The sequence below is a fragment of the Pleurodeles waltl genome, chromosome 7, assembly GCF_031143425.1.
Source record: "Pleurodeles waltl isolate 20211129_DDA chromosome 7, aPleWal1.hap1.20221129, whole genome shotgun sequence".
NCBI lineage: Eukaryota > Metazoa > Chordata > Amphibia > Caudata > Salamandridae > Pleurodeles > Pleurodeles waltl.
Window position 1 is genome coordinate 1,119,643,867 of NC_090446.1, and position 576,716 is coordinate 1,120,220,582.

At 45.9% G+C, this 576,716-nt stretch overlaps 1 protein-coding gene across 1 annotated transcript; it reads left to right on the forward strand.

The window, feature by feature from the left end:
- Positions 1-147,610: 147,610 nt before the first annotated feature.
- LOC138247000 (proton channel OTOP2-like) lies at positions 147,611-404,849 on the forward strand. Its single transcript, XM_069201748.1, has 10 exons — positions 147,611-147,683; positions 168,017-168,422; positions 260,784-260,920; positions 299,068-299,126; positions 321,222-321,364; positions 325,625-325,754; positions 335,332-336,051; positions 385,089-385,144; positions 391,960-392,816; positions 404,471-404,849. Exons 2-10 carry the CDS (start codon positions 168,053-168,055, stop codon positions 404,663-404,665), a joined length of 2,667 nt encoding a protein of 888 aa, XP_069057849.1. The 5' UTR covers positions 147,611-147,683; positions 168,017-168,052; the 3' UTR covers positions 404,666-404,849.
- The last annotated feature ends 171,867 nt before the right edge of the window (positions 404,850-576,716 follow it).

Below are 576,716 nucleotides of genomic sequence, written 5' to 3' on the forward strand. Positions count from 1 at the left end.
CCCTCCCAAGATACACAAACGCAGGCACACACCCACCCAACAGCCATCCACGTCACGACAGCCTCCAGCCCATGCACCTGCACCCAAAACCACAAAACTTACACCTCCTACAACCACCACCTCTTCCTCCACTCCCAAACTCCCTCCAGCTACCCGTCCCAGTGTCTCCCAAAAAACTTTTCCTGTCCACCCTTAACCTATTTCCCACCACCACCCCCCCATCCAACTCGTAGGTACCGTACTAGCACCTCAGCCAAAAAATCTCTGGGACCAGTTGTGCCTGTTGTTACAGGTATGTGGAGTGCACCGGCCACCAGGCCAGCCAGTGTGGCACGGGGCCACAGCACAGCCAGTACCCCCCCTGTGAAGCACCAGAAGTTGGACAGTACCCGGGGGGAGAGGGGGAAGACTCCAGCCAGCCAAGCCGCTCACAGGGGTCCCAGGGGGAGTGTTGACTCAGCTGTGACTCCTCCCAAGGTGGGGAAGGGGCAGAGGAAATCTCCAAAGTCTGGGAGGAGCAGCACGGTGGAGAAGACCACCATCATCCCCGCTGCCCAGGATGCCACCGTCAGCCCAATTGTCACTGCCCAGGAGGCCACCGCCAGCACCGTCGTCACTGGCCAGGAGGCCACCGCCAGAGTCACTGGCCAGGAGGCCATCGCCAGAGTCACAGGCCAGGAGGCCACTGCCAGAGTCACAGACCAGGAGGCCACCGCCAGCCCAATCGTCACTGCCCAGGAGGCCACCGCCAGAGTCACAGGCCAGGAGGCCACCGCCAGCCCAATCGTCACTGCCCAGGAGGCCACCGCCAGAGTCACTGCCCAGTAGGCCACCGCCAGCCCAATCGTCACTGCCCAGGAGGCCACTGCCAGCACCGTCGTCACTGGCCAGGAGGCCACCGCTAGCCCAATCGTCACTGCCCAGGAGGCCCACGCAAGCCACAGCCCAGCTGACCCATGAAGGATCACCAGCCACAGCTCTGCTGGGCAATGACGAACCGCCTTGGCAAGGACCGCTGAACAGGGCAAAGACCGCCATGGAAAGCACCGCTGAACAGGTCAGACACTGGCAACTCAAGCACCGCTGAACAGGCCAAGCACTGCTGAACAGGGCAAAGACCACCATGGCAAGGACCGCTGAACAGGGCAAAGACCGCCATGAAAAGCACCGCTGAACAGGTCAGACACTGGCAACTCAAGCACCGCTGAACAGGCCAAGCACCGCTGACCAGGGCAAAGACCGCCATGGAAAGCACCGCTGAACAGGGCAAAGACCGCCATGGAAAGCTCCGCTGAGCAGGTCAGACACTGGCAACTCAAGCACCGCTGAACAGGCGAAGCACCGCTAAACAGGGCAAAGACCGCCATGGCAAGGACCACTAAACACGGCAAAGACCGCCATGGAAAGCACCGCTGAACAGGTCAGACACTGGCAACTCAAGCACCGCTGAACAGGGCAAAGACCGCCATGGAAAGCACCGCTGAACAGGTCAGACACTGGCTACTCAAGCACCGCTGAACAGGCCAAGCACCGCTGAACATGACATAGACCGCCATGGCAAGGACCGCTGAACAGGGCAAAGACCGCCATGGAAAGCACCGCTGAACAGGTCAGACACTGGCAACTCAAGCACCGCTGAACAGGGCAAAGACCGCCATGGAAAGCACCGCTGAACAGGTCAGACACTGGCAACTCAAGCACCTCTGAACAGGGCAAAGACCGCCATGGAAAGCACCGCTGAACAGGGCAAAGACCGCCATGGAAAGGACCGCTGAACAGGTCAGAAGACTGGCAACTCAAGCACGGCTGAACAGGGCAAAGACCGCCATGGACAGCACCGCTGAACAGGTCAGACACTGGCAACTCAAGCACCACTGAACAGGGCAAAGACCGCCATGGCAAGGACCGCTGAACAGGGCAAAGACCGCCATGGAAAGCACCGCTGAAGAGGTCAAACACTGGCAACTCAAGCACCGCTGAACAGGGCAAAGACCGCCATGGAAAGCACCGCTGAACAGGTCAGACACTGGCAACTCAAGCACCGTTGAACAGGGCAAAGACCACCATGGAAAGCACAGCTGAACAGGTCAGACACTGGCAACTCAAGCACTGCTGAACAGGGCAAAGACCGCCATGGAAAGCACCGCTAGCCCATTTGCGGCACGGGCAGTGACGCAACAGGGACCGTCACGGGGTGAGTGCTGCACTCTGGGCACCAGTCCCCCTCCAGAACCAGTGGAGACTTGCATCCACTCCGTCTGTCCTGCACAGGATGAAGCACTCTGGGCACCAGTCCCCCTCCAGAACCAGTGGAGACTTGCATCCACTCCGTCTGTCCTGCACAGGATGAAGCACTCTGGGCACCAGTCCCCCTCCAGAACCAGTGGAGACATGCATCCACTTGTGTGACTGTGGCTTTGCACTCCCAGAATGTAACAGTGGGCAAACCACCCACTGTAGAGACTTGAGAGACTGTGGCTTTGCACTCCCCAGGATGTAACAGTGGGCAAGCCACCCACTGTAGAGACTTGAGAGACTGTGGCTTTGCACTCCCCAGGATGTAACAGTGGGTAAGCCACCCACTGTAGAGACTTGAGAGACTGTGGCTTTGCACTCCCCAGGATGTAACAGTGGGCTTGCCACCCACTGGAGAGACTGTGGCTTTGCACTCCCCATGATGTAACAGTGGGCAAGCCACCCACTGTAGAGACTTGAGAGACTGTGGCTTTGCACTCCCCAGGATGCAACAGTGGGCAAACCACCCACTGTAGAGACTTGAGAGACTGTGGCTTTGCACTCCCCAGGATACATCAATGGGCATTGAGCCCCCTTGTGGATTTGGCGTGGTGCACTCATCCGGCTGAGGTGCCCCCCCTCCCTTCCCCCTGAGGTGCCTGTGTTATTTTGATCTGATGCCCCTGCAGTGTTCTTTCCGTTTGGATCGGGTATCTTGTGTGGGCCTCGCCCATGCATTTTGGGCCCAGTGGTCCACGGACTATGAATGGTGCTATACCTGCACTACTAATCGTGGTGCATATTTTGTTTATTGTGTATATATATATATATATATTTGCTTACTGAATTTTTATATATTACAATGGTTCCACTCATTTCCTTTTGTCTTTGCATTCTTCCGGCGGGGCTGGGGGGTGTTACTGTAATGTATAGATAAGCATTGGTGAGTGTGTTGTAGTGGGTGAGGTTCGGGATGGGGGTTGGGGTGTTGAGTGTGTGTGTCCCTGTGTTTTTGCCTCCCCCTCCCCTATGTCGTAGGTGCAGTACTCACTGTGGTCTTCACCGCCGGCGTTGATGCTCCTCGTAGAAGAGCAGGAAGACTAGTGCAGGAAGAATATGGAGTTCCGGCTCCATGGTGTCGTCGTTCCTCGTGGAGTGTATAGAGGTGAGCGTTTTCCCTTCGAAATGGCTGTTTCCGCCGTGTTTTTATCCTCGGTGAATCCGTCCCGGAAAAGGTGGTGGATTGGTAGGTTGTGATACTGTGGGCGGTACATTGTCTCCCGGCTGTCTGTTGGCGGTGACCGCCTCGCTGTTTGTTTCTACCACCGTGGCGGACGGAGTGTTAAAGTGGCTGTCTTTGTTGGCGGTTTCCACCACGGCCATAATTGCACATTTTTTACCGCCGGCCTGTTGGCGGTCTTACCGCCGCTTTAACACCGTCCGCCAGGGTTGTAATGATCACCTTAATCTTATCTGAAGCCAGGAAACCAAAGGAGGTGCGCTATGAAAATTCATTGATACAAATCTTCCCCGATTGTACAAGGGAAACCCTAACACCAGCGGTGCACCGTTGATGTGGTGAAAGCCAAACTGCGCACTCTTCAACTACAATACATGCTCCCCTTCCCAGCCAAACTGAAAGTCCTTTTCCAAGGAAATGCTCACGTCTTCAAAACTCCAGAAGAGACCTGGGAATCACTCGAGGAGAGGCCGAGACTGACCCCAAACAGGGACCACAACCCTGCCAGACGGTGTAGGCCTTCCAGACGTCAGAAACCCAGGTCTGTAACGTGACCAGTCACGCAATCCCCAGATTCGGAAAAGGGCGCTATGACAACCACAAAGAAGAGCAAAGTGGCTTGCCAACAAACAACACGGACAGATGACACATCAAGAGTCCAAGAAGCCAAGATCCCTGACTGCATGTACCCTCTAGTGTCAACTATAGCCCAACTGGAAGAGAGGGAACTGGATCGGGAAATTGCATCACCCACAGATGAAGCACTTGCATCAGTGGGGTTCGGCTCCGCTGCCCATTTGCCAATTAGTCTTGGGGCATGGAACTAGAATTACGGGGTCCTACCCCCATCAACAGTGTCTGCTTGATCCATTGACACAGCAACTGCACCACCTGCATTAAGCATCAAGCGACTGCCCTTTGGTATTTTGAGTTCTAACAGCTGGCATGAACCTTAAGTTGTGGTAATCTTGTATGGGTAGGGTGGGAGTACAGAGCTCTCCAGCCTCTCTGCGGAACAGTTCTTTGGTTGGGGATGGCAAAATCTGCAGTGAACATTTGGGGTTGGGGTGGGGTTGTAGGGAGTTTATATGTTGATGGTTACATGGAGCCTAGAGGCACAGAAACAGTGATGACACAACAAACACCACACCATAATAGTAGGTCACAATGATGCCCACAAGTTTGGGAAAGGTCTTTCATACACTATGGACTTCAGATACACATTGCTAATGGTTGAGAATAGTAGAAATACTGCATTGTCCTAGAATGTTAATGGCCTGGGTAATAAAATCAAGCAGGGGTTGGAAGTGACATATATTAAAAGGAGCAAGCAGGACATAGTCTTCCTCCAGGAAACCCATCGCAAGGGCCCACAATGTAGCTTTATTGCTAGGGGTGCGTACTCTGTAATAGCACATGCAGGATTTACCACCAGGTCCTGAGGTGTAGTGATCCTACTCAATAAATCACCCCCGTTTCAGACAACTAGAACTTGGAGAGACCCTTCCGGTACATTTGTAGTGGTCCAAAGACAATGAGGTAGGCAAGACATGACACTAGTGAGCCCCACCTCGATATCAGCAGCCAACATACATTAAGGTGGCAGAGGTTCTGTTACAATCAAACTCGCCCCTTCACTTAATAGGGTGTGACTTTAATAATGTCATTATCCCCGAAGAGGACCGATCAGAACACACAGCAACTTCCACGTGGGCAACTCCACTAGCCGACAAGATGGCCTCCTAGGCCTGACTGATCTCTGCAATGTTGCCAACCTGGGGACAAACAATTCTCCTACTTCTCCGGGTCCACAGAGTCTTCTCAAGAATGGACTATATCCTGGGTCCGGCAGGTGAAGTGGAAGTGATAGAGGAGACAGAATATTTAGTAAGAGGGCTGTCAGACCACTCCCCTCTATGGCTTGTAATTGGGATCCAGCCCCATAAAGAGAGGTGAAGCTGGAGGCTGGGAAGAGGTAGCTCCGGCAGTGAGGGTTGAAACTCAGTTATACTTTAAGGGATAAAGATTCAGTGACTCCTGCGATCACGATCTGAGAGGCATATAAGACAGTTCTCAGAGATAGCGCCCAAATTATCATAGCACAAAAATGAAAGCGAGAGAGGCTAGACATGGAGAGAATGGAACAACAATTGCTTGACTTAGAGAGAGACAACGGGGCTACAACAGGCCACACACCCAGCACAAACTCACTGCTGCGGAAGGAGTATCACGCACAAGCACATCAAGAAGCAAAATCCCAAGATTTGACACAGTCCACTGATCGTTCATGATGAAAACGCTGGAAAAGTTTGGATTCGGACCCTTGTTTAGGGAGTGGATTACATTGTCGTACACAAACCTAATAGCTGTAGTCCATGTGAACAGGTGACAGTCAGAGGAATTTCTCATTGCGAGAGGCACATGCCCAGGGTGCCCTCTCTCACCATTTCTTTTTGCCCTCACAATTGAACTCCAGCCTGTATTAGACGCATACACTCAGGAATATCAGGCTTCCATAAACTTGAAGGCTAGGGGGTGCTGAAACGATCTAATTTCATGCGGATGACATCCTCCTTCATGTCACCCACCCAAGAACAACGCTGCCCCAGATTTTGGCTACATTTGAGGAATATGGGTCCTACTTAGAATATAGAATTAACTGGGCCAAGTCAAGCCTCTAACAGGTAGAGGGGCCACCAGAAGCAGATAGAACCCCCAGACAACCTACTTGGGGATCTATGTGACACTTGACCATGGTAGGTGTTGAGAACTAAACGTCCAGGAGGGGGGGTATGTTGGCGGTTCAACTGCCAATGCTGCACCGTCGTGCAAGGACCACTGTGCCATATTACTGCTGCTAATATAGCGGGTAAAGTCCTTCTGGCATGGCGGTGCTGACGGTGGAACCGCCTCTCACCTGCCGCCTGTCAGGCCGACGTTGTCGGATTTCTGTCTGTTTATGGGCGGAAAACCGTAGGTGACTCGTCATACGGCGGTCTTCTCAAAAGACAGCCGAAGTCTAAATGAGGGGCTCAGTGTAGATATTGCATGAGCTGCACAGTGCCTCCACATGTGCAACAAGTACAGCACAGGGCGCAGCACTGCATGCTTTTCCCACACACTGACAGACACAGAAACATGCACACTTAACAAGCTATGCAGGTGCCTTTGGCTCTGAGGCCCGTTGGACAGATTAAACTGATTGATGTATGTGTTATGCACAGCAATGGTTAACCACCCCCTCTTTGAAGGGAAGTGAGGATGAATACATGAGGCTTCCAGTCCTTTTAATACCTCGCCTCTCTTTCCACAGCAAATCAAACAAAACGTTAATAATGTTGTGGAAATTATGTGTGGTAATTCTCAAATTGGTGTGAGTCAACTCTTTGAGATAGTTGAATTCATGGGGGTTGACAGACTTAATTTAACTTTCAGTACAAGACTTCATTACAAGAGGGCTGTACATAATGATTGGCTCGATAACAGTAGATTGGTTACAGGGCCAAAGGAAACTACAAGCTTTGGTTTTCCACAGAGAGATTACATCAGGTAAAAGCAGCTAGATTCTTTGTGCGCAAACATGTGAGAAACAGTTTGAGAGATTGTTCCTCAAAATTTTTCCATACTTGTTAATTCCCTGTCCTTAGAATTACTAGCACCTCCGGTAATAACCTGTTTTCTCTTAGTAAACCTTCACCTTTGTGCAGGTTTACTAAGAGAAAACAGCTGGCGGTGTAGGAGTAAAATACTGCCCTATTCCTGCAGTTTAAAAAAAAATTGATTTGCTTTACAAATGAATGTGTATATGCTTATCTAGGCCTTCAAGCCAGGAAAGTCTCTTCCTCTGCAGGCCCCTGAATTTAGACAAGCACCTGTCACACCTGGCTGCACCCCTGACAGATTTGCAGTTGGCCTCTCCAATCCTGTGCCTCCGGCCTGTTCAGTGGCGGGCAAGTTTTGGGCCCAGATAGGGCAAAAGGTGCCAAAGGGGACACCAGCGTAGACCCTTTCTCTACTTTGAGAAACTAGGCATGTTATCTTAAAAAAGCTATTTTCTTCAAAGTTTAAAGTGCAGCTAACCATGGACCCTGGTTGAAATTAGAATCTGCATATGCAGGGGCGGCTCCTCCGTTATGGTGTTATGGTGCCCCACTGCAGATCAAAACTTGAAATAAAATGATAATAAAGCAATTAATAAAACTGCTTTATTATCATTTTATTTTACTTATAGGAGCCGGAGCCGAGTCTTGAGGGTGAGGCCATCAGCAGCAGGAGGGTGGTGGGCACAGGGCACTGTCTTATGACGCCCAAATTGACATGCGCACTTGGATATGTCCCAGCTGTTACTTGGAGATATAAGCAGGGCTCAGGATCACAGGCACCTAGTCCCTGCTGGAGCATGAAAACAGCCCACACAGGCCAATCCCAGCACTTCTCTCTTGCTGGGTAGTACCAACATGAGAGCAGCATCTGTATTGGTGCAAGGGAGTCTGGGAGCGTGTGTGCATCGGGATTCTGTAGCTGAAGAGCACGGCGCAGTGAGAGGTAAGTTGGATTTTAATTTTTTTGCCCCCGTGCGCCCCACTATTGTTCCCTACTAGCAGCCGCCACAGCACAACTACATGGCATTGGTTATGAAACAACAGTTTCTGTTGCCATTCCTGTCCCAGCAGAGTAGAGGATGGTGGGTAATGGACAGTAACATGGTCTTGCACTTCTCCTCAGGCCATAATGTCTGGTATACTGTAACACCCTTCTGCTATGTTACAAGGAAAAACATGTGGCGGGGAACTTTTTTGCACAGGTCGCTTTTCAGAGAATTACACCTTGCTGCACATATGCACATATACATGATCTGCTTCTCATTTCTGCTATTAGTGTCATATAAACAGTCAGTCACTTACAACATTATACCACACTTATAATACATTTTTAACAGAAATAGACAGCACATTGCTGCCAAATTTGCCCATTCTTGAGCCAGTCATACGTAAAGATAAGTTCAAGCTTCTGACTTCCTTGGAAACCACACGTTTCACGGCACTGCGTCCTTGGACTTATCAATGTCCCTCATTTGTTGTCTAATCGTTTCGGCATTTTCCATTGTGGCACGCTTATATTTACCAGCTTGAATACAGTTCCAGATGTGAAACCAACGCTGTAACTTGGACTAATCTAAATCTCTGTTCAATTATACCGTTTCTTAGCCTTGAAAAAGTCACCTGCTTGACAAAACACGTGTTGGTTGTGTTTTGATGGACGTCTTCTCTCGATGAAACAAACTGTGTGTTTACAATTAAAGAGACTTTCTTCTAAGAACGTGGGATACTTACGTGCCTTTTTCTTCAATGGAATTCACATACCTTGGATGTTACTACCTACTTGTTGTTGTTTACATTGTGTGCTGTGGTCTTTATTGTTCACAATTCAATTCACTGTTGCACAGTGAAAAGTTAAAGTATGGCATTGTTGTGTGTCTCATATGTTTACGCTTCTTTGACGAGGCATAGTAGTAAAATACAGTCCAGATATAATTATACTGTTAAAATGCACCCCCCCCTTGACATATTGCTATTTTAACTGCCATAAAATGACATGCACTTGTTACGGGCACTATTAGTGAATGCACAGCAATCACAGAGCAACGGCTCTGGTATCACTGGGGCCTCAGTATCAGTGTAACAGAACAAGCCAAGGCAATAGATGAGCCCAACTCTTTGAAGGGCCATAAGAGAATTTAAATTGTATTTTGCAACAACAGTGCTGGCATTTTTCACCACCTTTACACAGTCTGTCACACATTCCGGGAGATCTAGGTGTCTATGGTACTAACTGAGACTAGATTTGCTCCGAACTCAAACAGGTCCAGGATCATCTTGCCCCGTCATTTAGATCACCTATTTTCAGCACCAGCTTCGGAGTGCTTTCTACATCATGTAAATTCTTCAATACATTTTCCCTCACCTACGTTATATATAAAAGCTATGGCTACCATTAAAATTATCAAAATCTTTGTTGACTGCACAAATACTGTTCCTACTATAAAAACTGAAAGCTATCCAAAATGCTGTAGTAAGGCAACCCCTCAACCTTTGTTTACATGGCCACATTACACCTCAAAGTGTTTTATAGGCTACCCAAGTCCAGATGCTGCACCTTCAAGACAATGGGGTTGATTCTAACCCTGGCGGTCGGTGTTAAAGCGGCGGCCAACCCGCCAACAGGCTGGCGGTCAAAACAATGGAATTCTGACCCTGGCGGGAACCGCCAACACAGACAGCCACTTTAACACTCCGACCGCCATGGCGGTACAAACAAACAGCGCGGCGGTCACCGCCAACAGCCAGGCGGCAGACAATGTACCGCCCACACTATCACAACTCACCAATCCGCCACCTTTTCCGGGGCGGGAGCACCGCTGATAAAAACACGGCGGAAACAGACTACGAACGGGAAAACGCACACCACTACGCACTCCAGGAGGAAGGAGGACAGCATGGAACCCGAATTAAACATCCTACCTGCTCTCGTCTACCTTCTCATCTACCACGAGTACGAAGTCCGGCGCAGACGACAACAGTGAGTACTGCACCTACGACACACGGGAGGGGGGAGGACGAAAGGTTACGGGCACACACATATGCGACCCCCCCCCCCAACTATGTACACACCAATGCAGAGCAACAAGTCACAGTGACACCACCCAAACACCCCTGAAAAATGCTATGACATAATCAAATTTGGAATAAATATTTATGTACCAAAAAGCTCCTGAAAATTATCGTACAACCATGAAAGATATTTACAAGAAAACAAATGATATACACATCAGTGTATAACTGAAGTAACAAGTCCTGCACATCCTACGAATTCATCATGTCCGTGGGGCAAAGTTTTGAGAAACAAGGGCAAAGCCCACACAGGAGACCTGAGTCCTTTGGAGAGAACACTGCAGGGGCATCAGATGTAAAAACTACAGGCACCTCAGAGGGAAGGGAAGGGGGGGGCACCACAGCCACATGAGTCCACGACGCCAGATCCACGAGGAGCCACCATGCCCACTGTACCATCCTGGGGAGTGCAAAGCCACAGTCTCTCAATGTCTCTACAGTGGGTGGTCTGCCCACTGTACCATCCTGGGGAGTGCAAAACCACAGTCTCTCAATGTCTCTACAGTGGGTGGGCTGCCCACTGTACCATCCTGGGGAGTGCAAAGCCACAGTCTCTCAATGTCTCTACAGTGGGTGGGCTGCCCACTGTACCATCCTGGGGAGTGCAAAGCCACAGTCTCTCAATGTCTCTACAGTGGGTGGGCTGCCCACTGTACCATCCTGGGGAGTGCAAGGCCACAGTCTCTCAATGTCTCTACAGTGGGTGGGCTGCCCACTGTACCATCCTGGGGAGTGCAAAGCCACAGTCCATCAGGTGGATGACAGTCTCCACTGGTCAAGGAGGAGGCATGGTGGGCACAGTGAACCATAAACAGTGCTTGAGACGGCGGTGCCCAGCGGAGCGGTGCTTGAGAAGAAGGGCCCAGCGGAGCGGTGCTTGAGACGGCGGTGCCCAGCGGAGCTGTGCTTGAGAAGAAGGGCCCAGCGAAGCGGTGCTTGAGATGAAGGGCCCAGCGGAGCGGTGCTTGAGATGAAGGGCCCAGCGGAGCGGTGCTTGAGACGGCGGGGCCCAGCGGAGCGGTGCTTGAGATGAAGGGCCCAGCGGAGCGGTGCTTGAGACGGCGGGGCCCAGCGGAGCGGTGCTTGAGATGAAGGGCCCAGCGGAGCGGTGCTTGAGATGAAGGGCTCAGCGGAGCGGTGCTTGAGACGGCGGTGCCCAGCGGAGCGGTGCTTGAGAAGAAGGGCCCAGCGGAGCGGTGCTTGAGATGAAGGGCCCAGCGGAGCGGTGCTTGAGATGAAGGGCCCAGCGGAGCGGTGCTTGAGACGGCGGAGCCCAGCGGAGCGGTGCTTGAGAAGAAGGGCCCAGCGGAGCGGTGCTTGAGATGAAGGGCCCAGCGGAGCGGTGCTTGAGATGAAGGGCCCAGCGGAGCGGTGCTTGAGACGGCGGGGCCCAGTGGAGCTTGAGATGAAGGGCCCAGCGGAGCGGTGCTTGAGACGGCGGGGCCCAGCGGAGCGGTGCTTGAGAAGAAGGGCCCAGCGGAGCGGTGCTTGAGATGAAGGGCCCAGCGGAGCGGTGCTTGAGATGAAGGGCCCAGCGGAGCGGTGCTTGAGACGGCGGTGCACAGCGGAGCGGTGCTTGAGAAGAAGGGCCCAGCGGAGCGGTGCTTGAGATGAAGGGCCCAGCGGAGCGGTGCTTGAGATGAAGGGCCCAGCGGAGCGGTGCTTGAGACGGCAGGGCCCAGCGGAGCGGTGCTTGAGATGAAGGGCCCAGCGGAGCGGTGCTTGAGACGGCGGGGCCCAGCGGAGCGGTGCTTGAGAAGAAGGGCCCAGCGGAGCGGTGCTTGAGATGAAGGGCCCAGCGGAGCGGTGCTTGAGATGGCGGGGCCCTCTTCAGCGGTGCCTCTCTTGACGGCGGGGCCCTCTTCAGCGGTGCCTATCTTCACGGCGGGGCCCTCTTCAGCGGTGCCTATCTTCACGGCGGGGCCCTCTTCAGCGGTGCCTATCTTCACGGCGGGGCCCTGTTCAGCAGTGCTCTTCTGCACGGCGGGCCCTGTTCAGCGGTGCTCTTCTGCACGGCGGGCCCTGTTCAGCGGTGCTCTTCTGCACGGCGGGGCCCTCTTCAGCGGTGCCTATCTTCACGGCGGGGCCCTGTTCAGCGGTGCTCTTCTGCACTGCGGGCCCTGTTCAGCGGTGCTCTTCTCCACGGCGGGCCCTGTTCAGCGGTGCTCCTCTCCACGGCGGGCCCTGTTCAGCGGTGCTCTTCTCCACGGCGGGCCCTGTTCAGCGGTGCTCCTCTCCACGGCGGGCCCTGTTCAGCGGTGCTCTTCTGCACCACGGCCCTGTTCAGCGGTGCTCTTCTGCACGGCGGGCCCTCTTCAGCGGTGCTCTTCTGCACGGCGGGGCCCTGTTCAGCGGTGCCTATCTTCACGGCGGGGCCCTGTTCAGCGGTGCTCTTCTGCACAGGGGAGCCCTGTTCAGCGGTGCTCTTCTCACGGCGGGCCCTGTTCAGCGGTGCTCCTCTCCACGGCGGGCCCTGTTCAGCGGTGCTCTTCTCCACGGCGGGCCCTGTTCAGCGGTGCTCCTCTCCACGGCGGGCCCTGTTCAGCGGTGCTCTTCTGCACCGCGGGCCCTGTTCAGCGGTGCTCTTCTGCACCGCGGGCCCTGTTCAGCGGTGCTCTTCTCCACAGCAGGCCCTGTTCAGCGGTGCTCATCCAGCAGGTCAAGGGAGCCAGACCTGGCCTGGACTCCCTGCTCAGTCGCCCTCGGACTGTGACATTTCTGGACCCTTCGGGGACGGACTCCTGGCCTCCTTAGTGTCCTCCTTCCCAGCTGGGATGTGACATGTGGGGTCCACCTTCTCCGCGCTCCTGCTGCCCTTCCGCTCCTTTGATGGGGCTCTCGGGCCCTTGCCTCCCCTAGATGGTGTGGCTGGTGAAGTGGCCGCACATTGCTCCTTGGGGGCAGCCCTGTCAGTCCTCGCACGGCGGCCCTTGTTTTTGCGGGTCCTCTTGCCGGGGGGGGGGCTGGACGTGTCCTTGCTGCTGATCGATGTGTCACTGCTGGCAAAGGGTGGACTCCAGATCCCATGCACAACAGTGACACTCGAAGCTGGGCTGGTGGTGGTTGCGGTGCTCTTGGGACTCTTTGCAGATGGAGGGGGGAGCTCATCGGAGGGAAAGAGGTCAAGACTAGCCATGAAAAGCTTTTTAGGTCCAAGGTAAAGGGTAGGAGAAGTGGTGATGGGAGTGGAGGAAGAGGATGTGGTTGTAGGAGAGTCAGGTGTGCTGTCATTGGGTGAAGGTGCTGGTGGTGTAGGCTGTCGTGAGGTGGATGTCTGTTGGGTGGGTGGCTGCCTGCGTTTGTGTGTCTTGGAAGAGGGGGTGACAGACACAGTGGGAGAGGACACAGGGGACGTGTACATGGCAGTGGGGGTGGTGACTGCACGAGTGTGGACTGTACTGGAGGGTGAGGTGGTGATGGAAGCACTGGCTGATGTTGGGGTGCATGCAGGTGTGAGTGTAGACGTCACAGGGAGGGAGGAGGCAGACGAGGAGGAGGGGGACACAGAGGTGGTTGTGACTGTTGGAATGTCTGCATCTGGGTGTTGCTTGGGTGAGTGTTTGTGGGATCTGTGGTGCTTGTGTCTGGATGAGCTGCTCTTGGGTGTTGAGGTGTGTGCAGGCTGGTCTGATGGTGTGGATGGGATAGGCTGAGGAACAGGAGACAGAGACAGGCTGGAGGCAGTAAGAAGAGGGAGGCTGGAAACAGGGACAATGGCTGCCGTCAGTGCTGAGGCCAGAGCAGTGAACGCTCGTTGATGGGCAGCCTGACCCGAATGAATGCCCTCCAGGTACGCATTGCTCTGTTGCACCTCCCTTTGCACACCCTGGATGGCATTCAAAAGGGTCGTCTGCCCAACAATGAGCGTCCTCACCAGGTCAATGAGCTCCGCACTGAGGGCAGCAGGGGCAACAGGGGCAGGGGCTGAGGTGCCTGGGGCGAAGGAGACGCGCGCCTTCCTGGGCGAGCGGGCACGGAGCGTAGGCTGAGGGGCTGCTGGGAGGGCGCTGCTGGTGCGCTGGGTGGCGGCTGTACCTGTAGAGGCGGGGGTCCCGGATGTTGCCGCCACCGCTAGGGAGCTCCCATCCGAGGACGTGTCGCTGTCGCTGCTCTCACCAGCGGTCCCCGTCGTGGTGCTCCCCTCGCCCTCCGGATCACTGGTGCCCTCGGTGTCTGTTCCTGGGCCCACCGGGGCCTTGTGTCCTGCAGCTCCCTCGTGCTCCGATGCCAAATCTCCTCCGCCTGATGATGCTAATGCACACATGCACAAGAAGATGAAGAGAAAGGGTGGGGGGAGAAAAAAGAAGACCAGGTTGAGTGCATGCAATGTCAACACCGTTGGCGGAGAGGACAGACACAGGAGCCTCATGCACTAAGCCGCGCATTCGGGGTACACTACTCAGTACTACTGACTAGGACAACAGGCCAAGAGACGTCAAACGCGCACATGGGTGATGCTGGACCTTCAATGGCTGTACTTGTCACCCTACAGTGGTGGGGGCCGGGGGCACAGGGCCATGCCTAAGGGAGAGGACTACACTACAGAAAGCGCCCTGGCCTAATGTCACCCACAGCCCTCCTCCCCCACCCAGACGCCTCCACTGCGCAGAAAGATAGGAGAATGTGCTGATACTCACCCCCTTGTGTCTGCTGTGATGTCTTAAAGCGCCCATCCAATTCAGGGTAGGCCACCGCCAGGATCCGGGACATCAGGGGGGTCATGGTGCGACTGGCACCCCTCCTAGGTTGGGAGGCCATCCCCAGCAGTGTTTCTGCGGTCTTCCTTGTTCCTCGGCGGATGTCCTCCCACCTCTTGCGGCAGTGGGTGCCCCGTCTGTTGTGGACCCCCAAGTTCCGGACTTCCTTGGCGATGGCACGCCAAATCTCGATCTTCTGATGGTCGCTGACCTATTTGACATGTACAGGGTGGAAAGGAGGAAATCATCAATGACCTGCATGTTAGATGTGATTGGCCCCCCCCACCAACTTTGCCATATGGCACATGCTCTCATCTGTCGTGCGTTGCACTCCTCATTCGCCCCCCACCCCACCAACTTACATCCACCCCAATCCACACAGGCATAGCCCATTCCATGTGCACCCGGTGTACTCACTTGTTGGTCTGGAGGACCGTAGAGTAGCGCATACTGGGGGAGGACCCCATCCACGAGCTTCTCCAACTCTTCAGACGTGAAGGCAGGGGCCCTTTCCCCAGTCGCAGCAGCCATTGTCACTTCCAGACCGAGGTCACAGCAGCACTTGCAGTATAGGTCCTCTCCTGTGGATGATCAGGTCTCGAGTGATCAATCAGCTAGGAAATGGCGGTCACGCCCGCGGCGGTGCGTACCGCGGCGGTGCGTACCGCGACCGCCGGCGCACATCGTCATTGGCTCCTGAAACCCATAGGGTTCAATGTTAACCAATGCGGCTTTGCGCCGCGGTCTTCGACCGCCTACCGCCACGGTGTGCCCCGCCAGCGCATTGACCTCACATCTCATTGTCCCACTTCACAGGTCAGGCAGCTGCCATTTCAAGGGCCTACATGGCTTAATTTTGACTGCGACACACAGGCCTAGGCCTTGCATTGCCACACATACACGCCTTTCAACCCATTGCCATTCTTTAACTGTGCAAGCTGTCTGTACGTACCTGTGGTTTGCCTGACTCTGTGCTCCATGTTGTCCTTCCTAGGCACCGTCCGCTGGGACTTGCGAGGAGAAGGACGAATCCTTGCGTGTACCGACCGCTGGTGGACCTGTCGACAATGGAAGAACGCCATATAATACTTTGATACAGACTTGACCGTGCCACTATCCATGAACTGTGTGCCCAGCTGGAGCCAGCCCTGATGTCCCCCATCCGCCAACCCACAGGGATTCCCCCTCTGGTGCAGGTTTTGTCAGTCCTCCATTTTTTGGCAACTGGGTCATTCCAGACAACAGTGGCCATGTCATCTGGAATGTCTCAGCCTATGTTTTCAAAGATTTTGAGCAGAGTGTTGTCTGCCCTGATGAAACTCATGCGGAGCTACATCATTTTCCCAGAGGAGGGTGACTTGCCTACAGTGAAGGGTGATTTCTATGCCCTTGGACATATCCCCAACATCATTGGTGCCATTGATGGCACCCATGTGGCTTTGGTACCCCCAAAAGACGATGAGCAGGTGTACAGAAACAGAAAAAGTTATCATTCGATGAATGTCCAGGTGGTCTGTTTGGCTGACCAGTACATCTCTCATGTAAATGCCAAGTTCCCAGGGTCAGTGCATGACGCGTATGTGATGCGAAATAGCAGCATCCCCTATGTGATGGAGCAGCTACAAAGACAACGTGTGTGGCTAATAGGTGACTCTGGTTACCCCAACCTGCCTTGGCTACTGACCCCAGTGAGGAATCCCCGGACCAGGGCAGAGGAACGGTACAATGAGGCCCATGGGCGAACTAGGAGGATCATCGAAAGGACCTTTGGCCTCCTGAAGGCCAGGTTTAGGTGCCTGCATATGACAGGGGGATCCCTGATGTACTCACCAAAGAAGGTGTGCCACATCATCGTGGCCTGCTGTATGCTTCACAATCGGGCATTGCGATGTCAGGTTCCTTTCCTGCAGGAGGATGGTGCAGTTGGTGGTGTTGAAGCAGCTGTGGAGCCTGCGGAGAGTGAAGAGGAGGAAGACTCAGAGGACGACACAGACAACAGGGACAGAGTAATAGAACAGTATTTCCAGTAGCACACAGGTAATAATCACCCATGCCATTTTACATTTCCTGAAAGCCTCCTGCATCTCAACTTTGTCGATTTCCCCCCAGAACTATAAACATGATGTTTGATTTTCCCTTCCCTTTTCTGTGCTGTATGAGCCACTGCGTGACCTCGGCTTGGTTGGCCCATGGACTAATGCTAAGTTACCTCGGTATGTGTAATTCACAATGTTAATAATACGTAATTGATATGTAATGTGTCATACATTTGTAAATAAGACAGGCTGAGTCCTGATTGATTTCAGTGCAATGTGTGATTTATTATTAGTGCATAGATATTGGTACATGATAGTGAAACAGTGATGGGTGGGGGTGGAGTAATGTCCATGGCAGAGTCCAGTTCTCAGTCTCACAGGTGCATTGTCCATATGCCTGTGGCAGGATGGAGCAGGGGCAGTTCAAGGTTTGACAGGGTGGCAATGTGGAACAGTGGGAGGACTTCAGGGGGTATGTGATTCTGGCGGGGGTCTTGACATCCTACTCTGTCGGTTTTTTTTATCTCAGGCTCCTTTTGCGGGGCGGTTGTTGTTCAGCAGGAGGTGGGGTTCTGGTGGGCTGTCGTTGTGGTGGGGCCTCCTGTCCACTAGCGCCGGCGGAGGTGGTAGGCTGTTCCTGTTCCTGGCTAGTGACAGGGGCCCTGTGTGATGCCACATGGTCCCGAAACGTGTCCTCTATACAGTTCAGGGCCTGGACTATGCTCCCCATAGCGGTTGAGATGTTGGTGAGTTGGTCGCTGAACCCCATGTAGCGTTGCTCCTGCTGTGCCTGGATCTCCTGGAACCTGGCCAGTACCGTCGCCATCGTCTCTTGTGAGTGGTGGTAGGCTGCCATGATGGTGGTGAGGGCCTCTTGGAGAGTGGGTTCCCTGGGCCTCTCCTCCCCCCCCTTGTCGCACAGCAGCCCTCCGAGTTGCCCTGTTTCCCTGGGCCTCTGTCCCCTGGACGGTGTGCCCACTCCCACTGCCCCCAGGTCCCTGTTGTTGGGTTGGTGGGTTACCCTGGGGGCCCTGTAGTGGTAGACACACCGCTGCTTGACCTGTCCTAGAGACAGAGGCATGGGCCCGCTGGGTGGGAGCTGTGCTGTTGTTCCCAGAGGGGGTTGGGTCTGCAGTTGCCTTTGTCTGGGTGAGGGGAACCGACTGCCCAGAGGTCCCCGATGGTCCGGGCTGGTCGTCAGGTTCCAGGTCGACAGAGCTGCTGTCATCACTAGGGGCCTGTTCCGGGGGTGGGATGGACATTTCTGGTCCCTCCTGACCGGTGTGTTGTCGTTCGGGTCCTGCATGGGGTAAGAGGGTATGGTTATTGTTTATGTGTGTGCATTAGCTTGCATTTTATGGGTGCCCTTGTCCCCCAGTGCTGGCATTCCCTTGGGGGAGGTGTTGTGAGGGTGTTTTGTTGGGGGGGGATGGGTATGTGCAGTGGTCATGCTTAGGTGATGGGTGTCCATACTGTAGTTTGGGGATGGCATGCAGGGGTTGGTGTTGGGTGGGTTGTGCTGGAGAGACATTCTCAGGGAGGATGTGTGCTGGGGGGTTGGGGGTGAGGGTGGGGGTTAGCATGCTGGGGGGGGGGTGAAGTGGTTGGCCTTGTACTTACCAGAGTCCATTCCTCCGTGTACTCCAGCGAGGCCATCAGGATGCAGGATGTTTAGTACCTCTTGCTCCCATGTTGTGAATTCGGGTGGAGTGGGTGGGGGTCCCCCGCCAGTCTTCTGCACTGCGATGTTGTGTCGCGAGACCATCGAGCGCACCTTCCCCCGTAGGTCGTTCCATCGTTTGCGGATGTCCTCTCGATTTCTGGGATGCTGTCCCACCGCGTTGACCCTGTCCACGATCCGCTGCCAGAGCTCCGCCTTCCTTGCTATGGTGGTGTGCTGAACCTGTGAGCCGAAGAGCTTGGGTTCCACTCTTATGATTTCCTCCACCATGACCCGGAGTTCTTGGTCCGAAAAGCGTGGGTGCCTTTGTGGTGCCATGGGGTGGTGTGTATGAGGTGTGGGGTGGTGTATGTGATGATGTGTGTGTTGGTGTGTGGTGCTTTGTGCTTCTATGTGGTGTGTGTGATGTTGTGGTGTGCCTCTGTGTGTCTGGCTATCTATTCTCTGATGTGTCTCTCTCTCCTTCGTCTCTGGTTTTTGTTGGTAGGGGTTTGTGGGTGATGTGGGTGTGTGTTTTATATGGTATTGGATGTGTGGGAGTGGTGTGTGTATGTGTTTCAGGTGTGTGCCTTTCAAATTGTCCAATGTGGTAGGGGTTTGTAAAGGTGTGTGTATTTTGACCGCGGCGGTGTGTACCGCCAATGGAATACCGCGGTTGAATGACCGCCGCGTGGATTTGCGGGTCATAATGGGATGGGCGTATTTCTGTTGGCGTGGCGGTGAAGGTTTGGTCTTCTCCAGTTTACCGCTGGCCGCTGATGTGGCGGACTGCAGTGGAGGGCGGATTTTTGGAAGTTTTGCAGTTGTGGGTCAGAATGTCCGTGGCGGCTGACCGCGGCGGTATTGTGGCGGCCTTCTGACCGGCGGTAAGCGGCTTTTACCGCCGAGGTCAGAATGACCCCCAATGTGTTGCTCCAGGACAATCATCATCAAGCGCCCAACCTTCTTCCAAGTAAAACTGTAAAAAAAAACACAGATGAGAATCCTATCATTGACTTCACTTTGCTCCACTGGACCCATATGCACATACATTTTCAGCAACATAATAAGGTACACCACGGTCTATTACACTAGGTACCAAAACAGTTCCCACATAGTCCTCACTCCCATTCCCACATTATTCACCCAAACACAACTCCTGATAGTAAGTGACCTATTTCACACCTTGAATGTGGTATATAAAAAACAAACAACAAAAAATATTATTCACCTGGAAAATGCTCGCCAATTGATGGGGGAGGCAGTCCATGTCTGTGAAAATCAGCGAGGGGTTGTCTGTGACTGTGAGAATGCATAATTTATCAGGCACTCTGTGCTTGTCAGAGGCATTGAGAAGTTGTCAGTGTACATGACAGACAGCCCATGTCAATCAAATTTTCTGATGCTGTTAGTGAGTGCTGGAGGTGTTGAGTGGTTGTTATTGTCTACATTAGTGCTTAGTGGTCAGTAGCAGTCAGTGTCCTAGTCATTCTGTGAGAGGCAGTGAGTGCTTGCTGTGCTGGTGAGAGACTGTCAGTGACTAACCATGAATGTCTATGACAGTTATTCAATAACTGCTATTACCTTTTTGAATTACCTCTTATCAGAGGTGGTCAGCCAGTGACTGTGAGAGGCAATCAGTTCTTATTTAGGTAAGTCAACACCTGATGTCAAAACTTATTTAGTACACTATGGCCCTCATTACAACCCTGGCGGTAAATGCTGCCTACTGCCGTGCTGACGGCCGCCAACATACCATGACCGCAGCGGTATTCCGCTACAGGTATTATGACCCACAGAGAGAAATCCACCACTATACAGACACCCACACAAGTCCGCCAGACCAAAGGTGAGTGATAAACCGTCGGTACCAAAACCCACACCGTTACGCCAACAGAAATACACCCACAGTATCACGACCCATGAATCACTGCGGCGGTCTTTCAACCGTGGTAAACCATTGGCGGTACACACCACCACTCTCAAAATACACACACTAACAAAACTACACCACATTGGACAATTCAAACTACACACATACACACACCCACACACTCACACCACTATAAAACACACACCCACATTACGACCCAAACTTTTTGGCAAGTGAGAGAGATAGAAGCCAGGAGCATCCACTCAATCAGAGCCACAAAACAAGCTCACCCATACACCATCCACGCACCTCACACCACACACCCCAACACAGCATCCCACACACCTGCACACATATCACTCACACCATATCCATGGCACCCCAAAGACACCCCAGGTTTCCGGAGGAGGAGCTAAGGGTCATGGTGGAGGAAATCATCCAGGTAGAGCCACAGTTATTCGGATCACAGGTGCAGCAGACGTCCATTGCTAGGAAGATGGAGCTATGGCGGAGAATCGTGGACAAGGTCAACGCCGTGAGACAGCATCCAAGAACAAGGGAGGACATCAGGAAGAGGTGGAACGACCTACGGGGGAAGGTGCGTTCCATGGTTGCAAGACACCAGGTAGCAGTACAGAGGACTGGTGGTGGACCCCCACCTCCTCCCCCACAACTAACAACATGGGAGGAGCAAGTCTTGGCAATAATGCATCCTGAGGGCCTTGCAGGAGTAGCAGGAGGACTGGACTCTGTTAAGTCAAATCTTTACTACTATATCCCCCACCCTACATACATGCTATCACAAACTCGTACCCCTACCCTCACCCCCATCACTCCACCACCTCACATATACCTCACATATACTCCACTATCACAACCCACCCATCCCAATACCAAGCCCTGCATGTAACACCAATCCATGGACCCCCATCACAGACCTCCATGGACACCCATCACCACAGCATACCCATTAGAGAGAATCGCCTAGCCCACCAACTCACCACACACACAAGGCAAAGCTGACAGGGCAATTACAACCATACAGGGAAACACACCCATGCACAAGATGGCACACGCAGATACAATAACACTTCATTTTCATCCCCACAGGTCCCCTACTCAACATCAGCAGAGAGAAGTTGCCAGCAACATCCAGCCCCCCTCAGAAGAGGCCCACAGCGATGACAGCAGCTCTGCACACCTGGATCAGGATGACCAACCTGGCCCATCAGGGACCTCCGGACAGTCGGTTACCATGCCACAGTCCCAACCAACCACAGAGCCTCACCCCTCAGGAAGCACCAGCACAGAACCCACCCAGCGGGCCCATGCCACTGTCCCCAGGACACGTCAATCAGCAGTGTGTCCACCACTACAGGGACCCCAGGCAACCCAACAAACACAGGATGAACAGGGACCTGGGCACACGGTTCAGGGGACAGAGGCACAGGACAACAGGGAAGCTGGGAGGACTGCTGTGCGACAGGGGGAGGACAGGCCCAGGGAACCGACTCTCCAGGAGGCACTCACCAACATCCTGGGAGCATACCACCATTCCCAGGAGACCATGGGCCAGATACTGTACAAGTTGCAGGAGACCCAGCGGCTGCAGGAGGGACTGTACCTAGGGATCGGGGATGACCTCAAAAACATCTACACCATCCTGGTCACCATTGCAGGGGAGCTGGCTGACATGGGCAAGTCCATGAGGGAGGCAGTGGCACACCAACGGGCCCCTGACACTAGCCACACCGAAGAACAGCCCTCCACCTCCGCCGGAGCTAGTGGACAGGAGGCCCTGCCACAGGACCAACAGGCCACCAGCACCCCACCACCTGCAGAAGGAAAACCACCCCACAAATGGTCCCTGCAATCCAGGCAGAAGCCAGAGAACATTGCCAAGACCCCCACCAGGAAATAGGACTCTCCTGATTGTCACCCTTCTGTCCCACTCTGTCACCCTGTCCACCTTGAACTGCAATTACTCCCCTTCCTATGCCCCATTGGACAATGCACCTGTGATACCAAGAGACTGAACTCTAACTGGACATTCCTCCACCATCACCCCAGCCCATTGCACATCCCACTCTATGTATGAGCACTTAAATAAATGCCCTTGGAACAAATACAAATCTGGAGTCTGTCCAATGATTCAAATATGTATTAGTACAACATTACCAAAGCATAGCTAGTCATATGTACAGTTAAACTTTCATTGGAATGACCTTTAGTGGGCAGCAGTAAAAACATCAGGAGCCAGAGTGGGCCACAGAGATCTGAAAATAGAGATGCCAAAGGGTACAGTAAGTGGCCATGGACATAGGGAAATCAGGGTGCCATGTACAATGTCCAACAGAAAACTGAAATGTAAAGTGAAGTTACAGTGTCTTACCTGTGTGTCACTGGAAGTACTGTTGTATTATATTACTTCTGTTGTCCACATCTTCTTCCTCTGCCTCCTCTTCCTCAGTGTCCACAGGCTCCACTGCTGCCACAAGACCATCTCCTGGCTCATCTCCCTGCAGAAAAGGCACCTGGTGTCTCAAGGCCAGGTTGTGCAACATGCAACGATAATCTGGCACACCTTCTTGGGTGAGTAGTACAGAGATACACCTGTCAGATGGAGGCACCTGAACCTGGCCTTCAGAAGGCCGAAGATTCTTTCTATTATCCGCCTTGTTCGCCCATGTGCTTCATTATAACGTTCCTCTGCCCTTGTCCTGGCATTTCTCAATGGGGTCAGTAGCAATGAGAGGTTGGGGTAACCAGAGTCACCTGCAAATATCGACGGACAACTGTTAGACACACACTAACCCTTAGGGACAATCCCATACCCAGGCGCCTACTTATACTGGGTGGGGACCTTGGGCTCACCTATTAGCCACACCCAGTGCCTCTGGAGTTGGCCCATCACATATGGGATACTGCTATTCCTCAAGATAAAGGCATCATGCACAGAGACAATACTTGTCATTCACATGGGAGATGTACTGGTCTGCCAAACATACCATCTGCACATTCATAGAGTGATAGCTTTTTCTATTCCTGAAAATTTGTTAATTTCTCCGGGTGGGACAAATACCACATGTGTACCATCAATGGCACCAATGATGTTGGGGATATGTCCCAGGGCATAAAAGTTGGCTTTCACTGTGGCCAAATCCTCCACTTGGGGGAATACGATGTAGCTGCGCATGTGTTTCAGCAGGGCTGACAACACTCTGGTCAACATGTTTGAGAACATTGGCTGAGACATCCCTGATGCCATGGCCACTGTAGTTTGGAAGGAACCACTTACCAGGAAATGGAGCACTGACAGGACCTGTACTAGAGGGGGGATACCTGTGGGCTGGCAGATAGCTGACATCAGGTCTGGCTCCAATTGGGCACACAGTGCTTGGATTGTGGCCCGATCAAGTCTGTATCTTATGGTAATGTGTCTGTCCTCCATTGTCACAACGTCCACCAGGCGTCTGTAAACCGGAGGATGTCGCCATCTCATATTCAGCCTCAGTGGTTGAAACCTATGGAAGAAAACAGTGATCAGTGGGTCATATGCGCACATCTATTGCATTAATGGTGCATTTTTTTCCTTTACAAAATCAGTATGTGAATCCGAAAATCAGTTGCTGTGCCAATATCTGCTGTGATGCAGTTAGGTGCCATGCCTTGTGCCGCCCTGAAATGGTCGCTGCCTGACCTGTGAGAAGGGACAAGTGGAAATGAGGTAATTCCGCTGGCATTGTGAGCCGTTTCGGTAAGCGGTCGAAGACCGCCGCGCCACTTCGCATTGGTTATCATTGGGCCATATGAGTTCCAGGAGCCAATGGCGATAAACGCCGGCGGCAACGGTACGCACCGCCGCAGACGTGACCGCCATTTTCTATCTGTTCACTCACTTGCTACTTGGCCTTCAACAGGAGAGGACCTACACTGCAAGTGCTGCTGTGACCTGTGTCTGGAAGTGACAATGGCTCATGTGTCTGGGGAAATTGCCCCTGTCTTCACTGTGGAGGAGTTGGAGAAACTGGTGGATGGGGTCCTACCCCAGGACACGTTACTCTACTGTCCTCCAGATAAACAGGTGAGTACACTGTGAGCATGATGCGTGGGCCATGAATGTAGGGATTGCTGTATGTGTAAGCCACATCTAGGGGGGGCAGAGGCGTCCTGGCCAGAGTGCTGGCATATATGGTGGTCAATGTATGTGGGATGGGAGGGATCTGGTGGGCCATGAGTGTGACGGTCCGGACGGTTGACTAATTCCCTTTTCTGATGTCTTTTCCATGCAGGTCAGCACCCACCAGAAAAAGGGTATTTGGCGTTCCATCGCCAAAGAGGTGCGGACCCTGGGGGTCTTTGACAGGCGTTGCACCCACTGCCATAAACGGTGGAAGGACCTGCGCTGCTGGGCAAAGAAGACGGCGGAGGCCCAGCTGGGACTGGCCTCCCAACGAGGAAGGGTTGCCCGTCGCACCATGACCCCCCTGATGTTCCGCATCCTGGCGGTGGCTTATCCGGAGTTGGATGGGCGCTTGAAGGCATCACAGCAGCCACAAGGGGGTGGGTACAGATTCTGAATCCTGGGTGGGGGATGTGGGCTGTGGGTGCCCCTAAGCCAGGGCGAAGAAGGCAGGGTAGGTCCCTTGTTGGGTAGGCTCTGAAACACTTCTACCCCAATTGTGTTAGTGGGCATCTACTACTGGGCATGGTCCTGTGGGTTTCAGGTGTGCAGCTGATTGGCAGTAGGCATTGTACGCCATGGACTGATGACTATCTTAGTACCTGGAAATGCATGGCCTTACACATAGCGCTGCTCCCTGTGTGTTGTTTACGCCAACGGGGGTGGTGTTGCTGGCATTGGCCAAGTGTATCCTCTGTCTCCCCCCCTTTTGTTTTGTCATCCTGTCCTTGTGTGCATTAGCATCATCTGGCGGAGGAGCAGAGGCACCGGTGACGGAGAGAGCTGCATCCCACATGGGCCTGGATGCCGAATCCACCGACGGTGAGGGCACCAGTGGGATGGAGGGCGAGGGGAGCACCACGATGGGGACAGGAGGGGACACCACAGACAGCGACTCCTCCTCCGATGGATGCTCCCTGGCAGTGACGGACACCTCTGTGCCCACCCCAACAACAGGTACAGCCTCCATCCCCCGTACAAGCACCTCCCACCCAGCAGCCCCTCAGCGTGTTTCCCGTGCCCACTCACCCAGGAGGGTGGGCATCTTCTTCGCCCCAGGCACCTCAGACCCTGCCACAGTCAGCCCTGCTGCCCTCAGTGAGGAGGCTATTGACCTCCTGAGATCCCTCACTGTTGGGCAGTCAACCCTTCTGAATGCCATCCAGGGTGTCGAGAGGCATTTGCAACAAACAAATGCATACCTGGAGGGCATTCACTCTGGCGTGGTGACCCAACAGAGAGCATTTCAGGCTCTGGCCTCAGCACTGATGGCAGCCCTTGTCCATGTCCCAAGCCTCCCCCCTCCAACTTCCTCTACCCAGTCTCAATCCCCTTAACCCCAGCCTATCCCAAGCACACCTTCAGACCAGCATTCACCCAAATCACCACGCAAAAGTGGCTCAGGCAAACACAAGCACCACACTTCATCTCACAGGCACTCACACAAGCACCATCCCCATGCAGACACACCAACATCCACTGTCTCCACTGTGTCCCCCTCCTCCACGTCATCCACCTCCCTCCTAGTAGCGTCTCCACTCACACCTGCATGCACTACATCCTCGTCCACTACCTCCATTACCAGCAAGCCCATCACAACATCGCAAGCACCCGCCCACCCAACAGCCATCCACCTCACAACAGCATCCAGCCCATGCACCTGCACCCAAACACAGCAGACAGACACCTCCTACAACCACTCCCTCTTCCTCCACACCCAAACCCTCTCCCTCTTCCCGCCCCAGTGTCTCTAAGAAGCTTTACCTGGCAAACATTGAACTCTTCCCTACCCCTCCCCCGTCCTTTCCCTTGGGCCAGGGTGTCCAGAATCCAGCCCAGCACCTCAGCCACCAAGTCGATGTCCGCTGTGCTGGTGGCCACCAGGCCTTCACCTGCAGCCTCCGACGGCTGAAGTGCCTTGCCTGTTTTTTTCTGCCCCTTCCTCACATGCCCCTGCCGCTAGCACTGCTGCAAGCACCTCCACCTGCATCGCCGCAAGCACCACTACTGTCAGCAGCAGTAACCGAAGTGGGCAGCCGTCTGAGGCTGCAGGAGAAGGGCTAGGGCCTCCACCCACCTTTGGCAGCACCAGCACCTGCACCACAGCCAGCACCGACACCTGCACCGCCGCAAGCACCGCCACCTGCACCGCCACCTGCACCGCTGACAGTAGCACCACTACCAGCAGCAGCAGCCCCAGTAAGCAGCCTTCTGAGTCTGCAGGAGAAGGGCTGGAGCCTCCCACCAGCACTGTCAGCACCCCCACCAGCACCAGCACTACAACCAGTATGCAGCCTTAGCTGCCGCAGGATGGAGTCTAGCCCTGCCTCCATGGACTATCATGCAACCTGGTCCCTGCAAACTTCGTGCCTCAGACACCCAGGTGAGGGACTGTGAACTGCCACACCCCAAGTGTTGCATCACTGGGCACAAAGCCCCCTCCAGAACCAGTGGAGAAAGGCATCCACTCACCCAATCCTTGGCAGGATGAAGGAGACTGGGCACAATGCCCCCTCCAGAACCAGTGGAGAAAGGCATCCACTCACCCAATCCTTACCAGGATGAAGCAGACTGGGCACAAAGCCCCCTCCAGAACCAGTGGAGAAAGGCACCCACTGTGGCCTTGCACTCCCCAGGACCAAGCAGTGGGCAAATCACCCACTAGAGAAACTGTGGCTTTGCACTCCCCAGGACCAAGCAGTGGGCAAACCACCCACTTGAGAGACTGTGGCCTTGCACTCCCCAGGACCAAGCAGTGGTCAAAACACCCACTTGAGAGACTTTGGCTTTGCACTCCCCAAGACCAAGCAGTAGGCAAACCACCCACTTGAGAGACTGTAAGTTTGCACTTCCCAGGACCAAGCAGTGGGTAAACCACCCACTTGAGAGACTGTAAGTTTGCACTCCCCAGGACCAAGCAGTGGGCAAACCACCCACTTAAGAGACTTTGGCTTTGCTCTCCTCAGGACCAAGCATTGGGCATGGAGCCCCCTCGAGGAGCAGTGGCACTATTCCATCTTCCAGGTGAGGTGCCCCCCCTTCCCACTCCCCCTGAGGTGCCTGTGTGTTTTCGACCTGACGCCCCTGCAGTGTTCTTTCCGTATTGAGGCAGGAGTCAAGTGTGGGCTTGGCCCATGATTTTTGGCCCACTGGCCCACAGAAATTTTGAATGAACAATGTACCGCCTTATGTACATATTGTATATTTTTGTAAATACTGTTTTTCTATTTATTACATATATCTGCCTATTTCTAATATATCACTGATATGACTCTATTCCTTTTGTCCTTGCGTTATTCCAGGGGGATACAGGGTGTAAATGTAATATTGATGCATGTTTTTGTGTGTATGGTGTTGTGAGTGATGGTGGGTGTGGGGGTGTTGCGTGTTGCATGTGTGTGTCACTCTCTTTTTCCTCCCCCCCTCCCCTGTGTACTAGGTGCCGTACTCACCATGGTCGTTGCCGACACCTTTCGTATTCCTGGTAGATGAGGAGGTAGACCAGCATGGGCAGGACCTGCAGCTCGGGCTCCATGGCGTCCTGGTTCTTCGTTTGTGTTGAGCGGTGAGTGGTTTCCCTTCCAAGTCCTGTTTCCGCCGTGCTTTTGATGCCGTTGGTACTGCCCCTGAATAGATGTCGGATTGGCGGGTTGTGATTGGGTGGGCGGTACATTGTCTTCCCCCTATCTGTTGGCGGTGACCGCCGTGGTGTTTGTTGCTACCGCCGTGGCGGTCGGAGTGTTAAAGTGGCTGTCTGTGTTGCCGGTATCCGCCGTGGTCGTGATCCCATTTTTTTTTTCCGCCGGCCTGTTGGCCGTATTACAGCCACTTTAACACCGACTGCCAGGGTTGTAATGAGGGCCTATGTGTCAATTTATTTGTTGGTTTTGATATGCAGTAACTGTCTGTCAGTTTTTGGAACAGCTACTTGTGGCAGTCGGTCCCTGTGTGTGTGTCAGCTAATGGCTGTGTGAGGAAGCGAAGGGAGAAGAAATTCAATGTGTGTGTGTTAGTGTTGTCATTAAGCCACTCTCAGTCAGCATCAATGAGACGCTGTTATTTATTGGCTGTTAGGGTCAACCATTTGGGTCAGTGGTCTAAGAACCAATTAGAGCTTGTGAAAGCCAGTGAACCACTTGAAGAGGATCGGAGAGGGGATGTTAGTGTCTAACGACAACTTTAATTGACTGTAGCTGACCATCAGCAGCTGTAAAAGGCAGTCAATGTGTGCAAGTGTGTCCGCCGCTGCAGATGCAATGCCTGACAGCCTCCGCCTGTGAAAACAATTTGGTTCCGGTGTGAGGCAGAAAGTGTTTGTCAGAGTATGCGGGTGCCTCTCAGTAGATCTGGCACATGCACAGAATAGTCCCTGTTATGGTAGAGAGTACGTTAGAAGGGGCTGAAATGGCATGGTACAGTTTCCGTGTAGGCAGAGTAGTGTGTGGATTTGGAACGCTTTTAATATAGTTTTTAGGTTGAGTCTAGGCAGTTCTTTCTCTGTCTCTTCGAGGCATGTTGTATATACTTTGTGGGGTTACAGCCCGGTGAATACTTTTCATTTGTGTCTTTCAGTGTCCTTTGAAAATACTTGCTTCGAAGTAGTTAATCTTTCCTATTTGTCCCTCCTTTTGATCAGTTGTTCTGTCCCACGGAGCAGCACTCCTCTACATGTAGGCTTCCACTTGTCCCATTTTAACAACTGTAAGAGACTACTTTTTCATTTGTCTAAGAGCCCTCCACACGACCACTTGATGTTTTTAGTCCCTCTGAGCTTAGACTTCCGTTTTTGTAAACAGGGCTCTAATTCTTGTTGTCTCCTCGCATTTGCTGTGCATTCACATACAAAGATGAAATGTCAGATGCTGTTTCGAGCATGCCTCTTTAATTTTCTCTGACTTCAAAGTGAGAGCATTTCCCCCAAGTCCCTCCTGCTTCGCTGCTTGTTGCTTTAGCGAGCCTCAGTCATCTGACCTTCAGCAGCCCAAACTTGCAGCACAGTTGAGGGCAAGGCTTGGGCATCTCCTGTTGCATTTTCTCTGATGCTTTTTTGTATAATGTGACCTCAAGCGACACTAATGTGTTGGAGCGCTTTACATGAGTGCTAGTTACATTACACAAGGTGAAATTAATTTTTGGGGACATTTTCATGGAGCACGAATTCAACTGACCTGAAGGTGTTGGAGCACTTTACACAAGTGGCAGTTACATTACAAAGTCAAGTTATTTTTTTTGTTTTTAGGTCGCAGAGATTAAGAGCCTGATTTAGAGTTTGGTGGATGGAGTTACTCTGTCACAAATGTGACAGATATCTCGTCTGCCATCTTACGGGTCCATTACATCCTACAGAAATCGTGATATGGCAGACAGGATATTCCTCACATTTGTGATAGAGTAAACTGTCCGCCAACTATAAATCAGGACCTAAGTGATGCCGACGCCATCCTGATTTAGTCATTATTTCCCCTCTGCCTGACAAATGGGAGCACCATTTGTTCCTTCCACCTCCTCCCATGTTGCTACATGCCAGCCTCACTGCCTCTTCCTGACATCCTCCTCCTCTCAGAGCTCTAATTGCAAAGCACATTCACAGCAGCTCCCTAGGGTCTAGGAGGCATTTTTTATTATAAAATGTGAACTCGAGAGACCTAAAAGTGTTTGAGAGCTTTACATGAGCGCTAGTTACATTACAATGTCAGATTAATTTGGTGGTCATTTTTATAGAGTACAAACTGGACTGACCCGAAGGTATTGGAGGTCTTTACAAAAACAGCAGTTACATTACACATGATCAGGTTATTTTTTTTGTTTTTAGGTTGGAGGAGATTAAGTGATGCTGGTGCGGTCCCTGTTTATTCATTATTCCCCTGCTATCTGGGAGCTTCTTATTGTTGTTGCTGTGTCCAGTGCTCCTGAACCCAGGGGGGTGGGACAGAGGGCGGGCCGGGGACTTGCTGGTAAACAGATGGTACAAGTAATGTTTTTAATGGAAAACTATGGAAAAGGGTGCCTGGTGAATAGAGGACTGGGGGAGGAGGGATGTGGTATCTCTGCCATTGATGGATTGATGGATACTTCACTGCTTTTCTCATAGGCTGTTCAATTCTCTAGTGACGCAGACGCAAACACACTTTGTTACAATGCTGTTGATTTGCATCGAGGTACTTGTCTTTCTGTCTGTGCATTAATATGCTTTGAAATGTGCCCATAAATGTTTCCTGAGTCAAGCATGTATTCCTGAATCAGAAGGCATGAAACCAGTGTGTAGTAACTGTGTAGCTCTTGAATCCCTGGTGACATAGCACCCAGGATAATGATCTGCATGGCTAAAAACTCATAAAGTCACAAAGGCGAGACCCATTGGCTATGCCAATGCTTGTTTTATTTGATCGAGACTTGGCGATTTAACAAATTTACATGCACTGACAGGCTTATCATGGTCGTGTCTGTTTGATTTAATATCTACCTTACTTCTACCTAATGGTCTCAAGAATTGCACCAATAGGACACCTTGGTGCATTCAAATTTACCTCTTCGTAACATTTGATAATTGGAAACTCATTTTCCATTGCCTTGAGGAAGTCATGTTGACGAAACACGTGTTGGCTGTTGTTTCTCTTGATGTATGATGGATACGACCCATGGAATCATTTTGGTTGAACAATAAACACGACTACACATCATTTTCAAATTGGAATCTTCATTGATACATACGGAAGCACATAGGATGTACATGGTGTGCCCTGGTGTGTACTTATGAACCTTCGAGCATCATATGTTTTTCATTATGATGCTATCAGCATTCTTGGTGGCTGGGTGCTCACCAGTTGGTCACCCATCAAGTTACTTGTTAGTAACATATTGACTGTGTTATCTTGATTACAATACACATACGTATGGGAGGTGCGAACATGGTACACAGCCACTTTTCTTTGTTGTTTGCTTGTTTTATTTGTAAAGGGCTCGTGTTCCAGAGGCTAGAAAGGCAAGGGGAAAGTACAGTACCATGTCCTGTTATGGATGAAGCATTTTGGCATTGGGAGGATAGCTAGGCTTGCAGGAGAACTGGAATTTCTATATTATGCTTGTTCAAAGCGCTCGGCATGATACCTTGCATTAGGACACAAATCACTGCAGAGTACAGCATGTAAGGGGGATATTGAGTGTTTACTACACATACATCAAGGAGTGCCTTCTTTTCAAATGGAGGTGATGCTTATGAATTATATTTGTAAAGTACTCAGCACAGGGTAGTGGGGTAGAGGGTAGTGGGGTAGAGCATTGTAACAACACATCATTACACAGGAGATGTCACAACTATAGGTAGCTCATTTTAAAACAATACCCTACTTTACCCATTACTTAAGGGGTTCGCACAGCATGAATGCAACTGCAGAGAAAAATAAAGTAGGATATGACTAAAACAAAGCCTTCGATCTTTTAGACACAGATACAGTGAGTAGTATTGGGTAATAACAGAGCCTGCCTGTGTATGATTTGATGCCATGACTGGATGCAAACCTCATACTTGACATGACACAACTCAATGTTGTTCCCTCCTAAAATGTACTTCCCATGCTACACATGTATGAATGCCCCTTAAAGAATTATGCAACTGGATTATTATTGCTCTGAAAATTACATCAATCACAAAAGCACTTCACAAAATGCAAAATAAATCTTAAAGTAAGTCTCTGGCCTGCTCGCAGAATAAACTGACAAGTCCTGTGAGAAGGGGTGGCTGAACTTCCAAAGCACTTCTTTTACAGGCTGAGCCCGAAACTTGTTTTCACTTTGAGCAGTTGGTGCAAAGGTCGCCCCCCTAGGGGGCATAAAGGGCCAGCGCTGTAACGGCTGCCTTAGCCAGAAGGGACCGGTTAAACCGGTTTTCGGGGAGGATGCGTGCCAACTAGGTGGCGGCGCATCCCACCCCCGTTGTTGGCGACAGGGGGGGGGGAAGGTCAAGAACAAAACGACCAATTGGGGGGTTGCTATTCTTCTAACCCCCCAATCGAAGTGGCAAATTAAAAAATAGGGGGGCGAAGAAGGTGCATTTAAAGAGCGCTGGTCCCGTTGGGGTTTCATTTGTGATCGCGACAATGCGCTCGCATTCCTGAGGAAGAAAAACAGGACGACACCACCACGAGGACTGGACGACATCACCTAAAAAGGCTTGAGTCCTGAGTTGATTGCTGCAAGGGGACCGCTCACCCGAGCAATGCGACCCTGCAGTATCAGCCATCGGACCACCGAAGTCAGATCTCCAGGCCAGCAGACCGGTTCTAGCGGCGTACCTCCAGTCCACCCGGCTGGCTCCAGCTTTCCCTGGGGGACCGCTGCAAAGAGCGACACGACTCCGTATTGATCATCGCTGGTCAGCATGTGAGTGGAAGGAAGCGCTCGGGCAAAGTGTTTCCGGGGGACAGCGCACTGGAGCGTCGCGACCCAGCGGAGACCCAGGCATCCTTTGTCTCCCTGCCACCGAAGATCTTCGCACCAGCACGCCCCACCGACTCGCTGCCACCCCCTTCTTCTCCTGGCGTCTGGACCAAATGCAATTGGGCACCGTTCCTGCGGGGGACCACTTTACACCAAGTGACGCAGTAAACCTCGGCCCTGGCACGTTTGCAGTGCCGAAGGTTCTTTCCTCGAAAGGCGGGACTACTTGAAGCGAGGCGGACGCGGGTTACGCAACCGCATTCAAGGATCATCAAGCCCTTCCTGCGGTGGGAAAGGGATTTTCAAGTAAACCCCCCCCCCCCGACAAGAGGCGCCGACGACCCTTCGTGCTCCGGGGGACAGCACAGCTGTGCGACGTGACCCCGCAGAGCACCTACAAAGAGGCCAATTGCTCCGGGGGACAGCACAGTTGTGCGACGCAACCCCGCTGAGCACCCACAAGTGGTGGTGGAGTCCCAGTATCGGCAGGAACAGCGCACACCCCCAGAACCAGCAAGCTATTCCGGTTGGGACTAAGGGCACTTCACCCTTGCATCTGCCCGACGTGACTCCGAAGAGCCCCAAAAAGCAGCACGTGACCCCCCCTGCTCTCCCCAAGGACGCAAGCAGTAACAACTGAAGGCGAAGGGAGGGGGCGCTAACCTAGGACTTTAAATTCCGAGAACAGTGAGTGGGCGGGTCTTGCTGCCCAATTTCACACGTGGACCATCCCACTCCAGTACACACCAGATCATCGCCCTGAGAGGTCACAGCTCTCATACAAAACGCAGCCTCTAACAAGACACTGTTGATCACCTAAGTCAACGCAGCCTCTAACAAGACACTGTTGATCACCTAAGTCAGAGGGCAAGCAACTTTCCCTTTGAGCCTGACCACCATGGAGGAAGATCAAGTGGTTGAACAGCAAGACGACTTAGAAAGGATGATTGCTCACATGCAGGCGGAGGCATTAAAGCACGGCAAGGACTGGCTGCGCGCAAAGATGGTGGACACAAGCGATGAATCTCGAGCTCAGGTTTTGGAAGCCATAGCACTCGCAAATTTACCGGACAAAGAGGGAGCAGCAGAGCAGAGTTCGCCCCCACCGCAGAAGGCAAACAAGCATCAGAGGTCTGAGGGAAAACCTGCAAGGAAGACAGCCAAAAAATCAACGGTCAGGGTCTGGAACACCGAGGAGGACACATCGGCAACACCGGAGTACAGCTTAGCACGAGCGCCGGCAGAGGGTGAGCACATAAACACAATAATTAAAGAATGATTTAAATCACTTGCGCCACTGTTGTTGTGGGGTAATTGGGCGGGGCCAGTCACAGAGGGGATCGCACCCATAGACAGGCAGGCAAGCACCCATGCAGTTGTCAAAAAGCACCCTTCCCTGGGGACCCCCTAACAGCTTGGAGCGCGACAACAAAGGTAATAGATACAACACTAAATATGGGAACCCTGCCCGAATCTTACACAAGACCCTCCCTGGGTCCCCCCTCCATGACAACCAGAGCCGCAGGCCTTGCAACAGCCATCCCGCTGACAGTAAAAGAACAAATATGAAGAAAATAATTTATAGATATTTTTACACTGTTAGAAATACAACTAGAAGGGTTAGATCTTACTGTATGCGACAAAAAAGAAGATGACAGAAGGGAGAGGAAGAGAGCTAGGAAGGAGAGGAATTTTGAGAACTGGTTAGACTCTTTCAGAATTATGGCCTGTGTCATAGTAGAAAAATTACCACGCAGCGCCGCTGACCTCTGGTTGTACGAATCTAAAATACATGAAGCACACCACCAATTCCCAGGGGATGCCTGACTAGAGTATGACAAGAGTTTTAGGCTAAAGATGCAGGCCCACCCAGAGATGGAGTGGAACCAAGAGGATGTCTCCAGCTACATCCACAAAATGATGGTCGCAAGAGAAGCGAGCTCATGGGCTGGCAAAGCGGACCAGTCCTTTCGGAATGCCCATAACAAGGGGAGGCATGACAAATACAAAACATCACATAGACACAAAACCTGGCACAGCGCTAAAACACAGGGTGACAAGGGCCTGCAGGCTATATGATGGAAGTTTGAGACAGATGAGTGTTCCTGGGGGCAGCATTGCAAATTTAGACACATCTGCTCTTCTTGTGGGGGCGAACACCCTGTGTCAACATGTAGAAAACAAAGGCACAAGTCAGACAGAAAAGATAAGAAAAAGAAACAGTAGTGCCAACCCTCCTGCCAATCTTAAAACTAACCAATTGAAATTGATACTTGCCAAGTCTCCAATCAATACAAAAATCCTGAGAAAACTAGCAAACAAATACTATAACAAAAAAGATGCAAGCACACTAGTGAAAGGCTTTGAGGAAGGTTTCATTATCCCAGTGAAAGGGCAGATAGCTGGAGGGACCCCCAAGAATTTGAAATCTGCCAGAGAACACCCAAGGGAAGTCCTCCAAAAAATTGAGAAGGAATTGAGGCTTGGGCGCATTGAGGGCCCTCTCCCCATAGACCTAATCATCTCACCATTAGGGGTGGTACCCAAGAAGGATCCTGGACAACGCAATCGACATGATTAAAGCAGCAGGCAAAAGGGCACTATTAGCAAAGGCGGACATTGAGTCAGCATTCCGATTACTGCCAGTACACCCGGATAGTTTTCACTTGTTAGGTTTCCAGAACAAGGGACGGGTGTTCGTTGACAAGGCCATGCCAATGGGTTGCTCCATCGCATTCACGTATTTTGAAGAATTCAGCACATTTTTGGAATGGGCATTACACAGGAGGCACCCAACAGGGGGAAAAATGCATTATCTGGATGATTTCCTATTTGTAGGGGGGCTGACGATGGAACATGTGCCAGCCTACTGAAAGCCTTTCACACACTGACGGGAGAAATGGGTGTCCCCTTAGCAGGAGATAAGATGGTAGGCCCAACCACATCACTAGTATTCTTAGGCATAGAGCTAGACACAGTCGCCAGAACCTCCAGATTACCAGATGAGAAAGTGGCGGACCTAAGAGCAGACATCTAGTCCTTGCTAGGTAAACAGAAAGCAACCCTTGGGGAATTGCAGAGCATGGTTGGCAAACTCAATTTCGCAACCAGAGTGATCCCAGCAGGCAGGGTTTTCGCAAGGCGGCTAAGCAGGCTGACAGCAGGTCTGCGCGAGAAACACCACCACGTGAGACTGGGAGGAGGGGTCAAAGGAGACCTCGCCATGTGGCACTCTTTTCTAGAGGAATTTAATGGCCGGCTCATCTGGAGAGATGGCTGGATATCAGCTAGAGAGATCTCGCTTTACACAGATACAGCAGGGGGCTGCGGTTTTGGGTCCATTCTAGGCAGGGAATGGTGCGCAGGCAAGTGGCCGTCTAGGTGGAGTAAATTACAAGTCCGAATTAGGGATCAACAGAAACATCACATTTCTGGAGTTATTCCCCATCGTGGTAGCCTTGACAATCTGGAAAACCCAATTGCAAAACTTAAAAATAACTATGTGGTCCGATAATCTAGGGGTGGTCATGACAATAAACAAAGAGTCCACTTCATGCCCCAACACACTGAGGCTTTGAAGGCGTCTGGTACACATCCAGCTCAAAGGCAACCTGGACATCAGGGCCAGACATGTCCAGGGCATAAAGAACTCACAGGCGGATGCCCTTTCTCGTTCCCAGATGGACAAATTCAGGAAGCTCGCCCCGGAAGCAAGCAGCAGGATGACACCTTTGCCAGCAGAGCGATGGGATCTCGTGGAACAGACCTGTCCATATTAGTACAGAGCGCACTCACACCAGAGATGCAACAGAGATATAATAAATACGCCAAGGTCCTCATGGACGTCCAGGGGCTAGAGTCCCTAACCGACCCGTTAGCAACCAGAGCAGCATCGGAACAATTCATCATGTGGGCTTTCAAGCAGGGGAAAACAAAGTCCTGGGCACAAGCGCACCTGTCGGCAGTGGCCCACTATTCGAAGCTACAAACGGGCACAGATCCCACTGCCTCGCATTACATCAAAACAGCAATGAAAGGCTGGAAACGCATCGAAGGGCACAAAAAAGACACCAGACACCCCATTGATTTTAACAAATTGAGCCTCTTAATAGATTCACTTCAATCCATAGTAGAGAACCGTTATGAACTGTTAGTGTTCAGATCAGCGTTCGCCACAGCCTTCTTAGGGGCGTTTAGAGTGGGCAAGCTGGTGGCATCAGCGAGAAATTCTGGGGGCAACACTTGCCTGCAAATAGAGGATTGTCACTTAGAATCTGACGGGTGCGCTTAACCCTGAGACGATCCAAAATGGACCAATTGGGCAAGGCCACCGACATTGTTCTAAAATGTATAGATCAGACAAAGTATTGCCCGGTGTGCAGCATAAGGGAATATTTAGAGGTACGCCCGCTGGGATCAGGCCCTCTGTTCAGACATGCCAATGGGGACTACCTGAGCAGATTTCAATTTACTGCTGTCATGCGGAAAACAATAGGGAAGGGAGGCCTGCTCCCATCAGATTTTAGTTCACATTCATTTCGCATCTGGGCAGCCACCACAGCCGCCAGTTTAGGCTTAGATTCAAACACAAGCAAAGCGGTTGGCAGATGGCGGTCAAAAGCTTACAAAGGTTACATTTGCCCACACCTATTGTGATGGTATCTTGTCATTACAGTGGCAGGTGCACCTCCCAAACTCATGTGGGTAATAGGGCACTCATTCATATCCAGACTACAAGCATGATGGAAGCAAAACAAGAAGTTCAGCATAGGAGAAAGACCAGAAGATTCGATCAGATGGATGGGTTTACCAGGCATGAAATGGTCACAGCTCCAACCGACCCTGCACAAACTATTAGAGTCCGCGCAAAAACACCCAGGTACATTAATCATACACCTGGGGGAGAACGATCTGACCACGTTGGGAATAAAGGTACTCCTGAATGACATCAGGGAAGCGCTATGGAGCCCTACTGGGCTTTGTGGGAAAACCACCATCATCTGGTCAGAAATAATCTCTAGAATCACATGGTGTAATATGTGGAAGAGAATTTCTTATGTAAGTAGGGGCATAAGTGTTATTTAATGTTTGTTGCTTTAAGGAATGTAGAGTATAGAATTCTGACTAGGTCATGAGGGAATGTTTGGGTTTGATTTGACAACAGACTGGTGCGCTGGAAGAAGAAGGTCGTGGGTCTTCTCATGAATAAACTACAACTTTCTTCAAAGAGATAATTCTCCTTATTTATTTGGATGCGCGATTACTACAATTTATGGCGACGATCTTAAACTTAGACCCACCGACAGTGAAGATTTAAACCTCGTCAAGAGTGCTGATCGCCGTTCGTGCATGTGTTTTGGGACCTGTATGTCGGATTGAAGACACTGAGCACTGCGTGGTGTGATTTTTTTCAGCTTTGGGGCAGCATACGTGTTGGACTCGTGCTGGAACTACATAGGGAAGAATCGGAATAATATACTAGTCAAGGTGACGAATTCAGTTTGGAAGTGTGCAAGGCTTCCAACGGTTGCACCATCAACGAAGGGAGCGGCATTGTTCGAAGTGGGCGCAGAGTTCCAGGCAGCAACACGCTCTGTGTGAGGATCACAGCGCGCTGAATGACACATGCAATCTCGCTCTGGTGCATAGCGTGGTACGCCATCACGGTGGTTGACGTTGCGTGTCTCCATTTTGGATGTGTTGGTGCAGGTTGCCTAGCAACAAGTTAAAGTGAGTGAGACACGGAGATCGTACACGGAAAGTGACTGTGTTTTCATTATTTTGCATCGCGCATGCATCCAAGACGATAGAAAGCACACAAGTGAGGAGGAGATTAAAAAAATTTCATATTATTTGTTCAAGAAATATTAAAGGATGGCCAATAATAGTATTTCAAATGCCATGCAACCACCTCCTTTTTTGGAACTTCCTGGAAAACCTAGTAAACCGTGGCATAAATGGCTAAGAATTTTTGAGAATTATCTGGAAGCCATTGATGGTTTAAAATATTCACCAGCTCGCAAAAAAGCCATTCTATTTAATCTTTTGGGTAATGCTGGACAAGATGTATACGATAATTTACCTGTGGTTTCTGCACCTACGCGAGATGACTTTTGGGATGTTTATAAGGAAGCACTGGCACGTATGGGAAGGCAATACGTGGATGAACCTTCAGTAATGGTGGAAAGACACACATTTTTTAAAGGCAAACAATCTGCGGATGAATCTATTAAAGATTATTTGGCTGTTTTGCGTGTATTAGCATCTAAATGTGTTTTTGGGAATTATCTTGACACTGCCTTACGCGATCAATTAGTTTTTAACTGCTTTAACAAAAAGATTCAAGAACGCATCTTAACGTGTAAGAATCCATCGTTAGATGAGGTTATGGATATAGCAAGAAGTATAGAGCGTTCTGTGGTTTCATCAAAAATTTTATCGGAGTCTAGTATCAGTGTGTCCTCTGACATTGCTAAAGTTTCTGCTGTCAAGGTCACACCTGTTAGTAATGAGGCTAATATACATTTGGTTACACATAAGGGTAGTGTGAGAAGGAATGTTGACAAGAGGGTGAGTGGAGCATGCTACAAATGTGGGTCGAGATTCCATTTAGGGAATTTTCAAAATTGTCCAGCTCAAGGCAAGAGATGCAATAATTGCAAGAAAATTGGACATTTCTATAATGTATGTCATGCTAGTAAAACAAGAGTCAAGGTTAGTCAACTTGATGTTGAGAATGACATATTGGCTGAAGCGATTAACAATGTATCGGTGTCATCACTAGAAATTAGTGCATTAGGTGAATGTGGAAAAATATGTAAAGGTCCTTTATGTGACGTTAAAATTGGAGCAATTGACTTAAATGTGATGGCGGATTCTGGATCTCCAATTACAATTTTAGCAGAGAACACATTTCACAAATTCTGGTCTGAAAAATTACTGAAATCTACAACTATTAATCCCAAGGCTTTTGGGGAGTATGACATAATCATGAGGGGATACTTTGAGGATAGTGTTTTGTTTAAGGGGAGGAACATTTTTACTAAAATTTATGTAGCTGTTAACGGACGGGATATTCTAGGTTGGCAGGACCAAGCTAAGTTGGGCATTATGTTACGACCGGGTCATGAGGAGCCAGTCACTTTAGGTGACATGCCCATTTTAATGATTCAAGAAAAAAACATATGTGACAATTTCACTAAGATGCTACAAGATAAATTTCCTCAAGTATTTTCTAGCGAGATAGGAGTTATTAAAAATTTTGAACATGAGATTGTACTCAAGAGATATGCGGTTCCAGTGATACAAAAAGTAAACCAGTTCCTTTGTCAGCCAGAGATGATCTTAAGAAATTACTTAATGATATGTGTAATCAAGGCATTATTAAACGTGTGGAATCATCAGAATGGGTTTCTGCGGCAGTGGTCGCACGAAAATGTAACGGGGATATACGCCTGTGTGCTGATCTAAGAGGTCTTAATAGAAATATCCTTGTTGATTGTCATCCCCTCCCACGTATTCATGAAATGCTTGCCAGATTAGGTGGTAGTAAATATTTTTCTACAATTGATTTACGCTCAGCGTACCATCAGATTCCATTGGCTAAAAATTCACAACATTTGACTACGTTTGTGACACCTTTTGGTGTATATATGTACAGGCGCATGCCATTTGGCTTGGCGTCTGCTGCCAGCGCTATTCAACAATTGATGGATCAAATGTTTGGAGATCTTGGGGGTGTACAAACTTTCCAAGATGATATTTTAGTTCACACGGTAAGCCTAGATGAACACATTGTACTTTTAGAAGAGGTCTTAGGTAGATTGGGTGCGTGGGGTATGACAGTAAATTTTGAAAAATGTAAATTTTTAGCACAACAGGTTAATTATTTAGGACACAACATTTCAGGTGATGGTATCAGACCCAAAGAATCATTGTTAAAAGGTATACATGAAGCGGCAGTTCCGGGTGACAAAGATTCCCTTAGGGCGTTTTTAGGCTTGAGTGAGTACTACGCACGTTTTGTGCAAGGTTATGCAGTAGTTGTGCAGCCGTTAAGGAATCTCTTGAAAAAAAATGAGAAATTCATATGGTCCAAGGATTGTCAGGAGGCGTTTGTGGCTGTAAAAAAATTAATCACGTCTGCTTCTACAATTAAGCCATTCATATATGGGGCGAAGTGCATAATTACAGTTGATGCCAGTGGAAGAGGTTTAGGGGCAGTCCTCAGTCAAATGGTTAATGGTCAGGAATGTACCATTGCATTTGCCTCACGTACCTTGAATGTGGCTGAGAAAAACTATAGTACGATTGAAAGGGAAGCACTAGCGTGCTCTTGGGCCGCTGAAAATTTTAAAATGTATATTTGGGGGAACAGATTTGAATTGCATACGGATCATAAACCCTTAATATACATGTTGGGAGATAGTTGTTTGAATAAAGCTTCATCTAGACTGATTAGATTGTTGGCTAGGTTACAGGAATTCAACTTTGACATAAAATACATTCGCGGTGGGAAAAATGTTAGAGCGGACTGTTTATCACGCCTACCTGTTGAATGTGATGAGGTGGTGGATGTCAAGGATAAAAAATGGGAAGGATTGGAGTACGTCTTTACTATTGGTGATGTAAATGAACAATTTTGGATTTCTGAGAAAGAATGGGTTGAGAATTGTGACAAAGATGAGTGTATGACTCAAGTGAAGAAATTTTTAATTGATGGTTGGCCCAATGAAAGATCTATGTCAATGGAGTTGAGATGTTTTCATCAGCTTCAGAAATGTCGATTGTTAATGATATCTTGGTTCGACAAGATTTGTTTGTCCCTCCCAGTGTTTTACGTCCAAAAATTATTGCTTTGGCACATGAGGGACATTTAGGTATTTCGGCAACGTCAAAGAAAATAAAACAAATCTATTGGTGGCCAGGTATTGATGGGCAAGTTAGAAGATTTGTTGATTCTTGCACGGAATGCTTGTGTTCAGACAAGCATTGGAAGACTTCTACGGTTCCTTTATGTCCGGTTACTTGGCCCAACAATGCTTGGGAAAAAATTGGGTTAGATTTTTCGGGCCCTATTAACATGCTGGGTTGTGATAAAAAGTTTTTGATTGTGGCTATTGATTATTTTTCAAAATGGTTGTACTTTTCTTTTGTTAAGTCTGCTGATTCTGCGTCTGTCATAACATTTTTGAAACATCTGTTTTATATAGAGGGGAGAGTTAAGGAGATTGTGACGGATAATGGCTCCCATTTTATTTCTGAGTTGTTCACTAGTTTTCTGGTTAAAAATGATGTAAAACACATAAGGGTACCTTTATATAGTCCCTCTTCCAATGGTTTAGTTGAAAGGGCAAATAGATTAATTAAGGATGGTGTTCAAACGGCAATTGCTAATAACCTTGATGTCAGAGATTACTTACAGTTCAAGGTGTGGAATTATAATATTACACCACAGAGTACAACAGATGTTGCTCCTTTCATTTTGTTGAGAGGAAGGAAACCTATTACGGCCATTAGTCCAAATTGGTTATTGGATAAAGTGGAACGTTATCAAAAAGTAGACTTACAAAGTCTCAGAGAACATGTCCGTGAAAAACAAGATTGTTATAAAAAAAAATATGATTCCAGGATGCATGTTAAGGAGGGAACGTTGTGTGTGGGAGATTGGGTCCTTATCAAAAAACCGCATAGGGTTAGTAAGGGGCAGTCAAAATTCTCTGAACCTGTAAAAGTTGTAAGGGTGAACAGGACAGCAGTTCAATTGCAAGATAGGGGGTGGTGGAATTGTAATGTTTTAGTCAAAATTACTCCTAAGCAAGCTGGCATCATTTTTGAAAGGGTGAAGGCACATGGTAGCAAGGAAAGACAGGATTGGTTTGATTTAGATGCTCATACATGTGCTGGCCGCAGTGGGGTGCATGATAATTTGAATCAAGGAGATGGTATGGGGAGCAGTGACAATACAGTTGTTCCTTCTACCCAATCTAGTTTCCAGTCTACAGGTGGTGGAGATGCTTCAATCAGGAGTAGTTCTAGAATGAGAACTGCTCCTACTCATTCAAGGGACTTTGTATATTATTAATGATTTGTAAATATGTATATTTCCTCTGTTTTATTTTCCTTTATCAATTTTAGAGTCGATGTATTTTGTGTGCATTTTTATTGTATATTTGTATATATATTTTATGTTATTGCTTCAATTTCTTATTTGATTTATGGAAAGGGGGATGTGTAATATGTGGAAGAGAATTTCTTATGTAAGTAGGGGCATAAGTGTTATTTAATGTTTGTTGCTTTAAGGAATGTAGAGTATAGAATTCTGACTAGGTCATGAGGGAATGTTTGGGTTTGATTTGACAACAGACTGGTGCGCTGGAAGAAGAAGGTCGTGGGTCTTCTCATGAATAAACTACAACTTTCTTCAAAGAGATAATTCTCCTTATTTATTTGGATGCGCGATTACTACACATGGCAGGGGGCAACATCGGACAAAGCAGTAGATAACTCCAGGAGGAAGCTGAATATCGCGGTCGCCAAGTACTGTAAATTTAACGGTTTGGAAACCATCCGCCATGGCTTGATCCACCCCAGGGGACCAGAGCTCTATTCGCCGGACGGCGTACATTTGTCGGCAGAAGGGATGGGCATCTTCTGGTCCACCTTGGCAGCAGCAATGGAATAAACATTTTTAAAAATGGGGAAACGGGGGGAGCTGCCAGGAGACGTGATCCTCACTGGCAGTGTGGCGAAAATAAACAAGGTTTTACCAAATGATTGATCAGAAGACACACCTAGTAAGGGGGTTTGCGAACAAAAGCCACACACCTGGGGATGCCTTACAGCAGGGTGTAAAATGGCCAAGTAAGGGGATTAAGCGGAACACAACATTCGCAGCCCAGACCCGCCAAGTCGGATGGCAGGGCATAGGACACTCCAGGTAGCGAGTTGGGCCTAATACAAAGAACTTGAAGCTACCCCCTAAAACAACATGGTAAAACAAAACTCTATTGGAGTGACCCCCTCCAAAAACGAAAGGTGGGACTGCCTAAACAATCAAAGGGCAAAAGGAGGCGTGACAAATGGAGGCCAGGACTTGAGGGCCCACCAGTCACTCACTGCAATTTGTGAAAAGTTAGAACTTAGATGTATTAAAGGAAAAAGCTGATGTTTTATTGTCATAAGTACAAATGTTGATTGACAGTGATTGGATCTCATGCTCAATATATGCTATCATGGGCAGTTGCACGCTTGTCCACATTAATAAAGCGGCCAAATGTTATCCACTACACAAGACGTTGTCAAAGTCTGTTCTCATGCATGTATGTCAGTATGCCACTTTTAGTGACGCTCCTGTGGTGCTATTCACTGCACCATATTTACATGGAGGGGTTAAACCAGTTTTTGTGGCTTAGCATCTCCTTGTAAAAATTGTCCCCTCCAACGTAGTTTTCTGCGGTGGGGGGGCAAGCAATGGGTGTTGCTGTGGGTGTTCCACCGCAACACCCTTTGCTTTTGAAGCTGCCCCAGATTTACGAGAAATTGTGAATCTGTGGCAGTCCCAAAAACTAACGCCACCCCAGAGGTGGTGTTAGCGTGGCACAAATAGGAGGGATACTTTTATTCCTCCTCATTACTCCTTTTTCTTTGTGTGCTGCATCCTGCAGCACAAATAGAAAGAGCAAAAAGGCCTTGAATGATTGTTTATGTACGGGAGGTTACACCTTCCTGCACATAAACAATCACACCCTTCAATGCAGACACCCTTGCACTATGGTGCAAGGATGCCTGCATTGGCGCTGGCAGCTAAATTTAGAGGCGGTGCAGGGGGAAACACATGTGTGCGCCATATATTTGTAAATATGGTGAATCTATGCGTTTCAAAAGTGGGGCAGCACGGCCCGCAGATTTTGTCACAGCACCGCGCTGCACCACTTTTTTGTAAATCTGGGCCTTAGCCTCACTGACACTCATAAAAGATATACATACATATACATACATACACTTTATTAAAACTATTACAATACAATACACAATAAATACTGTAAAAATACATAAAACTAACTCATGTGCCATCACCATTGTACTGTCTGGAGGAATATTTATGGACATTTTAAAAGGGGTTGACTTCCGATACCGTGGCATGTGGTGAGTCAGCCCCAACCCTGTTAATGCCAGTTGTAATGACAGGCAGGAGTCTATATAATTAAGGCACATCAGCAGGGAGTGACCAATATTCTAAGTGTACCCATAAAAGACATGAAAACAGGATTTACGTAAAACAAAAAGCAGACTTCCCCAATGGAATTTGCTTCTGAGGAAGAATCAGGTTTCAATTTTCAACTTAAACATATTTCTGGTAGCCCAGAAGCTTTCAGACTAGGGTTGCCACCTTTTCAGTGTAAATTACCATCCATTTGGTGAGGATTTAACAGTCAGGAAAAGGCAAGAGCTGTTGCTTGAATAAGAATGTTAAAAACTTCTCTATATTCTTTGTAGATCTTGACATCCTGGCAGCTCTAGTCTACGAATTGTCTACAATACAATACACACAGAGTGGACTTAGAGTCAGCACCTTGTTTACGAGTGGATGTTTTTTTGTCTATCTCAATCCTGCCTCTTATTTGATGGCTTTCCTCCCTATTCTTCTGTTTGTAGCTGCCCTTAATCTTTTCTTGGTTACTGTGTTTCAGATTGGTTGCCTTGTATTATTTTTCTGCTAACATAAGGTGGCACTTCATATGAGTAATTCACTTTCCTTCCTCTTTTCCTCATTGCCCAGCTTTAATTTTAATTTATTTATATTTTTAGCTTCTTAATGTGAGGGCTCAGGAGCAGCATACTGCTATAGGTCCCCTTGCTTTTTACAAACTCCCCTCTTCTGCCCCCTGCACTTCCTACTTAACATTTCTCCAGCCAACATTCCCCACATTAGTTCGTTCTTTTTATTTACTTTTTTATTAATTTTACAAGGCCATAGCAGATGCACCCTGCTACTGGGCTGCTAACTTCTATACCTTATAGCGGCAGCCATCTTTTTTGAATTATTCTACTTTTACTTGAAGAAACCTGTTTAAAGATCACCCTCTTTGTGCACAAGTGGTGGCCATCGTGGAAAAGCTAAAAAAGAAGCCTGTATGCTCCTTTGGAAAACTCTATTGGCTTTGCCAATGCTGGTTTAATACAGCTTTAGTCCTTTGTTTGCTTTAATAATCAAATAAGAATGATCAACAGAATTCCAAATGCTTTTGAAGTGGTTCCCTTTTGCATTTGCTATTTTTGAGATTTCAGGGTGAAAAAATACTGCTTTTACCTCTTGGTCTTGCAATGGAAATACAGGCTATGCTGGTAAATTCCGGCCAGGTCGCAACTCTCTTTCAGAGGCTACACACCCAGCACAGGCACTGCAGTGAGACCTTTGCTTCTGACAAACGTTCTACAAAGAATCAAAAATTCAGCAGCAAGACAACTTCTACATGCAAGCCTATGAGAAAAAATCTCTTGTGCGCTGAAGTCCCTCCAATGGCACCTAGTCACAAAAAGATCCACTTTCAAAATCCCGTGCTTTACTCACAAGGCAATAAATGGAAAAGTTCTAGTTTACCTACAAAAGACGAAAACGAGACACCATCAAGAAAAAAACACTGCATTCTAGATTAATACCGCAACTAATCACAGTCAGGTTGAAGAAGAACCCCATTGGGAGCAGTTGTTTCTCTGTCCAAGCTCCTGAATGATGGAACTCACTATGGGCAAGGATAGGAGACGTTTACAGGCCACCACTGCTTAGCTTCAAATAAAGATCAAAATACACTTCTGGAAAGAAGACTGCGTTCTCCATTAAATACTACAGAAAACTACTTTTCTATAAAGAGAAAACAATTGGGGGTAGTTCTTCGAATAACGAACAAGAGTAAGAGACATTGTGAATCGCCAGGGATTTAAGAGAGCAATACATATAACCACAGTCAGGGGTGTAGCTTCGGGGGTGTGGCAGGGGTTGGGCTGTGACGCTTCCACCCCTCCACAAGTAAATTAGTTCTTGGTTTGGTAGCGGGGTCTGGGGGCTCTGAGTCGGGTCTAGTGTCTCTGTGTTGGCTTTTCTTATCCTGAGACAAGAAGGAAAGACAAAAAAGGACAGGGAATACAGAGAGAGATGCACATCTGGTGGATTAATTTATGAATTATAAAATGTGAAACCACATAACCTGAAACCAATACTGGCTTCCCTGTTTGTCCAAACTATGTGGTCCTAGGCAAATATTTTATTTTACAGAATCTCCTTTTTTCTTTATTATCACCTATGGGTGCACGTTTAAATACTTGAGGTCAGGATGTGCGCTGTACAAGCACCTCCTATGTTTGATTTAACAGCCTATAGTGTTGCTCCTGCTATATTAAACAATAAGGCAACATTTAGAGTTCACTTGACTACTGACTTGCCTCTTAGATCACTAACGACATTGTTGTGGGGGGGCATGAAAGTTTTCTAAAAACTATCACTTTTAATAAATGTCGGTCAATGCAGTAATATAAACCGATACACTAATGTGAAACACGTCCACATGTTAAAGAATGTCACATTTTTAATTTTGAATAATTGTATTATCTTTTTTTATTATGTTTGTTGCACAACATACATGCCAAACATTTTCATGTCTCGGCTCATGCATGAACTCTTAGAGCCAAGCCAGACCCATGGCTCCACTCTGGGCCTGCTCGCCTTAGCGCCCCTACTCTATTTGCAACTCAGACTAAGTACATGGGGCTGTCAGTCATTTAATAAAATGTTTTGGAATGAGGTGAGAGATAGAAATATGGAGCCCTGCTCACATGCACATTTGACAGCCATACCGTTAAGGCTTCTTGTAGCAGAGATGAAGAGCAGTGCTTACAATTAAAATACATTTAAAAGAGCTGATCACGGGGCATGGACTTCAGGCCGTTGTGTTGTTCCTGACCATAGTCATAGGTTTCCAGGGGGAACTACTTTTTAAATTTTTTTGGGATCAGGATCTTAAATATATACAGTGATTGGTTTAAAGAAACAGCGGTGGATGTGCACTCATGGAAGTACTCCTTGAATGGGTGCTAATTTACAGATTTTTGGAATTCATAAACATTGTCAGAAGAAGGCTTGGAAAGTGGTGCCATCTGGAGGTTCCAGGCATACTACTGGTAAACAAACACCTAGAAGGTGATTGGATGAATGCTTCCAAATAGTCCAGCCAGTGGCAATCGCACAAGGTAACCTTTCAAACTATAGTTTCTTACTCACTTTCCACTATAGACACAGGCACACCTTATTGCAAATCAGTACTTACCCTGTTCCTCATAGAAGCAGTTCATCCTGTACTTTGATCATTTCACCCATCTACCCTACAGCCCACTGCTTCTTTTGCTGGGAAATGTTAGATTCACATTCCAGAACCTCACTAAGTTATGCCCCTGACCACAACCTATGCCAATCCTCTCCAACTCAAATCTGCTGACATCTATAGTTTGTTACCCACCAATAAAATAGAACTGTGTCATGAAATACTCAGCTGGGCAAGTAGGAACAAACTACTTCATACAAAAACGAATCTAATGTCGTAGGATGAAGCCATAAACAGCACCCTTGCATGACCTACATGTCTGAAGGTACTGTTTCTCTACACCTCATGCCAAGCATGAGAATCAAACCAAGTAATCGCATGAAACACTTTCTCTTCTCCTACTTTCAATTGCTCTAACCTGCTGCTCAGATTACCTGCTACATAACCATCCTTTAGTTCAGTTATACTACACTAACATCTTCACGCTTGAAACCAGCTCAAACCATACAGTATTATACGAGGCTAATTTAAATTACACAACTATAAATAAAAGCATAACTAAATTATATCTCTATGCTTGACTGAACTACTAACACTGTGGCCCTCATTACAACCCTGTCGGTCCAAAGACCGCCAGGGTCATGGTGGCGGTCTCACCAGCGGCGGACCGACGGTGAAGCCCGCTGCATTATGAGTGTGGCGGTTTGGCCTGTGACAAACTGTCACATCCCCACTGGTACCGTCAGGGCGGTTGGACAGCCGGGCTGGAGATCAGCAAGTCCGACCCGGCGGTCCACTCAATACCACTGGCGGTATCACAAGTCCCCTTTCCACCTGGGATTTCATGGTGGTAGCACCGCCATGAAATCCCTGACGGGAAGGCTACCAGCATCAGGAATTTGCATTCCTGTCGCCGGTACACAACTCACCCACCCCCCATCTACCCAAGAGCCCTTCACCACCCCCGTCCTTACAACATTCCCACCTCCCACCTCCTGGAAACCCCCAGTAACTCCCCATCCCTCTCCTCCTAGTAGTCAAACCCCACACCACCAGCAAACATGTACTCACTCTCCACCCCCAATCCCCGTACTTACAACCCACCCCGCATACACACATACACCCACATGCACCCACAGACACACACACCCTGACTCTCACTCACTGACACTAACAACACCTTACACTCATGCACGCACACACGCAACATCCCCCAATTCCATACACACATACACGCACAACACCCCCACTCACGCACTCACCACATTCAACTCCATTGACACGCATACACACTCCATCCCCCACCCCCTCCTTTCCTCAACATACATACACACACAACCCCGACCTCTGTCTACATGCACGCACAGATGCACCCTAACCCAGCATTCACATTCACCCACACATGCATCACCACATTTACGCACAGACACACATGCACACACTCACGCACACACACTCACCCTCCCTTTCCTGACACACACTCACACACATCCATTTACACACCCCACCCCCTCCCCTTGCGGAGGACACTTACCTCGTCCAACGAGGTGCTCCTCCCTGAGGGGACAGGACACGGCCCGCCCACTGCCAGCAGCACCCCGCCATCAGGACACCGCCAGGCCGTATTACAGGTCATAATACGGCTGGCGGAGTCCTTTTGGCGGGGCGGGCTGGCGGTGGAATGCCTCTGCACCTCTGACCGCCAGCACGAGTACTGGAGGATTTCCACCCAAGTCGTGCTGGAAATCCTTCAGTACTCGTAATATGATTGTCGGAACACCGCCAGCACTTGCAGTCTTCTGGCACCCGTGGCTTCGGCGGTCTTAAGAAAAGGGCCTGTTTCTCTACAGAGTCCCAATTGTTAGAGGCCGAAATATGTAGATATAAATGACCATAATATAGCATAGCAGACCATACCATACAATCACTTGCATTGATCTACAAGAGCACATGCAGCAGCAGTGTCAGCTATACACAGCCACAAGTGCCCACACATAGTAAACATCTGTAGTCCACCACAGGCACTGGCCTTGCAGTAACGGAACATGTGTAGTAGTTGGGCAATTCGACCTTCCAAGAGACAAAGCTTTGAAGATAGAGCGCGTGGCCCTGTTCAAATCCTAGTCAGTGCTAGTCAAGGAGGGGAGCACATAGGCAAAGCAGTATGCTCATGGGGCAACATCAGCTTGGATTTTAGGGAAGAAAGCAATGTGCTGCAGGGAGCACGAATTAGAAGACATCAAGTGGGGACACAAGCAGGAGCTTATGGGTGGGCAAAACAGGTACAACACAGTGAGCACACAAAGACCCAATTTCTGATCTCAGACTCTTCACTTCACCAAGCTTGTGATGCCAGGTATGGATGGGATATGTCCTGGAAATGCAACGTGTGTGCAGCAAACATCCAGATTTGTGGGGAAGCCTGATAGAGGGTGATAGAAACATGCTTAGGGGAACAAACAGCCACAGATGTCGCAAATGTCAAAGGCGTGTGGGGGAGGCAGAGACAGGGGAAACAACTAAAAAAAACACTTACCGTTCTCGCCGGCACTGCCACTTGCGCCTTGCACCTCTTCTGGTGTCCCAGCATTCACTGGGACACCAGCACAGGCTCCCCAGCAATCCTGGCGCTCATTTCATGATAAGCAAAGCATGAGAGCCGCATCAGGATTGGTCTGAGCGGCTTGGACTGCCCCTCAGACACTGCCCTAGGGTCAGTGCAGTTTCTCCAGCAAGGCGGTTCCACACAGCTGGGTTGGAGAAACCTAAGTGCGTATGTGTGTTTGGCTGACCTGAGACGGCCCGCCAAACACACATGCCCACTTAGGTGCACTCTCTCCTCCATCCCTTCCCTCCCAGCGTTGCTGGCTGAGCTGGCAGATGAAAAAGAAAACAATAGTAAGCAATTTTTTTTGCATCTGCTGGCTCTTAAGCCAGTGGGCCGATGCTCCTCTGCCATTGCGGAGGAGTCACCCATTGGATAAAGGTTAGACAAAGCAACTGTTTCTTCCAAGGACATGAATATCAGTTATGAGGAAGGGAAAGGTAACAATCAGCTGGCAAAGTTAGGCCGTTTGCTAATTACATAGTGCAGCCTTCCTTCTGAAACAAAGCAGGGCCAGCACAGAATACGGGAGCTTCATTCCTACCAATCACTGTATGCGCACAGGGGAAGCAGCTGTGCAAGTCGTTGCTTTGAAGACATGACATACAAGTTCTAATTCCAGATCCGTAACTTGGCCATGAGCATGCCTAAGCCAAATCATCAAGGACAGCGGTTCTTAACCTGGGACACCTACTCAGGAGAGTGTGCAACTGTTTACAAAATAAATAATATTTGCAGAATAATTAAGTATATATACATAAAAAGAAAAAATGTCAAATTGAAATGTTTAAAACTCTCTTCAAATGTGAAGTAATTTGAAATTAGAAGATAAAAAGTAAGCTGGTATCTTCACTGATGTGAGCCTAACAAATAGAGTGTGCATTCAGAGCAAAAATACCAAGTGACGTGTTATAGCATAGAGTGTTGCTTCATCCTGTGAAAATCCCCAACCTTCCCATTAAAATTTAAATTTCAATCTTTGTGTATTTGTCTGTGAATTATGTAAACATATTTCATAATTGGTGTATTTGTCTTATGTAGTCATGCTTCTGTACTCTTAAATATTATTTTGAGATTAAAATCTTGGAAATTGTTTAGGCTGAGGTTCCTTGCTGCCCTAGTGACTCAGTTAAGGGTCAGCAGTAATCAAAAGATAAAGTACCACTGATTTCGAATACCACTCAGGAAAAGGAAAGTGCAAAGTAGGCAACAGGCGCTAAAGTTTTGTTTAAGAGGTAACCCACTGCTTGCAGACCTACTTCTATGGCATGACTTCCATGACAAGCATTGGCCAACTGCTGGTACAAGCACTGCCCACTGCCTTTAGTGCTGCGCTGCTCGCTTTGGTTTTACCTGAATAAGGGAATGTTGTGGCTGGGGAGGAGTCTCAGGTTTGTCGATAGCTCTCTGAAGATGGGTACAAGCCCATTGCAGTGGTCAGTTTTTGCAGCTCCAATGGTCTATTCTCTCACCCCCTAACCCTTTGGAGTGGGAAGTACCAGAATGCAACCACTTGCTACCTGACCTAGCATTTCCACCACTACCCCTCAACTGTTCTTGACCTTGTATCAGTTATGTACAAATTATATGTCACTAACAGGCCGCCCATTATTTAGTTAAGAAAAACTGTTTCAAATGTACTAATCTTAGTGATGCACAGGTAGTGTTAACTTAATGGTGATCCGATGTTCAGAGCACACATCCTGAAAACTAAACTTGACACAAGAATTATCATAATTTGTAGAACCTCAAGTGTTCGCTATTTCAATTGGACTGCAGAGCCACACAATTCTTGACTTACTGTGCCTGTGTCGATACAGATCAAATTATTACCAACCCTCAGCTGTCAGGAAACCAAATTTGTTTTTGTTGTTTAATAAAGGGGTTGATGTGGCATTCTTCGTAGGGCCCCCGTGGACTGGACATTAGGGTGACCAGATTTTTAGAACAAAAAAAACCAGGACAGTCATTGACACACAAATAGGACAAAGGCCCTCATTACAACCCTGGCGGTCGGTGTTAAAGCGGCAGGAATACCACAAACAGGGCGGCGGAAAAGAAATGGGGTTACAACCGTGGAGGAAACCGCCAACATAGACAGCCACTTTAACACTCTGACCGCCACGCGGTAGAAACAAACAGCGCAGCGGACACGGCCAACAGACAGGCGGAAGACAAAGTACCGCCCACTGTATTACAAGTGGCCTATCCACCACCTTTTCCGGGGCGGAACCAACGCTATCAAAAGCACGGCGGAAACAGTACACAGAAGGGAAAACACTCACCTCTCGACACCCAACGAGGAACCAGGACGCCATGGAGCCCGAACTTCAGGTGTTACCCATGTTGGTTTACCTCCTCTTCTTCCAGGAGTACGAATGGCAGTGGCGGCGACCACGGCGAGTACTGCATCCACAACACAGGGGAGGGGGGAGGAAAGAGAGTGACGCACACACGCAAAACGCAACACCCCCACCCTCACCCACAACATCATACACATAAATACATGCAGCAACATTACATATACACCCCCCCCCGGAAGAATGCAAGGACAAAAGGAAATGATTGTAACGATTGTAATCATTAAAAATACATTAGTCAAAACTCCAAATTCAGTTTATACAAATATGTAAACCAACTACACAAGTCCGGATAGTGTACTAATCATTGTCCGTAGACCACTGGGCCCAAAATGCATGGGCAAGGCCCACACATGATACCTGACTGGAAACGGAGAGAACACTGCTGGGGCATCAGATTGAAAACAGGCACCTCAGTGGGAGCAAGAGGGGGGGCACCTCAGCCTGATGAACGCAGAAAAACACCACTGCTGCACGAGGGGGCTTCATGCCCATTGCTGTATCCTGGGGAGTGCAAAGCCACAGTCTCTCAAGTCTCTCCAGTGGGTGGTTTGCCCACTGCTTTATCCTGGGGAGTGCAAAGCCACAGTCTCTCTAGTCTCTCCAGTGGGTGGTTTGCCCACTGCTTTATCCTGGGGAGTGCAAAGCCACAGTCTCTCAAGTGGATAACAGTCTCCACTGGTTCTGGAGGGGGCCTAGTGCCCAGAGTGCTTCATCCTGCCAAGGACTGAGGTAGTGGATGTATCTCTCCACTGGTTCTGGAGGGGGCCTGGTGCCCAGAGTGCTTCATCCTGCCAAGGACTGAGGTAGTGGATGCATCTCTCCACTGGTTCTGGAGGGGGCCTGGTGCCCAGAGTGCTTCATCATGCCAAGGACTGAGGTAGTGGATGCATTTCTCCACTGGGTCTGGAGGGGGCATGGTGCCCAGAGTGCTTCATCCTGCCAAGGACTGAGGTAGTACATGTATCTCTCCACTGGTTCTGGAAGGGGCCTGGTGCCCAGAGTGCTTCATCCTGCCAAGGACTGAGGTAGTGGATGTATCTTTCCACTGGTTCTGGAGGGGGCCTGGTGCCCAGAGTGCTTCATCCTGCCAAGGACTGAGGTAGTGCATGTATCTCTCCACTGGTTGTGGAGGGGGCCTGGTGCCCAGAGAGCTTCATCCTGCCAAGGACTGAGGTAGTGCATGTATCTCTCCACTGGTTCTCGAGGGGGCCTGGTGCCCAGAGTGCTTCATCCTGCCAAGGACTGAGGTAGTGGATGTATCTCTCCACTGGTTCTGGAGGGGGCCTGGTGCCCAGAGTGCTTCATCCTGCCAAGGACTGAGGTAGTGCATGTATCTCTCCACTGGTTCTGGAGGGGGCCTGGTGCCCAGAGAGCTTCATCCTGCCAAGGACTGAGGTAGTGCATGTATCTCTCCACTGGTTCTGGAGGGGGCATGGTGCCCAGAGTGCTCCACGTGCAGTGTGGCCGGTACAATTCCCTCACCTGGGTGTGCGTGCCACGAGATTTGCGAGGTTCAGGTAGCATGATACGCCATGGAGGCAGCGACATACCCCACACTGCTGTGGCTGCGCCGTCCACCTGCAGGTGCAAACAGTGATGGATGAAATGCCTCATGAAAGCTGCCCAGGGCCAGGAACTCTCCTCCAGCCTCAGACGACTGACCACTGGGGATGGTAGCCATGTCAGTGGTGGTGCCTGTGTCCGAGGACGCTGAGGTGCCAGTGGCGGTGCTTGCGACGGTGTCTGTCGGGGCGGTGCTTGCGGCGGTGTCTGTTGCTGCGGTGCTGGCGACAGTGCATGGGTCAGCACCTGCTGAGGGACACAGCAGGATGTCTCCTGCAGCCTCGGATGGCTTCCTACTGGGGAAGAGGCTGAGGACTGTCGTTGAGGCTGTAGACATGCCGGGGGTGGTGCAGGTGGCATGCAGGTAGCAGTGCAGGTGGCGGTTGTGGTGGTGGGGCAGCTAGCAGTGTTTGCCGCCGTACAGGTTGGCGTGGTCGTGGACAGAAAGTGTGACATTGGTCCCTCAGTCGGTGCCACCATGCCCTCTCCTGACCTTCTCTTCAGCTTTTGGCCCTTCCCCAGCTTTGATGGTGCCGCAGTTGTCTTGCCACTATCCCCTTTGGTTTTTGCTGAGCCCTTGGTGGCTGGTACTTTCGGCTTCTCCCTCCGGGATGTGGGCACCTTTTTCACCTTGGCAGGTGGCGGAATGTCCTTGCCCTCGCTGCGTGGCACACTGGCAGCCCTGATGGGTGGCGTACTCCATGACCCTGCAGTTGCTGGCACCACTGTGCCTGGGGATGTGGTGGCTGAGGTGGTGGGCTGGGCTGGGACCTGGAAAGCCTGGCCCTAGGGGAAGGACGGGGGGAGGTGTAGAGAAGAGGTCAAAGTTAGCCAGGAAGAGTTTTTTAGACACACTGGGATGGGAAGATGGAGGGGCTTTGGGAGTGGAGGTAGAGGCAGTGGTTGTATGAGGTGTACGTCTGCTGAATTTGGGTGAAGGTGCATGGGCCGGAGGCTATTGTGAGGTGGATGACTGTTGGGTGGGTGTGTGCCTGCGTTTGTGTACTTTGGGAGGAGGGTTCCCTGACACACTGGGAGAGGACACTAGGGATGTGTGAATGGTAGTGGGGGTGGTGAGTGCACATGAGCGGTGTGTATGGTGATGGGCGTGCTGGTGATGGAGGCAGTGGCTGAGGATGTAGTGCATGCAGGTGTGAGTGGAGACGAGACAGGGAGGGAGGAGGATGACGTGGAGGAGGGAGACACAGTGGAGGCAGTGGATGTTGCTGGTTCTGCATGGGGATGGTGCTTGTGTGAGTGCCTGTGGAATGTGTGGTGCTTATGTTTGCCTGAGCCACTCTTGTGTGTTGATGAGTGTGCATGCTGGTGTGATGGTGTGCTTGGGATAGGCTGAGGTACAGGGGATTGGGTCTGGGTGGAGGAAGTTGGAGGGGGAGGCTAGACACAGGGACAATGGAGGCCATCAGTGCTGAGGCCAGAGCCTGAAATGCTCTCTGTTGGACTGCCTGCCCAGAATGAATGCCCTCCAGGTATGCATTTGTTTGTTGCAAATGCCTCTCTACACCCTGGATGGCATTCACAATGGTAGATTGCCCAACAGTGAGGGATCTCAGGACGTCAATAGCCTCCTCACTGAGGTGCCTGGGACGAAGGAGATGCCCACCCTCCTGGGTGAGCGGCCACAGGACACACACTGAGGGGCTGTTTGGGTGGGCAGTGCTGGTGGGGGGGGTGGCGGCTGTACCTGTTGATGCAGTGGGCACAGAGGTGCCTGCCACCGCAAGGGAGTTCCCATTCGAGGAGGAGTTGCTGTCACTGTTGTCTGCTCCTGTCCCCGCCGTGGAGATCCCTTTGCCCTCCATCCCACTGGTGGCTTCAGACTCCGTTGTTTCGCCCTCCAGGGCCAAGTGGGTTGCAGCTCTCTCCTGCTCCGGTGCCAATGCTCCTCTGCCTGATGATGCTATTGCACACAAGAACAGGGAGACCACAAAAAGAGGGGGGGGAGAGACAGAAGAAAGACATGTTCAGTGAATGCAACACCACTACCGTTGGCTGACACAACACACAGGGAGAAGCCCTCTGCACTACGCCATGCACTGAAATTTCAACTGACCATGGGGTACGAGGCCTAAGAACAATTGCTGAACACCTGGAAGTCACAGGAGCCTGACTAGGTGTAGATGGCTCTTACCACTGGTGGGTTTCGGGTGCCACATGGCCTGCCTCACAAAGGACCTTGCCTACCAAGTTCACCCTGGCCTAGGGGAACTCACTGCCCACCTCCCCCACCCAGACACCTCATAATGCGCGCAGAGTCAGCTGAATGAGAGTGTACTCACCCCCTTGTGGCTGTTGTGATGCCTTCAAGCGCCCATGCAACTCCGGATAGGCCACCGCCAGGATCTGGAACATCAGGGAGGTCATGGTGCGATGGGCACCCCTCCCACGTTGGGAGGTCATCCCTAGCTGGGCCTCTGCTGTCTTTTTGCTCCAGCGGCGAAGGTCCTTCCATCTTTTACGGCAGTGGGTGCTCTGTCTGTGGTAGACCCCCAGGGTCCGTACGTACTTGGTGATGGCACGCCAAATACCCTTCTTCTGGTGGGCGCTGACCTAGAGGAATGGTACAGGGGGAAAGGAAATTACTTACCTGTCCGGACCATCATACTCATTGCCCCCCAGTTCCCACCCTTGCCCTGACGCACATACACTCCCCATCCGCACAAGAAGGCCTCAGCCCCCCCATGCATCTTCTATCCACACCACTCAAAACAGGCATTGCCCATGCAGCATGCTCACAGTGTACTCACCTGTTTGTCTGGAGGACTGTACAGTTGCGTGTACTGGGTGAGGACCCCATCCACTAGTTTCTCCAACTCCTCCGAAGTGAAGGCAGGGGCCCTTTCCCAAGACACATGAGCCATCGTCGCTTCCAGACACAGGTCACAACAGCACTTGCAGTGTAGGTCCTCTCCTGTTGAAGGTCAGGTATCAAGTGAGTGAACAGGCAGAAAATGGCGGTCACGTCCGCGACAGTGCGTACCGTCACCGCCGGCGTACATCGCCATTGGCTCCTGGGACCCATAGGGCCCAATGTTGACCAATGCAGAATTGTGCCGCGGTCTTCGACCGCCCACCCCGACGGTGTAGAACGCCAGTGCAGTTACCTCATATCCCCTTGTCCCACCTTACAGGTCAGGCAGCCACCATTTCAGGAGGCCACATGGGATGGATGTTAACTGCGTCACACCTATCTAGGCTGGGAATATAGACAGATACCGGCACATTACGGATTAATAACGTTTCTGCAAACAACAGATAGTGATACCTCGTGTTGGATGATTCTCTGCTCGCTGTTCTCCTCCATAGGGCACATCCGCTGGGGCAGGTGATGAGATGGTGGCATCCTCCGGTGTAGAGACCCCTAGTGGACCTGTCGACAATAGAAGAGATACACATCCTAGTCACATACAGACTTGATCGTGCAACAATCCAGGAACTGTGTGCCCAGTTGGAGCCGGACCTGATGTCAGCTATCCGCCATCCCACGGGAATCCCCCCTCTAGTGCAGGTCCTGTCTGTACTCCATTTCCTGGCCAGTGGGTCTTTTCAAACAACAGTGGCCATGGCATCAGGGATGTCCCAGCCAATGTTCTCTAACGTGTTGTCCAGAGTGTTGTCTGCCCTGCTGAAATACATGTGCAGCTACATCGTGTTCCCTCAGGTGGAGGATTTGCCCACAGTGAAAGGTGACTTTTATGCCCTGGGACATATCCCCAACATCGTTGGTACCATTGATGGTACTCATGTGGCATTTGTAACCCCCGCAGGAATGAACAGGTGTACAGAAATCGAAAGAGCTACCATTCTATGAATGTGCAGATGGTGTATTTGGCAGACCAGTACATCTCCCATGTAAATGCCAAGTATCATGGCTCAGTCCATGACGCTTACATTTTGAGGAAAAGCAGCATCCCTTATGTGAAGCGGCAACTCCAGAGGCACTATGTGTGGCTAATAGGTGAGCCTAAAGTCCGCACACAGTTTCATTTGCTGTCTGGGTATGGGGCTGTCCCTAAGGGTTATTGTGTGTCTAACAGTTGTCCCTCGACATTTGCAGGTGACTCTGGTTACCCCAACCTGTCATGGCTACTGACCCCAGTGAGGAATCCCAGGACAAGGGCAGAGGAACACTACAATGAGGCACATGGGCAAACTAGGAGGGTGATCAAACGCACCTTCAGCCTCCTGAAGGCCAGATTCCGGTGCCTCCATCTGACAGGTGGCTCCCTATACTACTCACCGAAGAAGGTGTGCCAGATAATCGTGGCCTGCTGTATGCTGCACAATCTGGCTTTGCGACGCCAGGTGCCTTTTCTGCAGGAGGATGAGCCAGATGGTGGTCTTGTGGCAGCTGTGGAGCCTGTGGACAGTGAAGAAGAGGAGTCAGAAGAAGAGGATATCAACAACAGAAACAGCATCATCACTTCCAGTGAGACACAGGTAAGAAGATGTCACTGCTTCCCACATCTCATACTATTGTTGGAACTAGCATAAGTCTGTCATTTTCATTTAGTGTATGGACCCTTTCTTGTCACTTTGACTTTCCATTTCACAGATCTGGGTATCACTTTGTGCCCTCTGCTATGTTTACTGCTGGCCTACAGCTATGTTACATTGGTATGTGAACAAGTAAATTGACATTGCTGTATGCCATAGTTATTGCAATTACACATTTGTGAAAGCACAGACTGACTCCAGATTGTTTTGTGATTGAAGTGTGTTTATTCCTGTGCTAATAAGTGGAGGGAGTTGTAAAATGGGCTGGGGGGATGGTGGAGGAATGTCCATGGCAGAGTCCAGTCTATTTGTTTCACAGGTGCATTGTCCAAAGGGGCATAGGAAGTGGAGCAACGGCAGTTTAATGATGGACAGGGTGACATAGGGGACAGAAGGGTGACATTCAGGGGGGTCTCATTTTCTGGCGGGGGTCTTGGCAATGTTCTCTGTCTTGTTCCTGGATCTCAGGGACCGTTTGTGGGGTGGTTCTCCATCTGCAGGGGGTGGAGTGCTGGTGTCCTGTTGTTCCTGTGGCGGTGCCTCGTGGAGTGTTGGTTCCCTGGGCCTGTCCTCCCCCTGTCGCACAGCAGGCCTCACCGTTTCCCTGTTATCCTGTGCCTCTGTTCCCTGAACCGTGTGCCCACTGCCACTGCCCCCAGGTCCCTGATTTTCTTGGGTTGGTGTGTTTGCCTGGGTTCCCTGTAGTGGTGGACACACTGCTGATTGACGTGACCTGGGGACAGAGGGATGGGCCCACTGGGTGGGTGCTGTGCTGGTGTATTCTGAGGGAGGAGGCTCTATGGTGGCTTGTGACAGTGTCAGGGGAACCGACTGTCCCGAGGTCCCAGATGGGCCGGGCAGGTCATCTTGATCCAGGCGTGCAGAGCTGCTGTCATCACTGTGGGCCTCTTCTGTGGGGGGACTGGATATGTCTGGCACCTCCTGTCCGGTGAATTTGGGTAGGGGTCCTGTTGGGGTGTAAATGCATAATTATTGTATATGTGTGTGCCATTGTGTGCAATGGGTGAGTGACACTCTACTCCAGTGCTTGCATTATTGGCTTGGTCCTCGTGTGATTGGTGATTTTGGGGTATGAGTGAGTCTCTGTACTGGACATGCTTGGGTGATGGGTGTCCATGCATTAGTGTTACATGCAGGGCTTGGTTTTGGGATGTGTGGGTTGTGTTGGTGGGGTATCTGTGGGTTTTTGGGGTGATGGGTGTGAGGGTAAGGGTGGGAGTATGTGAAGGCATGCAGGTGGAGTGGGAGGGATAAGGTAGTAAAGATTTGACTTACCAGAGTCCAGTCCTCCTGCTACTCCTGCGAGTCCCTCAGGATGCAGTATTGCCAAGACTTGCTCCTCCCATGTTGTTAGTTGTGGGGGAGGAGGTGGGGGTCCATCGCCAGTCCTCTGTACAGCAATCTTGTGTCTGGAGACCACGGAACGCCTTCCCCCGTAGGTCGTTCCACCTCTTTCTGATGTCATCCCGTGTTATTGGATGCTGTCCCACTGCGTTGACCCTGTAGACAATTCTGCGCCATTGCTCCATCTTCCTTGCAATGGACGTCTGCTGCACCTGTTATCCGAATAGCTGTGGCTCTACCCGGACAATTTCCTCCACCATGACCCTGAGCTCCTCCTCAGAAAACCCTGGGTGTCGTTGAGGTGCCATGATGTGGTGTGGGTGATGTGTGAGGTGGTGTCTGTTGTGATGTGTGAGGGGGTGTGTTGGTGTGTGTTGTTTGAGGTGCGTGGATGTTGTGTAAGTGATGGTGTTGTGTGTCTGTGGATGCTGGTGTTGTTTTAGGTAGTGTCTCTCTCTGGCCTGCTTTCAAATTTCTGTTAGTAAGGGTTTGTGGGTAATGTGGGTGTGTGTTTTATAGTGTTGTGGGTGTGTGTGTGTATGTGTGGTGTGTGTATGTGATTCAGGTGTGTGTATTTCGAATTGGCCAATGTGGTTGTGTTTTGTATATGTGTGTGTATTTTGAGCGCGGCGGTGTGTACCGCCAATGGATTACCGCGGTTGAAAGACCGCCGCGTTGATTCGTGGGTCTTGATAGTGTGGGTGTATTCTTGTTGGCGTGACGGTGTGGGTTTTGTTATCGTCAGTTTATCACTGACCTTTGGTATGGTGGACTTTTGTGGGTGTCTGTATTGTGGCGGATTCTGGGCTGTGGGTCGTAATACCTGTAGCGGAATTCCGCGGCTGCAGCGGTATGTTGGCGGTCTTCTGCACAGCGATCAGTGGGATTTATCGCCAGGGTTGTAATGAGGGCCTAAATGTTGACACTACACTAACCAGTGCCAACATTTAGTCCTGGCTCTCTGTCAATAAATGGCTTTTCCAACACAAACACACAAGCACATTTATATGTGTGTGCATATATATATATATATATATATATATATATATATATGCAAAAAAGAATAGAGAACTCTGGGTAGTTCCCAAGTTTAGGTGGAGAGCAGCTCTAGTAAGGAGCACCCTGCAATACCAGCGACACTCTAGATTTGCTCACCTCAAATGTCTGTTTATCTAGCAAAGTTTTTAAGCATAGGATCAGCACAGTGCTATCCACGGCGAGCTAGATAGTTACAAAGTCTTTTACCATTTGTACAGCAAAATCTTTAAGCATAGGTTTGATACAGGGTCAACTTTGCCGAGCTGTAAAATGACAAAAGATAAACAGACATTTGATGTGCTTCTTCTAGAGCTGCTCTCCACCTAACCTTTGAAATTACCCAGAGTTCTCTATTCTTTTTTGCATAATTTGTGCGTCACTCTAACCCTGAAAGGGATTTGTTTTGATATATATATATATATATATATATATATATATATATATATATATATATAATGTATTTTCAATTTAGGACTTCGTTTTTGTCCAACTGTTCACTGGGATCATGTCAATACACTAATTGAATTATATAAATTTGTTCGTAAATGACGTTTAATAACATATTTTTCCAGTAAATCCCAGGTGACATATTGTCCCATCAACACTAGTGTGGTCAAATACTCTGGGTTCAACATTGATGATATTCCAGATTTGGTTGAGATTGGTGATTTAACCAATGCAGACGAAGTAGCTAGTGACAACATCTGTACTGATATGAAGAACTTGACCAATATGTGTTTTGTAATCAATCATGCCACCACCAGTTCCCTGAAACCTTTCAACAGGTTCAATCCCCAGCTACCCAGTGGTAATCTAATTGATACATTTCATGAGCTGGCAGTTGGGGATATTGACAAATTCCATAGTAATTGGCAATCTAAGGGATCTAGATTTATCAATTTTTCAGCTTCTGATTGGAAAGATCTCAATGCCTTAAAATGTAATACTTCTATCGTGATTAAGCCCTCCAATAAAGGTGATAATATTGTGATCATGGATGTACAGAACTAAATTAAAGCGCATCGCCAGCTATCCAACATCAAACATTATGAAAAATGACACGTAAATCTGACTACACAATATCAACTGAGCTATTGGGAGATGTTGGATGGATGGCGTGCTGAATGCCTCATTGATCAAGAAGAAAACGCCTATTTGAAAATTGAATTTTCTAAAATCCCATGTATCTACAGTACTTTTTACCCAAAATCCATAAAAACAGACATAACCCCCCTGGCAGACCTATTGTGAGCATGAATCAATCTCTATTAGAAAATACCTCGCGTTACTTAGATCTTTTTCTGTGCCCCTATGTTACTGAATTTCCCTCTTATCTATGAGATACTAATGACTTTCTATCTAAGATACATAATAGGTGTGCTGCAGGGAGCATGCATTAGAAGACATCAAGTGGGAACACACGCAGGAGCTTATGGGTGGGCAAAACAGGTACAACACAGTGAGCACACAAAGACCCAATTTCTGATCTCAGATTCTTCACTTCACCAAGCTTGTGATGCCGGGTATGGATGGGATATGTCCTGGAAATGCAACATGTGCGTTTTTCTCCAGCCCCTGATTGACAAATCACCCCGAACCTTACACAATAGCAGCTGAAGTGAGTGGCAAACTAGTTTTGCAAATTTCATGAAGCTTCGTAAAACAGCTCCAAAGTTATTGACAAAACAAAAAACACTTTTCCTATAGAAACTAGGTCCTAACTATAACTACCTACTGGCAACCATCAGTAGGTTTTATATATATATATCTTTAAGCATAGGATTGACATAGTGTCATCCTCGCCGAGCTGTAAAATGACAAAAGCCATTTACCACTCCAGGCACAATATTACAGCTTTGGACTGGTGAAATACCGTCCAAGCCAACCTGGAATGAGTAAAGCAACCCCTGACACGTGTTTCGCTCTCATTAGAGCTCTTCAGAGGGGTATAGCTTTGTCCAGACACAAGGGAGCTCCCAAAAGACTTTGTCACTATCTAGCTCGGCGAGGATAGCACTGTGCTGATCCTATGCTTAAAAACTTTGCTAGATAAGCAGACATTTGAGGTGAGCAAATTTAGAGTGTCGCTGGTGTTGCAGGGTGCTCCTCATTAGAGCAGCTCTCCACCCAAAATTGGGAATTTCCCAGAGTTCTCCTTTGTTTTTTGTATATATATATATATATATATATATATATATATATATATATGATCCAAGAACCGGTGAAAGGCAAATTCACCGGACTGCTGCACAATGTCTCAAAGATCCAATGTAGCTGAGAAATAAACAATCCAAAAAATCTCAAAAGAAGTCGTTCGTTCGCTGTTTATTGTAATAATTTAAATAATGATAAAAATTTGTCACAATCACAATGTCCCGGCCAAATGTCTACACGTTTCGGCTAACGCCTTCAACTGGACATTGGCAGACATCTTTTCACACTATTTATAAAAAACAACCCATCTTTTGTTTCAATGACACCATATGTGTGCTGAAAACGGTGGCCATCTTTAAACATTATAGACATATATAGATATATAGGAGAAAAAGCGTCATCATATTAATTGCATTGTTGTTGATGATTAAAAATTGTTCCAAAATAAATAAATATTAAATACTGGGAAGTCAGTCTGCAAAGTATGTTATATAAATTTATACATGTAAGTAACTATACATAAATAAATATAAATACAATATTAACATTAGTTTATAATTTAGTCAAAACAGCAACCCCAATACAAAATTCCAATTGAAAGTTAATAAATATCTATCATATTTGGGCGAAGACAGTTTGATTTAACAAATGAAGAAAATAACCTTAATCAGTTCAAATTCAAAATCATAGCCTTAATTGGCATACGGAGATTAAAGACAATCAGAATATTGGCCTCAGCAATGTGTCTATCATCCATTGAACAATCTCATAGTAATTCCAACCAATTGGATGATGAATAAAGTTAACCTCATGTCTAAAAAATATATAAATATATATATATATATATATATCAATGTAAAAAGGAAGATTTGCAATCAAACCGCCAATCTTTATAAAGTGCTTAGTGTCAAAGTGCAATCATATTTAATCTATAAAGTAATAGACAGTGTTTGCATAAATGAATAAATAAAAATAATATTCTTCAATTGTAAATCTGGCTATGCTAGTTCCAGCACCAAATTAGAAAAGATCTTAATTTAAAACATCATCAACATAGTACTGTGACTCAGAGGTCTCCTAGAGATCCATTTCAAAGAGGAGAAGAATATCAAAGACGGACATATAACTCAGCATCTAAACTGTGCCCCCATGGGCTTTCAGAGCCGAGTAATAGGATCATTTTAGATTCCATCTGTCTTAGCTCTGCCGTTCTATCTCCTCCTCAGAGATTTATTCTGATTGTTTTAATTCCATAGAATATCAAGGAACTGCAGTCACACTCATGGAACTCCCAGAAATGTTTGGGTAATGGATATGATCTATCATGATTCTTTATCGCTCTAAGATGTTGTAGAAATCTGACTTTGAGTTTATGGATAGTGCTACCAACATATTTTTTGTGGCAGCCGCATTCAATGACATAAACAACATATTCAGTCTCACATGTTATGCGATCAGTAATTTCACAAATCTTACTGTCAAATGTGGTGTAGTTATGTGTATTATAGGCAAATTTGCAAGATTTACGTTGACCACATTTCCAAAAGCCCAAGCTTTTCTTGGATAGCCATGATTTTTCTATCCTTGAAAGAAAACAAGCTCCTAGTTAGATGATCTCCCAAAGAGCATATTTTTCGATATGTAATTTGGGGATGTTGTCCAATGTGTCTTTGATATGAGGATCTTGTTGTAAAACATGCCAATTTTTTTGTATAATGTTTTAAAGTTCTATATGTTGTTGATTGAATTAAAAAAATAATCTCGGTGGAGATCTATGTTCTTTTGAATTCTCATCTCTGACTTCAGATTTGAAGAGCAATTTTTCTCTAGATATATTGATCACTCTATTCTTGGCATCAGTCAAACTCTACAAGGGATATCCTCTATTCAAAAATCTTTACGTCGTACTAGTGATTTCAGTTCTAAAACTTGCATTACCTGAACATATCCTGCGAGCCTGCAGGAATTGGCTAAATGGTATGCTCCATTTCAGAGCTTTCAGATGGCCACTGTTTCTGTGTAATATAGAATTACATGCAATAGGTTTACGATAGATAGATTTTGTGCAATGTATCATTTTTAACAACTAACAAAACATCCAAAAATTCAATAGTCTGTTTGCTGTACTTCAAATCTATATGGATATTAAACTTGTTATTATTGAGTGCACTGATCTATTACAAAAGGGACTGTTCATGACCATCCCAAATAAGCAAAAGGTCATTGATGTATCTCACCCATAATACAACTTTCTCCATGTAGTTCTTATAGATATCCGACCATGCATCTTCTTTTTCCCACCAACCCATATAAAGATTGGCATACGTGGGAGCAAAGGATGCTCCCATATCTGTCCCCTGTTTTTGAAGATAGTAATCATTATAAAAAAGGAAGGCATTATGTGTAAGGCAGAATTGTAACATGGACAAAACCATATTTGTGTGCTGCAAAAATTCAATCTTGCATGTCCCTAGAAAATATCTACAGGCCTGAATTCCATAATCATGCATAATGGAAGTGTATAGGGAGGCTACATCCATAGTGACTAATAAATAACTGGTCTGCAGATCCCAGAGATCTCATGGTGAGATCTGATTTTCAAACTCAGCTTCAGCAGAGTCCCAAAAAAAATGTCAAAAAACAAAATGTGGGCAGGGTAGGAATACCCTAACCCTCTATCATTGGTGCTGGTGTCCTCTAGTACCACGGCAGGGCAAAAAATATATATTTTTAAACGTTCACTGAAAATCATAGAGGGTCTGTGAATCTGGTGATTGTTTTTTAAAAAACATGTGCAAGAGCCCGCATTTGGGTTTTTGTAGACCCCAGGTGGGCCAGGCCCCCTCTCCTAGGGACCTTTGGAGCCCCAGGGATGACCACCTCTGCAGGCCCAGTGATATATTTAAAACTAGGAGGCTGGCTGCACAGCCCCCCTTCCAGGCAATACGCAGCCTGGGGACCATCACCTCCCAGGGGCCTGCCTAGGCACAATAAAAGAGGGGGGCTGTATGACCCCTCTCCCGAACCCATTAATGGCCCTGGGGATCACCATCACCCTCACCCTGGGCTGGCCTCTGCTATCTCCAATAGGGAGATAGCAGTTTGCTTTTACGTGGCGGGAGCTGTGACAGCTCCTGCCAAGCAAGAGCAAATACTAACTACACTTCCATCAAGCAGAAGCTGTAAAACTGATCCCGCTTGCTGGGAGCGGAGTTTTCATTTGTTTCCCTGCCCGCTGTCATGTGGGCAGAGAAACAGATTTAAGATTGCTCCTGCATGCAGGGAGCTGTATTTCTTGCAGCTCTCTACATGCGGAAGCAATGCCGACTCAAGCAGGAAACGAGGAACCAGCTGGGACGGTGAGGGCCTTCAGGCTCCCCCCGGTCCCCATAATGGCACACTGGGTGCACTGGGTGGGACCAGAGCTCCCAGGTATATGTGGCTGGGCTCCGGAGGATGGGGTCCCCGGGGAAGAGGTTGGGCAGAGGGCTCTAAGGTAACTATAACTTGCGCCCTTGCCATACACTGCTAATTACCCTGCATATTACATCACTCATGACATCTTTTATAACATCATTGAACATTTTCAGTAAAATTATTGAGGAGAAAACTGTGCATGGTAGGGGCGCGAGTTATGGTTACCTTAGGGCACAAATTATAGTTACTTGAAATACCCTTAACTATAACTACTGAATTTTTATGCTTCTATGCTTTTGTACTAGTAAAATGTGAACCTAACCATAATGTCCCTATAGCCTTTGGCTTTTTTAAGTGAATTTCTATTTTTTTAAAATTCTATATCCTAACAATAACTTTCCTTTAAACGTAGGTTTTTCTAGTAAATGTGTATAGACACAAACACAAACACACACACAGCACACACACATACCCCTCCTATGGAACACACCACAGCATGGCCATGGATGTCGTCATGCTACCGAAATACGCACCTCTGTAGCTTGAAAATTAGAGTTCCTTGGACATGCTGAAGTGTGTTGCAAGGGGGGCTTTGTGATTCCGGCCTCCGTTGATTGATTTACACCCCCAGGAAATCCTGCTCTGCTGCCTGAATTCAGTTAGGAAGCAAGGTAGGAGTTTTTTAAACAAAAATAGATAACGGGTGTAAAGAGAGGGTCGGTGTGTACGTAAGCCTTCTAAGCACAGTAATAAGTGTGTGTGCTGCTCACCCGACCCTCTCTGAAAACCATGACATTTATCTACTTCTGAAAAAAGTGTTGGGATGCATGGACAGTTATAAAAAAACTGTGACTGTCCGGGCAAATCCAGGATGTCTGCTCACCCTACTGTGGCCCATCTTCCATTCTTGGGGCAATTTGGCTTGAATTTAAGAAAAGTAAGAAAAGTGGTGCTGCATACAATGCAGCGCCACTTTTCTTTTGTCCCCTAGGGCCCCCCTACCGCCAACATGTGTGCGCTGTATTTAATATACAGTGCACCATGGCACAGAGTAGGGGCAATAGCGTCAAAAATGTTTACGCTATTGATGTACTGTGCAGGATTAGCGCCAAGATTTTGGCACTATTCCTGCAGAGTACATATGGACCGTTTGAAAACAATGGTAGGCCCCCTTTTAATACCAGATCTATGCGGGCATTAAAACTAGCCACTAAAGATGGCGCAGTAGAATCTCTTATATTCTACTGTCCCATTTTTGCAGTCCCCCAACCGGAGAATGCCCCCCTTGCATACATCATGCCTGGCGAAGGCATAATGTGGCGCAAGGGGTTACAAAGTGGAACATTGCATGCATTGCACCACAGTGTAAATATGGTGCAGCAAATTTGGCCTTGTTGGTCCACATTTGCATAATAACAAATTATGCTAATGTGGCGGAAGGAGGCGCTAGGCCCTCTTAAATCTGGGCCTTTGTGAATTAGGATCAGCCTTTAACTGTACTTGCTGAAACTAATCCTTGCAAAATCAATGAGTGGGCCATACACCTTTCGCTGCCACTGAAGACAAAATAGGGCAAGCAGGGCTTCATGCCTACCTCAACCCCACCCCAATGGCCAAGATATAATTTGACCACAGGGCCTGGAAGGGGCAGATTTCACACTGGCTATAGCCTGTGTTAGCGCGCCTTTGGCTTATCTATTTCATAAAAGTAAGTGGTTGGACACTGCTTTAAGGCAGATGAATCTTTTGACTCTTTTAAATTATATAGATGGTATGTCATGTAACACAACAGTATTAAATAATAACAACCACCAAAGAATCAGAAAAGAACACACCATGACCAATTTGGTCACGAATAACCACACCTTTTAGTATCAATTAAAATATTCATTTCCCTATATTAACACTGCTAAGGTAATGAAAAGTAGTCTCAACACCAAATGGTACAAATAAAGAATCATCACAGGCTGACGAATTGGCCTGAAGAATCTTAATTTAAACAGAGCAAATAAAACAATAAACTCAATAGTTAGAACACAAATCAGTAACACGAATATCTGTGTAAGAGAGATAAGATACATTTGATTCAGCGATAAAACAATGTCAAATTATAGGTATAGAGAAAAAACACCTCACTAACCTCAAATTAGCATTAGCATGTTGGGCTTCATGCAAATGTTTTAGTAACATAAATTTAGAAAACACCTAGCTATGGCACTATCAAAAACAATTAGCAGCAGTATTGAAACAGTAGCATCTGGTACCTGGAAAACAAAAGACAGGTAGCATTGCACAGACCAGTATAATTACCAATCCTAAAGAAATCAGCAAAACAGCATAGCTTCATCAGAGGGTCAGCAGAATCAGCATCAGGACAGGGAGCATGGAAAAGAGGTGACAGTTCAGAATTTGGACTCTAAGTTCTCTGAACCATCAAAGTAATTATCTAAGGCAGGCAGCAAAGTGCTACAGGCTCTAAGCATTGAGCGCTAAAGCAAGCACCAGCATCATTGCATGGAGCATAGGAAATAACTCAAAATAATAAAGTACCAGAATGTCAGTAGACTGACTGGCAAAGCATTAAATGTCAAAGTGACAGATCATAAGAATGAGAAGTGAAGTCTCTGGAAACCTGGACGCAATGAACCCCAAATGTCTGATTCTCAACATTAAATTAAATTTGTTAAACTTTTCCCACTGGCTAAAAACTTCATGTGGAAGGGGATCGTCCAATCATAAAACATCAGCTCATCAGAATTACATTTAAAGTATCATAATATTAGCTTAAATGCTTTGTATTTTGCTGCTTTTTCCTTTTGCATAAGCCCAAACGGTATTAATTGTTGCATCTGAAGCACACTTCCGAACGGTTCAGTAGAGGCCTTTGTTCAGCCACTCCAAAATACACTGCTGCTGGACGATAGTTACAAAGAAGTAGAAACATTTTCAAATAATTTCTCTCACTTGAGAGAAACACATTCCATTAGTACAAACACAGAATAAACTCATGATTCAAACAAAAGAAGCTTGTAATTCTACAGAGATGATCTCATGCAGCTGATACTTTGGCTCAGCTTGGCAGACAGATAACTACACGCTGTGGCCTTGCTCAACTTCCAGCCCAGCAGAGAACAAGAAATACTCATATCAAAAGAAATGCATTTCATTAATAAAACTTTTAAACAAGTTTGAGATTCAAACAAAGAATGTGTTATACAGCGGACATGAAATCATTCTACTAATGTTGCAGTTTTCAGCGCTTTGGCAGACATTTAACATTAGCTGTGGCATTGCTCTGCTAGAGGCACATCAGAAAACCAAGAAATACTTGTATTATTTCAGCATTTATTTTTGCAGAGAACATTTTCTTAAAGACACAGAATATTTTCTCATCACAGTGTTAAAATATTATTACAAAACATGTGTAGGCCTTTCACTTGATGGCGGCCACTAAGTAAGGCACAATTTTCATGTTAACATCTATGTTTTTCATTTAAAGCATTTCTCATATTAGTACATCAGTGTGATTACATACAAGATAATAATTTATGTCAGAATATCTGTGCTCACAATCCCTCCTCTGATGACTGTATATGTCATCACACTTACAACATAAATAAATGTGTTTATTTCATTGCACTGATTTTCTAAAGTTTTGTTTCCCTCACATTTTTTTACATTCTTTTTCTCTTTGAGTTTTTCCCATATAATTGGTTCTATTGAAATTCTACCCTCCTCTGATTCTTTTCAAATCTTCTTTTTTGATCATTTTGTACAATTTGCATATTCCCCATATTCCCATTAGACAAATCACAATAATTGAAATTCCTTGTATTATTTTCATTTTAATCCTTTTCCCAGGTTGCCAATCCAGTTCCCGACAGCAGTCATTCCTTTGCCAGCTTTTTTCCCAAACAGTGAGCTCTGTTAGTTCTTTTAATTGAGTTTCATCTTTTGTTAAATTGTTAGTCAAGCCTCTAACCTCTTTAGTGTTGTCCGGAATGAAGGAGCAACAATGATGCAGACCTAGCAATTTACAAACTCCGCCCTCCTTTGCTAAAAGAATGTCTAACGCAAGGTGGTTCTGAAGAGTCATAGCTCTTACCATAGCCATTGCTGTATCCAAAAGGATAATGGCTCCTGAATATCTTGCTAGCACGTTATTCTCAACTGTAGACAACTGTCAAATTTTAATAGAATTCCGAACAACTCCCACTGAAGGAATTATTGCTACAAATATGTCACCAACAATGCTAGAAACTGATTCTTGCTTTTGTCTCTTTGGTTGCAATATAGTCATTTTAGGAAATGTACTCAAGTCATCAAGACGGTACATGTTTGAAAATACTATTCCCAAATAACATGTGATGTACCATCCTCTAGGAAGACAGTAATATGCATTTTTCCCACAGATGTAATAGACCACAGGCACAGGTGGTTCTTTACCAGTCAGCATAAATGTCCACTTATTTCCAAACAAAAACACGTCTACATTCACTCGTTCCCACAAATATTTTATATACCCTAGATTGTGGTCTGTATATACAACGCTTTCCTATATGTTGCACATCTAAAGCTAGTCTCCCTTGTATAGTAATGTCAGTGTATGTATAGTCAATCTCAGGACTACGTGAAACTAATGCCTTATCTATTTTAGCCTTGATCGGCCTTCCCCTATCCTCTGTGTAATCTAAAAAGCTCAGGTTAAAGTGTTCCTGTGGGCAAATGCTATCCTAAACGTTACTGTAGGTTGAAAGAAACCCTTCACTATTTCTATGTTATTATCCTTAGCTAGCTTATTGAGATCCCTAATGATAGGTACTAAAGAAAATACCATATCAACATTAGTGTAGAAATATTGTATATACTCTTGGTTATAGATTAGTGTTAGTAAAAGACTACAACTTATGCCATAAGTAACCAGTAAACTATGATAGGCAATTCCCTCATCTACAGAGGCTGGAATCTGTGTGCAAACATAACAATCTCTCTCATCCATTATATCAACAAACTCACGCAATAAACAATAGAAGACATTAGAAGAAAGTTCTCCCTGTGAATGCAAATATTTCTCATCTGTTTTACATCTATCTATTGTTCAAAGAGTAGGCACTAATTCTAAAGACTTTGTTTCCACAGCTGTGGTATGGTTGGTCTCATTCTTATCACAGACAGTCACACCCACAATCAATACCAAATATACAATTGCACAAACAATCACCAAACCAATACCCAGGTATTTACTGCATCTATTTTTAGAATTCTGCTGGGTTTGGTTACCCATGGTCTGTAAAGAATCAAAAAGTAAAAGCAAATATGAAAAAATATGGCTATGCAGCAAAAATCAAAACAAAAAAAACAAAAACAAAAATTCAAAAATGTTCAAGTCTTCAATCTTCAATCTTCAGGCTTCAGTCTTCAATTTCAATCCTTCCTTATTTTTTTTTTCTTCAATAATGTTCACAGCTTCATTCACACAGGACCCTTTTGTCAAAACTCAGTAAAGTTGCCAAAATCAGTTTAGCAGCTTGTCAAAATCAGGTTATCAAAGTCTAGCAAAAATATTTTATTTTCAACAAAGTCTCTTTCATTTAGTTTTCAAATTTTCATTTTTTCTCAAACAAATCTCTATCAGTTTTCTTCATGTGCCAAAATATGGACCTGGAATGTCTCTGTCAAAACAAAAATTCAAAAATTATTCTTGCCATTCATTAGTAGTTGCATATGCCCATTCAGGACCAGAGTATCTTTGATTGGCAACTCTCTTTCTTTTTGATTTTCAACCATCACTTGATACATCATCGCTCAAATCTTCACTTCTGGTGTCGACTTCTTCCAGTATTGATTGCACCAGATTTATCTTTTTTATTTTTTACTTTAAACTTGTTTCTGGCCAGTTGTCTCCTTTGATGTTCCTGTAACAGGTTCAGGAGGAGTCAGATCTGTTTGGCTTAGATCTTCCTCAACTCAGTTCCCGCTGGGGTCAGTCACTTGTTCAGTCTGGTTTGTCAGACCACCAGCTTTTGAGGACACCCTCCTCTGAGCAGGTCTGCTCTGGACTGGTTCCCTTTCTTGCTCTCTCAGGACTGTTTTTTTTTACTGTTTCATTTGAGGACGTTGATGACGTTTCATTCTCATCTTCCAGGATTCCTTCCACTTCGTCTGACACAGGAGTGGGCAAGTCAACTGGAGCCTGTCAATGCACTGTCTCCAGCTTGCGTGGTCTCCTGTCTTGTCCTGGAATATGTTCAGGTGGTGGTAATCTTAACAGGTCTTCTTCTTCTTCTGTTGGACTGTTCACCTTCCTAATGTGGCTCGCATGGATCCAGTTTGGAAGTCCTGCACACTTCACAGCTGTGGTAGTGAGCAATACAACCTGGTGAGGACCCTTCCACAGAGGCTCCAATCACAATTTTCTCACGTGCTTTCAGATAACCACCCAGTCACCTGCCTTCAGGCTGTGTCCTTGCTCTTGCGACTGTTGCAGTGTGGTAGCTTTCACCTGATGAGAGAAAAAGCAAACCACATCAGCTAGGCCTTTGCAGTAGTCCAATACCATATCATCTGTAATGTTTGCAAGAGCATTTGCAGGTACAGCTGGTAATCTCATGGCCCTTCCCATGAGGATCTCATGGGGTGACTGTCCTGTTTTCTTGTCAGGAGCACTTCTTATTGACATTAGAACGAACAGCAAAGCATCTGGCCATTTCAGATTTCTGGATGCATACATTTTTGCCAATCCCGATTCATTTGTTCTACAAGTTCTGCTAAATGTTTAAAGCTGAACATAGCAACTTAATCACCTCATTGTTGAAGTGACGTCCTCTGTCTGATTCTAAAGAGACCGGAAAACCAAAACAAGGAATTAACTACCTAAGTAGTAGCTTTGCTACTGTGAGATTGTTGTCTCTCCTTGCAGGGTAAGCCTCAATCCAATGACTAAAAATGCACACAATCACCAAAACACATTTTAAACCAGCACATGCAGGCATCTCAATGAAATCTATTTGCATTCTGCTAAATGGTCATCTAGTCATGCTTATGTGTCCCATATTAACAACTGTTCCTTTGCCCACATTCATCTGCTGGTAGATAACACATCTGTGGCAAACTGCTTAGGGCAGCCTGTCTAAATTTTGGATTGAACCAAAATTGTTTAAATAACCTAACCATGGCCTCTCTCTCCACATGAGCTTGACCATGATAGTATCTGGCCATCTGAGTCAGTAAATTGTTAGGCAGAACTGCCTTCCCTTCTCCCGAGATCCAGATGTCATTGTTCCTTTGGACACATTCTGACTTTAACCAATCTCTACGCTTTTCCCTTGGGACATTGCCTTGAAGAGTTTTTAATTCCTCCAAATTATCAATAACATGCATCACATAATTTGCATAGATCTCATCATTTGCAGATAATAATTCCCATTCTCCTTTGAAGGATATGCCGTTCAATGTGCAAATCTTTGCGACTTGATCCGCATATGCATTTCCCAATGACACGTAATCTTGTGATCTCTGATGTGCACTGCATTTCACCACAGCAATCTTTTTTAGGCATTTAAGTCACTTTTAACAAATCATGAATTCTTTCACTATTTCTTATTGGTGAACCAGAAGAAGTCCAGAAACCTCTCTGTGACCACATTTGGCCAAAGTCACGCACAATGCAAAATCCATATTAGCTATCTGTGTGAATAGTCACTTTCAATTGAGTTGGAATGTGGCATGCTCTAGTAAGAGTCACTAGTTCTGCCACTTGTGCAGAAAACATTCCTTGAAGTCATGACGCTTCCAGTATGCCACTGATGGTACATACTGCATATCCTGCTCTTAATATTATCTCTCAGGCAGGAACCATCAACAAAGATAATTTGGTCATTTTCTTCCAGGCAAGTATCTCTGATATCAGCTCTGGGTTTTGTGCATAACTCTGTAATTTCCAGACAATCATGTTCATTATCATCCAATTTATCAATGTTTGCTTCCTCATTTGGAAGTAAAGTTGCTGGGTTAAGCACTGTACATCTCTTAATGCTTACATTTGGGGACCCCAAGACTGCTGTCTAATATCTGGTCAGCCTTGAGCTGGTCAGATATTGTGTTTTATCACTATACTCTCGCTCTGAGCGAAGCTCTTCTAAACTGCTGCAATGGAACGCAAACAACCGGGTAAAGCTGCTGTGACCGGATCCAAAGAGTCTGAAAAATATGCCAGTGGGCCATACACACCACCATGAGTCTGAGTCAAAACAAAGAACGTGCATCACTTTCATGATAAAACAACAGAAAAGGCTTACTGCAGTCAGGCATGCCTTAAGCCGGAGCTTGCCACAAACATCTTTCAAATCAGTAAATGCTTTCATAGAATCCTCATCCAGCACTGTAGGATCAGAAACATCCTTATGAGTCAGCTTCTGTAAGGGCTTTGATCGAACTGAAAAATTTGGGATCCATTGGCGGCAGTAACCCGCCATTCCCAAGAACATCCTCACATCTTTCCGAGTAGTTGGTGCAGGCATTTGCAAAACAGTTGCAACTCTGTGTCTATAAATTTTCCTAGTTCCCGTCTCAGTCAAGTGGCCCAAGTATTTCACCTCTTTCTGACAGTACTGCAATTTAACAGGGGACACTTTATGTCCACTTAATGTCCATTGTCTCCCAGGAAATTCAACAATGCAGTTGTATCGTATTTATTTATTTTGTTTTGGACACAATTAACAGATCGTCATGGTATTGCACCATTGTTGACTGATAAAACATCACTAATGATTCCAAATTATTTCTCAAGATCTGGTTGAAAATGGATGGTGACTCTGAGAACCCTTGTGGAATTCTACACCAACAGTATGCCCTGTTCAGGAATTTCAAACAAAAGCGATATCTGCTGTACTCATGAAAAGGCACGGAAAACAATGCTTGACAGAAGTCCACCACAGTGAACATAATCACAGCTGGATTTGGCACAACTGGGCAACACTTGACCACTATGTTATTTATTTTTCTCAAATCTTGCACAAGTTGAATTTTCCCACTAGGCTTGCACAGTCCCATTATTGATGAATTACACCGGCTGCTCAACACTTCTTTCAGAATTCATTTCTCCACAAACTCTCCTATCAATGGTCTCACTCCCTCAATTACATCTATTGTGGAGTCGGAAGGAAAACTACATTGGACTTAACTACAACTCTAACTGACTCTGCTCCTTTTATCAACCCAATGTATTTACCTGAAAGATCCCAAACTTCAGTCTTAACACTTTTCTTGAAGTCATCAGGAAGATCTTTCACTGAAAATACTGGAAAGAAACTAATCAAAGGAGCTTCACTGGCTCATCAAAACTGATTAAAGACAATTCTTCAGACTATGACTTACTGTTAACAGTAAGGCCCTCATTATGGCATTGGTGGTAAATCCTGCTTACCGCCACACTGACGGCTGCCAACTTACCGCCATGGCGGCGGATATCCGTTCACCATATTATGACACACACACACACCAATCCAACAGAATTCAGCCACATACACTTATCCGCCAGTCCAAAGGTCAGTGATAAAGTGGTGGTATCAAGACGCACACCGTTACGCCAACAGAGCAACGCCCATCACATTACTTACCACGAATCACCACGGCGGACATTCAATGGCGGTAAACTATTGGCGGTATATTCTGCTGCGCTCACAATGGACACCCACATACAAAACAGCACCACATTAGACAATTCAAACAACACACACCTGACACCCATACACACACCACACCCACACCATCTGCCATCTAAGTGTGCAGGGGCTGTGCAGGAGCCTCTGACAACAGCAACACCATAGTGCAGCCATCCGAGGGTGCAGGGGCTATGAAGGAGCCTCCCACCACCACCACCAACAACACAGTGCAGCCACCACCGCCGGCGGATGCAATGTGATCCTGCCTCCATGGGCTGCTGTGCAGTCTGTCCACTCCAGAACCAGTGGGGGAGACACCCACTCGAGAGACTATGGCCTTGCATTCCCCAGTACCAAGCACAGGGGATTTTGCCCCCTCCAGAACCAGTGGGGAAGACACCCACTCCAGAGACTGTGGCCTTGCACTCCCCAGGACCAAGCACAGGGCATGTTGCCCCCTCCAGAACCAGTGGTCTTGTTTCCACTTCTGGCTGATGTGCCTCCCTCCCCCTCCCCCTCCCCCTGAGGTGCCTGCCTATTTGCCAACTGATGCCCCAGCAGTGTACTCTCCGTATTGATGTTGTTAACAGGTGGAGCCTTGGACTTTGCCCTGTGGCCATGTGGCCCACGCAAACTGAGGACTGGGCAGTGTCCCTTTTTCTGTGCATTTATAAATATCTGTGGCATTGGTAAGTTATTTTTACTGTGTTGATCTTATTACAATCACATTGGTATATTCCTGTTGTCCTTGCATTATTCAGCCAATTTAGGTGGATTAACTTGTTTTCTTTTGCAGCTGGTTGTGTGTATGGTGTGTGTGTATGGGGTGTGTATGGAGCGTGTGTGTGTCACTCTTGTTTTCTTCACCCCCTACCTTCTGTGCTAGGCGGCTGTACTCACCGTCATCGTCTTCGCCAGTGTTGGTGTTCGTGGTGGAGCAGATCGTAGAATATCATCTGAAATACTTGCAGTTCTGGTTCCATGGCAACGTGGTTCTTCCCTGTATCTCCAATGGTGAGTCCTTTCACTTCTGTGCAATGTTTCCACCAGGCTTTTGATGTCGTTGGTACCGCCCCCGAAAAGGTGGCGGATTGTCTGGTCATAATATGGTGGGCAGAACTTTGTCTTCCGTCTGGTTGTAGGCGGCTACTGCCGTGGTGCCTGTTGTTTCCACCCTGACAGTCGGTGTGGTACATTGCCTGTTTTTCAGAGATCTTTCCGCCATGCTCATCACTTGGCGGTAGTTACCGCCGGCCTGTTGCTGGTATTACCGCCACATTATCACTGACCAGGGTTGTAATGAGGGCCTAAGTGTCGAGTCTTCTTCATCATCACTGTTTGTTTGAATTTCAGTTCCCTCATCTGAACAGTTAATGCAACATCTTGTTTTGCACAATAAATCCCTTCCCAATAAGGACACGGGTCTTGAATCACAAACCACAAACTTGTGCAAGCCTTTAAAATTGCCAATTTTAACCAAAATTGGTTCTGTAATTGGGTTAGTCAAATATTGAGTTGCAACTCCCACAATCTGAACTGTCTTCCCTGACAAGCGTAAATCTGGAACATCTGCAGATCTCATTGTTGAGTGTGTAGCTCCAGTGTCTACCGAAAATAAAACTCTGTGACCATTCACCTTTCCTATAACATAAGGACCCTTCTGATCCACTTCTAAAGAAGCTGCCATCACACATTCTTCTTCATTCGAACTCTCAGACATCCATTCATTGTTTATTCCATCCTCACTGTGTAATGGAAATTGGTGTACTGTATTGTTACTCTGATTCACACTTGGACCTCTGACCATCTGAGAAAGCATCACCTGCTGCTGATCCATAGGGGCTTGAGGTATCTGAATTTGTTGTCTAGGCATTTGAATTTGGCGTGCAGGCACTATCTGCACCTGTGGCTGCATATGTTGTAACTGGGACATTCACATTTGTTAAGGCTGTATATTTTGCATGGGCTGCATGGTTTTAAAACCTTGCATCGGGTTTACACTATTCTGGAAATTTTTAATTTGACCTCTCATTCTCGGTCCTCTCACATTTTGAAATGAATTGACTTCATACACTTGCTGAATCATACCTCCCTGATTTACTATCAGATACTGCTGTTTCCAATACCCTATTCCCCCGCATGTGTGACAAGGTAACATTCTCTTTCCTTGCTGCTCTCCTTGAATCATTACTTTCCATTATGTTTGATTCAAATCCAAACCACGATTAACACTTCCCATTCCACCTTGACCTCTACCTCCATTCTGAAATGTACCTTGACTCTGAAACATGCCATTTGCCTGCTGCTGCTGAGGCTGAAAACTTCCCTGAATCCCTGTCTGTGCAGCCTTAATCTGCATCACCATCGCTTTCTCCTTCAACTTTTTCTGTTTCAATTCATTCTCATCACTACAGTATTTCGCATACTGCAGCACCTCATCAATCGGTTTGGCTTGCCAGCTAATCAAATGACTCTTAATCATCTGACTAATTTCTGGTCTGAGTACCTCAACAAATCTGAACACAAAATGAATCATGTCGTTCGTCTCAATTGTTTCTGTACCACTGTAATGTTTAAATGCTTTTAGCAACCTCTCATGGTATGCATGAATTGATTCTTTCTTTTCCTAAGCAGTCCTATCCATGCTTTGCCAATCAATGTTTTTGGGCGAAATTCTCATTTTCAGAAATTCAATCACTTCATAGTAATATTTCATTACTTCAGGTGATGGTGCACCTGTTGCTGGATCTTTTGGCGGCTCACTTGTTGGCCAATCTACACTCCTCTTGCATTCAATCCATAAATCTGCTGGAACAACTATCTCTAAAAGAGCGTTCAAATACTCCCACAGGCATTTTGCAAGTTTCACAAACCTATCAGTCTGCTGATACCATTCCACTGTTTTCTCTCTTAACCTGGGGTAATCATTTGTAAATGACAAAAAGTTACTTCTGCTCCAAGGGACATGTACAAAATTCCCTCCTTGAATTTCTCTCATTGGTAAAACTTTCACTGCTTCCCTATTCTGTGGTGCTTCTGCAGAAAAATTATCAAGACCTTTTTTCAGCTTGTCTCATTACTTCACCCATCTGCCTTCCCATTTGTCTAATGCTCTCTATATCTGGATGGCTTGAAGCAACTCTCTAAAGCGTGTTTTCATTCCTGCAGATCTCATGTGTTCAAAATCTTTTGCTTCAAAATCTAACCTATAACTTCTTTTCAAATGTTTTAATTTTGATAAATCTATCCCATATTGTCTGCTACATCGGCTAACTGTTGATGTATCTCACCTGCTTCTTTTGTAATTCTTTTGTAATCATTGGGCACAAGTATCTCAATCCTTCTTCAGTGTAGGACTCTCACCTATTTACACCCATGGCTCTTTCAACAAGTTCATTTGCTTCCATTGAAAGCCCAGTGTAGTTAATATAATTCCCTCCAGTAGAAGCATCTTGTGAGGTATTCAGCATTTCAAACCACTGGGTTAATTGTTGAGCTGTCATCCCTTTTAATAAGATGTTATTAGACTGAGTACTAGGTAGCTGTCGTACAGTTGTACGAATCAGCACCAATAGGTGACCCTGCTCCAGTATTCAGAGGAGCTCTGGAATTATTTAATTCTATCAATGACCTTGTTCCATCAACAGTCTGTTTCATAGGTTTAACTATTTTGGAATTTTCACTGATTCCTCCTCCCATCAAATTCTGATTCAGGATTCCCTGTCCATTTGTACTATTGTTACCCTGGGCATGCAAAGGTATGGGTGGACCACTAATGACAGATACAGACACTGCATCTGGACTTATTCTGGCATTTACATTCTGAGTCTGCATTACACCTGGTTCTGCATTTGAGGTAATAACACTGGGGTTGTCTCTGACTGAATCAACATTGGTTTCTGGTAAACCTGTTTTGTTAGCACTATTAGATTTGTTGTTGCCTCCACACGTGGCACATGTGGATAAATCCTAGGAGCGCTAGGTTGTGGCAACTGTACAGAGTCTGTTGACTGATTTAGATTGCTCTGCATTGGTATTTGAACTCAAGGACTAGTCTGCACTGAGCTCTGTGCCATGTTAGGATTAACCTGTGTGGAAGTCTAAATCATGTTAATACTGCACTGCATTGAACTCTGTGATATGTTAATCTGTGTTGGTGCAGAAGGATTCACACTAATACTTGGACCGTTCTTTTGTGCCAAATATTGTGGTAGACGATTTCTCAATATCTGTAAAATAAACTCATCATCGTCCGATTCCTCATTAATAATCAGGTTCTTTTGATGTCTTTTGATGTCTTCTTTTCATCTGATGAAGAAAAACACTTTTTATATTTCTTTAAAGCTTTCTTTTCATCTTTTTCACTGTCTTTAGACATTGCAGGAAATATCCCAATACCATGTAAGGTATTGAGTCTCCACTATCTCTGATCACTGTCCCATCTAGCTTCTGCTAGTGACTTCCCTGCTCTTCTAATTTTTCTCTCAAATTTCAACGCTTGTTGTTGTCTGGCTACTAGCTCCCAGATTGCTAATGCTTCAAACTGAGCTGGTCTTGGTGGAGGTTTTAAACCATACATCACCTGTCTCAAATTCTCTAAAATTCTCAGCTTAAATGTCCCATTTTCAGGAAACGCTAAAATCCCTTCTTTTCTTGTGATTTTGTACCAATGTTTTAACCAAAGGCATGCTCCAGTAAATTTCTCTTCAATTACGATATATGCTCGATATGTGCTGGAGTACCTTCTGGCGGACAAATTTCTCCTACCCTAGCTGGTATATATTCATCTCCTCTAAGAGCACTTTCTAAAGCTCTGAAAAACTTCATTTTCACAAATTTATATTAAAAATCAGGAAATTACGTTTAATCCCACAATCCTCTTTGTCTACCTTCTCAACCAGTTGCGCTTCACGGTTGTCTACCAATCCGTTCGCGACCCTTCTCATTACCCAACTTATCCCACCGCAGCATAAAACGGCTGACAAAGTATTGCAGCTAGTCCTCATGAACTCAAAAACATTCAAAATGAATGCAATATTATTTGTGAGCACTGCATCAACGCCAAGAAAACTAATTTTGTCTATTTACTACAGGTAGGGTAATACATTCACTTCAGGAACCTTGCGGATTTTCACTGACGCCTTTTCACTTTAGCAGCTATTCTTTTTTTTCAGTGCCCCAGATTCGCAAGCAAAATTTGACCCCAAATGTTTCCCTCAACTGATGAATGGATACTGTCCTGGCACGCATAGGACTCGCCAAATCTCAGTTGAAAAAGACCTAACACTCAACTTGACTCACAGACTTGACTTGCCAACCACGCCCAATTGGCCTACTAAATAGACAAATTACAAACAAAAACCAAGGGGCATATTTATACTCCGTTTGCGCCGGAATTGCGTCATTTTTTTTGACGCAATTTCGACGCAAAACTAACTCCATATTTATACTTTGGCGTTAGACGCGTCTAGCGCCAAAGTCCATGGAGTTAGCGTCATTTTTTAGCGTGGACACCTACTTTGCCTTAATTATATGCAAGGTAGGCGTTCCCGTCTAAAAAATCGACTCCGAGGCATGTGCGTCGGATTTATACTCCCGGGCAAAAATCAGGGCAAAAGGCAAGCATTAAGGGACCTGTGGGCTCTGAAGGAGCCCAGAGGTGCCCTCCCATGCCCCCAGGGACACCCCCTGTCACCCTTGCCCACCCCAGGAGGACACCCAAGGCTGGAGGGACCCAGGGACATTAAGGTAAGTTCAGGTAAGTATTTTTTTTTTATTTTTTTGTGGCATAGGGGGGCCTGATTTGTGCCCCCCTACATGCCACTATGCCCAATGACCATGCCCAGGGGACATAAGTCCCCTGGGCATGGCCATTGGGCAAGGGGGCATGACTCCTGTCTTTGCTAAGACAGGAGTCATTTCTATGGGGGTTGGGAGTCGTAAAAAATGGCGCAAATCGGGTTGAGGCGAAAAAATTGCCTCAACCTGACTTGCCCCATTTCTTGACGCCCAAGCTCCATTTTCCCCTACGCTGGCGCTGCCTGGTGTACGTCGTTTTTTTTAACGCACACCAGACGGCGCAGTTTTGCGTCAAAAAGTATAAATATGGGCCTTAGTGTCTCAATACACTTTTAATATACTCCGGAGTCTTAGACCTACCTCATGGTCCGTATAACAACAACCACGTGAACAGTTTTTGAGCACCAAGCACCACACACATGTGAAGTTCTCCGACTTCTCTACTCTCACACTTACGCAACCCTCTTCTTCAACAACATTTGGAGTATGCCAACTCCCCTAAAATCTTGCAAACAACTCAATCACCTGCAAATTAGCAAAGTTAGCAAAAGCTGTGTAAGCGCATAATCTACTTCATACAATCTAACAACAGAATGCTGAGGACATTCCCCACCAACATAGGCAGACTCCAAGGACCAGGGACAGTTACCTTGGGTGTTTAGGGGCACATCTTCTCCATATTTTTCATCAATTTAAAAAATCAATAAATCTCAATCAAAACCCAATTTAATCTATACAATATGTATGATTTCAAGAGACATAACCATCCTCTGCTACCAAAACTGTTAGCGCACCCTTGCCTTATCTATTTCTTAATAGTAAGTGATTGGACGCTGCTTTAAGGTCGATTAATCTTTTGACTCGTTTAAATTATATATAGATTGCATGTCACGTAACACAACAGTATTAAATAATAACAATCACAAAAAAGAGTCAGCAAAGAACACACCATGACCAATCTGCTCATGAATAACCACACCTTTAAATATCAATCAAAATATTTATCTCCCTATATTAACAATGCTAAGGTCACAAAAATTAGTCTCAACACCAAATGGTACAAATAAAGAAGCCAAGAAAACAACAAAAAGAGGGGCAAAAATGGGATATTTGGAGAACAAACTCCTGGTCCCGTGTGTAAAGTTCCCAATAGTCAATAAATCAAAAAAGGTTAAACATGATTCCAAAAAATACAGAAGGTTTCTTTCAAGGGGGTGGTTCAATCAATAAATGGAAACCAAAATTTTCGAAGCAAGAGCCCTCACTCACCTTCCGGTGACATGCTTCATCATAGGGCCCAGCTCCTCGTCAGGCCGGCGCTGCAATGCCTGACGGGACCCACAAGGGGGCTCTTTGCCAGAGATCTTTTTTAAGAATGGTGTATAACCGGTCAAGAAAAATATAGTGAAGGATTGGTATAAGGGAAAATATTAAAAATGACTAGAGGTAGCTAATAAAAGTTTTTATTCTAATGCTGATACCTCTGACATGATTAAAACCAGTATGTGGGGAAATAGTGGAATGATGTCTACATCCCCCATAAAAAAACAGGTAGGTATAATTGCTATATCTCGTAATAGAGAATAGTAAGAAAGAGACAGTGAACACAGGATCCCCAGTATCACTCTATATAGTTGGTCAACATGTTTCTCGCTTTTTTCTCGTCAAAAAATGATCTTACGCGATTCATCAGGACCTAAGTACATATCTAATCCTTTAAACAATGGATAATCCCAAAAATAAAGAAGTCAAAACCTAAGAAAATTTGGAAAGAAAGAAACCAAAGTTAAAACATTGCATAATTCTCAAGGACAATGTGTTCACGATATCCTATGTTGTGAAACCCCATACGTAGGTGAGGGATCCCAAAAGTGCCATGTGACGAAGAAAATATATCTAATGATAACATTATTAATATATGTGAAAGCCAATTTGGCAATAAAAAGAGTTCCCCATTGCTTACCCTCCAAAAACTAATGGTAGGGCCTCATTGGGGTGGCACCAGGCTCTACAAATCCACTATGGTCTATGTATACAAACAGAAAACACAAAGCATAAATTATACATATGGTAGTCATAGAATTCGTTTGTGCAACACACTAATTATGACCACAAAGGGTAAAGTGAGTTATTCAAGATAAAACTCCTTTTTGAAAATAATAGTACCAGACCTCATATTATGTCAGGTAAAATGCATCAGATTAAATAAATAATGAAGGAAGGGATCTCATTATAGAGGTGATAACCTTCTAATTGGTGACATAAGTATTAATTTAAACACAAATCCATATGGTATTACACAGGCATTTTAAAAAAAGGGGAGGTTCCGTATTGAGACATACATCAAAAAAAGAAGAAAGGAAAAAATGCAAAAGTGGCACAGGCCAAAACTATCATCAGTATATTTAGAAAAAACTTGACAGTGCGTTATAATTACTGTCATCTCGAGAGATCGACGTAGATGAAATGCTGGTCTGCATGTCAACACGACTTCAGTAAACACAATTCACAACGAACGCAAGCGGTATAGATTTAAGAAAGCACGCGATTTTAGCGCGTTTACATTCACGTAGAGGACTGTGCTGAAAGAGTGAGCGCGTGAGTGTTACAGCACGTCTCACTAATTTGACAAGGATAGGCGGGAGAGCGCGCGAAATCAATAGCGCGTCTCTCCTAATAATACGGTGCCAAAGAGCCCAGAGGCATTCTCCTAGGTAGCCGTATAAAAACGCGGGCACACACAGAGATACATGCCTAGTGCTGCTAGTCCATATGGCATCGAGACTCCAGAGATAAAAGTCGTGAGTTAGACAAAGGAGGGCACTTACTTATGCAGAAGTCAAGTAATCCAATACCACCTACGCCTGTTCCTGTCCCCCGGTATTCAGAAAGTAACTGACACCGACACTTTTTTAAAGGGAAAGGGAATCAGAAACAGAAAGAGGACTACCATAAAGGTAACTGTAGTGGAGGATGGACTACAAAATGGTGTCAGCCATTTTAGAGTGGTCTGGTCAAGAAGCAATCAGATGTATTCCACTCAAAAAAAGGGGAAATTCATTACCACTAGTCCTCCAAACTTAAAAAAAACACCATGCAACCATTCTAAAGGACTATAAGTATGTGAACTGTTGTATAGAAAAATCAGTATTAATGACTGTAAACACAAATGTGTGGTTATCAGTGGATAAAACTGGTCCACTGGATATCGTCATTAAGACCAGATATATGGGTATTAAGTCTAAAGACCCACCGTTGTTCTTTCTCTAAGAGTCTTTTTGTACAGTCTATGTTATCTCTCATGGTTTCTAGAACGATCCACTTAATGTCATTAGGAGTGTGCTGTTTCTCAATGAAATGGTTGGTCAGTTTGGTGGAGGATCTCTTACATCTAATGGTGCTACGGTGTTCGTTGATTCGAATTTTCACCATTCTAGTAGTCATACCAATGTATTTTAAATTACACGGACATGTAATCATATAAATACAGCTTTTAGTGCGGCAATTGGTGTGAGATCTCAATTGCCATGTCTTTTGTTCGCCTATTTCCACTTCTTGGATACTGTCAGTCAGGGAACAAACATTGCAGCAGCCACAAGGATAGTGTCCTTTCACTTTCAGCCATTGACTAGGGCCAGTATTGTCAAGCGGCCGTTGAAGGACAGAGAATGAATCGGAATCGCTACGTCCCACCCTCTCATTTCAACTCTCCTTTTCCATTCCAGCAGATGCCACCTTGGCAATCTATGCCTATGCCTTTCTTCCAACCACAGCCACAATACAACTTCAATCCTTTTTTAGGAAGAGGCCGGGGCAGAGGCAGAGGCAGAAACAGAAGGAGAGGAAGAAGCGTCCATTGGGCGCAGGAAGAGCCACAGATGGTCACCAGAAGTCGCAGTGTGACGACCCAAAAGAAACCCTAGTGGTCAATCTTTCCAGTTCCACCTTTGACCCCTCCAGAGTTGACAGTCCTAGAGAAAGGTCTAGGCTTTGTACCCACCCCGAAGGAGGATCAATTCAGATTACATTGCGAGATGGCAGCCCTGTTTCGCAAGATTAGGTTGCACTTTTTCTTTAAGGATCGTCCGCAAATGGATATGAGGGGTGATACCAATCTAAGGAATCCTTCAACTTTTATGCCCCCTACTACTACCGTCCCTTTAGAGGTACTTACCTTTGAGAAGGCGGTCCGCCATGAAATTCAACGTCTGGACTCTCCAAAAGTTTTCCAAAATATTTCCAAATCAGAACGGGCAGCTATCCATTCTCTATCTTCCAATTCGGATATTACGCTAAACCCAGCAGACAAAGGTGGCGCTATTGTGGTTATGGACACAACCTATTATAAACAGGAATGTCTGAGGTTACTCAGCGATACATCCTATTATCGCCCTATGTCTACCGATCCGACCCCGCACTTACAACGCAAGATTTGAGGCATGATAACGGAAGCAGAAGCAGCCGGATGGATTACTCAACAAGAAGCGGAATTCCTTGATACAAAAAATCCTAGGATTCCATACTTTTATTGCCTCCCCAAAATCCATAAGGGTCTCCCCCCCACCCCGGGATGCCCCATAGTGTCCGGGATTGGTTCACTTTTAGAGCCCCTATCTAAATTCTGTGACTTTTTCCTGCAATCCATTGTCCAGAAAACATCTACCTTTTTGAAGGACACAAAGGACACATTGGTTTTATTAAATGACATCAATGAGGCAGGTACTACAGACATATTAATATGTCTAGATGTGGAGGCTCTATATACTAATATTCCACAAGAGGCCACACTCGCCGCTGTGGAGGAAATACTCCTATCAGACACTTGGATCTGTAACACCCCTGTGAGCTTTATTATGCAATGTGCATGTGTGGCTCTCCAAGAGAACTTTTTTCAATTCGAGAAAAGTCTCTTTCATCAGATACAGGGTACATCTATGGGGAGCACGTTCGCACCTAGCCTGGCTTGCCTATATATGTTCACTTTTGAGCAACGCCACATTCTGACTCCTGACCAACCTTTCTTTTCCAACATTAAACTGTGGCGCCGATATATAGATGATATCCTAGTGATCTGGAAGGGCGACATAGATCATGCTATAGCCTTCACCCAGGGGGTCAACACTTTGGATACCCACCTTCGTTTTAGCTCCACCATCTCTGACAAAGAAGTATCCTTTCTTGACCTACAAATCACACTCAGAGATGGATATCTTAATTCTTCCGTATACCATAAACCCACGGATAGAAACAGTCTTTTACTTTACAATAGTCATCATCCAAAAGCCCTGCGAGATAATTTACCTTTTGGGCAATTCCTGAGGATACGACGTAATTGTTCAGATAAAAATGATTTCCACACACAAGCTAACATTTTATGTCGGAAACTTTGTGAACGTAATTATCCTGTATCTAATATTCGACAGGCAAAGAAAAGGGCCAGCAACATCCCTAGGGAAATATTACTGACTAACAATATTCGTGCACAACAACCAAGATTAACCTGTGTAACCACGTTCACCCCTCTTGGTAATCAAATAAAAGGGATTGTCCGTAGGCTCTAGCCCATCCTTACTAGTGCAGGCGCTACATTGGAACGCCCTCTTTTTGCCTTCAAGAGAACCTCTAACATTAAAGACCTAGTTGTCCATACGAGACCTACGACAAACCGGCCGCTTGACAATACTGGCCCTAGTCAATGGCTGAAAGTGAAAGGACACTATCCTTGTGGCTGCTGCAATGTTTGTTCCCTGACTGACAGTATCCAAGAAGTGGAAATAGGCGAACAAAAGACATGGCAATTGAGATCTCACACCAGTTGCCGCACTAAAAGCTGTATTTATATGATTACATGTCCGTGTAATTTAAAATACATTGGTATGACTACTAGAATGGTGAAAATTCGAATCAACGAACACCGTAGCACCATTAGATGTAAGAGATCCTCCACCAAACTGACCAACCATTTCATTGAGAAACAGCACACTCCTAATGACATTAAGTGGATCATTCTAGAAACCATGAGAGATAACATAGACTGCCCAAAAAGACTCTTAGAGAAACAACAACGGTGGGTCTTTAGACTTAAGACCCATATATCTGGTCTTAATGACGATATCCAGTGGACCAGTTTTATCCACTGATAACCACACATTTGTGTTTACAGTCACTAATACTGATTTTTCTATACAACAGTTCACATACTTATAGTCCTTTAGAATGGTTGCATGGTGTTTTTTTTATGTTTGGAGGACTAGTGGTAATGAATTTCCCCTTTTTTTGAGTGGAATACATCTGATTGCTTCTTGACCAGACCACACTAAAATGGCCGACACCATTTTGTAGTCCATCCTCCACTACAGTTACCTTTTTGGTAGTCCTCTTTCTGTTTCTGATTCCCTTTCCCTTTAAAAACGTGTCGGTGTCAGTTACTTTCTGAATACCGGGGGACAGGAACAGGCGTAGGTGGTCTTGGATTACTTGACTTCTGCATAAGTAAGTGCCCTCCTTTGTCTAACTCACGACTTTTATCTCTGGAGTCTCGATGCCATATGGACTAGCAGCACTAGCCATGTCTCTCTGTGTGTGCCCGCGTTTTTATACAGCTACCTAGGAGAATGCCTCTGGGCTCTTTGGCACCGTATTATTAGGAGAGACGCGCTATTGATTTCGCACGCTCTCCCGCCTATCCTTGTCAAATTAGTGAGACGTGCTGTAACACTCACTCGCTCAATCTTTCAGCACAGTCCTCTACGTGACTGTAAAAGCGCTAAAATCGTGTGCTTTCTTAAATCTATACCACTTGCGTTCGTTGTGAATTGTGTTTACTGAAGTCGTATTGACATGCAGACCAGCATTTCATCTACGTCGATCTCTCGAGATGACAGTAATTATAACGCACTGTCGAGTTTTTTCTAAATATACTGATGATAGTTTTGTCCTGTGCCACTTTTGCATTTTTTCCTTTCTTCTTTTTTTGATGTATGTCTCAATACGGAACCTCCCCTTTTTTTAAAATGCCTGTGTAATACCATATGGATTTGTGTTTAAATTAATACTTATCTCACCAATTAGAAGGTTATCACCTCTATAATGAGATCCCTTCCTTCATTATTTATTTAATCTGATGCATTTTACCTGACATAATATGAGGTCTGGTACTATTATTTTCAAAAAGGAGTTTTATCTTGAATAACTCACTTTACCCTTTGTGGTCATAATTAGTGTGTTGCACAAACAAATTCTATGACTACCATATGTATAATTTATGCTTTGTGTTTTCTGTTTGTATACATAGACCATAGTGGATTTGTAGAGCCTGGTGCCACCCCGATGAGGCCCTACCATTAGTTTTTGGAGGACAAGCAATGTGGAACTCTTTTTATTGCCAAATTGGCTTTCACATATATTAATAATGTTATCATTAGATATCTTTTCTTCGTCACATGGCACTTTTGGGATCCCTCACCTACGTATGGGGTTTCACAACATAGGATATCGTGAACACATTGTCCTTGAGAATCATGCAATGTTTTAACTTTGGTTTCTTTCTTTCCAAATTTTCTTAGGTTTTGACTTCTTTATTTTTGGGATTATCCATTGTTTAAAGGATTAGATATGTACTTAGGTCCTGATGAATCGCGTAAGATCATTTTTTGACGAGAAAAAAGTGAGAAACATGTTGACCAACTATATAGAGTGACACAGGGGATCCTGTGTTCACCGTCTCTTTCTTACTATTCTCTATTACGAGATATAGCAATTATACCTACCTGTTTTTTTATGGGGGATGTAGACATCATTCCACTATTTCCCCACATACTGGTTTTAATCATGTCAGAGTTATCAGCATTAGAATAAAAAAATGTATTAGCTACCTCTAGTCATTTTTAATATTTTACCTTATACCAATCCTTCACTATATTTTTCTTGACCGGTTATACACCATTCTTAAAAAAGATCTCCGGCAAAGAGCCCCCTTGTGGAGCCCGTCAGGCATTGCAGCGCCGGCCTGATGAGGAGCTGAGCCCTATGATGAAGCATGTCACCGGAAGGTGAGTGAGGGCTCTTGCTTCGAAAATTTTGGTTTCCATTTATTGATTGAACCACCCCCTTGAAAGAAACCTTCTGTATTTTTTGGAACCATGTGTAACCTTTTCTGATTTATTGACAAATAAAGAAGCATCACAGGCTTACGAATTGGCCTGAAGAATCTTAGTTTAAACAGAGCAAATAAAACAATAAACTCAATAGTTAGAACATAACATGAATATCTGTGTAAGAGATATAAGATACATTTGATTCAGCAATAAAACAATGTCAAATCATAGGCATAGAGAAAAACATCTCACTAACCTCAAATTAGCATTAGCATGTTGGGCTTCATGAAAAAGTTTTAGGTACATAAATTTAGAAAACACCTAACTATGGCACTATCAAAAACAATTAGTAGCAGTATTAAAATAGTAGCAGCTGTACCTGGAAAACAAAAGACAAATAACATTGCACAGAGCAGTATAATTACCAATCCTGAAAAATCAGCACAACAGTATAGCTTCATCAGAGGGTCAGCAGCATCAGCAACAGGACAGGGGGCAAGGAAAAGGGGAAACAGCTCAGAATGTGGACTCTATGTTCTCTGAACCATCAAATTAATTATCTAAGACAGGTAGCAAAGCGCTACAGGCTCTAAGCATTGAGCGCCAAAGTAAGCACCAGCATCATTCCAGCATAGGAAATAACTCAAAATAATAAAGTACCAGTACGTCAGTAGACTGACTGGCAAAGCATGAAATGTCAAAGTGACAGATCATAAGAATGAGAAGTGAAGATAATTATTTATGTCAGAATATCTGCGCTCACACTTGCATGGATGGCCAGTGAAAAAATACTATGTTTCCGTGATAGGAGATAGATTCTTGGGGGTGTCCCCTTTAAAGTCTACCTGCAGGCAAAGTGGTCATCAACCTTTCATTCACTGTTGCCTTTTAAATCAGAAAGCCGGGCTATAGCAGATATCAATGTGAACTGGTGTACTTGCAGAAGGTAGGATGCCACCTCAGGAAGGTCATTTAGACTGGGCCAAATTAAGGGCCAGATGTACGAAAGGATTTTACCCATTCTGTGTCTATGGGAAAAAGCTTTCGTACATATGGCCCTAAGTCACAATCCTGGCTACTGCCTCCAAAATCCCCTGGTTTGGCTGGAGTAGGATAAAGCTGATATGAAGTGCAGCTCAGCCTTTCACCTTATTTTATTGCATTCCCTGCTCTTCTTCGCAAGTACATTCCCACAGTTCCACAAATAACTTCTTCAAATGTCTTGCCACTGTTTTCAGATCTCTACATTCTATTTCCCGCACCATTTCTCTTTTTCTCTCGTAGCTTTCTCCAGGCCTCCATCCATCTTTGACTGGCATTCCCATCCGGAGGGAGCAAGCCAGCAAACTCGTAGAGAGAACTGAGCCAGAATCAAGCCAGCAGTCTAGTTAGCCCTGACAGCCAAAGCACCAGCCAAGTCATCAAAAGATTTGGAATGTAAAGAATGCTACAAATGTTATGTACAAATACAATACAAATAATTAAAGTTCAAAGAATGTTATTTCTTAGTAATTTGTGGCTCACATTAATAAATAAGATCATAGCAGTGCATTTCATTACTACTAAACATAAACTTAAAAACATTCAAAATTGACTCTGTGTCATAGCGTAGTTGGCATGAGGCAGAACCCAGAAACATATATTTGTCATGTGCAGTGTAATGCTGTTATAACACCTGAGCAATCCTCTTCCATGTTAAGCCATACAGGAGTGGTGGTATAGCACATATCCTGAACTGAATTACTTCATGCATTCTCAAACTCGCGGCTCAAGGACCAAGATGAATAGTGAAGTAAAATGATTTGCTTTGGATCACACAATCTCATCAAGTGAAGAAGCGAGGATTTCAGCCCAGATTTCCTGATTACACGTTGTGCAATTCAGCCTCTGGAGAGAGAGCTCCTTTGGACTCACATAGAAAAACAAAGTGTTCGACAATTTAATGAGCTAAATTAGTAAACTTATGCTCAATAAATACAAATATCAGGTTAATTCAATCTTGCACTTTGGATTGAAGCCACATTTGGTAACATTAAGGTCCTTCCTTTGGTTTGCAATTTTGTTTTAGTCCACCACCCACCTACAATCCCATTAATGCTTTCAGTTTGTAAGTTGACTCTCTTCCTCAGATTTGCACCCATAATGTTCACTCACACCATTCTGTTTGGTGATTTTAATCTGCTTTTTGATGTTCTCTCACTTGGACTACGTGCTAGGTTTAAGGACCTTTTTTTCTCTTTTGTATTTGAAAATGAATATCCGTTGTTAGAAATGAGGGCTTTGGTTCACAGTCAGTTTGCACTCTGTCCAAACAGGGACCCTCACTCTAGTCAGGGCAAGGGAGATACTCACTTAGGATAACCACTGCTTACCCCCTTGGTAGCTTGGCACAAGCAGTCAGGCTTATCTTAAAGGCAATGTATAAACTATTTGTACCAAAAGACAGTAATACAGTGAAAACACTACAAAATGGACACCACACCAGTTTAGAAAAATAGCCAATATTTATCTAAATCAAACTAGACCAAAACGACAAAAATCCAACATACACAAGTCAAGCTATAATTTTTTTTAAGTAAAAACAGTCTTACTTTATAGAAAACAATGGAAACGTTGTTATTACAAAAAGTACCTGGTTTGCATAAAAAATAAAGCTGCACGGGCGAGTGTGCGTCAGAAAAGTCAACTATGTGTTGATTCCTTACTCGCAAGAGAGACCATGCATTGTTTCTTCTCTGGTCAGGTATTTGATGTGTAATTTTTCTCTCCTGCAAAAGAGCCATGCGTCAATTTCCAGACTGGTCACTTCGGATTCGCACAGGTTCATGTTGATTTTGATGTCCAGCGATGATGTGTGCAAAATCTGGCAGCATAGTGATGGAAAACCGCACTGCATGGGGTTTGCATCAATTTTACCAGCCGCAAGTGGGTGTTGCGTTGTTACTACAGCCACGATGCATGTGTTGAGTTGATTTCCCAGCTGCGATGCAGGTGGTGTATCAATTTCAGCCATGAGGGGGGTGCTGGGTAGTTTTTACAGCCATGTTGCAGGTGGTGCATCGAAATTTTCCTGTGTGTGGATTTCAGTCCTTGTTCTACCAGCTTCACCTATCAAGGGCCCAGGGACTGGAAATGGCACCTCCTGGCAGTGCAGGGGTCTCAGCAGAGAGCCCAGATGCTGGCAAAGGAAGTCTTTGATGGCCCTGAGACTTCAAAACAGGAGGTAAGCTCAGTACAAGCCCTTGTAGACAATTCACAAGCTGGAAAATACAACAAATTCCAGTCTTTGTCCTCTTTCAGGCAGAAGCAGTAACTGGAGGCCAACCCAGCAAAGCACAGTAACAGGCAAAGGGGCACTACTCCTCTTCTTGAGCTTCAGCTCTTCTACTTAGCAGAGGTTTTTCTTGGGTCCAGAAGTCATCTGAAAATCTGGGTTTTTGGGTTCAATACATATAACCCTTTCTGCCTTTGAAGTAGGCAAACTTCCAAGGAAAGTCTCTGTTGTTCTTAAGATCCTGCCTTGCCCAGGCCTGGATCCAGACACACACCAGTGGATTGGAGACTGCATTGTGTGAGGGCAGGCACAGCAGATTCAGATGTGAGTGACCACTTATCCCTCCACTCTAGCCCAGATGGCCCATCAGGATATGCAGGCTACACCCCAGGGCCCTTTGTGTCACTGTCTAGTGGAGATTCACAAACAGCCCAACTGTCAGTCTGACCCAGACAGGGAATACATAAGCAGGCAGAGTCACAGAATGGTTTAAGCAAGAAAATGCCTACTTTCTAAAAGTGGTATTTTCAAACTGACAAACTCCACATCCCTACCTGCTCCAAAAGGGAAACTGCACTAAAGATATTTAAAGGCAGCCCCCATGTTAACCTATGAGAGATATGGGCCTTGCAACTGGGAAAACCGAATTTGGCAGAATTTCACTGTCAGAACTTGTAAACAACATCAGTACATGTCCCACCTTTAACATACACTGCACCCTGCCCATGGGACAACCTAGGGCCTACCGTAGGAGAGCCTTACATGTATAAAAAGGGAAGGTTGGGGCATGTCCAACATGGTGCCGTGAGTGGATGCAAGATTACACAGCTCTGCCTCCACGATTCCAAAGCTGAGACTTGAGGCCCTGCAACAGCCAGCCCTGCAGGGGGAACACAGTCTCCCTGGTGCAGAGGGGAGGCCAGGGGGGAGAGAAAGCAAAGCGGTCCCCATATGGCCCCCTGCACTGTCCACACGTAGGCGACGGAGAAGATTAGGGCCGCAGACAACATGGTGGCTGTTGCTGCCCCAGCAGAACAGGGAGCCGGAGAAAGGCCCCTGTGGCCTTGAACAGACGAGCGACCACAAGCAAGGAGACCTCAAGCATCGCCGCTGCCCCACACCGGTATAACCCAGAGATACGAGGTGGGGCGGTGCTGGCCCTGCCTGCCCATGCGGAGGTTGCTGGAGCATGGGGGCTGCGGGGATGGGGCTGCCACGGTCATCCCCAGGGCAAAGGACTCACCTGTCGACTGGGGGAGCGCCAATGAGAGGGTGCAAAGAAGGAACAAAGGCTCCTGGAGAGCGGAAGTAGGGGTCAGTTGCAGCACAGAGCGAAGGGGGCCGCAAACCCTCCTGGAAGAAGGGGACAGAAGTGAGGAACAGGTCTGGGGCTGGAAAGGCCAATGCTGATCGGATGGATTGGACCCACGTGGTGGTAGTTGGGCTGTGGTGCAGCGTGGGGGAGAGGGCACACCTGGGCTCTGAAAAGCAGAAGACACACAGGCGGGCACCCAAGAGCCCCACAGACCCCGAGAGACAGAAGGTGAGGAGAGATCCAGTGCCCAGAGAGAGGGTGGGGATACTGTGGACCAGTGGGGAAGAACCAGAGGCGGCAGGAGGTAGGAGGATTGGCAGTAGAGGAGAATGGGTCTGGTGTCTTGGGGGGGAGGGTGGCAGATCCCTCAGGAGAAGGACTGAGAGAGAGGGTGAGATAGATGCAGCAGGGGCACCCTGGGAGTCAGCAACATCATCATGGCCTGCACAGAACCAAAGGTGAGGAGGGGAGACCGGTCGGATTGGCTCAAGGGCACAGGCCCGGACAACTACACATACACCCCACCGCAGGTGAGATCCAGCAGTGGGAGACAACCCGCACCAAAAAGGAGTGATCGAGGATTGATCGCAGTTGCCCACATATTGGTACTGGCTGGACCAGCGGTGCCTTCAGGAGGAAGGAAGAGCAACCCACAAGTAACACACAAGGACCTCACGTGAGAATAAGTTAACACCTCTCTAACCATGCCCGTCATCACTGGAAGGTGACACTGATGGTTGGGAACCTTAGAGTGGCCGGAGATAAAGGAGAAGGAGGGAAATGAGGGGCAAAGTGTAACTAGAACAACAGGGCTCTGTTGCAGCCCGGCCCCATGCGGTAATCCCTGGCGGCACCTAAGGTAGACATGGCAACTGCTTGAGCAGCACAGAAAGACTCCTCTATTAAAGACATTCTCGCAAAACCGAAAAGAAGAAGGCAGATCGCACCGAAAAGGAGGTCGAGCCCATCCCAGATGCCACTTTGGATATAGATGTGCCGGTTACAAGACCGTTTCTCGAGAACCTCTTTACTACTTTGAGAGACGACATAGAGGCCCTGAAACAGGAACTAGCAGCAGATGTCAAAGATATTAGAAGCAATGTAGGGGTGCTGGAACAAAGAGTTGACTCCCTAGAGTGGGGAAGCGACAATAGAGATGAGGAGCTAGAGGAGCACAAGCGCAAGATCCTTGCACTAAGAAACAAAACAGCAGACCTTAATTACCATCTGGAGGACCAAAAGAACCATTCAAGAAGATGCAACATACGCGTCAAAGGAGTTCTGCTCCAGACAGATGTGGGGAGACTGAAGGACTGTGTCCTCCGCTTGTTCCGCTATGTAGCGCCGGGCTTGGTGGAGCAAGACATTATCTTAGACCGCACTCATAGAGCGGGTTGACCAGTGCGCTCACTGTGGCAACCACAAGACATTCTTACTTGCCTGCATTACTACTGGCAGAAGGAGGCGATCATGGCAGCAGTGAGAGATAAGACTTTTATCGAATTCGAGGGTAACAAAGTGTGGCTCTATCAAGATCTTGCCCAGGCCACCCTTCAAAGATGAAGATTGCTCCGGCCCCTCACTGTATTCCTGCGGGAAAAGGGATCAAATATAAATGGGGACACCTCTTCTGCATCACCTTCATGTGGAACAATGAGACATTTAGCCTGTGCAAAATGGAAGAGGCCCGTCAACTCCTGGGAGAGGAGGCTCTTGACCGGGACGGGCCTCCTGCGCCCCCTAGGGGATCACCGCCGGTGCTGGAGGGGTCCACCCACCAAGGTCAGGGGAAGAAGATTAGGAAACCAACTGCCCTAGAGAGGGGCTGTGAACGGGCAGCTCTCCTTCAGTAGCTACAGCAGAGAGACAGCACCTCTGACCTGGATAATGCCTGAAGGTTGCCCCTCCGGAGAGTAATCCTTTGCTGCTGAGGGTAAGAGTGGATGATAGACTCATGGGTCTTGGCCTTGGTGGCAGTTGATGGCCGCTGGTGGCGGAGCGCCCCCCAATTGGTGTGTGATGATAAAGTTATACACCACTAACACGGACACCAACGTTATGTTTCAGATGCAGGTTCCCAGGCGGGGAATCTACCAGTTAATTTGTTGTTTGAATGTTTCTATGTTCTCCTCACAAGTAGCCCAAACAGGAGAAAAATGGCATGACTCGCGCAACAGATCTTCAAGGGACACGAGAGGGTCCCCCAACCTCTCAATAACGATGAAGCAGCTCAGTTTACATACCTATGTTAAGATCTTAAGCCTGAACGTCTGGGGTTGAATGCCCGGGTTAAACGCTTGGCACTCCTTTCCTTTCTCCAAGATGCGTAATGTGACATTTGCCTTGTCCAAGAGACACATCTGTTTAGAACGGACTGGAGGCGCATGCACTCGAAATGGTTTGACTGGCAATACTTCACCTCCGGCCCTAAGAAAACAGCTAGAGTAACAAGCCCACTGGTCAAGCATTTCCCAGGCCAGGTGATCCAGACTCAGTTGAAAGTGCGGGCAGGGTGCTCTCTTTGCAAATTACCACTCAAGGTTACACGCTCACATCAGCAAACATATATGCAACATACTCCCAGCAGGAGTTGTTCTCATAGGAGGCTATAGGGAAAATATTGACAACACCAGATAGGGATATTATGATCAGAGAAGACTTTAATTTGGCTCCACATGCCACATTGGACAGGTTCACACAGAGGGTAGGACAGGCGGGTGCACACTCCTCGACATTCGGACAGTGGCGGGAAGAGGCGGGCCTAGTAGACATTTGGGGGCAACGTCACCCACTAGATAAGAGCTACACCTTCTTTTCAGATGTCCACCAGTCCTACACCTGGATTGATTACTTCCTCCTCTCCGAACATTTGTGTACATACACCACAGCAGCAGACATTGGGGTGGCAGCCCTGTCGGATCACTCGCCCGTCTCAGTCATCTGCCGCCTTCCAGGGTCACCAATAGAACAGCAATCCTGGTGTTTAAACCCCACACTTCTGCGCCAGGACGAGACAATTTCAGAAATAACCCTAGCTATCACGCAGTTCCTACAGACCAACATTAATCCAGTAGTCTCGGTGACCCTGTTGTGGGACACACTGAAGGCAGTGATTTGAGGCACCTTCATTACAAGGGTGGCCAGGTTGAACAGGCATAGGAGAGATAAGAGGGTCCAACTGGAGTCTGAGGTCAGGGACTTGGAGGTAGAACACAAACGCACAGGTGCCTGCAGAATAAGGAGGCAGCTAACGGCCGCCCCCAAACAGCTCAAAGCCCTAGATTTAGGAAAAGCGGAATATGCTATTCTGCGCCTAAAATAGAAATTCTACGTAGGAGGCAATAAAACGGGTTGTTTACTTGGCCACCGGCTCCATGCTCAAACCCTCTGGCAGCGGGTGGTGGGGGTGACAGACTCTCAGGGCAATCAGGTAACCCAGTATACCCACATAGCACAGGCGTTTGAACATTTCTACACCACACTGTACGTGGCTGACCACCTGGACCCCAGCCAGGCCGATTCCCAGCTGGACCAACTGCCTCTGAACAGTGTCACCACTCCGGAGTCCTTAGCTCTAGGGGAAGAGATTGAGGTTGGTGAAGTGCTGCAAGCCATACAAAAACTTGCCTTAGACAAAGCACCAGGCCCAGATGGCTATACAGCAGCCTTTTACAAGACCGTTGTCCCAACTCTGGCGCCTGTTTTAGCTAGACCCTACAAATCATTTAGTGTAACCGGCACCCTAACAGACTCTATGCTTCATGTCACTATTATTTTAATTCCTTAAGTAGGCAAGAACCCGACACAGTGCTCATCTCGCCATTAAATTGTAGACACCAAGGTATATACGGGAATTCTGGCAGCGCGGCTGGGCCATCATATGTAACACCTAATTGGCCCAGACCAAGCAGGTTTTATCCTAGAATGGAATTGCAGTGATAACACTAAATGCCTGTGTCACTTGGTCGACAAGGCTCATCGCTCCTATACCCCCCTGGCACTTCTCTCGATTGACGCAGAGAAAGTGTTTGATAGAGTACACTGGCCATACCTACAGCTGGTTCTCACTAGAATGGGACTGGGAGAGAGATTTGGTTGATGGGTGTGGGCCAATTATAACTCCCCAAGAGTAGCAGTCAGGGTGAACGGCATATCGTCACCCACCTTTGCTATCAACAGGAGAACCCGTCAGGGCTGCCCATTGTCGCCTCTATTGTTCGCTCTTTACATGGAGCCTTTTGCAATCAGGGTACGACTTAATCTGGATATTAAGGGCCTGAGAATGAGCGGTAGAGAGCACAAATTACCCCTCTATGCTGATGATGTGATGCTCATGCTCACGGATCCCAAGTCCACCCTACCCCCACTGATGGGGGAATTGGAGAAATTCGAGGAGGCCGCAGGTTCTAGAATCAACTATGCGAAATCCAGCATTGTTAACAACACGCTTCTGGAAGTCTACCAGACATATCTGGAATGACATTTCCCATTTACGTGGACACCTCAGGGAGTTACTTACTTGGGACTCCAGATACTCCTGACGCTGGAGCGTACGATAGATAGCAATTACATAAGGCTCTTACAGGGGGCCAGGGCAGACCTAATAGCTTGGAAGAAACATCTACAAACTTGGCTCAGCAGATTAGCGGCAGTTAAGATGACACTGCTTTCAAAGATGCTGTACGTGATGCAAACCGTGCCACTGCAGCCTCCCCGTTAGACCTTGCTAAACTACAACGGCTAATAGATGATTTCATTTGGAGAGGCAAAAAGGCGCAAACTGTGGGGGAACATGCTTATCTGGCTCCAGGGGAGAGAGGACTGGGCATCCTGTGTGCAAAGAAATACTACCAGATGGCTCAACTGTGAGACTTGGTTGAGTTAGCCAGACCCCGCAAGGAGAAGCACTGGTGCTTCATCGATCAAGCAGTGGCCAGCATCCACATGTGGAAGGTACCTTGGCTGCCTAAGCCCCATATGCCACGGGCATCTATATTTCCCGTGTCCTAAGAGTTACTCTGGGAGTCTGGCATGCAATCCAGACATGCCACAACCTGTCTTCTCGCACATCACTCCAGACTTCCTTTATAGGTAACCCAGAGTTTCCCCGCAGCACAGAGCGCCTCCTTTGACACTTGGCAGAATGCGGGTTGCAAGAGGCTGGGAGATGTCTTTGATAGGGAGGGCCTAATAGACTTTTTGCTATTGCAAACATGTTACGATCTACCCTCCACTGCTTAATGGCAATACTTGGTCTTAAGGCAGTGGCTCCTACAGCCAAACATCCACCCTCATGCGAGCCGCCCACTATCCAGCTTTGAAAAGTGGCTTATCACTCGCTCAGAAGACAAGCGTATCCTCTCAGATATTTACAAATTCCTCGTCACCCCTTCAAAATTTAACAAGTCTCCGGTGCAGAAACACTGAGAACGGAAGTGCGAGCGCACTTTCATAGACAAGGAATGGAGGGAATATCTGGCACAGAGCACACAGATCGTCAACTAGCGCGAGGAGTAAAGAGACATTGATCAAAACAGTACACTACTGGTATTGCACACTGGCTAGGATGGCTAGTTGAAAGAGAAGAGGGGTGCAGAAGGACTATGTTTAAGGCACTGCGGTCAGCCTGGCAACCTAGTGCACGTGCTGTGGCACTGCCCCCACTTAGGGTCTTACTGTGACGCAGTGCTGGCCAACAGTAACAAAATTTGGAACACAGATCTACTGAGATTCCCTAGCTACATCCTTCTGGGTCTTCTGAACCCACTCACATACCCACTTGCCTCGCCAAAGGGGCGAGCGATCACCATGGCACTGGGAGCAGCTAAACAAGTCATACTGCCATGCTGGGGGAGAGATCACACTCCAACACACTTGAAATAGGTCCATAAACTCTGGGATCTTCTGGGCATGGAACAATTAACGGCCCATGTAACACACACATTGCCACAATTTGAGAAAACTTGGGGAAGCTGTGTGCGCTTCCTGTCTGAAAAAATTTAGAGAACTGACTTGCCCTACCTACTTACACATATTAGGCCTCACAAGACCCCCACACCCTACCTCATGAGCAGGAACGGGGCCCTTCCCTCGGTTGTCCTCTCGCATGCCCCAAGATACAGGCTACAGCAGCACTTTGTGAGGTTGTTTAATGTAGTTTTCCCTCCCCCTCCCTGTTTCCTAGCCTTGGTCTAATACATGTTTTACCCACCAGCCATTCGATGTCGGTGGTTGTATGTTGTATTGTTTGAAATACCAAAAAAAATTGGAATCATATAAAGGAAATGTTATGGTCTGGCAAGTGTGGACACTTGCCAGGTCGAATCAGCAGTTTAAAACTGCACACATAGAAACTGCAGTGGCAGGTCTGAGCCATGTTGACAGGGCTACTCATGTGGGTGGCACAATCAGTGCTGTAGGCCCACCAGTACATAATTCTCATAAATACAATAAATAATAGTATAAAAGCATATTACAAAAATTAGTAACAATTTTGAATATGAAAAACAGCATATATAAAGTTTAACACAGCCTGCATTATCCCTTCACTTCCCAGATTATGTAAATAAGAATAGGCAGAGTGGCTAATCTCAATGCCCGTAGGCAAAAGTACTGGACGTTAAAACCTTCTCCTGGGCACAATGTATGAGTTACAGAAAAGGACAAAGTGCAAAGTTCTTTATGGTGAATTTACCATTGCAATAACATGTCAGAAGTTTCTTAAACCAGGTGCCTTGAGTGGGAAATGCTAATAAATAGTGGATAGTCTTCAAGCATAGTCAAGTAAGTAAAAACCTATGCCGCTCAGAGGTAATAGTGTTAAGATATAGGATGGTATGTGATGGCTGTGGCAGCAGCCTCTTCAGATCCTCGACTGTGTCGTTAATTAAGTTTGTCATAAATAGAAAGCCAATATAGCTTCTTAATCCTCTCCTTAGCCCGCTCCACTGAGGAGTTAGGGGCCAGGAAATATTCTCCTGCCCCAAGACAAGAAAGTCTGGAATTAACATATCTGAGCCAACGTATATCCAGCGACCGAGTCAGTGACAAACAGTCTATAATCACTGATCTACACAGATGGCCTATGGGATTTAGCCAGACTATTAGCCAAAGCAATACAGGTTGCAATCTTATATGGTCAGCTGTGCCTCTCAGGCCTACTTCATCATGGCAAAACACTGCTGGGGTAGATTGCGGGACTGCTAACAGCCTTCTTAAGAACTTGTATTCAACTACCTGAAGACTTGTACAATCAGTGTAGCCCAACACCCTAGCTCCAAACGATGCAAAAGAATATTTACCTTTAAAATCAGTCAGCATTTCCTTCACTGGTTTATGCCCCAGCTTCTTCAAAAAATCTAAAAAGAGCATCTATGGCTCTTTGAAATTGCAAGACACAAACACTAATTAAAAATTTCCAATTAAAATCAACATCAATTGGGACCACCAGGTAAGTGAAGTTAGGGACCTTAAGTATTTCTGCACTTTCCAGAGTGAATGTTTTGCTGAACTTTGGGCCACTCTTCATCACAAATGTTTTGTGCTGTTAATTTTGAGACCAAGGTATCCCATAAACATATCAAAAGCATTTAATAAAGATTGGAGGCCATTTGCTGTCCTTGAAACAAGGATAGCATCGTCCGCATAAAGCAGAACTGGAATTGTCTGGGAGTTAATAAGTGGCTAATCCTTCCCTGTATTACATAAAAAATCTTCCAGGCCATTTATATAAAGAAGGAAAAGAAAGGGGGCCAACACACATCCCTGTCTGAACCCCTTTAAGGAAGTAAATTATTCCGTAAGATCGCCCTCCTGGCTGAAGCAGACCCGTGCAGAGGTACAGGTATGAAGCCTACTGAGTAAGGAGATTATGGCCCTCATTATGACCCTGGTGGTGAGTGATAAAGTGGCGGTAATACCGCCAACGGGGTGGCGGTAATTACTACCAAATTATGACCATGGTGGTGAGCACTCCCATAGACAGCCAATGTACCACACCAACCACCAGGGCGGAAACAACAGCCACTACGGTGGTAGCCGTCAACAGCCAGGCGGGAGACAAAGTACCGCCCACCATATCATGACACTGCAAACCTCCACCTTTTCCGGGGCGGTACCAACACCAACAAAAGCCTGGCAGAAACAGAGCTCAGAAGTGAAAGGACTCACCATTGGAGACACAGGGAAGAACCACGCTGCCATGGAAACCGAACTGCAAGTTTTCCCGATGATCTTCTACATTATGTTCCACTTGGAACACCAACACCGACGAAGATGACAACAGTGAGTACAGCCGCCTAGCACAAAAGAGTGGGTAGGAGGAAAACGAGAGTGACACACACACGCACAACACACACCCGACACACACACCAGACATACAACCAGCTGCACACGTATACAAATCGCCCAAGGCACACGACATAATAAAACACGAACCAAAACTCTGGAGTAAGAACAATGTATAAGCATAGCAAAATCCACCACAAGAACAAAATATATACAACTGTCCGTAATGGGCCAATGCCCAGCCCAAAGTCATGAGGGCACACAAGGCCACAGGGCACAGTCCAAGGCCCAACATGTTTCCTGACACAGCCGGAGAGAACACTGCAGGGGCATCATTTTGTAATTGGGAAGGCACCTTAGGGGGATGGGGGGCACCTCACCCGAATACAGGAACGTCCCCACTGGTTCTGGATGGGGCAACATGCCCATTGCTTTGTCCTGGGGAGTGCAAGGCCACAGTCTCTGGAGTGGATGACTTGCCCACCGGTTCAGGATGGGGCAACATGCCCATTGCTTTGTCCTGGGGAGTGCAAGGCCACAGTCTTGAGTGGGTGATTTGCCCACTGGTTCTGGATGGGGCAACATGCCCACTGCTTTGTCCTGGGGAGTGCAAGGCCACAGTCTCTCGAGTGGGTGACTTGCCCATTGGTTCTGGAGGGGGCAACATGCCCATTGCTTTGTCCTGGGGAGTGCAAGGCCACAGTCTCTGGAGTGGGTGACTTGCCCACTGGGTCTGGAGCACAGCAGCCCCGGGAGGGTGGCCTACATGGCGTCCGCTGGCAGTGACAGCTGCACTGTGGTGGTGGTTGGAGGAGCCTCCTGTGCAGCCCCTGCACTGTCCGATATCTGCACTGTGGTGGTGGTTGGATGAGCCTCCTGGGCAGCCCCTGCACTCACTGATGGCTGCATTGTGGTGGTGGTTGGAGGAGCCTCCTGGGCAGCCCCTGCAATCACTGATGGCTGCATTGTGGTGGTGGTTGGAGGAGGCTCCTGAGCAGCCCCTGCACTCCCTGATGGCTACACTTCCACAGCTGGCAGTGGGGGCTCAGTGATAGCTGGTGGTGGTGGTGGTGGTGTTAGCCTCACAGCTTCCGCTGGCGTAGACTGCCTTTTCTCCTCCTGTCCATGGGTCGTGGATCCCCTACCCTTCCTAGCAGGGGTGGATGAGCCCTTCTCTGCCTGGTGGTGCAGGCTCCTTCCTCTTCTTCACAGCTGGTGCAGGCTCCTTCCCCTTCTTCACAGCTGGTGCATGACCCTTCCCCTTCTTCACAGCTGGTGAAGGACTCTTCCCTTTCTTCCCTAGTGGTCCTGGCTCCTTCCCCTTCTGTGTTGTAGGTCTGGTATCCTTATCACCACAAGTAGGTGGTGCTACCACTGTTCCCGTGGATTGTTTGGCTGAGGTGCTGGGCTGTGTCCTTGGTACCCTGCCCATACCTGCAGAACAGGGGAGGGGTAGGGAAGAGGTCAATTTGGGAAAGGAAATGTTGTTTAGGGACGTTGGAGCGAGAGGAGGGAGGAGTAATGGGAGTGGAGGAAAAGGGAGTGGTTGTTGGAGGTGTATGTCTGCTGGATTTGGGTGCAGGTGCATGGGCTGTATGCTGATGTGAGGTGGATGGCTGTTGGGTGTATGACTGCTTGCGTTTGTGTCCTTTAAGAGGGGGGACAGACACGGTGGGAGAGGACAGAGGGGACTCGTGCATGGTTGTTGTGGAGGTGTCTGCCAGTGAGGTGTGTATTCTGCTTGGTATGGTGATGCTGATAGTGGATGTAGATGTAGTGCATGCAGGTGTGAGTGTGGACGTGACTAGGAGGGAGGTGGAGGAGGAGGGGGAACAATGTTGTTGTGTCTGCAACTGTATGGTGTTTGTGTGAGTGCCTGTGGGATGAAGTGTGGCGCTTGTGTTTGCCTGTGTGACTCTTGTGAGTTGCTTGTGTGAATGCTCATCTCTATGTGTGCCTGGGATGGGTTGGGGTTGAGGAGAATAGGACTAGGAAGTGGTAGTTGGAGGGGGGACAGTAGAAACAGGGACAATGGCTGCCATCAGAGAGGAGGCCAGAGCGTGTATCGATCTCTGTTGGGCCGCCAATCCACCATGAATGACCTCCAGGATTGCATTGCTACATCTGGGATGTAGCAATGATTGCCCACATTCACAATGGTTGACTGCCCTACAAAGACGGATCTCAGGAGGTCAATGGCCTCCTCACTCAGGGCAACAGGGCTCACTGGTGCAGGGCCTGAGGTGCCTGGGTCGAAGGAGATGCCCACCCTCCTGGTTGAACGGGCACGGGCAACTCGCTGAGGGGCTACTGGGAGGGCGGTGCTGGTATGGGAGTGGCGGCTATACCTGCAGCCGGGGTGGTTACAGAGGTGTCCGCCACCATGAGAGAGCTCCCATTGGAGGAGGTATCAGAGTCTGTGTTGTCCCCTCCAGTCTCTGCTGTGGTGCTCCCCTCGTCCTCCGTCCTACTGGTTGTGTCGGTGGACTCTGCCTCAAGGGTCATCTGGGATGCAACTCCCTCTGTCGCCGGTGCCCCTGCTCCTCCACCAGATGATGCTAATGCACACAAGGACAGGATGACAAAACAAGAAAGGGTGGAAGAGAGACAAAGGATACACTGAGTCAATGACTGCACCAACACCACTGTTGGCCTACACAGCACCCTCACACACAGTGAACAGGTCTACGCACTATGCATTGCACTACCAGTGATATGGTTAGTCACCAAGGCATGATGAGGAGCACACACCGCCAACTGCAGCACACCTGGGACCCACGCAGCCCTGCCTAGAAGTGACTACTAACAAGCTAGGTAACCTGTATTTTCCATGCAACCATTACCCTTCAGAGGACCCACACCTCAATATCTGGCCTGGCCTTAGGGGCACCCACTAACACACAACCACTACGCGGATACCACCCCACCAACCAAAATTTATAATGATACCCACTCAACTCACCCCCTTGTTGCTGCTGTGATTCCACCAAGCGCCCATCCAGCTCAGGGTACGGTACCACTAGTATGCGGGCCATCGGGGGGGTCAGGGTCTGATGGGCACCCCTTCCACATTGGGAGGCCATCCCCAGCTGAGCCTCCGCGGTCTTCTGTGCCCAGCGTCTCAGGTCCTCCCACGGTTTCCAACAGTGGGTGCCCCACCTGCCATATACCCCTCGGGGGGCTGCACCTCCTTGGCGATGGCATGCCATATTCCTTTCTTTTGATGGGCGCTGACCTGCAAAAGCCATAAAGACAGGAAAACGCCATTAAACTAACAGTCCAGGCTGTCACACACATGGCCCACCATACTTGTTTCCATCACCATTGGCACACACATTGCCCAGGGCACGACATGTACACCACCAACAGATAATCCCCCCTTACACAATGCCTTCACACACATCCTCATGCATCCATTCCACATGCATCGTGCCCACAGTGTACTGACCTGTTGGTCTGGAGGCCCATACAGGAGTCCGTACTGAGGTAGCACCCCCTCCACCAGTCGCTCCAACTCCTCCAAAGTGAAGGCAGGAGCCCTTTCCCCGGTCACATGGGCCATGGTAGCTTTCAGACACAGGTAACAGCAGCACATGCACTGTAGGTCTTCTCCTGTGGAAAGTCACGAAACAAGTGCGGAATGCTTTATAAAATTATGGTCACATCCACCGCCGGTGTACATCCCCACTGGCCACTGTACTCCAGAGGGCCCAATATTAGCCAATGAGGAATTGCACAGCGGTTCATGACCGCCTACCGCCACGACGCCCGACATCGGCAGAATTACCTCTCTTCAACCTGTCTCTCCATACAGGACAGGCGGTCGCCATTTTAGGAGGGGGTGAACAGGCCTATCGATAATTGCTGCATCACAGGATAAATAGGCACATACTTTGAAAATTACACTGTCCCAATTCATAATTGCACGATGTAGACTGCTGTTGTCGTATAGTTGTTCAAATTGTGACAGCCTATTCACTCTTGTGTCCCTTAGTTACCTACCGTTGTGGATGAGTAGGAGATTGAGACATGCCCCAGTGCACAGACCCCTGGTCGACGTAGCTACACTGAAGAACAGGCACACTATACTCACCTATAGACTGGACAGGGCCACAATCACAGAGCTGTGTGCCCAGTTGGATCCTGACCTGATCTCAGCTATCCATCATCCCACTGGGATCCCCCCTCTTGTGCAGGATCTATCAGTGTTCCATTTCCTGGCAACAGGTCATTTCCAAGTCACAGTGGGTTTGGCAGCAGGAATGTCGCAGCCAACGTTCTCAATTGTGCTGGCAAGAGTCTTATCTGCCCTGGTAAAACACATGTGCTTTCCCCCAGGTGGAAGATCTGGCCACTTTGAAGGGCAGATTTTATGCAATGGGACATATCCCCAATATAATTGGTGTGATTGACGAAACACATATTGCGTTTGTCCCCCACCCGGCAGAATAAACAGTTGTACAAAAATCGAAAGAGTTTCCACTCCATGAATGTGCAGATGGTATGCCTGGCGGACCAGTACATCTCCCACATCAATGCTAAATATCCTAGGTCGGTGCTTGATGCCTTTGTCCTGAGGAAGAGCAGCATCCCAAATGTGATGGTCCAGCTACAGAGGCACAGGGTGTGGCTTATAGGTGAGCCTTGGTCCCCACCCAGTGTATGTTAGAGTATGCCTCTGCTGTCAACCTTATAGGATAGTGTGTGGCTAAATGTTGTCCCTCAATACTTGCAGGTGACTCTGGCTACCCCAACCTATCGTGGCTGCTGACCCCTGTGAGGAATGCCAGGACAAGGGCTGAAGAACGCTACAATGAAGCACATGGATGAACCAGAAGGATCATTGAGAGGACCTTCAGCCTTCTGAAGGCCAGGTTCAGGTGCCTCCATCTGACAGGTGGATCCCTGTGCTACTCACCCGAGAAGGTCTGCCAGATAGTAGTGGCATGCTGCATGTTGCACATCCTGGCCCTCAGACGCCATGTACCTTTTCTGCAGGAGGAGGAGACTGGAGATGCCCCTGTGGCAGCAGTGGACCCTGAGGACAGTGAGGATGAGGAGGCAGAGGATGAGGATGTGGACAACAGAGCAACAGTGATCCATCAGTACATCCAATGACACACAGGTGAGACAGTGCAACTTCACATTTCTATAACTATTGTTGTATTCTGTGTGGCAGTGGCATGCTGGCATTACCCACTTGTTACCTCTACTTACTGTCACCTATGGATTATCATTTTACAGATGTTGGTGATATGACAGCAATGTCCTGATGTGATCACTACAGCCAGCAACAGGTCATTCTTTCTTTGCTCTCACTATGTACAGTTCATTTGAAATGGATGTAGCTGTTTCAATACATGAAATACTAGTGGTCGGTTTTTTCCAAGGGTGTTTATTGTAGTGCTAAGAAATACAGGGGAAAGTGCAATGGAATGGGGTGATGATGGAGGGAAGTCCAAGGTATTGTTCCATTCTGTTTGTAGCACAGGTGCAGTGTCCAAGGGGGCATGGGAAGGGGAGCAATGACAGTTCTAGGTGGACAAGATGACTGAGTGGGACACAAGGGGGACAATCAGGAGAGTCTCATTTCCTGGCAGTGGTCTTGACAAGTGTCTCTGGCTTCTGTCTGGTTCGCAGGGAACGTTTGCGGGGTGGTTCACCTTCTGCAGGGGGAGGGATGCTGGTGGCCTGTGGGTCCTGTGGTGAGGCCCCCTGGCCACTAGCGGTAGCGGTAGCAGGGCTGTTCAGTTGACTGGCTAGTGGTGATGTTGGCCATGTCTGCCAGCACCCCTGCTATGGAGGTCAGGGTGTTGTTAGTGGCCTGCAAGTCCCCCCATGATTCCCTGATCCCCTGATATTGTTCATCCTGCAGCCGCTTGTTCTACTGCATGTTGTCAAGCATCTGGCCCATCATATCCAGGGAATGTTGGTAGGCTCCCAGGATCTCGGAGAGTGCCTCCTGGAGAGTTGGTTCCCTGCTCCTGTCCTCCCCCTGGCGCACAGCAGTCCTCCCAGTTTCCCTGTTGGCCTGTGCCCCTGTCCCCTGAATAGTGTGTCCATTGCCACTGACCCTAGGTCCCTGATTGTCTTGGGGGTGAGGTGTGGCCTGGGGTCCCTGTACAGGTGGGCACACTACTAATTGATGTGTCCTGGGGACAGAGGTTTGGGTATGCTGGGTGGGTGCTGTGGTGTTGGTTCCTGATAGGGGAGGCTCTGTGGTGGTCTGTGAGAGGGGTTGGGTGACCCGCTGTCCAGTGGTCCCTGATGGACCAGGTAGGTCCTCCAGATCCAGAAGTCCAGAGTTACTGTCATCTCCGTGGGCCTCTTCTGTTGGTGGACTTGATAGTGGTGGCACCTCCTGTCCACTCACATTGGCTGGGGTACCTGTGGGGATGTAAATGATGTATTATGCTTCAGGTGTATGACATTCGTACTTCCCTAGCTTCCCCACTATGGTTGATGTTGCCCTGCCAGCTCTTGCTTGTGTATGGTGATGTACTGTGGTTATGTTAGTTTCCCTATGCTGTGCATGCTTTAGTGATGGGTGTCCATGCAGGGCTGGGAGGGGTGTCCATGCAGTGGTATGGCATGCAGGGTTTGGCATTGGGGTTAGTGAGATGTGTAGGTGCAGTGTGTGGGATGGAGTGGAGTGATGGGAGTGAAGATGTGGGTGTGAGATGGCATGCAGGTATTGGGGGGGGTGATAGGTAGTAAATATTGACTTACTAGTGTCCAGTCCTCCGGCAACTCCAGCAAGTCCCTCAGGATGCAGTATTGCCAGTACCTGCTCCTCCCCTGCTGTGAGCTGTGGGGGAGGAGGTGGGGTCCACCGCCAGTCCTCTCTATGGCAAGCTGGTGCCTTGCTGCAATGGAACATACCATTCCCTGTAGGTCGTTCCACCTCTTCCTGATGTCGTCCCATGTTCTTGGGTGCTGTCCCACGGTGTTGACACTGTCCACGATTCTCTGCCATAGCTCCATCTTCCTTACAATCGAAATCTGCTGTACCTGTGCTCCAAAGAGCTGTGGCTCTACCCTGACAACTTCCTCCACCATGGCCCTCAACTCCTCCTCAGTGAAATGGGGGTGCCTTTGTGGTGCCATGGGTGTTGTGTGATGTGTGTTGGTGAGGGTGTGTTGGATAATGTGGTGGGGTGTGTGATGTGGAGTGAGTGAGGGGTGTATGGGTGTAAGTGGTGTGTGTGTCTAGTTGTCTCTGTGCTCTTCTTCTTAGTCTCATGGTGGCAATTGTTGCTAGTGAGGGGTTGTGGGTAATGTGGGTGTGTGTTTATAGTGGTGTGGGTGTGGTGTATGTATGGGTGCCAGGTGTGTGTTTTTGGGATTGGCCAGTGTAGTGTTGTTTCGTATGTGGGTGTCCATTCTGAGCGCAGCGGTACGTATCGCCAATGGTTTACCGCTGTTGAATGTCCGCTGTGCTGATTCGTGGGTCATAGTGCGATGGGCGTTGTTTTGCTGGCGTAACGGTATGGGTTTTGGGACTGCCACTTTATCACTGACCTTTGGTCTGTCGGATTTGTGTATGTGGCTGTATTTTGTCAGATTGGTGTGTGTATGTGTCATAATATGGTGGACGGATATCTGCCACCGTAAAGGCTAAGTGTACACAGCCTTTTTAGGTCGAGCATTAGCGTTCGGCCCGGTGTATACTTTTAAGTATACTATACTGTGAGTTCCAGCGTTTTCATTTGTTCGTTGCAGTGTCCTTAAAAAATCCTTGCTTGCTAGTGGTCAGTTCTGCCTCTTTGTCCTGCCTTTTTTCACTTTGGGAGCAGCACAAAGTGCTGTGTAATTACTCTATGTCCTGTTTATCTCTTCTGTAAGGGACTTTTTTTCTCAGTATTTGCCTGTTTGTCTCACACTGTGGGTGTGTGTTCAGTCCCTCCTCCCCACCAGCTCCCTCTGTAAACATGAACCAACAGCAGAGGGGGGCTTTTCCACTGCCAGCTCGCCCTGCTCTTTTTATTTACAGTCTGTGTGGCAAGAAAAGTCCAGTCAGTAATTCACAAGGCTAAGAGCTCTAACTCCAGCAAATCACAAGACCATTGCATTCCAAATGCTCGCTAAGAGCTCTAACTTGAGCAAATGCGAGACCATTGCATTCCAAATGCTGTTTTTTCTGATTTTTTCCTTTTGAGTGTCTCCTTTGCAAACACGCTCATGGCTGCAGTGGCGCTTTGAATCTGCTCACTTATGTCAACTGTTTTACTTTTTATTTTCAGTTTGTGTTGAAAGGAAAGTCCAGTTAGGAATTTACAATGCTAATAGCTCTAACTTGTTCTGTTTTCATTTATCCACGCTGACTTGTTTTTTTGCTAGCCCGCAGTTCTCACTGCTGTTTGTTTTCCTTTCCCCGGGCGGTCCTTATCTTGTTCACGTGGAATGTTAGTTTTTTTTAAGAGCACCATGCGTGCCCCTCCTGCTGACATCACATCCATGGTCCAATTGCACAACAGTGAGGAGGGCATTCGGGCATAGGCTCAGGAAGCAAGGGCGGTGGCATGAACTGGACAGGGACCTCTCGTTGAGCTGCTACGGTCTGTGCATGTATGAGAAATGTTACAAAAGTTAAGAAAAGCCTAAAAGCGCACATGGTCCACGCCTCCCCATTTATGACAGGCGGGGGCTTCTGGAGAGCCAGGGAGGGGCATAAGGAGGAAACAGAATTCCTAGCAGGACGAGGACGGGTTTAAAGGGCCGCTGACAAACACCAGTGACCTGATTGACTCTCCCCGAACTTCCCTGCTCTCCCCTCCTATTTTCTTTCTTTATATTCTCACCCTGTGTTCCCCTCTCTGTTTATTAACCTACTCCGAATTCAGCAGCCCAGACAGAAGAGGGGTGTGCTTACATGGATGCAGAATGTGGGGTCTGGCCCCCACCACAAGCCACGTGTGCGGCTCTTTATCCGGAGGCTGCACTGTAACCTCTCAGCTTTACGAAAGGGCACTGAGCGCAAGCACAAGACAAGCTGAAGACCCTTTAAAGCCTCTCAGAGTCAGGCTAGAGTGGGGTGGGGGTCTGTAGACTCCCAGCAGGGTACGGGTGCACACCCGCAATCTCTCACACAGACACAACACACTTCTATCCAAAACACTTGCACTTGGAAACACAAATATAGACTGAGGCACATGAAACAGACCGGCTCTCACAAACACCTTGGAACTCAAAAACTTAGCTTCATTCATTTGTGTTGATTTTTTTAAATTCCTTGAGCTCCATTGTACCAGTTGTTCGGGTGATGGGATGGTTGGTTGTACACAGCAGTGTTGCTCAATAGGTGGTGCCCTACGAGTTGTGTTGACTGATGCTGCCATTAATAATTTGATTATGAGTGATGAAGTGTACAGCTGCAGACAGTGGCAAAGATGCTGGGGGTTATTCTAACTTTGGAGGAGTGTTAATCCGTCCCAAAAGTGACGGTAAAGTGACGGATATACCACCAGCCGTATTACGAGTTCCATAGGATATAATGGACTCGCAATACGGCTGGTGGTAAATCCGTCACTTTTCCGTCACTTTTGGGACGGATTAACACCTCCTCCAAAGTTAGAATAACCCCCGCTGTGTCTAACTATGTTATCACCCGGGGATCTGGTCCGTTTTTTTGTTAAAATGTTGAACATATGAAAGAGACTGCTGAGCAATCCCACCTAGCTAAAATATTTGCGAGTGTGCTAGGCCCCTGTCTGATTTCAGGCTTATTATTATTTTTATTTTTGCATTCCGGAGCATCTTTTTTCAGGTTTACCTTTTACCAGAATGCAGGAAACAAAAAAATAAACGCAATTGGATAAATTACTCGCACCTTGAGATCTTTTGTGTGTCAGCCATGTAAAACATCTCAGTAATCCCATTCCCTTTACTGCATAACATTTCACCTGCGCCACAAGAATCCGAAGACAGTGTAGCAAAAACTAGATCTGGTCTGTCGTTAAAGTGCTGTCTGTGTAGAAGGCAGAGGCTTTTAAGCTCTATTTTCTGTGTAACAGAGACTGGAGCTTTGAATCTGCATGCCAGTATGAGGTTTTCACAGATGTAGTGACACACACATGCATTTCCTTTAACAGTGCCTTGCATTCAGCACATCAAAACCCTGCTCTTTGGAGACATTTTTAAACAAGCATTTGCAATGCAATAAGTCTCGCAATTGCGAGAGTTAGATCTATAGGCATTGTAAATCGCAATGTCTTTTACCTATGTCTTTTGTTTTGGAGTGTAGAGGATGTATATGATGTGGAGTGGAAATTAATGTATTTTAATTGTTACCTGTGGAATTGTGTGGTACAGAGTGTACTTGTGTAGTGGAATTATGTGGCATGGTGAATATATATGGGTGCGTTGTGGTGCCCTTTGTGGACTGTTTTTAGCATTACAGACTAATGCCAAAAATGTATTCTTGATAAATATTTTTTTGGGTTTACATGATGATTGTATATGTTTTATTAATCTCTCCTTATTGGAGTTATGATCATGCTTTAGGTCAGTGTAACATCCTTATTACACTATGACTGTTTGAACACGCTTGATATGTTTGGGTGACACTTCTAGTTTATTTTTCTCGTTACTCCTCTGTGGCTGTCTTGTGTATTTTTTGCTGGGAATTGGGTTAGCCAGCCAGCAACTCCGATGGTGGGGTGGTGAAAGTGGTATTCTATTAGAATTAGCATGGCAGATTTTAATTAGGATGCTAAATGGCAACCTTTTAAATTTTTGTTACAGATAGAGGAAGAAGGTAAATGGAAGTGCTTTAGTTATATGCAGTACCACTGGAATTATGAGGCAGGAAAGGACCAAATTACGAGGCAGGATTGACCAATTTATGTGGCAAGAAAAATCCAATTATGCATTTACAATGCCAATAGTTCTAACTCGTGTAAATGAGAGACCTATTGGATTGCAAATGCTTGTTTTCCCTTGGTGTATTTTTGTACTATCAAAGTCAGGTTAAGAGTCTGTTCGACTGTGCCCAACGCTGGTCAAAACCTATACTGTACCTTTGATAAACAATTGGTCTCCATGGTCCATTTTTCCAGTTTGTTTAATACCACTCAGCCTAAGAATTTAACCAAACTATCTAAGAGGGAGATTGGGCAATAACATTATGGGTCAGCCATGTCCTGCTTCTTAAAAATAGGCACTAGTAGCATTTGATTTACAGGTCCTGGGCACCTCTTGTGCAATTTACTAGGGACTAACTAGTAAATCAAATATGCCAATCATGGAAAATCCAATTACACATACAATTTATCCAGAGAGCACTTGCACTTTAGCACTGGTCAGCAGCGGTAAAGTGCCCAGAGTACCAAAAACTGCAAAAACAGAGTCCAGCACACAGTCAAAACATGGGAAGCAGAGGCAAAACGACAGGGGAGACTGTGCAAAGGATTCTAGGTCTCACATCCATATTGCTAGGCATAGTAAGGGGCCCACCCTGACCTTATCTTTTCTGTTACCCCATCTCAGTAGTTTTATCATCCCTCTTCAGAAGTATGGTCTGATCCTTTCTGCATTACGATTAAACTGAATCTGTTTCACCTAAAAAAAATGCTGCCAATAAACCTACAATCTATCGAAAATCAAGCAAACACCTTACTTTCTCACTAGCTACCTAAGATAACTCTGCAACCAAGGACCCCAAAGAGCTCCCCACCACACTGTTTCTATTGTGCTACATTGCCACTGAGTGCCCTCCGGCTACGCAGATTGTGTTGGCAATGAGGAAGTCTGCAAATAGATTTATAGGTTGTAGTGGTATTCTTACTGGGCAAACCACTAAGGTGGAACATGACACTTCTATGGGTGTCTTCTCTGGAGGGATTTACGGGTTGGGACTCACGTGTATTTCAAAATCGAGTGATGTGACACCGGGACAAACATTAAAAACATTCTTTTACATTTGGGAAGATTTCAGGCTGTTAAACTCGCTGTACAGTTATCTTGAATTGACCATGAACTCAGGCCATTCGTGTCCAATCAGAATATCATCCCATCAAAGCTACTCTGACAATGTACTCCAACTTTTTTAATGTATCATGCCTTTATAAAATGCTGATTATTAACTCCCAGACACAAACTACAGGAACAATGGGAAGCAGAGGATGAAGGATGGAAGTTGGCCCGCATGGCTCCAAAGATGCAGCAATTGCACATAGGCCCAACATGATTACGCCTTTACACATTATCACATTTACCTAATTCCTGAATATCTCTGGAGATTTCAGAGCGGCTCCAGGCCTGAGTGCCTAAAGATGTCGTGCAGTAAAGGGAGATTTTATCCACACAATATGGTTGTGCTCGAGACCTGTGTTTTGGGGGGTCATATTCTTCAGGTATTTAGTACCATACTTCGGGGACCATTGGTTTCACTCCGCAACGTCGCACTCTTGAATATACTTGAAGACATGAATTATACAAACACCGAAAACACTTCTATGATCAGGGTTGAAGCTGCGGAAACGGGATCTTGCGCAAAACTGGTGAAAAAGAGACCCCTCCTGAGTTTGGTGGGATGGATAGATGCTGGCTACTCGAGGTGCTGAGCTATAGGACCCGAGCTTGCCCCCGGAAACATGGTAATACCTGGGACTAATGGGAAAACTTTTTTGATGACTCACCTGACAACCACGATTAACATTAGGAACTGCTGGGTTCAGGGCTGTGGGGTTTCTTATGTAGTGATCGTTGTATATTAAGTGCACGCACTGGCCCTGTACAATTCTGAAAGTGGTACTAAGTATTCTTGTGGATATTCTCATATTATAATTACCAAGTGTGGTTGTGCTTGCACGTTGCTGCTCTATGTTTCACGTTTTAATTTGTGAAAAATATAAAATCAGATAAAAAGATTTTCTAAAAAAAGAACTCTTAACTCTAGAGGCAAAACCCAGACTGGAACCTACTGCCTGTATTGTGGGCAAGTTATCGCAAAGCCCTTAAGGTACTTAGGAAGCCCTGTTCTCCCTCTAGGACCCCAACCCTGGATCCCCTGACAGCTTTTAATACAGCCAACTGTAGCTATAAGGTTGAAACAGCTAACTCATATATGAAACCACCCTTCACAAATTGTGGCGTCATTGTGGCATGCCCCACGTGTTGGGTGCATACTGGTCTCTAGGCACAGTATTTTGAAAACCAATCAGTGTTTATCATAGACCTTCAGAATAGACGATCTCTGTGACTTTATTGGCAAATGTTAACGAGCAGCTAGGGCCCTTCAGCTGAACCTAAACACTCAGTAGGTCATCAGTTTGGGGTAGTAAATTTGACTTGCCAACACAGTTGTTACCTCATTCTCTGCACCAGGAAAAATGTTGCAGTTCCTTGACCTTCTGTGACAAATCATTCTGTTTTTTAACTAATGTTATTGGGTTCATCAGTTTCCAACAAAGCAATACAATGTATGGATGAATATTTGGGTTATAAATGATAACGCGTCAGAACCTTGATAAGTAAACTTACAAGGAGACACGTCTAGGCCAATGAACCTTTTGACCACGTTTGGAGACCTCCCAGAGCGAGATATCCGTTTAGCATCGCAATCAATATGTCAATAACTCTTTCAATATTCACAATAACTAATCATTAAGCTAATCAATAGCATTCAATACAGCTCAATACAGCGAACGCACCATAACCTTTCAGCCATAAATAACCACACACCTAGAAATGTGTTAGAATATTTATTCCCTACTAGTTACAATCTAATATCATATTTATTAGCTTCTCTTGTCAACAAGCACATCAAAACCACTATAACTTGGCAATCAGAGCAAAACTTTGTCAAAGCATAGATCATGAACATTTAGAATAAAGCACGACGTTAATATGAATCAACTTTAGCAGAATACCATTAGTACATTATTCAACAAAGCAAGATCTTAGTCATTTGTCTATTTGCATCTGATATTAGTGAATTCTTTAACTAACTTCGAATTAGCATCATCATGTTGGGCTTCATGCAAAACAATTTGGCAAACACAAATTTAGAAAAAACATCTAACTATGGCCTCTATCAAAAGAGCAGTTGGTACCTAGAAAGGAAAGGCAAACAGACAATTACAGTTATCATCAGATAGTTACCCCTCCAACGTATCAGTAATCAGCATCAGCCTCCATCCTCAGGACATCAGTCGATTCGCCATCAGCAAAGATAGGACGGGACAAGTCTCAGTATGGCATAGTTAAGAATAGGCTCTTCCTTCATAAGGAGGAGAAGTCCGTATCAGGTAAGGATTCAATAGAGGGTGGTTCAGATATCAGAACAGCATAGTCTCAGAGAATAATGGCAAAGTATAGCTTAAGGCAGAATGTCAGAATAACGGCAAAAGTGTCCCAATAATGGCCAATTTCTTATCGGGTCATGCTGTTATATCAAAACTGTCAAACTAGCCCTTAATTTCTCATTGGATCAATTTTGGCGCATCATTATCTCTGTCCAATAATTCTCCACGAACCTTACTAGAATTTTCCAAAAAACACAGTTCTCATGCAATTGATTGGCTCCTGTGATTGACGTCTTCAACGGGTGGAATGTCAGGTAAGAAAAGTTACACTTTACGCTCCAGTCCATACTTCCATTGTCTTCTCCTAGTCCAAGTGGCCTTGCACCTGTTGTGAATTACACTGTTGCATTCGGCAAGAATGTCTCCTTGACCAAGTCGGGTCCCATGAGTAAGAATTTACTACGGTTACACACACATATCTCTAGCTTCTGGAAAAGTACAGCTACGTGTCCTTTAGGAAAGCAGCACATTGCATGTTAGAAAAACACAATTAATGAGACCAGGCAGCTAGGCCCAGACCCTCGCTAACTAAGGCCTAGTGTTTAATTTTGCAAAACCCCTAATACATAACCCTTAACGCTAATACAAAGTCATACATTAGTACATTGTTAATCCATCATTAATCAGTTTCATTAATCATCGTATACATTGGTGGCCGCTCCCCGTGGGCACATTTCAAACGCTTACATTATTTTTCATGTTATCATATTTTCTATGCAGCTTCATTACACATTATATTGCAAGCTTTTCATGTTAATATTAATTTTAAAGGTCACACTCCAACATAACTAGCATCTAAGGGTTAGTCCGGTTATGTTATAAGCCATAACAATTTCAAAGCAGTGTTATCACATTTCTAGACCACGTCTCATCTCTTCTTTATCCCCGCCCATTGGAGTGTCAGTCCAACTGGTTCCACAGAAGCAATTCACGACTACATCTCCCAGAACTCATTAAATTGGTAAATGGAAACTAAAAACTGGAAACTTTGTCGGCAAGGAACTAGGTGGCAATCCTAATTGCAGGTCTGGTGGACCCTGATGTATTCAGTATTCAATTCACGGTTTATGGGGACATGCAGAAGACACAATGACGACTATATCAACACACAGCACAATATCCCAAGACAAAGACATTACAGCAGCTGCATAGCTGTGTTTTATTATTTTGATTTGATTCTTCAGATCTGATTCCGGAGAACACATAAGATGAGCAGAGTAAGAAGGCTTTTATGTTTTCATCAGCACAAATATCTGAAGAGAAGGTAATATTATGGGTGGAAGTTGATGAGAATGGAGGATACTGAGGGTGATGAGTAGATCGTCAGTTTAGAGGCACGATGGAGGGGCTTGCTCATGTGGCATCAGAATAGATGTCAGCAGCACTTGCAGCTTGCTCCTCGAACTTGCACAGGGCAAGTGGAAACTTGAGTCACAGAGTGGGGTTTAGGATACAGACAATGCACATGATAAGGATGAAATCCAGGCTATGTGAAGTGGTAGAAATGCAAAAGATGGTTGGAGAATTAGCAGTGGAAAAGAAAAAAGTGACTGTGGTCACTTCAGCCAGATAGGGAAATTTGCCGAGGTTGGTACATGAGATCCTTAGTGATACCATTACAGCAATCAGTGATGTACTGGAAGAGCTTGAAGCTGAGTGAAGGAGACAATAGGTGAAAGGAGAGGAAGAGTGTATCTGATGTGGGTACCTCTGCGAAGGTCCAATCATGTTCCCATAGCAAAAGGTTTGGGTAGTTGGCATGGGTATGACAGAGTGACAAGGACAGCTTCAGTGGAGTAACAAAGGCCCCGCAGTCCCTGCGGTACAGGAGGGCCCCTCCAGGTACTTTGCAGGGAGCCCCCCTCAAGTTTTTTTACACCACTGAACAGCTTAATGCAGTGGCAACTGACCTGGAGTACCTCACATCTGGTGGAGGACAACAAGGTGACAATGATGGCATAAGGCTTGATAGCCTGCCTTTTGGGTCATAAATCACAGACTGAAAGCTGTGGTCAGATGACTATTGGTGAAAGACTGATTAAAGGCGAAGGAGGTCCTGCAGCAGACATAGGCCCTCATTGCAACCCTGGCGGTCAGTGTTAAAGTGGCTGTAATACCGCCAACATGCCGGCGGTAAAATAATTGGGATCACGACCAGGGCAGAAACAGTCAACACAGACAGCCACTTTAACACACCGACCGCCATGGCGGTAGCAACAAACACTGCGGTGGTAACCGCCAACATACAGGCGGAAGACAATATACCGCCCACCCCATTACAACCCGTCAATCCGACAGCTTTTCCAGGGCGGTACCAACGCCATCAGAATCACAGTCTTTGGAAGGGAAACCACTCACCTCTCGACACTCAACGAAGAACCAGGACGCCATGGAGCCCGAGTTACAGGTCCTGCCCATGATGGTCTACCTCCTCATACATGAGGAATATCAAAGGCGGCAGCGACGACCACAGTGAGTACTGCACCTAGCACACAGGGAAGGGGGGGGGGAGGAAAAAGAGAGTGACACCTCCACGCAACACGCAACACCCCACCCTCACCCACAACACCATACACACAAACACATGCAACAACAGTACATTTACCCCACGTTACCCCCTGGAAGAATGCAAGGACAAAAGGAATTGAGTGAAATAAGTGATACTTTTGAAATATGCAGATATACGTAACAAATAGAAAAACAGTATATACAAATATTTGCAATATGTACAGAAGGGCGTACATTGTCCTTTGCAAATGTCCGTGGCCCACTGGGCCAAAAGTCATGGGCCAAGCCCACACTTGACTCCTGCCTCAATACGGAGAGAACACTGCAGGGGCATCAGGTTGAAAACACACAGGCACCTCAGGGGGAAGGGGAAGGGGGGCACCTCAGCCGGAAGATGGAATAACGCCACTGCTCCTCAGGGGGCTCCATGCCCACTGTTAGGTCCTGGGGAGTGCAAAGCCACAGTCTCTCAAGTCTCTCAAGTGTGTGTGTTGCCCACTGCTTGGTCCTGATGAGTGCAAGGCCACAGTCTCTCTAGTGGGTGGTTTGCCCACTGCTTGGTCCTGGGGAGTGCAAAGCCACAGTCTCTCAAGTCTATCAAGTGGGTGGTTTGCCCACTGCTTAGTCCTGGGGAGTGCAAAGCCACAGTCTCTCAAGTCTCTCAAGAGGATGGCTTCTCTACTGGTTCTGGAGGGGGCTCTGTGCCCAGTGTGCTTCATCCTGCCAAGGATAGGGTGAGTGGATGCATTTCTTCACAGGTTCTGGAGGGGGCCTTGTGCCCAGTGTGCTTCATCCTGCCAAGGATAGGGTGAGTGGATGCATTTCTCCACTGGTTCTGGAGGGGGCCTTGTGCCCAGTGTGCTTCATCCTGCCAAGGATAGGGTGAGTGGATGCATTTCTCCACTGGTTCTGGAGGGGGCCTTGTGCCCAGTGATGCAGCACTTGGGGTGTGGCAGTTCACATTCCCTCACCTGGGTGTCTGAGGCACGAGTTTGCATGGACGAGGTAGCATGATACTCCATGGAGGCAGGGCCAGACTCCATCCTGTGGTGACTAAGGCTGCAAACTGGTGGTAGTGCCGGTGCGGGTAGGGGTGCTTCCAGTGGTGGTGGGAGGCTCCAGGCCATCTCCTACAGCCTCGGACGAACACACACTGGGACTGCTGCTGGTAGTGTTCCTACTGTCAGCGGTGCAGGTGGCGGTGCTTGCGGCAGAGCTTGAGGCGGAGATGCTGGCGGTGCTGGCCGTGGTGCAGGTGCTGGTGCTGCCAGTGGACGAGGGAGGCACCAGCCCATCTAATGCAGCCTCGGACGGCTGCCCACTGGGGATGCTGCTTCTGACAGTAGTGGTGGCAGCAGCGGGGCAGGTGGCAGGGCTGTCGGTTCTGATGGTGGGCACCAGGCCCTCACCTGGAGCCTCCGAGGCCTGAAGTGCCTTGCCTTGGCTTTTCTGCCCCTTCCTCACCTTGGCAGATGCTGCTGGGACCTTGGCTCTGGCAGCTGGAGTTTTGGAGGAGGCCTTGCTGGGTGGGTCGTGCTCCTTGGTCTTGCTTCATGCTGGAGACCAGGCAGCTAGGCCCAGACCCTCGCTAACTAAGGCCTAGGGGGTCATTCTGACCCTGGCGGTCACAGACCGCCAGGGCCAACGACCGCGGAAGCACCGCCAACAGGCTGGCGGTGCTTCCTGGGCCATTCTAACCGCGGCGGTAAAGCCGCGGTCAGAAAAGGGGAACCGGCGGTTTCCCGCCGGTTTACCCCTGGCCCAGGGAATCCTCCATGGCGGCGCTGCTTGCAGTGCCGCCATGGGGATTCCGACCCCCTTCCCGCCATCCTGTTCCTGGCGGTTTTTACCGCCAGGAACAGGATGGTGGGAACGGGTGTCGTGGGGCCCCTGGGGGCCCCTGCACTGCCCATGCCACTGGCATGGGCAGTGCAGGGGCCCCCTAACAGGGCCCCACAAAGATTTTCAGTGTCTGCTTTGCAGACACTGAAAATCGCGACGGGTGCCACTGCACCCGTTGCACCCCTGCAAATCCGCCGGCTCCATTCGGAGCCAGCTTCCTCTCTGCAGGGGCTTTCCCGCTGGGCCGGCGGGCGATCTTTTGGAGATCGCCCGCCGACCCAGCGGGAAAGTCAGAATGACCGCCGCGGTCATTTGACCGCGGTGCGGTCTTTTGGCGGTCTCCGCCCGGCGGGCGGTGCCCGCCGCCCGCCGCGGTCGGAATGACCCCCCTAGTGTTTAATTTTGCAAAACCCCTAATACATAACCCTTAACGCTAATACAAAGTCATACATTAGTACATTGTTAATCCATCATTAATCAGTTTCATTAATCATCGTATACATTGGTGGCCACTCCCCGTGGGCACATTTCAAACACTTACATTATTTTTCATGTTAACATATTTTCTATGCAGCTTCATTACACATTATATTGCAAGCTTTTCATGTTAATATTAATTTTAAAGGTCACACTCCAACATAACTAGCATCTAAGGGTTAGTCCGGTTATTTTATAAGCCATAACAATTTCAAAGCAGTGTTATCACATTTCTAGACCAAGTCTCATCTCTTCTTTATCCCCGCCCATTGGAGTGTCAGTCCAACTCGTTCCACAGAAGCAATCCACGACTACATCTCCCAGAACTCATTAAATTGGTAAATGGAAACTAAAGACTGGAAACTTTGTCGGCAAGGAACTAGGTGGCAATCCTAATTGCAGGTCTGGTGGACCCTGATGTATTCAGTATTCAATTCACGGTTTATGGGGACATGCAGAAGACACAATGACGACTATATCAACACACAGCACAATATCCCAAGACAAAGACATTACAGCAGCTGCATAGCTGTGTTTTATTATTTTGATTTGATTCTTCAGATCTGATTCCGGAGAACACATAAGATGAGCAGAGTAAGAAGGCTTTTATGTTTTCATCAGCACAAATATCTGAAGAGAAGGTAATATTATGGGTGGAAGTTGATGAGAATGGAGGATACTGAGGGTGATGAGTAGATCGTCAGTTTAGAGGCACGATGGAGGGGCTTGCTCATGTGGCATCAGAATAGATGTCAGCAGTGCTTGCAGCTTGCTCCTCGAACTTGCACAGGGCAAGTGGAAATTTGAGTCACAGAGTGGGGTTTAGGATACAGACAATGCACATGATAAGGATGAAATCCAGGCTATGTGAAGTGGTAGAAATGCAAAAGATGGTTGGAGAATTAGCAGTAGAAAAGAAAAAAGTGACTGTGGTCACTTCAGCCAGATAGGGAAATTTGCCGATGATGGTACATGAGATCCTTAGTGATACCATTACAGCAATCAGTGATGTACTGGAAGAGCTTGAAGCTGAGTGAAGGAGACAATAGGTGAAAGGAGAGGAATAGTGTATCTGATGTAGGTACCTCTGCGAAGGTCCAATCATGTTCCCATAGCAACAGGTTTGGGTAGTTGGCATGGGTATGACAGAGTGACAAGGACAGCTGCAGTGGAGTAACAAAGGCCCCGCAGTCCCTGCGGTACAGGAGGGCCCCTCCAGGTACTTTGCAGGGAGCCCCCCTCAAGTTTTTTTACACCACTGAACAGCTGAATGGAGTGGCAACTGACCTGGAGTACCTCACATCTCCTTGGTCTTGCTTCATGCTGGCCCCTTCTTCACCTTGGCAGGTGGTGGAATGGTTTGGTCCTTTGCAGTGGTCAGTGGCACACTGCCTGGCCTGATGGGTGCCCCCTTTGGTCCTCTGGTAGTTGTTGCAGGTACCACAGCGGTCGCCAACCTGGTGCCTGAGGTGCTGGCCTGGGATCTGGACACCCTGGCCCGAGGGGAAGGACGGGGGTGGAGGGAGAGGTAGAGAACAGGTCAATGTTTGCCAGAAAAAGCTTTTTAGACACACTGGGATGGGAAGATGAAGAGGGTTTGGGAGTGGAGGAAGAGGGAGTGGTTGTGGGAGTTGTCTGTCTGCTGAGTTTGGGTGAAGGTTCATGGGCTGGATGCAGTTGTGAGGTGGATGGCTGTTGGATGGGTGTGTGCTTGCGTTTGTGTACTTTGGGAAGAGGGGTTACAGACACACTGGGAGAGGACACAGGGGACGTGTGCATGGTTGTGGGGGTGGTGACTGTTCATGTGGGGCGTGTTGTGATGGGCGTAGTGGATGAAGATATAGTGCATGCAGGTGCGAGTGTAGACGCTACTGGGAGGCAGGTGGATGATGAGGAGGAGGGGGACACAGTGGAGGCAGTGTATGTTGGTGTGTCTACATGGGTATGGTGCTTGTGTGGGTGCCTGTGAGATGAAGTGTGGTGCTTATGTTTGCCTGAGCCACTTTTGTGTGGTGATTTGGGTGAATACTGGTCTGAAGGTGTGCTTGGGATAGGCTGGGGTTGAGGGGATTGGGTCTGGGTAGAGGAAGTTGGAGGGGGGAAGCTAGACACAGGGACAAGGGCTGCCATCAGTGCTGAGGCCAGAGCCTGAAATGATCTCTGTTGGGCCGCCACGCCATAGTGAATGCCCTCCAGGTATGCATTTGTTTGTTGCAAATGCCCTGCTAGACCCTGGATGGCATTCAGTATGGTTGACTGCCCAATAGAGAGGGATCTCAGGAGGCCAATAGCCTCCTCACTGAGGGCAGCAGGGCTGACTGGGGCAGGGTCTGAGGTGCCTGGGGCGTAGGAGATGCCCACCCTCCTGGGTGAGCGGTCACGGGAAACACGCTGAGGGGTTGCATGGAAGGGTGGTGCTGGTAGGGGGGTTGGCAGCTATACCTGTTGTTGGGGTGGACACAGAGGTGTCTGCCACCTCCGGGGAGCTTCCATCGGAGGAGGATTCGCTGTCTGTGGTCTCCCCTCCTGTCCCCGTTGTGGTGCTCCCCTCACCCTCCGTCCCACTGGTGCCCTCACCCTCGTTGGATTCGGCCTCCAGGCCCATGTGGGACGCAGCTCCCTCCACCGCCGGTGCCTCTGCTCCTCCACCAGATAATGCTAATGCACACAAGGACAGGGTGACAAAACATAAAGGGGGAGAAGAGGCAGAGTATACACTTGGTCAATGCCAGCAACACCACTACTGTTGGTGTACACAACACACAGGGACCAGCCCTATGCACTAGGCCATGCCCAACCATTTACTAAGACAGTCACCAGCCCATGGGGTACAATGCATCTGCACACCAGAAACCCACAGGACCCTGCCCAGTAGTAGATGGCCACTTACACTATTAGGTTAGAAGTGCTCCAGAGCCTTCCAAGCAAGGGACCTACTCTGCCATGATCGCCCTGGCCTAGGGGCACCCACAGCCCACATCCCCCACCCAGGTACCTCCTAACGCGTGCAAAGTCAGCTTTCAGAATCTGTACTCGCCCCCTTCTGGCTGCTGTGATGCCCTCAAGCGCCCATCCAACTCCAGATAGGCTATCGCCAGGATGCGGAACATCAGGGGGGTCATGGTGTGACGTGCACCCTTTCCTCGTTGGGAGGCCAGCCCCAGCTAGGCCTCCACCGTCTTCTTTGACCAGCGGCACAGGTCCTCCCATCTCTTGCGGCAGTGGGTGCTCCGGCTGTCAAAGACCCCCAGGGTCCACACCTCCTTTGCGATGGCACCCCAAATACCCTTTTTCTGGTGGACGTTGACCTGGAGGAAACAGACAGCAGAAAAGGGAATTATTCACCCGTCCGGACAGTCCGGACCGTCAGACTCATTGCCCACCAGGTCCCACCCATTCCCTGATGCACATACAGTGACCACCTTACATGCTGCACTCTGCCAGGATGCCTCAGCAACCCCAACATGTGCCCATGCATCATGCTCACAGTGTACTCACCTGTTTGTCTGGAGGCCCGTAGAGTAATATGTACTGGAGTAGGACCCCATCCACCAGTTTCTCCAACTCCTCCGCAGTGAAGGCAGGGGCCCTTTCCCCAGACACATGGGCCATTGTCGCTTCCAGACACAGGTCACACCAGCACTTACAGTGTAGGTCCTCTCCTGTTGAAGGTCAGGTAGCAAGTGAGTGAATAGATAGAAAATGGCAGTCACGTCCGCGGCGGTGTGTACCGTCACCGTCGGCGTACATCGCCACTGGCTCCTGGAACCCATAGGGCCCAATAATAACCAATGCGAAGTTGTGCCGCAGTCATCGACCACCTACCGCGACAGCGCACAACGCCAGCGCAATTACCTCATTTCCATTAGTCCCTCCTCACAGGTCAGGCAGCCGCCATTTCAGGGGGGGAAAGGGCATGGCATCTAACTGCGTCACAGCAGACATTGGCACATCAACTGACTCTCGAGTTCACATACTGTTTCTGTAAAGTAAATAAATCAACATTAGTGCAATAGATGTGGGAATATGACCCTCAGCTCACCGTTCTCTTCCATAGGCTTCAACCGCTGAGGCAGAATACGAGATGGCGCCATCCTCCGGTGTACAGACCCCTGGTGGACCTTGCGACTATGGAAGACAGACACATTATCCTAACATACAGGCTTGATCGTGCCACAATCCAAGAACTGTGTGCTCAATTGGAGTCAGAACGGATGTCAGCTATCCGCCAGCCCACAGGAATACCCCCTCTAGTGCAGGTCCTGTCAGTGCTACATATCCTGGCAAGTGGTTCCTTCCAAACAACAGTGGCCATGGCATCAGGAATGTCTTAGGCAATGTTCTCTAACGTGTTGACCAGAGTGATGTCTGCCCTGCTGAAACACATGCACAGCTACATCGTGTTCCCCCAGGTGGAGGATTTGGCAACAGTGAAGGCTGACTTTTATGCCCTGGGACATATCCCCAACATCATTGGTGCCATTGATGGTACACATGTGGCATTTGTCCCCCCCTGGAGAAATGAACAGGTTTACAGGACTAGAAAAAGCTATCACTCGATTAATGTGCAGATAGTGTGTTTGGCGGACCAGTACATCTCCCATGTGAATGCCAAATATCCTGGTTCTGTGCATGACGCCTTTATTTTGAGGAATAGCAGCATCCCATTTGTGATGGGCCATCTCCAGAGGCACCGGGTGTGGCTAATAGGTGAGTCAAAGGTCCCCACCCAGTAAATGTTGGTGTCTGGGTATGGGATTGTCCCTAAGGGTTAGTGTGTGTCTAACAGTTGTCCCTAGATATTTGCAGGTGACTCTGGTTACCCCAACCTCTCACGGCTACTGATCCCAGTGAGGAATGCCAGGACAACGGCAGAGGAACGTTACAATGAGGCACATGGGTGTACAAGGAGGATCATTGAAAGGACCATCGGCCTCCTGAAGGCTAGGTTCTGGTGCCTCCATCTGAGAGGTGGCTCCCTGTGCTACTCACCCAAGAAGGTGTGCCAGATCATCGTTTCATGTTGCACAACCTGGCCTTGAGACACCAGGTGCCTTTTCTGCAGGAGGATGTGCCTGGAGATGGTCTTGTGGCAGCGGTGGAGCCTGTGGACAGTGAGGAAGAGGAGGCAGTGAAAGAAGAACAAATATAATACAGCAGTACTTCCAGTGACACACAGGTAAGACACTGTAACTCCACTTTACATTTCAGTTATCTGTTGGACATTGTACAAGGTAGCCTCTTTCCCTATGTCTATGGCCACTGACTGTTCCCTTTGGAATCTCTATTTTCAGATCTCTATGCCCCATTATGGCTCCTGCTATATGTACTGCTGCCCAACAAAGGTCATCCTGAAGTATATTTCACTGTACATTTGCATTGCAATGCTTTGATAATGTTGTACTAATACATATATGAATCATTAGACTGACTCCAGATTGGTATTTGTTTCAAGGATGTTTATTTAGGTGCTCATAAGTATAGGGGGATGTGCAAGGGGGTGGGGTGATGGTGGAGGAAAGTCCAAGGTAGAGTCCAGTCTCTTGGTATCACAGGTGCATTGTCCAAGGGGGCATAGGAAGGGGAGCAATGGCAGTTCAAGGTGGACAGGATAACAGAGTGGCACAGAAGGGTGACTATCAGGAGAGTCCTATTTCCTGGCGGGGGTCTTGGCAATGTTCTCTGGCTTCTGCCTGGATCGCAGGGACCGTTTTCAGAGCGGTTCTCCTTCTGGAGGGGGTGGGGTGCTGGTGGCCTGTTGTTCCAGTTGGGGGTATTCCTGTCCACTAGCACCGGCAGAGGTGGAAGGCTGTTCCTTGGTTTGGCTAGTGTCAGGAGCCCATTGTTGTGCCACTGCCTCCCTCATGGTCTTGCCCATGTCAGCAAGCACCCCTGCAATGGTGACCAGGATGGTGTAAATTTTTGTTAGGTCATCCCTGATCCCCAGGTACTGTCCCTCCTGCAGCCGCTGGGTCTCCTGCAACTTGGACAGTATCTGGCCCATCGTCTCCTGAGAATGGTGGTATGCTCCCAGGATGTTGGAGAGTGCCTCATGGAGAGTGGGTTCCCTGGGCCTGTCCTCCCCCTGTCGCACAGCAGTCCTCCCAGCTTCCCTGTTGTCCTGTGCCTCTGTCCCCTGAACCGTGTGCCCACTACCACTGACCCCAGGTCGCTGATTGTCCTGGTTTTGTGGTGTTGCCTGGGGTCCCTGTAGTGGTGGACACACTGCTGATTGACGTGTCCTGGGGACAGTGGCACGGCCCCCCTGGGAGGGTGCTATGCTGGCGTTTCCTGAGGGGGGAGGCTCCGTGGTGGGTTGGGACTGTGGCTGGATACCTGACTGTCCAGAGGTCCCTGATGGGCCAGGTTGGTCATCCTGATCCAGGCGTGCAGAGCTGCTGTCATCACTGTGGCCCTACTGGATGTAGCTGGCACCTCCTTTTCGGTGATGTTGACTATGGGTCCTGTTGGGATGCAAATGCATCATCACTGTGGGCCTCTTCGGGGGGGACTGGATGTAGCTGGCACCTCCTCTCCGGTAACGTTTTGTATGGGTCCTGTTGGGATGCGAATGCATTGTTAATGTATCTGCGTGGGCCATATTGTGCATGGGTGTGTTTCCCTCTATGGTTGTGATTTCCCTGTCGGATTGGCCTTGTCTGAGTGGTGATTTTGTGGGCTGGGTGAGTCTCTCTACTGGGCATGCTGGGGTGAGGGGTGTCTATGCAGGTCTGTGATGGGTGTCCATGCATTGTTGTTGCATGCAGGGCTTGGTATTGGGATGGGTGGTTTGTTATGGTGGGGTATATGTGAAGTGGAGGAGTGATGGGGGTGAGGGTAGGGGTATGAATTTGTGATGGCATGCAGGTCAGGTGGGGGGATAAAATAGTTAAGATTTGACTTACCAGAGTCCAGTCCTCCTGCTACTCCTGCGAGACCCCCGGGATGCATGATCGCCAAGACTTGCTCTTCCCATCTTGTTAGTTGTGGGGGAGGAGGTGGGGGTCCACGCCCATCCTTTGTACTGCTATCTGGTGTCTTGCAACCACGGAATGCATCTTCCCCTGTAGGTGGTTCCACCTCTTCCTGATGTCATTCCTGGTTCTTGGGTGCTGTCCCACGGCGTTGACCCTGTCCACGACCCTCCATCATAGCTCCATCTTCCTTGCAATGGACGTCTGCTGCACCTGTGATCCAAATAGCTGTGGCTCTACCCGAATGATTTCCTTCACCATGACCCTTAGCTCCTCCTCAGAAAACCTGGGGTGTCTTTGGGGTGCCATGAATGTGGTGTGAGTGATATGTGTGAGGATGTGTGGGGTGATGTGTTGTGGTGTATGCTGTGATGTGCGTGAATAGTGTATGGGTGATGGTGTTCTGTGCCTCTGATTGAGTGGGTGTTCCTGGCTTGTCTCTCGCTGCTTGCTATCTTTTTTTCACTGTAAGGGGTTGTGGGTAATGTGGGTGTGTTTTATATTGGATTGGGTGTGTGGGTGTGGTGTGTGTATGTGTGTCAGGTGTGTGTAGTTTGTGTTGTCCAATGTGGTGTAGTTTTGTTAGTGTGTGTGTGTATTTTGAGTGCGGCGGTTTGTACCGCCAATGGTTTACAGCGATTGAAAGACTGCCACAGGGATTCGTGGGTCGTGATACTGTGGGCGTATTTCTGTTGGCGTAATGGTGTGGGTTTTGCTATTGCCAGTTTATTACTGACCTTTGGGCTGGTGGACTTATGTGGGTGTCTCTGTAGTGGCGGAATTCTCAGTGTGGGTCATAATACCCATTGCGGAATACTTCCGAAGTCATGGTATGTTGGCGGCTGTCACAACGGTGGTAGGCGGCATTTACCGCCAGGGTTGTGATGAGGGCCATAATGTAATCTGAGAGTGGAATAAAGGCAAGAGTGTTGGAAGGATCCATTAAGGGAATGGCATTTCTAGAACAGAAGAGTACGACACAGAGGATGAGTAACAGAAGCCTCATATTGTTATTATGGGTTAACAGGAGTTCTCTTGAGCCAAAGAAGCCATCTGGTCATGATGATGGTGAGACACCCATACCTTCTGTGGCAAAAGGTACCAGAGTGAACATAGCAAGCCTAAAGGAGGCTCAATTTTGAAAGAATGTGGGGTGGCACTAAGATGGTTGTGAATTTACCAAAAATTCTAGAACACCCATCTGAAGAAGCCACAGGCAGCAAACTGGCAAGTGACATGGAGCAAAGGAGAGTAACACAGTTGTCTCCGAGATAGAAAAATGGACAGAAAGACAGGGCTGCGACTGATCAGCACAGTTCAGGTCTAGTGGAGAATGGGGACAGGAATTGAATGCTGAGAAATTCAGATGAATGAAAAGTGGGGTGGGCACACTCCTGAAGGGGGACACAACCAAGACATGATGCACTCTGAGAAAGATCCTGGATTGGATCTGAATATGAGATGGCTAGGTTGCAGTGAATGTAGTGGGAAACATGACAGAAGTGTATGGGGGCATGATCCACAAGGTTCTGGTATCAAACGTTTAGGTGCTGATGACTAAAATATGGAGAATGGCTGGCCCCAGGAAGAAGTGCGACAGACTCCAGAATGGTGGCACTGCTTTTAAACTCAGCAGTTCAGGGAGTGAGGATGCAACTGAGACAAAGGTTGCAATAACAGGTGAGGCTGTGGTGAGCGTTAAGTTGAGTGCTGACATACCAGGTGATGAGGCAATGGGGAGGGTTTATGACGAGAATAGATGAATTGTTGCTATACATGGGACAATGAAGCTTCTTGGCTTTCACCTAATAGCAGTTATGAAGAAAATATAATTGGGCATGCAAGTTTATGGACCTTGTCAAGCTAATGCATTGGGAGGTAAGGTCAAAGAAGGGGTCTAAGGAAGAGGAGAGGGAATGTATTAGAAAGACTAAATTCCCTGTCAATATTGACTACATGACCCCAGTATATGCCATATATGGAAGCATCCAAGGTGACAAAGACCAACATGTAAGCGTTTGTCTTTTCAAATTGATGTAGGTGATTAGGTAAGCAATCACAAACTCTGGCGGTTTAGAATGGTTGCAATATGGTGAAGTATTTTGCTATAAAAGAAGGGCATGAAATGTTGATGATGTGGAGAAAATCAGATAATGACATAAATGCTAAACACAGTTAGTTGGGTAACAGTCATGGGGACATTTGCCCAGCCACTTTCAAGGGTGCTCCACTAAGGGATGAGAGGAAAACTTTGCAAAACGAAATGCACAACATGGAGGAACCTGCTGAACGTTTAAAAAGGGGCTCATGCACACTTAGTCGGGCAAGTTCAAACTCAGGTGTTCAAAACCGTTTGACAAACAGCAGTTTTGAAATGCTTTTAGACTGCAAGTCCAAAAGGTGCATTGAACAAGGTGAGAGGAACCGATAGACTATAAGCCAAATTTCATACACAGTTCAGATTGATGTTATGTTATGGTGTTACTTATATCGCATGTGACTCACCCCCAAAGGGGTATCTCGGCGCGTTGGCTCATTAGTTGAAGTAAAAAGGGATAAATAATGCAATTGAAACAGAACCGTTTGAATAAGTTTCCTAAAGTTAAGGTGGTCAGTGCATTGCGACAGTGGTTGTTGAACAGAACTGAGAGGAAGAGCTCTAAACAGCTAGAAGAGGGTTCAGATTCAGAACTCTTAACGATGGACCTTAGAATAGCAGATGGGCCAAGAAACCATCAATAATAAAAACTTAGGTGGTCATTACAACCCTTGCAGTCGGTGTTAAAGCAGCGGTAAGACCGCCAAAAGGCCAGCGGAAAAAAAATGGAATCACAACCGTGGCGGAAACCGCCAACAAAGACAGCCACTTTAACACTCCGACTGCCAAGGCGGTACAAACAAACAGCGCGGCGGTCACTGCCAACAGACAGACGGAAGACAATGTACTGCCCACACTATTACAACTACCAATCTGCCACCTTTTCCGGGGCGGATTCACTGCGAACAAAAACACGGCGGAAACAGGACTTCGAAGGGAAAACGCTCACCTCTACATACCCCACGAGGAACCAGGACGCCACGGAACCAGAGCTTCACATTTTCCCTGCCCTTATCTTCTTGCTCCTCTACCAGGAGCACGAACGCCGGGGCGAAGACCACGGTGAGTACTGCACCTACGACACAGGCGAAGGGGGAGGGAAAAGAGAGTGACACACACACGGAACACCCCCACCCTCACCCACGACAACACACACACTAATACAGCATGATACATTACAGTTACACCCCCCCATTCCCCCCGGAAGAATGCAAAGACAAAAGGAAATTAGTGTAACCATTGTAATTTATTAAAATCCAGTACGCTAAAATATATATACACCATTAACAAATATATACACCAAGAATAGTAGTCCAGGTATTGCTCCATTGAAGTCCGTGAAACACTGGGCCCACACTGCATGGGTGAGGTCCACACTCAATACCCAAACATGATGGAGAGAACACTGCAGGGGCATCAGATAGCAATAAAACAGGCACCTCAGGGGGAAGGGAAAGGGGGGGCACCTCAGCCGGTTGAGTGCACGACGCCAAATCCACGAGGGGGCCACATGCCCACTGTTCAATCCTGGGGAGTGCAAAGCCACAGTCTCTCAAGTCTCTACAGTGGGTGGGTTGCCCACTGTTCAATCCTGGGGAGTGCAAAGCCACAGTCTCACAAGCGGATAACAGTCTCCACTGGTTCTGGAGGGAGCTTTGTGCCCAGAGTGCTTCATCCTGCCAAGGACTGTGTAAGTGGATGTGATACTCCACTGGTTCTGGAGGGGGCTTTGTGCCCAGAGTGCTTCATCCTGGCAAGGACTGTGTGAGTGGATGTGATACTCCCCTGGTTCTGGAGGGGGCTTTGTGCCCAGAGTGCTTCATCCTGCCAAGGACTGTGTGAGTGGATGCCTTTCTCCACTAGTTCTGGAGGGGGCTTTGTGCCCAGAGTGCTTCATCATGCTCGTGGCGGACTCAGTAGCGTCAGTTCCCTTGGCGATCATGGGCCAGTGGTGCTTGTAGCAGAGGTGTCCTGTTCAGCGGTGCTTGTCGCGGAGGTATCCTGTTCAGCGGTGGTTGTGACGGTGGTGTCCTTGGCAGCGGTGCCTGTGGCGGAGGTGTCCTGTTCAGCGGTGCTTGTGGTGGCGGTGTCCTTGGCAGCGGTGCCTGTGGCGGAGGTGTCCTGTTCAGCGGTGCTTGTTGCGGCGGGGTCCTTGGCAGCGACTCAGCTGCTGGCGGTCCTGTCTGGCCCAGCGGGGCTGGTGCTGGCGATCCTGTCTGGCCCAGCAGGGCTGGTGCTGGTGGTCCTGTCTGGCCCAGCGGGCTGATGGCGGTGGCCTCCTGGCCAGCGGGGCTGGTGCTGGCGGTCCTGTCTGGCCCAGCGGGGCAGATGGCAGTAGCCTCCTGGCCAGCGGGGCTGATGGCGGTGGCCTCCTGGCCAGCGGGGCTGATGGCGGTGGCCTCCTGGCCAGCGGGACTGACGGCGGTGGCCTCCTGGCCAGCGGGGATGATGGCGGTCACCTCCTGGGCAGCGGGGATGATGGCGGTGGCCTCCTGGGCAGTCCTGGGCAGCGGGGATGATGGCGGTGGCCTCCTGGGCAGCGGGGATTATGGCGGTCTCCTCCGCCGTGCTGCTCTTCCCAGACTTGCCGGGTTTCTTGTGTCCCTTCCCCACCTTGGAAGGTGTCGCAGCTGACTCCACACTCCCACCTGTACCCCTGGGAGCGGCTTTGGTGGCTGGAATCTTCCCCCTCTCCCGCCGGGCACTGGCCAACTTTTGATGCTTGACAGGTGGGGGACTGTCCGTGCTGTGGCTCCTTGCCACACTGGCTGCCCTGCTGCCTGTTGCACTCCAGAATCCGGTGACTACTGGCACCACTGGTCCCAGAGATGTTGTGGCTGAGGTGATAGGATGGGATCTGAAGGGTCGGGCCCTAGGAGACTGACGGGGTGGGGGAGGTGAGGGAAAGAGGTCAAGGGTGGACAGGAAAAGTTTCTTGGGAACACTAGGACGGGTAGCTGGAGGGGGTTTGGGATTGGAGGAAGAGGTTGTGGTTGTGGGAGGTGTACGTTTGGTGACTTTGGGTGAAGGTGCCTGCGCTGGAGGCTGTCGTGAGGTGGATGGCTATTGGGTGGGTGTGTGCCTGTGTTTGTGTCTCTTGGGAGGTGGCGTCACAGGACACAGGGGACGTGTGAATGGTAGTGGGGGTGGTGACTGCACGTGAGCGGGCTTGTGGTGGTGTGTGTGCTGGTGATGGAAGTAGTGGCTGTAGATGTAGTGCATGCAGGTGTGAGTGGAGACAAGACTGGGAGGGAGGAGGGAGACGAGGAGGAGGGGGACACAGTGGAGGCAGTTGATGTTGGTGTGTCTGCATGTGTGTGATGCTTGCGTGAGTGCCTGTGGGATGTGTGGTGCTTATGTTTGCCAGAACTTCCCTTGGGTATTGAGGTGTGTGCATGCTGGTCTGATGGTGTGCTTGGGGTAGGCTGACGTACAGGGGTGTGGGTCTGGGTGGAGGAAGTTGGAGGGGGTAGGCTAGAGACAGGGACAATAGCTGCCATTAGTGCTGAGGCCAGAGTCTGAAAAGCTCACTAAAGGGCTGCCTGACCAGAATGAATGCCCTCCAGGAATGCACTTGTTTGTTGCAACTGCATCTCTACACCCTGGATGTCATTCAAAATGGTAGACTGCCCAACAGTGAGGGACCTGAGGAGGTCAATGGCCTCCTCACTGAGGGCAGCAGGGTTGACTGGGGCAGGGCCTGAGGTGCCTGGGTCGAAAGAGATGCCCACCCTCCTGGTTGAGCGGGCACGGGGCAAAGGCTGAGGGGCTGCTGGGAGGGCAGTGCTGGTGGGGGGGGGGTGGCTCCCATCAGAGGACAAGTCCGTATCACTGGTGCCAGCTCCTGTCCCCGCCGTGGAGCTCCCCTCGCCCTCCGTCCCACTGGTGAATTCCGAGTCCGTAGTTTCGCCCTCCAGGGCCATGCGGGATGCAGCTCCCTCCTGCTCCAGTGCCACTGCTCCTCCGCCTAATGATGCTAATGCACACAAGAACAGGGAAACCATAAAAAGGGGGGGGCAACAGAAGAAAGACATGTTGAGTGCATGCATTACCACTACCGTTGGCGGACACGACAGACACAGAAGCCCCCTGCACTACGCAGTGCACTTGGGGTCCACTGTTCAATCCCTAGGACATGGCCTACAAGGCTATGGCCGACATCTGCACACATGGATGTCACAGGAGCCTGACTAGGTGTAGTTGGCACTGTACACAGGTGGGGTGGTGTGCCACAGTGTCTGCCAGAAGAAGGGGACCTAACTAGCACACTTGCCCTGGCCTAGGGAAACCCACAGCCCGCCTCCCCCACCCAGGCACCTCCACTGCGCGCTGAATCAGCTGAATGAGAGTGTACTCACCCCCTTGTGGCTGCTGTGATGCCCCAAAGCGCCCATCCAACTCCGGGAACGCCACCGCCAGGATCCTGAACATCAGGGGGGTCATGGTGCGACGGGCACCCTTCCCACGTTGGGAGGCCATCCCCAGCTGGGCCTCCGCCGTCTTCTTGCTTCAGCGGCAAATGTCCTCCCATCTCTTACGGCAGTGGGTGCTTCGTCTGTGATAGACCCCCAGGGTCCGGACGTCCTTGGCGATGGCACGCCAGATGTCCTTCTTCTGATGGATGCTGACCTACATGAATTGTACAGGGGAAAAAGAAAAGTTATTACCAACTGCACAGTCATTGGCCCCCATCCCTACCCTTGCCATGTGGCACATGCACTCACCGTCGTTTCATGCACGCAACAATCTCCCCCCCCATGTTTCATCCACCCCACTCCACACAGTCATAGCCCATACAGCATGCTCCCAGTGTACTTACCTGTTTGTCTGGAGGACCGTAGAGTAGCGTGTACTGGGGGAGGAAACCACGAGTTTCTCCAACTCCTCTGTGGTGAAGACAGGGGCCCTTTCCCCAGACTCACGAGCCATTGTCTCTTCCAGACTGAGGTCACAGCAGCACTTGCAGTGTAGGTCCTCTCCTGTCGAAGATCAGGTATCAAGTAATTGAACAGAAAGAAAATGTCAGTCACATCCGCGGCGGTGCGTACCGTCACCGCCGGCGTACATCGTCATTGGCTCCTAGGACCCAAAGGGTCCAATGTTAACCAATGCAGAATTGCGCCGTGGTCTTTGACCGCCTACCGCGACGGTGTACAACGCCAGCACAGTTAACTCACATCCCATTGTCCCACTTTACAGGTCAGGCAGCTGCCATTTCAGGGGCCCACATGGCTTACTTTTTAACTGCGTCACACATACCTAGGCCTTGCCTCAACACTCATACATGCAAATTTCGGATTATGAATCGTGTTCTGTGTAAGCTGTTGTCCTTCATAGGCACCGTCCGCTGGGACATGTGAGGAGATGGCAGCATCCTCCGGTGTACAGACCGCTGGTGGACCTGTCGACAATGGAGGAAAGACATGTGATCATCACCTACAGGCTTGATTGTGCCACAATCCAGGAACTGTGTGCCCAGTTGGAGCCAGACCTGATGTCAGCTATCCGCCATCCCACAGGAATCCCCCCTCTAGTGCAGGTGCTGTCAGCACTCCATTTCCTTCCAAGTGGGTCATTTCAAACAACAGTGGCCATAGCATCAGGGATGTCCCAGCCTATGTTTTCCAACGTGTTGTCCAGAGTGTTGTCTGCCCTGCTGAAACACATGAGGAGCTACATCGTTTTCCCTCAGGTGGAGGATTTGCCTACAGTGAAAGGTGATTTCTATGCCCTGGGACATATCCCCAACATCATAGGTGCCATTGATGGGACACATGTGGCTTTGGTACCCCCCGCAGGAGTGAACAGGTGTACAGAAACCGGAAGAGTTATCATTCGATGAATGTGCAGATGGTGTGTTTGGCAGACCAGTACATCTCCCATGTGAATGCCAAATTCCGTGGCTCAGTGCATGACGCTTACATCCTGCGGAATAACAGCATCCCTTATGTGATGGGTCAACTCCAGAGGCACAGTGTATGGTTGTTTGGTGAGCACCCGGAAGCTAGTCAGTGGGTATGGTTGTCTGGGGATATCCCTTAGAGTTAGTGTGTGTCTAACAGTTGTCCCTCGCCATTAGCAGGTGACTCTGGTTACCCCAACCTGTCATGGCTACTGACCCCAGTGAGGAATCCCAGGACAAGGGCAGAGGAACGCTACAATGAGGCCCATGGGCGAACTCGGAGGATTATAGAGCGGACCTTTGGCCTCATGAAGGCAAGGTTCAGGTGCCTCCATATGACAGGTGGATCCCTATTCTACTCACCAAAGAAGGTGTGCCAGATCATCGTGGCCTGCTGTATGCTTCACAACTTAGCTTTGCGACGACAGGTGCCTTTTCTGCAGGAGGATTGTCCAGATGGAGGTGTTGTGGCAGCTGTGGAGCCTGTGGACAGTGAAGACGAGGAAGAAGAAGAAGAGGACATCGACAACAGGAACTCGGTGATCCTGCAATACTTCCAGTGAGACACAGGTAAGAATACAAACCTGCCTACTACATGTACTTTAACACTACTAACTCTCTACTGTCTGTTGTTTTCACCTAGTTTATGGTCACTGAGTTGTCACTTTCCCTTACGATTTCACAGATGTGGGTCCCACTTTGTGACATCTGCTTTGTTTCCTCATGACTAGAGCTGTGTGACATAGATATGTTGACATTACAATTGAAAGAGCATTTTACCACTGTAATTGCTAATACACTATTTCGAAATCACAGACAGACTCCAGATTGTTTTGTGCTTAAGGGTGTTTATTTAAGTGCTCAATATTGGAGGGTGCTGTAAAATGGCGAGGGGTGATGGTGGAGGAATGTCCATGGCAGAGTCCAGTCTATTAGTCTCACAGGTGCATTGCCCAAATGGGCATAGGAAGTGGAGCTGGGGCAGTTTGAGGATGGACAGGGTGACAAGGTGGGACAGAAGGATGACAATCAGGGTGGTCTAATTTCTTGGCGGGGTCTTGGCATCGTTCTCTGTCTTTGTCATGGATCTCAGGGACTGTTTGCGGGGTGGTTCTTCCTCTGCAGGGGGTGGGGTGCTGGTGTGGGGGTCCTGTGGCGGTGCCTCTTGTCCACTAGCGCCGGAAGAGGTGGTGGGCAGTTCATCATCCAGGCTAGTGTCAGGGGCCCCTTGTAGTCCCACAGTGTCACTCATGGTGTTGAGGACTTCCTTCAGCACCCCTACGATGGTGCCCAGGGTGGAATTGATGGATCTGAGTTCCTCCCTGAAGCCCAAATACTGTTCCTCCTGCAGCGGCTGGGTCTCCTGAAACTTGGCCAGTACCGTTGCCATCATCTCCTGGGAATGATGGTAGGCTCCCATGATGTTGGAGAGGGCCTCATGGAGAGTGGGTTCCCTGGGCCTGTCCTCCCCCTGTCGCACAGCAGCCCTCCCAGTTCCCCTGTGTTCCTGGGCCTCTGTCCCCTGGACCATGTGCCCACTGCCACTGCCCCCAGGTACCTGTTGTTGTTGGGGTGGTGGGTTAGCCTGGGTTCCCTGTAGTGGTGGACACACTGCTGATTGACGTGTCCTGGGGACAGAGGTATGGGCCCGCTGGGTGGGTGCTGTGCTCGTGTTTCCAGAGGGGGAAGCTCTGTGGTGGCCTGTGACTGTGTCAGGGGAACCGACTGTCCCGAGGTCCCAGAAGGGCCGGGCTGGTCATCTAGATCCAGTTGGACAGAACTGCTGTCATCACTGTGGGCCTCTTCTGTTGGTGGTGTGGACATGTGTAGACCATCCTGTCTGGTGACGTTGGGTAGGGGTCCTGCAGGGGTATAAAAGGATATTTATTGCATCTGTGTGTGCCATGGTGTGCAATGGGTGGGTGACTGTGTACCCCAGTTCTTGCATTCCTGTGTGGGACCTTGTGTGATGGTGGTTTAGGAGGGTGTATGGGTATGTGCAGTGGCCATGCATTGGTGATGGGTGTCCATGCTTTGGTGTTGCATGCAGGGCTTGGGTTTGTGATGGGTGGTTTGTGATATTGGGACATGTGTGAGGAGTAGGAGTGATGGGGGTGAGGGCGAGGGTGGGGGTATGTGATGGCATGCAGGTAGGGTGGGGGATATAGTAGTAAAGATTTGACTTACTAGAGTCCATTCCTCCATCTACTCCATGCAGAATCGCCAAGAGATGCTCCTCCCAAGTTGTGGGGGAGGAGGTGGGGGTCTGCCGCCAGTCCGCTGAACCGCAATGTGGTGTCTTGAGACCATGGAACACAACTTCCCCCGTAGGTCGTTCCACCTCTTCCTGATGTCATCCCTATTTCTTGGGTGCTGTTCCACAGCATTGACCCTGTCCACTATTCTTCGCCATAGCTCCATCTTCCTAGCTATGGAGGTGTGCTGCACCTGTGATCCGAATAGCTGTGGCTCTACCCGGACGATTTCCTCCTCCATGACCCTGAGCTCCTCCTCAGAGAACCTGGGGTGTCTTTGCCATGCCATGGGGTGGTGTGGGTGATGTGTGGGGTGGTGTGTGTAGTGATAAGTGGGGTGATATTTAGTGGTGTGTTGTGTGAGGTGCGTGGAAGTTATGTGGGTGATGGTATTGTGTGTCTGTGGATGCTTGGTAGTAGTTTGTAGTGTCTCTCTCTGGCCTTCTGTTGCAATTGTGGTCGTAGGGGTTTGTGGGTGATGTGGGTGTGTGTTTTATATTGTAATGGGTGTGTGGGAGTGGTGTGTGTATGTGTATCAGGTGTATGTATTTCAAATTGTCCAATTTGGCTGTGTTTTGTAAGAGTGTGTGTATTTTGAGCGCAGCTGTGTGTACCGCCAGTGGAATATCGTGGTTGAAAGACCGCCGCGTGGATTCGTGGGTCGTGATAGTGTGGGCATATTTCTGTTGGCGTGACGGTGGAGGTTTTGATTTCGCCAGTTTATCACTGACCTTTGGTGTGGTGGACTTGTGTTGGTGTCTAAATTTTGGCGGATTCCGAGCAGTGGGTCATAATGACCGTGGCGGAATTCCGCTGCCATATCGGTGTGTTGACAGTCTTCTGCACGGCAGTAAGCGGCATTTAACATTTAACGCCAATGTTGTAATGACCCCCGAAATGCTTTTATCAAGGATGCATTTAGTAAAGAAGTTCTTGAACGAAAGGGGGCAGGCTCCTTATAAAAGTGGTCATTTGATAATTTGCTAATATCACCCTTGACTATCATGCCAACATTCTGTCTGGGAGGGAAACTGTTAACGGTTTCACTAAAGAGTATTGTGCACTGATATATGTGAATATTACCAAAAGGCCATTAATGGTGGGGGTTTGTGGACCGGATACAGAAAGTGTTATATGAAATCAGCCTTTTGCCAGGACAATTTCTGTGGGGCACAGAGTTCGATGGTCATCTGGCAACCCGATGATAATGCATTGCTCAGTGTCCAGCACTTTCAGTAGTTTAACCTATTACAGGAATGGCCATTTTGTGGAAATCGGGATCAAAGATAATCCTTTAGTACCTGGATCATTTTGTAGGGTCATTTAGACACAGCAGACAGCGCGCTAGTCTGGAGTATTTTTTGCAGTTGTTATTAGTCCAAGCAAAAACACATAGGGACCTGCTCTGAATTTAATTTTCTTGGAAATTAAGTTGGCTTCCATGGCAATGGAATCAAGATTGTCGTGAGATAGCCGGGACAGACTGTGGACTTTGGCAGACAAGGTGACTAATGAAACAATGTGAGCTGAAAAACATGCAACAGTTGTTGAGTTACTTTAACTTTGTGTGCTAGCCATGATGCTGGCAGGGCTTTGGGTTAGGGTGACCACCCATCCGTAAATTTCACGGACTGTCCGTAATTTCGCCCTGCAGTCGGTTGTCCGTGATGAAAGCTTTAACGGATGGCATTTGTCCGTAATTTTAGACTTTCACCTAAAGGGCAACGGAGGCAGGGCGAAATTACGGGCAGATCAGTTTCCCCAGCTGGACTGGAAGGCAGGGAGTCTCCAGTGCTCTGAGGGAGGGGCAGACAGATAAGAATCAGACCTTCTTGCCAAGGGGTCTCCTTCCCTAAAGACATGCAAATGTGCCCAACTGGTAAATCTGCAAATACAAAGGGGCTTGAAAACTTGCATTGACTTTCCTAAAAGGAGTCACTTGAAGTTTTCTGGTGGCAAAGATATCTCTTTTAGAGAAGTATTGCAATGGTGTTCCAAGGTCAGCTGTGGAGTGTGTGGTTTTAATGGCGTGTTATAAAAAAAAATTGTACTAGGTATAAACTGTATATTATTCAAATCTGTATTTGAGAAGCACTTTTTTTTTATTTAACCAAAATGTATTTGCGCATTTTGTAGCAGCCTTTATTATGATGAAATTTTATTTTTCACAGTTCTTTCAGGTACTTCGATACCTCATAGTACTAACAAACATTGGCAAAGCAATAGGTCTCATCTACTAAAGAGTTATCGGCTTTGCTAATGTGTTTTAGCCATTAGCCATGTTATACACCAGAGTAGCTGCTGTTCAGCATGGCTTAAAGTTAGTGGCATAGTGGTGTGGAGTGGAGTAGAGTAGCATAGGAGCAGTGGCGTAGAGCCCAGTGGTGCAAAGTACAGTGCAGTGGGGTACAGTGCAGTTGCTTAGAGTGCGTTAGCTTAGAGTGCAGTGGTTTAGAGTGCAGTGGCATGGAGTGGCATGGAGTGGCGTGGGACAGAGTAGAGTGGCATAGAGTGCAGTGGAGTAGAGTGGCATACATTAGAGTGGCAGAGAGAGCAGTAGTGTAGAGTGGTGCAGTGGCATAGATTGCAGAGTAGACTCACGTTGCAGGGAGTGCAGTGGCATAGTGTAGAGTGGTGCAGAGTAGAGTAAAGTTCTGTAGAGTGGAGTGATGCAGAGTAGAGTGGCATAGAGTGCAGTGGCATAGAATGCAGTAGTACATAGTACATTGGTGTATAGTACAGTGGTGGAAAGTGCAACGCTGTAGAGTAGAATGTCAGTGCAGTGATGTAGAGTGGAGTAGGGTGGCACAGAGAGCAGTGGCATAGAGTACAGTGGTATAGAGTAGAGCGCAGTGGCGTACAGTGCAGTTGTTTAAAGTGCATTCGCGCAGAGTGTAGTGGCATAGAGTGGCCTGGGGTAGAGTTACATAGAGTGCAGTGGAGTAGAGTGGCATACAATAGAGTAGCAGAGAGTGCAGTAATGCAGAGTGATGCAGTGTCATAGAGTTAGAGTAGACTCATGTGGCATAGAGTGCAGTGGTGTAGAGTGGTGCAGAGTGGAGTACTGTAGTATTGTAGAGTGGTGTAGAGTAGAGTATAGTGCCTAGAGTGCAGTGGCATAGAGTAGAGTGGTGTAGAGTGCAGAGTTGCAGAGTAGAGTGTCAGTGCGGTGGTGTAGAGTGGTACAGAGAACAGTGGCATAGAGTACAGTGGTGCAGAGTAAAGGGCAGTGGCATACAGTGCAGTTGTTTACAGTGCATTGGTGTAGAGTGCAGTTGCATAGAGTGGCATTGGGCAGAGTAGAGTGGCATAGAATGCAGTGGAATAGAGTATATTGGTGCAGAATGCAGTAGTACATTGCAGAGTGGTGTAGAGTATAGTGGCGGCCAGTGCAGTGTTGCAGAGTCTCAGCTTCCAATGGTGTAGAGTGCATTGAACTAGAGTGCAGTGGTCAGAGTGGTATAGAGTACAGTGGCGTAGAATAGATTGTTTCACAGTAGAGTGCAGTTGCATAGAGTGGAGAGGTGCAGGGTAGAGTGCAGTGGTATAGAATGCAGTGGCACAGTGTGCAGTGGCATAAAGTAGATTATTTTACAGTAGAGTGAGGTGGCATAGAGTGCAGAGGTGCAGAGTAGATTAGAGTGATGTACAGTGTATTGATGTAGAGTGCAGGGGCATAGAGTTGAGTGTTACAGAGTAAAGTGCATTAGCAGAGTGTATTAGCTTAGAGTGCAGTGGCGTACAGTGCAGTGTTGCAGAGTGGCAGAGAGTGGAGTTGTGCGGATTAGATTGGTGTTGCCTAGACTGGAGTGGTATGGTGTGCAGACGAGCAGAGCGCAGTGGTGTAGAGAGGCGTAAAGTGCAGTGGCATTGAGTAGAGTGGTACAGAGTAGAGTAGAGAGGCATAGTGTGAAGTAGCATAGAGTGCAGTGGCATGGAGTAGAGTAAAGTAGAGTGATACAGAGTAGGGTGCAGTGGCGTGTTGTGGTGCAGAGCAGAGTGGAGTGCAGTATGGATGATATGCTAACAGACTTCCATTACAGACAACACATTTTTGATTGAAATGACCATTACATTTGCACAGATATACAGTTTTTTAAATCAAACTATACTGTGCACAGACGATGATGTGTGGAAATTGCATCACCTAATGCAATGATTTGTTTTAATAATGTAAAGGTATTTGTTTCCAGCACAGTTCAGAATTAACAAAAATGTGCTTGATTTGTACTTCTAATTCTGATATATTCTGAAGTTTATTTAAATGTTGTCATGTGATAGAAAAAACTCTTTCCGAACCCCAGTATCCAGCAAGATTGTCACATAAATCCTCTCACTTTGAAGTCAGAGAAAGAAAAGTAAACACTAAGTTCCTACCGAAGACAGAGCCTGACATTTGACGTTGTTCTTTGAAAGCACAGCAAATATGATCAGATAAGAACAAGATTTACAGGCCTGTTTACAGAAAGGGAGCACTCGGCAGGATACTGTAAATAAGGTTTTGGCAAGGGAAGGGAAGAATTCAAGCTGCATAGCCTAAAACAAATAAAGCCAGCAAATTGAAAGCAACAAATTGTGAGTTACAAACCACAATGTCAATGGCAAGCAACTGGTAGAATGCATTCACTAGGAAGCACTATGAATTTACTTAAAGTGACAGCTGTGTGATACTTTGTGGGGAAAGTCCAGCATTTTAGTCCATATCTTGCAGAGGTTTGGCTACATCAATCACCCAGGTAGTATGACAAGAAGACCTGGAGTGGTTTCCATGTTGCAGGATAGGTCTGTACACCCATTCTATCAGTTTGCCACCATTTCCTATGGTACAGAGCTTCTGGCACACCTCTTGTAGGGTTAGTGCTGGGTGGCAGACATGAAATAGGGCATTTAATGATTATTTAAGGAGGTTGTAAGTAAGGAGTTGACCGGGGTGAAGATGGTAGTCTGCCACAACGGTTTGGAAATTTAGTAGCTCACTGTTCAGAAACAAAGTCCCCAATTTTAAGACACTTGCAACATGCCACTGGTGGAGTTGCTCTGAGCACAGCCATCCTGTGCAAGTGGGAAGGCTTAGCAAAGGTAGTGCAGGAGCACAGGCTTTCTTTGTGTCAGTGAGTTTACAGGTTCTGGCAAGGCAAGAGAAAGCTGTGCATGATAACCCCGGATGGTGATCCGTAGAATGGTCAGTAGGAAACAATGAGCAGTGCATTAAGCCTTCCTTAAAAGTCTTTACTGGTAAACCCCATCTCATGCAGGGAGGTGGGGAGAAAGCCAGTGAGCCACCCATTGGACCTGTGCAGCTGAATGTTAGCATTCTAAGTCCAGAAGACCTAATCCACCCACAGTCACAGTTAGCTTTAGAGTGGAAAGAGCTCACAAAGGTGCCGCAGTGACCAAATCAGATGTGTGGCCTATCTGAAGAAGGAATGAAGGACGAGCAGGGGAAGGTTTGCAAAATAATACTATCATTGGGGTAGCACACCATCTTCACTAGTGCCACGTGGCCTCTACAGAAAGCAGAATAGAAGACCAAAAAGCAAACTGGGCTTGGAGGGACCGTTCGCTCTGCCGAGATTTTCATCCTGGAAATCAGTGTAAGAATGGTAGATATTAATCACTAGGTATCAAAAGGTAACTGGTTCCCAGTTCAATCTGAGATCTAATTGTATATGAAGGCGAAAACAGCACCATATGTTGAAGAAACACGAATTAAATTTTAAAATCTTTAAATTTTGTTTGTGCAATTTACATCCCAAATATTTTGAAGATTCTATGTGTAGTTGACACTTAGGGATAACCCAGATCTCTAGTTTGGCTTTTGCTCAATTTCCATATAAGGACATGGACAAAGCGGGCAATTGCCTTGCAAGGGGTCTGGCCCCTGCTCACCCTTCAAAAGCACTAACAGCGGACCATTGCACCAGAAGAGTTTGCCAAGGTGGATGGGTGTCGCTTGTTCACCCACTTGACCGTGCCCCTTCTGTTTCGCTCCTGTGTGCAGAGACAACTCCCCAGGTACCCAATACCTTCGAATAGTTTTGGTGGACCCATCTTGTCTGATTTTAGGAATTGTCCCACCTTGTTCTTCTCTTCTTTATTTATCCAGTTTTTAGCAACAACCCTCTGAATTACTTGCCGTGAATCTCCCATTTGATCTCGATTTCATCCTCCTCTTTTATTATCTTTGATTGGTAGTCCGGGCTCCCAGTTCTGAGATGAATGTAGAGTCCCATTCATACACTCTAGTGCAGTGAGACTACAGACAAGTTTTGGGTACATCACATCCTGACATTAGGTGTGAGACTGTCGCCCACACCATCTGCCCTGCCTCTTTAAAAAAAAAATAGGTTGAAAGTCCATGGGCGGTTGGGGTAAGCCAGATGTTTTTGTTCAATTTGTTTAAACTAGCATAAGGTTAATTACCTTAATGTGTCCCAAACTGTTTGCCAGGGGTTTTAAAATGTTCAGAAACATAATCAAAATGTTGCTGTTACTTTCTCTTCAGGAAAGATAGGGTAGATTTGGGTAGGGGTGATGGCCTTGCCGCAGTACTGAAGGGCATTAATTTACTACTGAACAAGGACGTAATGTGACACCTGAATGTAGCATACCAGGAGGCAATCACAAAAGGTCCACAGTGAATAAATAGTGCTATGTTAAAAAAGAGTATTTAAATGCACTGACAACATGGTGAGGCATGGCCTCTCTTGCTTGTGTCTGTAAAACTGACGTTTGTTCTTGAATTGTTGTCCTGAATTTTGACCCTTTGTCCTGAATTTTTGTCCTGAATTTTGACCCTTTGTCCTGAATTTTTTACAGTCCTGTCCAGAATTTGCCTCAATGCCAGGTGGTCACCCTACTTTGGGTAGATGCTTGGCGATGGCTATGGTAGGTGTTATGAAAACTATCGAGAAAGTGAAATTGAGCAGACGTGAAGATGAGTGTGGTGGTTTGAGTGATTTGAAGAACTCAATTTAAAGTGTATGTGATGGGAGGAGGAGCGAGGAAGTGAGACAATAGCAGTGAGATAAATTCTGATGTAGAAAGTGCCAGAGTTTTGCACTTTGCTGGTACAGAAACTGGTGTGAGAAGACTGGCTTAGGATGACGAAACATAAGAAAGCAGAGCACAGTTTTCCTTGAGCTTGTTTCTGTGACTACGGTATTAACAATTGTGAGAAAAGCAGTTAGCAAACAAGAAAGTGGTGTTTACAATTGATAACGCTACTGCTGTGCCTCTGATAAACACAATGACAGAGAAGGGCAAATGGGTGCGTGGCTTATTGCAGACGATAGTGCTGAGATATTTGCATTCCGATATTATGTTTCATGCCCAGCACACCAAGGCAGCGACAGTGTAATATGAATTCCGCATTATGTCGGCGGAAGCAGGCAAAATTTTGTGGGCCGGCTTCCGTACCGAAAAGCAGATACTGCCCTTGTCAGAGGGGAGTTGTGGTGCGTCGGAGCCTGACTACATGAAAGCTGATCGACTCATCACTGGCTTCCACCCCAACAGGTACATACCGTCTGGCTTTACGTACTTCTATAGAGGATGGACGAGGGCTATATTGCGGGAATAGAAGGGGTTTTTACAAAAGTGGACGATACGGAATTTGATTTATTGATCATGCTACACAGCGACCTACCACCTGCCGTGGTACCAGGAAAGTTCGCAGAGAAAGCATACTATTGAAGAATACTGTGGGGATACTAAGGAGGGCGACGTGCAGAAGGCTGCCAGAAGGGTGGGTCAGGGTTACGTGGAGAAAGACAGGTGGTGGAAACAAATAATGGTGGACATTCTGGGGTGGATTGTGCCGTGCTTCATTTGTAAAAGAATGAGTAACAGTGACCAAAGCTCTGCTCGAAAGCCCATGTCCGGTGCTATTAAATGTCAGTGAGCCAAATACCAAGGCTGCATGGTCTGGGCCTCAAAAGAATTGTTGTCCATTACAAAATCCAAAGAAAAAAGGCAGAGTAGTAGGAGTGAAGAAGGAAAAGGCTGGATGTGAGCGTTTTGGATGGAAACTGATCAGTGCTTAATTTGTAAAATAATAGAAGCTGATGCTCAAAGTTTTTCTCAGATGCCGGCAGCCAGCACAGATAAATATTGGGTTTGCCGAATTCCAAGATTGAGTAACCTGGATTTCACCTCCAGCCTCCTTTTCCCACCACAATACACTACCTGCCCCTTTATTTCACTCTTGCATTTCATCCCTGCTACTGCCCCTTTCCCCCTTTGCATTTTTCTCTTTCTTGCTCTGTTTTCAAGTCTTTTGAGGAAGCAATCGGTGCTGGTCCTCAAACATGAGTACTCAAATTAAGCACTGGAGACTGCGAAACGAATTAGAACCTTTCCATTGACAACGTTGATTACCAACCCTTGCCCTTATCTGCATCCTTGTGCGTTTTTGCGTCTACCCCGATTCTGAGTTGATGCTGCAGCCTGCGGTGTTGGAACTACTACAACTAGAATGATGGATCTCGGCCATTTATTCTATGCCGGCATCATGCAATCGGTAGTTTTGTCCTGAAATTACTTCACCTTTGGGGCATGATTATTCCCAATTAACGGGACTTTCCCGTCCTGTTGGCACCTGCTAAATATAGTTGGTAAATTGGGCCTCATCAGGAAATGGGAAGAAGGGGGCGGAGGTCGGGTGGGGGCTAGAGGAGGCTTTGGTCTGGTTGGGTGTCATGGAGAGGTCCGAAGTATCGGGTACTGATTCACCTTGTATCCCCGCATCTGGTAATTGTGGGAACTGTGGCTCACTCAGAGTGAGCTAGAGTAGTGGCACCAGTGCTTTAAATGGGCCGGTACTCTCCGGTACTGAGTACCGGCACTTTATTTTGAGAGGGAGAGTACCGGCATATCTCAAGAAAAACGTAACACTTTTAATTGGAGAGTACCGGCACTTCTCAGAAACAAACAGGTACTCTATTACAGAGTACCTGCACCTCTATTTTTCCATTTAAAGCACTGGGTGGCACCGTGAGAATACTGCCCCAGTCCTCTCGTAGATGTGCTGTTGTGTGATATGAAAACCTGTGGGATGTGGCAGGAGCGCAACAAATTGCACATTTTCCCTACTTTCTCCTTGTCTATAGCACCGTTGTTGGACAGTGTGTGCGTCACTGACAAACTTTGTGAGTCACCAAAGGACCTTGCTGTATAGGAATATAAGCAGGTAATTATGACTCAAGAGTGCGTCAGAATTGCTACCTCGTTTCTAACTACCCCGCTTTTTGCTTTGCTCTCACACTGAGATCCTGTATTTGTCACATAGGACAAAGGCAATGGCCATGTTAGAGTTTTGGGAAGCACACACACACTACTGTATTGTGCATGTTTAATTCTGCTAGCACAGAAGGTCAACCAGTCAACCTCGGAGCTTACTACTGTGAGATGCTGCAGAGAATGAAAATAAAAACTGCTGTAGCTTTTCAGTGAAATTGTGATATTGTGTGACTGACCACCACCACCCTCCAGACCTTTATTCGTAAAAGATTGTTTGCTGGTGCCCAAAGCCCTGCTCTGGCGGTGCTATTAAGAATTGGAATGCCGAATACTAAGGCTGATATTGCCTGTCATTACCGTACACTCTAAGACCCATACTTATTATTTTTTAGTGCCGCATTTGCGTAATTTTTTGACGCAAAAGCAGCGCAAATTTCAAAAATACAATTGTGTTTTGTATGGTTGCGCCGACTTTGCATCAAAAAACGACGCAAGTGCAACGCTAAAAAAGTATAAATATGGGCCTAAATGTCATCTACTGTATTTTGGTATGTATTATGACATAGTATGTTACATTTTTGCATCCACGAACCGCTAAAGTGTCCTGTCCAGACTCACTAAACCCATCTTCGCCTCCTTCTACGAGGCCCCGTCAAAATCCATCCTTCTCAGGTGATCAGTCTCATTTCTGAGCCTTCTGGGATCCTCAGTCTGCTCGCTCTCAGAACACATGCCATGCTAATTCCATGATCACCCCCTTCTTTTTACTGGAGCTCATCTGCTCTTACACTGCGACTCTCAGTGCTTGCTACTGAACACAGTACTGGAAAATTTAGAACAGCCAGGCTTTTAGCAATTTTTTAATTGAGGAAGTTCTAGATAGGATAGGAAAGTGTTAGAAATAGGGTCTCTGGTTGGCAGAGGTACACACCCTTGTCTAAGTAGGGACCACAATCCTAGTCAGGGTAGGTCACAACACAATCCAAATTATCCTTTGCCCACCCTCTGGTAGATCGCCACAGAGCAGGCAGGCTTACCTTAGAAGGCAATGTGTAAAGTATTTGTGCAATAACTTATAGAGTAACACAGTGCAAACAGCACAGAAATTACTTCACACCAGTTTAGGAAAATAGATACTATTTCAATAAAATAAGCCCAAAACAACAAAAATTCAATATGCACAAGTCAAGATGTCACTTTTTAATGGTTTAAATGAGTCTTAATGCTTAAGAATCAGTGGTTGTATCTTTGTAACACACAGTATCTGGGATTCGTCAAAAATAACAACGCACGGGGGGTCACAGAGGAGGAGGTGCATTGAAAAATGAGACACTGAATAAAATTTTCCCACGCAGCGCAAACACTGAATCGTTTCTTTCCATGCTGCAAGGTGATGCGTCGATTTCCAGGAGCGCAGCCTTGGTTCTTCTCTGCGATGCGGGGATCACTGACCCCCAGGGGCAATACGTCGAAAATCCGTGACCGGCTGGTATGAAGCAGCAGGTGTTGCGTCAAGCCATTAGTGATGCACCGATTTTTCAGTCGCAAGGCAAGCTCCGCGTCGACTTCAGCAGGCGTTGAGTCGATTTTCCTCTGCACAGGGATTTTCTTCTCTTTGGCCAAGTCTTTGTGGCCCTGAGACTTCAGAACTGGAGGCAAGCTCAAACCAAGCCCTTGGAGAGCATTTGTGGGGAAGGCAGAGTCCTTCCAGCAGAGTCAGGGGCCAACAGGCAGCAAAGCAACAAGCAGGGCAGCCGTCCTTCTCAGCAAAGCAGTCCAGATGAGTTCTTTGGGGATCCATGCAGTCCCTCCAACAGGGGCCAGTTGAAGGTCCAGGAGTGTCTGATTTGGTGGGGTTAGAGACCCAATAAATACATAACCAAAAATGCCTTTGAAGTGGGGTACATTTCAAAGAGTGGTTTTGAAATACACAAGTTCCCCTTTCAACCCTGCCCTGTCTGCCAGGATCCCTGTGGCGGGTTATCAGTCATTTGTGTCAGGGCGGTCCACTGACCTTTGAAGTGTAAGGGAGAGCCCCTCCACCCGTCCTGACCAGGGAGACCCATTCAATATGCAGATGAATGCAGATGTGACTGAGTGTGCTGTTTATGGCTGTCTGGGTGGAATGCACAAGGGGAGCTGACAAGCAGCCCAACCCAGATGTGGATTAGAGACAGGCTGTAAGACACAGTTGGCAGTAAGTGCAGAGAAATGCCCACTTTCTAAAAGTGGCATTCCTAAAATAGTAATATTAAATCCAACTTCACCAGTAAGCAGGAATTTCTATTACCATTCTCGCCATACTAAACATGACAGGGCTACTCATTTCAGATACAAATCTACCACTTAAGGCCAGTTCAAATGCTGGCCTATCACAGGAGCAGGCCTCATGGGAGTGTAAAACAAATTTGTGAGTTGTTCTCTACTAGGACATGTAAAGCACATAAGTACATTCCTGCCTTTCACTTACATAGCTCTATGGGTCACCAAGGGCCTACCTTAGGGGTGACTTATATGTAGAAAAAGGGGAGTTTGAGGCTTGGCAATTAGTTTTGAATGCCAAGTTGAAGTGGCAGTGAAACTGCACACACAGGCCTTGAGATGACAGGCCTGAGCATGGGTAAGGGGCTACTTATGTGGGTGGCACAACCAGTGCTGCACGCCCACTAGTAGCGTTTAAGTTACAGGCCCTGGGTACCTCTAGTGCACTTTACTAGGGACTTACAGGTCAATTAAATATGACAATTGGGTAGGAGCCAATGTTATCATTTTTAAGGGAGAGAGTACATGCACTTTAGCTCTGGTCAGCAGTGGCAAAGTGCATAGAGTCCTAAAACCGGCAAAAACATGTCCAGAAATAGAGGGAGGCAGGCAAAAAGTTAGAGGATGGCCACTCTAAGGCTGTCACGTCTAACAGAACGAGTCTGTTCCAATGGAACAAGGCAGGTTAGGAAATGGAACGACCCCCATGTCCAGCCATACGAATCCAGGGGATCTTTAGGAATGCTTTATTGAAAAACAGAGTAAGCATGAGGGATGATAATAATGAAGTCTGGAATGAAGATAGGTGGGTAGTGAATGCCAAAGTGCCTTGTGTGCCAGGCAACATAGCTTAAAGATGATTTGTTGTCTGATGGACAACCAAGGTAAGGATTTCAGGATGAGGATGGAAGGAGACCGAGAGGGAAGGTTGCAGATCAGGCCTGCTGCTGTATTTTGCATCACCTGTAATTTGGACAACAATGTGTCATTAGCTGTCACCAATAAAGCGCTGCCATAATCAAGGTGACTTGTAAATAGTGCGTGGACCAAGGTCTTCCTTGATGAGGAGGGACTCTAAGGAAAAACTCTTTTCAGGAAACGTAGCGTGGCAAAGCTTGAGCCATAAATAGTGTTGACCTGCTCTTTCATGGAGAGGGTTTGACCAAGCTTGAAACCCAGATTTTTCACCACCAATTTTGGGGTTGAGGCAGCACTGAGTTCAGATAGCCACCAGTCAGCTGACCAAAACTGCAGAGCTTTACCAAAGAGGACAATCTCAGTTTTTCGGTGTACAGTTGGAGGCAATTGTTAGTTATTCAGTCTATGATTTCTCTCATACAACTGGTGAACTGAGACTTAGCCACAGCTGGATCTTTGCCCACAGGAGATAAGAAATTATGTGTCATCGGCATAGGATAGGGTCTCAAACCCACAATGTCGGGCTCAGGGTCAAACCCTGTGGGACGCCATTGTCAACTGATAGAGTGTGTGGCCTAAAAGTATCTCAGCAGATGGTTTGTGTTTGATTTTAAAGAAGTCCTTGATCCACTGCAGCACTTTGTTGTAAATTCCTGGATCATACAGTCTGCAGATTAAGATTGAATACAAGACTGTATCAAAAGCCAAAACAAATCGAGTAGAACCAGCATAATTGGTGTACCAGCATCCAGTGACAGCCTGATCGTAACAGTGACTGACATTAGTGCAGTCTCCAAACTGTGCATAGCTCAGAAACCAGAATGAGAAGGGTCCAGAACCTATTGGTACTCCAAGAAAGCAGTAAGTTGCTTATTTACATGACTCTCAAGTAATTTCCCTAAGAAAGGAAATTGGGAGATTGGACAATAATTGGAGAAAACCTCAGGATCAGCAGCTGGTTTCTTTAAAATTGGAGAAACCACGGCAGACTTCTACTCTGTCTGAAGTTTGGGAGAGCCTAGCGATAAGTTATGGAGAGCCAATGCAGATGGAGTAATAGATTGTGCAATGCAGGATGTAATCTTAGGTGGGCATAGGTCCACAGGTGAGCCTGATTTAGTACCACTCAGCATCTCCTTATTGGCCGGAAAATTGAGGTAAATGATGTCTATCTTTCCATCAAATTAATTGACCAAGGCATCTCAAACTTTTGCAGAGCCAGGATAGCATGATTACAGGCGTGAGGCTTTAAAAAAAGTGTTCAATACATTAAAAAGTTCTTTAGAAGGGTTAACCGCCTGCTCAATATTTGTTCATTCACTTCCTCGCTGTACATGTATCCCAGTCATCAGATGCTCAGAATCAAACTCTAGTCCTGAAACCCATTTGATGGCTCCACAGTCCATTATTTTTCCATTTTGAACCATTGGCCGTTTCTGCCAACTTCAGCCCTCAGCTGTCCTTTATTAATTTCTGTCATGATTCACAAGTTCCCACAGTCCTCTTTATCCATGCTCCTTTTGCCCCATCTGATAGACTTAAGAGTACATTCTTCCGCGATGTGCCCTCAAACGCTCCCGTTAGCCTCAGACACATATACTTTCCTCGACGGTCAATTGCTACCCCAAAGAGCCCTGCTCCATCAAGGACTTCTGCCCCACCCCCTTTGCTGGCACTTAGCAGAGCTGCCAAGAGGCTCCATGTCATGAAGACATAATCTGAGTTCATCAGCCAGCATGGTTTTAGGTACAACAGCCGTTTGCATTCTGTGATCTTCAATCTCACATTTGAAATGATAAATTAATAAAAAGCCATGACTGGTGAATAATGTCACACCTGACATGGGGGCATTTGGTAGCGATATTATTCTGAAGTCAATCATGGATACGGTGCCAGAGTAAGTAGAATTTATTCTCAACTAGAGTAATCATAAAAGAGAGGGAGACAAATGGTCTCAACACCACTCCAGAGGTCATATTCAACTGTCACCTTCCCTCGAGCCCCCTTCACATTACATTCTATGATGGAACATGCACACAGGGCTCATGAACAGACATGAATATATCATATCTCTCCCCTTCCAACAAGAACATAAATAAAGTATACATAGCATAAAATAGTTCCACCAACGAAACCAAAGAGACAAAAGAAACAAAAATGAATCAAGCGCAGAACCAACAAAAACCCAACATACTAGATGAACGAAACGTCTGATTCATAACAAAATTATCAAATCTCTTCAGAGCTCTAGTGAACACTTGGCATGCTGGCTCAAAGTTTCAGCTACACACTGGTTAGCATTTTGGGCCTCTTTGCTGTTGTCTGCACCACTCTTCATCCCTCTGCACAGCCCGGGAAAGCCAACACCACAAGTACTGTTGATTTTCTGCACCATGACCACCCATGCTACATTCCACCATAGACCATTTGACAATTTCAAAGCCTTGCCATCCTCACTCACTTCCTCCACCAAAAAGCCAAACCAAATTTTGACCTGCCCTTCACCACTTTTCACGCAGGTGCTTTGACACACACAATCTCCTGGAACTCCCTCCCCACCAGCCTCAGGACCACCCAGGACCACTCCGCTTTCCGGAGACTCCTAAAGACTTGGCTGTTCGAGCAGCGATAACCCCCCCTTTCCCCCCTAGTGCCTTGAGACCCGCACGGGTGAGTAGCGCGCTTTATAAATGTTAATGATTTGATTTGAATCCTTTAACCAGGTTTTGGGTCCTAGTTCATTTAACTACATAAAACCTTTTCTTACTTTTACTTTGACTCAGTTGAATATTGTATCGAACCCTCTCCATGTCACAATTCACATCAACATTGATCTTTCAAAACCTACTTAACCGCGAAGGCTTGAGCTAGTCAAACGCTGTCCTCCCCCTCAAAGCTGCAAAAGGGGAAACCCCTGTGACACTATTGGAGTAGTGTGATAAGACCAGAGCACAGAGTGGACAGCATCTGCAACATAAATACCAGCAACTACAGCTGATGCATTCTGACACTAAACAGCTTACCCTTTCACCTTGACCATTGCTTTGAGGGTGATATAAACTGCATCTTTTATGTGTGATGCCTGCACCCTATAATGATTCCCTCATTTCGATAGACACAAACTGCACACCATTATCTGAGACAATCTCAAACGGAATCCCTTCCCTGGCAAAAACATAAATGAGAAAATTAACAACTGCTTTAGTGCTGGTCAGAGTCCAGTAAAGAAAAAAGAGAAACTGAGTAGAAATTTCCACCTGCTGGGCCGCATACTGGCCAAATGCAGAATTTCCATTAGGTGGATGTCCTCAATAGCCCTGATGATGGCAGAATGGATGAGATATATAGCTGAATGGGTAAATGCTGAGCAGTGCCACATGCATAAAACTCGCAGGGATAATAAACATGTGTATGACCTACAGGCCTGGGCACAATGCTCACCGTGCTACTTCCCCCTGATGCCCAACCCCCAGTAACTTGACTGTGGAGTAGAGTTAGGGAACCCATAATGTTCAACTAAAGTAGGGTACAAGGAAAGACATGGTGTTAACATTCACTTGGAGAATATACCACCTTTATGCCTAATGCACTGTATATGGTTTGTTATATGATGTTTGAAATTGAATTGGGAAAACTGAAGAAGTCTTTGGGAATGGGAGACTTAGGGGGTCATTCTGACTGACCGCCGGGGCCGGGGTCGGCGGTAGCACTGCCAACAGGCTGGCGGTGCTCCGCTGGGCATTCTGACCGCGGCGGTACAGCCGCGGCCAGAAACGGAAAGTCGGCGGTGTACCGCCGACTTTCCGCTGCCCATGGGAATCCGCCATGGCGGCGCAGCTTGCTGCGCCGCCATGGGGATTCCGACCCCCTCACCGCCATCCTGTTCCTGGCGGTTCCGCCCGCCAGGAACAGGATGGCGGTGAGGGGTGTCGTGGGGCCCCTGGGGGCCCCTGCAGTGCCCATTCCAACGGCATGGGCACTGCAGGGGCCCCCGTAAGAGGGCCCCACTTTGAATTTCAGTGTCTGCTCAGCAGACACTGAAATTCGCGACGGGTGCTACTGCACCCGTCGCACATCCTCCACTCCGCCGGCTCCATTCAGAGCCGGCATCCTCATGGAGGGGTGTTTCCCACTGGGCTGGCGGGCGGCCTTTTGGCGGTCGCCCGCCAGCCCAGTGGGAAACCCAGAATACCCGCGGCTGTCTTTTGACCACGCAGCGGTATTCTGGCAGTTCCCTCCAGGCGGGCGGCTCCCGCCGCCCGCCAGGGTCAGAATGACCCCCTTAGACTGTTATCATAATTCTACACAACATTCTGAAGTGTTCTTGCAGTGTGCCAGTATTGTTATGTTTACTGTACAAATAAAATTGCCTTAGTGCTCCAGCCATTTTGACAAACAATCCACTAGTATGATAACATACTGTTGCACAATAGGTGAAATGTAAAATGGCCCCAAGAAATCAATGCTGACTTTATCCCAGACTTCCTCAGGGCAGCCCACTACACTTCCTGGCAGTGTAGGATGCTTCAAACTCTTGTCATTCCAGGGAACAAATTGAACACTTCACAACCACATCCTCCACATCTCTATCCATTTCAGGCCACCAATAGGTTTTCCTGAGCTTTCTCTTCTTAAGTGTCATACCTAAATGACCTTCATGGGTCAGACACAATAACTTTTCCTCTGTCTGCAAAAGGAGGAACCAACTTGTCCGATCAGAACAACAGCCCTAACTCCACAGATAACTAAGACTGGACCCAGCTGTAAGATTATAACTCCACTGAAATATTCTTATCCCTAGGCCGACCATTCTACATGTACTCAATAACTGTCCCCAAAGCTTTGTTGTTACTCAAATCCACACTGGCCACCAAACAATCCAAATCCTGTTACTCCTACAAATGCACATCCATATCGTCCTGGCAGCAAGGAAGCCTAGGAAGAAAATCAGCTTCTTTTCGACCACTGGGTATATAGTCAACATCAAAATGGTACTCCAATAGCTTCACACTTAGCTGAACCAACCTAGCAGTAGCTTTGCAACAAAAATTGAATTCTCCACAAATAGACCTTAAATTGATCCACTGCCCACATGTAAGCAAGCATTTCTTGTTCTATTACGGAATAACGTTTTCTTGAGGTATTAAAGTATGTGAGGCAAACACAACCATACTCTCAGACTCATCTTCACCTTGGGACAGAACTGCCCCTAAACCAATATTACTTGTATCCACTGTAATCATTAATGGCTTTCCCTGTTGATGTGGACTTAGAAGGGGAGCATTGGATAATTCTTTTTTCAATTCATGGAAGGCATTTTCTTGAGGCAGGTCCCACACAAACCTGACATTCTTCTTCATCGCAAAGCTCAGCACGGTTCCTTGTGTACCATTGCGACAAATTTGTGAATATTAACAAAAAAAAGATTTACAGTCATTCATACACTAATTATTTAACTTACAGTGGCACTCAGAAACTCATGCACCTCTGAGAGAAAATTCATCCTTTTACAAAGCCACTCAGTCACTCATGTACCCATTCACAGAACCACTCAGACTATTATGCACTAATTTGCAGATGGTCACATCCTAATGCACCCATTCTGAGATCCACTCATACCCTGACGTACCTATTCACAGAACTATTTACACCATCATGCACCCATTTGCAGACCTAGTATACCCTCATGGACCCATTCACATATCCACTCAGGTCCTTATGCACTTATTCACAGATCCACTCAGCCCCTCCTGCACCCATTCAGAGAACCAGTGTTACCCTCAATCACCTACTCGCAGACCCAGTCTCACCCTGATGCACCTATTCACAACCACTTAAATAATAATGCACATTGACACACTCAGTGAATCAACCATAAAAATACTCACACACTTAGTAACTCACCCATTTACCATGTTATACAATCACTCACTCCCTCAGACACACACTTATGCACTCAGTCAATCACCCATACATCATTCATTCACTCTCTCAATCAGTCATACATACACTCATACACTGACACAATCAACCATACACCACTCATGTACTGATTTACAAACCCAATCAGACACTGACACACTACTCACACACCCACTTAGACCCTCATTCACCCACTCACAGACTCACTCAGACGTTCATGCACTGACTCACAGAGCTACTCAGACTCATATATCCATTTACAAACCCACTCAGAGACTGTTGCACTCACTTACAAACCCACTCAAATACTCACGCACTCACACATCCACTGAGAGACTTAAGCACCCTTTTACAGACCCACTCAGAGATTTACACCGCTAGCCACAGCTAAACTCAGACACTAATGCACCCACTCACAGATCCATAAGTCACTCCTACACCCACATACACAACCATAAACATACCCATAGTATCACTTGCACACAGACTCACAGACTTACTCAGCCAGTTACACACACAAATCCACTCACTCATCCACACAGAAACCCATATAGTTACTCATGTACTCACTATGCTATGTATACAGCCCCTCATCCACCCACTGTCAACTGTTATAATTTACAGAAAGGAAAAACATAAAAAAAATAGAGACATTCACTAAAAAATAAATAAACGTTTCAGTGATCTTATAGTTAGGAAATACAATTAAAAACATAGAAATTCACTGAAAAAAACAAAGGTTACAGGGACGTTGTACTTAGGAAATAGAATTTAATCAACCATAGAAATTCACTGAAAGAAACAAAGGTTACAGAGACATTATAGTTAGGAAATAGAATTAAAAAAACAAAGAAATTCTCTGAAAAAAAAAAGGTTACAGGGACTGGGAGCCTACATGGTTTTTCACCCAAGCTATGATACACTTCCTAAGTGCAGAGTTCTAAGTGCCCATGTCCGTTTGGATGGCCTTGGATGGACGGCCAAACTGACATGCGCACTTGGAGTGCACACTACTACTCCTCCCCCTGCTGATGACGATTGCTCTGCCCTACGAGGAGGAAGCGAAACATAAAATGATAATACAATAGTGGTATTATCATTTTATTTTTCTGCTGTCTTTCAGCAGTGGTCTTACACTCCTCCACCATATCAGAGGGGCTGACCATTACTGAACCACTCATGCACACAGTGAAACCATCAGAGAAACTGTCATAGAACCACAGACATACAACAACTCACATACTCATATACTGACTCATAAAACAACTGACACCCGCATTCACACACTTATACATCCAGTAACAGCCATTCTCTCACCTAAACAGAACTAACTCAGCCATTCACACAGACATACATTTACTGACACAAGTTAGAGACCATTTCACTACTTACCCAGCCACTACTACACCCATACAATCACTCACATACTTACACACCCACACAGCCACTGACACACCCATCACTCTCCCATATAACTCCTCCTACACTCACAGACTACACCATTTACTTACTAACACACTACTCAGTCACATCCATCTTCTTTCTCACCCACTAACACAGTCATTAACCACTTTTACAGCCAATCTGTCACTCAAATAGTCATTGAGATAGATACTAACTCACATATCCAGCCACTCTCACACCACTTACCCATGCAGACACTAACACACCCAGTCACTCACCAAAACAGCTATTCAAATACCCACTCACTCTCAGATACAGTTGCTAACAAAGTCACACACTTTTGGATACTGCCGTTGATACAACCACTCACTCACCCATACAGTCACTAACTCAGCCACTCAGTCAGCGACACTGTCACTAACACACCAAATTGCTCATCCATACAGGCACTCACACACCCACTCACTTTCCCGTACAACCACTCACATACCAACTAAGTCAGCCAATTCAGCCATTCACACAGCCACCTTGTCAGATATATAGCTACTTTCACATCCACTCACTCCCTCAAAGTCACTGACACATATGCGCACTTATGCATTAAGGCATTGACAAACCCACTAACCCCCTGATACCGTTACAAACACACTCCGTAACTCAGTCATACAAGTAGTCACGCACACACTCACTTGTAAACCCACTCACACACCCACTCACTTCACTAATGCATCTACTCAGAAAAACTCTTTCACCCATACAGATACTTACACATCCACTCATTCTCCCATAGAGTAACTGACTCTACCAGTTTCTCACCCAAAGACCCACTCACACATTCAAACAACCAGTTACACTGACTGGATGATTTTATCAGTGATGTCATTTGAGATATCATCAGTGATGTCACTGAGTATGTAAAGAATGATGTAATATGTGAGGTCATAATCAATGCATGATGGGGGCTCAAGTTATAGTTAGCTAAGCTAACTATAATTGATCAATTTCCATGGTTTTGTGCGAGTGAATTCAGAACCTAAATATAACTTCCCTGTAACCTTTGTTAGGTCGAGCATAGCAGCACACAAGTGCTGCTTTTCCGACGTGTTGGTATGTATCTGGGCTGTTAACAACGCCCACCTCACACCCATCACTATCACCTGTTTGCGGGCTTGCCCTTCAAAAATCCTTTGAAGACATTGGTAAATGGTTTACATATGTCCCTCCCTGGGGAGGTTTTGTTACCGCCTTGGCCATCGTCCCTGTTAGCTGGCTAATTACACTTTTGCCGATAAGTTTGACTGCAAACAAACTTATTTTTCTTTTTGTGTCTCTGAATCCATGAGCCAGCCTTGACATCTTCTGCCCCTCATGCGCTCCAGACGCTCATAGCACCAATCGCTGGCAGTCAGATTCCCTCCATTCCAATCCAGCACCTCCCTGAGCCCTGTGCTGGCATTCACATGCCCTGTCAGTTTGCCATCATATGCCACGGAGAGCCCCGCAACTGTACTCAGCGTGCACCTCTCTTCTGAACCTGGTCCACTCTCCTACTCATTCTGAACACTATCCATACTGCTCAGTGCACGCCGCTGAAGCTTTTCTGATTTACTTGTTTATGAATGAAAATCGAAGTTCATTCAACACGTGACTTACGCATATAGGTCTGTTATGTTTAGTCATGGAATCTTCCATGACTTTCGATTTGGTAGGGGGATGATTTGAATCCCCCTACAGTGATGTAGATTAATGGTTCTGTTAGTGACGAAACCAACGTGAATAAACGGACTCAGGAAGTTTTCCCGCTAGTCCAATAAACGAAGCAGAGTGTGGTTGCGTTTCATTCCGACGCAGCGTTTGGGCTCCTGCTGCCCTGCCGACCTAACAGATTGGAGACGAGGGTGGGATCCTGTTGCCCGTACTCCTACCTTGCTCCGCCCCCTTCTTCCCCTCCGTTCTGGTGTTGGAGGGTGTGCGGTGTCCGGCGTTGATACAGTGGCTGTGCGACGTGGTGGTGCGCCGCTGCCCCATTTGATTGCGGCTGTGGTCGGACCGACGTCCGTGGCTCATGGCGTCTCTTCCACCCGGCAAGCGTTCTTGTGGTTGCCGAAACAACCAAGACCAGCCGCATTGACTGTCCTTGGCGCATGGCGTCTCCTCTACACGGCGAGCGTTCTTGTGGTTGCCGGAGCAACCAAGACCAGCCTCGTTGACTGGTGGCAGGTCTTTCGTTTGGCCGGAGGCTTCCCTGACCAACACCAGCCGCATTGCCTGGAGGCAAGTTTTCCCTGGCAAAGGTTTCTCAGTGGTTGCCAGAGCAACCACCACCAGCCTCATCACCTGAAGGCAAATTCGTTCCCCGGTGAGGTTTTCTCAGTGGTTGCCGAGCAGCCGATCCCAGCTGCATTTGCCTGGAGGCAAATCTCTTCACCCTGAACGCGGCGTCCTAGTGGGTACTGGAGCACACTCGGGACTAGCTGCACTGATTGCTATGAGGTGAGCTGTTGTTGGGTGGTGCATGATTGACCTGGACTGTCACCCTTTATTGGATTCTAGTGCATGTTTATCTTACACGTGACTGTGTATCCTGGGGTGTCGCATGTCAGTGGCCCCTGGAGTATCAGAAGAATGCGGACATGTTTGCAATTATACAGTGACTTTCGTTTTGCTTCCTGTTGTCTCTCATTCTACGTGGCCACGGCTGCCTGTGGGGGTGGTCTGAAGGTGTCTGTTTGAGGTGTAACTATGGCATCAATACCAGCGTTGGAACCTTTAGTTATTGATGGCCCTCCCTCCGCCCTAGCTGCTCAGTGGAAGGAGTGGGTGGACCGGTTAGAAACATATTTCGCTGCCACAGCTCTGGAAGATGACAGACGCCGTCCCATGCTTTTACATTTGGGGGTGCAGCCATTCATAAACTGGGATGATCAGTGGCCGAAGAGGGCCCACCATACACCTACCAGTCATTAAAACAGGCGCTCACAGCCCATTTCGAGCCTATGACGAATCCTGATTATGAACGTTTTCTTCTTCGACAAGCAAGCAGTCTCAGCATGAATCTGTGGATTCTTTTTATGCCAGGCTTAAAGACCTAGCCTGCACCTGCACCTTGGTGGACGTTGAGGATGAAGTACGTGTGCAATTCATACATGGATGTGCATCTGTGAAACTGAGGGAACACATACTGCAAGTACCAGGTATGTCAATGGTGAATATCCTCACGCTGGGGAGGTCCATAGAATTCTCTAAGGTACGTGCAGCCCATATGGAAGCAGCACTGCAGATCCAGGTCAAAGTGGAGCCAGTGAACGCTGTAACCTCAGTGACTGTGGATAAAAAGAAATCCAGGCAAAAGGCTACCACGTCGGTGCGATCCTGTTACTCTTGTGGAGGCCCGTTCCCTCATCAAGGGGTGTGTCCTGCGCAAGGCAAGAAGTGCTCCAGCTGTAATAAATTGCATCATTTTGCCAAGGTTTGCCGGTCAGTGCCCCGTCCTAGGTCGATTAAGTTTAAATCTGTTCATGCGGTGCAGCCTTCAGTTATGCTGGACAAAGATGATGATCTGGACAATGATGAAAATGGCAAAGGGACAGTCCATGTGATACACGCTTTGCAGCCCAGCGGGTTTCCTCAGAAGTGAGTACCGAGGTGTCCAGTTTTCCTGGCAGGCCACAAAGTTGATGCATTGATTGACACTGGTGCTTCCATTAATGTTATGACTAAATCTGTTTTAAGGCGTCTTCCTCTTCAGCCCCAGTTACGACCTACAACGACTCAGGTCTATGCGTTTGGATCATCAAGGCCATTACCATTGGCAGGGGTGTTTACCACAACATTATCTCATTAGGAGCATTCAATACAGACTAATGTTTTTGTCACCATCTCTGGGTCAGATATGCTACTAAGTTGTCGAACGGCGGAGCAGCTTAACCTTATCTCCTTTGCATTTGGTGTTCATAGGGAGACTGTGGAGAGCTTGATACCTGAGTTTGAACCGCTATTCGAAGGCATAGGTTGCCTCAAGGATCGAATGTTGCGCTTACATATTGATAAGTCCATACGGCCTGTGGCTTTGAAGCATTGCAGGGTCGCGTTCCACCTGAGACCAAAGGTTGAGGAGGAGCTTCGGAAATTGGAAAAAGCAGACATTATTGAGAAGGTCGATGGGCCAATGCCATGGGTATCGCCCATTGTGATTGCCAGGAAGCCCAAGCAACCTGGGGAAGTGCGGATTTGTGTGGATATCCGCCTGCCCAATGTTGCCATTAGGCGTGAGCGGCACCTAACACCTACTGTTGATGACCTTGTTGCAAAAGTAGCAGGGTCAAGATGGTTCTCAAAGATGGACTTATGGGCTGGGTATCATCAGCTGCTGCTACATCCTGACTCATGAGATATCACCACGTTTTCTACTCATGTGGGTCTAAGGCACTATAAACATTTGAGTTTTGGGATTTCCAGCGCTGCAGAGGTCTTTCAAGACACCATTCGTGGGGTACTCGCTGGTCTCCCAGGAGTCATCAATGTCAGCAATGACGTACTTGTACATGCTCCCAGTGAGGGGTTACATCTTACACGACTCCGAGCAACATTCCGGAGGCTTCACAAGAATGGTCTGACGCTTCACAGGGATAAGTGTTCATTTTTACAACTGGAGGTGGCCTTTTTTGGGTATCGGTTTTCTGGAGAGGGAGTGTTGCCTGATCCAGCCAAGGTGAAAGACATTCAATCTGACATGGCTCCCGTCAATGTGTCTGGTGTTCGCAGCTATTTAGGCATGTTAAATTACTGTGGACGGTTCATCAAGAACCTGACAGCTCTGACGGCTCCTCTCAGAGACCTCATCAAAACCAATGCTGTTTGAGAATGGGGGCCTGATCAGGAAGCCGCTTTCCAGGCCACTAAGTCAGCGTTATCTGAGCATACCACTCTGGTTTACTTTGACCCTAAGAAGGAGTCTGAGCTGTCAGTGGATGCTAGCCCCGTAGGGCTGGGAGAAGTGTTGGCACAGAGGCAGATGGATGGGGAATGGGCTCCGGTGGTATATGCGAGTAGAGCCCTAACTGAGACTGAGCAACGTTATTCCCAGATTGAAAAAGAAGCCATTGCAGTATATTGGGGATCCAGACATTTTCACGTGTACCTGTGTGGCCAGCCTTTTATTGTACACACTGATCAAAAGCCTTTGATTCTGTTGTTTATTGGGTCTTCATCCAAACCCCCACCACAAATTGAAAAATGGATTTTGCAGTTACAAGACTATCGATTTCTTGTGGTGTTTTGACCAGGTAGTCTGAACCCTGCCGATTACCTGTCACGACATGCCCGGCCTGCTACTGCTGGCAAAGTCGCAGATGCCGAGGAAGTAGAAGAGTATGTACAGTTGGTGGTAGAACGGTCTTGTCCGCTGCCCCTGTCTCTTGACAATATCAGGTTACCCACGGATGACTATGAGTGTCTGCAGTTGGTGATGTCGGCGGTGGTGTTGAGGAAATGACATTCTATCCTTCGGAATATGACCCTCAGGACGGCGGAGGCCCGCACTATGTTGTCCTCGCTACATAAGTTCCGACAGGAGCTGGCCATATCTCCCGAAGGATGCCTGCTGAGAGGTCATAGGATGGTCATTCCCCGTGCGTTGCAGCACTCTGTTGTGGAACTTGCCCATGCTTCTCATTAAGACATGGTGAAGACTAAGTCCAGGTTGAGGGCCAATGTATGGTTTCTGGGACTCGATGACCACGTAGAAAGGGTTGTACATCAGTGCCTGATGTGTCAAGCTGTTGGTCCAGCTGAATTACCCCCACGATTATTACAGAAACTATTCCTCCTGTCCCATGGTTTCATGCAAGTGCTGATTTTGGCACTCTGCCTGATGGCCGTCACACCTTTATTGTGACAGATGACTTGTCAAAATACCCGGAGGTCATACCGCATTTGGAGAAGATCATGGCCATCCATGGTTTGCTACAGGAGATCCGTACGGACAATGGTCCTCCTTTTTCAAGCAAGGAGTTCGCTGACTATTTACTGTCTAGGGGGATTGTGCACAGAAAGATCACCCCTTGTTGGCCTAAAGCAAACGGGGAGGTGGAACGATTCATGAGAACTCTGAATAAGGTGCTGCGAATTGCCGGCGCCGAGGGTCATCATGTGGACTATGCTGTGTATGCTTTCCTACGGGAATATCGTCTGACTCCACATGTTACCACTGGTGAGACTCCTAGTTCTATATGTATTAATAGAAAGGTTAGAGATACTATTCCCCAAGTTCAGGAAACGTCTGATCTGTATCGTCAGGTGGGGGAAGTGTTGTCACAAAGGAAGAACCGGAATGACAACATGTCATGGAAAAGGGGAGCCAAGGAACGTGACGTTTCTGTCGGGGATTTGGTTTTAGTGAAATGCAGGAGAGGGGGAAGTAAATTTGTGTTGCCGTTTGAGAAGGATCCCTGGGTGGTGAGTGAGGTTAAAGGTACCATGATTACTGCTACACGAGGTCAGGAGACGGTCACAAGGAACATCTCATTTTTCAAAAAAATGCCATTCTCTGACTTCCCGGTGACAGGGGAAACTCTTAGGAAATCTTCATGTGGTTCTGATCCTGGGGATAGTGTTCATCAAGATGATGATGTTATTGGTCCGTGTTTAGTGACTGAGGGTGCATTGTCAGGTGGGTCCATAAGCTCGGGTATGCAGAGCCCTGAAGGTCATCTGAATGTGGAACAGAACTGTGCCAGAGAGCCCGGACATGCAGGACTCTAATGGTTGTTTGATTGTGGAACCTGTCACACACAGACCTGTGCCGGCTGGTCCGGCTACGTCAAGCCGTGGGGATGGTCCATATAGCCTACGGCGTCGCCCAAAATGTTTCACCAGGCTAAAGGGTTATGTATTCGATTGATCATGCTTCTTATGTTAGCTGTGTGCCACTCTTTTAGTGTTGATGTATAAGTACTGGGGAACATGACGTAATGTTTGTTTGTGTTATGGGTAAAGGAGGAATGTTATGTTTAGTCATGGAATCTTCCATGACTTTCGATTTGGTAGGGGGATGATTTGAATCCCCCTACAGTGATGAAGATTAATGGTTCCGTCTGTGATGTAACCAATGTGAATAAACGGACTCAGGAAGTTTTCCCGCTAGTCCAATTAGCAAAGCAGAGTGTGGTGGCGTTTCATTCTGACGCTACATTTGGGCTCCTGCTGCCCTGCCGACCTAACACAGGACGAGCCCTGAAGTTCTGTTATGTGATGTAAGCGCAATCTGGGTAATCAATCTGAAATGGTGTGTTCAGTCAAATGATGTAAAGAAACTTCCATGGGCTTTTTATCCACTGATGCTCATTTGTTTTTTCTCTTCTACAGTTCGCAGAGAAGTTATATAAGTATTTCTCTCCTTAACACCATGAAGCTACTTTGGTGTTATTCCTGCCCCTCCCAAAACTAGTTTTGCATTCGTATTTCACTCTGCAAAACAGCTTTTCCTCAAGGAGGCACTTGTTGTGTTCCACTTTCCTCTTGGTAGAGAGTTAGAGTGTATCATCATGCACCCCTAACAGCCCCTTTGTCTTGGTATATTCCATCCTCCCCCTAGGGGTTCTATTGGTGTAACCTTCATTCCCCTCTTATGAACTCAAGGCATGCCCTTCACTCCCATGTGAAGTATGTTTGTATACGTCTCTCTTCCATGAGAAGTCCATTCCGCCATCCCCGTGAAAACCTATTCTATGTTCCTTACTGCAAGCTGAACACTATTGGACTGTTGTTAACTCACTGAAAGTCCTGTTTAGCAATGATGTGCCCCGTTAGTGAAAACACCAAATGCTTTTTCCCTCTGCCAAGGCATTACAAGTATTTAATTTAAGTATTTAATGCTCACTGGAGAACATACTCACAAAGCTGAGGGCACATGACGATAGGAAGCGCAGTTATCATTGGACGAAATGTGGGCAATAAACCTATCAGTACAAACCCCCTAATCTTTCATAACACAATCAACTATGTATGCAGGCAACCAAACGCTATTAGGCTCACAATCTTGATTGGTTGACTAAACCCCAAATTACATTCTGGGTGCTAATCCTCATTATGTCTTGTCTCCATAGATAATAGTGACGCTACACGTCTACTGCTACATACGCATGATGGTGCAGGAGTACCCCATGGAGTCAGCCACAGAATGGGAGCTGGATCGGATCGTGTCGCCTGACCAGCAGGGTGTACTTGGCCACCATCAGGATCACTCAAGTGAGCCTCATCACTTCGCGCTCTGGAAGAAAGGAGGCCGATTGTTCTCTGCCCTGGTGGCCATCAACATCCTACTATTGGGCTGCTGTCTTATCACCTCAGGCTCTCTGAAGCAGGTGGCAATTGATGATTTAGAGGTGATGGTCTTCCTGTCTATCCTGATGCTACTGTCTGTCCTGTGGATGTGTGTCCAGATGTACTTGACCAAGCAGCAAGATGCTGTCCTCTTCAAGGACCACCATGCAGGGCCCATCTGGATGCGAGGTAGGTGATCTGCAGTGAAACTAGAACTAGGCTGCTGTAGTTACCAACAGGACCAGTGTCATGAATAATACCTTTTCAAATACTTGTAGTTTTAGCCAACAACAGTTACAGTTGTGAAACTTGGAATTTCACTTTTTACATTGTAAGTATGGGTTCTGAAGACCCAACAAACCAAGCACTGTTGGATAATATGACTTGTCTTGCTGAGAGTGCCCCAGCGTAGATGACTTGCACCAATTTACTGTACTACAAGCTATTCAGCATAACATTTGCGAGGCTTCTGGGGCTAGCGGCACCACATGTGGGGCGATTACAGTTGACACAGATGATGTCAGGCAATGTTTTTCCAGCGCCATGTTCATTGCATTGTACTTAAATGGCATTCACTGAAACTCATGTTCAGTAATTATGGAAGACAGTTAGATGGACAAAGCATAGAGTGTAAGGTGACAAAAGGAGTACCGGATCATTGGACCGCAACTTCACTGTTATGTTTACCAGATTATTTTGTGTCACTGGGGCACGAACGGATGATTTAGAGTTCGGTGGATGCCTGGCTGGTGCCTTGTCTGCCAAACTTGCAGTTCGCTCCACATTAGGGGGGGAAGGTGCCAGGTTTCCAATGGCGATCAGCTGGCTCGACAATCAGAAACATTTGACTGACGACACCTGCCAAATGTCCATCAATATATGTCAGAAGATGTGTCCTACTTAGGCTCGTCACTCCAGCATTTAAATTTTTCCTCTTTGGGCTGCTGGACAACCAGGAAACAGTAAAAAAGAAAACCCCTTAAACAGGTCAGGACCAAGGTGTTTTTTGTGTTTCAGAAACAAACAACCCATATGTAGGAGGTTTCTTTAAGAAAAATTGAGTTTACTGAGCAGGTCAAAATAACATGGTACCTGCTCTGCCTACTCTTACAATGCTACAGCCACACCGGTATATGCAAAGGAGACAATGAGACCCCCACAACGCTCCACCAAAGAACCAGAGCCAATGAACTCCACTCATCTGGTGCGTCATCTACTAGGCTCTAAATGGCCCAGAAAAGTGACCAGACTTAAGCTTCTGTTTAAGAAACGAATGCATTCTATTGGTTTTCCTTCATTTCAATTGAACTAAACGTCCCAATGTGCATGGCAATGATTCATTATTAACAGAAGGCCAAGGATCGGATGCATGTTGTTCCCGTGTCAGGAACCCGTATGGTGCAGCAACCTCTACATATCCTGACACTCTGCAGCCATTCTGTTCCACCCAATCACCATTGTCTCTGTGTATTTAGGCTGAGGGCAGTATTAAAGAAGAGTAGAGAATAAATCAACAGAGTTACCAGGGGTTTTCTCACTCTTCCTCGACTTAGGATTCAAACTGCATGGCCTGTCAGAAAAGTAAAAAACTCAGTTGTCTGCCCCCTACCTCAGACATTCAAAAATACTACCAAACTAGACAAGCATTCTCAAAGCAAATAAGTTTGGCCTCAAAGAGTCTATTGTATCGGAGCATTTATATAGCACTTACTACTGCTCTGTGGGGCAATTAGGCCTTGCTTACATGGGTAGCATGCTATACCATGTAGAGTTTCTGGTTACGAGGGACTCTATTGAACCAAAACCCCATGGAAGAATTTCCATGTCTTGTGTTGTGACCACCAAGGTGGGGCTATCGATTTATAGAATGCAGCGCTTAGCAGCACAGTGGGTACAGACGTGTGAGAGACAGACATGCCGTTCATGGTTTTCTATCAGCTCTGAGCAGCTCTGTAGGTCTGTATATGGTATTTCTTCTGACCAGTCTGATAAGCAGGCTACTGGAGTGGGTTTTTGTAGAAAACTAGGCTTCTTTGCAAATCCCCCTCCACACTTTTTGGCCCCTTTTAGAACTACTAGATGCTGGTTTTCGACTCTGCCAGTGCACTGAGGCCTGCTAAACAGACCTCAGTGCCAATGCTCTTTCCTTAAAAGCAAGGTATGTCTAATTGTTTACAATTGGTAAAGGACTTAGCACCCCTGAAAGTCCCTTGTAAATTATACTTCTGGTACCTAGGGCATGGGTACTAAAGAGGGTCCCTAAGGGCTGCAGCATATCTTATGCCACCCTAAGGGATCCACACACACATTGTTCAAAGTGAAAACACGACTGGGTGTGCCATGCCAAAGTCACTGCATGCATTATATCTAAGTCACCGCTACAGCAGGCCTTAAGTGCACTAAGGCAGAGTGAATTACAATACATGTGAGGCCATATCTGTATGTGCAGATATACCCCTGTGATGTCTAGTTCTGTTCCTAGACATCGCACATGACTGGGCAGCCATCTTAAAGCATGCAATGGACACTGGTCAACATGAGACTCAGCAACATGATAGCTGCACGAAAAATAGTGTTGTTTGGTATCAAACACCTCGCCTTAATAAATCCATCCTGATGCCAGTATAAGACTTAGTATGACAAGCACCCAGGGGGCACTTTAAAGGTGCAAGTCTTCTGGTGTGCTGGCTGACTGGTATCAACCAGCTTGCCACCACAGATGAGTTACTGATCCCTTGGATGTGAGAGCCACTGCTGTCTGAGATCAGAAACAATGCCTGCTCTGGCAAGAGGTATCACCTTGGCCAACAGGAATACCAACAGTAAATCTGCATGCCTAAATTGAGTATTTAGGGGACCCCTTGATACCAGAACTTCAGATTTTAAAGAACAAAGAAAATGTTTGGAAAAAAGAAGAGTGCTGACCTGAGAAAAGAGGAGCAACGACTGACTTGGCCGCATAGCACAAACACCTGGTGTACCAGACTCCTTCCAGAAGCTAAGGCCTGTTGTGACCAGTCGAGGCATGAACGCCAAGGAAAACAAACCTGCGTGTCAAGGGACTTCAGGGCAGTGATATCCACATCAAGAGCTGCCCAGCTGACTTGCTTGCCCTTCTTCTGGAGAATCCAAGACAAAGAGTGAGTCCCTGACTGCTGCCACCTCAAAGTGCCTCTGCACCTATGCCCCACAGCCCCAGTCATCAACACTGTAACAATCACCACCTAGTTCACAATATATTGATATACACAATCTCCACTGAGGACCAAGGGAGGGGTAGTTGACTACCTCTTGACAAAAACCAATCTAACAAATCACAGTACAACCCAAGTAAACTCTTGGTGTTGTACTCCGGCTTGCCAATGAGGAGGAGTTGTCAACGTTTCGGTCTGTGATGGCAATCAAAGGTCCATCAGACCATCTTCAGGACATAGGGGGTCATTACAACCCTGGCAGTCGGTGTTAAAGCGGCGGTAAAACCGCCAACAGGTCGGAGCTAAAAAAAATGGAATCACGACCGTGGCGGAAACCGCCAACATAGACAGCCACTTTAACACTCCGACCGCCACGGCGGTACAAACAAACACCGCGGTGGTAACCGCCAACAGACAGGCGGAAGACAAGGTTCTGCCCACTGTATTACAACAGGCCAATCCACCACCTTTTCCGGGGCGGATTCACTGCGAACAAAAACACGTCGGAAACAGGACTTGGAAGGGAAAACGCTCACCTCTACACACCCCACGAGGAACCAGGATGCCATGGAACCCGAGCTCCAGAAACTCCCAGCCTTTATCTTCCTGCTCCTCTACCAGGAACAACAAAGATGGTGGCGAAGACCACGGTGAGTACTGCACCTACGACACAGGGGAGGGGGAGGAAAAAAAGAGTGACACACACACGCAACACTCCCACCCCCACCGTCACCCACTACAACACACACACAAGTACATGTAGATACATTACATTTACAACCCCCAACACCCCCTGGAAGAATGCAAGGACAAAAGGAAATGAGTCAAACGTTTGTAATCTATTCAAATACAGTAATCTAAAATATATATATATATATATATATATATATATATATATATATATATTTATTTACACTACGAACAAATATATACACCAAGAATACAAGTCCAAGGTATTCCACTATCATGGTCCGTGGACCACTGGGCCCAAAATGCATGAGCGAGGCCCACACTCAATACCCGATGAAAATGGAGAGAACACTGCTGGGGCATAAGATAGAAATACAACAGGCACCTCAGAGGGAAGGGAAGGGGGGGGCACCTCAGCCGGATGAGTGCACGACGCCAGATCCACGAGGGGGCTCCATGCCCACTGCTGTATCCTGGAGAGTGCAAACCCACAGTCTCTCAAGTATTTCCAGTGGGTGGGTTGCCCACTGCTGCATCCTGGGGAGTGCAAGTCTTTCCAGTGGGTGGGTTGCCCACTGCTGCATCCTGGGGAGTGCAAAGCCACAGTCTCTCAAGTCTTTCCAGTGGGTGGGTTGCCCACTGCTGCATCTTGGGGAGTGCAAAGCCACAGTCTCACAAGTCTTTCCAGTGGGTGGGTTGCCCGCTGCTGCATCCTGGGGAGTGCAAAGCCACAGTCTCACAAGTCTTTCCAGTGGGTGGGTTGCCCACTGCTGCATCCTGGGGAGTGCAAATCCACAGTCTCACAAGTCTTTCCAGTGGGTGGGTTGCCCACTGCTGCATCCTGGGGAGTGGAAAGCCACAGTCTCACAAGTCTTTCCAGTGGGTGGGTTGCCCACTGCTGCATCCTGGGGAGTGCAAAGCCACAGTCTCTCAAGTGGATGCCTTACTCCACTGGTTCTGGAGGGGGCCTTGTGCTCAGAGTGCTTCATTCTGCCAAGGACTGAGGTAGTGGTTGCCTTACTCCACTGGTTCTGGAGGGGGCTTTGTGCCCGGAGTGCTTCATCCTGCCAAGGACTGAGGTAGTGGATGTGATACTCCACTGGTTCTGGAGGGGGCTTTGTGCCCAGAGAGCTTCATCCTGCCAAGGACAGAGGCAGTGGATGTGATACTCCACTGGTTCTGGAGGGGGCTTTGTGCCCAGAGTGCTTCATCCTGCCAAGGACAGAGGTAGTGGATGTGAATCTCCACTGGTTCTGGAGAGGGCTTTGTGCCCAGAGTGCTTCATCCTGCCAAGGACTGAGGTAGTGGATGTAAATCTCCACTGGTTCTGGAGGGGGCCTTGTGCCCCGATTTATTCATCCTTCCCGTGGCGGCCTCAGTAGCGTTGGAAGCTTTGGCGCTCATTGGCCTGTGGCGCTGGTGGCGGCTGTGTCCTGTTCAGCAGTGCTGGTGGCGACAGTGTTCTTGGCAGCGACGCTTGGGGCGGCTGGGTCCTTGGCAGCGGTGCTGGTGGCGGTCTTGTCCACCGTGCAGGTTTTCATCGACTTGCCTGTTTTTCTGTGCCCCTTCCCCACCTTGGATGGTGGCGCAACTGTCTTCCCACTCCCAACTGTACCCCTGGGAGAGGCTTTGGTGGTAGATGTTTTGCCTCTCTCCCGCCAGGCACTGACCAACTTTTTGTGCTTTTGAGGTGGGGGACTGTCCGTGGTCTGGCTCCTTGGCACACTGGCTCCCCTGCTGTTTGGCGCACTCCAGAAGACGGTTACTACTGGCACCACTGTTCCCACAGATGTTGTGGCTGAGGTGCTGGGTTGGGACCTGGAAAGGCGGGCCCTAGGAGACTGAAGGGGTGGGGGAGGTGAGGGTAAGAGGTCAAGGTTGGGCAGGAAAAGTTTTTTGGACACACTGGGACGGGTAGATGGAGGGGGTTGGGAGTGGAGGAAGAGGTAGTGGTTGTAGGAGGTGTACGTTTGCTGACTTTGGGTGAAGGTGCATGGCCCGGAGGCTGTCGTGAGGTGGATGGCTGTTGGGTGGGTATGTGGCTGCATTTGTGTACCTTGGGAGGTGGGCTCACAGACACACTGGGAGAGGACACAGGGGATGTGTGAATGTTAGTGGGGGTGGTGACTGCACGTGAGCGGGGTGTGCTGGTGGGTGTGCTGGTGATGGAGGTAGTGGCTGAAGATGTAGTGCATGCAGGTGTGAGTGGAGACAAGACTGGGAGGGAGGAGGAGGGGGACACAGTGGAGGCAGTGGATGTTGGTATGTCTGCATGTGTATGATGCTTGCGTGAGTGCCTGTAGAATGTGTGGTGCTTATGTTTGCCTGAGCTTCCCTTGTGTGTTAACGTGTGTGCATGCTGGTCTGACGGTATGCTTGGGATAGCCTGAGGTACAGGGGTTTGGGTCTGGGTGGAGGAAGTTGGAGGGGGGAGGCTAGAGACAGGGACAATGGCTGCCATCAGTGCTGAGGCCAGAGTCTGAAAAGCTCTCTGCCTGACCAGAATGAATGCCCCCCAGGTATGCATTGGTCTGTTGCAACTGCCTCTCTACACCCTGGATGGCATTCAAAATGGTAGACTGCCCAACAGTGAGGGACCTGAGGAGGTCAATGGCCTCCTCACTGAGGGCAGCAGGGCTGACTGGGGCAGGGCCTGAGGTGCCTGGGGCGAAGGAGATGCCCACCCTCCTGGGTGAGCGGCCACGGGGCACACGCTGAGGGGATGCTGGGAGGGCGGTGCTGGTAGGGGGGTGGCGGCTGTACCTGTAGATGCGGTGGGAAAAGATGGACCCACCACCGCAAGGGAGCTCCCATCAGAGGAGGAGTCCGTGTCGCTGGTCTCAGCTCCTGTCCCTGCCATGGAGCTCCCATTGCCCTCCGTCCCATTGGTGGCTTCTGAGTCTGTTGTGTCGCCCTCCAGGGCCATGTGGGATGCAGCTCCCTCCTGTTCCGGTGGCACTGCTCCTCCTCCTGATGATGCTAATGCACACAAGAACAGGGAGACCACAAAAAAGGGGGGGGGAGACAGAAGAAAGACATGTTGAGTGCATCCAATACCACTACAGTTGGCGGACACTACAGACACAGAAGCCCCCTGCACTACGCTGTGCACTTAGAGTTCCCTAATTAATCACAGGGACATGGGTTACAAGGCCTATGCCCAATTGCTGCACACATGGAAGTCACAAGAGCCTGACTAGGTGTAGTTGGCTCTGAACACAGGTGGGGTGGGGTGCCACAGGGTCTGCCTTAAGAAAGGACCTTGCCTACTAAACTTGCCCTGGACTAGGGGAACCCACAGCCCACCTCCCCCACCCAGACACCTACAATGTGCGCTGAATCAGCCGAATGAGAGTGTACTCACCCCCTTGTGGCTGCTGTGATGCCCTCAAGCACCCATCCAACTCCGGATACACCAAAGCCAGGATCTGGAACATCAGGGGGGTCATGGTGCGACGGGCACCCCTCCCACGTTGGGAGGCCATCCCCAGCTGGGCCTCCACCGTCTTCTTGTTCCAGCGGCGAATGTCCTCCGATCTTTTCCGGCAGTGGGTGCTCTGCCTGTGGTGAACCCCCAGGGTCCCGACTTCCTTGTTGATGGCACGCCAAATATCCTTCTTCTGGTGGGCGGTGTCCTACAGGAATAGTACAGGGGAAAGGAGAAGATATAACCGTCCACACCGTCACAGTCATTGGCCCGCATCCCTACCCTTGCCATGACGCACATGCACTCACCGTAGTATCATGCACGCCTCATTCTCCACCCCCCCTATCTTTCATCAACACCACTCCACACAGGCATTACCCATTCGGCATGCTCACAGTGTACTTATCTGTTTGTCTGGAGGAACGTAGAGTAGCGTTTACTGGGGGAGGACCCCATCCACTAGTTTCTCCAACTCCTCCGTGCTGAAGGCAGGGACCCTTTCCCCAAACAAATGAGCCATTGTCTCTTCCAGACTGACGTCACAGTAGCACTTGCAGTGTAGCTCCTCTCCTGTCGAAGATCAGGTATCAAGTAATTGAACAGAGAGAAAATGGCAGTGACGTCCGCGGCGGTGCGTAACGTCACCGCCAGCGTACATCGTCATTGGCTCCTGGGACCCATAGGGTCAAATGTTAACCAATGCAGGATTACGCCGCGGTGTTCGACCGTCTACCGCAACGGTGTACAACGCCAGCACAGTTACCTCATATCCCCTTGTCCCACATTACAGGTCAGGCAGCCACCATTTCTGGGGGACACATGGCATTAATTTTGACTGTGTCACACATATCTAGGCCTTGCTTAAACACTAATACAGCCATATATCGATTTACAAACATTTTGCTATAAAGTTGTGTTTACGTACCTCAGTGTTGGTTGACTCTCTCCTCGCTGTTCTCTTCCATAGAGTATGTCCGCTGGGGCAGGTGAGGAGATGCCGGCATCCTCCGGTGTACAGACCGCTGGTGGACCTGTCGACAATGGAGGAGCGACATGTAATGGTAACATACAGACTTGATCGTACTACAATCCTGGAACTGTGTGCCCAGTTGGAGCCAGACCTGATGTCAGCTATCCGCCATCCCACAGGAATTCCCCCTCTAGTGCAGGTCCTGTCAGTACTCCATTTCCTAGCAAGTGGGTCTTTTCAAACAACAGTGGCCATTGCATCAGGGATGTCCCAGCCTATGTTCCCCAACGTGTTGTCCAGAGTGTTGTCTGCCCTGCTGAAACACATGCGGAGCTACATCGTTTTCCCTCAGGTGGAGGATTTGCCAACAGTGAAAGGTGACCTCTATGCCCTGGGACATATACCCAACATCATAGGTGCCATTGATCGGACACATGTGGCCTTGGTCCCCCCCTGCAGGAGTGAACAGGTGTACAGAAACCGGAAGAGTTACCATTCTATGAATGTGCAGATGGTGTGTTTGGCAGACCCGTACATCTCCCATGTAAATGCCAAGTTTCCTGGCTCAGTGCATGACGCTTACATTCAGTGGAATAGCAGCATCCCTTATGTGATGGGGCAACTCCAGAGGCACCGTGTGTGGCTATTAGGTGAGAACATGGACCCAATACAGTGTGACTAGGTGCCGGAAGCTAGTCAGTGGGTATGGTTGTCTGGGGATGTCCCTAAGAGTTAGTGTGTGTCTAACAGTGGTCCCTCGCCATTTGCAGGTGACTCTGGTTACTCCAACCTGTCATGGCTACTGACCCCAGTGAGGAATCTCAGGACAAGGGCAGAGGAACGCTACAATGAGTCCCATGGGCGAACTAGGAGGATTATAGAGAGGACCTTCGGCCTCCTGTAGGCCAGGTTCCGGTGCCTCCATATGACAGGTGGTTCCCTATTCTACTCACCAAAGAAGGTGTGCCAGATCATCATGGCCTGCTGTATGCTTCACAACTTGACTTTGCGACGACAGGTGCCTTTTCTGCAGGAAGGTGATCCAGATGGAGGTGTTGTGGCAGCTGTGGAGCCTGTGGACAGTGAAGACGAGGAAGCAGAAGAAGAGGACATAGACAACTGGAACACGGTGATCCAGCAATACTTCCAGTGAGACACAGGTAAGAAGACAACACTGCCTGCTACATCTGATTTAATTCTTCTACAGCTCATCTGTCTGTCATTTTCACCCAGTGTATGGACACTGAGTTGTCACTTTCCGGGGTGGAATTGATGGATTTGAGTTCCTCCCTGAAGTCCAAATACTGTTCCTCCTGCAGCCGCTGGGTCTCCTGAAACTTGGCCAGTACCATTGCCATTGTCTCCTGGGAATGGTGGTAGGCTCCCATGATGTTGGAGAGAGCCTTGTGGAGAGTGGGTTCCCTGGGCCTGTCCTCCCCCTATCGCACAGCAGCCCTCCCAGTTCCTCTGTGTTCCTGGGCCTCTGTCCCCTGAACCGTGTGCCCACTACCACTGCCCCCAGGTCCCTGGTGTTGTTGGGGTGGAGGGTTAGCCTGTGTTCCCTGTAGTGGTTGACACACTGCTGCTTTACGTTTCCTGGGGACAGAGGGATGGGCCCGCTGGGTGGGTGCTGTGCTGGTGTTTTCAGAGGGGGGAAGCTCTGTAGTGGCCTGTGCCAGTGTGAGGGGAACTGACTGTCCCGAGGTCCCAGATGGGCCGGGCTGGTCATCTTGATCCAGTTGGACAGAGCTGCTGTCATCACTGTGGGCCTCTTCTGTGGGTGGAGTGGACATGTCTGGACCCTCCTGTCCGGTGACTTTAGGTAGGGGTCCTGCAGGGGTGTAAAGGCATGATTATTGCATCTGTGTGTGCCATGGTGTGCAATGGGTGGGTCACCCTGTACCCCAGTGCTTCCATTCTTGTGTGGGACCTTCTGTGATAATGGTTTAGGGGGGTGTATGGGTATGTGCAGTGGACATGCTTTGGTGATGGGTGTCCATGCTTTGGTGTTGCATGCAGGGCTTGGGTTCGGGATGTGTGGTTTGTGATAGTGGGACATGTGTGAGGAGTTGGAGTGATAGGTGTGAGGGCGAGGGTGGGGGTGGGAGTATGTGATAGCATGCAGGTAGGGTGGGGGATATGGTACTTAAAGGTTTGACTTACCAGAGTCCATTCCTCAAGCTACTCCTGCGAGGCCCTCAGGATGCAGTATAGCCAAGACCTGCTCCTCCCATGTTGTTAGTTCTGGGGGAGGAGGTGGGGGTCCGCCGCCAGTCCTCTGAACCTCAATCTGGTGTTTTGAGACCACGGAACGCACCTTCCCCCGCAGGTCGTTCCACGTCTTCCTGATGTCATCCCTAGTTCTTGGGTGCTGTCCCACTGAGTTGACCATGTCCACGATTCTGCACCATAGCTCCATCTTCCTAGCTATGGTGGTGTGCTGCACCTGTGATCCGAATAGCTGTGGCTCTACCCGGATGATTTCCTCCACCATGACCCTGAGCTCCCCCTCAGAAAACCTGGGGTGTCTTTGCGGTGCCATGGGGTGGTGTGGGTGATGTGTGGAGTGGTGTGCGTTGTGATGTGTGGGGTGATATTTAGAGGTGTGTTGTGTGAGGTGGGTGGATGTTGTGTGAGTGATGGTGTTCAGTGCCTGTGGATGCTAGTGTTGTTTCTGGTGGTGTCTCTCTCTGGCCTTCTGTCGCAATTGTTGTTGTAGGGGTTTGTGGGTGATGTAGGTGATGTGGGTGTGTGTTTTATATTGTATTGGGTGTGTGGCAGTGGTTTGTGTATGTGCATCTGGTGTGTGTATTTCGATTTGTCCAATGTGTTTTGTAAATGTCTGTGTATTTTGAGCGCGGTGGTGTGTACCGCCAATTGCATACCGCAGTCATAAGACCGCTGCATGGATTCGTGGGTCGTGATAGTGTGGGCGTATTCCTGTTGGCGTGACGGCGGAGCTCACTGACCTTTGGTGTGGCGGACTTGTGTGGGTGTCTGGATTTTGGCAGATTCCGAGCTGTGGGTCATAATAGCTGTGGCGGAATTCCGCGGCGGTGTGTTGGCGGTCTTCTGCACGGCGGTAAGCGGCTTTTACCGCCAATGTTGTAATGACCCCCATAGTGTTGGGAGGACATAAAAGCAAGGACATGCCTGTACACAAAAAAGTAGAAATAGTATGTGATAAGGTCCAACGTCTAACATGTGTGCCACCTGCTAACCCAGGTGCACCACACAGCAAGGTGTTCACATTACACCAAACCAATACCCATGTGTGAGAATCAAGAAGGAACAAAGCTTCAAAAGAGTGGACTGAACATAAAAGAGCACCTGAGGTCTAAAGGAACTACATTATGACACCCAACATCATCTCAGATTTACTTCCACATAAGCAAATGTGACAATGCTTCAAAACTGCTGCAGAGGACTGCAACTATAATCAACCCAAGAACATGAAAGTATACATAAAGAGATCAGCCAAAACGTATTTACTGTTGTTTTTTTGGAACACCATGGTACCACTTACTTTTCTAGCTGAGACCGCACATGTCTGTCTCATTGGCTCTACCACTCTGTAAACGAGTTGGCATCAAACATTCAACTCATGCAGGGAGCATTCAAACCAGGAAAAAGATGCAGAATATGCAGGATCACGTAGTAACCGCTGTAACTGTGTCAGCCATCTTATACTCACTAAATATATGCCCTGCATAGTAGGACCACATTAAGTTTACTTACAGGGACACTGCCACCAGGTAAGAGACCACAGGTATCTGTCATTCAAAGCTATCTGTTCGGACTGACGAGTCAATGCAAAAAGTTGAACATGTATAAGAATGCGCTTCAAAAACGGGAAACAAAAGGGATCCAACTAAGTCATGTGATCAACGCTACCACTATAGCGATCATCTTAAACTTTACAATCATGCGTCTAAAACTGTGGAAAACACAGCAGGTGAACCCAAATTATGCAATAATCGCAACCAGTAAACGTGGTGCACACTGTCAGAGGAATCTCTTGTGCACAAGGAATATTTACTGCCCTGGAAGAGACCGAGCACCCTTACACATTGTTTCCTTGCCAAAAGATTATCACGGTTGACAGTCATTTTCACGCATGTGGCCTAGGCCCACAAGGCTATTCAAAAGTGCTGTATTTATTTGTGTTCACACATTGCAGTTAGTGTTGTGAACTGGGTTGCACCCTATTACTGTATGGTACTGAATGGGAATCATGGCTAGGGTGAGTCTCATGCTGTCAACATTTTGCACTGCATGAGGTTGCTGGGAGGCAAAGTAGGGTTTTTCCCAAGTGTACATATTGCTGATGCCATTTTAACACGTTTTGGCATAGTACAGCTGGCGTGATTTCTGAATGTGATTTATACCCACACGTACCTGATGTACATGTCGTGTTAGGTATTGTGTGTGTTGAATGCAAAGCTTCTTTACATACACAACGTGTGAAGTCTCTTTTGTGACAGTGTGCTGTGCCAATGTTTTATACATTTCCCCTGTGATAAACCTGACTGCTCAGTGCCACGCTACCCAAGGGTGAGCGCAGGTTATACAGCAAATGTAATCACTCGCCCCTGACAAGAGTGGAAGTTTCTGCCTGGCTGCGGCCTTGCCGCAGCTAACCAGAGCCTGCTGCCTCCAACACTTGCCAAATGCAAAGAAAAATGACTTTTCAGCACCACTGAAATCAGAGCAGGAACTTTGTCTCACGGTGAAACCTGTGTGTGCTGTTACTGCTCCTAAAACATGTTTCACTCCACTCTGTTGGGATTTCTGTGTGGAATATTATTGTATCAGGAGACTTGAAACTCTATTAAAAAGGGCATGACATGCTATATCACAATGTTGCTTACAATATCAGCCTCTTCCATCCTGCATAGTCTATATAAAGCAACTTTTGCTAAGACTCCTAATAGTTACAAGTTAAAAGTGAAAAGCTGCCAAGTGATATCCTTGGCATACTGCTGGTGTTTACTCCTGGGTGATTTTAAGTCACCTTCCTTAAGCTCGTGTGTACGATCACTGAGACTCACCTTGCTTTTAATGTGCACATCTGTGACTTCATTCGCTGTGGCTATTGCATATCTTCAGTGTTAGAGGGGGCATAATAAGCTTTTTAAAGTGTGCAGCACACCCGTCTTCCTCCTTGCCCGAAAGAATGCAGCACAGAGAGTACTGCGCAGGTGGACACACCTGAGGAAAGACTATTTGTGCCCAGTTCCTGGATGACTACCGGGTTTCCCTGTGTATGTTTTTGACTTAGATGAGCAGAAGTTTTTCTGCAAGGGCCATTATGTCATTATGAGGCTTGTTCATTGTCTTGTTATGCTTGCTATATGTTCTAGTGTTTTGAGATATTTGTTTAATATGCAAGTTTGTGTACTGTGTGTGACCTCATCATTCTACATGTTTGAACATGGGACACTCGTATACTGATGACTACATTGCGAAAAAAGCTAGTGGACAACCAAGGGCATCTAATTTAAGTATACAACAGGATACTACTTTAGTTCAACTTGAAAAGTTTGACAGATAAGTAATGAGAACTGAACTTCATGCCAAGTTTTTAATGGACTGCCTTAATGCAAATATCATCCCGGTGGGACTGCAAGTATGCAATATCCCGATTACCTTTGTTGATGATGAAGAATTTAAAACTGGTTTTAGCTTTGTTTCTAACAAATGTTCACGAAGTTGGATGGTGAAAGTGCCCTAAAACACTTAGATAGAATTAGGAAAGAGATGGCAGAGCTAGAGAAAAAGGTTTTGAAAGATCCAACTGTGACCAATGTTAAGGAGGTTAGAAGCAACAATCTCTGAGTTTGAAAAAACTAACATTATAGAGAAAACCAACAAATTACAGAAGGATATCAGGAGATACAGCAAGGAAAGCACATTTCCTTATCTCAATAAAGATTATTACCAGCATAAGATGGTGAAAATTGGTGGAATTCAGAAACATATTGTAACTTTCTCTCACACTACTAGTGACTCTGATAGTGATAATTCTGTCTTAGATACAGGGTTATCTGGCACAGGCTTTGGTACTGAACCTTCTACCTTGAGACAGTCTTTTGTACAAATGGCCAGAGACCATCATGGGGCAGAGTAAGGAACCCCAGACGGGGATGGTTCATGAACCAGTATACTCCAGGGTTCAGACAAACCAGGAGTCAGTACTACGAGTCGTAGATATTATGACATACAATCCTAATTTAGAGGAAGTGCCTGTTTTTAATCTCTCCTTTCACAAATTTAATTCCTAAGAAATTGAAATCCTTAGTTTAGGTTTGTCCTTTGTGGCAACATGCAGGAATGATTCATTTTTCACCCAAATTCAGCTTTACAGATTTTTTAGAACCCTGAGGCTTAGGTTCTGGATTGCTAAGGCACCCTACACTAGCCCGGACAGTACTACAGGGCTGCACTGACCCTCTACATTTTTTTCCACCAACGAACCTGATGTCTAAATAAATCATAACCTTTGAGAACTCAGTGCTTTTTTAAGTGGAACAATTGTTCAAAGAACACAAACATGTGTAGGTTAATTTTTCCAAAGCTCATAATGAAGCTTCATCCTCCCTAAGCAATCCTAGAAATATAATAATTAAGCCTGCTCATAAGGGAGGTAGTATTTTCATTCAGAATAGAACAGATTATGAGCCAGAAGTATTAAGACAATTAGACAATCGCTTGCATTACAAGAAATTGAGAAAATATCCCACTGCATCCATCAGAAAGGAAAATCTGGAAGTGATTAATGAAGGGCTACACTGTGGGTGGTTGATTACAAATGAACATGACTACCTGAATAAAGATGATTATGCTCTACCAGCTTTCTATGTTTTGCCCAAAATTCATCGATACTAAGAAGCCTCCTGATAGACCCATTGTGGCGGGTTGTCAGTCAATCTTATAACCATAAGCTGAATATGTTGACTTTTTTAATTAAACCTTTTGTGCCTTTGACTAGGTTGTGTACAAGGGGCAGTTTGGCTGTAATTACTCACATAGAAGGGTTACAATTAAATTCTGAGTATGACATCCTGGTCACAATAGATAAAGAGAGTTTATGTATATAAATATCCCTCAGTCGGAGGCATTGGAAGCGAATAAGATTATTCTAGATTCCAGACCTAGACCTCATAATGTACCTACCGATTTCATTATGAGAAGTGGATGGATAACATTGGAACAGAATTACTTCCTGCTTAATGTTGAGTTCTTTGCTCAAATAAAGGGAGTCGCTATGGGAGCCATTTTCACACCCGACATTGTGAATTTATTTGTGGCCACATTTGAGGAGTGAACAATATTCAGAGAGAGCAATCTCTATAGGGCAAACATTTCTAAATGGTTCTGTTACATTGATGATAATTTATCTATGTGGCACAGTTCCTTAACGGAATCTTTACAGTTCAATGAATGGATTAATAATCAAAATACCAATTGCATTAAGGAAGATTACTTTCTTAAAGCTAACAGTTTAATGTATAAACTGATTAAGAAAGGTTACCCTTATATACTTGTTAAGAGATACATGAAATGGGGTTTGTATTATGACCAACAGTCTGTACATCAAGTTAAAGAAAGATCAAATCAATCCCACATGACCTGTGTCACGTCTTTAGGAACAGAGTCAAATAGGATAAAAAAATCATGAAAAAAAATTGCCATTTGTTAGCCTCTTTAGAGATCCCACTTGGCAGACCACTGTTTGTATTCAAAAGAGGTAAACATAAGAGACAATTTAGTAAGGGTATATATAGAACCTGAACCTAAAACATTGAGTACAATTTGGGGTTTAACTCCCAGGATTGGACATAACCGTTGTGGAAACCGCAGTGCATGTGCGCCTACCAACAATGTAAAATCATGTTGTCTTAATGGTAAAACTTGGTATCTAAAATGTTTCACAAAATGTGGTACAAAGAATGTCATTTACTATATTGAATGTCCATGCACTTTTCATTATATTGGCAAAACCACCCAGGAAGTGAGAAAAAGGATTATTCAACACCAGTCACGCACAAGGTGCAATATTGTGATTGCACCTTTGGTTGAACATTGCCAACTGATGGGCCATGCGCCCACTGATATGAATTGGTTTGTATTGGAATTGTCAAATCTACAAAAAGATGACTAAATGTAGACCGCCTGTTAGCCATTAAAGAAAACAGATGGATTTGGCTCCCTGACACTGTATGGAAGGGTTTAAATCAGCAGGTCGAATGGCAGGTGCTCACTACTTCAGAGATTACATAGATAAATTGTTAGCTTCTCACATGCGCTTGTTAGCCTTTATACTGGAAGATGTTTATTGGATGAATTTTCCTTGTTTATTGTTCATTACATTGCTATGTTGTATAATGATGTTGGATTACCTTTTCTGACTTGTTGGAATTAGGAACTGAAGAGTAAGTGTCATATACTGAATTGGATGAATATCTTAGATTTTGTGCCACTTAAGTATTGAGTAACATCTGGGATCATTTCAATAAATGCTTTCAAATCTATGCGACTTGTCAGGTCATGTACAGTTCAGGACGATTATGGTTCCATTGGCTACTTCATGTAGCTATGTTCAGCTCTTTAACTACTCTTTAGTATTTTGATTGGCAAAGTTTGTGTTGTAGTTACCTTAGGCTGGACATTTACATTTATTGGTTACGATTATTGCCTATTTTGGATTCCCTAGATTTTTTTTCACTATTTTAGACTCATGATTGTAAAGTTTAAGATGGCCATTGTGATGGAAGTGTTGATCACGTAACTTAGTGAGATCCCTTTCGTTTCTCGTTTCTGAAGCGTGTGCTTATAGAAGTTGAACGTTTTGTGTGAACTTGTCAGTCTGAAAGGATAGCTTTGAATGACAGATACCTGTGGTCTCGTACTTGCTGGCAGTGTCCCTGAAAGTACACTAGGGCCCTCATTATGATCCGAGATCGGCACTGACGGTCGACAGAAGACCGCCAGCATATAGAACCCCCCACCGGCCACATTACGAAAATCCATCTGGGCCGGCGGGCAGAAACAGTGTTTCCGCCAGCCGGCCCAGCTGGAATCAGAACCTGAACATTGACACCGGCTCAAATAGGAGGCAGCAGCAATGCGGCTTGGGGCAGCAGCACCGGTCGCGCATTTCACTGCACGTAAATCGGGCAGTGAAATGCGCGACAGAGCTGTGCATGGGCAGTGCAGGGGCCCCCGGGGGGGCCCCAGTCACTCATTCCGCCAGCCTTTCCCAGGTGGTGGAAACCGCCAGGGAAAGGCTGGTGGAATCAGACTCATTATCCAGTGGGCAGCATTGCTTGCAGCGCTGCCCCGTCGGATCAGAAACACCGCCACTGCCAGCCTGCCTGTTGGCCTGGTGGCGTTTCATCCATGGCGGCTTTGCCACATTAATTATATGGCGGTCTGGACTGCCATGCCGTTGGCGGAAGTTACCACCGGTATGGTGGTCCAGACGGCCAAGTATGTAATGGCCACCATAGGTGGTCCTATTACGCAGGGCACATATTTAGTGAGTATAAGATGGCTGATTCTCACTTTGATTCTCACACACAGGTATTGGTTTGGTGTAGTGTGAACACCTTGTTGTGTGGTGCACCTGGATTAGCAGGCGGTACACATGTTAGGTGTTGGTCCTTATCATATACTGTTTCAACTTTTTATGTATAGGCATGTCTTTGGTTTTTATGCCCTCTCAATACTATGTCCTGAAGATGGTCCGATGGACCTTTGATTGCAATCACAGACCAAAACATCGACAACTATGCCTCATTGGCATGCCTTATTGGAACACCAAGACTTTACTTTTACAACTTTGAATTGTTGTTTTGGCCTTTGTCAAGAGGTAGTCCACTATCCCTCCCTTGGTCCCCAGTGGCGATTGTGTATATCAATATTTTGTGATCTAGGTGGGGTTGTGTACAGTGTTGATGATCCTTTGATATACAAATGTATGTATATAAAGGATTATTAATTGGAAGCTAATCTGTTGCCAATATAACATTGTTTAGAACAGTGCAGATATGTTGTTGTCATTTATTGGAGACTGGATCTATATGACAAATATGATTCTATACTATTTGTACCAAAATAATTTCTCTAAGAACACTTGTCATTTACAGAGTGTTTGTACCCAGTTCCTGTGGGAGTACTGGGTTGCCCTATGTATTTTTTTCAATTTCTAAAAGTGGCATTTCTAAGTTATTATTGACAAAACCAACTTTACCATGGGAAGGAATTTGTCAGGACGAATCCAATGATAGGAAAGATGATGAGGCTGCTCCACTACAACCCACTACTGCAGCTAAGAGTAATTGTAAACGTCCCCCATGTTAACTTATGGGCAGAGCAGCTCTCATATGTAGTAAAATACATGGGTATTCTTCACTCCCTGGGCATATGTGCTCTTGCGCACATACAAACCTGCTTTGGCAGGATGGATACATGTATAAGAACACCATGGGTGTAAGTGCACTCACACAAGCCTGCTATGGCAGGATGGATACATGTTTAAAACACCAGTGGGCATGAGTGCAGAAACTGGCCAGCGCCAGTAGGAAGGCGTGCATGCACTTTCATACTGTACTTACAGGAGGAAAGTCCCCAGGGCCCTACGGCCACTAATGGAGAATCAGCAAAACCTACGAGAAAAAGCAAAAAAGTTTGGGGAAACACTACCTCAGAGTGTCAGGTCTAACACATGTCCCCCCAGCCGAAAGTAGGGGGGGGGCGTTCTACCCAGCTGTTACGTAGTCTTCCTCACTAAGGTGGAAAAACCTAGATAGACCATCCACGTTGGAGTGGTTTATCCCTGGAGTCTGCTCCACCCTAAAGTTCATTCCTGGAAGGAAATGGACCACCTAAACAGCTTTGAATTATCACTCCTCATCTGCATCAGCCACCTGAGGGGCCCATGGTCCATTTTAACCAAGAAGTGGGTGCCAAACAAATGCGGCCTCAACATCCTCAGGGACCAGAGCCCCAGAAAAGCTTCTCTTATGATAGCGCTCTACTTCTGTTCCTTGGGGAGGAACCTCCAGAAGATGAAGGCTACCTGATGGTCTAGGTCCTCCTCGTTCAGCTCAGATAGCACCACTCCACTACTGTGTTCGAAGGCGTCCGTTAGTAGTCAGGGGCCTTGAGCGCAAGAGCTGTGCACAGGGCCTGCTTGAGAGAGTCCAATGCAGTTTGGCATGCCTTGGTCCACTTTACATTTTGGGGCTGCTTCTTTGAGGTCGGCTCCATCAAGGAAGCCACGATAGTGCCGTATCACTTGATAAACCTCCCTTAGTACCCAGTGAGGCCCAAGAAGTCTCTGAGAACCGTTTGGGTCTTGGTGGACTCCCAGGCGAGGATGGGCTCAATCTTAGCCTGGAGGAGTTGCACCATACCCAAGACCGTCCCAAAGAGCTGATCCTTGTCCTATCTGGCATTTATGGGCTTTATAGTGAGGCCTGCTTGCTGCAACACCTGAAGTTCCTCCCAATTGTTACTGAAGACTGCATTGTCATCCAGGTAAGCAGCTGAGAAGACCTCCATGCAGGCAAGGACCTGGTTCACCTGCCTCTGGAAGGTAGCGGGGGCATTCTTGAACCTAAAGGGCATGACCCTGAATTGGTAATCCCTATCTGGGGTGGAGAAGGCAGTTTTCTCCTCAGCTCCCTCAGTAATGGCAATCTGCTAGTCCTCGGAGGTTAGGTCGAAGGTACTCAAGTACTGAGACGTGCCCAATCTGTCAATCAACTCATCTGCCCTGGGAATTGGATGAGCATCTGTCCGGGTCACCAAGTTCAGCCCCTTCTAGTCCACACAGAACTTTAGTTCAGGCGTGGTGCTCACCGGGGTGGTCTTCGGTACCAGAACCACCAGACTAGAAGCGCCCCGCCGACCGGCGCATCGGATTGTAACAGATTGAAAGTCTTCCGTCCCCTTGTTTCTGCTACTAGCGCTCCCCGCGCACCGGTCCAGGTGAGCGGTTTCTCTCGCACCTTAACTTACCTCTACTTGTCGGCTTGCCTTCTCGTGGACCCCGCTGAAGCGACCCGACCGGGTGCAGCCTACGGGGGGACGAGGGCGAGCCCTGAGCCTCTGTGGCCCCAGAAGGAGGACCCACCTGATTGTTTTTATCAGGCTCCAGTCTTCCCCCGTGGCATGCCTGATTACGCCCGCATCTCTGGGAGGTGGATCGAGGATCTGCTGGGTTAACGCCCCGGGTCTGCACTGCGTGGACCCACTGCGTGGGCCTGTGGACCTGGGAGCCCCTTCGCCGCAGTAGTTAGCAGCACTTCCCTCCCACCTGGGCCACTTTGAGGAGTTTTCCTTTCCGCGACCTCTCTCGCGGACCCCTGTTGAAGCAGTTCGTTCTGGTGCGGCTTGTGGGGGGCGAGGGAGAACTCAGCCTCTCTGCTTCTGCAGTTTAGCTTCCAAGTTACAGTCCCTCCTCCAGCCGCTCCCGCTTTTGCCAACGTTATCGCGAGGGGGGCTAGGCCGGAGCCTAGCGGGCACTGCTTGTCATTTTTTCGCGGACTGCCCGTCACTGACGCGGACAAGGCAGCAGTGAGCCAAGGAGCGCAGCGCATCGAGGAACAATGAGCAGCCGGAGGCCATTGCTGGTCGGCTCTGGATTCCCATAAAGCTGACCTTGTCTGGGTCAGCTGGAGAAAAAGTGGGTGATATTAGTAAAGAGTGAGTCTGCTCTTTTGTGCTGCGTTCATTCGTAAGTCAGCTACTTTTGCCTCCTTGCGTCCCGACCGTGGGTACTCTACACTATGACTTTGAAGAAGCTCCGCTCAGGTCGCCTTCTCACAGGAAGATCTTGTCTGAAAACCAAATCCAACCCCATTCGGAACAAAACCAACTCGGCTCTCTTGCTGAAGGGACAACTGCAGAAGCATCTTCTCTCTTTTTGGGGTAAAGAGAATCCTCCATTGCAGGAATCAAAAGGTGAAACTACTTCCATCGCATCCCCGGATTCAGAGTCCCTTGGTGGTCCTCCTAGGGAGTCTTCAGGGGGCTCTCAAGCGAGCCATCTCAGGCGGAAACAAGCCAGAGAGGAGGAGCTGGGGTCTTGGAGCAGGGCCCTATTGCCCCTCTTGTTGAGCCTACAGGGTCTGTCCGGCCCGTTTGGAGCCAGTTGGGGCCGCTGTGTGTTCCCTCTCTTTCTTCTGCCTGGTCAGTCAGCTCTCTTTCCCAAGCCGATCAGGACCCGAAAAACTCACAGGAAAGTGCTGCCATCACCTCTTCAATGTCTATGGCTATCGGACCCTGTGACTTCACTCTGCCGGACCTGGACCCAGTTTTAGTTCAGAGATATGGCCCCCAGGTAAAAGAACCCTTGAGTACGCCTGCGATCTTCGGGTCCAAGGGCCTGCCGACCCCTACTGGTATGGAGCTGTTTAATAGTACTCCGTCGTTACAAGACTCATTATACATTCAATCTCATTTGTCTGTGTCGCCGGCTCTGGACATCAGTGGAATCCAGCCCTCTCCTCCTCTGGATTCAGAGGTCAGGCTCTCAGCTTCTTTGTTTAATTTGGAAAATCTCCTCGCTTCTATTTTAAAGCTCCTGGAGAAATTCGTAGGGGGCTCAGACTGTATTCTTGACTCTGTAACACCAATTTTGGCTGAGATGATTAAAGACCAAAAGGAGCCTGTGGCCCTCATTCTGACCCTGGCGGTCCTAAACCACCAGGGCCGTGGGCAACGGAAGCACCGCCAACAGGCTGGCGGTGCTTCATTGTCCATTCTGACCGCGGCGGTAAAGCTGCGGTCAGAAAAGGGGATCCGGCGGTTTCCCGCCGGAATACCCCTGGCAGGGCTGAACCTCCATGGCGGCGCTGCAAGCAGTGCCGCCATGGGGATTCCGACCCCCTTCCCACCAGCCTGTTTCTGGCGGTTTTGACCGCCAGGAACAGGATGGCGGGAACCGGTGTCGTGGGGCCCCCTAACAGGGCCCCAGCATGATTTTCACTAACTGCACCCGTCGCACCCCTGCAACACCGCCGGCTCCATTCGGAGCCGGCCTCTGTGTTGCAGGGCCTTTCCCGCTGGGCTGGCGGGCGCTCCTTTGGCGGGCGCCCGCCGGCCCAGCGGGAAAGCCAGTATGGCCTCCGCGGTCTTTTGACCGTGGAGCGGCCAAATGGCGGTGACCGTATGGGAGGCGGCTACCGCCGCCTGCCGCGGTCAAAATGACCGCCTGTATCTCTCGACCCAACTCAGCCTAATGTTGTTCCTAGACAGTCTTTAGTCAACCAGAGGGCTTACCGGGCTCTTCCCAGGGCGCCACAAAAAATGCGCACGTTCATGGATGCAGGCATCCAAGCGGGGAGTTTTCAAGGCATTCGTCCTAGTGATATAAAGCCACTGCCGGTTAGCCCTGTGGATTTCGTTCGATTTATCTTTGACTCTCCCACATTGAAAGGCAATCACCGGGCACATTGCCATCAGCCCCCTGTGAAGGTGTTCCCCATCTTCGAAAGAGCAGTCACCCAAAAAAATAAGCCAACAATCTCCCCCTACTTGCCATCCCCGGTAGAAGTCCTTGCGAGGGGAACCATCGCCAAAGGTGGGAAAAAACATAAGAGATCGAAGAAACTAAATCGACGGATTAGCAGGAAAAAGAGAAGGAAAGTACTGTTCCCCGAAGTGATAACTGATGGGACAACCTCCCCCCGAACCCACATAGAGCCACCCGTGAAGCAGCCTAGTCCGCCCTCACTACGTAGGCCCAACTCCACTAAAAGGGGTCCTGTAAGCACGCATTCAACTGACCTTTCTTCCATTCCAGCCTTGAATCCAACTGTTTCCCCATTTTTGCCCTTCTGACGGGAGACCATCCCTATTGAACCCTATATTTCGTTGCCTGGGAAGGAGCTCCCTCTGCAAGCTATAACACAAACTCTCAGATTGTTGACTTTTTTCCCATTTTTGATGCAGATTTAATTCTAAATAGGTCCATCTTGTTAAGATGCTTTTCTGAATCTACCTCTCTGAAACACATCACCAGTTATGATATTGACCTTGTTTCCCTAAGGATGGTTAGTGGAGTTCTCAGGGCGAGGGTCGTCTTTCGCTCTTTGCATGTGGCGAACCTGACCCTCTCTCACGCTGACTTTCTGCAGTGTAGGGGGATCGATGTAATCCCACTCTTACCCTACCTTGCTTTCGGAGGGGAAAAGTTTGTGACTAAGAGCCCTGTGAGACCCCGACCCCCGGTCCACTTTAAAGGCACTGACTTTTCCTTATGTAGATCTAGATTAGACCTACAGGCCCTTAGAATATCCTTAATAGGGAAGGATAGACAGGTGCTATTGCGGGAGACATGACACGCTCCAAATCTTCAAACCAACTATGCCCATGATGATTGGGGTTGGCTCTCGGGAGCTCTTGTTCAAGAACGGGGATCCAGGGACTTACTCCAACCTTCTTCCTAATGGAGGTTTAAAAATAATTTCTTGGAATGCTGCTGAGGTAAAATTTAGCAGGGAAAAACTATCTTACCTCAGTACACTTAAACCAGATTTAATCTGTCTCCAGGAGACTTGGGCAGACACGGATCTATTGTGAAACTACTATTCTGTAGTCAATTGTAAGGCCTCTTCGTCTCGAAGAGGTCATGCTAAGGGGGGGTAGCTTGTCTACTGTCCAACTCTCTCAATTGGAACTATTCCTGCTATAAAGATCCCAGCAACCTCTTTATGGCACTTACGATTCATCTGCATAATACTACGCTAGGTCCTACTTCACTGCTTCTAATTAATGCTTATGTGCCCCCAGAGGCCGTATATGATTCTCTGTTAGAAAGGGTCTTTGCCTTTATTGAGGATTCCTTAGATACTGAGTTTCCTCCACTGATAGCACTAATGGGAGATTTAAATTGCAAAGTCTCCAATTTCGCCTTATGTCAAGTGCGTGATGTAGAGAGAGAAACAGCGGTGCGTATCCCAGATTGTGTTTTCCCCCCTTTAATTAAAACAAACAAAAGAGGTAAACTTCTCCTCAGTCAAAAAAAAAAATGACTGTATTATCGCTAATGGTAGGTCCACTTCGGACTCCCCTGCCTCCTTCACACATATTTCTTCATGGGGAAGGTCCATTCTGGACTACTTAGTACTTGGTTATTCCTCTTATTGTCTATTGGAAGATCTTAAGATATTATGTTCCCCCTATAGCGACTATAACCTGCTTTCTATCACTCTAGAAACCTCCATATTGTCACTAGACTCATGGAAATCTGGTGGGTTTACCCAGAGTTTTTCTAATAAGAGTGGGAGGACCCAATGGAATTTGAAGAGGATAGCTGGTGTCACTGCAATTTTAGCACCTGTAGTTGCTAACTTGACTAGTTGGGAGGGAATGGAGTTGCAATACTTCTCTGATCTCCTGATGCAATTGGTGTCTAACAACTTGTCCGGTGGGCATAAAGTAGCCCGGAAAGCTATTCCCCGTGCTTTGCTTGACCTAAACAGAGAAATAAATAACATGGTTAGGGCCCAGTTTTTAGTTTTCTCTGAGGAAAGGAAAATCAGGGTTGCTCTATTAAAAAGGAGAAAGAAGCGTCTTAAGATCCGCCTTGCAAAAGAAGCGGGGGACAGGCTCTGGATTAAGCTCTGGGAAGCTGCTACAAAGGGCCAGGCTAGGCGTTTCTGGGCATTAGTGGGTCAAGGTTGTGGGTCTAGAATTCGTCCCCCCCGCTCCAATCTCCGAATCCCGATGGTCAGATTTCATCTCTTCCCTGTATGCTTCAAATGGGGTCGTACCTTTCTGGTTTCCAGAGTCTCCAGGTATTCTCACTTTCCCTCCCCCGTCAATAAAAGAGATTGACTGTGCTATCGGTGAAATGCGCCCCTCCGCCGCAATGGGGCCAGATGAACTGCCTTTATCAGCTATAAAACAGGATAGGAGCTCTTGGACTAAGATTTTACATGTGGTCTTTAGTAGATGCTTCTATTCCAGATGTATTCCCCCCCCGTGAGTCGGCAGTATAATTGTACCCTTATTTAAAAAGGGTGATCGATCTTGTCCTAGTAATTATCGTCAGACTGCCCTCCTTGATGCGGGGGGAAAAGTTTTTACCAAATGTCTACTATCTAGACTAATGTCTTGGACGGAGGAGAATAACATCATCCCTTTGGAACAATCTGGATTCAGGCGCAAACATAGCACTCTAGATAACATCATGGTGCTGCAAACCATTACTGAAAAATATGTAAAACTGAGATGGGGGTTGTTTATGCCGCTTTCATAGACTTCTCCACGGCTTTTGATAAAGTAGACAGAGATCTTTTATGGACTAAGCTATGCAGCCTGGGGATACCTTTACGACTTCTGGAGTTAATAATTGCCTTCCACTCCAACACCTGGTGCAGAATCCTCTTGGGGGGTGATAGAGGTTTATCCCATAAGATTTTTACATCTAATGGGTTAAAACAGGGATGCCTATTGGCTCCCCTGCTCTTTTCCCTCTATATTTCAGATCTCCCCTCATTTTTGTCCAGGGGCAAGGGTTTTCCCCCACTGGTTGGTGAGCGTCCAATTTGTTGCCTGTTGTATGCGGATGACATCTTAATCCTTGATTTAACCCCCAAAGGCCTACAGAACCGCTTGCAGCGCTTATCAAAATATTCTGACTTACATTATTTGAAGGTTAACGTATCTAAAAGTAAGGTCCTTTGTTTCTTGGGGAAAAAAAAGATGACCTTCCCCAATTATCAGTGGACATTGGGCAACCAAATCCTTGAAATCGTCAAATCTTATCCCTTTTTAAGGAAAATAGTGAGCGGAAACCTTAGCGATGTTGCCCACATCGCCTCTAATAAAGCAAAGGCTGAATGTCAGGCAAGAGGTCTGGGGGCCCTTTATACAGCTACAGGGAGAAGGCACTTCTCTTACCTTCTATCTGCTGATCGAGTTAAAATTCCTACATCCCTGCTATATGGGGTGGAACTCATTGTTACCTCCAAATGGGGGTTCTTAAATCAGGCAGAAGGTAAAATTCTCCGAAGATTACTAGCTGTTAATATGGCAGCCTCAGTGGCGGCTCTGAGGCTGGAAATGGGGCTTCAAAGCACGTATGCTCAAGGATTAGTGGGGGTTATACGATTGGCTACTTCAATTTTAAAGAGTGAGGAAAACACTTTAAGATCATTTCTGAAGAAAGAACTTTTCTTAGATAATAGCAAGCCCAAATTTGCCTTTTGTAAGAATTTTTCTACTGCCCTGGAGATGCTGGAGCTGGATCGCAGACAAGTTCTAGAACTCTCCCCATTGCTCTTGAGGGTGACTTTGAAGAGTGCAACGTGGGCCTTGAGCTTCCGTCAAGACTTGGAGTGCTGTAAAAAAATACGTTTTTTTGTGAATATAGTTAACACTCTAGTAATAAAAAAAACACAACCGTACTTCACTTGGAACATCCCTCATAGTGTTAGGTGCTTTTGGACGTTGCTCCAACAGGAATTGCTCCCTTTGAATACACTATTGGCAAAATGGTACGGTACTGCAAAAGAGTGTAACTTCTGTCTGGCGGATTCCCAAGATTTACACCATCTATTATTTGTCTGCCCTTCTCTTGCCTCATTTCGGCGTAAATGGCTAGATCCAATCCGTCTTCAGTTTTCTCTATTGTCAGTGCCCGAGTTTCTCCAAGCCCTGTATGATCCTCCGAATGAAAGTTTTTGTTTTAAAATATTTAATTTTTTTAATTGTTTTTTTAAGCTTATTTTAAGAAACTTTCGTTGTGAAGCATGTCAAGTGGCATAGCATTTTAATGCAACATTTCACTATATTTTTCATTTATCTCACCTTTTGGTACTCGATTGGATATAAAGTATAAATTGCAGATCCGACCTTCTGCTCACCAATATTGTAAATTTTATGTGGTTCTCAGCTAAGATGTAAATGGTAAATGTGATTTTTATGCTTTTTTCTTTTATGTGGACCTCAGTCGAGTTCCAAATCATAAATAAAATAAATTGTCAAATTGACTACCTCGGCCGTTCCCCATCCGTCTCACTGGAGGTACATTCCACTGTGGGTTTCACCAATTTTTGTCCTCTCCCCCTCTTAGCAGGGGGCGGGCCCATTGTTTCAGACTCCAGTCCCCCTTGGCTCCCTTCTCGGGTACAATATATACACAAGAGAGGGTGAACCCAATTGCCTAAATTAGAGATGTTACTCAAAAATGTGTTCCCTTCCGAACATCACCAATGATTGTAAGAAACACCCAGATAGATTAGTGCTCTCTTTACATCCAATTGGATATGTTCAGATATATTTTTGGGATCCTCACCCATAGGTACCACCTGTGGCCTGCTTCATTATCAGATTCCCCACTCAAATCACCTAGTGTTATCAAGTGGGCTCTACATGTTTGTAAGCGGAGCACTTCTAATCTCCATAAAGGAAGGGGGTTAGTGTAGGTCAAAAATGCCTAATAGATACTACAGATTAGTTTTGCTGGGCTAGGTTTTGGGCAAGATTAAAAACACTGGGATGTCATGAGGAGGAAAACAATGAAATTCAACATAAATAAAGTCAACATGTTTCAGCTGTTTCACTGTCCAAAGGGTCAATCAGCTTTCCTCAGGACCAAACTAATAACTCCCTGCTCAATAAGTAGGAAATTCAAACTGCTGCAATGCTATCATAACGAACAATTAGGAAGTATGTACACAAAAATACTGTACTGTAGAAAGTTTGCCTCAATATGGATGTAGATGACCTATACCTTATACAAGGCTCATATGAAATTGCAGGGGGACTGTCCATGTAGTCACATATTCGTCAAGGGATCACGTCTGTCACAATATTTGTGGTGGTCCATGCAACCCTGCATCTTTGTCTCGGGTAGCCATGGACCTCGTGGCAGCACAGATCTATTAGGGTAACCCCAACCTCTCTACATGAGCCAGTGGCTCCACTTCTTTCCAGATAGTGTGCACCAGGTCATTACCCAACAGACAAACCACTGGCAGGGCAGGGCTCACGGTGCCCTTCAATAGGCCAACCCCCCACCCCAAAACTAAATGGCATCTGGGCCCCTGGGAAACTACCCACTTTTTTGTCAGCCACCACCACATGGTAAGTAGCTTGGGGATGACCTGCTCTGGGGAGACCAGCTGACTCATTAACATAGTCATGCTGGTCCCTGTATCCCTCAGAGCCTCTGCCGCCTGCCCATTGACGTTGACCCTCTGCCTATATTTTGCTGTCTAAGCAGGCACTTGGATCCTGGTAACAATCTCACTGACACCCAGGGACACTAGGGTAGCACCACTAACCTCCCCCCCATTACCAGGGACTCCCTCCTACCCCATCACTATGCTTGCCACCCTTGGAGCCTTTCCTCCTGTGGCTGTGAACTCTCTTTGGGCACTTAACATCTCATTTGTACTGTTCATACCCATAATACTCATAGGACCTAGTGGTCCTGGGGTGGCAGACTCTTGTCCAGGTAAGTTTTCTTTGGGGGACCGGATTGAGGACTTGAGTCAGACCTTTTATCCGTGGGATGTTTTTGAGGGCTGGCAGAAGATTCTTTCTTTTTGTCAACCCCCCTCATTCTTCCAGGGAGACCCTGGCCCCCCTTTTGGGAGTTCCCCCCAGTGATCATTCTGGACACACAGGTGCTGGCCCAAAGGTCTGCTTCCTCAGCGAGCTTCCGGCAATCCACCACCTTGCTGTCTACCAGGTGTTAGCGCAGGTTGGTAAAGCCAGTCTTCAGGAGGTGCTCCCTCAAGACTAAGTTGGACAAACCCTCATAATCATTTACCTTACTGCCCAACACCCATCTCTTCAGTGCCTAACTCACAAAGTCAGCCCAGTTTTTTGTGGTCAGTTTGCATCTGGCCCTAAGCCTCTGGCAATATTTATCGGGGTCAGTCCAAACTTATTAACCAACATGGTCTTCATGGCAGGGTAGTTAATCTGGTCCCCCACATCTAGCATAAGGAGAGTGTCCCTTTCCAATGGGAGGTATGTACCACCATAGACTACCTCCCCAGCCTTCTTCAGGGACCAGGAGTACTTTCAAGGCCCTCATAGGCTGCCAACCAGTTGTCGATGTCATCCCCCACTTGTTAATCCTATACTATATCCTTTGGAATTTGACCTCTACTCTCACTGTTAGGCACTGCAGGGGCGCTGCTACCATTACTATTTTTGAACCCTATTTATAGAGCTCTAATATCCAACTCTCTGAGGCTAAGCTCATGGGCCATCTTTTTTCTTCCATGGCTAGTCTCTTCTCAGCCGGACTTGCTCTTTGTCCAATCTGGCCAGGACTTTCTCTTTTTCTAAATTGACCAGGGCTAGGGCTTGCTCCTTGGCAGTCCTGGCAAACTGTAATTTTATCTTCTTTTCTTCCCTCCTGCCCTCCAGCTCTTCGGTGGACAGGCTCCTTGAGGATATATTGCTGTCAATTTTAGAAGGGTCCCCCAGGTCTGGGGAAAGAAGATTCCTCCCCCTTTATAGGTTGTCTATCAGGGCTCCCCTGACACTGTTCTTACTCTTCCCCATGCTCCAGTTCTTCTCCATTATACACTTCCCCCTTGAGGTGGGCTTTTGCCTGGCAGACCTCCTTGAGCTGTTTCACTGTGGAGGTGTCCAGATCAGTCAGCTTGAACTCTACCTCATGTAGACCCTCAAACAACGCCTCCACCATTCAACCAACTCCTACTACCCCACCCCCACGGGCTGGAGATGAAAGACACCTTTCCCCAGGCACCAGGCCGATCACAGCCGGAGTCACACTTATTCTGGGTCATGGGGGAGAGGTGGTGGAAAAGTAGATAACGGGCTGATCAGGCAGCAGTCAACAAATGGAGGTTTGGCCCCCACCTGGGAAGTTGACTCAAAGGTCTCCCCACCATGCCTTCCGACACAAGACCTGTTCTGCAAAGCACAGGGAGAGGGTCACCGTAGGACACACACTGTTCACAATCGTGCACAGCCAGGCCAGTCACTCCAGTACACAAATCTGCTCCTCCTTGACCCCTTGGAAATGGGGAAAAACGTCTGGTGTGCAATGACTTGAGTCGCACCAGACAATTCTAATTGCACATGAATGGTTACAAATTCCATACCTCCCTGAAATGAGGCACAACGTCTGGTAAGTAAATACTTGAGTCGCACCAAACAATTCCAATCGCACACAAAGAGTAACCAAATCCATACCTCCCTGGAATGAGGCACAATGTCTGGTGCACAATGACTTGAGTCGCACCAGACAATTCCGATCACACATGAAGAGTTACTAACTTCGTACCTCCCTGGAATGAGGAACAACGTCTGGTGCGCAATTGCTTGAGTGACACCAAACAATTCTGATCGCACACGAAGAGTTACCAATTCTGTACCTCCTTGGAATGAGGCACAATGTCTGGTGCACAATGACTGGAGCTGACCACACACAATGAGCATGCAGTCGGCGTGTCGCAGAGAAATGCAGCATGATCAACAAAGTGGGCCACACAGGGTCCCGCAACCAGCAAATTCGCTCACCACCAACAAGACCCTTATGAGTGTTATGGCCCCACGATGAAGGGCCACACTCCATCACTACGGCCAGTACTTTGAGGGCTCTGCACCAGGCAGTCCGGTATCCAGGCACAATACTTGGTTCCACGTTCATAGCAGATGTGATGCAGAAGATGATGTGGGCACTTAGGAGTGCACCCCTCTCCAGATGTCACTGGTAGAAGGTGTAGGTCCCTCACAGGAGGTCTTTGATGTCCCTGAGACCTCCACCAAAGAACAGGAGGCAAGCCAACAAGCCCTTGCAAAGCACACTTCAAGGAGCCACACAGCAGCAGGCAGTAGGCCCAAGCCAGCTATGATTCAGGAAGGATGAATGGTCCCTTCCAAGGGCATTAATTACTCCTTGTGCACAAGAGATTCCTCTGGCAGCGTGTACCATGCAGTCCAGTATCTCCAGTCCAGAGTCCCCACAAGCCCTTCTCTTGTTTATTGCAGTGTGCCTTTGTAGTTGGGGGACTTTCAGAGAGTTTCCCTTTGAACCACAGATGTCTCCCCTAAATTTCAGTCCTGTCTGCCATGGGGCTGTACAATGCAGATCATAATCTTTAGTAGAGAAATGTTCTGGCCTGAAAGGCCAAGTGTCCAAAATCTCTCCCTCCAATATGTCCACCCAAATGGCAGAGCTCTGTCGTTCCAGTTGTGTGCCCAAGGTTTACAGCTGTCACTGGGGAATGCACAGATGTGCTCCCCCAGCCTCCAATGCGTACTAACGTTGAATTTAAAAGGCACATAAAGCATTTCAGAGCATAGAAATGGCCACTTTCTAAAAGTGGCATTTCTAAGTTATTATTGACAAAACCACCTTTACCATGTGATGTGTTTGTCAGGACAAATCCAATATAGGAAACATTGTGAAGCTGCTCCACTGTGTTAGAAATGGGGTCTCTGGTTGGCAGTCAGTTTGTAATTGAGATACACAGCTCAGATAACCCCTGCTCACCACCTTGGTAGCTTGGAACAAGCAGTCAGACTTATCTCGGAGGCAATGTGTAAAGTATTTGTACCAACGCACACAGTAATACAGTGAAAACACTGAAAAACACTGCAAAAGGGACCCAACCGTTTGGAAAAATAGCCAATATTTATCTATACTAAACAAGACCAAAACAACAAAAATCCAACATACACAAGCAAATATATGAATTTATAAACAAAAAGAGTCTTAATCCATAGAAACCAATGGATGCATTGTTTTTTACACAAAGTACCTGGTATGCCTAAAAAATAAAGCCACATAGGCGAGCGTGCATCAAAAAAGTAGGCAACACATCGATTTCTGATTCGCAAGTGAGGACATGCATCGATTCTTCTCCAGTCGGGTAGGCAATGCATTGTTTCACTCTCCCACAAAAGAGCGATGCGTCGATTTCCAGATGGGCAACTTTGGGTCAGTACGGGTTCACTGTGATTTTGACCCCCAGTGACGATGCTTGCGAAATCCTGACGAATGGTGGTGAAGAGCCACTCTGCGTGGGCGATGCGTTGATTTTGGCAGCTGCAAGCTGGTGTTGCATCGATTTTCCAGCCGCAATGCAGGTGGTGCACCGATATTTCAGCTGCGATGCAGGTGCTTCATTGTGTTTTCTCCTGCTCAGCTTCGGTGCGTGGATTTCAGCCTTGGTTCCACCAGCTTCTCCTTTCAAGAGCCCAGGGACCAATTGGCAGGTTTCGAGTTTCACCAAGAGAGTCCATGTGCTGGCAGAAGTCTTTGATGGCCCTGAGACTTCGAAACAGGGGAGCAAGCTCATTCCAAGTCCTTGGAGATACTTAACACGCAGGAAAGCACAGAAAAGTCCAGCTTTTGTCCTCTGTAAGGTAAAAGCAGCAACTGCAGGCCAACCCAGCAAAGCACACTCACAGGCAAAGGGGCAGCACTCCTCCTCCACTTCTTCAGCTCTTTTCTTTGGCAGAGGTTCCTCTTGATCCAGACGTTATCACACCTGTATCTGCTCCAAATGGGAAACTGCACTTAAAAGATACATAAAGGCAGTCCCCAAGATAACTTAAGAGAGAGATAGGCCTTGCAATAGTGAAAAACGAATTTGGCGGTATTATACTATCAGGACATTAAAACACATCAGTATATGTCTTACCTTTAACATACACTGCACCCTGCCCATGGGCTTCCTAGGGCCTACCAAGGGCCTACCTTAGTGGTGACTTACATGTACAAAAAGTGAAGGTTTGGATAATTGCCAGGTCGAACCGGTAGCTCAAACCTGCACACACAGACATTGCAGTGGCATGTATTAGCCATGTTTACAGGGCTACTCATGTGGGTGGCACAATCTGTGCTGCAGGCCCACTAGCAGCATTTGATTTACAGGCCATGGGCACCTCTAGAGCACTTTAATAGGGACGTACTAATAAATCAAATATGCCAATCATGGAAAAGCCAATTACAGTTACAATTTACACAGAGAGCACTTGCACTTTAGCACTAGTCAGCAGTGGTAAAGTGCCCAGAGTACCAAAACCAGCAAAAACAAAGTCCAGCCCACAGTCAAAAACACAGGAAGCAGAGGCAAAAAGACAGAGGAAACCACACCAAGGAAGTAAGGTCTAACACAATGCAATCCACTGCCGCAGCTCGGAGTAATTGTAAACTCCTCCCATGTTAACCTATGCGCAGAGTAGCTCTCATATGTAGAGAAAGGACACATGGGTATTCTTCACTACCTGGGCATACGTGCCTGGCGCACATACAAGCCTGCTTTGGCAGGCTGGATACATGTATCACAACACCTCAGGTGCAAGTGTTAATGTGTTTAATCGGACTGAAATGGAACAAATTAATGTTTCCAAAAGAGGTGCAAAGTCGTATTGACATGACTGCTTGCAGATACACTGCAGCAGATTGACTCACACACAAATTACCTCAGATATGTTCTCCTTTCATCAGTACAACTACATTTCATTTGGTCTTTCACTAATGGCATACACTTTTGTTTTAATTACGCTTCATACACTACCATGAGCAACGAGCACCTAACAATTATCATAGTATCCGGTGACGTGAGCATCGTTTGCACTGTACTCACCACTGTCTGGAGTCAGGACCTGGACTGTGTTAGCAACACACACATGCACGAGAATCTGTTGATGCCTGGCAGACGAGTATGCGGAAGAAGAAGGCCAGGGAAGTGCCGGCTCCAATCAGGGACAGGCTTCAGCTCACAGGCGAGACCTGGAGTAAAGGCGTCCCTCTGGCATGGGTGTGCGTGCCAACGAAAAACAAAACTGTCAGCTAAGTGTGTCTGCCAATGCCTAATCAGACCATGTGCTCAGGATCAACAGGGAATCGGGGTCTGGTGGTGGCCCCGAAAGCGTCGTTCTGACAGTTAAGGCATTGTCACCTTAGTGACGTCCCAGTCGCTCAATGTGGTTCTGGTGAGTAAGGTCAAAAAAGTGTTGTCTCTTCTCCACCCCCCCCACCTCCATTCCCCTTTAATAGCTAAAAGATGTTTTACCCTATATAGTGGCTTGCAGTGAGGTAGGGTAGGCAGACAGTTTATCGCTTAGGACAGGTGGCAGAATGGGAGGACAGCCAGACGGGCAGGAAGGTTTGGGGGCCAGAAGGGTAGGCATGGCAGAGGGAATTCAGGGGGAAGATGGTGGAGTTGAGTGAGAACGATAGGGAATTGAAAGAAAGGGGATGGTGATGAATGGATGGGTGGACGGGGCAATTGTTTCATTGTTTGGGGGGACATTTATGGTTGGGGGGTGTTAGATTTTGTTCTATGTATTAGTGGTGTGAGGTTTTGAATAATGTTATGTAAATGTGGTTATTAGTGTGCTTACCTGTCCTAATAAAGCATCCTTTCAATCTCTAAATGGTCTAGTTGATTGCTCCTTTCCTGCCCAAAGAAGAAAGCTCCCACATGTGCAGGGCAGGGGCATTTATTTACAATATCAAAACACCCCGTTTAAGAGTTTGCACACGCCGCTTTTGGCTTTATCTTATCATAGGTTTTGCCATTGTTTCTCCACCTTCAGCCATTAAAATCAGTCCTGCCCTGAGAAGACATCATGACTTTGAGTGTCCTTCTATCTTCACTGTGGATAACAACTTCATTTTAAACGGCTGTAAGTAAAAGATAATTATTCTCATCCGACCATCGCACAGCTCGTCCTGTGTCCTGATGAGACCCTTATATCCCTGATAGGGTCAAAACGCCAGCAACATGTATGAAGACAGACCCTGGTGTTTACTTTCCCACAAGAGTAACTACCCTGTGGGCATATTTTTACTCATATAATCTGTGGTTTTCTTTTTTCATGCATCAATACACCAACAACTGTTTCTACGACAGAAACTTTAATTGTTAGAATAGGTGTTGTTTGTCACTTGGGGTGCACTTTTAACTGTTTTGATTTTCCACTAATGTAATTCAGTGTTATTCTGCTAACGCGTCCGTCTATGTCAATTTATACACATCAGGACTCGTTTTAGGCCAATGAATCTTTGGGCCCAGTGGTGAGACACCGTAGGACGAGATAACTAAATAAAATATCAATCAATATCTCGATATCATTGTCAACGTTTAACATCAAAACACCTCTCACTTTAGACATTAACGAACATTCGATGCAACCATGACCCTTCAGTCATGAATAACCACACCTTAATGGAGTTAATAAGTTTTATTCCCTATTGATTACAATCTAGTAGTAAAAGGCATTAATCTCAAAGTCAATAAACATGTAAGCACGATTACAAGATGACAACCACAATAAGCCTTTGATAATGCAAAGATCAGTAGCATAGACAATCAGATAGATATAAGTAGTTTATAACACATCGAACTTTCTAAGATACTAGTTCAGCATAGCACCACGCCAGTCACGTCAGTTGTCAGTCAGAGTGAATACCTCATCTAACCTCTAATTAGCATTAGCATGTTGGGCGTCATGCAAAACAATTTTGAACACCAATTTGGAAAACATCTAACTAAGGTCTCTATCAAAACATACTGCAGTTGGTACCTAGAAAGAAAGGCAAAATGAGTTCTCATTAGCAATTTTATATAATTACCCTCCTCCGATTAAGTCAGCATTCAGGATCAGTCTTCGTCTTCAGGACATCAGTTAGATCGCCGTCAGTCTATCTAAGTTAGGGGCAAGAGACACTCTCCTCTTAAGGAGAAAAGTGTAAGGGGCAGTAATATGGGCAAGGATGGTTTATCTAAGTCTCAAATCACAGAATAGTGTGACAGAGTTTCGGGATATAATCAATATCATTCCCTACCTAATGTCTGGTTATTTCCTGTGTCATGGGTTTTTATCCCTTTCTAGTAATTAATTCCCCCAAAATTCTATTGGTTAGTCAGTACACCCCATCATTGTTAACCTATCAAATTATACATTAAGTCATGCATTTGTCATCTCTCGATAATATATCGTCTTCTGATTGGTCTTCATAATCGGTCTTTCGTAGGTGGCATATCCGGGGTTACTTCATCAGCTTGGCACACGTCTCAGGTTAAAAGTTCTCGTTCCCTCGTCTCATTGTCCTTAGAAGTATCTACAAATGTTTCGAAGCACAATCATTTTATACTAAAAGATGTTAGCATGCGGATGGGAAATTATTCCTATGTTACAAACTAATACAGAGAGAACAATAGCTGGGTTATGGTCGTTTGCAAGTTCTGCACACTGAAGAAACAGGAAAAATACGCCTTTAATATGAGAGCTACACAGCTTCTGCTCATGCTAACTTAAGATATACGAGTTTAATGAATGCAGTTTTATACGTTTTAATGTGCTCAGTTAGGCAAACTATAAACGATTATTCCTTACAGTTGACATTAGTTTATACATGTGAACGATTCTCCATTTTTATGAATACGCCATTAATAAATGTTTTATTAATACGGCATTGTTAGACATAAGCATTTCACGTCTATAATATGTAATATCAAAATACGCTCTTTCAGTCCCTCCTCTGATGACGCTCGTCATCACAAATCTTCCAGGTTTTAACTTTTTGCCTTACGCATAATGCGCATTTCAACATCTTTTCCTTTATGTGAGCCTTCTCATATTTCATTAAACATTTTCTCTCTTTCACTTTCTTCGTTTCTTTTGGTTCTGTTAGCCAAATTTCTTTTCACCTTTTCATTGATTTTGCATATTCCCCAAAATCCCAATAGACAAATCAGAACAATTAATAATCCCATCATAATTTTTGCAAGTACCCCATTCCAAATGTTGGTAAACCAGCTTCCCACTCGGGCAATTCCCTTTCCAAATTTCTCCCAAACACCAAGTTCTTTTAGATCCTTCAAATCAGCACTATCTCTAGTCAGGTTAGTAAGCATGCTTCTAATTTTCTTACTATTGTCAGGGATATACGAGCAACAATGTCGCTCATTAAGCATTTTGCACACACCTCCACTCTTTGCTAAAAGAATGTCTAAAGCAAGCCGATTTTGAAGAGTCATAGCTCTTTCTGCAGCAAGTTCTGTATCCATCAGAAGTATAGCTCCTGTGAAATTTGTCAGCATGTTATCCACAATAGTAGACAACTTTTGAATTTTCATAGAATTTAGAATAACCCCTACTGAAGGGATTATAGCTCCAAATATATCACCAATGACAGCCGCCACTGATTCTCGTTTTTGTCTGGTATGTTGTAATTCAGACGTTTTAGGTAGTTGTTTTAAGTCATCAATCTGGTAAATCTTTGGGAATATTATTCCCAAATAACATGTCCCATACCATCCCTTAGGGAGACGGTAATACGCATTTAACCCACAGATGTAATAGATTCCAGGAATCGCTGGGTCTTGTCCATTTAACATAAAGGTCCATTTGCTCTGAAACAAAAATACATGCCTACATTCACTCGTTCCCACAAACAAATTGTCTTGATCAGATTTTGGTCTATATATACAGAGTTTACCTACGTGTAATGCATCTATAGCTAACTTGCCTTGTGTCTTAATTTCAGTATAAGCATAGTCATTGGCATAAGTGCGTTTTTCGAAACCTTTTTCTAATCTTTCCTTTAGTGCTTTGCGTCTATCATCTGTGTGATCTAAAAAGCTTTTCTCTACAGGAGACAGTAAGCATGTCAAGTTATTGCGGTGTGCATAAGCAGTTCCAAATGTTAGTGTTGGCTCAAAGAATCCTCTAACTATTTTTATATCATGCTCTTTAGCTAACTTATTTAAGAATGCAATAACAGGCACAAAAGAAAACACAGCATCTAAATTTGAATAAAAATATTGCACATGCTCTTGATTATAAAATCTTGTTAGTAGCAAGCTGCAACTAATCCCATACGTAAGAGGGAGGCTATGATAAGTAACTCCCTCCTGCACAGATGAAGGAATTTTAGTACACACATAACAGTCTTTCGCATTCATAGTTTCCACATACTCATTTAGTAGGCGATAGAAAACATTAGTAGAAAGCTCTTGGTTTGGATTAGTTCCCTCATGCAGATGTTTTGTGTCTTGCTCGAATTTCTCCCATGGTGATAGTTTATTAGTTGTAGTAGTAGTCTCAGGTTTTGAAGTTGCATTAGTAGTTTCACTCTCTCTCCTTGGCATTCCTACAATCACTCCCACAATCATTATTGTACATACAGCACCTATCATAAGTCCTAACCAGCCACATACTTTACTTCCCTTGTTACTATAAGCCATGTTTGTATAGAATCAAACAGTATATCAACAATCAGCTCTAAGTAGCAAACTCTTTCTGCGTAATTTACAGCGTCTTCACTCAAACCAGGACCCTTTTCGTCAATTCAGGTTAGCAGCTTGTCGTAATCAGGTTTTTATTAGTCAAATCCAGGTTTAATGTCACTTTCCAGTAGTTTTTTTTTTTCCAAGACTCTTGTTTTTAAGCTTTCACAATTTTCAATGTCTCTTTTTTTTTTCAATCTTTTTCCTTTTTTCTTGTTGTATTTTCTTCAGGTATCGTAGTACTGGCCTGGTATTTCTCGATCAAAACAGAACGCTAAGAATTCTTGTTGCCATTCAGCGGTTGTAGCGTATGCCCATTCAGGACCGGTATATCTTCTGTTTGCTATTCTTTTTCTTTTTATTCTTCGTTCACCTTGCTGGTCTCCTTCACTCAGATCGTCTGCTCGTGAGGTATCGCTTTCCTCTATTATTGTTTCATTTGCTATTTCTCTTATTCTAAAGTGTGAATTTTCTGGCCGATTGTCTCCTCTGTTCGTCTTACTTCGGCGTTTTCCTTCAGTACCTTGAACAGCACCCTCCTCTGTTAATATGGTGTTTTCTCCTGATAGGCTTGGAACTCGTTCGGCAGATCTTGATTCGTTCTGATTTAAATTTGACACTTCTTCGTCTCTCTCTCCTTGTTCAACACTGTATTCAGTTTCTGAATTGTATTCGTCTGCTTCTGGGAGAACCTCTCCTTGACTTTGTTCTCCTGCTGCCTCTACTGAGATTGGCACTTCGTCACCTCTCTCAAACTCTCTGATAGTTTGAGGGACACGGCTGTTCTCAGCGGGCTCTCCTGTAGTCTCAGATCCTTCTTGACTGATCTCTGACTCTGAGACTTCTCCTCTTGAGGTTGCTGCACCGGAATTTTCAAGTTCCTCTTCAACAGGACACGCTACCCTTTTTGTATGACTGGCATGAATCCAGTTGGGAACCCCGGCACACTTCACAGCAGTAGTGGTCGTCAATATCACTTGATATGGCCCTTTCCAACGTGGCTCAAGACACAATTTTCTTACGTGCTTCTTGACAACCACCCAATCTCCAGCTTGCAGAGAGTGTCCTGGTTCGCCGATTGGTGGTAACGTGTTAGCTTCCACCTGGTGAGAGAAAGAGCGAATCACGTCAGCCAAACCTTTGCAGTAATCCAACACCATATCATCTGTAATATTCACTAGTGCATTTGCAGGTACCGCCGGTAACCTCATTGCTCTGCCCATGAGGATTTCATGTGGGGCAAGCCTGTTTTCTTATCTGGCGTGTTTCTCATAGACATCAGCACTAGAGGTAACGCATCTGGCCACTTCATGTTTGTTGCTGCACACATTTTTGCTATTCTTGATTTCAAAGTACCATTCATCTGTTCGACTAGTCCTGAAGCTTCAGGGCGATAGCTACAATGCAGCTTTTGTTCAATGTTGAGTGCGGCACACAGGAGTTTAATCACCTCATTGTCGAAGTGTCTTCCCCTATCTGATTCTATAGAAACCGGAAACCCGAATCTGGGTATTAATTCTCTGAGTAGTAGTTTTGCAACTGTGAGACTGTCATTCCTACGTGTGGGATATGCCTAAATCCAATGGCTAAAAACACACACAATCACCAGCACGTATCTCAGTCCTCCATAAACAGGCATTTCAATGAAATCCATTTGGATCTTATTAAATGGACCACCAGCTCTCCCAATGTGGCTCAAGGTTACCACAGTTCCTTTTCCAGCGTTCATTTGTTGACAAATGACGCATCTGTGACAAGTGATTTCTGCGGCATGTCTGAATCTTGGATTGAACCAATCAATCTTAAATGATCTGATCATGGCATCTCTTCCCAAATGAGCCTGCCCATGATACAATCGGGCAAATTGTGACAGAAGACTGTTTGGCAACACTAGTTTTCCCTCTCTTGATACCCAAATATCGTCTTCTCTCTGTACACTGCATTTTCTGCCAAGAATGTTTTTCTTCCTTACCAACGTGGCTTTGTAGTGTCTTTAATTCGTCTAAGGTATCAACCACTCGTAATGCTAGACTTAAGGTTGTGTCATTCTCAGGTTGTGGTAACAGTTCCCATTGTTCTTTAAAGGATATACAGTTTAATGCACAAAATCTGGCAACCTGGTCTGCATAACCATTCCCCATTGACACAAAATCTTGTGATCTGGTGTGAGCACTGCATTTCATCACAGCAATTTCAAGAGGCAACTGAATCGCATGTAACAAATCTCTGATCTGTTCTCCATTTTTCACTGGTGAACCAGAGGATGTCATAAACCCTCTTTGTGACCAGAGTTGACCAAAATCATGCACAATTCCAAATCCGTATCTGCTGTCTGTATAGATTGTGACCTTTAGATTTACAGCAGCATGGCAGGCTTTTGTGAGAGCTATCAATTCTGCCACTTGTGCAGAAAACGCTTTCTCGAGCCAGGAGGCTTCGACTATACCGGATATGGTACATACTGCATAACCAGCTCTCAAGGTTCCTGATGAATCTCTTAGACAGGACCCATCAACGAACATAATGTAATCGTTTTCCTTTAACTGGGTATGTTTTATATCTGAGCGAGGTTTGGTACTGAGCTTAGTTACCTCCAGACAATCATGCTCAAATTCTTTCCCATCTTTTATTTCTGTATTCTCAATGGGAAGTAGAATTGCCGGGTTCAGTACAGTGCACCTTTTCAATGTGACATTTGGTGACCCCAGAATAATTGTCTCATATTTGGTAAGTCGGGCATTTGTCATGTGTTGTGTCTTAGTTCGTGTCAGCAAAATTTCGACAGAATGTGGAACCAATACTGTTAGGGGATATCCCATAACTATGCCCTCGCATTGTGAAAGACTTTGACCAACTGCTGCGACTGCTCGCAAACAACCCGGTAAGGCTGCTGCGACAGGGTCCAAAGTAGCCGAAAAATATGCTACAGGGTGATTTGCATCTCCATGGACCTGTGTTAAAACAGACAAAGAACAAGCATCACGTTCATGACAGAACAACAAAAATGGCTTCTCATAATCAGGCATTCCTAATGCTGGAGCTCTGCACATGCATTCTTTCAGCTCTAGAAATGACTCAAGCTCTTCTTTTGTCAATGTGATTGTGTATGGTTCATCCTTAACTTCCTTTCCTGTCAGTTTTGTTAATGGTTTTGAAATGATCGAGAAGTTGGGTATCCACTGGCGACAGTAGCCCACCATTCCCAAGAACATTCTGACATCTCTCTTTGTTGTTGGGGGATTCATTTGTAAAACAACTGTTATTCTCTCTTTGGATATTCTTCGAGATCCTTTCTCAATCAGATGCCCCAAATATTTTACTTCTTTTTGACAGTACTGCAGCTTTTTAGGTGACACCTTATGTCCGTTTTTCCCTAAATGATTCAATAAGGCAATGGTATCATATTTACAGTTGTCTTTGGTTTTGGATGCAATCAACAAATCATCAATGTACTGCACAAGAGTCGAATTATAAGGTAACACAAGAGGTTCCAAATCCTTCTTCAATATCTGATTGAAGATGGATGGTGACTCAGAAAATCCCTGAGGAATTCTGCACCAATTGTATACCTTATCCAGGAATTTGAAACTGAACAAAAACTGGCTGTCCTCATGAAGTGGAATCGAAAAAAACGCTTGTGATAGGTCTACTACGGTAAACCACTCAGCATCACAAGGAACTTGGTACATTATTACTGCTGGGTTGGGAACCACAGGGCAGCATTTTACCACGATTTCGTTTATTTTTCTCAAATCCTGCACAATTCGAACTTTCCCACAGGGCTTTCTCAAACCCATAATCGGAGAGTTACACGGACTACTCAGGACTTCTTTCAAAACTCCCTGTCTGAGAAAATCTGCAATTATCTGTGTCACTTCAATAAGGACATCCTGAGTCATGTGATATTGTGACAGTTGGGGGAATACTGCATTCGGCTTTATCTGCACCTTGATTGGTTTTACTCCCTTTATTAATCCAACCTCCTTTCCAGTCAAATCCCACACTTTCTCTATCACCGATCCTTGCAGATCAGCAGGTAGATCGATCAAGGTGAACACTGGAAAAAGGGTAATTAGAGGGTAATCCTCATTCATCTCTCCTCCTTCTTCCATAAGCTGACCCTCATCTGCCTCGTCATCACTGTTTGTCTGAACCTCTATTCCACCATCGGAACAGGTAATTGAACATTTGGTTTTGCACAATAAGTCTCTTCCTAACAAGGATACTGGACTTGAATTGCACACGACAAATCTATGCAGGCCCTGGAAATTTCCAATTTCAACCTGCACTGGGTCAGTGATTGGATTAGTCAGGTACTGATTAGCCACACCAACCACTCGTATGGTGCGCTCAGAGAGAGGTAATCTTTGTACCTCTGCACTGCGAACAGTAGAGCGTGTAGCTCCTGTATCAACTAAAAATGAGACTTTGTAGCCCATTACTTGCAGCGAGTCTGCACTCTTCACTGTCTGAGCTATCATCTGACCAGTCCCCATTCATCTCATTTTCACCTCTTAGTGGGAATTGTTGTACAGTGTTATTTTGACTTGTTACTTGACCTGTGACCTGTTGAGGAAGCATCACCTGCTGCTGTCCCATCGGAGCTAGGGGTAACTGCACTTGCTGTCTAGGCACCATAGGGATCTGCTGTTGCATCGGTTGTACTGACACTGTTTGGAAACGCGGCATTTGCATTTGCTGCATAGGTTGCGCCCCTGTCATTTGTACCAAATTATTTTGATAGTTCTGATTCGGGTGTCTCATTCTTGGACCTCATGAATTTTGCAATGTACCGGCATTGATACTCTGCTGAACCGTACCATCCTGCATTATATTTGGACAATCCCGTTTCCAATGTCCCACGCCCCCACACGCATGGCATGGTGACATCTTTTTCACTCCTTGACCATCACCTTGAACAACAACATTATTCATGTCCGCACCACGGTTCACAAACCCTCGACCTCTACCTCTTGGCTGTGCCTGAAACACACCATTCAATTGCGGTTGTTGCTGTATCATTTGCTGAACACCGTTTCCCTGTATTCCAGCCTGTGCAGCTCTTATCTGCATCACCATCACCTTCTCCTTCAACTTTTTCTGTTTTAACTCAATTTCGTCACTACAGTATTTCGCGTACTGCAATACCTCATCAATCGGTTTAGCTTGCCAACAAATCAAATGATTTTTAATCATTTGGCTGACCTCCGGTCTCAGCCCTTCGACAAATCTGAACACAAGATGATTCATGTCCTTCGGCTCAATTGTTTCAGTACCACTGTAATGTTTGAATGCCTTTAACAATCTTTTGTAATATGCATGTATTGACTCTTTAACCTCTTGAGAGGTCTGATCAATTTTCTGCCTATCAGTCACCTTCGGCGACACCTTTTGCTTCAAAAACTCAATTACTTTATGATAATATTTCATCACCTCTTCAGAAGGCGCTCCAGTCACTCTATCCCTTGCTGGTTCCTTTGTGGGCCAATCTACCCCTCTCTTGCATTCAAGCCATAAATCTGGCGGAACAATAATCTTGAACAAGGTATTTAAGTCTTCCCAGAGACACTTCGCAAGCTTCACGAATCTATCTGTCTGTTGATACCACTCGATCGGTTTTTCTCTTAACCTGGGATAATCATTCGTAAAGGACAAAATGTCTCCCCTGGACCAAGGCACATGCACCAAAACACCACCAGCTGTTTCTCTCATAGGTAGGATTTTTACTGTCTCTAAGTTCGGTGTGACGGTTGTTTCATTAGATACTGGACTATCTCTTTTTCCCTTATCCTTTTTCTTCGTCCATCTGCCTTCCCATTTCTCTAGTGCTCCCCAAATTTGTGCGCTTTGCAGCAGCTCTTTCAAATGTGTCTTCATGCCTGCAGATCTCATGTGCTCAAAATCTTTTGAGTCAAAATCTAATCTGTAACTCCGTTTCAAATGTTTTGTGTTCCCAATGTCGATATTGTATTTGTATGCCAAATTCGTTAATTTCTGATGTACTTTGCCTACTTCTTTGGTGATTTTTGGACATAGGTACCTTAATTCTGCCTCAGTGTAAGACTCCAATCTATTTACACCCATTGTTCCCTCCACCAATTCAGCAGCTTCTGCTCCTAGTCGTACTAGATTTAGGTATTCATCGTGTTTCTCTTTCTCAGGTTCGATTGCAGCTGCTGTAGCCCTTTGTGATGTGCATGTTTTCTCTAACCACTCATTTAGCTGTTGTACTGTAAAACCCTGCAGTGAAATGTTCCCTGCATGTATCATTGGAGTGTATGAGGTATTTGTACTCATAGTTTGGGGAGTCAATACTCCCAATCCTGCTTGTCGCATTGCCTCAAGAGGTGCCCCTATTGGACTAAGGTCCATTAAGGGTCTTGATTGTTCACAAGCCTGTCCTCCTTGTGCCATTATTTGTGGAGTTATAATAGGCCCTCCTCTTATCATTTCATGAGTTAGGACTCCCTGTTCACACATCCTTGTTTTCTCCTGTGCATACAACGGCACCGGGGGACCAACTGTAATGGGTAGTGATATAGCGGCAGGTGTCTGGCCTGCTCCCAAGCTTCTTGGAGCTTCAACACCATAGGTCTGATTTAATAATCCTGGTGCAGGTTCTTTTAAAGGACCCGCTACTGGGTTATACCCAGATATCAGTTTCGGCGGTTGTGACACTAACTGCGGAGTTGATTCAATCTGCACTAACCGTGGCTTTGTATATATCGGGTCTGGCTGCACCACCAAGTTCGTAGTAGTCTCGAGTACTGGAACATCGGGATAAATTATTTTTATCTGTGGTGGTGGCTGTAACTGTATCGGCGGGTCTGGAGCAGTGGGTACACTGACACCATTCTGTATCAAAGCGGTATCGCTAGACTGCACTGTATCAGTAACACCCTTTTCTTTCGTCTGGTTCCCAGGATTCAAGCTAGTACTTGGAGCACGGTCGTTCGCCGCGTATGGTGGCGGACGATCATGTAACAGCCTATCCATAAACGCCTCATCATCTGAATCGTCCTCTTCTTCCCAAGATCTTTTATTCTCTTTGTGTTTGACTGGCTCTTTATCAGTTTTGCAAGAAGCTTTCTTTCCCTGTGTTTCCTCTCCCTGGGTTATTGCCGGAAACAGCTTCAACCCATCCATTATTCCTCGTCTCCACATTTTGTTCTCATTATCCCACCTAGCCTCTGCATAGGATTTTTCAGCTCTTGTCAGTCTCCTGTGAAATCTTTCTTGTCTATGTTTAAGAGCCATCAGGTCCCAAATTGCCAAAGCCTCATACTGTGCTGGTCGAGGAGGTGGTTGCTGCGTACTTAACATCCACCTCAGATTTTCTAAAACCTTTTGATTAAACGTTCCATGTTCAGGAAACGCTAGACACCCTTCTTTCTCTGTCAGTTTACGCCATTGTTTTATCCATAAACATGGTGCAACACCCTTTTCTTCCATAACTGTGTAAGCTGGCGTACCCTCAGGTGGTGTAGGTTCCCCATCAGTCGCGACGATATACACATCTCCTTTCAATGCGCTTTTAAATGCCTTAACAAAATTAATTTTATTTTATTTTTTTACTCAGAAACGGCTCTGTTCCCACGACACTCTTCACCTACCCTTTGCTCAACCTATTGCCTTTCACGGACTGCAGCCAATCCGTGCGTGACCCCTCTCGACATCTGACCTATCCCAGCACGGCACCACTGGCGTCACACTCACACACACTGCAGCTGACAAAGTCTTGCGGCTTGTCCACACCTCACTAACTCCTTACAACTCATACAACTAATGCAAATTATTGCTAGCACTTGAATGACAACACAAATCTGCCGGTTTACTACAGGAAAGGGTAACACATTCGCTTCAGAACTTTACAGAGATTTCAATTGAAGCCTCGGCCGCTACTCTCTCCTTCTCAGTTCCCTCGTACGCAAGCAGAATTAGTCCTGCAAATCCTACTCTCGACTTGTCAATGACTCCTTCTAGTGCACTTTAGAACTTGTCAAATCTCCATCGAAGGTTACACGCATGCTTCATAACTCGAAACTCGATCTGTCAACCACGCCCGATTGACCTACTAAACCGCACAGATCACAACATAAACCATTTTTAACATCATACTCCGGAGTCTTAGACCTCAATAGGCCCGTATACAACAACCAACCACTTGGATAATTTTGAGCAACAAGCGCTACATTCACATGAAGTACGCCGACTTCCCTACTCTCATGCTGTGGAGTACGCCCACTCCTTCTAAACAACTTTTATTTGGCCTAAACACACTCAAGTATTCACAATCACCTGCAAAGTGCATAAGATTTAATAAGCGCAAAACCCTAACCACACATACTATGGCGCCGAGAACATTCCCAACTCATTTAGGCAGCCTCCGAGATCCCGGGAAAGCCCATGGCAGATCTAGCAACTCATCATCTTTCCAATTTGCATTATCACAAGAAAACAATTGAACAGTGAAAACTCCATCCTAGGGCCCCCAAGGGCCAAACCGTACTCTGCTACCAGAACTGCTAACGCGTCCGTCTATGTCAATTTATACACATCAGGACTCGTTTTAGGCCAATGAATCTTTGGGCCCAGTGGTGAGACACCGTAGGACGAGATAACTAAATAAAATATCAATCAATATCTCGATATCATTGTCAACGTTTAACATCAAAACACCTCTCACTTTAGACATTAACGAACATTCGACGCAACCATGACCCTTCAGTCATGAATAACCACACCTTAATGGAGTTAATAAGTTTTATTCCCTATTGATTACAATCTAGTAGTAAAATTAATCTCAAAGTCAATAAACATGTAAGCATGATTACAAGATGACAACCACAATAAGCCTTTGATAATGCAAAGATCAGTAGCATAGACAATCAGATAGATATAAGTAGTTTATAACACATAGAACTTTCTAAGATACTAGTTCAGCATAGCACCACGCCAGTCACGTCAGTTGTCAGTCAGAGTGAATACCTCATCTAACCTCTAATTAGCATTAGCATGTTGGGCGTCATGCAAAACAATTTTGAACACCAATTTGGAAAAGATCTAACTAAGGTCTCTATCAAAACATACAGCAGTTGGTACCTAGAAAGAAAGGCAAAATGAGTTCTCATTAGCAATTTTATATAATTACCCTCCTCCGATTAAGTCAGCATTCAGGATCAGTCTTCGTCTTCAGGACATCAGTTAGATCGCCATCAGTCTATCTAAGTTAGGGGCAAGAGACACTCTCCTCTTAAGGAGAAAAGTGTAAGGGGCAGTAATATGGGCAAGGATGGTTTGTCTAAGTCTCAAATCACAGAATAGTGTGACAGAGTTTCGGGATATAATCAATATCATTCCCTACCTAATGTCTGGTTATTTCCTGTGTCATGGGTTTTTATCCCTTTCTAGTAATTAATTCCCCCAAAATTCTATTGGTTAGTCAGTACACCCCATCATTGTTAACCTATCAAATTATACATTAAGTCATGCATTTGTCATCTCTCGATAATATATTGTCTTCTGATTGGTCTTCATAATCGGTCTTTCGTAGATGGCATATCCGGGGTTACTTCATCAGCTTGGCACACGTCTCAGGTTAAAAGTTCTCGTTCCCTCGTCTCATTGTCCTTGGAAGTATCTACAAATGTTTCGAAGCACAATCATTTTATACTAAAAGATGTTAGCATGCGGATGGGAAATTATCCCTATGTTACGAACTAATACAGAGAGAACAATAGCTGGGTTATGGTCGTTTGCAAGTTCTGCACACTGAAGAAACAGGAAAAATACGCCTTTAATATGAGAGCTACACAGCTTCTGCTCATGCTAACTTAAGATATACGAGTTTAATGAATGCAGTTTTATACGTTTTAATGTGCTCAGTTAGGCAAACTATAAACGATTATTCCTTACAGTTGACATTAGTTTATACATGTGAACGATTCTCCATTTTTATGAATACGCTATTAATAAATGTTTTATTAATACGGCATTGTTAGACAAAAGCATTTCACGTCTATAATATGTAATATCAAAATACGCTCTCTCAATTCTTTTACAATAAAAATATTGGTTGAACGTATATGGCATGGTTATGTACTGGTTGTTGGAAAATGGGTTATTGGTAGGGCAGGTAGGTACCTACACCTAGCAACAAGCCACTAACCTCCACATAGGTACAGTTAGGTCTCAGTAAATTAATCCCAGCTCAACCCTTGGTAGCTTGGCAACGAGCGTCAAGGCTTAACTTAGGAGACAAAGTGTAAAGCATTCAAATATCACAAAACAGTAATTAAATAAAACACAGGAAACAGTTTAAAAATCCAAAACCAATTTATAAAAATAGTTTATATTTTTATCTTTAAAATGACACAAAAACAATTAAAATCGGTTCAGGGGAACCGGAGATATGAATTTTTAAAGTATTATTATTTTTCTAGCGCTTAGAAACAAAAAGCGCCAATCGGGTCATCTGGTTGCACCAGGACCGGGACAAAGTCAAAGTTTCAGGCCGACCGCGATGGAGCCCTGCTCGGCTACAAGTCGCGGGAGGCCTCGGTTGAAAAGTTACCTTCTGACTTAGTCTTTATTTTGAAGTTTTTTCTTCACCGGGACGAACCTGCCAGTTGAATCCAACCTCCTGGAGCCCTTGTCCGGATACGCGATGTGGGTTTCCTCGGTGGAGACTTTTACCTTCGGACTTAGTCGTTTTTTCGAGATGAAAATCCTTCGACCGGGGTAAACCTGGATCTTGATCCGACGTCCATGGAGCCCTTCTCGGATACGATGGCTGGGAGGTCCCGGTCAACTTTTTACTTAGTCTCTTTTTTGGATGTTTTTCTTTACCGGGACGAACCACGAAGTCAGGCCGGGTCGCGGTTGAGGCAAGCCGGCTAGAATTTCCGCGGCGGGTCGGTCCCTCTCTGGAGCTTTTTTCCAAAAATTCTCAAATCTTTTCCAAACTTCTGGGGCTTCACCCAGATGTTCTTTTAAGGTTCTTTTGGGGTCCACAGCTCACCCCAAGGGTCCAGAAGTTCTGTGATGGTCCTTGGGGGGTGCGGACTTCAACTCCCAGAATGCACCTGGAGCAAACTCCTTTTTGGCCACTGGACAGTGGTCAGCTGGTCGCTTTCTTCAGGAGTTGGTGCAGGGGACTCTGGTTTAGCAATTTTTCACCTGTAACAAACAGGGAGTCCCTCCTTGAACCAGTTGAAGCCAGGCAAAGTCCTTCTTGTGGTGAAGCCCAAGTGTGCAGCTGGTGCAGTCCTTCTGAGTGCAGGTTCCAGGTGCAGGCCAGGGGTCCAGCAGGGCAGTCCTTCTTCTCCTTAAGTTCCTTCTTCTTGAAAGTTGGTGGGGATCTGAGGCGTGGGTGCAGGTCTGCCAGTTTTATCCTTGCTCCTGGGTGAAAAGCAGGGGGGCCCTGGTTCTCCAATCAGGGACAGGGTCGTCCCCCTGTGATGACCACTTCCTGGGAAGTGTGGCAAAAATCCATCCCAGAAGGCAACAGTCTCTAAAAATCCAACATGGATGAATCTGATTTTTGGAGGTTACATCTGGCTGAGCCCACCCACTGGTGTGGCTAAAAATCATAAACACACCCCTCTCCTGCCCTCTCCTAATCTAATCAAGGAGGCACCTAATTGTCTGGGGTTGCAGGATGTGGGGGTGTTGCTGGGTGCTCCAAATGTCCTTCTCTGCCTTTGAAGACCAGTTTGGCAGCCCTCCCCCTTCCTGCCTCACCATCTGCTGAGGGGAGATTCTCTCCCCCAAGCACATTCCTTTGTGTGAAGTCAGGCCACTTCACACCTCATCAAGGTAGCCTGGCAGAAGCTGCTGCAGGCTGGCCAATCAGAGCACAGCAGCAAAAACAATGCAGAGCTGAAATTGGCAACTTTTTAGGTAAAGTCTAAACTTTTTACCTGAACTAGTTATATTAAATCCAACAACTGGAAGTTGTGGGATTTATTACAACAATCAATTTGATACCAAATTCTTGGTATGTAACATTTAAGGAGACTTTAAAATTTAAAATAAAGTCTACCCATTCTAGCCTATGAAGGCCATTTACTTCAATGAGGGAAAAACGAATTTGGCTGTTTTTACCTCACCAGAGCTTATAAATCTATTTTTATAAAGTCCCTGCTTATAGTTACATGGCACCCAGCCCTAGGGGCACATAGGGAACACCTTAGGGGTGACTTATATGTAAAAATAAGGTCGTTTAAGACTTTGGAAGTACCTTTAATTCCAAAGTCGAATTTGCATATAACTTTAATTTAAAAGCAGCCAGCAAGGCAGGCTTGCTTTTAAAATGACACTGGGCACCTCAGCAGTGCACCTAGGTGTGCACCACCTATGCTGTGGTCCCTAAACCTACATGCCCTACCATATACTAGGGACTTATAGGTAGGTTAACTTAGCCAATTATAATTAGCCTAATTTGCATATCCATTTTACACAGAGCACAGGCCCTGGGACTGGTTAGCAGTACCCAGGGCACCATCAAAGTCAGGAAAACACCAGCAAAAAGAGGAAAATGGGGGCAAAAAGTTATGGGGCCTCTGCAATCAGCCCTGTTTTCTCACACAACCCCCCCCCAGCCCACACGCCCAGGAGACTCAGCCCAACCCTGGGAGAGTCTTCCTGGCTTGTTAGGCGAGGAAGACAGTGAAGAAAACTGGCTGTCCCTTTGCAGGGCCTACTCTGCCTTATATCCTCCTGTCAGGGTCACTCCCTATGGGTAGTGAAGCCATCCCAACAGTAAAAGGACCCAACTCAAACTGAAACTTTCCTCTAGGGGGGTCTTTCTCCTTTCTCTCTGCCAACTTGGGTAGTGAGGTGCCCACCTCCCCTACTCCAAACTTTGCTAGGGCAACACCTAGCTTACCCAAAGAGGTCACCCAACACTTGAGCAACCCCACCATGACCAATAGGGTCAGGGGGCCTACTTTGCTATTGGCTTTGGGGTCTGCCTCCCAGGCCAAGTACAGTGCTGCCAGGAAGGCTAGCACCCAGCAGAGGCTACTGACAGCTGTCAGTACCCAGAACCACACCCTAAGCTCTCCACTGACAGGTGGCTGAGCTGCTTTAGGGGCATCTTTGGGGTCCTGGCACCCCTATTGCTGTCTAGAGTGGGGGGCTACCACCTCCTGTGGCAGACACCCTCCTTCCACTCTCCCTTCTGTCAGTGCAGGGGCAACACCTTGCATCTGGACAGCTGCCTGACTACTCAGGAATTCCTTGGGGTCAGGTGAGGCCTTACCAGTGCCAACTCTGGGCTCCCCCCTTACTGGGGCAGAGGGCCCTTGGCTCCCTGGAACTCTCTTTAAGAGTGGCCTACCCTTCCTTTTCTTCTTTCCTTTTCTTGGGGACCCCTGTCTCCTAACTGTAGGGACTGACTCCCCAGGACTTTGGGTTGGGGGGGCGCCCTGGGCGACCACCCCATCTGTGACCAGACTCACCTCTGGGAGGTCATTGCCCAGGATACAATCTAGGGGAAGGTCAGCACTGACTACCACCCTAATCCAGTCAAGGATACCCTCCCTCTCTAGGGGCACTATGGCTACAGGTTTGGAGGTGACCTCCCCTGTGGCTATCCTGACTTTCTTTGTCTTTCCTGGGACATACATGTCTGGGGTCACTAACCGGTCACTCACTATAGTGTGACTGGCACAGGTGTCTCTCAGGCCAGTGGTAGGGATCCCATTCACTTGAATGTGGTGGAAGTGCCTACTCCAACCCTCAGGGATCACCAGCTTACCATCTGGTCCTGTCTCCCAGCTCAATGCTAAGAGGACTTCATCATCTGAGGAATCCTCCTCCATGGCTACACTGGACAGCCCAGTGCTAACCACCTTCTTTGGACAGGCTGCATCTCCTCTGAAGTGACCTGTCTGCTGACAGTCAAAGCAAGCCCTACTGTCCAAGAGCTTTTTTAACCCTGGGTCTCCCTGTCTCTGCATGTCAGAGTGGGAGTGGGATTTACTCTCCTCCTTCTTAGGGTTCTGGGGTACAGAGGGAGTCTCTGTGGTGGGCTTACCACCTCCCTCCTTAGGTTTTTGGGGACCTGTCCCCCCCTTCTTGGAGTCTCCCCCCTGGGACTTGACAACCACCCTGGTTCTCAACCACTCATCAGCTGCCTCCCCTAGCTCTCTAGGGTTGGTCTGCTTAGAGTCCACTAGATGCTGGCGTAACCTTTCTTGGGTACAATTGGTCAAGATGTGCTCTCTCATGATCAGATTGTATAACCCCTCATAAGTATCTACTTTGTTACCAATAATCCAGCCCTCTAGTGCCTTTAGTGAAATGTCCACAAAGTCAACCCAAGACTGGGTACTAACCTTCTGGGTGTCCCTGAACTTCATTCTATATTGCTCTGGGGTCAGACCAAACTTCTTGGCTAAGCACCTCTTCATACTAGGGTATGAATCTGCCTCCTCCCCCCTTAAGGTCAGAAGCCTATCCCTCCCTGAGTTGGGGACTAACTCCCACAAAAGGGAACCCCAGTATTGAGGCCTAACCCTTCTCATTTGGAGTGCCCTCTCAAAGGCCCCCAGCCACTTATCTATGTCATCCCCTTCTACATAAGCAGGAACTACCCCCTTGGGTAATCTGGGGCAAACTCCCCCACCCATGGACACCTCAGCTTCTTTATCGCTGCTTCCATCTCTTTTCTCTTTGTATGCTCACTTTTTCTTTTCTAGGGCCAGCTTCTCTGCTTCCAAAGCTATGTATGCTAGCTGGGCCTCCGCTCTCTTTCTCTGATGGATGGGTTCTCTCCTCCTGAAAGGACCCCTCTCCCACCACTAGCTTTGGGTCTGCCCCTAGTGACTGTATCTACTGAGGACCGTTCTTCCTCATCCTCACTTGGGCTCAGATGCCTTCCCTCCCCTGAGAGGTTAGAGTTAGCATCCTCCCCTTTTTCTTCCCCCTCTGGAGCTTCCTCTGTGCCTAGCTCTTTGGCCTCAGCCCATGCTGTCAGGGATTTAATCAGGATTTGCTTCCTGAGATCAGTGGTTGCAGGCAACCCTCTTTCAATACACAACCCCCTAAGCTGGACTACTGTCAGTGTGGGTAGGCTAGCCAGATCAAGCTCCATGGTTCCCTAGTTTTGTGTCAACAAAAACTTTTTGCAAAAATTGGAAACAAGAATTTTGAAAAATTACAAAAATTCAATAATTGAAATTAACCGCTTGAGTGCGGGCGTCGGCCACTGGCCGACGCCCACACACCCTTCCTGGTGCAGGTCACGACCAGTGGCCGACACCAGGAAGGGCATTAATAAATCCTCGGGTGCGTCGCGCCCGAGGATTTATTATTATTTTTTTTACTACCCCCGGGAGACACGGAAGCTACCGTGTCTCCCCCCGCCCCCCACCCGCCCCTTTGTGATGCGACGCGCTGACGTTGCAAAGGTGTTTTCCCCATGAAAGCAGGAAGCAGCCTTGCGGCCGCTTCCTGCTTTCATGGGGAAAACGTCCTTTTACACGTTCGGGAAGGCCTTGTAAGAAAGGGGAGAGTCTCCCCTTTCTTACGAGGCCTTCCTGAAAGTGTTTCCTGGCCCCCGATCGCAGTACAGCTGCGATCGGGGGCCAGGAAACACTTTCAGGAAGGCCTCGTAAGAAAGGGGAGACACTCCCCTTTCTTACGAGGCCTTCCTGAAAGTGTTTCCTGGCCCCCGGTCACAGCTGTGCTGCGATCGGGGGCCAGGAAACACTTTCAGGTTTCCTGGCTCCCCCGATCGCAGCACAGCTGCGATCGGGGGGGCCAGGAAACATTTTGAAAAGGCCTCGTAAGAAAGGGGAGACTCTCCCCTTTCTTACGAGGCCTTCTGAAACTGTTTCTGGCCCCTGATCGCAGCTGTGATGCGATCGGGGGCCAGAAACAGTTTCAGAAGGCGAGTCTCCCCTTTCTTACGAGGCCTTCTGAAACGGTTTCCTGGCCCCCGATCGCAGCACAGCTGCGATCGGGGGCCAGGAAACCCCACTAGACACCAGGAATTTCACTTTTGGGGGGCGCCCCCCCAGGGGATTTTTTTTTTTTTCAAAAAAAAAAAAAAATGAAATGACAGGGGGTCGCCCGTGGGCAGGGTGACCCCCTGTGGGGGCAATTTTTTTTTTAGATGTTGTAGGGTTTCCCTGGGGGCCATTTTGGCCCCCAAGGAAACCATACAGCAACTAAAAAAAATATATATGTATATATCTATATATATATATATATCTATGTAGATAGATATATCTAGGTACATGGATATATCTATAGATATATCTATGTAGAGATATATATATATATATATATGTATATATATATATATATAGGTAGATCTGTATCAAAGAGATTTATAAAGTGCGCTACTCACCTGTGAGGGTCTCAAGGCGCTGCGGGGGGGGGGGGGACAGGGGGAGGGAAAGGGGCTAGGAGGTTCACTGTTCAAAAAGCCAGGTTTTGAGGCCCTTCCTGAAAAGAAGTAGGTTTTGGGTCTTGCGAATGTGGGTTGTGAGTGCGCTCCAGGTTTTGGGTGCAATGTAGGAGAAGGATCTGCCCCCGGTGGTGGTGTGTTTGATGCGGGGGACAGAGGCGAGAGAGAGGTCAGCTGAGCGGACGTTTCGTGTGGGGGTGTGGAAGGTGACTCTCGTTGAGGTAGGCAGGGCCTGTGTTGTGGAGTGATTTGTGTGCGAGGATGAGGATCTTGAAGGTGATCCTTTTGTCAATGGGGAGCCAGTGGAGGGATTTGAGGTGTGGAGAGATGTGTTCGTGTCGGCGGAGGTCGAGGATGAGTCGTGCTGCTGAGTTCTGGATGCGTGTAGTTTGCACTTGAGTTTTAGAGTGGTGCCGGCGTAGAGGGCGTTTCCGTAATCAAGCCTGCTGCTGATGAGTGCGTGAGTGACAGTTTTTCTGGTCTCTGTGGGGATCCATTTGAATGTTTTTCAGTATACGGAGTTTGTTGAAGCATGAGGAGGTAAGAGCGTTGATTTGTTGGGTCATAGAGAGGGAGGAGTCTAGGATGATGCTGAGGTTGCGTGCGTAGTTGGCGGGGGTGGGTGCAGGGCCTAGCGTGGTGGGCCACCATGGGGGGTCCCAGGTGTTTTTGTGTGGGCCAAAAAGGATTATTTCGGTTTTGCTTGAGTTGAGTTTCAGGTGGTTGGCTGTCATATATACATCACTTTTGTCAATATGTGTGTGGTTTCCCTGGGGGGAAAAGGGTCCGACTTGTCTAGTGGCAGTTTTAGTGCCATAAAGAAGCGCAGAAGGTTTATATGCCTACTGCAAAGAGCACATCTGTATTTTATGTAAATAGCTGAGTACATTAGTAAAGTCTATGGAGAGATGAAGGGCACTTTTGCTGGGTGGTAATGAGGGAATCCGAGGAGGAGGGAGGGGGAGCACCAATAATGATTGTTGGACTGGGCGCAGGAGGTGCTAAAGACTGTGACGAATGGTATGTGACAAGGTGTTTTTTGAGTGTCTTGAAAGTACGTGCTGATTGAGGGAAGAAGCGCAGGTAAGGTGGCCTCTACTGTTGCACGTATCTCACACACACCATCGATTTTGTGACTGTCTACGTAGGCTAGTGTTTTAGAGCAACAGTTTAGCCAATAGCAGAGATGGCATCTTGATGGATGACTGCTGCCTGCACTTGGGTTATAGAGGACCGCTCTGACATAGGATCAGAGACTGAGACATCAGATACTGAGACAGCATCTGAGGGATAGGACAATGGCGCAGACTCTGGGAGTGATTTTTCAGTCAGAGGAGTCCCATTCGAAAACTCCTCTTCCAGTACATTATGAGGGAGGTGATGAGGACAGTCCTGCTGTCCCTTCGCAAGCTGTTCGTGCAACTGGGTAATAGTGGGTTAGGCCAACCCAGAGAGCAGGTGAATGCGGCGGCAAGCAGAGAGAGAGTGCTCTCTTGGGAGCTCACCAATTTAGTTCAGCCCCAAATTCCACCACCCAAATCATATTGTGGAGACATCAAAATTGTCTATGGCAAAACAAACTGGTTTTGTAAGGCAGGCACCTGTGTTTTTGGTCCTGGATTCGGCGGCCATATAGAGAAACACACTAAACCCAAACATTTCTGGAAACTAGACATTCGGGGGAGTCCACAGAGGTGTGACTTGTGTGGATTCCCCAAAGTTTTCTTACCCAGAATACCCTGCAAAGCTGAAATGTTGAAAAAAAACTCTATTTTTCTCGCATTTCTGTCACACAAACTACAGGAATATGCTGGGATCCACAACATTCCTACCACCCAGTGACTCCTCACCTGTCCTGATAAAAACACTACCCCACTTGAGTGCCTACACCTAGTGCCTGTGTCAGGAATGGATCACCCCAGGGTCAACAGCTGCCTCACGTAAGGACCAACATTGACCGCTGTGTGATCTATTCCTGTCGCAGGCACCAGGCCTAACCACACAAGTGAGGTATCATATTTATCGGGAGACTTGGGGGAACGCTGGTTGGAAGGAAATTTGTGGCTCCTCTCAGATTCCAGAACTTTCTGTCACCGAAATGTGAGGAAAACGTGGTATTTTTGCCACATTTTGAGGTTTGCAAAGGATTCTGGGTAACAGAACCTGGTCCGAGCCCCACAAGTCACCTCATCTTGGATTCCCCTGGGTTTCTAGTTTTCAAAAATGTGCTGGTTTGCTAGGTTTCCCCAGGTGCCGGCTGAGCTAGAGGCCAAATTCCACAGGTAGGCACTGTTTTCTATGAAAAAATGTGATGTGTCCACGTTCTGTTTTGGGGCATTTCCTGTCGCGGGCGCTAGGCCTACCCACACAAGTGAGGTATCATTTTTATCGGGAGACTTAGGGGAACGCCGGGTGGAAGGAAATTTGTGGCTCCTCTCAGATTCCAGAACTTTCTGTCACCGAAATGTGAGGAAAACTTGTTTTTTTAGCCACTTTTTGAGGTTTGCAAAGGATTCTGGGTAACAGAACCTGGTCCGAGCCCCGCAAGTCACCCCTCCTTGGATTCCCCTAGGTCTCTAGTTTTCAGAAATGTACAGGTTTGGTAGGTTTCCCTAGGTGCCGGCTGAGCTAGAGGCCAAAATCTACAGGTAGGGACTTCTCAAAAAACACCTCTGTTTTCTTCCAAAAATTTGGATGTGTCCACGTTGCGCTTTGGGGCGTTTCCTGTCGCGGGCGCTAGGCCTACCCACACAAGTGAGGTATCATTTTTATCGGGAGACTTGGGGGAACGCCGGGTGGAAGGAAATTTGTGGCTCCTCTCAGATTCCATAACTTTCTGTCACCGAAATGTGAGGAAAACGTGTTTTTTTAGCCACTTTTTGAGGTTTGCAAAGGATTCTGGTTAACAGAACCTGGTCTGAGCCCCGCAAGTCACCCCTCCTTAGATTCCCCTAGGTCTCTAGTTTTCAGAAATGCACAGGTTTGGTAGGTTTCCCTAGGTGCCGGCTGAGCTAGAGGCCAAAATCTACAGGTAGGCACTTCTCAAAAAACACCTCTGTTTTCTTCCAAAAATTTGGATGTGTCCATGTTGCGCTTTGGGGCGTTTCCTGTCGCGGGCGCTAGGCCTACCCACACAAGTGAGGTATCATTTTTATCGGGAGACTTGGGGGAACGCCGGGTGGAAGGAAATTTGTGGCTCCTCTCAGATTCCAGAACTTTCTGTCACCGAAATGTGAGGAAAACTTGTTTTTTTAGCCACTTTTTGAGGTTTGCAAAGGATTCTGGGTAACAGAACCTGGTCCGAGTCCCGCGAGTCACCCCTCCTTGGATTCCCCTAGGTCTCTAGTTTTCAGAAATGCACAGGTTTGGTAGGTTTCCCTAGGTGCCGGCTGAGCTAGAGGCCAAAATCTACAGGTAGGCACTTCTCAAAAAACACCTCTGTTTTCTTCCAAAAATTTGGATGTGTCCACGTTGCGCTTTGGGGCGTTTCCTGTCGCGGGCGCTAGGCCTACCCACACAAGTAAGGTATCATTTTTATCGGGAGACTTGGGGGAACGCCGGGTGGAAGGAAATTTGTGGCTCCTCTCGGATTCCAGAACTTTCTGTCACCGAAATGTGAGGAAAACTTGTTTTTTTAGCCACTTTTTGAGGTTTGCAAAGGATTCTGGGTAACAGAACCTGGTCCGAGCCCCGCGAGTCACCCCTCCTTGGATTCCCCTACGTCTCTAGTTTTCAGAAATGCACAGGTTTGGTAGGTTTCCCTAGGTGCCGGCTGAGCTAGAGGCCAAAATCTACAGGTAGGCACTTCTCAAAAAACTCCTCTGTTTTCTTTCAAAAATGTGGATGTGTCCACGTTGCGCTTTGGGGCGTTTTCTGTCGCGGGCGCTAGGCCTACCCACACAAGTGAGGTATCATTTTTATCGGGAGACTTGGGGGAACGCTGGGTGGAAGGAAATTTGTGGCTCCTCTCAGATTCCAGAACTTTCTGTCACCGAAATGTGAGGAAAACTTGTTTTTTTAGCCACTTTTTGAGGTTTGCAAAGGATTCTGGGTAACAGAACCTGGTCCGAGCCCCGCAAGTCACCCCTCCTTGGATTCCCCTAGGCCTCTACTTTTCAGAAATGCACAGGTTTGGTAGGTTTCCTATGTGCCGGCTGAGCTAGAGGCCAAAATCTACAGGTAGGCACTTTGGAAAAAACAGCTGTGTTTTCTATAAAAAAAATAGGATGTGTCCATGTTGTGTTTTGGGGCATTTCCTGTCGCGGGCACTAGGCCTACCCACACAAGTGAGGTATCATTTTTATCGGGAGACTTGGGGGAACACAGAATAGCAAAACAAGTGTTATTGCCCCTTATCTTTCTCTAAATTTTTTCCTTCCAAATATAAGAGAGTGTGTAAAAAAGACGTCTATTTGAGAAATGCCCTGCAATTCACATGCTAGTATGGGCACATCGGAATTCAGCGATGTGCAAATAACCACTGCTCCTCAAAACCTTATCTTGATCCCATTTTGGAAATGCAAAGGTTTTCTTGATACCTCTTTTTCACTCTTCATATTTCAGCAAATGAATTGTTGTATACCCAGTATAGAATGAAAACCAACTGCAGGGTGCAGCTCATTTATTGGCTCTGGGTACCTAGGGTTCTTGATGAACCTACAAGCCCTTTATATCCCTGCAACCAGAAGAGTCCAGCAGACAAAACGGTATATTGCTTTCAGAAATCTGACATCGCAGGAAAAAGTTACAGAGTAAAACATAAAGAAAAATGGCTGTTGTTTTCAGCTCAATTTCAATATTTTTTTATTTCAGCTGTTATTTTCTGTAGGAAAACCTTGTAGGATCTACACAAATGACCCCTTGCTGAATTCAGAATTTTGTCTAGTTTTCATAAATGTTTAGCATTCCGGGATCCAGCATTGGTTTCACACCCATTCCTGTCACTAACTGGAAGGAGGCTGAAAGCACCAAATATAGTAGAAATGGGGTATGTCCCAGTAAAATGCCAAATTTGTGTTGAAAAATTTGGTTTTCTGATTCAAGTCTGCCCGTTCCTGAAAGGTGGGAAGATAGTGATTTCAGCACATGAAACCCTTTGTTGATGGCGTTTTCAGGGAAAAAACCACAAGCCTTCTTCGGCAGCCCTTTTTTCCCATTTTTTTGGAAAAAACTAAATTTTCACTGTATTTTGGCTATTTTCTTGGTCTCCTCCAGGGGAAACCACCAACTCTGGGTACCATTAGAATCCCTAGGATGTTGGAAAAAAAGGACGCAAATTTGGCGTGGTTAGCTTATGTGGACAAAAAGTTATGAAGCCCTAAGCGCGAACTACCCCAAATAGCCAAAAAAGGGCTCAGCACTGGGGGGGGGAAAGGCCCAGCAGCTAAGGGGTTAATCCAAATTAAAAATTAAAAACAATTTTTGCACTAGGACAATTTAAAGGATTTTTAATTTGTTTTACCTAAAACTGTAACGTGATATTGAACACAAGTACAGGATCCCGTCGCTGCTTCCAATTATGTTGGAAAATGGGTTATTGGTAGGGCAGGTAGGTACCTACACCTAGCAACAAGCCACTAACCTCCACATAGGTACAGTTAGGTCTCAGTAAATTAATCCCAGCTCAACCCTTGGTAGCTTGGCAACGAGCGTCAAGGCTTAACTTAGGAGACAAAGTGTAAAGCATTCAAATATCACAAAACAGTAATTAAATAAAACACAGGAAACAGTTTAAAAATCCAAAACCAATTTATGAAAATAGTTTATATTTTTATCTTTAAAATGACACAAAAACGATTAAAATCGGTTCAGGGGAACCGGAGATATGAATTTTTAAAGTATTATTATTTTTCTAGCGCTTAGAAACAAAAAGCGCCAATCGGGTCATCTGGTTGCACCAGGACCGGGACAAAGTCAAAGTTTCAGGCCGACCGCGATGGAGCCCTGCTCGGCTACAAGTCGCGGGAGGCCTCGGTTGAAAAGTTACCTTCTGACTTAGTCTTTATTTTGAAGTTTTTTCTTCACCGGGACGAACCTGCCAGTTGAATCCGACCTCCTGGAGCCCTTGTCCGGATACGCGATGTGGGTTTCCTCGGTGGAGACTTTTACCTTCGGACTTAGTCGTTTTTTCGAGATGAAAATCCTTCGACCGGGGTAAACCTGGATCTTGATCCGACGTCCATGGAGCCCTTCTCGGATACGATGGCTGGGAGGTCCCGGTCAACTTTTTACGTTCGGACTTAGTCTCTTTTTTGGATGTTTTTCTTTACCGGGACGAACCACGAAGTCAGGCCGGGTCGCGGTTGAGGCAAGCCGGCTAGAATTTCCGCGGCGGGTCGGTCCCTCTCTGAAGCTTTTTTCAAAAAATTCTCAAATCTTTTCCAAACTTCTGGGGCTTCACCCAGATGTTCTTTTAAGGTTCTTTTGGGGTCCACAGCTCACCCCAAGGGTCCAGAAGTTCTGTGATGGTCCTTGGGGGGTGCGGACTTCAACTCCCAGAATGCACCTGGCGCAAACTCCTTTTTGGCCACTGGACAGTGGTCAGCTGGTCGCTTTCTTCAGGAGTTGGTGCAGGGGACTCTGGTTTAGCAATTTTTCACCTGTAGCAAACAGGGAGTCCCTCCTTGAACCAGTTGAAGCCAGGCAAAGTCCTTCTTGTGGTGAAGCCCAAGTGTGCAGCTGGTGCAGTCCTTCTGAGTGCAGGTTCCAGGTGCAGGCCAGGGGTCCAGCAGGGCAGTCCTTCTTCTCCTTAAGTTCCTTCTTCTTGAAAGTTGGTGGGGATCTGAGGCGTGGGTGCAGGTCTGCCAGTTTTATCCTTGCTCCTGGGTGAAAAGCAGGGGGGCCCTGGTTCTCCAATCAGGGACAGGGTCGTCCCCCTGTGATGACCACTTCCTGGGAAGTGTGGCAAAAATCCATCCCAGAAGGCAACAGTCTCTAAAAATCCAACATGGATGAATCTGATTTTTGGAGGTTACATCTGGCTGAGCCCACCCACTGGTGTGGCTAAAAATCATAAACACACCCCTCTCCTGCCCTCTCCTAATCTAATCAAGGAGGCACCTAATTGTCTGGGGTTGCAGGATGTGGGGGTGTTGCTGGGTGCTCCAAATGTCCTTCTCTGCCTTTGAAGACCAGTTTGGCAGCCCTCCCCCTTCCGGCCTCACCATCTGCTGAGGGGAGATTCTCTCCCCCAAGCACATTCCTTTGTGTGAAGTCAGGCCACTTCACACCTCATCAAGGTAGCCTGGCAGAAGCTGCTGCAGGCTGGCCAATCAGAGCACAGCAGCAAAAACAATGCAGAGCTGAAATTGGCAACTTTTTAGGTAAAGTCTAAACTTTTTACCTGAACTAGTTATATTAAATCCAACAACTGGAAGTTGTGGGATTTATTACAACAATCAATTTGATACCAAATTCTTGGTATGTAACATTTAAGGAGACTTTAAAATTTAAAATAAAGTCTACCCATTCTAGCCTATGAAGGCCATTTACTTCAATGAGGGAAAAACGAATTTGGCTGTTTTTACCTCACCAGGGCTTATAAATCTATTTTTATAAAGTCCCTGCTTATAGTTACATGGCACCCAGCCCTAAGGGCACATAGGGCACACCTTAGGGGTGACTTATATGTAAAAATAAGGTCGTTTAAGACTTTGGAAGTACCTTTAATTCCAATGTCGAATTTGCATATAACTTTAATTTAAAAGCAGCCAGCAAGGCAGGCTTGCTTTTAAAATGACACTGGGCACCTCAGCAGTGCACCTAGGTGTGCACCACCTATGCTGTGGTCCCTAAACCTACATGCCCTACCATATACTAGGGACTTATAGGTAGGTTAACTTAGCCAATTATAATTAGCCTAATTAGCATATCCATTTTACACAGAGCACAGGCCCTGGGACTGGTTAGCAGTACCCAGGGCACCATCAAAGTCAGGAAAACACCAGCAAAAAGAGGAAAATGGGGGCAAAAAGTTATGGGGCCTCTGCAATCAGCCCTGTTTTCTCACACTGGTTGCAGGCTATATTATTTGAAAACTGTTCCCGGATTAGAATTATTTTATTGGATGTTGAGATGCATTCGATTGCAATACTTTCTGCCTGATCATACATTTTTCTCAAGTGAGTTTCACGTGAATTCTTATTTTAGTTATTTGCATTAGGGTTCATGGCACCCTTTCATCGTCACTGATCATACTAAATCACCGGATGCAACATATTTCCCCTGCATGTGCTTTGACTTCAGTGTTTACAGTGCCCTTGAAACAGCCTGTAGACAAAAAACCTAGATAAATGTTGACAGACATGCAGTGTAGAAACTGCTGAAAAGTCAGCTAGAAGTTACTGAAGGTATTATACATGAGAAGGAATCAGTTGTCGACTATGCATGACTGACCTGTCAATCCTATATGCAGAATGCTCACAAGATCAGACAGGAGTATGTAGCAGTCTGAGGCCAATGTGTTGCTATGAAAAGAATGCACGTATTAGAAGAGATATTTTAACTTAGCTTCCTTAATAAATTGTAATCCATGCATAACTCACAGAAAAAGCTTAAATTGTCTTATCGAAAGCAATTCAGTAGTTGTAAAAGTGGTCTATTATATGTTGGTCTGTCCTGCAGTATTTAGTAGTTTGTCTCACATAGCAGTGGCCCACTGATCCACTTTTACTGTCAGGAGCCATTGACACGTATACTGCTTGGGGCGGCTGGGAATGAATGCCTCAGCAATTAATGATATTCAGCATGAGACCACTGGATGCATGTTTTTCCTAGGCCATTGCTACAAGTTGCTGTTAGAGGTCACTGATGGGGATGCTGAAAAGGGATACTCATTACTAAGCAGGTTCACAGACACTTTCTGAACATTATCCAGCATTTCTCTCATGAAAGCCCATCTGAGACAACTTTGCAAACTCCTGAAACCTAGGGTGGAAACTCTTAGCTGATGTCAGGATTTTGAACGGAGGTTTGAGCAAAATCAATCCTATTGCATTTGTAAATCCGTTCCTACAGCTTGGGCCGGTGCACTTGTTTACTTATCTCATTATTGTTGTAAAGAAGTATCGGACTCCGCTGGACGCTTCCTTCTATTGCTTATCCAAAGCTCATCTGATCATCCTCCATCTCTTCTCTCTTACATCTCATCTTGTGTAGCCTTTCCATCTCCATTGCAATCCACTCTAGTCTCACCATTTTCACCTGTTCTGTGGAATTGGGACAAACACCCGATGTTGTGGATCATTTTTGGTTGGTCTTCAATAACTGGAACTAGGTGCCTGGTTGTTTATTTACTTGTGGATGGGTTTTCTGGCGTTATCAGGTGTAAAGTAAGTATTTATACTTCATATGATGTAGATCTTTACATGCCTCTTGCTACTAACATTTTATTTTTATACGATCATCTTTTGTGGTCTCCAGTGTTAGTGAGGGAACACTCTTTAGTGACAGCACTGGTGCGATATGTGCACCTGTGCTATCTGTATAACAGAAAGGGCTGCACAAGCACCTTCAACCCTTTCTGTAATACCAAAGTGCTGCAGGGGCTGGCAAAGTGGGTGCACATGCCTGTTGCGCCCTCAGGGCACTTTGTATAATACGGGCCCTGCTGTGCAGCAAACCTAGCAGCAGACTGAACAGGGCCTTTATGGCTCAATACATTTTGTTGCCCCCTATAGGTATGCCCTACTTTAACTCTGCTTGAGCCCCGGGGACCCAGCTAGTGGGCTTCATCAGAGGCAGTACAATTCTGCACTGTTCCACTCATTTTCCTTGTCCATCCCCAACCCACTGGTCCCCTTTATCTCCTAACTCTTCAGTGGGCCTTCAGGCTGACTACAGTCCTTTCGAGGAATACCTGAAAAAACCCTACTGTATGCTGTCACAGGCCACAGCCCATTTTAAGGAGCAATTGTGACAGTGTGGTGCCAACTAAAGTACTGCTGAAGAGTCACTTATTAGTAAAACATGACAGGAAATGGTCAGTTCCCTTCACAAATGAGACTTTAGGCATGCTAGAAGATGCCCAGCTGCATAGTGCCGTTATACCTGTGTGCATCTGGTCTCATGACTGGCACTGAAGGCTCACGGATCGTGTGAAGCAATTTAGTGTTGGCTGTCTGAGGTCTCCTCACAACAGTCTGTCCATCTGTAGCAGTAGAGACAAATAAGGGTAAAAAGCACAAGAAGGGCTGAGGAAGGGAGGTAGAAGTAGGTTGTACACTTGCTGAGCCACCAGCCAGATTGTATTTGTTCACATGCTCAAAAGTACCTGAAGATGGAGAATGGGTCAAGCAGCACCAGCCACATGCTCATACACATATCAAAACAAGTGCCATGTTGCATGAATGGTCTAGGAACTTCTGCCTTGCAGTTCAGTGATTTAGGTGGTATTAGCCTGACCCCCAGTTGGGGAGCAGTGCCTGTACTCTGCGTTATTGCACCCCGTAAAAACAATCTACAATATTAGTACATCCAGAAAATGAATTGGCTTTGACCTTGGTGGAGAGGCTCAGGCATACTGAGGCCCTAACTGCTTCAGTGTTTCTTGTAAGGTATACCCTATCCATCGATCAGTTTTCAGTGTCAAATTGTAGGATAATGGGGTAGGGACACCTGAAAACACCTCTTGAAAGGTTTAAAACTTACGAGTCCTTACTCTCAAATCGCTCTCCGGAACGCAGACTAGGCCCTAAAAAATAAGATACAATTCAGCTCCAGGAAGAGACAATATGAACCGAGAAAATTCCCTGGCACCTTGAGCGCACTTCTGATGTGGGTAGGGATGCCTGCTTAAATGGTATGTGTAATGTTAAGGCCATTTCAGTGTTCGAAGTATGTGGACAACAACTATATGTCTAAACTGCTATGTTTCTGTGTCTGTTTAGGTTTTCCAAACAGTCAGCTTTAACTCTCTGATGCTGCAGGTCTATTCTGTACCATACAATAGACATAGAGTGGTCTTTGGGTCATCCCCTTATGATTAACATGGATATCTTCTCTATCTCATTTACCTTCTCCTTACTCAATGGATTTTATCCTTATTCCTGTTATTGACCTTCCCCTACGGCATTTCTTGTTTACATCAATTCTGACTCGATGACTTGTAGGCTTTCACAGCTATCATGAGGGTACTACTTCTTCAATCATCTGTCAGCATCTAGTTGGTGCATTTATTCCCCCCTCTTCCATCCACTAACTACCAGTAGTGACTGGTGTAAGGGAAAGGTACTGGGGCAGCCAAGAGAGTAGGGGAGGGGGTGCAATAATAAAAAATAAAACAGAAGTTACTTGCAGCTCGTCGTTCACCGCTTGCTGCTCTTCTAATGTGTGTGCACAGGCTGAGCCTCCCAGAATCCCCTATGGCCAATCCAGAGGCTCCTTTCATGCAGGTGATACCCATGAGAGCTGTGTCGGGATTGGGTAGAGCGGGCTGGTTTTGCGCTCCCAGGGTGACTAGGCACCTATGCTTGCTGTTGTTCTCCACCCAGCAATGCAGCTAGGTTGGAGAAATTTCCATGCACATGCTGTTTTGGCTGACCAAACTGACATGCGCACTGACAGCAGTGCCCAAACCTCCTCCACCATTCCTCCTATGACCCTGCCCTAAGATTCGGCTCCTAACGGAAAATAAAATGATAATAAACCTGTTACTATCATTTTATTTTTTGTTTGTCTCTGCTGGCAGGTTGCAACGCTTCTCCGCCATAATGGAGGAGCTGCTGCTGCTAACTATGATCTCTTGCCTTCCAAGTGCTGGTGCTTTCCTTAGTATTCCCCTTTTCCATCCCACTATGTATTTTATAAGTTTTTTTTTTTTTTTTGCAATTGCTTGTGAGAGAGCCCAGCTAATGCAAACAGCTGTTCTCCCATCCTCTGCTACCCTGTTCTCCTCTTCCTGTATTTTAAAATTATTTGTAATATTTTTAATTTACAGTTTAAAAATGCCAGTAGACCATCTTCGAGTGGTAAATTAAAATCCAAAATTAGCTGCCAATGGGCCACTAAGCAGGTGCACACATTACAGGACATCGTGGGATGTTTCTTCTTTAAAACAAAGCATTCCAAAAGGGCTGTCATAGGGTTGCATATGTGATGCTGCACTAGTGGCCATTTTGGAATGGTTTTGCTCTCAAAGAAGCCAAAATGGCTTCCCACACATCTGCATGCACGCACAAGAGAGACAAAACACCAGCAACCATCTTGGAATCATTTTAATTTAAAGCAATGCCACAGTCAGCAAGCATGGACAGAGTGAAGAGCTCTGCAGCTCATCATAAAAAGCAAGACCTATTGCCTTTGACAATATCTGTTTTCTGTGTGTCACTCGTCGTTGTTGCATTGGATTCTGTCATATAGAGCCAGATGTACAGAGCTTTTAAGCGGTTGCAAACGGTTCGATTTGCAGAATCATTCCGTTTACAACTGCTAAAAAGCTTTGTAGCATGTACTGTTAACGCTGAGTTTTTAATGAAACTATTAATAATTATCCATGTATTCTGAGTGTTAAGTGTTGAAAAAGTAAGAACAATTGCCTTTGCCAATACCTGTTTTCTATATGTCACTGGTCGTTGTTGCATTGGATTCAGTCCCATAGAGCCAGATGTTCAGAGCTTTGTAGCGGTTGAAAATGGTTCGATTTGCAGAATCACTCCGTTTGCAACTGCTAAAAAGCTTTGTAGCAAGTACTGTTAACGCTGACTTTTTAATGAAACTATTAATGATTATCCATGTATTCTGAGTGTTGAATTTGCACAGAGAATGTAATAACTTAGAAAAAATAATGCACGCATTTGAAGGTGCGAGTACCTGAGTGGCCACCAAAACTCATGAAGTGTACTTATTAATAGCATATTCATTTGAAATGTTGAGCTTTTGTTTGAATAATGTAGTAATATGTCATATTTATGGGTATGCATTATGTATTAGCTTTATTAGTCGTAAGCCTTACTTAGCGAGGTCTTGGCCTAATTGCCCGGGCTCATCTCAAGCTGTATTTCTTAGGCGTTTCTTAAAATGTCTGCTTAAGAGAATTAAATCATGATTTTCCTCTTTCTAAAACTCTTTCTCATGAGAACTGTTTGCTAGAAGATGCTGAACTAGCTAATGTAACAATGTTTTATGGAATGTGTGTGAGACTGACTTTCTGAGGAGAATGCGATGGGGACTGACTGGAGTATAAGCTGCAACAATATTGACGTTACCTGACAAGCCAAATGATGAGAACGGGACAAGAGGAGTCAATCATTGTCATGTGAACCATGTACTAGTCGAAATATAGATTTGAAGTTTTAATTTTATTGGACAAAGTGTGAACATGCAATTCTTGAACCAATTAGGATGTGGGAAGTAGTTTTAGGAAATCTAACTTAGCCAGACTGCACAGAGAGAAGACAGGGTATTCCCCCATTCTTCTTGAGAGTTTAGACCATTTTATCCATTGTTAGAAATGGGGTCTTTGGTTGGCAGTCAGGTTACCCTCTATCCAAGCAAGGACCCTCACTCTATTCAGGGTAAGTCACACACAATCCAAATTATTCTGTGCCCACCGTCTGGTAGCTTGGCACTGAGCAGTCAGGCTTAACTTAGAAGGCTATGTGTAAAGTATTTGTGCAATAAACCATGCAATAACACAGTAGAACACCACACAGTGTTTAGACAAAATATACAGTATTTATCTGATAAGATGCAGGTAAAAACGATTAAGATGCAATAAGTATATGTTGAAATATCACTGTAAAAATGATATCAAGGCCCTCATTTCGACCTCAGCGGTCTTTTTTAAAGACAGCCAAGGTACTGCCGTGCTGAAGACCGCCAGTGCAGGTGGTTTTCCACACAGCGTATTATGACTGCTGGCAGCCCTCCATCCTTTTTCGGATGGAGAGCCGCCAGCAGCCATACTGGCGGTCGGCGGGGAAGTGGAGGCTGCTCCACCTCCACCGCCCCGTCATCAGAACACCGAATCACATCCCATGATTCGGTGTGGCGGTGTTCTGATAACGGGGAGCTGGCGGCAGAGCAGCCCCCATGGATCCCGTCCCCTCCCAGAGGATCAACGGACAAGGTAAGTTGATCGTCCGTTAGGGGAAGGGGGTGGGGTGGTGTTGTGTGTTGTGTGCGTGCATCGGGGTGTGCGTGTGAGTATGTAGAGGAGGTGTGTGAGTGCGTGTATGCATGCAGGGGGTGTGTTGTGTGTATGGGACATGTGTGCGGGTCGGTCTGTGTGCATGTCTGTTTGTATGTGTGCGGGTATGTGTTGTAGTGTATGTGTGCGTTTAGGGGTGTGTGTATGTGTATGTTGGGGGAGGGGGTGAGGACGGGTTGTGTGTATGTGCATGTTGGGGGTGGGGCTGGGAGGGGGGTCCTGCCACCTTTGGGGGGTGGCAGGAGTGTGGGGGTGTGGGGGGAGGACTTCGGGTGGGGGAGGGGGGTGGGGGAGACCCCTATCAGTGCCAGGGAAGGAATTCCCTGGCACTGATAGTGCCTACTGCCATGGATTTCGTGGCAGTTCCAAACCACCCGAAATCCATGGCGGTATGCAGGGTCCTGATACCGCCGGCGGTCAGGTGACGGCCGCCGGGCTGGAGACCGAAGTCTCCAGCCCGGCGGTCATCACCGCCCTGGCGGTCGGAGTGGAGAAGTGGTGGATAATTCCATTTTTTTTTCCGCCAGCCTGTTGGGGGTTTTACCGCCACTTCTCCCCCATCCACCAGGGTCGTAATGAGGGCCAAAGTGTATTTAGTCCTTTAAAAGCAACAAATGTCTCTTGCAAGCACAAGGTACCTGTTTTGTGTTCAAATTCTCTGCAAGGGACCGCAGAGGAGGAGATACATGGTAAACGGGGAGGTGTGCGTCAATTTTTCCGGTGCATGCAGGCGATGCGTTGTCGAGTTTTCATGCAGGGCATGCTTTGCGTTGATTTCCGGCATGTAGACTGGGATCCTCTTCGGGTTTTTAGATGCCCTGGGGATGATGCGTTGATACCTGGCACTGACAGGACGAAGTCACAGGGGCTGCATCGATCCGGTGGGCGTTGCGTGGAAATTTCTACTGCACAGCAGCCACTGCGTCGATTCCTCTCAGGAAGTCAGACTGCTTCATTCTGGCACGGCTGTGCGTCGATCCAGTGGGCCGTGCTTCGAATTTCTAGTCGCTACACTGGAGCTGCATCAATCTTCTCCTTGTGAAGTCAGGCTGCATTGTTCCGGTTCTGTGTTCAGTGATTTTCTCACCACAATGCAGGCTGTGCATCGTTTCTGGCAGGCTGTGCGTGGATTTTCACCGCACAGAGAGTTCTTCATGCAGGAATGAAGTCTTTTTGGACCTGAGACTTCAGGGAACAGAAGGCAAGCTCTATCCAAGCCCTTCTCAGCACAGCCAGAGAGCAGCAAGGCAGCAGGGCAACAGCAAGGCAGCAGTCCTTCGCGGTAAAGCAGTCAGGTGAGTCCTTTGGGCAGCCAGGCAGTTCTTCTTGGCAGGTTGCAGGTTCTGGTTCTGGTTTTCTTCTCCAGGAAGTGTCTGAATTGGTAGGGTCAGAGACCCTGCTTGAATACCCAAATGTGCATTTGACGTGGGGGAGACTACAAAGAGTGGCTTAGAAGTTCCCCTTTCAGTTACATCCTGTCTGCCAAGGTCCCTGTAGATGGTGTGGCAGTCCTTTGTGTGAGGGCAGGCTACTGTCCTTTGACAAGTAAGTGTCAGGCCCTCCACCCTCCCAGCCCAGGAAGACCCACTCAATATGCAGCTGCACAAGGGAGCTGTCAATTAAATTTAGTCAGACGTGGATTGGAAGGCACAGAAGAATTCAAGTGTAGAGAAATGCTCAACTTCTAAAAGTAGCATTTCTAAAATAGTAATATAAAATCCAACTTCACCATTAAGCAGGATTTTGTATCACCATTCTGCCATACTAGATATGACCTGGTTACCCCTTTCAGATCAGGATCTACTACTCAAACAGTATATGAGGGTAGCCCTAATGCTATCCTATGGAAGGAGCAGGCCTCACAGCAGTGTAAAACAAATTTAGGAGTTTTACACTACCAGGACATATAGAATACACATGTTCATGTCCTGCCTTTTAGTTACACAGCACCCTGCCCTATGGGCTACCTAGGGCCTACCTTAGGGGTGATGTATAGGTAGAAAAAGGGGAGTTTAAGGCTTGGTAAGTACTTTTAAATGCCAAGTGGAAGTGGCAGTGAAACTGCACACACAGGCAGTGCAGAAGCAGTCTTGAGACATGGTTAGCGGGCTACTTATGTGGGTGGCACAACCAATGCTGCAGCCCACTAGCAGCATTTAATTTACAGGCCCTGGGCACATGTAGTGCACTTGATTAGGGACGTATACGTAAATTAAATAAGCCAATTGGGTATGAGCCAATGTCACCATGTTTTAAGGAGAGAGCATATGTACCTTAGCACTGATTAGCAGTGGTAAATTGCGCAGAGTCCTAAAGCCAGCAAAGATGAGGTCAGAAAAAGAGAAGGAGGACGGCAAAAAGTTTGGGGGTGACCATGCAGAAAGGCCATTTCCAACACCCATTATCTGTCTTGAGAAGAGACATACTTAACTCACAGCTTGCTGAGCCAAACTGAGGATAGGTATATTGACTGTGATATTGTTTGCTATGTCTATTTGCTTTTTATTTTGATAGAGCCATAGATAGATGTTTTCCAAATTGGTGTGGCTAAATTGTTTTGTATGAAGCCCAACATGCTAATTCTAATCTGATGTTAGTTAGGGAGCTCACTGATGAAGTTCACTATGAAGTAACAGCTGATGTCTTTTCTTTGCTGAAACTAAATGTATGTAGTATCGTTTGCACAGTTGTTCTTGTTCTTAATTTGCACTGTAACTTTACAATGTATATGTAGCTCAAGCTTTGACTAGATTGTGGTTCTTTTGCCACTTCGGACAGCCAGTGTTGTTTCTGTATGTTTATCGATTGATTTTGAGACTAACCTACATGACATTAGCTTTGTTAGTATAGGGAAATAAATATTCTAACTTTTAGCTAAAGGTGTGGTTATTCATGACTGCAAGGTCATGGTGTGTGACAAATACTGACTCTTATTGGTTACTAATGTTGTTGATTGTTATTGATTATTGATTTGCACGTATGGGATACATGGTGGGAAAACCTCGAGGTGAGTCAAAAGGTTCATCTACCTATTTGTGTCTTCTTTGTAAGTTTACTTATTAAGGTCTGATGGGCTAGCAGAGATGGTAGCACAAATTGATGGTTAGTCTCCTTAAGAGCTCATCATAGATGCCCAGTACATGGTTTGTTTCCTTAAGTGCCCATCGTAGAGGCCTGGTAAAAGTTTGTCTTCGTAAAAGCACATCATACAGTCCAGAAAGAGAGGTAGCAGAGTATTTGGGCGCAGAGATTTTAAGCACGAGATGACGAGATGTCCTCAGAGATGATAGTAGGGTTAGGGTTAGTACCTTATAGAGAGAGCAAAGTATTTAATGGATTTGGAGAAATTGGTGAAACTTTAGATTTTTCTACATTCAATTATACAAATTAGAGAGAAAATGTGCCCCTAAGTACCTAAGATGACTTTCCTAGAATCCTGGGACTTGCCAATGATCGTTTGAGGATGTTCTCAGTGTTCTAGTGACAGTGTGAATGAAGTAGGTTTTGCGCTTCCACAGCTTATGCAAATCACAGGTGAATTGTGATGCTTATGGGGTTTAGGGAGTTTGCGTACTCCAAATGAAGTGGTAGAAGGAGTGTGCGTACTCCAAAGTGTGAGAGTAGGGAAGTCGTCGAACTTCACATGAGTGTGTCGCTTTGTGCTAAAATATTGTCCACGTGGTTGTTAATGTATGGACCCTGCATAGTCAAAGACTCCGGAGTATATTGAAAAGTGTATGAGACACTTGGGCCCATATTTATACTTTTTTAGCGCCGCATTTGCGTATTTTTTTTATGTAAAATCAGCACAAACTTACAAAATACAGTTGTGTTTTGTAAGTTTGCACTGCTTTTGCGTCAAAAAGAGGCGCAAATGAAGCGCTAAAAAAGTATAAATATGGCCCTTGGTTTTTGTTGTAATTGTCTGGTTTAATAGGTCGCTCAGGCATAGTCGACAAATCAGAGTACGAGTCAAAGTGAGTGAAAGAAAAGTTTGACTGAGATCTGGCTAGTCCTACGTGCACCAGGACAGACCCACTGATCAGTTGAGAGTGAAATTTGCGGGTCGAATTTTGCTTGCGAATCAGGGACACTGAGAAAGAAGGAGTAGCTACTACAGCGAAACACCGTCAGTGAAAAATTCGGAAAGTTTATCAAGCAACTGTGTTACCTTACCTGCGGTAAGCTGACAAATTGGTTTTGATTTTGTTTAGTGCTCACAATAATTTTGCATTAGTTTCTTGTAAATGTGAGTTATGGAGGACAAGCCGCAAAACGTTGTCAGCTGCAGTACGTGTGAGTGTGGTGTCATTGGAGCCGTGCGGGGATAGGTTGCTTAGTGAGAAGGGTGGCACACGGATTGGCAGCAGTCCGTGGAGCGCAATTGGTTTAGAAGGTGGATGAAGAGAATTCTGGGATTAAAATTAACTTCCTGATTTGATTTTGAATAACATAAAAGTCTAAAAAATGAAAATTTTCAAAGCTTTAAAGAGTGCTTTAAGGGGAGATACGTTCATTAGAACGAGTATAGGGGATATTGCACTACCAGAAAGTACACCAGCTTACAATCTAATCAAATAAAAGGGTGTTGCGCCATGTCTTTGGCTGAAGCAATGGTGCAAAGTGACAGAGAAAGATGGGAGTTTAGCGTTTCCTGCAAACAGAACATTTTATTTGAGGATCTTAGAGAATCTGAGAAGGGTGCTGTATGACCTGAAACCCCCTCCGAGTCCAGCACAGTTTAATGCATTAGAGATCTGGCCGTTAGTAGCCAGACAGCAACAGCAACAGAAATTTGAGCGGAGAATGAGAAAGGCAGAAAAGTCACTAGCAGAGGCTAGATGGGATCATGACCAGACGTTTTGGGGAACCAAGACCTTACAGGGGATTAAGTTGTTTCCTGTGATTACACAGGACAGCGAGAGAGAAGGAAGGAAAGCTACCAGAAAAACTAATAGAAGTCCTTCCGAGAGTAGGGAGGGGAGACCAAAGGAGGCTAGGATCTTTGACATATGAGGAAGAGTCAGATGATGATGAGTTTATTTTACAGTTATTGAGAAATTGTCCACCACCATATGCCGCACATGAGAGTGGTCTGAGCACAAGTGCAGATCCTTCGGCTCCGACTCAGGATAACGCAACAATGAATCCAGTGCAGGTTAATCCTAGCCCGACACAGAGCCTGATGCAGAGCAGTCTTAATGCACCTGCTACTCCAGTAGTACAAACTCAGGTGCCACATCCAAATGTCCAGAGAATTTAACCTGATGTGCCCATTGCGGAAACTGCCACAAACCTAATAGTGCCAGTGGGACAGGCTTTCCCGTAACAGATGTTGGTTCAGACAGAGGCAACTCCACTTTTACTGCCTTAAGTGCAGCCACAGGTAATGCCAAAGTACACTCCAGTAACAGGAACCCAGACAGTTATGTCTGTACTGATGAACCAGAATGCAGGAGTTACTCTCCCACAGAACCTGAATGTTAGCCCAAGGCCAGATGCTGTATCTCTATCTGTTACCATAGGTCTGTTTGTGACTTTGTTTGCACAAGAGAAACCCAGTGCAGATGGACATGGAGTCCTGAGTCAGAGTTCAATGAGGGGAGGACTTAATGAGAATATCTGAGTAATCTCTCCTGAGGGACAGACCTTTGACGGGTCAAGATCATTGCTAGAACTTAGTCCATTCGGAGTTCCTCCGGATACTGTCACAGGATCGAATGTTCGTCAGAGCCTGAAATTATTGACACCACAGTCCGGCTCAGGAAGCAAAAGAGTCAATGCATGCATATTATTATGAGAGATTGCTGCAGGCATTCAAGCATTACAGTGGTACAGAAAAAATTGAGCCGAAATACATGATTCATTTTGTGTTCAGATTTGTGGGAGAATTGAGATCTCAAATTAGCCAGTTGATTAAGAGTCATTTGATTTGCTGGCAAGCAAAGCCGATTGATGAAGTGTTGCAGTATGTAAAGTACTGTAGTGATGAGATTGAATTGAAGAAGAGAAGGCTGAAAGAGAAGGCAATGGTGGTGCAGATTAAAGCTGCACAAACGGAAATGCAGAGAAATTTCCACAACAGCTACCGCCACAACAGCAGGGACATATGGTGTTTCTAAATCAGATAAGAGGTAGAGGTCCCGGAGGTAATGGAAACCGAAGTCCAGTCTTGGGTACTGTAGTGATTCAAAATGATGTGCAGGGAATGAAGAGAGTGTTGCCTTGTCACGCTTGCGGAGAGGTCGGACATTGGAAACAGGAGTGTCCAATGATGGTGCAGGAAGGTGTCGTTCAGCGAACCAATGACATCAACACGTTCCAAAACATGAAAGGACCAAGAATAAGGGGTCATAATCCGAATTTTCTAAATAATGTGAATCAAATGCAGAATTTTCAACCCATGCAACAGGTGCAAATGCCACTTGTACAAATGACACAGTTGCAGCCAATGCAACAGCAGGTTCCCATGGTACCTAGACAGCAAATCCAAATACCTCAAGCCCCAATGGAACAGTAGCAGCTGATGCTCCCTCAACAGGTCACAGGTCAGAGGTCCAACCAAAGTAATAACAGTTCACAAATTCCTGTTACACAGTGAGATTGGAATAAACGATGATTGTGTGAGCGAGATTTCAGATGAAGAGGGATGTGTGCTTGCAGCTTCTTTGAAAGTATAGCAGAAAGGCCTCTATGTGAAGGGAAAAGTCATGGGTCACAGTGTTTCATTCTTGATTGACTCAGGAGCTACACGCTCTACAGAGCGTACTGCAAAAGTTCTGAATTTGCTCCTTTCAGGAAAGACAGTCCAGATTGTGGGAGTAGCAAATTAGTACTTGACCAATCCCATTACGGAACCAGTTCAGGTTAAAATTGGCAACTTTAAAGGATTGCACAAATTCATAGTCTGTGACTCAAATCCAGAATCCCTACTGGGAAGAGACTTGCTGTGTAAAAACAGGTTTTCAATTACTTGTTCAAATGACAGAATCGAGTACAGGCAAATAGTGATGATGAAGATGACCCAGCTCTAGAGACAGAGTGTGAGACAATAAATGAGGAATACCATGATGAATTTCTTTCCATTGAAGGACCTTCCTCCTGACTTACACGGAACGGTTAAAGAGAAAGTGTGGGATTTGACAGGGAAAGAGATAGGTCTGATAAAGAGAGTTGAGCCAGTTAAAGTTTCTGTAAAACCGAACTCAATTGTTTTTCAGATTCCTCAGTACCACATGCTATAGGATGTTCTTATAAAGGTTTCCCAAATAATTGCAGAATTTGTGAAGCACGGGGTTTTGAAAGAAGTGTTGAGCAGCCCATATAATTCACTGATAATGGGATTGAAAAAGCCCTGTGGGAAAGTTCGAATTGTCCAGGATTTGAGAAAAATAAATTACAGTGTGATCAAATGGTGTCCTGTGGTGCCAAATCCAGGTGTGATAATGTTTCAGATTCCATGTGATGCTGAATGGTTCACCGTCATTGACTTGTTGCAAGCCTGCTTTTTTGTGCCTCTTTACGAGGACAGCCAATTTCTCTTTTGTTTAACATTTTTAGACTGAGTTTACTGTTGGTGTTGACTTCCTAAAGGGTTTTCAGAGTCACCTTCCATATTCAGGCAGATCTTGAAAAAGAATTTGGAGTCGTTGGAATTACCTTTCCAATAGACCTTGGTACAGTACATTGATGACCTACTGATTGCGTCCAAAACTAGGGACGAGTGCAAGTCTGACACGATTGCCTTACTGAACCATTTGGGAAAGAATGGCCATAAAGTGTCTCCACTTAAATTGCAGTACTGTCAGAAGGAAGTGAAATACTTGGGTCACCAGATTGAGAAGGGATCAAGGAAAATATCCAGAGAAAGGGTCATGACCATGTTGCAGATGAGTCCCCCAACCACCCAGAGAGATGTCAGGATGTTCTTAGGGATGGTAGACTACTGTCGCCAATTGATTCCCAATCTTTCAGTCATTTCCAAGCCCTTGCAAAAGCTGACCCACAAGGAGGTTACTGACCCCATAGTGTTAGACGAGGCTTGCATGAAAGCGTTTTTTGAATTGTGAGAGAGTCTGTGCAAAGCACCGGCTTTGGTATGCCTGATTAAATTAAGTCTTTCACAATGTTTTGTCATGAGCGTGATGCGTGTTCTTTGTCTGTCTTGACAGAAGTCCATGGAGGTGTAAACCACCCAGTAGCATATTTTTCAGCTACTTTGGACCCAGTCGCAGCAACTTTATCAGGCTGTTTGCGTGCAGTTGCAGCAGTTGGACAGAGCCTCACACAGTGTGAAAACATTGTGATGAGACACCCCTTAAAAATAATGGTCCCTCAATCAGTTGAAGTTCTAATTACCCGCACCAAAACACAATACCTGACAGGTGCAAGATTGACTAGACATGAGACGAGTATTCTAGGGTCATCAACTGTGTCATTGAAAAGATGTACAGCGCTTAACCCAGCAACCTTGCATCCAAATGAGAATGTTGAAATTGAAAAGTTGGAAGACATTGAGCATGATTGTCTCGAAGTAACTGATTTGTGCACAAAAATGACCAAATTATCTTTGTCGATGTTTCTTGTCTAGGAGACCATACAGGAACACTGAGAGCAGGATATGATGTATGCACAATTACTAGTATCCTGGAAGGATCTTGGCTTCGAGGAGTATATTCTGCACAGATAGCGGAACTTGTAGCCCTTGCTAGAGCAAACCATGTTTCTGCTCAGCTAAAAGTTACCATCTATATGGATAGCCAGTATGGATTTGGAATAGTCCATGATTTTGGCCAGTGGTGGTCACAGAGAGGTTTAATGACCTCTTCTGGTTCACCAGTGAGAAATGGTGAGAGAATTAAAGAACTGTTGCAAGCTATCCAAATACCTGAAAAGATTGCCGTGGTGAAATGCAGTGCACATCTGAAATTGCAAGATTTTGTGTCAATGGGAAATGGATATGCGGATCAAGTCACAAGGTTTTGCGCATTGAACTATATATCGCTCAAGCATAAGTGGGAATTGTTACCTGAAGAAGAAGAAACATGTCCAATTTTGCATTGCATGTGGTGGATACATTGGAAGAATTGAAAACATTGCAGAATAATGTTGTCAGTGAGGAAAAACGATCATGGAGCAAAATGAAATGTGTACAGAGACAGGATGAATTGTGGGTTTCAGAAGAGGGTCAATTAGTTTTGCTCAACAGTCTGTTGTCACAAATGGCCAGATATTATCATGGTCAAGCACATTGTAAGGATCACACTTCCACGCCTTCTTTTGGTATCCAATTTTATTGAAAGTGAGTAGTATCATGACATCTTCAGCACAGCTCCACCATTCAGCCTTCTCTCCTTCAAGTCTTCTCCAGAGTCTCCCTATTCCATCTCCCTCACTGTTCCATCTGACCTCACTGCTTACATCGTCACATTCCACCCTTCATGGGACACATCTTTACAGGAGATTATCTCCACACATCTCCCCCTTACAATACATAAATAACTGAACAAGCATAATAACATTTTTCCTAGATCCTAAAAGAAATATATACATCAGCAGTAACTAACAATAAATCCTAAATGTCTTACAAGAAAAAAATTAAACATAATTCATTAATTTAACGATTAATTTTACACACACTACCCATACGCCATGACAAACCATTTTCCAAGACTACTACATTTCGTTATCCTTCCTTCACTAACTGAGGAGCAGAATATTTGCTATCCCCTTTGAAGACAATTTCACCTTTCCTTGTCACCACCCAATCACCTCTTTGTATGTAACTACGCTTCACACCCATTCTTATGTTATAATGTTGAATGTTTTTCCTTTGCATTTTTTCAACTTTTCCTTTTATCAACTCTCTATCTACTATCACTGTTCCTTTTGTTTTTAACCACATAGGACACTCTTTCACACCAGGCTCTCTCCCTTTTAAAGATACAAATGGTGATACTCCTGTTACAGAATGGGGAGTTTTACGGTATGTCCACATCATTTTGTTTAACTCCCTTCTCCAAGGAAGATGATTGGCCAACGATAACTGAATATTCTCCATCACTATACAATTTACCCTTTCCACCAAACCATTGGCCTGTGGATGGTACAAAGCAACTCTTTCATGAACGATTCCCATCTTCCGCAAATAATCAGTCATCTCCAATGACACAAATTGTACGCCATTATCTGATACAATTGTTTTGGGAAGCCCTTCCTCCATGAAAGTCTCTTCAAAGAATTCTATAACTTTTGAGGTATTTACCTGATCAACCATTTTGACAACAAACCATTTAGTGTGATAATCCACCAACAGCATTATATACCTACTTCTCGTGCCCAGCCTGGAAATCGGACCAATAAAATCTACCGTCAGCTTCTCCCAAGGTCTGCCCGGAAACTTCATAGGTGCTAATGGAGTTTGCCTCATTACTTTAGTTTTATCGCTATTAGCACATGCAACACAATTCTTCACTGGTTCCTCCACTTGCTGCTCCATCCCTAGCCACCAAAATGACTGTCTTAATTTTCTATTCATCATTCCGCGACCTAAATGTCCTTGATGAGTAATATCAATGAAGTGTTTTCGCACACCTTCTGGAGGAACATTTTGATCTCTTTTCCACAACCTTACATTCTGTATGCTTAACTGATCTCTAACTTTGAAATAACCAGCCACATCACTACTCTGTTCATCATCAGTCCTCCAGCCATTGACCACCTTATCCTCCACTTTCCTCATAACTGAATCATTCACTTTTGCACTCTCCCACTCTTGTACACTTACAGCCAACTCTCCCAAAACTGTTCCCATGATACTTTCAATTCGTTCTTACACAACCTCATCCACTTTTCTTTGCATTCTTGGAAGATAATCTGCCACCACATTTCTGTTTACTTTGACAAACTCTACATCAAAGTTGTAATCCATCACAGACAACAACCACCTTGAAACATGTGGTGTAACGTTACCTTCCAACCCACGTCCACCTTCAAAAACATATGTTAACGGCTTATGGTCTGTCCTTATTCTGAAGGGTAATCCCCACAAGTGAATTCTAAAATGATTGATTCCCCAGCAACAAGCTAAAGCCTCCCTTTCTATCATGGAGTATGAGACCTCCGTACCCTGTAACCTTCTCGAAGCAAATCCAACTACATATTCTTCTCCTTCTTTAACTTGCGTCAATATTGCTCCAGTGCCCATATTACTGGCATCAGTGGTTATGTAAGTTTTTGCAGTCACATCAAACACTCCTAAAGTAGGAGCTTTCAAGATACACCTCTTTATTTCTTCAAAAGAATGCTTACATTCCTCATTCCAATCATACTCTACACTCTTCTTCATAAGTTTCCTCAAAGGTTCAAGTATTTCCGTAAAGTTCTTTATCAACTTTGCACAGTATTCTGCAAGTCCTAAAAATGACCTTAACTCATCCTTGCAACCAGGTTCAGGTGCCTGTTCATTCGCAGCCACTATACTTTTCTTGGGTCTAATACCACAGCTACTTATAGTGTGGCCTAAGTATGTCACTTCCGGTTTTCGAATCTAACATTTTTCCTCCTTAATAGTCAAACCTCTTTTTTTTAATCTACACATTACCTCTTCAAACAAAAGATCATGTTCAGATTCACTGCTCCATACATTTAATATATCATCTTGGAAGCACAATACTTTGGCCATATCCCCAAAGATATCTCCCATTATCCTCTGGAACACAGCTGAAGCAGAGGCCAGACCAAAAGGCATCCTCTAAAGCCCCCAAAGGTGTTACAAAGGATGTCAGATGTCTAGAATCCTCGTGCAGATTTACTTGATGATAGGCAGATGACATGTCCAGAACACTAAATACACTCCCTTTTCCTTCTACAGATAACTTTCTGAAATGCTCGGTAAAGGTTGCCTGTCAACCCATATATTTCTGTTTAGATCTCTAAGATCAATACACAGACAAATCTTTCCACCATCCTTCGGCGCCACTACAATTGGAGCAAGCCATTCAGAAGATTCAATAGGTTCAATAATGTAATCTCGTAATAATCTATCCAGCTCCTGTTTCAGAGGTTCTCTTATCAAATTCAGAACATTCCTTATTTTATGAACCACAGGTTTTGCATTTTTCATTAGCACAATTTTGTGAGAAAAACCCTTTCAAGAGACCCAATTTTGACGAAAAGACTTCTGGATGCTTTGCAATTAAATAATGCTGGAGCTTTACGGTCACTTCCTCAATTTATTTTTCCTCTGTAAGCAACACCGGCTCTTTGGCATTAGGATCCAGAAATATGCCCAAGTTTCTTTGATGGCACCAACCCAATATACCTTTCCTTTAACAACTCTAACTTTAAAGAAGATCGTCATCCATCGCATTCCAATCATCTCGGTCCTCTTTCCAGCATACCCTACAGCCTTTATATCTGGTTCCATCAAGTATTTGTTTCTTGAATCTGCCCATTCAGCTTCATACACTTTCTTTGAAATGGGTGTGAACAAACTTCCAGAATCCACCAACAATTTGATTGGTACATTGTTCAATAATACATGAGCATGTAGTTTCTCCAACAAATCAGTGCTCTCCATTTTGACTTGTTCAATTGACAGTTCCAAATGTGAATTTCCACTTCCAACATTGCAGTCACCAAGACCTTCATCCACAGTCAAAATTATTTCTTCAACACTTTCGCACACATCTTGAATATCCTGAATTGTCCTGCCACGACCGTTAGACTTGAATTTACAAACTTTGGCAAAATGTCCTCTTTTGCCACAGTTGCGACAAATCGCATTTCTGGCTGCACATGTTTTGCTGGACGCGATGTGTCCTGGAGCATCACACTGATAACATTTTATCTCTCTCCACCCAAATTTCTACTGCTTTGCTCCATGTTCTCCTTTTATTCCTGCACAATTTTACGTAGTTTTGTTCCTTTCTGTGTTAATTTGTAAGTAATTTTTATTCCTAATTTCACCAACAATGCTTTGTTTTGCTTCTTTATTAGGTTCATCCATTTCTTGCAACAAGATAGCTGTGTGTTCCATTCTCTTAGCTATCTGTATTGCTTCCTCCAAATTGGGATCCTTCATTAATAATTTCTCTCTTATGTATTTGTCATACGTGCATCTTACAATCTGATCCCTTATCAAACAATCAGACAATTGTTCAAAACGGCAAGACCTCTTAGGGTTGCTATAAAGGATACAAAGTCTTCATCTACTCTTTGCACTCTTGAAAACAATTTATGCCGTCCTAGAACAAGATTAGTTTTAGACATAAACTGTATGTCTAGCATTTGCATAGACATATCATATACATTTGTAGGCTGCCACTCTCCCATTCCTAAAGAGACTTCAGGTAGATCCTCATGTATTCTTCTTCCCTCAATAACAAGATGGTGTAGAAGAATTGCTTGCCTCCTAAGTGGGCCATTACGATCACCCCCAATCGCCAACATTTCAGTGACAAATATTTTATTCCATTGTTTCCAGGGAATGGGTGGTTCACCAGGTGTTGCTAGGAAAGGTGGTGGTGCAGACATACTTTGGTCTCCCATTATGTTTGTCGTACAGTAGAATTATGTCTTCCTATTCTTTTTATTTATCTTATATTTATCACTGTATTCTTTTTGTTAAGCTCTAAATTATGTTCCTATTTGCCGCTATTTGTCATCACACACATCATAAGTTATCAGCTAATCCATATTACACTGAAAGTCCTTCTTTTGTGTTTCAGATATTATGTTATTATAGTTCTAGTCCTTCCTTTATTTCTTTGCAGGAAATGAAATCAGATACCTCCAACCAGAAAGGTTAGGCACCTCTTCAAATATCTACATTCTTTTTCTTTATTCTCTAAGTGAAAGTCGAGCTGCCGGGCGCAATTAGTAGTACAGTGCGCTAATTAGTGATTACATGTGTCGTAGACCGTCAAAATGCTGCTGCTCACTGATTAATTGCTGGTGCTGCTGCCGTGAGCGATAGTGTTGCTATGTGTATATTTTAATTTGAAGTAAGCTGTGCGCTAAGTAATTAGTTATACATTGTGCTCATTTCATTCCATTTCATTTCATTGTACCGTCGAGCACTGGCAAGAATGCAAAGCACATAGTCACTCACGTTTAGTTTTTATAAAGTTGTGCAGCCGAGCGCATGTAATAGAACTATGGGCTCGGTTATGTTCTCAAAGTGCGCGTTAAAGGAAAAGGTCGGACAACTCAACAAAGTGCCTCCACCAGGCTCGAGCGTGAACACCGTGAGCTAGAGCGTGGATTCTTTAAAGATTCCTTTTAAAGTGCACGCAGTAGGGTTGAGGTTGAAGTTCAAGGTCTATAAAATAATTTCCATATGATTTAACAAAAACAAAAAAAAAAAATAGTTCTCTTATGGTTTTCTTCAATATAAATATGTTACCTTGATGTTTGTTTCACAAGTCAAAGAAATGAATTAATAAAGTTCGTAAAGGGCTGTTGGCTTATTCCAGGAGTAAAGATGTCCCTTTGAAATCCGTCTCCTGCACGGAGGTCCCTTTTCGCCAATGTAAGGATCACACTTTCACGCCTTCTTTTGGTATCCAATTTTATTGAGAGTGAGTAGTATCATGACATCTTCAGCACAGCTCCACTATTCAGCCTTCTCTCCTTCACGTCTTCTCCAGAGTCTCCCTGTTCCATCTCACTTACTGTTCCATCTGACCTCACTGCTTACATCGTCACATTCCACCCTTCACTAGACACATCTTTACAGGAGATAATCTCCACACACATGTTGGGAGTGATGCCTCGATTTGTTTGTTCAAGCATAATTGTTTCAATCCAAAGTTTAGACAAGTTGCTGAAGCAGTTTGCATCGTTGAGTCATTTGCCAGCAAATGAACGCAGGGAAAGGGACAGTGGTTAACTTGAGCCACATTGGAAGAGCAGGAGGTCCATTCAGCAGAATGCAAATTGATTTTATTGAGTTTCCTGTGTGTGGAGGTTTGAGATATGTGTTGGTGATTGTCTGCATCTCTAGTTACTGGATTGAAGAGTACTCTACACGAAGACATGACAGCCTCACAGTAGCGAAACTGCTGCTTAGGGAACTGATAACATGTTTTGGGTTTCCTGTCTCTTTAGAATCAGATAGGGGAAGTCATTTCAACAATGAAGTAATTAAATTACTGTGTGCAGCGTTGAACATTGTGCAGAAGTTGCATTGTAGTTACCGCCCTGAAGCATCAGGACTTGTGGAACAGATGAATGATACTTTGAAATCAAGAGTGGCAAAGATGTGTGCAGCCACGAATCTAAAATGGCCTGACGCACTACTGTTAGTTCTGATGACAATGAGAAACACACTCAACAGGAAGACATGATTGTCGCTGCACGAAATCCTCATGGGCTGAGCAATGAGTTTGCCAGGGGTGCCTGCGAATGTGTTTCTAAAAATTACAGATGATATGGTGTTGGACTACTGCAAAGGTCCGGATCATGTGGTTCACGCTTCCTCGCAGCAGGTGGAAGCCACCACACTGCCACTGATCTATGACCCAGGACACAGCCTGAGAGCCGGTAACTGGATTGCGGTCCAGAAACACGTGCCGAAAACGTGTTTGGAGCCTCGCAGGAAAGGTCCGTTCCAAGTAGTTCTGGTTACTACCACAGCTGTGAAGTGCGCAGGAGCTCCGAACTGGATCCACACCAGCCACACTGTGGCAAAACAGTGCTGATTGGAGAGGCCCCCTAACTTTTTGCCCCGATTTTTCACCTTTTGCTGGTGTTTTCCTGACTCTGATGGTGGCCTGGGTACTGCTAACCAGTCCCTGGGCCTGTGCTCCGTATAAAATTTGTATGCAAATTAGGCTAGTTATTATTGGCTAAGTCAACAACCTACCTATAAGTCCCCAGTATATGGTAGGGCATGTAGGTTTAGGGACTCCAGCATAGATGGTGCACCCATAGGTACACTGCTGAGGTGCCCAGTGACATTTTAAAGGCAGGCCTGCTGTGCTGGCTGCTTTTAAATTAAAGTTATATGCAAATTCGACTTTGGAATTAAAAGTAGTTCCAAAGTCTTAAACTACCTTATGTTTACATATACGTCACCCCTAAGAAGTGCACTTATAGTTTTATAAGCCTTGGTGAGGTAAAACAGCCAAATTTGTTTTTTCCTCATTGTAGTGAATGGCCTCCATAGACTCGAATGGGGAGACTTTATTTTAATCTATAAAATCCCCTTAAGTGACAGATACCACAAGTTTGGTATCAAATTATTTGTTATAATAAATCCCACAACGTACAATTGTTGGATTTAATATAACTTGTTCAGGTAAAGAGTTTTAAACTTTACCTGAAAAGTTGCCAACTTCAGCCCTGCAGTGTTTTGCTGCTTTGCTCTGATTGGCCAAGCTCTAGCAGCCTGGCCAGGCCGCATTGATGAAGTGTGGTCTTCAAAGGCAGATAGGACATTTGGATCAACCCAGCACCTCCCTTACATCCTGCAAACCCAGACAATTATGTGCCCCCCTGATTAGATTAGGAGAGAGCAGGAGAAGGGTGTGTTTAAGGTTTTCAGCCACACCAGTTGGTGGGCTCAGCCACATGTAACCTCCAAAAATCATTTTCAGCCATGATGGATTTTTGAGGAATGTTGCTCCCTGGGATTGATTTTTGCCACACTTCCCATAAAGTGATCATCACAGGGGGAAAGACCCTGCACCTGACTGGAGAACCAGAACCCCCCTGTTTTTCACCCAGGAGCAAGGATAAAACTGCCAGACCTGCACCCACACTCAGATCCCTACCAGATTACAACAAGGAATAAATACAGAAGAAGTAGGACTGCCCTGCTTGACTCCTGACCTGCACCTGGACACTGCACTCCGGAGGACTGCACCAGCTGCACACTTGGGCTCCACCACAAGAGGGACTTTGCCTGGCTTCAACTGGTTCAAGGAGGGACTCCCTGTTTGCTACCGGTGAACACTTGCTAACCAGAGTCCCCTGCACCACCTATGAAGAAACTGACCAGCTGACTACTGTCCAGTAGCCAAATTGGAGTTTGCGCCAGGTGCATTCTGGGAGTTGTAGTCCGCACCATCAAGGAGCATCTCAGAGCTTCTGGAACCTTGGGGTGAGCTGAGGACCTCAAAAGAACCTTAAAGGAACATCTAGAAGAAGATTTAGAAGTTTGGAGAACTTTGGAGAACTTTTGGAAAAAAGCTCCATAAAGGGACCAACCCGCCACAACAACTCTAGCCGGCTTGCCACAACCGCGACCCACATGACTTGCAGGTTCGTCCCGGTGAAGAAAATCTCCAAAAAAGTGACTAAGTCTGAAAGTAGTAAGTTGACAGGACCTCCCAGGAAGTGTATCCGAAGAGGGCTCCAGGGATGTCGGATCAAGATTCACGTTTGTCTGTGTCGTAGGATTTTCATCTCAGAAAAATGACTAGTCCAAAGGTAAAAATCTCCACAGAGGGCTACCGCAACGCGTATCTGAGGAACAGTTTCAGGAGGTCCGATTGGACAAGCGACTTGGTCCCACTGAAGAAAATCTTCAAGAAAACAACTAAGTCTGAAGGTAAACTTTTGACCAAGGCCTCCCGTGAGCTGTAGCTGAGCAGGGCTCCATCGCGGTCGGACTCAAACTTTGACTTTGCCCCGGTCGAGGTGCGACCAGATGACCAAATTGGGGCTATTTGTTTCTAAGCGCTAAAAAGCATTATTTAAAAAAAAAATCATATCTCCAGTTCCCCTTATCCAATTTCATTCATTTTGGTGTCATTTTGAAGATAAAAAATATGATCTAATGTCTTAAATTGGTGTTGGATTTTTATTGTGTTTTGTGTTTTACTTATTTACTTTTTTGTGATTTTCAAATGCTTTACACATATGTCTTCTAAGTTAAGCCTTGTCGCTCGTTGCCAAGCTACCAAGGGTTGAGCTGGGTTTAATTTATTGAGACCTAACTGGACCTAATTGGAGGTTAGTGGCCTATTGCTATGGGTAGGTACTTACCTGCCCTTACCAATAATCCATTTTCCAACACACAAGAAGAAAGTGGCATGTCCTTTAGACGATGAAGAAGAGTTGTTGAGCGTACCAACAACTATCAGACAAGCTTCAGAGCCGGAAAGAGAAGGAAGAGGAACTGAAACCAGATTTGAGCCCATTGAGGACGGTTCAGTCACCCCTGTCAGAGACAAAGGAAAAGACCTCCAGGAGGGTAACCGTGAGACAATGTCAATTGATGCAACAGGAGAGTCTAATCAGAAGGGGACTCTCCCAGAAGTAGATGATTTTGAGAGACAAACAGTGCAGTTGCCAGAGATCGAGGGGGAAGGAGTTGGGGAGGATCAAAGCCTGTGTGGTCTGACTCCTCCTGAACCAGTTGCAGGTCCGTCAAGAGAAAACACTGCAGAGCAAGAAGAAGTTTAAAGTTCAACACTGAAAAGAAAATTGACCAAAGGTCCACTAAAAGGAGATAAGTGGCTGGAGTCACAAGCAAAGAGAACAGAAGCAGTTGTTGTGACAACAATCGAGGAAGAAATAGACATGTGAAGAAAGGAAGATTAAGTGAAGGAGAATTGAATGGAGATGGAAAGTTAAAAAGAAAGAGAATAGCAAGTCAAAGGTACGTAGGTCCTGAATGCAACTAAAAGTGAATGGTAGAAAGAAAATGTTGTCTTTTTGTTTTGATTGAGACATTCCAGGTCAATATTTTGGCACTTGAAGGAAAGTAACAAACTGAACTGTAGAGGCAAATTGAGAAAAGGTACAAAAGAAAAAGAGACTGTTCAAAGTAAATGGAAGAGACTTTGATAATGAATTTTGACAAGAGATCCTGGAAGTGAGACTTAGAGCTGTAAATAACTGCTTAAAGAAGATTTTAGTTTTTGGTTTTTGAGTTTTGCTGCATTTTTCTAAATTATCTCTGCTACTTTCTAATTCTTTACAGATCATGAGTTATATTAGTCAGGAGGGTAGGAAGAGCAGGTGCTGTGTGAGTATTGGTTTGCCAATTGTGTGTGGGATATTGTTCGTGATATTGATTGTGGGTATGACTGTTCTTGACAAAAGAGAAGCCAACCACACTTCAGCTTTAGAGACAACTACTACATTAACAGCGTTAGAGAAGTTTGGGTTAGATGAGAAGTATCTACCTGTAGATAATTCCCAAGGGGAACTTTCTTCTAATGCCTTCTATCGCTTATTGATTGAGTATGTTGAGACAATGGATGCGAAAAATTGTTTTGTGTGTATTCAGATTCCTTCATCAGTCGAAGAAGGAGTCACCTGTCATAGTTTGCTTCTTACTTATGGGATAGGTTGTAGTCTGTTACTAACAAGATTCTAAAACCTGGAGTACATTCAGAACTTTTACTCCAACTATGACGTGGTGTTTTCATTTGTCTCCATAATGAGGTACCGGAGTAGAGTAGCTAAGGATAACGACATAGTATTAGTTTTCTTTGGACCTACATGAACTTTTGACACAGCTTACGTGCACAATAATAACCTGACATGCTTGCTAACACCTTTAAAAAATACCTTTTTAGATCACACAATGACAGGAGAAAGGCATTGAAGGAGAAATGAGGAAAAAGGCATAGAGAAAATGACTTCTAGAAATGATTATGCATATAGTGCAATAAAAATACAACAGAAATTAGCTTTATATGTGCAACACATAGGGAAACTTTGTGTATATAGGCCTAAATCTCGCTCTGACACTTTATTTGTGGGAACGAGCGAATGTAGACATGTGTTTTTGTTTCAGAGTAAATGGACATTTATGTTGGATGGACATGATCCAGGGATTCCTGGGTCCTAATGCTTATTACCGTCTTCCAAAAGGATGGTATGGGACATGTTATTGGGGATAGTTTTCCCAAAGATAATTCAACTTGACGACTTAAAGAAATTACTTAAATTGACTGAGTTACATCACATTTGAGAGAAGAGAGAGTCTCCTTCTAATATAGTGGGAGATATATTTGGACCAATGATTCCTTCAGTAGGTGTTGTTCTGAATTTGATAAAGATTCAAAAGTTGTCTAATATTGTGGATAACATGCTGACAAATTTTTCAATAGCCATGATCCTGATAGATACTTAATTAGCAGCAGAAAGAGCTATGACTCTTCAGAACCGCCTTGCATTAGACATTCTTTTAGCAAAGGATGGCGGAGTTTGTAAAATGCTTAATTCAAAGTATTGCTTTTCCTTTATTCCTCATAATAGTAAAGAAATTAGAAGCTTACTTACTAATCTGACTAATGAAAGTGCTGATTTGAAAGAATTGAAGGAACCAGGTGCTTGGGAGAAAGTTGGCAAAGGATTTGCTTCAGTGGGAAATTGGCTCAGCAACTTTGGGATAGGGATATTATTGAAAATAATACAGGGGATGTTGATTATTGTGATTTGCTTAATTGGAATATAGAGAATATGCAAATTATGTAAAAGGATCAAATTAAAGAAGACAAAGAATAATCAGAAGAGGGAAGAAAATAAAAGGGAACATTTGTTTAGGGAAAATTTGAAAAGGGAATGAAAATATGAGGGGACAGAAATGACAGAATTTTGCCAGGAGCAACAATTTGAGAGTGAACATTTAATGTGATGACACATTTAGTCTTCAGAGGAGGGACTGTTAACATTGAGTTTTTAATGAAATTATTAATGATTATTCATGTATTGTGAGTGTTGAATTTTCACAGAGAATGTAATAACTTAGAAAAAATAATGCACTCATTTGAAGGTGCGACTACCTGAGTGGCCACCAATGTTCATGAAGTGTGCTTATTAATGGCATATTAATATGAAATGTTGAGCTTTTGTTTGAATAATGTAGTAATATGTCATTTTAAGGGTTATGCATTTTGTATTAGTTTTATTAATCGTAGGCTTTAACTTAGCAAGGTCTTAGCCTAGTTACCCGGCCTCATGTCAAGCTGCGTTTATGAGGCGTTTAATAAAATGTCTGCTTAAGAAATTAAATTGTGATTTTCCACTGTACTGTCCATGTGCTCATAGCTAAAAAACTTTCTCATGTGAACTGCTTGCTAGAAAATGCTGTACTAGCTAATGCAACAAAGTTTTATGTAATGTGTGGGAGACTGACTTTCTCAGGAGAATACAATGGAGACTCTGACTGAAGTATAAGCTGCAACAATATCTTTACCTGACGAGCCGAATAATGAGAACAGGACAAGAGGAGCCAATCATAGACATGTGAACCATATACTAGTAGAAGTATAGAATTAAAGTTTCAGTTTTATTGGACAAAGTGTGAACATGCAACTCTTGAACCAATTAGGATGTGGGAAGTAGTTTTAGGAAATCTAACTTAGCTAGACTACACAGAGAGAAGACAGGCCATTCCCCCCATTCTTCTTGAGAGTTTAGACCATTTTGCCCATTATCCGTCTTGCGAAGAGACGTGCATAACTCTACTGATTAAAAGACTTTGCCTTTTCTGAATTTTGATGCGGAATCCTGATGCCTTGTTGATCAGGCTGATGTCCTGAGAACAATGACTGTCACAGCTTGCTGATCCAAACTGAGGATAGGTACATTGACTATGATATTGTTTGCTATGTCTATTTGCTTTTGTTTCTAGGTACCAACCGCTATTTTGATAGAGCCATAGATAGATGTTTTCCAAATTGGTGTGGCTAAATTGTTTTGAATGAAGCCTAACATACTAATTCTAATCTGATGTTAGTTAGGGAGCTCACTGATGAAGTTTACTATATGAAATACCAGCTGATGTATTTTCTTTGCTGAAACTAAATGTATGTAATATCGTTTGCACAGTTGTTCTTGTTATTACTTTGCACTGTAACTTTAGAATGTGTAGTAGCTCAAGCTTTGATTAGATTGTGGTTCTTTCGCCACTCCAGACAGACAGTGTTGTTTCTGTATGTTTATCAATTGATTTTGAGATTATTTTACGTGACATTAGCTTTGTTAACATAGGGAAATAAATATTCAAACTTTTACATAAAGGTGTGGTTATTCACGACTGCAAGGTCATGGTGTGTAACAATTACTGACTCTTATTGGTTACTAATGTTGTTGATTGTTATTGATTATTGATCTGCATGTGCGAGATATATGGTGGGAAAACCTTGAAGCAAGTCAACCAAATTGCAGTGGTATGTTTGAATGTTTATGCAAACGAAATGTAGTTGCAAAACATTTGCAGGCTAACTCCAATTTCAAAATGGTGGTAACCCATTCGCAAGTAGGAAAGGGGTCCTCAAGTACCCGTTTCCCTTTGTGAATGTCTGTAAAAACATTTTTAAGTGGTCCCAAGGACCACTGCCTGCTCCTAAAAAATGAAAAGGAAGCTTTTCATTTTCTTTTTTAAATGCATCCCATTTTCCCTTAAAGAAAACGGGCTGTATTACAAAAAAAAGATTGCTCTATTGAAAAGCAATCACAGCCGTGGTGGTCTGTTGACCACAGCATGCCACCATCCCTGTTATTTCTGCGATTCCCAGTGGGTCACAAAGCGAGAATCTCAACTGAAACTCAATAGCTCTTCGTTCATTAGAAATTGAAATTTCCTATTTGCGATTTGCATGGAATCGCAAATAGGAACTCACAATTTCTAACATACGTATGTGTGGCTCAAAGCTTTGCAAGTGCTGCATAACCATTTGCAGCTTTACTCCACACTCCCAAACATTCTTATTATGCTAAAATGTCTTCTTAGTAAGTAAACCAGTTTTGAATCATATTGATTATGCTATGGAGAAATGCAACTAGGCTAAAATACATGAAAAGTAATTGCAACTACTGAATCCTCCTAATTGAACCTGATTAACTGTTGCACACAGCGGGTATTTACTGTGAAATTAATTATAACACTCTTTGTCTAATGCATTTACTGTAAATTTAACTATAACCATTCTTTGTCTGAACCCAACTACAACCATTCTTGGTCTAATGCATTTACTGTGAATTGAACTATAACCAATCTTTGTCTTATTCATTGAACTATGGCCATTCTTTGTCTAATGCATTTACTGTGAATTGAACTATAACCAATGTTTGTCTTATGCATTTACTGTAAATTGAACTATAACCATTCTTTGTCTAATGCATTTACTGTGAACAGACCTACAACCATTCTTTGTCTAATGCATTTACCGTGAATTGAACTATAACCAATCTTTGTCTTATGCATTTACTGTAAATTGAACTATAACCATTCTTTGTCTAATGCATTTACTGTGAATTCAACTATAACTATTCTTTGTCTAATACATTTATTGTGAATGGAAGCCTACAACTATTCCTTATCTAATGCATTTACAGTAAATTGAACTACATACATTCTTTGTCTAATGTGGCCAGATTCTTGTATCATTATATGAAAGGCATAATTTGTGATATTGTTTAGGACTGTTGCACATGATACCAGATTATTGAAGACTGACACTTCTTCCTTGTTGGACAGGTGGCCTTCTCGTCTTTGGGCTTTGCACTTTGATACTGGATGGGCTCAGAATTACAATCCAAGTAGACAACAACAACTCCAAACCTGCGTTTATGATCATCTACCCGGGGATCCAAGCTGTGTTCGTGATCGTCCAGGTGAGAGCAGTGATACAGTTCTTGTTCCTCATGCCCCACTCTAAGGGGCCACAGTAGTTCCAGGGACCACTCCTAACATTCCTGCTGAGTTTAATCTCTGGCTTTCTGCCTGCTGCATCCTCTCATGTCCCAGAGGGTAAACAGTACTGGCGTAGACTGTTGATAAATGAAGCCAAGTGTCACCCCAAAAAGATTCCATACTTAGCAATGGACACCCCTAAAATTTAGAAGAAACATCAGATGGCATACAGTCATGAGCGATTCATTATTTATGGATATTTGCAATGGACATTGTACACTCTCTAAAAGTCTCTTGCTGCTGCCAGACAAATGTTAGGCAGAAAGGGGACCGCTTAGCACCTATGCACTCAACCAGCATAAATCTGGGTGGGATGGACCCAAGATGTCACTGTTTGAAGTCAGTGGGCATACACCAATCTTTCTCTTTTCTTCTCAGTCCATTTAGAGAAGGTTCAACCAGAAGGAAGGGTAGGAGCTGTCTCCACAGTCTGTGGCAACCACTCTGAAACTCTTCCACCAAATGTATTTTATTGGAATGGACGCTTATCATAGTAAGTGATCAGACGCTGCTTTATGGTCGATGAACCTTTTGACTCGTTTAAATTATATTGATTCACTGATTGATTATTGACACATAAAATAACAACCTTAAACAATAATATTAATCACCAAAGAATCAATAAACGACGCACCATGACCCATTTGGTCATGAATAACCACACTTTTTAGTATCAATTAAAATATTTATTTCCCTATACTAACTATACTAAGGTCCCAAAGATTATTTTCATTACCAAATGGTACAAAAAAAGAAACATCACAGGCTGACGGATTTGCCTGGAGAATCTTAGTTTAAACAAAGCAAAAAGAACAATGAACTCAATAGCTAGAACACAAATCAATAACATGAATATCTGTGTAAGAGAGATAAGATACATTTGATTCAGAAACAAACAATGTCAAATCATAGGCATAGAGAAAAACACCTCACTAACCTCAAATTAGCATTACCATGTTGGGCTTCATGCAAAGGTTTCAGTAACATTAATTTAGAAAACATCTAGCTATGACACTTTAAAAAATAGCAGCAGTATTAAAACAGTAGCAGTTGGTAACTGTAAAACAAAAGACAAATCACATTACACAAAATCAACTATATTTTACCTATCCTAAGGTAAACTAAGGTAATCCGAAACAATTTCTACTTCATCAGGAGGACATCAGCATCATCATCAGAACAGGAACAGTGTAGGGGGACAGTTTAGAATTTTGGACTATAAGATTCCTAAACCATCTGAGCATTAGTTCCGTATTGAACAGACATAGCAAACTCAGAAAATATTAAAACACCAGAATGTCAGTAGACTAACTGGCAAAACATGAAATCTCAAAATGACAGATCACACTGAATCTCTGGACACCAGGAAAGCAAGATCGAACTGAATGAACTGACTCAAACAGAATGAGCCCAAAGAACTGAACAGAAATGTCTGATTCTCTAACATTAAATTAAACTTGCTAAACTCTTGTGATTGGCTAAAACATAAGGTGAGAAAATATTATCCAATTAGAAAGTTAACAAACATCACAATTATATAAAATGTTAGCTCTGAAAACGTCTATTCGCTGCTGCTCTTCTTGCGTAGTCAGGCTTATACTAAATGTATCTTGCACACCTCCTTCTCTGGCTACATCTGTGGACTCTTGTTTTGGCATCTTCCGTATTTGCTTCTACTAGACAGTGGTTACAAACATATGGAAACATTTTTCTTCGTAACGGTTTCCTCAAGAGAAACACACTTCATTAATAAAATTCATAGAACAAGTTTGTAAGTCAAACAAAAGAAGTAGAGCGTATATGAGCACATACAATTGTATCAGAAAGAAGAGTACTAAGGGCCAGATGTAGCAAAGGTTTTTCACATCGCAAACAGCGAATTTCGCTGTTTCGACGTGCAAAACCTACATCACGATGCCCTATTCCTGTTTTGCAAGTTGGTAACCTGGTTACCGACTCGCAAAACGGGACTGCGAGTCGCAAATAGGAAGGGGTGTTCCCCTTCCTATTTTCGAGTCGCAGCGCGATGCTGCATTGCTTTGTGACCGCAAACGCGGTCACAAAGCAATCGCAGTTACCACCAGTGTCACACTGGTGGTAACTCATTCGCAAAAGAGAAGGGGTCCCCATGGGACCCCTTCCCCTTTGTGAATGGCCTGGAAAACATTTTTTCAGATTAGGCAGTGGTCCTATGGACCACTGACTGCTCTGAAAAAATGAAACTGAAACGTTCATTTTTTCATTTTGTAATGCATCTCGTTTTCCTTTACGAAAAACGGGCTGTATTACAAAAAAAAAACTGCTTTCTTGAAAAGCAGTCACAGACATGGTGGTCTGCTGCCTACAGCAGGCCACCATCCCTGTGAGTGCTGCGACTCGCAAGGGGTTCGCAAATTGCGACCCACCTCATTAATATTAATAAGGTGGGCCTTTGCGACCCCCTTGAGAGTCACAGATGGTGTCAGGGACACCATCCTGCATACTGAATTGCGAGTCGCAAATTGCGAGTAGCAATTCAGTAAATACGTACATCTGGCCCTAAGAAATTAAGTCCCTCATTACAACCCTGGCAGTAAATCCCGCTTTCCACAGTGCTGAAGACCGCCAACATACCGTTGCGGCGGCGCAAGTCTGCTACATGCATTATGACCCACATCTCGAAATCTGCCACAATACAGACACCCACACAAGTCTGCCACACCAAAGGTCAGTGATAAACTGGCGATACCAAAACCCACACCGTCACGCCAACAAGAATATGCCCACACTATCACAACCCACGAATCAACGCGCAGTCTTTCAACCGTGGTAATCCATTGGCAGTACACACCGCCGTACTCAAAATACACACACTTACAAAACAGAACCACATTGGACAATTCAAAATACACACACCTGATACACATACACACACCACTCCCACACCCACACCACTATAAAACACTCACCCACATTACCCACAAACCCTCACAACCTAAAATTTTGAAGAAGGCCAGAGAGAGAGATTAGCAAACACACCACCAGCATCCACAGACACACAACACGATCACCTATACAACATCCATGTACCTTAAACAACACACACAAACACATCCCCCCACACATCACAACAGACAGCACCTCACACATCACCCACACCACATCATGGCACCTCAAAGACACCCCAGGTTTTCTGAGGAGGAGCTCAGGGTCATGGTGGAGGAAATCATCCGGGTAGAGCCACAGCTATTCGGATCACAGGTGCAGCACACCTCCATTGCGAGGAAGATGGAGCTTTGGCGGAGAATCGTCGACAGGGTCAACGCAGTGGGACAGCATCCAAGAACACGGGATGACATCAGGAAGAGGTGGAACGACCTATGGGGGAAGGTGCGTTCCATGGTATCCAGACAACAGATTACTGTACAGAGGACTGGCGGTGGACCCCCACCTCCTCCCCACAACTAACAACATGGGAGGAGCAAGTCTTGGCAATACTGAATCCTGAGGGCCTGGCAGGAGTAGCAGGAGGACTGGACTCTGGTAAGTCATATCTTAACTACTTTATCCCTCCCACCCCACCTGCATGCCATCACATACCCCCACCCTTACCCTCACTCCCATCACACCATCATCTCACATATGTCCCACTATCACAACCCACACATCTCAATACCAAGGTCCTGCATGCAACACCTATGCATGGACCGCCGTCACCAAATCATGTCCAGTACAGAGACCCACACAGACCCCAAACCAACTGTCACAAAAGGGCAAACACAATGATGCAAGCACAGGAGTAGAGGGTACCTCACCCAATGCACAAGACGGCACACACAGATACTAAAACTATGTACTTACACCCCAACAGGACCCATACCCAATGCCACTGGACAGGAGGTGCCAGACATATCCAGTCCCCCCACAGAAGAGGCCCACAGTGATGACAGCAGCTCTGCACGCCTGGATGAAGATGACCAGCCCGGCCCATCAGGGACCTCGGGACAGTCGGTTCCCCTGACACAGTCCTAAACTACCACTGAACCTCCCCCCTCAGGAAACACCAGCACAACACTCACCCAGCTGGCCAATCCCTCTGTCCCCAGGACACGTCAATCGGCAGTGTGTCCACCACTACAGGGAACCCAGGCAAATCCACCAACCCAAGAAAATCAGGGACCTGGGTTCAGTGGCAGTGGGCACACAGTTCAGGGGACAGAGGCACAGGATAACAGGGAAGCTCGGAGGACTGCTGTGTGACAGGGGGAGAACAGGGCCAGGGAACCCACTCTCCACGAGGCACTCTCCAACATCATGGGAGCATACCATCATTCCCAGGAGATCATGGGCACGGTACTGCCCAAGTTTCAGGAGACCCAGCGGCTGCAGGAGGAACACTATCTGGGGATCAGGGAGGACTTGAAGTCCATTAACACCACCCTGGTCACCATTGCAGGGGTGCTGGCAGACCTTGTCAACACCATGAGGGACACAGTGGCACACCAATGGGCCCCTGACACTAGCCTGGATGATGAACAGTCCTCCACCTCCGCTGGTGATAGTGGACAGGAGGCACCGCCGCAGGACCAACAGGCCACCAGCACCCCACCCCCTGCAGAAGGAGAACCACCCCGCAAACGGTCCCTGAGATCCAGGAACAAGACATAGAACATTGCCAAGACCCCGCCAGGAAATAAGACCCTCCTGAATGTCACCCTTCTGTCCCACTTTGTCACCTTGTCCACCTTAAACTCCCATAGCTCCACTTCCTATGCCCCATTGGACAATGCACCTGTGAGACCAAGAGACTGGACTCTGCCATGGACATTCCTCCACCATCACCCCAGCCCATTTCACACCCCATCCACTTATTTGCACAGAAATAAACACCCTTGAATCACCAAAAAATCTGGGGTCAGTCTGTGCTTTCACAAATGTGTAATTGCAAAATCTCTGGAATATAGTAATGTCAATGTACTTGTTCACATATCAATATTACCCAGCTGTAGGCCGTGAGTAAACGTAGCAGATGGCACAAATTGCCAGATCTGTGAAATGGAAAGCCAAAGTGACAAGTCAGGTTCCATACACAGAGGTAAAAAGGCAGACATATGCTAGGTCCTACAATAGGATGAGATGTGGGAAACAGTTCCATCTTCTTACCTGTGTCTCACTGGAAGTATTGCATGATGATGTTGTTTCGGTTGTCTGCATCTTCTTCTTCTGCCTCCTCTTCTTCAATGTCCACAGGCTCCACAGCTGCCACAAGGCCAGCATCAGGCACATCCTCCTGCAGAAAAGGCACTTAATGTCGCAAAGCCAGGTGTGCAACATACAGCAGGCCACGATTATCTGGCACACCTTCTTCGGTGAGTAGTATAGGGAGCACCTCTCAGATGGAGGCACCAGGATCTGTCCTTCAGGAGGCTGAAGGTGCGCTCGATTATCCTCCTAGTTCGCCCATGTGCCTCATTGTAACGTTCCTCTGCCCTTGTCCTGGGATTCCTCACTGGGGTCAGTAGCCATGACAGGTTGGGGTAACCAGAGTCACCTGCAAATATTGAGGGACAACTGTTAGACATCCTCCAAACATTAGGGAATCTCCCATACCCAGACAGCAAATGAAACTGTGTGGGGACTTTAGGCTCACCTATTAGCCACACCCGGTGCCTCTGGAGTTGCCCCATCATTTGTGAGCAAATCCTCCACTTGAGGGAAAACGATGTAGCTGCGCATATGTTTCAGCAGGGCAGACAACACTCTGGACAACACGTTTGAGAACATTGGCTGGGACGTCCCTGATGCCATGGCTACTGTTGTTGGAAAAGACCCACTGGCCAGGAAATGGAGTACAGACAGGACCTGCACTAGAGGGGGTATTCCTGTGGGATGGCGGATAGCTGACATCAGGTCAGGCTCCAACTGGGCACACAGTTCCTGGATTGTTGCACTATCAAGTCTGTAAGTGATAATGATGTGTCTGTCTTCCATTGTCGACAGGTCCACCAGGGTTCTGTACACCGGAGGAGGATGCCATCTCATCACCTGCCCCAGCGGACATGCCCTATGGAGGAGAACGGTGAGCAGAGGGTCATACAACACTTAGGTATCACAATGCTGTTTTGCAAAAACGTTACCTTTTCTCTATGCGCCTTTGTCTGTCCGTATTCCTGGCCTAAATCGGTGAGACACAGTTATTTGGCCTACCATGTGGCACCCTGAAATGGCGGCTGCCTGACCTGTAAGGTGGGACAAGGGGAAATGAGGTAACTGTGCTGGTGTTGTACACTGTTGCGGTAGGCGGTCGAAGACCGAGGCGCAATTCAGCATTAGTTAACATTGGGCCCTATAGGTTCCAGTAGCCAATGACGATGTACGCCGACGGTGACGGAACGCACCGCTGAAGACGTGGCCGCCATTTTCTATCTGTTCCCTCACTTGATACGTGACCTTCAACAGGAGAGGACCTACACTGCAAGTGCTGCTGTGACCTGTGTCTGGAAGCGACAATGGCTACAGTATCTGGGGAAAGGGCCCCTGCCTCCACTTCGGAGGAGTTGGAGAAACTAGTGGATGGGGTCCTCCCCCAGTACACGCAACTGTACAGTCCTCCAGACAAACAGGTGAGTACACTGTGAGCATGGTGGATGGCACATGATTGTATGGAGTGTCGTGGATGGAAGAGGGGCTGGGGGGGACAGGCCAGCATGTGAGGATAGTGTGTGTGTATGTATGTCTGGGCCAGGCTGGGAGGTTTTTAGGCAATGTGTGAGAAGAACTGTATTTGGAGAGTAACATCCATTATAACTTCACTTTTCCTCTAGGTCAGCGCCCACCAGAAGAAGGGTGTTTGGCGTGCCATCACCAAGGGAGTGCGGACCCTGGGGGTCTACCATAGATGGAGCACCCACTGCCGAAAAAGATGGGAGGACATGCGCTTCTGGAGCAAGAAGACAGTGGAGGCCCAGCTGGGGATGGCCTCCCAATGTGGAAGGGGTGCCCGTCGCACCATGGCCCCCCTGATGTACCGGATCCTGGCGGTGGCATATCCGGAGTTGGATGGGTGCTTGAGGGCATCACAGCAGCCACAAGGGGGTGAGTACACTCTCATTCAGCTAACTCTGCCGGTTTGACAAGGTGTCTGGGTGGGGGTGGTGGCCTGTGGGTTCCCCTAGGCCAGGGCAGATGCGCACAGGTAGATCCATTGTTTTGCAGCCTCATTCCCATTCCACCCCCAAAGGTGGTATTTGTCCTCTACACCTAGTCAGGCTCCCATGGGTTCCAGCTGTGCATGAAATGGGTCTACACAGAGTCCCCCTTGGGCATGTGCTGTTCCCCTGCACTGTTAGTGTATGGCTTAGTGCCTAGGGCTGCTCCCTGTGTGTTGTGTCTGCCAACGGCAGTGGTGTTGCATGCACTGTCCATGTGTCTCTTCTGTCTTTCCCCCCTTTTTGTTTTGTCACCCTGTTTTTGCGTGCATTAGCATCATCTAGTGGAGGAGCAGTGGCACCAGAGCAGGAGGGAGCTGCATCCCACATGGCCCTGGAGGGTGAGGTAACAGAGTCTGAAGGCACCAGTGGGATGGATGGTGAGGGGAGCTCCACGACGGGGACAGGAGCATACACCAGCAACAGCAACTCTTCCTCTGATGGGAGCTTCCTTGCGGTGGCGGGCACGTCTGTGCCCACCACATCAACAGGTACAGCCACCATCGCCCCTACCAGACCAGCTTTCAGTGTGTTTCTCGTGCCCGATCACCCAGGAGGGTGGGCATCTCCTTCGCCCCAGGCACTTCAGTCCCTGCCCCAGTCAGCCCTGCTGACCTCAGTGAGGAGGCTATTGACCTCCAGTGATCCCTCCCTGTTGGACAATCTACCATTTTGAATGCCATCCAGGGTGTTGAGAGGCATTTGCAGCAAACAAATGCATACCTGGAGGGCATTCATTCTGGACAGGTGGCCCAACAGAGAGCATTTCAGGTTCTGGCCTCAGCACTGATGGCAGCCATTGTCCCTGTGTCCAGCCTCCCACCTCCAACTTCCTCCACACAGACCCAATCCCCTGTACCTGAGCCTATGCCAAGCACACCATCAGAGCAGCATGCACACTCATCAACACACAAGAGTGGACATGGCAAACATAAGCACCACACATCCCACAGGTATTCACACAAGCAACATCCACTGCCTCCACTGTGTCCCTCCTCCTCCACGTCCTCCTCCTCCCTCCCTGTCTCGTCTCTACTCACACCTACATGCACTACATCCTCAGCCACTACCTCTATCACCAGCACGCCCATCACCACACACCGCTCACGTGCACTCACCACCCCCACTACCCTTCACGCATCCCCTGTGTGTCTGTGAGCCCTCCTCCCAAACTACACAAACGCAGGCACACACCCACCCAACAGCGATCCACCTCACAACAGCCCGGGGCCCATGCACCTTCACCCAAATTCAGCAAACGTACACCTCCTACAACCACTACCTCTTCCTCCACTCCCAAACCCCCTCCATCTTCCCATCCCAGTGTGTCAAAGAAACTTTTCCTAGCTAACATTGACCTCTTCCCTACACCTCCCCCCACGTCCTTCCCTTAGGGCCAGGCTGTCCAGGTCCCAGCCCAGCACCTCAGCCACCAAATCCTCAAGCACACTGGTCCCAGCAACTCCGGTCTCATTGCGGACGTCACCCATCAGGGCTGCCAGTGTGCCACCTAGCGAGGCCAAGGAGCAGGTCATTCCGCCACCTGCCAAGGTGAAGAAGGTGCCCACATGCCGGAGGGAGAAACCGCACCTACCAGCAAGCAAGGGCTCTTCCAAACCAAAGGGGACAGTGGCAAGACACCAGCAGCAACATCAAAGATGGGGAAGGGACACAAACCGAAGAGCAGGTCAGGACACGGCACCGTGGCTCCGGCTGAGGGACCAGAGTCACCCCTTCTGTCAACCACAACATCAACCTGTACGGCGGCAGACACCGCCACCTGCACCGCCACCAGCACAGCCACAAGCACCGCCATCAGTACCGCCACCAGCACCGCCACCTGCACGTCTGCTGCCTCAGCAACAGACCCCAGTATCATCCCCAGTGGGCAGCCATTGGAGGCTGCAGGAGACATCCTGCTGTGTCCCTCAACAGGTAGACTGCACCACCACCAGCACCTCCGCCACAGACACCACCATAACCACCGCCACCAGCCCCACGACGTGCTCAGACAGTGCCACCACAGCTGACATGGCAATCATCCCCAGTGGGCAGCCGTCCGAAGCTGCAGGAGACACCCTGGACCTTGCCCAGCGTCCATGAGGCATGACTCCCAGCACTGTTTGTACCTGCAGGTGGCAGGCGAAGTCGCAGCAGGGTGGAGTGTGTCTCTGCCTCCATGGCGTATCATGCTACCTGTTCCCAGGCAATTTCGTGGCACACACACCCAGGTGAGGGAATGGGACCTGCCACACTGCATATGAAGCAATCTGGGCACCAAGCCCCCTCCAAAACCAGTGGAGATTCACATCCACTACCTAAGTCCTTGGCAGGATGAAGCACTCTGTGCACAAAGTCCCCTCCAGAACCAGTCGAGATTTACATCTACTACCTCAATCATTGGCAGGATGAAGGACTCTGGGCACCAAGCCCCCTCCAGAAGCAGTGGAGATTCACATACACTACCTCAGTCCTTGCAGGATGAAGCACTCTGGGCACAAAGCCCCCTCCAGAACCAGTGGAGAGTCACATCCACTACCTCAGTCCTTGGCAGGATAAAGCACTCTGGGCACCAAGCCCCCTCCAGAACCAGTGGAGATTCACATCTACTACCTCAGTCCTTGGCAGGATGAAGCACTCTGGGCACAAAGCCCTCCCCCCCAGAACCAGTGGAGATTCACATCTACTACCTCAGTCCTTGGCAGAATGAAGCACGCTGGGCACCAAGACCCCTCCAGAACCAGTGGAGATTCACATCCACTACCTCAGTCCTTGCAGGATGAAGCACTCTGGGCACAAAGCACCCTCCAGAACCAGTGGAGATTCACATCCACTACCTCAGTCATTGGCAGGATGAAGCACTCTGGGCACCAAGCCCCCTCCAGAACCAGTGGAGATTCACATCCACTACCTCAGTACTTGGCAGGATGAAGCACTCTGGGCACAAAGCCCTCTCCAGAACCAGGGGAGACTGACATCCACATGAGAGACTGTGGCTTTGCACTCCCCAGGATACAGCATTGGGCAAACCACCCACTGGAAAGACTTGAGAGACTGTGGATTTGCAATCCCCAGGATACAGCAGTGGGCAAACCACCAACTGGAAAGACTTGAGAGACTGTGGCTTTGCACTCCCCAGGATACAGCAGTGGGCAAACCACCCACTGGAGAGACTTGAGAGACTGTGGCTTTGCACTCCCCAGGATACAGCAGTGGGCATGGAGCCCCCTTGTGGAGCAGTGGCGTCATCCGTTCATCCGGCTGAGGTGCCCCCCTCCCCCTGAGGTGCCTGTTTATTTTCCATCTGATGCCCCTGCAGTGTTCTCTCCGTTTCGAGTCAGGTATCTTGTGTGGGCTTCGCCCATGCATTTTGGGACACTGATCCACGGCAATGATTTGATTAATATCCGGACTTGTGTAGTTGGTGTACATATTTGTATATACTGATTTTTTAAATTGCCCTATCTGATTTTTATTGATTACACTTGTTACAATCATTTCCTTTTGTCCTTGCGTTCTTCCAGGGGGAGAGGGGTTGTATATGTAATGTAGCCTCATGTATTTGTGTGTATAGTGTTGTGGGTGAGGGTGGGGGTGGGGGTGTTGTGTGTTGCATGTGTGTGTGTCACTCTCTTTTCCCTCCCCCCTACCCTGTGTTGTAGGTGGAGTACTCACCGTGGTCGTCAACTGCGTCTTTCCTGCTCCTGAAACACGAGGAGGAAGACCAGCATGGGCAGGACCTGTAGTTCTGGCTCCATGGCGTCCTGGTTCCTCGTTGGGTGTCAAGAGGTGAGTGTTTCCGTCCCAAGTCCTGTTTCTGCTGTGCTTTTGATGTTGTTGGTACCGCCTCGGAAAAGGTGGTGGATTGGTGCATTGTAATACAGTGGGCGGTACATTGTCTTCCGCCTATCTATTGGTGGTTACCGCCGCGTTGTTTGTTTCTACCACCATGGCGCTCGTAGTGTTAAAGTGGCTGTCTATGTTGGCGGTTTCCACCATGGGCGTGATTCCATTTTTTTCCCGCCGGCCTGTTGGCGGTATTACCGCTGCTTTAACACCGACCGCCAGGGTTGTAATGAGGGCCGAAATAACTTTCACTGTGGCCTTGTCTGCTTGAGGCACCACAGAAAACCAAGAAATACTCATATTATTTCAGCATTTTAGTTTTACAGAGAACATTTGAACCCTTACACTACATTAACACATTTTCCAAGTTAGTTTTCAAGTAGTTCTCACACTCCATAGTGACTAGTAGAACTAACACATAGCATATGCAGGCCTTGTCTATTTCGATGGCGGCCACTAAATAAGGCACAATTTTCGTGTTAACATTATTTTTTCATTTAAAACATTTCACACACTAGTACATCAGTATGATTACGTATGAGAGAAATATTAATACATATTTTCAACTCTCACAATCACTCCTCCAATGACTATAGATTACATCACACTAAAAGCTCAAATAAATGTATTTATTTCAATTGTATGATTTTAAAATTTGAATTCCCTCACATTTTTATTTAATCTTTTTCTTCTTGAATGTTTCCCATATAATCTTTCCAGTTCCCACTCTACCCTCCTCTGATTCTTTTCAATTTTTCTCTTTTTGATTACTTTGTACATTTTACATATTCCCCAAATTCCAGTTAGACAAATCACAATAATTTAAACTCCTTGTATTATTTTCATTAACATTCCTTTTCCCAAATTGCCAATCCAGTTCCCCACAGCAGTCATTCCTTTGCCAACTTTTTCCCAAACCGCGGGTTCAGTTAGTTCTTTTGTTAAATTGTTAAACAAGCCTCTAACTGCTTTACTATTATCTGGTATAAAAGAACAACAATGATGTGTAACCAGCAATTTACAAACTCTGCCTTATTTTGCTAAAAGAATGTCTAACACAAGGCGTTCTGAAGAGTCATAGCTCTTACCGCAGCCATTTCTGTATCCAAAGGGATAATAGCTCCTGGCTATCTTGTCAGCATGTTATCCACAACTGTAGACAACTGTTGAATTTTAATGGAATTCAGAAAAACTCTCACTGAAGGAATTATTGCTCCAAATATGTCTCCAACAATGCTAGAGACTGATTCTCGCTTTTGTCTATTTGATTGTAATTCAGTAATTTTAGGAAATTTACTCAAATCATCAAGTTGATACATTTTCGGGAAGACTATTCCGAGATAACATGTATCATACCATCCTCTAGGAAGATGATAATATGCATTTTTCCCACAGATGTAATATATTCCAGGAACTGGTGGATCTTGACCATTCAGCATAAATGTCCACTTAGACTCAAACAGAAACACATGTCTGTATTCACTTGTTCCCACAAATATTTTATCTACCCTAGATTGCTGCCTGTATATACAAAGCTTTCCTACGTGTTGTGCATCTAAGGTTAGTCTCCCTTGTTTCATAATATCAGTGTATGCATCGTCAATTTCAGGACTACGTGGAACTAATCCCTTATCTACTTTAGCTTTTATCATCCTTCTCCTATCCTCTGTATAATCTAAAAACTCTTTTTTAACCGTAAAAGAAAACATGGTAAATTGTTTCTGTGTGCAAAAGCATTTCTAAATGTTAATGTAGGTTCAAAGAAACTCTTTACTATTTCTATATTATTTTCCTTAGCTATCTTATTAAGAGCTGTAATGATAGGTATAAAAGAAAACACTAAATCAACATTAGAATAGAAATATTGTATGTACTCTTGTTTATAGAATCGAATTAGTAGAAGACTACAATTTATGCCAAATGTTGAAGGCAAACTATGATAAGCAATTCCCTCCTCAACAGAGGCTGGAATCTGTGTACAAACATAATAATCTCTCACATCCATTGTCTCAACATACTAACACAATAAGCAATAGAAGACATTAGAAGAAAGTTCTCCCTGTGTATGCAAATATTTCTCATGTATTTCAAATCTATGTATTGCTGAAAGAGTAGGCTCTAATTCTGAAGATGTAGTTTCTACAGCTATGGTATGGTTGGTCCCATTCTTATCAAAAACAATCACACCCACAATCAATACCAAACATACAACCACACAAACAATCACCAAACCAATACTCATGTATTTACAGGATCTATTTCCAGAGTTATATTGATTTTGGTTACCCATGGTCTGTAAAGAATCAAAAATATGTGAAAAATATATAGCTATGCAGCAAAAATCAAAACTAAAAAAACAAAAACAAAAACAAAATGTTCAAATCTCCAATCTTCAGTCTTCAATTTCAATCTCTCCTTATTTTTTTTATTTTTTTTCAATATTCACAGCTTCATTCACACTGAACGCTTTTTCTAAAAAATCTCTAAAATTGTCAAAAACAGTTAGCAACTTGTCGAAATTCAGATTATCAAAGTCTCTCAAAAATATTTTCTTTTCAACAAAGTCTTTTCATTTAGTTTTTAAATTTACATTTCTTACCAATTCTTCATCAGCTTTCTTCATGTGCCAAAATATAGACCTGGAATGTCTCTATCAAAACAAAAATTCAAAAATTCTTCTTGCTATTATTGTGGTGCTACATAGACCCATTCAGGGCTTGAGTGTCTTCGATTGGCAACTCTCTTTCTTTTAAATTTTCGACTTTCACTGCATTCACCATCACTTAGATCTTAATTTCTAGAAGTATCAACTTCTTCCTGTATTGGTGGCACTACATTTGTATTATTTCTCTTTGAACTTGTTTCAGGCCAGTTATCACCTTTCAGAGATTTGTTTGATAATGATCATTTCAATATTGGACACAAATTCTCTCCCTTCGACGTTCCTGCAACTGGTTTAGGAGGAGTCAAATCCTTTTGGCTCAGATCTGTCTCAAGTCCTTTTCCTCTGGAGGAAGTCACTTGTTCAATCTGGTTCGTCAGACCATCTGCTTCGGAGGACACTCTCCTCTGAGCAGGTTTTCTCTGGACCGGTTCTCTCTCTTGTTCTGTCTGGACCGGTTCTCTTACAGCTTCATTTGAAGACGTTGAGTACGTTCATCCTCCTTTTCCAGGATTCCTTTCACGTTGTCTGTCATAGGATTGGGCAATTCAACTGGAGTATGTTCATGCTCTGATTCCAGCTCACTTCTTCTGTCTTGACCTGGAATACGTCTAGGTGGTGGTAATCTCAACAGCTCTTCCTCTTGTTCTGTTGGATTATTCACTTTCCTAGTATGGCTTGCATGTATCCAGTTCAGAATTACTGCATATTTCACAGCTGTGGTACTAATCAATACCACCTGGAAAGGGCCTTTCCATCAAGGTTCCAAACACGATTTTCTCACAAGCTTCCACCTGATGAGAGAAAGAGCAAACCACATCGGCTAGGCCTTTGCAGTAGTCCAATTCCATATCATCTGTAATGTTCACAAGAGCATTTGCAGGTACAGCTGGCAAACTCATGGCCCTTCCTACGAGGATCTCATGAGGGGACAGTCTTGTTTTCTTATCAGGAGTACTTCTCATCGACATTAGAACCAACGGCAAAGCATCTGGCCATTTCAGTTTCGTTGATGCACGCATTTTTGCCAATCTCGACTTCAGAGTACCATTAATCTGTTCTACAAGTCTTGAGGCTTCAGGGCGGTAGCTACAATGGAGCTTCTGCTCAATGTTTAAAGCTGACAGCCAAATAGAAAGGGTCTACCCTATCAATCCCACTATAACTGGGTAGAATTTAACCACAAACCAAAAAGTGGTCAAATAGTAGGGAAAATACTGTTCTTAATATCAAAAAATGAAACTATAACTCAATTGTTGAAACTGCAATTTAATTTCATTGTATTTTACTCCAACATACGAATAGCCAATGGACTGTATAAAAATCATATAATACATATAAATCGACATATAAACAAGCAAACAAATGATGAATTCCACAAAACATATGGTCCTTCACTCATCTCCTCATTTTAAAACAATGTGGTTATCACCATTATTTTCAACATAAATCCACATCAAAAAGGTGGTTGCACCATCTAACACATCTCTATGTCCTCTTTATTTTCATCCTTATTCAAAGGAAGATGTGTTCAGAAATTCTTATTGGGCGTATATATTTTCCTCGTAACCTCTCTTAACATACAAAAGGTCGACACGTTTCAGCCCCCTTAAGTATGGGCCTCATCAGGACTAGCGGAGAGAGAGGTACCTAATGGATACAAACAAAATCAATTACCAAACAAAACAACTTCAAACCATTAAAAAACGTCCACCGTGAGGAATTCTTTAGAAACTTAAAACCACAAAATGGTGTCTCCACAGACTGACCTCATTAGTAACTTTGTGATTCTCATGCTCAACTGAGTTGTGAACATTAAATATAGAAGCCCTCTGAGTGCCTAATTTCTTATGGAAGGAATTCATTACAAGTGAAGGCATGTAACAATGCTACAGCAACTAACATCCCCATATCTGAAAATCAATATATATACCTGTTTTGATTGACTCTTGGTCATACAAGCAAGCAAACAAATGATGCCCCTTTGCTCTCAGGGCAGCCCAACTGAGGAATTCTCTCCCGGCCGAAGTTCGTTCAGTAGATTCTGAATTCTCTTTTCGGAAATCTCTGAAAACTATTCTTTTTCCTCTGTAGGGCTCTTGATGGTTGTTTCTTTCCTGTTTGGTTCTGCAGCAGCACTGGGAAGCCTTTGGCAGCCATGCGCTTTATAAAATCCCAAAATAGAAATAAACTGGAGCTTGACCAAAAACCATCTCCTTCCTAAAAACAAATCAAATACAAAGCCAAACTTTAAGGAAAATATTTTAACTAAACGCCAAAGCATCTGTGTTCTCCCACCTTGTATCTCCTTTAAACATTGCGCCATAGTTTTTTTAAAACTCCTACTCATATAGTTAGTGTTTTATGCCTGGAAACCCCTGGTTCCTCGGTTTTATGCACAAGGCCCCTGTAGACGGCCTCCATGTGTCTCAGAACGCGTTCTCGATTCTGTGGCTGACTGTATGTGGCCACCATCTTGGAATATGATAATATATCCTTTCTCCACTAGCGTGGCAGCCATCTTAATTTGGAATATACATTACATCAGGAGCGGCAATCTTCAAATGGGTGTTATAAATGGTAGCCCAAATAGAAAATACTGCAACTGTTATTAAACCCCTATCTAATTCCGCGTAGATGCAACAATATTCTATCATGAGAGCTGCTTACTCCATTGCGGCTCCTCTTGCATAGATTATGTCCTATCTTAAAATGTGTACCATTTTTATGTGATCTCTGACCCCCCTTTAGGCCCGTCAGGACATTCCACAACCTTTTCGGCACACATTCGTTCTCTGTTCAGAGCAGGAACATTCTCTACGGTTCTTTCAAACCTCGTAGTCTTCATACAAACATTTACTCTCAAAAAAGCAGAAGGTGTCTTACTTATACAAGTAAAGTTGCTGAGACCAATCCTTAAAATACACCATGAGGAATGTTTGCAACATAGTAAATACATCAATACATTGTCAGAAGATACAGATGGACACACTCCCTCTACATCAAGTCCCACATTTTATCCAGATCATTTAGGCCATGTCTTGCTGTTCCATATTTTTTGATTAATCTGTCCTCCATTCTGATCAGGCATGTGGATATAGATCATCCATCTCTTTTGTCATGTACTACCTGAAGTACTGTCCACCAGATATCATCTGGTTAATGATTAAATTCACTGTAATGTTCCACCAGTGGCGCTCCTCTTATTCCACATTTAATTCTTGATCTGTGTTGCAGAATTCTAGTTTTTACCGGCTGTGATGTTTGTCCAATATATATAAACTCACACGGGCACTTAATGCAATAAATCACATTTTTGGTGATACAATTTAAAAAAACATGTTTGATAAGTATTTGTCCATTCAACATTATTTCTTTCGTTTCACTTGTAAATTGACATGCTATGCAATTTTTACATTTATAATTAGCCTGTAAGGGATGAAGCTGCAACATCATTCTAAGATCTTTTCTCTTTTCCACAGGGTAAGCTGCTTTAACCCAATATTCACGTAGATTCCATCCTTTTTTCAAAGCAAACAAGGGTTTCTCAATACCCAGTCTACTTAAGATTCTCCAGTTTCTTGCAATAATAGATTTTATTTTATTTGCTTTGGGACTGTATATAATGACACAAGTCAAAGGTGTGTCTTTCGTCCGTTGTCTAGGAATTAATAAAGTTTCTCTAGATGTAAACCATGCTGTTTTAGATGCAGCTTTTACTAGTTTTTTAGGGTAGCCTCCGTTAACCAGTCTATTCACCAAATCCGTCGCAATTTCAAAATAATTTCTTATATTGGTACAGTTCCTCCTAAAGCGGAGAAACTGACCATAAGGCAAATTTTCTTTCAATGTTCTAGGATGACCACTAGAGAAATGGAACAAAGGTGGTCATTACAACCCTGGAGGACGGTGTTAAAGCTGCGGTAATACCGGAAACAGGCCGGCGGACAAAAAAAGGGAATTACGACCCTGGCGGAAACCGCCAACTAAGACAGCCACTTTAACACACCGCCCGCCACGGCGGTACAGACAAACAGCGCAGCGGTCACCCCCAACAGACAGGCGGAAGACAATGTACCGCCCACACTATCACAACACACCAATCCGCCACCTTTTCCGGGGCGGATTCACCGTGGATAAAAACACGGCGGAAACTGCTTTTGCTATGGGAAAACGCTCACCTCAACACATCCCACGAGGACACCATGGAGCCGGAACTACAAATCTTACCTGCCCTTGCATTCCTGCTCATCTACGACCAACAGCGACGTAGGCGCAGAAGATACCGGTGAGTACTGCACCTACGACACGGGGAGGGGGGAGGCAAAAGTTACGGGGACACCCACCAAACACCCCCACCCTCGCATATTACAACATACACACCAATGCATTCACAAAAATCACAGTAACAACCCACAATCCCCCCGGAAGAATGCAAAGACAAAGCGAATAGCGGTCAAACTTTGTATTGTGCCAATATACTACTCATAGAAAAATATACGGATATATATCACGAAATCTGTCAAAAATAAATGTACAATACAAGAAGTAGTGCAGATATGTACACAACAATGTCCGTGCACCAACAGTCCAAAAATGCATGGCCGACACCAACAATAGATACCTGACCAAAATCCGAGAGAACACTGCCGGGGCATCAGATTGAAACAATACAGGCACCTCAGGGGGAAGGGAAGGGGGGGCACCTCAGCCAGATGAATGCGAAGCCAAATCCACGACGGGGCTCCATGCCCATTGATGTATCCTGGGGAGTGCAAAGCCACAGTCTCTCAAGTCTCACAAGTGGGTGGGTTGCCCACTGTACTAAGTCACAAAAGAGAGTACGGGGTTTTTTGGAAATATAAATGGATTGGAAGTGTGCTAATTGCGTCACCATGCCAGTCCTAAATCTCAACTAGAGATACAACGCGGGGTGGTTCACGGTCTGTGGAGGGAGATTTCCTTTACGGACTAGGTGGTCTCACACACTATATAGTGTCATGCTTCATCATATGACCACCTAGCCCCACCCAGGTAGGGCAATACCACCTGGGCGGACTCAACCTCGCTGTGAAAGGAACAGGAGGGAGTGCGTAAATTTAGTTAGATTTCTGGAAAGATAGGGATCCAGCTATGCTATGGGAATAAAAACACCTACTCAGATACCAGGGTGAGTTTTAATAGAAGGTTCTGTGTGGTGTGTTTAAAAGGAATGGGAGACCAGTGTGAGAACAATGACTCACAAGGTCACCTATCTAGCCGACATGTTTCTGCCCTTGTGATTGAGCTATGGAGGGTCTCTGGGCATTCATCAGGGCGTTGGATCCCTGTAGCGGATGCTAATAGCGCGCTGCAGTTTAATTCGCAATAGGAAAAAACGTGGGAAGGGAAGGAAGGGCCTACCTTAGCCAAGGGAATACCTGGGGAGAACCCTAACAATAAAGGCTACTAGCCTCTGGTATCCTGGAGAGGGAGCGTCCCCTTATAGTCAGACTTGCATCAAAGGTGGGCGCTCGCTGTGCGCCTATACCGACCTCTCTGTCAGGACCGCTGACAAGCTTTATTGTTAGGGTTCTCCCAGGTAAATGTAGGGGGGTTGTGAAATGGGGAGAGGTCATGGTGGAAGAATGTCCATTGCAGAGTCCTGTCTATTAGTCTCACAGGTACATTGCACATCTGGCCATTGGAAGTGGAGCTGGGGCAGTTCCAATCTGGACAGGGTAACAAAGTGGGACAGTGGGGGGACAATAAGGGTAGTCTTATTTCCTGGCGGGGGTCTTGCCATCTTGCTCTGTCCTGTTCCTGGATCTCAGGGCCCGCTTTCGTGGTGGTTGTCCGTCTGCAGGGGGTGGGGTGCTGGTGTGGTGGTCCTGTGGCAGGGCGTCCTGTCCACTAGCGCCGGTGGAGGTGGTGGGCATTTCATCGTCCTAGCTAGTGTCAGGGGCCCCTTGGAGTGCCACGGTGTCCCTCAAGGTCTTTTGAATGTCCGCCAGCACCCCTACGATGGTGCCCAGGGCAGAGGCGATGGTCCTGAGCTCCTCCCTGAACCCCAAATACTGCTCCTCCTGCAGACGCAGGGTCTCCTGCAACTTGTCCAGGACCGTTGCCATCATCTCCTGGGAGTGGTGGTATGCTCCCATGATGGAGGATAGGGCCTCGTGGAGAGTTGGTTTCCTTGGCCTGTCCTCCCTGTGTCCCACAGCAGCCCTCCCAGTTCCCCGGTGTTCCTGTGCCTCCGTCCCCTGGACCGTGTGCCCACTACTACTACCCCCAGGTCCCTGTTGTTGTTGGGGTGGTGGGTTACCCTGGGTGCCCTGTAGTGGTGGACACACCGCTGATTGACCTGTCCTGGGTAGGGAGGTATGGGCCCGCTGGGTGGGTGCTGTGCTGGGGTTACCAGAGGGTGGAAGCTCGGTGTTGGGCTGTGGCTGGGCAAGGGGAACCGACTGTCCTGAGGCCCACGATGGTCCGGTAGGGCAGAGCTGCTGTCGTCACTGTGGGCCTCTTATGGGGGTAGAGTGGTGTTGTCTGGACCCTCTGGTGTGGTGACGTTCCTGCGGGGGTATAAGTACATGATTATTGCATGTGTGTGTTTCATGGTGTGCAATGGTTGGGTGTGCGTGAACCCCAGTGCAGGCATTCCTGTGTGGGGGCTTGTGTGGTGATGGTTGGGGGGTGTTGTGGGTCTGTGCAGTGGGCATGCTTTAGTGATGGGTGTCCATGCTTAGTTGTGTCATGCAGGTCTTGGTGTTGGGATGGGTGGTTGGTGTTATGGGTAGATTAGTGAGGAGTTAGGGTGCTAGGGGAGGGTGTGAGGGTGGGGATGTGTGATAGCATGCAGGTAGGGTGGGGGATATGATAGTGAAGATTTGACTTACCAGTGTCCGTTCCTCCAACGACTCCTCCGAGGCCCTCAGAATGCAAGATGGACAAGACTTGCTCCTCCCATGTTGTTAGTTGTGGGGGAGGGTGTGGGGGTCTGCCGCCAGTCAGCTGTACCGCGATGTGGTGCCTGGAGACCGTGGAACGCACCTTCCCCTGTAGGTCGTTCCACCTCTTCCTGATGTCCTCCCTATTTCTTGGGTGCTGTCCCACAGCGTTGACCCTGTCGACTATTCTTTGCCATAGCTCCATCTTCCTGTCTATGGATGTGTACTGTACCTGTGAGCCAAATAGCTGTGGCTCTACCCTGATGATTTCCTCCACCATGACCCTGAACTCCTCCTCTGAGAAGCGGGGGTGTCTTTGGCGTGACATGGGGTGGTGTGTGTGATGTGTGGGGTGGTGTATGTGTTGATGAGTGTGGTGAGTGTAGTGGTATGTGGTGTTTTGTGCGTGGATGTTGTGTGGGTGATGGTGTAGTGTGCCTCTGTGCGATGGTGTTATCTATTCTGTGCTTTCTCTCTCTGGCCTTCGTCTCTAATTTGTGGTCGTAGGGGTTTGTGGGTGATGTGGGTGTGTGTTTTATATTGTGTTGGGTGTGTGGGAGTGGTGTGTGTATGTGTATCAGGTGTGTGTATTTTGAATTGTCCAATGTGGCGGTGTTTTGGAGATGTGTGTGTATTTTGAGCGCGGCGGTGTGTACCGCCAATGGAATACCGCGGTTGAAAGACCGCCGCGTGGATTCATGGGTCGTAATAGCATGGGCGTGTTTCTGTTGGGGTGGAGGTGGAGGATTTGTTTCCGCATATTTATTGCTGACCTTTGGTGTGGCGGACTTGTGTGGGTGTCTGAATTTCGGCGGATTCCGTGATGTGTGTCATAATAGGTGATGTGTGTCATAATAGGTGTGGCGGTCTCCCGCCGCCGCCGCGGTGTATTGGCGGTCTTCTGCACGGCAGTAAGCGGCTTTTACCTCCAATGTTGTAATGACCCCCAAAGTGTTGCGAACGTTAGGTTTTTATATATAAACTCACTTCTAATGAACCTCCATTAGATGTAATCCATAGGTCTAAATAATTGATTTTCTTAACATCACACTTCATCGTGAACTTGAAGTCTAATGTGTGTTGGTTTAGCCATTCATGAAAAGCTGTCAAGTCGGTCTTATCTCCTTCCCAGATTATCAATATATCATCTATGTATCTAAACCATTTTATGATGTTATTTCTGAAAGGATTAGAATCCTCATACACCCAATTCTTTTCAAAGAAATACATCACCAGATTTTCTATCTCCGGTGCGAAGCTGCAGCCCATGGCCACTCCCTTCATTTGTAAGTACATGGTCTCATTGTACATAAAAAAATTATTTTTCAAACAGAGTGTGGCTAGAGCAGTTACAAATTCTGTGCGGATGTTAATCGGAGGTAATCTCGATTCTAGAACCGTTCTAATCACCTCAATGGCTTCATCCTGAAGGATGTTGGTGTAGAGAGGTTCAAAGTAAAAAGTAACCAAAAGTTGATTATGTTCATTAAATGGTAGACCCTCTATTTTATTAATAATGTCTACCGAGTCGCGGGCAGATGCCTGAGTTTGAACTACAAAAGGTTTAAGGAAGGTGTCTACATATTAAGCCAATAGCTCCAAAACTGAGCCACATGCAGAGACAATTCTGCCTGAAAAAAACCCTTTTTGTTGTTAAGATTATCAATTTCTCGGGGCGTGGCCAAGCAGCCAAGATGGTGCACGCTTAATCGCTCGGCTCCGGAGGGGCCAGCAACAAATAATCGGCGCCCGAGGTAGCGGGAACCTAGCGGAGCGAGAAGGAGCCCGACTCCAGAGCGTTGGGTGCGCCACCGAGGCTGGGTCTCCTGGGGCCTGGCAGCCGGCACTGGGACCGGGGACCGGCATGGTGATGCGCATCCGCTGGCGGCTCCGGCAGTCACCTGGAGGAGACGCCGAGAAGGGGGCCTGCCCCAGACCTGCTGGGGACGCACTGCGGGGGGCGAGACGAGGCGCCCCTGCATGCTGGAGGAGCGGCGGAGTGCGCGGGCTGATTGCCGCAGGGGTGTGGGCCTAGCTCCCCAGCAGGCAGCGACACCGGAAATCAAAGAGTGGGGCAGCGCCCCAGCGGATTAAGAGAGGTGTCCCAGGCCATCAGGGTAACCTCACATCGCCTGCACTCTGGGGCGCCCCTGCGTGCTGGAGGAGCGGTGGGGTGCGCGGGCTGACTGCCGCGGGGGTGTGGACCTAGCTCCCCCGCGGGTGGCGGCATCGGAGATCGAAGAGTGGGGCAGCGCCCTGGCGGAATAAGAGAGGCGCCCTAAGCCATCAGGGCGACACCATATCAGCCGCAATCTGCGGTGCCCCAGCGCGAGCCCCATCCCCTCTAATACCACTAGGGTGAAGCGGTGGGGTGGGGAAAACCCCACTATCACGAGCGGGGAGAGCGGAATAGTACCAGCGTGAAGGAGGAGGCGAGGAGGGCTTATCACTGCTGATGCCGTTCCGGGAGTTACACTGCGGCCAGGTGGGGGAACGCTGGATGAAGATGGTGGCAGAGACCTGGGTCTGGTGCTGAAGGCGACAGGGAGAAAGGCTGCAGAACCCCTAGGAGAGAGCCCAGTGAACAGAAGGATGCACTCTAAGGAGGCCAAGGTATTGCTGAGTTGAGAGGCTGATTTGAAATATTGGATGTGAGTGCCTGGCTTGGGATAGACTTCTCTTCCCGCGTGGATAAACAAACTGTAGCAGACTGCTCATTTTCTTACCAATACCGGGGTCAAGTACTCCAAGTCCGATGTCATACAAAAACTGGCACAAGACCAAAGCCATGGATCATTCGACACCCGCTGACTGCAAGGAGGGAGACCCCCAGGACCACTCGCAGGCTAGAGTGCAGGATACCTTAGACAAAATCCTAGGGGCAATTGAGGACACCAAAGCTACATTACAGCACGACATCAATCAAGTTGCTGAAGAGGTAGGACTCCTGAGGGCAGACCACCAAAAATTAACAGACTGTGTTAAAGAGGCAGAGACTACACTGGTGGACCTCACGCCCAAACAAAGAGACCTAACAGCAACGGTAGCAAATCTAACCGACAGAGTGAAGCGGCTGGAACAGAGAGCGGAGGACACGGAAGGGAGAAATTGAAGGAACAATGTGCGGGTGGTAGGTCTGCCAGAGGGAGCAGAGGGGATGAATATGGTGGCATTTCTGGAGAGCTGGTGGCGCACAGTTGTGGCACCAGATAGTTTGACCCCGTTCTTCACGCTGGAATGAGCGCACCGAGTACCCTCGAGACCCCTTGCCCCGGGTAGGCCACCCAGAGCTGTGACTGCCAGAGTACTGCATTACAGAGACAGGGATGCCCTGCTCCAGAGGGCTAGAGAGGCGGGCCCCTTCAGAGTTGCGAACGGAGAGGTGACGTTATTCCCGGACTTTACATTTGAGGTCCAGATCAGGCGAGCCTCATACATGGCAGTTAAGAAAGCCCTCAGAGCGGAGGGGATCCAGTATTCGCTCCTCCTCCCGGCTCGCTTGAAAGTGATACAGGAGGGCAAATCCTTGTTTTTCCAGACCCGCGAGGAGGCATGGGATTGGCTTGAGGCCCGTGGAGGTCAGTCGGCCCAGCGTATGAGAGACAACCCAGGGGAGAATGGAAACCACAGGGGCCCTTGGAGACGGAGGAACATGGGCCGCTCTCATGGGATCCCAACGCAGACACAGAAAGAACTTGGAAGGAGGGCGGCCCTGGAAGCGGCGGCATCCATGAGCAGAGAGGCGTCTCCCCCGGGGGCTCCGGAGTGGAGTGGGACGACACGGCCGTGTCCTCCATGGGATGTTCAGAATCTTCAACTAGGGCTCCAAGGGTGACCCCGCAGACGTCGGACAAGCTTGGATGTCAGAGGCTATATCCTGGTCCTGGGGTGAGGTGAATTGTACTAATATGAGGCCCCTCCGGACATGGCCCCCCCACTTGAATTCTCGTCCAATCAGTCAGACTGGCAAGAATCTTAAACACATTGTTTAACATGTTGCACTGTTGCACAGTTTTCTGGGCAACCTACTGTTTGCGAGGCGCCCTGGAGAGAGGGAGTTAGGTTTTAGAGTTACAAATTTTGATGGTGCGTTGGGCAGGGTGGAGAGATGATCTCAGGTACACGTTCGGAATCAAGGGGGGACCGCACTCAGAGCAGGGACGGGCAGACTGTAACGCTAATCATACAACTCCATGGCAGAATATAACATACTAACATGGAATATACGGGGTATGGGATCTCCAGCCAAAAGACATAGAGGGGGTTATTCTAACTTTGGAGGAGGTGTTAATCCGTCCCAAAAGTGACGGAAAAGTGACGGATTTACCACCAGCCGTATTACGAGTCCATTATATCCTATGGAACTCGTAATACGGCTGGTGGTATATCCGTCACTTTACCGTCACTTTTGGGACGGATTAACACTCCTCCAAAGTTAGAATAACCCCCAGAGTATTGCCCTTTTTGAAAAGGAGGGGTGTACAAGTGGCAATGCTACAAGAGTCCAACTTAACCATAGGAGAGGCAGAGAAGCTAAGACGCAGGTGGAGAGGGCAAGTGTTTGCCACTGGTTATTCAGCGTATGCGAGGGGCGCTCTGATCTGGATCCGGGCTGGGGTTCCGTTTGAAATAATATCCAAGGACATAGACTGGGAAGGAAGGTTTGTGGTAGTGGAGGGGAGACTTAATGGAATTCCAACTGTCCTGGGCAGTGTTTACGCCCCCAACCAGGACCAGGTCCCCTTTATGACGCAACTATCGAGCCACCTCACGTGTCAACAAATCTGGGGAATGCTAGTCGGTGGAGACTTTAACGGAGTATTAGATGTAGATCTGGACCGTTCCTCTCCACTGATTACAGGGGCAGCGACACACATGGTGGCGAGAAAACTAAAGAGAATGGATGAATGCGTGGGGCCTATTGGACGTATGGCGGGAACAACACCCCACCGAAAAAGACTACTCATTCTACTCAGGGCTACACAGAGTGCACACAAGAATAGATAGAGTAGTGTGCACAGCAGACTTTGCACAGGGAATGACCCACTCAGAAAATTTTGCTCGCACATTATCCAACCATAACCCCCTACTGGTTACTTGGAGAGCGACAATGGATAGACCCCCCGTCCTGATGTGGAGACTGACCCCTGCTTTATTAGAGGATCAAGCATATAGAGAATCCCTCCGCCTATACTTATCTGACCATATTAAAATCAACAAGGCACCCACCTCTTCCAGATCCTTGGAATGGGAGGCCCTCAAAGTGGCAACTAGAGGTTTTTGTCTAGGTCGGGACAGCTGGAGTGAGGCGTACCCTAGAACGGGAACTGAATAATCTGGAGACGATAATACACGAGGGGGAGCGTAAAATGGGGAACAGAGATGCGGATCAGGAAGAGTATGTCCAGGCACGGAAGTCCTACTCCCAGGTGGAAGAACAGCTTCACTGTCACAACCAACGGAAATATCTATCCTCACTTCAAGCTGAGGAAGGTCGTTCAGGTAGGATGTTGGCATGGCTAGTGAGAGCAGGAGGGGACAGTGAACCCATTACGAGTGTATATGACAGAGGGGGGAACGTCTATGTAGGCCGGGATCCATAAATGACGCATTCAAAGATTACTATAATTACCTCTATAGGGTCTAGATCCTAATGGAAAGGAGAGGGGAAGTGGATGTAGACATGGGATTCAATGTTTAAGGACACAGGACGGCCCTAATAAGAATAGGGGGAAGCGGACACTGCATGAAGGAGATACCGATTTAGGAATCAGCGGACGGGGAGCATGAAGGGAACTGACCCCGCTCTGGGAGGAAAATGTAAAGAGGTTAACCCCGGAAAGTGGAACCACCTGCCCACACAGGCACCATCATATCACTAGTTTGTTTAATTTTAGTTAAGGCCTGTTTTGGGACTATAGAAATCAGACTGGTGGCATGGCTCTCATAAAGCTTACAGGTACACACACAAGGCCCAAAAGAACTGGATAAAGAGTATTCAAAATTGATGTAATGATATAACGTATTATGTGGTACCCTTTCAGATCATGTAACATCTTGAGATACAGAATTGAGAGCCAACTTCCGTCATAAATTATTCTGCATTTGTATAACAGCAAAATGTTAATAAAGATATTTAAAATATTTTTTTTTTAAAGATTATCAATTTCTCTTCAAAGACTGTTATTTCGGCAGGCAAATCATTTTTTTCTGGGCAAAAAGTTGATTTTGGTCTAAAGCCACTAGAGATTACTCCCATCTCGGCAAGAGGGTTGGAAAAAAGGCTTTTAGACTAATTTTCCACAGAAATCTTAATACCTCTGTCTTAGTTTCGACAGGGTCCTGATTTTTAAGTGGTACAAAGGATAATCCCTTGCTCATTACTTGAATTTCAGTGGTAGTCAGGGAATATTTGGACAAATTATAGATCGGAATGATATCTTTCTTATCATTCATCGCCTGTATGTCCATCTCTGTCGTACGAAAAATCCCTTGTTCCTGAAATTTTCCTATTGGGGCCCCTCCTCCTCTTCCTCGGCGATTGCCTCTGCTAAAAAAGGTTGAGCCCCAGTATATTGTAAATTGGAAAGAGGTTGCCCTTGAATTTCTTGCTTGGAGGCGGATCATGTATCCGAAAATGTAATAAATCCTCTCTGAGATCTTGTCTGCTACTGGAGATTTAGGGTACTCAGGTTGTTATTTTTATAAAAGTCTTCCTTCAAAGATGGGCAAACATTTAATAAGTTAAATTCCTGATATCTCTTGCAATCTTAGTGATCTTTTGATTGACTATATGATTTTTTAATTCTGCAATCGTTTTATTGACACTCCCTAGAAGTTGTTTTACATCTTGAATGGTTCTAAAAAATGACTACAACTGGTATATTTTTAACTTCCAATCCTAACGGTATTGTGTTATTTTTTAGATGTTCCTATAGAACTTGAGCATGTGGTTGAGTTTTTATATTTTTCTTTTTTAGTTGTTTTAACCTTGTCTTATTTTGATGGTTCAGTCGAAGTCTGATCTCCACTGAGCAGTGATGGATGTTCCAATAGTTTAATAATTTGGGCTTCTGAATAGCTAACCATGTGAGGTTCAGACATCTTATCGTGGGACACCTACACCTGCTTTTCACTACTATCCTTATAGTTGGCTTTCACTTACATTCTATTATCGAACAGTGTTCCAAAATTATGAATATGTATAAGTTACCAACCCCGCACATAAACAGGTCCAAATAACCAATAGCCAAATAGAAGGGGTCTACCCTATTAACCCCACTATAGCTGGGTAGAATTTAAACACAAACCAAAAAGTGATTGATGGGAAAATACAGTTCTTAATATAAAAAAATGAAACTATAAATCAATCATTGAAACTGCAATTTAATTACATACTCTTAGTTCATTTTATTTCACTCCAACATAAGAATAGCCAATGGACTGTATAAAAAACATATAATACATATAAATCAACATACAAACAAACAAACAAATGATGAATTCCTTAAAACATATGGTCCTTCACTCATATCCTCATTTCAAAACAATGTGGTTATCACCATTATTTTCAACAGAAATCCACATCAAAGAGATGGTTGCATCACCTGACACATCTCTATGTCCTCTTTATTTTCATCCTTATTTAAAGGAAGATGCGTTCAGAAATCCTTATAGGGTGTATATATTTTCTGCGCAACCTCTCTTAACATACAAAAGGTCGACGCATTTCGGCCCCTTTAAGTACGGGCCTCATCAGACCTAGCAGAGCAAGAGGTACCTAATAGATACAAACAAAATCAATTACCAAACAAAACAACTTTAAACCATTAAAAAACCTCCACCATGAGGAATTCTTTAGAAACCTAAAACCACAAAATTGTGTCTCCACAGACTGACCTCATTATTAACTTCGTGATTCTCATGCTCAACTGAGTGGTGATCATTAAATATAGAAGCCCTCTGAGTGCCTAATTTCTTATGGAAGCAATTCATTCCAAGTGGTATATTTTTAACTTCCAATCCTAACGGTATTGTGTTATTTTTTAGATGTTCCAATAGAACTTGAGCATGTGGTTGAGTTTTTATATTTTTCTTTTTTAGTTGTTTTAACCTTGTCTTATTTTGATGGTTCAGTCGAAGTCTGATCTCCACTGAGCAGTGATGGATGTTCCAATAGTTTAATAATTTGGGCTTCTGAATAGCTAACCATGTGAGGTTCAGACATCTTATCGTGGGACACCTACACCTGCTTTTCACTACTATCCTTATAGTTGGCTTTCACTTACATTCTATTATCGAACAGTGTTCCAAAATTATGAATATTTATAAGTTACCAACCCCGCACATAAACAGGTCCAAATAACCAATAGCCAAATAGAAGGGGTCTACCCTATTAACCCCACTATAGCTGGGTAGAATTTAAACACAAACCAAAAAGTGATTGATGGGAAAATACAGTTCTTAATATAAAAAAATGAAACTATAAATCAATCATTGAAACTGCAATTTAATTACATACTCTTAGTTCATTTTATTTCACTTCAACATAAGAATAGCCAATGAACTGTATAAAAAACATATAATACATATAAATCAACATACAAACAAACAAACAAATGATGAATTCCTTAAAACATATGGTCCTTCACTCATATCCTCATTTCAAAACAATGTGGTTATCACCATTATTTTCAACAGAAATCCACATCAAAGAGATGGTTGCATCACCTGAAACATCTCTATGTCCTCTTTATTTTCATCCTTATTTAAAGGAAGATGCGTTCAGAAATCCTTATAGGGTGTATATATTTTCTGCGCAACCTCTCTTAACATACAAAAGGTCGACGCATTTCGGCCCCTTTAAGTACGGGCCTCATCAGACCTAGCAGAGCAAGAGGTACCTAATAGATACAAACAAAATCAATTACCAAACAAAACAACTTTAAACCATTAAAAAACCTCCACCATGAGGAATTCTTTAGAAACCTAAAACCACAAAATTGTGTCTCCACAGACTGACCTCATTATTAACTTCGTGATTCTCATGCTCAACTGAGTGGTGATCATTAAATATAGAAGCCCTCTGAGTGCCTAATTTCTTATGGAAGCAATTCATTCCAAGTGAAGGCATGTAACAATGCTCAGCAGCTAACATTCCCACATCTGAAAGTTGATATATATACTTGTTTTCATTGACTCTTGGTCAGACTGGAGCTTGACCAAAACCATCTCCTTTCTAAAAACAAATCAAATATAAAGACAAAGTTTAAGGAAAATATTTTAACCAAACACCAAAGTGTCTGTGTCCTCCCACGTTGGTCCCTGGGACTTACTTGTATCTCCTTTAAATGTTGCACCATAGTTTTTCTTAAACTCCTACTCATATAGTTAGCGTTTTACACCTGGAAACCCCTGGTCCCTCGGTTTTATGCACGAGGCCCCTGTGACGGCCTCCGTGTGTCTCAGAATGCGTTCTCAATTCTGTGGCTGACTGTATGTGGCCGCCATCTTGGAAAAGGATAATATATCCTTTCTCCACTAGTGTACTGGCCATTTTAATTTAGAATATACATTACATCAGGAGGGGCCATCTTCAAATGCGTGTTATAAATGGTAGCCCAAATAGAAAATACTGCAACTATCATTAAACCCCTACCTACTTTCGCAGAGATACAACAAAATTCTATCATGAGGGCAGCCTACTCTTGCATGGATTATGTCCTATCTCAAAATGACATCCCCTAGGGTGTCCTGAGCTGAGGTGACCCCTGTCTTAGGAAATCCTCTATCTTGTTTTAAAGGATTCCCCCCAATAGGATTAGGGTTGTGCCCCCCTCCACACAGGGAGGAGGCACAGAGGGTGTAGCCTCCCTCAAGGACAGTAGCCATTGGCTACTGTCCCCCAGACCTACATACACCCCTAAATTGAGTATTTAGGGGTGACCCTGAACCCAGGAAATCAGATTCCTGCAACCTGAAACAAGAAAAAGGACTTCTGACCTGAAAGCCCCGCAGAGACGACGGAGACGACAACTGACTTGGCCCCAGCCCTACCGACCTGTCTCCAGACTCAGAGAACCTGTACTGCGATGCATCCAGCAGGACCAGCAACCTCAGAGGACTCAGAGGACTGACCTGCACCTAAAGGACCAAGAAACTCCCCAGAACAGTGGCTCTGTCTAAAACTGCAACAAAGAAACTATCTTTAAAGAGACTCCAACCTCACTCCGGAAGCGTGTGTCTTCACACTCTGCACCCGACGCCCCCGGCTCGTGTCCAGAAGAACCAACACCGCAGAGAGGACCCGCAGGCAACTCCAATGACGTGGACACCCTGAGTCGACCTCCCTGCACCCCCACAGCGACGCCTGCAGAGAGGATCCAGCGGCTCTCCCTGAGCACGACTGCCCGGTAATAAAGGAACCCGACGCCTGGAAGAAGCACTGCACCCGCAGCCCCCATGACCGAGAGGAACCAACTACTGGTGCAGGAGTGACCAGCAGGTGGCCTTCATCCTGACCCAAGAAACCCCCTGTGCCTTGTCTGCATCGCCAGAGTGACCCCCGGGTCTCTCCATTGATTTCTATCTACCACCCGACACCTACTTTGCACACTGCACCCGGCCACCCCTGTGCAGCTGAGGGTGTATTTTGTGTGCCTGTTTGGGACCCCCCAGGGATCTACAAAACCCCCCTGGTCTGCTCCCCGAGGACGCAGGTACTTACCTGCTAGCAGACTGGTACTGGATCACCCATGTTCTCCATAGGCGCCAATGCTATTTGGGCCCTACTTTGACCTCTGCACCTGACCGGCCCTGTGTTGCTGGGTGTTTGGGGTTGATTTGAACCCCCAACGGTGGATTGCCTAGGCCCAGGAGACTGAACTTTTAAGTGCTTTAGTTACCTGAGAAACTAACCAATACTTACCTCCCCCAGGAACTGTTGATTTTTGCACTGTGTTCACTTTTAAAATAGCTTATTGACATTTTTGCCAAAACTGTGTACAGTACTGTTTTAATTCAAAGTTCCATACTTACTTGTGTGAAATACCTTACAATTTATGTACTTACCTAAATTCTGAATCTTAAAATAAATTAAGAAAATAATATTTTTCTATATAAAAACCTATTGGCCTAGAGTTAAGTCTTTGAGTGTGTGTTCTCATTTATTGCCTGTGTGTGTGCAACAATTGCTTCCCTCTGATAAGCCTACTGCTCGACCACTACCACAAAATAGAGCTTTAATATTATTTAATTTTGCCACTCTCAACCTCTACGGGGAACCCTTTGACTGTGTGCACACTATCTCTCACTTTGATATAGTATTTACAGAGCCAACTTCCTACACTCTCCCAATGCCCGATTCCCCCGCAAGCGTGTCATGGTAACATTCTCTTTCCTTGCTGTTCTCCTTGTATAATCACTGTATTCAAATCCAAACCACAATTTACTCTTCCCATTCCAGCACGACCTCTACCTCTGCCTCCATTCTAAAACATACCTTGATTCTGAAACATGCCATTTCCCTGCTGCTGAGGCTGAAAACATCCCTGAATCCCTGTCTGTGCAGCCTTCATCTGCATCACCTTTCAACTTTTTCTGTCTTAATTCAATCTCATCCCTACAGTATCTTGCATACTGCAACACCTCATCAATCAGTTTAGCTTGCCAACAAATCAACTGGCTGTTAATCATCTGGCTAATTTCTGGTCTGAGTCCTTCAACAAACCTAAACACAAAAAGAATCATGTCTTTCGGCTCAATTGTTTCTGTCCCACTGTAGTGTTTAAATGCTTTTATCAACCTCTCATAGTATGCATGAATTGATTCTTTTGCTTCTTGAGCTCTCCTATCTATGCGCTGCCAATCAATGTTTTTCAACGAAGTTCTCGTCTTCAGAAATTCAATGACTTTATAGTAAGCTTTAATTACTTCAGGAGATGGTGCACCTGTTACTGGATCTCTTGGCGTTTCACTTGTTGGTCAATCTACACTCCTTTTGCATTCAATCCATAAATCTGCTGGAAAAACTATCCCTAAAAGAGTGTTCAAATCCTCCCACAGGCATTTTGCAAGCTTCACAAACCTATCTGTTTGCTGGTACCATTCTACTGGTTTCTTCTTCAACCTGGAGTAGTCATTTGTAAATGACAAAATATCACTTCTACTCCAAGGGACATGTACTAAATTCCCTCCTTGAATTTCTCTCATTGGTAAAACGTTCACTGTTTCCCTATTCTGCGATGTTTCTGCAGGAAAAGTTTCAAGACCGTTTTTTGGCTTGTCTCTTTTCTTCACCCATCTGCCTTCCCATTTGTCTAATGCTCTCCATATCTGAACACCTTGAAGCAACTCTCTAAGGTGTTTTTCATCCCTGCAGATCTCATGTGTTCCAAGTCTTTCACCTCGAAATCCAACCTATAACTTCTTTTCAAATGTTTCATTTTTGATAAATCTATCCCATATTTGTTTGCTACATTCGCTGACTGTTGATGAATCTCAACTGCTTCTTTTATAATTTCAGACACAAGTATCTCAATTCTGCTTCAGTATAGGACTCTAATCTATTTACCCCTATAATTCCTTCAACAAGCTCACTTGCTTCCATTGAAAGCCTAGCATGGTTAATATAATTTCCTCCACTGAAAACATCCTGTGAAGTACTCAGCTTTTCTAACCACTCAGTTAACTGTTGAGCTGTTAAACCCTGTAATGAAATAATATTAGGCTGAGTACCAGGTAGTTGTTGTACAGTTAAACTCAGAGGTTGGGGGGTCACTAATCTCATGTTGGTTCCAATGTGCAACCCTGTCTCAGCATTCAAAGGAGCTCTAATAGGACTCAGGTCTATTAATGATCCTGTTCCACCAAAAGTCTGTCTCATTGGTAAAATTATTCCTGCATTATCATTATGTTTTCCTCCTACTTTAACCCACTCAGACTTTTGACTTTGAATCTCCTGTCCATTTGTTCCATCTTTTCCCAGTGCATACAATGGTATAATTTGACCAATATTAATAGGCACCGATACTGCATCTGGATTTAGTCTAGCAGTTTTATTTTGAGACTGCACTACCCCAGCATTCTGCATTTGAGGCAGGAATAGTGGAGCTGTCTCTGTCTGAATCAACACTGGTTTCTGGTAAACCTGTCCCAGCGGCACTGTTAGATTAGCAGTTGCATTTACAACAGGCATATCTGGGTAAATCCTAGGAACACTAGTTTGTGTCAGCTGTGTAGTATCAGCTGACAAATTGAAACTACTCTGCATTGGTATTTGCTCAAATGGACTAGTCCCAGTCTGTATTGAGCTCTGGTTCACATTAGGCTTAACCTGTACATAACTTTCTGTCATGTTATGAATACTCTGCACTGAGCTCTATGTCATGCTAACTGGTGTCAGTGCAGTAGAATTCACACCAGTACTTGGACCTTCTTTGACCACACAGGGTGGTGGATGATTTCTCAACAACTGTAAAATTAAATCTTCATCATCCAATTCCTCATCAGTAATTAGAGATAAAGAAATCTCTTTCGATTTCTGATTTTCATCTGAAGATGAACTCCTTTTCAATTTCTTAGAAGCCTTCTTCGCTTCTCTCTCACTGTTCTCTAAAATCGCAGGAAACATTCAAATAACATGTAAGATATCGAGTCTCCATTGTCTCTGCTCATTGTCCCACCTAGCATCTGTTAGCGTCCTTTCTACTCTTCTAATTTTCTTCTCACATTTCATGCTTGTTGTTGTCTCGCTACTAGTTCCCAGATCACTAATGCTTTGAACTGAGCTGGTCTTAGCGGAGGTTTCAAACTATACATCACTTGTCTCAAATTCTCTAAAATTCTCAAATTAAATGTCCCATTTTAAGGAAACTCTAAGCTCCCTTCTTTTCCTGTGATCTTGCACCAATGTTTTAACCAAAGGCATGCTCCAGCACCTTTCTCTTCAATTACAATATATGCTGGAGTACCTTCTGGCGAACAAATTTCTCCTACCCTAGCTGGACTATATTAATCTTCCCTAAGAGCACTTTTTAAAGCTTTGAAAAACGTCATTTTCACAAATTTATGTCAAAAATCGATAATCAGGAAGTTACTTTTATTCCCACAACACTCTTTGTCTTTCTTCTCGACAAATTGCACTTCACGGTTGTCCACCAATCCATTTGCGACCTTTCTCACTAACCAACCTATCCCAGCGTGGCACAAAAAGTATGTCACACTTACACACAGCAGCTGACAAAGTCTTGCATCTTGTCCTCCTAAACTCAAAAACATTCAAACCTAATGCAGTATTATTTGCGAGCACTTCATCAAAACCAATAAGAAAACAAATTTGTCTATTTACTACAGGTTGGGTAATACAATCGCTTCAGGAACCTTATGGATTTTAACTGATGGCTTTTCCGCTCTATCAGCTACTCCTCTTTCTTAGTTCCCCAGATTCGCAAGCAAAATTTGACCTACAAATTTTACTCTCAACTGATCAATGGATACTGCCCTGGTGCACATAGAACTCGTCAAATCTCAGTCGAAAAGACCTCACACTACTTATCTCACATACTCGACTTGCCAAGCACACCTGATTGGCCCACTAAGACAAATTACAACAGAAACCAAGTGTCTCAATACACTTTTAATGTACTCCGGAGTCTTAAACCTACCTCAGGATCTGTATACCAACAACCATTTTTCCAAGCACCAAGCGCCACACACATGTGAATTTCGCCAACTTCCCTACTCTCACACTTTGGAGTATGCAAACCCCTTCTACAACACCATTTGGAGTATGCCAACTCCCCTAAAATCTCGCAAACAACTCAATCATCTACAAATTAGCTAAAGCTGTGCAAGTGCATAATCTACTTCATTCAAGCTAACAATAAAACGCTGAGGACTCTCCCCACCAACATAGGCAGACTCCAAGGACTGGGAAAAGTCACCTTGGGCATTTAGGGACACATCTTCTCCATATTTTGCACCATTTTGGAAAGAATCAATAAACCTCAATCAAAACTCAATAATCAATAATGTATTTAATACTAATCAATAATTTAAAGAGACATAACTATCAATTTCTGCTACCAAAACTGTTAGCGTGCCCTTGTCTTATCTATTTTTGCTTTAAGGTCGATTAACCTTTTTACTCGTTTAAATTATATTGATTCACTTATTGATTATTGACACATAAAATAACAACCTTAAGCAATAATAATAATCACCAAAGAATCAATAAACGATGCACCATGACCCATTTGGTCACAAATCACCACACCTTTTAATATCAATTAAAATATTTATTTCCCTATATTAACAATGCTAAGGTCACGAAAATTATTCTCAACACCAAATGGTACAAATAAAGAAACATCACAAGCTGGCAGATTTGCCTGAAGAATCTTAGTTTAAACAAAGCAAAAAGAACAATGAACTCAATTGTTAGAACACAAATCAATAACATGAATATCTGTGTAAGAGAGATGAGATACTTAGCATTAGTATGTTGGGCTTCATGCAAAAGGTTTAGTGACATTAATTTAGAAAACATCTAGCTATGACACTATCAAAAATAGCAGCAGTATTAAAACAGTAGCAGTTGGTATCTGTAAAACAAAATACAATCCACATTGCACAAAATCAACTATATTTTACTTATCCTAAGGTAATCAGCAACCACTTCTATTTCATAGGACATCAGCATCAGCATCAGAACAGGAACAGGGTGGGGGGACGGTTTTGAATTTTGGACTTTAAGATTCCTAAACCATCTGATCATTAGGTCAGTATTGAACAGACATAGCAAACTCAGAAAATAATACAACACCAGCATGTCAGTAGACTAAATGGCAAAACATGAAATCTCAAAGTGACAGATCACACTGAATCTCTGGACACTAGGAATGCAAGATCGAATTGGATGAACTGACTCGAACAGAATGAGCCCAAAGAACTGAACACAAATGTCTAATTCTCTAACATTAAATTAAACTTGCTAAACTCTTGTGATTGGCTAAAACATAAGGTGAGAAAATATTATCCAATTAGAAAGTTAACAAATATCACAATTATATAAAATGTTAGATTCGAAAATGTCTATTCGCTGCTGCTCTTCTTGCGTAGTTCAGGTTTATACTAAATGTATCTTGCACACTTCCTTCTATGACTGCATCTGTGGACCTTTTTGTTTTGGCGCCTTCCGGATTTGCTTCTACTAGACAGTGGTTACAAATATATGGAAACATTTTTCTTCATACCATTTTCCTCAGGAGAAACACTCTTCATTAATAAAATGCATAGAACAAGTTTGTGAGTCAAACAAAATAAGTTTGTTATAGAGCGTACATGAGCATTTACAACTGTATCAGAAAGAAGAACACTAAGAAATTAGATAACTTTCACTGTTGCCTTGCCTGCTCTAGGCACCGCAGAAAACCAAGAAATACTCATATTATTTCAACATTTTTGTTTTACAGAGAACATTTTAACCCTTACACTACCTTACACTACCCTTAACACATTTTTCAAGTTAGTTTTCATGTAGGCCTCACACTCAATAGTGACTAATGGAACTAACACATAGCACATGCAGGCCTTGTCTATTCGATGGCAGCCACCAAGTAAGGCACAATTTTCGTGTTAACATTATTTTTCATTTAAAACATTTCACACATCAGTATGATTACGTATGAGAAAAATATTAATACATGTTTTCAACTCTCACACCAGTAGATATAAAATGACCCCCAATAAGGAGTCCAGAGGCAAAAAAAAAATGCTTGCTTTATTTACAGTTTTTAATGAAAGGGCAATCCAGACGTTCAGCATTGTTGTTAAAGAACGGAGAACCAAAGTGAACCGCTAGCTTGCAACTCTTTATTTGGATTTGGATTGATTACAAGTTTTCTACATAGTTTGGCTGCTTTCCTGTGAGGAAGCTATGGCTTCCACCACCAGACATACAGACGTCAGCCCACATTCCCCCTCTAGAGTACGCAGAGGCTGACAGGTGCTCACGTACGGGACTGCCTTCGTTTATTGCACATTCTGCTACAGAGTTCAGGATTCTTGTCCCATCAGTTTATCATCTTGTTGCAAGAGAAATCACAAGCATGCAGATTTGTTTTTACTGCGTGCAGTAAGCTACTATTCAAAAGAGAGATAAGATCACATGATACTCCCTTGAGTTTACACACTTCCTTCTCACACCTGGCTCTGTCATGTGTTGGCATGTTTGGCTCTTGTGTAAATATGGTTTACATCTGACAAAACAGTATTTCAATACTACAGGGTGTTAAAAACTTTACCTTAAAGCCTCTTCTTCTTTAGGGATGTAGTGGAACAGATTCAACATATCTATGCTTTCCACTAGATGTTTCGTAGATATGTGAAGCACATTCTAATATTCAGCAAACTAAGAATTTTACAGAATGTGTGTTTTCCCACAGACATACTTTCTTTGGGTGTCCAGCAAGCACTGCGTCCAGATCCATCTCAATGCTACGAGGTAAGTGTCACCACTCTGCACTGCAATGACATATGTGTACAGTACACCAACAAGACATAACCATAGATATGTTACTCGCTCCAGGGTACTCATGTCCATGTCTCACACACCCTGTGATCGTTGACCAACCTTTTTTTACCTGCCCATCCTTCCACAATCAATGTTCTTACTTTGTTTGATGTTTCATCTTCTTCATATCACCCAACCATTGATCCAGTTAATGACCCATTTGATACCCTTCACAATGATTACTACTGTTCACTCATCCCAACTTTGTAGTCTGTCACTAAGTGTCTCTGCACAACTGCTCCCATACAGAATGTTACCCATCACCACACACTCTATCAAAACCATGGGATTCCAGCTCCAACCCACATGCCTCATAAATTTGCTGTTCAAAGCTATGCAATACTTCTGATACACAAAGAAACTCACACAGGCACACACACACACACATATACACACACACACCAGAAGACAAATATAGGAAACGCTTCTGCTTCATAAACATCTCTTTCTTATTCTTCTGAGAATGACCATGCTAAGGTTACATCTATATATTTGTTTACAGATAGCCTCTCCCCTTTGCAACAACTGGTCTTCCTATAGCTGCTCGTGAAGTACTCATAAAATACCTCATTTATCCTCTTATGCTCTGAACTCTTTATATCTGAAACTGAACTGATACATTTTGTTAAGGTGGTCATTTAGACCCTGGAGAACAATTCACCAGTCCACCAGAGGCAAGGTACACCTCCAACCTGGGGAAGGACTGTCCATTTTATTCAGTCAAAGTTCTCTGTGCACTAAAGGGAACCGCCAGTGTGGTGTACCCACTACACCAAACTGAAGATCTTCTTGCTTGTTTTATGGGTGGTGGACCTTAACTATGTCAGCAATGGAGCATACTCTGCCTCCATTGTGTAGGCATACTCTTCCGACGGTCAACACAGTAAGGGCCGTCGCAGGTTTGGCCATTTGGACGCCACCCAATTTAGAATGGGCAGTCAAATGATCGGTTTTTACTCTCTTATTGCAGTGAGATACTTGGAGGAAAGTGACAGGGAAAAAAAATGATCTCCACGCCATGGAAGAAACCCCCCCACGGTGTGGGGGGTCATTCGGTTTGCTCTTTCAGAAACAAAATTTGGGATCTTGTTTTTTGAAGAAACAAAAACAAGTTTAACGTTTGACACCCGACCATCATGTTTGACTAAGCCATCCAATGTTTAATGTATTGACAGGACCTACAGTGATTACTGTGAATGACTAGAGTTGTCCATAGGGCTGGTGGGCATCTCTAAATATGGAGTATTTCACTTCGTCTTCCTGATGAAGTAAATACTGTAGTGCAATTTAATTTCAGGCCCAATATCAAGTGAAACAAATGTTTTTTCTTTATGCCGTCCTCCAGAACTCATATATTCAACAGAACATTAGTGGCCATTATAGATTACATCATGCTCATCATACTCAGCGGCAGCAGCCGCAAATGTCAAGGGGACCCGGATAGGACGACGGGGTGGGGAAAACAAAAAAAAAAAACACTTACAGTTCTCGCCACGGCCTCCTGCCACCTTGCTCCTCTTCTGGTGTCCCAGCATTCACTGGGACACCAGCACAGGCTCCCCAGCAATCCTGATGTTGCTCTCATGGTAAACAAAGCATGACAGCAGGATCAGAATTGGTCTAACTGGCTTGGAATGCTGCTCAGACACTGCCCTGGGGTCTGTGCAGTTCATCCAGCTCGGCTGTTCAACACAGCTGGGTTGGGGAAACATAAGTGTGCATGTATGTTTGGGCGGCCTGAGACAGCCGGCCAAACACACATGCGCACTTAGGTGCACTCTCTCCTCTTCCCCTCTCCCCCGTCCCATGGCCCAGCCCTGCCCCTCCCTGCCAGCATATGAAAAATAAAATGATAGTAAAACTATTATTTTATTTTTCACCTGCTGGTTCTTAGCCAGGGGAGCAATGCTCCTCCACCATTGCTGAGGAGCCGCTCCTGATCATAATGTGTTGAGTGGTGGCATCATCTCTCCTCTACGGTACATATCCTATTCACACTATTAATTCCACATGTGTACCCTCTTCTCAGAGTCTTCCTACTTTCCAAGCCTCAGGCCCACTGACCTTTAGTGGGTTTGTGGAAGGTAGTTGTTTCCTTCCCATTCAATGGGTTTTCTAGTCTTTCAACTCGTCCTTCCAATTTCGCTCTCCAAAAGACACCAAAACTGGACTTTTAGGTCAAAAAAGGGATGTATAAAATAGAATACAGGTGAGTCAGCTTGCCACAATCTCAAGCAACCTTTATTTTCATATATTTGTGGCTTTTTCTCTTATATTATTAAAGACACATTATATAAGTTCAACACATCCATAGGGTTCTGTAATACTGTAGATGTTTCGCTCCCCTTCTCTGCTTCAAGATGGTGCTCCAGGAGCACAGGGCCACAGGAATCAACAACCAAGATGGCTAAGTCTACAGGCCAGCTGCACTCAGAGATATTTTTCCCCACTTCACAGTCCAGAAGATTGATGGCTATGATGTTCTCAGCAGTCATCTGCCTTACTCTTCTCTCTTCTCTCTTCTCTGACTCAGCTTCTGGTAGTACCAGTAAAAGCAAGCTGCCAAGGGCATCTGGCAGACCTCATATTTGGGAAATATCGAACATGTTGATGCTAGAAGTATGGGAGTGAAAGAGTATTTCTATAACTCATCTGTAAAGGCCTCCATAATGTCTCCTCCAGGAAACATTTCCACAGTAGGAAAAGCTAACTGCTAAATTTCAAAAGTAAAAGCAAAGTATATTCTTTATTCAAGCGGTCAGCAGAGCCATGGAGCTTTCCATACCTGCCGAGAAGCAACTGACAAAAGCCTTTGGCACACAGTGACCTTACACAGCTGCAGCTGATTGATCAGGTATACAACTTCCACAGAATTAGTGTGGCCAGATGACAGCACTACTAAACATTACAAATATAACAGTATAACAGTTTCCTAGTCTAAGATGGATGATTAATAAAATTCGAATCCATTCTTCCAATTCAAGATGGCTTCTACATTTTTCTTCTGAGGTCAATTTCTGTTTGTTCTATATATATGGTGGCCAAACTTAAGGGAGGATGTGCTGCCATGCAGTCAATAGTATTTTTAACCACATTTAGCATTTCCTAATTCTGTATCTTTTTTTGTAGACTTGCCTCTAGAATATTCTGAAATACCTACTCTTCTGGATCTTTCATGCTCCGGCTCAGAGTAGATAAGGGTCTGGACACTCTCACGCACTACACCTGCATCCTGCTGTGCCTTACCTTGCTGGCTGTTTTTCTATGCCTATTTGGCTTTTTCCTCCATTTGAGGCTCTTTGTCAGATATCTGCTGTCCAACAAAAATATAAATGTTAAGAGTAAATAGCAACGTCAATGACTCTGGGATTCAGCCGCACTTATGCTGCTGGATTTCGAAAAGGCATTTGACTCCCTTGATAGGGAGGTTATTGTTTCTGATCCTCTCCTGAATGGAATTTGTGTCCCACTTCCTCTTGCTTGTTAAAGTCCTCTGTGCTCACTCTTGAGCGCAGGTGAGAGTGACAGCATTCCATTCACTCTCACCTCTCTTCTCGATTGGTAGAGGCAGTAATTAGGGAGTGTCCCTCTCTTGCCAATACTCCTTGCGTTGGCATTTGAACCCTGCCACACTGGGTTCCTTGTGAGGACCAAATATGGGGCTTCTGCTGGACTTGCTGGGAATGCAGGTCTATGTAGGCAACTACCCTGTGGTTGGGCAACTGGCTCCCCTAGGTTTCCAGCCTGGATGGCATTGGGCAGTGGGACCTCATTGGTATCTTTCTACTCTGGGACATCTGGGCTGGGTCACACATAAAGGCCCTCCAGGAGGAATTGGAGCTCCACAAGACATGATTCAATAGATACCTGCTTCTGTGGCATGCACTAATGGTGTACCAGTCACAGTTGGTTGAGTTACCGGAGTGTAACCCACTTGAATATCACACCCTCACATCGCTACTGGGTTGAGTCAGCGTCTCGAGATCGCCACATACCCCAGATGTACAAGTATAGACAGTGATTTCTTTTACATGGTGTGTTCTTGCCAAATTATTCCACAATATTGGTCTGATTTTCAGCAAGTTATCTAGAATCTTACAGAGACCGGTGGACTGTTCTGCCTGCATTACTCTGTCGCCATCCTAGATGACGTGTGAGGTTCCCAGGGCGAACATTGGTTGGCATTAGGACAGTGTTCAACAAGCGAGACATTGCCCAACATTGGAGAACCTCAGAGCAGCTGATGCTGACTGAATGCTGCTCACGGATGGATTGATGCGCTACGATGGAGGAACTAATATGCATTGCCAGGGGCTGCCCTCACAAACATGCAAGGGTATGGGGGAGGTGATGGTCACAATACAACTTGGATCACAATTGAAATGGTGCTTCTTCCAAATACAATGCATGATACTGTCCTACTGGTATGCTCTGTAATGTGTAATGTTCCCTATTCCAGTTACCTATGCATAAAATCAATAAAATAAACAGCTCCAGGGTTAAAGAAGACCACATCCTTACTTCAGACAGAAGAAGAAGAAGAAAGAACTTCCATTGCGTCCAGGCCTTTGGCATCATGAGAAACCAATATCTACCTGGTTACGGTCATAGAGCAGTAAAGAATCTTAATCAAACTGGTATTGTGGACCTTCTTAAGGATTGGCCCGAAGTGTAAAATAACATGCTGAAGAATTACAGTTGACTTAATATAGGCATTAACTGCCAGAGCCTTTGACCTTCAGGTAGTCACACTGAGTGTGCATTAGTTTGCAGGTGATCCCACCAAACTGAAGGATTTTTTTATTTTATTAACCTTTCATTTTGAGTTTTGACCTGCACAGTTTGCTTAAGGTCACTCTATGGTGGTATAAATAATAAAATCTTTGTAAGACACACTCTTTGCCTGGGCAACTTCCTCTGACCCTTGCTTGATTAACTATTCTGAATTCCTGATGGCATCTGAGAAGATGTTTGAATTGTTATATTTAGAATTTTCTGCCAAAGATGTGCTGTGTGGAATTCACCTAGGAACGTCTGCTGTCCATTTCGTTTACAACAATTACCCACCTAAAAAAACATGGAATGAAAAGAGTCAAATAAATTAAATGAATTAGGGATGCATTAATAGGTCCACCTCTGCTCTCCCCTGCTGCCAGGCTCGGACTAGACCTCTGCCTGGCCTTTTGTCCAGCTCTACCCAGACAGTGCCAAGGTCTCCTGCACAGGAGCCTTGACTCTGGCCTGCCCTTGGTGGTCCCCCGCCCCCTTTCCCACTCTATTATCCCACTCCCACCTCCCAGTGCCCCTCCCCAGACCTATTTAATAAAGGCCGCAGTGTGGCTGTGCTGGCGGCGTGCCACAGGAAAGCCCGTCTGCACCCATCCGTACCTGGACCCCACCCAGTCCCAGGAACCCTGGATCTCCGGACCCTCTTAGGTACTCTGCCACCAATCTCCACACCTTGAACCCTAGATGCAACAACTGCTGCCTGGCATCACCCCACAACACAGCAGGACCTTTCAGCTGTTGTCACTGACGCCTCACCGCCATGCAAGCTCTGAACACACCCGCAGTACCCCTCTCCTTGACACCAGCACTGACCAAAGCGGGCAAACTCAGCTGCATCCTTCTCAATGCCAGATCCCTCTGCAAGCACACCACTGAAATCTGGGACACCACCTTCTCCCTTGCACCCGACGTAACATTCATCACGAAACCTGGATCACCCCAGTGTCCGCTCCGGACATTGCCACTGCAACACTCTCTGGATACAAGATGAAACACCAGGACCGCGCCAACAAACACGAAGGCAGAATTGCATCATACACAAGGAGTCGATCACCTGCACCTTAACCGACGATGAGACCACGACAATCATGGAACACATGAATTTCCAGCTCCACACCAACATAACACCACCATCAAAGGCACCTTGGCCTACAGACTGCCGGGCCCGCGGACCAGAATCAGCAACGCCATTGCAGATTTCATCACTCCTCTCGCATTAGAATCTGAACACTACATCTTCCTGGGAGTCCTCAACTTCCACCTAGATAACCTCACCAACAGAAACTCCACCAGCCTTTTGGAAAGACTGGACAACATCAGTCTCAAGCAGCTAGTCACCGACCCCACACCCATAGCAGGACACATGCTGGACCCCGTTTTTTCATCCAGCAACAGAATCAGATACACCCACTCCACGGAACTCACCTGAATGGACCACACCATTGTACACTTCAGCATCACCAAATATCCCTACTCTATCCTCACCTGCCACAGCACACCCTCCCACAGCTGGAGCAAGGCCATGCAACAACAATGGACCAATGCCCTTGGTGCCACTCAGCCCAACTACCCCTGGAACCTGGGCCAAGCATTTTAGAACTTCAACAACTGGATCACCAACGCCGCCGACCGAGTCGCTCCCACCAAACCGACCAAAATGTACAGACCAGCCAAACAAGTCACCAGGTATACACCGGAACTCAGAAGGCTAAAACACAAATACAAACAGCTGGAGAGAAGATGGTGCTCCAGCAGGAGCAAAATTGACAGAGCCAAATTTAAGTCAGCCTTCAATAACTACCACCGACAGATCAAAACAGCAAAAAGGGAGGCTCTGACCGTCCAAATCGAGACCAGCACCAACCAAACCAAGGAACTCTTCACCATTTTCAGACAGTTCACCTGCCCTGCAGCCAACGAAAACTCAATCCCGCATCACAGAGGCTCTGCAACGCACTCGTCAACCATTTTCCCAATAAAATTGTAACCATATACAAGAACTTTGACCCCTAACCCTCCAGCACAACCAGCCTGTAATCAACCACCATTACCTACCACCTGCTCAGCACCTTGAACCAACTCAACGAAGATGACACAACTGCCCTTATGAGCACCATTCACTCTGGAGCCCCCACTAACTCCTGCCCACACCATCTCTTCAACCTGGCAAGAGACAAGACTGGCCTCCAACTTTCCACCATCAGCAACGCTTCGCTAACCACGGCCACCTTTCCTGACACCTGGAAACATGGCGAGATCAGACCACTCCTCAAGAAAGCCTTGGCAGACCCCAACAAACTAAAAAACTACTAACCCATCTTCTTGCTCCCATTCCCCGCCAATGTCTTGGAGAAAGCCGTCAACCTCCAACTCACTGAACACCTGCAAAGACACAACGTACTAAATTCCTCCCAGTCTGATTTCAGAACCAACCGCAGCACCAAGACAGAGATGATTGCTGCATCAGATGATGCACCCTGCTCGACAGAGGAGAATTCGCTGCCCTCATCCTCCTTGACCTGTCTGCCGCCTTCAACATGGTTTCTCACCACACACTTATCTACTGCCTGCACCAGATAAGGATTAACCAGCAACACGCTCAGATGGATGGCATCCTTCATTACAGTATGCACCCAGAAAGTTTGCCTCCCCCCTTCACATCACACACCAAGCATAACATTGGTGGCTGCCCCCAGGGCTCGTCCCTCAGCCCCACACTCTTCAACGCCTACATGATGCCTCCCACTGATATTGTCAGATTGCACAGCATCATCTCTTATGCCAACGACACCTAGCTCGTCCCATCAAACTACACAGACCCAACTGCAACTAAAAAGACTAAGAAGAATTTCCACAACTGCATGAAAAGTGTTGCAGCATGGATGAAGGACAATTGCCTAAAGTTGAACACAGACAAGACAGAAGTTTTCATCTTTGATAAAAATTCAGCCCTCTGGAACGATTCCTGGCGGCTGGCAGATCTAGGCCTCACCCCCACCCATATGCCGAACGATCACGCCCACAACCTCAGCAACATCCTAGACCGCAAGCTCTCAATGAGACATCAGGTCAGCTCAGCCACCTCAGCCTGCTTCCACATGCTCTGCATGCTCAGAACAATTTTCAAGTGGTTCCCCATCAACACAAGAAAGGCAGTTATTCACAGTCTCATCACAAGCCGGCTCGACTATGGCAATGCACTGTATGTTGGCACCTCTACCGAACTCATGCACAGGCTCCAAACAATACAGAACGCTGCAGTCAGACTGATTCTCGACCTTCCCAGGACAGCGCACATCTCCCAGTACCTGAAAGACCTCCACTGGCTCACGGTCCAGAAGCAATGCCACTTCAAGCTCCTCACTCATGCCTTCAAAGCCCTCCATGACCAAGGACCTGCCTACCTGAACCAGTGCCTGCACTTCCACCTAACCAGCAGGGACCTCCACTCCACACACCAGGCCTTCACACAGATCCCGCGCATGTGTTGCTGCTGTGCCACAGGATGCTCCTTCTCCTTCTTCGCCATCAAGACCTGGAATGCCCTCCACCTCTGCATCCCCCCTTCACTCAAAGACTTCAAGAAAGGACTCAAAACCAGACTTTTAGAATGAGACCATCCTCAGTGCCTGGATACCCTTGCAGGTGACAAGTTGCGCTCTACAAATACGTGATTGATTGATTAATGATCTAATCTGATCCAAAAAATTGTGCTGAGTATGATACTTCTCTCCTGAATGAACATCATCTAAATGAACAAAGTTCTGAAAGGAGAAGAAGTAGCTGTTACTCAAGCAAACACAATGCGAATTGGAAATATTAGAGGGCCCTTTCTGAGGCAGAAAAGGAACACCGTTGAAAGTCCACCTTGTGTATGTATTGTGGAGAGGTCAGGCACTTTGTTTGAAACTTCCCTGAGAATCAGCAAACACCAGATTCAGGCCCTCATTATGACACTTGTTGTAAATCCCGCTTACTGCCACGCTGACGGCCACCAATTTACCACCACGGTGGCAGATATCCGTTCACCATATTCTGACACACACACCAATCCGCCAGAATACAGCCACATACACAAATCCGCCAGACCAAAGGTCACCGATAAACTGGGGGTCCAAAAACCCATCATGTTATGGCAGCAAAACAACACCCACCACATTATGACCCACGAATCACCACAGCAGACACTCAACGGCGGTAAACCATTGGCATTACAAACCGCCGTGCTCAGAATGGGCACCCACATACAAAACAACACCACATTGGCCAATACTAAAAACACACACCTGACACACATACACACCCCACACCCACACACCCACACCACTATAAAACACATACCCACAACCCTATACAAACAACAATTGCCGCCAGGAGACTGAGAAGAAGAGCAGATACAACTAGACACACACACCACTTACACCCATACACCCCTCACTTACTCCACATCACACCCCACCACATTACCCAACACACCCTCACCAACACACATCACACAACACCCATGGCACCATAAATGCACCCCTGTTTCACTGAGGAGGAGTTAAAGGTCATGGTGGAGGAAATTGTCAGGGTAGAGCCACAGCTCTTTGGAACACAGGTACACAGATATCTAAAGCAAGGAAGATGGAGCTATGGTGGAGAATCGTGGACAGGGTCAATGCCATGGGACAGCACCCAAGAACAAGGGACGACATCAGGAAGTGGTGGAACGACCTACGGGGGAAGGTACGTTCCATAGCAGCAAGGCACCAGCTCGCCATGCAGAAGACTGGTGGTGGATCCCCACCTCTTCCCTCACAGCTCACAGCATGGGAGGAGCAAATACTGGCATTACTGCATCCTGAGGGACTCGCTGGAGTAGCCGGAGGATTGGGCACTGGTAAGTCAACATTTACTACATATCACCCCCCAAACCTGCATGCCATCAGACACCCTCACCCTCACTCCCATCACTCCACTACATCCTGCACACTGGACCTACACATCTCACTAATCCCAAAGCCAAGCCCTGCATGCCATACCAATGCATGGACACCCCTCCCCAGCCCTGCATGGACACCCATCACTAAAGCATGCACAGCATAGGGAAACTAGAATAACCACAATACATCACCATACACAAGCAAAAGCTGGCACGGCAACACCAACCATAGAGGGGAAGCTACGGAAGTACAAATGACATACACTTGAAGCTTAATAGATTATTTACATCCCCACAGGTACCCCAGCCAATGTCAGTTTAGAGGAGGTGCCGCCACTATCCATTCCCCCAACAGAAGACGCCCCCAGTGATGACAGTAACTCTGGACTTCAGGATCTGGAGGACCTACTTGGCCCATCAGGGACCACTTGACAGCGAGTCACCCAAGCCCACTCACAGACCACCACAGAGCCTCCCCCATCAGGAACTAACACCACATCACCCACCCAGCATACCCACACCTCTGTCCCCAGAATACGTCAATCAGCAGTGTGCCCCAGGCCTCACCTCGCCCCCAAGACAATTAGGGACCTTGGGTCAATGGCAGTGGGCACACCGTTCAGGAGACAGAGGCACAGACCAACAGGGAAACTGGGAGGACTGCTGTGCGCCAGGGGGAGGACAGGACCAGGGAACCGACTCTCCAGGAGGCACTCTCCGAGATCCTGGAGGCCTACCAACATTCCAGAGACACGATGGGCCAGATCTTTGATAACGTGCAGGAGAACAGACGGCTGCAGGAGGGACAGTATCAGGGGATCAGGGAGGACTTGCAGCCCATTAGCAACACCCTGATCTCCATAACAAGGGTGCAGGCAGACATGGCCAACATCATGAGGGAGGCAACAGCACATTAGCGGGCCCCTACCACTAGCCAGTCAACTGAACGGCCCTCCACTTCCACTGCCGCTAGTGGCCAGGAGGCCAAGCCACAGGACCCACAGGCCACCAGCATCCCTCCCCCTGCCGAAGGTGAACCACCCTGCAAATGTTCCCTGCGACCCAGACAGAAGCCAGAGACACTTGCCAAGACCACCACCAGGAAATGAGACTCTCCTGATTGTCCCCCTTGTTCACCTTAAACTGCCATTGCTCCCCTTCCTATGTCCCCTTGAACACTGCACCTGTGCTACAAACAGACTTGAACAATACCATTGACTTTCCTCCATCATCACCCCATTCCATTGCGCTTTCCCCTCTATTTTTTAGCACTACAATAAACACCCTTGGATAAAACTTGACTACTAGTATTTTATGAATTCCAAATTTGAATTGATTGAAACAGCTACATCCATTGCAAATAACATGTGCATAGTGAGAGCATATAATTAATGACCTGTTGCTGGCTGTAGTGATCACATCACAAAATTGTTGTCATATCACCAACATCTGTAAAATGATAATCCATAGGTGACAGTAAGTAGAGGTAACAAGTGGGTAATGCCAGCATGCCACTGCACACAGAATACAACAATAGTCATAGAAATGTGAAGTTGCACTGTCTCACCTTGTGTCATTGGAAGTACTGATGGATCATTAATGTTCTGTTGTCCACATCCTCATCCTCTGCCTGCTCATCCTCACTATGCTCAGGGACCACTGCTGCCACAGGGGCATCTGCAGTCTCCTCATCCTGCAGAAAAGGTACATGGCATCTGAGGGCCAGGCTATGCAAGATGCCGAATGCCACTACTATGTGGCAGACCTTCTCAGGTGAGTAGCACAGGGATCCGCCGATCAGATTGGGGCACCTGAACTTGGCCTTCAGTAGGCTGAAGGTCCTTTCAATTATCCTTATGGTTTGCCAATGTGCCTCATTATAACATTCTTCAGCCCTTGTCCTGGCATTCCTCAGAGGGGTCAACAGCCACAATAGGTTAGGGTAGCCAGAATCACATGCAAGTATCGAGGGACAACATTTAGCCACACACTGTCCTATTTGGCTAACAGCAGAGGCATACACCGGCATACACTGGGTGGAGACCAGGGCTCACCTATAAGCCACACCCTGTGCCTCTGTAGTTGGGCCATCACATTTGGGATGCTGCTATTTCTCAGGACAAAGGCATCATGCACCAACCCCGGATATTTAGCATTGACGTGGGAGATGTACTGGTCTGCCAGGTGCACCATCTGCACATTCATGGAGTGGAAACTCTTACGATGCCTGTACACCTGTTCATTCTGCTGGAGAGGGGACAAAGGCAATATGTGTTCGGTCAATTGCCCCAATAGTATTGGGGATATGGCCCATTGCAAAGAATCTGTCCTTCACAGTGGCAGCCAAATCTTCCACCTGGTGGAAAGCTATGTAGCTGCACATGTGTTTTACCAGGGCAGACATATCTCTTGCCAGCATGATTAAGACCATTGGCTGTGACATTCCAGCTACCAAGCCCCAAGTCACTTGGAAAGAACCTGTTGCCAGGAAATGGAGCACTGATAGAACCTTCACAAGAGGGGGGATCCCAGTTGGATGACGGATAGCTGAGATCAGGTCAGGCTCCAACTGGGCACACAGCTCTGTGATTGTGGCCCTGTCCAGTCTGTAGGTGAGTATTATGTGCCTGTCCTCCAGTGTAGCTAAGTTCACAATTGGTCTGCACACTGGGGTATGTCTCCATCTCCTATTCATCCACAGCGGTAGGTATCTAAGGGACACAAGAGTGAGTAGGCTGTCACAATTTGAACAACTATACCACAACAGCAGTCCACATCATGCATATATGTGTTGGGACAGTGTAATTTTCAAAGTATGTGCCTATTTAAACTGTGACGCAGCAATTATCAAAAGGCCTGTTCATCCCCCCTGCCAAAATGGCGACCGCCTGTCCTGTGTGGAGGGACAGGTGGAAGTGAGGTAATTCCACCGACGTTGTGCGCCGTGGAGGTAGGCGCTCGTGAACCACCGTGCAATTCCTGATTGGATCATATTGGACCCTACGGGGTACAGTGGCCAATGGGGATCTACGCCGGCGGTGAAGGTATACACCGCGGCGGACGTGAGTGGCATCTGATTCCTCACTTGTTTCCTGCCCTTCCACAGGAGAAGACATGCACTGCATGTGCTGCTGTGACCTGAGTCTGGATTCTACCATGGCCCGTGTCACTGGGGAAAGGGCCCCAGCTTTCACTTCGGAGGAGTTGGGGCAACTGGTGGATGGGGTCTTACCCCAGTATGGAAAGCTGTACTTGCCTCCAGACCAACAGGTGAGTCCCTTGTGGGCACGATGCATGTGGCATGGATGCATGGAGATGTGTGTGAAGGCATTGTGTAAGGGTGGGTGGGGGTGGGGCGATTGTGTGATGGCCGTGTACATGTTGTGAGCTGGCCTAAGTGTGTGCCAATGGTGGTGGGATCGGGGAAGCTGGGCCATGTGTGTGACAGGCTGGACTGTTTGTTTAGTGGAATTTTCCTGTATGTATTACCTATGCAGGTCAGCGCCCATCAAAAGAAGGGATTATGGCACGCCATCACCAAGGACGTGCAGACCCTGGGGGTCTATGAAAGATGGTGCACCCACTGTCAGAAACGGTGGGAGGACCTGAGACGCTGGGCACGGAAGACCGCAGAGGCCCACCTGGGATGGCCTCCCAGCAAGGAAGGGGTGCCCGTCCGATCCTGACCCCCCTGATGGCCTACCCTGAGCTGGATGGGTGCTTGAGGGAATCACAGCAGCCACAGGGGGTGAGTACAGTGGGTATCATTACAACTTATGGCTGGTGGGGTGGTATCCAGGTGGTGGTTGTGTGTTAGTGGGTGCCCCTAAGCCCAGGCCAGACATTGCAGTGTGGGTCCTCTGAAGGGTAATGGTTGCATGGTAAATACAGGTAACCTAGCTTGTTAGTATTCACTTCTAGGCAAGGCTGCGTGGGTCCCAGGTGTGATGCAGTTGGCGGTGTGTGCTCCTCATCATGCCTTGGTGACTAGCGATTTCAGTGGTAGTGCAATGCATAGTGCGTAGGACTATTCCCTATGTTTGAGGGTGATGTGTGCACCAACGGTAGTTTTGTTGCAGTCATTGACCCAGCGTGTCTTTTGTCTCTCTCCCCCCTTTCTTGTTTTGTCATCCTTTCCTTGTGTGCTTTAGCATCATCTGGCTGAGGAGCAGGGCGAAGGGAGCACCACGGCAGAGACTGGAGGGGACAACACAGACTCAGATACCTCCTCCGATGGGAGCTCCCTGGTGGTGGCGGACACCTCTGTGACTACCCCAGCTGCAGGTGCATCCGCCATCCCCTGTACTGGCACCGCACTCCCAGTAGCCCCTCAGCGAGTTGCCCATGCCCGCTCACCCAGGAGGGTGGGCATCTCCTTCGCCCCAGGCACCTCAGGCCCTGCCCCAGTGAGCCCTGCTGCCCTGAGTGAGGAGACTATTGACCTCCTGAGACCCAGCGCTGAGGGCAGTCAACCATTGTGAATGCCATCCACGGGCTGGCATCCCGGATGCAGCAATGCAATGCATTCCTGGAGTGATTTCATGGTGGTTTGGCGGCCCAACAGAAATCGATTCAGGCTCTGGCCTCCTCTCTGATGGCAGCCATTGTCCCTGTTTCTACCATCCCCCCTCCAACTTCCACTTCCCAGTCCCAGTGTCCTCAACCCCATCCCATCCTAAGCACACAGTCAGACGAGCATGCACACAAGGCAACACACAAGAGTGGCACAGGCAAACACAAGCACCACACTTCATCCCACAGGCAGTCACACAAACACCATGCTGTTGCAGACACAACAACATCCACAGCCTCCACTCCCTCCCCCTCCTCCTCCTCCTCCTCCACCTACTTCCCAGTCACATCCACACTCACACCTGCATGCACTACATCTACATCCACTATCAGCATCACTACACCAAGCAGAACACACACCTCACTGACAGACACCTCCATAACAGCCATGCATGCGTCCCCTGTGTTCTCTCCCACCGTGTCTGTCCCCCCTCCTAAAGGACACAAACGCAAGCACTCCGACACCCAACAGACATCCATCTCACATCAGCATACAGCCCATGCATCTGCACCCAAATCCAGCAGACATACACCTCCAACAACTGCTCCCTCATACTCCACTCCCATTACTCCTCCCTCCTCCCACCCCAATGTCCCTAAAAAGCTTTTCCTTTACCAAATTGACCTCTTCCCTACCTCTCCCCCATCCTGCACGTATGGGCAGGGTACCAAGGACACATCCCAGCACCTCAGCCAAACAGTCCACGGGGACAGTGGTAGCACCACCTACTCGTGGTGGTAAGGATACCAGACCTACGACACTGGAGGGGAAGGTGCAAGCACCACCATGGATGAAAAGGAAGAGTCCTGCACTAGCTGTGAGGAAGGGGAAGGGGCCTGCATCAGCTGTGAGGAAGGGGAAGAAGCCTGCACCGGCTGTGAAGAAGGGGAAGGAGCCTGCACCAGCTTTGAAGAAGGGGAAGGAGTCTGCACCAGCTGTGAAGAAGGGGAAGGAGCCTGCATCCCCAGGCAGAGAGGGGAAGAGCCCATCCACCCCTGCCAGGAAGGGTGAGGGATCCCCGACCCATGAACAGGAGGAGACGAGGCACTCTACGCCAGTGGAAGCTGTCAAGCTAACACCGCCACCACCACCGGCTGTCACGGGCCCCCACCACCAGCTGTGGATGTGCAGCCATCAGTGAGTGCATGGGCTGCCCAGAAGCCTCCTCCAACCACCACCATAATACAGCCATCAGTGAGTGCAGGGGCTGCCCAGGAGCCTCCTCCAACCACCACCACAATACAGCCATCACCGCCGGCGGACGCCATGTAGTCCACCCTCCAGGGGCTACAGTGCGGCATGCCCCCTCCAGAGCCAGTGGACAAGCCACTCACTTGAGAGACTGTGGCCTTGCACTCCCCAGGACAAAGCAATGGGCATGTTGTCCCCTCCAGAACCAGTGGGCTTGTTCCCGCATCTAGCTGAGGTGCCCCCCCCACCCTGAGGTGCCCGCCTATTTGCAGACTGATGCCCCTGCAGTGTACTATTTGGATGCAGTCAGGATTCGAGTTGGGCCTTAGACTGTGCCCTGTGGCCATGTGGGCTCTTTGAACATTGGACTGGGCAGTGTTATTGCTAAAGGGTACATCTCCATAAGTGTTTACAATGCCTAACATGTAGTTAATGTGGATGAATTGGTAGATGGGCCTGCACTACTCAACCCAAATAGACCAAGAAAATACCTAGTCTATGCAACATAACTCAAAGTACTTGGTTGGGGTGCATACGCAGACAAATCAATATTCACACAAGAGTATTTGTCAAAAATATTTGTCTAAAACATTTTTCAAATGTATTATTACGAACAGAAAAATAGAAATTTGATGTACATACATTACATAACAATCACACATTAGAGTTCTTCCACCAGATCTGATCCTAATTATCATAATCTAAGAACATAGCTCTTTTTGCATGATCACCTCCATATTTCTATGTGATGCTGTTGGTTTTAAGATTCTGTACATTGAGACCCAGAGAACCAAGTAGGCTCCAGGACATTTGCCTTGACCATTAACACCTTGCTGAATTGGTTAAAAGCACTGACTGGCACATTTAACTAACCTATACCAGTGTACCCAGGGTCTGTAAGTTACATTTCACTACTGGATTGCAGCACCTATGGTGCCAACACTTACGTGACAATATAAAGCATGTCTTCAGGGCCGCCCTGCAGCCTGACTGTGTAGTTTTTAACCAAAACTCGAATTGGCAAAATAAACCTTTTGCCAGGCCGAAACCTTATTTTTTAATGCTTATATTATATTAATGCCTAAATGTTCATAGGACAGGGTGCATGTTGTTTAAAAAGGTTGGACACATGCACTTGTGTTTTACACTCTTGACAGTGAAGAATCTCCAACGTCATTTTTCATAGTGGTAATGCCAGCTCTCCCATAGTAAAGCACTGCCTTACATTATAACACGCTATAACGGATAACTTCAACTTGGGAGCTGCTAGGACAATGATTCAAGGACTCAAATTACACTTCAAAAGGAGCCTAACTTGTACAAACAGATGTACAGCCCACCTTCATTGTCCTCCTAGCCAGCCAGGCATCAATCTCAGTGGGAGAGGGGCTGCCCCAAGAACCGTTTTTGAGTGACCATAAGGGAGGTTTTGCCCATTATCATAGCCACTACTCTGGGTGGGCACAGGGAGTTCTGAAAAAGGAAGAAGGGTCTGCAAATGTAAATTTTAGGTAGTGAAGGGCACAGTGGGATAGTTTACAGTAAAACACACAGGAAATGCTGCAAAAGTGGGTAGGGGCTCCCCTGGGAGCTTTTACCCTATTGGTTAGGAAGTGGTAAGAGTTCCCCCCACAAAGATGCTGACACTAGGCATACATGTGGTATCCTCAGTCCGCCCTTCAGAACAAACCTGGGCCTGTGGAAGACAGAAGAAGGACTGCACCTGTTGGACCCATTGGAAGAGATCCCAGGGGCTGAACTTGCTCCGATTTATGCCCAAGACTAAGAAGTGGCCTCCAAGGGTCAGTTGGTTGACCTTTTAAGCCACAGGGACAAAAAAGCTGCAAGCAGCCCACCTTCCTGAAGAGGCCACCTAACCAGTTCCAACTGGATCTGCCCTGGACTCTTCTTGTGGTTTCCCCTGGAGTGAGTCCTGACCCCCTTGGATAAGTGTCAGAGTGTACTTCTCTTGCCTAATCCTAAAAGCTGGGACTTAGAAACTTTGTCAAGGACTTTTTCCTAGAGAGCTGACAGGAGACTGGGACCAACCTGCCAAGGCAATCCGATGAAGGCGCATTGCTGCTGGGCGAAATATTCAGGTTGCTCCCTTTCAGAGCTTTTCTGCAGCTGCAAATTTGTTTTATCTAGGTGTTGCAGAGACGGTATTTGGTCTTGTGGACCCCCGTTTGGCTGCAGTTTCCAGCCTTGGTCGCCTGAATGAATGTAAGCTCCAAAAATGTGACTAAGTCCAAACGTAAAGCTCTTCTCTGGGCAAGGGTGCCAAAGGTATTTGGCCAGCAAGGGACCTTCCTTGGCTGTGAATTTATCCTACTTTGAGCTTTCCTGACAAAAGTCAACAGCTTTACCAGGACTTCATCCAATGTCTATTCGGCCTCGTGGAACCCATCTCTGCCACGGACTGCTACACTGGCACGCAGAGGATTTTTGACTTCCATTTTAGAGACCAAGGGCCTGATTATGACCTTTACTGAGGGGATTACTCCATCCCAAATGTGACGGATATCCTGCCCGCCGTATTACAAGTTCCATTATAACCTATGGAACTTGTAACACAGCAGACAGGATATCTGTCACATTTGGGACAGAGTAATCACCTCCACCAAGGTCGTAATCAGGTCACACCTGGTCCCTGTATCTGACCTGTGCTCTATCCTGGTCAGCCTTAACTTTTGACTTTTACCCAGTCCTGTGCGACGGTTGCTTGCAAAACTTAATTTAAACTTTCAAAATGCATATTTCCGGTTTCCCTTATTGAATTTTTCTCTTTTCGGTCTCATTTTGTTCATTAAAATAGTTTCTGTTTTTATAAACTGTAGTGGAATTTGTACTGTGGTGTATTTTCTGCTTTCAACTTTTTTGGTATTGATAAATGCTTTACACCAGAGGTTCCCAACTTGCGGTCCGGGGACCCCTGGGGGTCCGCAAGGCCTCCTCAGGGGGTCCACGACTGCTTAGAAAATTAAATAATATGAACAGGATAGGTCCTCAGCTTTCAGTAATGAATCAGTGGGGGGGTCACCTGATTCCAATAATGATTCAGTGGGGATCCCCGGGTTCCAGTAATGATAAAGTGGGGGTCCACAGAAGTCAAAAGTTTGGGAACCACTGCTTTAAACAATCTCCTAAATTAAGCATGTCTGCTCTATGCTACAGCTACCAAGGGTTAAGCTCAGGTGTTTAAATTATTGAAGCCTAAATGGACTTGCTACGGAATTGTAACAGTATTACTTTGTGAGGACTCACATCCCCTCCAACTGATAATCCACATTCTACACATAAGAGTTTTTAGCTGTCTAAGTTTCACTTCTATACAGATCAATATCTTATAAACGTCCAATGATTTCAATATCTTTTTGTCACATGCACTTGTGTTTTACACACAAAGAAACTTTCCTTTACTGAACTAAGGCCCTCATTCCGACCCTGGCGGTTTCAAACCGCCAGGGTGGAGGACCGCGGGAGCACCGCCGACAGGCCGGCGGTGCTCCAATGGGCATTCCGACCGCGGCGGTAAAGCCGCGGTCGGACCGGCAACACTGGCGGTCTCCCGCCAGTGTACCGCCGCCCATAGGAATCCTCCAAGGCGGCGCAGCTAGCTGCGCCGCCGAGGGGATTCCGACCCCCCCTACCGCCATCCAGTTCCCGGCGGTTCTCCCGCCGGGAACCGGATGGCGGTAGGGGGGGTCGCGGGGCCCCTGGGGGCCCATGCAGTGCCCATGCCACTGGCATGGGCACTGCAGGGGCCCCCGTAAGAGGGCCCCTAAATGTATTTCACTGTCTGCTTTGCAGACAGTGAAATACGCGACGGGTGCAACTGCACCCGTCGCACAGCTTCCACTCCGCCGGCTCGATTCCGAGCCGGCTTCATCGTGGAAGCCTCTTTCCCGCTGGGCTGGCGGGCGGCCTGAAGGCGGCCGCCCGCCAGCCCAGCGGGAAAGTCAGAATCACCGCCGCGGTCTTTCGACCGCGGAACGGTATTCTGGCGGCCCCCGACAGGCCGGCGGCGACCGCCGCCGGCCAATGTCGGAATGAGGGCCTAAATCTGCACTAATAGGACGTTTTTAAAAGTGAGAGTCTTTAACATGCCAATGCTTGTTTCAACTGATGCTCTCAATTCCCTTTAACATTAATATTGAGAAAGGAACACAACAGTTACAATGAAAGAGAAATTATCATGGAGTAGAGTGGATGCAGAGATTAGCATGCAAGTGCCTGCTTCTTTGCAGTGATCCTAGATGACATCTCTGTCTCCTCTACCAATGGAGAGAATCAAAGTGAATGATATTTAGCTTAGTTATGCAGGTTTGGTGACAGCAACAGATGTCAGTCAATACAAACAATCTCCAATCTTCACATCGGTGCTCGGTTTTGACTACCTTGGGTCATTTAGCAATTAATAATGAAGACCTATGAAAAATGATTTATATTTTTTTTTCATGAAATCTTCCTCTGCAGTGACTAGCTACTTATACCTCATTTTCAGCGCTGCCTCTGCCCCAGACAGTCAAAGGCTGATAGTAGGACTTCATTGGCAGCATTGCTTCTTGAATACCCGTGGAATGAGCGACCTCTATTGTCAGCCACCCTTATCCCGCACATTTCGCCCATGAAAGGAGCAGGTTACACTGACTTGAAGGAGGAAAACGCATTTGGCATTAAAAACCTCATTAACCTTAGCTAACTGGAGGCAGATGTGAAGAAGATTCTGGCTAGAGAAAAAAACAGAAAAAACAAGCCTGGAATAACAGGACGTGAGAGCTGAAAATGAGTGCAGCAAGGACTGACATGAACTGGCAAAGATAATTCCCTCCCACTGTGTTGTAACACAGTGATCAGGTCTTCACAGCTTCCTTAAATATCTAATGAAACAGGAAATGACCTAGAAAAACAGGAAGTAGTAACTTACAGTGATGGATTGATAAAGTCTTACAAAGGAAATACTGATGGGCATCTTTGACTGGGCACGATAGGAGAAGTAATGCGGCCAGAGCTTGAACGAACGTCTTGTGGGGGCCAAGATCCTCCAACAATGAGGAGGGCTGATGAGCACCCAGCCCAGACAGTACTTACATCAAGATGTAGCAGTGCAAGTCAAATCACCACTTTGCTAGCCACTATGGGACCCCCGAGACCAGCTTCTAATGTGGACCAGCAGGAGGAAGCCGGGACGAAGCGGCATTAAAAGAAGAACGAACACTGGACATGAGAAAAGACTGCATAGCCTCAGCTGGCACCTCCTGGTCGTTACACATACCCATTGGTTCCGTCAACAAACTGTATACAACAACAATTACACATATTGGGCTAATAGCAGTATTCACAGCCCTGGAAAATGGCATAGGCTTCAACAGAGAAAGAGTGGACATAAACAATGCTCCTTTATTGTATGTTTAGAGAACACACAAAAACCTGATTTTGAAAAATAATTTATCCACTACTTTAAGTAGGTTAAGCAAAAACCTATTCAAAGTGTTTAGCATTTGCGGAAAGATAGGAATTCATCAACCATGATCTCTCAATACACCTCGAAAAGACAAGATGTGGCCACGGGCCTCATTTGTGGATTGGGGCTTCTGCCGTGCATAGTTCACGATTCCATTGCTTCAGTTAAAGTCGGGGAAGCACTGCGTTTACACCAACTGAGCTTCTTCCGGTTCTTCCAGTGTAAACCTCTGACGTAGAAGCCCGTTCAGAAACATGCCACCAGATGGGTCACAGTGGTCCCGCCTAATGAGGAATGGGTGAGCAGGAATGGAGGGCTGCAGCTGCTGCTCATGCAGTCACGCTTGGTTCTTCTCGACGCCCCTACAGGAGGGAGCTCAGTTAGCGTTTGCAGGGGTTCCCCACCATTGGAAGGAAGACACATCGACATAGGTAGCTAGAAGTGGCAGCTTAATTTTGGATGACATACAGGCACAGCAGGGATCTTTGCCTAGCATTAACCTAAGACAACAATCTAGAATCCAAACAGCATCCTTCGAGATACACTAAGGAACAATAATAATGCTGGGGGAAATGGGGAACTATACTGAAGCCCACAGAAATATCACATTCACCACATGTGCATTGGAACCAGAACCCGCATATAACATCCTAGCATACAAAGCCCTTGGCTCTCCACATCTTAATAAGGACAACAGTGGCCTTGGGCCAGTGTACTATTATCACCATTCAAAATGAATTACACTGGCACTCGCTAGTGAACAGTGGAGACCCATGAGCAGGCTCCCATCTTCAGGGTTACAGAGCTGCACGCAGAAAGTGAGTAAACTGTATTGGAATCTGATACTTAGACGGGTGGTTTAAGAAGTATGCATAGTATTGGAATTATTTTAAAATAAGTGTCTTGTCTGCAAGATATCTTTTCACACACTCATGATTTGGAACACCTTGCAGGAATACCAGCACATTGCTCAAACATGCCACCTCTACCCTTGGCATATTCATTATACTGTAACAGCACACTATGATACCAGCTCTTTGTACAGGCAAACATATGCTACTCTCAACCTATTTGTCTCCTAATCAGATGCGGCCTGATGCTGGTCCTCACCACCAACCTTTCTGTGTGGATGGCCACAATCACTGATGAGTCCAGCCACTTGACCAGAGAAATGATGGAGGCCTTGAACTACACAAAGGAAGAAGACTGCCTCGAAGACAGCATGGAAGGTAACTAAGCCCTGTCCTATTATATGACAGGTCTGCTTCTAGGGCCAGGCCATCGCTCATTTTACACACAGGCACAGGAAAGAGCCACACGAAACTCCACAATAAAGACAAGCATCAATGTAGGGCAGGACATTCTCTTTCATCAAGATGCGGTAGCGGGGGGAAATTAATATATCCCAAAATGATTATCACAGGAGTCATATCGGCTCCCATATTATAGATGTGAGTCACACGAGACACGAACAAATCAACGTGCATTACAGGGGGCAGGGATTTTCCCAGAATAAGACTGCAGTGCCCATGAACAATTCCCATAATATAGATGTGAGCTGCTACGCTATCAGCCTCCATGATGCAGAAATGGATTGCAGGGTCCAGGAAACGCAGTGGTGGCCCCTGCTTAGTTAGAAAAAGATAGAGGGACAGTGGGTAATTAATCATCCCAAACTCTATGTAATTGAGAACGTAAATTAAGAAATGACGGGAAAGGAATAAGGTGTAAGGACACGGATGACTGTTATGCATCTTTGGAAATATCCTTAGTAAATGTGATGTTCATATGTAGAGAAATAAAACAGCTTATGCTTATGACCTCACATATTACATCACTCATGACATGGCCAGTGACATCACAGATGACATCTTAAATAACATCACTGATGACATCATCCAGTTAGTGTGTTTTATAAAACTTTCTGAGATTTAAAGATATTTACTAAGCTATTGCATAAGTTAGATTACTATTATTTTTCTACTACTCTCTAATAGTGACACTATTTGCAAAATATGTCATCTGATCTACAATCCCGTTTTTAATGCTGGCGTATTATTTATCAGTGAACTAGGCTCTACACTGACACATGATGTATATATATGGTAGTGCTTTGCAACAGTTTAAGCTGTACATTGACACTTCACTCCACAGTGATAGCAGAGTATAGTTCTGTTTCATGACATACTGACCAGTTTCCATAGACCTCTCTCCTTTGTGATGAATAACTGTAGTAGAAAATTGCAATACATTAATCTGTCACTAAGACATTTCTCTAGGGTGATAGCTCAGTGTAGTAGACATTTACAACAGACTGACCTCTTTGCTCACACCTTTCTCTAGGATGAAGAGTCATTTTACTAGTGGTTTGTGACACAGTGACCTATCCACTAAGACCTCTCTACTGGTTGTATTTTGCAGTGGTTTGTTTAAATATGACATTTGCACTAAAACATCTTTCCAGGTTCGTGAATGGTGTAGTCGCAGTTTACAATAGACTTGCCTATATGGTTAGACGTTTGGTCGTTAGTGTTTAAAGTAATGGTTTTGAAGAATCAGGACTATCCTCTGAAAACTGTTTCCAATGGCAAAGGACAAATCATCTGTTTCCATGATATGTGTCAATTGTTAAAGTGGATGACAAAGAATAGGTATGGTAGTAAAGATTCTGTTTAACTTAGAGAAGGCTAAGTCCTGATCTTTTCCCCAATGAAATAGAATCCCTTTCTTCATGAGTTCAACAATGGGCTAAGTTATAGGGAGTAATGAAATACACAATTTAGACAAAGTGATGGAAAAAGAATTATCCTTAAAAGTCTTTGTTCTAAATTTAGGAATGTGTAGGAGCAAGTTATTTTCTGAGCGGAGAACCCTGAAGGCCTTGTACTGAAGGAATTAATCAGCCAGGAATTGTGGTTTATTTATATAGATTGTCTTACGAACTATGGTTAAATATTTGAAGGCAATACTTTCATGTTTCAATAGCTAGTCTATCTTTTTCATGAGGAATGGAGGTTCCAGGGATCAAGTTAACTGCACAGTGAAGTTCCCAGTGTGGTGGAAGTGTGTTATCTCCCTTTTTGCTGAACACATCAGCAAAGACTGCAAATATGGAGGGAAGACATTTGGAATGTTCTTTCTCCTTCTTCATCAGCTTTACAAGTGTTTTCTGGCGGACAAAGCATTGGAGCTCCTGCACTGATGATTCCACAGGTCTTGAAAGGCTGTTATGTAGTTAATATTGGGTACGTATTGAGATACTAAGAATATTCCAATCAATGACTGAGCGATGGCACATTACCCAAAGGATGAAGGTGAATCAATTTGATTAAATTGTAAAACTTCAATGTGACCACAGAGGGTGCTCATCACTCAAGGCCTAGGGCCTGACCGCCAAAGCGGTATACGATGTATACCGGAAGAACTGCCACCCACCAAGCCAAAGTGCTTGTTGGTCCGTACTCCAGCGCCATCAACCGCCAAGCCGATTACAAACTCACACTCCACATGGTGGTCCCCTTGCTGCAGATAGCCAACATCGGTCGACCAACCCTGTACGCATTCAGCAAAACAAAAGACAAGTGCCATTGGATGAATTAAAAAAAACACAGCTAACAATTAGGGGCCCAGTGGACATAACAAATCACATTATAAAATACACCCCTTCCAAGACCATGATCCTTTGCACCTCTACTGCAACCAAGATTTGATTTTGTTCAGAGAGATAAGGCACCCCTTTTTTTTACTATCCCTAAAACCCCTTTCACACACTTTTCTCCATTTACTCCCCACATCACTTTACTTTTGTAAGTAACTCCCTGTCACCCACTTTAATTCTCCACCATTTCATGTCTCAAAAATCCCCATTGAGAGGATGAGTTGAAAGTCATAGTGGATGAAATCATAGGAGTAGAGCCACAAAAGTTGGGAGCCCAAAGTCGAGCACACTCCTCAGTAGGAAAATGGTACTGTAACAAAGGATCGTCGACAGTGTGAATCCTGTAGGCGCCACCATGCACGCAAAAGAGGACATTAGGAAGAGGTGGAATGACCTGAGGGGGAAGGTGCATTCCCTGGCCTCCAGGCAACAGATTGAGGTCAACAAGATTGGTGGTGGCCCTCTCAGTGCCCCATTACAACTCTGTCCCTGGGAGGAGAAGGTCTTGGCCATCTGCATCCCGAGGGCTTGACAGGACTACCTGGGGGAGTGGTGTCTGGTAAGTTACAATACCAAAACTGTCATGCATGCTCACAGCTCAGCTTCAGCCACTGTGACATTCATTGAAATGAACAACATTCCATACCCAGAGTATCTGACATGTAAGACTGTCAATGTGTATTGTTGGGCCTAACATCACAGCTATCAAGGTCCATCGCATGCCATAAGTTGGAATGGTGCCTGTAAGTATTTCAATATCAAAAATTCATCCCAGGACTCATGGTATGTCTCAACATGTAAATGTATGCTCCAACCTAAATGCAATCTGGGAACAGATATGTAATACTCAACATTTGTCTAGTGTGTGAAGTAGAGGGAGTAACCCAACTGTAACTACCAGGAGGCCCTGTTTCTGTAACTCCAAACACAAGCCCAGTGTTCACTTCACCAAATACATCTGTTTGTGAACTCTCAAATGAAGTTTACTCACCTGGGAGTATACCATTTGTCAACTGTTGGGAAAAAGAGGGAGTGATCTGATCCAAAGCCCAATAGGTCCTGTTTCTGAAACTCCAAACACCAGCCCAGTGTTCACTTGCCCAAATACACCTGTCAGTGAACTCTCAAATGAAGTTTCCTCATTCAGGAGTATACTATTTTTCAAGTGTTGGGAAGTAAAGGGAGTGACCTGACTGCAAGCCCAATAGGCGCTGTTTCCTTAACTCCAACTACCACCCCAATGATCACTTGCCCAAATACGCCTGTATATTATCTCTCAAATGAATTGTACTCACCTGAGAGTAAGCAAAATACAGTTCATGCTCAACTCAGAGATGTGTCTGTCTACCTAGCTCCATTTTTACCTGGTATCCTACGATTAAACCATTGAGGACAGGAATGAGACCTTACCAAGTGTGTACACCAAGTATTACTAAGGCCATAAGCTGCATCAGCAGATGGTAGCAGCAGCAAACACATTGGCACAGCACTGCACACATGATGATTGCAGATACAGATACAACAGTTGTGTGTTTGCATGGATCACACTTAACTAGACCTCTGAATAGTCAAATGCACATGTTGCATCTCCACTGTGTTGGCTTCACTATTGGTAAGATGTAATTTCCATTCCCTCATTCAAAGTGCAGCTGATCAGCACATCTGATGAGCTGTTTGAGTCTAATAGTTTAAGCAAGCTTCACTCATGTCATGACACAATAGGCTAACCTATCACATGAGAATGCCCCATGTCTCTACTTACTGTAACACAAAACCTTTGGAGGTAGCTGTCACACTTCAACCAATAACAATGTACTCTCTTACTCAACAGATTGTTCTGGCACAGCCCTTGAGCAGACCTCTTCTACCGACAAAATTCACACTCCACCCCCAGATATAGCCCCCAGTGATGACAACATTTCTGGACCTGTGGACTTGGATGACGGTCCTGGCACATCTGGGTAACCTGGTCAGACGGCAACAGTAAGTCTCACTGTGCCCTCAATGACACCTCCCAGCCCCGCTGCATCAACATCACAGGCTGCAACGTCCCCCTCAACCTGTGTACCTAGCACAGTTTCAACAATCTTGTGTCCCCAGTCCTGGATCCTGAGGTGCAACCCAACACTCCTGACACTGGGGGTCCAGGACCCAGTTGGAGAGGGCACCTTGTGCAAAGGGCACAGGCTTGTGGGGTGCGTGGGAGGGATGCTGTGGACCAGGGGAGTGAGGCCACTGGGGTTGCTGTCGACCAGGATACCATCAGTCACATCTTGGGGGTCTAGTAGGAGTCCCAAGACGTGATAGGCCAGGTTTTAACTGAACTCCGGGAAATGAAGCAGCAGCAGAGCGACATGATCCAAACATTGACTGACCACATTTCCAACATGGGCATGCCCACAGTGGTGCTGAGGGACATCCACACAACCCTAAGGAGTGCTTTTCCACCACCATCCACCCCTTCCTGCGGGCCAACTAACTCAAACCCAAGTACATCTGCCGCAGTCACAGGAAGGGACAGTCTGCCAGAAGTCCAACCACCCTCAGATATCCCTGCCTCTGCAGCTGCTGACCCCTCCCCGCACACACACACACAAGCGGGGACATCCATGAAAGAATCCAGAAGGTGTGGATGGCAAGACACTCACCACTGCCAGCAAGAAACCTCTTCCTTAATATCCTCCTTTGTGTGTCACACATACACTCTGTGGACTGATCCTGAACCACATTCCAGTTCCAATGAGAGGAGTATTCTGGACTTTGGACTTCCAATGTGGTGGCATCTACTCTAATGATTTCATTCACCATGACTGACCCCTTCACTTTTCATTTTTTTTTCTTTCTGACACAAATGTATTTTCTGTCTTAGCATTGTCATAAATTCACCCATCACAAAATCGTTGTCTGCTGTCTTAAAATTCACATTTAGCTATGTAGATGTGTAAGACCATGTGAAACATACGATGAAGATACAAGTTACTTGTGCAAGCAGGGATATGTTGCATGTACACAGTGTCCATCTCAGGATTACAGCCATTACACACCACAACATACATACAAGTGTCTTGTTCAGAAGATATTGTATTACATTGTTCAGCACATAGGCTGTCAAGATGTCAGAAACACAGACATTCAGACCAAATCATATTGTGTAGGCCACCAAATAAACAGGTACAGACTCCCAGAACGTTGTAGGAATGGACATATCAGACATTGTCCTATTAAATAGGCAAAATTGATATGGTTGGTGTCATCAGCTGGAGCCATATCCCCTAACACCCAAAAGGAAGCCAACCTCATATAATGCAACACCCAGACAGATGGCAGTACAACTGACCCTGATCGTAGGGTCATTACAATCCAGTGCTACTGCATCTGGTGGTATGACACAATCAAATGTCGGTGATGTGCCACACAGACACTTTGGCCTACAATGATGAAATGCATTAACAGCTACAAATAGTTCAGACAAAAAGAGTATTTAGCCATTGTGAAGGGAACTGACATTAATTTCGCCTACAACAACATTTTTACTGACCAAATGATGACATACATGATGCATCATGGCTACCACACAACAACAAACAAGTCCAACTGAGTCTTCTGCACTTCCATCCTATCCCTGTACAAGTTATCTTGACACAGGTCTTCTACACCCAAAGTCTGTGAAATACATTCCCAGGAACAGTCCATGTCCATTTTGTATGTCCCAACAGCACGATATACCTGCCAAAGTCACAACTCTGAAATGCCCAAATAAAGATCTCATGATCAAGGTACCTGAACAAAGAACAAAATAAAGAGAATACTTATGAAACCATACATATGACACAAGTCACATAGTAAACGGTTGGAGAACAAAGTCTATTAGAAAAATCTGACACAAACAAAGCAACATCATCAAAATGTGAATGTGTTAAAAGCTTCCCCCTCAAACGCCCTTTGGCAGATTTTGCCTGAGTATTAGCTTCCTCACTACTTAAAAAAATATACTCCACACACTATCACAACTACAATTTATTGTACAGTCACAGTCATGACATCTTTTTACATACTTACACTCATGGGAAGAAGCTGTCGATGAGATCTTGTCACAAGTCAGCTCCTTCCTCTTCACCACTATTATCTTCATTTGGCATATCAGGAGTCGCACCCGGTGGCACCGCAGGCTCCCCCTCCTCTGGGATGTAATGGATGTTCTTTTGCAGGGCGTTGTTATGGAGCATGAAGCGTTCTACGGTGATCTGACACATCTTCCCGGTTGAGTAGAGGAGGGCTCCCCCAGTCTTGTCCAGACAGCAAAATCTGGCCTTCAGGAGCACAAAAGACCACTCCACTGCCCACCATGTTTTTCCATGGGCCTCATTGAAGCAGACTTCCCCTGGCGTAGTTGGATCTCTCGGTGGTGTCAACAACCAAGAACGGTTTGGATATGCTGAGTCTCCTGTTTTGGAATGAGACGTAAGTGCCACAATGAGTCACTCACTTCATGTTTGCAGCACCTTACATTGCATACACAAAATCAGGACATATGTGACTTACCAACCAGCCGTGGCCTCTCTGGTTGCAGTTGTGACATCAGCTGGGATGTGGTGCTGTTCCACATTACAAAGAAATCACAGGCTGAACCTGGAAACCAGGCACAGAGGTTTGAGATGTAGAGATCTGACAAGCAGAAAACTTACACGTTGATAGAACGGAAGTGCTTCCTGTTCAATAGATTTGTTCAATGGCGTCAGCCTTCACATTGGCTAAATCCTCACATCTGGGGAACATAATATAGCTGCCAATGTGTTTCATCACTGCTGATAGCATGTCTCTTAACACACCATTGAACATGGGTTGGGACATACCACCAGATATGGCCACTGTATATTGGAAGGATCCTGTCACCAGGAAGTGTAATACTGACATGAGTTTAAGAAAGAGTGATATGCATGTTGGATTTGTTTTTTCAGGCATCAGATCTGGATCCAACTGACAACATAAATCCACAATAGTTTGCCTACTCAGACTGAAATTTTTGATGATGTGACGTTCTTCCATTGTTTGAAGGTCTGGCAATGGATGGTACACTGGAGCTTGTCACCTCCTCCATCTCCTGGGGTGCTTATTTGTGAAATTATATGAGTTGGAGCATTAGTCACTGTGTCCACACAAACATGCATGATGAATGGGACCAAAATCATGTGATAAAGCATTACTGATTGGAAAAACATTACTCTCATTACACATCAAAGCTGTCTACTACTTAAGGGTCAAATGGATTTGGGCATTACCAAACTATCTGCTCCTCATGTGATGGACAGAGCACTGCTGTAATATCCCATCTGTGATCAGCAACAAACTACACTGGTAATTGAAGCATCGCAACTGACGGATCCCTGACCATGCCCGTGCCCATCCCAAAAACGTCAGGATGCTAGGACGCCACAATATACCGCAGCAAGCACCTCATGGCAGCTCCATCAAACCTCCATTGTAGCAGGAGGCCGACTTACGGATCTTGCGCTATTGCAGCAGGAGCCTGGTGAAGGCTGCCAGTCAGTGGTGTTGGAGGAGGTGATCCTAACCGCATAGGTCTGCACCAGGGAGTCAAAGCAGTGCATGGCGTGCAGCGGGCAAGCCAGTGCCTCCTGGATATTGCTGGTTGCTGCCCCCTTGTGCCACTGGTTGCTGCCCGCTTCCATAAAAGCCCAACTGGTGTGCTTTTTAAGGATTTAAAAATGTGGTGGCTAGGAAGAAACAGGATTGAAACACAAAATGCTGGGAAGCCATGATGGAGACTGTAGAGACTTAACATTTAAGGACATTTTAGAGGTTGATACAGAGTAGGACAGGACATTCCCAAGCACAATCATCAGGTTATGTGGAGGAGGATGTGTGGGTAAAATGTAGAGGAGACCTATATTAATAGTGCCACTGCCGCTCAGCGCCCAACTAGATTACTTGTCAAGAAGGAAACAAAGGAGAGGTTTTCCAAGTTAACAATCAAGAAAACAGTTGAGAAATTAAAGATTACAAGTGCTGCTGGCCCTGACAATGTAGCAGAGTTAATAATAAAAAACAAATACTGCATGGTGGACCAGTTTGTTGTATATCCTTTTTCAGGAAATACTTTTGACTGAAAGATTTCTGGATAGCTGGAAGGGAGCAATGATTAAGCCCATATACAAAAAAGTGAGCATGCCCTCCCAGGAAACTAGCGGCAAATCAACCTGTTGGATGTAAGTGGCAAGCTCTTCTCATTAATTCTTTTGGGGGTGTTTAAGGAGTGTGTGCAAGTAAATTCAATTTTACTTCAGGAACAGGGTGTTTTTAAAGCGAACCACTCGACTATTGACCGCTGCATTAGCTTGTGGCCTATCTGAAAGAAATCCATAGAGCAAGGCAGAGTATTTTATTTTTGTTTAGTTGATTTCTGTGCCGTATTTGAGTCTGGCGATAGAATATTGTTGTAGGAAACATTAAAGGCTTAAGGGATCCCTCAACACTTGCCCTCAGTTGTGCAGGAACTCCACAGGAAAAATAGGACCCAAGTTGACTGGACAGTGGAGGATCCCTTTCTAAGAGAATTAACATACGAAATGGCATCAGAGAAGGGTGTGTACTGGCACCAACATTGTTCTCTTTGTTTCTGTCTGATCTCCCTAGTGTCCTAAGCGAACCAACAATGTGTAGTCCAAAAATGAATGGTACACACATTAGCTATTTCTTGTATGTGGACGGCTTAGTGATTTTTGATTTTACTGGAAACTGTCTTTAAAAAAAATTACATATATTTGAGGATTACTGCAAGAAGAAAAAAATAAAAATAAATATGGAAAAGGCTAAAGTGCTCTGGATAGGGGAACATGGGAAAAGCATGAGTTAATAAATAAAATTAAAATAGAGAGAGCGTTAATAAATACAAATACTAGGGATATGGTTCTCTCATAACTTAGGTTGGAAGGATCACCTTGTCTCAATACAAGCCAAGGTGCTTTCACCGGTAGGGGGCGACCTTTGACCCTGTCACCAGGCAGGTCGCTCCCCCCATCTGCCACGCAGCCCCCTGTGGGTTGAACCTCCGTTGCCGCTTTTGCCGCCTGACTACTCGCTCTCTTTTTTCTGTACCCCTGCGCTTGGCTTCTGTGCCACTTAGTTTTTTCATTCTGTGCCCCTGTGTTTTGCTTTCTGTACCCCTGTGCTCTGTTGTCCCTCTCCCGACGTCTTTTCCCGCCGTTTTTTTACCCGGGTTTTCCCTCGCCGCTGAGCCCCTGCTGCCCCGCCCCCTTCACTCCCATTGGTCCCCGCGCTCCCACCTCCCAGCTGCTCCTCCCTCCCTCTGCCCTCATATGGAGGCTGCGAAGCGGGCGCGCAGCGGGCGTGCCGCTGGCGCGCCTAAGGCAAGCCCGTCTGCGCCCGTCCGCGCCCATTCGCGCCTGGACCACACCCAGAACCCCTGGAACCCGCACCCCCCGCAACGCCAGACTGCATTACAACGCAAGCAGCCTCCACGCACTCAACACCAGACAAGACCACCCCTGCTACCGGGCCACCCCGAAACGCACCCAGGGGTCTTTCACCTGCCGGAACTGCAGATTCACCAGCATCCAACCCTCCACACCACCAGCCAGAGAACCCAACCACCTCCGCTGCATCCTCCTCAACACCCGCTCCGCTCGCAAGCACGCCATTGAACTTTAGGACCTCCTAGACTCCACCGCCCCCGACATCGCCTTCCTGACGGAGACCTGGCTGAACGCCACCTCAGCACCAAACATCGCCATAGCCATCCCACAGGGCTACAAGATCTCCCGCAGAGACCGCACCAATGGAGTGGGAGGAGGAATCGCCATCATCCACAAAGACTCCATCAAAATCTCAACGAACACCGATGACACCCGCACCACCGCCGAGCACATGCACTTCCAGATCCACACCGACCCCAAAACCACCCTCAGAGGAACTCTCATCTACAGACCTCCCGGACCCCGCCCACAGTTCAGTGACACCATCGCCGACCTCATCAGCACCCACGCCCTCGCTTCCACGGACTACATCCTCCTCGGCGACCTGAACTTCCACCTCGAGAACAACAACGACGCCAACTACACCGCCCTGATCGACAATCTCGCCAACCTCGGACTCAAACAGCTCGTAACGACACCCACTCACGCCGCTGGACACAAGCTCGACCCCATCTTCTCCGCAAGCCCCCACGTCTCCTTCAACCACACCACCGAACCACACTGGACCGACCACAGATGCGTCCACTTCACCTTCAGAAAACCCACCACACACCACCGCACCCAACAGCTACCACGCTGCTGCTGGGGCAAGGTCATCGAGGACCAACTGACTACCGCCCTCGCCCTGAGACCACCCACCGACCCCACGGACCCAGACACCGCCGCGACCAACCTCACACAGTGGATCAACGACTGCACCATCACCCTCGCCCCTCTCAAGACCTCTACAACCAACCACACCAACAAGAAAGCCGCCTGGTTCACCGAGGACCTCCGGATCTCCAAGCACACCTGTCGAAAGCTGGAGAAGAAATGGCTCCACGACCGAACACCAGACAACCACACAGCCCTCAAGAGCGCCACCCGCAGACACCACCAACTCATCAGGACCGCCAAGAAGGCCACCTTCAAGGACACCCTAGACAACAACGCACACAACACCAAAGAGCTCTTCAGCATTGTGAAAGAACTCTCCAACCCCAACTCCATCACCAATGACATCCCGCCATCTCAAGACCTGTGCGACTCCCTGGCCACCTTCTTCCACCGGAAGATCACCGACATCCACGACAGCTTCAACCCCGACCCCCCGCACCCACCGCCGAGTCCACCACCCCTGCGACTACCACTCGCACCAGTTGCCTGACCGTCTGGTCCAGCGTCAGCGACGAAGACACCATCAAAACCATGAACTCCATCCACTCCGGATCCCCATCGGACCCCTGCCCTCACCACGTCTTCAACAAAGCCAGCGCAGCCATCGCGCCCCACCTCCGGAAAACAATCAACTGTTCCTTCGAGACAGCAACCTTCCCAGAAAGCTGGAAGCACGCCGAGATCAACGCCCTTCTGAAGAAGCCCAAGGCGGACCCCAAGGACCTCAAGAACTTCCGGCCCATCTCCCTGCTCCCTTTCCCGGCAAAAGTGACCGAGAAGATTGTCAACAAACAGCTGACACGCTACCTCAAAGTCAACAACATCCTGGACCCTTCCCAATCCGGTTTTCGCAGTAACCACAGCACCGAGACCGCCCTCATCGCCGCCACTGACGACATCCGGACCCTGATGGACAAAGGAGAAACAGCCGCCCTCATCCTCCTGGACCTATCAGCAGCCTTTGACACGGTCTGCCACCGCACCCTATCAGCACGCCTCCATGACACCGGTATCCAAGAGAAGGCCCTGGCCTGGACCACATCCTTCCTCTCCGGCAGAACACAGAGCGTCCGCCTCCCACCCTTCCGCTCCAAAACCACCAAGATCATCTGCGGCGTCCCACAGGGATCCTCCCTCAGCCCGACAATATCTACCTGGCCCCCCTCGCCCACGTCGCACGACAACACAACCTCAACATCATCTCCTACGCCGACGACACCCAGCTGATCATATCCCTCACTGGAGATCCCCACACCGCCAAAGCTAACCTCCACAGAGGAATGAAGGCCGTAGCCGACTGGATGAAGGACAGCAGACTGAAGCTGAACTCAGACAAGACGGAGGTCCTCATTCTCGGACCCACCCCATCAGCCTGGGACGACTCTTGGTGGCCCACGTCACTAGGCACAGCCCCGGAACCCACGGACCACGCACGCAACCTGGGGTCATCCTCGACTCCACTCTCTCCATGACCAGGCAAGTTAACGCCGTCTCCGCATCCTGCTTCAACACCCTCCGTATGCTCTGCAGGATCTTCAAATGGATCCCCCTCGATACGAGAAAAGCCGTTACCCAGGCCCTCATCACCAACAGACTCGACTACGGGAACGCCCTCTACTCAGGAACTACAAACAAGCTCCTGAGACGACTCCAACGCATCCAGAACGCCTCGGCCCGACTCATCCTCGATGTCCCCTGCCGCAGCCACATCATACTCCACCTGAGAGGCCTGCACTGGCTCCCCGTCAACAAAAGGATCACCTTCAAGCTCCTGATCCACGCACACAAAGCACTGCACAACACCGGACCCACCTACCTCAACAACCGACTCAGCTTCCACACCCCCACCCGAAGCCTCCGCTCAACCAACCTCGCCCTCGCCACAGTCCCCCGCATCCGAAAAACCACCGCCGGCGGCAGATCCTTCTCCTACCTCGCCGCCAAGACCTGGAACACTCTCCCCACCATCCTACGACAGACCCAGGACCTGCTGGCCTTCAGAAGACTCCTCAAGACATGGCTCTTCGACCAGTAGACCCCTCCCTCCCCAGCGCCTTGAGACCCTCGCGGGTATGTAGCGTGCTTTACAAATGCAGTGATTGATTGATTGATTGAGGGGGATTAAATAAATTTGGCAACCACTACAGGGGGCCCTCCATCCGACCAGTGCTGATGGCCTATGATATGGCCACAGTTCCAGTATGGTGCTGAGGTGGTCGGTATAGGGGGTAAAAAGAGCTGGGACCTTGAAGGACGGTTTCTAAAAATACTACTCTCTCTCCCATCCTCTTCTATGGTGCAGGCAGTTAGAGTGGAAATGGACCTACCAAGGTGGACAGATTTAGCACATGTGGAGATAATAACATTTTCAACATTAATAGGTAGTGTGGAAACCTCTAAAATCTCCCTGTTATGTAAAAAAGGAGATATTTCAAAGCAAGTATTCCAGGGCCACTGGAGTTAGAGGTAGGATCCAAACATGCTAGGTAATTAAAAACAAATGTTGTAGAGGGTACCGACCAGATCGGAGTAAGTAAGGTGGAGCTGAAAAGAATAACAAGGCAGGTGATCCCTGATGTGCCTGCCAAGCCCACTTGATGGCCCTTCCTGTGGAAAGTTCCTATGGCAGTACTTAGGAAGTCAAGTTGTGGTGCACAGCAGTGCGCATGCATTGATGTATGAGGACTTGCCATTGGCCTTTAATCAACATTTAAGTTACATTAATAGACCCAAGCTGTACTTATTTGTGTACACATTTGTCCTGCCATTACTCTCTAACTTTTTGTTGTTCATGAGTAATTTGTGATGTATGCCCTCAATTGTGTTTATTCACCTTGATCGCAAAAATCCCCCCATCTCAGGATCTCTGTGATAGACTACTCACCTTCTGCCATTGGAAAATCAAAGACATCTATGACAGCTTCGGACCCCAAGACTCTCTGAACTCACCAACAACACCCCTACCAGGATCTACCAAACCCCCACAACTCCTGCACACCTGGATTCCCCCTCATGACAGGCGAGACTCACTCCATCATGAGCAGCATCCACTTTGGAGCCCCTACCAACCCCTGCCCCCACTACATCTTCAACAAGGCTAGCGCCTCGATCGCATCCAAACTCTACAAGACCATCAACTGCTCCCTAGAATCAGCAGCCTTCCCCGAGGACTGGAAGCACGCCAAGATCCTGACCCAACGGATCTCATGATCTACCGCCATATCTTGCTGCTGCCCTTCCCAGCTAAGGTCGCTGAGAAAGCAAACAACATTCAGCTTTGCCAACACATGGAGGACAACAATATCTTAGACATCTCCCAATCAGGATTCAGAACTAACCACTGCACCAAAACTACCCTGATCGCCACCACAGATGACATCTGCTCCCTCCTAGACCAAACAGCAGCCCTCATCCTACTAGATCTTTCAGCAGTCTTCAATACAGTGTCCCACCGCAACCTATGCTCTAGACTCCACACAGCAGGCATATGCTGCAAGGCCCTTCGATGGATACACTCCTTCCTGACAGGCAGAATACAGAAAGTCAGGCTCCCACCACGCCTGTCAGAACCTACAGATATCAGCTGTGGAATACCCCAAGGATCCTCATTGAGCCCCATGCTGTTCAACATCTACATGACCCCACTTGCCCCTATCATCAGGAACTATGGCATTAACATTGTCTCCTACGCTGATGACACCCAGCTGATCATCTCCCTGATTGAAAACCCCTCAACAGCCAAGAAGAATTTCAGAGATGCGGTAGAAGCAGACACCACCTGGATGAAGAAGAGCTACCTGAAGCTGAAATCGGACAAGACAGAGATCCTCATCCTGGAACCTTCCTCCTCAGCCTGGGATGACTCCTGGTGGCCCTCAACACTTGGCAGGCCCTCCACCCCCACAGACCACTCACAAAACCTCAGCGTCATCCTCGACTCAGAGCTCACCATAACCAGACAGGTCAACTCAGTTGCATCCACCTACTTCCACACCCCCTCTGACTCCTATGGAAGATTTTCAGATGGAAACCAACTGACTGCCGCAAAACGATGACACATACCCTAATCCCTCGCAGACTTGACTACAGCAATGCCCTCTATGCCAGAACCTCCAAGAAGAACCTGAGAAAGCTGCAAGAAATTCAGAACGCTGCCGCTAGACCCATCCTGAATCTCCCCCACCGAGAACACATCACAAGACACCTCCACTGGCTCACCGTCGATAAGAGGATCAACTTCAAACTCCTCGTACACACATACAGAGCCCTCCAATAGACCAGACCCAGCTACTTCAACCACCGCATCACCTGGCACTGCCCTTCCGGACCTCTCTGCTCCTCTCAGCAGTCGCTCACCAAAGTACCCCCCATAAAGAAGTCCTTGGCTGGAAGAAGTTCTTTCACGTATCTGGCACCAAAAGGTTGGAAAATCTTACCTTTTCACCACAGACAGTCGCCATTGCTACCTCAATTCAAGAAGGAACTTAAGATCTGGCTCTTCGACTGAACTCTGAGGACCTACCTCTCAGTGCCTTGAGACCCAATGGGTGAGTAGTGTGCTCCAAAAATGTTTGATTGATTGATTGATTGAAGATCCGTATTCTGTGGCTAACAAGATCTGAGTTTGGGAGCAATGCTGGTGTCACCCAGGACAAGAGGAGATGTTCTATGGATGGATATGTGGGTAGTAATCCAATTGGGTTGTCATTGCATTGTGTGTTGTTTTGATATGGTAAGTATCTCATCTTGACTTGGCCAGTGTCCACATCTATTGGGTTACATTTGTCCCCTGATGCCGATTGGACGCTCATATCATGTGTGCAAACTACAGTTGTGTTTGTCCATATTGAAGGTGTTCACTTGTGTTACCATCCTGTACATTTGACTGACCATGTGTCCATTTTCATGTGTATACCTTCCCGCTACTTTATCTAAATGTGTGATCCATGCTGTTTCTGTTGTATTTGCTTTCTTGGCTTGCACTTACACATTTAGCACATAGGCATGGCACTTGGTTATACCATTGGTTGTCCCTGAGATACATGAAGCCCCAGTTTCTCTGCAAATAGTTTTTTAAGGGCATGTGCAAAGTGAAATGTGTCCAAGGGAACCATCCTTCCTGGGGTCCCCCTGATGCCGCCATCCCTATTTTGCAAGTATTGTTTACATTGTGAGCTTTGGATATTTGTCTCACAAATTATTTTTCATCCCATTTACCTTCCATTCTCTTGCAATCTGGGTGATATGTGTGGGTCTGTTACAGGGATTTTGCATGGAAGGGGTGTTTGGGTTAAATTACACATCCACACATATATGTCTTCAATATCATGACAGGCTATGGCATGTGAACAATGTGAGGGTGGCAGCCCAATTAGTAGGTGTGATATTAGTGTGGTGTTGCTGTTGTGTGACACAATGTTATGTACACTTCACTGTCTCTGAAACTGGGATGTGCAGACATGTGTGGTTTTGTTGAGTGTGGAGATGCACTGTCAGTGACCTGCTCACAGGGGGCGTCATGGGGCTATGATTGGGTCATACGTTGTGTACTACTCTGACCAGGACCCACACATTTATACTTGGTCCATGTTCCACAGCCCCAATATGGAGTCGATGGCGGTGCATCAATTTGCTGTAGAGTTTGGGGGCATGGGTAGGTGTTATTTCTTACAATCGGTTGTGTCCAGGGCGGCATTGATTTTAGCCTCCAATCAGCAGTAGCGGCAGGACGTAAAGGACTTGCTCCATGGCAGCACAGGATGTGTGAAGCTGCCTACAGGTAGGTTTCTGCATTATATGCCTCCGTTTCCGCCAGCAGAGGCATGGTGGTTGGACCGCCACAATGACATTGGTGGGAAGCCACTAGCGGCCCATCCTCCTACTGCCTCATTGGCCTATATCGTGGCCGTGGGGGTCTGTGCTGCCTTGCGCTGCCGGTAGGTCGCGGCGGACTTTGGTCTATGGAACCACATGCATCGTAATAAAGTGGTCCCACTGCCCACCGACAGTGGTCGGACCGTCGCCACTGCCATGGCGGTTCACAGACTCCCAGACTTATAATCAGGTCCTTAGTCTCTTCTCAGATCAATGATATAATATCAATCCATACAATATCTCAATACAAAAATATTAGAAATTAATTATTGATCACAAACAAGGACTTCCTATTCTTAACTAGTAAAACCACAAATATCGAGAACAAATATATTGTTCTTAACAATTTTGATTTTTAGCTATATTGAAAACAAAAATACTGGTTACAAAAATATTGTTACCTTTAAATAAAAATATAACATGTCAAAATAACAATATACACTATATAACAATAATATTGCCAAAAACATAAATATTCACTACTAAATATTTAAAAAACACTTTTAACATAAAATAATTATTTAAAATACAACTAAAACATTTTATACACATAGTTAAGTTAAACAAACAAATATTACACTTATTTTTCACCCCCAAAAAATACATAACAAAAATTCTAACAATAAAACCATAATAAATATCAGCATAAGCTAAAAACATTGAAACTACAACCTATATATACGGAAGCAGAGTCTGCCCTTGTAAGTGGGGCAAAATCCGAAATGGCTGGAACACATATCGAGCGAAAATATGTGACTCGACAGACTGAACTAAGAATGACACGCTTTTTCTGGAGGTGCAGTGTATGTGCTGTCTCCACCCAGGAAGGGGTAAGACAGGGGGGAGTGGAGGAGTCTTGGGACTCTAAATATGTTGTAGGCGGTGGCAATGTGGATCTTGTAGACCACTGTTATATTTTAAATGTCATTGAAAAGATTGAGAAAAAAAGAAACTACAACCTATATTTTAATATATATATATATATATATCTGTGTGTGTGTGTGTGTGTGTATATATATATATATATATATATAGAGATATATATATATATATATATCTGTATCTATATATCTATCTATCTGTCTATATTAACTATTGGCAGTCGCCAGTAAGTAGTTATACTTAGGATCATGTTTCCATTGAAAAAGTTTGACGAATTTCCATGATATTTTCCAAAAAAGTGTTCCAGGGAATCTTATTGTATATAGGAAGTTTTGGGTGATCCGTCAAGCGGGGGCCAAGAAACAGAGGTTCCTAAAAAGTGCAGTTCCCATCTAAATTCCTATAGGAATTTTGAACACAACTACAACCTGAACCGCGGGACCGAATTACACCAAATTTTGCAAGTAGCTAGATTTTGTTCTGGAGATTGTGATTTGGTGTAAATCCCTTCAGTAGTGTTTGACGTATTAAAGGGAAAGTAAATTTGTATATCTAGGGCTGCGGATCCGTCGCAGCATTTTCGCAGCAAGTGCAACGTATTCGCGGATGCATGCGCTAACAGGAATGCCATGATTGGCTGGCCACAACCTGACCAGAAAGTTGCAGCTGCCATTTTAGGCTATGGGACATGGTCCCAGGGGCTGAAAAATAAAATAATAAGTAGTATAAGGGGTCAAGGTGGAAGTACCCTGACCCCAGGAATGTGATATAGGGGTGCTTGAGGGTCAAATTATGAGTTTAAAATGATTTTTTTTCACCATGTGAGATATTCGTGAATATGTTGCGACACTCAGTGCTGCCTCTCATATAACATTACAATGAATTTGCAAATATAGGTGAAAACATTTTCAAAAAAACATTCACAGACTCATTCTTACACTAAATCCTTCACTCATAGAAGCATTAAGACACTCACCCACCCACTCACAGACCCACTCAGCCTTTCACATACGCACTCACAGGCCCACTCAGACCCTTATGCACACACTCACAGACCCACTCAGACACTGATGCACCCACTCACAGACCCACTCAGACGGTCACACATCCACTCACAGACCCACTCAGACCCTCACACACCCACTCTCACACCCAGACAGACACTCTCACACCCACCCTCACACCCAGAGACACCCTCTCACACCTACCCTGCCACCCAGAGAGACAGACCCTGCAGCCAACTGCCGCCACACACGGCTGAAGGCCGTGCATGGCGTGGGGTTGGGTGGTTATAGGGGGTTGTCTGGGAGACCAGGCCCTGCAGTCATTCCCCAACGCAAATGGCCAAAGGTCATGTGCTCTGGTGGTTCAATTAACACATAATAATTAAAATTACTTTATGTTAAAAAAATAGAAAGTCACTGAAAAAAAAACAAAGGTTACAGGGGTGTTAGGAAATAGAATTGAAAAAATCATAGAAATTCACTTAGAAAAAACAAAGGTTGCAGGAACGTTAGAGTTAAGATCTAAATTTACTCATACAAAACCATAGAAATTCAGCAGTTTTAGGTAGAGTAACTATAACTCACGCCATAGGATAACTATAGCTCGCACCCTTGCCATGCACTGCTAATTACCCCAGATATTACAGCACTCATGACAACTTTTATGATGTCAATAAAAATAGCAATGAAATATTAGCAGTCAAATTATTGAAGAATAAACTGTACATGGTAGGGGGCATGAGTTATAGTTACCTTAGGGCGTGAATTATAGTTACTTGAAATAACTCCAAGTATAACTGCTGAACGTCTATGGTTTTGCATATTGAGCTTAACTATAACGTCTCTGTAAGCTTTGGTTTTTTAAGTGAATTTCTATGGTTTTTTAAATTCTATTCCTAACTATTGTGTCCCTTTAACGTTTCTTTTTTTCAGTGAATTTCTATGGCTTATTTTTAACATAAATTAATATAAATGACTTGACGTCAATCCAACCTCTGCCATGCACGGCCTTTGGCTGTGGGAGGCAGGGGTTGGTTGCAGGGCCTGGCCACAGATGTTATCATATGTCATATTCAAGAACGCGTCTCCAAAATCAGTGGGAAACACGTTTTGAGGTCCTTTTAGTAAACTGGGAAGAAGATGCCCCACATCACTAATGTATATGTATGGGGCAGGGCCAACAGGGTTGGCCTTTAGGCCATTTTCCATACTTGTAGTTTTTGAAAGGGAGAACACATTTTCTGGTCTCAGCATCAGATGACAAGAAAGAACCCATTTGTCACAGTCACTACATGAGATATTGCGCTCACAAAAAGCAAGGATTCAAACACCTATTTCAAGGTTTACACACTTGCTTTGCCTTGGCATGCACAGAACGTTAGAATGATTAGCACTTTATAGAAGTGGAGCTTCAGAAATGAGCTATGTGCCAGAAGGAATTCTGTGCATTTATCTATCATAAATACGAAGGGCAGGATTCTTTTTTTTTAGTTTGTCAGCAACCGCGGGGGAGCCTCAAGTTCTCGTAGGCCCAGCTGGCTCCCCGCCACCTGCAGGAGCCAGCTTTGCTCCTGCACGCAGGGAGCAGCTGAAAATGCAGCTCCCTGCATGCAGGAGCAATACTTTCATCTCTTTACCTGCCTGCATTTCCGGGGGCAGGGAAAGAGATGAAAACTCATCTTCCAGCAATGGAGAGCATTTAGGCAGCTTCCGTGTGCTGGAAGCAGAGTGTTTGCTTTTACTTGGCAGGAGCTGTCACAGCTCCCACCAAGCAAAGGAAAACAGCTATCTCCCGAGGGTGGGCACCTTAGGACGTAGCAGGAGCCGGCCCTGGGGGGTGATGGTCCTCAGGGCCATATATCACTCCAGGAGGGGGGCTGCGCGGACCCCCTTCATTGTCTAGTATGGGGTGGCGCCATGAAAGTGGTGGTTCCTGGGAACGTAGATAGCCCAAGAGAGTGGCCACGCAGCACCCTCCTTCATTTTAATGAGTTTATTGGTCCCAGGGAGATGGTGGTACCCGGGGCTGGGGAGGTCAGCAGGCCCGCCCCCTATACTTTTTAATTATGTAGCCCCAGGGTGGTGGTGGTCCCCTGGGCCTTTGAGAAAGCCATGCACCCACCAGTTCAGGCATGTTTATAAAATATAGACCCAGGGAGGTGGTGGTCCCTGGGACCTAGGGGGATTTCGCAGGCCCCCCCATTCATTGCATTATTTAGCCCCAGGAAAGCAGTGGTTCCCCGGGACTGGGGGGCCTACGTGCCCCCACATATTTATCACATATACCCCTCCTCATGTTATTAGAAGGGAGCATGCTCCCGGGACCTGGCTCACCTGGGGGCAAAAGTAAAAAGCAAGTGGGGGAGACTGCGCTTGTTTTTTTTTTCATATACCTCAAAATTTGTGAATATTTGCAAATATTGAATTTAAAAGATAATGCTTTTTTGCCCTGGCCAGGTCCCAGGGGGACCTGTGGATAAAGGCTAGGGGTTTAGGGTATTCCTACCATGCCACCTTTTCTTTTTTGCCTGTTTTTTTGTGGGACGCGGCTGAAGCTGCATCCCACAGTGGCTGCCAATACTTTCTGGTTGAAGTGTTGGCAGCCAATCAGTTTTCTGCACGAGATTGGGACTATTCGCAAAGTATTCATGCTTCTAGATATACAAATTTGGATCTCATTTAATATCTTGAAAACTACTGAATGGATTTACACCAAATAACAACAATGTGATCCCTGGACCAAAAGCTACATTTCTGCCAAATGTGGTGTATTTCAATTTAGTGGTTTGGGCTGCAGGCATGTCTTAAGTCTCTATGAGAATTAACATAGGAAACACACTTTTTCTGAACCCCTGCCCCACTTTTTTCTTGGTCCCCTCTTAACTGATCACACTGAAACCTTCCAGGCACAAGACTCAACTTGACACCTTTTTGAAAACTTTCATGAAGATTTATTAAACAGTGCCGAAGATATAGCCAAGTCAAAAAACACATTTTCTATGGAAACTAGGTCCTAACTATAGCTACCTATTGGAGCCCGACAGTAGGTAGTATATAGTATTTATATATATAAACTAAAAGTAGCAAAGTATATATTATACATCCAAAATAATACCTAAATTATTGTTTACCATAGGAGGAAAAAATGAATACAAAAAAATTCAAACTCAAACCAACCAATTAACAACTTTAACCAAGAAAATCAAACAAGCAATCAAATCAACAATATAAAAGGCATAGTAGTTTAAACAACTATCTACTTCAAAAGCAACAAATGCTGCAAGATGAGGAAAAACTGCTGAATTTTCTCACAAAACCATTACAGAAAGAATATGAACATTTCAACAACTACCTAACCAAATTAGTAAAAATGATATCAACACAAAAATTTAATTTTTATTAAACTTGAAAACGTTAATTAACAAATAATTAATAAAATACTAACAAACTTCTCTCTTTTGACATAGACTTCCTAAAAATAAAAAAAGCACGCCTAGAAACAGCAATAAACTGCCTGAAAAAAACAACTATTAAAAACCATCAAAAAACATAAGAAAGTAAGGCCCTCATTACAACATTGGCGGTTAAAAGCGCTTACTGCCGTGCAGAAGACCGCCAAAACACAGCCGCGGCTGCAGAACTCCGCCACAGCTATTATGACACACATCTCGGAATCCGCTGAAATTCAGACACTCACACAAGACCGCCACACCAAAGGTCAGTGATAAACTGGCGAAAACAAAACCTCCACCGTCACGCCAACAGAAACACGCTCATGCTATCACGACACACAAATCCACGTGGCGGTCTTTCAACCGCGGTATTTCATTGGTGGTACACACCGCCGCGCTCAAAATACACACACATCTACAAAACATCGCCACATTGGACAATTCAAAATGCACACACCTGATACACATACAAACACCACTCCCACACACCCAACACAATATAAAACACACACCCACATCACCCACAAACCCCTACGACCATAATTCACGAACGAAGGCCAGATAGACAGAGAGCACAGCAACTGAGGACCCCACCACACAGAGGCACACAACACCATCACCCATACAACATTACATGCACAAAACACCACACACCACTACACATCAACACACACATCAACACTTACACCACCCCACACATCACCCACACCACCCCATGTCACTCCAAAGACACCCACGGTTTTCTGAGGAGGAGCTCAGGGTCATGGTGGAGGAAATCCTACGGGTAGAGCCACAGCTATTTGGCTCACAGGTGCAGCACACATCCATAGCCAGGAAGATGGAGCTATGGCAAAGAATCGTGGGCAGTGTCAACGCTGTGGGACAGCATCCAAGAAATCTGGAGGACATCAGGAAGAGGTGGAACGACCTACGGGGGAAGGTGCGTTCTGTGGTCTCCAGGCACAACATTGTGGTACAGCGGACTGGCGGCGGACCCCCACCTCCTCCCCCACAACTAACAACATGGGAGGAGCAAGTCTTGACCATCATGCATCCAGAGGGCCTCAGAGGAGTCGGTGGAGGAATGGACACTGGTAAGTTAAATCTCAACTATCATATCCCAAACCATACCTGCATACCATCACACCCCCCCACCGTCACCCCCTCCCCTTTCACTCCAACTCCTCACTAATGTACTCATAACACAAACCACCCATCCCAACACCAAGCCCTGCATGCAAAAACAAAGCATGGTCACACCTCACCAAAGCATGCTCACTGCACATACCCATAACAACCCCCTAACCATCATCAAACAAACCCACACACAGGAATGCTTGCACTGGGGTACACGCACACCCACCCATTGCACACCATCACACACACACATGCACTAATCATGCTCTTATATCCCTACAGGACCACTATGGAACGTCACCACTCCGGAGGGTCCAGACAACTCCACTCCACCCACAGAAGAGGCCCACAGTGACGACAGCAGCTCTGCCCTACTGGATCCTGATGACCAGCCCGGACCATTGTGGGCCTCGGGACAGTCGGTTCCCCTTGCACAGGCACAGCCCAACACTAACCTTCCACCCTCTGGTAACACCAGCACAGCACCCACCCAGCGGGCCCATACCTCCGTACCCAGGACACGTCAATCAGCGGTGTGTCCACCACTACAGGGAACCCAGGATAACCCCAACAAAAACAGGGACCTGGGGGCAGTGGTAGTGGGCACACGGTCCAGGGGACGGAGGCCCAGGAACACAGGGGAACTGGGAGGGCTGCTGTGCGACAGGGGGCAGACAGGCCAAGGGAACCCACTCTCCACGAGGCCCTCTCCTCCATCATGGGAGCATACCACCACTCCCAGGAGATGATGGCTATGGTCCTGGCCAAGTTTCAGGAGACCCAGCGCCTGCAGGACGAACTGTATTTGGGGTTCAGGGAGGAGCTCAGAACCATCAACTCCGCCCTGGGCACCATCGTAGGGGTGCTGAAGGACAAACAAAAGACCATGAGGGACACCGTGGCACTCCAAGGGGCCCCTGATGCTAGCATGGCCGATGAACTGCTCACCACCTCCGCCGGCGCTAGTGGACAGGACGCCCCACCACAAGACCACCACACCAGTACCCCACCCCCTGCAGACGGACAACCACCCCGCAAGCGGTCCCTGAGATCCAGGAACAGGACAGAGCAAGATGGCAAGACCCACGCCAGGAAATGAGACCACCCTGATTGTCCTCCCACTGTCTCACTTTGTTACCCTGTCCCGATTGGAACTGCCCCATCTCCACTTCCTATGCCCATATGGGCAGTGCACCTGTGTGACTAATGGACTGGACTCTGCCATGGACAGACTAATGGACTGGACTCTGCCATTCCTCCACCATCCCCCATCACCATATCACTACCCTCCTCCATTTTTTAGCACTGAAATAAACACCCTTGAACCACAAAACAATCTGGAGTCAGTCTGTGATTTGGTATATATGTATAATCAATGACAGTGTCAACATGCGTTTCCAATTGTAAAGCCAACATACCTATGTCACACATCACAAGTCCTTGAAGGATGCAAGCAGATGACACACGTTGCTAACCACACCTGTGAAACCGTAATGGAAAGGTACAACTCAGTGACCAAATACTGCTATGAACTGACAGACAGGATAGAGGTAGAAGTGTGAAAGTGAATGGAATGGTAAAAAGAAAATTGTTCTCACCTGTGTGTCACTGGAAATATTGCTGTATGACTGACTCCCTGTTGTCTATGTCTTCTTCCTCAGCTTCCTCCTCATCACTGTCCACAGGCTCCACAGGCTCCACAGCTGCCACAACACCGCCATCTGGACCATCCTCCTGCAGAAAAGGCACCTGGCGTCGCAAAGCAAGATTGTGAAGCATCGAGCAGGCGATGATGATCTGGCACACCTTCTTCGGTGAGTACAATAGGGAACCACCTGTCATATGCAGACACCTGAACCTGGCCTTCAGGAGGCCGAACGTGCGTTCGATCACCCTCCTAGTCTGCCCATGGGCCTCATTGTAGCGTTCCTCTGCCCTGGTCCTGGGATTCCTCACTGGGGTCAACAGCCAGGACAGGTTGGGGTAACCAGAGTCCCCCAATAGCCACACCCGATGCCTCTGGAGTTGACCCCTCATTTAAGGGATGCTGCTATTGCACAAGATGTAGGCGTCATGCACAGAGCCAGGGAAAATAGCATTTACCTGCGAGATGTACTGGTCTGCCAAACATACCATCTGTACATTCATCGAATGATAACTCTTCCGGTTCCTGTACACCTGTTCACTCCTGTGGGGGGGGACCAGAGCTACATTGGTCCCATCAATAGCACCTATCATGTTGGGGATATGTCCAAGGGCATAGAAGTCACCTTTCACTGTAGCCAAACCCTCCACCTGAGGGAAAACGATGTAGCTCCTTACGTGTTTCAGCAGGGCAGACAACACTCTGGACAACACGTTGGAAAACATAGGCTGGGACATCCCTGATGCCATGGCCACTGTTGTCTGAAACGATCCACTTGCAAGGAAATGGAGCACTGACAGCACCTGCACTTGAGAGGGGATTCCTGTGGGATGGCGGATTGATGACATCAGGTCTGGCTCCAACTGGGTACATAGTTCCTGGATAGTGGCACGGTCAAACCTGTAGGTGATGAGTAAATGTCGCTCCTCCATTGTCAACAGGTCCACCAGTGGTCGGTACACCGGAGGATTCCGCCATCTTCTCAAATGTCCAAGCTGACGTTGCCTAGGAAAGACAACAGCGACCACAGAGTCAACAAAATCCCAGGTATGTACCCACAGATACACAGAACACGACAGCAAAGACAATAATCTTCCTGTATGTGTGTCGAGTGTAGGCCTAGGTATGTGTGACGCAGTTGCAAATTAAGCCATGTGGGCCCCTGAAATGGCGGCTGCCTGACCTCTAAACTGGGACAATGGGATGTGAGGTAACTGCACTGGCGTTGTACACCGTCGCGTTAGGCGGTCAAAGACCGCGGCGCAAAGCTGCATTGGTTAACATTGGACCCTATGGGTCCCAGGAGCCAATGATGAAGTGCGCCGGCGGTGATGATACGCACCGCCGCGGACATCACCACCGGGGACGTGACCGCCATTTTCTCTCTGCTCAATCACTTGATACCTGATCTTCGACAGGAGAGGGCCTACACTGCAAGTGCTGCTGTGACCTCGGTCTGGAAGAGACAATGGCTGCTGCGTCTGGGGAAAGGGCCCCTGCCTTCACTGCTCAGGAGTTGGAGAAGCTCGTGGACGGGGTCCTCCCCCAGGACACACTATTCTACGGTCCTCCAGACCAACAGGTAAGTACACAGGGAGCACGTTGTATGGGCTATGCCTGGGTGGAGAGGGCTGGTTGTAAGAGGGAAGGGGGCAGAGTGCAGTGAACATGAAGGACTGTGAATGCATGTGCCACATGGCAAGGGCAGGGATGTGGGCCACTCACTTCGACGGTGCTCTTGCTAATTACTTCTCTTCTTCCCCTGTGCATGTCATGTAGGTCAGCGCTGTAGGAGGCTGGACTGGCTTGTAGTGAGTACCAAGGGGTACTTGCACCTTGCACCAGGCCCAGTTATCCCTTATTAGTGTATAGGGTGTCTAGCAGCTTAGGCTGATAGATAATGGTAGCTTAGCAGAGCAGCTTAGGCTGAACTAGGAGACGTGTGAAGCTACTACAGTACCACTTAGTGTCATATGCACAATATCATAAGAAAACACAGTACACAGTTATACTAAAAATAAAGGTACTTTATTTTTATGACAATATGCCAAAGTATCTTAGAGTATCTCAGTGAGAGGATAGGAAATATACACAAGATATATATACACAATAGCAAAAATATGCAGTATAGTCTTAGAAAACAGTGCAAACAATGTATAGTTACAATAGGATGCAATGGGGAAACATAGGGACAGGGGCAACACAAACCATATACTCCAAAAGTGGAATGCGAACCACGAATGGACCCCAAACCTATGTGACCTTGTAGAGGGTCGCTGGGACTATTAGAAAATAGTGAGAGTTAGAAACATAACCCTCCCCAAGACCCTGAAAAGTGAGTGCAAAGTGCACTAAAGTTCCCCTAAGGACAAAGAAGTCGTGTTAGAGGAATAATGCAGGAAAGACACAAACCAACAATGCAACAACTGTGGATTTCCAATCTAGGGTACCTGTGGAACAAGGGGACCAAGTCCAAAAGTCACAAGCAAGTCGGAGATGGGCAGATGCCCAGGAAATGCCAGCTGCGGGTGCAAAGAAGCTTCTACTGGACAGAAGAAGCTGAGGTTTCTGCAGGAACGAAAAGGGCTAGAGACTTCCCCTTTGGTGGACGGATCCCTCTTGCCGTGGAGAGTCGTGCAGAAGTGTTTTCCCGCCGAAAGAATGCCAACAAGCCTTGCTAGCTGCAAATAATGCGGTTAGCATTTTTGGACGCTGCTGTAGCCCTGGAGGGACCAGGAGGTCGCAAATTGGACCAGGAGAGAGAAGGGACGTCGAGCAAGACAAGGAGCCCTCTCAGCAGCAGGTAGCACCCGGAGAAGTGCCAGAAACAGGCACTACAAGGATGCGTGAAATGGTGCTCACCCGAAGTCGCACAAAGAAGTCCCACGTCGCCGGAGAACCACTTAGGAGGTCGTGCAATGCAGGTTAGAGTGCCGTGGACCCAGGCTGGACTGTGCACAAAGGATTTCCGCCGGAAGTGCACGGAGGCCGGAGTAGCTGCAAAAGTCACGGTTCCCAGAAATGCAGTCTAGCGAGGTGAGGCAAGGACTTACCTCCACCAAACTTGGACTGAAGAGTCACTGGACTGTGAGGGTCACTTGGACAGAGTTGCTGGATTCAAGGGACCTCGCTCGTCGTGCTGAGAGGAGACCCAAGGGACCGGTAATGCAGCTTTTTGGTGCCTGCGGTTGCAGGGGGAAGATTCCGTCGACCCACGGGAGATTTCTTTGGAGCTTCTGGTGCAGAGAGGAGGCAGACTACCCCCACAGCATGCACAAACAGGAAAACAGTCGAGAAGGCGGCAGGATCAGCGTTACAGAGTTGCAGTAGTCGTCTTAGCTACTTTGTTGCAGTTTTGCAGGCTTCCAGCGCGGTCAGCAGTCGATTCCTTATCAGAAGGTGAAGAGAGAGATGCAGAGGAACTCGGCTGAGCTCTTGCATTCGTTATCTAAAGTTTCCCCAGAGACAGAGACCCTAAATAGCCAGAAAAGAGGGTTTGGCTACCTAGGAGAGAGGATAGGCTACTAACACCTGAAGGAGCCTATCAGAAGGAGTCTCTGACATCACCTGGTGGCACTGGCCACTCAGAGCAGTCCAGTGTGCCAGCAGCACCTCTGTTTCCAAGATGGCAGAGGTCTGGAGCACACTGGAGGAGCTCTGGACACCTCCCAGGGGAGGTGCAGGTCAGGGGAGTGGTCACTCCCCTTTCCTTTGTCCAGTTTCGTGCCAGAGCAGGGCTAAGGGGTCCCTGAACCGGTGTAGACTGGCTTATGCAGAATTGGGCACATCTGTGCCCAAGAAAGCATTTCCAGAGGCTGGGGGAGGCTACTCCTCCCCTGCCTTCACACCATTTTCCAAAGGGAGAGGGTGTAACACCCTCTCTCAGAGGAAGTCCTTTGTTCTGCCATCCTGGGACAAGCCTGGCTTGACCCCAGGGGGGCAGAAACCTGTCTGAGGGGTTGGCAGCAGCTGCAGTGAAACCCCAGAAAAGGCAGTTTGGCAGTGCCAGGGTCTGTGCTACAGACCACTGGGATCATGGAATTGTGCCAACCATGGCAGGATGGAATAGAGGGGGCAATTCCATGATCTTAGACATGTTACATGGCCATATTCGGAGTTACCATTGTGAAGCTACATATAGGTAGTGTCCTATATGTAGTGCACGTGTGTAATGGTGTCCCCGCACTCACAAAGTCCGGGGAATTGGCCCTGAACAATGTGGGGGCACCTTGGCTAGTGCCAGGGTGCCCTCACACTAAGTAACTTTGCACCTAACCTTTACCAGGTAAAGGTTAGACATATAGGTGACTTATAAGTTACTTAAGTGCAGTGTAAAATGGCTGTGAAATAACGTGGACGTTATTTCACTCAGGCTGCAGTGGCAGGCCTGTGTAAGAATTGTCAGAGCTCCCTATGGGTGGCAAAAGAATTGCTGCAGCCCATAGGGATCTCCTGGAACCCCAATACCCTGGGTACCTCAGTACCATATACTAGGGAATTATAAGGGTGTTCCAGTAAGCCAATGTAAATTGGTAAAATTGGTCACTAGCCTGTTAGTGACAATTTAAAAGAAATGAGAGAGCATAACCACTGAGGTTCTGGTTAGCAGAGCCTCAGTGAGACAGTTAGGCACTACACAGGGAACACATACATATAGGCCACAAACTTATGAGCACTGGGGTCCTGACTAGCAGGGTCCCAGTGACACATAACAAACATACTGAAAACATAGGGTTTTCACTATGAGCACTGGGCCCTGGCTACCAGGATCCCAGTGAGACAGTGAAAACACCCTGACATACACTCACAAACAGGCCAAAAGTGGGGGTAACAAGGCTAGAAAGAGGCTACTTTCTCACACAACCCCCCCCCCCCCAAACGAAGGACAATAAGGCTAACCTTGGCCAGTTGAGACTTTATTGTCTAAGTGGTGATAAGTAGAGAGTAGCTCTGCAATAGACTGGTTACTCCCTTTATCATCCACTATATGGTTACTTCCCTGTGGGGATGTAAACCACCCTGTTTGAAGTTTTTTAGCTAAACAACAATGTGAAGATGTATTTTCAGAGTTTCTATTAGTACATTTTAGTTTAGAGCAGTGGGAATTGTCCACTGAACCTATTTGTAATGATGGAAATGCCAGACAGGGATGCTGTCTCAGTAAAGCCATAGCTGGGCAAAAACTTTGTCCATATGGCTGGAAGAGAGAACAGGGATGCTGTTTCTCTTTAGTTGGAGCAGGGCAGGGATGCTGTCCTATGAGCTCCACACTAGGACAGGGATGCTGTCCTAAGTGTTGTGAGGTAGTGCAGGGTTTCTGCACAAAGTTTCTCTGGGAGGGTTGGAGGGATGATCCATGTTAACTAAAATGGTGATCTTTTTGTCACCAATGTTAGTTATCCCACAGAGAGGTACTTCCACCTCAGGGAGTACAGTTTTGCCAACTGATGATTCCCTTGGAACAGGTGCCACCCCAGGAGAGGTTTCTCCCACCACAGGAATGGTATCCTGAATGGTAGGGTGGTTAGGGGATACTGTGATACCCTTTTTACCTGTTGATGGAGAGGGATCTTGAGTTTTCAGGCCTTCTCTCCTTTGCTTTTTCATTTCAGTAGAAATGAGAGGGAACAATTCCTCTGGGATGCCCAGCATGGCTGCATGGGCATAAAACTCTACATCAGCCCAACCTGAGGCCTCTAGGTCATTACCTAAGAGACAGTCTACAGGTAAGCTAGGTGATACCACCACCTGCTTAGGGCCAGTAACTCCACCCCAACTAAACTGAATTATAGCTAAGGGAAGAAACTTAGTGGAGTTATGGACATCAATAATCTTATACTGTTGTCCAATGATGTGTTGATCAGGGTGCACTAGGTTTTCAGTCACCAAAGTGATACTGGCACCTGTGTCCCTGTAGGCCAAGGCCTCAACACCATTTATTGAAACTGTCTGCCTTTACTTATCCATTGTAAGGGGACAAGCAGCCAGTGTGGCAAGGCCAATGCCACTAGGTGTGACAGAAACTGTCTTGGGACTGACTACCCCAGTTTCTACTATGGACCCATAAGTGAACCCAACTACACCCTTAACTTGACTGTTGCCAGCAGTCCCACCACTAGTACCACTACTGCTAGGGGCACTAGAGCTTGATGTCTTAGTGGTGGTAGGCTCAGGGGGTTTACCTGGACAGGACTTATCCCCTGGCATATGGCCTCTGTTTTTACACACAAAGCACCAAGGCTTTTTAAATTGTGTAGGTTGAGAAGAAGAGGAAGAATTTGTTTTATCCCCACCCCCTGAAGAGTGTTTAAGATTTGAAGTGGGATCTTTGGTTTTACCCTTATCCCCATGCTTATCTTGAGATTTTTCACCATCTTTCTTCTTAATGTTCTGTTTGTCACCCCCTGTATGAACTTTTCTGTTCACCCTTGTTCTGACCCATTTGTCTGCCTTCTTTCCCAATTCTTGGGGAGAGGTCAGATCAGAGTCCACCAAGTACTGGTGCAACAAATCAGACACACAATTATTAAGAATATGCTCTCTCAGGATTAAGTTATACAGGCTGTCATAATCAGTAACTTTACTGCCATGTAACCACCCCTCCAAGGCCTTCACTGAATGGTCAATTAAATCAACCCAGTCTTGTGAAGACTCCTTTTTGGTTTCTCTGAACTTTATCCTGTACTGTTCAGTGGTTAAGCCATAACCATCCAGGAGTGCATTCTTAAGTACTGTAAAATTATTGGCATCACTTTCTTTCACAGTAAGGAGCCTATCCCTACCTTTTCCACTAAATGATAGCCATAGGATAGCAGCCCACTGCCTTTGAGGGACATCCTGTACAACACAGGCCCTCTCAAGTGCAGCAAACCACTTGTTAATGTCATCCCCCTCCTTATAAGGGGGAACTAACTTATGCAGATTCCTGGAATCATGCTCTTTTGCAGGATGACTATGGGGAATACTGCTGCTGCCACCATGGGTTTCTAAACCCAACTTCTGTCTTTCCTTCTCTAGTTCAAAAGACTGTCTATCCAAATCCAGCTGTTGCTTTTTAAGCTTCAGTCTGGTTTGTTCCACCCTCAACTTATTGAGTTCCCTCTCTAACATTCTGTCATCAGGGTTGGTGGGAGGGACATTCTTAGACACAGAAGAATGAACAGAAGGAGACCTGTCCCTTACAGAAGCCACCCTAACAGCTTGGCTAACAGAAACATCACTACCAGTATGGTGAGAATAAATGCTTTTGCTATGATGTGAGACAACACTATTTGTATGGTGAGGCTCTCCATCATTACCAACTATGCTAGACTGTCTAGTAATGGGCAGGCTAGGAAGTTTCTTTCCTGAATCTTTTCCTGGGGGAGTCCCTGGATCAGATTGGGAACCATTTGCTACTTTTTCAACAGATGTGGCCCCTATGGCCTTATCTTGTTCTCTAAGCATGTTAAGCAATAATTCCAAAGAAGGATTCTTCCCTACACTCAAACCTCTCTCTATGCAGAGACTCCTTGCTCCTTTCCAGCTAAGGTGATCATATGCAAGTTTGGACAGATCAACATTTTGGCCTGTGCCAGACATTTTTAGAGAGATTTAAAGTGATAGAAAAAGAGAAACAAGTTTGTCAGAGCTTTTAGAAAGACAGAGAAAAAAAACTTTAAAAACTTTTTAGAACTTTTTAGAAAGTTAGAAGTACTTTTCAGCACTTTAGAAAAGAGTGAAAAGAGGAAATGCAAAACTTTTTGGCTATGTGTATATACACTGACCTTGTTTTGTATATTTTTCTCTTATGAAAAGTACAATGACAAGAGTGGTAAGTAGTCTCAAAGCACTTATCCCACCACTGCACAACCAATGTAGGAGGCTGGACTGGCTTGTAGTGAGTACCAAGGGGTACTTGCACCTTGCACCAGGCCCAGTTATCCCTTATTAGTGTATAGGGTGTCCAGCAGCTTAGGCTGATAGATAATGGTAGCTTAGCAGAGCAGCTTAGGCTGAACTAGGAGACGTGTGAAGCTACTACAGTACCACTTAGTGTCACATGCACAATATCATAAGAAAACACAATACACAGTTATACTAAAAATAAAGGTACTTTATTTTTATGACAATATGCCAAAGTATCTTAGAGTGTACCCTCAGTGAGAGGATAGGAAATATACACAAGATATATATACACAATAGCAAAAATATGCAGTATAGTCTTAGAAAACAGTGCAAACAATGTATAGTTACAATAGGATGCAATGGGGAAACATAGGGACAGGGGCAACACAAACCATATACTCCAAAAGTGGAATGCGAACCACAAATGGACCCCAAACCTATGTGACCTTGTAGAGGGTCGCTGGGACTATTAGAAAATAGTGAGAGTTAGAAAAATAACCCTCCCCAAGACCCTGAAAAGTGAGTGCAAAGTGCACTAAAGTTCCCCTAAGGACAAAGAAGTCGTGTTAGAGGAATAATGCAGGAAAGACACAAACCAACAATGCAACAACTGTGGATTTCCAATCTAGGGTACCTGTGGAACAAGGGGACCAAGTCCAAAAGTCACAAGCAAGTCGGAGATGGGCAGATGCCCAGGAAATGCCAGCTGCGGGTGCAAAGAAGCTTCTACTGGACAGAAGAAGCTGAGGTTTCTGCAGGAACAAAAAGAGCTAGAGACTTCCCCTTTGGTGGACGGATCCGGCTCGCCGTGGAGAGTTGTGCAGAAGTGTTTTCTCGCCGAAAGAACGCCAACAAGCCTTGCTAACTGCAAATCATGCAGTTAGCGTTTTTGGATGCTGCTGTAGCCCTGGAGGGACCAGGAGGTCGCAAATTGGACCAGGAGAGAGAGGGGACGTCGAGCAAGACAAGGAGCCCTCTCAGCAGCAGGTAGCACCCGTAGAAGTGCCAGAAACAGGCACTACAAGGATGCATGAAATGGTGCTCACCCGAAGTCGCACAAAGAAGTCCCACGTCGCCGGAGAACAACTTAGGAGGTCGTGCAATGCAGGTTAGAGTGCCGTGGACCCAGGCTGGACTGTGCACAAAGGATTTCCGCCGGAAGTGCACGGAGGCCGGAGTAGCTGCAAAAGTCGCAGTTCCCAGCAATGCAGTCTAGCGAGGTGAGGCAAGGACTTACCTCCACCAAACTTGGACTGAAGAGTCACTGGACTGTGAGGGTCACTTGGACAGAGTTGCTGGATTCGAGGGACCTCGCTCGTCGTGCTGAGAGGAGACCCAAGGGACCGGTAATGCAGCTTTTTGGTGCCTGCGGTTGCAGGGGGAAGATTCCGTCGACCCACAGGAGATTTCTTCGGAGCTTCTGGTGCAGAGAGGAGGCAGACTACCCCCACAGCATGCACAAACAGGAAAACAGTCGAGAAGGCGGCAGGATCAGCGTTACAGAGTTGCAGTAGTCGTCTTACCTACTTTATTGCAGTTTTGCAGGCTTCCAGCGCGGTCAGCAGTCGATTCCTTATCAGAAGGTGAAGAGAGAGATGCAGAGGAACTCGGCTGAGCTCTTGCATTCGTTATCTAAAGTTTCCCCAGAGACAGAGACCCTAAATAGCCAGAAAAGAGGGTTTGGCTACCTAGGAGAGAGGATAGGCTACTAACACCTGAAGGAGCCTATCAGAAGGAGTCTCTCACGTCACCTGGTGGCACTGGCCACTCAGAGCAGTCCAGTGTGCCAGCAGCACCTCTGTTTCCAAGATGGCAGAGGTCTGGAGCACACTGGAGGAGCTCTGGACACCTCCCAGGGGAGGTGCAGGTCAGGGGAGTGGTCACTCCCCTTTCCTTTGTCCAGTTTCGTGCCAGAGCAGGCTAAGGGGTCCCTGAACCGGTGTAGACTGGCTTATGCAGAATTGGGCACATCTGTGCCCAAGAAAGCATTTCCAGAGGCTGGGGGAGGCTACTCCTCCCCTGCCTTCACACCATTTTCCAAAGGGAGAGGGTGTAACACCCTCTCTCAGCGGAAGTCCTTTGATCTGCCATCCTGGGACAAGCCTGGCTTGACCCCAGGGGGGCAGAAACCTGTCTGAGGGGTTGGCAGCAGCAGCAGCTGCAGTGAAACCCCAGAAAAGGCAGTTTGGCAGTACCAGGGTCTGTGCTACAGACCACTGGGATCATGGAATTGTGCCAACAATGCCAGGATGGCATAGAGGGGGCAATTCCATGATCTTAGACATGTTACATGGCCATATTCGGAGTTACCATTGTGAAGCTACATATAGGTAGTGTCCTATATGTAGTGCACGCGTGTAATGGTGTCCCCGCACTCACAAAGTCCGGGGAATTGGCCCTGAACAATGTGGGGGCACCTTGGCTAGTGCCAGGGTGCCCTCACACTAAGTAACTTTGCACCTAACCTTTACCAGGTAAAGGTTAGACATATAGGTGACTTATAAGTTACTTAAGTGCAGTGTAAAATGGCTGTGAAATAACGTGGACGTTATTTCACTCAGGCTGCAGTGGCAGGCCTGTGTAAGAATTGTCAGAGCTCCCTATGGGTGGCAAAAGAATTGCTGCAGCCCATAGGGATCTCCTGGAACCCCAATACCCTGGGTACCTCAGTACCATATACTAGGGAATTATAAGGGTGTTCCAGTAAGCCAATGTAAATTGGTAAAATTGGTCACTAGCCTGTTAGTGACAATTTAAAAGAAATGAGAGAGCATAACCACTGAGGTTCTGGTTAGCAGAGCCTCAGTGAGACAGTTAGGCACTACACAGGGAACACATACATATAGGCCACAAACTTATGAGCACTGGGGTCCTGACTAGCAGGGTCCCAGTGACACATAACAAACATACTGAAAACATAGGGTTTTCACTATGAGCACTGGGCCCTGGCTAGCAGGATCCCAGTGAGACAGTGAAAACACCCTGACATACACTCACAAACAGGCCAAAAGTGGGGGTAACAAGGCTAGAAAGAGGCTACTTTCTCACAAGCACCCACCAGAAGAAGGACATTTGGTGTGCCATCGCCAAGGACGTCCGGACCCTGGGGGTCCACCAGAGACGGGGCACCCACTGCCGGAAAAGATGGGAGGACATTTGCCGCTGGAGCAAGAAGACGGCGGAGGCTCAGCTGGGGATGGCCTCCCAACGTGGGAGGGGTGCCCGTCGCCCCATGACCCCACTGATGTTCCGGATCCTGGCGGTTGCCTACCCTGAGTTGGATGGGCGCTTGAGGGCAACACAGCAGACACAAGGGGGTGAGTACACCCTCATTCTGGGGACTTTGCGCGCAGTTGAGGGGTCTGGGTGTGGGAGGAGGGCTGTGGGTTTCCCTAGGCCAGGGCGACTTCCATAGGCTAGGCCCCTCCGTAATGCAGGCCATGTGACACTCCACCCCACCGCAGTAGAGTGCCAAGTACAGGTATACATGCCCCTGTGGCATCCATGTGTGCAGATGTCCACCATAGCGATGTAGGCCATATCCCAGGAATTGCATCTGTAGAGGCCAGGAGCACGGCGTAGTGCAGGGGGCTGCTGTGTCTGTATTGTCCGCCAACGGTAGCGGTAAGCCATGCACTCAACCGGTCTTTCTTCTGTCGTCCCCCCCCCCCCCTTTCTCTGCTCTCCCTGTTCTTTTGTGCATCAGCATCATCAGGCGGAGGTACAGTGGCACCGGAGCACGAGGGAGCTGCATCCCGCATGGCCATGGAGGGCCACACCACAGACTCAGAATGCACCAGTGGGACGGAGGGTGAGGGGAGCTTCACGTCGGGCACCGGATCACCAACCAGCGACACGGACTCGTCCGCCGATGAGAGCTCCCTAGTGGTGGCTGCACCATCGCTGCCCCCCACTTCTACAGGTACAGCCGCCACCTCCCCTACCAGCACCGCCCTCCCAGCAGCCCCTCAGCATTCGCCCCGTGCCCGCTCACCCAGGAGGGTGGGCATCACCTTCGCCCCAGACACCTCAGCCCCTGCCACCCCTGCTGCCCTCAGTGAGGAGGCCATTGACCTCCTCAGGTCACTCACTGTTGGGCAGTCTACCATTGTGAATGCCATCCAGGGTGTAGAAAGGGAGTTGCAACACGGTAATGCATTCCTGGAGGGCATTCCTTCTGGTCAGGCTGCCCTTCATCGAACCCTGCAATCTTTGGCCTCAGCACTGATGGCAGCCATTGTCCCTGTGTCTAGCCTCCCCCCTCCAACTTCCTCCACCCAGACCCAATCCTTGTACCCCAGCCCATCCCAAGCACACCATCAGACAAGCATGCACACACCTCAACACACAAAAGTAGCTCAGGCAAACATAGGCACCACACATCCCACAGGCACTCAGACAAGCATCAGACACATACAGACACAGCAACATCCACTGCCTCCACTGTGTCCCCCTCCTCATCGTCTCCCTCCTCCCTCCCAGTGTCGTCTACACTCTCACCTGCATGCACTACATCTACAGGCACTAGGACTCGCACCAGAACATCCAGCACCACACCCCGCTCACCTGCACTCACCACCCCCACTCCCATTTACACGTCCCCTGTGTCCTCTCCCAGTGTGTCTGTGACGCCCCCTCCCAAAGTACACAAACGCGGGCACCCACACACCCAACATCCATCCACCTCACGACAGCCTCCAGTACCTGCACCTGCACCCAAAACACCTAAAGTGACACCTCCTACAACCACCTCCTCTTCCTCCACTCCCAGACCCCCTCCAGCTACCCATCCCAGTGTTCGTCATAAACTCTCCCTCAGCAACGCTGACCTCTTTGCCCCCATCCCCACCCCTCCAATTCATAAGTCCCGTAGTATTGCCTCAGCCAAAAAGACTCCAGTACCAGTGGTGTGTGTTACAGGTGTGTGGAGTGCACCGGCCACCAGGGCAGGCAGTGTGACACGGAGCCAAAGCACTGCCAGTCCACCCCCTGTAAAGCATCTCAAGTTGGAAAGTGGCCAACAGGACAGGGTGAAGACTCCTGGCGGCAAAACTGCTCACAGGGGTCCCAGGGGGATAGCAGAGTCAGCTGTGACTCCTCCAAAGGTGGTGAAGGGCCAGGGGAAGTCTGCACAGTCTGGTGAGAGCAGCACGGCGGAGAAGGGCGCCATCGTCCCCGGCGGCCGGGACGCCACCGCCAGCACCGTCGTCACTGGGCAGGAGACCACCGCCGGAGTCAGTGCCCAGGAGGGCAGGAGTATCGTCACTGGTCAGGAGACCACCGCTGGAGTCATTGCCCAGGAGGGCAGGAGTATGGTCACTGGTCAGGAGACCACCGCCGGAGTCATTGCCCAGGAGGGCAGGAGTATCGTCACTGGTCAGGAGACCACCGCCAGAGTCATTGCCCAGGAGGTCCCCGGCTGCCACAGCCCCGCTGGAAAATGAGGGACCGTCATGCCACACACCAATGCACAGGTCAGAGATCGCCATGGCAAAGCACCGCTGAACAAGGGAATCACCGCCATGGTGAAGACCGCTGAACAGGGCACAGCACCGCTGAACAGGGCATAGAACCGCTGAACAAGGGAATCACCGCCATGGTGAAGACCGCTGAACAGGGCAAAGCACCGCTGAACAGGGCATAGAACCGCTGAACAAGGGAATCACCGCCATGGTGAAGACCGCTGAACAGGGCAGAGCACCGCTGAACAGGGCATAGAACTGCTGAACAGATCAGAGACCACCATGGCAAAGCACCGCTGAACAAGGGAACACCCCCACATCAAGCATCGTTATCCCATGTACAGCTGGGACTGTGACGGAACAGGGACCGTCACAGGGAGCCTAATGCAGTGTGGGCACCATTCCCCCTCCAGAACCAGTGGAGACTGTTATCCGCTTGAGAGACTGTGGCTTTGCACTCCCCAGGATGGAACAGTGAGCAAACCAACCACTGTAGAGACTTGAGAGACTGTGGCTTTGCACTCCCCAGGATGGAACAGTGGGCAAACCAACCACTGTAGAGACTTGAGAGACTGTGGCTTTGCACTCCCCAGGATGGAACAATGGGCAACCCACCCACTGTAGAGACTTGAGAGACTGTGGCTTTGCACTCCCCAGGATTGAACAGTGGGCAACCCACCCACTGTAGAGACTTGAGAGACTGTGGATTTGCACTCCCCAGGATGGAACAGTTGGCAACCCACCCACTGTAGAGACTTGAGAGACTGTGGCTTTGCACTCCCCAGGATGGAACAGTGGGCAACCCACCCACTGTAGAGACTTGAGAGACTGTGGCTTTGCACTCCCCAGGATACATCAATGGGCATGGAGCACCGTCGTGGATCTGGCGTGGTGCTGTAATCCGGCTGAGGTGCCCCCCCCTTTCTCCCTGAGGTGCCTGTTGTATTTCGATCTGATGCCCCAGCAGTGTTCTCTCCGTTTGTGGACAGGTATCTATTGTGGGCCTCGCCCATGCATTTTTGGCCCAGTGGTGCACAGACATTGATATGTGCATACCTGCACTGCTTCTCGTAATGTATATACTTTTGAATGTGTATATATATATCTGTATATATTTGGTAACTGTATTTTGATACATTACAATTTTTGGACTGATTTCCTTTGGTCTTTGCATTTTTCCGGGGGGGTTGTGGGTTGTTACTGTGATGTTTTGACATGCATACCTGTGTGTGTTATAATGTGCGAGGGTGAGGGTGGTGGTGGGGGTGTTGCGTGTGTGTGTCCCTGACTTTTGCCTCCCCCCTCCCCTATGTCGTAGGTGCAGTACTCATCGTTGTCTTCGCCACCGCCGTTGCTGGTGTTCGTAAATGAGCAGGAAGACAAGGGCAGGTAGGATTTGTAATTCCGGCTCCATGGTGTCCTCCTTCCTCATGGGATGTGTAGAAGGTGAGCGTTTTCCCATTGCAAAAGCTGTTTCCGCCGTGTTTTTATCCACGGTGAATCCGCCCCGGAAAAGGTGGCGGATTGGCGGGTTGTGATACTGTGGGCGGTACATTGTCTTCCGCCTGTCTGTTGGCGGTGACCGCCGCGCTGCTTGTCTGTACCGCCGTGGCGGTCGGAGTGTTAAAGTGGCTGTCTATGTTGGTGGTTTCCGCCACGGTCATGATTCCCTTTTTTTGCCCGCCGGCCTATTTGCGGTATTACCGCACCTTTAACACCGTCCGCCAGGGTTGTAATGAGGGCCTAAGTATTCATAAATTAATACAAAAGTATAAACTCACCCAAATACCAAGCAAAACTAAACCTAACAACCTCAACATCAAAAAAATAACAACAAATTAATATGTAATGTGAAACTTATGATTTCACAGAAAACAGAAAAGAAAGCACCTGCTCCACATAAGAACACCCCAATGGAAAAGCTGCAAAACCATGAGAAAGATTTATCAAAGTGATTAAATAATTTTCAATGTAAATAATAAATATACAAATATTTACATATTCTATATAGTTATACTATCATACTACTTTCAGATACAGTGGCAGAAGCTGCTACGTATATCACGTCGCAGAAAGGAAAACAGTTACTAAATCACATGGGCTACACCTACAGCCAAGAAACTGCATCAACAGAAACTATAAACTGAAAATGTACTAAACGTTATTCTTGTGCATGCTATGGGACAGCAACTACAAAAGATGATGTTGTAATTCATGTAGGAGAGCACAGCCACCATCCAAATGTAACAGAAATTGAAGTAAGAGAGCTACTGATGGATATAGGAGAAACATGCTCTAGCTCCCAGGAATCCACAAGCAAAATCCTTAAAAATAAACTACCTAAAGTCCCAGAACACATAACAGGCCAACTACCACATATCTCCACTTTAAAATATTTAGTTGCACAAACTAAAAGAGCCACTAGCGATACCTCACCAGTCCCTGGAAGATAACAAGACATACACACAGCTAAACACTTAACAATGACACATAATGAGGAACCTTTCCTATTACATGACTACCTAAATAACGAAAAATGAATCCTAATATTCTCTACACCAGATACCTTACTAAAACTGTAACAATGAGAAACTTGGATGATGAATGGGGCCCTCAAAATGTGTCCCAAAACGTTCACTCAGACATACATCATAAATGGTGACACACCACCATAACCCTTGTGGAAACACAAATAACCCTTTTACATATGTTCTATTACCAAATAAAGCAGCACTTACTATGAGCTCAAGCTCAAAACCACTAATTACTACCCCCAAAAGACTTTGAGCAAGCCATGATTTTTTCTATTCTATAAATCTACCCTGACACAGCTATATAGAAGGCAGTTACTATCATTTCAATCAAAGTATATCAAGGCTCCTGCCAAACTCTGCACTAAGGGCCTCATTAAGACATTGGCAGTCCTAGGACTGCTAATGCCATAGTGGCGGTCAGACAGCCATGAAAAGGATGTCAGAAACACAGTGCAGGGAGCCACAGGGGGGCCCCTTCACTGCCCACGACCAGGACGTGGGCAGTGAAGGGGCTCCCCTGCCCAGCATCTTTGGAATGCTCACTGTCTGCTTTGCACACAGTGCATGTTCCAAGGGTGCTGTAGAGCTACACTTAAGGGAGCCAAGACTAATACCATAGCACTGTTCCCGCCGGGCTGACCAGCGACAACGTCGTAATACAGTGTTCCCATCAGTCAGCCCGGTGGAAACAGCGCAATACTATTGGGGTGAGGCAGTCGGGTCAATGGCCACCTCATCCCTGTGAGTTTGGTGGTCAGCTCATCTGAGCACCAAACTCATAATGAGCCCCTAAGTGTAGAATATTCTACAAACAGCCAATTTGTTTTTTTAATCAAATAATGATAACACTACCCTTTGTCTCTGTTATTAAACCCTACAATTTACTAATAGAAAACCCCGTCTACCAACAAAATAAAGACAAACTTAGTCCCCAAATGGACTATTTCTAAAACACTTGGGTTGGTAGACTGCATAACTCAGGACACAGACGCCAACTCAAATTCCAAAAACCATGGTGGAATGTCTATGGCAGTACTTTGGCCCAGAAAGCCCAAACCAACAACACAGTGGAAGGATGGTACAATGCTTTCCAATCCACATTAGGCAGAACCCAACCTACACTGTACACATCTATAGAAGCATTACAAAAAGAGCAAATCTACCAATAACTAAGAATGGAGCAATCTGTTACCTAAATTGGCCCAGAATTTAGCAATAAACTGAAAGAATGTACGATGTGCTACAATTTAAAGTAAAACTCGGCATAAATAACAAAGTAGTAGAATACTTGGAAATGAAAGCCTAAAGCATATTTTAAATAAATAGTAACCTACTAAAGTAATTAAAGCTGTGAGAATTTACTGACTAACATAGTTTAAACTAATAAATATAATATTTTCTTACATCAGTCAAAACCTTAATTACAATTTCAAATGTAATAAAGATTAGTATAATAAACCTATATATAATTTTTTTTTTTTAAATGTTTTTGTCACCAACAAAGAAAGTAAAAACCAATTCAATCCACCACATTAATGAATTACAACACATAAGCCAAACAATACCAGATAACAATCACATAATGGGCCTAATTACAAGTCTGGCAGTCTTGAGACTGTCAAACTCGTAGTGGCGGTCAGACCACCGCAATCCTGGTGGTCCTACCACCACATTATGATCCTGGCGGTCGGACCTCCAGGAGACTGCTGTTACCACCAGGATCATAGATCCTGACTTGTTGGTGGCAGTCGAAATCATGATCAGCCACAGCAGTGCCAAACTCCACTTTCCGTCAGCCATTCCACAGCTGTTACACTGGCATGGAAAGGCTGGCAGAAAGCTATTGCTGGAGCCAACACATAGGGCCCTGCACTGCACACAAGGATGTCGTAGGCAGTGCTGCTGCCACCCTTCAAGCACCCTCGGAAAATGCAGACAGTGCTCTGCTCTGCAGAAAGTGTGCATTCCGAGGGTGATGGTGTGCGACGGCATTGGCCTCGGCTCCTAAGGGAGCTGAGGCCGATGCCACCGCACTTTTGCGGTCAGCCCATTAGAAACATCATATTACGACGAGGGTGAAGCCGCCGCCTTGATCGTAATGAGGCCCAGTTCTTGCTCAAACATTATAAAATTGCATTTCCCACTCAAAAGAAAATGAAATAAAGAAAACTTACTGTTGTGTAGGCACAGACCTTTCTCTTTATCCACTTAATAAAAAATGTATAATTCGTAAAAAATGGAAATATATTGTCCAAACAGCGCAGAAAAAAATAAAAAATTAAACAAATACCACACAAACCCATTGGAGCAATCCAAAGTATGTAGAAGCAATAAAATTCTGAAAAAAGATTTTAAACGAGATAAACGATCCAGGAAAACAAAAAAAGGAAATCAAATTAGAAGGCAATGGTTTATGATAAACGAAAAATGTTTTCCTTAAACAAATAAACTCCCAACGCCCATAGGACATGTTCCTAGACAAAAACCTAAAAACTAAATAAAAACCCACCCATAAAACATATTACTTTCCCAAAACTACATATACATAACAGTCATCCATTAAAACACAGTGAACATAACTTTACATAAGGTAACAACACATTACTAAAATAGTGTACTAAAACACTAAATGACAAACTAGTGAAAAAAATGAACACTAATACATCTAAATGCACATAATAACACCCTTCAACACTATAACTACCTTTTAGACCACCACCCTAAAACTCCCACCCTCAAAACCCTTAAAAATGTTTAAAAACTGACCAATATTTTTCAATGAACAGCATTTTACCTTGGTAAAATAGAATATAAACAACACAAGTAGATTGCAAAATAGCAGGCAGGGTAACAAAAATGGGCGCTAAATGAAACTAAAAAAATACTCTCCCCCCATAGTAATGAATGGGAAAAATTGTAGGAATGTTGAATACATGAATACATGTATAAAAAATAATAGAATATATTAAACACATGAAACGTAAAAACAAATGTTGTGATAAAAAGTTTAAAGTGTATATAGATTAATGGCCACATTACGAGGTTGGCAACCCAAGGACTTCCAGCCTCGGTGTGGCAGTCAGACTGCTGCAACTGTGGTGGTCCGACCGCCACTTTACAACCCTGGGGGGCAGACCAGCCAGGAGAACCGTGAGAATCATTGTTCCACATGGGGTGACTGCGGTCTGAGTTGTACTCACCCAGGGCTGTGCTGAACTCTGTGCCGCCTGGCTGATTACAACTCACCTTACCAACAGCCTTTTAATGGCAGTCACATTGCCAAGGGAAGGCTGGCGGAAAATGTGTGCTGGGAGCCACAGGGGGGCCCCTGCACTGCCCGTGCCCAGGGACAGCGCAGGGCCCCCGCCAAGTACCATCGAAATACAGACTGTCTGCTTTGCAGACATTTTGAATTCAGAGGATGCTGTGTGCTACGACATTGGCCTCAGGAGCCGAGACCAATATCATAGCACTGTTCCCTCTGGGCAGCCCGGTGGGAACGCGTATTAAAATGTGTCCACTGGTCAACCCGGCAAGAACATTGTAATACCCTCGGGGGACATCACCACCATGGCGGAGGCGTCCTCGCCACAAGTTTGGAGGTCCCACGGTAGGACCGCAAAACTCATAATGAGGCCCCTAATAACTAAAGGGTCATAGCTAGCAGAATCAGCAAAAGCATAACTAGTTAATACATCAGGTCTGTGAATTTATGCAACAGTTAAAATTTTAGGGCCAGAAATAGGTTACGTAGAGGCAGAGGTAAAATTAGAACCAATAGCAGTGTCCCTATTAGAATGATTAATATAGAGCGAAATACCCATATCCACCTTTTCTGAGTCTTCCTGGAGAGATCTAACATAAGACATCTAACACAAGGTATTATCATCAATATCTTCACAGCTTTTTGCAAAAAGGTATCTACACATTTTGAGTACACTTTTGGCTATAGGAATTGGCCTGCAATGTAGTACTGGGCTTCCGCCCTACCAATTGTAGTTGACTGACACTGTGGGGTAGAAATAGCCCAAAGCTAAAAAAGGCATCCCTACTTCTTCTGGGCCACTAATGGGCCTGCCATTGGCTCATGCTTTGTCCAGATACGGCCGAGGCACATTTTGCTCAGCAGAAATAAATATCTGCCTAAACAGGTGTTCAGTGGGGAAGAGCATGCTACCAGCAAGTGACTCAGGGCAATGTAGTCATTTACCCCACCTCCCCAGGACCAGGTAGCAATGTACTCTAAAGTCTAACTCTAATGATTTCCTAACACTCATTAGAATACACGATTTTTATTGGTATTGGGTGTATATGTAGTTTATCAAATTGCTTTATTAGTATCATACACATATGAGCCAAAATACATTTTGGAATAACAAAAACATTTTACGATACACTTTAAGGTCATTGAAAAAATGTATTTGACTTTCATACTTAGCAAGAAAAATTTCTTATGATGCTCATGAGGGTTACTGATGAAAGAAATAGGGGTTGTATGATGAAACAACGCATGCCTTAACAATGCGGTCAGAACCACGACACGCTGTTTCCACACATGCCTTTACGTTGTTGTAAAAGCATGCCTAGTAAAGGCATGTGTGGAAATATGTGCGAAATGGCATGTGCGGTTCTGTCATCCAAACAGAACTGCCCCAAACTATTTCCACTCCTAATATCGAAACTACTTTGATCCCCCCCAACCGCCCTGAGCCCTAAAAAAAAAAACTATCCCAAACCCCGCCCCTAGAAACAAAAGTACCCCACACCCCTGCTCCCCCTGAACCCTAAAAAAAAACCTACCCAAACCCCCTCACCCCACCCCATAAAACTAAACTACCCTGACACCCCCACTCACCCTGAGCCCTAAAAAAAAAAGGATCCCACCCCACCCCTAAAAACTCACCTACCCTAACACCCCTACCTGCCCTAAGCCCTAAAACTTCCCCCAATATGTAAACTGACCCGACCCCCTTGAACCCTAAGAAAGAAATACTATCCTAACCCCCCCATCCCACCCCTATAAACTAAAGTACCCCCTCCCCTCCTCAGCATCTTGAGACCCTCTCGGGTGAGTAGTGCGCTTTACAAATCCCTGATTGTTTGACCCCCCCACCCACTTCTCAGAACGGGTGCCTCCTGGTAATAATGTATGTATGTATGTATTTGGTATTTATAAAGGTCGTTCCGCAAAAGCATCGAATCGCACAAAGGAAAGAAGTGAGTGTCAGATCACAAAAAATATAAAAACCTGGAGTAATGCGGGAAAAGCCACGTTTTAATTGACTTTCTAAAGGCCAATAAATGTTGTTCTTGCCTTAAAGTTTGAGGAAGTAAATTCCAGCATTTAGCAGCAGCTACCTTGAATGCCTTATCTCCCCATCTAACCCTATCGGTGCGAGGGACATGAATCAAGGAAGCTCCCATAGATCTAAGTTGCTGGCTTGGTCTATACCAGTGTAGTCTAGAGGATAGGTACTCAGATCCCCTACATGCACAGCCTTATAGGTTAGGCATAAGGTTTTAAACCTAATACGCTTTGCTACTGGTAACCAATGCAATTGTTTCAGACTATCACTGGTGGACGCCGAGCAGGGGAGGTTTAAAATAAACTGGGCAGCTGTGTTCTGAATAAGCTGAAGCTTCCTAAGTGAAGCATTATCCAGATGAAGCAATAGGGCATTGCAATAGTCTAGTTTGGACATCACCAGGGCCAGGATAACTGTAACTCTCCATTCCCTTGTTAAATAAGGAAGGATCTTTTTCAACATTCTCAAGGTCCAAAAGCAGGTTTTAACAACCTGATTAACCCCTTCGCTGCCAGGCCTTTTCCCCCTCCTGTGCCGAGCCTTTTTTTGGCCATTTGGGGCAGTTCGAGCTTAGGCCCTCATAACTTTTTCTCCACATAAGCTACCCACCCCAAATTAGCGTCCTTTTTTTCCAACATCCTAGGGATTCTAGAGGTACCCAGACTTTGTGGGTTCCCCTGAAGGATAACAAGAAATTAGACAAAATACAGCAAACATTTTGTTTTTTTTTAAAAAATGTGAAAAAAGGGCTGCAGAAGAAGGCTTGTGGTTTTTCCACTGAAAATGGCATCAACAAAGGCTTTGCGGTGCTAAAACCACCATCTTCCCAGCTTTCAGGAACAGGCAGACTTGAATCAGAAAACCCAAATTTTCTACACAATTTTGGCATTTTACTGGGACATACCCCATTTTTACTATTTTTGCGCTTTCAGCCTCCTTCCAGTTAGTGACAGAAATGGGTGTGAAACCAATGCTGGATGCCAGAAAGCTAAACATTTCTGAAAAGTAGACAAAATTCTGAATTCAGCAAGGGGTCATTTGTGTAGATCCTACAAGGGTTTCCTACAGAAAATAACAGCTGAAAAAAAAAAAATATTGAAATTGAGGTGAAAAAACAGCCATTTTTCTCCACCTTTTACTCTGTAACTTTTTCCTGCGATGTCAGATTTTTTAAAGCAATATACCGTTACATCAGCTAGACTCTTCTGGTTGCGGGGATACATAGGGCTTGTAGGTTCATCAAGAACCCTAGGTACCCAGAGCCAATAAATGAGCTGCACCTTGCAATGGGTTTTCATTCTATACCAGGTATACAGCAATTTATTTGCTAAAATATAAAAAATGAAAAATAGGTATCAAGAAAACCTTTGTATTTCCAAAATGGCCACAAGATATGGTGTTGAGAAGCAGTGGTTATTTGCACATCTATGAATTCTGGGGTCCCCATACTAGCATGTGAATTACAGGGCATTTCTCAAATAGACGTCTTTTTTACACACTGTCTTACATTTGGAAGGAAAAAATGTAGAGAAAGACAAGGGACAATAACACTTGTTTTGCTTTTCTGTGTTCCCCCAAGTCTCCCGATAAAAATGGTACCTCACTTGTGTGGGTAGGCCTAGCGCCCGCAACAGCATATGCCCCAAAACACAACGTGGACACATCACATTTTCAGAAAGAAAAAAGAGCTGTTTTTTTACAAAGTGCCTAGCTGTGGATTTTGGTCTCTAGCTCAGTCGGCACCTGGGGAAACCTAGCAAACCTGCGCATTTTTGAAAACTAGACACCTAGGAGAATCCAAGATGGGGTGACTTGTGGGGCTCTGACCAGGTTCTGTTACCCAGACTCCTTTGCAAACCTCAAAATTTGGCCAAAGAAACACTTTTTCCTGTCATTTCGGTGACAGAAAGTTCTGGAATCTGAGAGGAGCCACAAATTTCCTTCCACCCAGCGTTCCCCCAAGTCTCCCGATAAAAATGGTACCTCACTTGTGTGGGTAGGCCTAGCGCCCGCGACAGGATATGCCCCAAAACACGACGTGGACACATCACATTTTCAGAAAGAAAATAAAGCTGTTTTATACTAGGTGCCTAGCTGTGGATTTTGGCCTCTAGCTCAGCCGGCACCTGGGGAAACCTAGCAAACCTGCACTTTTTTTAAAACTAGACACCTACGGGAATCCAAGATGGGGTGACTTGTGGGGCTCTGACCAGGTTCTGTTACCCAGAATCCTTTGCAAACCTCAAAATTTGGCAAAAAAAACACTTTTTCCTGTCATTTCGGTGACAGAAAGTTCTGGAATCTGAGAGGAGCCACAAATTTCCTTCCACCCAGCGTTCCCCCAAGTCTCCCGATAAAAATGGTACCTCACTTGTGTGGGTAGGCCTAGCGCCCACGACAGGATATGCCCCAAAACACGACGTGGACACATCACATTTTCAGAAAGAAAACAGAGCTGTTTTTTAATAAGTGCCTAGCTGTGGATTTTGGCCTCTAGCTCAGCCGGCACCTAGAGAAACCTAGCAAACCTGCACATTTTTTAAAACTAGACACCTAGGGGAATCCAAGATGGGGTGACTTGTGGGGCTCTGACCAGGTTCTGTTACCCAGAATCCTTTGCAAACCTCAAAATTTGGCTAAAAAAACACATTTTCCTCAAGTTTCGGTGACAGACAGTTCTGGAATCTGAGAGGAGCCACAAATTTCCTTCCACCCAGCGTTCCCCCAAGTCTCCCGATATAAATGATACCTCACGTGTGTGGGTAGGCCTAGCGCACGCGACAGGAAATGCCCCAAAGCACAACGTGGACACATCCCATTTTTTGACCGAAAACAGAGGTATTTTTTGCAAAGTGCCTACCTGTAGATTTTGGCCTCTAGCTCAGCCGCCACCTAGGGAAACCTACCAAACCTGTGCATTTTTGAAAGCTAGAGACCTAGGGGAATCCAAGATGGGGTGACTTGTGGGGCTCTGTCAGGTTCTGTTACCCAGAATCCTTTGCAAATCTCAAAATGTGGCTAAAAAAACACGTTTTCCTGTCATTTCGGTGACAGAAAGTTCTGGAATCTAGGAGGAGCCACAAATATCCTTCCACCCAGCGTTCCCCAAGTCTCCCGATAAAAAGTATACCTCACTTGTGTGGTTAGGCCTAGCGCCCGCGATAGCAAATGCTCGAAAACACAACATAGACACATCAAATTTTTCCTAAGAAAACAGAGGTGTTTTTTGCAAAGTGCCTACCTGTGGATTTTTGCCAATAGCTCAGCCGGCACAAAGGGAAACCTACCAAACCTGCGCATTTTTCAAAACTAGAACCTGAGGGGAATTGAAGATGAAGTGACTTGAGAGGCTCTCACCAGGTTTTGTTACCCAGAATCCTTTGCAAACCTCGCGTTTGGCTAAAAAACACTTTCTCCTCACATTTTGGTGAAAGAAAGTGCTGGAATCTGAGAGGAGCCTTAAATTTCCTTCCACCCAGCATTCCCCAAAGTCTCCTGATAAAAATGATACCTCACTTGTGTGGGTAGGCCTAGTGCCTGCGACAGGAAATGCCCCAAAACACAACATGGACACATCAAATTTTCCCAAAGAAAACAGAGGTGATTTTTGCAATGTGCCTACCTGTGGATTTTGGCCTCTAGCTCAGCTGGCACCTATGGAAACCTACCAAACCTGTGCATTTTTTAAAACTAGACACGCAGTAGAATCCAAGATGGGGTGACTTGTGGGGCTCTCACCAGGTTTTGTTACCCAGAATCCTTTGCAAACCTCAAAATTTGCCAAAAAAAACACTTTTTCCTGTCATTTCAGTGACAGAAAGTTCTGGAATCTGAGAGGAGCCACAAATTTCCTTCCACCCAGCGTTCCCCCAAGTCTCCCAATAAAAATGGCACCTCACTTGTGTGGGTAGGCCTAGCGCCCGCGACAGGATATGCCCCAAAACACGACATGGACACATCACATTTTCAGAAAGAAAACAGAGCTGTTTTTTACTAAGTGCCTAGCTGTGGATTTTGGCCTCGAGCTCAGCCGGCACCTGGGGAAACCTAGCAAACCTGCGCATTTTTGAAAACTAGACACCTAGGGGAATCCAAGATGGGGTGACTTGTAGGGCTCTGACCAGGTTCTGTTACCCAGAATCCTTTGCAAACCTCAAAATTTGGCTAAAAAAACACTTTTTCCTCAAGTTTCGGTGACAGAAAGTTCTGGAATCTGAGAGGAGCCACAAATTTCCTTCCACCCAGCGTTCCCCGAAGTCTCCCGATAAAAATGATACCTCACTTGTGTGGGTAGGGCTAGCGCTCGCAACAGGAAATGCCCCAAAACACAACGTGGACACATCCCATTTTTTCACAGAAAACAGAGGTGTTTTTTGCAAAGTGCCTACCTGTAGATTTTGGCCACTAGCTCAGCCAGCACCTAGGGAAACCTACCAAACCTGTGCATTTTTGAAAACTAGACACCTAGGGGAATCCAAGATGGGGTGACTTGTGGGGCTCTGACCAGGTTCTGTTACCCAGAATCCTTTGCAAACCTCAAAATGTGGCTAAAAAACACATTCTCCTCAAATTTCGGTGACAGAAAGTTCTGGAATCTGAGAGGAGCCACAAATTTCCTTCCACCCAGCGTTCCCCCAAGTCTCCCGGTAAAAATGATACCTCACTTGTGTGGGTGGGCCAGGTGCCTGCAACAGAATAAGGCCTAAAACTTGTAGAGATTGAGGGGATAGCACAGCGAGTTTAAAAGGACATATTCTTCTTTTATACATCTTTAGGCTGACTCTACTTTGGGGACCCACATAAGTGAGGTGTCATTTTACTTGGGAGACTGAGGGGAACACTGGGGAGTAGGAATTTTGTGCTAGAGCGGTGATCGTACAAACGAAAGTCAGGAAAATATGCTTTTTTAAGCAAATTTTGAGGTTTGCAGAGGAGTCTGGGTAAGAAAACATTGGGGGATCCACGCAAGCCACACCTCCCTGGACTCCTTGGGGTGTCTAGTTTAAAGACAATTCTGGGTTTGGTAGGTTTCCCTAGATGAAGGCCGCACCCAGGACCAAAAACATAGGTGCCCCCTCCCCCCCAAACACAGGTAGTTTTGTAATATATCATTTTGATGTCTCCACATACGTCTGTGATGTGCCAAACACTAAAATTGTGAAAAGAAACGCACTTAGGTTATGTGAAAAAGACTCCTCACCCACCAACCAAGTTGGTGGCATGCTTCATCATCAGGGTCCCACCGAGGCACCTAGCGTGTCACAGGTATGCTGTGATGCCTGATTACAGCGGAGCAGGTTTTGTCATTTTTACCACACAGACTGGTTGGATTTGGCACGAGGGTGAGTGATGGTTCAGTTGATCAAATTTTATTAACAAGAGATTTCACAAAAATGAAATGCACTGTTAATAAATGAAAGGCAAAAAACAGAACCAATGACTCACAGCTCGTGAGCTGTAAAGCTGCGACAAGGAACCAACCGCTTTACAGTCCATTCACACACCTTTCATACATGACACGCACAAGACCATTCACACCGCCAGCCACGGGCCCAGCACATTACAACACTCATATCGACAGACAGCGCCACTCAAGGGCCCATCACTTACATACGCCCACATGCCTGATACAACAATCACACCAGCTGATGGGAGTGTGTGGACTGGTGTTTGGCTGGCAGTATGTTGCAGTAGCCAACAGCAAGTCAATATGTGCACTATGTACACCCTCAGCCAAGCCCCACTCCACACACAATGGCATCATTTTTTTTTTAAACAAAGGAACCCCTAACTAAGTAGAATTAATTACAAAACTACAAACACAAAAGCTGTAACTAAGTACATGACAGAATTGCTAACCATGAAACTGTACACATGAAAATACAAAACAGACATGAGTTTACACTCATGGTTGTTCCCAGTAATTCTTCTGGGTGTGGTAATTCTTAAAACAACCACCCACACACAGCCCAGGCTTTGAAGGGCAATCTGGGCAGTACATTCGAGTCTCCCTCCGGATACCTCGTTGAAAACACACTCTACATTTCTTAGCTGGAAAGTCTTTTTTGGGTGTGGGAGGAATGTGCTCAGCAAAGTGGCGATCTTTCAACCTAGCCACATCCTCCACCACTGCTTCTCTAGGAACTCTGGCCTGTTCCACCACAATAAGGCTCTCTATCACTGACTCCTGAAATTTCACAAATGTCATCTTTGACTCTGGAGACCTATCCTTAAACACAATAAAAGCATTAAAGGTTGCTAAGTGGAAGAGGTGAATTGCTAACTTCTTGTACCAAACGTAAGACTTACGAATAGCAGTATAAGGTTCCAACCTCTGATCAACTCTATCTACACCTCCCATGTGCTTATTATAATCTAAAATGCACACAGGTTTGCGCACTTCAGCAACCTGGCCCCAAACAGTCACGGGGGAAGTACTCTCATCATGGATGGTACTTAGCATGTAGACATCTCTCTTGTCTGGAAATTTCAAAGCTAGCAGCTCCTCATTCCTCAAGGCACAGCACTGTCCCCTCTCAAGGTTTTTACAAACAAGCTACCTTGGATACCCTTTCCGGTTACAACGAATTGTGCCACAAGCAACAGTGTCCACTTTAAACAATTCCTTGAACAACTGCACTCCAGTGTAGAAGTTATCTACATACAAATGGTGACCTTTGTTGAACAGTCGTCTACCAAGATCCCACACAATTTTCTCAGTAACTCCAAAAGTGGGAGGACAACCAGGGGGGTCAATATTGGAATCCCTACCAGTGTAGACACGGAAACTATACACATATCCTATACTACTTTCAGACAGCATATACAATTTAATTCCATATCGTGCCCTTTTGCTAGGAATGTATTGCCTAAAAACCAAACGACCCTTGAAGAGGACCAAAGACTCGTCCACACTTATCTCTTTGCCTGGAACATAGACCTCTGAAAACCGATCTACAAAATGATCAAGGACAGGCCTAATCTTAAAAAGACGGTCAGAATCAGGGTGATCTCGTGGCAAGGCTAATGCATTGTCAACAAAATGCAGCATCCTAAGAAGAATCAAATACCGATTACGACTCATGGTCGCAGGAAATATAGCTGTTGCCATCAAGGGACTAGTAGACCAATAAGAAGCCAGTGACGGCTTCCTTATCAACCCCATCAAAAAAGTCAAACCCAAAAACTTTTTCATCTCCTCCAAATTTGTGGGAATCCACTGGGCAGCTCTAGAGTGTTGCCTAAGTCTAGCAGCGTTGTCCCTCAAATGCTGCTCCGCATTCAAATTAGTCTGCTCAACAATCTTTTCCAAAAACACATCATCCATGAATAACTCAAAGAAATTGGCAGGCAAAAAGTTCTCTGTATTGGCGCTACACCCCGGGAGACCAGTAAAGGCAGGCAACTCTGGCTGCTCCATGTTTGGGGCAACCCAGAGATCAGGTCTTATAACGGGAAACCTTTCACCCCCAGGTTGATGCACTAATGGCACATCAGTGTCCTCCTCTAAAACAGGCCCTTCATCTGCACTGAGTGTGGCTTCCTCATCAGAAGATTCCTCTCCAACAGAAACATCACTGCCAGAATCTCTCACTTCCTCATCTGCCTCAGATGCAGAGTCCGTCTCATAATCATGATCAGACAATGACTCAAAAAGCATACCAACCACCTGCTGAGCGGTCATCCTGCGGCTAGCCATGATCTTTCCTACTAAAATTAACTGGACAAATGCACCACCAACAACCAGCACTGTGTAAGATAAGTAATAAAGTGTAACTTTATTAGTAAGAGTTATAAACTCAAAAACTATACCGCTCACTTGCCTGAAAAAGCTTGAATCACCAGCAACTACTCCGCACAGACACAGCAATCACCAATGATATCCCACTAAAAAGAAAGAAAGAAAAGCAAATTAGAAATAAGACAAAACAAATATCATTGTGCACAAATCTAAGGACAATTTCACACACAATCCTGCATTTAGTACACCCCCTACAAACATGTCATTCATGCATGGCAACAATACTCCTTTGGAGTAAATTGTTTTTACTTACCTAAAACATGCAACTATGCAAACCGCGGGTCAACCACCGCCAAAACCGGAAGGAGCCACAGCAAAGAAAGCAAAAGCTTTGAACTAGAACAAAAGGAGGAAAACATTTTTTATCACAAATGCAAATACTTCATCAGTTGACAAACACCCCACCATCAAACATTTAGAAATTGGTGCCTAAGTGGATTCTGCCATAGGGACAGATGGGCCTAATAAAAAATAGGCCTATCCGTCCCAAGGAGGGCAGAAAATACCTTTAGTAGTGTGTCCCCATGGGGAGCGACACTTGCCCAAGGGGACACCCCCCAAACAAAAAAAAAACACACACACACTATCCCTGGTGCCTAGGTGGCTTCTGCCCGCCTAAAACAATAGGCCCATCTTCCCCCAAGGGTGGCAGAAATGGCCAACAGGTCAATGCCCCCCACAAAAATAAACATATAAAAAAAAATCCCTGGCGTTCTAGTGGTTTCTGCCCCCCTTGGGGGCAGATCAGCCTAAAAATAATAGGCCGATCTGTCCCCAAGGGGTGCAGAAATGGCCTTGGTACATGTGCCCCTAAAGGGGGGGGGGACCCTTGCCCAAGGGGCCGCCCCTCCATTCACTAACACACACACACACTATCCCTGGTGTCTAAGTGGCTTCTGCCCCCCTTGGGGGCAGATGGGCCTAAAAAAATAGGCCCATCTGCCCTCAAGGGGGGGGGCAGAAATGGCCAACAGGTCAATGCCCCCCTTGGGAGGGCAGCCATTGCCCAAGGGTGCGCCCCCCACATAAATAAACAAATACAAAAACATCCCTGGCGTTCCTGTGGTTTCTGCCCCCCTTGGGGGCAGATCAGCCTAAAAATAATAGGCTGAATGGCCCTAAAAGACATGCCCCCCAAAGGGGAGCGACCCTTGCCCAAGGGGCCGCCCCCCCATCCACTAAACACACAATCCCTGGTGCCTAAGTGGCCTAAAAAAAATAGGCCGATCTGCCCCCAAGGGGGCCAGAAAAGGCCAACAGTTCTTTGCCCCCGTGGGGGGCGCCCCTTGCCCAAGGGGGCACCCCCCACACATAAATAAACAAAAATACAAACATCCCTGGTGTTCCAGTGGTTTCTGCCCCCCCTTGGAGGCAGATCAGCCTAAAATAATAGGCTGATCTGCCCCCAAGGGGGGCAGAAATGGCCATAAACAACTTGTCCCCAAAAGGGGAGCGACCCTTGCCCAAGGGGCCGTTCCCCGACACACAACAAACACAGAAAAAGAAAAAAAAAGAAATCGCTGGTGTTTAGTGGGCATTCCTGCTGCCCGATCGCAGTGCGATCGGGCAGCAGGAATGCTCAAAGAGACACTGGGGGAAAGGAAAACCCTTTCCTTTCCCTCGGTGCCTCTTTCTTTGAAACCCCCCACCCGCCGGGAAGAGAAACTCACCTCTTCCTCCGATCGCGTACAGGAAGCAAATGGCTTCCTGCGCGACGGGCACCCTGTAATGATGTCAGTGCGCGATCGCGCGCTGACGTCATTATGGCGGGATTGGCGGGGGTGGAAGGGGAAGAGCTTCCCCTTCCATCCCTGCCTTTGGGGGGTGGGGGGAAGCACACAGAGGGAGCGAGAGCGCTCCCTCTGAGCTGTGTGCCGAGGACGTAATGGTTACGTCCTCGGCACAGCAGCCCTGTGCCGCAGGATGTAACCATTACGTTTGCGGCACAGAACGGGTTAACCTGCAGCTTATAAGTGAGACAGTTGTCGAAGATGATGCTCAAATTTTGAGTGGCCGCAATAGGGGGGGCTCCACATTCTGATGGCCACCAGCGTGAATTCCATAATTCTTTGCTGGGACCAAAGCACAGAATTTCTGTTTTATGCCCATTTAGTTTAAGCCAATTTAGGCCCATCCACCTGTTGATTTCTCGCATCCAGTTGTTAAAGCGCTCTGCCACTTCCTCCCAGTTCTTAGACACTGGAATGATCAGTTGAATGTCATCGGCGTAGGAGGTAGGCGTAAAGCCAAATGTACGGATACGTCTAGCTAAAGGTGCCACGTACAAATTAAATAATGTGGGGCTAAGTGATGAGCCCTGAGGGACTCCACCTGGAAAGGAATATGGCGGAGACTTGAAATCTCCACAGCTCACTGTAATCGATCTATCTCTTAAGAAAAAATCAAAAATCTTCAAAGCATTGTCTCTAATCCCTGCTTGATAAAGGTGGGACAACATGATCTGAAACGAGATAGTATCAAATGCTGCAGATAAGTCTAATAAGACTAATATAACTCCTTGTCCCTCATCCACCAACCTACGAATCATATCTGAGGTACTGATAAGTGTTGATTTTGTGCTGTGAGCCTGCCTAAAGCCGTGTTGAGAGGAGTCCAATCCTCCTGAGGCAGTTAGAAAATTGGCTAGTTCCATGTTAATATGTTTTTCAAAGATCTTCGCCTAAAAAGGGAAGTAAGGAAATGGGCGGTAAGTTGCTCAGGTCGTGTCTTGCTCCCTCAGGTTTCTTTTTCAGAGGGATCACAGTTGCGTCCTTCCACGAAGGGGGATAGACTCCCGTCGTTAAGACTTCACGAAAAACAAGGGTTTGCGCCATTGAAACAGGATCAGAGACATGATGCAAGACATGAGGAGGACAGGGGTCTTTAGGGGAACCTGATTTGATTGCTAACATTAATTTTTTGATTCTCTTAGGAGGTAGAGGTTGAAAATGAGTTAACAGGGGATAATCCATTTGTAGTGCTATTGGCGGTATCAAATACACCATCCATCTCCTCAGAGTGATTAAAAATTGAATGAATTTGTAGAGCTTTGTTTTTGAGAAAAATGACCACCTTATTACAAAACTCTTGAGAGTTTTCCGTTTCCAAAGGGGGTGCAGGGGTTGTCAGAGTGTGTACAACTTTGAGAAGTTCTCTAGGGATATTGGATGCCTCCTTTATCTTTTCAGTGAGGTATTCAGATTTAGCTTTAAAGATCGCTTCTTTGTAATGTTTGAGAGCATCTCTTAGTTTTCCTTTCTCAATCAAATTGGGGTCTAACTTCCATCGACGTTCTTGTTGTCGGTATTTTCTTTGAAGTATCTTAAGATCCTTAGTGAACCAGGGAAGTTTAGCTTTTTTTGTTTTGTGGGAGACAAAGGGTTTAAGTGGGGCTAATTGATTAACAGCAACAGTTATTCTCTGATTGAAACTATCTATAGCTGACAGAGACCGATTTTGAGTAACCGCCCAGCCAGCTCCCAAATGGCTTACCAAAATAATTTCAAACAATGCCTCTCATGGAGCAAACAGGAGCCCTTACAGGTCTTTTTTTCCCCAGTTTATTCCTCCCAACAGAGGCATTTCAGCACATCGCCCTTTTGAATGTTGGTCATTTAAATTTGAAGCAGATGAAACACTGTTTGAATACAGCTTGGTTGCTCGCTCATTGGATGGTTGCTAAGTAGCAAGAAAAACAGACTACTCAGTCCCCCAAGCCTCTTGTCAGCATGTATCATTCTTATTGTTCCTAAAATGTTCCAATCTAAACGTAGATGTTTAGTCTCAGTGATGATGAACATGTATGCTGACTCCTTTATTAAAAAAAAAATATTCAGGTTTTTCTCAACAATCAAAGTCAAATTACCCTCATTCCAGCCATACTTGTTGACCTGCAAGTTACATGCCAGCTCTTGCTGTCAAAAAACAGAGATTTTTTTCATCTCTGCCCCCTGCACACGTGCAAGGAATAGAGATAAAATGCTTCAGCAAGCAGGGAGCTGCTGTTACAAGCAGGCCCCTGCTTGCTGAAGCAATGCACTGCGGGTTAAGCCTTGAGGGTTACCCCGCGGTGCCAGAATGCCTGTAAAGGGTATTTAGATTTTTTTTTTTTTTTAATATATATATAAATAAATAAATATTGTAGGGACAACAGGGGAGCCCTAGAGGCCCCCCTCATGTTCCAGATAGCTCAGGCAGGGTCAAACAAAATATGATTTTTTTAAAAGCAAGCAATTGCTCAGTGTGAAGGTCGCAAACATTCACACTGAGTACTCAGGGTTCGAGTCCAGCCGGCCTTGCTTCCCTCTTATTTTTTTAAGTACAATTATTTTTTTTTAAATGGCACATTTTTTTTTTAATTGTACATAAATATCTCATTCTAAATATTTTATACATGAAAACCTAAAAAACTCTGTATCTCTTTCCCTCTCACCTTCTTTCTTTCTCTCTCTCTCTCTCTCTCTCGCTCTGTCTCTTTCAATCAATTTCTCCCACTCACACACCCACTCAGACACTTACGCATCCACTCACAGATGCTTTAAGACTCTCACACACCCACTCACAGACCACTGACAATCTCATGCACCCACTCACAGACCCGCACACACACTGACGCACCCACTACAACCTCTGATGTGCTCACTCTCACACTCAGACAGACACTCTCAAAGCCACTGTCACCCCCAGATACATCTTCTCACACCTATTCTGACTCCCAGAGAGTATGCGGTCGCTTTTAACAAGATTATAGGAAACATGAATACAAACAAGCACTGGCAAAGTCAATAGGTCCCACATTGTTGGACAGTCTTTTGGTTTTGCCAATGCATGTTTTGACATTGCTTTTGTAAAACTTTATTGCTGTGGGAGCCTCTGGGCCCTCACCATTGTAACAAATATTAGCAAAATGCAAAACCATTTTTTGGTCACAAAATGCACACATTGTCACAGTTGTTTCTGGCACTGAGCAAAGCTACTTTGTGTGCTCATATGCTTCTTGTAAAAGACCAGATTGTGATCATTGTAATGTAGTGTGACATGGATTTGTAGAGCGTGTAACTTGTTACCCATGAGGGTATCTAGGCGCTGAGAAGGAGCAGGTTCTGCAAGTAGGATCAGTCACAGTAAAGCCAGCTGGTGGATAGAGATAGAATTTCAATAAAGCAAAAGGTCTTGGTTAACACCAGACCTAATTAGGGGCTGTAGGAGGCTGGCCTGGTTTGTGGTGGGTACCAAAGGTACTTACACCTTATACCAGGCCCAGTTATCCCTTATTAGTGAATGCAGTCAGTGTCTAGAAGCCCGGCTGTCTAGAGGTAGCTGTAGCTGAGCAGCCAAGGCTTATCTAGGAGACATGCAAATCTCATGCAATACAACTGTAGTCACACAGTACATATGAAAGAAAATATTCAGTGTTACAAAAATAAAGGTACTTTAATTTTAGTGACCCAATGCCAAAAGTACCTTAGAGACTATACTCCCTTAGGAGGTAAGTAATATACACAGTATATGCACTAGAATACATTAAGAGCTGTAAAAACAGTAGGAAAACAGTGCAAATAGTGACAATCACAATATATAGCAATGTGCCTAGGGGGAACACAAACCATATATTAAAATAGTGGAAAGCCAAAGTCGGTTTCCCACCTAGGCAAGTGTAGTGTGTAGAGGGGCGCTGGGGGTGTAAGAAAACACTAAAGGCAAGTAATAGAACCCACAGCAGAGCTGAGGAAAACAGGAGTAATTCACAGTAAGTTTCCTAGAACACACAAGAACACGTTATAAAAGATTTTGCAAGAACCAGAAGAGACTGCAAGACACCAACAATGGATTCCTGGACCTGTAGACCTGTGGAAAAAGGGGACCAAGTCCAAGAAGCACTGAAGAGTCCAGGGAGAACAGGAGCCCCTGCTAACCCGGATGAAGGTGCAAAAGAAGAACCACCGGTGAAGAACAGTTAGTGCTGCACCCAAAAAGACAGATGCGGGTTCGTGGTTGGTGCAGATGGTGTCCCATGCCAGATGGAAGATTGCTGGCTGGTTTGCGTCGCTGGATTCAGCCAACATGCCTTGGTACGCGCAAAGCTTGCGGTTAGCGTAAAATGGCACTGCCCAGGACCAGGAGGGACTTGGTGGCCTGTACCTAGGATGGGGAGACTAATGGGGCTCTCAGCAACTCAGAGAACCTTAAGAAGACCAGGCAGTGTGCACAGGAGTCCCAAAGCACGGGGACAAAGAAGGTGCAAAAGGAGGCCCATGCAGCACTACACAAAGGAATCCCATGCCGCCGGAGAACCGCTGAGGAAGCTGTGCATCACAGGAAGGAGTGCTGGGGGCTGGAGCTCTGCTGTGCACAAAGAACTTTGTGGAAGGTTGCACACAAGCCTTGGCAACTGCACAACACGCAGTGCATGTGGGTACTGTCTTGCGTGGGGAGGCAAGTTCTTACCTCCACCAAAGTTGGACAGCTGGCCCTTAGGACCGTCGGGTCCACTTCAGTCTACCACCTGTGTTGCTGGATCCAGGCACTTCATCAAGAGAGGGACCTACTCCACTGGTTGTCGCTGCAGAGAGGTGCCTTCTGAAGCAGGGAAATGACTCCACTTCAAGGGAGATTCCTTAGTTCTTCTGGTGCAGGCTGAAGACAGGCAATCTTCGGAGGATGCACGACCTGGAAACAGCTGAGGTTGCTGTCATGAGCAGAAGATACAATGTTGCAGAAGTCGTCTTTGCTTCTATGTTGCAGTTTGTAGAGTTCCTGGAGGGTCCAGATGCAGTTTAGTTGGTAGAAGGTGAAGTAAAGGATGCAGAGGATTCCTGCTGGAGTCTTGCAATCTGAATATGCTGAAACTCCCAGAGGAGAGACCCTAAATAGCCCTGAAAGGGGGATTGGTCAGCTACACAGGTAAGCACCTATCACGGGAGGGCTCTGACGTCACCTGCTGGCACTGGCCACTCAGATGCTCCCAGAGTGCCCCACCACCTTGGAATCCAAGATGGCAAAACCCAGGGACACCTTGGAGGAGCTCTGGGCACCACCCTTGGGGTGGTGATGGACAGGGGAGTTGCCACTCACCTCTCCTTTGTCCAGTTTTGTACCCAAGCAGGGACTGGGGGTCCCTTAACCGGCGTAGACTGGATTATGCAAGGAGGGCACCATCTGCGCCTTTCAAAGCATTTCCAAAGGCTCTGCGAGGCTTCCCCTCCCTTGCCTGTGACACCTATTTCCAAAGGGAGAGGGTGTAACACCCCTCTCCCAAAGGAAATCCTTTGTTCTGCCTTCCTGGGCTCGAGCTGCTTGAGCAACAGGAGGGCAGAAACCTGTCTGTGAGGTGGCAGCAGCTGGGGCTGCCTGGAAAACCTCCTAAGGCTGGTATGGCAGTACTGGGGGTCCACTCTGGAGCCCTCAGAGTGCATGGAATTGTACAACCAATACTAGAATCAGTATTGGGGTACAATTCCAAGATGTTATACAACTTACATGGCCATATTCGGAGTTAACATTGTGCAGCTGACATAGGTATTGACCTATGTCCAGTGCACGCGTAAAATGGCGTCCCCGCACTCACGAAGTCTGGGAAAATGGTCCTGGATGATGTGGGGGCACCTCTGCTAGTGCAGGGGTGCCTCCACACACAGGTACTTTGCACCCAGCCTTCAGGGTTGGAAGCCCTGACATATAGGTGACATACAGTATAAGTGACCTGGTGCAGTGTAAATGGCAGTGAAAGGGTGCATGCACCATTTCATGCAGGCTGCAATGGCAGTCCTGCAGAATCCTTTGTATGGGCTCCCTACGGGTGGCAAAAGTAATGCTGTAGCCCATCTACGAGGGACTTGTAAGGGGTGACCAGTATGCCAATTTGGAATTAAATACTGGTTTACCAGTATGGAGTGACAATGTTTAGAGGAGAGAGAGCATAAGCACTGGGGTCCTGGTTAGCAGGATCCCAGTGACATAGTCAAACACACTGACATCAGGCAGAAATTGGGGGGAACATGCCAAAAAGAGGGTACTTTCCTACAAGATATTGTAAGCATAATGCTCTTTGTCTATTTGTCTTCCAGTCTCTCGTGCATGCCGTTGTCTTTCCATTGTGCTGTGATGTGTGTGTCCATTGCAGGGCTGTTTACTGGAAGTATTGTTTGTGTTCCATTCCACTTCGATACAAATGTGTGTTGTATGTGATGACAGTCCGTGGCCTATGTGGAATGTGAGTGTGTGAGTTGTATTGGTAGATGTGATCTTTGTGTGTTGTTGGTGATGTGTGAGAAAATGTTGTGTAGCCTTCACTATCCCTGTACCTGAGATGTGTGGACGCGTGGACGTGTAGTGTGAGTGGCCAGCCCAAAGGGGGAGTATTGTGTCTGTGAATGTGTTCGTCTTTCTGTATGATTTGGACTGTGTACACGATGAGACATGTACTTGGTGCCGTAGTGTGAACCCCATATGATGTGGATGAGGGCGCTAAGATCTGCTGTTGAGGTTAGTGAGACAGGTAGGTGTGTGTACTTATGGTCGGTTGCTCTCACAGCAGTGTTGATTTTGTGCTCCGTCAATGATCAACAATGGCGGCAGGACATGCGTGATGGGTTCCATGGAGTCATCAGATGTGTGAGGTCGCCTTCAGGTGAGTGTCTCCCTTTATACTGAATGTTTCCACCATCTGAGGCATGGTGGTTGGACCGCCATGGTCCCATTGGCTTGTGCAACCTCATAATGTGTCCAGCGGCAACACAGGCTCAGCCGGCCTATTTGTGCTGCCTCGTGACCATGGCGGTCTGTGCTGCTTGACGGTGCCGGCAGTATCGCAGCAGTCTTTGCCCCATAGGCCAGCATGACTCGAAATACGGCAGTCCAATGTCAGTAAAATGAATTACAAAAAAGGAAATATTACGAAAAAGAGTTTTTAACTTTATTTTAAGCAAGCAATTGTTCTGTTTTCAAAGCAGTGTCTGGAACTGCATCTGGCTGATTTTTATTACCCACTTGAGTGTCATCCTACTTGTGCTGCACATCACTAACGGGTGCTAACTTGCAAAGAGCTTTCTGTTAGAAGTTAAATTCTAAGGCAGCGGTCTTCAACTGAAGGAAGAGACACCCTGAGTGCCCTTGGTTACATTCTCAGGGTGGTGCAGATGTCTCTGCAAGTACTTGTACATGAATATGGTGTGGAAGTGCAATTATATTTGTTTGGTGCAATTCCAGGCTGCCTTCATTTACAAGCAGCCCATGAAGTGCACAAAAAGCATGGTAACTGTGATTATTAGTGCAATGGAGGTGGGGGGGTCAGTGAATGTGGTGGCAGGTTCAAAGTGATGGCTAAAAAGAACATGTTCTGTAAGTATACTGTTGTGTTTTGCCATGAGGAACTGCATAAAAAAAACAGACACAACTTAAGTGATATATGAATGCAAGTTAAACTAATCAGTGTGAATTCTACTTTTTTACATTATGAAACCTTAGTTGGTTAATGTGAATACTACAGATTTCTGTGTGTATGAGAAATACTACAGATGTCATTGTGTATGGGACCAAAGAGGCACAGAATTGAATCCTAGTTTGTGTAGTGGGCAATAGGGACTTGTGTATTTATAGTACTACTAGTTCCCAACCTATGACAAAAAGCATTGTAAGTCATTATTTTAAAACAGTACAACACCCAGCAGGCTACCTGTAAATGATGTAGTGTTTAAGATAACACACATGCTTTAAAAATGTAGATTGTACTAATAAGTAATCAAACTATACCTAATACAAACAATTTTATAAGTCTTTTCATTACCCCAGAACTCAGCTAAAAACACTCTACACTAATAAAACTTTGTCACCGTGAAGCTTTAAGTGACTCCATTAATTAAAGGATTGTGAGAAGGCCTATTTCATCTTTAGTTCTCTTTATCCCCACCCCTTTGTTTTTAGGCTGAGGCACCACATGGTCAGCATTAACTGCTCTGCTACAGCTGTTTTTGGAAAAGGTTAGTCTAGGGGGTAGCAAGGAGGAGGCCAACAGGTTTATATTCATATGCTGAGCCTGAATCCTCTGGTCTTCTGGGGCCTCAGAGTAATAGCCAAGGATGGAAGTCCATTAATAGTATCAAAGATATGTCTCAGAAGAGAGGACACAATGTGGGGTACATTTTTTGTTTACAAATAGACAGAGAAAGCTTCCTTAGCAAGATGTCCCCAAGGAAGAGGGTGATGCATGGGGGCTTTTTTGAAGGACCATTACTACCATTAGCACAGCAGGTACTGAGGCCAAGTGTGCAAGTGGTCACTACCCCCAATTATGGCTGTCTTGCTACGAAAAAGCGGTGTGAAGACCCATTGTTCTTTCTTGAATTAGAGCCCAGGTCACCCTTGCTGCTTTTTTTTAACACAAAGCTGTAGAAAGTATCATTGGTGTTGCAGCTGCACTGGCATTGGAGCCAGCGATGTGCTGAGCCAAATGAAATCTAATCATGGTTGTTTTACTATACTTCTTTGTCTGCATTAGGGTCTGGTGCACACTGCTATGCCAGTGTTGCTTTGCACCTCAGAGCAATGGTTGAAGGGAGTGGAAAATTAGAGCTGAGTAGATACCTTAGTTTGGACTCAGAGAAATGACAGGGACAGGGACGTGGCATTATGGGAGCCCTGTTTTTTAAAAAAAGGCAGATGAGACTAGGGGTAGGCAGGGAGCATTGCTCCGCTGGCGGGGGTAACAGAGTTTTTGGCACTACGCGTCCTGCTTGGAGTGAGGAGTTCGGACAAAACCTTAACTAGCCCCGCCAGTGGAGTTGAGCTCACCCGGGGCGCACTGCAGCCCAGTTATGGGGTACACAGCGCAGACAGTCTGTGCTTGCGCTGTATCGCCCATAATTGGGCTGCAATGTGCACCAGTGACGGATCCAGGGCCAGGCCTCCCTTTGCCAGCAGCCTGGGAATAGGGGGCATAGAGAGGCAGAGAGCCAGGCCACTGCTGAAGACAACAAGGACCTCCTGGAGGACCCAGGTAAGTACTCATTTATTTTCTTTTTTTCCTTTTGTTTGTCCACATTGGTGCACAAGAGGCCTGAAACGGCCCTGGCCTAAATACAGGCCAGGGCTGAAGGCATTGAAGAGTGCAGTTTCAGGCCTCTTGTGCACTGGCTTATCCCATCTGCAGTGCACACTGGGCAGGCTGGTGCACAAGAGGCCTGGCAGATTTTGCTGCCTATGGCCCTAGCCTGATTGTGCCTGATCTCGGAAGTGCTAGCCAGGCCCAACCCCGCTTAGCACTTCCGAGATCGGGCACATTCAGGACTCCGCCTCTGCGAAATTCCACTGAGTTTTTAATTAACTCCACTGAATTCTGTGGAGTGGACCTCTGTGAATTCTGCCCAGGCCTAGATGAGACAGCCTGTTTTACAAGGCAGAAGCTATCATTAGTGAAGCAGGTGCAGTGGCACTGGGGCACAGGCATCTGAGGGGTCCCCTACATCACATCTATTAGTGCCTCACTTTAAACAAGTGGCTTAGGGGATTTTTCCTTTTTTAGCACAAGGGCAGAGGACACCTTTGCAAGAAAAAAAGGGGATATAATGTGGGAGCTCAATTGTTTTCATGAAAGGGACAAAGCTTGCTATTCAGGGCATCTGTTATTATTAGTGCAGCAAGTGTAGTGGTACTGGCTCACAACACTCCAATTATGGGGAGCGGTATTTGGGTCAATTAGTGGTTTTCTTTGATGCATTTGCTGTTTTATAGGTCTCACATCTAGTGTGAATTATAAGCTACGGAAAAAGTACCTCTGAAATGATCTCACAAGCCCTCCTTTGTGCTCATCCCTCTACATCCTTCTCCCCCCAATCTTTGCTATAACATTTTGGAGATGGGGGTGACTTTAAAACATTTTGCTTAGGGGGACTTATAGCAGAAACAGTTGAAGACCTCTGCTCTAAGGCAAACAGGTGTATATTTACATGACTGTGGTGTAAGCGTATAATCACAACCAGTAGGGGGGTAAAGTTGAGTATAAAGGAAAATATTCCTACTGTGCATATTCACTGTTGTTTGTAGATTATGGCATGTTATTTTAATGTGAGTTAGTTGTGTTGAGAGTCATTGTGTTGGAAATGTAATGTTCCATGGTTGCGTTATGTGTCTGTGTGTAAATGAAGAGTTATGATGTCAGATTTGTTATGTGTATTTTTAGCAATACTTACAAATGTACCTATTTTCATCTACTATATGTACCTGTTTTAATATGAGTACATTGATGTTTGTAGTGTATAAAGATATTGAACCAATTACTTTTATGATGATTTCTCTTTGGTGTGATTTTGCTGGTAGTCCAATTCCTTGCCTCCATTGTTTTATATGTGATTCCCTCGTACTACCTGTGAGTGGCAATGTGTAGTTTGTCACTTACTCCAAGGCATGACTTTAGAAGATTAGAGCTTGTTCAGGCAATACTGAAGTAGACATTGGTGTAACTTGTGAATTGTAATTGGATTACTGCTTTGTAGATGTGGTTTTGCAATTGCATGCCCTGCCTTCTGTCCCACACTCATTTTCCCTTTTCTTCTCCCACTTTCTTCTAGTTTTTTCCCATTTTCTAGCCATGTCTTGTTGCCACTCTCAAACATACTACGAAAACATATGCAGCACAGGTGTAGGCATATATCTATGCCATAACCTTTGTAAATTGTATTTATGACTGGAGTAGCATTTCACATGCTTGTAAATTCCCCCAGTATGTTTTAATGTTCTGCTTTGAAGGCAAAACACATTAATGTTGCAGTTTAGTGAACTCTCCAAGTCTTCAAGTATTCTTTCATTTAGCTTAAACAACTCACCAAAGAAGTTACTGTAGGAGGCTGGCCTGGTGTGTGGTGGGTACCTGTAGTACTTACACTTTATACCAGGTCCAGTTATCCCTTATTAGTGTAGTGTAGTCAGTGTCTAGAAGCCAGGCTCTCTAGAGGTAGCTGTGGATGAGCAGCCAAGGCTTATCTAGGAGACATGCAAAGCTCATGAAATACCACTGTAGTCACACAGTACTCACACACATGAAAGAAAACACTCAGGGCCAGATGTAGCAAAGGGTTTTTCCCATCCTGTGTCAATGGGAAAATGTGTTCGTACATATGGCCCTCAGTGTTATAAAAATAAAGGTACTTTATTTTGGTGACACAAATACCAAAAATACCGCAGAGGCTATACTGCCTCAGGCGGTAAGTAATACATAAATTACATACACCAGTATGCAGAAATAGGCATAAAAACAGTTCGAAAACAGTGCAATTACTGAAAATCACAAAAGTTAGAAATGGGCCTAGGGGGAGCACAAACCATATACTAAGAAAGTGGGATGCGAAAGTCATTCTCCCACCTAGGCAAGTGTAGTGTGTAGAGAGGAGCTGGGAGTATAGAAAACCCCAAAGGTAAGTACTAGAACCCACCCCAGTGACCAGGAAAGAAGGAGTAAAACAGTAACTTTCCCAGAACACACTGAAAACTCAGAAAAAGGATTATGCAAGAACCAGAAGAGACTGCAAGACACCAACAGTGGATTCAAGGACCTGAGGACCTGTGGGGGAAGGGGACCAAGTCAAAGAAGCACAGAAGATTCCAGGAAGAACAGCAGCTCCTGCTATCCCAGATGAAGGTGCAAACGAAGAACCACCGGTGAAGAAAAACAGCCAGTACTGCACCCAAAAAGACGGAGTCGGGTTCCTGGTTGGTGCAAGTGATGTCCCACACTGGATGGAGGACTACAGTCTGGTGTGCATCGCTGAAGTCCACCAACAAGCCTTGGTACACGCAAAGCTTGCGGTTAGTGGAAAATGGCGCTGCCCGTGACCAGAAAGGACCAGGTGGACTCTACCCAGAAGGTGGAGTCAGAGGGGGCTCTCAGCAACTCAGAGAGCCCACAGATGACCAGGCTCTTTATACACAATGAGGCAAACCCAAATAACCCTTAGACCTGGGTAGTTAAATAATAAATACAAACTTACTCACTCAGGGGAAGTAAATGTCTAACCTTCCATGACACTTATAAATATTTTAAAACTGGATATAATATCCTTGATGAGGTTCATATCTCTTTTATTTCTTTTTACCGCAACAAAATGTTTTGTTTATTATCTCCTTTCATACAAAACATAACTTAAACATTAAAAAAAATAGGTGCTCCTAAAATAACAGCACTTCGAAAGTGATTAGTGTAATATTAAAGTGCCAGAGTGTTTACTTACAATATATACAAAATGTGGTTTAAGAACATACAAAAAAGTGAACTTCAAACAGACCCCTTTATTCCAGGTGTCTTGAAGTCACCTTATCTATTTAATCCACATATAATATAGTCAATGTTTCGGCCCTTTGCAAAAACATAAATCAATCACAGGTCATCATCAGGACTGAACAATTCTTTATATCGGTAGCACCTATTGTTCAGGGTTTGAAACACGGATTTGCATAAATGATTCTTAGTGGTTTAGAGCAAACACATCATCATTTTTATAAATTTCGAATTTATCAGCAAATGGCCCTCTAATTGGTCAGACTTCTTAAGCTGGAGGTCACGTAACTAAGTATCAATATTCTATTTAATATCGCTTTCATCGGGTGCGCAGAGGGTCACGTAACTCCTCTGTCTGCCTTTGAGAGCAGACGCAGCTCGTATGTTGCCTAACAGGCAGCACGTCAGGAGTACCACAGCATGGGGACAAGGAAGGTGCAAAAGAGGCCCACGCAGCACGTCAACAAAGGCTCCTATGCCGCTGGAGAACCACTTAGAAAGCTTTGCGTCACAGGATAGAGTGCTGAAGGCCGGAGCTACAAGATGCACAAAGAACTTCATGGAAGGATGCCAACAAGCCTTGGCAGCTGCAAAACACGCAGTGAACAAGGGCACTGTCTTGCGTAGGGAGGCAAGCTCTTACCTCCACCAAAGTTGGAAAGTTGGACGTGAGGATTGACACCAATGATGCAGGAGCCACACAGCTCAGCAGGAGAGGGGATCCACGCAGCCAGTTGTCGTTGCAGTAGGTGCCTGTTGAAGCAGGGGAGTGACTCCTTCACCCCAAGGGAGATTCCTTCGCTCTTCTGGTGCAGGTTGAAGACGGGCTGTCCTCAGAGGATGCACGACCGGGAAGCAGTTGCAGTTGCTGGTAGGAGCTGAAGATACAATGTTAAAGAAGACATCTTGCTTCTTTGTTGCAGCTTTTAGAGTTCCTGGAGGGTCCTGATGCAGTTTCTTCAGTGAGATGTCGAAGTGGAGAGTGCAGAGGATTCCTGCTGGAGTCTTGCAATCTGAATCTGAAGAATCCACCCAAAGGAGAGACCCCAAATAGCCCTGAAAGGGGGATTGGTCACCTATCCAGGTAAGCAACTATCAGGGGAGGGCTCGGACATCACCTGCTGTCACTAGCCACTCAGATGCTCCATAGTTCCCTGCCAACTTGGAATCCAATATTGCAAAATCCAGGGACCCTCTGGAGGGGCTCTGTGCACCACCCCTGGGGTGGTGATGGACAGGTGAGTGGTCATTTCCCTTTCCTTTGTCCAGTTACACGCCTGAGCAGGGACTGGGGGTCCCTGAACGGTGTAGACTGGTTTATTCAAGGATGGCAACAAATGTACCCTTCAAAGCATTGCCAGTGGCTTGGGGAGGCTACCCCTCCCCAGCCTGTAACACCTATTTCCACAGGGAGAGGGTGTAACACAGTTCTCCCAAAGGAAATCCTTTGTTCTGCCTTCCTGGGCTTGAGCTTCTCAAGCAACAGGAGGGCAGAAACCTGCTTGGGAGGTGGCAGCAGCTTGGGCTGCCTGGAAACCCTCAGAAGGCTGTAATGGCAGTACTGGGGATCCTCTAAGGAGCCCCCAGAGTGCATGGAATCATACAACCAATGCTTGCAAAAGCCTTGAGGTAGGAGTCCAACATGTTTGATACCAAACATGCCTATGTTTGGTGTTACTATTATGTAGCTGGGCATAGGTAGTTACCTATGTCCATTACACATGTAAAATGGCGTCCCCGCACTCACAAAGTCTTGGAAAATGGTCCTGGAGTTTGTGGGGGCACCTCTCCTAGTGCAGGAGTGCCCTCACACACAGGTACTTTGCACCCTGCCCTCAGGACTGGAGGGCCTGCCATAGGGGTGACTTATAAGTGACCTGGTGCAGTGTAAATGGCAATGAAAGGGTGCTTGCACCTTTTCATGAAGGCTGCAATGGCAGTCCTGCAAAAGCCTTTGCATGGGCTCCCTATGGGTGGCAAAATGTGTGCTGCAGCCCATAGGGATCCCTGGATGCCTCAGCACCTAGGCACCATGTACTAGGGACATATAAGGGGACACCAGTATGCCACTTGTGGGTGAAATACTGTGTCAATAGTACCCAGCAAGCAACCAAATTTAAGGGAGAGAGCATAACTACTGGGGTCTTGATTAGCAGTATCCCAGTAGACACAGTCAAACACACTGACAAACAGGCAAAAAATGGGGGTAACCAAGCTAGAAAGAGGCTACTTTCTTATGGTTACAATATTGCTACAACAAAATATAACTTTGAAACATACTTACTATATATATATATATGTATACAGACATTCTCATATTACATGTTCTACAACTGGAGTAACAGACAGTACTACAACTTAACATTAAAGGTATTGTAAGAAACTCAAAGATTGCCCATGCAGACCATCTTGCATGTGATTCTTGAAAAAACCATCTGTGGTTAAGAAAAGCTACCTATTTACATAAAAACCAATTGTGTTTACAATATGAAAAAGAATTTCACTGGTATTTTTTCTTACTTTTAGATGACATTGTAGAGAACAGTGACTACAAATGCAACTCCTCATGTATACTTCTGCAGACAGTGTACTACTACCTCTTCCCCTTCAGCCTGGAGTTCAGTCTTTTTGCCTGTGCAATGACCTATGTGATGTGGAAGAACGTTGGGCGTCTGATGGATGAACACGTCCATTTTCTTCACCACCTGAAGCTGAGGTCCTTGAGGCACATCCCTTTTCTAGGCCTCACCTGTGGGGTTGCCATGATGATCCTTGGTGTGTCTCTCTTCGTGGTTTACGAAGTAAGACGAAAGGATGAGCAGCAGAGGAATTTCTTACTGACTGCTTTTTTCATCTTCAATGTGGTCTGTCTGAGCTTGATGACCCTTGCTGCCCTTGGAGGAATCATTGTTTTCAAGTTTGACAGGAGACAACTGGATACTGGCAAGAACCCCAGCCGTGCCCTGGATGTGGTTTTGCTGCTGTTGGCTACTCTAGGTCAGTACTGCATTTCCTACTACTCCATTCTGGCCATGGTAGTCAGTGACCCAAGAGATCACTTGAAGATCCTGACACTCATATACTCCCTGCTCATGATCATGCAGCACACCATACAGAACATCTTTATCACAGAAGGCCTACACCGGCAACTGCCTAAGGATTGGCAGTCCCAACACAAGGCTTCTCCACAGCCACAGAAAAAAGATTTCTCAAGACCAATAACTGCCAGCCACCATAGCTTTTTACACGCACCGAGGACTAACCCTCAGATGGTAGCAGCTCCTACAATAAGAAATGCATTGTTAACCCCTCGCTCAACCCACAGAAAGAGGAGAAGACTTCTGAGAGAAATCTGTGCATTCCTTCTGCTAGGAAACATTCTTGTAAGTATGCAGAACACCATGGGCTGCTCATATTGTATGTGCGAGTGAGCATAAAGTCCAGTATTACAGATTGCAAGAACTGTTAAATAAGTGTTTGGAATATCATGTCAACACTGCCCAAACCATGTGCATTAATGTATTGGATCCTCCCAATTTGATAATGAAATGACCAATGTGATAGTTTCTTTCACCAATTTGCCCACCTAGCACTTCATCTGAGTCCTCATTAATAAGTCACTTTACCAAGCATGCACTAATTTGCCTCATGCTAATAGGCAAACATATGAATGGTTCTCGAAGATCAGACGAGGATGGATACACCTTAGTGTTAACGAGATGGCATTCATAGCTGCCAAGTTTTTAGATTGCTTATGTGTGACTTTTCCATAGTTTCATCCCACTTATGAGTGACATTCAACTGCCAAATGTGTGACACGTAGAGTGACACTTTATCGTGAGTAAAACTAAGCAATGAAGAACATTGAAAGAGATTCATATCTGCAATTACATCTTTTTAAACAACGAGAAGCTCTAAAAATATTTAAAAACTGATTTAATATGTGTGTTATAAAAAACATCAAATCACTCTACAATTTTGGCAGCTGAACTTATCATATACTATGAGTAATATGGTTTTAAGATAATGACTTACACCCTCCTCTCCCCCAACAGTTATTTTGTTAAGTGGTTGCGGTTTCCAACCGTAAAACAAACAACAGTCCATTTAAGGTTTGTGGCTATATATATTTAGTTATCTGAAGAAGAAGACCAACAAAATAGAATAGACTATTTTGCCCAGAGCCGTGTTGACATCACCCCAACACTCTGACACAATCACCCCCACGGCAAAAACTCATGACTGAGTGAACCTTGGTGCTCTGCTGGACACAGCTGTGGCACCAGAACTGCCTCTTCATTTACTGCCAGGCAGAGCCAGAGAGCATATTCGTTGGCTGGGCTCTTGGTGGGCAGGGGCTCAGTCAATGGGCTGCAGGAAGTCAGTACTGATTGCCTGATTGCTACTAGGTTGCAGAATCCAGTGATGTCAAGCTAGCCTGATTACCATACTGCTTTGAGACTGATCATGTTGCCGTGGTGCTTGGGTGGATACTGTGCATCCTAACGTCCCTTATTCGCCTGAGCTGAGTTCTGCTCCCTGGGCCTCAGCCTTGACTGTCTGGGTGGGTAGGTCAATGGTGGAGCTTTAAGCAAGCTCTTTCCACCAGTCAGTCATCTGATAGACTAAATACAAATGAAAACCAATCTCTGAGCTGCCATAGGGGACTAGTCATGCGGTGTGTACCCGGAGGGAAAATGAAAGAAGGCCAGGCTGGGCCTGGCGCCTTCTGTTTGTTTATGTCTTTGGTCAGTGATTGAAGTGCTGGATCTGAGAATCCAAACCTGGCTATTTAATTTTTTTTTTTTAAGAAAAACTCGCTGCGCTCCTAGGAACAGTAAAACAATTAACTACAAAGCATGTGTCTGAGCCACACTGACTGTGTCTGGTTATAAGCATAGCACGAGCATCCTGGGGAAGGCAACAAAGCAGCCAGGAAAAAGCTGTCTGCTTCTGTTTAATTATAGCGCCTTATAGCTCACTGGAGTACAGGGAAGCTTTAAGTATGCATGACTAATGCATTTCATGTGGTGATGCGGCCACCAGCACTAAAATGCGTTAGGTTACCCCCTGATGAGTGGTACTTGACTAGACCGGGCATTCCATAACTGGATACCCAGACAGGAGTGTGTGTGTGGCAGCTCTCCATCTCTCTTTTGATCCTAGGAACTTTAAGAAGCAGATGATCGAAGGATCGCAGCAAGCGCACAAGAGTATTAAAGAGAGTAACATGTCAGGAATGAGGAGGCATGCTCACAGAAAGCATAATGGGTGAGATAGGGAACCTTGAAGTGGATATTCTGGATCAGTGCATAGAATGCAAGATCCCTAGTGCTGCAGAGGCCGAAGCAGACCAAGGTTAGTAAAACAACCCTTCTCAGTTTGTTGAGCAGGATATTGAATGCCAAAATTCACACTGCAATTAGAAAACTGAGTTGTGAAATACTCATTTTAAACTGATTTTCTTCACATGAAGCAAGAGGAGTTCAAACTAGGTCCAACTAGATCATCATGAGAAAAATTGTAAGTCATAACAGAAAGTTCTCAAACAAGTGAACTAAGTTTAGCTGTGTTGGCACTTAAAAGAAATACCCTCCTTGTAGTTTTGGTACCTTTCATTGAACACGCCCAATATATCTCTGAGGTCCTAACACTTAATTTAAAGAATCACTTCTCCTTTTATGTTGCTCCAACGAAATGCACCACCAGTGACCCTAAACAAAGAAGTATAATGAATGTCATGCCATTTTAAAGGAAAGACAGGTAGCTTTAGGAATTTCAGTCTGTTCTAGAATATTGGCTTGATTTGGAGGTGAACATTAATGGGGTAAATGGCAAATAACAGCAGATATTTTTCTAACCACCTCTCGGTTACCCCACCTAATTGTAAAAGCAGGAGAAGGCGAAGCTCCACCATAGGGAAGACTAATCACGTCGCCATGTCGCTGCTGGTGTAAGACTGGCTAACCAGTTAGAGTGGTCTTCAGCCGCCATTAACTATGCTACTTGTGGGCAAGTCGTCACATAAAGCAAAGCAATATTTCACAAAAAAATTTAAGTGTACCTGACGTGTCTTGAAACATGTCAGGAATATTTCTAATGCGAGTACTGGAAATATGCACCATTTTGTGACAGACCTTCTGCTATGCTGCCAAAATGTTTTCCTCAATGTGGCTCAAGAGAAAACCCAACTACTGTGCAGGGAACCAAATATGCAGTAAAATGTTCTACCCTGCCACACTAGCTGACAGGCTGTCCAGCCATGAACCTATATATTTAAAACGGGCAGTGGCTTGTTGCTAAACCTGTAAATCTCGTTTCTCTGATCCTTGCCATCATCCTGTGCAGGTCACGCTTCAGAAGACCAATGTCCACCTCCGCTGCCCCCATCTTTGCTTTCTGTGCAGTTCACCCACCCTATGTTCTCCTTTATGTGTAGGTTGCTACTGGCTTCAAGATGTGCAGCCGGGGCTTTTGCTGCTGTGAGTGTTTATTAATCCATTTTTTTCTGTTGGGTTGAAACACATGGTTTGTCTCCCACCAAGTCAGAAAGCTGTGTGCCGTTTTGCAATGGGATGCCAATCTCTATGTCCCCTCTCTATGCCACCTCAAATAAGCATACAAATATTTACCTTGTGGATGAATGTGAGAATGAGAAGTACTTGTGAACAGCAGTGAGGTGTGTGATAGATGCCACTTTCCCATGGGAGGCTTGACGGATTAGTTGCCTGTAAACGTAAATCCATTATGCCTATTATCGTCTTTATTTCAGTGAGTTAGTTAATTAAATGTCTGGTCTTCCTTGTCGACTTGTTACGTACTCCTGTTGGCATCTGACCACAAGCACTACCTCGAAGTCATTAGACCATCTGTCTCAGTCAATAAATATCTCAAGCCAACCTGCCAATGCCTCCAACCCCAGGCACAAGTCAAAGGGAGATGTTGCTTGTTAAAGCTAGGATTTAAGGTCATAACCATGTTCTTCCCTATTCCACTTCCTACTTGTAATAACTTGTGAAGTTCATCATTGTTTTCCACAGCTGTGGATTCCCGAACTTAAAGGGCAACACATACTTGTACTCTTTAATAGCAAGTGGAAAAATACCATGGCACACTCATACTGTGGACAGATATCAAAATGCAAGTGCACAGAAGAAGTACAGATTTATTATTCTTTACTCCACATCTTTCTACCTTGATGATCTATCAAGGTACATAGATGTGAAGTTAGCTATACAAAATATATACATACTTCCCTTTCGATATTTTATCATTTGATATATTGTCATGGTATTACTGTCCCATGATATCCTGGACTCGATAGACAGGAGCTACCCTGAATGCACAGATCAGATGACTCCCAGCCATGTGATGGCTACATCTCTTGAATATAATTTCAGCAAATAGGTACAGTAAGTTACACTGTGGCTGAAATACTGCAGGGTTCCTTGTGGCTGAGCCCTGGACCTTTGCTGCAGGACAGATCAGATAGAGTATTCTGTGAAATTGAAGCCTAAACAAGTAGAGGCAGGCGCAGAGCTAGGTGGGAGATGGGAAGCAGACCTTTGCATGCCAAAGCACTCTGTCTTGTACAGTGTCCGATTCCATTCCTTTAACATATTGGAAATGAGGCATTAAAGTTTACCTGACTGGTCTTCTCACCAAGTATCAAAGCAGAGCTAACCAACTGCAAGGGGGTGCTAGAGAGGCAAATAATACTTATCAGCAGGATAACACTTCTGTCTCTGGTGCACCTCTCTTGGAAACTTGCCTAACCCTCTTTTGAATACTTCCACCATCTGAGTATTGATGGCTGTCTGGGGAAATGAAACTGGCTTCCTTAAATGATGTGCAGGACTCTCCCCACTTCTTCACCTCTGTTTCAGTCCTATCCTTTCATGAAGGCAGTTCCCTTTCTCCCATCGCACATCACCAGGGAGCGGGACGCAGCACAAAAAATGAAACTTGGTGTCATACTTGTCTCTACTGAGGCCCGCCACATCATTCAGCTTGGTTATTTTGCCATTCGGGGCCAACTACAGGAAGCAACTTTTATATGGACGTTCTGTCTGGCACAGTCTATGCTGCCAGATGGAGCAGAGATGTTTTAAGGCATGGGCAAAGTGGTCAATTGCCAAGGGGCCCCGTCTTCCACAGGCAAGGTGGGAGCCCTGGGCAATTGCCCACTTTCTCCTGGGAAAGTAAACTTTCTCTCTGTTCGATAACTGTTTACTCTATTTCTCTACCTGAACTCCACTCCCTCTACACCTACCTCTACCTCGGACTCTGTCTCTCTACCCAGCATAATCTTAAGGATTCTTTTAGGGTCATGCGTAAACATATTTCAACTGATAAAGTTTAACACATAATTTAGTGTTGTTTGGCATCATGCAAGCATTAATTAGCAGGAAATGGGTAATAAAATTCAAATTTGTTCATTACAGGGACCCTTAATATGCTTTGCCCAAGGCCCTCGAATTCCATAAGATGACACTGATGTAGAGCACCTACATTTCTCTGTCAGCAGCATCTCCCTTCATATAGTTTAATTAAAACATTCTTCTAACCAAAGCTCCTTTCCCATTTCCTTCCTCCTCCTTTCATACTCATACATATTATTTTTCCCTCTATCTGCGTTTTCTCCTATCTTAATTATTTTTTCTCTGTTTTCATCACTGTATATGCCTGCCCATGGGCAGGGGTATTCCCTAACAGTGCTATGTATGACCATTGTGTGTGCAGATCTACTTACAAAAGAGGTCCCTCAACAAGTAATTAATATTTAAATGAGTCCCAGTTCTCTAGCCCATCGGCCCCAGTAGCAGCTCCCGCTTAAGCTGCTAGATTTGAGGGTTTCCTAGGCCACTGGGTGCTAGATTCATTTTTCTCCAGGAACCAGGGATGGTCTTAAATATACCAAGTGAGGAGTTTTGCAATTACTCTGAAAGTCGTTATCGTGATATAGTTTATTGTACTGATATTAAAATCCATTACAGATTAAAACCAAGAACAATTAAATGGTACAGTACACAAACTGAAAACCCCAAGCTGCCAATAAAATATGATGTTAAAATCAGACATTAGATATATAATAAAATACTTATTTAATTTATACATATTAACGTCAATGTGAGAGCATTCCCCTAAAAACTGGGGATCCAACTAAGAGGGTATGACATTGCACATAATTGTAATTAAGGTTACTTCCAGGCCTCCCTGCAGGCCAAAGACCCACCTAATAACTAATGAACATGAGACCAACAATTGTCAGGCCCTTAAAGTGCTTACGTGCATTGGTAGTTCGACCATAGGATGACAGCCGACAAATATCAGTAACCATAGAGTAAGGTTAAAATTCATGACTGTACAAAACAATTCAGAACTCAACGGAGCAAGAGCAGAAAATGTTTTTTCACACCATTAACCACAGCTCGCAATGCCCCTGATGAACTTGGCCTGAGCGGCCTTAATAAATTTAATCAACAGAACGTTCATCATTGTGTTTGCAGGATCCAAAGACTTAATAGCCTGCCGGCAGGAGCGGACCCCTGATTTGTTACAGTTATTCCGCAACAGTGATCTATGCTCCTTAAGCAAGGATGGACACAGGCAGACCACATGTTCAAGGGATTCTTCAAAGCTGCCACAACCCCTTCACAAGACACCCTCCCCTGGAATTGACCATCATGTGGGTGAAATGCTTCAAAAAATCCCAATCTCCTAACCTTTAAACCATGAATTTCACTTTCAAATTAATACCATATGAGCAGGAAAGGTAGTCAGCTGGGGTACCTGGCCGAAACCAATTAATATCCACCCAGGCATGCTTACGTTTAGCAAGGAGAGCTCAGTCGGAATGGTAGGGGCAGAGCTGAGTACTCTTATTAATACCCAGTTTGAAGAGGGGTTGAGAGGCGTTGTTGGCTCAGAGATCCTCAGCTCTCAGTAGCTGTTTACAGTCAGCCAGAAAGCGTTAGTGGGACCCTTTCACTTCAGTCGCACTAATTTCAAGCTACAAAACTGACTCCAAACTACCTGTCCTGGCCCTGCCTAACTTATGACAAAGTTTCAAAAAAGCACCAGCGCCTACTCCTCCCTGATCTAACAGCCCAAATTCCAATTCACCTGCGCAGGAGATGCAGATTGCGGTAGATGAAAGACCCTCTTATACGTCTTAATAACCAACCTGTTTAACAGATTTGACAGACATGAACCTCTGCCCAACATAACTTCCTGAAAGTCAGGAATCTATAATTCCTAGATTGACAACTTCCAAAAAGATTGTGAATTGTGAATCAGGCCTATGTGTAGGCAAACAAACTGTGATCCTTCAGCCTATATATATATATATATATATATATATATATATATATATATACATATATATATATATATTCCTTTCTCCGCTCCTAGATCCGAATCAGAGATTATGGGCCTCATTACGAGTCTGGAGGTCAACAGACCAGTAGACCCACGGTGGCGGTCATGTCTGACGTCGGTTTGGCGGTCTGGCTGCCAAATTAAGAGTTTGGCGTCGGACAGCCAAACAACAGCCGTCTCCGCCAGGAACAATGTTTCAGATGGGCTGACGATGGTGCAGGTCGTAATCAGTCAGGGCGGCACTGAAGTCAGTGCCACCCTGCTGATTATGACTTGGTTCTCCGCCAGCCTTTCCATGGCAGTTGGTGCCATGGAAAGGATGGCAGAGGACAGGTGCTGGGTGCCACAGGAGGGCCCCTGCACGTCCCATGGCATGGGCAGTGCAGGGGTCTCCCTGGCCAGCACCCTTGTAATGTGCTCTGTCTGCTGTGCAGACACTGTGCATTAGGAGGGTGCTGGTACCCTCTGCGGACAGCAGCATCGCTGCCGGCACGATTGTGAGCCACCGACAATTCTTCTACCACTTTCCCACTGGGCTGACGGGTGGAAACCTTGGTTTCCGCCCGTCAGGCCAGTGAGAAAGTCGTAATAGGGCCGGCGGGGAGGTCACCAGTAAGGCTGCAACCTCCCCGTTGGAAGTTCGCCAGACGGGTCTTCCCATCCGCCGAACTCGGAATCGGCCCTTGTATCTCCCATCAAAGACATTGGTAAGCCATTCCATCTTTAAAGATGTGCTGTAAACTTCTGAATTTCAAGATATTCACAAAGATCCCTAGAAGTGCACATCAGAACCTATGCACATTGTAAATATATGTCTGTACCCCTGCTGCCCCTTACTCTTGTGCATAATTTAGTTTTGCGACTCAGCTCTCGATTGATGCTTGATGGGCACTGCTTCAGTGAAACTGTGTGACAACCATTATGGACACTACAAAGTGCTGTGACTGTGAGGACCTAATGTTTTGGGAAAATAGGTGAAATCCTGGCTTGGTGGTCTCTGACTCTTAAGGATGCAAAAGCGGGTGGTTTGCTATCAGCCTTCTTGGTTTAAATCAATCCTATAAAGTGCAGTCAATAGGTTTTCATGAATCTGTAGCCGTTTGTTTTGTTTCTAAGTGTTTGTTCCATCTTGTTCCTTAACTCACCATGTTTTGTCTTGTTGGTCAGTCGGGGCAGATTTCCTAGATCCAAGGTCCAGGTGCAAAGTAGGGATCCTTTCTGTATGTGATTGGGTCCATTTGCTTAACAAGGCCATTTACAGATGCATTTTATTTTACAAAGAGACATTCATGCTCGTGCATTTTACCACTAAAGGGCAGATAACAGGGATCAGGCTTGTGTGAGTCCCATGGGACGAGCCTAGGTATTGAATTACAGGAAAACAATTTACACATCAAAATACACACTGGACAACATTCGAAAGCACAAACCATGAAGGTTTAGTTAAAATTAAAGAAACATTACAGTAAAATACTCTAATACAAAGTCATAAGGACTGTCTCTAAAGAATAATCAAAAGACTGAACTTATTCTAAGTATGAATCAGTAGTTAGTCTGGCATGCCTCCAAAGTCTAGAGTAAAAGCTCTCATGAAAATATTCTATGTGTAAAAGCAATAAGGGATCTGACATAAAGTCTGTCTTCACAAAGAGCAGGGAAAGCCTGTACAATGTACAATGTATTTTATAGGTTTTCCAGTGAAGAAATTATAGTGTCAATGTGGTGTGAGACTAAAGTTACATCACACTATCCTATAGCAAAACACAAAATATATCAGCCAAAAAATGACTTTTGCCCCCCTACTAATGAATTATCCTGTCTTATGTGTGGAATAAGGAGCAAAGACACATTTACAATTATATACACAACCTCCGCTAGACAGAGGAAATAACCCTGTAAAGATACAGTCGAGCTTTGCTCTTCCGTCCAAGAACACCATGGTTCACAACAAAATATACTTTAAAAATGCAACAAAATAAGCCTGTGAAACTGTTTCAATTAAAGGTATTTTATGAAATGCAGATGTACACATTTTGCAACTCAGTGCACAGGACCAAAAATGAGAAAACGCATCAACTTTAAAAATGTGCAATGTACAATACATGGGAGTGGATTCGAGGCCTAGTTATGTCAACTTAAAAAAACTTTGTGATTAAATACAGTTCAGTTATATTGGTTGCCTCTCATTCATGTTAATTAAACATATATAATTTGTTAATTTAAATTCACTCCGTCACTATCTGAAGAAAATAGATCCACAATCATCATTCTTTGTAAAGTTTAAGCTTCTGTCTTCTATCTCAACTTGAATTTTTTTTCTATCTCACTTCAGTCTGTAAACAATTGGAGCGATGTAGGTGCATTAGGAAAGACTCACAGTGCAGACATTCAAACCAATTGTCACAGCACATTAGGGATTTTGTTAATAAAATAGTTATTGCTCATTATCAGATAACTGTAATCGATAATGACTTACTCATTCCATGAGGCCTCATCCATGGATCCTTACGCCTACACCAATGCACATGCACCCATCTGTTCACTCATGGTTATTTCTCTCTCCACCCTTCTACTGACACTCATCCACTCATCTCTTTATCCTCCAACCCGTGGGCATTTACCCACCATTCCAGAACCTCTATTCACATCTGTGTGTCTTTCAATAGCCCACACCATAAACAAGGGACACAGCACTTTGGAGTCAGGTGATCAATGCATTTATTCACACAAAATTGTAGAGGTGACAACCAGTGTCAGCGCGTTTTGGCTTTACTGCCTTGGTCATGACGCTGTCCGCCATCTTCTTACATGTTAAATACAAGCAGAGGTGACTATTTTGATACAATATGGTAGTACGTAGTTTCTGTTCGTGGTCGGGCATTGCTTGTAATTTTAAGGAGTTCTTGTATGTTAGATCTCAAATATTGATTCAATATTGATGTATGTTGAAGTTTTTTTTTTAATTGCTGCATTATTATATTTTGAAAAATGTATTTGGGCCCAGGTAAATTGACGTACAAATGAATTATGTAGTGTTTAAGATGAAAAGTAATTTCAATATGGCACCCGTTGTGTAGAGTAAGGTAGTACATCTTTTGTGTTCACTATTGGACAATGTTTGTGTTTAATGTGTAGGAATATGGTTGCCACTGTTGTCATCAAGGCTGCAAAGCCAAAAAGCGTTGATGCTAGTTTTCACCTCTGCAATTTTGTGTGAAGGAAAGCATTGATCGCTGCCTCTGGAGTGTAGTGTCCATTTTGGATGAAGTGGGACATTTAAGGATTGCAAGCGATTTGGCGGCACCGCTGTGTACCGCTGGCATTCGAGTGCCTGCCACTACAAAATATATGATCATTGAGGTAGGCTGGGCCTAGGTTGTACAGTGCTTTGAAGGGGAGGATGAGGAATTCGAAGATATTGGATTTCTGGATGGGGAGCCAGAGGAAGTCTCTGAGTTGGCTGGAGAAGTGAGCTCATGGAGGGAAGGTTCAGTTTAAGTCTGGCAGCTGCATTTTGGAGTAGGTTGGAGAGCTTGGTGGAGATGCCAACATACACAGGGTTGCCATAGTTCAGTTTACTGGTGATGAGGGAAAGGGTCACAGTCTAGCGGGTGTCCAGTGGGAGCCATTTCTCTCTAGGTAGTGGGCACTGTAAGAATTAAATAGTTTTTCCAGGATTTTGGTGAAGCAGGGAAGAACAGACCTATGCCTATAACTAGCCATGGGTTCAGCTAACGGGTTTTTTGAGGATGGGTAGTAAGGTGGCATATTTCCAGGGGTCCTGAGATGTGGTGAACGAGGAGTTGAGTAGTTGAAGAGCATTGAGCAGATGGGGTCCTGTCCTCCCACGAAGATGTAGTGATTGACGTAATCCATTGTGAAGAGTTCCATCCAGCAGGCCAACTGGGAACCTGGCATGGTGCTGGTAGAGGAAGTCAAAGGATGCAGAATCTGATTTAGGGGTGCATCCCTCATATCTGGAACTCACCATCCTAGTTTTTTCCATGTGTCATGGGCATACTGAAAATTTGCTGTTCACCAAGATCAGTGGTTCTTAAAAGTTTTATTTCTGTGGATCCCCACTAAATCACTAGTGGAAGCCAGTTACCCCAGCTAGAGTAATTTATGATCTAAACCTCAAAACAATACAGAAACAATTATATTGCAAGCAAATACACAAATTATGGAATATTTTATTTACTGAATTTTTTGGAAAGGTTGGAGTTTTTCAACTCTAGCATTTCACTTTGTCTTTTTTTGCTCCTAATGCATGCTCCCTTTTTGTTAGTGCATACCTGAGCTGCTACAATTAAGCCAAAAATCACCCACACTAGACACCTTTTGCTGTGCTTGCACTGCTCCCACAAATCAAGATGAGGATACCAGTTTAATACATTAAAAAAATGAGTTTCCAATTTCAAATTCCTTTGCATTTACAGAGTGTTTTAAGACTTTAAATTGTATTTTTGTTGCTTTTTTATGCCTATGTACTTTCTTAATCTGCTAATATTGTTTAATTTGACAGTCACAGACTCCTTCAGTAGGCTTCACAAACTCCCAGGGGTCTGCAGACTACAGGTTAAGAGAACCACTCTTTTAGAGCTTTTCATCAGTCCAAGGCTCTCTCATTGAAAGTAATTTTTCTTCTCTTCCCCAGTTATGGATTCTTCCAGCCTTTGGGGCACGGCTGCAGATTGATAACAACCTGGAGCTGAAGTTCTATGGGATGCCCACGTGGATTCTCATCATCAACATTTGCTTGCCCTTTGGGATCTTCTACCGGATGCATGCTGCGGCCTGCATGTTGGAGATCAGTTTGCACACTCTCAAAGAGTTTAGCCTTATATTGTAAAAGTAACCACACACCTACCCTTAGCCCGCTATCTCCTTCCTTGTGAGAGCTCAGCATTGTACGCAGCAAATGCTCTTCTTTCTACCCAAAGTGAGTGCTACTTTCTACCCCCAGGCCGGCTGTGTCCTATGTTCTCCAAGAACTCTACCTTCCTCCCTTTCAGAGATCTGCTTATTACCGTACTTGAGCTCTATCTTTCTCCTAGGGAGATCTTCCTCTTCTATCCCAAGAGAATGTTGGGCTGATTTAGATCTTTGCGGATGGGGTACTCTGTCACAAATGTTGCGGATATCTCGACCACTATACTACGATTCCATTATATCCTATGGAAATTGTAATACGGTGGATGGAAGAACCGTCACATTTGTGACAGAGTAACACGTTGCCAAGATCTAAATCAGGCCTTCTGTCTTCTACCTAAACTTACCTCGTCCTTTTTCAAAGCAAGCACTCTGTTTTTTTACCGAAAAAGAAATCTGCCTACAGTGGTACGGGATATATGCCTATTACCTTGTGAGAGTCTTCCTTCTACCTCACAAAACGGCACCTCTAACCCTCCAAGAACTTGGTCTCCTACCTTGCAAAAGCTCTGCCTCTTACCGTAAGGGATCACCATCTCCTATGCCAAGTGATCGCTACCTGGTGCTTTTATGAGCCTTTCACCCCACACTGCAAGATTTCTACCTCCTACCTCAATAGATTTCTGCTTCCTACAGAGCTCTGCCTTCTACCGAATGGAAGCCACCCAATACTCTGCAAGAGTTCTGCCACCTACAGTGCAGAAGCTCTTCTTCCTACTGCGAAATGTCTGCTTTGTACCCTGCTGGAGGTCACCTTCTATCCTGCCAGAGCATTGCAGAGAGCTTTGGGGCCTTTCCAATAAAGCTATACCCCTGAAATCCATGATCTGTGTACCCTACAAAGACAGCTCTTGATCGTACCCCGAATGAGCTCTGCCTTCTTCCCCAAGAGACCTCTGCCTCTTAACCTGAAAAGAGTTCTGCCTCTTATCCTGCAAGTTGATTGGCATTCCTGTAGCTTGCAGTGTGTTGCCTTGTACTCCGTGAGAGCTCAACGTCCTACCATGGGAGAGAGTTGCCTTCTGCGCCGAGACAGCTGTCTCTCCCTTGCCTCAGTCTCTCACCCTCAAATAACTATCGTCAGCCCTTTATACTGTACAATTTTCTCTGTTTCCTTAATGTTAAATTTGTGAGTTATAGTTTTAATTAAATTACAAAATAAATGCCTTGGGATCTGGCTTCTTCTTACTTGAAAGTAGTATGTTCCAATCCGTAAGTGATTATCTTTTTCCCTGAGAGACTGCTACCTTCTACTTTTAAAAAGCTCAGTCATGCATGCACCCGGCCATCCCTATCGGAGCAGTGAAACCCAGTACTAAACCGTCTCTGACTGCTACTGCAGTCTCTAAACCCCTCACGAGGGCTACAACTGGTCAATCATGAGCTACCAGTAGCTCGTTGACACCCTGTGGGTAGCTTACGGCCTCAACATCCATTTTAGTGCTCTTTATTGCCCTGCATCAAAAGTAACTGAGGCCCGTCTTATGGGTTTATAAATGTGAGGCCGTTTGCAGTGCTCGTCCACCCCCACCCAAAGCCGCTGCTCACAATGCCTGAATTGGGTTTATCTGGGAGGGAGGGGTGGGGGTTCAGGTTTTTATGTAAGTGCAAAAAGTCAGACACGAGCAATATTAGATTGCCCATCAGCAACCGCGGCGCTTCAGTCCTGCATCAGCCGTTACCCCAGGGCGTTATTGTACTTAAGGCCTAGGACTCTGATTGGCGTTTTGTTTTAGCAGCACTCCACAGCACAGGTGGTGTGGTGCTCGGCACCTTGGGCCGAAGGGTACAATCAGAGTTAGACCCGGGGCCGGCATAAGGTTCCTGACACCTGTTAGTGGCCAACTTGCGAGAAGTTCTTTCTTTAAAAAATAATAATAATAAGCGTTTTTGTATTGGTGAAATGGGACAAATGTGAAATGCGAGAGATACTTTCCTTATTTCACAAAACGGTCCCCGTGTATCACTGCTATTATTTAATTATTAATTGAAGTATTATGTAAAGTAGTCCCTCATGTAACGAAATTTACATGAACAACGAATTGGCAGGCTCCTGCACACCACTGTACAACTGCATCTCTCTAGTTTTTATTGGACTGCTCTCCATCCACACGCACTGGTAACAATATGCACCACACGTTTAAATTGTTCCCAATGCGAATAACACCGTGTTGTAGAGAGTCCTTGGTTTATACGCTGGTAGGATGTCTCAAATGCCTGAGGTCACTCCCCGAGAGTTAAAGTAAACAGTTTGAATTCCAACAGGGCCCACTTAGCCTGTCATCCTTACAAGGTCCATGACATGCTCTGTACTGTAACCATAACACATGTCATTCAAGTGCCTGGATGTGGTCTGTTTATTCAGTAGCTCATATATTTCATCTACGTGTATTCTGAGAGCTTTTTGTCCTAACATTTCGGGATGTATGGCATTCGGAAACCTCTCTGTTTTACAATATGGTTTCATTTGATGGATCTCAGTGTTTCACTAAGGTGTGTTTGTTTTGAAAACCTTGCAAGGCATAATCTCAACGAGAGCATAGTATTTATCAAATCTTGAATAATATTAGACCAAACCTAAAGACGACGTTAACTATTCTTTGTTGCTGGGAGAGGGTGTTTTTTGACTGCTTTGACTATATTGTGCTTGGGTTTGCTACAACCTTTAGATAGTGTGAGATCCAAGTGCGTAGCCAAACCCACTCCCATTCGAAATTTGAATTTTGTTTTTTTGTTTTTTGTTTTTACAGTGAAACCAACATCCTTTAGCTTCAAAAGTACTTTTCTTAAGGTAGTATCACTGCTGCTAACATCTGCACCATAAACAAGGTTATTTTCCTGATTCATAAAATGTGGGAAAGGTCACAAAGAACCGGCTACATGATGTGCTGGAAAATGCCACCATTGAGGTCAGATCAAACGAGATCCTGCAGAATCTGTATGCACCTTCTAGTGTCATGAACGACCTTGGTGATAATGGCTCTGGATGTAACTTGAACTTGTGGTATGCATTTGAATTCTGTATGATACTGAGGCATCACCAGTCAGGCTAAGTAACTCATTCATTTTAGGAATAGGATGACTGTCCATCCATATCTTAGAGTTAAGATCTCTCAGATCCTTAAACAAGTGGAAACCTTATTTACTGGTTTGGATTTATTGGATCTAGTGGCCAACACACAAAAGGAGCAAGTCTCCTCAGTTTGGTTAGATCCCTGTGTAGTTCTCTGATTGGCCACACGTGTACCACCGGAATGGCTACTTCTTTTAATTTTATTTTATGCAGGAAATTCATTATAATGCCAGGTTTCATTAATAATAGTTGATGGAATTCTGTAAAAGTATCATTATGAGCCAAGGACCTTTTGATTAACAAGACTGTCAATTTTGTTGGAATCTAGTTTTATCCCAAGAGATGAGTTTGCATCAGCACAGCGCTTAGGGCCTGATTTCGAGTTTGGCGATCCCGTGACCGCCATGTTGGCAGTGGCAGACGGACCGCCAATGGTCTGGTAGAGCAGACTGCCATTTTATGAATGTGGCAGTCGCAGAAACAGAAGATTGCCAGTGGTCCACCAGCACCACCAGCCAGCACAGACCGACACGGTCACCTGGAAGCACAAATAGGCCGGCGGAGCCTGTGTTTCTGCTAGACTCATTACGAGGTTGCACACAGCCAATATGACCGTGGCAGTTCAAACACCAGGAAGAAGTTGGCGGAAATAGATAGTATAAAGGGAAACACTCACCTGCAGACACCTTCACACATCGGGAGCCACCATGGAGCCCTTCAAAAACGTCATGCCGCTGTTCATGGTCACCAAAAGATAACTAAATCAATGCCGCCGTGAACAACAGCAATCATAAGTACACACACCTACCTGTATAATTAACCTTAAAAACAGCTTGTAGCGCCAGCAAACCCATCATAGGAAGGGTATGCGATGGGCAGCAGGCACACATCTCATACCACACACAGTCACTGACATAGAGCGATAAAGACACCTACACACTCACAATACACACACTTCGGCCTGCACACTCACACTGCACTGCAACAATGCACAAATACACACAGCCACACAGCTCAGGCATAGGGTCACTGAAGGCTACACAACATTCTCACATACAGCAACAACAACACACCTAAAGCACATATACAGCAACAACAACACCTACAGCACATATACAAATACAAATCACACACTAACTGTTGGAAAGTACCATCTTTCTTGGCATGTTACCCCCATTGTTCCCTCTATGTCAGTATGTTTTTGCCTGACTCACTGGGATTCTGCTAGTCAGGACCCAGGGCTCATAATCTGTGGCCTAATGGGTGTGTTGTGAATAGTGCTTAACTGTGTCACTGAGGCTCTGCTAATTTAAAAGCCCTCTCTGCTTTTAAATTTGTCACTATAGGCTAGTGACTTCATTTACCAATTTCAATTGGCATACTGGACCTCCCTTATAAGTCCCTAGTATATGGTACCTAGGTACCCAGGGCATTGGGGTTCCAGGAGATCCTTATGGACTGCAGCATTTCTTTTGCCACCCATAAGGAGCTCAGACAAACCCTTTTACAGGACTGCCACTGCAGCCTGCATTAAATAGTGCACACATTATTTCACAGCCATTTTCACTGCACTTAAGTAACTTATAAGTCATCTATATGTCTAACCTTCTTTTAATGAAAGCTAGGTGCAAAGTTACTAAGTGTGAGGGCACCCTTGCACTAGCAAAGGTGCCCCCACATACTTCAGGGCCAATTCCCGTGACTTTATGAGTGCGGGGACACCATTACACATGACATGTCAATACCTATATGTAGCTTCACAATGGTAACTCCGAATATGGCCAAGTAAGGTGTCTAAGATCATGGAATTGTCCCCCCACTCCAAATCTGGTATTGGGGAGCCAATTCCATGCATCCCGGGAGCTTCGCCATGGACCCCCAGTACTGCCAAACCAGCTCTCTGAGGCTTGCAATGCAGCTACAGCTGCTGCCACCTCACAGACAGGGTTCTGCCCTTCTGGGGTCTGAGAAGCTCAGACCCAGGAAGGCAGAACAAAGCATTTCCTTTGGGAGCAGGGTGTTACACCCTCTCCCTTTGGAAATAGGTGTTACAGGCTGGGGAGAGGTTGCCTCCCACAGCCTCTGGAAATGCTTTGAAGGGCACAGATGGTGCCCTCCTTGCATAGGCCAGTCTACACTGGTTCAGGGACCCCCAGTCCCTGCTCTGGCGTGAAACTGGACAAAGGAAAGGGGAGTGACCACTCCCCTGTCCATCACCACCCGAGGGGTGGTGTCCAGAGCTCCTCCAGTGTGTCCCAGACTTCAGCCATTTTGTTTTCCAAGGTGTGGGGACACTCAGGAGGCCTCTGAGTGGCCAGTGCCAGCAGGTGGCATTAGGGACCCCTCCTGATAGGTCCATACCTGATAAGGCAGCCAATCCACCCCTCAGGGCTATTTAGGGTCTCTCCTGTGAGTTTATCTTCAGATTCTACTTGCAAGTTTCCAGCAGGAATCCTCTGCAACTACTACTTCACCCTCTGACCTCAGATCGACCGCAGACTGCTCCAGGGACCGCTGTAACCACAACAAAGTATCCAGAAGGGCTACTTTTCCTCTGCAACTTCAGCTCCAGCCAGCAAATGCAACAGTTTCCACAGTGTGCACTCTCTGGGGACTCCATGTCTTCACCCTGCACCAGAAGGACTCACGCAGGCACCTTTTAAGTCAACAACCGGTTCTCTTGGACTCCTATTCTGGTGACGAGCGTGCTCCTTGGAACACAGCTCATGGACCCCCTTCGACACAGACTGTCCTAAGGTCCTGCTGTCCCAATTTGGAGGAGGTAAGAGCTTGCCTTCCCTGAGTACGACAGTACCCCTGTGCACCGCGTCTTCTTCGCCTCCTGAGGCCTCTGTGCACTATTTGCAAAATTCCTTCATGCACAGCCTGGCCCAGGTGCCCAGCACTCTATCATGCGATGCTCAACTCACTAAGTTGACCTCCGGCGGCCTGGGACCTTCTTTGTAGTGCTTCACCAACCGCATTTTGCACCTCCTTTGTCCCCATGTCCTGGGACTCCTGTGGGTGCTGTCTGGTCGAAGGAGGGCTCTCTGAAGTGCTGAGAGCTCCCTCTTCCTCCTCACACAGAGTTGAGCCCCCCAGGTCCTCTCTGGGTCCAGACAGCGCCACTTTGACGCAAAACGTGACTTTACCGGAACCAAGGCTTGTTGGATGAATCCAGTGCCAAAACTAGCCTGCATCCAACATCTCTTCGTGGGACATCCATTGCATCATACACAAACCTGCTGAAATCTTCCTTGGGTGCATTTCTGCAGTCTTCATCCAACCGGGGACTCTTCTTTTGCACCCTCTTCTCGGTTGGCAGGGGCTCCTGTCCTTCCTGGAACTTCTTCCAACTTCTGGACTTGGTCTCCTTCCTTTGCAGGCCGTCAGGTCCAGGAATCCACCATTTGTTGTTTTCAGTCTTGCTTGGTTCTTGCAATAACTCTTATCGCGACTTGTAGTGTGTCCTAAGGAAACTTGCAGTACTTTACTCCTACTTTCCTGGGATCTGGGGTGAGGTATTTTACTTACCTTCGCTGTATTCGTACTCTCCCAGCGATTGTCTACACACTACATTTGTCTAGGGGGGAATTCGTGATTCGCATTCCACTTTCTTAGTATATGGTTTGTGTTGCCCCAGACCTATTTTCTCCCATTGTATTCTATAGCATTTCCTATTGTTTGCACTAACCTATGTCTAATTACTTACCTTATTTTGGTGTCTAGTGTATATATTGTGTATAATACTTATCTCCAGAAGGAGTATTGCCTCTAAGATATTTTTGGCCTTGTGTCACCCAAATAAACTACCTTTATTTTTGGTAACACTGAGTATTGTCTTTACTTGTGTATAAATACTGTGTAACTATAAGTGGTATTGCAGCAGCTTTGTATGTCTCCTAGTTCAGCCTTAGCTGCTCTGCTACAGCTACTTCTATCAGCCTAAGCTACTAGAACACTACTACATTTCACTAATAAGGGATAACTGGACCTGGGGTAAGGTGAAAGTACCCAAGGTGCCCACTAGAAACCGGGCCAGCCTCCTACATTGGTGGTGCAGCGGTAGGATAAGTACTTACAATTGCTTTACCACTTTGTTACTAGTGCTTTTCAAAAGAAAAGCTTGCTCCAATACTTAGAGCTACCCATAATCTATACCTAGAAGTAAGTTCTTACTTTCGAAAAAGTTCTTTAAACTTTGCAACAGTTTTTCAAAGTTTCTGAAAAGTTTCTTCTTTTCTCTAAAAAGTTAGATCTGCTAGTCTACTAACTTTTTACTCACTTTCCTAAACTCTTTTCCTTTCAATATGTATTCTGTAGAAAATACCCCTAGAGTTGTGAAATCAACCTATGAGAATCTTAACTTTAAAAGTTTGAGGAGTCTCTGTATTGAAAGAAGTTTAGGGATTGGGAAGAACCCCAACTGGAATTCCTTTTAAATCTTCTCCTGAAGAATGACCAGGGTCTTAGTATTGGTCAGGATCAGCCAGATGGGAAAGATGAGGAAAATTCCAACCAGGCAGGCTCAAAGGGGCACACTGATAATCCTGAGGAGGGTCCTTCCACTGATCTTTCTATTAACAAACCCCCTAGTGTAACTGTGAGTAGGAAGAGTTCACACACTAGTAGAGCTCCCTTCACACCTAGATGCCAGGTCACTACGGTGGCTCAGGTTAAGGAAGGATCAGCCTCTGCAAATTCTAATGTGTGAGAAAATAGGGCTGATTGCAGAGGCCCCCTGACTTTTTGCCCCTATTTTTCACTTTTTGCTGGTGTTTTCCTGACTTTAATGGTACTCTGAGTACTGCTAACCAGTCCCAGGGCCTTTGATCTGTGTAAAATCAGTATGCAAATTAGGCTAATTATAATTGGCTAAGTCAACCTACCTATAAGTCCATAGTATATGGTAGGGCATGTAGGTTTAGGGACCCCAGCATAGGTGGTGCCCCCATAGGTGCACTGCTGAGGTGCCCAGTGTCATTTTAAAGGCAGGCCTGCCTTGCTGGCTGCTTTTAAATTAAAGTTACATGCAAATTCGACTTTTGAATTAAAAGGTCTTCCAAAGTCTTAAACTACCTTATTTTTACATATATGTCACCCCTAAGGTTCCCTATGTGCTCCTAGGGCTGGGTGCCATGTAACTATAAGCAAGGACCTTATAAAAAATAAGCCCTGGTGAGGTAAACCAGCCAAATTTGTTTTTCCCTCATTGTAGTGAATGGCCTTCATAGGCTACAACGGGGAGAATTTATTTTAATTTTAAAAGTCCCCTTAAGTAACAGATACCACAAGTTTGGTATCAAATTAATTGTTATAATAAATCCCACAACTTCCAGTTGTGGGATTTAATAGAACTTTTTCAGGTAAGGAGTTGTAAACTTTACCTGAAAAGTTGCCAACTTCAGCCCTGCAGTGTTTCTGCTGCTTTGCTCTGATTGGCCAGCCTCTGGCAGCCTGCCCAGACTGCCTGGATGAGGTGTGAAGTGGCCTGGCTCAACACAAAGAAATGTGCCTGGGGAAGGAGATCTCTCCTCAGCAGATGGGGAAGCAGGAATGAGTGGAAGGCTGCCAAACTGGTCTTCAAAGGCAGGGAAGGACATTTGGAGCAACCCAGTAACACCCTCACATCCTGCAAACCCAGACAATTAGGTGTTCCCTTGATTAGATTTGGAAAGGGCTGAAGAGGGGTGTGTTTAGGATTTTTAACCACACCAGTGGGTGGGCTCAGCCAGATTTAACCTCCAAACATCACTTTCAGCCATGATGGATTTTTGAGGAATGTTGCTCCCTGGGATTGATGTTTGCCACACTTCCCAGGAAGTGGTCATCACAGAGGGAAGGACCCTGCCCCTGATTGGAGAACCAGGACCCCCCTGTTTTTCACCCAGGAGCAAGGATAAAACTGGCAGACCTGCATCCACACCTCAGATCCCTACCAGATCCTCATCAGATTCCAACAAGGAAGAACTACAGAAGAAGGACTGCCCTGCTGGACCCCTGACCTGCACCTGGACACTGCACTCTGGAGGACTGCACCAGCTGCACACTTGGGCTTCACCACAAGAAGGACTGTGCCTGCCTTCAACTGGTTCAAGGAGGGACTCCCTGTTTCCTACGGGTGAAAACTTGCTAACCAGAGTCCCCTGCACCAACTCCTGAAGAAACCAACCAGCTGACCACTGCCCAGTGTGCAAAAAGGAGTTTGCGCCAGGTGCATTCTGGGAGTTGTAGTCCGCACCCTCAAGGAGCATCTCAAAGCTTCTGGAACCTTGGGGTGAGCTGTGGACCTCAAAAGACCCTTAAAGGAACATCTGGAAGAAGATCCAGAAGTTTGGAGAACTTTGGAGAACTTTTGGAAAAAAGCTCCATAAAGGGACCCACCCGCCGTGGCAACTCTAGCTGCCTTGCCTCAACCGCGACCCGGCCTGAATTGCAGGTTCATCCCGGTGAAGAAAATCTCTGAAAAAGTGACTACGTCCGAACGTAGGAAGTTGACCAGGACCTCCTAGGCAGTGTATCTGAAGAGGGCTCCAAGGATGTTGGATCAAGATTCAGGTTTGGCCCGGTCGAAAGATTTTCACCTAAAAAAATTACTAAGTCCAAAGGTAAAAATCTCCACGAGGCCTCCCGACACGCTTATCCGAGGAAGAGTTCCAGGAGGTCGGATTGGACTGGCGACTTGGTCCCGCTGAAGAAAATCTCCAGAAAAACGACTAAGTCCTAAGGTAAACTTTTGACCGAGGCTTCCCACGGGCTGTAGCCGAGCCAGGCTCCATCACGGTCGGCCTTAAACTTTGACTCTGCCCCGGTCAAGGTGCAACCAGATGACCAGATTGGCGCTTTTTGTTTCTATGCGCTAGAAAGCATTCATTCTTTAAAAATTCATGTCTCCGGTTCCCCTTATCCGATTTTATTTGTTTTGGTGTCATTTTAAAGCTAAACATATATTTCCTATTTTTATAAATTGTTTTTGGATTTTTAAACTGTTTCCTTTGTTTTATTTAATTACTGTTTTGTGATATTTGAATGCTTTACGCTTTGTCTCCTAAGTTAAGCCTTGTCGCTCGTTGCCAAGTTACCAAGGGTTGAGCTAGGTTTAATTTACTGAGACCTAACTGGACCTAAGTGGAGGTTAGTGGCCTGTTGCTAATTGTAGGCACTTACGTGCCCTTACCAATAACCCATTTTCCAACACAATGTCACTTCTGTTTCAGAAGTGTCCCACACTTCTAACCCTGAGGACCAGTCCCTAGATAGGGAACTCAGAAAGCTGAGGTTAGAGGAGGCCAGACTGAGGCTACAGCAGCAGCAATTGGCCTTAGACAGGGAATCCCTGGCTGTGGAAAAGGAAAGGCAGGGGTTGGGTTTAGTTCCCCATGGTGGCAGCAGCAGTTTCAGGAATTCTAATGTTAGGGAACCCTCATTTGATTCAAGAAATCTGCATAAAGTTGTCCCTCCTTACAAGGATGGAGATGACATATACAAGTGGTTTGCTGTGCTTGAGAGTGCCTGTAAAGTTCAGAGGATCCCTCAGGTTCAGTGGGCTGCTATCCTGTGGTTATCTGTCACTGGCAAGGGGAGAGACAGACTTCTTATTGTCAGGGAGGATGATGCAGATAACTACCATATTCTCAAAAGTACACTCTTAGGTGGTCTGGGCTTAACCACTGAACAATACAGGATAAAGTTCGGAGAGACCAGAAAGGAGTCATCACAGGATTGGACAAACTTTGTAGACTGTTTAGTGAAGGCCCTGCAAGTAAGGTTAAATGGCAGTAAGGTGACTGACTATGAAAGCCTATATAACTTGATTCTGAGAGAACATATATTGAATAATTGTGTGTCTGATTTGTTGCATCGGTATCTTGAGGACTCAGATCTGACCTCGAAAAGAAAAATATCTCTCTCCCTAGATCTTTTGTATAATCAGTTCAGTCCACTGATGGACGAACACTGAAATAAAAATATTTTAAATAATGATCAAATATTCTCAATAGCAAAGTGATTCAAAAGAGGGATAGAAATATATTTTTAATCATTAATCATCAAAAAAAACCTTCCCCAAAACCGATACACAAAAAAACAAACACAAAACAATAAATCCATTCATTGTACACAACACCACATATATATACACCTCTAAGACATACAAAAACAGTCACAATCAAAACAAATAGACATTCTAAACACCAATATTGCCCATATCTACATTCAACTCACAATTGAATATAATCAAATTAAATTTTAAATGATTGTACAAAAAACATCCAAAATCTTCTTGTTGGAGAGAACGTGGCACAAATGGATGTTGAAAACAACAGATCTGACCTCTCCCCAAGAATTGGGAAAGAAGGCAGGCAAATGGGTCAGAACAAGGGTGAGCAGAAAAGCTCATGCAGGGGGTGATAAAGACAGCAGGAAGAAGGATGGTAATTCTCATGACAAGGGTGGGGACAAAGATAAAAAATCTTCTGAGTCTTCATCAGGCTCACAAAAATCCTCTGGGGGTGGTGGGGGCAAATCCTATTCTCACAATCAGAAAAAGCCATGGTGTTATCTCTGTAAAGCCAAAGGTCATTGGGCAAGTGATCCCAATTGTCCAAAAAGAAACTCCAAACCTCCCACCACCACAACCCCCATTGCTTCCACTAGTGCCCCTAGTAATAGCAGTGGTGGTGGGAAGAGCACTACTAATAGCCAGTCAAAGGGTGTAGCTGGGCTCGCCATTGGCAATGTAGTGGTGGTTGGTAAAGTTAGGGAGACCACTGCGGCTGTTTTAGTCTCTGATGGTGGCATTGACCTTGCCACCTTAGTTGCTTGACCCCTTAATATGGGTAAGTACAAGCAACTACCCCTAATAAATGGTGTTCAGGTTGAGGCCTACAGGGACACAGGTGCCAGTGTCACTATGGTGATGGAAAAACTGGTTGCCCCTGAGCAACACCTACTTGGTCATCAGTACCAAGTGACAGACGCCCATAACAACACTGTTAGCCACCCCATGGCTGTTGTGAATCTCAACTAGGAGGTGGGGGGTTACTGGTCCAAAGAAAGTTGTGGTAGCCACAGACTTACTTGTAGAATGTCTATTAGGAAATGATTTGGAGACTTCAGCTTGGGCTGAGGTGGAGTTGGAGGCCCATGCAGCAATGCTGGGCATTCCTGGGCATATATTTGCTCTTACTAGGGCTCAGGCCAAGAAGCAAAGAGGGCATGAAAACTTGGATCCTGGAACAATGGACCAAGTGCTCCCAAAAACTAGGGGTAGAAAGGGCAAACCCTTGTTCACTATCCCTCCCTCTCCAGATGATTCCCCTTTTGATGAGGAGGAGTCTTCTCCCTGTGCAGAACCTATAACAGAGGAGCTTGATGCTGATACAGCTGAGCTTTTGGGTGCAGGGGGGCCTACCAGGAAGGAACTGAGTGTGGCACAGCAGACCTGCCCCATACTGGAGGGTCTCAGAATGCAAGCTGTCAGACAGCAGAATGGGGATGTCAATGACAGCCACAGATTTTACTGGGAGAATAATCTCCTCTATACTGAAGCAAGGAACCCTAAACCTGGTGCCACCAGGAGACTGTCATCCCCCTCCAGTATAGGACATTCCTCCTAACTCTTGCTCATGGCATTCCCTTGGCTGGGCATTTAGGCCAGAGTAAAACATGGGATAGACGTATTCCACATTTTCACTGGCCCCATATGTCAGAAGACACAAAGGAGTTTTGTCGCTCCTGTGTCACTTGCCAAGCCAGGCCCCCTTAATCCCACTGCCAGTGGTTTGGGTACCCTTTGAGAGGGTAGGGGTCGACATTGTTGGCCCCATGACCCTCCAACAGCTTCTGACAATAGATTCATCCTTGTGGTATTGGACAATGCCACAAGGTATCCAGAAGTTATCCCCTCAAGGACCACTACAGCACCTGCAGTGGCTAAAGTCCTCCTGGGAATCTTTTCCAGGGTGGGCTTCCCTAAGGAAGCTTTATCAGACAGAGGTAGTAACTTCATGCCTGCATACCTCTAATCAATGTGGAAGGAGTGTGATGTTACCTACAAGTTCACCACCCCTTATTATCCACAAACAAATGGATTGGTTGAGAGGTTTAATAAAACTCTCAAAGGCATGATCATGGGACTCCCTGAGAAACTCAGGAGATGGGATGTTCTCTTGCTATGCCTCCTTTTTGCCTACAGGGAGGTACCCCCAAAACAAGTGCCTCCTAGAGCTCCTCTTTGGTTACCCTGTTGGGGGTGCCCTTGCTCTTATAAAGGAGGGTTGGGAACAACCTTTAAAACCTCCAAAGTAAGACATTGTGGACTATGTACTTGGCCTAGGATCTAGAATGGCTGAGTACATGAAAAAGGCCACTAAAATCCTTCAGGCCAGCCAATAGCTCCAAAAGCAATGGCATGACCAGAAGGCTGTCCTGACAGAGTACCAACCAGGACAGAAGGTGTGGGTATTAGAGCTTGTGGCCCCAAGAGCACTTCAGGGCAAATGGAGTGGACCCATCTCACTGTAGAAAAGAAAGGTGAGGTCACCTATCTGGTGGACCTGGGCACTGCCAGAAGCCCCCTTAGGGTGCTTTGTGTCAATCGCCTTAAGCCTTACTATGACAGGGCTGACTTAACCCTGCTCATGGCCACAGATGAGGGTCAGGAGGAAAAGAGTGACCCTCTCCCTGACCTCTTCCCCAACACTGAAGCTGATGGCTTAGTGGAAGGAGTAGTTCTTGCAGACTGCCTCACTGCTGAGCAGAGGGAGCGCTGCAAAAATCCCCAGGACAGTTTTCAGACTTCTTCTCTCTCATACCTGGTACACCTACCAGGTGTGAACATTCAATTGATACTGGAGATAGTTTACCTGTCAAGACTAAAATTTACAGGCAGCCTTACCATGTCAGAGATTGCTTTAAAACAGAGGCACAGAAAATGTTGGATTTAGGAGTTATTGAGCCCTCTGATAGCCCCTGGGCCAGCCCAGTGATGCTTGTCCCCAAACCGCATAGCAAAGAAGGAAAGAGAAAAATGCGGTTTTGTGTGGACTATAGGGGTCTTAGTACTGTAACTAAAACTGATACTCACCCTATACCCAGGGCAGAGGAGCTAATAGATACACAGGCTTCTGCCAAGTATCTAAGCACCTTTGATTTGACTGCAGGATATTGGCAAATCAAACTGTCAGAAGATGCTAAAGCAAAAACAGCATTTTCTACCATAGGAGGGCATTATCAATTCACTGTTATGCCCTTTGGTTTAAATAATGTACCTGCCACTTTTCAGAGGCTGGTGAATACAGTCCTCCAAGGTTTGGAAGCTTTCAGTGCAGAATATTTAGATGATATTGCTGTATTTAGCTCCACCTGGGATGACCAGGGATCCACCTCTGGAAGGTTTTGGAGGCCCTGCAAAAGGCAGGCTGAACTATCAAGGCTTTAAAGTGCCAGATAGGGCAGGGGAAAGGGGTTTATCTGGGCCACCTGGTAGATGGAGAACAGATTGAACCACTACAGGGGAAGATTCAGACCATTATTGACTGGGCTCCCCCTACTACACAGACTCAGGTCAGAGCCTTCTTAGGTCTCACTGGGCATTACATGAGGTTCATTGAGAACTATGGCTCAATTGTTGCCCCTCTTACTGACCTCACCAGTAAGAAAATGCCTGAAATGGTATTGTGGACAGCTAAGCAGGCCATGTGCTCTGCACCTGTCTTGAAGAGCCCAAACTACTTTAAAAAATTCATTGTTCGAACAGATGCTTCTGAATTAGGGGTAGGGGCTGTACTATCACAACTTAATTCAGAGGGCCAGGATCAACCTGTTTCTTTTATAAGCAGGAGGTTGACCCCTAGGGAAAAGTGTTGGTCTGCCATAGAGAGGGAGGCCTTTGCTGTGGTCTGGGCCTTGAAGAAGCTGAGACCCTGCCTGTTTGGGACTCACTTCATTGTTCAAACAGACCACAGACCTCTATTATGGCTTAAACAAATGAAACGCGAAAACCCTAGTTTGCTGAGGTGGTCCATTTTCCTACAGGGTATGGACTTTACAGTGGAAAATAGACCTGGGAGTACCCACTCCAATGCAGATGGTCTCTCCAGATATTTCCACTTAGACAATGAAGACTCATCTGGGCAAGGTTAGCCTTATTGTCCCTCGTTTGGGGGCGGGGTGGGATAGTTGTGTAGGAAGGTACCATCTTTCTTGGAATGTTACCCCCATTTTTACCTGTATGTCAGTATATTTTTGCCTGTCTCACTGCGATCCTGCTGGTCAGGACCCCAGTGCTCATAGTTTGTGGCCTAATGTGTGTGTTGTAAAGAGTGCTTAACTGTGTCACTGAGGCTCTGTTAATCAGAACCTCAGTGCTTATGCTCGCTCTGCTTTTACATTTGTCACTATAGGCTAGTGACTTCATTTACCAATTTCAATTGGGTCACTGCCCCCCCCTTGTAAGTCCCTAATATATGGTACCTAGGTACCCAGGGCATTGGGGTACCAGGAGATCCTTATGGGCTGCAGCATTTCTTTTGCCACCCATAAGGAGCCCAGACAAACCCTTCCACATGACTGCCACTGCAGCCTGCATGAAATAGTGCACACATTATTTCACAGCCATTAAGTAACTTATAAGTCACCTATATGTCTAATCTTCATTTAATGAAGGCTAGGTGCAAAGTTACTAAGTGTGAGGGCACCCTTGCAATAGCAAAAGTGCCCCCATATAGTTCAGGGCCAATTCCAGGGACTTTGTGAGTTAGGGGACGCCATTACACGTGTGCACTACCTATGGGTCAATACCTATATGTAGCTTCACAATGGAAACTCCAAATCTGGCCATGTAAGGTGTCTAAGATCATGGAATTGTCCCCCCATTCCAAATCCGATATTGGGGAGCCAATTCCATGCATCCTGGGGGCTCCACCATGGACCCCCAGTACTTCCAAACCAGCTCTCTGAGGTTTGCAATGCAGCTACAGCTGCTGCCACCTCACAGACGGGGTGCTGCCCTCCTGGGGTCTGAGCAGCTCAGTCCCAGGAAGCCAGAACAAAGCATGTTCTTTGGGAGCAGGATGTTATACCCTCTCCCTTTGGAAATAGGTGCTACATGCTGGGGAGTGGTAGCCTCCCACAGCCTCTGGAAATGCTTTGAAGGGCACAGATGGTGCCCTCCTTGCATAAGCTAGTCTACACCGGTTCAGGGACCCCCAGTTCCTGCTCTAGCATGAAACTGTACAAAGGAAAGAGGCGTGACCATTCCCCTGTCCATCACCACCCTAGGGGTGGTGCCCAGAGCTCCTCCAGTGTGTCACAGACTTCAGCCATCCTGTTTTCCAAGGTGTGGGGACACTCTCAGAGCTATTTAGGGTCTCTCCTGTGGGTTTCTCTTCAGATTCTACTTGCAAGTTTCCAGCAGGAATCCTCTGTAACTACTACTTCATCCTCTGACCTCGGATCGACCACAGACTGCTCCAGGAACCACTGTAACAGCAACAAAGTATCCAGAAGGGCTACTTTTCCCCTGCAACTTCAGCTCCAGCCAGCAACTGCAACAGTTTCCACGGTGTGCACACTCTGGGGACTCCCTGTCTTCACCCTGCATCAGAACGACCGAAGAAATCTCCCGTGTAGTGACGAAGTCACTTCCCTGCTCACGCAGGCACCTTCTAAGTCGACGACCGGTTCTCTTGGACTCCTCTCCTGGTGACGAGCATGCTCCTTGGAACACAAGTGGTGGACCCCATCAACACAGGCTGTCCTAAGGTACTGCTATCCCAATTTGGAGGAGGTAAGAGCTTGCCTTCCCCAAGTACGACAGTACCCCTGTGCACTGCGTATTCTTCACCACCTGAGGCCTCTGTGCACTATTTGTAAAATTCCTTTGTGTACAGCCTGGCCCAGGTCGCCAGAACTTTATCCTGTGACACTCAACTCGCTGAGTTGACCTCTAGCGGAATGGGACCTTCCTTTGTAGTGCTTCACCAACCGCATTTTGTACCTCCTTTGTCCCCATGTCCTGGGGACTCCTGTGGGTGCTGTTTGATTGGCTGAGGGCTGTCTGAAGTGCTGAGGGCCCCCTCTTCCTCCTCACGCAGAGCTGAGGCCCCCAGTTCCCTTCGAGGTCCAGACAGTGCCACTGTAATATATTGTTGGCCTTGTGTCACCCAAATTAACTACCTTTATTTTTGGTAACACTGAGTATTGTCTTTACTTGTGTATAAGTACTGTGTAACTTTAAGTGGTATTGCAGGAGCTTTGCATGTCTCCTAGTTCAGCCTAATCTGCTCTGCTGAACCTACCTCTATCAGCCTAAGCTGCTAGAACACTACTACATTTCACTAATAAGGGATAACTGGACCTGGTGTAGGGTGTAAGTACCCAAGGTACCCACTACAAAAAAGGCCAGCCTCCTACACTAACATTCAACACTGGCCAAGGACTGGCCACAATTACAACACACATATCTATCGATGTGGCATGGAATACATACAACACTATGAAACAACCCAGCAATGGACAGACACATCACACCACAAAGGAAGCACAATGGCATACACAATAGACAGAGAGACAAATAGACAAAATAGACAAAGAGCACCATACTAACAATACCTGCACAGTTGGGATGGATGCATCAGGAGCATACATGGAAGGAGGCTGCATCGGGACACATGCCACATTGAGAAAATGGCCCTACATGGATCTCAGGGACTAACATTCCCAAACCCAATTGTCATGCACAGCTAGACAATGGGGAAGGGCAAGTCAACAAAGGACATACAACTCCTACACCATGGGACATGCCTCTACACGAACTAGCTGCAAGGGACACACACCTAAATTGTTACATGCACACTCAAATGCAAAGCAACCAAGCACAACTGAACACACTCCATGTCTGCACTAACAAAATTCAAGAAAACACACATCATATAATATCCAATCAGTAGGACAAGTCTAACACCATACATGCCCAAACTGGACAACACAAAAAGAAATACTAACCATACAAAACAGTACACAATGCCATGAAATCAACATTGCAAATACACACATATACCTAACACACAACATATACCCTTCCCATGGGAGACAATAGCACTGCACACAAACTCACATACTGCAGACAACAGCACATGGAGCAGCAAGTAGGCACAAACACACATAACCAAAGCCACTCAGAACAACATCAAGCTAGGAAAGAAATTGCAGGACAAAGGTACACCAAACAAAATCAACTCTTTGGGTTTAATGCCAACAACAATAGCAATAACAACGTCCAAAGGCATTTGGCCTGTCCAATAAATGTCCAAATCATGACAGTGTTGTGCCCAAACTTGGCTCCTAACTGCCAGGTAACCTCCACAGTTAGGGGCATCAAGGGGGCAGGAAGGCACCTCAGGTATTATCCGGGGTTTGGGGTGGGGAGGATCAGATTTGGGAGTTCAGGGTAGGGTTTCGGCTTGGAATGGGAGCTTCTTTATGGGGGGAGGGGTATGTGTGTTTGCAGGGGGGAAGGGGAGGCCTTGGAGGTGGAAGGGAGGGCCTTGAAGATGGTTGAGGACCTTTTGGGTGTGGCACTGAGGGGAGAACAGAGGTAAGGTCTAACTCACAAGGGAAAAGTTTTTTGGACACACGGGGACGGTCATCTGATCGGGGCCAGGATTTGGAGGTTAAGGGAGTGATTGTCTGATGTGTAGTTGTGGATGTCTTGAGTGTGTACTTATTGGAGGTATGCTTGTGTGTGGTGGGTGTCTGTTGGGGGGGTGAGTGAAGGCGTTTATGTGTCTTGGGCTTGGGGAGTAGAGGTGCTGGGGGATGTCGTGGTGGGTGGGTGTCTGTGTGGCTGGTGACAGCAGGTATGCTGGATGTGCTGAATGTAGGTGTGTCAGTAGTTGTGGTGTCTGCAGGTGTGGTGTTTGAGGTGGCTGTCTGCAGGTCTGCTGGGGTGGTGTCTGTGGGTAGGATGGATGTGGTGGATGTGTCTGTGACTGTAGTGGTGGTGTCTGTAGGTATGCTTGATGTCATGTGTGTGATGCTGGGGTGGTGGGGGTGTCAGGGAAAGTAGTGACTGTTGCTGTGTCAGCGGGTGGATGTTGTCTGTGTGCGTTCTTATGGCGTGTCTTGTGGTGCTTTTACTTGTGTGCGCTACCTTTGTCTGTTGAGGTAGATGCCTGAGGATCTCTTTGTGTGCTTTGGGTGGGAAGGGGAAGGAGGGATTTGGACTGGGAAGAGGGAGAAGGAGGGGGGAAGGAAGGTGGGGGGCTACTGGCTGCCGTCAGTGTGGTAGCCAGAGCCTGAAAAGATCTCTGTAGGGCAGCCACTGTACCATGAATGTCTTCTAGGAATTAATTGGTCTGTTGGAGTTGACCTGCCAGTACCTGGATGGCATTCACGATGGTGGACTGACCCACAGAGATACATCTCAGGAGGTCAATAGCCTCCTCACTGAGGACAGCAGGACTAATAGGGGCTGGGGCGGCGGTGCCTGCAGCAGAGGAGACAACCACTCTCTTTGGTGAGCAGACACAGCCAACTGGGTGGGGATCAACAGGGAGGGCAGTGATAGAAAGGGGGTGGCAGATAAGGATGGTTCAGGGGGGATCTATCACCACTAGGGAGTGGCCACTAGAGGAGGAATCGGATAATGAGCATGTAGATCCCCTCTCCTCCGTGGCACTCCCCTCATATTCCAGGCCACTGGGTCCCTCTTTGTTGGTGATATCTTGACCCGAGGTTCTGTGGCCAGATGCTTCCCCACTTGGCTGTGTCCCGTCTCATTCACTTGCCGGTGCTGATACTGCAAAAAGAAAGAGAAATAAGGTCACAACGTGTACCTGATAACACTTCAATCACAACTCTGAGTGACAAACAATATCATCAGGTCAAGTAGGCCCTAGCAAAAACTTACACCTAGGTGGCACATACATGTACCATAACATATGTTTGCATGCCATTTGGATTTCCCATGGTTACCCACAAGAAAATCAGGATGTCAGGCTACTACAATTGCATGTATGAAGTCTGGTTAACCCCACAACCATATTACAACTAGGTGACCTCTCCATCCACAATGCTGTGCTACATGCTGAAGACTCCAGGTAACTTGTAGCCAACAAAAGTATCCTATTGAAAAGTACACACCCATATTTCAAATACAAATTTGTGTACACATCCATTTTGCCATTTTGCACTTTAATGATGTACCAACAATTTGGGATGAAGCCAATGACATTCAGCTAACTCTAATACAAAAGTGCAATCTCCTAGAGTATTGGAAGTAGAAATACCCATATTATAATGGACACATGTCAACAATGTACAGATCTACAAGTGACACCTGTCACAAGAGAGTCAAGGAGGTGCTATCAGTGTCGCACTGAGAAGTCTTACATGTGTCAATGAAAGGAACACCATTGACGTCAGCTTCAATATGTCATGGAGTAATGTCCCAAGGATACATACAACAAAGAATCAGTAATCCACAGGATAGTCACCACTAATGTCTGACACCCATGACAATGACAACATCTGAGTGTGTCAATAGTACACAACTGTCCCTTGAATTTTGTAGAGTAATGAAACTCACAATCACAAATAGAAGGTCTCCAACCTGTTGTCCAATGAGAAGCAACAGCACTATCCACATCCTGGACATGCCAAACATGGTAGCTATCTGTGTATGAATGCATGTATCCGAACACATGTGATGCCAACACCAATGCAAGACACTCCATGATGCATGACAACAGTCAGAGAACAATCCTCAGTCAATACACATGTGCAGTAAACTCTTCAACATGATGCCATATCAAGGGCATAGATAAAAACAGATTGGTCCCACAATCTTGGGCCACCTGTCATATCCCTCTTTGCTACAGCAGTTCTACATGCCAAATGACACACACTCATGTCTGTGGCACAACATGGAATGCACTACCACTATGAATGTAGCATTCCACTAACATATTTCCAAGCATATATATGTGAGGGGATACATACATCACACTATCAACATGGCTAGATAATGAATGTTTCCTAAAGGGAAAATGACATCTGCTGACATGTAGGCACACTGAATGTTGGCAACAGTCATGGGACATGATTCACGTCAATGGATATTCCCCACTTATAAAAGGATAGTAGTTTGCTACATCTGCAAACAATTATCCAGGTAAGCCATGTCACATATATGGTGGACACCAACACAGCACAGATTAAAGTGAGGCACCATCATACCCATCATATACTGAGGATAGCTTGCTTTTGGGTGTCAGTTGTCTACATACACATTTGCACAGACACAAGCCAAAGGACAGTGATCCATAAGACAGTTGCCTTTTTCTCTATGACATTCAGGCAAAGTGATTTTTGGCTCACAAATAACACCCACTACAACAACAAACAGTACATGAATAAGGAGTCGACAGAGCCATTTTTGGACCCTGCAGAGTAAGTGGTTTGTTAATTCCCCCATGGTTTGTACTAGATCCCTGGTTCAGAAGGCAAGGTACACCAGTAAGATACATGACATGTGAACATAAACAATCTCCCAAATACTGTGTGACACATGGCTATACCCCCACACAATCACCTGGCAATGGGACAAGCAGGAATTCTCTGTGAACTCACCACCTTGTGGCTGCTGTGAAGCCCTCAAATGCCCATCCAGCTCCCGGTAGGCCACCGCCAGACTTCAGGCCATTAGGGAGGACAGCCCCAGCTGGGCATCCGTGATCTTCCGGGCCCAGCATCTCAGGTCTTCCCAACTCTTTCTGCAGAGGGTGCTCTGCCAGCTGTGGACTCCAAGGGTCCGTTCCTTCTTGGCAATGGCTCTCCAAATCCCTTTCTTTTGATGAGTGTTGACCTGCATGGATGCACAAACACAAGGCAGGAAATTATGCCCCCAGATCACATACAAAATGGCAGAGTCACATACATGCCAGTACACCTTGCAAAATATAATCTATTTTTCCCAAAATACCGAAGTGGGGCACATTCTGGTCACTGAGTACATGGACAAGACTACAAACATTTCCCAATTGGCAGACCAAATCACTACCCTGCTCAGGCCCTCCACTAACTAGGTTGGTCAACTGACATCTTGTGGGATATGCCATGGCATTATGACCGAGATTTAAAAAAAGGTGGGACACAACACAACTCTGTGGCTTCCAATGCCATAGCGAATGCAGCTCCATGGCAGTATCTAAAAATGTTGGCATACATGGGCACAATCTAGCCTTTGAGGAGGGAATATATAGTGAATTACAGGGGAAAAAGTGGACATGAGGCACCTACCTGCTCCTCTCGTGTGCCATAGAGCTGTCTACACAGAGGGAGAACTTCCTCTACCAGCTTCTCCAACTCCTCCAGGGTGAAGGCAGGGACCCGAACACATGTTGGACATCACATGATTGCTCCCATAGACGTACACAGCAGCTCAGGTCGTGGAGGTCTTGCAGGCAACAGTGCCAGGAGTCAAGTGAGAGATTTTTCAGAACATGACTGTCATGTCCACCACGTACACGGCCGTCACCATCAGAGGACACAGCCATTGGCGGAAGACCACCACTGGCAACTTTAGCCTATGGCTGTGTATGCCGCAGTTGCAACCTTCATGACGACTTCCGCTGGTGGATGTGGGTGGTTCCTATTGTCCAGTAGAGTAGGTCAGGCACCTGCCATTTTAAATGCATTTTTTGCTGTATTTGGCTAATAAAAATGTGTCAAAACTCAAAAAAATGGTCTAAACAGCTGATAAGTCTGGTCTTGTCCTAGCATGTATGTTCTACTTTGACAGCTTTTTCGTACATTGGCAAGCACATATGGCAAGTTTATTTTGGCCACAGACATCCCCCCAGTCATTTTAAATTAGGGAACTCATGTCACATTCCCAGTAGCATGTTTCATGTAAAAAATTGTTGCAGTCCAGATAGATGATGTGTACATATTTGTGGTAAAGCAATGGGGAAACATGTTACTTCTGTGTAATTGACAGTGGTAACATGTACTGAGCATCATGTAATCAAATCATGGCATGCCTTGTCACAGTATGTCAATAATATGCATTTTGTATATTGCAAGAAATAAATTGGATCATGGCTATACTCATTTATTTTCCTACATAGGTACCCAGAAAGGGGAAGGATCAGACATCCTGCTGTCTACCGTCCACTGCCAGATCTTCAGGCCATGGAAGACAGACACATCATCCAGATGTACCGTCTGAATAGGCAAATAATTGTGGATCCGTGTCATCAGTTGGAGCCAGATCTACTGCCTGCCATTTCTCATAGAAATAGTACACCACCCATTGTACAAGTTATGGCTGTGTTGCACTTCCTGGCCACAGGGTCCTTCCAAAATATAGTGGCCCTATCTGCTTGGATGTCCCAGCCTATGTTCAGTCTTGTATTGAAGGATGTACTCTCAGGAGTGTTGAAACACCTGGACAGCTATATCCGGTTTCCTCAATGTGAGGATTTCGCCCGTGTGAAGGCTGACTTGTATGGTTTGGCACACATCCCACATGTGGTGGGAGCCATTGATGGGCCATATGTTGCCTTGGTTCCACCACAGGGCAATGAACAAGTCTATCATAACAGGAAGAACTTCCATTCCATCAATGTCCAAGTTGTTTCTTTTGCGGACCTCTACATTTCACAGGTCTGTGCCTGTTATCCAGGTTCAGTCCATTTTGCCTTTATCATGTGGAACAGAGCAATTTCACAGCTGATGCCAAGACTGCACCCCAAGGGGGCCTGGCTGATTGGTAAGTAACATATATCATGTGTGCTTGTACCAAATGTGTGCTGCAGAAGAAACAATGAGAGGGACTAATTGTTGCACATATGTCCCATTTCATTACAGGGGACTCTGACTACCCAAACCGTCAAGAGTTGTTGACACCTGTGAGGAACCCAACTACGCCAGGGGAAATCCGCTTCAACGATGCCCATGGAAGAACACCGCATGTTGTGGAGCTGGCTTTTTGGCTCCTAATGGCCAGATTTAGGAACATAGACAAGACTGGTGGAACCCTCCTTTACTCACCCAAAAAACATATGTATGATTATTGTGGCCTGCCGCATGCTCCACAACATTGCAGTGAAGAGGAACATCCCATATATACCAGATGAGGGGGAGTTAGCAGTGCCACCGGGTAAGGATCCTGAAATGCCAAGTGAGGATGACAGTGATGAGGAGGAAGGTGAATACTTGCAGGCAGATCTCATCAATCAACACTTTACTTGAGTGTAAGTGTGTTAATATGTGATTCATGTGATGTATGGGAAACTGTAGTTGACACGATGTGTTGAGTAGGGCATGGTTTCGCAAAGGACAGGGAATCTCAAGCCATGCAGTATACAGCCAAAGTGTTATTGTAAATTCAGACAGAAAAAAGCTAATACCATCAGCTTCTTTGTTTGTGTCAGTCCTATGGAAATGTGAAGGGATCTACTGAAGTCTAATATGAGGATATGGTCATATGTATGTATTTGTCCTGCCTAAACTCCTTGCATTGTCTTTTATGTAAGTCTCTTCAGCATGCCATCCTCATGTGGGCATTTCAGAGTTGTGACATTGGCATGTAGCTGTTGGTATCCTGATGTATGAAGTGGACATGGATTGATCCAGGAAATGTTGGTCACAGATTTGGGGTGTATAAGTCCTTTGCCAAAAGAAGCTATGCTAGTGGGTGGGTGTAATTCTGAAGTGCACAATACACTTGTTTGATGTGGTGTGTTGATCCAATTGTCTCATATGAGTGATCATATGGCCTTGATACATGTTGTCATCCAGTGCAATCCATGCATTCTCCCTTCACATTATATTGACAATGATCCTGTATGACCTGTGTGTAGCTGTCAAAGTGTTTCCTCATTGCAGGCCACAGTGCCTGTGCCACAACACTGGCCTAGGTTTGTATTGTACCACTAGATGCGTGTTCATTGTAATAGGATAGACCTATGATTAGGGACTGCTGTACTACATTCTGTCTGTGTCAAGGCGAATGTCAAGTTGGTAGACCTAGGATTTGGTATGTGATAAGGCTCAAGCTGGTGACAACATCCACTAATCTGTTAGCCTATTCCGCGGGACAAGGTCTGACATAGCCCTTTATTCTTTGGACTGGGGATGGCACCCTGAGATATCTAGCATGACTTAACATAGTTCTGCCATTCTTTGCTATGACAGTCCAGATATTTTGGCAGCCTATGTGCTGTACAGTGCAATAAAGTGTTTGGTGTGACTAGTCACTTGTGTCATTCTGTTGGTATTAATACTCTGCATGCCACCACCTGTAACATATCCCTCCTTCCATTACCATCTTATGTATTCATCATTTGCATCACATGGATTTAACATTCAACATCTCAACATGATGAAAAAATATTAGTAGGCATTGCTTTAGTGTTAGGTGTGTTTATTTACATGTGCACAGGAAAGAAAGTTTAAACTCAGATTAAGAAATTGACAGTGAAGGATCCAGTCATGGTGGATATACAGTGGATGCCACAACATTTGAAGTCCAAAGGCCAGTGTCCTACTAGCATGGAAAATAGAAAGTGTTTGGAGAACAGTCAACAGAGTGTATCGTTGACACACAAAGGTGTTTCATCAGGAAGGGCTCACTTCCTGGCAGTGGGTTGTGTCTTGCCATCCGCACTTCCTGGATGCTTGGGTGGACATCCCTGCTTACAGGGGTGTTCTTCAGCTACAGAGGCAGGGGTGTCTGAGACAGGTCCTTCCCCTGCCAGGGCCTACCTTCCAGTGGCTGCCACAGATGTAGAAGGGGCTGGAATTGACTGGACAATGGAAGGGGGTCTGGTGTTGTTGACGATCCCTGCTCAGGGTGGTGTTGATGTCTCTCAGCACCCCTGTTAGGGAGGCCATGTTGGTGTTGTGGGCCTCCCACTGTTCACAAATTTCCCGATGAAAGTCCCTCTGTAGCTTCTTGATCTCCTTGAGCTTGGCAAGTATCTGGCTCATCAAGCCTTAGAATTGTTGGTATGCTCCCAAGACTTGGGTGATGGTGTCCTGGCCAGAAGCATCCCCAGCAGCCTCATGCTGCTAGCACACACCATCCCTCCCACGCACCCTACCCCCACGTGCCAGCGCTCTCAGTGCAGCTTGCCTCCTACTAGTGGTTCCAGGATGATCATTGTTGGAGGTGTCTTGCTGTGACTCAGGATCCTGGACTGGGGGAGCACAAGATTGTTGTTGCTGTCCTTGGGACACAGGTTTGGGGGCGACTGGCTGCCTGCGATGTTGATTCAAGAGGGCTAGGAGGAGTTGATGTGGTTAGGGTGAGGTTGACGTGTCATCTGACCAGGTTGCCCAGATGGGCCAGAACCATCCTCAACGTCCATCCGTCCAGGAGTGTTGTCCTCAATGAGGGCTTCACCCGATGTGGTAGTGGCAGTCTTTAGAGTGGTCTCTGTGTTCCAAGTGGCAGGTAGACCAGTTGATGTGAGAGACAGAATGTTACAGGTTGTATTGTGACATCTACCTCCAATAGTTCACAGTGACATTTGATTAAGGCCATATACAAACTGGATTTGCCGATTTTCCTTGTGTGACAGGCACACATGCTATCAACTGTGTCGACCTGACATTTGGGTATCATACCATTCCATTTCAGTCAACTAGCTTCAGGATGACTGAGTTTATTAGCACTTGAAGGGATGGTCCTAGACTTTATATCTTGCCAGCAGTGCAGTGAAAACTGAGGCTGGACAGGATGTGGTTTAGGTCATCTTAAGACCTAGTTGACTGTCATGCAGGCAGATCCAGAAAATCCAGAACCTTGTTGTATAGTGCTTTGGGACTATGCCTGCTGCCAATGCCATTCAGATGATGCATTTTGGGGCCTTTGATCTGTCTTTATGTTTTTTTAACACACAGTTTGAGCTGTCCTTCTTGTCCACAATTTTTTCATCTTGGCATAGCTGCTCAAGATAAATCTAGGTGTTTAGCCACATCACAGAGTGTACCATGATCTGTATCTTGGTCCCTCCCACGTGGGTAAACTTCATCTGTGATTTCACTGGCAGATGCACATTGTCATATTGACATTGGCCTGGTTCTTGGAGTTACAGGGACTGGCCCTCCTTGGATATACAGTCATGTTACTTCAAAATATACACACAATATACATGGGTCATACTCCCAGGTGAGTAAAGTTCCATTGCAAGTTCACGTACAGGGATACATGGACAGATGCACAGTAGGCTGATGTTTTGCATTGGGTATACAGTGCCTCCTGGCATTAATATTCCTATCAGTGCTTGTCCTACACCCAGACTATACAGATGTCATCCTTTCAGGTGAGTATAGTTTAATGGTTCAGTAGAGGGAGAAGGGTCATAGTGGAAGTGTTATGGCTGAATAGAGAGAGTACCAGTGCCTCCTGGCCTTAGCATTCCTCTCAGTGCTTGTCATACACAAAGAATATACAAATGCCATCCTCTCAGGTGAGTACACTGCAATGTGGAGTTTGTAATAAATGTTAATTTGGAGTAGGCTACACTGTTCTGGTTTTAGTACTGTTGGAACAGTGCCTGCTGGGAATTATAGTGCTGTCAATCCCTGTATTACACCCACTATAAAGAGATGTAGTTCCCCCAGGTGGGTCTGCTTCACATGCTGGAGGCCACACAGGGGTCTATGGACAGGTAAAACCTGGACTGTTGACTGGGGTGACAGTGAAGGTGTCCAAAGGTGAGCCGCGAGCATGCATGACAATACATTTTGGTGCCATTTTTATTGCTGTGGCTTACCCGACTCCACTCCCCCAGGTATTCCTGTCAAGCCCTCAGGATGCAGGATGGCTAAGACATTGTCCTCCCAAGATGTGAGCAGTAAGGGAGGTGGTGGGGGTCCACTGCCAGTCTTCTGGAGCTGCAGTTGGCGCCTGGATGCCATGGAACAGACCTTCCCCCTGAGGTTGTTCCACCTCTTCCTGATGTTGTTCCCTTGTGCACGGGGTTGGACCTACAGAATTCACCCTGTCAACTATCCTTTGCCACATTTACATTTTCCTGGAGATAGTAGTGTGCTCTCCTTGGGCTCCAAATAGATGTTGCTCTACTCTAATGATTTCATCCACCATAACTCTTAACTCACCTTTGGTGAAACAGGGATTTTACTGGGGTGACATGGTGGTAACATAACCTTTACCGAATGGATCAATACACTCAACCCCTTTTTGAGATTTACATCAACAATGACTACCAATGAGATTAGTTTTTTGGATCTACTGATTACCATTCAGAATGGTAAATTAATCACCAGCACATATCACAAACCAACAGACCGCAATAGCCTTCTCACATACGACAGCCATCATCCCAAATCCTTACGCGATAACTTACCGTTTGGCCAATTTTTGAGACTAAGACGCAACTGCAGCTCAACAGGGAGATTGTCAATCGAGCCCGTAAAAGAGCGAGGAATAATAATCGCAAAGCATTACTCACACCGAACACTAGGAATAACAGCAAGTCATTGACATGTGTTACCACCTTTACCCCTCTGTCTAATAAGATCAAGAGATTCATCCTGAAAAGATGGTCAATACTTAGCAGCAGCGGCTGTACTATTCCTAGACCTCTATTTGCTTTTAAACGGTCACAGAACATCAAGGACTTGATAATTCATACCCGTCCCAGAAATACTATCCAGACCCAGTCGACACTTTGGAATCTCCCTCCAGTGTCAGGACATTATCCATGTGGACAATGTAACGTTTGTTTTTTGACACAACAGACTAAAACACTCGATTTGGCACCTATCGGCCGATGGAACTTGACCAAACATACCAATTGTAACACAAAGAATTGTGTTTACATGATAACATGTCCATGCGGTCTACGATACATCGGAATGACCTCTAGACCTGTCAAGACACGGATTAATGAACACAGGAGCAACATCAGATGTGGCCGCATAACCACCAAACTATGTGCTCACTTCCTTGAGAAACCCCATAATCCAGATGACTTACGCTGGGTTGTTTTGGAAGCTCCCAAGTTTATTAATGACTCATCTCAATCACTGTTCAGGCTTGAACAACGCTGGGTATTTAAATTACACACTAACACCATTGGGCTGAACGACGATATCCCTTGGGTGGCCTTGTCTCGCTAATAGCCTTATGAGACCAATGACCTATTCACATTAAAGTTAGGACTATCGTCTTACAACCGTCCTAATGCCCTAAACGATGGACTTAGCTGCGAACTTTCTGGTTCTTGGACCTGATATCTATCTCTCTCCATTACGACTCGTAGCCTCATTTGACCACGAGATACTATCTGCAATCATAAGCTTTGATCCTGACAGTGGATCACTTCGTTATGTTTTAATCACGACCTAGTACAATAAAATATATCTAGTGTTTAAGTGTTCCCTCTTTACCTCCTTAAGTTATTTGAGTTGAGCCTTTTTACCCTCTTAAGATGGCCGCCATAAGCAGAGAACTACTCGATGCCACTTATTACTTGGAGTCACCCGATTTAGGTTTGAGTTTTTCTCATTTATTACGTGTTATCACTATCCATAATGCTGACATTATATCTCCTTTTCAATACCCATGACGTAGAAGTCTAATTTTTGAGCATTTTTGGCCGCCATTCTAGTAGAGTGAAAGCCGATGCGAGCTCACCATCTGGAGTCTCGCGAGTCCGTTTTCCCTTTCAATGAAATCAGTCTCCAGGCAACGCAGAAGCAATTAGCTCCCGCACTGGGCTTTAAATACCCTGACCCAACCTCGGCACAGTGTCTCCGGGGAGAGCATGCCGAGGGTAGGTTTCCCGAATCGAGGACGCCTATTTAAAAGTAAGTCTGTTGGGCACATCGCTTTGAGGATTTTTACTGTATTGATCATTTCTCACTGCTACTAATATGTTCATATCGGGTTTGTTTTTCCTCCGACTTTTACTCCAGCTTGATCACGACTGAATGTTTGTACTGAACCAGTAATTAGATCATTCTGGTGATTCAGCTGATTTAACAGATACTTACTGTAGATAAGCAGGAAACTACACGTGGTTACCACTTCCTTTATCTAGTAATTATGTCAATATATTGTAAGTTAACACTGCATTGTATGTTGATGATTGTCAACACTAATACCATCCGTGAGAGGGAATTTTCCACTGCATATAATAATTACATAGATATATTTTTCATTGTGCTGACAACGTTTAACCTCTGCTATAAGTAATAGGCTGGACCGTGCTACTTCCCAAGGGGCCCCCCACACGAAGAGGGCGGGTAAGCATAGTTTTCTTTTGTTTGACATCACTTTGTGCACAGATCCACATTGGGTGTGATTGGTCATTTAACCGTGCTTTCAGTTTTGTTTGTATTTCTATTTTCTATTTTCTCTAGGGCGACCCGTTTTTTGTTTGAGACTTTTGACGGGACAGTTTACTCAAAATGTAAGTGACTGATACCTAATTTTTCTCACATACATAATAGGTTAGTGAGTTCATCTATATATAGCCAGGAGAAGTCTAATTTGATATAGGTCCTGATGAAGCGTTAGAGGATCTTTAATGACCACATTTACGCGAAACATGTTGACCAGACCCTAGGGGTCAGGTGACAATTTCCCAGTACTCCAGGCTTTTTTAAGTGGTTGAGCATTATTCTCATTGTCCACTTAACTATGTTTTTAATCTTGATCGTGACCCCTTTATATTGCCAGTAAACAGACCAGTTGAGGGGTCCCTAATCAATCTTAATATTTTCTCTACTCTCCTGCCATATTGAGTGCCTGACCTTCTTGATTCAACGGCAGCCACCATACATAAAAAGATCTCCGGCAAAGAGCCCCCGAAAGGGGAGCCCGTCAGACATTGCACCTGCCGGTCTGACGAGGAGCTTCCCGATGATGAAGCATGACACCCTTTGGGTGTGTGAGGGCTCTAGCTTCTAAACTTTAATTGTTCACCCTAGAGTTAGGAACAGTGTACTTTTTGTATTGATTTATCATATTGGGAGTACGTACACTGGACCTATAATTCTCCCGATCCCTCCTTTTTGTTGATACTTCTGCACAGTTTTTTACTGTGGGATTAGCCATTAATACTCACCCAGTGTCTCCGACACAATGGACACTTTCCAGGGTTTGAGTTTTGACGATGAAATGGTTGCAGCAATCTTGCAAACACCGTCAATTTTAAACAATGATGGGTCAGCTTCTATGGGCAGTCTTAAAGAAGATTGGGACAAATTGTCTACCTTGAAGCGCGACCTTATTAAAACTGTTATGCACGGGACTACTGTATAATGACCGAATACCTGAGAGCTAATATCACCCCCAATGGCCTTTTAGTGTCCAATATACCCAGGATCTTCCTGCAAGATCTTGCATTTAGGAAAGACTGGGCTCAGATAGCGTGGAAATGCACCAGAGACTGGTTAGTACTTATCATCAATACTTCCAGACGGTTGGCAGACTCCATTACCATCCAGATTAATTCTTTAGAAGGCATATTAAGAACCACCGTGACTCTGGCGGCATTTAAGACTCGGCTAGCCGAGATCAATACAGAACTAAATGAGACAAAAGTCTTTTTGACGAACCAAAAGATTACAAAACTTCAAAAAGACATCACCAGGTTTAGTCGAGAAAAAATCTATCCCTACACTCTTGAGGATTTTGAGACAGACGGACAGTTGCACTCATCAGATGACTCTCAATCTTCTTTCAAAAAACCACGCAAAATCAGTAATAGTTCATCCTCCGATGGATGGAGCACGGATGAGAATTTACCCATTCCACCGTTCTATAACTACTCTCCTTACCCTGTAAATCAACATGTACCATGGCAGCCACCCTATCCCTTCTACCAACCTCGCCCTTTTATGCCATACATGCCTTTTTTAGGCAGAGGCCGGGGCAGAGGCAGAGGCAGAAGAAGAGGCAGAGGCAGACGTGTTCAATGGGCCATGGAAGAACCCCAGATGATCACCAGAAGCCAGGGGAAGAACCAACCCCCGAGAACCTAGTAGTGAATCTTTCTACCAGACAACTCTCTGTGATAGAAACCAGGGTTCTTAATCGAGGTCTGGGCTTTGTGCCCACACCGACTGAAGATCTTTTCAGGTTAAATTGCGAACTTTCACAATTTTTCCGCAAAATTAGATTACAATTCTACTTTTCGGATACACCATCTGACAGTGTCCAGACCGACTCGGGACTCAGGCCTAAATCTACGTTTACTCCGCCACCTCCAACTATTCCATGCGAGGTGTTAGCCTTCGAGAAAGCGGTCTTAACCGACGTAGCGACAATACATCCTAAACGCCCTTTTATCAATATTTCCACTACTGAAAGGCAGGCCCTTAAGACACTGAATGAAGATACTACTATCGTCATTAAACAGGCTGATAAAGGAGGAGCGATAGTGATAATGAACTCCGGAGATTACCGGGATGAGTGCCTACGGTTACTCAGTGATGATACTTACTATGCTAAAATCAACAGGGATCCTACCCCTAGATTACAATCCAAGATTAAGTCAATGATACTTGAAGCAACTAATAACACTTGGATTTCTCCAAAAGAAGCTGCCTTCTTAGACACACTTCACCCTAAAATTCCATACTTTTACTGCCTTCCCAAGATTCACAAAGGCATTTCACCACCCCCGGGACGGCCTATTGTGTCAGGTATTGGTTCCCTCTTGGAACCTTTGTCCATATTTTGCGACCATTTTTTACAACCACTGGTCAAAAAATCGTCCACCTATTTACAAGACACCAAGGATGTACTAAATTTGATCGATCTAATTAATGAGACGGTCGATGTACACGGTGTAATCACTTTGGATGTTGAAGCGCTGTATACAAACATCCCACAGGATGCAACCCTACAGGTAGTTGAAACAACTCTTTTAGAAAATAGTGAGGATCTCACGTCACCGGTTTCCTTCATCATGCAATGTGCGCACCTAGCAATGACTGAAAACTTTTTTCAGTTTGAGGATGATTTCTATCACCAGATAAGGGGGACATGTATGGGCAGCACTTTTGCTCCCAGCCTGGCATGCTTGTACATGTACAATTTTGAGAAACAATTCATTCTACCACCCACAAATCCATATTTTGCCAACATCAAATTATGGCGTCGTTACATCGACGACATTTTGATAGTGTGGCATGGTCCTTTGGACATTGCTTCTACCTTTACCGAATGGATCAATACACTCAACCCCTTTTTGAGATTTACATCAACAATGACTACCAATGAGATTAGTTTTTTGGATCTACTGATTACCATTCAGAATGGTAAATTAATCACCAGCACATATCACAAACCAACAGACCGCAATAGCCTTCTCACATACGACAGCCATCATCCCAAATCCTTACGCGATAACTTACCGTTTGGCCAATTTTTGAGACTAAGACGCAACTGCAGCTCAACATACACTTACAATACCCAGGCTGATGACCTCCAAACCAAGTTGTTAGCACGCAACTATCCCAGGGAGATTGTCAATCGAGCCCATAAAAGAGCGAGGAATAATAATCGCGAAGCATTACTCGCACCGAACACTAGGAATAACAGCAAGTCATTGACATGTGTTACCACCTTTACCCCTCTGTCTAATAAGATCAAGAGATTCATCCTGAAAAGATGGTCAATACTTAGCAGCAGCGGCTGTACTATTCCTAGACCTCTATTTGCTTTTAAACGGTCACAGAACATCAAGGACTTGATAATTCATACCCGTCCCAGAAATACTATCCAGACCCAGTCGACATTTTGGAATCTCCCTCCAGTGTCAGGACATTATCCATGTGGACAATGTAACATTTGTTTTTTGACACAACAGACTAAAACACTCGATTTGGCCCCCATCGGCCGATGGAACTTGACCAAACATACCAATTGTAACACAAAGAATTGTGTTTACATGATAACATGTCCATGCGGTCTACGATACATCGGAATGACCTCTAGACCTGTCAAGACACGGATTAATGAACACAGGAGCAACATCAGATGTGGCCGCATAACCACCAAACTATGTGCTCACTTCCTTGAGAAACCCCAGAATCCAGATGACTTACGCTGGGTTGTTTTGGAAGCTCCCAAGTTTATTAATGACTCATCTCAATCACTGTTCAGGCTTGAACAACGTTGGGTATTTAAATTACACACTAACACCATTGGGCTGAACGACGATATCCCTTGGGTGGTCTTGTCTCGCTAATAGCCTTATGAGACCAATGACCTATTCACATTAAAGTTAGGACTATCGTCTTACAACCGTCCTAATGCCCTAAACGATGGACTTAGCTGCGAACTTTCTGGTTCTTGGACCTGATATCTATCTCTCTCCATTACGACTCGTAGCCTCATTTGACCACGAGATACTATCTGCAATCATAAGCTTTGATCCTGACAGTGGATCACTTCGTTATGTTTTAATCACGACCTAGTACAATAAAATATATCTAGTGTTTAAGTGTTCCCTCTTTACCTCCTTAAGTTATTTGAGTTGAGCCTTTTTACCCTCTTAAGATGGCCGCCATACTAAGCAGAGAACTACTCGATGCCACTTATTACTTGGAGTCACCCGATTTAGGTTTGAGTTTTTCTCATTTATTACGTGTTATCACTATCCATAATGCTGACATTATATCTCCTTTTCAATACCCATGACGTAGAAGTCTAATTTTTGAGCATTTTTGGCCGCCATTCTAGTAGAGTGAAAGCCGATGCGAGCTCACCATCTGGAGTCTCGCGAGTCCGTTTTCCCTTTCAATTAAATCAGTCTCCAGGCAACGCAGAAGCAATTAGCTCCCGCACTGGGCTTTAAATACCCTGACCCAACCTCGGCACAGTGTCTCCGGGGAGAGCACGCCGAGGGTAGGTTTCCCGAATCGAGGACGCCTATTTAAAAGTAAGTCTGTTGGGCACATCGCTTTGAGGATTTTTACTGTATTGATCATTTCTCACTGCTACTAATATGTTCATATCGGGTTTGTTTTTCCTCCGACTTTTACTCCAGCTTGATCACGACTGAATGTTTGTACTGAACCAGTAATTAGATCATTCTGGTGATTCAGCTGATTTAACAGATACTTACTGTAGATAAGCAGGAAACTACACGTGGTTACCACTTCCTTTATCTAGTAATTATGTCAATATATTGTAAGTTAACACTGCATTGTATGTTGATGATTGTCAACACTACTACCATCCGTGAGAGGGAATTTTCCACTGCATATAATAATTACATAGATATATTTTTCATTGTGCTGACAACGTTTAATCTCTGCTATAAGTAATAGGCTGGACCGTGCTACTTCCCAAGGGTCCCCCCACACGAAGAGGGCGGGTAAGCATAGTTTTCTTTTGTTTGACATCACTTTGTGCACAGATCCACATTGGGTGTGATTGGTCATTTAACCGTGCTTTCAGTTTTGTTTGTATTTCTATTTTCTATTTTCTCTAGGGCGACCCGTTTTTTGTTTGAGACTTTTGACGGGACAGTTTACTCAAAATGTAAGTGACTGATACCTAATTTTTCTCACATACATAATAGGTTAGTGAGTTCATCTATATATAGCCAGGAGTAGTCTAATTTGATATAGGTCCTGATGAAGCGTTAGAGGATCTTTAATGACCACATTTACGCGAAACATGTTGACCAGACCCTAGGGGTCAGGTGACAATTTCCCAGTACTCCAGGCTTTTTTAAGTGGTTGAGCATTATTCTCATTGTCCACTTAACTATGTTTTTAATCTTGATCGTGACCCCTTTATATTGCCAGTAAACAGACCAGTTGAGGGGTCCCTAATCAATCTTAATATTTTCTCTACTCTCCTGCCATATTGAGTGCCTGACCTTCTTGATTCAACGGCAGCCACCATACATAAAAAGATCTCCGGCAAAGAGCCCCCGAAAGGGGAGCCCGTCAGACATTGCACCTGCCGGTCTGACGAGGAGCTTCCCGATGATGAAGCATGACACCCTTTGGGTGTGTGAGGGCTCTAGCTTCTAAACTTTAATTGTTCACCCTAGAGTTAGGAACAGTGTACTTTTTGTATTGTGGTAACATAACATAATCAACAATAAAGATAGGTGCTGGGAAATGAGAAGGTGACAGGGAGTAAATGGAGTAGAGGGGTGCAAATGGGTGTGATATGGGTGTGTTGAGGGTGTGAGAAATTTGCTCAGTGAGAGATGGAAGAGTGGCAGTGAAATTAGAATTGTTATTTTTTGGGGGCGTTCGGTATGGTGTATTTTGCGTGGGGTTGCAAAGAATTGTGGTGTGTGAGTGTGTTTTATAGTGTGGCTTGTAAGTGTGTTGGGTGTGTGAATGTGTGTCAGCTGTGTTGTTTTTAAATTCATCCAATGCGGTGTTGTGTAATACTGTGGTGACTGCGAACCACCGTGTTTTGGACTGACATTGGAGGACTGCCACGGCGTGACCGCCACTGCAATTTTTAACTTGTAATAGGTTAGGTGGCTGGTTGACAGGCTGTCGTTGCTGGTAGTCTGGCTGCCTATTTCCTGCCCTCTAACGTGCTGGCAGTGTTGTTTTTTTTGGCTGGCTTTTGGTGGTCTTGGCTGTGTACCTCGTAATACGGCAGTCTGTATAACTGCCAACATGGTGGTCTTTTGGCAGCCCCAAACTCGTAATAAGGCCCCTAGTGTAGGGGAAATAGTTCAGTCAAATCAATTTGGCGTGAGTGTGGGGGAGGGAGAGGGAATTCTGGTGCATCTTCAAACCAGGGCCCTGATTTATACTTTTTGACGCACTAACGCAGGTTTGCGTCAAAAAGTAGAGCGCCGGTTTGCGCCATTCCAGGACGCCAGCCGGGTGCCATATATATGGAATGGCACAATCCAGATGTTAGCCGGGTGGGGGTGGCAGTATGGGAGATGGGAGCTTAGCACCAAAAAATGACACTAGGCTGGTTAGAGTAAAAAAAGATAACTCCAACCAGAATAGTGCCATTTAATGGCGCTAAACATACCATGCCACATGACTCCTGCCTTAGAAAAGGCAGGAGTCATGCCCACCACCCCAATGGACAGCACAGGGGACAAGGGTCTTCTGGGCATGGCCATTACACCCTGTGCCATGTATGGGGGCCCACATCTAGGCCCCCTATGGCATTTAAAAAAAAAAGGTAAATACTTACCTTTACTTACCTGTTCTTACCTGGGATGGGATCCCCCATCCTCCGCTGTCCCTCTGGTGTGGGTGGGGGTGTCCCTGGGGCCTGCCCTGACCCAGGCGTTAAATAATGGCGATAAGCAAGCTTAGCACCATTATTTAGGCCCACCTCCCTCCTGTGCACAATTTTTGTACGGGAGGATAAATAAGGCACAAGGGCCTTAGAGTAATTTTTTGCCTGGGAACGCCTACCTTGCATCTCATTGACGCAAGGTAGTTTTCAGCAAGCACAAAATGACTTAAACTCCAATAGTTTGACACTAGACTGGTCTAGCGAAAAAATATAAATATTGAGTTAAGTTTGCGCTGAAATAGCGTGAAAAAAAATGAGTATAAGTATGCCCCTAGACGTCTTGTGCATACGAAAGTCTTCAGTCTTTTTCTAAAAGAGATAATGTTGGGCCGCATTCTAAATTGGCTTGGTAGGGAGTTCCAGACTGTAGGTGCTTAGCTAAAAAATGATTATCTTTGATGTTCTGAATTGTGGGGCCACTAAATATTATCTTTCTCTTAACACACTTTAGACCAGATTTATAAGGACCTAGCACCACCGCACTATCACTTTTTGTGACGCTTAGGTGGCGCTGTGCAGTGCGCCACATTTACAGGGCGGCGCTAAGCCACTTTTTATGGTTTAACACCACCTTTTAAATATGGGCCACTCCAACACCGTTTTCTGAGTCAGAGGGGCGTGCAATGGGTGTTGCTGTGGGCGTTCCACCACAAAACCCATTGCTTTTGACAGCATCCCAGGTTTACAAGAAGGCGTAAATCTGTAGCAGCGCCAAAGGCTAACACCACCCCAGAGGTGGCATTAGCATGGCACAACGAGGAGGAATACTTTTATTCCTCCTTGTTTTTACTTTGTCCATGTGTGCTGCGTTCTGCAGCACACATAGAAAGAGCAAAAGGCCATGAATGAATGTTTATGTGTAGGAACGTGAACCTTCCTGCCCATAATCAATCACTCAAAAATTGTGATTTGCTACTTCTATGTGTGCTGCATTGTGCAGCACACATGGAAGTGCCAAATCACCATTGCAGATTGTGTGCAGGAAGGAACACCTTCCTGCACATAAACAATCAATTCCCTCCATGCAGACACCCTTGCACTATAGTGAAAGGGTGCCTGCGTTGATGCTGGCAGCTAATTGTAGCACAGGCATAGGGGAACAAAGGGACGTGCCGTATTTTAGCAAATATGGCGTGCCTGCGTTTCTAAAGTGACCCAGTGCTGCTCTGCCAATTTTGGTGCAGCACTGCGCTGCGCTGCGCCACTTTTCAATAAACCTGGCCCTTTATGTTATATGGGTAATTTCATTTCTATTACACAATGAGTAGAATGCCCGGTGCTCTTTGCAATTTCAGTGCCTTATGATAAATCTAGTTTGTGAGCAAGATGTTTCTTGAGGGTGAGAATTGATTGTGCATCATACTAGTTGGTCTTTCATTAAAGAGTCATAAAGTCCTTCAAATTTATAAGATTTAGAGCAGGCTTCTCCAATGAAAAGCTCATGAGCTACTGGTAGATCTTTAACTACAAATAGGTAGCTCTCCTGTGTGCAGCCCAGTCTACTAAATTAGGAGCTTTTGCTTGGTTAAATTAATGTATGCATACCAAAATTTAAAAGTGTTTTTTTGAGGCAAATGTATACATTATCAGGGCTCATAAGGTAATGTTTGAAGAAAATGGCTGAATTTCTGAATTTAAAGCTGATATTTGAGTGATAACCCATGCTGCCTCAGGGAGACCTATTACTGATATTGTCATCTTGGGGCCAGGGGCATTGTAGCTGTGGTTGCTATGTGTTACATTACAGATTGCAACCATGCCTGATGCACTGAGGTGATCATTTGTAATAATCTTGCATATGGTGGCTACTAATGTAATGTTGTCTAAAGTGGTCACTATTAAAGCGCTCATAATATTAATAGCTCAGGATGATTTTCATTGAAGATAAGTAGCTCTTGTTACTGAAAAGATTGACAACCCCTTATTAGAAGAGACATCTCAGATCTGTTATACAACTCAAAATTGCCTCATTGTTCCATTATGCACATTCAAGAACTGTCTCTCCAAGCCACATTAATCTTTTCTTCAATGTGTTCCACTTGCTACTGGAAATTAGTTTAATATGATGAGGGTGGTCAACTCCACCTTCTAGAATAGGCTTTGGTACATGCTTATAATACTTTCTTCCTCCAGTTCCGGGATTGTATAAGAGAACACAATGATTTTGCAAGGGTGTGAACTTGTTGTGAGGTTACTTTAGCTATTAAAACAGGCATACTATTTTAGCATAGGCCTACATCTTGTGCCCTTTTACTCCAATACATGGCATTTTTATTCTTATTATTATTTTAGCAAATGCTTAATTTTAGTGGAGATGTTTGTATTATTTTATCAGTTTTCCTTTTGCGCAGAATTCTGTTATCCATTTCTTTGCACGCCATTTTCACTCTATGCCTCACTCAAGGCTGAACTTGATATGTTTAGAAGTTATTGCCAGCACAAAGCTTTCATTGTGTCCCCAACTCTCATAGACAGAAATATACATGTTGTCACATCAGGGCAGCTTTCTCAGAACACCAGATGTTTTATTATAAAATGCCCCACTGTCCCCTACATGATAGAGGGGAATTTCAGCCTGTTGCCATCACATGCTGCATGTCATCCTTGCAGTTTCTGCTGAGACCTAACGCCTTCTCTGCCTCCATTACCTACAAACACAGGTATGGGGGACGAGTTCCTTCTGGGGGGCCCTGATGGGCAGATTAGGGCTTACATTGCCATGCTCTTGTATAGAATATTAGTAGTGCAGGTAGGGATTCTAAAACTATTATTGTGACAGTGTGGTGGGACTTTTCCTATGTTTCACTTTCCTTGTCACTACTTTGCCTTTATTATGTTTCATCATCCTTATAATTGTCATACATGTCTTTTTACATAGAATGCAGTTGATTCAATAACACTTATTGAACCTAGTCCTGCTTCTGTTTGTCTTTGTATGTGTGAAACATATGTTAGTGAGAGAAAGGGGTAAGATCCTTCCTACCGTGGTTTCCCTGAGAAATGTCATGCGAAGGGCTGCCACAAATCACCTTTTCTCTTGGGTACTGGTGAGTGGCTGCAAGCTGGCTGTAAGGGTTAAGCCGACAGCTGTCACACAGAGCAGGATGGGACTCAGTCTCCCGTGCTCAGTGGTGCTGCTGCCCAAATCCAGCAGTCCTGTTACTATAACAGGAGTCTCTACGACAAACTGACCTCTCCTCCTATTGCTATAAGGTATAAATTAAAACGTTTAACCCACTGTTTTAAAGGTGAACAGGTTATTCTGTGGCATTCAGAAAAATGGAAGTTTGAGACATAAAACATTCAGCAATAACTGTATACCTATAAAGAAGATGTAAAATAATAAACTATAATAACAATTTAAAAGAAAAAAGCAATATAGCAACCATGCGCTATCTATATATAATACTTTATGCATCAACTTCCTTCAATTGATAGAAGAAATAACTATCAATAGTTCTCTTCTGGTATGGCTTAGTTTTCTTTTTATTACTTTGATTGGATGTTTGAGAGAGCCCTACCTCAAAACCTATTTACAGTGGGCATGCACATGCATGTGGAAGAGGCAGAAAATGGAGCCAATGCCCATTCAGTGATTTCAAAAGGCACTGGAAAAATGCATACCAAGTCTGTGTTCCTATCGCACTGCACAGAAGGAATACTATGATGTTATGTTTTTTAGTTAACATGATCCCACCAGATTGCAAATCATAAAGTAAGAGATATAAGGCAAGATGTACAAAGCATTTTGAGGTTGCAAGCATTTGCAACTGCAAAAATTTTTGTTTTTTTATGCGCAAATACCAAACCGTGATTCTATTGAATGCAATTGGGTTTGGGATTCAATATTTGGAAGGAGCATGTTTAGAACGCCCTTTCCAAATACCAAATCACAATGCTGTGTAATAATGTTTTGCAACCTAATTCCAGTTGCAAAACTTTAATAGTTTACCACCAATTCAAAATTGCTGGTAACCCATTCACAGATAGCAAGGGAATCCCCACGGAACCCCTTCAACTTTGAGAATATTGAACAAAATTCATTTTTAAGAGCAAGCAGTGGTCTCATGTTTCTTTTGAGTAGCACAGGGTGCATGATATAGGACATTCCTGATCAAACAAGACCTCCACTGCAACTCACAATTTATCTAGTCGTACCCCCTTTTTTGTTGGTAAATGTAAAGCAAAGAGGGGAGTGGCAAGGCCAGCAGAAATTGACATCCCTCCTACTCTTTTTTTGTGAATATCAAAAGGAAAATAATTCATAAAATTCAGTGACAGTGGCCGCGCAGCAGAAACTGAATAGTTATCTTAGTTAAGTGGTGACTGGAGGGAGATGAGCCACACAACAATCCAGGAGGTGGAACCTGAGGGGGTTCAAAGGTGCAGGAAATGAGACCAAGGAGGTAAAATGGTGAGCTCTGCCACCTGGCTAGAGCCACAGCCCAGAGGGCAAACTGACTCACACAGTGTCCAATCTTTTGCCTGGGAGAACGCTGTTGGTGCGCAATGAAGTGGTAGAGGTGCAGGGCATGCTGAGGAGATCCAATGGAAATGGCTCTGGGAAAAAGAACATAGGAGAGGATGCATCTCACAAACATGTGTGGCTTCTTGTTATGACATATGGGTCAGTCACACCTAAATGAAGGCATCAATATAATGTGGTTGATTAAAAAAATGGTCTCATGCGGTCTCAGAGTGCAGGATGGGGCTTCTACAGTCTCGATCAAAGTTGTGAACCAGACCGCAGGAGACTAGTATGCCTTAAGAAAGACCCAAGTCATCAAGCACAAGGGGCAAAACATGTCAGCTGTCCTATTACTGACGTATACTATATGGAAGCCAGCAGTTAGAAACCATTGTCTTGCACTAATTGAGAAATCCATTATGGATTGAAAAATTGGCATCATAATAAAATAGCCTAGCAGCACATCAAGGCTCATTTTCATTTACTGCACACTGTGGATGAAAATCAAGATAAAATAAAAAAAATGCAATTGAATATTCTTTTCTGATAAATTAGATTTATACGCCATAAGAATTGCTGTATAAACATATCTATCAAAAGTAAAAGTAAAGCAACAGCCTAACTTTAGAATCAAATGTGCATTAGGTTCCTTATGACCCAATTTTATCAGTCAACATAATTAACTTCAAACACAACATTGATAGAGCCATAAATCTTCCAAAAACCTTTCTATGCAAAATACACACCCAGCATAATTCACTTTGCAGAGGTCACACTGTGAAAAACATGCAAATAACTGTTCCACATTGCTTTACAGATGAGGAGGGGCTGAACCTCATTTTCCTGTGGATCAGTGACATAATATTGAACACAAAATTATCTGTATCCCCAAACTATTGTTTCCAAAATATTATTGACACAAATATCAGTTCCCTATACATATAGGCCCTGATTATGAGGCTGGCGGTCTGAAGCCTTGCGGTGCTTGTTGGACCGCCACAGCTGTGGCAGTCCGGCTGACACATTACAAAGTTGGTGTGCAGACCCGCTAACCTACTGCCATCCCCGCCAGGATTTTTGATCCTGACAGGCTGATGGCGAGAGCAGGTTGTAATCAGCCAGGTGGTGCAGAACGCTGTGCCGTCCAGCTGGTTACAACCTTGTTCTCTGCCAGCCCTTTCATGGCAGAACCACAGCCATGAAAAGGCTAGCGCAGAACAGGTGCAGCGGGCCACAGGAGGGCCCATGCAGACAGTGTGCATTTCAAGGGTAATGGTGCCCCCTGCATGTGGTTGCATTGCTGTCAGCTCTATTACGAGCCGGCGACAATGCTGCCTCCACTTTCCCACTGGGCTGACCGGCAGAAACCTTGGTTTCTGACAGTCAGCTCAGTGAGAAAGTCCTAATGGGACCAGTGAGAGGTCGCCAAAACAGCAATGACTAACCCCTCGGGAGTTTGGCGGACGGGTGTAACATTTATTATTAAAAATAAATATTTAGTACCATAAACATACACACACATATAACATATATTTAAGTATGTTCATATATACATGTAAGTAATAAACCAATATTATTAAAAATACATATGTCATTATATTCTTTTTGTATTTTTGACAATTTATTAGTATAAAAACATATATATAGGCATTGATATCAATATAAATATATAAAGTATAAAAAATATAACAAAACAAAATATAAAACATAAAGGGCCAGATGTAGGTAGCGTTTTGCATGGCGCAAACTGCGAAAATCGCAATTTGCCCCATGCAAAACACGCATCACGATGCTCATTCACATTTTGCGAGTCGGTACTGACTCGCAAAATGTGAATGCGACTCGCAAATAGGAAGGGGTGTCCCCTTCCTATTTGCGACTCGCACTGCGATGCTAAATTGCTTTGTGACCGCGAACACGGTCGCAAAGCAATTCGCAGTTGCCACCAGTGTCACACTGGTGGTAACCCATTCGCAAAAGGGAAGGGGTCCCTGGGGACCCCTTCCCCTTTGTGAATGTTGCCAAAAATGTTTTTTCAGAGCAGGCAGTGGTCCAAAGAACCACTGCCTGCTCTGAAAAAACGAAACCAAATGGTTTCGTTATTTTTTTGTATTGCAACTCGTTTTCCTTTAAGGAAAACGGGCTGCAATACAAAAAAAAAAAAACTGCTTTATTTAAAAAGCAGTCACAGACATGGAGGTCTGCTGTCTCCAGCAGGCCACCTTCCCTGTGAGTGCAGGGAATCGCTATGGGGTCGCGAAATGCGACCCACCTCATTAATATTAATGAGGTGGGTCTTTGCGACCCCATAGCGATTCGCAGACGGTGTCTGAGACACCGTTCTGCATCCGATTTTGCGACTCGGAAATTGCAAGTCACACCGACTCGCAATTTCCGATTCGCAAATTTGGAAATTGCTACATCTGGCCCAAAGAGCTTTACTACGAGTTTGGCGGTCCGAGGACTGCCATGTTGGCAGTGACGGTCAGACCGCCAACAGGCTGGCAGAGAGGACCACCAAATTATGACATTGACAGTGATGCATACAGAATCCCGCCAATGCACCGATAGCACTGTCAGTGTGGACAGACTACTGCAGACGATTGAAGGCACCAGCAGGCCGGCGGAGACCAAATTCCCATCGGACTTATTACGAGGTTGCACACCGCCAACATTTCTGCCACGGTAGGACCACCACGGATACCCAGGCCGAACCGACCTGGATAAGAAAAGTCACTCACCTGCAGGAAGCCATACTCATCTGAAGTTGCCATGGAACCACAACTAGACGTCATCCCGCTGCTTTTTCAGACAGACAACGAAAGTTTTGCCGACAACGACAACAGCAACCGTAAGTACACACAGTCACCTGTTACAGTTGTACATTGTGAATTAACACACACATTACACACCCATACAACTTAGCAAACTACACACACACACAGCACATCATGCCTATCATACTATGCACAATACACACACACTAACACAGTCAAAGCACACAAAGACACACACCACAACAATATACACATGCCCATCAAAATAACACACACCATATCCCTGGTGACAATAGCACTGCACTCACCGTCACATACTGACCATACAATACAGGAAGCACAAGCACCACACACACACAAATACTTGTGCACAATCAATGTCAGGCAAGAACAACTCATACCTAGGAAAGGAAAAGCAGGACAGAGATGAAACCAGGAAATCAACAATTAGTTGGTCTGTAATTATTTTTGATAAAAAACAAATAGTATGATACAAGGCCATTGGCCAGTCCAAAATTATAACAATTGGGTGTTTAAGTGTGGGTGCTGTGGTGTGAATTGTTGACCGGTGATGTCATATGTGTGGGGTATTAATGTATGTTTGGGTGTGTTGTGCAGGTGTAGGATGAGTGCTATGTGAAGTGTATATGGGTGCCTCTTCAATGGTTAGTAATTTTTTTGTGTAGCCTCTATCTAGCAGTGTACGGTTGCAAAGGATTGTGGGGTGTGATGGGGTGTGTTTTATGGAGCAGTGTGTATCTGTGTCTGGTGTGTGGACATATGTCAAGTGTGGGGTTTTCAGACTATCAATTGTGGTGTGGTGTATAAATAAAGTGACCGCCGACCGCTGCAGTTCGTACCGCCACTGGTCTTCGGTCATGGGAGAACCGCTATCGTGATTTTTGGCTCATAATAGGATCTGAGTTTTTTTGGCGGGCTGGCTGTGCTGGTGGTGGGAACTTTATACTACATAGAGATCAATTTTATTATTCCCACTCCAATTTGTGCAACAGTAGGGAAAGTGTTGGACTCCAAATGGGTAAAATGTACTATTCCCACTCCAGTCTGTGCAACAGTAGGGAAAGTGATGAACTCAGAAGAGGTAAAATGTACTATTCCTACTCCAGTTTGTGCAACAGTAGGGAAAGCGTTGGACTCAGGAGAGGTAACATTTCCTATTCCCACTCCAGTCTGTGCAACAGTAGGGAAGGCGCTGGACTCCAGACTGCTCAAATTTACTATTCCCACTCCAGTCTATGCAACATTAGGGGATAGCGTTGGACTCAGGTGGGGTAAAATTTACTATTCCCACTCCAGTCTGTGCAGCAGTAGGGACAGTGTTGTACTCAAGTAATATTTACAATTTCCTCTCCAGTCTGAGCAACAGTAGAGAAAACGTTGGACTCCGTTTGGGTAAAATTTATTATTCCAACTCCAGGCAATGCAACAGTAGTGAAAGCATTGGAAAGAAAAATGTAGTTCACTTAAAACACATAACATAATATAATAACTCTATTAATTTACCAAATGGATTAATAATAAAATACAAAATTTATACATCTATTTTAAACAAGAATTACAAATTTTACCTAATTTTTAAATGAAAAAAAATAATAATATCAAATGTTAATAATTTGTTGTTTAATCAAACACAACATTGAAATATACTTAAAATAAAAATACTTGAACAAAATTAACATATTAATAAATAAAAAACATTTATCACCAAATCACTAACTAAGTGATGATTAAAGATGAACCCCTTCGGTGCCAGGCCTTTTCCCCCTCAGGTGCCAGGCCTTTTTTTGGCTATTTGGGGCAGTTTGCGCTTAGGCCTTCATAACTTTTTGTCCACATAATCTACCCACGCCAAACTTGGGTCCTTTTTTTCCACCATCCTAGGGATTCTAGAAGTACCCAGAGTATGTAGGTTCCCCTGAAGGAGACAAAGAAATTAGCCAAAATACAGCAAAACGTTTGTTTTTTTTAAACAAAAATGGGAAAAAAGGGCTTCAAAGGAAGGCTTGTGGGTTTTTCCCTGAAAATGGCATCAACAAAGGGTTTGTGGTGCTAAAATCACCATCTTTCCAGCTTTCAGGAACAGGCAGGCTTGAATCAGAAAACCACAAAGACAATTTTGGCATTTTATTGGGACATTCCCCATTTTTACTATTTTTTGTGCTTTCAGCCTCCTTCCAGTTAGTGATATAAATGGGTGTGAAAACAATGCTGGCTCCCAGCAAGCTAAACATTTCTGAAACGTAGACAAAATTCTGAATTCAGCAAGGGGTAATTTGTGTAGATCCTACTAGGTTTTCCTACAGAAAATAACAGCTGAAATGTTTTAAAATGTACTCTGTAACCTTTTCCTGCGTTGTCAGATTCTTGAAAGCAATATACCGTTATGTCTGCTGGACACTTCTGGTTGCAGGGATATATAGGGCTTGTAGGTTCACCAAGAACCCTAGGTACCCAGAGCCAATAAATGAGCTGCACTTTGCAATGAGTTTTCATTCTATGCCGGGTATACAGCAATTAATTTGGTGAAATATAAAGAGTGAAAAACAGGTATCAAGAAACTATTTCTGAAATGGGCATAAGATAAGGTGTTGAGAAGCAGTGGTTATTTGCACATCTCTGAATTCTGGGGTCCCCATACTAGCATGTGAATTACACAGCATTTTTCAAATAGATGTCTTTTTTACACACTGTCTTACGTTTGGAAGGAAAAAATGTGGAGAAAGACAAGGGGCAATAGCACTTGTTTTGCTATTCTGTGTTCCCCCAAATCTCTGGATAAAAATGTTACCTCACTTGCGTGGGTAGGCCTAATGCTCACGACAGGAAACGCAACATGGACACATCACATTTTTACGTTGAAATCTGAGGTGTTTTTTGGAAAGTGCCTAGCTGTGGATTTTGGCCTCTAGCTCAGCCGGCACCTAGGGAAACCTACCAAACCTGTGCATATTTGAAAACTAGACATCTAGGGGAATCTAGGATGGGGTAACTTGTGGGGCTTTCACCAGATTCTGTTACCCAGAATCCTTTACAAACCTCAACATTTGGCCAATAAAACACTTTTTCCTCACATTTTGGTGATAGAAAGTTCTGGAATCTGAGAGGAGCCTCAAATTTCCTTCCACCCAGCGGTCCCCCAAGTCTCCTGATAAAAATGGTACCTCACTTGTGTGGGAAGGCCTAGTGCTTGCGACAGGAAATGCCCCAAAACACAACATGGACACATCACATTTTCCCAAAGAAAACAGAACTATTTTTTGCAAAGTATGAAGCTGTAGATTTTGGCCTCTATCTCAGCTGACACCTAGGGAAACCTACCAAACCTGTGCATATTTGATAACTAGACACCTAGAGGAATGCAGGATGGGGTAACATGTGGAGCTCTCATCAGGATCTGTTACCCAGAATCCTTTGCAAACTTCAATATTTGGCCACAAAAACACTTTTTCCTCACATTTTGGTGACAGAAAGTTCTGGAATCTGAGAGGAGCCACAAATTTCCTTCCACCCAGCGTTCGTTCCTCCAAGTCTCCCGATAAAAATGGTACCTCACTTGTGTGGGTAGGCCTAGTGCTTGCGTCAGGAAATGCCCCAAAACACAACATGGACACATCACATTTTCCCAAAGAAAACAGAACTATTTTTTGCAAAGTGTGAAGCTGTGGATTTTGGCCTCTATCTCAGCTGACACCTAGGGAAACCTGCCAAACCTGTGCATATTGGAAAACTAGACACCTAGAGGAATGCAGGATGGGGTAACTTGTGGAGCTCTCATCAGGATCTGTTACCCAGAATCCTTTGCAAACTTCAATATTTGGCTACAAAAACACTTTTTCCTCACATTTTGGTGACAGAAAGTTCTGGAATCTGAGGGGAGCGACAGATTTCCTTCCACCCAGCGTTCCTCCAAGTCTCCCGATAAAAATGGTACCTCACTTGTGTGGGTAGGCCTAGTGCCCGCGAAAGGAAATGCCCCAAAACACTATCTGTGCACATCAAAATTATCAAATACAAAACTACCTGTTTTTGCATGGGGAAGGCACCTACGTTTTTGGTCCTGGGCTCAGCAAACATACAGGAAAACCTACCAAACCCACACATTTCTGAAAACTAGACACCCGAAGGAGTCCAGGGAGGTGTGACTTCCGCGGATCCCCCAGTGTTTTCTTACCCAGAATCCTCACCAAACCTCAAAGTTAGCTAAAAAAATCACATTTTCCCACATTTCTGTGTGGGATCACTGCACCGGGACAAATGTCCTACCACCCAATGTACCCCTCAGTCTCCCGGTAAAAATGATACCTCATTTGTGTAGATGGGCCAAGTGCCTGTGACAGGGAAGAGCCCAAAACATGTTGAAATTGAGGGGGAGCTAAAGCAGGTCCAAAAGGGCAGTCTGAAAAAAAACATTTTTTAGGCTGACAAGTGGGGCAGACCTTCTATCTGAATAGATGAGACCATGCTGGGTGGTAGGAATTTTGTGGATTCCTGCAGATTACGGAAGGTTCCATCACAAAAATGTGAAACAAATGTGTGTTTCCAGCAAAGGTGGAGGTTTGCAGGGCATTGTGGGTATGAAAATGATGCGGGATGCATGTGAAGCACACCATAATTGACTCACCAAGTTGTTTAGTTTTCAGATGTGTCTAGATCTTGTGGATTTTTCTACATGACAGCGTCCCAAAGTCCAAAAAGTGCAGCCCTCTCCATTTCAAGTGGAACAATTTTGAGAGTTAGCCAAGCTCTCATGGTCCAAATATAAAACCAAAACCAAAAAAAATCAAATGTCCTTGCTGTGGTTTAAGATGTTTTAGTGTGCTGGGGAGAGGTGAAAGACTCTTAACCCCTTCAGTGAGGATGGGGGCATAACCATGCCCATACTGGTTGGTAGCCACCACCACACTATTTTGTTTTTAATTCCCTGGCATCTAGTAGACTTTCTGCCACCCCCGGGTGTGGACCAGGGGTAATTGCCCCATCTGCCCACTGGTGGGCAGAACAACTTTGGCCCCATTTATTTGGGGTAGGGGTATGGCCATACCCCCACCCTCTTATTTTGAAAAATAAATCTTCCCTGCTATGTGATGGGCTTGCTGCCCCCCTTGGGGGCAGATGGGCCTTCCAAAAATAGGCCGATCTGCCCCCAAGGGGGGTACATATGGCCAACAGTAATGTGCCCCCATGGGGAGCGACCCTTGCCCAAGGGGCTTCCTCCCCATACAAAACACAAACATACACACACACCAATCCCTGGTGCCTAAGTGGTTTCTGCCTACCAGGGGGCAGATCGGCTAATAGAAATAAGCCGATCTGGCCCCAAGGGGGGCAGAAATGGCCTAAAAACAATTTGCGCACCCCAGGGAGCGACCTTTGCCTAAGGGGTCACTCCCCTTATCAAAATAAATAAAAAATAAAAAATCTCTGATGTCTAGTGTCTTCTATCGGCCTAATTAATATAGACCAATCTGCCCCCACAGGGGGCAGAAAAGGCCTAATAAAAAAGTTGTCCCCCGGGGCACGACCCTTGCCTAAGGGGTCGCTCCCCTTATCAATATAAATTTTTACAAAAAACATCCCTGGTGCCTAATGGCTAGCGCTCCCCTCCTGGGCCGGGTCCAGGATGAGGTGGTTATGTCCGTGGCGCTGCACTTCATGTGATCCTGCAAGCACAACAACCTACAACTAATATGTAACATTAAAATTATAAATAGTCAAAACATTAAATAATTATAAATCAACTACTGTAATCCAAATTAATAATTCATTAATAACTGCCCACCCTATACATCTACAAACCAAAAAATACACACCTAAAATATAAAAAAATGATAATTACAAAATTAACATATTTAATAATTACTTAAACTGTTATTGTTAAATATTTAATTCATATTTAAATGTTTGCTTAACTTCCCACCTTATATCCCAACAAATTCAACAACCCATATCTAATACACAACATAAAAAATATATTGCATAGTGCTAAATCAATGTAAATATTTGATAAAAAATTAATAATTAATAACTAATTAATACTTAATTAACTTCCCACCCTATACCTCTGCAAACCTAACAACTCGCTACTAATACATAACATAAAAAATATAATTATTAAACAATTTGCATGAATATAATTCAATAAATATGTAATCGAAATTAATAATTTATTAATAGCTAATTAACTTCCCACCCTATACCCCTGCAAAGCTCACAACCTGCTACTAAAACACAAATTAAAAAATATAATTATTAGATAATTGTTTCATTATAATTCAATTAAATATCTTATTAAAAATGTATAATTAATTAATACTTACCTTCCCACCCTACACCCCTGAAAACCTCACAACCCGCAACTAGCACACGACATAAAAGATACAATTATTAAACAGTTTCCATAATTATAATTCAACTGTGCAAACCTCACAACGCACTATAACACTATACATCCCTGTTAACAATTAAATAAAAAAAATTGCTTAAAATTTCCAACCATATCTAAAAAAGTTAACAACAATTATACAAACAATATGCAGATATACAATAAAAATAGGACTAAAACACATAAAGATAATTAAGAACGATATTTTTACCACTATGTTATTGTAAACAATATTAAGGATACAGATATTTTTGCAAACAATATTTCTGTGTCACAATGTGAAAAACTCAATATTTGTGTAACTGGATATTTTCTAAACAATATTTTGTCCAAACACCTCCCCAGCACCACAAGCTTTATAAGTGCCCTACCACCTCACACAGTGTGGGACTGAGGAGAAGGGGCTGTACCTGATTCCCTGCAACGCGCACTTTAGAAGCACCCTACCACCTCCTGTGGTGCAGGACATTCAGGGCATTGCTGCTGCCCTTGGGACTCAGTCCCACATCGATTTGCTGAGGTGGAGGGGCTCAACCTGATTACACAGCACCACACACTTTATAAGTGCCCTACCTCCTCCTGCGGTGTGGCACGCAGCCAGGCAAAGCCTGGGACAATGGCGGGCCCTCCAATGCTATAAGTTCCAGAAAGAGCTAGGACAGGGACACCCCCCTTGGCTCTGCAGCCAGACTTCTATCGTTTTTGCAGCAAGAGTATTCAACATCATTTGGGTCAATTTTCTACTATTCCATTTGACTGCACCGCTTCTGGCTGTACACATCCACTCATCTAAAAGGAGGATTCGCTGGGTGCCTGTAGGTGAGTGTGGGGCACACAGCCTCTTGTTGTTTGTGCGGCATCCCCCCAACCCAGGTGTCTCCTTCTTAATGGCCTCTCAAATAAGATCAATCCTTGCCCCTCAGGTTACTGAAATTGGTAAGAGTGACTGCAAGGTGTTCTTCAGGCACTGGGTCTTTGCTTTGTGACTCAATTTGTCTCCTCTTTCTGACAGCATGTTTATCTATGACCACTTACCTGGTTGGAAGGGTTATATTCCCCTATCGTACCTGAACTGAACTGAGATGAACTGAGATAGGAGGCCACTATGTGACTTGGATTTGGTCGCTCTCTGTTTCAACTTTTGTCGCAGCTGCCACTCCCCAGACGTGCTCTGGTCCTAAGGCTAATGGCCATGGTACACTGTATTTTAATACTTTTATTGTTTATGTATTATTGTAATCACAATGTTGGCAATTACCCTGAGATGGCTCACAGCCTTCCTGAACTACCTGGAATTATGTTATTCTTAGAAAGCTACTTTTATTTCTACCCCTTGAAAGGAAGGAGCTCTAGGCCTTGTGTCGCCGATGTTGGTTTGCCACATTGGCCTTTGTGTTTTGATTATTTTGTATTAAGACTTCTTTGGCTATTCTAATTGTGAAGGGGTGCTCTACTTCATTTAATTTTGGCAGTATCTTCCTATTTTCAATCTGAAGAACCTTTGCCTAGATTCTAGGTACCCCTTTGGCAGAACTGGAACTTGCTGAGTGTTTAACAACCATGCTACTTGCATTTATTTCTCCTTTAAAGCACTGCAACCAGAGGGTAGGCTTCCTTGTCTCGGTATAGGGAAAAGAAAAGCTTCTGATAACCCAACAGAGGCAAAAGGCCAGGAAGCAGGCGAAGTATGCGCCTACAAATTGTGCCCTAGAGAAAATTGATGTTTTCATAGAAGATGTCAAGGGTCTCCTGGAAACAAATGAGAAGGGAAAAAGCCCAGCCACAAGAAGAGGGGCCAAAGGAAATATTAAGTTGCATCTGGTGATACCAAGTGAATGTGAGAAAGGGGGTAAATTGATGGTGACCCTAGTCCGTTTAGTTAGTCCGCAAGTTCCTTGTAGTGAATCAGTGAGTTTACTTGCCCCTGGGAGACCATGGAAGCACACAAAACTTCAACTGATACTATAAGGATTGATTGTACAAATAGATTCCAAATTTTGGGTGATTTAGAAAATGATATGATGCATGAAGTTCTCCCACCAAACATCGAACCTCTTCCCTCTTGCTCATGCCAATCAACATCCATGGATGGAGGTTGGGCTCCAACTCAGACAACTGAAAACTGAAATTATGCAGTTAAAAACCACTGTCAATTCACCTTGCAACTCATTACAGGGAAAGGGAGAAACTGGGGTTGATGCTTGAAACTATAGTAAAGGAAGGAGCTCTGAGATCCAAGCGTCAAGTCTCTCTAATATGGGCCTGTAGTAAAGTGCCACTGTTGGCATGGGTACCCCTCCACTTTGTGCCTAATGTTGATGCCAACTTTGATTGAAAGTGTGCTGGGATCCTGCTAACCAGGCCTCAGCACCAGTGTTCTTTCCCTAAAACTTTACCTTTGTTACCACAATTGGCACAGCCCTGGCACACAGTTAAGTCCCTGGTAAAAGGTACCCATGGTACCAAGGGCCCTGTGGCCAGGGAAGGTCCCTAAAGGCTGCAGCATGTATTATGCCACCCTAGGGGACCCCTCACTCAGCACATGCACACTGCCTTGCAGCTTGTGTGTGCTGGTGGGGAGAAAAAGACAAAGTCGACATGGCACCCCACTCAGGGTGCCATGCCCAAAAACCACTGCCTGTGCATAGGTAAGTCACCCCTCTAGCTGCCAAAGGAAATATTAAGTTGCATCTGGTGATACCAAGTGTATGTGAGAAAGGGGGTAACTTGATGGTAACCATAGTCCATTTAGTTAGTCTGCAAGTTTCTTGTAGCGAACAGTGAGTTTACTTGCCCCTGGGAGACCATGGAAGCACACAAAACTTCAACTGATACTATAAGGATTGAGTGTACAAATAGAGTCCAAATTTTGGGTGATTTAGAGAATGATATGATGCATGAAGTTCTCCCACCAAACATCGAACCTCTTCCCTCTTACTCATGCCAATCCACATATCAACATCCATGGATGGAGGTTGGGCTCCAACTCAGCCAACTGAAAACTGAAATTATGCAGTTAAAAACCACTGTCAATTCACCTATGCAACTCCTTACAGGGAAAGGGAGAAACTGGGGTTGATGCTTGAAACTATAGTAAAGGAAGGAGCTCTGAGATCCAAGCGCCAAGTCTCTCTAATATGGGCCTGTAGTAAAGTGCCATTGTTGTCATGGGTACCCCTCCAATTTGTGCCTAATGTTGATGCCAACTTTGATTGAAAGTGTGCTGGGATCCTGCTAGCCAGGCTAACCACCACAATTGGCACAGCCCTGGCACACAGTTAAGTTCCTTGTAAAAGGTACCCATGGTACCAAGGGCCCTGTCACCAAGGAAGGTCCCTAAGGGCTGCAGCATGTATTATGCCACCCTAGGGGACCCTTCACTCAGCACATGCACACTGCCTTGCAGCTTCTGTGTGCTGGTGGGGAGAAAAAGACAAAGTCGACATGGCACCCCTCTCAGGCTGCCATGCCCACAAACCACTGCCTGTGCATAGGTAAGTCACCCCTCTAGCTGGCCTTACAGCCCTAAGGCAGGATGCACTATACCACAGATGAGGGCATAGCTGTATGAGCAATATTCCCCTACAGTGTCTAAGTCCATTCTTAGACATTGTAAGTACAGTGTAGCCATATTGAGTATATGGTCTGGGAGTTTGTTATTACGAATTCTACAGCACCATAATGGCTTCACTGAATACTGGGAAGTTTGGTATCAAACTTCTCAGCACAATACACCCACACTAATGCCAGTATGGGATTTATTGAAAAATGCACACAGAGGGCATCTTAGAGATGCCCCCTGTATGTTAGCCCAACTGGTAGTGTCTGTGCCAGCCTGCCACTTTCAGACAAGTTTCTGACCACATGGGTGAGTGCCTTTGTGCACTCTATGGTCAGAAACAAAGCCTGCCCTGGGTGGAGGTGCTTCACACCTCTCACTGCAGGAACTGTAACACCTGGTGCTGAGCCTCGAAGGCTCAAGCCTCGGATTACAGTGTCCCAGGGCACTCCAGCTAGTGGAGATGCTCGCCCCCAGACAAAGCCCCACTTTTGGCAGCAAGTCCAGAGGGAAAATTAGGGAAAACAGGGAGGAGTGACCACCCCAGCCAGGACCACCCCTAAGGTGTCCAGAGCTGAGGTAATCCCCTCCCTGCATAATCCTCCATCTTGGTTTGGAGGACAGGGACCAATAGGGATAGGAATGTACCCCCCTCTCCCAACAGGAGTGGGTACAAGGAGCCATTGGCTACTGACCCCTAACACGCTCCTAAATCTAGGATTTAAGGGCCTCCCTGAACCCAGCTCACCAGATTCCTGATGACCTAAAAGAAGAAGAAGGACTGCTAAGCTGAAACCCACAGCAGAAAGAAGGAAGCCGACAACTGCTTTGGCCCCAGCCCTACTGGTCTGTCTCCTGCTTCAAAGAACCTGCAAAAAGACCGTTGACGCATTCAGTGGCCCCAGCGACCTCTGCCAACTCCAGAGGACTGCCCTGCACCCAAAAGAACCAAGAACTCCCGAGGACAGCAGCTCTGTCTGAAGAAACCTACAACTAAGGACTCCCAACTCACTCCAGATGTGTGAGTCTTGACTCATGTGCACCAGACGCCCACAGCCCGTGTCCACCCAGCAAGAGAGGGTCCCCAGGTGATTGCAAGCAAGTGCCCACCCTGGGTTGACGTCTCCACCCCTCCACGACAACGCTTGCAGAGCGAATCCCAAAGACCCCCCTGGCCGCGAAGCTCCGGACAAAGATATCCGATGCTTAAAGGCACACTGCACCAGCAGCCCCCAGGCCTTGGAGAAACCGACCCCCGGTGTCTCAACGTTCAGCAGGCAGTTCTCCTCTCTGTCCAACCGGTGGTGTGCCCGAGTCCCCCATGAACCTCGCATGCAGCCTATGAGTGACCCCTGGTTTCTCCTCTTAGACCAGCATTGGAAACCCAATGTTCTGTTTGCACCCTGCACCCGGGCTGCCCCTGTGCTGCTGAGGGTGTGTGTTTGGTGCCTACTTGTGGCCCCTCCAGTGCTCTTCTAATCTCCCAGGGTCTGTCCTCCGAGTCACGGGTACTTACCTGCTGGCTGACCGGATTCCGAGTAGCCCCTGTCTCCACAGGAGCCCACTTTAAATTTACTCAACTTTGACCTCTGCACCCGGCCGGCCCCATGTTGCTGGTGGTGGGTGTTTAGGGTTAACTTGAACTCCAACCAGTGGACTTCCTAAAACCCGGAGGCTGAGACTGTAAGTGTTGTATTTACCTGTAAACAGATTTAACTTTTCTTCTCCCCAGATACTGTTTAAAAATTGGTGTGTCCATTTTTAAAATAGCTTTTTGCCAATAATTCAAAAACTGTATTACTTACCTATTTCTACCTATTTCAAGCTAAAGTACTGTTGATACCTGTGTGAAATACGAAACTTTTAATGTACTTACCTGTAACTTTAATCTTGTGGTTCTAAAAATAAACTAAGAAAATAAATATATTTTTGCAATATAAAAAACATTGGTCTGGAGTTATGTCACTGAGCGTGTGCTTATTCTATTGTCTGTGTGTGTACAACAAATGCTTTGCACTACCCTCTGATAAGCCTAACTGCTCGACCACGCTACCACAAAAGCATTAGTATTATCTACGTTGGCCACTGTTAAGCCTCTGGTGACCCCCTGGACTCTGTGTACACTATATCTCACTTTGATATAGTATAGACAGAGCCAGCTTCCTACAGGGCCCTTGTGTTTCGCCTCGTCCAAAAGACACCATGCACTTGGAGAGAAGGTCTTTGTGGCAGGGGGCTCCACCATTGATGGGGCTCAATGTGAAGCCTATTCCTTGGAGAGAGATCAGGCGCAAGTCTCCTTCCTCTAATGCTCACTAATCCCCCAGTCATAAGGGGTGTTGCTAACTGTAGTGTGCCATATTTTAAATTGCAGGCAGCAAATTTCCCCCATTCTGGCAGCACCTTTTCCCCCCATCCACTAGGTAAGAGAGGTAGTCTGCCCTGCAGGAAATTGAGTTGAGACTTTTTGGCAAATGTCAATGTGTGCCATATTTTAAATTGCAGGCAGCAAATTCCCCCCACCCTGAAAGCACCTATTCCCCTCATCCACTAGGTATGAGGGGTAGTCTGCACTGCAGGCAATTGAGTAGAGACTTTTTGACAAATGTCCCGAAATCCCTGTCAGGTGACCATGAGAGTAAGGCGTCATTAATTAACTAACCAAACAATTCATTGGCTCTGTAATGTGCTTAATTGTAGATCTGTGATTAGGGAAGACATTGTTATCTTGTCAAGATAGGTGAGTACCAATAGTAGATCTGATTTCATTGGTGTGAGATTTGTGAGTATTGCTATAGTCGATAGTGTATTCTAAATGGAGCTCAGATCAACCTCAATTAGTAGCTCCCCCCATCCGCTTAAGACTCCATGGGCCAGATGTAGCAAAGGTTTTTACCCATTCGGTGTCTATGGGAAATGTGTTCGTACATATGGCCCCATGTACCTGATGAATTTGCACCCGAAAGACCGAGCTCACTAGCCCCAGTAGTAGCCCAGTCTTTATTCAATTGTGTGCAGACATTGCTCAACAGGGGCATCTGACTTTGACTGACTGCAACAGGTGCAATCCCAGGGTAGTGGAACCAAGGGTGGTAGGGATACTGTGAAGGATGTGGCACAATCACAGGCATTGATTGTTTGAGACGAAAGGCCGACTGAACTAGTAAAATTGCTGTCTTGGAATCTGGCAGGTGTCCATTCAAAATTTACAAATTTAGAATGGGGTGAGTTTATTGATAGTTACCATAATATCCTACTCCAGGAAATGTGGGCAACCCAACCTGAATTTACATCTGGCTATTTACCTTTCTATAGTAATACTACTTCTACCGGCTCAGGTCGAGCTTCAAAGTGCCTTATAATTTGGCAAAATCCACAATTATTGGTAAGATTGAAATATTCTATTTCGGTCTAGGGATATATTGGGTATCAAACTGACTCTGCCTCCACCTCTAAAGTATAGACATATTGTTGTCATTGATATCTATGCTCACTCAGTTGCAGATAACAATGAATCCAAAATATTGCACTTCCCCCAAAGCTTTCGTGATTCAATTACAAGAGACTGGCCTGAAGGTATAGCTGGGGGCTGTAATACACATTTCGAACCCTTTGAGCCGCTCTCGACTTGTTACTAGCTGAAGATGAGGAGCGGGGAATCTCAGCGATTTTTGCTAACCTGTAGAAAATGACCTAAGGTGTCAAACCAACTTTTTCACTTAACTCTTGAATATGGGTTTACAGCAATTAACCGTCGTTCTAAGTCTGATCATCCGGCCAAAATCATGTTTAAGGGGGACAGTTCCACAAGTCACATTGATTACATATTCCTGGGTGTCAGACTGTGGCCCTTTTTAGTGATATGAAGGTTGTATTTCTCCCCGATAGAGATCATAACGCTTTGGTCCTAGATCTTTCAGCCATTATTTTCTCCACCTACCAAGAACACGAAATAGAGGTGCATTCTGCATTCTTGGTTCATATTAATAGTTAAAGGAATGTAAAATGAGCCATTAAAATGAATAACACTTCAATATTGAGCAAAATCTTCCAAACGTTTGCCAACTTCTTTAATTCATACAATTTAGCTGGTTCTAAATGGGGTAACTTTGCTCTGCGCCATTGTGACTTCTCTGCTTCATTAAGATAACTTTTTACGACCCATGATAAACGTAAAACTAATTCAAACTTGTCCTGCCCTTGGTTCTCAAGGAACTGTAGAGAGGCAAAGCAAGGGCTGATTGAAGCTGTAAGTAAGGGCGACAAATCTGATATAATAATTGCCAGAAAAGCCTATAAGTCCACTTTAAAGGCCAATAGGACAAAGTGGGATTTGGCCCAGTGGGTTGAACTTAATGATACTCTTAAAAAGAAAGAGACCCAAACCTTCCCGAGAAACATTGCATCCGGTAATAGAACAAGCGTATTTAAGCCTGACTCATTCGTCCCACCAGACCAGAGGGTCGCCTATTTTACTTTTCTCTTTAAAGAGCAAGAAAAGCATACAATAATCTCTGTTGACAACACTGAGTATGAATCTGTTTTTCCGGGGTTACAGATGTCTGAACGCAAATCTCTTAAGTGCACTTTTTCATTAAAAGAGACCGAGGTAGTACTGTATTCAAAGAAGCGGGGTAAAGTACCACATCCTGACTGTATGCCAGGTGAGTTGTTTCTTTCTAAGCCCGAGATTTGGATATCTTCTCTGAATACCCTCACTAATGCAGTTGCCGGGGACAATGATCTATCTTCCTGAGTCTTGGAGAGGTGCTATTATTGTATAACATAACAAGGGAGCAAGAGACAACCAATGAAACTCCAGGCCCATAATTCTAATAGATATTTCTCAAAAGATCATTTCCAGGCAAGTTCTCCATTGGCTCCAGATTTGGATGAAAGCTCATAAGATTTTGTCCGATTTTTAGGCCGGATAATGTGAGAAAAATAGCACTATCGAACGAGTGTTTCGATTTTCAACTATTTGCTAAAAATATATTACATTAAGGAAAGACCATCTTTATGTGCCCTTCATGGATTTTAAGGGTCGCATTTCACTTAGGGACTCATTATGAGTTTGCGGTCATACCGCCAGACTGCCATGTTGGCGGTTCCGAAAACACTGTTGGCAGTCTTTCAAGGCCGCACTATTACGAGTTATACAGGCAGGACTGCTGACCACCAACCAAAAAAGGCAGACACCAGAGGTGCGTCGGCCTGGAAATAGACGATCCAACCCCAGCGCCATCAGCACTGCGACCAACCATGGACCATATTGCAAGCACAGTATTGCCATGGCGGTCCCCCATGGCAGTAAGGCAATAGAGGTGCGAACCACGGTGGCTCACGGTCAGCAAAGCAATATACAACTGCAGATTGGATGAATTTCAAAACAACACAGCTAACACACATTGCCACACTGACAACACCTGCAAAGGACATTATAAAACACCCCCCTTCACACAATACAATCCTCAGCATTTACACAGCAAGACACAGAAGCCAGAACGTTTTTTGTCCACAGAGTCCATATATTAGGCACCCCGTTTTTTCACCATCCCATTGAACACCCTGCACACACTTTTGTCCATTCACCCCCTTTTGCACTTCCCCTGTTTAGTAAGTCACTGTCACCCACTTTATTCCACCATGTCATGTTTCAGAAATCCCCTTTTTTCAGAAGATGAGTTAAGAGTCATGGTGGATGAAATCATAAGAGTAGAGTCACAATTGTTTGGAACACAAGTCCAGCATTCTCCTCTCAGCACGAAAATGGAAATGTGGGACAGGATAGTCGACAGAGTCAATGCTGTAGACACCCCCCTGCGCACAAAGGAGGACATCAGGAAGAGGTGGAACGACCTCAGGGGCAAGGTCCATTCACTGGTCTTCAGTCACCAGCAAAGGCCAAGAAGACTGCTGGTGGACCTCCCAGTGCCCCATTACATTTCTTTCCCTGCGAGGAGAAGGTCTTGGCCATCCTGCATCCTGAGGGCTTGACAGGAATACCTTGGAGAGTGGTGTCTGGTAAGTCACAACACAAAAATATGTCACAAAAATGCTGTCATGCATGCTTATAGTTCACCTTTTGCCTTATTTACTGTTACTCCACTCATCAGCCCAGTGTTCACCTGTACGAAGACCTCTATATGGCAATTCACAATTGAAGTGTACTCACCTGGGGAGATGACATTTGTGTAGTGTGTATAGTATGAGGGCTGACATTACTGGAATTCCCAGCAGGGACTGTTTCTATAACACCAAACACCAGACCAGTGGTCACTTGTCCAAATACCCCTGTTTGTTACCTGTCAATTTAAGGGTACACACCTGGGGAGATACCATTTGTCAAGTGTATGTAGTACAGACACTAAAATGACTATAACTCTCAGGAGGCACTGTTCCCGCAACTACAAACACTAGCACAGTGGCCACATGCTATAACACATCTCTCAGTGAACTCTCAATTGAAGTGTACTCACCTGTGAAACAATATTAGTTAAGTGTGTGTAGTAGAGAGTGACCTGACTGCAACTCACAGGAGGCTCTGTTACTGTAGCTACAGCCACCAGCACAGTGGTTACATGCCTAGATACATTATCAAGTGAAGTGGACTCACCTGGGGGATAACATTTGTATAGTGGTGGGGAGTATAGGGAGTGACCTAAATGCAAAGCCCAATAGACCAGTTTCTCTAACTTTAACCACAAGCCCAGTGTTCACTTGCTCAAATCCATCTATTAGTGAACTCCTAAATTAAATTTACTCACCTGGGAGGATAACATTTGTATAGTGTGTGTAGTAGGGAGAGAGTGACATGACTGCAACTCCCAGAAGGCACTGTTTCAGCAACTCCAAATACCAGCACAGTGGTCACTTGTCCAAATACCATTGTTTGGTAACCCACAAATTAAATGTATTCACCGGAGAGGATAACATTTGTCAAGTGTGTGAAGTAAAGGGAATAACCTGACTGCAACTCTCAGAAGGCACTGTTTCTCTCACTCCAAACATCAGACTAGTGTTAACTTGTTTAAAGACCCCTGTTTGGAAAATCTTAATGTAAGTTTTCTCAGCTGGAAGGATATCATTTGTCAAATGTGGGAAGAAGAGGGAGTGACATGACTACTTAGACCAGGAACGAAGGCCCTCTGTCTGGAAATCCAACCACCAGCCCAGTGTTCTCTTGTCCAAATACTATTGCTTGGTAACTCTAAATTGAAGTGTACTCACCTGGTAGGATAACATTTGTATAGTGTGTGTGGTAGAGAGAGTGACATCACTGCAACTCCCAGCAGGCCTTGTGCCTGTAATTCCAAACACCAGCATAGGATTCACTTGCCAAAATACACCTATTTGTCAACTCACAAATGAAGCTTGCTCAACTGGGAGGACACCATGTTTATAGTATTGGGAAGTAGAGGGAGTGACCTGAATGCAAAGCCCAATAGGCCCGGTTTCTCTAACTCCAACCACAAGCCCAGAGTTCACATGCCCAAATCCATCTATTAGTGAACACTCAAATTAAGTTTCCTCACCTGAAACGATAACATTTGTCACATGTGTGTAGTAGAGAAAGCGGCATAACTGCAACTCCCATGAGGCACTGTTTCCCTAACTCCAAACATCAGACTAGTTGTCACTTGCCCAAAAATCCTTACTTTTTAACCCTCAATTGAAGTTTACTCACCTGGCACTGACCAAGATACAAATCATGCTCAACTCAGAGATGTGTCTGGCTACCTAGCTCCATCCTGAACTGCTAACCCAAGATGAAACTATCGAGAACAGGAAGGACAGCTTACCCAGTGCACAAAACAATGATCCCTAAAGCCTCAGGATGCATAACCAGAATGGTATTGGCAGCAGACACATTCACACTGCACTGACCACATGATGACTCCAGTCACATATACAGCAAACCTCAGGGTCTGCCTGCATCACAGTTGACTAGGCCTCAAGATAGCCAAAGCCATATCTTGCATAGCCACTGTCTTGCCTTCACTGGTGGCAAGATGTAATTCTCAGCCCATCCTCCCAAGTGCTATGCTCTGCACCTTTCAGCAGCTGCTTCAATCAAAAAGATCTGGCATGCTCCACAAATGTCATGTCAATACAACCAATGTCTTGGGTACTTGCCACAATTGGATTAACTGCAACTTAACTTTGTACAAGGTCTACGCTCGCTGTAACACTAAACTGTGGAGGTGGATGTCACAACACAATCAGTAACATTGTATGTTTCACATCCACAAGGCGAGCAGACAGGGGCCACAGAAGAGACTGCCACTACCCCCCTGGATGAAACCATCAGTGAAAAAGACACTCTTGGACATCTGGATGTAGAGGACGGTTCTGGCCCATCGGGGAAACCTGGTCAGACATCAACAGTGAGTCTCACTGTGGCCACATCAACACCTCCCAGGCCTGATGCCTCAACATCACAGGCAGCCATTCTCCCCACAACCTGTGTCCTGAGTACAGTGTCTACCATCTTGTGCCCCCCAGGCCTGGATCCTGAGTTGCAGCACAACACTTCAGATAATGAGGTTCCAGGACACAGTTGGAGAGGGCACCCTGTGACCCAGTGGGGGTAGGGTGTGTGGGAGCGATGCTGGGGGCCAGCGGGTAAGGTCAATGGGGCTGCTCTTGGCCAGGACACCATCAGCCACATCTTGGGGGTCTATCAGGAGTCCCAAGGCGTGATGGGCCAGGTCATGACAGAAGTCCAGAAAATAAAGCAGCTACAGAGGGGACATGCATGGGACATGCCAGAACAGATGGAGGCCCACAAAATCAACATGGCCTCCCTAAACAGAGATGCTGAGGGACATTCACACATCCCTCAGCAGGGATTTTCAAAAACAATCTTCCCCTTCCTTTGGCTCATCAACATCAGGTCTATCGACATCAGTGTCAGCCACAGGAAGGGAGGCCCTGCAAGAGGAAGAACTAGCCTCAGACACCCGTGCCTCTGTAGCAGCAGATCCCCTCCATGCAAGTGGGACATCCAGCAAAGAATCCAGGAGGTACAGATGGCAAGACACCCACCACTGCCAGCAAGTGACCTCTTCCTAAAGGACCTCCTTTGTGTGCCACACATCCACTCTGATCCTCAAACTCCTACCAGTTTCAATAGGAGGAGTACTCTGGACTTTGAACTCCCAGTGGTGTGGCATCTACTCCAATGATTTCATTCACCATGACTAACCCCCTCACTTTAATTTGTTCTCCTTTCTATCCAAAATGTATTTTCTGCATTGGCATTGTAAAAAAAAAACACCAATCACAAACTCATTGTCTGCTTGCTTAATTTCCTCATTTTGCCATGTAGTGATGGAAGAGCATGTGAACTATTTGATGAAGACACAAGCTATTTGTGCAAGAAGGGATATGTTACAGGTACACAGTGGCCTGCTCAGGATTACAACCATTACACAGCAACACATTAGTACACGTGTCTGGTAACATCCAAACTTTAATTCCAGTGTACAGCACATAGGCTGCCTATATGTTTGAACTTTTAGAAACAAGAATGTGTGACTCATACTGAGTCAAAGTACATATTCCAGAGTACAGCCGCCAGACCACGGAAGCAAGGGATTCACCAGACATTATCCTGCAGAATAGGCAAACATTGAAGTGGATGATGTGACCAACTTAAGCCTTGTCACATATCACAACAAAGTAATCCAACATCACATAATCCAAGATACAGACAGATGGCAGTACAACAGTCCCTGATCACAGGCCCATCATAATCCAGTTACCATGCATCTGGTGGTATGACACAAACATATGTCAGTGTTGTGGCACAGGCACTGTGGCCTGCAATGATGAAGCACATCTACAGCTACATACCGGTCATACAAAAATTGTTTAGCCAATGTGAAGGTAACATGACTTGGTCGAAATCTAGGACTACATATTTCATGCCCACATGATGACATACAGGATGCAATCGGCCCACCACAGCACACAAAACAAGTTCAATGGCCACTTCTGAACCTCCACCCAAACACTGTGCAAGCTGACTTGGCACATGTCTCCTACACCCAAACGCTGTGACCTACAATACCTGGAACAATCAATGTCCACTTTGGATGTCAGAGAAGGATCAGATACCTGCCAGTGTCACAACTCTGAAAAGCCCACATGAGGATGCCATGGTAAAGGTACCTGTACAAAGACAAAACAAGGAGTATAGGCTTGAAACATACCTATTACACAAATCGCATAGCAAGCATCTGGAAAACAATTTACATTGCAAGGAAACTGACACAAACAAAGCAACATAATAACGTGATACACTGTTCCTAAGAAAGACCAGGGGACTATAGGATGATAGCTCTAGAGTCTCATAACTCAGGAGCATGAGTCCTCACACACCCAGATGGGTGTCATGCTTCATCATCGGACAAGCTCCTCGTCAGACTGGCGCTGCAATGTCTGACGGGCACCACCCAATGGGGGGCTCTTTGCCGGAGATCTTCTTGATGATGCCGCTCTCGCCCTCAGATAGATAAAGGGGAAAGACACCGCGGAGGGTTTAGAAAAAGAAAGAATCTAAAATTGGCTCTGAACCCTGACTCGTTTTGACTTTATTCTATTAATGTTGGGTAGAGGCCAAGATTAAAAAACTCAACAAAAGAGTGAAACAGAGGTAATGCTCAACCACTCTCTAACTGTATATGTCATGGTGGGGGGTCAAGAAACTACAGGACCCTATCTCTGTATTGGGTCGACATGTTTCGCGTCTTAGTGGTCCATATGGATCCAGTGACGCTTCCTCAGGACCTAGTATGAATCAAACTCCTCCAACTATGAGCTGAATTAGCTAATTATAAATCAGAACTGACAGTCAAGACAGTAGATAACGTCAGTCACTTACAATCATTCATTGTAGCCATAGGTTCAGTTCCTATTCGTCGCCCCTCCCATTTAGAGTAGGGGCATCCTGGAATCACGCGGACCTACAACCAGATGTGTATACCAAACTATTGAAGGTATCTGGTTGTGGGTGGAAAGACCTACCCTCGTCACGCAAACAAAGCAACATCATCAAGGTGGGGATGTGTCAAAAGGTATCTCATCAAGTAGCCTTTGGCTGAATATTGCAAAGTATCATCTCCCTAGCGGTTTCTAAAACAATAAACTCCACACATTCTCACAACTACACTTCATTGTACAGTCACAGTCATTACATCACATGACATACTTATACTCATGAAAAGTAGCTGCTGATGATATCTTCCTTCAAGTCAGCTCCTTCCTCCTCACCATTGTCATCCTCACTTGGCATTTCAGAAGTCTCACCTGGTGGCACAGCAGACCCCCCCCTCCTCTGGGATGTATGGGGTATTCTTCTCCAGGGCGATGTTGTGGAGTATGCATCAGGCCACAGTGATCTGACACACTTTTCCTGGTGAGTAGAGGAGGGCTCCACTACTCCTATCCGGAAAGCAAAATCTGGCCTTCAGGAACCCAAAAGCCTGCTCCACAACCAGCCGTGTTCTTCCATTGGACTCATTGAAGCGGACTTCACCTGGTGTAGTTGGATTCCTTAGTGGCATCAACAAGCAAGGATGGTTTGGATATGCAGAGTCTCCTGTTAAGGAATGGGACATATGTGCAACAATGAGTCACTCAATTCATGATTGTAGCACCTGACATTGCACACACACACAATCAGGCCAAATGTGACTTACCAACCAGCCAGGGCCACTCTGGGTACATTTGTGCCATCCGCTAGGATATGGTGCTGTTCTGCATTATGAAGGAATCATGGACTGAACCTGGATAACAGGCACAGACATGTAAAATGTAGAGATCTCCCAAACACACAACTTGCAAGTTGATGGAATGGAAGTTCTTTCTGTTACAATAAACTTGTTCATTGGCCTGCGGTAGCCCAAAGCCAACATGTGTGCCATCAGTAGCCCCTACCACAGGTGGGCAAATCCATAAAAGTCAACCTTTACATTGGCTAAATCCTCACGTTGGGGAAACAGGATATAGGTGTCAAGGTGTTTCAACATTGCTGAGAGGACATCCTTCAACACCAGACGGAACATAGGTTGGGACATAGCAGCTGATATGGCCAATGTATGGTGGAAAGTCCCTGTGGCTAGGAAGTGCAATACTGTGATGACTTGCATAAGGGTGGTATGCTGGTTGGATAACTAATAGCTGGCATCAGATCTGACTCCAACTGACAACATAAGTCCACTATCCAGGCAGTAGTACATGATAATGTGCTGTTGCTTCATGGTCTGAAGGTCTGGCAGTAGATGGTAGTTAGGAGGTTGTTACTTCCACCCTCTCCTTGGGTACCTATGTGTGATAAGACACGATTTGTGTCATCAGTCAGAGTGTACACAGCAACATACATGATGCATGCCAGTATTATCATGTGACAAAGCTTCTGACTGAATAGACATGGAACTCCTTTTACATCCCAGCTGACAACTACACAAGAGTCACAAGTGACCCCATGGTTTTCAACATGTGTCCACAACATGGATTTGGACCAAACTCAAAGATGTGCAACACAATTGCCCCTCAAAATGTGACTGTATATTCTGACTACCAAAATAACCATCAGTGGTGGTGGACTGTGAACTGCTATGGAATGCCATCTGTGCCCTGCAACATACTACCATGGTGGTTAAGTAGAATGACCTACATGAAAAGACAGTATAAGGATGTTTGTGAGGTAACAAAACATGTTTTGTAGGTGTGACACAGTTTATAAAGCACAATACAGCATTTCATGCCGCCAAAATGGCGGATGCCTGACCTACTACACTGGACATTAGGAACCGCCTGTAACCGCCAGCAGAAGTCGTCATGGCTGTAGGGAGTTGCAACCTCGGTGGACACTGCCATAGGCTAACGTTGTTGCCAGTGGCACTCACAGCCCAATGGCTGTGTCTGCCGGGGCGACAACCAAGTACGTGGCAGACGTGACCACCATGTTGTGCAGATTCACTCATCTGACTCTCACACTGATGCCAGCAACACCTCTACGGCCTGAGCTGCTGTGTACTGCCTCTAGGAGGAATCATTCCACATCCAGCAGGTGATAGGGGGTCCTGCCTTCTCTCCAAAGGAGTTGGAGAGGCTTGTTAATTAGGTCCTACTCCTGTATGGCCAGACCATTGGATCACCAGAGGAGAAGGTAAGTACTTCATGTGCACATTTCCCTTGGTACTTCACCATCCTTTTCCTCCTCACAGGCTACAAAGTGCCCATGTGTGCCAGTTAGACTTCTTGTGTGCCTGTTGGTGCAGTCTGTATGGTATCAATGGGATGTATAATGTGCAGATATTGGTGGCCAGAACCATATGTTAAGTTCAGTCACATTGTGTTTTTTTAGGACTTTGGGTTCCTAGTTCCTCCTTGAGTTAGATGCACATAACTAGGTAAGGAGACATTACTGCCAACTAATGACATCCCTTTCTCCAGGATTGTTCTAAATGTTGGTCAACATGTATGTGCATGACAGCATGAACTGTGCATGCATCTTGTATGACTCCTTTGAGAATCATGTGTGCAATGTGTATAGTGCCACAGATCTTTCAACCCACATCTGTCCTTGCAGAACTGTTGTGTGGAAGGCATATCATGACTCACTCTGCCCTTTAGGTTGCCACACACACCATATGCCAAATCGCTGTTGGCTACATGATGTACTGTCATGCATGGAAGTGAATGGAATGGGGGGGTTCTGTAGGTTCTGTCAGCTCAACCTGCAGAGATCAGGGCCTGTCAAATGTATCTCCAAGTACGGGACCTAATCTAAGCTGTGGTAGAGTCACTGTGGCTATGCAACTATGGCACTGTGCCCACTGCCTGTACCTCAGCAGATCCTGTCATGTGGCCAGGATGAGGCTCTGGTGGCAAAATCTATCCTGAATGCCTCATTCCTTTGACTATATTAGGAATGGGTACAGGGGTAAATCATTAATTTAGTCCATATGAACATTTAGCATCATTGTCAATGTGTGTCTTAGACTCATGACACGTCCCTTACTCTCATAGCTCGGTTGTCACCTTCACATTGGTCATATTTGTCCTGTATAGGTTAATTGCACAAATTACAGTCGCACGGTGCTGACACTGTGGTGGTTCCTGGGAGGCCATGATATATGAGATAGCTTGGTCACATAGCCGAAATTGTAAAATGCATGCCCTTGAATGGGCTCTATAGGATATACACATATGTCCAAAGGACTGTTTTTTGGTATAGGTATATACCACAGAACCCACCCCCTGAAGTGGCATGAGTCTTCATTTGGGAGGCCACTTATCCACACATGGACAAGAAAGACACTGTCTGTACCCGCCATGCAAGCCCCTTTATTGTTACTCATGTGTAATGTTGACGCTTATGCTCTGGCAGTTGCCTGTAGGGACTGTATGCAGTCAGTCATTCTCACAGAGTGTAAATGTGTTGGTCCATTCAAGCCTAAGGAGTTTAGCCTTCAGAAGCCACATAGGTGTGTAGTGTTTCATTGTGGCTCACATCCCAGTACATATTGCTGGAGCATGGATACCTGATGTCAGTTAGCTTGCTTAGTCATTGTAGGCCCTGAGCAGGCTAGTGGGTCAGTCTGTAGATGCAAATACATATGTATGTAGTCATGTCAATGCTCTTATTGGCTTTTGTGTTGCACACTTGTAGAGTGTTAACAAATTGAAAAGTTCTAGCTTGAAGTTTCAGACATGTATTGACTCAACCATTTGGGAAAAAAACTTGTAATTGTAATCTCTTGATTTGTCTTTTGCAGCCATGCAGGTAAACGCCCATCCAAAGGAGCTTTGGAGAGCCATCCCCCGGAAGGTGTGGAAGAGGTGGAAGTACCTGAGACACTTGGCACGGAAGATTGCTGAGGTCCAGTTGGGATGTCCTCCCAACGTGGACAGGCGCACGTCGCACCATGACCCCCCTAATGGTCCGCATTCTGGTGGTGACCAACCCAAACCGTGATGGGTGATTGAGGGGATCACAGCAGCCACAAGGGGGTGAGTACAGGGCATATTACTGCCTGTCACATTTCCAAGTGAATGTGTTAAATTCTGACATCTCACCCTAACGATTAGGAATGAGCCATGTGTAACACAGTAGGTGAGTCTTTGTTTGTGTAAACATGTCATGTGGTGCATACTAATGTGCCGAGCCTTTTGGCCCAGGGACCTAGGACACAACTGTGTACAATCCACAAACAATTTGCTCTCTAGGGACAACATATGGCTGTGTACATTGATCAATCAAGTAATGTTTGTTGTTATAGTGGATGTGAATTCAATGCAACAGACCATTACTCCTCAGTGTTACAGGTCAAAAGAAAGGTAGTGATAGATCACTGTCCTCAGCCATGTGTCTGGTGAAATTAGTATATTGCCACCTGCCCCCAGAGGCTACTTGTCTTCATCATATGACAGGTGCTGGTGCCTCACTACTGTCTAATGTGAAGATGGCTATCATATATGTGGCCGTGCATGCATTTTCTAGGGGGTGCAGCTATAGATCAGAGCTTTCCCTTGGTAAGTGGGAAATGTCCATTGACATGGTTTATGTGCCATCACTGTTGCCAGCATTCCTTGTGCCTACATGTCAACATGTGCCCCTTTCTCTTTTGAAAATTAGTTGCAAGCTGCTGTTTCATGCATGGCCTACCTTTGTTGATGGGATAATTTCTGTATTTCCACACATTTATGTACATGGCAACCTGTGTGTGGAATAGGACATTTACGAGGGAACATTTCATGTGGTGCCACAGACAGGAGTGTGTCACCATTGATTATTGGCTGACACATACCCTCACCCGTCATTTGACATATACAACTCCAGTAGCAATGAGGGACATGACAGGTAGGCCTAGAGTTTTTACACACAATGTGCATTTCCATGCCATTGATGTAAAATCATGTAGCAAAGTGCTTTGCATATGTGAAATGGGGAAGGTTTGTAACCTGGCTGTTGGCATGCATCATGGAGTGACTTGCAGTTATGTTGGAATCACAAGTATTTGGGTACAACCATTCATCCACAGACATCTAGGTTTGCATGACCAAAATGGAGACAATGATGTAGCTTCCCATTGGGCAACATGTTGAGGTCCTTCCACAAGTACTGCAAATCTCCGGGCCTCTCCAACATCCAAGAGACTAATGGTGTCTACTGATGCACACAGAGTATGTCATTGTAAGGTGTACCAGAGATTACTGGTGATTTCCCTGGGACTTGCTGATTCATTTTGTTGTGGATTTTAGAGACGTATCTCCCTGATATTTTTCACATTTTGACCACAGTGTACATTTCCATGCCAAATATATGGTATATCTGGGCAACATTATTACTATATCCATGATTCCTTTGAGACATATTTCACTTGGTGACGTGTGCATAATATTTCCACTGTGACATGAGTATTTCCATGTCACCTACTCCAAGCTATTGTACTGTTTTCAGCAACATATCATGTTCTAGGAGCATCATTTCTTATTGTTGTGTGATTGTATATGTGACAAATAAAAGTCTGCATGCCTTTGTGTGTGATCTGTGGGTATGCATCTGTCATTGGCCTACTATTGTATGACAACAGGTAAGCGATGTATGCTCCATGAGGCAAAGCATTGAAGATGATGTGGGCTCCTACTTGTTTTATGGTTACTGTGACTGCACAACTTCAGCCATGCAATTGTAATTGTCTGAAATACTGATTTTTCAGTGGGCAACTGTTGAGAGTTCATATGTCATGCATACCTATGGTATAAAACGTGTATGGGCCACTTAGGCAGAATTTGTTGCTGGGGTCTACTTGACATCATGCTAATGTTTGCTAATCAGAGCTGTTGTTCAAATGTGATCATGGTCATGTGATGGCCCTATTTCTCTTTGTATTTGCAGCATTAGCCCAGGGAAGCGAAGGAGACAGGGCACAGCAGAGTGGGGAAGCATGTGGCCAAGGGACATCGGGTCAAAACACCACTGACACAGAGGCACCCAGTAGCCGGGAGGGTTAGTAGAAGTGCCACATGGGAGACCGGATCTACATCCTTGTCATCATCGGATTCTTCCTCCAGTGGCCACTCCCGAGTGGTGGTGGACCCATCAGGACGTACTCCTGTACCATATTTATCTGCCACCCCCAGTTCTATCGCCACCCTCCTTGTTGCTCCCCACCCAGCTGGCGGCACTCACTCACCCAAGAGGGAGGGTGTCTCCTTTGCCACATGCACCTCCGCCCCAACCCCTGTTGCCCCTGTTGCCCCTGCTGACCTATGTGAGGAGGCTATTAACCTCCTAAGGAGTATCTCTGTGGGTCAGACTGCCATTGTTCATGCCATCCAGGTGTTGTCCACCCAACTGCAGCAGACAAATGCATTCCTGGAAGACATTCATAGTGTCATGTCCGGCCTAAAGAGATCTTTTCAGGCACTGGCCTCCTCACTAATGGCAACAAGTCACCCCTCACCTTCCATCCCCACTCCACCTCCCTCTTCCCAATCCAAACCCCCCATTCCCCAACCTATCCCAAGTACGTAGACAGATCCACATGCACCCACTTGAACACACAAAAGCAGCACATATAAATACAAACACCACAAAACACACCAGCATGCAATCACTCAACATACACACACACATCAGTCACCACTTCCCCAGACACCCCACCACCACCACCGACCCACACAGCACACCAAGCATACCCACAGACCACCACAACTCTCTTTGGCACACCCACCATACCTGCAGGTACCACCCCAACAGACACACAGACATCTACCATACCCATAGAAACCACCCCAACCAACACAGACATCCACCATACCTGCAGACACCACAACAGACACACACATCCACCACCACAAGCATACCTGCAGACACCACCCCAACACACACACACATCCACCACTCCATCACCCAGCACCTCCAAATCCCAGCTGCCCAATACCCACAAACGCCCACACTCACACATGCAACAGGCACTACCCAAACATAAGCATACCTCACACATGCACACACACAAGACATCCACATCAACACAGCGAACAACCACTCCTTTCGACCTCCAAAACCCCACCCCCTTCTGATGACCGTCCCCTTGTTTCTAAGGAAGATTGTTTGTTTCACCTTGCCCTTTCTCCTGTTCCCTCCACCCCACCCCAAGCCCAAGGGGCCCGACCCACACCCACACCCATCCCTGCCACCTCCAAGTCCTCCCCTGTCACACTTACCACCACTGAAATATATTTTACCCAGTATTAAGTGGATCATTCCGATCTGCCACCATTTGGGTGTCAGTGTAGGAGGTTGGCCTGGTTTGTAGAGGGTACCTGTGGTACCTACACCTTATATCAGGTCCAGTTATCCCTTATTAGTGAAATGTAGGCAGTGTCTAGAAGCTAGGCTCTCTAGCGTTAGCTATAGCTGAGCAGCCAAGGCTTATCTAGGAGACATGCAATACCTCTGTAGTCACACAGTATTAACACACATGAAAGAAAACACTCAGGGGGTTATTCTAACTTTGGAGGAGTGTTAATCCGTCCCAAAAGTGACGGTAAAGTGACGGATATACCACCAGCCGTATTACGAGTTCCATAGGATATAATGGACTCGTAATACGGCTGGTGGTAAATCCGTCACTTTTCCGTCACTTTTGGGACGGATTAACACCTCCTCCAAAGTTAGAATAACCCCCTCAGTGTTACCAAAATAAAGGTACTTTATTTTGGTGACACAAATACCAAAAATACCAAAATACCATAGAGACTATACTCCCTTAGGAGGTAAGTAGTACACAAATTATATATACACTAGTATCCAGAAATAGGCGTAAAAACAGCAAAAAAACTGTGCAATTACTGAAAATCACAATAGTAAGAAATGGGCCCGGGGAAACACAAACCATATACTAAGAAAGTGGAATGCTAATATTGGTTAACCACCTAGGCAAGTGTAGTGTGTAGAGGGGCGCTGGGAGTACTAGAAAACACCAAAGGAAAGTACTAGAACCCACCCCAGTGCCCAGGAAAGCAGGAGTAAAACACAGTAACTTTCCCAGACCACACAGAAACATGAGAAAGAAGATTATGCAAGAACCAGAAGAGACTGCAAGACACCAGCAGTGGATTCCTGGACCTGAGGACCTGTGGAAGAAGGGGACCAACTTCAAGAAGCACAGAAATGTCCAGGGAGAACAGGAGCCCCTGCTAACACGGATGAAGTTGCAAAAGAAGAATCACCGGTGAAGAAGGACAGTCAGTATTGCACCCAGGAAGACGGAGTCAGGTTCCTGGTTGGTGCAAGTGAGGTCCCATGCCGGATGGAGGACTGAAGTCTTGTTTGCGTCGCTGGAGTCCGCCAGCAAGCCTTGGCACACGCAAAGCTCACGTAAGCAGAAAATGGCGCAACCACTGGGACCAGGAGGGACCTGGTGGACTCTACCCAAGAGGGTGAGTCAGAGGAGGCTCTCAGCAACTCAGAGAGCCCACAGAAGACCAGGCACCGCGCACAGGAGTCCCACAGCACAGGAAGAAAGGAGGTGCAAGAAGAGGCCCAGGCAGCACTACAAAAAAGGCTCCCACGCCACCATTCAGAAAGATGTGCATAGCAGGGTAAAGTCCTGGGGATCGGAGCTGCAAGATGCACGAAGAACTTCGTGGAAGAATGCCAACAAGCCTTGGCAACTGCAAAACACGCAGTACACAGGGATACTGTCTTGCGTGGGAAGGTAGACCCTTACCTCCACCAAAGTTGGACAGTAGGACGTCAGGACCGTCGAGACCACTTCAGTCCACCACCCATGATGCAGCACCAACGCAGCTCAGCAGGAGAGGTGATCCACGCAGGCGGTCATCATAGCAGTAGATGCCTGTTGAAGCAGTGGAGTGACTCCTTCACTCCATGGGAGATTCCTTCGCTCTTCTGGTGCAGGATGAAGACAGGTTGTCCTCGGAGGATGCACAGCTGGTAAACAGTTGCATTTGCTGGCAGAAGCTAAAGATACAATGTTTCAGAAGGCGTCTTTGCTTCTTGGTTTCAGTTTGTAGAGTTTTTGAAGGGTCCAGATGCAGTTTTTTCGGTGGGAAGTTGAAGTGGAGAATGCAGAGGATTCCTGTTGGAGTCTTGCAATCCGAATCTGAAGAAACACCCAAAGGAGAGACCCTAAATATCCCTGAAAGGGGGATTGGTCACCTAAACAGGTAAGCACCTATCAAGGGAGGGCTCTAATGTCACCTGCTGGCACTGGCCACTCAGATAATCTTTTTCCAGAGTTCCCTACCAATTTGGAATCCAAGATGAAAAAACCCAGAGACCCTCTGAAGGAGCTCTGAGCACCACCCCTGGGGTGGTGATGGACAGGGGAGTGCTCACTCCCCTTTCCTTTGTCCAGTTTTGCGCCAGAGAAGGGTCTGGGGGTCCCTGAACTGGTGTAGACTGGATAATGCAAGAAGGGCACCAAATGTGCCCTTCAAAGCATTTCCAGTAGGTTGGGGAGGCTACCCCTTCCAAGCCTGTAACACCTATTTCCAAAGGCAGAGGGTGTAACACCCTTCTCCCAAAGTAAATCCTTTGTTCTGCCTTCCTGGGCTCGAGCTTTTCAAGCAACAGGAGGGCAGAAACCTGTCTGAGAGGTGGAAGCAGCTGGGGCTGCCTGGAAAACCTCAGAAGGTTGTAATGTCACCACTGCAATCAGGTTGTCCACAAACAGCCCAAAAGAGCTTTTTAAAGTGATTAAAATCTCTTTGTCCCCACTGTCCAACTAGCCACTGACAGTTCTCAGGAATTTTGTATTAAGGTGGCAGATCATTTTCAGAAACAACATCCTGAAGATTGTAGCTGGTTTTAAGCTACTTTCATTTAGTGCTGCTGAAGCTCTGGCACCCAGGTGAAGCAACGTCTTCTCCAGCTGAATTCCGGTTCCGTTGACGACCCTTGCCCCACCCCCAGTCCCACCCCCACCGTACTCTGGGGATAGTCCAAGATCAGATATCACGGTTTCTTGAAAATGTCTACAATCGTATTCTTCTTACAGGACTCTTTCCTCTATCCTGGAAGGAGGCGATTGTGGTGCACCTTAAAAAGAGGTCCACTGGATACCCGGATCTGCATCCTATTTCTCTTCTTCCTGTGCCAGCTAAGATATAAGGGAAATGTCTGAATCAAGAGCTGATAACATTCCTAGAGTCTCAGGATCTCTTGGATCCCTTACAGAATGGTTTTCATAGCACAGAGTCCGCCCTGTTGGCTGCAACTGACACTATCCAGCAGCAGATTGACCAGGGAGGTTCCCCCATTCTAGTGCTGCTGGGTCTCTCAGCCCCATTCAACATGTTGTTCCCTCACCACTTGGTACATAGACTGGGCCAGGCCAGGCTGAGGGACACTGCCCTGGCTCTGATGGAATCTTTGCTTTCTATCAGATCTCACACAGTGAACTGTGGTTAGTTTAGGTCACTTTCTTTTCAGCTCCCTTGTGGGGTACCACAGGCCTCTTTGCTTAGCCATGCTTTGTTCAATCTTTATGTGGCCTCCCTTGCTAAACTGATCCAATCCCTTGGCTTCGAGGTGTTGTTGTTCGCTGATGAAATTGTTGTGTCTATCTCTGATGATATGCTTGGGGTGGTAGAGAGGTTCAAACAGTGTATGGTTTATATCAATCATTGGTTAAAAGAGAACTGGCTTAAACTGAATTCCGATAAGACTGGGATGTGGTTTTTGGTGAGCAAAATTTGTTATTGTCAGATGCATGGTGGCCTGAGATCTGCAACTCCCTCCCGGTTACAGAAGATAAAAATCTAGGGGAGGCCCTTGATACTTCCCTATCTTTTGATATGTAGGCGAAGAGGACTGCTAGCTCCTGCTGCTTTATCATTAAGATCTTAAGGAAGGTCTTTCCTTTTATCCCTGTTGGGCTCAGGGTTGCTGTAGTCATTGCACTGATCACTTTGCGCACTGACTACTGCAATGCTCTGTATCTCAACAACATTAACAAAGATACCTGTTATGTTTTAGTTCAATGTTATAATTTATTAAGTCTATATGTAAATAGTTTCATGAAGGTACAGTCATTAGATAAATATGGTTGTTAGTTTATTAATGTCATTGGCAACAAAATGTATTAAGGTACAGATAGAACTTAGTTCATAATGGTATGTTCCGCCCCCCCGTGGGAGATTAAGGATGGAATGATCGGAAGGTGGTTAGGATCTGAAGTGCATGATAGAATGTGGGGAGATGACAGAGCGGGAGATGAAGGAAGGCTCAGAGTGGACAAGAAGCAATAAAGTCTGAATTTGAAGGAAAGAAGGCTGGATTTGACTTTGTAAGACTGGCGACAAGGAGTGCGTAAGGGGGCACATTCTTCTCCACCCCTTTTCAGGTTGGTGACACTCCACCTATCCTGTGTCCTTCTATTTAAGTCAAACAAATAAGTATAGATTACTCTAGTATGTGTAATCTATTTAGCAAAGATCAACTCGAAGATTTAACTCCTCAAGTACTCGAGTTGAATTCTGACATTCACCTCTGACTAGAATTCAGCACGGAGAGCCAAGCACGAACAGAGAATTCTGTTTACTTTGACTGAAATTCGAAATAAGAGCCGCACCGCAGCATTTCTCGAGTGAAATTCTATCATTAACATCGTATTAGAGTTCGGCGGGCAAAATCAAACAAGGAATTGTATTTAAATCGATGGTGAATGGAATTAGATATTAAAAGCAGAACCGCAGCATTTCTGTGAGCCTTCACGTGTTTACTCAGAGTTCGAATTTAGTTCAATGATCACGAGCAGTTTTTACGGCGAGGTTTCTGTTTACTTTATGCCTGACTGAAATTCTACCAGCGCTAAAACCTACGCACAAGCGACAATTCTGTCAACTTCAAGTTCAAACGAAGTTCAACGAACACTGTGACTGGAATTACAGTGAAATCTTCACTAGAATTCTTCGGGTTTCCTCGGGGGCACTGTGACGTCTTACGGCCACAACTTAAAACCGTAAATTATAAACATCGCTGACAGGCACAGCATTTTCGCCTGTCAAAGAATTAAGAATATATTAGATGGTTGTATCGGCAACACATTCGCCTGTTAAGCAATTACGCTGACAGGCACAGCTTATCAGCACTAAATAAGAAGTGTTCTTGCACCGAATCAGTCATCAACTTCCTGAAAAATGTATTTAGCATAGAAGGAATTCCAGAAGTTCTCATAACGGATAATGGGGTCCAATTAACTTCAAGCCCAATGAAACAGTTTTTGGATTCAATTGGGGTAAAACATCACACTACAGCTTTATATTGCCCCAGAGCCAATGGCTTAGCAGAACGAGCTAATAGAATGATAAAAGAATGTATCCAATTAGCAAGTGTTAACAGATTGAATGTTGAAAATGCCATTAGAGAAATGTTATGGGCCTATCATACCACTCCCAACTCTGTTACGAAAATATCACCCTTCTCAGCATTACGAGGCAGAGAACCATGTACTAAGTTCTATCCCTCATGGTTGGGTGGGGGAAGACGGTGTAAAAATACATCTCCATGTGCCAATACAAATATATCGAAGTACCAGGAAAAATATAGGGAAAGATATAGGGGGTCATTCCGACCCCGGCGGTCAAGGACCGCCGGGCCGGGGTCGGCGGGAGCACCGCCAACAGGCTGGCGGTGCCCCGCAGGGCATTCTGACCGCGGCGGTTTGGCCGCGGTCAGAACAGGAAAACCGGCGGTCTCCCGCCGGTTTTCCGCTGCCCTCTGGAATCCTCCATGGCGGCGCAGCTTGCTGCGCCGCCATGGGGATTCCGACACCCCATACCGCCATCCTGTTCCTGGCGGTTCGCCCGCCAGGAACAGGATGGCGGTATGGGGTGTCGTGGGGCCAATGGCATGGGCACTGTAAGGAAATGCCTCCTTGGCATGGTTGCCCCCTGACTTTTTGCCTTTGCTGATGCTATGTTTACAATTGAAAGTGTGCTGAGGCCTGCTAACCAGGCCCCAGCACCAGTGTTCTTTCCCTAACCTGTACTTTTGTATCCACAATTGGCAGACCCCTGGCATCCAGATAAGTCCCTTGTAACTGGTACTTCGAGTACCCAGGGCCCTGATGCCAAGGAAGGTCTCTAAGGGCTGCAGCATGTCTTATGCCACCCTGGAGACCTCTCACTCAGCACAGACACACTGCTTGCCAGCTTGTGTGTGCTAGTGAGGACAAAACGAGTAAGTCGACATGGCACTCCCCTCAGGGTGCCATGCCAGCCTCTCACTGCCTATGCAGTATAGGTAAGACACCCCTCTAGCAGGCCTTACAGCCCTAAGGCAGGGTGCACTATACCATAGGTGAGGGTGCCAGTGCATGAGCACTGTACCCCTACAGTGTCTAAGCAAAACCTTAGACATTGTAAGTGCAGGGTAGCCATAAGAGTATATGGTCTGGGAGTCTGTTTTACACGAACTCCACAGCACCATAATGGCTAGACTGAAAACTGGGAAGTTTGGTATCAAACTTCTCAGCACAATAAATGCACACTGATGCCAGTGTACATTCTATTGCAAAATACACCCCAGAGGGCACCTTAGAGGTGCCCCCTGAAACTTAACCGACTATCTGTGTAGGCTGACTAGTTCCAGCAGCCTGCCACACTAGAGACATGTTGCTGGCCCCATGGGGAGAGTGCCTTTGTCACTCTGAGGCCAGTAACAAAGCCTGCACTGGGTGGAGATGCTAACACCTCCCCCAGGCAGGAGCTGTAACACCTGGCGGTGAGCCTCAAAGGCTCACCCCTTTGTCACAGCACCGCAGGACACTCCAGCTAGTGGAGTTGCCCGCCCCCTCCGGCCCCGGCCCCCACTTTTGGCAGCAAGGCCGGAGAAAATAATGAGAATAACAAGGAGGAGTCACTGGCCAGTCAGGACAGCCCCTAAGGTGTCCTGAGCTGAGGTGACTCTAACTTTTAGAAATCCTCCATCTTGCAGATGGAGGATTCCCCCAATAGGGTTAGGATTGTGACCCCCTCCCCTTGGGAGGAGGCACAAAGAGGGTGTACCCACCCTCAGGTCTAGTAGCCATTGGCTACTAACCCCCCAGACCTAAACACGCCCTTAAATTTAGTATTTAAGGGCTACCCTGAACCCTAGAAAATGAGATTCCTGCAACAACAAGAAGAAGGACTGCCTAGCTGAAAACCCCTGCAGAGGAAGACCAGAAGACAACAACTGCCTTGGCTCCAGAAACTCACCGGCCTGTCTCCTGCCTTCCAAAGAACTCTGCTCCAGCGACGCCTTCCAAAGGGACCAGCGACCTCTGAATCCTCTGAGGACTGCCCTGCTTCGACGACGACAAGAAACTCCCGAGGACAGCGGACCTGCTCCAAAAAGACTGCAACTTTGTTTCAAGAAGCAGCTTTAAAGAACCCTGCAACTCCCCGCCAGAAGCGTGAGACTTGCAACACTGCACCCGGAGACCCCGACTCGGCTGGTGGAGAACCAACACCTCAGGGAGGACCCCCGGACTACTCTACGACTGTGAGTACCAAAACCTGTCCCCCCTGAGCCCCCACAGCGCCGCCTGCAGAGGGAATCCCGAGGCTTCCCCTGACCGCGACTCTCTGAAACCTAAGTCCCGACGCCTGGAAAAGACCCTGCACCCGCAGCCCCCAGGACCTGAAGGACCGGACTTTCACTGCAGAAGTGACCCCCAGGAGTCCCTCTCCCTTGCCCAAGTGGAGGTTTCCCCGAGGAAGCCCCCCCTTGCCTGCCTGCAGCGCTGAAAAGATCCCTCGATCTCTCATTGACTTACATTGCGAACCCGACGCTTGTTCTAACACTGCACCCGGCCGCCCCCGCACCGCTGAGGGTGAAATTTCTGTGTGGGCTTGTGTCCCCCCCGGTGCCCTACAAAACCCCCCTGGTCTGCCCTCCGAAGACGCGGGTACTTACCTGCAAGCAGACCGGAACCGGGGCACCCCCTTCTCTCCATTCTAGCCTATGCGTTTTGGGCACCACTTCGAACTCTGCACCTGACCGGCCCTGAGCTGCTGGTGTGGTAACTTTGGGGTTGCTCTGAACCCCCAACGGTGGGCTACCGTGGACCAAGAACTGAATCCTGTAAGTGTCTTACTTACCTGGTAAAACTAACAAAAACTTACCTCCCCCAGGAACTGTGAAAATTGCACTGTGTCCACTTTTAAAGTAGCTATTTGTGAATAACTTGAAAAGTGTACATGCAATTGAAATGATTCAAAGTTCCTAATGTACTTACCTGCAATACCTTTCAAACAAGATATTACATGTTAAATTTGAACCTGTGGTTCTTAAAATAAACTAAGAAAAGATATTTTTCTATAACAAAACCTATTGGCTGGATTTGTCTCTGAGTGTGTGTACCTCATTTATTGTCTATGTGTATGTACAACAAATGCTTAACACTACTCCTTGGATAAGCCTACTGCTCGACCACACTACCACAAAATAGAGCATTAGTATTATCTATTTTTACCACTATTTTACCTCTAAGGGGAACCCTTGGACTCTGTGCATGCTATTCCTTACTTTGAAATAGCACATACAGAGCCAACTTCCTACAGGCACTGCAGGGGCCCCCGTAAGAGGGCCCCACAAAGAATTTCAGTGTCTGCTGAGCAGACACTGAAATTCGCGATGGGTGCAACTGCACCCGTCCCACCTTCCCACTCCGCCGGCTCCATTCGGAGCCGGCTTCCTCGTGGGAAGGGGTTTCCCGCTGGGCTGGCGGGCGGCCTCCTGGCGGTCGCCCGCCAGCCCAGCGGGAAACACAGAATCACCGCGGCGGTCTTCAGACCGCGGAGCGGTGTTCTGTCGGGGGAACTCTGGCGGGCGGCCTCCGCCGCCCGCCAGAGTTAGAATGACCCCCATAATGCCAAAATCGGTGTAAAAAAACAATGCTGGAAGGTGGGGGATAAAGTTATGATCAGAAAACCGTCTGGTTACTCGAGAACAGGATTGAAAGAGACTAAATTAATGGGCCAATTTTGCATTTCTAAGGTAAAAAATAATGTTGTTATTTTAGAAAATGGACAATGCTGGAGCATGGACAGAGTTGCAAGACATGTACCTGTCACTGCCAAGAACGCAGACAAAATCCCTACATGGGAGAAACCTACGCAGATAAAGTTCCGGAACAGTATACAGAGGTCTCCAAGTAGTCGAGTGACCAAGCCTCCTGTATGGAGTAAGGATTACACTAGATAGTCCAACAGTAATATGAAGCACACCTGGATTTCTGAAATTACCACAATTTTTAGATATGATTGATTCCGTTCCAATGTAAATTCCTTCCCTTCTTGTTTTGGTCATTTTATTGTGTGGGGAAGATGTGTTATGTTTTAGTTCAATGTTATAATTTATTAAGTCTATATGTAAATAGTTTCACGAAGGTACAGTCATTAGATAAATATGGTTGTTAGTTTATTAATGCCATTGGCAACAAAATGTATTAAGGTACAAATAGAACTTAGTTCATAATGGTATGTTCCGCCCCCCCCCCCGTGGGAGATTAAGGATGGAATGATCGGAAGGTGGTTAGGATCTGAAGTGCATGATAGAATGTGGGGAGATGACAGAGCGGGAGATGAAGGAAGGCTCAGAGTGGAGAAGAAGCAATAAAGTCTGAATTTGAAGGAAAGAAGGCTGGATTGGACTTTGTAATACTACCCTAAACCACCTCCAATTGATTCAGAATGGAGCTGCCCATCTGATTTTGGACATCCCTAGAAGTCAGTCAAACAGAGAAGGGGTTCGTTCTTTGTATTGGTTACCAGTTTCGAAATTTGTGAGGTTCAAAGCTCTGTGTTTGGTTCACAAAGCTCTTCAGGGTCAAGTGCCTCTGAATCTGAGAAGAGTCTTTAAATCGTATATTCCCAAGAGACAACCGAGATCTGCTTCTCTAAAGAAGGTAGAGTTTCTGAGGTTTTTGAAAGTGAAGTGCGGGGGACACTCTTTTTGTCTAGCATCAGCTAGATTATGGAACTCCCAGCCCACCCACATCTTCTCATGAGACCTTTTGGAAGAACTTGAAAACCTTACTCTTGTCTTGTAGCAACAAATAGTCTTGCTGTTTTTCTGCTGGTGGGCTCTCAGGTTAAACAGCGCTTTGACACCTGCAAGTATAATGCGCTTTATAGGTTTCAAATTTCATTTAAGTTTCATAAGGGGTCTTCCTACGAGGAGCATTCAAGTTTTCAAGGTGAGATCCCTCACACAGTCATTCAAACAGCGGCAGTACCTGTGCAGGTCTTCCTCCCATGCTCTACAAGCACAGCACAGGCAGCATCAGTGCTAGATCTGCAGACACTCACCAGGGTAAGAGCACAAAACAAACAGTGCAAATGCAGAAAAGCAGCAGCAACACAAACACAACAAACATAAAACATCTTCAGGGTATCCCTTCCAAATTGGGAATCTGAGTGGTATGTACCAATGTTTTGCAACCAAAATGCTGCTGCAAAACATTTGTACTTTACCAACAACAGAAACTTGATGTTAACCGATTCACAAATGGAAGGGGTTCCCTTGGGATACCTTACCCTTTGAGAATGTTTTAAAAAACGTATGTTTTAAGAGTAGGCAGTGGTCCCAGGGACCACTGCCTGCTCTTAGAAGATAAAAATGAAACATTTCATTTTTATTTGTAAGCTCATTTTGTTTTACTTACACGCAGTCACAGACATGGTGGTCTGCTGACGCCAGCAGGCCACCATCCATGTGATGGCAGTGAATCCTAGTGGGTCACAAATTGAGACCTACCTCATTAATATTCATGAAGTAGGTCTCTTTCGGACTCGCTATGGCTCTCTATTCATGGAATAAGGGCTAGATAACTCCTCTGTACATTAGTAATAGCGATTAACAAATAATGATTCGAAAAAATCACTGTTTGGTAATCGCTATTACTACTGTTCATACATCTAGCCCTAAGTGTTTGTTCCTGAAGAAATTCTTGTCAATGCTAGCCAAGAAAGCTACATGTGCCTCTGGAGACATGTCGCACAACCACATGACCAAATATTGGGTAATAGGAAACAAATTGAGTAATATCAGCAGAAGAGTGGGCAAGGACGGAGAAGGCCTGCATGTCCAGCAACACTAATAGCAAATTCCGAAGGACGACCAAAATAAGGTAAGCGGGAGATGAAAGAAAGCAACAAGCTTTGTGAGGTACAGGTCAAAGAAAGCAACATTCCCCTCCCTACACCCCAAGACATGGAAATCAGTAGAGGGAGGAGGAGCACCAAATACAATTCATTTTGCAGGGTGTACCTTGGTCACACACAAGCAAAAGATGTACATCCCGAGAATTAGTAGACGTTTCCCCTACACACAGAATAGGTGATCCAAAGGCATCCCTGGAATTTTCCCTCACACATAAATCAAGTCCAGCATAAATAGTTCAAGTTCCCTTAGAAAAGCTAATACAACAAGGGCAGCAGAAGTAGTACTTCATATATCATACTCACACAAACAAGGTGCAGGACAGCAGCAGTGCAAGCCTCCATCATTTATACACGAGCACTGACACAAACCAGCCAAGCCCAGGGCATCCTTTCAAAGAGTGTCTTCTAATGGCAGCTTGACTACTTGGCTGACTTTGGACAGTGGGCTGCTCCCTCATGAAACAAATTTGTGCACACCACTGCCGTTGGCTTTCAAAGGCACACACCACGAAGAGTAGGTGACAGTTATGACTGTCATATCATCTGCTCCACTTTACCCTTCATGTAATTACTCCCCCCCCCCCCAAATAACTTGGGTCCGTTGCCTGACTTCATCTGCTGGGCACGTGTGATATGTCTGTAGTATACATATGTTTCTCTGTAAACGGAATGGTTAAATCCATTTTGGACACCATCTAGAAGGGTTAACTAGACACAGGCTGTTCTTTGTTGTGGATGCAACAGCTTGTGTTTCGGAGTGCCCAGGACCTCCTCCCAGAAGCTACTCTTAACCATTTAGTTGTTTATGTTTCACATATCTCCTCATAGTTCTGCATAGGCTTCCCCTCCAAGAGCAAACCCATTCGATCTTGAAGTGTTGGTGGCTGTCGCCTAGCAACAGGCCACATTTTTAGGGTCTCTTTGGCTAATATCAACAAAATACCCTGACCAGTCCACAGTGGTCTGATAAAACTGCCTCATTGCGAGAAGTCTTTAAATGTTAAACAAAGCAGGTCTATGGCTGTCTCCTGTCCTGCTCTTGCATTAGCAACGGGCTGACACATTACCAGAAGCAAACTTATAAAAGTGAATTGGTCTGCCGCTAACCAGAATTATGGCTGGAGTCATGGAGACCCTCTGGTTTTGCCTTGTGAAAGGAGGTGGACAGCTCGGTGATGCGAGCTGCTGCTGGCTGTTGAAAGATATGCACATGCTCAGTTGGCTGAAGAATCTCCTAGCAGTTCCAACGTTTCTGTAGCCTGGCTGGCAAAGAATCAAGACAAAGTTTAAGCTCAGAGACCACCATCACCTGGATTGTGGAGCTGCAGAGATGCTTTCTTGCAACGTCATGTTTGAGCCTTAGTGATCCTCCTCTTACCCTTAGAGTGCCTGAATTTGCCCTTCGCTGACCCAGAGTCTGGAAGGTGTGGAACTCTTCATAATCCCAGCATGGGGTCTGATATTGTTGAGCAGGTGTCACTGGCCTGTTTCCAGTACTATGTGAACCATGTCTTTGACCCATACATTGCTGTGTACATCATTGTTTAAACGCATGATCGGTCGCTACTGCTAACCTCTAGTCCTCAGTGCAATCTTGTGAAATTTCGGGAATTTTATTGGAGTGTGGAACTTTCTGAATGCAAACTCATGAAGATAGTTGTCGCCGGAAGACATCATGATTAATGCCAATACTTTAATACATCTGCCCAACCACAAAAGCGTAAGTCCAATTGGGGCTTTAGAAAATGGATGCTGTGATACCTGGACACTGGTTACCAGACACTTGGACACCACTGACTTACGACACCTGGACTCTTGGCACTCTGAAACATTACTGCTGGTTTTACTATGGATAGGAGCCTTGTTTTTTTGCGTAATGGGTTTTTGGAAATTCAGCAACTGAGACTTCAGCCAACTCAGTTGCCTTTTGTTGAACCCAGACTCGGAACCACATTTTAGCATGGTTGATACACTATATTTTATTTGTCTCATACCTCTGTCCAACAGATTGATATTTTGAAGTAAAATGAATAATACTCCTCTTTTTTAAAAGGTTGCTGCACTGGTTGGACATTGAGTTTATGAGGTGTCAGTTACTCACTAGTATGACCTAGAGGAAGCCTTGACTGCTCAACTTCACTACCGCTAGTGGTTCAAGTGACTAAAGGCACCAACCTGGTTATTAAATTGAAGTCTAATAGTATTGGTACTCTTGGGAGCCCAGATGTAAATGACAACGCCCACAAAAGATAATACTCAGGAATGTGGCGGGACCATATGAAAAAGCCTCACAGTGACACGGAAAGCAGCGGCGGGAAGAGCAAGAAAAGCAGCATGTGTTTGAAAACTCACAGTACCACTTCTAGCAACAGCTTAACTCCTTCCCCTTCGGAAAGCTGCTGAGAGCCTCTATGCTTTCCAGTAGATGGCAGAGAGTAAGGTACAGGTCTTGATTCTCACTGCAACATGGTGATGCTTGCACCTGAATAAAATGAATAACTATGCCATGCTTTCACCCACTTGTGCATCATCCCTGGGCACTGCACTGATTTTAGCTCACATGCACAGCAATGCACTAGCAGAGGTCTTCTGCAGAAGGACTGGAGGTGAGGAAGAAAGGATTTGTGATTCAAATTATGACAAATGTGCCTGGGGGTCTATCCTTCTAGAAACACCAGGGCAGGTTTTGTCCTGAGTAGGTGGGGCTCATGTGCAACTACAACCAAATCATGGATGCAACAGGATTCCCTCACATCATAAGATCACACAATGTGTATCCTGATCACTGTGCATCAATGGGAGGAGATTGTCAGCTGTTGTGACAATGTAATAACAACGTGTGCATATATAAAGCACAGCATCTTGGCGTTGTAATAACAGATGTTTTTGTTACCCAAAAAAAATTGTACTCATGTTTTAGACCCAGGAAGTTAAAAAAGTGTTAATGGACTTACCGGAAATCCAACCTGTGACGATGAAGTAAACAAAGATCGTTGGAACAAAATGCCTTAGTCCACTCAGCCACCCACCCGACACCGCAGGAAGGAGTGTGCTTGGGATGTACTTTGGAACAGGAGCAGGGGGCGTACTGGCAGATCAGTGGGGGTGATTTCCAATGGGCCAACACAGATGAAATATTGAGCGCTAAAACACTGGGAAGTTTTACCGAGGAGGCGGAGTTTTTGACTGTCTGGTCTTAGGGTGGGTGTGGGGAGGTAATGGATGATGTTTTGTTATGGATGGCTGCTGCAGGTGTCATTGACTTCTAAATACGTAAATCGGACATATGGTTGTTCTGGGGCGGAGTGGTTGTGCTGGGTTCTCGTGGCGAAGCTTAACACGTCCTCTAGTAGGAACACGTGTTGAGGATGAGAACTATTTGTGCGCTATTCCAGTAGCTAAGTCTAAGGCCAGTAAAGTGATCGTTGCCTTGGTTGTGTGAAAGGAGAAGTTTGATCGAATGCATTGCTGCCGTGGCAGTATTTAACGATTCCTACTGCATATTGGGGTTAAAATGCATGGCTAGGTTTCTGGCCAATGTTGCCAATTAGCACACGAGATAGTAGTCGCTTGGGTGGATAGCAGTAAGCCGTGACTCGTGACTGGAGGTTGACATCAAATTCTGAAACTGAGAAGTGTTAGGTGTCATCTGCATAGAAAGGCAGGAGAGCCTAAAACAGGAGATGACATCACCACGAGGAGGGAGAGAATAGCAGTGGACTGAGGGTATTCCAGCACGTAGGGGCATTGTGAGGCAGAGCACTCCACTAGGAAGAGGACACCATTGACCAGTCTCTAAACTGCCATGAATCATTCAGGGCATCTTATACTACAGGGCAAATAAGGCTCACCACAGCCATGTGTGAAAAGCAGTCTGCCCCTCCCCGCACACAGCGGCTTCTCAACCCAAATGCAACGTTTTAGGCCACGATGTGAAAGTTTGATCAACACAGGCAATTTCACCATGCTTTGTGAGTTTTTTTTTTTAATAGAATTCCCATAATGCTGCACGTTCCCAGAGACACCACACCCTACCATCTAAAAATGTTACCAGGCCTCAATTTCTCTATGCATTTAGCATATATTGGAGAGGCGCTCAGTTCTTCCAGAGAATTCCCTCTAGCTGTACTGAGGCTTTCAATTACTTGACCTTCCAGTGAGAGAATTCAGAGGAATAATTGCTTCACTCCCGGTTTCCCACAGGCCTCCAGGGGGGCTCCCTAAGGTCCACTGGCAATTTGAGCACCTATTGCTAGATTCCTGGTTGACCTGAAATATTTTTCGCCCTTTGAGTTGAGGTGTACTTTTCAGGAGATACTGGCCTTTAACCTCCCTCCTGTCAGCATTGTAATTGTTTTGGTTTCCTTTAGAGGCCCACCATCCAGCATGGTGCTCCACAAGCCACTTTTGAGATATTCACATAGACTATCGAATTTTCATGAAGCTTGTTATTTTTTCAAGATTCATTTTTTCACGGGCCAGTGACAAACTGAGAACAACTTCATTATCAGTCACCTGATTTTGTAAATATGAATTATCAAGTTGTTAGGTCGCATCACACTGAGGGATAGCCATGCTGTCCACAGTCTCAGCCTGTAAGATCGGCTTAACCCGAGGAATAGATTTACTGTCGGTTACTGACCACTGAAGATTTTTATAATATGAGGGAAGTTTAAGAGGTAAGCTCTATCTAACTTAAGGTATGGCGCTGCTGACAGAGGTCTGTATGTGTAAGATGTGTCACCGGATGTCAGATGTGTGTGCCTGTTTCTTCCCTGTATCATTAAGGATAGCCCTGTGATACTCACACTAAGCATGTAAAGAGCAATGTAATTTATTTGCTCTCAGAAGCATGCACCTGTAAGAGCTGCACATCCTGAGATATAACTCTTCTGGACTAAGCTCGTAAGTGCTGAATAACTAGATGGGTAACTTTGCTGTGAGATGACCGAGTCTTTAAGACCTCTGTATCGTACGTGATAGTGATGCTGGTCTGTAAAACATATGGAATTTGAGGAGTAGCTTAGTTGTCTGAAGACTGAGACACTGAGATCTTTGTAACCTGTTGTAAAGTAAGCCTGCGAAACTGTTGAACAGACTGTGTTGGCGCACCTGAGCCTTAATAAGTGAACTTACAAGGAGACGTGTTTAGGTCGACAAACCTTTGGACCGCGTTTGGAGACTTCCCAGTACGAAATATTTTCCTGGCATCATTAAACAACAAATCAATAGACAATCAATAATAACAATCATTAATCAATAAAAAAGTCAATAAGAATCAGTAATTGAACACACCATGACCTGTCAGTCATGAATAACCACACCAGTTTAATTAAGTGTTAGAATATTTATTTCCCTATTAGTAACAATCTAATATCATGTCTGTTAATCTCAATATCAAAAACACATCAGAAAGTACTACTAATTAGCAATTAGAGCGCAACTTAATCAAAGCATGGATTATACTCATTCAGAATGTAAGCACATCATTAATATGAATCAACTTAGCAGAGTCTCATTACTACATGTTTCAACAAAGCAAGAACTCGTCATTTGTCTATTTGCATCAGATATTAGTGAACACCTTAACTAACCTCAAATTAGCATTAGCATGTTGGGCTTCATGCAAAACATTTTCGTGAACACAAATTTATAAAAACATCTATACTAAGGCCTCTATCAAATAGCAGTTAGTACCTAGAAAGAAAAGGCAAACGGAAAATCACAACTTGCATCAGATAGTTACCAATCCAACAGATCAGCAAGCACCGTCAATCTTCGTCCTCAGGACATCAGTTCATCGGCATCAGTAAAGTTAGGACAGGGCAAAGTCTCAAGATAGCATAGCTAAGGAACATTACTTCCCTCAGATAGAGAAGAAGATAATCTCAAGCAAAAGGGTGGGCAATAATGGTTTGGTGATAGGACAACCAAAAGACCAAAGTATGAGTATGGAGTGTCCGGAAAATGGCAAAAGGCAAAAGCCTTATGGCAAAAGGAACTTGGCTAAATGTCCTAGAGCAAAAAGAATGGCAAAATGGATGGTTTCTTCTCAGGTCACACCGTTAAATCAAAACAAACTATTCCCTAATTCCTTATTGGATAATATTTGGTGCATCGTTATCTCTGTCCAATAATTCGGTAAGCACCTTGCTAGAAATTTCCACAGTTCACAGTTCCCATATCACGGATTGGTCCATGTTACTGACGTCTTCAACAGTTGGAATGTCAGGTAGAAAATGTTACACTTTGTGCTCCAGTCAGTGTCTTCGTTGTCTTCTCCTAGTATGGTTAACCTTGCACCTGTTACAAATTACACTGTTGCATCTAGCAAGAACATAGCCATGAGCAAGCCGGTTCTCATGAGAAAGAATTTACTACGGTTACACACATATAACTCCTGGAAAAGTACAGCTTCGTGCCCTTCAGGAAAAACAGCACACTACACGTTAGAAAATGCAATTCAATATGAGTCCAGGCAGCTAGGCCCAAGCCCTTACTAAGTTAAAGCACTTTTGTGAAATGAAGCAAACTCTTAGCACACAACCCTAATTATGGTATACTAATACAAATTCAAAACATTATTACATATTAATTCAGAATTTATAAGCCTTTTCATTAGTCTTTATATACATTGGTAGCCACTCCCCGTGGGCACATTTCAAACGTGTGCATTATTTTCTATGTTAACACAATTTCTATGCGGCTTCCTCACACAATATATTGTAAGTTTTCATATTAACATTGCTTTTAAAGGACACACTCCAACAAATGCGAGATCTTTGTAACCTGTTGTGAAGTGCAGCCTGTAAGATTATTGAACCTGAGCAATGGATTCACTATCTAAAGTTTGATAGAGCTGTGTGATATGAGAGGTATGTCTACTGTCTGAGGTCTTAGCTTGTGTAATCTCTGTAACACAAATAGCCACGCTGAGGCTTGAGCCTATTAGATCTGTGTAGCCTGATGAGTTGCTGCACAAGTCTGTACGATCTACATAACCTGAATAGATGCTCTGCAGGGTAACTCAACTTGTAAGAAGTTTGTAAACTGAAGTATAGATATGTGTTAGGAAATCTGTGAGGTATGTGTAATTTATAGGATAACTGTTGCCTGAAGCCTTTAAATTACCTGTAACTGAAGGGTCTTATCTGAGGCTGAAGTCTACAGGAAATCAGTAGCTTGAAAGAGGGCTACCTCTATCTGCACGGTGCGTACACAGAAGGAATAGGTTTTATGTCCCAAGCAATAATATGTAACCTGATGGATAGCTCTTCTGTCGCCTACCTAAGGCTGTTTGAAATGAGGGGCACTGCTGTCACACATCTGAACCCAGTACATTTTTGGTAACCTGTGAGGTTTTTGCCTGAGACTGTTGGACATATATATTATGAAGAACAACCTTTCTTCACAAAGTTTGAGGCTATATTTTGGGGTGGGAGTGGGTGTTTGTTTCTAATTTGTGACTGATGTATTATGGAATTGTGTGTGAGATTTTGATTTGTTGGTGTGTGTATTATGTTTTGTTTCTCTGGGTTAGTGAGAGGAGATATTGATGTAGTGGTGTTCTGAGAAGGGTCTGTATGTAAAGTACTGTTGGTGAGTGGAAGTTGAATGGTTAAGGGGTGGTGATGTGTTTTGTAGGCGAGTGTTTGTGGGGTGTGAGAGAGGATGGATAAGAGTTATGAGTTTATTTGATTTGATAGCTGGAAGAGGTAGTATGCGTGGTGGATTGGAGTGTAAGGATTGTTTGGCTGTGTGTTTTTGGTAAAACGAGTAGGAGGGTGTTGGTGGATGATATGTGGAAGGCTGAGTATAGGTTTGGTGGTGACAGAAAGGGGTCTGTTGGGAGTAGGTGGAGGGTAGAGCTGGTGTTTTGAATGAACAGGCAGTGTGTGTATGGTTGCATTAAAGTTATGTATAATGTGGCTTAGTGTTGTGTTGGTGATGTGTGAATTTGTTAGTGGTACAGGACAGAGTGGTGTTTTGTATGATAGTGAAGGTGCCATTGTGTGGTAGTTGGGGTGCAAGGGTGTATAGTTGTGGTTGCAGGGTTTTGTAGTGGTGGTAGAGACGTTGAAATGTGGATAGGGTTTGTTTGTAGTAAATGAGTAGAGTGTGTTTGCTGAGAGTGTGTTCCTATGTTAGTGGATGTGGATGAATTAAGATGGTGGCTGCTGAATGGCAAAAGGGGCAGCATTTCTAGCTGTAGACCCGACCCAGCCTGAACAGGCCCAAACAGGCCACTGCCTTTGTCCTCTCCGCCCGGGCTGAGACGCCATGAGCCCTAAAGTTAAATAACCCTAGATCAGCTGACCTTTCGCCAATGGGAATCCTAGCCCCAAACCTAACCAATCATAGCCCTAGCTCTAAGCCCTAGTACCAATGGGAGACCTGGCCCTTTCAAACCATCACAGACCTAGCCCTATCAGCCAATCAAAGCCCAAACACTAAACCCTAAGTCCAATAGAAACCTTATCCCTATGGCACAATCAGAACCCCAGATCTATCGGCCAATCAGAACTCCAACCTAAGCCCTAAGTCCAATGGAAACAGACATGAAAGGAAAGGAAAGACTTTTCCTTTCCTTTCCTGTCTCTCACAGCATTTCTGCTGCCCCATCGTGATGGGGCAGCAGAAATGCCCACTAGACACCAGGGATGATTTTTTTTTTGTTCATTTTTATTTTTTATGTGTGGGGAGCGACACCTTAGGCAAGAGTCACTCCCGGGGACCAAATTATGTTTAGGCCGAAACCACTAGACACAAGGGATTTTTTTTTTTTTATCATACTTGCGCATAAGGGGAGCTGCCCCTTGGGCAAGGGCCGCTCCCCCGGGGGGCCAAATTATTTTTAGGCCATTTCTGCCCCCCCCGTGGGCAGATCGGCCTAATATAATTAGGCCGAACTACCCCCAGGGGGGCAGAAACCACTAGACACCAGGGATTTTTTTTTTATACTTACGCATAAGGGGAGCGGCCCATTGGGCAAGGGCCGCTCCCCATGGGGGGGGCAAAATATTTGTAGGCCTTTTCTGCCCCCCTGGAGGCAGATCGGCCTAATATAATTGGGCCGATCTTCCCCCGGGGGGCAGAAACCTCCAGACACCAGGGATATTTATATTTCTTTATTTACTTTTTGTTTTTATGTATGAGGAGTGACCCCTTAGGCAAGGGTCGCTCCCCTGGGGGGGGGGGGGCAAATTGTATTTAGGCCATTTCTGCCTCCCTTGGGGGCAGATCGGCCTATTTTTGTTAGGCCAATCCGCCCCTAAGGGGGGCAGAAACCACTAGACACCAGGAATTAGTGTATGTGTGTGTTTTGTTTTGAGGGGGCAGCCCCTTGGGCAAGGGTCGCTCCCCATGGGGGCACATTACGGTTGGCTGTATCTGCCTCCTATTTTTGGAAGGCCCATCTGCCCCAAAGGAGGGCAGAAAGCCCACCAGAGACCAGGGAAGATTTTTTTTTCAAAATAAGAGGGTGGGGGTATGGCCATACCCCCAACCCAAATAAATGGGGCCAAAGTTATTCTGCCCACCAGTTGGCAGATTGGGCAATTACCCCCAATCCTCACCCTGGGGGGAGAGAAGTGGGGGGGCAGAAAGTCTACTTTATGCCAGGGAATAAAAATAAAAAAAAATAGTGGGGTGGTGGCTACCAACCATTATGGGCCTGGTTATGTCCCCACCCCAACTGAAGGGGGTAACAGTCTTTCAGCTCTCCCCCACACACTAAAATATCTTACCCCAAGGCAAGCAAGTGGACATCTGATTATTTTGAGTTTTGGTTTTACATTTGGGCCATGAGAGCTTGGTAACTCTCAAAATTGTCCCACTTGGAATGGTGAGGGCTGCACTTTTTTGACTTTGGGACGCTGCCATGTAGAAAAATCCAGAAGACCTAGACACATCTGAAAACTAAACATCTGGTTGATTTCAGGGTGGTGTGCTTCACATGCACCAGCACCATTTTCTTACCCACAATGCCCTGCAAACCTCCAATTTTGCTGGAAATCACCCATTTTTCCCACATTTTTGTGATGAAACCTTCCGGAATCTACAAAATTCCTACCACCCAACATTGTCTCATCTCTACCGATAAAAATTCTGCTGCACTTGTCAGCCTAAACATGTTATTTTTCAAACTGCCCTTTTGGACAAACTTTGGTTCCCTCTCAATTGCGACATGTTTTTGGCTCTTCCCTGTCACAGGCACTTGGCCCACCTTTACAAGTGAGGTATCAATTTTACCAGGAGACTGAGGGGAACGTTGGGTGGTAGGACATTTTTTCCGGTGCGGTGATCCCTCACAGAAATCTGGGAAAAATTTGATTTCTTTAGCTAAATTTGAGGTTTGCTGAGGATTCTGGGTAAGAAAACATTGGGGGATCCACGAAAGTCACACCTCCATGGACTCCCTCAGATGTCTAGTTTTTAGAAATGTCTGGGTTTGGTAGGTTTCCCTAGATGGCTACTGAGCCCAGGACCAAAAACGCAGGTGCCCCCAGCAAAAACAGGTAGTTTTGTATTTGATAATTTTGATGTGTCCAGATAGTGTTTTGGGGCATTTCCTGTCGCAAGCACTAGGCCTACCCACACAAGTGAGGTACCATTTTTATCAGGAGACTTTGGGGAACGCTAGGTGGAAGGACATTTGTGGCTCCTCTCAGAGTACAGAACTTTCTGTCACCGAAATGTGAGGAAAAAGTGTATTTTTGGCCAAATTATGAGGTTTGCAAAGGATTCTGGGTAACAGAACCTGGTGAGAACCCCACAAGTCACCCCATCTTGGATTCCCCTAGGTGTCTAGTTTTCAGAAATGCGCAGGTTTGGTAGATTTCTCTAGGTGCCAGCTGAGCTAGAGGCCAAAATCCACAGTTAGGCACTTTTCAAAAAAAGCTCTGTTTTCTTTGGGAAAATGTGATGTGTCCACATTGTGTTTTGGGGCATTTCCTGTCACATGCGCTAGGCCTACCCACCAAGTGAGGTACCATTTTTATTGGGAGACTTGGGGGAACGCCTGGTGGAAGGAAATTTGTGGATCCTCTCAGATTCCAGAACTCTCGGTCACCGAAATGTGAGGAAAAAGTGTTTTTTTTTTTGCCACATTTTGACGTTTGCAAGGATTCTGGGTAACAGAACCTGGTGAGAGCCCCACAAGTCACCCCATCTTGTATTCGTCTATGAGTCTAGTTTTCAAAAATGGGTAGGTTTGGTAGGTTTCCCTAGGTGCCGGCTGAGCTAAAGGCCAAAATCCACAGCTAGGCACTTTGCAAAAAACAGCTCTGTTTTCTTTGGGAAAATGTGATGTGTCCACATTGTCTTTTGGGGCATTTCTTGTTGTAGGCGCTAGGCATACCCACACAAGTGAGGTACAATTTTTATCGGGAGACTTGAGGGAATGTTGGGTGGAAGGAAATTTGTGGCTCCTCTCAGATTCCAGAACTACTTTCTGTCACTGAAATGAGAGGAAAAAGTGTTTTTTTGTCAAATTTTGAGGTTTGCAATGGATTTTGGGTAACAGAACCTGGCGAGAGCCCCACAAGTCACACAATCTTGGATTCCCCTAGGTGGTTAGTTTTAAAAAATGCGCAGGTTTGGTAGGTTTCCTTATATGCCGGCTGAGCTAGAGTTCAAAATCCACAGCTAGGCACTATGCAAAAAAGCTCTGTTTTGGGGAAAATGTGATGTGTCCACGTTGTGTTTTGGGGCATTTCCTGTCGCAGACGCTACGCCTATCCACACAAGTGATGTACCATTTTTATCGGGAGACTTGGGGGAACGCTGGGTGGAAGGAAATTTGTGGCTCCTCTCAGATTCCAGAACTTTCTGTCACCGAAATGAGAGGAAAAAGTGTTTTTTTGCCTAATTATGAGGTTTGCAAAGGATTCTGGGTAACAGAACCAGGTGAGAGCCCCACAAGTCACCCCATCTTAGATTCCCCTAGGTGTCTAGTTTTCAAAAATGCATAGGTTTGTTAGGTTTGCCTAGGTGCCGGCTGAGCTAGAGGCCAAAATCTACAGCTAGGCACTTTGCAAATGACACGTCAGATTTCAATGTAAAAATGTGTTGTGCCCATGTTGCGTTTCCTGTCGCGAGCATTAGGCCTACACACGCAAGTGAGGTACCATTTTTAGCGGGAGACTTGGGGGAACATAGAATAGCAAAACAAGTGTTATTGCCCCTTGTCTTTCTCCACATTTTGTCCTTCCAATTGTAAGACAGTGTGTAAAAAAGACGTCTATTTCAGAAATGGCTTGTAATTCACATGCTAGTATGGGCACACCGGAATTCAGAGATGTGCAAATAACCACTGCTTCACAAAACCTTATCTTGTGCCCATTTTGGAAATACAAAGGTTTTCTTGATACCTATTTTTCACTCTTTATATTTCAGGAAATGAATTGCTGTATAACCGGTATAGAATGAAAACCCATTGCAAGGTGCAGCTCATTTATTGGTCCTGAGTACCTAGGGTTCTTGATTAACCTACAAGCCCTATACATCCCAGCAACCAAAAGAGACCAGCAGACGTAACGGTATATTGCTTTAAAAAATCTGACATTGCAGGAAAAAGTTATAGAGTAAAATGTTGAGAAAAATGGCTGTTTTTTCCACCTCAATTTCAATTTTTTTTCATTTCAGCTGTTATTTTCTGTAGAAAACCCTTGTAGGATCTCCACGAATTACCCCTTGTTGAATTCAGAATTTTCTCTACTTTTCAGAAATGTTTAGCTTTCCAGGATCCAGCATTGGTTTTGCACCCATTTCTGTCACTAACTGGAAAGAAGGCTGAAGCACAAAAAATCATAAAAATGGGGCATGTCCCAGTAAAATGCCAAAATTGTGTTGAAACGTTGGGTTTTCTGATTCCAGTCTGCCTGTTCATGAAAGCTGGGAAGATGGTGATTCTAGCACCACAAACCCTTTGTTGATGCCATTTTCAGGGAAAAAAACAGAAGCCTTCTTCCGCAGCCCTTTTTTCCCCTTTAAAAAAAGGGGAACCCACAAACTCTGGGTACCTCTAGAATCCCTAGGATGTTGGGAAAAAAAGGACGCAAATTTGGCGTGGGTAGTTGTTTGTGGACAAAAAGTTATGAGGGCCTAAGCGAGAACTTCCCCAAATAGCCAAAAAAAGGCCTGGCACCTGAGGGGGGAAAGGCCTGGAAGTGAAGAGGATAAGCACAAGCTGGTGGGCACGAGGCAGGGAGCTGTTCTACAAGGCAGAATTTCCATAGATTCAGAGATGCTCAATCCACACTTTGCAGGTCCTGGTCAATCTTGTAGTTAAGGTCCAAATATAAAGCCATCACAAATACTGCTTTTCTCTCACTTAGACAAAACACTTTTTCTAGCCTAAAACGAGTGCAGCATACACTTTCCAAACAACAATTTAAACCATAAAGCAGTCCCTTAACCGCACTCTGCTTAGCTTCTGAGATTTTATTTGCCCTTTTACCTTTTAAAAACACAGGCCTTGGCACAGTACTGGGAAAACTAGGAATGCCATTCTTCTCTACTTAAGAGAAGTTATGATAGTAGCAACTCTTATAGCCACGACCTCACGCTGACCAGGTGAACAGCTAATCATCCTTCAAGTGCCTATAGGTCTTCCATTAAGATAGATTTCTATAAGAAGGGGTCACTAGCATTCCCTTGAGGTGTGGGTTCCAGGTTTTCCCATATGCAGAGGCAGTACACACATTCCTCATACGTCGCAATCCATAATCAGTCATTACTGGATGTTATCTGAAACAACCAACAGGTACTCAAGTACAAACTGTGCTTAGAATAGCATCCTTCCATTAAAATTTAGATACCAGACAGGGAGTCCTAGTCCCAGCTATGGCTAGCTGCTGCCCCTGAAGACCGTCTGGGCTGGAACAAAGCTCATATACCTGCAGCTAAGCCATTTATGATCATTCTCCTAACTTCTCAACTTTATTTGTACTGTCCTGAAGTCCTCCAATGCACCTTCTTCATATATCTGTGTATTGTTTTGAAATGTCTGCACTCTGGTTCTGCCTTATCTCTGCCCTTTGAACCCAGCTGTCTCGAGTCCTCCTTCCATCTTCGAGCTACCTTTATGGTCAGACTGGACATCTGGTCATTTCCCCTTTGGCTGCAAATTAACAGGCTGCACTTAGGATGGATGCAATGCTAAGATCTATATAATCTGTTTTAGGTGTGGCTAGAGATAGTGTTACATCATGTGAACAACAAAAAAATCGTTAAAAAGCAGTATCGAGAGAGATACACTGGTGCCACCCATTTGGTGATCTTCTTTAAGTTCATTTGACAAGACACCAGTTATGTTAGCCCACTAGAAAGTAGTTCCATTGTTCATAACTGATAGAGACAGTGCTAAATCAGACCCGGTGTGAAATAAAATAAAAAGGGGCTTGCAAGGTGTGCCCTGTGGCCAACAAAATTGTGACCTCTGACAAATACAATAGGAAGGAGCTTTATATTGTACACTTCATGACAAAACAATAAGACAGGGATTTACATGGTGAACTTTGTGATAAACACCATACTAAGGGGGTTTGAACTCTTTAACATTAAAACAGCTTCTTACACTGATCTCTACTTCAGGACAGGCTAGACAGATTTTACTTTCATTGTGAACACATTTAATTATATGTTTAGTATTTCGTTTTATGTGAATTAAAATGGTTTCCTTTTAAAAGTAAACGCTTACCGTGGATATTGGTTAGTTAGATCTGCCATTCTTAGCCTGGTTTACCCCAGACATTTTGCCTCCAGACCTTTTGTTTTTGCTGACCCCCCTGGCCTTAGGATTCTGCGCACTTTACCACTGCTAACTAGTGCTAAAGTGCTTGTGCTCTCTCCTCAAAACATGGTAACATTGGCTTATATCCAGCTGGCATATTTAATTTACTTATAAGTTCCTAATAAAGTGGCACTATATGCGCCCAGGGCCTGTAAATTAAACATTGTTAATGGATGTGCAGCACTGATTGTGCCACCAACTTAAGTAGCCCTTTAGCACATCTCAGGCCTGCTATTGAGGCATGTGTGTGCAGTTTTCAAACTAACATTTCGACATGGCAAAACAATTTTTTGCCAGGCTGAAGCCTTCCTTTTTAATACCTGTAATTCACCCCTAGGGTAGGCCCTGCACAGCCCAGATGGCAGGGTACAATGTATACCTTGTTTACTTTTAAATTTCAAATGTCCCTGTAGTGAAAAATTATTCAATTCACATTTCACTATTGCAGGGTCCACCTCTCCCGTAGGATAACATTGGAATAACCATATTACATTTTATAAGTGTAATTTCCAAATGGGACAGGTAACTGCTAGAAATTGGGTCTCTAGTTGGCAGAGGTATGCACCATGTCCAAGTAAGGACCACAATCCTAGTCAGGGTAAGTCACAACACAACACAATTTATCCTGTGCTCACCTTCTGGTAGCTTGGCACAGAGCAGGCAGGCTTAACTTAGAAGGCAATATGTAAAGTATTTGTGCAATAACTCATACAGTAACACAGTGAAAACACCACAAAAACACACCACACAGGTTTAGAAAAATAGATAATATTTATCTGAATAAAATAAAATCGAAACAACATAAATCTAATATGCACAAGTTGAGATGTCACTTTTTAAAGGCTTAAATGAGTCTAAATCCTAAAGAATCAGTGGTTATATCCTTGGAGCACACAGTACCTGGGTTGCATAGAAAATAACGACGCATGGGGACCACAGAGAAGGAGATGTGTTGAAAAATAAGGCACTGCGTTGAATTTTCCAGCACGGCAAAGACGATGCGTTGTTTCTTTCCATGCTGCAAGGTGATGCTTTGATTTTTGTGAGGGTAGCCTTGGTTCCTCACTGCAAGGTGGGGATATTTTGATGCCCAGGGAAAATGCTCTGAAAATCCTTGATGCACTGGTAGAAGGAGCAGATGCTGCACCAATCCAGCAATTTCTGCAGGCGTTGCATCGATTTTCCGATGCACAGGGTTTTTCTACTTTTTGGTGAACTCTTTGTAGCTCTGAGACTTCAGAACAGGAGGCAAGCTCAATCCAAGACCTTGGAGAGCACTTGTGGGGAAGGCTGAGTCCTTCCAGCAGAGTCAGAGGCCAGCAGGCAGCAGGGCAACAAGCAGGGCAGCAGTCCTTCTCAGCAAAGCAGTCCAGATGAGTCCTTTGGGCAGCCAGGCAGTCCCTCTGACAGAGTCCAGGTGTATAGCCAAAAGTGTCTGATTTGGTGGGGTCAGAGACCCATTATATATACCCCCAAATGCCTTTAAAGTGGGGGAAACTTCGAAGAGTGGTTTTGAAGTGCACAAGTTCCCCTTTCAGCCCAGTCCTGTCTGCCAGGATCCCTGTGGGGGTTATCAGTCCTTTTCATCAGCGCAGGCCACTGGCGTTTGAAGTGTAAGAGAGAGACTCTCCACCCTTTCTGTCCAGGGAGACCCATTTAGTATGCAGAAGAATGCAGATATGACTCAGTGTTTTGTGTTTATGGCTGTCTGGGTGAAATACCCAAGGGGACCTGTCACCAGCACAGACCAGATGTGGATTGGAGACAGGCTATAAGGTACAGATGGCAGTAAGTGCAGAGAGATGCCCACTTTCTAAAAGTGGCAGTTCTAAAATAGTAATATTAAATCAAACTTCACCAGTAAGCAGTATTTTCTATTATCATTTTGGCCATACTAAACATGACAGGGCTACTCCTTCCAGATCAGAATCTACCACTTAAAAGTATATAAGGGCAATTATAATGCTGGCCTATGAAAGGGCAGGCCTTACAGGTATGAGAAACAAATTGATGAGTTTTTCACTGCCAAGATATGTAAAAACACATAAGTACATGTCCTGCCTTTTACTTACATAGCACCCTGCCCTATGGGTTACCTATGGCCTATCTTAGGGTTGACGTGTATGTAGACAAAGGGGAGTTTAAGGCTTGGCAAGCAGTTTTAAATGGCAAGTTGAAGTGGCAGTGAAACTGCCCACACAGGCCTTGCAATGGCAGGCCTGAGACATGGTTAAGGGGCTACATATGTGGGTGGCATAACCAGTGCTGCAGGCCTACAAGTAGCATTTAAGTTACAGGTCCTGGGCACCTCTAGAGCACTTTACTAGGTACTTGCAAGTAAATTAAATATGCCAATTAGGTATGAACCGTGTTAACATGTTTAGGGGAGAGAGCACATGCACTTTAGCACTGGTTAGCAGTGGTAAAGTGTCCAGAGTCCTAAAACCAACAAAAATGAGGTCAGAAAAGGGGAGGAAGGCAAAAAGTTTGGGATGACCCTTCAGAGAGGGTCATTTTCCAACAGTAACCCCTTCATGTTTGGTGTCTCTGGAACTGGAATTTAAAATCCAAACTTATGATAAAATCAGATTTTAAGTTATAAGTTTGAAAATACCACTTTTAGGAAGTTGGCATTTTCTTGCTTTAGCCATTTGGTGCCTGCAGCTTGTCTCTGGGTCACATCACTGGGTGTAGCTGACAGTTGGGCTTTGTGTGTTTCTCCTAGACAGCCACACGCAATGCGGAGCTTAGGTGTGACTGGATGGGTCATCACAGGCAGGATGGGAGGAATGAGCTGGCCCCAATCCCACTTACACTTGAATAGGCTGTGTCCTGATTCCACACAAAGAGCTGCATAACCTCCCCTCCCCGTAGTTAGTCTGGAGCCAGTGCCAGGAAGGCAGAGCTTCTGTGCACTTCAAACGCCTGCCTGTAGAAGCTTCTCCCCACTTCAAAGGCACACATATGTTTAAATACTGGACCTCAGACACCACCACTTCAGGATGCTTCTGGACCTGTGAATACTCTGCCAGGAAGAAGGACAGCTGTGCTGCTGATAGGACTGCCAATCTGCTGGACTGCTGCTTTAAAGGAATTGCTGCCCTGCCATGCTGACCTACTGCCTGTTGCCCTCCTGCCTGCGGTGGAAGAACTGGACCTACACCTGCATGTTGAATCCAGGGATCCCGGAATAATTCCAAGGTCTAGTCTGCTGTCCTCCTAATCTGAGCCTCAGGGACATAAAAAGCTCTCCAACCCCCTGCACCATCCGCTTGAGCCAGCTGCAGTGAATTCCTGACCCCCACGGGGTGCCTCACACATTCTGGACCCTTGGTGTGGCTCAGTGAGCTGAAATCAAGCTTTTGGGCTCTTTGCAACCTCACCGCTCATACCGAGATTCTATGCGAAGCGCTGCCAGCCAGACTGTTCACACGACAGCATCGACTGCTCGCAGGGGGCAGCCAACGAGTAGATCCAGCCCTCCCATCCATGACGCACGGCCTGCTCTTCATGCCAAGGTGACAGCCTCCTGCAATGCTTTCTCTTAGCTCCTTAAGGCTCTTTCCAACGCCAACTAGGCTGTCTTGGCACTGTTATGAGAAGAAAAAACATCAGAACTGACCTGGGACTGTATCGGACCTGCGCTTCATCGCAGTTTGCCTCAAAGTATGACTTTGACCTGGCCCACCGTGACCAGAAATTCTGAGTTGATGCTTTGTGCTTTTTGGTGCTATTTTCACTAAATTCTTTAAAAATTCGTAAGTCAGGTTCTACTAATTGGATTTTTGTTATGTTAGTCTTGTTTTATTTACTAAATGTTACTCTAATTTTCTAACTTGGTATGGGATCTTTTTTGTGTGGTGAATTCACAGTTTTACTGTTTGCCATGCTGCACAAATACTTTACACATTGCCTCTAAGTTAAGCTTGACTGTTCTGTCCAAAGCTAGCAGAGGGTTGAGCAAAGGTTAATTTGGGATTTGCTTGTGCCTTTCCCTTACAAGGACTGTGGTTTCTGCTTGACCAGGGCTCACACCACAGTCAACCAGTCAACCAGTTTTTCACACTGATTTATGAAGTGCTATTCTGTACTTCGCAGATTTCTGTGTTTTGAACTAACTCCAACTCCTGAGCAAGCCTTGCACTGCTCTGCCTCACCACCCTGAGAGTCAAGAATTAAAGGAGTGTAATTAGTTCTCATTTGGGACCATTGTAAGGTGGCTCCCGAACAACTGAGGTAAAACACTTCCGTTGTCAGAATCTGAGCCAAATCACACCTAAGATAAAAAACAATCTGGGGTATGGAGAGGGTGGGTGGGCAGTGCATATCACAATAAACAGAATAAGAAGAGTTTCTTGGGTTGGTCCATCTCCAAAGGCCTCACAAGGTGACTGCTTAATCACAACTTTTAGGAGACCAGGCTTCGATCGGGATTTGTTATACCGTCTTTCCCTAAAACACTCACACCAGAATCTAGCCATTAGTGTTTTTAATATTACTCAAGAATTCCTCAACATTAGTCAGCCACAATTGGCCCTTGCAGCCAGGCCTTACAAAGGAATAAGCCGCATCCTACCCCTCACAAAGTTAGTTCTCCATTTCCATCAGATTTGAGGTCTTGTCGTCACTGGAACAACTATAGTGACTGCCACAGTAAACAAATAATATAGGTCAAACCAATGAACCCTTATTTCCACCTGTACCCGCCTAATGTGTGCAATTGCTATATCTACCCAAGAAAATACCCAAGTGTAATCCCATGGAATGTGGTGGGATTGCGTTCCAAGCAAGAAAACGCAAACTGGGTAATAATGGTAGAACAGTATACAATAATTTGCTGCCAAGAGACCTGGCTTTAAGATTTGTCCCATATAGATGTGTATTTTACTTATTACGTTCCAGCCATCCTCTCAAAGTCAGGCTGGGCTAAAGGAGGCCTGGCCACCTTCATATCAGTGGCTCTGGTGGACATTACTGTACGAGAACTCACCATAACACTGCCTTATCATATGCTCCTAATCACCCTTAAGAGGCCTTTTGATTTGTTGTTAATTTTTACTACAACATGTTTGATTCAACCGGGACCAAGAACACAGATGGTTTGGAGGACACCATTTATAAGGCACAAAATGCTCACAGAAAGGAACTCTTAAGCATCTGGGTAGGAGACTTTCATATTCAAATATGTGACCCCAGAGTGATGATTACATGTGGTATCTGTGACGAGTCAGAACAGCCCTCACACATTTTAATTTGGTATTTGCCCAAGAGCTTGGTATGGCTAGCCCCATGCAAATTCCAACGAATGTGGGGACAGGCTCCAATTCAATCACTGACCACATATTAATCTCCAGAGATTGTTACGGCTTTTAAAGGAGGTAAAGTTGTGACTACCTGCATAACTGTAGCAACACAAAAGGATGATGGATGGAGTGCTGAGACTTTTCAAACTCTCACCCCCAGTTACAGATATGGATTTAATTCATTGTTCTTTTGCTCACCATGCCACCCTAGTTTGGACCCAACCAAATGCAAATCAGTCTTGATCCTGTTCCCCAGTCTGAACCGCCAGGCCAGGTCCTTCCTGGACCGGAACCAAGCATCCTGGGACCAGTTTCAGGGTATCACCCTTCATCAGCCAGGCTAGCTGTCTATTGGCACAGTAAACAAAGGACCCACGTCTGGGCATACCTTTCCCACTTACGGCATCTTTAGCAACACAAAAGTATGATGGATGGAGTGCTGAAACTTTTCAAACACTCACCACCAGTCATAAATCTGGGTTTTTATTTTATTTTATTTTGTTTTGTGATGTTGTCCGGTTGCACAACATCATAACACCTAGACACAGGTTCTAAACTTAGTTTTGGGAAGAAAAACCCACAAAGAATCACAGTATAGGGTAGAGTATATTAAGAATAAGGATGTGAATATTAAGAGGAAACAAAATTGATAAGGAGCCTTTCTTAAGAGACTTTGTAGTAAATAATTGGGCAGAAATTGAGACAGTTCTGCAAGTTGACCCAAACCCGGCCGAGGTCATACAGGTCTTCACTTCCCTAAATAGCTATACAGCAGTTAAATTAACAAAAAGTGTGAGAAAAACTACTGACACCCCTAGTTGGCTAACAGTGCATGTTCTAAGGCCCAAATATTTTTAAAGCATGCTTTAAGCAAATTTCCAAGAGACCAGGAGGGAGTAGTAAAGTCCAGAAAAGCTTACAAAGAAGTGATTAGAAAAAGAAAAATAGGATTGAAGGAGAGGGCCTGGGAAAACCTAAGAACTGCATGTACATGCTTCTGGTGGGTTGTTAATTCCACAGCTCAGCTGGGGGAGGAAATGCCTAAACGTGAGAAGGCTGTACCAGCCAAGGACTGAGTGAACCATTTCTCAAAAATATTTGTCCATAATGTCCAGATCACTAACCTGGTTCTGGATTCTGCAGTTGATCTAAATGCAGCTCTAGTGCTGAGCAAATCAATTGAGGTAGCAGATGTTGTTTTAGTCATAGAGAGTAGCCCCTCAGAGAAAGCCCCAAGCCCTGATAGAATACCATCAGATCTTTTTAAAGGTCTAGTGCAATTCAGGGCCCTATTAATAACTGTTAAAAGATGCACAATAGTGGAACCTTTAGTTTAGACCTGGCAGGACTCTATTATTGTCCCCATCTTTAAAAGGGGGGACAAGAGCCAACTCCATTGTTACCACCCAATTTCCCTGCTTGACAGCACAGTAAAGATCCTGGGCAGGGTTATCTTGGTAAAACTGGAACTCTGGGCGTCTGAGACTAAAGTGCTCTCGGACTTCCAGTTTGGGTTTCACCCAGGTTTGGGAACTGCAGAGCAGTCCCTAAACCTATTTCTCGTAGTCCAAAAGTATATAAAAGCACAAAAAGGCTATGTTCATTTGCCCTTTATAGTCTTAACATGTGTCTTAGACAATGGAGCGTCCAAAACTATGGTCACTTATGGCACAATTAGTGATCAATGGTGCAATCATTGCCCTGCTTAGTAGGCTCCATGAACACACCTTAGCCGGAGATCATTATAGTAGGAATGGGGACCTAACAGATGGGTTCCCCTCAGTAGTGGGGGTCAGGCAAGAATGTATCTTGGCACCATTTCTCTTCTTACTTTACATCATTGGGCTGGGGGTGTATCTGTGTAACGCTAGGAAAAGATATGCCAAGGGCCAACTCACACCAAATTCCTGTGTTAATATATACAGACAATGCTGTTCTCGATGCGTGAACAACTAATGGCCTCCAATCCCTGCTTGATGCTTTAAATAGATTCATGGACAGTTTAGGATTTAAGATTAATGACACAAAATCATTTGGAATGAAATGCGGCCCAAAACAGACAAATCAAGAAAATTCTTGCTTGGAGAAGATGAAATTAGGAAAACAAACACATTGTACCTATCTGGGAGTGCCAGTGGATGTGGATTTTAATTGAAAGATTTTATTGAATGGCAGAGCAATGCAATTTCAGAGGGCGATTGATGCTATTTCTAGATTTTCTAAAAGAATAGGCCATAAACTTTGTGTTTTTAAAAGTAAATGTTTGTCAAGTGTTTCTTTTGGTGCTGGTGTTTGAGGATATGTTAATTGCAATTCCCTGCAAATAATAGAAAATAGGTTCACGTGGAGACTGCTGACAGTGCCCCTATCTACCTATGGATCCTTCTGTCACGACGAACTCGGACTGGGCCTATTAGATGAGCATATAAAACTACAACCTTTTTCGCTCTGGCTCAGAATCTGGAACAATCCGGAGGCCCACTTCTGCAGATTAGTACTCACAGATTCTATGAATTTGGGTAATTGACTAGATATTCCCTGGCTCAGATTTATTATTACAAGCTTTGCTAGGATAAGAATCCCAGAATATTTGTTCAACCCAGACTCCCTTAATAACATCTCACTTAGTAGAATTAAAGAGCTTTTTGATCAACACCTCCAGCCGACCCAAGTGGCGATCAATTTTCCTGGGACCAGGACTCTCCCCGACAACCCCAAGCAGAGCATGCCCTTTATCTGCAGATAAGTTTAAATGAGAGGCAAACATTTCTGCTGACCAGTTTCCATCTCAAAACAAAACATTTCCTAGCAGCTTTTCCAACCCAAGACACCTGGTTCTCCTCGTTCCCTCACTGACCCTGTGACGGCTCCGCACATCAAAGCACCAAGCACTTAATTTTATTCTGCACTTTTTATACTATACAATTTCTTCCTCTGTTATTATGAGCGTTGGAGACTAGGGGCCAGATGTATAATTTTTCCTAATAGCGATTACATAACTGCGATTGTCTGCGAATCGCAATTAGGTAATGACTATTTGAATGTATGAAACTCCAGGAGTTTCATTTAGAAATTCCCAACGGCACGCAAATCGATCTACCTCATTAATATTCAGAAGTAGGTTGTAATTTTCGACCCTTTGTGAATGGCTACTATCACAGGGATGGTGGCCTGCTAGGCTCAACAGACCACCATGTCTGTGATTGCTTTTTTTTTAATGCAGACAGTTTTCCTTAAAAGAAAACGAGATACGTTTAAAAAGAAAAAGTTTTCTTTTCATTTTTTAATAGTAGGCTGTGGTCCGTGAGACCATTGCCTATTCTTAAAAAATGGTTTTGCTACCATTCACATAGGGGAAGGACCACTTCCCGTTTGCGAATGAGTTACCTCCTATTAGAAGTAGGGGGTAAAATGCTAATGTTTTGCAACCACATTTCGGTCACAAAACATTCTAACATACCTCTGCAATTTGGTATTAGGAAGGGACATCCTTGACACGCCCCCTTCCTAATACCGAATCGGTATGTAGTCGCAATTCCAATTTGTGATTCGGTAAATTGGGATTCATACATACCAAAATGCATTTTTGCGGTCGCAAACGGCCGCAAAAATGCATGATATATCTGGCCCTTGGTCTCATAAGTGGGCTTTGGCCTATTTATTCTCTTTGGAACACATAGATGTCATACATGCTGAACTGAGGATTCCAAGCACATATGAGATATTTACTCTATGATTATTGATTTTATGTATGTTTTTAAAAATGTTTTTTATAGATTTATTTATGATTGTGTATTGAAATGTAAGTGATTCTGTTCAAACGTTTATGGCTCAATGGAGCCGAATAAAGTTAAGAAACCTGACCACAGTAAACAAGAAATGCCAAGCAGCAATGAGGTGCACTCTGCCTCCCCACTCCACGATTGAGTTTTTATTGTTTTTAACACTCTTGGGCTTCCCCCAGAGCTGTTGCCCCTCCATGCCAGTGGACGATGACAACAGTGGGTGGCACTTATGTTGCACTATGCTGGTCTATCTAGTATGTGACTTTCGTTGAAGCGTGTGTTCATGCTCTTTGGCACGTGCACAATATAATGATCCTGTCTGGTAGCGAACCAGCTCACTGTACTACTTCAACATCCTACGCATATAAGGTACTTTGCTGCATTAGTACACTATGGGCCTCATTACAATCCTGGCGGTCATAGACCGCCAGGGCTGTTTTGGCGATTGTACCGCCAACAGGCTGGTGGTACAATCTTGAAGAAGCGCCGCGGTCTCACCGCCGGGACCGGCGACTTACCGCCATGGTTGTCCCGGCGGTTTACCGCCATGGTTGTCCCGGCGGTTTACCGCCATGGTTGTCCCGGCAGTTTACCGCCATGGTTGTCCCGGCAGTTTACCGCCATGGTTGTCCCGGCGGTTTTAATCCTCCAGGGCAGCGCTGCTTGCAGCGCTGCCCAGGGGATTACGAGTCCCCTTCCCACCAGACTGTCCATGGCTATAGAGACCGCCATGGAAAGGCTGGTGGGAAGGGGAGTCGCGGGGCCCCTGCACTGCCCATGCACCTGGCATGGGCAGGGCAGGGGCCCCCAGGCACAGCCCCACACTGCTTGAAAAGCGTGACAGGTGCAGCTGCACCAGTCGCACTGCCGCAACATCGCCGGCTCTATTTGGAGCCGGCTCCCATGTTGCGGCCGACATCCCCGCTGGGCCGGCGGCGGGGATGTAAAAATGGGGGCGGCGGGAGTGCGCCCGCATAGGCGGCCGCTCGGCGGTACAACCTTGGCGGGCGGCGGAGGTTGTAATGAGGGCCTATGTGTGCATGCATGCAGCGGAGATCGAGTATCTTTGGGATTGTGCACTTGGACTGGCATCAGCTAGCAATAGAATCTGCTGTAAACTGCTGATAAGCTAGTGCAGAGTGTTCGGCTAGAGGGCAGTGTTTGCAAGCACTCTCTTCACACATACACTTGCTACGTAATAACAACAGTAAAAACAAAAACTGTACACATGATGTGTAGGTTAGTGATTCTGCTGGGGGTTGTGGGGGTTGTGGGGGTTGTTCAGTGTGGGTGATCTAGCAACAGGCATTGTGCAAGGGGGACTTGAAAGTAAATAAATGGATCATTAAGTGTCTCCACACTCCTGATGATGCCAGCTCAGAGGTGATTTTGCACCTATATGTTTTTTACTCCTAAATAAGAAGATCAGCTAAAGGTGATCACACACTCGTGATGGTGTTGCACCCAAAATGACATTGCACTTAAATGAGATTCTGCACATACATTTAATTTGTGCTCCTAACTGATTTCCATACTCTTGATGTTGCTCCAAAGGCACTTCAATCAATGTGCTGTCAACCAAACTGTTGTCAGACTTATGCACACCATTTACACCGAAAGGCATATATCACTACTGTATTTACACTGTTAGCAAGTGATACCTGATGGCTGCATATTGTGGCTTTCCCAACCTGAATCCATCTCTCAAGATAAATCACCTACAAATGTGTCATGAGGTCCTACTATGGCCACAAGAGCTAAAACAAAGAGAGCTTCATATGAGATCAGATTTGTTTCACCTCTGACATATTTGGTACATTAGGTCAGATACGTTTCACCTCTGACCTATCCAAAAGTACCCTCAAACATCAAAACCACAGAGCCCTACTAGCCAATTTGAAAAACCTAATCAGAGACAAGAACCATAGTCTCAGATTAGGCTCCATTAAAACTGATCTACTCTTTTTTGTGCACAAAAAGTGTATGTGTTGGATCTTCCTGTACTACTATACTATTTTTTTTCTTATTGGACCTCAGTTAGAAGTACCTCATGCTTTCTAAGATTACAGGGATTGCAATTACAAGTGGTGTGGAGTTAATCATACCCACTAAATACCGGTGCAATAAAGCCTGCAGCCCCATGGTCCGTTTCACCAGGTTAAACCAACTGAAATTTTAATGGGGAAACTGCTTAGTGAATATCAGTACATGCAGGTTTTAATAAGGAAACACCACAATCACTATGTTATACCCCAATTGATAGGGAAAAACTTGTGATTGGAGGACATTATCCCACCGAAAAATTCCAAGTCTTGCAGTATCAGATTTTATTAGGCGAGATAATTATCACATTATCATACAGGGCACCAGTACTCAATGCCTTAGTCTTCAAGAAGACAAAAATCCTTCACAGGAAAAACCATCTTACGTTACCAGAAATGTGAGCTACACATCTCGTCATATATAAATGGGATTCTCATGATCCAATCCTCTTATCATCCTCCGTATCTTCACCCTGTTGATACTATGCCTACCATCTCTACTGACTACAGCACCTTTAGCTCATATCCACAATACCTCAAATTCCCCGTTATCACCCACACTCCACTGAAAAATGAAACTAGACAGTATAATGCCAGCATAAATCAAGGTAGTCGGGCTATTATCTGGAACAAACAACATCTACAATGATACATGCTGAAATACTGTGAGGAATTAAAACCACAGCACTCCTGGTAGCTGCCACATCCCTTCATCTGACAACCAACCTCCTGACCCTACCCAACTACACCAAAACAGTGTGCCAACTGACTACCTGCAGGGCTTGACCACACACAGGCATTATTCACAGGTGTGACTACTCATCTCATACTTCAATGTAGCCACTCACTGCAGACCAGGCCCCAAATAACATATCTCCTTGGAAGGGGGATGTGAAAACATTTACTTATGTGCAAGAGATGCCACAGAGGTGTCACCTCATGCTGATCTGGAAAGAGAAAAGAGACAACATCAGCCACAAATAGAAAGAAAAGAAGACAGAAGAAATGAACAGGGAAGAAAGACTGAAGTAGAACCCTTTCTGTAAACAGGAAGGAGAGGAGCAAGATGAAGGAAAAGAGAAAAAGAGAGAGAGAAAGAGAAAGAGGCTCAACAGAACAAGAGAGAAACGTGGGGCCGACAACAGAGTGAGGAACCAGAGATGTTTAGCAGAGAAAGAAAACACACAGAGCTCCCAACGGAGGCAAGCCACGCCCAGACAAGTGAGGAAGAACAGGAACTGGACACCTGGTCTAAGGAGTGGTGGTCTCCAGCGGTAATGGAGATGTAGCTGTTTGCCACAATAAAGGAGGGTTGTGCTAGTTGCGGCTCCCAGGTCGCAACGGGGTCGGGCGGTGCACGCAGTGCGGGGGAGCATGGAGGGGGACACAGTACATAAAAAATATATATATATATAAAAAAGTACCTCCGCTCACGTTCAGCGCCCGAGATGACCGGCCAAACATACATGTGCAGTGAGGGGGAGTGCTGAGCACTCCCCCTCATTGCCCGTCATCCCTGTGGCCCCACCTCTTTTCCCCTAAAACTGTAATAAACACAGTTTATTAATAAACACAGTTTATTATAGTTTTGGGGGGAAAGGTTTGCATCTGCCACTGCTGGCGGGTGGCAACGGTCCTTCGCCCCAATGGAGGAGCCGCCCCTGTTTGTGGCCATACCAGGTGGGTGCCGGTCATAGGGGGAGGCAGGAAGAGTTGTGGGCAGGTCTCTCAGTGTGGTCCCCAGTCAAACTAAAATTCCTGACCTAAGGAGTAAAAGTAATAAAAATAATTGCCAACCCACAAGATTTGATAAGCAGAGTGTGAAAAGGGGAGCTTTCCCCCTGTTATATGTTTTACATGCAAACCTCACCGGAGGAGTCAAGAGAGGCCTTATTTTAACTTTTGGAAACAACTATTCACATAAGAAGCAAATTATTATAAATGCTGAGAAACATTATTGACTCATTGCAGCCCGGCCGAATATGTCATTTTTAATTTCCTTTATCAGACTTTTTTATTACTATAATTGTTAAATTTGGAAAAGGAAGAAAGGAATAAACCCTGATGCGAGAGAAGTAAGCTGTTAATATTAAGTGGCCATAAACTAGGACTATGGCCTGGATATTGATTATTACAGAAATTAGAATAATTAGAATTTCTTCCTCACAAGTGAATCAGTTGCATGGATTATGGAACTTCAGGGCCTAGTTATAACCTACACATTAGACTCCTAAGGCACGAACAAAAATCCAGGCAGTTTTTGTCTATTTCTCCTTTTCTCCCCTCTTCCTCTTTTCCTCTCCCTTTATTTACCAGTGTGTTGTCCCCACGGCTCATCTAATATTATTTTTGTTTGGTCCGAGGACCGCCGCTGGAGGGGCTGATGACTTTCTGGGATGTAGGAAAGAGAAAGAAGGCCATGTCCATACCAGAAGAGAACTTGAACTGTAACATATCACTAACTGCAAGTGTGAGATATAAATGAATTTGTCAACAAACTGGGAAGATTTGTATACTAACCATATTGTGTAATTATGTATTACTACCACTCCACTCTCTTCCTAAAGGAACTAATTAACAACAAATACTCTCCCACAAGGGACTGAACTCCTGTCTCCCCTCCTCACTTAGTACTCCTACTCCTGAAGAGCCTAGCACATACCCCAACCCCAAATCTCAGAGGGTTCCCCGACACTCATTACCTCTAATGCATTTCAAACACCAAAATACTCCATGATCACAAAACCCCCAACACATTCTATTCTAAGAAACTTCAGAACTAGGCCTCGTACTTAATCAAAGATCAGTCTGCCATTAGCATTATTAAGTGATGATTACTTTGGATAATGTGCAGTGCTACAGTGTTAGGGCTGGTGTTTTGGATCTGTTTGTCCTATGGTAGGCTCGGTCTTTAGTGTATAGAAAAGGATTGTTCTACATTCCGATTTGTTGGTTGAAGGCTTTCGCTATGCTCTGATTCTGTGGAACTTTGGTTTGCGAGTGCGTGCTTTCTGTTGTACAGTAGGTGATCTCCATTGATCTCAATGGTGTTCCAGCATTTTTTGTCAAAGACACATGATGGAAGATTGGGATACATTTGCCTCGGGTAAAGTAGGCCCCACATTTTGAAGTTAAGGTTGATGAGCCTTTATGGTCCAGAATACTTTGAGTGGATGAATTTAAGTTTACAAAGGGTTACTACATATCTCAGCAAAATAAATCCACAACAATCATTCTTTGTAGACTTATTGATTGGAGTTTTATTAAATGACAGCTTAATTTCTATTGTGCTTCTATATGTCAGTACAGTCGATGGACAGTGGAAGTGGCACTTGGGCACAGGGGGTTGCTGAGAGTCAAAGTAGTCAGTAATACAGGGCAGATATGTTTTATGGACTCACATGGTAACCCTGTGTTTGTCAAACCGCGTGTCGGGCACATTTACATTAGTGATTGATAAAGTATTTATTATAAACTAGCAGACTATTGTAATATGAAGTTATTTACTTATTTCTTGCAACATCTTCCATCCTTTTACCCTCACCTATGTACAATCTAACCGCCCATAGTTGTAGGGCCATCCACCCTACTGCTCATAATTATTCATCCAAGCCCTCATCTATTTATCCTTCTTTCCACAGATATTCATTCACTCCTTCAACACACATCTACCCATACCTATTGTTGAGATGGAAAAGTTCCCTGCATGATGATGGACGTGCGTCTGTGCCCTGAGTGCCCCAGCTACAGTGATATCTGGATCTTCAGTACTAGTTTTTCATCAAGGCAGAACATGCATCATGCATGTGCCCTGTGTCCTAGGCGTGTCTCAAGGATTGTGGACTGATTAGACCTGTTAGACTGGAGAGGGAGCACAAAGCATTACCTTGGTGGTGGTAAGACAGCCATTGCCTTTACCAAGAGTTAAGTAGGTTGAGCGTGGTGTTGAAAGCATACCGTTTTTGTAATAGTTATTAGCACAGTGAATAGACCTTTTTTACCTGTCTTACTGGAGTGAGGCCTACCAGCCCTCTCATGCAAAGTTCCTCTGCTGTGTACCTAACTCACCCTTAACCTACATCCTGTTAGTATGTGGTAGTGTACAACATATGTGGTTTTGGGTGCTGTAATATTTGTGCACCTGCATATGGTACAGTACGTGGAGGCCTTTGGGTTCCATATTGAAAGCCCAGGACCTTCTAAAGGCATGTGGACGAACCATCCCAGACTGATTTGTGGATTGCCTGCATTCCTGAGAACTGGGTGGGATTCACACACTTGAGGAAGGGTGAGCTAAGCTCTCTTGCGCACTTCAAAAGGGTTCTTTGATTCTGAAAAGGCCATAAGTCAGTGGGGCCTAGACACTCAGGAAGGAGATGGGGGCTGACATGGGAATCATAAAGAGTATGGCTGGGGGTCTTTCTAACCTTTTGTGAGGCATAAATGAGTGAAGCTGACATTCAGGTGTGATCCTCTAGACACTCTCAGGGCCTGTGTTGTGGAGCTATCAAGCGTGGAGTCACTCCTGCGTGACAGACTACTCCCTGGACAAAGGACAAGGAAAAGGAGTGAGTATGTCATAGTTGGGAACGACTACAACACAAACTTCAAACACTAAGACACTAAATCACATCTGTGTCTGGAAAGGGAATATAAAAAGGGGAACTTGAGCTTTCCAAAACTATCAAACCCTAGCGGTACATAAGTGTGGAGAAGCTCAGGACGACTTCTACATGCTGTGACCATGACTGGGGACCAAGGTCTGCTAGTCTCACTGCTGGGTTAGAGGACATTACACAAGATAATCAGGACCACGTGTCCTGGAGCCTGGAGTACCAGCATTTGCATGCCTGTTAAGACCAGAGGAACATGTGAGAAGGAGGAGAGTGCCTGCAGAGAGCATGGTCCAGTGTCAAGTGGAATCCTGAACCACAGAGTGCTTTTCCAATCCATGTAAGGACTGACACACCAATTGGGCTATCTGCTGTTCACCACCCCTGTATGCCAGGTGGGTGCTTTGGTAAGGAGAGAGGGTCGTCACCCTGGAGTAGCACATGACAGCAGTGTCAGACTGGCCTGTAGGGCAATCATGCAGGGCCCGACAGGTTGGTCTCACACATCAGTGTGTGGGCCAGGTTATTAGCCTGTTTTATGTCGAGGTGGGCTGGTTTTATAGTTGATTTCCCTTATATTGCCACTACCATTGTGTGCAACAAGCACAAATGCATGCAGTCTCCTAAACCTTGCAAAATACCCATGCAGCATGTCTTTGCAAGTTCAAAACTGGGCTTATTTGCCTACATGGGCCACTTTTTTACCCGTACGGGGGCCACTTTCTTTTGGTATGCAGACCTATGTTTTGTCCCAGTCTGACCCCCTACTGATTTGAAGTGTGTTGCGACCCATGAAAGAAGAGCATTGACTTAAGCACCAGAACCCAAAAACACTTGAAACCTGCTGCCGGACTCAAGAAGACTTACCGCACAACAGGAAGAACACTGTGGATGCCTGCAATCTCTACAGACTTATGTTCACCACCAGGCTACTGACATGCACCCAGTCCTTCCATATTGTAACTCCAGTTAGAGCGGGTAGGACTAATTAAGGGGTCGCCAAGCCTCTGTGGGAACTTGCTCTGGCTGAAGTTCTGTGGTGCTGAGATACTTTGGCTTTTTAAAATCCATCATGGAACTTGTCAGACTTGTACTCACTAGCGGGTCCTAGCTTGAATGCTGCCTCACATAAATGGGGACTAACCACAGCCCTTAGACAAAGAAGTGGGATTCAGGATCTTACCTGAACAACATTCCAGTGACGGCCTAATGAAGTCTGCGTATGTTATTTTTGGTGTCCCATATTTCACTTTGTGTTTGTATATAAATACTACTTTTTTCATAAAAGCAAGTGTCTGGCTGGACATTAATTTATTGGGGTTGTTGGTTGTGTTTTAAATCTAGTGTCTTTGTAAACCTTAGCATGTACCTATGTCCAAAAGCCTTGGACCGCCCAACCTCTGCTACCACTGTGAGTGAAGCGCTGAAGAGGTAGTACTTGGCACAGGTATACTGAGCCCAGAGTAGGTCGGGCCTAGGGGCATCAGGAGTAAAAGGCATCAACACCCTGCCATTGGGCACAGTAGCAGATGCTTTCTCCGTGTCTCTCTGAAAGGGGTTTTGAATCCGGACCCTTCAACAGGTCTTCAGCATCCACTCTCACACAAGCACTTTTCCATCCACCCGACGCTACATATTCATCCATCAACCTGCAAACAGATATTCATCTAACCACACACACTTGCAGCTGACAAGCTATGCAAACACATCGATCCACCTATCCATGGTATGCTGCTACAGCAGTCGTCTAATCATTTGTTCATCCTCATAAGCCACATCCATGCACCTAACAATTCATCTGAGTGTGCTTGGGGCCTCAGACATGTTGTCTGACTGCGTGTTTGTGCTGTTTGTGTATTTGCATCTAGGTGGGTTCTGTGTGAACACCTAACACAAACGTATTGCATGCACGTAAGAACACAAACACTTAAAACAAGCCTAGATCTGTAAGCTTTGGCAATTATAGTTTTTATTAAACCCTCTATTTCACATTTTTCTTCACGGTCAGAAAGTAGAAAGATATATTTTCGATAAACCCTGCCCTTCGCAGGTCCTTTAATATTAAGACATGAGTTGGAAATATATTTTGGGCACGAAGCATGACTGCCCTGACCGGCGTTGCAATGTCTACTGGCCTTTCAATAAAGCCACCTTGTCGGGATATCTTCCAAATGTCTCTAAAGGGCAGGCCTCTGTGGCGCAGCTCCTGGGAACCAAGGCAGGGCACGCATTATGTACAGGGAGTGGTGAAGTATGGTATCTGAGGCGAGCTGTACACACAGCCTAGGGTGGGGCGCTAAAGTGAATGTGCACAGGTGTTACCAGGGCACACCCGCCTTGTACTCCTGTCCATAAAAAGAGGTGTGAATGTTGCCTGCGTCTTTCAACAATGCCAAGCACCATCACATACAGCCAAGTACAGGATTAGTAGGCCTCAGCTAGCCTAAGAGACCATTGTGTACATTTCCAGAGGCTTACGCGATTTTTCTGCTCATTGGCCTATCTGATAATAGGGCAATGCCAGAAGGGTTGACCCAAAGAGTCTAATATGGGCTGATTTTTCGTGCAAATTGGTCTCTCTGAATTAATTTTGTCACAATCATAAGCATACAGGGCAGGTACACAAGTGGTGTAGCATCGTCAGCGGCTGTACAAGTTACAAACACAAGAACACAGAGCAGGTACACTACTTACACCCCCTTTGCAAGCTTCTATCACACACAGGAGAGGGAGCAGCACCCACAAGCACCCAGAATAGGTACACTACTGATAGCGGGTTTGTAGTTTTCCCTCACAGACAGAATGAACGCAGCACGCTCTGTCAACATCAGTACATGGTACACACACAAACACACAGAACATCTACAATTCTGTCAGCACTTATTCAGTCGTCCATCACGCTAAGGCATGACTTCGAGAATACGATGTCCAGTTCAGGAGAACTCATCTAGAGCATTATGTTCACTTACGCAGAGCACCTATTTTCAGTCTGAAACAGTACTTAATTTGTAGAAAAATAAGTGCCTGGGCCCACGTCTTCTTAAAAAAGAGCTACAATAAGGACTGCGTTACTATGGGAAACAGATGTTTTGGTTTGCTTATAGCCTTGGAGGCATTTCACAAATCTTCACAAACCTTTCCTAAAAGAAGTCTCGTCCACCTTTTCCCATTCCTGGAAAGTTTCAGGGTGATCTGTTCCGAGGGGGCCAAGAAAAAGGGTAGTCCTAAAAAGCATTTTCCCTGCTAATTTTTCCATAGGAAAATTAGAAACAGCTACATCCAAAAATAGCTGAAGTGAATTACACCAAATTTGACACAAAGCTAGGTCTTGGCCCAGAAAGTGTATTTTTGTGCTTTGGTGTAAATCTGTTCAGTATTTTGAGAAACAAAGATTCGAAATGTATAGATATTTGACAACACAGAGGATTCATTTCTCTAACAGATCATATAATCTGATTGGCTGCCACCACATCAAGAAAGATGTGGGTGCAGCCATTTCAGGACTTGGGAACTTGGTACACTGCCCTGACTAAAAAAGAAAAAAAAACATATAGGGGGTAAAGTAGGCATACCCTGCCACCCCTAGGCTTGGTGGGATGGTTACTGGAGGGACCTCATTTGAGCCAAAAAAGTATTTTTTTCTCAACACCACTGATCCATGGCTCCCATATGTCGTGCCTTATGAGTATGTACGATGGAACCTTTTTGGATCCTGACAGACTCTGTAGAGTGATGATGTAAGTTTCAGAACTTAGTGAAGAGAATGAAGGTTTAGAATGTTGAATTCACAGTTATATGCTGAAGAATAAAGATGTGTAATACATAGCTCTGTGTGTGGTGGCCAGGTGCCTGTGAGTCTGAGTTTTAAGTTATTTTTGTAGGTGAGGGGGCATGCATCCCCCTCCCTGAGGCTTTTTCAGGCCCCCAGGGCCTCATCCTCTGGGGCTGATTTTTATTTTTTTTAAAAGTGGTGGTGGGGTTGGGGGGGGGGGGTCACACAACCCCCATCCTTCTTAATGCCACTGGAACCCATCCACCAAAGCCACCTTTCATTTAAAGGGGGGGCACACAGCCCACTTCCCGAGCCTCAGGAGGCCCCAGGGACCCCATCCCCTAGGGCTGATAGACTTAATTAGGGGAGTGAGGGCATGCCACCCCCTCTCTCCTAGCTTCTCAGAGGCCCAGGGGACCTTGCGAGCTAGGACTAGTATTTCATTTTTGGGAAGAGGGTGTGCACCCCCAACACCCTTGAGCCTTTGATTGGCTGCGGAGACCCTTTCCCCCCTAGACCTAATGGAGTTGCAGTGCCACCCGGTCCCCATCATATGGGACACTGTAGATCCCGGCCCAGAAGAGTGTGGGTATGCAACTTTGTCCTGCCCTAGTGGGAGCACAGGAGAATGCTGCTCCCACCTGAGCAGGAGCAAAGTGAGTGCATTGGCTCCCACTAGCACCATAATAGGTGTTGGATGGGGAGCCGGCAGGGGCTGCAGGGAGTTATGGGGCTTCCCACTATCCCCCAATGATTTAGTGACATGAGGGTGTTCCAGGTGGGCACCGGGGCACCCATTTAAAAAAAAATGCCAGCTCCACCTGGCACCCAGGTTGGGTGCTGGTTCCCTGAATGGGACCCCAAAACATTAAAATAAAACAAAGAAGTTCCCCATAAGGCCCTAAGGATTATAGAAATTATGTTTTTCTTCCTGGTGATGCTCCTATTAAAGGCAGGGGAACCACTAACCATTTTTTAAATGCTCCTGGTGGGCTGCAGGGAGTGCACCAGCCCCCCAGCTATCTTAAAAAGCACAGTAAGGGCCTCATTCCGAGTTTGCCGGTCAGACTGCCGGACAGCCATGTTGTTGGTCCTAAAAAGACCACCACATTGGCGATCTTTCAGACCACCCTATTACGAGTTGTACAGGCAGGACTGCCAAACAAAGAAGGCAGACCGGCAGCAGCGTGGAGGTCTGGAAATAGGTGGTCCGCCCTCTAGCACCGTCAGCACCGCGACCAACCACTGACCATATTACAAGCACAAAGTCACCATGGCGGACACCCATGGCGGTCAGAAAATTGTGGTCTGAACCACGGCGGTTCGCAATCGCCAAAGTAACACACAACTGCACATTGGATGAATTTGAAAATTCACAGCTGACACACATTGCCACAATGGACACACCTGCAAGGGACATTATTAAACACACCCCTTCACACACCATAATCCTTTGCATTTACATTGCAACACACAGAAGCCAGAGCAACTTTTTTCCACACAATGCAGACACTAGGCACCACTTTTTTCACTATCCCATATAACACCCTGCACACACTTTTGTCCATCCACACCCTTTTGCACTTCCCCTGTTTAGTAAGTCACTGTTATCCTTCTTTTCTGTTCCACCATGTCACGTTCCAGAAATCCCAGTTTTTCTGAGGATTAATTAAGAGTCATGGTGGATGAAGTCATAAGAGTAGAGCCACCATTGTTTGGAGCACAAGTCCAGCCTACTCCTGTCAGTAGGAAAATGGAAATGTGGGACAAGATCGTCGACAGAATGAATACTGTAGGCACCATACTGCACAAAAGATGAACATTAGGAAGAGGTGGAACGACCTCAGCGGAAAGGTCCGTTCCCTGTTCTCCAGGAACTAGCTGCAGGCCAAGAAGACTGGTGGTGGCCCTCCCAGAACTCCATTACATCTCTTTCCTTGGGAGAAGATGGTCTTGGCCATCCACACGTACAAGGCAATATACAACGCACAACCAGCCCACCTGAACCACAGCGTCTCCTTCCACACCCCTGCCAGATCCCTCCACTCCACCCAGATGGACCTGGCCACCATCTCTCGCATCCGCAAAACCACCGCCGGAGGATGATCCTTCACCTACACTGTAGCAAAGAGCTGGAACAACCTCCCCCTGCACATCAGACAGCCCGTCGCTCACCATCTCCAGGAAGAACCTCAAGACGTGGTTCTTTGGATGAGGCCCCTCCCTCTCTCCCCAGCACCTCGAGACCCTCACCGGTGAGTAGCCGCGCTCTACAAATATTGATTGATTGACTGATTCCACACAAACACATATGTACAAGTGTCTGGTCACACCAAATATTTTATTCCAGTGTACAGCACATAGGCTGTCCATGTGTCTGGAACTTTTTGACATAAGAATGTGGGACTCATACTGAGTCAGAGTATATATTCTAGGGTACAGCCCCCCCAGGCCATGGAAGGGAGGAATTTGTCAGACATTGTCCTATAGAATAGGCAAACACTGAAGTGGATGATATACCACACCAAAGTCATCCAACATCAGAGAATCCAAGATACAGATGGCAGTACAACAGTCCTTTATCACAGGCCTATCGTAATCCAATGACTATGCGTCTGGTGGTATGGCCCACGTCAGTGTTGTGGCACCGGCACTGTGACCTGCAATGATGAAACACATCTACAGCTACATTCAAGCCATACAAGGATAGTGGTTAGCCAATGTGAAGGGTGAATGACCTGGTCGCAATCTATGACTACATATTTAATGTCCACATGATGACACACATGATGCAATCGGCCCAACACAGCACACAAAACAAGTCCAATGTGCAATTCTGACCATCCACCCTATACATTGTGCAAGCTGCCTTGGCACAAGTCTCATACACCTGAAATCTGTGATCTGCATTACCAGGAAGAATCCATGTCCACATTGTATGTCAGAACAGCATCAGAATACCTGGCAATGTCACAACTCTGAAATGCCCACACAAGGATGTCATGGTGAAGGTATCTGTACAAAGACAATACAAGGAGTATAGGGTTGAAAATCTATTACACAAAACACATAGCAAGCAACTGGAAATGTAATTATATTGCAAGGACAGTGACACAAACAAAGCAACATCATCAAGGTAGGGATATGTCAAAGAGTAACTCTTCAAGCTGCCTTTGGCTGACTATTGCAGAGTATCAGCTCCCTAGTTGTTGCTAAAACACTCAGCTCTACACATTCTCACAACTACAGTTCATTATACAGTCACAGTCATTACATCACTTGACATTCTTACACTCATGAAAAGTAGCTGTTGATAAGATCTTCCGGCATGTCACCTCCTTCCTCTTCACCACTGTCATCCTCAGTTGGCATTTAAGGATTCTCACCCGGTGACACTGTAGCCTCCCTCTCCTCTGGGATGTATGGGATATTCCTCCACAGGGCGATGTTGTGAAGCATGCCACAGTGATCTGGCACACATTTCTGGGTGAGTACAGTAGGGCTCCACCAGTCATGTCACCTAGATTTGGCCTTTAGGAGCCCAAAAGCCCGCTCTACTACCCGCCATGTTCTTACATGGGCCTCATTGAAGCGGACTTCCCCTGAAGTAGTTGGATTCCTTAGTGGTGCCAACAACCAAGGACGGTTTGGATATACGGAATCTCCTGTTAAGTAGTGGGATGTATGTGCAACAGTGAGTCACTCATTTCATGATTGTAGCACCAGACATTGCACACACACAAACACTACAGATGTGACTTACCAACTGGCCAGGCCCTCTTTGGATACAGTTGTGAAATCATCTGGGGTATGGTGCTGTTCTGCATTATGAAGGAATCATGGGGTGAACCCGGATAACAGGCACAAACACATAGAGATCTGCCAAAAAGATAACTTGCACATTGATGGAATGGAAGTTCATTCTGGTGCGATAAACTTGTTCATTGGCCTGTAGTGGGACCAAGCCAACATGTGTGCAATCAGTGGCCCCCACCACACATGGGATCCGTGCAAAACCATAGAAGTCCACCTTCACATGGGCTGAATCCTCACGCCTGGGAAATCGGATGTAGCGGTCAAGGTGTTTCAACATTGCTGAGAGGTCATCCTTCAACACAAGACTGAGCATAAGCTGGGGCATACAAGCAGGTAGGGCAACTGTATGTTGGAAGGACCCTGTGGCTAGGAAGTGCAATATTGACATGACCTTTACACTGGGTGGTATGCTGGTTGGATAACTAATAGCTGGCATCAGATCTGGCTCCAACTGATGACATAAGTCCACTACTGTTTGCCTATCCAGGCGGTAATGTTTTATGATGTGCCTTTGCTCTATGGTCTGAAGGTCTGGCAGTGGATGGTAGACAGGAGGTTTTCACATCCTCCCTCTCCTTGAGTACCTATCTATGACAAGACATGATTTGTAATATTAGTTAGTGTGTCCACAGCAACATACATGATGCATGTCAATGATATCATGTGGCAAGGCAACTCTGACTGGACAGACAGGGCAACCAGTACACATCACAGTTGCAAATAACACAAGGTCACATGTATCCCCCATGGTTTTCCACACGTGTCCACAACATGTGTATGGACCAAACTAAAAGATGTCCAACACAACTGCCCCTCAAAATGTGACTGCATATCCCAACCGCCAAAATGACCGTCAGCGGTGGGGGACTGTGCCCCACTTTTAAATGCGATCTATGCCCTCCAGCATACTACAATGGTGTTTGAGCAGTAGGACCTACAAGACAAGACAGGATAAGCATGTATGTGAGGTCAAAAATCCTTTCTTGCAGCTGTGACACAGTTTCTAAAGCCCAATACAGCATTTTAGTCCGCCAAAACGGCTTCTGCCTGACCTACTCCACTGGACATTAGGAACTGCCAGCGACCGCCAGCGGAAGTTGTCATGGCAGTTGCAACTGTGGCAGACACAGCCATAGGCTAACGGTGTTGCCATGTTCTGCGTATTCACTCACTTGACTCCTGACACTGCTGTCAGCAACACCTCCACAAACTGAGCTGCTGTGTGACATCTCTGGAAACAATCATGCATGTCCAACAGGTGATAGGGCCCCTGCCTTCTCACCAGATGAGCTGGAGAGGCTGGTGACTGAGGTACTACCCCTTTATGGACAGCTCTATGGTGCACCAGAGGAGCAGGTAAGTACCTCATGTGCACAATCTTCTCTGTACTTCACCATCCTTTCCCTCCTCACAGGCTGGATTGTGCCCATGTGTGCTAGTTATAATTCTTGTGTGTCTGTTGTTTCAGTCTGTGTGGCATCAATGGGATGTGCAATGTGCAGGTATTGGTGGCCAGTGCCATTTGTTAAGTTCAGTCACATTGTGTTGTGTAAGGTTTATGGGGTTCTAGATCATCCTTGTTTTGGATGCACATTACTAGTTAAGGAGACATTACTGCCATCCACTGACATCTCCTTCCTCCTGATTGTTGTAAATGTCAGACAACATGTATGTGCATGACAGCATGAGCTGTGTATGCATGTTATATGAGGCAGTTGAGAGTCATATAAGCAATGTGTATAGTGCCACAGATCTTTCAAACCACATCTGACCTTGCTAAACTGTTGTAAAGAAGACATATCATAAGTCACTCTGCCCTTCAGGTTGTCACACATACCACATGCCAAATTGCTGTTGGCTACATGATGTACTGTCATGCATGGAAGTGATTGGAATATTGCGTTCCGTATCTTCTGTCAGCTCAGGCTGTAGATACCGGGCCTGTCAAATGTATCTCCCATTAGGAAACCTAGTCAAGACAAGACAAGGAAGACCCTTTCTGTACCCACAATGCCAGCTCCTTGATTGTTACTCATGTGTAATGTTGAAGTTTGTACACTGGCACTTGGCTGTAGGGAATGTATGCAGTGAGTCATTCTCACAGAGTGTAAATATGTTGGTTCATTCATGTCTAAGGAGTTTACCCTTTAGAAGCCACATATTGTTGTAGAGTTTCATTGTGGCTCACCTGACAGTACAGGTTGCTAGAGCATGGGCTACCTGATGGCAGTAAGCTTGCTTAGTCAATGTAGGCAATGACTAGGGTAGTGGATTTGTTTGCAGATGCAAATACTTATTTATATCTGTAGTCAGGTCCCTCAACTTATTGGCTTGTGTGTTTCACACTAGGGCAGTGTTAACAAATAGAAAAATCTTAGCTTGGTGTTACTGACATGTATGTGACTCAACCATTTGTGATGAAACTTGTGATTCTAATCTCTTGATTTACCCTTTGCATCCATGCAAGTCAATGCCCATCAGGAAAAGGAACAATAGAAAGCCATCACCAAGAAGGTGCAGACCAGGGGGGTCCACAGCCGGCGGATCGCCCACTGTTGCGAAAGGTGGGAGGCCCTGAGACGCTGGGCCTGGAAGATTGCAGAGGTCCAGCAGGGGATGTCCTCCCAACGTGGGAGGGGTGACCACCCGATGGCCCACATTCTGGCAGAGGCCTACCCAAACCTTGATGGGCATTTGAGGACAGCAGAGCAGCAACAAGGAGGTAGTACAAGGCATATTCCTGCTTGTCACATTGCCAAGGGAATGTTACGGTTCTGACAGCTTCCCCTGACGATTAGGGATGAGACACATGTAACACAGTAGATAAATGATTGTTTGTGTAGACATGTCATGTGTTGTATATTGATGTGCCATGCCTATTGGCCCAGGGACCTAGGACACAACTCGGTACAATCCACAAACAATCTGCTCTCTAGGGATGACATATGGCTGTGTACAGTGATCTATCAAGTACGGTTTGTTGGTTTAGTGAGTGTAAATTCTTTGTAACAGACCACTACTCCTCAAGATTACAGGTCAAAGGTAAGGAAGTGATGGGTCACTGTCCTCAGCCATGTGCCTGGATAAATGAGTATAATGGCATCTGCCACCCAGAGGCTACTTTTCTCCAGCTTATGACAGGTGCTGGTGGTTCACTACAGTCAGTAATGTGAAGATGGCCATCATACATGTGACAGAGCATACATTGTACTTTGGGTGCAGCTACCCATCAATACTTTCCCTTGGTAAGTGGGGAATGTCCATTGACATGATTTATGTGCCATCACTGTTGCAAACATTCCTTGTCCTTATATGTCAGCATGTGTCTCTTTCTCATTAGTAAAACATTTGTACGCTGCTGTTTCATGCGTGGTCTTCCTGTGTTGATGGGATGAGGTCTCTATTCCCACACATTTATGTACATGGCAACCTGTTTGTGGAATAAGACATTTACAATGGGGGTACATTTCATGTTGTGCCACATACAGGAGTGTGTCACCTTTGTCTATTGGCTGACACATACTCTCATGCGTTATTGCATGTCATTTGGCATGTACAATTGCAGTAGCAATGAGGGACATGACAGGTAGGACTAGATTTTCTATCCACAATGTGCATTGTTATGCCTTTGATGTAGAATCATGTAGCACAGTGCTTAGCACATGTGAAATGGTTAAGGTTTGTAACCTGACTGTTGGCATGCATTATCGAGTGACTTGCAGTTATGTTGAAATCACATGTGTTTGGGTACAACCATTCATCTATAGACATCTGGGTCTGCACGGTCATAATGGAGACAATGATGTAGCTTCCAATTGTGCAACATGTTGAGGGCCTTCAACAAGTACTTGCAAATCTCTGGGCCTCTCCAGCATCTATGGGACTAATGGCATCTACTGATGCACTCAGAGTATATCATTGTAAGAGGTGCCAGACATTAGTGGTGATTTCCCTGGGGCTTGCTGATTCATTGTGTTGTGTATTTTAGGGACATCTCTCCCTCCCTGAAATATTGCACATGATGTCTACAGTGTCTATTTCCATACCAAATGTGTGGCCCATCTGAGCAACATTAGTATTACCTCCATGACTCCATTGGGAGAAATATCACTTGATGAAGTGTGCATTGTGGAACTGCATCCAGTTTGACGTGAGTATGTCCATGTAATCATCTCCAGGCCTTTGTACCTTTGTCAGCAACATGGCAGGATTTTGAAGCATCATTTGTTATTCTTGGGTCATTATGTATGTGACAAATAGATGGGTGCATGACCTTGTGTGGGATCTGTGGGAATGCAGTTGGCATTAGCCTACAATTGTATGACAACAGGTAACTGAGGTACGCTCGACGGAGCAAAGCATTGAGGGTGATGGGATCTCCGACTAGTTCAATGGTTACTGTGATTGCACAACTTCAGCCATGCAATTGTAGTTGTCTGAGATCCTGATTTTCCTGTGGGCAACTGTTGACAGTTCAAATGGCTTGCATGCATATGGCATGGCACATGTATCGGCCACATAGATGGAGTTTGTTGCTGGGGCCTACTTGACATCATGGTAATGTTCGCTAATCAGAGCTGCTGTTCAAGTGGACATGTGATGACCCTATTTCTCTTTGTATTTGCAGCATCAGCCCAGAGGCACCTCAGGTCAAGACACCACCAACACAGAGGGACCCAGTGGCCCAGAGGGTGAGAGGAGTGCCACGGGGGAGACTGGAACAACATCATCTTCATCATCGGAGTCTCCCTCCAGTGGCGGACTAATCATGGCATAAACCTGTACCATCTTTGTCCACCACCCCCGTTCTATCACCACCCTCCCTGTTTCTCCCCACCCAGTTGGCTGTGCCTTCTCACTCAAGAAGTTGGGCATCTCCTTTGCCGCAGACACCTCCACCCCAGCCCCTGTTACCACTGCTGCCGTCAGTGAGGAGGCTATTGACCTCCTGAGGAGTATTTCTGTGGATCAGGCAGCCATTGTGAATGTCATCCATGGATTGGCAACCCAGTTCCTGGAAGGCATTCGTGGTGCAATGTCTGGCCTACAGAGACCTTTTCAGTCTCTGGCCTTCACACTGACCGCAACTAGTCACCCCCCACCTTCGGTCCCCCCTCCACCTCTCTCTTCCCAACCCAAATCCCCCATTACCCTAATTACCCAAAACACACAGACCGATCTGCACACACCCACCTCAACACACTAGAGCAGCACACATAAACACAAGCACCACAAAACCCACTGGCACGCAAGCAAACAACAGACTCCCATACACACATCAGTTGCTACTTCCCCAGACACTCCCACCACCCCTTCAGGCCCAGCCACGACATCAAGCATACCCACAGGTACCACCACAACAGTCATTGATACACCCACCCTACCCATCATACCCACAGACAACACCCCAACAGGCACACAGAAATCTACCAGAACCACCAGACCCACCACCACCACCTCCCAGCCCCCCAAGACACACAAATGCCAACACTTACCCATGGAACAGACACCACACAAACACAAGCATACCTCCCACATGCACACACTCATAACATCCACACCGACACAGCAGACAACCACTCCCTTGACCTCAAAATCCCCACCCCCTTCTGCTGACCATCCCCATGTTCCTAAGAGCAGTTAGGAGTAAAGTGACAGCACAGTGATGTGCCTGAACATTTAGAAATGGACTGGCCATTGGCCTTGGACTTTTCAAGTTTCAATTTAATAAACCCAAACAGTTGTTTTGTTTGGTACACATTTGTCCTGCAATATGTTGTTCCTGAGTGACTTGTGTTGTCTGCCTACAATTGTCTTTGTTCGTAGTGCTGGTGTCCCCCAAGACAAGAGTATATGCTGACTGTATGTATATATAGGTGTAAATGTAATGGTGGTGTCATGGTATTGTGTACTGTTTGGTATGGTAAGTATTTCATCTTGTGTTTCATCTTGTGTTGTCACATGTGAGCATTTATGGTGTTAGACTTGTCATCCTGATATGGATTATGAATTCATCTAATGTGTGGCAGCTTGAGTTTTGTTTGTGCAGATTATAGTTATTGGTGATTTTTTGACCAAACCGATATGTCTGCTTAATTAATATATGTTGATGTGCTGACCTCCTGATAAGGTCAATAGGCTTGGCCACTGTTACGTTGGGCCTTTGATCTGCAATATTAAAATGACACCTTTTATATTGTTACATGACAGAGCCAGCCACACGCGGTAGTGAGGGGAGACTCTGGAGTAGCCAGTCGGACCCTGCACACAACCCCATGTCACACAGGGCCAAAGGCTTTGCGAGGGGGGGGCTTAGGCATCCATGGGAGGGTTGGGCATCTGCAGGTTGGGGGGGGGGGACTTCTTTAGAGCAGGGAGTTGGGCTCCTGCAGGGGTATTAAGCACCCATGGGGATTGACGTCTTACTTTACGGTAAAAAAAATAAAAATTTTATTATTATACATTATAGTTAGGTGAAAATGTCAGTTAAAACATACTATTTTAAATGAACAAAACCATACCAAATCCAGTGAAATTCACCAATTATCGTTATGTCAAGTAATTATAAATTGTGCCCTCACCATGCACTAAATACCTCAAATAGTATGTCATTTATGACATGTTCTATGACATCATTGATAACATCACCGCAACATCTGAGATGGCATAATTGCAGACAACACTGTGCAAAACAGGGGCAGTCCATCCATATATATATATATATATATATGTATATATATATATAACTATATGTATATATATATATATATTATCATCCAAATTATTTTACAATAGTCGCACACTCAGGAAATCAAAAATAGAATATGTTTTATTCAACACAACGCTTTTCGGCTGACTAGCAGCCTTAGTCACATAAAGATATATATACACACACATATATTTATTTACCAAATGTTACAGGGATGTTCTGAATTGAGTCACACAAAAGTAGAGAGATCCATCAGTTATAGTTAGAGGTATTGAAAGTAACAATAACTTGCAGCCTAAGGTAAGTGTAACTTGGCAAATCAAAAAATGGTCTGTGTCTAGAAAAAATGACCCTAACTATAACTACCTACTGGCGAACATGAGTAGGTTATTTATATATATATATATGTGAACAAGACTCCTTGTGGAGTTGAAACACGTAGGTGGTTGTTATTTTGGCATTAATAAATAGGCACTATTGAAACTTCATGGAGTGCAGTGAATACTTTTGTTGAATTATTATATATATATATATATATATATGTCCATCAACATTCCTTACAGGAACACAGCTCGGAGCACTCTTGGGCTTTACCAATCATTTATTTCAAGTTTTAAACAGCAGACGCGTTTCAGCAATTATATGCCTTTCTCAATGCTAGAAAAACATTTCACATCACATGATGTCCTTTTAAATCCGGCTTGGTTGCCTCTCATTGGAAGTTCCGTGATGTTGACGTAATCACCATTTCAAAGTCGTCGTTTATTTAAAGGCATGCCGCATTTTAAGATGTAATTCTTAAGATGTGAAATTGTTTTCATCAAATAAAATAAAGATTTTATGCCCCACGTAACCGCACTTGCCTTGTTAATCTTATTTCCTCTGACAGCTCCAGTACAGTGACTCGAATGCTGAAACATTCAGTAATGTTCCAATTAATTGGCAGTTGAAGCGTAGATACTTGGCTGCGGTGGTTCTGGCAGTTTTCCAAACACACAATCCAAAATGCCACGAGCTCCTGCCGAACACTTTAACACGGGTGCTTCCTTTTATGTGATTGTGGTTATCACAAATTTAATGTCCATCAACATTCCTTACAGGAACACAGCTCGGAGCACTCTTGGGCTTTACCAATCATTTATTTCAAGTTTTAAACAGCAGACGCGTTTCAGCAATTATATGCCTTTCTCAATGCTAGAAAAACATTTCACTTCACATGATGTCCTTTTAAATCCGGCTTGGTTGCCTCTCATTGGAAGTTCCGTGATGTTGACGTAATCACCATTTCAAAGTCGTCGTTTATTTAAAGGCATGCCGTATTTTAAGATGTAATTCTTAAGATGTGAAATTGTTTTCATCAAATAAAATAAAGATTTTATGCCCCACGTAACCGCACTTGCCTTGTTAATCTTATTTCATCTGACAGCTCCGGTACAGTGACTCGAATGCTGAAACATTCAGTAATGTTCCAATTAATTGGCAGTTGAAGCGTAGATACTTGGCTGCGGTGGTTCTGGCAGTTTTCCAAACACACAATCCAAAATGCCACGAGCTCCTGCCGAACACTTTAACACGGGTGATTCCTTTTATGTGATTGTGGCTATCACAAATTTAATGTCCATCAACATTCCTTACAGGAACACAGGTCGGAGCACTCTTGGGCTTTACCAATCATTTATTTCAAGTTTTAAACAGCAGACGCGTTTCAGCAATTTTATGCCCCACGTAACCGCACTTGCCTTGTTAATCTTATTTCATCTGACAGCTCCGGTACAGTGACTCGAATGCTGAAACATTCAGTAATGTTCCAATTAATTGGCAGTTGAAGCGTAGATACTTGGCAGCGGTGGTTCTGGCAGTTTTCCAAACACACAATCCAAAATGCCACGAGCTCCTGCCGAACACTTTAACACGGGTGCTTCCTTTTATGTGATTGTGGCTATCACAAATTTAATGTCCATCAACATTCCTTACAGGAACACAGCTCGGAGCACTCTTGGGCTTTACCAATCATTTATTTCAAGTTTTAAACAGCAGACGCGTTTCAGCAATTATATGCCTTTCTCAATATATATATACAGATGCAGATATGTTTATTTGAAATTATTAATGAATGTTTATGTGTTTTGATTAACAAGAAAATGATAGAAAATATAACGTAGAGAAAAATTAATGTGCACGTTTGAGAATATGCCCACGATGAGTGGTCACCACAAAAATAAGAGTTGTACTAAAAATGACTAAAACATGTGAAATAATGAAAATGTGTAATAATAATGTAGTAATATGTCAAATTAAGATGTATAACTTGTGTCCTGCTTTATATCGTAGAATTAACTTAGCCGTAGTTGTGGCCTAGATTTGCCAAGCCTTGTGCAGAAGCAGAATAATCGTACACTGTAGAGAAGCTGAGATGTTAAACTGTCCTTGAACTGCCTATGCCAATAAAGTCTGCTTAGCTAGAAGTTTTTGCAATGAACCGACGGACAGGAGATGATGGAACTATGCATGTAACAATTTTGATGTAAGACAGACGAGATGTACTTTCCCAGGACTCAAACAATAGAGACACTGACTGGAGAAGAAGATGCAACATTTTCGATACCTCATGAGCCAGATGATGAGGACATCTTACTGTGAACCAATCAACGAATTGAGAATGGCGTAATATTAGAATTCATAGATTTGCAAAATATATTTTATTGGTTAGGGTAATAACTGGTGTCAACTGCCCAATTAAGAATTAGGGGGATGGACTAGCTAACCTTAATGAAAAGTCATGACAAGAGGCAAAAACGTCAGAATTGAGGCAGATGTGAGGGGAGAATTGATGACGTTAGAAGACGTGATTCGAGATTCTGTCATTGGGCTCATGCGCTTGAGAGCCTGATGAGTTGCTGATCAATTGATGACCTGAAGACGAAGACTGACTTTGTTGCTGATCCATTCCGTGGATAGGAAGCTATGGCAATGTGACTGTTAACCAACTGCACTGTTTAAATAGTTTTTCTCTTAGCTAGATGTTTTCTAAATTCATGTTCTAAATTGTTTTCGCATGCTAATGCTAATCTGGGTTAGGCAGGGTTCTTATGGGTAACGCTGGCAGTGACAAATGATTGACGGACTGATTTGCTGAACACCGTTATTGATGTTGACACATTCTTCTTTGTTGGCTTACGCTGAAGCCTTAGTGCATATGTTTTCTCAAGTTCTGACTAGATTATGTTATTGGTGGTCACTAATGAACTAAGGCCATCATTGCAACCCTGGCTGTCGGTGATAAAGCGGCGGTAATACCGCTAACAGGCCGGCGGTCAAAAAAATGGAATTACGACCATGGCGGAAACCGCCAACACAGACAGCTACTTTAACACACTGACCACCACGGCAGTAGAAACAAACACCGCGGCGGTAACCGCCAACAGCCAGGCGGAAGACAATGTACCGCCCACACTATTACAAGGCACCAATCTGCCAGCTTTTCCAGGGCGGTACCAACGCCATCAAAAGCCCGGCGGAAACAGGAATTGGAAGGGAAACCACTCACCTCTCGATACCCAAAGAGGAACCAGGAACCAGGACGCCATGGAGCCCGAACTACAGGTGTTACCAATGTTGGTGTATCTTCTCATCTACCAGGAGTACGAAGGATGGCGGCAACGACCACAGTGAGTAGTGCACCTAGCACACAGGGGAGGGGAGGAGGGAAAAAAGAGTGGCACACACACGCAACACCGCCACCCACAACAACACACACACGTATCCAATCACATCACAGATACACCCCATCACCCCCTGGAAGAACGCAAGCACCAAATGAAATGAGTTTAACAAGTGTAATATTCGAACAAACAGATAGGCAAAGAGAAAAGTAAATAATCAGTATATACAAATATTTACAGCAAGTACACAAGCCCGTATACTGTCCCATTAAATGTCCGTGGACAGTGGTCCCAAAAAGCATGGGCGAAGCCAACACATGACACCTGCCTCAAAACGGAGAGAACACTGCAGGGGCATCAGGTCGAAAAAAAAACAGGCACCTCAGGGGGAAGGGGAGGAGGGGCACCTCAGCCGGATGATTGGATGACGTCACTGCTCCTCGAGGGGGCTCCATTCCCACTGTCTAGTCCTGGGGAGTGCAAAGCCACAGTCTCTAAAGTGGGTGGTTTGCCCACTGCTTGCTCCTGGGGAGTACAAAGTCACAGTCTCTCAAGTGGGTGGTTTGCCCACTGCTTGCTCCTGGGGAGTGCAAAGCCACAGTCTCTCAAGTGGGTGGTTTGCCCACTGCTTGGTCCTGGGGAGTGCAAAGTGACAGTCTCTCAAGTGAGTGGTTTGCCCACTGCTTGGTCCTCGGGAGTACAAAGCCACAGTCTCTCAAGTGGGTGGTTTGCCCACTGCTTGGTCCTGGGGAGTCCAAAGCCACAGTCTCTCAAGTCTGTAACATGTTCCACTGGTTCTGGAATGGGCTTGGTGCCCAGAGTGCTTCATCCTGCCAAGGACTGTGTTAGTGGATGCTTTTCTCCACTGGTTCTGGAGGGGGCTTGGTGCCCAGAGTGCTTCATCCTGCCAAGGACTGTGTTAGTGGATGTTTTTCTCCACTGGTTCTGGAGGGCGCTTGATGCCCAGAGTGCTTCATCCTGCCAAGGACTGTGCTAGTGGATGCTTTTCTTCACTGGTTCTGGAGGGGGCTTGGTGCCCAGTGATGATGCACCTGTGGTGTGGCAGTTCCCATTCCCTTACCTGGGTATCTGAGCCACAAGATTTGCAGGGAACAGGTAGCATAATACTCCATGGAGGCAGAGCCAAACTCCACCTTGCGGCGTCTTAGGCTGCAAACTGCTTGTAGTGCCAGTGCTGGTGGTGGTGCCTCATGTAGTGTGTGCAGGGTCCAGGATGTTTCCTGCAGCCTCGGACAGCTGCCCACTGGGGATGTTGCTAATGTCCGCTGTAGTGGCACTGGTTGGGCATGTGGCGGAGCAGGTGGCGGAGCAGGTGGCGGTGGCTGCAGCGGTGTCTGCGGCGGAGATGCAGGCGGTGCTTCCTGTGGTGCAGGTGTCTGTAGTAGTGGAGGGAGACACCAGGCCATCTTCAGCAGGCTCGGACGGCAGCCCACTGGGGATGATGCTGGTGACTGTAGTTGTGGCAGCTGCTGTGCAGGTGGCGGTGCAGATGGCGGTGCAGGTTGCGATGCAGGTGGCGATCGTTGCGGCGGTGCTCACCGTGGTACTGGTTGCTGACCTGTCATGAGAGAAGGGGGTCACCAGTCCCTTACCAGGAGGCTCCGTGCCCTGAGGTGACTTTCCTTTGATTTTGTGTCCCTTCTCCACCTTGGTAGTCACTGATGGCACCTTGGCACCGTACTCTTTGGTTCTGGATGAGGCCTTGCTGGGTGGGTGGTGCGGCTTTTCCTTTCTGCATGCTGGCCCTTTCTTTACCTTGGCAGGTGGCGGAATCGGGTGGTCCTTAGCTTCATTAGATGGCACACTGGCAGCCCTGATGGATGCCCCCTTCAATCCTCCTGGACTTGCAGGGACCACAGTGGACGACGATTTGGTGGCTGAGGTGCTGGTCTGGGCTCTAGACATCCGGGCCCTAAGGGAAGGACGGGGGGAGGTGTAGTGAAGAGGTCTGTATTAGCCAGAAAAAGTTTTTCAGACACACTGGGACAGGAAGATGGAGGGGGTTTTGGGATTGGAGGAAGAGGTAGCGGTTGTAGGAGGTGTACATCTGCTGAGTTTGGATGAAGGTGCATGGGCTGGAGGCTGTTGTGAGGTGGATGGCTGTTGAGTGGGTGTGTGCCGGCATTTGTGTACTTTGGGAGGAGGGCTCACAGACACACTGGGAGAGGACACAGGGGACGTATGAATGGTTGTGGGGGTGGTGATTGCACGTGAGCGGTGTGTTGTGATGGGCGTGCTGGTGATGGAGGTAGTGGCTGAGGATGGAGTGCATGCAGGTGTGAGTGGAGACGAGACTGGGAGGGAGGTGGAGGATGTGGAGGAGGGGGACACAGTGGAGGCAGTAGATGTTGGTGTGTCTGCATGGGTATGGTGCTTGTGTGAGTGCCTGTGGGATGTGTGGTGCTTATGTTTGCCTGAGCCACTTTTGTGTGTTGATGTGTGTGCATGCTGGTCTGATGGTGTGCTTGGGATAGGCTGAGGTAGAGGGGATTGGGTCTGGGTAGTGGAAGTTGGAGGGGAGAGGCTGGACACAGGAACAATGGCTGCCATCAGTGCTGAGGCCAGAGCCTGAGATGCTTTCTGTTGGGCCGCCACACCAGAATGAATGCCCTCCAGGTATGCATTTGTTTGTTGCAAATGCCTCTCTACACTCTGGATGGCATTCAAAATGGTTTCCTGCCCAACAGTGAGGGATCTCAGGAGATCAATAGCCTCCTCACTGAGGGCAGCATGGCTGACTGGAGTAGGGCCTGAGGTGTTTGGGGCAAAGGAGATGCCCACCCTCCTGGGTGAGCGGGCACAGGAAACACGCTGAGGGGCTACTAGGAGGGCGGTGCTGGTAGGGGGGGTGGCGGCTGTACCTATTGTTGCGGTGGGCACAGAGGTGCCCGCCACCACAAGGAAGCTCCCATCAGAGGAGGAGTCGCTGTTGCTGGTGTCCCCTCCTGTCCCTGTCGTGGAGCTCCCCTCGTCCTCCGTCCCACTGGTGCCTTCAGACTCTGTACATTCACCCTCCTGGGGCATGTGGGATGCAGCTCCCTCCGTCTCCGGTGCCTCTGCTCCTCCGCCAGATGATGCTAATGCACAGAGGGACAGGGTGACAAAACAAGATGGGGGGAAAGACAGAGGAGACACATGGTCAATGCCAGCAACACCACTACCATTGGCGGACATAACACACAGGGAGCAGCCCTATGCACTAGGCCATGCACTACCAGTTAGTAGGAAAAACACCTGCCCATGGGGGACTATGCCTAACCCCATTTACTGCACATCTGGAAGCCACAGGAGGCTGACTAGTTGTAGATGGCCACTACACTGTTGGGGTTGGAGAGCCACAGAGCCTGCCTAACAAGGGATCTACCCTACCAAGTTCGCCCTGGCCTAGGGGAACCCACAGCCCACATCCCCCACCCAGACACCTCGTAAAGCGCGCAGAGTCAGCTGAATTAGACTGTACTCACCCCCTTGTGGCTGCTGTGATGCCCTCAAGCGCCCATCCAACTCCAGATATGCCACCTCCAGGATCCGGAACATCCCTTGCGGCAGTGGGTGCTCCATCTATGATAGACCCCCAGGGTCCGCACTTCCTTGGCAATGGCACCCCAAATACCCTTCTTCTGGTGGGCCCTGACCTAGAGGAAAGCTATAGCATGATAGGAAATTACTCCCCTGTCCGGTTCGTCATACTACCACTTCCCACTCATGCCCTGAAACACATACACTCACCACCCTCTCATGCAGGCCTCAGCCCCCAACCCCACATGTATCTTCTATCCACACCACTCCATACATTCATGGCCCACGCATCATGCTCACAGTGTACTCACCTGTTTGTCTGGAGGACCGTAGAGTAGCGTGTACTGGGGGTGGACCCCATCCACTAGTCTCTCCAACTCCTCCAAAGTGAAGACAGGAGCCCTTTCCCCAGACACTCAAGCCATTGTCGCTTCCTGACACAGGTCACAGCAGCACTTGCAATGTAAGTCCTCTCCTGTTGAAGGTCAGGTATCAAGTGAGTGAACAGATGGAAAATGGCGGTCACGTCTGTGGCGGTGCGCACCGTCACCGCCGGCGTACATCGTCATTGGCTCCTGGAACCCATAGGGCCCAATGATAACCAATGCTGAATCGCACGGCAGTCTTCGACCGCCTACCGCGACACTGCACAACGCCAGTGCAGTTACCTCATTTCCCCTTGTCCCTCCTTACAGGTCAGGCAGCTGCCATTTCCGGGTGGCACACGTCACCTAACTGTGTCACAGCACATTTGGACAGAAATACGGACAGACAACGCCACACACGGATTTACTCACATTAGTGCAAAAACACTTGGGCAACCTATGATGACCCTCTGCTCACCATTCTCCTCCATACGGCACATCCGCTGGGGCAGATGATGAGATGGCTTCATCCTCCAGTGTACAGACCCCTGGTGGGCCTGTCGACAATGGAAGACAGACACATCATGATCACATACAGACTTGATCGTGCCACAATCCAAGAACTGTGTGCCCAATTGGAGCCAGACCTGATGTCAGCTATCCGCCATCCCATAGGTATCCCCCCTCGAGTGCAGGTCCTGTCAGTGCTCCATTTCCTGGCAAGTGGTTCCTTTCAAACAACAGTGGCCATGGCATCAGGGATGTCTCAGCCAATGTTCTCTAACGTGTTGACCAGAGTGTTATCTGCCCTGCTGAAACACATGCGCAGCTACACCGTTTTCCCCCAGGTGGAGGATTTGGCCACAGTGAAAGCGGACTTCTATGCCCTGGGACAAATCCCCAACATCATTGGTGCCATTGATGGTACACATGTGACATTTGTCCCCCTCGCAAGAATGAACAGGTGTACAGAAATCGAAAAAGCTACCATTCAATGAATGTGCAGATGGTGTGTTTGGCAGACCAGTACATCTCTCATGTGAATGCCAAGTATCCTGGCTCTGTGCATGACTCTTGCATTTTGAGGAATAGCAGCATCCCTTATGTGATGGGCCAACTCCAGAGGCACCGGGTGTGGCTAGTAGGTGAGCCCAAGGTCCACACACAGTATGAATAGGTGTCTGGGTATGGGGTAGTCCCTAAGGGTTGGTGTGTGTCTAACAGATATCCCTCGACATTTGCAGGTGACTCTGGTTTCCCCAGCCTCTCATGGCTACTGACCCCAGTGAGGAATGCCAGGACAAGGGCAGAGGAATGCTACAATGAGGCACATGGGCGAACTAGGCGTATTATTGAGTGGACTTTCGGCCTCCTGAAGGCCAGATTCTGGTGCCTCCATCTAACAGGTGGCTCCCTCTACTACTCACCGAAGAAGGTGTGCCAGATCATCGTGGCATGCTGTATGTTGCACAACCTGGCTTTGCGACGCCAGGTGCCTTTTCTGCAGGAGAATGGGCCTGATGATGGTCATGTGGCAGCTGTGGACCCTGTGGACAGTGAGGAAGAGGAGGTAGAGGAAGAAGATGTTGACAACCGAAACAACATCATCATGCAGTACTTCCAGTGAGACACAGGTAAGAGACTGGCACTGCTCATCTCATATCTGACTACTGTAGGACATTGCATAAGCCAGCCTTTTAACCTCTGTGTATGGACCCTGACAGTTCACTTTGGCTTTCCTTTTCACAGATCTGAGTACCTCATTCTGCCTTCTGCTATGTTTACTGCTGCCCAACAACTCTCATATATTGGTATGTGCAAATGGACATTAACATTGATATTTGTCAAAGAAGTTGTGAAAGTACAGGGTGACTCCAGATTGTTTTGTGATTCAAGGGTGTTTATTTCAGTGCTAATAAGTAGAGGGGGATGTGCAATGGGCTGGGGTGATGATGGAGGAATGTCCAAGATAGAGTGCAAACTATTTGTATCACAGGTGCATAGTCCAAGGGGGCATGGGAAGTGGAGCAATGGCAGTTCAAGGTGGACAGGGTGACAGAGTGGGACAGAAGGGTGACAATCAGGAGAGTCCTATTTCCTAGCGGGGGTCATGGCAATGTTCTCTGTCTTCTGCCTGGATCGCAGGGACTGTTTGTGGGGTGGTTCTCCTTATGCAGGGGGTGAGGTGCTGGTGGCCTGTTGGTCCTGTGGTGGGACCTCCTGTCCACTAGCACCGGTGGACGTGGAAGGCTGTTCATCTGGTGGGCTAGTGTCAGGGGCCCGTTGGTATGCCACTGTCTCCCTCATGTTGTTGGCCATGTCAGCCAGCACCCCTGCAATGGTGATCAGGGTGGTGTTAATGGACTTCAAGCCCTCCCTGATCCCCAGGTACTGTTCCTCCTGCAGCCGCTGGGTCTCCTGAAACTTGGCCAGTACCATGCCCATGGTCTCCTGGGAATGGTGGTATGCTCCGATTATGTTTGAGAGTGCCTCGTGGAGAGTGGGTTCCCTGGGCCTGTCCTCCCCCTGTCGCACAGCAGTCCTCCCAGCTTCCCTGTTATCCTGTGCCTCTGTCCCCTGAACTGTGTGCCCACTCCCACTGACCCCAGGTCCCTGATCGTCCTGTGTTAGTGGGGTTGCCTGGGGTCCCTGTAGTGGTGGACACACTGCTGATTGACGTGTCCTGGGGACAGAGGGATGGGCCCGCTGGGTGGGTGCTGTGCTGGTGTTTCCTGAGGGGGGAGGTTCAGTGGTGGTTTGGGACTGTGGCAGGGGAACCGACTGTCCAGAGGTCCCTGATGGGCCAGGCTGGTCATCTCGATTCAGGCGTGCAGAGCTGCTGTCATCACTGTGGGCCTCTTCTGTGCGGGGACTGGATATGGCTGGCACCTCCTGTCCGGTGACATTGTGTAGGGGTCCTGTTGGGGTGTAAATGCATTGTTATTGTATCTGCTTGTGCCATCTTGTGCAGGGGTGTGTTTACCTGTATGGTTGTGATTTTCCTGTCAGCTTGGCCTTGAGTGAGTGGTGATTTTGTGGGCTGGGTGAGTGTCTCTACTGGGCATGCTGTGGTGATGGGTTTCCATGCAGGTTTGTGTTGGGGGTCCATGCTTTGGTGTTGCATGCAGGGCTTGGTATTGGGATGTGTGGGTTGTGATAGTGGGATATAGGTGAGGTGTTGGGGTGATGGGTGTGAGGGTAGGGGTAGGGGTTTGTGATGGCATGCAGGTAGGGTGGGGAGGATATAATAGTAGAGATATGACTTACCAGAGTCCAGTCCTCCTGCTACTCCTGCAAGGCCCTCAGGATGCATGATCGCCAAGACTTGCTTCTCCCATGTTGTTAGTTGTGGGGGAGGAGAGGGGGGTCCACTGCCAGTCCTCTGTACTGCTATCTGGTGTCTTGAAACCACAGAACACACCTTCCCCCGTAGGTCGTTCCACCTCTTCCTGATGTCATCCTTTGTTCTTGGATGCTGTCCCACTGAGTTGACCCTGTCAACAATTCTCCGCCATAGCTCCATCTTCCTTGCAATGGACGTCTGCTGCACCTGTGGTCCAAATAGCTGTGGCTCTACCCGGATGATTTCCTCCACCATGACCCTGAGCTCCCCATCAGAAAACCTGGGGTGTCTTTGAGGTGCCATGATGTGGTGTGAGTGATGTGTGAGGTGATGGCTGATGTGATGTGTGGGGTGATGTGTTGAGGTGTGTGGTATTTTGTGCGTGGATGGTGTATGAGTGATGGTGTTGTATGCCGCTGGATGCTGGTGTTGTCTTTGCTTTTCTCTCTCTCTGCTTCTTCCAAAAATGTTGTTGTAAGGGGTTGTGGGTAATGTGGGTGTGTGTTTTATAGTGGTGTGAGTGTGTGGGTGTGGTGTGTGTATGTGTGTTAGGTGTGTGTATTTTGAATTGTCCAATGTGGTTGTGTTTTGTGAATGTGTGTGTATTTTGAGCGCGGCCGTGTGTCGTGCCAATGGATTACCGCAGTTGAATGACCGCCGCATTGATTCGTGGGTCATAATAGTGTGGGCGTATTCCTGTTGGCGTAACCGTGTGGGTTTTGTTACCGCCAGTTTATCACTGACCTTTGGTGTGGCGGACTTGTGTGGGTGTCTGCATTGTGGAGGATTTCCAAGTGTGGGTCATATTCCTGTCGCGGATTTCTGCCGCAGACACAGTATGTTGGTGGCCGTCAGCATGGCGGTCAGCGGACTTCACCGCCAGGGTTGTAATGAGGGCCTAAATTTTGAGCTGATTGGATAAAGTTTGAGTTAACGATATGCATTAGAATTGTGACTAATAGGGAAGTAAAATTGTTAAAACATATATTGAGTTGTGGTTATTCATGAACTGTTGATATAATTGTCTAATAATTAATGATTCACTTAGTAGTTATTGATTGGATATATCGAACATAGATGACATTAGTCACTACATGGCTAGGATGCTCCGTGCGATCCGTTTGTAAGTTTACTTACTAAGGACCAGGCGCACTAGCAGTTTTTGGTAGCAGCTTGATGGTTAGTTTCCTCAGGGGAACTAGTTATGTGGTGACAAATGGTTATGGTGGTAGTTTGAGTTAAGATTAGTTGTTCATTTTTTTAGTGAGATTTGAATTTTGTTTTTCTGTAATGGCAATTGTAGCAAGAATGATGCCCCCTTAAGCCCAGAAATCCTAGACCCTGCAAGTAAAGTTGGGTATGTTCTAGGCGTATTTTGAGAGATATAGTGTGAGAGTGGTAGGTTGCGCTTACAAAGACTTATGCAAATCGCAGATGAATTGTGACGTATGTGAGGGTAAGTAGGGCATCTGCGTTCTCCTGTTAAGGTTTAGTAGGAGTGTGTGTACTCCGCAGTATGAGAGTAGGGAAGTGGTCGAACTTCATATGTGTGTGGCGCTTTGTGCTAAAAAATTGTCCATGTGGTTGTTGATGATGTACGGACCCTGCGTGGTCTAAGACTCCAGAGTACATTAACAAGTGTAGGCGATTATATGTCGTAATCTGTCTGGTTTAGTAGGGTGATCGGGTGTGGTCAACAAGTCGGTGTGTAAGTTAAGTGAGTAAGAGAAATTTTCGACTGAGACAGACCCATTGATCAGGTGAGAGTGAAATTAGCGGGTTGAATTTTGCTTGCGAATGTGGGAGACTGAGAAAGAGGAATAGCTGCATGAGCGAAAGGGCCAACAGTGAAAATCCGTAAGGTCTCTGAAGCGATTGTGTACCTTCCTGTAGTAAACCAGCAGGTTTGTATTTTGGTTATTAGTTTTTGGTTAGTGCTCACAATAATCTTGCATTAGTTAGTGTGAATTGAAGATTTGGAGGACAAGCCGCAAGACTTTGTCAGCCGCAGTGTGCGAGTGTGACGTCAAAGGGAGCTGCGCTGGGATGGGTTGGCTAGTAAGAAGAGTCACGAGCGGATTGGCAGCCATCCGTAAGAGGCAATTGGTTGAGTAAGCGGGTGAAAGGAATCTTGGGAGTAAAAGTCATTTCCTTATTGAATTGAATACACAAAAAGATAGCAAAGATGAAGTTTTTCAAAGCGTTCACGAGTGCCATGAAGGGTGATTCTTACATTAAGGCGACAGTAGGGGAGCCTACCCCACCGGACAATTCTCTGGCATTTATTGTGATGGAGGAGCGAGGTGTCGCGCCATGTCTTTGGTTAAAGTAGTGGTGCAAATTGACAGAGAAACAGGGAGCTTTAGCATTTCCAGAGCATGGAACGTTCAATTTGAGAATTTTGGATAATTTGCGAATGACGTTATATAAGACAAAGCCACTTCCGAGACCAGCACAGTTTGAGGCTTTAGCGGTTTGGGAGTTCATAGCAAGACAGCAGCAAGAAATGAAGTTCCAGAGGAGAATAAGGAAGGTAGAGAAATCCCTAGCAAAGGCGAGATGGGATTGGGAACAGAAGAAGTGTAGAGTAGAGACATTACAGGGTGTTAAATTGTTTCCTGCCATCACAGAGGAAGATGAGTCAGAAAGGAAAGAGGATACTAGCAAGGGTGATAAGAATTCATCAGGAAGTAAGAAGAAGAAAAAAACTTATGTAGAAGAAGAGTCAGACGTCGAGGATCTTATTACACAGATGTTGAGGGACCGACCTCCGCCATATGCAGTGCATGTATGGGGTCCGAGTGCTAGTCCTGCTCCAACTGCTCCAGCTCAAGTGTGGGGACAATGGGACCGGTACTAACAGACAATGGACAGGTACAAGGAGTAACGCAGAGTACTTCTAATGTAGTGACTGCTTCAATAGTCCAAGTGGAGATGCACCTGCCACAGGTACAGAGAATCTATCCAGAGGTACCGATTCTTGAGACAACTTCAAATTTAGTGGGTCCCACAGAACAAGTAGTTCCGAGGTCGATGCTAGTTCAGACTGAGCCGACTCCAATGTTGTTGCCTCAGGCACAGACACAGGGTTTGCCGAAGTTCACACCAATGACAGGGACACAGTCAGATGTGACACCAGTGATGAATCAGAGCATGGGAATAGCCCTTCCACAAAATGCAGGTGTCAGAGCAGCACCAGATGCAATATCGCTGTCAATTACTGTTGGTCTAGCGGTACCATTGCTTGCACAGAAGAATCCGATTGCAGGAGAACAGGGTGAAATGTCACAGAGTCTCGTTAGGAGGGGAGTGAGAGATCATGTGCAGGTAATATCATCTACGGGACAGACTTTTGATGGATGTAGGCCATTAATGGACCTTAGTCCACTTGTTGCACTTCAAGATGCGATAAATGGCCCGAGTGCAAGTCAGAGCTTGAAGCTTTTGACGCAGCAAACTCCAGGTGCAGTGGTACAACAGGTGTCATTACCAAATGGGAGTAGTATTTCATTACAGGGATTGACAGCACAACAGTTGAATGAGTGGTTATACAGTCTGAATACCCCACGCAATGCATGCAAGGGTGAAGAGCAGATTGATCGTGTAAGGCTGGCTACAGAAATAACTGAACTAGTCGAGGGATCGATGGGAGTGAATAGGTTAGAATCCTATACAGAAGAAGAGTTGAGATACTTGTGTCCGAGAATTACAAGCGAAGTGGGCAAGATACATCAGAAGTTAGCAGATTTGGCAGATAAACATAACATAGAAATTGAGAAGATAAAGCACTTGAAAATGAGTTACAGGTTAGACTTTGAGGTAAAAGATTTTGAGCATATGAGATCGGCAGGGATGAAAGCGCATCTAAAAGAATTATTGCAGAGTGCTCAGATTTGGGGAGCATTAGAACATTGGGAAGGCAGATGGGCAAAGAAGAAGGACAAACGAAAATGAGATTCACATGAAGGGTCTGAAAGTGTTCAGAAAGAAAGGGATCCAGTAAAGATTTTACCAATGAGGGAAATTCCAGGAGAGCAATTTGTTCATGTCCTGTGGCACAGGAGTAATATTCTGTCATTCACAAATGATTATCCAAAACAGAGAGAAACCGGTTGAGTGGTACCAGCAGACAGATAGATTTGTGAAACTTTCTAAATGTCTGTGGGAAGACTTGAATACCTTGTTGGAGATAGTAGTGCCAGTTGATTTGTGGGTTGAGTGCAAGAGAGCAATGGATTGGCCGACGAGTGAACTGGAAAGGGATAGAGTTACAGGTGCACCATCACCTGAAGTAATGAAGCATTATTATAAGGTGATTGAGTTCCTGAAGACAACAATTTTACCTAAAAATATTGATTGCCAGAGAATTGACAGGACAGTGCAAGAAGTAAAGGAGTTGATACATACCTACTATAAGAGATTGTTGAAGGCGTTCAAGGAGTACAGTGGTGAGGAAGCAATTGAGCTGAAAGACATGTTGCATTTTGTGTTCAGGTTCGTGGAAGGACTGAGACCTGAAGTAGGTTAGATGATTAAGAGTCATTTGATTTGTTGGCAAGCGAAACCGATTGATGAGGTATTACAGTATGCAAAATACTGTAGTGACCAGATTGAGTTGAAGCAGAAAAAGTTGAAGGAGAAAGTGATGGTGATGCAGATTAAGGCAGCTCAAATAGGAGTGCAGGGAGCTTAGGTGCAGCAGATACCACAGCAGCAGGGAACTGTCATGTTCCAGCCCCAGATGAGAGGTAGGGGTCGTGGAGCCAATATAAATTGTGGTCCAGATTTGAGTACTGTAGTGGTTCACAATGATGTGCAAGGGATGAAAAAGATGTTGCGGTGTCATCTTTGCGGAAACGTGGGACACTGGAAGTTGGAGTGTCCGTTGATGGTGCAGGATGGTGTTGTTCAGCAAAGTGGTGATGTCAATATATTTCAAACTGTGAAAGTCCCTAGAATGAGAGGCCTTAATCCGAATTTCCAGAATAACATGAATCAAGTGCAGAATTTCAGCTGATGCAGCAGATGCAAATGCCTTGTGCACAATTGACACAGTTGCAACTAATGCAGCAGCATGTTCCTATGGTACCTAGAGAGCAAATGCAGATACCTCAAGCCCCGATGGAACAGCAACAGATGATGCTTACTTAGCAGGTCACAGGTCAGAGACAAGACAGAAGTAGTGACACAGTGCACCAATTCCCATTACATAGTGAGAATTAAATAAACAATGAATGGATGTGTGAGAGTTCGGATGAGGAGCATATGTATGCTTGCAGCTTCGTTAGAGGTAGACCAGTGAGGACCTTTTGTGAAAGGAAAGGTGATGGGTCATAGGGTTTCATTTCTAGTGGATTCAGGAGCTACACACTCTACAGTGAGGAGCGCAGAAGTGCTGAACATACTATTAGGAAGAACAGTTCAGGTTGTGGGGGTAGTGAATAGGCAGTTGGTAATTCCAATCACAGATCCAGTACAGGTTGCGATTGGCAACATCCAGGGATTACATACGTTTGTGGTTTGTGACTCGAGTCCAGTATCCCTACTGGAAAGGGACTTGTTGTGTAAGACCAGATGTTCAATTAGTTGTTCAAATGCTGGAATAGAGGTCCAGACGAATAGTGATGAAGAAGACGAACAAACTCCAGAAAATTGAGAAGGAAGTTACTAATGAAGAGTACCCGTTGATTGAGTTTTTCCCGATGTTCACTGTGAAAGAATTGCATGCAGACTTGCAGGGAACAGTGCAGGAGCAAGTGTGGGACCTGACAGGTAAAGAAGTGGGTCTGATCAAGGGAGTGGAGGCGCTTAAGATCACACTGAAACCGAATGAAGTGTTTCTGCAGCTTCCACAGTATAACATGGCACAAGATGTTCTGATGAAAGTGGTAACTGGAGACTTCCTGAAACAAGGAGTTTTGAAAGAAGTGTTGAGCAATCCATGTAATTCACCAATAATGGGCTTAAAGAAGCCTTGTGGGAAAGTACGCATTGTGCAAGGCTTGCGAAAAGTGAATGATATGGTGGTCAAGTGTTGTCCTGTAGTGCCAAACCGAGCAGTAATATTGTTTCAGATTCCATGTGATGCAGACTGGTTCACAGTGGTTGATTTGTCACAAGCTTTATTTTCTGTGCCTCTTCATGAGGATAGTCACTCTCTTTTTAGTATCAAATTCCTAGACAGAGTCTACAGCTGGTGCAGGCTTCCTCAAGGGTACACGGAGTCACCGTATCTGTTTAATCAGATTTTGAAAAATAATTTGGAGTCATTGGAGTTACCGTATCAATCAAGTCTAGTGCAGTACATTGATGATTTGCTGATTACGTCAGACAAGGGACGAGTGTAAGTACAACTTGATTGCCCTGTTGAATTATTTGGAAAAATGTGGACATAAGGTGTCACCTTTGAACTCAGTGAAATATCTGGGAAAACCAAATTGAAAAAGGGTCAAGGAGAATTTCCAGAGAAAGGATTACAATGATATTGCAGAGAAGTCCCCCAATTTCACTAATGTCAGAATGTTTCTGGGAATTGTAGGATATTGTCAACAGTAGACTCCAAATTTTGTTGAGATTGCCAAACCATTGCAGCAGCTGACACATAAAGATGTTACAGATCCCATTGCATTAGATGAAGATGAGATGAAAGCGTTCACTGAGTTGAGAGAGACTTTGTGCAGGGCTCCCACCGCTGGGAATGCCTGATTATACGAAGCCATTCATATTGTTTTGTCATGAACGTGATGCTTGTTCTTTGTCTGTCCTGACACAGGTCCGTGGAGGTGCTTATCGCCCAGTAGCCTATTTTTCAGCTACCTTGGACCCAGTCGCAGCAGCTGTACCAGGTTGTCTGCATGCTGTTGATGCAGTTGGTCAAAGACTTTCTCAATGTGAAGGAGTAGTGATGTGATACCCTCTAACGGTAATGGTTCCTCACTTTGTTGAGATCTTACTGACAAGTACGAAAACACAGTATTTGACTGGTGCAAGGCAGACAAGGTATGAGACGAGCATTATAGGTGCTCCAAATGTAACATTGAAAAGATGTACAGTACTGAACCCGGCAACATTAGTTCCAAGTGATACTGTTGAAATTGAAAAAGAGGAAGACATTGAGAAAGATTGTCTTGAGGTAACTGAATTGTGCACAAAACCAAGACCAGATATCAGAGATACACGATTGGAAGAAAATGACCAAATTGTCTTTGTTGATGGCTCATGTCTCAGAGATGGTACAGGGACACTGAGAGCAGGATATGCTGTATGCACAATCACAGGTACATAAGAAGCTTCTTGGCTTAGAGGTGTGTATTCTGCACAAGTAGCAGAATTGGTAGCTCTTACTAGAGCGTGCCATGTTTCTGCGAGACTGAGAGTCACTATCTACACAGGTAGCTAATATGGGTTTGGAATTGTTCATGATTTTGGTCAGTTGTGGTCGCAAAGAGGTTTCCTGACCTCTACTGGTTCCCCAGTAAGAAATGGCGACAGAATAAAGGAATTGCTATATGCAATACAGTTACCTGAAGAAATTGCCATGGTAATATGAAGTGTACATCAAAAGACACTGGACTACATCTCACTGGGAAATGGATATGCGGATCAAGTTGCAAGGTTTTGCGCACTGAACTGTATATCGTTGAAGGACAAATGGGAACTGATGTCAGAAGAAGACAATACATGTGCAAGTTTTGCATTGAAAGTAATCAATACTTTGGAAGAGTTGAAAACATTGCAGAGTAATGTTGACAAAGAAGAGAAACGACTCTGGTCTAAGTTAAAATGTGTTCAAAGACCTAATGAGATTTGGGTTTCTGAGGAGGGTCAGATTGTTTTGCAAAATAGTTTATTGTTCCAAATGGCCAGGTATTATCATGGTCAGGCACACATTGGGAGGGATGCTATGGTTCGGTTGTTCAAGATTGACTGGTTCAATCCTAAGTTTAGGCAGGCAGCAGAGGCAGTATGTCATCGCTGTATAATTTGTCAGCAGCGAAACGTGGGAAAAGGGACAGTGGTGAATTTGAGCCACATTGGAAGAGCAGGAGGTCCATTCAGCAGAATGCAACTGGATTTCATTGAGATGCCTGCATGTGGAGGCTTGAAGTATGTATTGGTGATTGTGTGTGTTTCTAGTCACTGCATTGAAGCATACCCCGCACAAAGGAATGACAGTCTCACAGTAGTGAAGTTGTTGCTCAGGGAGTTGATACCACGTTTCGGGTTCCCGATCTCTTTAGAATCAGATAGGGGAACTCACTTCAATAACGAGGTAATTAAACTCTTATGTGCAGCACTGAACATCGAGCAGAAGTTGCATTGTAGCTATCGCCCTGAAGCATCAGGACTAGTGGAACAGATGAATAGTACCTTGAAATCAAGAACTGCAAAGATGTGTGCAGCTACGAATCTGAAATGGCCAGATGCTTTGCCTTTAGTGTTGATGTCAATGAGAAATACACCTGACAGGAAGACAGGGCTGTCGCCTTGCGAGATTCTCATGGGCAGAGCAATGAGATTACCAGAAGTTCCAGCCAATGCACTTGTGAATATTACAGATGATATGGTGTTGGATTACTGCAAGGGTCTGGCTGATGTGGTTTGCTCTTTCTCTCAGCAGGTGCAGGTCACCACCCTGCAACCCATTCACAATCCAGGGTACAATCTGAGAGCCGGTGACTGGGTCGTTGTCTGAAAGCATGTTTGCAAGATGTGTTTAGAGCCACATTCGAGAGGACCCTATCAGGTGGTCCTAACGACTGCAACAGCTGTGAAGTGTGCAAGACTTCCAAACTGGATACACGTGAGTCATACGAAGAAAGTGGCATGTCCTCAGGATCATGAAGAAGTGTTGTTGAGAGCACCAACAACGGGGAAACACGTTGCCGCACCTGAGCTAGAAAAAGAACCAAGAGAGCCTGAAAATGAGCAAGAGCTTGTGGAAGAAGGTTCTATTTCCCCTGAAAGTGACGAAAGTGAAGAATTACAGGAGGGTACAGAAGAATCAATCTTGACACATACAGCAGGAGAGCCTAGCTCAGCAGAAGTTCTCCCAGAAGCAGACAGTGCTGAGAAACAGATAGATCAAGAGCCAGACCAAGAGGGGTAAAGAGTTAAGACGTTTCAAGATCAAAGTGATCCGACTCCTCCTGAGCCCGTTGCTAGTCCATCAAGAAAAAAACACCATAGAGAAAGAGAAGAGTCCAATCCTGAGAAGGATATTGACAGAAGGAACGGGAAAAGGAGATAATTGGCCTGAGTCACAGATAGGGAAAAGAAAGGAATTGGTCATAAATGAAACAATAGAGGAAGAAGTAGATGCTACAAGAAAGGAAGAGTTGAGTGAAGGAGAACTAAATGGTGATTGAAAGTTAAAAAGAAAGAGAATTGCAAGTCGGCGATATTCAGGTCCTGAATGGGCATAAGCAAGTACCAATGAATGGCAACACGAGATCATGTCCTTTTGTTTTGATAGAGAAGTTCCAAATCAGTACTTTGATGTAACCTGAAGGTGATCAGGAAACTGAATTGTTGAGCTAACCTGGAAAACTATAAAGAGACTGTTGAATAAAATAAAGTGGAAGAGACACTGATAATCTGATTGACATAAAACTGGATATGACAAGCTGCTAATCAATTTTGACAAAGGAAAACGGTTCCTGAAAGCAAGACTGTACTGCGAGAGAATAATTTTTCCTTTATTTTGATTTTTACTGCATTTTTTATAAGAGTACTTCTGCTTTCTGATTCTTTACATATCATGGCTGAGTTGAATAATCAAGTTAGAAATGCTAGGCACTGTAAATATATGAGCATTGGATTAGCGATTATGTGTGGAATATTTTTTATAGCGGTGATTGTGGGAATGTCTCTTCTTGATGTGAAAGGAGCCAATCATACTCCTGCTCCTGAAACTACTACACTAACAGCTTTGGAGAGGTTTAAGCTAGATGAAAACTATTTGCATGATTATACTAATACACAAGGAGAGCTTTCTTCTAATGTCTTCTATCGCTTGCTGAGTATGTTGAGACGATGGATGCAAGGGATTGTCTTGTGTGTACGCAAATTCCTTCATCAGAAGAGGAAGGAGTAACATACCATAGCTTGCCTTTAACATATGGAATAAGCTGTAGCTTGCTACTAAAAAGGTTCTATAATCAAGAGTATATACAGTACTTTTACTCCAATTATGATTTGGTGTTTTCGTTTGTTCCTATTATTAGGTACTTGAGTAAAGTAGCTAAAGAGCATGATATAGTATTAGCTAGAGGATTCTTTGAGCCTACACTAACTTTTGGGGCTGCTTATGCTCATCGTAATAGTCTTACATGCTTGCTTACACCTTTAGAAAAGAGCTTTATAGACCATACTGATGACAGAAGAAAAGCATTAAAAGAAAAATTCGAAAAAGGCTTAGAGAAGAGGACTTATAAGAATGATTATGCTTACACTGCAATTAAAACACAGGGGAAATTAGCACTAGATGCATTACATGTAGGGAAGCTTTGTATATATAGGGCAAAATCATGCACTGATACTTTATTTGGGGGTATGAGTGAATGTAGGCATGTGTTTTTGTTTCAGAGTAAGTGGACCCTTATGCTGAATGCTGAGGACCCTGCGATTCCTGGAATTCAATATATTTGTGGACTCAATGTTTCTTACCATCTTCCAAGAGGATGGTATGGGACATGTTATTTGGGGATAGTTTTCCCAAAGATTTATCAGATAGATGACTTGAAAAATTTCTGAAATTGACTAAATTACATCATAAGCAACAGAGGAGGGAAACCGCTTCTGCAGTTGTGGGAGATATTTTTGGTGCAGTGATTCCTTCAGTGGGAGTCATTCTGAATTCGATCAAGATACGAAAGTTGTCTACTATTGTGGATAACATGCTGACAAATTTTACAGGGGCAATACTCCTGATAGATACTGAATTAGCCATGGATAGAGATATGACACTTCAGAATAGGCTTGCTTTAGACATCCTTTTAGCGAAAGATGGTGGAGTTTGTAAAATGATTAACTAGGCATTGCTGTTCATACATACCTAACAATAGTAAGGAGATAAGAGACTAAGGGCCAGATGTAGGAAGCCTTTTGCGCGTCGCAAACTGCGAAAAACGCAGTTTGCGACGCGCAAAAGGCTTAACGCGATGCACAACCTCAAATTGCGAGTCGGTACCGACTCGCAATTTGAGGCTGCGACTCGCAAATAGGAAGGAGTGTTCCCTTCCTATTTGCGACCGCATCGCCATGCTGAGTTGGTTTGTGACCGCGAATGCGGTCGCAAACCAACTCGCAGTTACCATCCACAAATGGTTTCGGACGTTTTTCTTTTTGCAGCTCATTTTCCCTTAAGGAAAACGGGCTGCAATAAAGAAAAAAAAAACTGCTTTATTAAAAAAGCAGTCACAGACATGGTGGTCTGCTGTCTCCAGCAGGCCACCATACCTGTGAGTGCAGAGACTCATTATGGGGTCGTAAACTGCGACCCACCTCATTAATATTCATGAGGTGGGTCTTTGCGACCCCATAGCGAGTCGCAGAAGGTGTCTGAGACACCTTTCTGCATAATATTTTGCGAGTTGCAATTTGCGAGTCGCTGTGACTCGCAAATTGCAAGTCGCAAAATATTGTTTTGCTACATCTGGCCCTTACTCACTAACCTGACTAACTCAAGTAAGGATTTGAAGGAATTGAATGAACAAGGTGTTTGGGAAAAGGTTGGAGAAAAATTTGCCTTAGTGGGAAATTGGCTTAGTAAAATTTGGGATGGGATATTATTAAAAATCATACAGGGAATATTAATAGTGATTGCTTGCATATTAGGATTACGGCGTTTGTGTAAATTGTGTCAAAAGATTAAATTGAAAAGGTCTAAACGTAATAAGAGGAGGGAAGAACGAAACAGGGAAAGAATTTATAGAGAAGATTTGAGAAGGAGACAAAACACTGAGGAGATCGAATTGTGAAAATGATGACGACAAGAATGGTGTGATGACATAGTTAGTCATCAGAGGAGGGATTGCTGATGCAGATATGTTTATTTGAAATTATTAATGAATGTTTATGTGTTTTGATTAACAAGAAAATGATAGAAAGTATAACGTAGAGAAAAATTAATGTGCACGTTTGAAAATGTGCCCGCGAAGAGTGGTCACCGCAAAAAATACGAGTTGTACTAAAATGACTAAAACATGTGAAATCATGAAAATGTGTAATAATAATGTAGTAATATGCCATATTAAGATGTATAATATGTGTCCTGCTTTACATTGTAGAATTAACTTAGCCGAAGTTGTGGCCTAGTTTTGCCAAGCCTCATGCAGAAGCAGAATGACCGTACACTGTAGAGAAGCTGAGATGTTAAACTGTCCTTGAACTGCCTATGCCAATAAAGTCTGCTTACCTAGAATTTTCTGTAATGAACCTACGGACAGGAGATGATGGAACTATGCATGTAACAATTTTGATGTAAGACAGACGAGATGTACTTTCCCAGGACTCAAACAATAGAGACACTGACTGGAGAAGAAGATGCAACATTTTCGATACCTGATGAGCCGGATATTGAGGACATCATACCGTGAACCAATCAACAAATTGGGAATGGTGTAATATTAGAATTCATAGATTTGAAAAATTTATTTGATTGGTTAGGGTAATAACTGGTGATCAACTGACCAATTAAGAATTAGGGGGATGGACTAGCTAACTTTAATAAAAAGTCATGGCAAGAGGCAAAAACTTCACAATTGAGGCAGATGTGAGGGGAGAATTGAGGACGTTAGAAGACGTGATTCGAGATTCTGTCATTGGGCTCATGCTCTTGAGAGCCTGATGCGTTGCTGATCGATTCATGCCCTTAAGACGAAGACTGACTTTGTTGCTGATCCATTCAATGGATAGGTAGCTATGACAATGTGATTGTTAACTTTTGTGCCTTTCTTTCTAGGTACCAACTGCGTGGTTTAAATAGTTTTTCTCTTAGCTAGATGTTTTCTAAATTCATGTTCTAAATTGTTTTCGCATGAAGTCCCACATGCTAACGCTAATCTGGGTGAGGTAGGGTTCTTATGGCTAATGCTGATAGTGACAAATGATTGACGGACTGATTTGCTGAACACCGTTATTGATGTTGACATATTCTTCTTTGTTGGCTTACGCTGAAGCCTTAGTGCATATGTTTACTCAAGTTCTGACTAGATTATGTAATTGGTGGTCACTAATGAACTAAATTTTGAGCTGATTGAATAAAGTTTGAGTTAACCTTATGCATTAGAATTGTAACTAATAGGGAAATAAAATTGTTAAAACGTATATTGAGTTGTGGTTATTCATGAAATGTTGATATAATTGTCTAATGATTAATGATTCTCTTAGTAGTTATTGACTGGATATATTTAACATTGATAACATTAGTCACTACATGGCTAGGATGCTCCATGCGATCCAAAAGGTTCATTGACCTATTCACGTCCCCTTGTAAGTTTACTTACTAAGGACCAGGCGTGCTAGCATATATATATATATATATATATATATATATATATATATATATATATATATATACATATATAATTAATAAGCACTTTGTCATGTGTTGAAAAATGTTGCCACCGTGTGGTGGACTGCAGTAACTGTTGGTGTTAAGAATTAAGTGGCATGCATCAAACAAATTAAACTCTGGGCGGAGGTCTTTGCACATAGGTTTATGAATCAATTTTGTAGTACGTTGAGTAGTACTACTGTAGTTCAACTAAACATACTACAAAATGCAGTTTGAGAATAGGCCCAAAAACTATAAATGTATTGCTGCCATAACACCATTAGTACCTGAAGGTGCCAAATGCACTTAACCAGAAACTCCAAAACATTTGTGTTAATACTCCTCCATATTTACATGTATCACATCAATACTCTTACCAAATCACTGCATTCATTTTAGAATGGACTCTATGTATTTATGTTTGTGTGTGTGTATAAATATATATATATATCTATATATATCTATATATATATCTATATATATCTATATATATCTATATATTTTTTTTTTCACTTTAGAAACCAAAGGTTACAGGTACATTACAGTTAGGCTCACGTTTTCAACGCACCAAACCATAGCAATTCACCAATTATAGTTAGAGTTATCTCAAGTAACTACAACTTGTGCCCTAAGCTAACTATAACGCATACCCCTGTATTATAATGGCAGTGCCCCCAGGACTTGACCCACCTTGGGGCTTCAGCAATATGAAGGGCGGGAACCCACGGTTTAAAAAAAAGAAATTGGCAAATCCGCTGCCTCTTCCGTCTAACGTTTTTAAAAAAAAATGCTTTTTTGCCGTGGAGCGGGGGTGGGGGTCTCTCTGGGACCCCAGCATCAGAGCTAGGGGGTCAGGGTGTACCTATCCTGACTACTTTTTTCTTTTTTTAATCTTTTTGAAGCCAATCAGATCTCAGCAAGAGATCGGGAAGGTTTGCAAAGCCTTTGCGTCCCTACATATATATGTATATATATATATACAATACTAACAGTTGTCAAACAATTTATTTGTTGCACTGCAGGAGAGTTTATTGCTTTTATCCAAAGAAGTGTAAGAAGACACTTGGTGGTGTCTTCTTACACTTCTTTGGATAAAAGCAATAAACTCACCTGGAGTGCAACAAATCAATTGTTTGACAATTGTTTGTATTGGAGATTGTGGAGGAATGGTCCTTTCCTCACATAGGCACCCATGAAATCTGCGCGCCGTAAGGTGGACCTTTGGATGGTATTTATATATATATATACATATATATATATATATACTGTAGATAGATAGATAGATATGATATATATATATATATAAATTTGGATTTTCTTTATTTTCTCTAAAACTACTCAGCGGATTTACACCAAATAACAAAGTGGTCATTGCTGGACCAAGATCAGCCAACTTTGTTGTAATTCCGTCCAGTGGTTCAGGTGCTATGGCTGTTCAAAATCCCTATGGAAAAATGAATAGGGAAAAAGCGTTTTGGGACACCCCCTTTTTCTCAGCCTCGCTTGACAGATAACCCCCAAAATTTCCAGACAGCAGCTGACGTGACTGCTGAAGTTTTTGGGAAAATTTCATGAAGATCCGTCAAGAGGCACCAAAGATATAGGCAAGTAAAAAAAAAAACTTTTTCTATAGAAACTAGGGGCCTCATTACGAGTTTGGCAGGCTGAAAAGGCCGCCTGCCAAACTCCTGCATTCAGGAGACCGGCAGTGCAGTCTCCTTCTCTCTCCTTCCCTCTGGCCCTATTATAAGTTTCTCGCTGGCCCAGAGGGAATGCTGTTGTGCGTCGGGTGCACCAGCACCCGTCGGGCAAATCACTGTCTGCAAAGCGATGGGTTTGGCCAGTGGGGCACCTGCACTGCCCACGCCAAGTGTCATCTGGTGCAACCGTCATGTATACGCTGGCGGAGAGAGGGATCTAATCCCCAGAGCAGCGCTGCTTGCACTGCTGCCCCGGCGGATTGAGACTGCCGGCACCGTGGTCTGAAGACCGCCAGCCTCGTAATGAGATCCTAGGTCCTAACTATAACTACCTAGTGGTGACCGCTGCTAGGATATATATATATACATATATATAAATATATATACTGTATATATATATATATATATATATATATATATATATATATATACACATTTATATGTACAATATATTTATGTATATATATACATATATGTATGTGTAGACACACACATATATATGTATATATGTGTGTGTGAGTATATGTATATATGTATATATATTGCAAAAACAATTTGCCCCATCCATCTGTTCCACTCAGGTGGTTTGAGGATGCATGCGGACCAAGCTGCCCAAGAAACTCCAATAACATGTCCTTCCACGCAAGAAAACATGCTCCTCTTCCTCAAGCGTAGTGATGTCATTGAATTTTATTCTGTTTACTATGAAGTAGATATGCTGGTAACTAATCCTATGTGAGGAGACCTAAATAGAACCCTTAAAGTGATGGAGTCTAAGTTCATAATAAATTTGGTGATGGTGGAACCGCGTGGCTTGAATATGACTGAGGAGTTAACCATACAGTTTGGAGAGAAAGGAATTATGATTTCCTAGTGGCATGATTTTTAGGGCTGGCTAACATATGCATAAAATACTTACATACAGAGGCTTTCAGCTACCTCCTCCATCCACTGCTCTGTTGTTGTGTCATTCTCACTACAGCATTTAGCCTGGGGCCTACCTAAGCAATTGGTTAACTTCACTTTGAGTGGCTGCATTTTCTGTCGCACAAGGAGGACATCCACACACAAGCTATTTCCTTCAGTGTCAGTGGTTTGTTTTTAATATTCAGAGTTTAGAGCCTGATGTGATAACAGGACACTTCAGAAGCACATTCCATCTTTATCAGATCCCATCTCCTGCCAATGCTGTTGTAAATTGCTTTTGGAGTGTTTTGATTTTCTGACTGCTGCTATTTCACAGCATTCCAGAAAAGATTGAGTCCATCTAAATCTGTTCTGTATTAAGTTATCCTCTTATTACTTTTTTCTTTCCTTCCTTTCCTTCAATCATTTTCCTTCTTTCTTTCTCGTTTATTATTTCTGGTCTTCACTCGTTTTCTTTCTTTCTGCTTCCTTCCTTCTAATCTTCTATCTTTCTTCTTTCTTTCTCTGTTTGCACCTCCTTCATTTTATTTCTCTCTTTCCTTCGGTTTCTGTCTTTCTATCTTTCTATCCTTTCTTCCATTCTTGCCTTCTTTCTTTTTTCCTTCTTTCTTTCTCTTGCCTTCTTTCTTCCTTTCTCTCTAGCTTTTGTGCTCTTTCTGTCTTTCTTTCTTGCTTTCTTTCTTTCTTAAAGACAAGAAGAATGCCGCCAATTGCAGACTGATTGATCATCTTACCACTATGATTTCCCAGTTAGCACCTCTGGATTCTTCCCTCCTCAATCCCTTCATTATTCTGTTCAAGCCAACTAACAGACTCACATGTCCTCTGCTCAAATTAATTCATACCTCTGTATGCTAATACTAATACTGTACTCATATTCCCTATACTAGTCTACCACTAATGCTTTGCATTCCGAGTAGCATGCTACTCGCCGAAAAGCACTTCAACGCCTTGTCAGCAAGCTTCAAGAAAACACAAGAGTAGTGATACCAGTGATTTTAATACCAGATACAGCAATGGAACCAATGCATTTCGCCATTACTTCCTTATGTTTTTAAACCCCCATATGACCCATGTGATGATGTGAGAACTAAAAACAGACTATAATCTCAAATCCCTTAATCTTTCTTCTGACTTCCAGATAATTTGCATTTCAGCATTCAAAACACAAACATTGTGTGCCATAACTCTACTGTAATAATGTCATCCTCTAAATATGAAATTCATACACTCTGAGTAGTATATGGACAATACATTATATTCAATTCATTTATTTTCCTGAAAAGGTGTGGCTTCCCCGGAACCTAAGAATTCCTCGCCTTAGTTGGCTGACTTGAGGATTGAGTTATTGCAACATGTTTCCACATCACAGCCTCTCCAAATGTCTCAATACTACTAAAAATACATTATGATAAATCGTTGATAAACCCCCCAAAAATGTGGCGCACATGTAAAGCGCAGCAATGCTCTAGGGGCATTTATACTCTACATAGCACTTTAAAAAATGCATTTTGAATGTATTTTTAAACTTGCACGTGGGTACCATCCACTTTCAGTAGATGGTAACAGCATTTCCTAAATGCCCATTTCGCACTTAGGAAATGCTTTGTACATGTGCATGGGAAATTGAAAAAAGGAAATCTCTAGTTACAACTTCCTATTTGGGAATACCAAAATGCAATTTCTACTGAGTAGAAATCACATTTTGCAATTCCCTATTGGCCATTGTACATCTGAAAAGCATTTATTAACTGACTAAAATTGTGATTCAGTCCGTTAAGAAATGCTAAATCCTTTCGTACATCTGGCCGTTTGTTTCTATAGGAAAATCGTTTTTTATTTTGCTAATAACTTTGGCGCCATTTGACGAATCTTGACGAAAGTTTGGAAACTAGTGTCCTGGTCACTTCAGGTGCTCGATGGAAAGTTTTGTAGTTATCCATCAAGTGAGGCCCAGAAAAAGGGTGGTCCCAAAATGAGTTTTCCCTATGCAATTTCCCATAGGGATTTTAGACACAACTACAGCGCGAACTGCTGAATGGAATTACAACAATTTTGGCAGAAAGCTCGATCTTGGTCCAGAAAGATCCCTTTTCCTCATTTGGTGTAAATTCATTCCTTAGTTTTGGAGATAATAAAGGAAAAATAAATTTGTATATCTAGGGAGACAGAGCCAACAGATCTCATGCTGATAGCTGATGGCTGCCAACACTTCAAACAGGAAGTGTTGGCATCCATCTTGAAACTCAGACTCGCCAGAGTCATAAGAAAGAAGTAAAAAATATAAACATAAGGGGTCAGGGTAAGAATACCCTGACCCCTGAGACCTGGTGCTGAGGTCCCACTGAGGCCCAAAAACATGTTTTTTTAATTTGTGCAGCGAATCCATGGAGGATCCGCAAACCCAGGCAAAATGTTTTTAAAAAAACAAGAATGATCTCCTGTGCTTGTTTTTTTTATTTGCCCCCTGGTGGGCCAGGTCGGGGGGGTTGATTTATTAGTATTATGGGGGGGAGGGAGGCGTGGGTGGCCCCCCTCTTCAGGCCTATTTCCACCCCAGGGGTCCGGCTGAATAAATAAAGGGACAGCAAGGGGGTCCACCTGGGCCATTTTTGGCTCTAGGGATGGCCACCTCCCCATGGGGCAGGACTATTTCTAGAAAGGGGAAGGGGGTCATGAGACCCCTGGGCCACAAATTACTCTAGGGACCCCATCCTTTGGAGCCTTGCGGTGCAAAATGGAAAGGACGGGGCTGTATGTCCCCTCCCAGGCCGTTTTGGGCCCATGGACCACCGCCTCCCTAGGGTCAGGTCAATTTACAAAATGCAGAAGGAGAGCCACGATCGGCTTAGGAGACCCTGTCCTCTGGGGCTGAGCAGTGCACTTTGGAAAAGAAGGGGGCTGTGTGGCCCCTTTCCTGGAGCCATTAACCCCTTCGCTGCCAGGCCTTTTCCCCCTCCTGTGCCAGGCCTTTTTGGCTATTTGGGGCAGTTCGCGCTTAGGCCCTCATAACTTTTTGTCCAAATAAGCTAGCAAAGCCAAATTTGCGTCCTTTTTCTCCAACATTCTAGGGATTCTATAGGTATCCAGACTTTGTGGGTTCCCCTGAAGGAGGCCAAGAAATTAGCCAAAATACAGCACAAATTTAGTTTTTTTTTCAAAAAAATGGGAAAAAGTGGCTGTGGAAGAAGGCTTGTGGTTTTTTCCCTGAAAATGGTATCAACAAAGGGTTTATGGTGCTAAAATCACCAGCTTCCAATCTTTCAGGAACAGGCAGACTTGAATCAGAAAACTCAATTTTGCAACACAAACTTGGCATTTTACTGGGATATACCCCATTTTAAACGATTTTTTGTGCTTTCAGCCTCCTTCCAGTCAGTGACAGAAATGGGCATAAAACCAATGCTGGATCCCAGAAACCTAAACATTTATGAAAAGTAGACAGAATTCTGAATTCAGCAAGGGGTCATTTGTGTAGATCCTACAAGGGTTTCCTACAGAAAATAACAACTGAAAAAGAAACATATTGAAATTGAGGTGAAAAAAACAGCAATTTTGCTGTACGTTTTACTCTGTAACTTTTTCCTGCAATGTCAGATTTTTGAAAGAAATATATTGTTACGTCTGCTGGACTCTTCTGGTTGCAGGGATATATAGGGCTTGTAGGTTCACCAAGAACCCTAGGTACCCAGAGCCAATAAATGAGCTGCACCCTGCAGTGCGTTTTCATTCTATACCGGGTATACAGCAATTCATTTGCTGAAATATAAAGAGTGAAAAATAGCTATCAAGAAAACCTTTGTATTTCCAAAATGGGCACAAGATAAGGTGTTGAGGAGCAGTGGTTATTTGCACATCTCTGAATTCCGGGGTGACCATACTAGCATGTGAATTACAGGGCATTTCTCAAATAGACGTCTTTTTTGCACACTCTCTTATATTTGGAAGGAAAAAATGTAGAGAAAGACAAGGGGCAATAACACTTGTTTTGCTATTCCATGTTCCCCCAAGTCTCCCGATATAAATGATACCTCATTTGTGTGGGTAGGCCTAGCGCCCGCTACAGGAAATGCCCCAAAACACAACGTGGACACATCACATTTTTTTAAAGAAAACAGAGGTGTTTTTTGCAAAGTGCCTACCTGTAGATTTTGGCCTCTAGCTCAGCTGGCACCTAGGGAAACCTACCAAACCTGTGCATTTGTTAAAACTAGAGACCTAGGGGAATCCAAGATGGGGTTACTTGTGGGGTTCTGAACAGGTTCTGTTGCCCAGAATCCTTTGCAAACCTCAATATTTGGCTAAAAATACACATTTTCCTCACATTTTGGTGACAGAAAGTTCTGGAATCTGAGAGGAGCCACAAATGTCCTTCCACTTAGCGTTCCCCCATGTCTCCCAATAAAACTGATACCTCACTTGTGTGGGTAGGGCTAGCGCCCACAACAGGAAATGCCCCAAAACACAACGTGGACACATCAAATTTTTTTAAAGAAAACAGAGGTGTTTTTTTGCAAAGTGCCTACCTGTAGATTTTGGCCTGTAGCTCAGCCGGCATCTAGGGAAACCTACCAAACTTGTGCAGTTTTGAAAACTAGAGACCTAGGGGAATCCAAGATGGGGTGACTTGTGGGGCTCTGACCAGGTTCTGTTACCCAGAATCCTTTGCAAACCTCAAAATTTGGCTAAAAAAACACGATTTCCTCACATTTCGGTGACAGAAAGTTCTGGAATCTGAGAGGAGCCACAAATTTCCTTCCACCCAGCGTTCCCACAAGTCTCTCGATACATATGATGCCTCACTTGTGTCGGTAGGCCTAGCGCCCACAACAGGAAATGCCCCAAAATGCAACGTGGACACATCACAATTTTTGACAGAAAACAGAGGTGTTTTATGCAAAGTGCCTACCTGTAGGTTTTGGCCTCTAGCTCAGCGGGCACCTAGGGAAACCTACAAAACCTGTGCATTTTTGAAAACTAGAGACCTAAGGGAATCCAGGATGGGGTGACTTGTGGGGCTTTGACCAGGTTATGTTACCCAGAATCCTGTGCAAACCTCAAAATTTGGCTAAAAAACACATTTTCCTCACATTTTGGTGACAGAAAGTTCTGGAATCTGAGAGGAGCCACAAATTTCCTTCCACCCAGCATTCCTGCAAGTCTCCCGATATAAATGGTACCTCACTTGTGTGGGTAGGCCTAGCGCCCATGAAAGGAAATGGCCCAAAACACAACGTGAACACATCACATTTTTTCACCGAAAACAGAGGTGTTTTTTGCAAAGTGCCTACCTGTGGATTTTGGCCTCTAGCTCAGCCGGCCCCAGGGGGGGCAGAAATGGCCTAAAAAGAAATTTGCCTCCCCACCCCCTCCCCGGGAGCGACCCTTGCCTACGGGGTCGCTCCCCTTGCATGACATTGGCGCAAAAAAAAATCCCCGGTGCCTAGTGGTTTCTGCCCCCTTGGGGGCAGATTGACCTAAAATCGTCCGATCTGCCCCCAAGGGGGGCAGAAATGGTCTAAACACAATTTGCCCCCCAGGGGAGCGGCCCTTGCCTAATGGGTCGCTCCCCATCTCTAAAAAAACAAGCAAACAAAAAAAAAAACACAAAAAAAAAAAAAAAACTCCACACTCACCCAACCCCCCCACCCACCCCCCCGGGAGCGGCCCTTGCCTATGGGGTCGCTCCCCTTGCGTGATATTGGCGCAAAAAAAAATCATTGGTGCCTAGTGGTTTCTGCCCCCTTGGGGGCAGATTGACCTAAAATCAGCCAATCTGCCCCCAATAGGGGCAGAATTGGTCTAAATACAATTTGCTCCCCAGGGGGGCGACCCTTGCCTTATGGGTCGCTCCCCATGTTTAAAAAAATAAACAAAAAAACACACAAAAAATATTTGCCCTGGTGCCTAGAGGTTTCTGCCCTCCCTGGGGGCAGATCGGCCTAATAACAATAGGCCGATCTGCCCCCGGGGGGGCAGAAATGGCCTAAATAAAATTTTCCCCTCCAGGGGAGAGACCCTTGTCCAAGGGGACGCTCCCCATCTGTAAAACAAAAAAAATAAAAAATCCCCAGTGCCTAGTCGTTTCTGCCCCCCTTGGGGGCAGATCGGCCTAATCAAAATAGGCTGATCTGCCCCCCAGGGGGGCAGAAATGGCCTAAAATAAATTTTCCCCCCATGGGAGCGACCCTTGCCTAAGGGGTCGCTCCCCTTGCGTGAAATTCACGTAAAAAAAAAAAGCTCCCTGGTGTCTAGTGGTTTCTGTCCCCTTTGGGGCAGATTGGCCTTATACAAATAGGCCAATGGCCTAAATATAATTTGCCCCCTAGGGGAGGGACCCTTGCCTAAGGGGTCGCTCCCCTACCTCCAAAAAAACAAAACAAAACAAAAAGAAAAAAAGAAAAAAATGATCCCTGGTGCCTAGAGGTTTCTGCCCCCCCTTCCAAAAAAATGCCCCCCCCTGGGAGCGACCTGTGCCCAAGGGGTCGCTCCCTCATGCCAGTTTCACAATAAAAAGAAAATCCCTGGCGTCTAGTGGGCGTTTCAAAAGCCGGATTGCAAGCAATCCGGCTTTTGAAACGCTCAGAGAGACTTCAAAGGGAAGGAAATTCCTTTCCTTCCCTTTGAAGCCTCTCTGGGCCTCCCACTGAAGCTGAGCTTCTAGCGCGATGGGAGGAGGCCCTCTGTGATTGCCAGTACCCGTGCCTTGGACGAGAACACCTCGTTCAGGGCACCGTAGGGGTTAATACCCCTTGGGACCCCATACCCCAGGGCCAGCTTCCTATGTTCCGAGGTGCCCATCCTCAGGAAATAACTGTTTGCTCTTACTTGGTGGAAGCTTTGACAACTCCCACCAATCAAGAGCAAACAGTAAGCCAGGGAGGGGGGTACATGTGCCCTTCCCCATTTAGTGTGTGGCCAGCTCCCGGGGGATGTGGTTCCCTGAGCTAATATTGGCCTGGGAAGGGGATTGGATGTCCTCTCTCCATTAATAGTGAGGCCAGGCTTCACCCAGGGCCAAACTCAGTCCAGGGAGGGGAGCAGTGTACCCCCCCTTTTTACATATGAGGTGGGTTTCCTGTGTAGGCTCCAGGACACCCACCATTTCCTTGGTAGGCCACAGAGATGGGGTACCCGGGGCCATTATTGGCCTGGGGAGGGGGATTTGACCCCAGGGCCAAGTACGGCCTAGGTGGGAGGTCATGTTTCCCCTCCCCTAAAACAATGTGTCCTAGCAAAATGGGGCACCCCAGTGGCCCTGGGACCTGGGTAAGTAAATAATATGACAACATACACTGGTCCCTGCGAGGGAAGAGTACTCCTCAACTTACGCTGCAGTGGTTGTACCACAAAAAAAACCTTCTGAACAAAAGAGGTTCATTTAGTAATATATCACATTTATTAGGAGAACTTAAACAACTTAAATCAGAGTAATAAAGGTGGTCCTGTATAGTAACAACGTAGTGTAAGTGAATTATGTGTTAGTAAAGTGCATCAGTGCTATTTACATTAAAAATCAAAAAATAAAAACAAAAAGTGGTTACAAATCCTGAGGTTTCTTCTGAACACCCCTGATATAGGTATTCAGGGCCTACTGACACTTTTCAAAGTCCAATCCACATTCAAATTTAATGTTGACCTTTCGACCCCAAAACAACAACATTAAATCAAACTGGTCCTCATCAGGACAGAGTATTAATGTAGGTAGCACCTAAACTACAAAAATCATGTATCAGTTCTCCACTCATCATTTGGTCAGCATATGATTATTCAGCAACAAAACATATTGCATCACATATTAAACACATAGGGACCTTATTTGACTTGGGATCACACCCTCTTTTATGCACCTAATATTGATCATATGAATCCTCATCAAATATGACCGAAATCTACCTAATCGATATTGAAATGGAAACTGAACCACATTTAAGAGGTACTCACCCCTCATTGATATCGATATTATACATGCTAGTTGTGTCAAAAATAATGTAGTGCCAATCAACAATCAGTTTTCACGTGGCCTCTCTGTGCTATTTATTGTGACATTCTATAGCACAACCATCTAAACAAAAAACATAAAATAATAAATTACCCATAATGTTTGAGTTTCTATAATCCAGGCCTGTATTTGATATGCAATATAACCAATATGATGAAACAGTAAATCATTATTCATTTACCTAATGGCTTGCAAAGAGCCATCCATCATTTAATGCAAAGGAACCACTTGATGTGGGTCCTTATAGGTTGTAACAGCAAAATCCTCTCCTCCAAACCGCTCATCTATTCAGAAGCCCATTGCTTAATTTGTGCTTGTTGTATCCGGTGCTGAGCACTGGCAATTATTTTTGAGTGCCATATGGAAAGACGGAGGAAGAGAAAAACGAAAAAGCGTCACAAAGGGAGAAATCAGAAAGCTGCAAGAGTGAGCTGAAGGGCAGGGAGTGGCTTTATATAGATTGAAGATGCCCGAGATGTCTTCAGGATTACCTGCTTCAGTATTCCGTGATCCCACATTTAATTGCAGCAGCAGCATGTTTAAAAGGAGGGCTTTGAGCACCGGGACGTTTTTATTTACAAATTAAGCACTGCAGAAGCCCATAAACGTATTGGGATCAAACTGACTGTCGAGTTCTAAGGAAAAGATCAAAATATTAAAGGCAGTAACCTACTGCCTCCCCGTTGTGTAAATCTACTTACTCTCTGAGTCCAAGGCAGGGCCGTGTGTCCATTAGGCACCCGCTGCCCCTCTCATCAATTTATAACAGAGGTCGCCAATCACACGTAACGTGCACAAGCTTATACAATTCCGCCGCCTAGTGCCCAACAATTAGATCACTTTTCTGTTAAATATGAAGAAAGCGATATTCGCTTTCGTATTGACAAAAGGTAAGCAACAATGAAAAAATCTTAATTGCAGTTCCACAAAACTGGCCCAGGAAATATTTGTATCCTTATTACATATAGTATAGTAAAAATAACACCCTTGGCTCCAAAATCGATGGCCAAGGGAATAAACCCCCACACAAAACAATGGTAACAAATAATGTGGATAATAACTCTGAAAGGTTATATGGCAAGGTTACTTGTTTGAATTCATAACATTGTGTTCCTCCCTTGTAAGGCCTCATCCTGCTATACTGTTTCACAACGCTAAGGTTACCTCAGAGATGCTAGGCAAAAAAACGGGATACCTCTATCTTAATCCCTATTAGGTTGTTTTGAAACGACAACCGCTTGTCGGTGACAATATCAGCCATGGGTAAAGATATATGGCAAGATTACTTGCTTCGGATTCTTGACATCGCATTCCTCTCTCGCAAGGCCCCACCATGTCATGTAGTGTCTCACAACCGCTAAGGTTATCTCTGATATTCCTATGTCTTAATCCCTATTAAATTGTTTTAAACAGACAACCGCTTATTGCTGACAGTACCGGACCTGAGTAAGGATATTCCTGTGTTCATAGTGTGCAAATCCATAATAAATCTTTTTTTCTGCTTAAATTAAAACATTGACAAGTGACCATATTCCAATACTCCCCCTTCATGTAGAGAAAGATAAGTCCTTTTGCTATTTTCTTTAAATAGTAAAATTCCGTCCTGCTCAACATGATGCATTCTGGACATCATAGTTACCAATACGGAAAATACACACAAAAAAATCACAAAAATTGACAAAAAAAATTACAAATGTGCTGTTATATATATTGGCATCTGCTATGAAGGTCACTCAGACATAAATTAACATATTTTGAGACTTATAATGATTTCCTCATTTTAAATAAAGCAGGATGTTTATGCCTCGTTGTTGACATGTTATGTTATTTAACCATTATATAACGGCTGAGTGCCTATGCTATAAAATAGACTTGCGCATAAAACTTTTATATCATAAATTTTGAAATGTCTCAAATAATGTTGAAATATTCTCAACTTGGACCTCATTGTTCAATATCATCTCCTATAAATGTACAAAAAGCTCCTCAGCAACATTGAGGCCATAGGGATCTTAGTTCAGATTCAAATGATGAATCTGCTCTCGAGTTGGCGCAATTTCAATGTCCTATAGCCCCCCCTGTTCATTTCTGTTGACCATAGCCAAACCAAAGAACTTAATACTTTTCCAATCCGTGGTATGTTGTCTGTTATGATGTTTGGCCAAAGCATAACTATGATCATGATTCTGTATAGCTCTGGTGTGTTCCAATATCCTCTTTTTCAGTGGGCAGATTGTGCTTCCCAAGTACTGCAACCCACATCCACACTCAATTAAATAAACCAGGTATTGACTGTTGCATGTTATTCTTTGTGAAATCTTAACTTCTCTTCCTCTGTAGTCTGTGAAGATTTTCATATTTTTGGTCACTTGACATGCCTTATAGTTGTTACATTTGTAGAATCCAGTTGACTCCTTATTTAACCAGATTTTAGTTGACTGTGGAGTATAATGGCTTCTCACCAAAAGTTCTTTGATTGAACGCAATTTTCTATAAGTGATTTGAGGTCTGATGCCTACTGTTCGCAATATATCTTGGTCACTCCTCAGTATCTTCCAGTGTTTCTTGAAAATGTTCACGATTGCTTTACTTTCCTTGCTATACATGAGTATCAATCGAGGACATCCATTATCCTCTTTTAGAATGTCTGTTGATGTGTTTATTAAGGTTTTCTGGTGACTCCTGTCTCTCACGTTTGTGACACGTAGTTCTATATGTGTTCTAGTATACCCTCACCAGAGAAACCTCTGACTCAGGTCTGCAATCTGAATTTCCATCTCCTCATCATTTGAACTATTTCTCCTGGTTCTCAACAATTTGCCAGATGGAATACTTTTTAACAATGGTTTGGGATGGAAACTTGTCCCATGTAGGATTCTGTTAGTGGCTGTTTCTTTCCTATACATGGTTGTTTGTAATTTGGCACTCTCCACATAAACCAAGATGTCCAAAACATTCACTCTTGTTGCATCTATGTTATATGTGAACTGGAGACCACCGTCATTGTTATTGTTCTTATCAAAGTAATTGTCAAACTCTTTATCCAAACCATTCTATATTATGAATAAGTCGTCAATATAGCATAGCCAAAAGACAATCCTATCAAGATGTTCCTGGTAAGCATCTTGCCAGGCTACCTCTCTCTCCCACCATCGCATGGTTAAATTAGCATAGCTCGGGGATACAGAAATGCCCGTGGCAGTCCCTCGTGTCTGTTTATAGATTTGATGGTTGAATATAAATATGTTGTTTTGTAGGCACATTTCGAACATATTCAAGAGTATGATAGAGTGTTTGGTTTCCTTCATATTCCTCTGTCTGAGGAAATAACCCAAGGCAGGAAGGCCTATTTCATGTTGAATGGAGGTATAAAGTGAGACCACATCTATGGTAACTAATCTGTAGTCTGATTGCCATGATATGTCTGAGATTGCCCTCTGAAAATCCTTTGTGTCTTTAAAATACAAACTCAGTGATGTTACCAAAGTTGCTAGATAAAAATCCACATATTTCGAGATGTTCTCATAACCTGATTTACAACCTGAGATGATAGGTCTCCCCGGAGGGTTTTTGAGTGTTTTATGAATTTTTGGAAGAAAGTAAATGGTTGGCATAATTGGATAGTCATGTTTAAGGAATTTTAACTCTTCTTCAGTAATCAGCAATTCTCAATGCCACTCCTGTAATTTCAAGTTAACATTATGCATCATTTCATTCATGGGATTCTTGTCCAATTTGTGTAAATTATTGAAGTCCCCAAGTTGTCGCATTGCCTCTTTGATATAATCTTCACAATTCAAGATGACTATTTTGCCTCCTTTGTCTGCAGGTTTTATGACAATTCTATCATTCTTAAGTAAAGTATTTAAGGCTTCTCTTTCTCCTGAAGTAAATCTTTCCTTACCCTCAGGTTGTCTGTGATGTTTCAGAGTTTCCAAGTCAGCTGTCACTGCATCATAGAATATATCAATTTTATTACCAGGATTCAAAATAGGACAAAACTTTGATTTTGGTTTGAAATGACTATATGCATGCTCATTCATTGAGATGCCCAATTGATCCATGACTTCTGTCATAGTCTCTCTTCATCCTCTATGTTATGAATCAAATCATAGCATACTTTCACATCTTTAATTTGTTCAGTTGTGAGTCCAGTGTCACTTTGTGGTACCAGGGATGTTTTATCTTTGGTAGAGTGTCTGCCAAAATGTTTCATTAGCTTAATTTCTTTTACAAATTTATGTGTGCCAATTTTAGTTTCAACTTTGTCAAGGTGATATTCTGGGCAGAAGGACAAGCCTTTATTTAACACACTGTATTCCTCCTCTGTTGGGGTATAATCCGATAGATTCACTACTAGATGTTCTTCAAATACTTCACTAGTGTTCACTTCTTTTGTCTGCTGCGCAGAGAGTAGTTTCTTTTGCCCCCTACCTCTTCCGATTTTTCTATGTGATGTTGTGGAGGTTTTGGCTGGCCTCTTCCAGGGTAGCGTCCTCTGTCCCTGCCTTGTGATGATTGTTGATCTCGATACAATATTTGCACCTCCTCTAATAAAGTCTTATGTATCCTTGGTTAATTACTATCTTCGTTTTCTCTCAAGTCAATGTCAGATTCACTCATTACCTCCGATGTCAGAGGGATGTTGATTTTGGAACCTGATGGGAATTGTTCTTTAATCACATCAAATTGTTTCACAAACGTTAAGATTGTTCCTTTTTTACAGTCATTTTCATCTCTCAGAAACTTCCTCTGTTTCTGTGCCTCTACTTCTGACTCATGTTTGTCCAATTTCTCTTCCATTTTTTGACTCAATTTACTAGCTTCATCCTTTGGATATTTCACAATTAATTTATCTTCAATTTCCTTTAATGCAACCGTTATTTCCTCTATATCTATTTTTGCATATTTGAGCAAAATAAGCATCATGTTGCATGAGCACGTCATGTTATTTTCTCCCCATTCAAGAAGCAGCTCCAGTTTGATGTGAGGGTGATTAGGTAATGTGAAAATGCGGTGACCTCGCTGTACTCTTCCCATCTCCACATACTTTTGTAACATTAGAATCTCTCAACTCTTAGTGATCTCCTCCCAGTACAATTTTTCCAATTTAAAAAAACATAAATTGTAAATCTGTGGAGCTATTTTGTTTATTCATTTTGTTATCCCCCACATTAACTGATTGAGAGGTAGAGAATATGGACTCAGCCTTATGAGCCCATTTGGCTGCTCTCGCTTCCATCATGACAGTACGATTTCAAATTAATTAAACTCACAAAGTTACTGAAACTGTGCTTAATAACATTTCGACAGATGCCTTAGGCCTTTTGAATGTAAACACTGCTTATACTTCTTGAAAACACCAGAGTTCATGTTAGTTTATCATTAATCAGTTCAAAAGATAAGAGAGAGAGGGGGAATTGTGAAGTGGCTTTTACCTGGGAGGATTTCCGCATTCCTTTACGTTCTTCAGCTGTGTTTCAGCAGTATTCCACTCCAGTACCGTAATAGCTGCCCTGAACAGAAATCTCTTTGTCTTTTGTTCCCTTTCAATCCATATCATATTCTGCTTAAATCCAGTTTGTATTAAATGGGACCCGTGTTTCCCGTTATAACAGAAAATTGAAACCATAATGATATTCCGAACAGTGCTCTGTAGACGTTCATGAACTGCTATCGGTTTTTCTTTTGAAAAGTGTTGGAAAATGGGTTATTGGTAAGGGCAGGTAAGTACCTACACTTAGCAATAGGCCACTAATCCTACACTTAGGTCCAGTTAGGTCTCAATAAATCAAACCCAGCTCAACCCTTGGTAGCTTGGCAACGAGCAACAAGGTTTAACTTATGAGACAGATGTGCAAAGCATTTAAAAATCACAAAACAGTAAATAAGTAAAACACAAAACACAATAAAAATCCAACACCAATTTATAAAAATAGTTTATATTTTTATCTTTAAAATTACAAAAGTATTAAAATCGGAAAAGGGGAACCGGAAATATGAATTTTTAAAGAATTAATGCTTTTTAGCACTCAAAAATGAATAGCGCTAATCTGGTAATCTGATAGCACCTCGACCGGGGCAAGGTCAAAGTTTAAGACTGACCGCGATGGAGCCCTGCTCGGCTACAGCCCGCTGGAGGCCTCGGTCAAAAGTTTACCTTAGAACTTAGTGGTTTTTCTGGAGATTTTCTTCAGCGGGACCAAGTCACCAGTCCAATCCAACCTCGTGAAACTCTTCATTGGATACGCGTCGCGGGAGCCTTCCGTGGAGATTTTTACCTTCGGACTTAGTCGTTTTTTCAAGATGAAAATCCTTCGATCGGGGCAAACCTGAATCTTGATCCAACGTCCCTGGCGCCCTCTTCAGACACTGCCTGGAAGGTCCCAGTCAACTTTCTACGTTCGGACTTAGTCACTTTTTCTGAGATTCTCTTCACCGGGACAAACCTGCAAGTCAGGCCGGGTCGCGGTTGAGGCAAGCCGGCTAGAGTTGCTGCGGCGAGTTGGTCCATTTATGGAGCTTTTTTCCAAAAGTTCTTCAAACATCTGGATCTTCTTCCAGATGTTCTTTTAAGGTTCTTTTGAGGTCCACAGCTCACCCCAAGGTTCCAGAAGCTCTTAGATGCCCCTTTAGGGTGCAGACTATAACTCCCAGAATGCACCTGGTGCAAACTCCAAATTGGCCACTGGACAGTGGTCAGCTGGTCAGTTTCTTCAGGAGTTGGTGCAGGGGACTCTGGTTAGCAATTTTCCCCTTGTAGCAAAAAGGGAGTCCCCCCTTGAACCAGTTGAAGCCAGGCAAAGTCCTTCTTGTGGTGAAGCCCAAGTGTGCAGTTGGTGCAGTCCTCCAAAGTGCAGTGTCCAGCTGCAGGTCAGGGGTCCAGCAGGGCAGTCCTTCTTCTCCTGTAGTTCTTCCTTCTTGAAATCTGGTAGGGATTTGAGGTGTGGGTGCAAGTCTGCCAGTTTTATCCTTGCTCCTGGGTGAAAAGCAGGGGGGTCCTGGTTCTCCAATCAGGTACAGGGTCCTTCCCCCTGTGATCACCACTTCCTGGGAAGTGTGGCAAAAATCAATCCCAGGGAGCAACATTCCTCAAAAATCCATCATGGCTTAAAGTGATTTTTGGAGGTTACATCTGGCTGAGCCCACCCACTGGTGTGGCTAAAAATCTTAAACAGATCCTTTTCCTGCCCAATCCTAATCTAATCTAATCAGGGGGGCACCTAATTGGCTGGGTTTGCAGAATGTGAGGGAGGTGCTAGTTTGCTCCAAATGTCCTTCCCTGCCTTAAACGGCCATTTTGGAAGCCCTCCCCCCTTCCTGCTTCTCCATCTGCTGGGGGAAGTTCTCCAACCCCAGGCACATCTCTTTATGTTCCACCCAGGCTACTTCACAACTCATCAAGGCAGCCTGGCCAGGCTGCCAGAGGCTGGCCAATCAGAGGAGAGCAATACAGGACTGAAGTTGGCAACTTTTTAGGTAGAGGTAAAACTATTTACCTGAACAAGTTATATTAAATCCAACAATTGTATGTTCTGGGATTTATTATAACAATTAATTTGATACTAAACTTTATGTATATGACACTTAAGGGGACTTTATAAATGTAAATAAAGTCTCCCCATTCTAGCCTATGGAGGCCATTCACTACAATGAGGGGAAAACAAAAGTGGCTGTTTTACCTCACCAGGGCTTATAAAACTATTTTTATAAGGTCCCTGCTTACAGTTACATGGCACCCAGTCCTAGGGGCACGTAGGGCACAAATTAGGGGTGACTTATATGTAAAAATAAGGTAGTTTAAGACTATGGAAGTACTTTTAATTCCAAAGTCAAGATTGCATGTAATTTAATTTAAAAGCAGCCAGCAAGGCAGGCCTGTCTTTAAAATAACACTGGGCACCTCAGCAGTGCACCTATGGGTGCACTACCTATGCTGGGGTCCCTAAACCTACATGCCCTTCCATATACTAGGGACTTATAGGTAGGTTGACATAGCCAATTATAATTAGCCTAATTTGCATACTGATTTTACACAGAGAACAGGCCCTGGGACTGGTTAGCAGTTAGTAGTACCCAGGGCACCATCAGAGTCAGGAAAACACCAGCAAAAAGTTAAAAATGGGGGCAAAAAGTCAGGGGGCCTCTGCAATCATCCCTGTTTTCTCACACACTTGTAACGCAGTATTGGGTGCTACCACTCCATAAATTTATCAAAGCAATGGGTCTGAAGCAGTTCTTAGTGGCGCACTCTTGTTGCTGACACA

Coding starts and splice junctions, on each gene's coding strand:
- LOC138247000 (XM_069201748.1), top strand. CDS start 168,053: ATGATGGTGCAGGAGTACCCCATGGAGTCAGCCACAGAATGGGAGCTG. Junction 260,921..299,067: donor CTGTGTTCGTGATCGTCCAG/GTGAGAGCAGTG, acceptor GTTTTCCCACAG/ACATACTTTCTTTGGGTGTC. Junction 321,365..325,624: donor CCTCGAAGACAGCATGGAAG/GTAACTAAGCCC, acceptor CTTACTCAACAG/ATTGTTCTGGCACAGCCCTT.